The sequence below is a fragment of the Aplidium turbinatum genome, chromosome 4 (genome assembly GCF_918807975.1).
Source record: "Aplidium turbinatum chromosome 4, kaAplTurb1.1, whole genome shotgun sequence".
In the NCBI taxonomy this organism is placed as follows: Eukaryota; Metazoa; Chordata; class Ascidiacea; order Aplousobranchia; family Polyclinidae; genus Aplidium; species Aplidium turbinatum.
The window spans coordinates 24124336-24664467 of record NC_137475.1 but is presented as its reverse complement, the minus strand read 5'-3'; the positions used below and the strand labels follow the sequence as shown (position 1 = coordinate 24664467).

Here is a 540132-nt window from a genome sequence, read left to right as displayed (position 1 = left end):
TGCATGATACCAAAGCAGGACAATCAGTTTAAGTGACACGATCGCAAGTCGCAACAGCGACTTGCAGATTACATATACGCTGACATAAAGGCGTAAGTAATTCCACGTTGCTTATGGGTAATTCGACGCGACTTATGGGTAATTCGACGCGAGTCGAATTACCCATAAGTCGCGTCGAATTACCCATAAGCCCCATAAGTCGCGTCGAATTACCCATAAGCTCCATAAGTCGCGTCGAATTACCCATAAGCCCCATAAATCGCGTCGAATTACCCATAAGCCCCACAAGTCGCGTCGAATTACCCATAAGCCCCATAAGTCACGTCGAATTACCCATAAGCCCCACAAGTTGTGTCGAATTACCCATAAGCCCCACAAGTCGCGTCGAATTACCCATAAGCCCCACAAGTCGTGCCGAATTACTCATAAGCCCCACAAGTCGCGTCGAATTACCCATAAGTCAGGTCGAACAAGCCCATAACTCAGGTCGAATTACTCATAAGCCTACATAGCCGTCTGTAGTGGGCATAAGTCTGTTGAATTACCGGTACCAAAAGTCTGGCCGAATTAACCATAAGTTAGATTTAGAAAATCAGGGAATTTATTTTGGTGTGCAAAAACAGAAATGTTACCTGAGTCAAACTTCCGATAAGTTAACCTACTAGTTTGCACCTACACTCATAACCACCTTCTTATTCCAAAATACAAATGTTGTTGTTTACGGTATGATTTCCTGTACGGTATGATTTCCTGGTTTTTGTAATAATAGAATGATGCTCAACGTCATTTTTCTATTTCATACTCACTCAAACTATGAACAGTTGAAAACTATTATTCGGAATGACGTAGCCTAATGAAGCAAAATTACCTGCTTTCCAATAAAATTATTTCAACATATGCATGAACTCTAGGCTGCTCATGGCCCTTTACCTTTTCTATAACGTGTGCTGTAGGCTATAGGAGGAGCTACCCGCTCATATCAGGGCGGTCCGGCAAGACAACAACATCCCTGAGCACTGTAGTACCAAGGGGTGATCCGGGCAAGGAACCTTCGTTCGCGCATCGACAGTGCAAGTTCTATTCAATAAACGCAAATAGCCTACAGCCAGAAATGGTAGTAGGCTAATAAAAGAAGTAAGCCTACAAACGACTGGCAAATCAATAACAACGAGAACGACACGGCAGTCCTCAACAAAACAAACATAACAACCGGTAATATTAATGTCATAGTTTTATTTACTGTCGCTCTACAACAGCTAAGGTCTTTCAGAGCCAGCATTCATTTTGGTTTTATAACAGATTTACGATCTCATTACGGTACATTATTAGCCTACTCGATTTTTTTCTAACTGCGCTATGCAAGAAAGAACACAAACGGTACCGTTTATAAAGTGTTCCGTTGACCCGACCTGGAATCGATCTCACGTCTACCAGCATCAGAGCCGAAGGCATAACCACTCGGCCATTGAGCTGGTGCAAAAAAAATGATACGATCGTCTTCAACGGAACCAACATAACAATAAAAAAAATCGTCTAGACAGAAGCAGCCACTGAACGGAAAGGGCATGACGTTGAAAGCCTCCAGTTCTTTCAACTGGAAAGCAGCCTAGATAGCAAACCAGTCGTTTGTTTATATTTATTTGACTTGATTTGCTTATTTGACTCGATTTGCGACTGATTTGCTGTCTAGGCTACAAGCCCGTGTGCGGATTAAAGAATCCGAGTAACACAAGCGCAAAACATTGGCTAAAATAAAGCAGAACAACGCAAATTCGAATCCTACACATCAATTACATCTTAACATCCTTGAAAGTTCTTCGAAAAAAAAATTCTGCAGCAATTGCACACAGTTTTGTAACAGCGTAGTGGCAAAACGAGACAGGAAATGAACGAAAGACCTTGAGGTTTCTTTACTCTTCAAACTTCTATCACATTCATGAATGTCCGCTAGAGGTCACAAATCGATAAACATGCGGCATTCCATGCAATTTTTTGATAATGCAGTTGACAGCAATAAAAAGCAAATGTGAAGCTCCCCATAAACAAAAAAAAAATCAGGTAAGTTTGGCAAAATACTGTATAGTCAATGAAATCATGTTTTGCTGTGTTTTGCACCCATTACGACAACAAAGCGGTAGCCTACTCTGCGATAACAGATGCAACACAACAGGCGACTGGAAGCAGCGAAGGGACATTTAGTAATCGAGTCAGCTGCTCTTATTATTTTAGCATGTCAGCAAGTGTCCTGCAGAGACACAGCCACGTGCTTGAGAGCGGTGTCGAACCGACGTGACAACCATTCGAGCGTCGCACAGGCGTTCTGGTCACTCGGCCACGCACCCAACTATAAACAAGATGAAAAAATAAATGCAGAAAAATGAACAAGCCTGAAATAGCCTATTTAATGAACGTTTTTGTTGTGAGCATTTGTAAAGAGCAATCAACGAGACAATCAACATAGCCTACTATCTGGTGAGAGCACCGAAAACAATATGACAGTACAGTAACTTATATGTTGTAGCATATGACTACAAACAAGATAACAAAATAAACGCAGAAAAATAAACAAGGTAATGAACGTTTTTGTTGTGAGCATTTCTACAGAGCAATCAGCATAGCCTACTGTACCTGGTGAGAGCACCCAAAAGCAGTATATGTTGTAAAAACAATTGTAACTATAATTGAGTGGCAGCAACAAAATCACCGTGTTTTTTCGCTTCTAGAACGTTTTTTCTGTCCTGGCTTTTTTGCAATTGTTTTAACTTTGGGAACAGAAAAATTTACGTTTGTGGCCACGATCTTATTTGTTATCATACATTTCTTTCTACTGATGAATTGTACAAACTTTTCGGATTTTTCTTCATCGGATAAATTACACCAGACATGTTTTGGAATCAAATATTTTTTTAAATGAGTTTTTAAAATGTAATTTCCTTCGCCGAATATGGCGCGCCTCAAGTCTAACATTTGCAAACGGGTGACATTGCTGAGCTTTTCCACCAAATCAGGTAACTTTTGAGCTTTCCAGTTTGTGGTCAGCTTCAAAATGTTATTTAACGATTCGCAATTGTTATTGGTCCAAAGGCTTTCAACTTTCCCTAATTGTGAAGGTTTACAAACATAATCATACAACAAATTATTTAAACGTTTTTCAAAATAACATTTAAACGATGGATACTTGTCAAAACAACTATATAATTCTAGTACATTCTTTTCGTATTGATATGCGTCTGCACTAAACGTCAGACCATTTCGTCCAAAAATTTTTTCAACAATTACTTTTTTTTCTTGCATACAACAGCCTACTTTGTCTGTCAAAAAACGAATGACATTTTCCTTTAAATGCTTACAACATAAAACATGTGTGGCTGATGGAAAGGACAATTTTATGGATTTCAGCAAGCTTTGTTCTTGGTCACTTCCAATGCGCAATTCGAAATTTAACCCTTCAACAGAGTCGGCAAGCTTCGATTTTAAATGAGCGAAAAAAGAGTTATACGTAACAAATTCCCCGTCCCAATGTAAAAACATTGGTCCAAGAAATATAGGACTCTTGCCTGACTCTCTGTGGTCAACAGAACAATGTTTGTACACAACTATTGTTACATAACATGCACCCAAATTAAACGTCCTGTCTACCCCTAAAATATTTCCTGAATGGCGTAAGTTTTTTTCCATGTCAATTATTTGTTCATTCGAATATAAAATAATGCAAGGTGGTTTACTTTTTTTATGGATAATTTCTTGTACATGCGAATTTGTATTTAACATTGATAAAACTTCCAAGATTTCGTCGGCTATATTATTTCTATTGCAAGGGTTCTTTTTCTTGTTATCACAGTATTTTTTGTCTCTAACTTGTTTAAAATGTTTGGGTCCATTTGTTGGGTCCTTTTCCACCATTTCTTGATACGCTTCACGCGGAGTTTTAGACAAAACGGTACGGGATATTTTTTCCATCACTGTGGGATCGGTTCTTGTGTATGGAGCTGCTTTTTTGCTATTTCCGTGTGAAGTTGGAGTGAATTTTTTTAAGACACCAGAATATTCCACCACAGCTACCGCTTTCATTCCTGGTCCAGATGCCACGCTGACTCTTTTCTTGAAGCAAGGTTGCCGTTTTAAAGTTGTATAATACCTATGCAGCTTGAGAACTTCTTTTTTTGAAGGTTGAGGGAAAAGAGGAATGTATTCAATTTTACCTTCTGCTTTTTTAGCGGAACAAAACACACTGTTTTTTAAATAAATCACTTTTATATTATTACTATCATTTTTTAAGACATGTGTGTTGGAAGTAGTTCCCTTTCTACCGTCCCAAACACCACAATCATCGGGAAAGTCATGCCTTCTCTCACCAGCTTTGTCGACATTGCGCTGATTATTGACAGTAAAAAATACGTTAGTTTTCGGGCCTCTAGGAACGTTGTCTAACAAGCCAGCGTTGTCTTTAGAAAGTTCCTTCAAAAGTTGCTGGAGTGATAAAAATTTACCACTTATTGGAAGAGAATTTTCGCCCATTCGAGAACTCCCTTCTAATTGTTGTTCATCATTTTTTTGAGTAAAGGAACTTTCCATCATTTCCTGCAAAGTAAACAATACATTATGATATTAGGCTCATTGCAAGCTTTTAAAGTTTGGAACTAGGTTGACCTATTTAAAAGCGGTTTCAATAAACGCACATCTTCATCATCATAGCCTACCGGTAGCCTATGCAGTCTATAGGCTACTTATATTTCTTTTAATTCTGTCGATCAGAGTTACTAGATAAAATACATGTTAAATTGAAGCTATGCTCGAAATGTTCAAACATGAATGGTTATTTACTTCACAGTGTAGATTCTAACGATCTGTTTAAGCCTGATGCCACAACTAACTCGTAACATCAGGCTTAAACAGATCGTTAGAATCTACACTGTGAAGTATAAGCAACGATCATGCTGCTAAAAGAGAAACTCAATCAATTGCATGAATGGTTATGTTTACCATGAATTGCTGGAACTCTGGCCATTCGTTTTCCATTGCGTAGGTGTAGTTGTGAGACTTTTCATTTAGTAACTTTGATTTTGGTGATACAGTTTGCGTTTGGATAAAAGTATTCTGCATTTAAGAGAGGCAAATTAATCCCAATCCATTAAACGGTTTAATATAAAATCCTGAGCTTATAAATTAAGGCAGAAAAAAAATATTAACTGTTATTAGGCCTATCACTACGCTTTTTATTGAAATTTACTAAAAAGTAAAAGCATACAATCCCGGTTGCACAGCGAAAGTGGAGATTAAATAAAGGGGGAGATACATACCTTGATTGGTGTTAGCTCTGGTAGCTCATCGTTGTTTTTGCAGGTAGGAGAGGTTTCATGGCCGAAGTTCGGCTTGGGTGAAGGAGTCTTCACACGGTACACACCCGTCTGGATTTGTAAAATAATAAACATCGATTAGTCGCTTGAACGAAATGTATAAAGACTACATCTATCATAAGACTATTGGGGAGGTAAATATACTAATGTTTCAACTAACACCCGATATTCCGACAACTCCGGTCTCCCTTAGCTACTCTCTGTATAAATTACTAGCCTATTAGGCCTATCCTTAGTTTTAACAAGCATCGTTTTAGCTTCGGAAATTTGTTCATTCTTTTCTTGGTAGCAGTAGCAAGAACTATGGTGTTTGAGACGTTTTTGTTTGGATGAAAATGTTCTTGAGGTGATGAAAGTTAAAAAAATTTACGAACCAATTGCAAGTGAGACATAGATTAAAAGAGTAAATTAATACATCAGCATAACATCAAGTCGTCTTCGATTCCTTCTATAATCTACACCTAAAAGTGTAAAATTAATGAAAAGTTTAATCCTCAGCCCCACGGTATAAGCCTTGTGCAGTTAAATTTGCAAAATTTGTACCTGAATACGTTTTAGCAGTTTATCTTCCTTTTCGTAGCTGAAAAGTTTTTCACTTGGAATCTCTGGGTTTGGTGACACACCTTGCGTTTGGAGTAAAGTCTTCTGCATTTAAGTGAAAGCAATGGATTAAAATTCATTGAAAAGGTCAACATAAAAATATATCTTGATGTAATGAATTAATGTACAAAAGAACGATAGAGTTGAAATAGTAGCCTACTCCATGATGGTTGGCCTGCCAGCCAAACAAAAAAGACTGCCATGGTCAGTGGTCACCCGGATAACAATGATCTTACTTGCTGGCTAGGCCTACCCTACATGTTTATAAATGAAGCACACAGCTGTGCTTTAATAAATTAACACGTTTATGCTAGTGGCTCGGACCTCTCATTAGTACCGGATCCACATTATCTTCAAAATGGCCTGATACAAAACTATAAACCACAAGGAGAATCAACAAACAAGACTTGCACCTTCATCGATTTTATTTCTGGTAGCTCATCGTCCGACGAAAATGTGTAATTGGGAGGATCATCAAGGAGGAACTCTGGTTCAGGTGATGCAGCTTTGGTCTCGAAGAGAGTCTCCTTCATTTATGAAAACAAATGAAATGACTTAGTTGTCAAACAATACATTTGCAAAGGACAATTCCTTAATCTACAACGAAAACTTCAATTGTTTGTTGCTTACTTCAAATCGTTCATCCTCTTGAGATGCATCGTCCATTCCGTAAATGTGGGACTGTGCGTCGGCAAAGTCTAGTGCTGGTGACGCAGATTCCGTTTGTGGTGAGTTCGTCTGCATTTATGACTCGATAATAAGTAACAAAATGCTGAACATCAGCCATATGCGCAATAAAGTCAAAGTAATGGATTAAAATTCATTGAAAAAGTAAACATAAAAATATATCTTGATGTAATGAATTAATGTACAAAAGAACAATAGAGTTGAAATAGTACCCCATGAAGGTTGGCCTGCCAGCCAAAGAAAAAAGACTGTCATGGCCACCCGGATAACAACGATTTTGCTTGCTGGCTAGGCCTACCCTACATGTTTATAAATGAAGCACACAGCTGTGCTTTAATAAATTAACACGTTTATGCTGGTGGCTCGGACCTCTCATTAGTACCGGATCCACATTATCTTCAAAATGGCCTGATACAAAACTATAAACCACAAGGAGAATCAACAAACAAGACTTGCACCTTCATCAATTTCATTTCTGGTAGCTCATCGTCCGACGAAAATGTGTAATTGGGAGGATCATCAAGGAGGAACTCTGGTTCAGGTGATGCAGCTTTGGTCTCGAAGAGAGTCTCCTTCATTTATGAAAACAAATGAAATGACTTAGTTGTCAAACAATAGCCTACATTTGCAAAGGACAATTCCTTAATCTACAACGAAAACTTCAATTGTTTGTTGCTTACTTCAAATCGTTCATCCTCTTGAGATGCAACGTTCATTCCGTAAATGTGGGACTGTGCGTCGGCAAAGTCTAGTGCTGGTGACGCAGATTCTGTTTGTGGTGAGTTCGTCTGCATTTATGACGCGATGATAAGTAACAAAATGCTGAACATCAGCCATATGCGAAATGAGCATACGAAGCGGAGTTAAGCAACCAAGATTGAATATATTATTACGTTTTTTTTACATTTACGGAAACAAAAACCACATTGCAAACAAATTTCATATCGAACGATTTCGACATCAGATAATGTTCTCTTCAAGTATAACAATTATACAGTAATTTTATCTACATAGTGGATAAAAATTAAATTTATCAAATGAAGAAAACAGCATAGTGCTTGTAAGTAGCTCAACACTCAACAGTAGGCCTATACAGGAGAATTCAAAGGTAAAGTTAAAGCACCATTCAGTGCACAAGCCTCATTTGCTATTTATTTCTACATGGACCGCAAGCTAACAGGAATTACCTCGTTGGCATGTATTGCTTTTACTGTGTGGTGGTCGGTAACAAAAGCAGAATGGACTAAACAAAGAGTTACAATGAGCACATCATAGAAAGGTTTGCAAAGTACGTATTTACCATCGATTGAGCTAAAAGTAATGCAAGTGGAAAGAAAGCAAATTGTGATTACTTTACCATGAGACGTTTTAGCTCTGGCAGATCGTCCATTTCGTAGTTGGAAAGGTCTTTAACAAGAAATTTTGGTTTTGACGACACATCGTGGATGTGGAACAAACTTTTCTATATCAATAAAGCAAAAATTACTACCCTGTGTCAAATAATATATAGACTAACGGTGAGCAAACTGTGGGACATGTTTTATGGCTTTTCTATGAATACTACGCTGTGACTACAAGTTTGAAACGTTTTTGAGTATTTTTAAACCCTAGCAACGTTTTTGTATGTGCAACCAACTAACAAACTATTAAGGTATTGGTGAAGATAGACTCTCAGGTCTCGCTACGATGCAAATAAACAGAACAGCAATCCCAAGTGAACAAGTACCGTGTGGTATTTTGCATGAAAGGTATTTATTCACATTGGCAAATTAAAGCCCACCATTGTACCCATCACTATAAGCCCTTAACGCCTATTTACTACTCATTTAGGCTCAAAGTACTTTCAGAATGCACAATTTCAACGTATTTTCTTCAAAAGTTTCGGGAGGAGGTCTCCAGACCCCCTATGGGGTGTCTCTTTGGGGCACGCCACTGGGTCACTTACATTTGAAATAATTGTCACTTGGCCCCCCACGCCGACATTTTGTGCTGGCTAGTGGCTACACTTCTATATCGCCCCATATGTCCGTCCCGTTAGCTCAATGGTTAAGCGCCCGGCTCAAGATCACGCAGCGCTGGTTCGACTCTCGGGGTGTGCGCTTGAGCAACGCATTTTCAGGACTGCTCTCCATTGAGCGGCACTTAGTGAATGGAATAATTCCCCGGCAACAACACTTCAACCATCGGAAAACTTCACTGAGCCAATCTCGGTAACCGGCCCTGCGTCAAGAGTCTCAAGGCTTTGTCAGTCCGAGGATACAGATTCAAAACCAAAATCAAAGCAATATCTATAGTACAGCAGAAGGCTACCTTGATTCGCTTCCGCTGTGGTGATTCATTTTCAATTTCGTGGGCGGGTGATTCTTTAAGATGGAACCCTGATGTTGACGACGCAGCCTTGTTCTCGAGGAAAGTTTCCTTCATTTATGAAAACAACTAAAGTTAGCCTATTTTACTTGTAAGGAGATATTAGGCCTAGCCTACTACATATTTGCAACGTTGCATGAGTTCATCAAGTAAACTTCCACTTTTTTACCTTGATTTGTTCATTGTTTGGAAATTCATCGTCCATTTCGTAGATGGCAGGCTCCTCTTCGTCGACAAAGTATGGTTCTGGTGACGCAGGTTCAGTTTGGGGCGAGGTGCTCATCTGCAATCATTACGTAATGAAACAAGAAGATTGTTATGATATCGTTTGTGAGCAAAGGTTTTGCATAGCTTATAAACAAAATCCTTCAAAGACTGCTCAAGTTAGAAGTAGCCTACGCATCAATACAAAAGGAGGTAGCTGCTGCTTTCTTGGGAAAACTTGCCTGTTCTGCGGCAGGCAAAGAACACCACTTCAATCTCATTCTCAAGATGAAACACTATATTGGGCAATTAATTATGCCTACACTCTGAAATTGCACGACAACGGAACGCTAATTTACGAGCTTGGCAGTTGGTTGATTAACATTTTATTCATTACCTTTGAACTTGTTTCTGCTTCCAACAATATGATGTTTTTTTTATCAGACACCGGAAGAAGAGGAACAAAATGATTTGGGGTCCAAAATCCAAATGCTGTTGGTCGACTCATACTTGTCCACATAATGTTGATGGGTTGGTACAAACACTTGTTTCGGCTGCGAAATATGGTATCCAATATTTTGTGGCATTTGTCCAGAAGGCCGTTAACAGGAGGGTAAGTGGAAGTTATGTCTCGGCGTAGAACAGATGCAGCAGCTTGGATAGTTATTGCTGACGAAAAAGACCCGTCTTTAGCACACTCTAAACACACCTCTGTGTAATCCGGTGACACCAGACAGAGGTCTGTATTTGTTGACATGTCTCCGTACTGTGGCCATGCCAACAACTCAACAGTCGTGAAAACTCGCAGTTGAGATGCCCTGGTTTCATCTCCATAAATTGCCGAAGAAATGGCGTTGAATAAACAATTTCCATTTGGAGTAGAAATGCCTGGCCTATGTGAGCGAACGCCTCCAGCACCTCGGAGAATTTCCATCGCTACTTCATCGGTCGGTATAGTTTCCGCAAATGAAACGGCTGGTGGTACTTCCAATATTACTTTTCGCAAGAGGATTTTTTCCAACTTTACTGCAGTCTTAAGACCTTCAATTCCCAAACCAGCAGCATTGCTTAAACGCAATAACGCTTTATCAAAGTCGAAGCTATCAGCGGATGTACAGCAAGCAGCGCAGACAAAGTCTTCTTTGATGCTGCCTAGGACAGTCACCTGCTCTTTTGTCAACCCCTCACATTTGGCATGAAACCACAAGTTGCAAACTCCGCACAATACCGAACAATCGGTTGACTTGCATTGCTGACTGCAAGCACCGCAAGGGTAACGAGGAGCTCGAGACTTCGGCATTTTATGTTTCTGAGATTGCAAGGTAACCTATGATAACTACAAGATTTTTTTAGGAAGCTCAATGCTCTTAAAGATTTGGATCAGGACACAACCACGCTCACACAACTAAATAGAAATAAAATGTAATTAACATATGCTCCAGAAAAAGCGTAACGTAAACTTCCTTAAATTGCGATCAAGTGTTCGGCTACCTCTATAGCTTATTTGCTTGAACCCGTCCATCGAGATCGAACCGTCGATCGTCAAGTTTCAACTGGTCGGTCGCGTCGGATTTTGTGTTGGTTTGACAAGATACCTAAAGCTCGTTTTTCAATCAATATTCCTGAGAGTCTGAGACTGAGAGAAAAATGTTCGATCAACTGAAATAACTTAGCTTACTTGGTGGGATAAATCAGTTCACGGCTTTAGCAGAGTATAGTTATAAAAATAGCTTATAAAAATATTTATGGTTGTCATAAACGCCTGTTGAAGCACATTACGATCTAACAAGTATGAACATCTAAGTGTAAAAATCTAAGTGGTAGGCTAAAATACAAGTGTCTTGGCAAAGAAGTAGGCTAAGCTGTAACTTTCTACTTTGATTTAACTTAAATTAACCTTTCTTAAATTACCGTACGATTAAGATGTTACTTTAATAAACGTTACTTCCAGTTCCATCTATTAATCTATCTACTGTACAGGCGCGGATTTATGGGGGGGGCCCAGGGGGCCCGGGCCCCCCCCCGAAAGTTTGTGAAAAATTGTATGTTTCCGCATCAAATAATTTGATATGCTTCTAAACAGCTGATATTAGTCCCTCGGCATCACAATTGATAAAAATGGTTGTTTTAATGTCTATTTTATAGCATATCGTATATGTCGTAGTATCATTGTTCATATCTGTTTAGCTTTTTCTTTCTTTTTAATTGATTTTCAAATTTTCTGGCTCCCCCCGAAAAAAACTCTTAGATTCGCGCCTGCTACTGTATAAAAGTAATGCTAAGAAATGTTCGCGTATGGGCTAAACTGTGCTGATTCGACACAGATGATGTGCTATATAAAGGCACAGTGAAAAAAAAGGGCTATTTCTGATGCTGAAAATTAAAACGTTGCAGTTGCGCAAGAAAGTCGTTCGCTAACGTTGTTGCTAAGTCTTTTGCAATGCAACACATCTAACACAAAAAAGTTCATTCACTAGCAAGCAAAATCCAATTAGCATTGGATCAACGTCAAACTGCGTTCTGCAAATGTATAGTTGACTGTTGGTCACCATCTTTGGGGTGTGCAAACCGTGCGATCGCACAGGGCCCGCAAATTATGGGGCCCGCAATTTACTCAGAAAATGCAGTAGGTAATTTCTGTCATTTTCAATGGAAAAAATTCAATTCGATTCACAAGCAAGTACCAGTATCCTTTTGTTTTACCGGTATCCTTAGTCATTTACGGCTTTAGGGTGAGGCAAGTGCCAAGATTGTCGCGTCGGGCCTCCTTTTCAAGCTTACATGCTTTTAGGCCACTCACAACATTTTACCATGTGCCAAATAGTTCACATTGCACTGTGATAACAGAATTTCGTTTTGTGGCAATTGCATTTAAATAGAATACATGTTACTTTCAATACAAAACCATCGCTATTATGCCATATATATGTAGTTTTAAACATTAAACTGTCATTATTATGCCCTATATTAGGGGTTCCCAGTTCCCAACCTTTTTACGATCTCGTACCACTTGGACGCTCTGTAGGCTACTGCCAAGTGTACCACTTGTTACAGAACAACTAATTAACTGATTTTATGGAATCATATTTTATTCAGAATAGTAACATTGGCTTACTAAAATAACACTAAAGCACCACAACTAAATTTAATGAGATTTTTGTTTAGGCTTACTGTCCACCAATTGGTCGATGTGCAGTGTAAATTTGCTAACAGCCCATCGAAAGTTATTTCCGGGCGCACTTGGTCGGTTTCAATTTTTTGACTTGATGTTCATCATTACTCATTACTGAAATCATCATCATTACTGAAAATCCCTGCTCACATTCCTACGTGGAAGGGAAATCAGTAGGCCTAGCTGTGGAAACAAGTTTAGAAGCATTGGTGCCAGTCTATGACTAAAGGACGCACAAACTCCTTTTCAGTCTAAAAATTGTCAGAATCTAAGATGTTTAATGGACTTGTTTTTTCCGGACATTGCAGACAACAGGAGAAGTGTAATTATTTTTGTGTGATCCAAAGACCACTAAATTCGACAAAGAAAAGTTTCCAATTCACTTTCATATCTTTATATTCACAAAAGTGATGTTACAATCCACCACCAACTACCTTTTAAAACGGGATATGCAGTGCACAACTGCACATGCCTCCACCAACATACCGAAATGAAGTCTCAATGAAAACATGAACGAAGTGAAAGTCAGCGTGAAGTTTTCAAAGTAGGATTGCAACCGTCATGCTTTATGTGATCGTTGGAAAGCCTGCTATCCTGATGAATCTTTTTAAAAAACCGAAAGCCAGCAATTCAATGTTACACTGAGGCTATTTCAATTTTTCTTAAATGTATCTTTTAACCTGTGCATTATCCCTGTTAGCTAAATCGTTTAGTCACCGAGTTTGTTAGTAGGCTACACGAAGAATCTTCGTGACCAATGTACTCTGGTTCGGCTCTCTGGGTGTGTGCTTGAGCAACACATTTCAGAACTGCTCCCATTCAGTGGCACTGAGTGGCTAGATGTATTCACCCAGGCCCGGATTTAGGGGGGGGTAGAGGGGGCAGGTGCCCAGGGCCCCCCGACTTTTTCACCAACAATAATACTTCGACAATCGGAAACTTTACTCTGCAAACTCGATGACCTTCAGTGGTTCAAAGCCCTTACAAGTAGGCTATGCGAAACTGTCAGGAACAATTTTATTAGAGGCTACAGCCAAACCAACCAACCGCATACGTTGCCGTATTTGAAATGTACTAGATTTATAAAATTAGATAAACTCAACACTTTTGGACACTGATTTGACGTGATAGTTTTTTTCGCCAGATGTTATTCATTGCCAAGGTTTGATTGGCATTCAGATGCAAGTTCACAAAACGGGTTTCTTTGTGATATTCTTTTAGTTTCATTTCTCACCGCCTGTCTTCAAGCAAATTTTCGTTTGGCGTTCGCGGAATGAGGATACTGATAGTTTATTGCACATTTGTTGAAAACAAGCTTTGGCTTGTCGCGTCACATCACTGCCTCTCTCGAATAACAGAAATCATTATTTGTTTCTTGACAGAAATGCCACGATTGTGACTAAAGCCAAAAAACCGCTTGGTCAACCGCTGAAGACATTGAATCAGTGCAAACGAGCTTGTTTTGTAGCACGGAAACCAAGAAAAGTAGGCAATTCTTTTTAATCAAGATAGATATGTTTGAGCCTCTACATGACGTACAGAACAGTGTCTCAATAATAAAGTTTGAAAGTTCACCACAAACTAAAAAATGCAACATAAAGTGCAACATGCTGTGGCAACTTCCACAAGCCAGATAAATCTTCATTTATGGTGCCACAAAAACTAGAATTATTTTTAGCGTCGGCTTGGGCCTACTTGTTGTTTGGACAAAGAAAATTTTGAAATGTCTTTGCTGTAGCATATTTTCAACATAACAAGACGTGAAAGCAACTACATATCACCAAAAGCGGCTATGGGGCAATGAAGGATTGATAAAGTGATAAATGTTTTAGCTGACAAAACAATCTTCTTCTGGTGGAAAACGAAAACTTCTAATTTATTTCGAATCTATCAAACAAAGAATAAGACTACACAACCATTTCATACAGAAACACGATGAAATACTTCGTCGTCAGAGCTGTTGTTTTGGGAAACTCAAAACGACCGCCTGCCTCAATCACAGCATGAATGCATGATTGATACCTGATGGTAATTTTACCAGTTTTACAAGTAATCCGACTTCGACGGAAGTATGGTGCTTATGGGTGATTCGACGTGCGTCGAATTACCCATAAGCAACGTCGAATTACCCATAAGCCTGCATAGCCGACTTGTAGCCAAGTAGTCGGCTGCATTTTCACGATGGATTGAAACTTTAAAGGAATTCAATTTCACGATGAGGAAAGTAGCCAAGTTCGGTTTAAGACACATTATGCAACGCATGATACAAATTCGTCACTTGCATTTTTGCTGAAAAATGTTTTTTTGGGGCCCACTTTTAGTATTGTTTCCCGACCAGTCATGATTTCTCTCGGAGGCCCTGCTGTGTGGTAGCCTGCAATAAAGATTTTGCATGTTTTTGTGGGCAAAAGCAAACAAAAAATAGCAATTATTTCCCAAGAACAAAAAAAATTTCGTTTTTTGGTAGGCTACAGTTGTGTAATTAAAAAAAAAAGAATAATTGCAAGGGATGGGATGGTCATTTTATTTTTGTTTGGATGCGAAACGCTGAAACATACATAAAACAAAAACTGACAGTGTGCATCCAATGAGAGAGTGCGAAAGACCGTAGCCCTGAAGGCGTAGGAGGTCGTCGAGTCTGCACTCTCTCATTCAAATAGTTATACAAAAGAAAGTATTGCGTTGTTAATATTGTTGCAAATTGACACAAAAAAGAAGAAGGAAGGAAGAACAGAAAAAAACAAAACAAATACACATACTACAAACAATAATAACAATTAACATAGTCAGGTAGTGGATGTCGTTTTTATAGCTCTTGATTATTGAAGAAGTGTTTTTTGCACATTTTACTGAAACATTTGAAGCCGTTGTTCATGTTTTTTTTCTTCATATTTTGAGGTAAACAGTCCCATACCTTGATTCTCATGCATTTTAAACTTTTTTGAAATAATTGGGTATTTGCCAGTTTAGTATAAAGTGAATTGGAACTTGAACGTCGGAAACTTGAACAAGGGAGGGAATCGAACGCACGTCATCAAAATCAAAATGTCTTTGCTGTAGCGTATTTTCAACATAACAAGACGTGAAAGCAACTACATATCACCAAAAGCGGCTATGGGGCAATGAAGGATTGATAAAGTGATAAATGTTTTAGCTGACAAAACAATCTTCTTCTGATGGAAAACGAAAACTTCTAATTTATTTCGAATCTATCAAACAAAGAATAAGACTACACAACCATTTCATACAGAAACACGATGAAATACTTCGTCGTCAGAGCTGTTGTTTTGGGAAAGTCAAAACGACCGCCTGCCTCAATCACAGCATGAATGCATTATTGATACCTGATGGTAATTTTACCAGTTTTACAAGTAATCCGACTTCGACGGAAGTATGGTGCTTATGGGTGATTCGACGTGCGTCGAATTACCCATAAGCAACGTCGAATTACCCATAAGCCTGCATAGCCGCCTTGTAGCCAAGTGGTCGGCTGCATTTTCACGATGGATTGAAACTTTAAAGGAATTCAATTTCACGATGAGGAAAGTAGCCAAGTTCGGCTTAACACTTTGCTCCTCAAAGGGAGGCCAGATTTGGCCCCCCCCCCTCATATTTCCTTTGATTATTTGAAGCACAGTAACGCCATGCACTTGGTTTTTCTTGACTTTTCCTAAAATTGCCAGGCGGATCTGATGATATTAAATTTGATGCTAACAGTTGTGTAGTTTTCTTGTAAATTCAAGATTTTGGTGAATTTTTGCTATTTCTAGCTAACTTCCAGCAAAGCGTGAAATGGATTACATTGCGATAACAAGCCATAAGCTCATAATTGCTTCGTGCATCGATATGCGCGAGCAGAGAGAAACGTCCTCTTGTTTTCCTTTGTTTGGTTTGACCTCAATAATACAAAGCGCGTTATTTCTTACGTTACAAAAGAAAAGCCAGTGATCACAAAGCTGTTAATTAGAAAAAATAATAGCAAACGTTTTTTTGCGTTATCAGCTCTACAAAGAAGAATAGCAATCCATGATCAAAATAGTAGGCTATGTAGGCCACAAACTATTCAAAACAGTTGTTTCAAGCAGATAATATTCATTGACGAATAAAAGGCGTTACCATAAGAAATCTTGGGTAAAGGCACGAAAACCTGGTTTCGAAATAAATGTTCTATGGAAATACTCTCATTGACAAGCATTGCAATTGCGGAAATGTATGACTGCAAATGCTTTTGGGAGAAGCCGTAGAGAAATAGCGTTTTTGCAAACAGTAATTGTGAGATACACTCAAAATTATGAGATATGCTCCATTTACACGTAGCAGCTAACTCGATGGCGTCCCTTCCCTGCTTTATGTCGCCTACTTGTTCTTATGTCCTGCATTTTTGTTTCACCGTGCACTGTGTGTTGTTCCAAAGAGCGCAAAATAAAGATGATAATGCCTCATGTACAATACAAAATATTTTGTAATGTAGACAAGGCATAAAGTTAGGCGTCACATTAGACAAAAAACAAATCAGCTTTCTTGATCATTGATTCAACATCTGAATACGTTGCGCCAATGTACAGTATAAGAGGCCGGCTATTGTGAAGATCTGCCATTTATAAACGATCCGATTATACCAAAAGTGAGACAAACTAGTGGATCAAAGAATGAACAGACAATGCTGAGGAAACTAAATCTAAGTGACGAACAATACCGATGTCTTCATTTATCTTGGAAAAATGCTGCCTGAACTTATCAACAAAAAATACAGTAAATAACGGCAAGGATCCCGAAAGCAGAATTTGCTCGACTTTGGCATGAATTTAGTCAGACATCTACAGTAATAATTCCACACATACAATAACGGGCTCTCAACGGCTGTAAGATACATAATAATCAACCTGGTTCTGGGCGGTTTGTGTAACAGCTTAGGGGAAGACACTACTTGAAATGATGCACCACACAAAAGATTTTCAATGAAGACTGAGTCTAAAAACCGATGTGGATTGTGCTTCACAATGACTTCAAGTTTAGGACAGAAAAGGCACAAAAATATCACGATAAAAATAAAGACCTTTGGGAAATTTTCGAGAATCATAACACGATGCAAATACCAAAAACGCGTAGTTTGCATGCTGGTCTAAGCTGGCCGGCAACAACAAAGGTAGACAATACAGGCAGTTTATAATTCGATAACAGCGCAATAAACATTATAAATACGTAAACCGACAATTTTCTTTTACAAACATATTACGTCTAATAGTAAATTTTCCCCCAACAATTTTTTGTAAAGCGCTTGCAAACCACGGTTTTGTAAAATAATTCATCATTATTATTTTTTTTTACTTCTCGGATATTGTAAAACGTCATCAGCAAAATCACAAAAAGATTTCATTACTTCAATGTAGTAGGCCTAAGAATTTTTTATAGAATTGTAGCCACGCTGTTTCAACAAAGAAGCCATTTTTTGGCAATATAAAGTTATAGAAAATAATTTGCAATCATGCAAATGTTTGGAAAGAATTTAGGAAGTCTTCTCACAATCTGGCACAAAATGATTATGTTTATTGTATCTCTGCAATATTTTTTACGACAAACTTTGAAACTTCGTTATAATCATTTTTATCTTTGAAGTCAAAAGTTAATTTTTTTTTTGGCCAGAAACATAATCGCTGCCTTGCTGATGTTGTCGCCTTTACGCGTATTTTTTGTGCTTCAAACAATAAGGACCCAGTCAGCAATCCAGTCCTTTTACATTGATTCAACATTTGTAAACGTTAAATTTATGTAGATTTGCTGACTGTGGGTTATTTCACATTTCCTTTGTTTACGCATGTTCCTCGATTCGCTGTTGCATTGTTTCGACGCTGGCGGACTAAAAATGTTATTTCAAATTGATTGACACAATCTTCAATAAAAAGTGAGCTTCGAACTTAGCTTTGTTGATGTAAATGCTGTATTTTTTGTGGATGTAATTTATGAGTCATGTTTATAAACACCCGTAAGCGAAATCACTTATGATGTGGCCTGCATGATATTTGTGTTGCGACTTGACACAAATCCACAATTTCAAAAGCACCTAATTTGAACTTAGAAATTTCAGATAATTTCAACAACTTGTTCAATTGTCTTCTCTCTACTAAAAATATTCATACTACAAACTCAATTGTAGACATAAAATACACAAACGAAGATGTAAACAGCTATTCAAGCTGGCTAAGGTGTTACTTATGAGAAATTTAGTTCCATAAAACTAGAAGCTAGCCATGAGTTTCGGAATGCATTAGTTTAGGATAAAATCATAAAAATGTAAGACAACAAACGCGGTTTTGTTTTTTTTTCAAATTCGTGTAACAATGTTACTCTGATTGTAACTATTTTAGAATCAGTGAGTAGCTTACAACAAGATTTTCTCGCAAGTCGTAAATTCTAATCAATGCAATGATTCGGCACACCACACACACACTTCCTGCGTTCGATCGAGCTCTTTGTTATTCAGAAGTTTGCATGAAATCGGATTAGCACGGTAATTAAATAGCGGCAAGTTAAATCAAAATTGTCATTTTTGGGTACCTTTGCAAAAATTGAAATATCAAGTTTAACATATAAAATTTTAAAATAATGACTTTTCAAACTTATAGACAAATGATTTGCTTTCACACCAGTGCAACTTCTGTTGAAATAGCACCAGCGGATAACACGTAACAGCTGATTGAATTTGATCCAAAAATGGCCCCCCCCCTTGAGCAGTTAACTTCCAAAAAAACGTTGAAAAGCAAAGGGTTAAGACACATTATGCAACGCATGATACAAATTCGTCACTTGTATTTTTGCTGAAAAATGTTTTTTGGGGCCCACTTTTAGTATTGTTTCCCGACCAGTCATGATTTCTCTCGGAGGACGGAGGCCCTGCTGTGTGGTAGCCTGCAATAAAGATTTTGCATGTTTTTGTGGGCAAAAGCAAACAAAAAATAGCAATTATTTCCCAAGAACATGTTAAACTGATTCTCCTGCTTTGGTATCGTGCACGTAATAACGTCCGCGTTTTGTCGCTTCTACCTTTTATAGATCTGTGCTAAGTTTGTCGTATATTGTTTTTTCGTTGTGATGGTCAGAAATAAAAACAAACCAAACTGATAATATTGTGAGCGTTCTCGAAACATTACCCATATAAACCAAATTAAGCGAAGATTTAACGAGCGCTTGCGTGGCAGAATGGTATAGCCGAAGGGCTATTGAATTTGGTGACACGGGTTTGATTCCCACCCTTGCCGTTATTCTTTTTTTTTCTTTAATTATCAAGTTCAAAGCAAGAATTAAGTCTCTGGCTGAGTACGAGAACGATTGCTGCTGCAGTCACCTGGTTCATAGGGAAAATTGTCCAATGTTAAGGTGTTTTATCGGACAAAACACTCCATCTGCTGCAGCAAACTGCAGATTACACATAAGCGGACGGGAAGTCAACGAAGCCAATCTTTGTGTCCACCTTTAGGCATGCCTTCAAGTGTCCTGCTCTTGACCGGTGGCGAACTATATTTTGGAACGCCCAGCCAGTGCTCCTCACCACTCGGCTATGCAGCCGACTACTAGGCTTCTAGACAGCTAGAGACTACACTCTACACTATACAGGCTTATGGGTAATTCGACGTTACTTCTAGGTAATTCAATGCTACTTATGGTGCCTATGGGTAATTCGACGCGACTTATGGGGCTTATGGGTAATTCGACGCGACTTATGGGGCTTATGGGTAATTCGACGCGACTTATGGGGCTTATGGGTAATTCGACGCGACTTATGGGGCTTATGGGTAATTCGACGCGACTTATGGGTAATTCGACGCGACTTATGGGACTTATGGGTAATTCGACGCGACGTATGGGGCTTATGGGTAATTCGACGCGACTTATGGGGCTTATGGGTAATTCGACGCGACTTATGGGTACTTATGGGTAATTCGACGCGACTTATGAGGCTTATGGGTACTTATGGTGCTTATGGGTACTTATGGGTAATTCGTGGGACCGTGCCAAGAATGACAGTGGTGTATTTTTGGGTGAAGAAAGCTGCAGGTAGACTGGAAAATGCTTATTGCAGGCTTTGGCACATTTCTATAGCACTAAAAGCGAGTAATCTTTTGTGTCATGAAAAATCCAAGAAGCACAGAAAAGAACCCCAGATATTTTGCGGAAGCTGCGTGTGAGTGGCTTATAATGTAGGTTTCTTCATTCTGCAAATGATCTAATAACTTATGTGTAATTTTACCAAAAAATCTTTGCTGATGATGTTACTGAATCTTTTCTTGTGCATGTTTGCAAATCTTTGATGACATGTGATAATTACTGCTTTCAAACTGGGTTATTTGCCTCACAAATACTGTTTCAATGCTTATTTTATCTTGATTGAGTTTGGCTTTTTTTTCTAACTATTTGGCCTCAAAGTTGGCCCATTTTTTGATGAGTTGGCCTTTTTTGAAAATTAAAGTCTGGCAACCCTCCCATCGAGTAATCTGTGGGTAGCCACTTTAACAAGTCGAAATTCTGCCACTGAAATTGACTACAATGCAACCGCCAACCAATCAGAACGTGTTATAAGAGGCTACCGTCCAATTGTGACCCTTCTGGCACTCATCCAGAGAGTTATGCTTGTTTTGAACTTTATTTGGTAATTACAGAAGAAAAAGAGCAATAGCAGTGGTGAGAATCGAACACGTCAATGAAATGACTACTTTCAAGCCCTAACCCTAACCCCTAAGCCAACCAGCTGACAAAAAATCCATCACTTAATTTGCTTTCTACGATCTTCTTTTCGCCATTTTTAACGTCAGTTAAACTGTAGCTTATGATTGGTTGGCGGTTGCATTCTAGTCAATTTCAGTGGCAGAATTTCGACTTGTTAAAGTGGCTACCTAATCTGTGCTCTCTAACCCTAAAGCCTGGTCTACACTACAAAATATTTTGAGCTGAGCGTGGACACAAAGCTTCTCTATGCAACAGCGCCACGGTCGGCCTAAAAATGTCTGGTCATCGCAAGCTTTTTTTACGCTCTGGAGAGATTCGCTTGACCAAGGTTCTGGCGCAGAATTTAGTTTGAGCTCAGGTCTTGGCATTTTGTGGGACTTTGGTGCAGCGTTGCCAGATGGGGAAATAGGATACCAAATAAAAAAGTTCTGGTGAAATTTAGAGGTCTTTGGTACCAAGCTTTTTGACCTTGGAACCAGACAACGTTTTGGTGAAATCTGGTGAAATTATCCCCACTCAAGTTTTCCAAAATTTTTAAAAATTTTTAGCAAAAAATGCTCGTACACGTATATCATACTCTGCTCGTACAGAAAACGTTTTGCAAGAGGTTTGCGCATGCGTAATGGCAGTGTGTTCCAAGTTCAGAGTGACCAATTTGCGTTGGTCAATCAATGTTTTGAATCTAACAGCAGCACTCTACCAGCAATCGTGTAGCTTTTGCCACTGGCATGAGTAGCATGGTTGCAGGCAGTGGCGAGACACTGATTTTTGGAGAGTTCTTTTTTCAAAAAAACTGGCCAAAATGGCAAGTTTTATATTTAAAATTAGTGAAGGAGGTTGTTTTTTGCCCAAAAACTAGAAGTTTATCAACATCAGTGACCCCTTACACAGGCTACATGCATACAGTGGCCACTTATTTCATTTTCATGGATATCCTGAGCAGGATTTGCAAAAGTCTTTCAAATTTTTTCATCGGGATGTTATTGCATCTTGGAGTGCATTTTAACCCTGGCAGTAAAAGTTTCCGCTTTTAAAGTAAAAACAACAACTTTTTTGGTTAAGAACTTTTGATGTTTAGGCTACTGATAATTATGACTGCTACAGTTATAATTCGTGTATGCAATGTGTGACAAAAATGTGTTTTGCATATTCGTTTCATTTTAGTCTTATGTCTCAAAAACTATTTGTATTTTTAGGCAAAATTGCTTTATTTAGGGTATTTTAAACATCTGGTGAAATTGTATGCAATCTGGTGAAACTCTGGTTACTTTTTGGTGCCAAGCAGCTTCCAGCATCTGGCAACGCTGCTTTGGTGGAAAGGCAGTTTCAGTTTTCTGGAAAGATGGTACTCTGTTTCAATTAATAGGTTAGTTGGTGTGTGTAGATAAAAATTAAAAGGTTAAGTTTAAAAAAGTCTTACATAGGCCTATTTAGCTGTTAGTTTGGTTAAGGTGGCACTTCACTAGGCTTTTGGTATGATTAAAGTTGGCCTTCCAGCTAGTATGGTGGCCCTACCTCTTAGTTAGACGGATTCAAACTATCTTTAGTTGTTGGTCAGGTTCAGGTAGCACTTCACCAGGATTTTGGTCAAACTTGGGTTGGCCTACCTGCTAGCTTTGCATTGATTGCAGTGTTCAACTGTACAAGTTATAGGATAGCTCTAGGTCTACAATACTATTCTAGATTATTTTCAGTTGACCTATTACACTGTGTCAGTACAGTGATGGATGCGTTTGATTGATAAGTATAAATCAATTGAAGGCGAATTTCCAGCCAGTTGACGTAACCAAGCAGAAAGTGACATTGTTAGCGCTTGAATGCACACGGTTGCAAGATCAAATTTGCCAGTGTAGACAGTTTTTAGTCAGTCGAGGCTGGACAAGGCAGGCGTTTGTGCTTTTCGGGCTTGTAGTGTAGACCAGGCTTAACCCTCGCTAATCGCAGTTTCCGCAAATATTTTTCCTCAGTTTCCGCTAACCCTAACCCTCAAGTTGTTTGCGGAAACTCCGATCAGCGACTTCGGCTTTGTGCTATTAAACTGCGATCAGCGACTTCGGCGTTTTTTAATTTTTTTCTCTATCTTTACAGGGTACGAACTAGGTTGCACCCTCAGTCTCGTGGTGCGGCAGACGAAGGAAACACGAGCAGAATAGTTTAAAAATGGGGTAAATATCTTATATTCTTACGTATTTAAAAATAAATAGAGGTTTTGGTGCTATGAAGTCTGATACAGGGTCGAGTGGTGCTGGTCCTGTTGTTGTGAGGTCTACTACAAGGACGAGTTGTGCCTGTTCTGCTGCTGTGATGTCTGCTTCCGGTGCAAGTTCTGTCTGTTCTGGTGCTATGAAGTCTGATACAGGGTCGAGTGGTGCTGGTCCTGGTGTTGTGAGGTCTACTACAAGGACGCGAGTGGTGTCTGTTTTGGTATTGTGAGGTCTTCTTGATCTTTTCAGGGGACGAAATCGGGGTACAAAGTGTTCAGGAGACAAAATAGGTTGCACCCAACCGAACCTCACTTTCGGATTAGGGTTACCGAATTAAGGTTGTAGCGGTGTAGCCCCTTCATTACAAATGATCACAAGCTGCCACACTGGAATGATCTATTCATTTCCAACTAACAGGATTTTAAAACATATAAAATCTATCTGGGAACCTTACCTGCCACAAAACCATGTTCTTATCTTAAAAGCTCTGTAATATCTTGGCAACAACATTTAAAAAAAAATTGCATATTGTTTGTTATATCATGACTTATATTGCCATACTGTTTTTCAATTTTTTGTGTGTGCTGTAACATTCTAAAATTTAGATATGCGGATGTGAGTATTATCTGTAAATAGTTTATTCTATCCACATGGGAAAGATAAAATCAAAAAAGTCTTGTCACCACCTGAAAGCTGTATCTCTAGTTGATGATGTCAACCATGCTGGTACATCTTTTTGTCTAAATGAATTTAACAGAAATGAAGCGGTGAGTTGAGTTTGTTCCCTGATAGTGCTGGTAATGTTTTTAAAGTAGGCTACAAATTTGCATGTGTGTTGACACGTATCCTATATAGCAAACCGCAGTGGCTATTCTCACCACATATTGTGAATATAGCTTAGCTTCAGAAGCTGTATGCACACTGCACAGGTCTGTTTACTCAAGAATGACATATTTTTTCACGCCTTTTCTTTCTCGTCACAGCAAAACAAAGCGGTGTGTATTACTTTTAAGCATGAGCATAGGCGTCGAAATAGGGTGGGCCGGTTGGGCGGCGCCCACCCTGCCGTGAAACGAGGGTGGGCAAAATATGTTTTACCCACCCTGTTTTCAAGACACTTATGAAGTGTTCATTAAAATTATTTCCGTTTTTGTTAAACGCTGAATTATCTAACCAACTGCAGCGCAACTTCTTGTTTTACGCTAGGTATCCGACAACAAAGCAATTCTGCAACAACGCTGCATTGAAAAAAGGCGGTATGTACTCACTGCATTGTTGTTGCTACGGCAACTGCCACACGCTGGCAATTCCTGGTGAGAGAAAGCCACGTTTGATCTTTTCTAAGAATGGTCTCACTTTGGTTGTACGTCACAATCAAACTTTAGTTCCGTGTCAGTGTAAGAAAGGGAATATGAATATGACATCATAATGCACATGACAATAAAATAACCGAAACAAACTAAAGACGTACTGAAACAATCACTTTTTACAAATCAAAATGCGGCAAATCCGAAGGCGCCACTTTAAAAACAGGTCACGAGTTACGCGCTTTTTAGGTCGCAAAGGAAAACATAAAAGAAGTTTGTTTAGTTAAGCAGCTCTCATAAGATCGCAAGAAAGCAAACATCAAACCTATTAAAGCTTAATTGTTGGGCAGTGGCTATTTGACCGGCGCCGGTCTTTGAATCTGAAACACTATTTGACCGTCATTACGTCATTATACAGTCGCTTTTTTTCTTTTTCAAAGCAAAAGACGAGAAGCGCGTATATAAGTTCTAAATCCGACTATTTTATTCAACTCGTTACGTGGCTCATGCGATCCGTCGCAGGCTCCTGCTCTAGAGGGACTGAGTTCGATACTACATAGAATCGTACCTTTTTTTTTTATTTATTTTTTTTTTAACTAAATTTTGACCCGAAGTGCATTTTTGTAGTCAATTTTTAATTTGAGTTGTCTACAGCCCAATTTTTTATGTCTTTTCAAATGTGAGTAATGAAGTTAGAGTTTTTTTAATTTGCTGGAATTTGAGAATTTCTCTGGGTACTTTTCCGTTGTATCTTTTTCGTCCCTGACGCGTTAATGACGAAAAATGAAATGATTGATTGATTGATGTGACCGTGTTTGCCGAACGAAGCATTACATTTTTGCTCTCAACAAGTTAGTTATATACAATGCTTCTTTTAAAAAAATGGTAATGGTATGTAAATGTAATGCAACTCAAATTAAAAATTGACTACAAAAATGCACTTCAGGTCAAAATTTAGTTTAAAAAAAAAACTCTTCCGGGTAGTGTTGAACTGAGTCCCTCTAGCATAGGAGCCGGCGTCGTATCGCATGCGCAACGTAACGAGTTGAACAAAATAGTCGGATTTGGAACTTATATACATACGCGCTTCTTGTCTTTTGCTTTGAAAGAGAAAAAGAAAAAAAGTGACTGTATAATGACGTAATGACGGTCAAATAGTGTTTCAGTTTCAAAGATCGGCGCCGGTCAAATAGCCACTGCCTAATTGTTCCAGCGACTCTAAACACAGTCTTTGTGAGAAAGACAAACCATTGCGATCATACATATTCAATGAAATCTGTTTGAAAACTCTCGCCCACCCAGAATTCCTCTCTTCTAAGAAAAAATCGATGCCTATAAACATAATTATGACAAATTTTAGCGTGAATGTCCATGGCCCATAGTGACTGCATCGGTCTCAGATTTTAAGAGGTATCCGTTTGACACCACCCAGATCCCAGAAGCGTTTTGTTTTTAGGACTTGTTCGCTAATAGTGCCTTTTTGCTGCTTCCAGGTGTCAGTAATTAAATCTCCTACAGGTCAACATTTGTGAACTGAGCAAATGACAACTGGGCTACAACATTTGAGCAAGTGGCTGAATTTAGTAAATGATGGAACTGAGAAAGTAATGAGCAAGCCGAAACTTGATATGTCACAAGTCATCAAATTCAGTTTAGCAAACGATGACCAAGTGAGCACATAAATCTCATTTGCTGACTTGGCAGTAGCTGAAATGTACTTGCTGAGTTGACTTACTAGCTGAGCTGTCGTATGCCGAATGCCGAGTTGTCCAACGACCTAAGTAATCAAGTTTAGTTGTTAGAATTTGTTTAATTTTGCTGGAGTTGGAAATTTTCTTTTGTTAACTTTTCGTAATCTTGATCTTTAAGTTCACTTTTATTTTGGTGATCTTGATCTCAGATCAATTTTTTTGTCTGATCTTGAAAGACAATAAGATCAAGATCACTTTAAAATTGAAGTTTACTAACAAGATACAGGCATTTTTTGAAAACTTAAAATGTACCAAGTATAGTTAGTGGCAATTTATTAACATTTAGCCACTGTGAATATGATATCATTTATTTAAAAATATGAAGGATTTCTTCAAATTGACCTCTCCAAATCGGGCCATTCCGTTCTCAGGTTATGAGATTTTTAATGATTTGGAAGGTTACAGGATCTTTCGGCCATTTAGCCACCGACCTGGGTACAATTACAGACATTTCGCTCTGATTTGTTCAATTAGACAACTAGAATTATCTAGTTGTCCAAGTCTGGAACAAAGTCTGAATCTTTCAACAGTTTTTGAATTTAAGTTTTTGGCAGCCGATTGTAGCATCGAATAGACAGCGATAGACACGTGTTTCGCCCATGAGGCTGGGCTCATCAGTATCGCACCGTATTCTTGCCACTTGAGTAATCGACCGCCGCTATACCAGTCCGTTTAACTCTTATCTTTGTGGAAAGAAAGAGCCAACAAAACCAGCAGGTGCCAGGGGTAGGTCAATGTGAAGAAAGGCGTTCTTCCCGGCTATCAGCACAAGGCTGATCACTCACTAGCACAGCGAGCAGCAGTTGCGCTTCGCTAACCAGAACGGTGTAGCTTCCACGCAAGCCATTGAGACCTCCAATAAACGTTTAAGTTTTTGGCAGCCGATTGTAGCATCGAATAGACAGCGATAGACACGTGTTTCGCCCATGAGGCTGGGCTCATCAGTATCGCACCGTATTCTTGCCACTTGAGTAATCGACCGCCGCTATACCAGTCCGTTTAACTCTTATCTTTGTGGAAAGAAAGAGCCAACAAAACCTGTGTCTATCGCTGTCTATTCGATGCTACAATCGGCTGCCAAAAACTTAAACGTTTATTGGAGGTCTCAATGGCTTGCGTGGAAGCTACACCGTTCTGGTTAGCGAAGCGCAACTGCTGCTCGCTGTGCTAGTGAGTGATCAGCCTTGTGCTGATAGCCGGGAAGAACGCCTTTCTTCACAGTTTTTGAATTTGTGGACCATCAAATATTTCAGCTTTTAACTTCTCATCATTAAACCAAGGAAAACTAGAGCAAATGTGTTTAAAAGTGTCTCCATTGCAGACCCGTCCACGGTGTCATCACCTTACCATAATAATGGGTAGGCCTATTATACAATAATACACATGGCACATTTTACTTTGAACATACTTCTATAATCTATAAACACTGTGATAGATTAATTCAATTGTTGACTATTTGGGTGAGCCATAGTTTTATGTAGGAATTTTGTATAGTTATTTCAGTTTTTGAGTGGCACAAACACACACCTTTTTTCATGTAGGCTGGTGATAAAAACACACAATTCCTATGCCACTGGTTCAATTCAATAAAGAGTGATGGAGCAAGAAAATTTTGTAAAAACTGAACGATTTCGGGTAGGGTACTTGATCAAGTGCTCTTCCTGGATCCTCACTGTTCATACAATCAGTTTGAAGACCACCATTGCTAGAAATGAGATAGAAAATATGCCTACATGAGGAAATAGCCAAAACAATGAAAACTGAACAAATGAAGCAAACTTTTTGGCAATCGGCACTAAAGAATCACTGCTCTAGTATGTGCAGTGTGCATTAAATCTCCCATACTTTTTTAAGTTTAACAACAAAATTCATCCGGTAGTATAATAAAACTGTTCTATCTCAAAAGTAATTCTGTTAAATTTTTACAACTTTTGAACAATATCTAGCGGGGCCACATTGAGCTTGAAAAAAACTAAAATAGTGGGTCATGCCGTAGATTCTTCAATTGCCATGTCTGAACCGGATGTAACCTATTTCACCCCCTGAATACTTCCTCCACAGAAATCGGAGGACGAAGTGTTGTGGGGACGAAATAGGTTGAATTCTAATTCAATGATCCATGGTTGAATCCTTATTAAAGGCTAGCACTGACGTCATTGCATAGCACGAAAAATTGTTGCGAGAATGTAACTTCCAGCGCATTTTAGCTCGCATCTAGAACATGTTAATACTGTAGTGTATTCCTTAGCTTCCATCTAAGCAGAAAAGCGTTCGGTTTTTATGTTGCTTCATCATTGAATCAGAGTAACAAAGGTGAATTCTTCACTAAGAATGGATGGGAGTACCAGTACTTCTACACTCATCACACGCAACTTAGTTCAAGTCTTACGTCACAATGTCTGGCTTTGATCTCCCAATAATATTGATAAGGCAAGGTTAGTTACAAAGTTAGATGATACCAGTAGGCTATTACGGGTCCATGTCTTTTAGGTACAGACAGTTAGGCGCCGGTCAGATAGGTGTGCACACTGTGGCGTCAGGATATTTAGGTGCAGAGCACTGTGGCACCCGTTCATTTAGGTGCTATTCCTAGTAAAGTCTGCAGATTGTATAAGCTCGGCAGGTAAGGCAATGCTTTTCACACAAAAATGTTATGTTGAACAGGAAATTATATTGTTTTTTTAATGCGCGTGTTCGGCATTTATTTGTGGTTAGTCCAGGTTTGCGTCGGCGAAAGCTTTATCAATAAATTATTCAAGTTTTCGAACATTACTAAGTTCACTTTTAGTTAAGTCAAATAATAACTACACTAAATATCAGTAAAAAAATATATCGTAGCCTATATTCAAGTGCGTGGTAGGCTTGAGTGAAGACTAACTTAGTTTTCCGTCAAAACCTCGACTAGGTTTAAAAACGAGCAAACTGGCACCATTATGCTTGCAACTTGTAGCCAGGATTCATATGCCCTCTAGAAATGTATTCATGTAGTAGAGCGTTGTCTCACACGTACTCGCAAGAATTGCCCTACCTGCCAATCTGCAGACTTTACTAGGAATAGCACCTAAATGAACGAGCGCCACAGTGCTCTGCACCTAAATATCCTGACGCCACAGTGTGCTCGCCTATTTGACTATTTGTCTGCGCCTATTTGTCTGCGTCTAAAAGACTTGCTCTCGCTATTACGGCAAGATGCAACAAAAATTTTTAAGTTTTGGTATTACAGTAAGAAAGAAAAGCCCTAGGGAAAATTCTACTTGCTCTTCGTCATTTTTGCTCACATGACACACAAAAATAAACCTAAGGAAAAAAAACCTAGTGAAACGTTGCACAGCAGAATACAGTAACGTTAGTTCAGAAGTTTTCCGACTCATGCCCAGAGCATTGTGACAAGATGCAACACAACAGGCTGTGGTCCACAGTCAATTGATTGTTTACTCCATCACAAAACTCATCCTTGCGACTTCAACAATAGTATAGTTTAGACATGCTGAAATGTGCAAGTTTAGAAAAGTGTTATTTGCTAACTGATGTGTGAAACTATTTAACCTTTGTTAATTTGCTTAAATAGGATTTCAGCTATTATACCAATACAAAACATACCCCCCTACTAGTTCTTTATCCAACAGACTTAGTGTTGCTCGCAGTATCCTAATTGTGCCGAAATTATGTTAGTGTACTGTATACGTAAATCGAGGCAATCTTCTTGCAGGGAGCTATTAATTTGTAATCGGTACCTGATTGAGCAATTAACGCTACGGTATTTCATGATAATTTAACGTCGCTAGATGTCGAATTAATGTAAAAAAAAACGTAAACTTCTTATTGAGCATTGTTGTTACGTGATATAACTCGCCGGGAAAATTGAATTGATTTGTGCTGACTCAAACGTTGAATTAACCCAAAATTAACTTACTTTCCCCTCCCCCAATGAGTTATAACATGAACCACCGTAACAGCGTGCATATCGCGTTGATCGCTTTATCGCTACTTTTGGTATTATTACATCACAACAAATCAAACAGTGCAGTCGTGATAGACTATTCGATTATTTTTTTCTTTTCTCGTTTTACCTGTTTTGGTCCATTTTTTTCGTAGTAAACGTTCACAGCAGTTGCCGAGGCAATTTCAACTTTTGCCGTTTGGCTTCGTCAACATTTTTGCGAAGTAAAAATATGCTAATTTTTAAGACTGTGTGAGTGTTAACAGCAAGTAAAATAGTCTGAGGTGAGGTCTTGGTGCGATGTTTCTGCTGATTAAACTCACGCTGCAAGTAAATCAAACAGGAAGAAACTTTGAACAAATTTTGTCCGAATTAAATGCTCATTTTGCGACGGCACTTTTATTGCCGTAGCAGAATGGCCATTATGACGTTTGCTGCGCCGGCATTTACCATGGCAATTGCTGTGTGCCGCCGCTAATTTCGAGGACTGTATTTTGTGCATAAACTAGAACCTATTTCTATAGATCTCAACCAAGTCTGCCCATCCTGTTGCCTTAAATGACAACCTATTCAGTGGAGTGAAGATTGACATAGGGTTGCTGAAGACACAGGAAGTACATACATTGATTGATCATGACAAACTAAAATCTCAAGCAAAGGAAACGCCAAAGCATATGGCAGCTTGGAAACCAATAAAAAAGAAAGAAAAGATGAAAAAAAGACGAGAAGAATTTTTGAAAAGTAAGTTATACTGCAACTTCAGCAGATGTCACCAAAAACTTATTACTACGAAATGATGTGCTACTGAATTTGGCTGATATCAATACCACCGTTTGGCAGCCAAGTTTGTTCTATCCATTTAGGCTAACTTTTACTGACACTAAAGACGTTTTATAAAAAACTTAGTTTCATAAACATCGCAAATTTTACAGGCAGTTATATAATAATGACAAATGTTATTATTGAGGTAGTACAGACGAAATCGGTTAATCGAATCATCTATTTGCCAGACATTTTGATACGATTATACGATTGATTCGTTTAACCAATTTACTAAAAAAAGGTTTATTGTGAATGGGCGTAATGTTGAGAAGATGTCTGTGCTGACTAGGCTGCAACGCACATTACAACTGATACTTCCTACAACTGTTTACAATTCTGGTTAAACTTTAAAGAGTTTCCTAGTTCTGTGTTAACATACCACTGTCCCAGCCAGCAAAACTGGTCTTTTTTACATTGATTTATTGTCTGCAGACGTTGAAACAATGTAAAAAAGATCAGCTTTGCTGACTGGGAGAGTATGTACCATCAAAGCATTTTTCTGCAAACTGCAGCAATCGGACTGCAAATCGGCAATCTTTCATATCACCGATCTCTGTGACGTCACAACGCGAACTTTGACATTTGATGAACACAGCTCACACTCATTGTTTGTTTTGAAATCGCAAAGGGTTTTTTCTTAAAGTGTTTTGCCATGTCTGGTAAAATAATTAATTTGCAATGTTCTTCAACTGAACAAAACTGCACAAATGAAATTACGCACTGCATTTCACAACAATAGGCTACTTTTTTTCAGCAATTTAAAAAAAAATTCTCCACAGTTTTCTGGTTTAAACTTTTAGACATTCTTTTCAACACTTCCCTCTCAAGCCGAAATAATTTGTCCCTGTCCTTTCCTTGCAAGGCCAGTCGCCGACGGATGACATCAAAAGCATTTAAACTTCTTTACTGGGAAGTGTGATTATTCCTTTTGTGTGCTCTTCTGTTTTAATGAAGCCCAGCTGTGCGAAAATTGGTTCTTTGTAGTGCGATGTCTAGCACATAAGATTATGGCCTGGGATTACAGACACTTGTCTTTGTTTTGATCGCTTGCGTCTGTCTCACCTTTGCTTCATTTCGCCTTTGAACATTGCAGACAATTATGCGAAGCAAAAAAGGGACATTCTCTTTTCGCTAAGGGGTACAATTATACGATTAAATGAATGAAGTAGGCAAACTAGAAGCAAATCCTGATGCTTTTATCCGACTTATTCTTTTAAGCGGTATACGCTTAGTCGCTTAACCGATGTTTGTACTTAACATTAGATTGGATTTGGTTTGGGATTTCAGGTTTTGATTCAAATAAACGATTGATACGTTTAAGCAGCATACTATTAACCGATTTCGTCTGTATCACCTTACTTTTTCTTCTTACTGCAATTAAAATTACCGGTATTATACAGTACAACTACCGTAGTGGGAATTTTGGATTGTAGTTTTCATATTGTATTGGTTCCTTTTTTTGGTGTGAATTTGAGAGTTGTTGCCTGGTAGTGATTTTTCGGGTCTGCTACTATTCGGCGAGTGCCCTATTCGGCGAGTTTTTGAAATGTCATTTTTGAAAGGGAATTATCGGGTACCATAGCCTAATTATAATTGCCGTTTTTACATCGTTAAACGTTGAATCGTGCAGAAAGGAATAAACATAAAATGTTTGAACTATTAAAATTCGTTATGTCAGTTCAGTTGAGTTGTTTTCATTTCTGACCATCATATGAAAAACAATACACGTCAACATAGCAAAGGTAGAAGGACAAAAAGCGAGCGTTAAAACGTGCTTGTGACCGAAGTAAGTTATTGAGTTGAAAGAAATTTGGCACGGTCGCAACACCTTCAGAAAAATTTAAGAAATGAAAGGAAAAAAAAGAAAATGTTACAAAAAAAAATCATGTTTAATGTCTATAAGTTAGCACTTTTGAATAGTTAAATGATTAGTTTGGATCAACAAATGTGTGGCCTACGGCTTGGATTGAAAGGAAATTATCAGGTACCGTAGCCTAGTTATCTCGACCAGCAGAAATTGCCGTTTTTACATCGTTTTAACGTCGCTAAACGTTGAAATCGTGTAGAAAAGAGAACTTTGCTGACTAGGATACGTTGAAACTGAGAAACATTCACAGAAGCCCTTCGATTTGTTCCAAGAACCCATTTAGCCTAACAGTTCATTTGTACATTGATTTAACGTCTGAATACATTATCTTAAAAATGCATAATCTTAAAAATGCAACGTATCGAAGGGCTTCTGTGAATGTTTCTCAGTTTCAAGGCAGGCCTTAAAACTCGTGTTTTTTTCCGGCAGCCATCGTGGCCTACCGAGAGCTCCTTCTCGGCGGCCAAATCTGCGTGCTTGGAGGCCAAAATACAATAACGATAGCACAAGTAAATAGCATTAAACTTGCAACAATGTTAAAATGGTCACTTAGCGTTGTTGAAGTCTGGGCGACGTCCTACAATAGAATCGTTGTACCACCATTACCACGCTGAATGCGAGTGTGGTGCCACGGAACAGACCGCAGACCATGTCATCCACCACTGCCTAACCCACTGGCCTCCACACGGTGCGCATGGTCTGAGGGTCCTGGACGACGAGACTCCTGAGTGGCTGAAGATTTCCTGCCCTCCAATCTAGCCTGGAAAGATCGCTCATACGCCATCATCATCAATAGTTTATTGGGATTGTAATCCGGTATTGCGGGACCATCTAACGACCCTAAATTGTTTTAATTGCTCGCAGCTCAGTAAATTGTTATAACTGCATACCGACGTCCTTTCATAAAACCTGACCATTTATTCCGTTATGATGTCACCATTGAGGGTGTGAAGTCAATAACCCACAGCGTTCTCAACTATGAAGACACGTGTTTTACCCACGTGTTTTACACACAACACATTTGGTTAGCCTTTTCATTCTGTTACTACAATGTAAAAATGAACTGTTAGGCTAACTGGGTTCTTGAAAGGATATTATCGGGTACCGTAGCCTAGTTATCCCTACCAGCAAAAATTTGTTCCAATCCAAGCTGTAGGCCACACATTTGTTCATCCAAACTAATCATTTTAACTATTCAAAAGTGCTGTTTTTATAGATATAAACATGATTTTTTTTTTGTAACATTTTCTATTTTCCCTTCACATCTTAAATTTTTGTGAAGGTGTTGCGACCGTGCCAAATTTCTTTCAACTCAATAACTTACTTCGGTTACAAGCACGTTTTAACATTCGCGTTTTGTCGCTTCTACCTTAAAAACAACTGAACGGACATGACAAATTCAAGCACGTTTTAGCGTTTGCGTTTTGTCGCTTCTACCTTTGCTATGTTGACGTGTACGGTATTGTTTTTGATATGATGGTCAGAAATAAAAACAACTGAACTGACTTAACAAATTTTAATTTAATAGTTCAAACATTTTATTTTTAGTCCTTTCTGCACGTTCGTTAAAACGATGTGAAAACAGTTAGGCTACGGTACCCGATAATTCTCTTTCAAAAATAAAATTTCAAAAGCTCGCCGAATAGGGCACTCGCCGAAAAAGGCTTTCGCTGAAAAGGCTCTCGCCGAATAGGGAACTCGCCGAATCGGACTAGCCGAATCGGACTCGCCGAAACGGGCCATTTCGTGATTTTTCATAGAAATAATAGGCTACAGCTTGTTTGAGTAGTAAGTGGAATAGTGGGACACTTCCTGATTTTAAAAGTTTTCAAGTACCGGTATTTAAAAAAGTGATTGACATTTGTCAAGTACCGGTAAGAAACTTTAAAGAAGCTACAGTATTATGATGAAAAACGATTATGAATGTTTCTACCTTTCGGATTTGAGCAATTTAAAGTGGTTTTCTCTGATGTTATTCTTTAACATTTCTTTGAGCGATGCAATTCAGTTTTATAAAAAAGCTTGGCAAGGGCTACTTGTATAAACCAGACTTGGATAATTCTAATTGTCTAATTTGACGAATTCAAACCGAAGTACCTGTAACTCTAATCTTATTTAGTAAAAACTTGATTACTCCAATTGTAGTTCTAATCTAATCTTTGGTTTTGCTAAAAATTCTAGTATGTCTAACCACTGGCGTCGAATTTTTACTGAAGTATACTAATTTCAGGTGGGTAAAAATTCTCCACTAATTGTTGTTGTTGTTGGTGAAGAATTATTCCATCTCTCACAATACTAGCATCTCTTACCAGGAAAGAGACTTTGGAAGATTAATGTCATAGTTTATTGGGATATCAACGTAATACAGTCAAAGAAATGGTCGAATAGTTCTACTTGTGAGATGATAGTGAAAATTCTTGAAGGACTTTAACGAATGGCTCAACACTTCCAACAAATATATAATCGAAGTAACTGTGAATAGCAATAAATTCCAACACCTGTAAGACTTTAAGTTTTAAAATCGACTAACGTACTTCACTCATAGCTTCTCATACAAGTCTAATCTCGATCACAACTTCTGATAGCACCAACTCTCATCTACTCGTATTCAATAACTTCAATTCAACTCGCAATTAATAAATCCGGAATGGCCCGTTTCGGTGAGTCCGATCCCTATTCGGTGATTTTTTCAATTTTTTTTTTAAATTATTGGGTACCGTAGCCTAGTTATCATTGCCGTTTTAGGGTTAGGGTTAGAGGTTAGGAACTCACCGAATCGGACTCACCGAATAGTAGCAGACCCCAATAAATCTCCATCTCTATTCTCTATCTCAATTACGCCACTATTTGTAGCAGGTATATAATGTCAATGTCATAAGAAGTCATTGGTCTAGTCAAGTTTTACTGTACCCGTAAACATCTTTGTGACGTCATAACAACCTACTACCTGACAAATTGTTTGATCTAGTTTGAGAAGCTTCATGTCTTGCACGTATGTAGAATCTTCTAGAAATACATTACATAATAAGAATTTCGCAATCAAAGGTCACTATAGGACAGTAACCGATAATAACATTTTGTCAGAATTATACAACCGGAATTGAAACAGTACGCTTGGTCAAGACACATAATGTAACCTGTCGTGAGGCTTCACATATTGATTGTGACACCATCATCTATTAGGTTCTGCTAAATAGAGAGCAGTTCTTATAATGCATTTCTCAAGCGCACACCCCAAGAGTCGAACCAGCGTCACTTGATCTTAAAGGTTTTTCGTTTACGAACTCATGCTCTAACCAACTGAGCTATTGGGGCTGAGTAGTTTGGACAAAATAACTTGTGCAAATGTGCATTTGCATAAACAGACGTAAATCGACGTCTATGTATTTTTATGCAAACAAAAGGAAACTGCTCCCTTATCAATCTCATGCAAAACGATCAAGATCAAAGTGGCCTGCTGTCATTCCACCACTTAAGCAGTTCATTAATGCACCTGCCTCACATTGCCTGCTATGACGTGTTATGGTGAGCACGTTTTAGAGTTGTAATGGTGGAATGATACTTTGATCCACGGTTGCCATATTGGCGTTTTTATCTAAACAAAAAAGATATTTGACAACTGCGTCATAACTAATTCTAATCTAATTTGTGAAAACCTGAACAGCTCTGATTACAATTTTAATGTAATTTGGAAAAGCTAAAAACATTCTAGGTCTCCAAATCTAAACAAATTAATAAAAATTAGAAATCATGACGTTTGCTACATTTGTTATCACGGGCATAATGAACCAAAAATTGTTGGTGCCACAGCATGAAATGTCACTGCTTGAAGCCCGAGCTGCATAAACCTTTTGCAATCCTGTGTCATTAATTTCGGATTTTAACTTGTCTGCAAAAGCAACATGTCTGCCACTAAATTCTTCTGAAACTTTGTTCAAAACAAAATCAAGTGGAAGAAGTTTTGCATTGAAGTAAAGTTACTGAACTTTTGGTTGGTTTCTGCATTGTGAGATTTTCACATATATTTCAGTTTCACTTCATGCACACACCAACACAAAATTTTCTGGGTAACATAGCGAAATTGTTCTTTAAAAAACACTCTTGAAATAGTTTTACTTTGAATAGACATAATCTACTAATCCAGTTGCTTTCACATTTTATTCTTTTTAATGCTCATAAATTTAATAGGTTTTGTCGACCTCATTGTAACCTGATTTACTTGATCAATTATAGATGTTCAATTTTTTGTTATGTGCCTTCAATTTCTGTGAAATACTTAGGTTTCTTTTCAGGTGTTATTATATTTTTAGAGCTGCAAGGAACATGGGAGGTTAAAAAAAATAAAAAAATAAAAATCTCAAAGACTCAAGATGCAAGGGATTTCATGTTATCCCTGCCAGATAATTTATCTTTGAATGCAAAAGATTTGCAAGAGGCTTCTGAAATGAACTCCTCTAATCTTGCAACAAATCTGATTGACAAGATATCGCCATTGCATTGTGTGAACAATGAAATCAAGATCAAAAAAAGACCTGAAAGGAAAAACAGAAATAAACAAAGGTAGGTAATAATGAACAGTGGGAGTTAATTCCTCACAATTTTGGTGATGTATTAAGTTTGTTAAAGTTGCACTACACACGCTTGAGCAACGCATTCCATCAGCACCTGGCGAATGGAATAGTTCACAGACAACACTTCAGCAACAAGTGAAAAACATTTCAATGCAACATTTCCTAATCAGCATTCATGAACTTTTATTAACCACATACCAGTATCTTCAACTATTAAATTTCAGAAGTAGGGATGTTCCTGTAACATGTACCATGGTTCTAACTAACAATTTTAAATTATGAGAACGTTTGGCAGAAACCTATGAGAATTGCAATATTCAAATGCAATTCAACTGTTCAAAACCTAAATTCTGCTCTCACGTGCCCACCATAATTTTTGTAACTACTTGTTGAAGTACTTTAGGACAGTAAATGACAATAACATCTCATAAGAATTATACAAATAGCACACTTGTTTAAGAACATGTAATGATGTAATGTAGCCTGTCGTGTGGCTATACCTATTGATTGTGACGTACGCCCCCCTTAAATTATTGTTGGAAACAATATAACAACCAGTGGCGGCTCATCCATAGAACAAAATGCAACACCCCTGCACATTACAGCATTTTTTTTTTTTTTTATATTAATTTCACGTTTTTTTCTCGTTTTCTCTACAGAAATAGATCCTACCGACTAGAAGTTTCATAATTTCTGGATTTTAAAAGTATTATGATTTATTAAGTTTTATATTTGGAAGCCCTGAACTGCAAGCTCTGCATTTGCGATCTTATAAAAGAGAAATTGTGACGTCAGATTTTAGCTGAGTTTGCTTTAAAATCCCACAATTCTGAACTGCAAATTCTGCAGAATTGCTGGTCAGTAGTAAGTTAGCTACTGTTGCAAGCATACTTCATCGTTTTCAAGCACGATGTTAGGTGGCTGCGACTGATGGATGCTGTTACATGGCTAGACTAATGTGGTTTGCTTTCTGAAGAAAAAGATAAAGCTTAGGCCAGGGCTAGGCTATCATTATTGTTGTTACTTAATTGAATGTAACCTAGGTTCATTGTTAACTTACGATAATAAGTTAAGGCCACGTATGCCTCCAGTTGCAGCACCCCACGAGCCGCCAATGATCAATCCGCAATCAATTACAAAACAATACAATCACTCAATATGTAATACGCATAAGTTTGAATTATCTTTAAACGACTCATTAGTTGCTCGTTGCATGAACTACCAACAAAAGCGTTTTTTAAATAGTGATTGTCACGTTTACTGCGATACTTTTCATCGTTCTCAATGTCCTCAGTGCAGTGGCGAGCTAGATGACCCATCTTCTTATGTCAGAAACACTTCCTCTTCGGACAGTCCTTGGCCAGATGGCCTTTTCTGTGACAATTGTAGCAAGCATTTTCATCAAACGAGCAGTTCCTGGCTATGCTCAATCTTCCTAAGTCGATAGCAGCGATAGTCACGGCAACGCAGTGTTCTCCGAATGTCCATCGTTGTGACGTCACACGTTGTAGATACGGATTGCTGCAGTACAGTACTTTTGTTACAGAAATTATCTACAGGAATTTTGTTAATTGTTATGGAATAATTATGATAGTTTTGCAGTCAAAAATTGTCAATAGGGAACATAATCAAATTACAGTACATGTTTTTATGTCTGCAGGTTAGATGACATTGAAAGGTTCAAGCTGGTATTTGAAAGAGGTTCAAGCTACAACCACCAACAAATGATCTTTGACAACATGAAGTTGAACTCACTATGAACTGATTCTGATGACAAAGCCAACAAATCGGAACCAAATTTTGAGACTTTGTAATGCAATGTACATGGTTTGCCAAGGAAGGATGTTGCATTGGACCGCTGAAGACGTTTATGTTTGTATTACACGAACTAGGGATGTAACGAGAACTACCAATATTTCCATGCGTGCTTAAATCTCTTCAGATTGATACGCTAAACTGTTCAAGAAGAGTTGTTGTAAACACGGTCGTCCTTCAACTGTCTTTGTTGCCTCATCGTAACAACAATGAAAAAAAAAAAATTGGTAGCCTCATGCAGCATGCCCATTGCCCAGTAAGGCGAAGTGATATTTGAATGGAAAAAATAAGGTTATCACACAAGATGACTACTGCTGTGTGGACTACTTCTGTGAAGTTTTATGCATTTATGCAGAAAAATCCAGTAACTTTAAACATGTAAGCATTTCAAGGTTGTTATTTTCTAATTCTGACGAAGTAATTTCACCAAAAATGCCAACACAACGCATCAATCACGTGACCCAAATAACGCACTCTGAATAATCATTCAAAGCAAACGTGGTGTGTGCCACACGTACGCGCGCGCGATTGCTGTCTGCTATTTTGCTGAAAGGTTTTCCAGCTAGTTGTGATCATGAGTAAGCTGCAAAACTTTGATGGTAATTTACGTTCAGGCTAACTGTTTGGTAGTATTTTATTCCAGGTTGTGTCATTCAGTCAATAATCATTCAGGCTAAGGTTAGGCTAGGTTTTCCAAACTGATTTTGTGATCAAATTCATCAGATTTTGTGACTGTTGTAAGTCCTGTTTCATCAAGATTCCATACATTACTTGGAGGAATATTTGTATCTCCATTCATTGTTTGCATTACATTCTCAAAAAATGTTTTGACAATTGTTTTGTTGAATGCCATCACCCGTGCTCTACTGGTCGATTCAGGCTACCGTAGGCTTAAGCTGTTAGCCTATTTCTTTGACGAAATCTTTTAACCAATCTTCTCCCGCCGTTTCATTTTTGTTTTAGCTCCTGGGATGCGGTAACTTCTTCATTATAGCATATTCATATGCAAGCTTTGTACCTTGGAAGGACCATAGAACATCTTGCAACACTTTACGACTGGGATATAAGGCAACTTCTTTCACAGAGTTAAAAATATAAGATAATTTGAAACTTTATTAATATAACTAGTTTTTGAAAGAAGGTCTCATATGAAAATAAATTAAGTACGGTATGCATATATTTAGGGCTACTATATGTCCTCTTTTTGGAGGATTTGTCCTCTTTTTTCATAAAAATTGAATTGTCCTCCGAGGACACTTGAAAATGCTCAAATGTCCTCTTTTTTGTATTGCTATCATTTTCAACAAGGTTTTATTTTTATGTGACTTTGGCGAAAGCTAAATAAGGCTAAGCAACAATACCAAAAAGGAAAAGTATGTTTTTGTGAGCTGTGGCAGAAGTAGGCTCTCCTTGTGAAAGGTGTTTACTGACGTTGAAGTTGACAATGCATTGCTTGCTGTGAATATGGTGCATGCATTTATTTCTGTGGCAAATGAAGGCAGTGTTACTCGATGACCATGTCCGATGTGTTTCTGTTGTTCGACTCTTGCGTTGCCTATATGGATTAATAGACTACAAATTTCATTTTCCGAGTTCACATCCTTTGATTGAATGCTTATTAGGGTGGGTCGAAATTTGGACTTTTTTCCGATTTCATTGCTACAAACTTTCTTTCTTGCGAATAGCCATAAAACGCCATTCCTGAAAGTTTGAGTTTGATCGGACATCATCTTCATTTCTAAAATCGCGATTTATAAAGGTAGGCTACCTGAAGGGATTTTTTCGAGGCTTGAAAATGCATTGTTTTTAATAGGAAGTTGTTTTTACGAGATTTGAAAACGTCATAATTTATTTAATTCTTATTGTAAAAAGATGATTTATGCGTCAACAGACTCAATACAATTAGGAGAATCCAATTCATTGTGTACTGACTCCGAAAAATGATGACGTCATCAATGACGTCATTAAACAGTAATTTGCAAATAGCGATAAAACTGATAATGATACGATTAGTAATTTGCAAATAGCGATAAAACTGATAATGATAAAACTGATACATGCTTCATATCTAAGTTATTTGATAATGCATTGATGTACTTTCCAAACATAAACATCATCCTGGTACTTGATAACGTAATTGATGACGTCACCTACATTATTAAATTACATTTCAGTATGATGGCTTCTGGAAAATATTGCGTGTTTGTGATAAATAATGGATTGTTATCAATTAGTTATGATTCGCTTGGTTTTAAATAACAATATTGCTCTTCAAAGATTTGTTCCACACTGCCTTTCCAGGTGTGCAAAATAGGCATTCTTTTTAACATATTTCAACGCAATGTTTCGAATTTTATCAGGCAAAAGTGAACAACACTGCAATGATTTAAGGATATGCTTTGGTCCGTCTTTGTACAATGGTTCATATTTTATATTGAACCCATAGGCGCCGGGTTTTGAAAATTGCTGGGGGGGCAAACTTTTTAGCCGACTGATTACTTACATTCAAAATGCTGATGTTTGTTTGTCAGCATTGATGTTTGTTTGCGTCTATCTGCCATTGTATATCGCCAAGCTTTATAATGTAGGCTCAGGCCTCGAAATTCACGGCGGACATGTCCGCCGTCACAGCATGTGATGTCCGCGGGAAGTAACATCTAGATCGGTCATATTTGTCCGCCGAGAAATAGCACAGGAACTAGTGATACAAATCGTCGTTGCATAGCACGAACAATTGTTGCGATTATATATTTTCCAGCGCATTCTAGCGCGCATCTAGAAAATGTGAATCCTGTATCCCTTAGCTTCCATTCAAGGAGGAAAACTTTCGATTCTTACGTTGCTTCAACGATTGATGACATTGAATCAGCGTAACAAAGGTGAATTCTTCGCTAAGAATCGATAAGAGTACAGATACTTCTACACTAATCACGCGCAATTTAGTTCACGTTTTACGTCACAATGTCTGGCTTTGATCTCCGAGTAATGATGATACGGCAAGGTTGGTTACTAAATTTAATAAATAGATTATAAGAGTAGGCTATTACAGCAAGATGCAACAAAACTTGTTAAGTTTTGGTATTACAGTAAGAAAGAAAAGACCCAAGGAAAATTCACTTTCGCTCACATGACACGCAAAAATAAACTTAAAGAAAAACGCCTGTAAAACTTTGCACAGCAGAAAATAGTAGCGTTGGTGTAGAAATTTTCCGACTCCTGCCCAGAGCATTGTGACGCAATAAGCAACACGGCCTCGTTCGGTGGAAGTTAATCAGTTATGTGACGTATTGACCAGCTACACGGCGCTTTGACTCTTCAAGCGCAAGTCGTTGGTCTGATGAAAGCCTTTCAGAGTGACTTTACTGATTTTTTAAAAAGCCTTCTAAAACCGTAGTTAGAGTTCTGAAATGGCAAAGAATTATTATCAAAATAAAGTGTTTAAGCATGACGATCGACGGCTAAAACTGGTGTGTCCGCCGTGAGACTTAATTTGTCCGCTGAGATAGCTGCTTAGACCGGACACGTTTGTCCGCCGTCAACAAAAACGAATTTCGAAGCCTGTAGGCTACTTCGAATTATATGCTGGTCACTTTGAACTTTAGCTCTTAATACGAGTAGTGAGCAAACTGCACCTCGTTATTGACACTCCCAAGAAAAAAAAAAAAAGCGGAAGAAATCAAGAAAAACGTTTTTCAATCATTGTTTGCTTCAACGGCACCATGCTGGCGTTTATCAGCTACCGTACTTCTGTTTCTTTTGTTATCTTAGGAGCAGCGCTCTTGTTGCAACAAGTAGATCTTTTAAATGAGATCGATCCGCAATGAAGGTCTAACTAACGCAAATCTGAACTTAGAAACATTTGATTTAGGATTTTTTTTATAATTTGCGGGGGGGCAGCCACCCCGAGCTAAATTCACGGGGAGGCGCCGCCCCTCCGCCCCCCCGGAGTCGGCGCCTATGATTGAACCAACATGGGGCATATTAAATGACTATATGCGCAACAATTATTTTCAAGTTTTCTGCAATGTCACTTGGCAATTTGTGATAACTGATGTATAGTTTGTAGCAACGTGAAACGAAAGTTAACCACCACGAATGATTTAACGGACCAATCTTTGCGTACATCAGTTTAGATGAAACATAGCCATTCCTAATGGCATTGGTAATCTCGTACAGATACTTTTGATCAGTCGATAGATCTTTTACTATGTGCTCCGGTAGCAAACGATTTCCTGGCCCCATCTTCACAGGCACAAGTAAAGGGTTGACTTCTTCAAATTCAACTCTACTTAGGAGCTTCCCTATTGACCCTTTAAATGGTATGTCACCACTGGTAGGTCCATCTAATGTAGCAAAGACGTGTCGAAGGAGTAACTCATTGGCTGCAACTGTACAACATGCATATAAACCATGACCAAGGCGTTGTTCCAGTCCAGTTATCACACCTGATTTAAATCTAGTGTTTACATTCACGGAATCACACCCAACTACTTTGACACAATGCATCATATTATATTTTTTGATACAGTCCGTGAGAGCATTTGTAATATCTTCAGCTGTTCCTGATATTGGACTGACAGCAGTTAAATACTGATTTCTAGGTTTCTGAACAACACTGTAGTGTTCTTCGCGAACAAAAATCTTGCCACCTGTTCTTGATGCTATCTTAACAGTTTCATCTTAATAATGTAGGTGACGTCATCAATTACGTCATCAAGTACCAGCATGATGTTTATGTTTGGAAAGTACATTAATTCATTATCAAATAACTTAGAGATGAAGCATGTAGGATTATCAGTTTTATCGCTATTTGCAAATTACTGTTTAATGACGTCATCATTTTTCGGAGTCAGTGCACAATGATTTGGATTCTCCTAATTATATTGAATCTGTTGATGCATAAATCATCTTTTTACAATAAGAATTAAGTAAGTTATGACGTTTTCAAATCTCGTGAAAACAACTTCCTATTAAAAACAATGCATTTTTAAGTCTCGAAAACATTGCTTCAGGTGCCTTTGTAAATCGCGATTTTTAGAAATGAAGACGATGTCCGATCAAGCTCAAACTTTCAGGGATGTCGTTTTATGACTATTTGCAAGAAAGAAAGTTTGTAGCAATGAAATCGGAGAAAAAGTCCAAATTTCGACCCACCCTAATGCTTATTCTTACTTACACCAAAGAATTGGGTAACGCTTTTCAGCGGTGTGTGAAGTATCTGTCAGAAAAATGTTGGCATTGATGATGCTAAACTGTTCGATCTATATTCTATACCAAAACTAGTACAAAGGTGTCTTAAACATAATAGCTAGCTTGCATTAGCTTTTTTTAAATGATGGCATATTAGAAAATGGACAGAATAGTTCAAACATTGCAGAACTTTTTGAATGAATTGTTAAAAATCTAGCAATTCTTCGTCTGCAACAGACTATTAGAGCAGGAGCCAGGTCGATTTATTTGACTGTCTGGGTCAGTAAGGTTTGACAAGTGTTTCTAAACTGAAATTTTGCGTAGATTTCGAAAATAAACTTCTTACTTGCACTAACCTGACCGTTTTCTCCGTAAAGACCTGTTGTTATAGCCTACTCTTATCAAGAAAAATGCTTATTTCATTGTGATATGATTAACACACTGATCTTCGAAGTAAATTCTAACTTGAATTAGTCTTTGTGTTATTCTATCTGGAGACATGGCCACTGCCGCTCGACATAGTGCATAGCTCATGGTCGGTGGTTGCGAGCGTGTTGATTGAAAATATACCATAGCCTGATAGACTAGTATACACGCAGCTCCACTGATGAGACCTGACAGGTTGAAGCGGTTGTTTGGAGATTTAGTGTGAAGTTTGTGATATGAATATTGAATTTTCATTCCCATGTGGTCGGAACGTAACCTCGACTTTCTTTTCACTGAATTCACAGTCGTGTGAAGTTTCACATTCACGAGACTGTGGTACCATATTGCCACAGTTTGAAAGAAGACACAATGCGTGGATGATATCTTGTAGCTTTGTTGACAATACTCCAATGTGGTATGGGTGGAATTCTCTGGTTACTAAAGATGACTTGCCAAGTCAAACACTGACATACATGGAGCCAGTCGGAAAGCCACCAACAAGGCTTGCATCGCATCATCAAGTTAGCATATTTCAAGTGCTTAGGATACATCTTTTCTGGTTCGGGTGGTGACCACATTCTAGTGGAAAGCGGAGTACTTGCATTAGGCTCACTAGATGGTCTTTTGAAAGGAAAATTTTACAATAGAGCAAAGAGACTTCATCCCCTCCTTGCAGTCGCTTTCGGAATAAATCATTTGCAAATGTTCTTCCTTCAAGCTGACATATCCGTTGTTCCAGTGATGAAACTTCTTCAGCTACTTCTCAACAACCCTACACCTGGCCTGATGAACGAAACTGAGAGTCATGAAAAATACATAAACTTTCTCTCAGCCTATGAGATATTCACAGATGGTACACTGAATGGCAAACATGGAGCTACAGCTCAGTCTTGGATGCAGTATTGCAAGTTGGTGAAGCTTTACCAAATGCTCATAAGAGCTGTGAGGATCAGTAACTTAGATTTGTTCACTTATTCTCTGAACAAGATGATTCCCCTGTTCTTTGCAACTGGTCACCACAACTATGCCAGATGGATGACCCTGTATGTAATGAAGCTGGTGAACATTGAAAACACTAACCCTGGTTTGAAAGATCAGTTGCAAAATGGGCCTTTCAGCATCAGACGAGCATCATAAGCACTCAGTCAATGTGATGTTGATCTCACCCTGGAAAAGACCGTAAATGCAGATGCTGCATCAAGACTGACAGGGATAGCATCGATGACACAGAATTTTGGTGCATGTAAGAGGTGGAATAATCTTAGAGCAACAAGAAGTGCTGTTGTTGGAAGCTTGATGATGAAAGCAGGATTAGCTAAACTTGAGAGCTGAAACCATCAAGAGTCAAAAGAGATACATCAGATTTGAAAACAATCCTCAGTCTTGTGGACACAACCATGAATCCATTTGCAGATCCTGTTGACAATTGTGTTTTGTATTCCATTGGAAGTGGAAAATCTGCATCTGAGGAAGTCACAAGTGAGCTTAGCTTCTGCATGTGCAGAGGATTGGCGAGAAGATGTACTCTGAGTTCAAGACAGATTGCTTGATATCCACCTCCAGGTTTGAGTCATCAATTCACAGGAAAGTAGTCAGAAACTTCTCTTATGATGCTGTAAAAGCAATGGTGGTGAACAAGAAAAGAATGAAAATAATAGAAGTGAAAGGAACAAGAGACCTGTTTGGGAGACTACTATTTCTTTTTGTGACAACTCATATTGAGTTACCAATTGTCTTCAAGTATCCCTTAACTCCTGTCCCTTTGTGCCTTGGAAATGTCGATGGTTCAATGAGCTCTACGGCAAAGTCTACACTTCTGCACAAATTGGAAGAAAATGTTGAAAGTACAACACCTAAATCTGTTGATGTCTTAATTATTGATGCCATGTTTGTTATCCGACGTTTGAGCAACCTACCTATTAAGTTCGAAGGAGGAACAACATGTACTGTATATTTAACAAATGTATGTAGAACATCTGCTACAGAGGTTCATTTTGTCAGTGACACATACACAGGAACAAGTATCAAGGGGCTAGCGCAAGACATGCGTGCCAGAGGCTTCAGAGATTGTGGTTCAATGGCTGGTTTCAACATCACCGGTGGTGAGCAGACAAGGCCGAGAAACTTCTCTGCAGCCTTGTTGTCCTCTTCGTTTAAAACATCCCTTCTTCGCTTCCTTGCTCAACAGTGGTGTGATGATTAGCCTAGCACTGTGATGTACTGGGCAATATGAAACTATTCTATGCTATTAATGACAAATACTTCGTGTATTCTGTTGAGGATGGACTCATGACAAGGAAAGAGTACAAGCCACTTGTGAGTTCCCACATCGAAGCTGATACAAGGATAATGCAGCATGTGAGGCATATTCACATCCTTAACCCCAACCACATCATCACTGTAAGAGCAAAGGACACTGATGTACTGATGATTCTGTTGTATCATGCCAGTTGTAACAATTCCCTCACAATATAAATGGACGTAGGAACTTCAAACAACAACAGTCGCAGGTACATTGACGTAACATTGCTGGCAGACACTTTGGGAAAAGAACTTTGTGAAGCATTAGCCTACCAGGTTTGCATGCGTTTACTGGCTGCGACTACTCTCCTTCATTTAAGGGCAAAAGGAAAGTGCGTCCATTGAATATTGTAGAGAATTCTCCAAGGTTCAAAAAAACGTTTGAAGAACTTGGCTCTTCAACAATGGCTGAAGACACCTACCTTGTGCCGGAAGAGTTTGTATGTGTTTTGTATGGACAAAACAAGAATAAAGACGTTAACATTGCTCGCTTCAGCCTCTTCAGTGTGAAGTATCAATCCAAAGACCCTAACACTCCTTTGATATATATCAAAGAAATGGAGCCATCTATGTTTCCTCCATGCAAAGCAACCCTCAAGCAACATGTTCTTCGTGCAAACTTCATTGGCAACATGTGGAAGTCAGCAGATGAAAGCGACATTCATTAGCTTGATCCACATGGTAACGGATGGAGTAAGAAAAAGGGAATGTACTGAATTGGTTCACAGGTCCTATGGCTCCTGATTGTCTCAGCGATCAAATTGAAGAAGTTCCTGATGATAGTGAAAGAGAAGCAGAGGAAACTGATGACTCAGATGAAGAAGATTAGTTGTTCATTTGAGATGTAGGTCCGAATTCAAATGTAGGATATGTCCCTGATTTAGCTTCTGTTCAGCTTTGGCATAAGTTGCAGTTCTAAGTAGCCTACAGCACCAACGAAATACCTTCTGTGTGAATATACTGTGTTATTCCTTTGAACTTTTGAAATGTATCGCTTGAAAACTTAAATCGGTTTTCGTTTAAAACTGTCGTTTGTAAGTAAGAGGCTACGGTGCCTACAGGGTCTGTGATAGATTTGCTTCAGTTCTTGGAACTTTGCTAACATTAACACGTCTATGTTCATAATCATGTTCTATCTAAGATATAAAATCTAAACTTTCTATATACCTTTCATAGCTACTGAATGTACTAGATACCGGCATATAGAAATGACAAAGTATTTTGTCTGGTGATTGAAACTTTTTGCATGTTACCATGTTGCGTATAATCAAACAAAAAGTGTTCTTTTGATCATAATATCAAGTATTGTTGTTCCTATATCTTTGATTTAGAATTTACTTTTCATTAAAATCCTCTTTTATTGCCTCTTGCTGTTTCCTGTCATGTATACCATCTTGATAAGCATTCAGTCACATAAAAGACGGATACAGCGATATTGCCAGGTATCATCTCGGAAAATGCTTAATATAACAAAAACGGTCAGACCAGTGCAAGTAAGAAGTTTATTTTTGAAATCTACGTAAAATTTCACTCTAGAAACACTTGTCAAACCTTACTGACCCAGACACTCAAATAAATCGACCTGGCTCCTGGTCTAAAAGGGTGGTCCACAAAAATGTGACACATTTCGTTTGTTCATAATTTCTACAAATCTGAAGATTTTTCAAAATCCTTTCAGCCGGAGATGGGTCATAGCTATAAGTTTTTGCCCTCAAAAGCACTTTTGAAAAAACGAACCAGTTTCTGAGTTATTTCAATATTTGATAATATGTTCGATCCATGCTCCTCGCTGCTGAATCATCGCTGCCACTCTCACATTGAAATTGTCCATTACTCTCCCTAACATGTCCCTTGGAATTCTTCTAATTTCTCTTCTAATGTTTTCCTTCAGTCTGTCAATGGTATCAGGATTGTCCTGGTAGACTCTATCCTTCAGATATTCCCAGAGGAAGTAGTCAGGAGGGTTAAGATCAGGTGAATATGGCAGCCAGAGGTTGTTGGTCCTCCTTGAAATCAATCGATCCCCAGGAAAGTACTGATGCAGATACTCAAGGGTACGATTGGAACAATGCGGTGGGGCACCGTCTTGCTGGAATACAGCTGTATTCAAGTCGGTCCCCCTTCTCCTCCTTACTGCTGGAATGAATTGTCTTCTGAGCAATTTGATGCAACGTTCAGTGTTAACAGTCACCTGGCATCCCTCGTCGTCCTCAAAAAAGTAGGGACCAAAAATGCCATTACGTCCTATTGCACACCAAACTGTGACTTTTGTTACACTCAAGGGTGCTTGCACATGCGCATGAGGCTGTGCTTCTGCCCAAAATCTCATATTTTGTTTGTTCACATGGCCACTCAAATGGAAGTGGGCCTCGTCGCTAAAGAGAAGCACATCCAAAAGACCGGGATTGTTCTCAATCCGTTCACTGATTTGCTGACCAAATTCAAATCGTTCATCCTTGTTGGCTTGACTTTGAGTCTGAAGAAGCTGAATTTTGTATGGGAAAAGTTGCAAGTCAGCATGAATAATTCTATTGACAGAAGATCTTGAAATCCCCACTTCCTGAGAAAGTCTTCTGGTGGATTTCCGTGGAGACTTCTCCACACGAGTTCGAACATCGTGAACTTTTTCGGGGGTTGTTGCGGTGGAAGGTGGACCACTATGGTTCTTATTGTTGTTAGTCACACTGCCAGTGTCTCTGAACTTCTCCAACAAGCGTTTGATAGTATTCCGAGACGGTGTTTTCCTTCCAGGAAAGTCATGACGAAAATGTCTGGGTCAAGATTACAGATTTTGTCGAAAAGTAATGTTCAATGATTTTTGTCCGCTCAGCCACTGAAAATTGATATCCCGGCTCCATACTGCTACACATAAAACTTATAGCTGTACTCTATAACTAACCTGAAAATCAAGAGGTAGAATTAATTTTTATGGAAATGACAGATAAACAAAATATGTCACATTTTTGTGGACCACCCTGTATATGGCTCAAAATGCAAATGTAAAACTCATTTTTTCTGTAATGAAAATTAAATAAATAGCAACATGTTCATCTACTAAATCTGACAAATAAATATGTTATATTTTTAGTTGTCACTTTTGCTACATAGGCTTATAATAATCATCGAAGAAGATGTAAAAATTGTTTAAACGTAAAAATCATTTGTATTTTACTTGCTTACTGAACTTGTCCTCTTTTTGGGTGATGAAAATATGGTAGACCTACTTAAACAAAACGTTTTGTTTCAGCAGTTTTGTGTTGTTCGATTCTTAAAGTTGTGTAAGGAGACTCAATTTCTCCAATATTTATCATTTGTGTTTCTTTTTTACTCTCAGCAGAGTATAAAACTTGTAAAAGGTTTTCATCCACACAACATCATGAATTAAATTATTATAATATATTTCAAATTGGCATAATGACGTGACATCATCTAAACGTAACAGAAATAGCGAAGAGCAAGTATCACTATAAAAAAAACACAAAAGTGTGACGCAAATAGGCAACATCAAAAGACATAGATGTTCTTTGACTTGTCAGCAGCAAGTGGTGATAACTGTGGCAGTGGGAGTTCGTTGCGCAGCCTACTAGTACTTACTATGACATTGCTTGATGAGTTTATTACAACGAAAGGTTGAAATTAAATCACAAACTGATAGAACCAGCTTACTAAAAACAACCAAGTTACATGGTTTTTTTAAACGTTTAACAACGTAAAAATGATGCAAAATTATACATTTTTGCTACCTGGGTGGGTAGTCTTGGCCTGGCAAAAACTTCTCAACCAAACGACAAGCGCCCTTAGGGGTAGGACCTTTGACATACTGATATCCAATTGAACGAATCCGAACCATCAGATGTTAGGTTGTCTGTCCAATTGTGACCATTTCAGCATTCTGCCAGAGAGTTGATTATTACTTTAAACTTTTGGTAATTACACAAAAAACAAGCGGAATGGCCCGTTTCGGCGAGTCCGATTCGGAGAGTTCCCTATTCGGAGACAGCCTTTTTCGGAGAGTTCCCTATTCGGGGATTTTTTGAAAATTATCTAGTGCTGTAGCCTAATTATCATTGCCGTTTTTACATCGTTTTAACGTTGAAATCGTGCAGAAAAAATATAAAAGTATCGGGTATAGTAATTTGTTTGTTTTATCTTTATCCTGCATTGCGGGAAAGCGGACTTGAGTGCTATGCATCGCTGTACACCTTCCGACATACACCTGACCCACGCTGCAGCCGACGGCAATGTCTGTTTCCGGTTGTCTACTCTACTTATGACTTAAATTTGGTACTACCCATTACTCGAAATCGATCACTAGGTAGAGGCAATTATCGTAAAGTTTCTTGCCCAGAGAAACAACAGCCAGTGCGGGTGGCTGGAGTCGAACATGCAGGCTCTCAACTGCTAGCCCAACGCGCTAACCACTCGGCCACGGCTGCCGAGTGGTTAGCGCGTTGGGCCTAGGGCCTGGGCCTAGCGCGTTGTCCCGTAGTAGCCTATTTATCATTGCCGTTTTTACATCGCTTCAACGTCGCTAAACGTTGAAATCGTGCAGAGAAAATAGAAATAAAATGATTGAACAGTTAAATGAAAATTCGTCATGTCAGTTCAGTTGAGTTGTTTTTATTTGTGAACATTATATCAAAAACAATACACGTCAACATAGCAAAGGTCGAGAAAAAGGTAGAATCGACAAAACGCGAACGTTAAAACGTGCTTGTGACCGAAGTAGCTAAGTGATTTGAGTTGAAAGAAATTTGGCACGGCCGCAACACCTTCAGAAAAATTTATGATATGATGGGAAAATAAATGTGTGGCCTACAGCTTGGATTGAAAGGAAATTATCGGGTACCGTAGCCTAGTTACCTCGACCAGTAAAAATTTGTTCTAAGAACCCAGTTAGCCTAACGGTTCATTTTTACATTGTAGTAGCCTAACAGATAACCAAATGTGTGGCCTATTGTTTTAACGTCGCTAAACGTTGAAATATCGTAGCCTAGTTGTCCCGACCAGCAGAAATTGCCGTTTCTACATCGTTTTAACGTCGCTAAACGTTGAAATCGTGTAGAAAAGTGACTTTAGCTGACTAGGATACGCATACTAGGATATTCCACAATATCGTTTCTTTTATAGTTGAAATTATCGAAGCTTTAGATGAGTGGGGTTTAGACCTAACCATTGAGATCTTAAAACTAAAAAGCGAATTAAATTTATGTTTGAACTATTAATGTTTGCTCAGATAAAATTGACCTGTATCCTGCGTCGCCTTCTGCATGCAAACTTAGAATATATTAGAATCCTCAACTATTACAAAATTCTAAATCCAACGACGCCTTCTGTTTATTTACAGTAGCCTAGAGAATTTTGTATTTTATTTCACAATATCGTTTCTTTTGTAGTGGAAATTCTCGAAGCTTTAGATGAGTGGGGTTTAGACCTAACCACTGAGATCTTAAATCATATTTATGACACCGGAAAGGCCCTAGTGATATTGATATGGTAGGCTACATTCCATATTCATAACTTTACCAAAGAAAACCGGAGCAACAGAATGCTCACTCCACAGAACAATTAGCCTTGTGAATCACCTAACAAACATCTTACTCCGAATCATGATGATGAGATTGAGACCAAAACTACAATCGGAAATTTCAACAGCACAGTTTTTATTTGTTCTAGACAAAGGGACCACAAAAGGAATTTTTACATTGAAAATGATAACAGAGAGATGTATGTCCGATTCTTCTGTTTATTTAGAGAATTTTGTATTTTATTCCACAATATCGTTTCTTTTGCATTCTTACATTTTATCTAGTGTTTACCTTTGAGTGCCTTCCCAGACGACCTAAGTGGCAGTTTAGAGTAAACCTATAATTTTTAAATAATTAATTTTTAAAATTAATAATAATTTTTAAAAAAAATTTCAAAAAATCTCCGAATGGGGAACTCTACGAAAAAGGCTGTCTCCGAATAGGTAACTCTCCGAATCGGACTCGCCGAATAGTAGCAGACCCAGAAACAAGAGCAATTGCAGTGGTGAGAAGTTGCATTTTTCCTTTGTTCGAAGAAACGCAACCTTGATGACATCATGAACAGCGTAGCTTCTGATTGGTTGATGGTTCGTGGTGCAATGGGATATCAGTAGGCTATGTTAAATTGCCTACCGCCCTTAGGTTGCACATTACTTGTCGAATAGTTTTGTACGACTACACAAATGACTTGGTTTACATTTTACATCTTATTATCAATTATGATAGCCTATTTGGAGAGTTTGCTCAAACCCTTTATTTATTTTTCAGAAACCCCAATTATGATGTAATGTTTCTTCCCTTATACCCCAGTCCTCAATCACGGTGGCCTTTCATTACTAAAACCTATTATTATGACACAACAATGAGTTGGGATTAGATTCTTGAATCTTCAAGTGCCAACGACTTCCCAATCCGTCCATTGTCACTCATAATGATGTAATAAATCCCCCTTGGGCACCTAATGTTGCCCATTTGAAGTTCCCCTTGCTCCTTTATAAATTTCTAAAGTTGGTTGGTTTTGTGGCGTATTTTGGAATTTATTTACTGTAAGCGCCAAAGTTGAACACAACTAATTTTGAATTTAGGGGATTTTTTGGTTTTAGACTAATTTATCACTGTGTCAGTCGCCGTGATGCCACCGTTTGTGTTTTAGCACAAAATCTTGTGGTTGTACTTTTGATCTTGTGCTTTAGGTTTTACCTTATTTGCATAAAACTATTAAAAAAAGCTTTGAATTGGCATAATGCCAATGCCAACAACAGAGGGAGTACATGCTACAGCTACCAGTATCCAACATCACGCAAGAAGCAACTCGAGCTTTTTAGCTGTTGTTCTATCCTTAATTTTTTTAAGGTGTGCTAGCTGTCTCTTTGTAAATCATTTTCTTGTTTTACTTTCTATTTATTTTGCATTAGGCCTACTTCATTTTGCATTAGGCCTCACGAGCTGTGTGCACTGTGCAGCCTCATTTTGCCGCCCCCTTGCAGCCTGTCGCCCCTGGCGCAGAGCCAGAACCGCCAGGTGGCTGCTACGCCACTGGCTATAACGTCCGTATTTTGTCGCTTCTACCCTTTTCTATACCGTGATATACGGTACTGTTTTTTCGTTGTGATGGTCAGAACTAAAAACAAACTAAACTGAACGGCCACAAAAATATGTAGCCTAACGATTGAGTCACTTCAGGTTAGAATTAAGTTAAAAAAAAATACTTTTCTGTGGAATCGAACTCATATCCTTGCGAGTATGAGCCAGACAAAGATCTCACGCGCCACTCCCACTGATTCACTTGGCAAAAACAGTTGAATTTAAAAGTTATATATATATACTCACTTTTTTTCCAGCAACAGCGCGCATGCGCAGTAAAAGCGACGTAAAGATTAAAAAAAAGGCATGGAACGGCTGTATTTACGACGCCGTAAATGCAGCTACTTCCTACAATTATTCTTCTGACCCGAAATCTTTTCTTGTTTGTTTATTGTGCGATGTGTCACAACGGATGCAACCTAGTTCGTACCCTGAACAGTTCGGACCCTCAGTTCGTACCCTGAAAAGATCGAGAGAAAAAATTAAAAAAAGCGGAAGTCGCTGATCGCAGTTTCCGCTAACCCTAACCATAGACTAATCTATGCTCTAACCCTAACCCACGCTGATCGCAGTTTCCGCAAACATTTATCCGTAGTTTCCGCTAACCGCAGTTTGCGCTAACCTTTACCCTAACGCTAACCATAAAGTAATCTATGCTCTAACTGTAACCCTCGCTGATCGAAGTTTCTGCCAAACATTTTTCCGCAGTTTCCGCTAACCTTTACCCTAACCCTAACCCAGAGGGGATATGAAGGCTCACAGCGATTGCCTTATTCTGATGACACTACCAGGGCGGTAGTTTGCAGCGCGTGAAACATGCGGTTCTTTTCAAAATTGCAGAAAGTTTTGTAGTGCAACTGGTACAGTCAGCTACAGAAGACAATTAGTAAATGTTACATAGAACATACCGGTATTTAAAGAATATCATACTTGTTTGGAAAGACAGTTGAAAAGTTACCAAAAAGCTGTTTTTCTTAACAAAGCCTTTGCGGTAGGCTAAATGTAAAGCAAGTATACAGGTAGTTGAATTAACAAGTAACCATAAGCATGCAGTGAGTATCCAGGCCTGATGCTAACAGCGCAATGCAGGTTATCATAACAAGATTTATTAAACTACTATCGGTGCCAATTGTCATTTTACGATAAACAGAGATTATTTGCGATGAACAATAGCCCTTCTATTGTCACACGTAATAAAAGCCTTCGTATCCCCTTCTTTAGATATCCCTGACCCTAACTATAGAGCAATCTATGCTCTAACCCTAACCCTGCTGATCGCAGTTTCCGCAAACATTTTTTCGCAGTTTTTGCTAACTGCAGTTTCGGCTTACCCTAGCCCTAATTCTAACCATCGAGTAATCTATGCTCTCTAACTCTCGCTGATCGCAGTTTCTGCAAATATTTTTTCCGCAGTTTCCGCTAACCGCGTTTTCCGTTAACCCTAACCCTTGAGTTTGTTTGTGGAAACTCCGATCAGCGACTTTGGCTTTGTGCTATTAAACTGCGATCAGCGACTTCGGCTTTTTTTAATTTTTTCTCTCGATCTTTTCAGGGTACGAACTGAGGGTCCGAAGTGTTCAGGGTACGAACTAGGTTGCACCCTGTCACAACAGGTATCGTTTAGGGAAAATGTCTTTTTGTGGTACTTGTACCATTTGTACTGATTATTTTGATACTGAAAATGACATTAGTGTAACACCTTGTGGGCATCTGTTTCATGGGGTATGCTTAAATCAATGGATTAAAACTTGTGGAGCTCAAAGATCCTGTCCACAGTGCAGGACACGCATCACTACAAAGCAGATTGTCAGCAAAATATTTGTGAATATTCCTGAAGAAGGTGACACACAAATTGATTCATTTCAATTAAAAAACACAGTCAATGAATTGGATTCCAAACTAAAGAATTTGACAAAAGAAAGTGTAGAGTTGAAATCATCCCTTGCAACCATGGAGGAGTTGAATAATGTGTCAGCCATAAAGATAAAAGACCTAAAGAATGATGTTAAGCGTGAACGAACTGTAGTCCATTTGCTGAAAACTGACATGGAAACACTGAAAAGAGAAGTTGAGAATGTACGGGAATGCAAGGAGGAGACTAGGAGACTTAGGATCCGATTAAAAGTTTTGGAAAGAGTTGAAATTTGTCTGAATGGGAACAAGTCAGAAGTGGACAACATGATGAAGCAGTACACCTCAGGGTCAAATACAGGTGAAATGCTACAATTAGCAACTTTTTGTGTTGCCTTGAAACAAGAATATGAAAGCATTAAAGAATCTAGAAGCAATATGAATAACAATGTCATGAAACTAAAAAGAGAATTGCATCACAAAAATGAATTGCTACTTGCTAAGGTGTCGGCTTTAGAAAGTCTTGAAGCATGCAATACTAGTCTTCTTAAAAATGAAGAAATGCTGAACAAAGAAAACCAAAGTATGAAAAAGAAACTATCCGCCCTCCAGCAGGCCATCACTTCTCCATCTGATGCCAGGTCATCAGCAATAAACCGCCTGATTACAGAAAGTCCTGCCCCAGAATTTCTCACCCCAATCTGTGACATAACAAATACTAAACCTTCACGAAATCCTCTTAATCTTGATCCCATTCCTATGAAAAAGCCAAAGCTAAGTATATCACTTGATAGTGAGGATGTTGATCTAAATGAAGAGGATGAGGATTGTGAAAACTTTTCACCACCTGTTGCTGTAGATAGTCCCCACACAAATAAAATGAAGCAGCATTGCATGGAAATGGGAATACCCTTTGTAAAGACAACATCCCTTGAGAGAAGTGGGAAATCAAAACTGAAGTCCAACCTTTCAAATTCTCATTATATTCGCAGTAAATTGGTGTCTAATAAGAAGGCATCAGCTGCCTTTCTTGCCTATGACGGACTAGGAGGTCGACGAAAATTGGCACCTTCTCGGGTAAATGCAGGAACTTTAAGAAATTCTTCTAAATTTTCAAGTACAAATTCATCCAAGTTCAAGGTTCCCACCACCACTACTGCAGATTCAAACAGTCAGTTTGATAGATTTAAGCGTTTAAAAGTACAAAAATAATTATAATACCATATTTATTCAAATAAAAGTCGCATACATATATTCTGTAAGTTGCACCTCTAACTCAGGCCTGATAAACTGATACCATTGTAAGTAAACACTTTATTGGTAGACTGCAAAGTTCTGCTTCTTATACTTGAATAAATATGGTACGGTACGGTACTTCTTTAACATTCGATGCTAGTTGGCACTTACACAGCCTTGAGTGATTTATCTCGCAAGAGTTTATGGTATTTACATTCACAATGCTATTGTAAAAACTGACAAGTGACAAAGGATCGCTTATGTTGAGCTTTGTAACATTGTTCCACTTGATCATGTTCAAAGTATATATTGTGTAGTTATGTCAAACTTGGATTGAAGTGCAGTACATCGTCTACTAATGCCTAATGGTGCATCATAAACTCTATAATTTGTAATAGTTTTGCATGAGTTTTGATTTAAATCTATGTTGAGTTTCACTTTACAGTAAAGCAACCTTAACAGCTTGTTCTTTATTCATGGGATCAGTAATTCAGTATACAATGTATGTATACTATACAATGACATACATTTCTATTTTAATATGAAACATCTGATGATCTCACTCTCGCAAAGAATAAATTGTAGAGGTTGCTTAATGCTTAGATAACTTTGATTTCATATTGCTTGGATTTGCGCTTGGTGAAAAATGTTGTTTGTAGTGGGTGTTAATGGAATTTATTACATTGAGTTTAACTTAAGTAATAAGTGCTAAATTTTCAATTTTACTACGGCTTAAGCCGGTGTGCTCCAATTCGGAGAATCCGATTCAGAGAAACCCCTGTTAGATCATTTCATTATAATTTTAAGAGAATTCATGTTTTTTTCCATAAGGTTTTTCAATATTTATAATTTTTTGGTATGTTGATCAGGATGAAAACTAATGAACAACATGTCTTCAATTAGTTAAACGGTTTTCGCGGTACAGTTGTTTGAAACATTCACCACTAGGTGGCGATTTTTATGTCTGAGCGAAGTCGTCATATAGGTCTTTTTGTTAATATATGATATTGTGGTCACATTATTAGTAGACCTGTAAACAGTCTTCGAAATTAGCCTCGGCAATTGCCGAGGTGATTGCCGAGGCAGATGCATGAATGGCACATTAGCCTCGGCAATAAAAATGCCGAAGCCACACGAGCGCTTGTAAGGACCACAAGATTACAAAAATAACCCTAATTTTCTCAGACTACACCAGACTAGGAGGTTGATTCAATCTTACTATTGCTTAATGTTTTTATTTGGGTTACTTTCTACTTCGCCGGCGCTTATAGAAATATCACCCCATTTGCATTGATTCAACGCCAGTAGACGTCAAATTATTGTAAGCATTTACTTCTTATCGCGCTTCGCCTTCCGTTATCTCGTCCAGCTGTATCAGAAACAATCGCGCCGCTTTCACAACGAACCACACAACATCAACAGACGTCGAATACATGTAAGTAATTGGTTAACGCGTTAACCTTTAGAGTGAGCTTTGTTAATTGCGGTTTGTGATAGATGTCTGGTTGCGTAACAACAACAGGTGCAATTTTATGCGCTGACAATGCTCATGTGAACTATAAAAAAAGTTTGCAACCTTATAAATACTGGCCCAGTTAAAAAAGTAGTACAAAATTGGATAAATGGTACTTCGGCAGTAAACAAAAGTAATGCTTCCGATCACATGACATCGCGCGTTCATGAACGGGCAAATGACGGTCGGGAAAATTGAATCGATTTGTGCTGACTCGAACGTTGAATCAACCCAAAATTAACAAACTCCCCCCCCCGTGACTTATTTAACATGAATTATCGTAACAGCGCGTTGCTCGCTTTATCGCTACTTTTGGTATTATTACATCACAACAAATCAAACAATGCGGTCTTGATAGACTACTCTATTAGATTTTTCGCTTCTCGTTTTACATGTTGTGGTAGCCTACAATTTTTTCGTAATAAACGTTCACAGCAATTGCCGAGGCAATTTCAACTTTTGCCGTTTCGCCTCAGCAACGTTTTTGCCGAAGTAAAAATATGCTAATTTCGAAGACTGTAGTAAATATACATATCCCTCCATTATGGGGATCAAGGAATTGAAATTAAATCTGAGATCTAAAATGCATTTTTAGAATGAGTATAAAATGCATTTAAAAAAAATGCGTTCAACACAAATGGCTCAAGATAGCATTTCAAAATCAATTTCCATACTTACTAATTTCCATGACCAACTTCTGGAGTTTGTGACAGTTTTTTTTATCGCGGTCTATGATTCTCATTCTACTATAAAATATTTGATTTACAATTTGGTGTTGACCATAGAAATATCTGCAAGTCTTGTAAATCTTGTAAATTTCATGCAAATTAAACAGAAGGTCATTTAAGGTTGCTCTTTAGCATTGTTTTAAGATAAAAATACCTTTATTATGATCAAATTGACATTGCATAAATGATGCATCTGATTCCTTATCCACTTTTCGATCATCATTGCGCAAGAAACTATCATCACACGCTGTGCTATTGAAGCATCTGGCAGGCTCCAGCTGGAGAGTGAGGGATAACTTTATGTTAATAGCAGCTCTAGTCTTTGTTTACTTTTCAGCAGAGTACTGTGCACCTGTTTAGTGACTGCCAGCTGCGATTTTTTCTTTCTTGTCGAACGACCAAAAATTCTGCGTTTGTTTGTCGAATAGTAATATGACGTCACAAGAGTCAGTGAAGCGTTTGGTCGCAAATTACCGCACAAGTTGTGTGTATGTACGTCAGAGTCACTTACTTATGTTTTTAATCGCACACTGGTTGAGTGATTGCAAAGGAGTATCAAGCGCTAAGTTGTGTACCTACCGGACATGTATATTATTTGTTTTGCTCCAGGAAGAGAACTGTTGTGAACGAGAAACTGAACATCGCAAAAGAAAAAATTCGTTAGGCTATACCACTAGCTTAACCTACTGCGAGTTTTTTGCCTTTGGCATCTCTTAAGGCTCGCAGTCTCACTTAGTATGCAAATGGTTATGCACGTACCTGCAGTCCAGCATGCAAACGCAGTTACTCAGTTAGGAGCGAAATATGCAGGTTACCAAGTGTTTGATGCCAAGCGTTAGAACTTCAATCAAAGCATTTTTTCGCAGTGTTCAAAATGTTCTTCTGGAAGAGAACTCCTTTCCATAAAAGTAGCGGCTTTTTTCATCTGTATTTCTGAACATCTGGTTGGAAATTAGGCTGTTTTCTCGATGTGAAAAACTTTCGAAACAAGTATCCAACAGAGTCATTTTAACGGTGCAATATTGTTAATTGGCTCATACGGCGAAATACCAACTGGTATAGACATTGACATTTGGGAATTTCTTGCGTGAAGCGTCGCTTTTAGACCTTGCCTTGTAGTAGTAGATAGCACAAGAAAATTTGCGTAAGTTGGCACTCTTATAATTGCAACACCTGATGCTCCCCCCTGATTGTTCTTCGACATGACTTGACATCCTCTCTCAGTTTTATTTCCTTTTTTTTTCTCGTAAGACACGGCGTTTGTCAAATAGTGACGATGCATGTTGAACGGCATTGCCCACAAAAAGGCAAAAATTGCAGCCCTGCTCACTGCTACAAGTTACAGTGACAGAATGCCTATGTTCAACACTATTGGATAATATTCCTATCCTTACTGGCATCCAACTTGCTGAGCTGTGTCACAAAAAAGCCACTCTAATGGGGTGAAAGCTGACTTGGGAAGGGCCGCAAGCGTTTCTCTCCAGAACAGCTTACTGTTCATAATCATGAGAGAAATCAAGGGCTGTAGTCAAAGGGTGCCATTCCACAATTAACGGCATGCCTTTAAGTGTCTTGACAAAGAAACAGCCACGTGCTCTTGAGCGGTGTCCTATTGAACCTGGGCTCACACCACTCAGCTTTGCAGTCGACTGGAAATGTACCTGTGTATTATTGTGAGATCTTGAGAAAAAATGAACCATCGATTGATGAGCATTGAATCCAAACCATTTTCTTCACTCCAAGGTCTCCCACTGTTCCAAACGAACTCCCCATTGACTGAAAGCAAAGCACTTATTTGTGCCTGCCACTCCCCATTTTCTTGACGAAGCTGACAAACAAAACATATCTGCGGCTAATTGAGCAGACCATACTTGGAAATTTAAATGGAATTCAAGCACCACCAGATTCTGTTTGTTCATTCTCGATGTCGAAACTTGTATCATTAAGCTGTCTTAACAGTAACAGGCATGGGTGCACCTCAATGATGTTTGTACAGGTGTCAGGCTTTTTCGCTCAACCATGCACCAGTGGAAAATGGCATCTTGTTTTTTGGTGAACATGATGCTGAGAAATAGACCGCATCATCAACGATTGTGCCATCTTTAATCACCTAATAAAGTAGAAGATCTGTGTATTATGTTAAAACCAAAAACTAGCTGCTCTAGTAGCCTTCCAACGTAGTGTGGAAACATCTTGAACTTGGGATGGTAAAAGGATAGTAGACGCTCAGGCCAGAAGTTCAAACAAAGAATTTCTGTAGTTGTGTCAAGGTGTTTGTCTATACATTGGTTATTGACAATGCAAACCAAAAGTCCAAAAAATAATTCATTTTAATATCTAGTCTACTATCCTAAAAAGCACACAACTGACTATAAAAATGTTTATAGAGTTTTCATTACTGTTGAAATGAGTTTGATACCTGTACCATAAATCTGTGAACTAATAATCCTGAAACATAAAACCAACGGTAGGCACAAACAGAACTTAAGAAAAAGTTACGATTTTGACAAATATAAATCAATTAAAATTAGTAATAATATCATTTCGATCACTGCTTCAGGAGGGTTGCACTGTTGAGGTAGTAGCAAATGGGTCTGCTACTATTCGGTGAGTCCGATTCGGTGAGTTCCTAACCTCTAACCCCAACCCCTAACCCTAAAACAGCAATGATAATTAGGCTACGGTACCCGATAATTTAAACAAAAAATTGAAAAAATCCCCCGTTAAGGTATCGGACTCACCGAATCGGACTCACCGAAACGGGCCATTCCGGTTGAGGTAGCAGCAAATATTGTTGAAATTGTGCAGATAATTTCTGTAAATGGAACCCAACTTTCGCCTTTGTTGCTATTCAGCTTTTTGAGATCTTATGTTGGTCAAGATGAATCGTTGAACATAATGTAATAACTTAGACTGCATGTTTTTGACAATCTCAGTAACGTTTTCTACATAATTTGTACACAACAATGTAATGAATTCATTTATCATGCAGGAATTAAATTCTAAAAATATACATTACAATATTGTTATACTTAAAAGCTATTCAGAATTCCAGATGACAACATCCAAGTTGTAAATTTTCTGAAAAGTCGGTTTTAATTTAAAGACTTGCAAATTTTCCTATGGTCAATACCAAATTGTAAATCATATATTTAATAGGGAAATGGGAATTATAGACCATGATTAATAAAAAGTTTTGTCTCGAACATTCCAAAAATGGCTTTGGAAGTTCATCTTGTGCAAAGTGTGAAAACTGATTTTAAAATGCTATTTTGATGGGTAGATTAAAACGCATTTTGGACCTCAAATTTGATTTCCTTTACCCCAGGGTTGTCGGTATTTTACCCAACCCAAAAAAAAACGGGTGGGTTTTTAAAAAAAAACCCACTTAAAAAACCCATAAAAAAACCCAGAGCATCATATTTGTCCAGTTTTCATTAGAAAATTAAAAAAATGAACAAAAACACTACAAGGCACTTAAAACAAACTTTAAATTAGGACTTAAGGATGTGATTGTGAAGTAAATTTCCAAGAATAAACTGAAAACGCAGTGGATATTGTACAGCACACAAAATCAAGTAATGCCACTTTGTGTGTAATATACTACATTAAAACTCATTTATGCAAGAAGGCCTTATAGTTAAACTGGTGAAAGTACTACTCTACTGTAGTCTGTATATATGATGTGAAATGCAATTTAGGAGGCTATTTACCAATTGCAGATTCTGGATTCAAACGCATGGCTGTTTCAGAGCATTTGCCTAAGGGAACGTTCAAATATTACGTAACGCCTTCGAGGGGGAGGGGGGGGGGGTTTATGCAAAGCGTTACGTTAGCGTCACATCGGGGGGGAGGGGGTTCAAGCAAAACGTTACGTAACGCTTTCGAGTACGGAATGGTAGTTTTTTGTGCTGAATTCGTAGTGAAAAAGCGTTACATGGGGGAGGGGGGGGATTGAAAAAAGCGTTACGTTGGCGTTACATGGGGGAGGGGGGGGTCAAAAATTCGGAAAAAAAGCGTTACGTAATATTTGAACGTTCCCTAAATGGCCATTGGCCACGCAATCGCTCAATTGCTCATCCATTAGGCTACGGTACTATATATATATAATATAAATGATAAAAAATGTTTAAACATGATGGCATAAATGCTCCTTGCCTTCAAATCTAAAGCAAATGATGCAATAATGTGATTTCTACCACGGTAGCATCAACTTGGTATAAAAATCAGTGGATGATGCAACATCCAACTTGATCTTGAAATTAATGGATGATGCAACATTCAAGCAACAACAGCCCTAGTGCATTATTTTATTGAGTTATGCAAGCATGTACTGTGAGTGAAAGGCACTTTATTCGTAAAAAGTAGTTTTGAGGTGAAATAAGCATGAATCTACCTTTTTTTGCATCTTTTTTAAAAAAAAACAATAAACCCCCCCAAAAAAAACGGGTTTTTCTCGGTACCCGGTCAGTTGGTCGACAGGACAATTGGTCGACAGACAATTGGTCGACAAGACAGTTGGTCGACAGGACGTTAGGTCGACAGAACGATTCATTTTAGGGTTAGGGTTAGTTAACTAGGGTTAGTTAACCTAACTCTAACTCTAACCCTAACCCTAAAATGAATCGTTCTGTCGACCTAACGTCCTGTCGACCAACTGTCTTGTCGACCAATTGTCCTGTCGACCAAATGTCTGTCGACCAATCGACCGTGCACCTTTTTCTCAACCCTGCTTTACCCCCACAATAGGGGAGCAAGTCTTTTAGGCGCAGACAGTTAGGCGCTGGTCAAATAGGCGCGCACACTGTGGCGTCAGGATATTTAGGTGCGGAACACTGTGGCGCCTGTTCATTTAGGTGCTATTCCTAGTAAAGTCTGCAGATTGTATCAGCTTGGCAGGTAGGGCAATGCTTTTCACACAAAATGTTATATTGAACAGAAAAATATGTCCTGGCTTCCGTGAGTGAAACACCGGCAATGCTTTTCACACAAAATGTTATATTGAATAGAAAAATATGTTGTTTTGTTAATTGCGACTTGCGAGTGCATTTATTTGTTGTTAGTCATGGCTTTAGTGAGTGAAACTGCTTTATCCGGCAATGCTGTTCACACAAAATGTTATATTCAGCAAAGAAAAATATGCCATGGCTTCCATGAGTGAAGCTGCTTAAACCGGTACGGTAATGCTTTTCACACAAAATGTTATATTGAACAGAAAAACATAGGCGCCGGGTGGGCGGAGGGGCGGCGCCCCCCCGTGAATTTAGCTCAGGGTGGCTGCCCCCCCGCAAATTATTTAAAAAAAAATCCTAAATCAAATGTTTCTAAGTTCATATTTGCGTTAGTTTGACCTTCATTGCGGATCGATCTCAATTAAAAGATCTACTTGTTGCAACAAGAGCGCTGCTCCTAAGATAACAAAAGAAACAGAAGTACGGTACCGTAGCTGATAAACGCCAGCATGGTGCTGTTGAACCATAGTAACAATGATTGAAAAACGTTTTTCTTGACCAGCATATAATTCGAAGTAGCCTACAGGCCTCGAAATTCGTTTTTGTTGACGGCGGACAAACGTGTCTGGTCTGAGCAGCTATCTCGGCGGACAAATCAAGTCTCACGGCGGACTCACCAGTTTTAGCTGTCGATCATCATGCTTAATCACTTTATCTTGATAATAATTCTTTGCCATTTCAGAACTATAACTACGGTTTTAAAAGGCTTTTTAAAAAATCAGTAAAGTCACTCTGAAAGGCTTTCATCAGACCAACGACTTGCGCTAGAAGAGTCAAAGCGCCGTGTAGCTGGTCAATACGTCACACAACTGAACTTCCACCGAACGAGGTCGTGTGGCTTGTTGCGTCACAATGCTCAGGGCACGAGTCGGATAACTTCTACACTAACGCTACTATTTTCTGCTGTGCAAAGTTTCACTAGGCCTTTTTCTTTAAGTTTATTTTTGCGTGTCATGTGAGCGAAAGTGAATTTTCCTTGGGTCTTTTCTTTCTTATTGTAATACCAAAACTTAACAAATTTTGTTGCATCTTGCTGTAATAGCCTACTCTTATAATCTAATTTAGTAACCAACCTTGCCGTGTCAATATTACTCGGAGATCAAAGCCAGACATTGTGACGTAAAACTTGAACTAAATTGCGCGTGATTAGTGTAGAAGTACCTGTACTCCTATCGATTCTTAGCGAAGAATTCACCTTTGTTACGCTGTTTCAATGTCATCAATCGTTGAAGCAACGTAAAAATCGAAAGTTTTCCTCCTTGAATGGAAGCTAAGGGAGATCATACAGTATTCACATTTTCTAGATGCGCGCTAGAATGCGCTCGAAAATATATTATCGCAACAATTGTTCGTGCTATGCAATGACGATTTGTATCGCTAGTTCCTGTGTTATTTCTTGGCGGACAAATATGACCGATCTAGATGGTACTTCCCGCGGACATCACATGCTGTGACGGCGGACATTTGAATTTCGAGGCCTGAGCCTACATTATAAAGCTTGGCGATATACAATGGCAGATAGACGCAAACAAACATCAGCATTTTGAGTGTAAGCAATCGGTCGGCTAGACAGTTTGCCCCCCCGGCAATTTTCAAAACCCGGCGCCTATGCAGAAAAATATATATATCATATTGTTTTTTTAATGCGCGTGTTCATCATTTGTTTGTTGTTAGTCCAGGTTTACGTCGGTGAAAGCTTTATCAATAAATTATTCAAGTTTCCGAACATGACTTGAGTTCACTTTTAGTTATAATTACACTAAACAATAAACATCAGTAAAAAATATACGGTAGCCTATATTCAAGCGGGTGGTAGGCTTGAGTGAAGAGTAACTTAGTTTTCTGCCAAAACCTCGACTAGGTTTTGCCAAAGCTAAGCTGATACAATCTGCAGACTTTACTAAGAGTAGCACCTAAATGATTGAGCGCCACAGTGCTCTGCACCTAAATATCCAGACGCCACAGTGTGCGCGCCTATTTGACCGGCGCCTAACTGTCTGCGCCTAAAAGACGTGGACCCCAATAGAGGGATGGATATACTTATACCTAATAATGTGACCACAATATCATATATTAAAAAAGGCTTGTTTGAACACTTTGATCAGACATAAAATCGCAACCTAATGGTGAATATTTCAAACAACTGTATCGTGAAAACCGTTTAACCAATTTCAAAAACTTTTTTGTTGTTCATTAGTTTTCATACTGATTAACATATAAAAAGATAATAAATATTGGAGAACCCTGTGTTTTCACTCTTAAAATTATAATGAAATGACCCAGTTTGGAGAATGCCTTTCTAAAATTTTACAGCGGCATCTGTTTATTTAAAAAAATTAGCTTAATCAAGTAAAGTGTCAGCGAAAAAGTCTCAACTAAAGTCTCACCGAGAAAAAACAGTTCTCAAACGGTAACAATAGAGGTTAGTCAAATAAACTCTCAACCAAAAAAATTGGTCAAACAGTAAGTACAGTGTCAGCAATAAAGTCTCAACTATAGTTTCAGCAAGAAAAAACTAAACACTTATGAAATCTTAAATGGTCTTCGAAACTATCGTGCTGGTAGGCCATGTTTGGCCGGCTACCACAAGCCAATATTTGTACATCCCGTTGATATTCAAAATGTTTTTCTCTTCAATTGCATTCACAATATTTTTTCACCAACAAGGCAAAATATGAGCGTTGCTGTCGACCTATAAAAACTCAAGAACTACCTCTAGTCTACATCTACATGGAAAGCAGTGCATTTAAATATAACTACAATTTTGTTTCAGATCCTTGTTTGCGTTGTTCTTTGAGTGAATGCAAAAACACAATATCAATTAACAGATTTTTATAAACAAACTTGTTTTAATGGATTTTTTGTTTTGGCTGTCGGTGTCGGGTGCGAGAACTTGGTGGCCGGGAAGCAGCTCTGGTAGGCAATGCTTGGGTTTTGGAAAAATAAACTGGCTTAAAGGCCTTCTAGAGTGGCCTGTTTACTGTTTAGCCCTACATCGAATTCGATTCGATACATTTTGCCGTAGGAAATGAGCAAACACAAAATAAAGTCAATGCTTTGTTTGCGACAACAGGTTATTATGGGTCTGCTACTATTCGGCTAGTCCGATTCGGCTAGTCCAATTCGGCTAGTCCGATTCAGCTAGTTCCCTATTCGGCTACAGTCTTTTTCTGCTATGATAAAGTAACATCAACTGAGAGTCTAACGAAGAAAGTTACCAAAGGAATTCCAGGCTGGTTTTTTTTTTCGGTCATTTATTGGTCATTGACCGATTTTTTAGCAAAATGTTCGAAAAAAATATAGTCAATTTGGTCAAAATGTCGGAAAAAATATATAGTCAATTAACTATATATGACCAAAAATGACTAAAAATGACCGAAATAAATAAAAAATGACCGAATTTTTTCAAGTAATTTTGGACAAATGACCGAAAAGTCTCAGCGAAAAAAAAACCCAGATTCCAGGTCGTGTAACACCGAAACCCAGGTTTATTCTAAACTGCCACTTAGGTTTTAACTTCATCTTTATGTCAAACGCTATTTGGCAACTATCTTTTTTCGTTGACACGTTTTCGCTGAGACTTTTATCTCATTAACCTCTATTGTTAATCATGAAAAATGTTGTTTTGATGTAAAACACTTATTTCGAACAAACCCAGACAACAAAATTCGTCATTTTTACATTTATTCAACGTCTGCAGAGTGCAGACGTTGCACAATACGTAAGATTTTGCACAGACGTCAGACGTTGCACAGACGTCTGCAGACGTTGAATCAATGTAAAAATGACGCATTTTGCCGTCTGGAAAGGCACTCAAAGGTAAACACTGGATAAAATGCAAGAATGCAAAAGAAACGATAATGTGGAATAAAATACAAAATTCTCTAAATAAACAGAAGAATCGGACATACATCTCTCTGTTATCATTTTTAATGTAAAAATTCCTTTTGTGGTCACTAGGGATGTTTCCGGTGTCATAAATATGATTTAAGATCTCAGTGGTTAGGTCTAAACCCCACTCATCTAAAGCTTCGATAATTTCAACTATAAAAGAAACGATATTGTGGAATAAAATACAAAATTCTCTAAATAAACAGAAGGTGTCGTTGGATTAAGAATTTTGTAATAGTTGAGGATTCTAATATATTCTAAGTTTGCATGCAGACGATGACGTAGGATACATGTCGATTTTATGTGAGCAAACATTTCAATTTAATAGTTCAAACATTTTGTGCTAAATTTCATTTCAATTTATTTTTCTTTGTCGGAAGGCAAAAGAAACGATATTGTGGAATAAAATACAATTCAAAACTGTAGCCGAATAGGGAACTAGCCGAATCGGACTGTAGCCGAATAGGGAACTAGCCAAATCGGACTAGCTGAAACGGGCCATTCCGGGTTATTATAGTCTGTCTTTCAATTTAAACATACGGTACTTTTTTGCAGTTGTTAACTGTATAATGTATATATTTATTTTTCTTTGTCGGAATGCAGAAGAAGCAATATTGTGGAAATAAAATACAGTGACATAACCATTGAAAGGATAAGGTAGCAAAGCCGTAATGGTTTAACACATGCATGCAAAGATCCACGGTCAAAATATCAGTAGCAAATCTGGCAATTGCTTCCTTAAAATAAGTAAGCTAGTGGCTGGTGGACACCTTTACAGAATCAAAAAGTAAATGTGTACATACTACCTACTCTTTGCATATGAAGCAAAAATTTGTTTTGATGTTCAATCCACTCAATCCATTGAGCTACTTGGCCTAATACTCACAGCCTACTTGTTGCAGTCACTCTTGCCAGCTATGCTAATAACAAAAATGCAACAACTTGAAAGCTACCTTATATAGTTTAAGCTTCCAAAAACAATAATACTAATTTTGATTAAGCATAGCACTGGCTGCGTATTAGTATTGAATTATTTACTTGGGCACCAGAATTACTTGGAAATGATTGTTAGTTTGTCTTGTAAAATTTTTCTTGTTGACCAGTGTTATAGGTAAGTTAATTGCCTAATCTATTGCATGGGTATGGAAAGGTAAACACAAAAACCGCCTACCTAAGTAATCCCTACAAATTCTCCTAATTGGTTTTCTGTGAAAAACGCTGTCTCCGAAATTGGATTTTTTCGAATCGGCTTCTCCGCATTGGATTTGCCGAAACGGGTCATGCCGGGCTTAAACATGTTGCTTGTATTGCCGAGTACCAAGAACTTTATTCTGATATCATACTTAAAAGGTCATTGATAAAGAGCATGTAACTTTACCTTGGAAAGACGCTTAATGTCATGCATGAGTGTGGACGTGAAGTTTGGCTTTCTTATTGCTTTGTTCATTTAAACCAGTAGTTCCCAACCAGGATGTCGTTTACAATACTTGGGGTGCCGCAAGCTATTTCTCATATTCAGTGTTATCTGTCGTCAAATGGTCAGCTGGGATCATTGTTACTTACAATATTTTCATGTGCGATTGTTTTGTCACATCATAGTGCTTTTCAACCTATTGAGCCTCGAAACACTTTATGCATTGAATTTGAAAAAAATTTGCAGAACTCCAAATGAATTGTTATAATGATGCAATGAACAACACAGCCACAATTTTTTCACATGTTCTCAGTATGATATCTGAGCCTGTTTCGATGAGCACAAAGTTATTATTCGGTCAGGAATTGCAGAAAGACACACACAAAACTTTTGTGATTTTGGTTTTCGATTTGGATTTTTACCTAATACATTTAATTGCAGAACACCCGATGATTTTTCACAGATCACTAATGTTCCCCAGAACACCGGTTGAAAATCACTAATTTAAGGGCACTTCTTTTTTGTCACAATATATGAAATTTCCTGGTTATAAATTTTGAATGTGGCATTCTTCTGTTCTGGCTTTGTGATGTCAATGTCTGTACAAGTTGTGCTGATTGTCATCGAGTGTATTTCAGTACATAGGTGAATGTTGTGCATGGAAAGGATTTTACCCATTTGCCTGCTGTGGGAAGAGGGTATATCAAGTTTCACGCTGACTTCAAAATAAATAAACTTTACTTTGTTTTTGTCAAAATGCATTCGATCTCCAAGTAAAATTGAACTTTTACTATTATTATAGTAGCGCATGTTGATTTCTAAAGGTGTTATTATTAATTGTATTTTCCAAGGGCACACACAACATTCACAACAAGTAAACTTGCCTACTTTTCGCCATGCTGCATCAAAGCTGGTAGTCAAGCAGAGAAGCTTTGAGTACCATTTTTGAAAGTTTTGATTTAAACTTTGTTTCAACAACTTACTGCATACAAAGCGTAAGATCATTGGTCTGCTATAGGGTACCACAAAATATTTTTGTCTTCTATAAGGTGCTGTAAGAGTAAAAAGGTCTAGAACCACTGATTTAGACCAATCTTTAGCTGCCAATTATAAGATCTGGATGGTAAGAAAAGTAACATATTTTAAAACTGCAATCATGTTTATGTGAAGTTTTGATGAAACGTTGCTTTCTTCAGACATTATTCATCAATACTGTACTTTGACATAAAATTTATGTTGTTATACGAATGAGAAGTGGTGTTCAGGTTCATAATAGGAAGCCATGTTGTGCGTATTAAAATAGCCCAAAAGTAGTTTTATTTTGAATGCAATGCTTTTGTCTTCCCCATGGAGGTCAAAGTCCAAATTTGAATGTACGATTGTACGTGTGACAGATGTTCAATGTATCTTAATAATTGCTGTGTTCAATGCACAGTTGCACACATTACATCACACTGTATGCTTTTAAGTCAAATTTCTAGGTCTTTTAAAACTTTTGCAGTATCAATTTGCCACTGTATTATACTTAGAGTGTAACTGACACATAATGACTCTTGAAATTGAATCTGCTGATGTCATACGGTTGATTGAGCAGTACTTGAAAGAGAACAACCTGCACAGGACGCTAGCCACTATGCAGGTGTAGTATGACCTTTCTTCTACCCATTTTTAATGTTTTTTGATGAAGTGTTTGCTTGCTACAATGGGATACTTTATGCATGACAAATCATAAGAAATTGAACTATTTTATGAATGTTCGTTGTTTATTTGTTTAATGTTTGAATGACTATTCTTTTAGGAAGAATCTACAATTTCATTGAACACAGTGGACAGTGTGGATGGTTTCATATCGGATATAAACAATGGGCATTGGGATACTGTGTTGCAGGTGACAGTTCTTACAATGCTAATATTGTAATTATCTTTATTGACCGAAAGCTCATTTTTCTTGTTTCAAATAGACTGCACTTTGCTGAGACCTTCTCAGTGTTGCTTTGTTAGTAATGGGTATTACACATAAGGGCAATTCCAAATGTGACTAACGGGACATTTTGACTGCTTTTGGATGTAATTAAGAAATATGAGATGATGTAAAAACATGAAACCTATGAGATTAGTTATCAGTGACTTGGACCTAAACTTTGCACTATTTGAGAAAGTCATGAACTTTTTACTTTTTTCAAAAATCTAAAAATTTGCTGTGAGTAACGGGACAAGGGACAAATCTTAAAAATTGGTGCTGTGAATGCAAATTCAAAAGTCTGCTCATTGTCTTGACAGCATGAATTCTATTGAAATGCCAGTATTGCGTAGTGTAAATATCAAGGAAATGTCAGCATGGTTTAGTTTGGAAATATCTTAAAGTGTATGTTAGTAGTTACATCATAAATGAAGTGTGTCATTGTGACTAACGGGACATAGCCTTTGTGACTAACGGGACATCCATGTTATTTTCATTATTTTTTTGTTGTTTTCTTGTATTAATCAGTGGACTGAGTAACAATTTTGTAAAACTAAAAGGAGTCTTGCACCCCAGGTGAATCACAGAAACATTTCAATGGGTGCCAGTACTTTGAGGCACCACTGCTAAGCTACTTCAATGAAATAATGTACAATATAAATGATTTCTCTTTTTTTCTCTTAAATACTTTTTCCCCATTAATTGCAACATTGCAGTCTTTCACTTCTGGTGATTGTCTTGAGATGTCATCACGCTGATAGAAATTACTTATATTCATTTTGTCTATTTCTGTTAGTTTTCTCTTCTTTGGGTTGGTTATTTTGACTGCAAAGGTTTTTTGGTCACTTCTTCCCAGGCAAGTTTTCAAACAACTGCACGCCTTTTGCTTGGGCTATATGGTAGATTTCTTTTCGCACGTGTTACAGCTTTACCGTAGCTTGATCTGCTCTTGAAAGCAGAGTCTGAGGGAGACACTGTAACAGTTTGGGAGGAAGAAGGAGCAGCTGAGTCAGAAATCTTCTTCTGTGCTTCTCGGTATAGCGATTTTCTATGTCGCTCATACATTCTTTTTGCTTCAACAACCTTATTTTTTTCAATGCTTGACATTTTTTGTATAACTTCATGTTGTTTTGCCCTAAACTCTTTCGTGTTTTCTTTCTGTTGCTTCAAGTAATTTTCATAGGTTCCCTTTTCTTTCATTTTTTGAATCTGTTTCCTTTTTCTTTCAGCAGCAGATTTGGCCATCTTTATTACTGCTCCTGTCTCTTCCATGTTTTTAGATGCCTCTGAAGCTTTTGATAAAATTAATCATCACACTTTGTTTAAAAAAATGATTGAAAGAAGAGTGCCTATGCAATTTGTCCGTTTGTTACTGTATTGGTACAGTCATCAAACTATGCATGTAAAATGGGGTGGCCACCTCTCTCAGTCTTTTCATGTTTCAAATGGGGTGAGGCAGGGTGCGGTTTTGAGTCCATACCTCTTTGCCCTTTATGTTGATGATCTATCCAAAAAGCTTAACATGTCTAAAGTAGGTTGCTATGTAGGGAATGCATTGGTAAATCACATTATGTTTGCTGATGACATTTGCTGCTTTTGTCCCAGCCTTGTTGGTTTACGTAAATTGATTGAAATCTGCCAAGACTTTGCTCAGCCACATGACATTACATTTAAGTTAACTGTAGAAAATCCTTTGTGGTGTTATTTAAGCCCAAACATTTCGATCTGTCTGCTTCCCCAAAGATTATTGTTGACCAAGAACCGATCGAGTTTGTTGAAAATATTAAGTATTTAGGTTTGTATATCACGTCCTCATTATCAGATGACAAGGACATACTGCGACAAGTTAAATCTTTTTATTGTACTGTAAACAAATTAAAAAATAAATATAGCAAATGTTCACGAAGAGTAAATGTGTTGTTTCGCTCTTACTGTACATCTTTTTATGCTTGTCAACTTTGGCACAATTATCGCTGTTCTACGATCAATCGGATTAGAATTGCCTATAATGACTCATTTTGTATTCTACACAATATGCCTCGCTTTACTAGTGCACGTGAATGTCAAGTTAATGCAAATGTTATAACTTTTGATGCTCTATTGCGGAAAACAGTTTATGCCTTTGTGCAACGTTGTTACAAATCTCTCAATTCTCTTATCATAGCATTAATGTCCTCAGACGCTTTCTATAAAACGACATTTTTTAAGCACTACAATGATTTGTTGCACATGTCATCTAACTGACTCCTTACGTCTTGTCTTTTTTGTGTTTTGGTTTTAATATGGACAACCTTGTCTGATACAAATAAAAAATAATCACAAATTATTTATCATTAACAACAGATCAGGCTTTTTGAATAGTTTTTAGTGTCACTGAAAAGACAATATCTAAAAAACAATTTTTCACCACAACATACCAAACTTGTAGTTTATTGATAATAATCATACAAAAGATTGTTGTGGTTGTCTACTTTCAAGCTCTACCAGTGCATGATTAATTATCTAGCACACTCCCCAAGCCCTTAAAAGGTGTATTGTTGGTAGTATCTATTTAAAATGCTACCCACAATGCCTCTCTTTATGAGCATGTGGTAGACTTGAGGAAGCATTAGAGGATGAAATAGTGTGTCTGTTTGCCACTTGGACAGCCAGAGCAATTATAATTCAATATGTATATACATTATACAAGTAATTTAGTATTAACTGTATAAACAAGCTATGTATACATTCGTTTTTGTTTTGTTAAAGGACTAGCATGAACCATAACTTGCATTTCATATTACATATCTTCCTTAAATCAAAAAAAGAATTGGTAGTACCAATTACCAATTTGCTACCGGTACCATTGGACCAGCACCCGCTAAATTCCATATACAGTAGGTAAGAGCCCTATGCTTCATAACCATACAAAAAATGAGATAAAACATCAACATTGTCATGAAATAAAAGTGTCTTTCAACATCATATAAATATATACCCAAATTGTATTAAAATAGATACTTTCTTATTGCATAAGATTTTGTGACTAACCGGACAGCGTGATTAACGGGACAAAACGTTTTTTACTAAAATATAGATAGACAGTTAATTTTTTTTAAATTGTGAAAGATGTCTGTACAGTACTGTTGGAGTCTTTAATTAACCTGGAGTATGGCATTTGAGGGATTAGACAATTTGGTAAGAAAAAATGTTTTGTGAAAATATGTGACTAACGGGACATTGTCCTCCGGTCTGCTTTAAATTGTCAAAAGCAAACCATAAAACTATTTTTACGTGACTTCACATAATGTTAATCTTTAGAAGAACAGTAATTTTGTTCAGAAAACTAATCAGATCACCAATATATGTTGTTCTATGCCAATTGGGGGTTACTTGAAAATTTACTTATAATATAAACTTTTTTTGTTTCTTCAAGGTACCTCAGTAGATGCACCAAAAACACATATTTCCCAAGGTTAATACTTGTAAAAACTTTTTTTTATGAAAGTTCAAGGTGTCCACTACAAGTTAAAACCTTTCAGTGTTCTATTTTTTTATTTTTATTTTTTTACCACTGGAGTACATTTAACGTGGAATTGCCCATAACACTATATTTCCATGAGGTATAATTATGTTGAGTTTTTTTACTTGATAAACCTGTATATAATTTCGTTTTACTGTAGGTCAAGCTTTTTAATTAAATTTAAATTTTACCTTAAATTTGCATGGTGAATGGATTACAAATTGGTTTAAATTAATTTTATGCATCTTCAAATTTTGAACTAGTTTTAAACAGATAAACTATGGCCATTGGCCAATCTCTACTTTTATCATGATCTAAACTTGGTTTTGTCCCCACTGGTGGAGGTAGTCGATTGATTCTCATAATGGCCCGTTTCGGATAATGCGATTTGTAAAGGCCAATTTGAAAAAAATGCCAATTCGGGATAGCCTTTTTTGGAGAAAACCGATTTGCTTATTTCGTAAATCCAGCGACGGCTTCTGTTTATTTAGAGAATTTTTAGGGTTCATTCGGGTAGATGGTTTTTGTGTTTACCTTCCCATATTACCCATGGAAACGAGAAAGTTATTGTTTCGGTGAGGTAAATGTAAATCAGCTGATATCTTACTGTATATAGGCTAGAGCAATATCTAGCAACTTTAGTTGAGATGTTTTCGTTAAGACTTCATTTAATTACCGTAACCATTGTTGTTAATTACGAAACAACGTTTGACAACTGCTTTATATTTGTTGCTGAGACTTTATTTGATTACTACAGTATATTATAAGCTAATTCTTTTTAATAAACATAATCATGCCGCTCTGAGATTTTAGATCTCCGAAAAAAGCTTCTCTAAAAAGGCCGTCTTCGAATTAGGATTTCTCCTAATCATATTCTCCGAATAGTAGCAGACCGATAGTTTCTTAGCCCTTTCAGTGCCATGCTTTTTTTGATGAAATTTTTAGAATTTAGCTTGAGCAAAGGCTTTGATTTTGAACTGCTGTATTTTGAGAACCATAACTGCTAGAAAAACAATCAAAACATGAAAGTTGTTGCATTTTCAACAGTCTTTTACAGTATGTTTACAAATTTTGTGTATTTTCTTTTTAAAATGCCTTAAATTACTAAAATTTCTGACAAACTACAAAAATTCTGCGTTTTTTTGACTTTTTTACGCTTCCGTTTAGATATCGGAAAAATTTTTTCAAACTGCGATAAACTTCACCGGTAGATGTCAGGCAAGTACTACACTTGTCGCACAAAGGTTGTCACGGAGATATTGACGCATTTTGCGAAGAAAGAACTGGATATACCTCACTTTACACAAAAAATGACAGTTTTTTGTAAATAATTGATAGTTGCACAAAAAATTTAAATACAAACCTAGTAATTTCTTTCAACTTTTAGACAATACAAGTCTTCCTCTTTCTAAAACAGTCAGACTCATGCAGTTTGGCAAACAAAGAGACCAGATTTATCTATTTTTCAAATGACCAGTGCGGTCCAGGGGTGACCGCGTGTATACGCGCGGTCAGCACTGGTAGTGTTTAACAGTGATTGACTGATTGTCTTCACTCATATTCTGCATCGCATCTTCTCCCTTCAGTTTGACTTAAACTCATTCTGTACATGTTGTTTCCATGTTTTTTTTAATGTCCCTGTTTCCTCTTCCCATTCACCTTTAATGTCAATTGCCTTTCGAAGAAACCTTGCTTTCTCACTTTCTCAAACATGCCTAGATACCATCTTACTCCATTTGCCCTTGCAAGTTTCACTGTTTGTCTATAGTTTCCCTCATCTCTAGCATATCCACTATCCAGTTATCCACCAGTTTTTTTCAGTCTTTTTCTGCCTCGTTTTTACCCCACATATCAGAATCCTTTTCCCTCAGGCAAATGCTTTGGGAAAAGAAAAAAGTAAATGGACTACTCGGAATGGCCCGTTTCGGCTAATCCGATTCGGCTAGTCCAATTCGGCTAGTTCGATTCGACCAGTTCCCTATTCGGCTACAGTCTGATTCGGCTAGTCTGATTCGGCCAGTCCGATTCGGCCAGTCCGATTCGGCTAGTTCTCTATTCGGCTACAGTTTTGAATGGTGTATTATGTATTTTATTTTATATTTATTGTATTTTATTCCACAATATCGTTTCTTTTGCATTCCAACAAAGAAAAATAAATTGAAATGAAATTTATATAGCGCAAAATATTTGAACTATTAAATTGAAATGTTTGCTCACATAAAATCGACATGTATCCTACGTCACTGTCTGTATGCAAACCAAAACTAAAATCGGAAATTTCAACAGCACAGTTTGAATTTTTACATTATGTCCGATTCTTCTGTTTATAGAGAATTTTGTATTTTATTCCACAATATCGTTTCTTTTGCCTGCTTGCATTTTATCCAGTGTTTTGTTTACCTTTGAGTGCCTTCCCAGACGGCAAAATCCGCCATTTTGTTGTCTGGGTTCGTTTGAAGTTTACAAGTGTTTTACATCAAAACAACATTGAGCATTCTGTTGCTACGGTTTTCTTTGGTAAAGTTATGAATATGGAAAGTACCATATCACTAGGGATGTTTCCGGTGTCATAAATATGATTTAACATCTCAGTGGTTAGGTCTACACCCCACTCATCTAAAGCTTCGATAATTTCACCTATAAAAGAAACGATATTGTGGAATAAAATACATAATACAATTCAAAACTGTAGCCGAATAGGGAACTAGCCGAATCAGACTGGCCGAAGCGGACTAGCCAAATTGGACTGTAGCCGAATAGGGAACTAGCCGAATAGGGAACTAGCCGAATCGGACTAGCCGAATTGGACTAGCCGAATAGTAGCAGACCCATCTAGAGTTGGCTGGACAACATGTGCAATGGTGAAGTGGGGTTGCAGAATTGTCAGTAACCCTTCTCTTGCTAATATGGCGTCAATGAAAAATTGTTATTAGAAGAGCTACATCAATAATAACAACTTGATACTGCACCCACTCTGCAAGCTAACTCCATTCCCACCTTCGCTTCACCATGCATGTATGCCGAAGACTTCAATTCTCACAGCACAACCTGAGGCTACCGCTACTCAAACGCAGATGGCATAGCGCTTCTGCGTTTGAGTGGCGGTAGCCTCAGGTTGTGCTGTATTCTGGAAAAGCGGACCTGTCACATGCCACTGTTTGACACTTCTTGCTTGACACCTGACATCTTCTTGCCACTGTTTGACACTGTCCTTGACACCATCATGAGAATAATGATTAGTTTCCTACTTCCAACTTCCATTGACTTTCTGCCACTACTATCAGGCATTGCCCCAGCTAGACTCTGTACGAAAAATCACGTACAATCATACATAGGCTGATTTTACCTTGTAGTTCATATTCCGAAGAGCCTATCATGGAAATCGTAGACAGAAGAGGATTACCTTCTTTGTGCACTGTTGCCAAGTCGTATATTTATCGGGGTTACCATCCGATAGAATCAGTTTCGTCGTTAATTGTCTGTCAAAGTCTTTAAAATACTTACGAATGTAGTACGTAGTTAATTTTGAATTGATGGGATGTGATTTGTCGCTATCTGAAATATGTTCAAATTTGGATTTATCATTGACTATAGAATCCAATTGTAAAATTTTAAAACGACGACACTGTACAAATGTGCTACCTGTATTACACACTAGACCTCCACTATTTTGTTGGCAGGTAATGTAGCCTGGTTGAAAATCACGTTCTTCTGTCTGTTTATAAATTGACTGTAACGTTTTTTTTTGCAATGTTTTTCATTTGATTATTTGCAGGCCATCCAGTCTCTGAAACTTCCTGACAAGACTCTTGTTGATCTATATGAGCAAATCGTTCTGGAACTAATTGAATTGAGAGAGTTGGGAGCAGCACGGTCATTGCTACGTCAGACGGATCCAATGACAGCGCTGAAGCATGCCCAGGCGGACCGGTACGTCCATCTGGAGAATCTGCTAGCCCGATCTTACTTTGATCCTCGAGAAGCTTACCCCGATGGATCCACGAAGGAAAAAAGGAGAGCCCACATTGCACATGCACTGGCAAAAGAAGTGAGGAAAAAATGCTCTATTTATTAAATAAACCATGCTATTATATAGTTTTAACCCAATTTTTCGCATGGTACAATGTTGCATAATTTTGTTTGCAAGTTAAACAGTCGGTTATCTGTTTCAGCTTTGTGCATCAAAGAAGTGTATCGTACGGTACCATGATGTTGCTTCCAGCATACTGTGAACTAACGAAGCATCAAATTTCCTCTCCAGGTCAGTGTAGTTCCACCATCCCGTTTGATGGCACTGTTGGGACAAGCACTGAAGTGGCAGCAACATCAAGGCCTTCTCCCCCCTGGTACAACAATTGATCTGTTCAAAGGGAAAGCAGCCACAGTGAGGGGAGAAGAAGAGGAAACATTTCCAACACAAATCAGCAAAACCATCAAGCTGGGACAGAAGTCCCATGTCGAATGTGCAAGGTTTTCTCCCGATGGGCAGTACCTAGTCACAGGGAGGTTTGTATTGCACCATGTATACGGGACTGATAAGCTTGTATTTCAAATCTTATACAAAATTGATTCGCTTTGTAGCAGTGATGAACAAAACAGTTTAGTTTTCGAAACGCCTGCCAATGCAAGTGTAGCATCTTTTGGGGAAATTTGAGCTCACAGTTCCAGCCATATATACATTAATTATATTATCCCAGTTGATACCATTTTAGTATTCCATAATCATCATCTTGCATAGTTTCGCCTTTTTGAATTTTTAAGTTTGTCAGCTCACATGGAAGGTCTTTTCAAAAATATTAGTTGGCATGTATCTACTTATTAATGTACCTAACGTAAGGTACAAACTAAAAAATCACGTGTATTACAATCTTCTCCAGGTAAGGATGAATAACAAGTATGTCAAACAGCTACAGCAGTGGCTCTCAAACATTTTTTGTGCGACCGCTTCAGAAGAATGTCCTTATTCTTGCCACGCACCTATCACAGTTATTGACAGAGATGTACAAGTACATTGACGGAGCTATGTTACAAACTATATGTGGTCTCGTAGGACCTAATATCATAGAAAAATAAAACAAAGTAATTTTAGTGGGTTTAACATTATGTATTACATACACAAATATAACATAATTAAAAATAAACTCTAACGTTTTCGACACGTGCGTGTGTCCTCATCAGGAATTACATATCTGCAATCTACATAAAAAGAAAATTGTAAGGTAAATTTGATTTTGCACTATAACTGCAACTGTATACTAACGACATTCCAGACCCAAAAGCACAAACTGAAGAAGTGATACAGGAATGATTACGAGTAAATTATATAATACGGTGGGAAACAGATTACATGAGGTAGAAACTACAGGCATTTGACAAACAATTAGAACACACACAAAAGGAACAATGAGCCACAGGCGAATAACTGCCGGTTGAGAGACGGATTATTACGTTTGATGCTTAGGCTTCCATGATCTTAGTTTGAAATTCAGATCTGCCTCGAGAGATGATTTTAAATTGGTTGATTGAGACATTGTCAGTGCACGTTTCACAAGAGGCGATGTGCTCTTTAATTGCAATTAAAGAGCACTTTTTTTCTCTTGTCTTCAATGGTACTACAGTATATAACTTAACCTATTTTACTTTAATGTTATTTGCTCTGAGGATGCATATTTTCATGGTGCGCAATACCTCAGGGAAGCAACTAAACAACTTGTATGTCTCTGTTTTACTGCAGCTAGAAAAGATAATAAATCTGATGAACATCCAAGCTTTTCAATGTTCAGTTGAAATCAAACTCGTACATTCCAGTGAAGACTGTTAGAAACCGCATGGAAGCTATCGCGGCTGCTATTTATGTTGAAAGAATGTTAACTTACACATGGATAGTGATAACAGAAACAAGAATTTTATAGAAACGGCGCTAATGCTGACATAATATGGTCTGCGTATTTGTAACCCAGCATCGCCAAGCTGAGTTCGGTCCATGCTTGAATGTTGTCATGCCATTGTTTTAGTGATCTGCCTCGTTTTCTCTTTCCATTGACTGTACCTTACATGCACATTTTGCTGACTCCGTATTTTGATCTTACAGCAGCTACGATGCAAAACAGGATAGCGGACATCTCCTTGTTTTGCTATATATTTACATAATAATTGTGGATGCCTGGGCATGACGTTAAAACTGCAACCGGTGGGAAAGGCTCCAGTGTGGGAACTCTGGAGTTATGGGGAATATGGAGTTACCCCTCAGTTTTCCATTACTCCCAGGTCTGCTTTGGCCCGTAGCAGTAGCACCTGTCAGGGCCCCAGCTATGGGTCAAATAACACCACACCGGCTTGTCACCTTATTCAAACCTGGATGTGTGGCAGACTGTGCGGAAGAAGCTCATCACTGGATATAGCTCAACGGGCAGGAAGGCACCATCCAGTATCACAGTTGCAGGACGTGCCCAAGAGCATGACGTGACACGTAGACGTTATGGTCATCCTGCTGCATCTCATGCTTCACCCAATCATCTTGACCATGTCTTGCCATTGGACCCTGAAACCTGAGACAAGAGAATGAGGTTGGAGTCCCGCGCAGCCCTCCCTCAAAACAAAATCACGCGCAAGTCATGATCCTGGATCAAGAAGCCCTGTGGCGATGGAGGAACGGCGAACCAGATGGTGCGGATACACCCAAGCTGTAGCCATGATCCCACACACAGGCGGCTCAGGCCATATGGTCGTTCTCCACTGAATCCAAGCAGCAGTGGAATCCGGCAGCCCCCTGAGCGACCGAGCAGCCCTATCTAGGAATGCTCTGCTCGCCTCCGTAGTCTGAGGACAGGGCTAGAAAAGGTGCCCTAAAAATAGCCTGCTCCATCGTACCCTGGCCAGCCTGCCGCAGCTGGTGGGGATCCCTTCACGCGGTCAAAAAAACAAAAGAAAATTCTATAGTCTCAAAATCGCTTCATGGAATGTCAGAACACTGCTCGATAACCCAAACTCCAACAGACCTGCTCGCAGAACTGCTCTCGTGGCCAGAGAACTAGCCCGCTACAACATCGACATTGCTGCCCTAAGTGAAACTCGCTTTGCTGATTCAGGACATCTGTCTGAAGTAGGAGGTGGCTACACCTTCTTTTGGAGTGGCCGCATCATAAACGAACGCCGAGAGTCTGGTGTTGGATTTGCCATCAAGTCTCTACATGTGAAGAAACTAACTAAGATACCCAATGGGGTAAACGACCGTCTAATGTCAATGCAGCTTCCTCTGGGCAAAAACAATGCCACTTTGATTAGTGCTTATGCCCCCACCATGACCAACAATACCGATGCAAAGGAAAAATTCTATGAAGAACTAGACTCTCTTATTGCTTCCATCCCCAAATCGGAGAAGTTATTCATTCTTGGCGATTTCAATGCCCGTGTTGGTTGTGAACACCAGGTCTGGAATGGCATTATTGGAAAACATGGTATAGGAAAGTGCAATAGCAATGGTCTTCTTCTGCTAAAAACCTGTGCCACCAATGGCCTAGCTATCACAAACACTATGTTCCGTCTTCCTACCCGCAACATAACATCATGGATGCACCCCCGCTCTAAACACTGGCATCTCATTGATTATGTCATAACCAGAGCCAAAGACAAACATGACGTACGTGTGACCAAAGCCATGTGTGGTGCTGACTGCTGGACTGATCACCGCTTAATAGTCTCCAACCTATCGCTTCACATCAAGCCCAAGAGAAGACCTCAAGGCCAAACAGTCACAAAACGGCTCAATGTCAACCGGCTGAAGTCCCCTGACACTGTGAAGGAGTTTCAATGTGCCCTGAAGAACAATCCCTCAACCACAACCAGTAGTGATAACAACATTGAAAGTCAATGGACCGCTCTGCGAGACACAGTACACTCCACCGCATCTGAGGTACTAGGCCCCGCAGTCAGAAACCATCAAGACTGGTTTGATGAAAACGATGCAGAGATCATGGAAATGCTGGAAACCAAGCGACTTCTACTTAGAGATCACCAGCGCAACCCCCTAGATGTTTCCAAGAAAACTGCCTTTACCAATATACGCAGCAAGATTCAAGCCAAGTTACGAAACATGCAAGACTCTTGGCTTATTGCTAAAGTTGATGAGATCCAAAGCTATGCAGATAAGCATGACACTAAGCGTTTTTACACCGCCTTAAAAACTGTGTATGGTCCGTCCACCTCTAAACCACGCCCTCTCTTTAACATCGATGGATCAACTCTGCTCACTACCAAGAGCCAAATCTTACAAAGGTGGGCCGAACACTTCCATGACGTTCTCAACCGGCCTTCAGAGATAAACGACGAAGTCATTGATCGCCTCCCTCAGGTAACCACCAATCGTGAACTCGACGCCCTCCCAACAGTTGATGAAGTTCAGAAAGCCATCGACCTTTTACCCTTGGGAAAAGCCCCCGGACCTGACTCTATACCAGCAGAGATCTACAAATCAGGCGGCAAGGACCTTGTTGACAGTCTTACTGAACTATTTCAATTAATGTGGGTTACAGGTGTACTTCCCCAGGATTTCAAAGATGCATCCATAGTGCACATTTACAAACGCAAGGGAAATCCCCAACTGTGCGACAACCATCGAGGAATCTCCCTCCTGTCAATTGCTGGAAAAACTCTGGCTCGTGTCTTACTGAACCGCCTCTTGAACCATCTCGAGCAAGGCCTCCTCCCTGAAAGCCAGTGTGGATTTCGCCAGGGCCGAGGAACTGTAGATATGATCTTTGCGGCCAGACAGCTTCAAGAAAAATGCATGGAGCAACACCAAGACCTCTACACTGTCTTTGTCGATTTGACAAAAGCTTTTGATACAGTGAGCAGGGAAGGATTGTGGAAGATCATGTACAAATACGGATGCCCAAACACATACATCTCCATTGTAAGACAATTTCATGATGGAATGATGGCCTACGTTGTTGATGACAATGTTTTCTCTGAAGCCTTCCCAGTTACAAACGGCGTTAAACAGGGCTGTGTCCTGGCACCTACCTTATTTAGCATGATGTTTTCAGCAATGCTAACAGATGCTTTCAGAGATGAAGACTGCAATGGTATTCCAATTCGCTATCGTTGTGACGGAAAACTTTTTAACCTGAGACGCTTCAAAGCAATCACCAAAGTGACCGAAACTGTCATTAAGGAACTTCTGTACGTGGATGACTGTGCCCTGAACGCCTGTTCCAAAAGCGAAATCCAACAACAAATGAATAAGTTCTCCTCTGCTTGCGATAATTTTGGACTAACAATCAGCACTAAAAAAACAGAGGCAATGTATCAACCAGCCCCTGGAAAATCCTATAGCAAACCACTCATCACTGTAAACGACCAGAAACTACATGCATGTCAAAGTTTCAAGTATCTCGGTAGTACTATTTCTAACACAGCCACCATTGACCTGGAAATCAACAACAGAATTGCCAAAGCATCTATCGCCTTCGGTAGATTGAGGTCTAACGTATGGGAGAGGCGGGGAATCAAGCTGCCCACAAAGCTAAAAGTTTACAAAACAATTATTCTGACGACCCTTCTGTATGCACGTGAGGCCTCGACTCTTTATAGGAGACACGAAAGGCAGGTGAACCACTTCCACCTCTCCTGCCTCCGAAAGCTCCTCAAGATTCGATGGCAGGACAAAGTCCCAGACACCGAAGTTCTCAGTAAAGCAAACATGCCCAGCACTCTTACCCTCGTAAAAAAAAGCACAAATAAGATGGGCTGGCCACGTCCACCGGATGCCGAACCATCGCATTCCTAAACAACTGCTCTACGGAGAACTGACTAACGGCAAACGTCATGTAGGTGGTCAAAGAAAACGCTTTAAGGACACTTTAAAAGCTTCCATGAAAGAATTCGCCATCGACGTAGATTCGTGGGAAGACTTAGCCGCAGAACGACCAACATGGCGCAGTCTTATTTATAAAGGCGCAGAATCAGCTGAGAAACACCGTGAGCTATCTGCTGTCAAAAAACGAGAACATCGCAAGGCCCGATCCTCAAACAACCCTGGCCCTAGCCAACCATCCTTCCAATGTCCATCCTGCAGCAGAAGTTTCACCGCACAGATAGGCCTCATCAGCCATCTCCGCACTCATGCAGCGTACACTGACCAAAGCCAACACTAAAAAAAAATTAAAATAAGCTTGATCTCAGTCTCATTGGCCATCTTCGGAAACGAAGGGCGAACATCATCATCATCAATTGTGGATGCCACTATACAGTATCTGTATTGAATCGATATCTGCTAAATTATGATGAAGATGTTATGTAATTTTTTTAGTAATCAAGTGTCTAACACACATATTAAAACACCTTACACCACTCACATCACACAAAAATGTTTCAAATTTGACTCCACAAATCTGATGAGTGTAATCGTTTTGTAAGTCTGTCAAATAATTGAATTCTTGTTACTGTTAGGCAGACAAATCCAAAGCGAACATTGTCTTGCACCCTTTAATATGAAGTCCCTGCGTGTTTGCAAATGCAGAGCGCGTAATTATACGCATTTAGTTATAAGCCATCACCAATCGACCACTCCCTATTCTTGTCTCTAAAACCAGTTATTTCAGTGTCGATGGCTTTATTGAAGTTTGGAACTTTGCAACGGGCAAAATCCGCAAAGACTTGCAGTTTCAAGCTCAGGATAAATTCATGATGATGGACAATGCCGTCCTGTGTATCGTGTTCAGCCGAGACAGTGAAATGCTCGCCAGTGGAGATCAAGAAGGGAAAATTAAGGTAGCCATATTTTAAGAATTCAAAGCAATTTGTCGATTTTAGTTTAGCATATACCGGTACTACTACTATATTCATCCTAATTGCCGGTTCATATTTTACATTTTTTGACAAGAGAATATTTTTATTATTTGAATTCTAACAAAGTAATTTTTACATTGTATGCAGTAAAGGTTATTGGTTTTACAAGTTGTTTTCAAGTGCGGTTTCTTACTGTTGTTATTGTGTACTAGAAATATTACAGCTATTCAATAGTCCACCTGAAGGAGAAAAAATCAATCACCTTGCTGTTCTTGTGCAGTCTGATCTCTAGATAATTGTTCAGCAAAAACACTGAATACTGCAAAGTTTGGGTATTCATCAGGACAACTATCGTTTCTAGCACTAGTTGCAACGTTCATCTGGTGAAAGTAGAAGTATCAACAAACAGGTTGATTTAATGCCTCACTGACGTTTCGTGCACCATGACAATGCGCATCCTCAAAGCAAATGACATACACAATAAAATTTACAAAGTTATGTAATGCAAGGCGGTTGAAGGCAAGAAAAAATGAAACACACATTATTTTAAAGGTTGGCCAAAGATGTGTGAGCAGTTACTTTCCACGTTAAATTACATAAAAACTTCCCACATTAAATATAAATTCAAAGTAGTGGAGACCAACAGAAACTCGAGACGAAATTAAATTACAATAACGTTTCCAACTGTGTTCATAATATAGGCATGAATATTAAATTTATTCTTTTGTTCATACTCGTTAGGGTGGAGTGAAAAAAATTTTTTTTTTCAAATCAAAAAATCAGATTAACCAAAATTGGCGTATGGACCTAAAACCAACTTCTGAGAAGGTTTTGGGTTTGTGCCACCTACACCGAGGTGGCCCATAATTTTTAAAGGTCATCCGAGGGCCAAATTTCATGAAAATCCCATAACTTGGAAACCGGTTAAGCTAGAATGTTGGTTTTTGGCTTAAAAGTTCCAGAAGGTCCATGTTTATATATGCTCTAATGCAACTTTTGTCTCTATTTTAACTATATAAGCTGATAATAATAAAAAATGACGTTTTAGTTTGAAAGCTATGCAACAAAGAAGTGAAAATGCTATATTTGAACTATTTGCACCCATAGTTGTGTGTTAAGGCATAATAGGTACAAACTGACTAAGTACTGCTTAAAATACTTTCTAAGTAGTTGGTACAAAGGATATGCAAGCAGCAATCATGGATATGTGACAAACAAACTCAATGACAAAAATGATGTAGCAAAGACTCATATGCAATAATGTTGCAATGCTATTTGACATCAAGTTTCAAAATTTACATCTTTGGTTCCATGAAATTTATAAGAAACTACTTACAATCAGGGTCGCATTATAAAAATTATCATGTGGTGAAAAAATATTGAAAACCTTCAACCTGAAAGCATCAGCACTATCAAAGTCAGAAAAAATATATTTCGACTCTAATCCATTGCAAATTTGGGCAAGGCTGACTCTGCTTTGGTAAAGACCCTTGGTAAAGACCAACCTTAATCCACCACTGTTTGCAATGAGTGTTACAGAAACTATGACATCAACTGATTTATAATTACACATATCCAATAACGATACACAGCCAGGGGCTCCGAGAAGGGGGGGAAGTCGGGCAACTTTCCCCCCTAGCATAATATTGTAAAGGAAAAACAAATGCAGAGAAGGATGGATTTGAAACTGCTCAAGTAGGCTTCTTGAATGAGGCAGTTTTATTTTGAATTTCCTATCTGGCCTGGTTACACTTGAAAATGACACAAGCTACAGTTGATCACTTACTCCAAAAATGATATGACCACGAGAGTCAAACCAGCGCTGCATGATCTCGAGCCGGGCGCATAACCACTGAGCTAACACCGGTGGACTTACGCCTGGCCAATGCAGTTTTTGAAGTCAAGGTTCCGTTGGTCAAGCAAAAATAGTAGGCTACACGCTTAGCCAATCGCAGCAGTACCAGTTTTTAAGTTAAAACAATAGAAAATTGATGATGCAGAAATCAGTAGGCTTAACAGGCATCAAATTTTACGTCTTGAAACAGTTTAACAATGCTTACCTTAATACAAGAATGATTCGTTCGTGATGAGATACATTTGAAGTTGCATATGCTATGATCGAAAAATACTTGGAACTGCCTATTTTATTCAAAAATTTGTTTTTTTTTAAGTTGTTACACTATCATTTTAGTGGCAAAAATGGGCCCCCCTCAAACGTGCACAAACGAAAAACTACTCGTTTTTCCTTCACAATATTATGCTAGGGGGGAAAGTTGCCCGACTTTCCCCCTCTCGGAGCCCCTGGCTGTGTATTGCCATTGGATATGTGTAATTATAAATGAGTTGATGTCATGGTTTCTGTAACACTCATTGCAAACAGTGGTGGATTAAGGTTGGCAAGGGTCTTTACCAAAGCAGAGTCAGCCTTGCCCAAATTTGCAATGGATTAGAGTAGAAATATATTTTTTCTGACTTTGATAGTCCTAATGTTTTCAGGTTGAAGGTTTTCAATATTTTTTCACCACATGATATTTTTTATAATGTGACCCTGATTGTAAGTAGTTTCTTATAAATTTCATGGAAACCAAAGATGTAAATTTTGAAACTTGATGTCAAATAGCATTGCAACATTATTGCATATGAGTCTTTGCTACATCATTTTTGTCATTGAGTTTGTTTGTCACATATCCATGATTGCTGCTTGCATAACCTTTGTACCAACTACTTATAAAGTATTTTAAGCAGTACTTAGTCAGTTTGTACCTATTATGCTTTAACACATAACTATGGGTGCAAATAGTTCAAATATAGCATTTTCAATTCTCCACGTTACATATAGCTTTCAAACTAAAACGTCATTTTTTATTATTATCAGCTTATATAGTTAAAATAGAGACAAAAGTTGCATTAGAGCATATATAAACATGGACCTTCTGGAACTTTTAAGCCAAAAACCAACATTCTAGCTTAACCGGTTTCCAAGTTATGGGATTTTCATGAAATTTGACCCTCGGATGACCTTTAAAAATTATGGGCCACCTCGGTGTAGGTGGCACAAACCCAAAACCTTCTCAGAAGTTGGTTTTAGGTCCATACGCCAATTTTGGTTAATCTGATTTTTTGATTTGAAAAAAAAAATTTTTTTCACTCCACCCTAATACTCGTTATGTACTTTTGTAAAGAGGCATTTCAAAGAACCTTCATAGGTAGTCTTATCAAGCCTGGCCACAGCGTCAACCAAACGACAAGCGCCCTTAGAACGAATGCTACTTGTCGAATAGTATTTGTTGACAGGACTTGGCTTAAATTTTATATCTTATTCTCAATTATAATAGCCTATTTCGAAAGTTTACACAAACCCTTTATTAATTTTTCAGAAACTCCAATTATAATTTCTGTTTTTTTCCTTTGTATCGCAGTGCCCATTCCTGGTGGCCTTTTAGTAGTTACTAGACACTAGTCGCACCACTATTATGACACAACAATGCAGTTGAGATTTGATTGGTTGAAACATTAAGAAGGGATAATGAATCTACAGATAATTTATGCCAATTCAAAGATTTTTTAATAGTTTTACGCAAGGTCGTTCCGAGGATAATTTGGGCCAGAACCAATGACATCCTCGGACTCCAAATCAAGATTTCTCAAACTTTTTTTTAATAGCGTCCCCTTGGTCAACAAACAGAGTATCAAAAGCCCCCTTCAACAAAAAAATAAAACCAAAAATTAAAAAAAAACTATTATGACGTTACAAAGTTAGATGAATGAAATTCACATTTCTGAAACAGTAGGTAAACTCAAAACTTGATCAAAATATTCTCGGATTGTAAGATTGGATTTGCGTAATCGCAATGCTTCAAAATAAGTCATGCGTTACAACCTCAACAAATTTGTAAAGCACTGCAAAGCAACGTTGCCAAAATAATTACCACAATATCTGCCACAAAGCTTTTACAGTCACCGTCTTCTTTTGTATTTCTTTGAAGCGAAACATGACAAAAAATGCTTTGCAATCCTCTTCTTGTAACTGCCCCGATTTACTCTCAGCTCCCCCAATCGCCCACGGGCGCTGGTGCCCACTTTGGGAACCACTGCATCCAAAGTATACACTATGGTTTTTGTAATTTTTTGGTCTCCTTAGAAAGATTACTGGCCTCTTAGATCATCCCGGGTCCAAAAGTATTTTCTAGATTCCTTATCAATGCTACTGGTTTTATGCGAATAAGTTCAAACTTAGCATTCAATCTATTTCCTAGCCAATACCAAAATTATTTTTTTGCAACACTAAAGTATTGCCATTGGTATCACCGAAAATGTGGTATATTTTTATTATCAAGGATTTTTTTATGGATTCTACGCTATAAACTGTTTGTAGCGCCTGCGGCCCTTTTCGTGTTTGCCTTAGTATAATTGCCATTGTGAAAATTGTACTTGTTAGGAATTTGGAACGCTGGCTGAAGATTAGGGCGTTTCCTTTAGTTTTACGTTGTTGTAGCGTTGCGCATTTGACCATTTGACACATGCTTGAAGCAATAAGCCCCTTTAAAATCAATCGTTCAGCGTGAAACACAGTTCAGTGTGTGAGTTTTCAGTAATGTTTTTTGTCGGCCAGTTGTGTGGTGCCTTATTTTCTCGGTCAGTTTGCCACGGATTCCTTTCTTGGAAATCACGATATTAGTTTAATTATGGTTGTAGTGTAGTTTTTCTGCTCTGACTTAGTTTAGCTCGTTCTATTTGAATTCAAGGCATTATTTGGCTACAACGTTCCGACGTGGAAGTTCATTCCTTTCTTTGCAATAAACTCATACTCGCAAAAGGAGTAAGGTATTAATCTCAAGATCATCCCCGCTACACGCTGGTAACCGGGATGTTACTGTAGCAGCTACAGCTAGGTATGGGCAGATGTTCAGACCACTCACCGTCCGCTACACTGTTCATCTGAGGGTCCACGTCTTTTAGCTGCAGACAGTTAGGTGCCGGTCAAATAGACACGCAGTCGCACACACTGTGGCGTCAGGATATTTAGGTGCGGAGCACTGTGGCGTCCGGTCATTTAGGTGCTATTCCTAGTAAAGTCTGATTAGCAAAGTCGGCTCCAGTCAAACAATGTGGGAGTTTCTTTGATGGAGTAAGCCACAATTTCCACATGGGACCTTAACTTTTCAAATTACCTTTTGTATGTTCATTGTGTTTTATATGTAGGTAGGTTATTTTATTATTTGCAATGTTTCATTGAGCATTTTCCGTATTTATTATTTGTTTAATAAAAATCTTCATCATTACACCTTGTGTACCTTTTCAAACAAAAGAGTTTGCTAAACGGGCTCTTTGCTGTACTTGCATAATGCATAGTCAGGCACTGCACACCAAAAATTTTACTACCCGCTTGAATATAGGCTACGGCATGTTTTTTACTGATATTTCTGTTTTGTGTAGTTATTATTTTACATATATATACTAAAAGTGAACTCAGTCATGTTCGGAAACTTGAATAATTTACTGATAAAGCATGTAAACCTGCACTAACAACAAATAAATGCCGAACACGGGCATTAAAACAACAAATATTTTTCTGTTCAATGTAACATTTTGTGTGGAAAGCATTGCCGGTTTAAGTAGCTTCACTCACGGAAGCCATGACATATATTTTTCTGTTCAATATAACATTTTGTGTGAAAATTATTGCCGGATAAACCAGCTCACTTACTTCTTCTTCGTCGTATGAGCTTTCTTCTGGACTATATGTTTGGGCATGAAGTCATCAGCCACTCGACAGTCTCATCATCCAGGGTCTTCAGTCCAAGCGTTCCATGTGGTGGTTGATGGATTGGGCAGTCATGGACGACATGGTCTACTGTCTAGCTCACTTACTGAAGCCATGACTAACAATAAATAATTAAATGCACGCGCGTTGTATTAACAAAATAATATATTTTTCTGTTCAGTATAACATTTTGTGTGAAAAGCATTGCTCTACCTGCCAAGGTGATATAATCTGCAGACTTTACTAGGAATAGCACCTAAATGACCGGGCGCCACAGTGCTCCGCACCTAAATATTCTGACGCCACAGTGTGCATGCCTATTTGTAGGGATGGGCAAAATAGAATAATTAGCTATTCTAGAATATTCTAGAATACTGAAACCGAATATAGAATACAGATATCTATTCTAGAATAATTGACAGTTTTTGCCATGACACATTTTAATGATTTTTATGACTTTACAAAAACAATAAACATCACAAAAAATGCTTATCGCAGTGTAACAAATTTAGGCTTTCTAAATTTTCACCAGTCAAACGAGATCTCAACTTAGTGGCAGTTAAACCTGCACTTGAAAAACATCTCTGAAGAAGCAGATGTAGCAGGTACCGTAGGCCTACACAAAAATATTTTGAAACTAACTGACATAAACAAGAAAATTGGTTTTTGTTTGCTTTCCACCAAACAAGGGCATTTTGAAGAGATATAGTCGATGCTTTCAACAACGTGAGATAGGTATCTATTTCTAAAGGTGGTGAAACCAAATTTGCTGATTCATATTCACTACTGCACGTAGCATCTTCAATCCCACAGCTCAACAAGTCGTCCATGTCACTGTACTGACATACCAGTAGTAAAAGCTAAGACAAAGCCAGCTACCCGTACGTACTTCTGCGGGGAGGGTTGCTAATCCTCACACCCTGTGGTCGACGTTGCCCTACATACGAGAGTGGGAGCTTCCGATGTTGGGTTGCTCAGCGAAGGCAAGTCGACCCTTGTGTTCTATGACAAACAACTTATGTTTGTGGTGCCGAAACAGAGCAAAATCCCCAAAGCGGATTAAGCTGTTTCGTGCCACATAACAACCCACCACCACCAGTGTCTCAGGGCTGGGTTTTCCCGAGACACGCCAAGGTAGAGTGCCCTGCATTGTTCTGAGCGTTAGGCAGGGTTACCAGATGTAAATTTGGCAAGAAGCCAACTGCACGTTTAAAAAGGGCCAAAAAGAGCCAACTTCTAAAACAAGGTGCCAAAAATAGGGCCAGCTCAATTTTCAAGTACTAAGAAGCAATTTCACTGAATTAACAACACATTCTTAGCAATACAGACATTTCAGCACTGAAACATAACATATACAGACCATACAGCATGTTAGATCATGCTTCTGGAGAGACACAACAATAACAAATAAACAATTTACAAAAAGTCATGCAGAAAATGTGACCCCAATAAATTCCACCAAGTTATCCAACAGTCAAATAAACATTTCCACATTCAATTCACTATCATCCTCCCATTCGAAGTTTTCCCCAATTACCACAGGCCTACTATTGTATTTCCTACCGGTACAGCTCTCATATCCTGCTTTCTACTTCTTTGGCATCCTAGTCTTCCTGGATCAAGTCCAAAAACACAATTGAAATAAAATAGTATACCTGTACCAGTATTACACTGCCACAGTATCCTTACTAGTGTTCTGTTACCACCTTCTCCAGAGGACAAGGCAAAAAGAATCACTTGCAAAAAAACATTCTACAATCCCTCACATTTTGAAAACGGCCAAACAAGGCCCAAAAAAGCTAAAGAGCTAAATTAAAACTTAAGAAACCAACTGGTTTTCAAAAAGGGCCAAAGAGCCAACCAAAATTGGAGAGCTAACCCTTCAACTCACTAAAAAAAGGTCATGCTGATGTCAAGCCGGGTGTGAAAAGAAAACAGGGTGAAAAATCAGAAAGTCAAGAGTTGCCAAAAAACACGTTTTGATTGCCATATTGCTGAAGCTTACATTAAAATCTAGGAAATAATTCTCAGCCTGTTCATAAAGAGCCAACCAAAAATTAGGGGGCCAAACAGCTTCAAAAAGAGCCAGATTTCTGAAAGTTTGCCCCAAATAGGCCAACCTGGCAACCCTGGCGTTAGGGGGGTCCCAGTGCGGGGGAGGTTTGCTAGTCCTCACACCCTGTGGTCGACGTTGCCTTACATGCGCCGAGGTCGCGTGAGAGAGACGTGGTTGCCGCCCGGCGGTCAATAACTGCCGGTTCCAGCGTCCACACGCGACGGGTCGCCCGGCCCGTCGCAGGCCATCTTTCTGGGCAATGCAGAAAGAGTCTGTCTCCCTGGCCCGCTCCGCCATTCTAAATTTGCGGACGGGTCATGTAACGTTTTCGATCCACACTCTCCCTCCACAGGTACCTCGACTCCCCAGCCTGGCCCCCGCGACCTAAGCTGGTATACTTACCCCTCCGGGTGCATCGTCACCCCTAAATCACGCCGCTCCCCGCCGCCGCGGTGTGTGGCAGGCCGGTTTCTGAAAGTCTTCGACCTGGCTATGTTTGTTTGTGCTCTCTCGCCGTGTCAATTATTTGTACCCGTGCGCTGTTGATGCAAATAAAATAACACACAGACATGTTGAGTGCTGAGCGAAGGCTAGTCGACCCTTCTATTCTACCAGAAACAAGTTAGGTTTGTGGTACCGAAATAGAGAAAAATCCTGAAAGCGGATTAAGCTGTTTCGTACCACACTTCCGCAAGACTGTGAGGACTACAAAGCGCTTGACAAGAAAAGTGCGTTTTTCCTACGCCGCATCGCACTAAATCGATAAACAATTGTACTTTCGCTGTAGCGAATTCGTTGCGATCAAACGGACTTGAACGAAGTCGATCGTTAAAGCGGTTTCAATTATCCGATTTCATATGCATTTTGAAACCGGTTTGGCTCTACAACCGGTTATTCTATATTCGGTATTCTATTTTGCCCATCCCTACCTATTTGACCAGCGCCTAACTGTCTGTGCCTAAAAGACGTGCTCCCTCATCTGATGTGTATGGGGGACTCCAGTAACAAAGCCAGTGAACCCCTTGTTTAATCTATCATAGGTTTATACCCAGTCGAGATAAATCAAGATCCCCATTGTGGTGTAGCGCGCGTCGTCACGCACCACATCTCTCTTGCCAACAGCGCAGTGTGAGTTTGCCGATTGCCTGGCTTGGCTTCTCTTGGCTTCTTTCGTGTTGGTTCATTCTCTAGTTTTCAGTTAACAGTGTAGCAGTGCAATCGGCAGTTTAAGTAGAGTCTTGTTTTAGTTTGTCATTTAATACTTTCTGTTAAAATTCTTTAAAGCTAGTTTTCAATTGCAGGATAATCACGTTTTAAGTTTATTAAAGCCTACTTTACTGAAATAAGTTTGTTGGTTTCAATGTAGGTCATGTCAATTTAATAAACTTAGTTAAGCAAAAATGAGAAAGATGGACAGACATATTCCTCGTCCTAAAGACCTTTCAGTTGATCCTAACTCCGCTGACGCTCCTACCATTTTCAAGTTCTGGTTTCAGACTGTCACTGACTACATCGCTACACTTGAAGAGGTTCGCCAGGAAGGAACTCCTAATATCAACAAAACTAGAATAATACGTAGCTTCTTGTCCTCAGAAGTATACCTCTATGTCGAGGAAGTTGACGGCTATGATGAAATTATAGATACTCTCAAGAGAACATACGTTAAGAAGAAGAACAATGTCTACGCCAGGCATTTACTAATCAGCCGAAAGCAAGCCAGTGGAGAAACGATCTTGGAATTCCTTAGAGCGCTGAAACTACTCTCTAAGGACTGCACTTTTGGAGACGTTTCTGCCCAAACGTATAAAGAGCAGCTTATTTGGGATTCTTTCATAAATGGCTTACAGTCTCCTGTCATCCGCCAACGTCTTTTGGAAGAGAATAACATAGACCTTCAACGTGCTTCGGAACTGAGCGACAGTATAGAAAGAGCACAGCAACAATCTTGCATCATGGGGAGAGCTGCAAACACTTCGATAGCCTCAACGACAAATTATGCGCGAGAAGGTAACAACATGCGTCCAGAGCACAAGGATCACGACGTTTCTGCAGCCACTTCCAAGTCCAAGGTACAAACCAGAAAATCATGTTACTTTTGTAACGGACCACTCCATGACCGTTGGTCCTGTCCAGCACACAAACTGAAATGCTACAATTGTGGAAAACTAGGGCATTTTTCCAAGGTCTGTCGCAGTAAAAGTTCATCAGTATCTTTGGCTTCTGCTGCAGTAAACCCAGTTGCTAACGCGGATTCTCTTAATTACTCGTCAACGCTTTTCCGTCACAGGGGCCCGTTATATTTTGCTGGAGCTCCTAACTGCCTACATCGCACTGTGGTGGACGCTTTGGTAAATGGACATCCAGTTAAAGCCTTGCTGGATTCAGGTGCCTCGGATAACTTTATTGATAGAAAATTGGTAAACAAGCTGAAGATAAACCTTACAAAACAACCTCACACTGTGACCATTGCGTCGACCCATCACTTGGTCAAGACCGATGGCTGTGCTTGTGTGCATCTTGAACTCCTCGATAGAAGTTATCCAAAGATTTGTTTCGATGTCATTCCAAACTCTTGTGCTGATGTGATTTTAGGCCAAAATTTCTTTCAAAAACACGAGAAAGTCACCTTTCAGTTTTTTGGCCCCGAAAAACTGCTTGTAATTTCCTCAGCAACACCCAAGCTCGTAGCACTTACCTCAGCTCGCGTGGATCCACCAAGTCTTTTCCAATACATGCAACCTAATTATAAACCTGTTGCAGCCCCTTCCCGTTCTTATTCAAAAGATGACGTCGCATATATTGAAAAGGAGGTGTAAAGACTATTAGCCGTGAAGACATAATTGAACCTTCAAGATCTCCGTGTAGATAGCAGGTGCTTGTTGTCCGGAATCAACATAAATGCCGGCTTGTGATCGATTACTCACAGACCGTCAACCGTTTTGGACGCGTATCCCCTTCCGCGAATTGAAGACATTGTCAACAAGGTTGCAAAAGATAAAATCTACAGCTCTCTTGATCTTCGGTCCGCTTACCACCAAGTTTCCCTCTTGCAAGAAGAAAGACCATTTACAGCATTCGAATCTCTCGGCCATTTGTACCAATACAAAAGACCGCCTTTTGGTGTAACAAATGGAGTTGCTGCCTTTCAGAGAGTTATGGATGACTTCATCAAAAGATACAATGTGAAGAAAGTTTACGCCTATTTAGATGATCTGACCGTTACAGGGGAAACTATACAAGAACATGATGAAAACTTAAATGCCTTGCTTGATGCTGCAGAGAAGAATGGATTTACTTTTAAAAAATAAAGACAAATCGAACATTAGACAATCCACAATCAATTTACTTGGCAATGCCTTCGTGGCTTTTGGACTCCGGTAAACCAGTTTTATTGCGACGCTTTGTGCGTAATCAAGGTGAACTTGTCTGTGATCCAGTAATATTACTCAATGCGAATCCTACTTATAGTCTGGGAGCCAAATGCCATTTCCCCCCCTTGCATTGTTGTATTAAGTTATTTTTACTGTTGATTCTGGTAGCCAAGGGTCTCTATTTTCAGAAACTGCTTGATGCCATGTTGTCACCTTTGAGCAATTTGAGAAATTCAAGATGGCGTCCAAGATGGCCGCCATTACCTAGAAATGACCACAACTCCCTACCCATTCACATTAGGAAGGTGATTTCTGTCTCTATACCTAGGTTGTTGAGGTCAAGCTATCCATTAGAACTAAGTATTACGTTAATATTGTATTACATAATGGTAATTTCCAAGATGGCGTCCAAGATGGCCGCCATTACATAGAAATGACCATAACTCTCTACCCATTCACCTTAGGAAGGTGATTTCTGTCTCTATACCTAGGTTGTAGGGGTCAAGCTATCTATTAGAACTAAGTATTATGTTAATATCGTATTACATAATGGTAATTTCCAAGATGGCGTCCAAGATGGCCGCCATTACCTATAAATGACCATAACTCTCTACCCATTCACATTAGGAAGGTGATTTCTGTCTCTATACCTAGGTTGTAGGGGTCAAGCTATCCATTAGAACTAAGTATTACGTTAATATCGTATTACATAATGGTAATTTCCAAGATGGCGTCCAAGATGAACATATCGTCTCCCAACGGAAAGTCATCCACACATTCCCTTGCCATACTGATCACACAACCAGACATTAACAGTAGTAAAACAGTCCAAGAAGACACCATTAGACGTGTGAAAAAGGAAGATATGATTGAGGCACTCGAGTATGACGTCGAAATAAAGATATATAATGTCCCAAGAAGCCTCCAATGCCACAGAACACCCCCAAACGATCAGTTCATCCCTTGCGTATGTTGGCACAAGTAATTTCAAAGGGAAGAGCCAGTGAGATGGACTTTGCGTTCCTTTAAGACATGAAAAGCGCACTAGATTGTCCTGAATACAATGGGTACAATACTAGGGATGCACGTGGACAGGGTCATTTAGCACAACCAAAGACGTCGGCTGTTTACCTTCTCTTAAGTGATATGAACCTGTCACAACCAGATGCCATGATGACATCAATGGCCTGTGCACAGGTCTACGCACGCAATGTAGGGCAACAGTTCGAAGTTTTTACTTGTGATCTGCAGCTGTACAAGGTGCTCTAAAAGTTCAGTGGGCTTATCCAGACAGGTTTTCAAATGTTATTCTACGGTTGGGAGGGATGCACACTCTAATGAGCTTCATTGGATCTATCGGAACACTGATGGTTGATACCGGTCTGTCAGATATAATGTCCTCTGTGTTTGGCGATGTGTTGAAAATGCATACTGGGGAAAAGTTTCCCCAGAACGTCAGAGCATTGCGAATGGTAGCTGAAGAGGCACTTCGCGGATTCAAGATAAACCATTATATTGCAGTGATGACCTCATACAAATTCTCGAAACCGAAGCCAGCAAGAGTCAAACTACCAAACTTTGGGTCGATGTCTTGATTAAACCTGTCCTGCTCACCATGATGTTCGTACGGGCTGAGCGCGAAAGTGACCGGCCCATCATTTGGCAAACTACAAGCAAATGCTACCACACTTCTTTGCTGCGGGGCATGTGAACTATGCGAGATATAGGTTGTGCTACCTTCGTGAGATGGAACGGCTACCACAAGAGGTGTTGTCACACTTTATGAAGGGTGAGCATGTTATGCACCATTCTGCTGGCTTGTGGAATGGCAGCTGGAGCGATATGATGATTGAGAGGACCTTCATGCGGTATGGGCATGCTCAGGGCCGGATTAACCATTAGGCTGATAAGGCTATAGCCTTAGACCCTGGAAAAATTCGGCCCTCAATATTTGTAAGGCTGATAGTGATACAAATCCAATAACAGTACATTACAGTTTTTGCTTTAAAACGAATGACTGAGTTGAGTCAATATATAATATGAAAAGCCCATTTCCAAAACCACGTAGGGGCCACTTTTACCGAAACTGAGTTTAGAGCAGGGCTTTTCAACCTGGGGGTCACGAGCCGTTTTTTGGAGGTTTGCGAGGCGCTTGAAATTCCAGTGTATTGTTTTCAATTCTTTTTTGCCAGGAAAGATTAATAACTTTTTTTTTCGCAATCGCCCATTCCTCTTCTTGAGGTTATTATATCGTTTAAGCTTTCAGACGTTGCAAAGGCGTTAACTATAGGAAAGCATGCGATATTTTTCACCAAGTTCTTGTACGTTGTTTTGTGCAGACTAAAGTTAACCAGTAACAACGCTATAGTAAAAAAGCAAAATTATGTAGAATTCTATGCAAAATATAGATTTCTTAGTATCGTTTTCAATGGTATTGAAAAAAAAATAGTGTCGGCTATTTTGTTTGAAAGTTCTTTCAGCAACAGGTCTCCATTGACAAACGTAATAGTAAAAAATATCCAGCACCAACCATCTCACTGAAGTTGATTTAAATAAATCCATAAAAGATTGCAATAAATTGAACCGGTAAAAGTGCGAAACGTAGGCTACTAATTATCTAGCTAAGCTTGAAAGAAAATGGAAATAACAATCGGAGGAAATATAATAAAAGCCGTGAAAACATCGCAAAAAAAACGTTTTTCGTTTCGGAAGTTTACGTTGGAACAGCAAAACTAAACATAACTGGATGTCGGCATGAATCAAATTTGGTTAAATTTTGCATTAAATATGCTTTGGTTGAATACTTAGGGTGGAGAGGCGAGACTACATTGATTGCTCTGAGGGGGTCGCGGTGGAAAAAAGATTGAAAACCCCCTGTTTAGAGTGTCATTAGGTAAAGCATTAGGTACCATAGGTACCTACTATCCATTTCTTTCTTTCCAAAATCTTTTACATCTGCTTCAAATTTGACAATAAACATTTTTCTGTTATGTTTATGTTGTTTTGCAGCAAATAATTTCAATTTTTCATGTACGTATTTTTATTACTTTTTGTAGCTTGGTTTGCAAAAATAGGCCCTTCTCTAGTAAACAGCCTTAGGCCTACAGTACCCTTAATCCGGCCCTGGGCATGATCCTGGGAGATAGTTGGCACCACGCTTTAAGTCAGAAACGCTGAAGGTATGGTCCCTTAGTTTGCATGCATGCAGCAGGATGGAATCTGATCTGGATGACATGATGGATGAGGACACTCAGAGTAAAGTGGTAACAACACACAAAGAAGAGGCAAAAGCCAAGATTGCTAAATACAAGAAAGACCGAGATGAAATCAGACAAAAATTCGACACTTGCATTAATCCTTTAGATTCTGAGGCACACTCCAGTGGTAGCCTCTAGTCAATGTAGTTAGCGGCCAGATTGGTTCAAGTAAAGGCAATGTCCACAATACTGTCAGTGTCATTGTCATTGTCAAATAGTCAAAGGAATACTCCCGGCACATGTAGGCTACTTTCTGGCTGTGACACCGTCGCCTATTTTAAAATTGGAAAGGCTACTGCATTCAAAACACTTCGATCGGAGCACTCATTTAACTTGTTGGGTGCACCAGGGCATTCTTTGGCATCTGTTATTCAACAGGCTATCCCCTTCATTTCCGCGTGCTATGGACAAACAGACTGTAGTACAAGGTCAGAGACAAGGTTAAAGATATGGCTGTCACAAACATGCAAAGGGTCATCAACACCGAAATTGTGTATCTTGCCACCAACAACTGAGGCATTCAAAGAGAATGTTAAAAGAACTCACTATCAGACTTTGGTATGTCAGTCACTAGAATCGCAGAATCCACCCGAGTTGGACCCAATCGAATATGGTTGGGTAAAGGATGACCAAAACAAGTCCCTTCAACCAGTCACCCTACCGGATGAAGTCGAACTAGCCCCACAGATGGTACTACGTCTAATAAAATGTGGATGCCACAGTAGGCTATTACTCCATGCAGTTCACGTGCTTGTAGTTGCAACTCTGCAAACATGAAATGCACAATATTTTGCGCCTGTTATAATCAGGGTTGCTGTAACCTGACATCATAGCTGATTGCATGTCTTAGTGATGCACATGGGCAACACAATGCACAACAGTGTAGATCATTTCGCAAAGTAATACCCATCCTTAATAATTATGAATTGTATAATACGCTTTTGGTAGTCTGTGTGAGAATTCAGATTTACAATATTAAAGAACATTTATAGTAAAACAGAGAGAGACTGTTCACCAGGCATTTGGTAATAAAATTAATTTGCGTTCTTCTGGTGACTATTTACTAGGTTACCTCGTGATGTTAAAGATGATAACTAGCTTTTTTTTTCCGACGTTTCGTCAGTCCTGCGGGAAGTACGCTGCGGGAAGTAGCCTACTGGTTTTAGGCATTCACTGCATTTAGTTTAACCTCTAGGTATCTTGTTGCGTGTTTTAATTCTGATTCTTGCTGCTTTACTTTACTCATTTTATCAGTATGTTTTTGTGTTGTGCCATCGTTGCTGAACAGGTTGTATTAACCTGTTTTAGCCACCTTGATAAAGTCAGTCGTGCTGACTGACGAAACGTCGGAAAAAAAAGCTAGTTATCATCTTTAACATCACGAGGTAACCTAGTAAATAGTCACCAGAAGAACGCAAATTAATTTTATTATTAAAGAACATTTGTTATAATATAACACCTGTGGTCGTTTTTCTTTTCATATTTTCCTCCAAGGTTGAATAGTGTATATAGAAGATATTTTAGTGTTACGGCGGCCATCTTGGAAATTACCATTATGTAATTCAATATTAACATAATACTTAGTTCCAATGAATAGCTTGACCTCTACAACCTAGGTATAGAGACACAAATCACCTTGCTAATGTGAATGGGTAGGGAGTTATGGTCATTTGTAGGTAATGACGGCCATCTTGGAAATTACCGTTATGTAATACAATATTAACGTAGCCTAATAGCCTACTTTGTTCTAATGGATAGCCAGACCCCCACAACCTAGGTATAGAGACAAAAATCACCTTCCTAATGTGAATGGGTAGGGAGTTATTGTCATTTCTATGTAATGGCGCCATTTTGGACGCCATCTTGAATTTCTCAAATTGCTCAAAGGTGACAACATGTCATCAAGCAGTTTCTGAAAATAGAGACCCTTGGCTACCAAAATCAACAGTAAAAAAAACTTAATACAACAATGCAAGGTCAATCATCTCTGCCCCCGGACTATTATGCTCGTGTACGATATCAAAGTGGAAGAGAGGCGACTGTTTCGACTTCGGATTTGGCACCCTCTCCTCAAACTGAGGTTGATGCAGAAGAACGCCTTTCTACAACGACGGATCTTACCTCAAATATGCCGGAAGAACCTGAAATCCATAACATACTAACAAACGATTATAACACGCCGTCAACAGACGCTCCTTCGAATTTAACTACTGACGTTCGCGAAGACAGTAGGCCTACTTGTGATATTACTAACCCGATCACATCAACTAATGAAGGGTTTACCGACAACAGTACACCCATCTTGAGACGTTAGACTACTAGAATTCGCAAGTCACCAGAAAGATATGGCTTCTGAGTCAACATCTTGTCTGGCCCTTTTGGCGGGGGAGAATGTGGTGTAGCGCGCGTCGTCATGCACCACATCTCTCTTGCCAACTGCGCAGTGTGAGTTTGCCGATTGCTTGGCTTGGCTTCTCTTGGTTTTTTTTGTGTTGGTTCATTCTCTAGTTTTCAGTTAACAGTGTAGCAGTGCAATCGGAAGTTTAAGTTGAGTCTTGTTTTAGTTTGTGATTTAATACTTCTGTTAACATTTTTTAAAGCTAGTTTTCAATTGCAGGATAATCACGTTTTAAGTTTATTAAAGCCTACTTTACTGCAGGGTTGAGAAAAACCCGTTTTTTTTGGGGGTTTTATTGGTTTTTTTTAAAAAAGATGCAAAAAAAGGTAGATTCATGCTTATTTCACCTCAAAACTACTTTTTACGAATGAAGTGCCTTTCACTCACAGTACATGCTTGCATAACTCAATAAAATAATGCACTAGGGCTGTTGTTGCTTGAATGTTGCATCATCCATTAATTTCAAGATCAAGTTGGATGTTGCATCATCCACTGAATTCTATACCAAGTTGATGCTACCGTGGTAGAAATCACATTATTGCATCATTTGCTTTAGATTTGAAGGCAAGGAGCATTTATGCCATCATGTTTAAACATTTTTTATCATTTATATTATATATATATAGTACCGTAGCCTAATGGATGAGCAATTGAGCGATTGCGTGGCCAATGGCCATTTAGGCAAATGCTCTGAAACAGCCATGCGTTAGAATCCAGAATCTGTAATTGGTAAATAGCCTCCTAAATTGCATTTCACATCATATATACAGACTACAGTAGAGTAGTACTTTCACCAGTTTAACTATAAGGCCTTCTTGCATAAATGAGTTTTAATGTAGTATACACAAAGTGGCATTACTTGATTTTGTGTACTGTACAATATCCACTGCGTTTTCAGTTTATTCTTGGAAATTTACTTCACAATCACATCCTTAAGTCCTAATTTAAAGTTTGTTTTAAGTGCCTTGTAGTGTTTTTGTTCATTTTTTTAATTTTCTAATAAAAACTGGACAAATATGATGCTCTGGGTTTTTTTATGGTTTTTTTTGGTTTTTTTTAAGTGGGACCCACCCGGGTTTTTTTGGGTTGGGTAAAATACCGACAACCCTGCTTTACTGAAATGAGTTTGTTGGTTTCAATGTAGGTCATGTCACCCATTGTTACATGTCCTTCTGATGGCTTGACAACCATGATCAATTGATCATTGTCTTGAGGATTAGAACTTATGATAAATGTCACATGTCAATCAATCTTTACTTCAGTTCCCTGTTCTTTCGTTTTATAGATAACATTCCTTGCAGAAGATTGAATAATCACTAACTTAATTAACAGGTATGGAAGATGGCAACTGGCCAGTGCTTGCGTCGGTACGATCGTGCTCACAGTAAGGGAGTCACCACAGTGTCGTTCTCCAAAGATGGGAGCCAGGTATAAAGTTCCATGGGTTTTAACGCGTTTTAGTGATATATCTTTATTGTGTTTTGTCATTTTTATTTTTTGTTGCGTCTGCGTTTCGTGAGCATATTATCAATGGGCAATTTCACACTTCTATTTCCATATCTTTTTAACACATTGGAACCCAGTTTCCTTGTAACTTTTGTAAACAAGTTAGGAGATTGTTGTTGCTGTTTTACTGCCACATATAGGTTTACAATATAATTATGATGTTGGCTTGTCGGGAAACTCCATTGTCTCTGCAGGTTTTGAGTGCCTCCTTCGATCAAACAATCCGCATTCACGGCTTGAAGTCTGGAAAGACGCTCAAGGAGATGAGGGGTCACTCTTCATTTGTTAATGAAGCGATTTTCATGTCAGATGGCCATCATATTGTTAGCGCTTCTTCCGATGGGAACGTAAAGGTAAGTGCTACTACTGGTGGGAACCGGAAACCATTGGGACTCCACCTAAACATTGCTCACTTCATCAACTTCTAACTTAGTAATTTAAGTTTATTCGGACAATATGAGACAGCAGTTATAAAGTTCATATGTAAGCTGATTGCATAAGAATGTGCCAGGAGATGTTCCAATTTTCTGAGTACTTGATTAATTTCTTCATCTTTCTGCTTCAGTTATGGAATGTAAAGAGTACAGAATGCGTGAACACGTTCAAGTCTCTTGGCGCTGGCCAGCATGACGTCACAGTAAATAGTGTGCATCTCCTTCCTAAGAATCAGGAACATTTTGTCGTGTGCAATCGTTCCAACACCGTTTCTATCATGAACATGCAGGTGCGAAGTCTAGAAAGGTTTAGCCATCTTTTTCATGTATTTGGACATTCTATTCAATGCAATCTAGAAGTGCTTAAGTGTTGCATGCGATAACCTTTCGCAGTTAGTAAACAAATAGAAATCATCAACCCCCTTTATGCCTGTATCAACGCTTCAAAGCCTGTAGATTCCAGAGGCATCTAAAATTATTGGGATTAGCCTATACTTCCGAATAAAGTAATCAACCTTTTTTCTAAAAAGGTTAATATTAATAACTTCTACTTTTGCATTATTCATAGCACAAATGACCCCATTTTACTTCCATGTGGATGGTTAATAGAAGTTTTGACCCTGTATAAAACATTACACAGCAGAAAGTACGTCATGTCGGTTAGGGTGTTGCACACGCCCCATGAAATTTAAGTTCTATCTAAACTTACTCAACTTTTTTTTTGGTTTTGCGTTGGTGCGTATAGATCATCAATCCAAAGTTTGAAAAAATTCATCATGGTTTGCCCCACCCACAGGGGCAGTTTTTGTGACCCATTTTGTAAAAACAATAACTTTTTGCCACTAGATGACGCTATTTTTAAGGTACATCATTAAAATAACTTTTAAAACATGCCCTTTATGTTACTACACCACTAAAAAAACTGTGCCCTAACTGGGCCTTTTGGTCTAGAGATATGGGCAATTTGGCATGTGAGTACTCATTTTTAGCTCTAACTGCCATGAGTATTGAGTAGCGAAAATGTAATTTGCGTTTTCTTGGGAACCACTCAACCAATTTCAACAGAATATAGCATAGCCCCCTTTTATGTTGTGAGGGTTTTGTTTCAGGCACTGGATTACTGTAATACTGCCACCAGAGGGCAGTGAAGTATCGATTCAAGTGATTTGATTGTATTATTTTTGGTAGCATCATATTTTTCGTAGCTTCCGTCAATTTAAACAACCAACAAAAGATATGCAAACACTTTTCTCTATCAGACCTCTGAGGGCGTTTTTGCATTTTAGGAACCGGAATCTTCCTTTATTTTTATAACACTGGACACAATTTTCAAGATTTTCTTCAGTTTTGGAAGAATGTAAAAAATTTGCAAACTCTCAAAAAGTTCATAATCGCTCTGCGAACGGCGTACTCCTCATTTTCTTCTTCTGCACTGCAGGCTTTTTTAGAAAAGCATTCAGAATTGCTAATTTAAAAAAAAAACGCTTAAACGTGACAAACTGTGTCAAAGAAAACCCATGCCTAGTTTTGATGTCAGGTAGTTTTGGTTTGCCAAATCTAGCACCAAACCTTCTCGTAGTTGATTCATTTTTCAGAGGCTACTTTTACAACATACAAGATTTTTATCCAGGATATATTTTTGTCTTAATTTAAGGATGTGTGTTCATCACACATAAGTTTTCCTGACAAATGCTATGTGTGCCTTGAAAAAGCTTTAAGTGCAGCAGCACTTACAGTGGGATCAACATCACCGAAGCTCTTGATATTGTTGACAAAATCGAGGTCAACATGTGGTGCTGCGATTGCAAGCGGTCAATTAAACCACCACTTATTAAAAACACACATACAAAGCCCATAAATCTTGTAATGTTTTGTAGATGGGAGTTTGAACCGATTCCTAGTGAGATAGACTTGTGCAGCATAACCACTTTGTAGCAATAAAGTTAGTTTCCATCCATTTTGCTTTATGAACAGCGTCACACTTCAAAAACTTAAATTGGTCTTTAATCTATTGCTTCCAATGTAGGCTTCCATTAAATTTAACAGTCCCTTGTAATTTCCTCTAGGATAAGCCTTTTTTTCTTTTTAAAAAAAAAAGCCTGAGCTTCCCGAATGATATCTATTAACACCTCAAACTTTTTTGATTGTGCACTATTAAAATTCCACAGTTCTTTTGGGTCTCTTGTGTGCAGTGAAGCTCATGCAAGCGAGGCGGCTTGAAAACCTATATCATGAAACCTTTGAAATAGCTCAATCTCAGGTGACTTTGACACAAGATTGAGAAGAATCTTTTTCACATGCTTCCTGCAGCTCAGTCAAAAAAGTGGTCTGCCGAGCTTGCTTTGAAGTATAGGCTTCGGTCAGCGTTGAAGTGGAAAGACAGAAGTCCGTCAGAAGTTTGAAGTTGAAATCTTCGCTTCTGCTGCAGCATTTTCCCCTTTGTTTTCTTGTCCACTATTAACCCATAATATGTTAATAACAACAGCCGTATTTCCTGTTTCTTTGCCCACATTTTTAATTTTAATTGCTGTATTCTGAGTAAAACCTGAGCAGGTGAACTAGCACCTTAGCATATTGACTGAATTATAGTTTAGCAAATGACAAACAAAAACTTTATCCTCTTTTCAAATGTTTGAAATATTATGATCGATTGCATTATATGTTTTGGAAGATTGGATACATGTGATTTTATTATCTTTCATGTGGTGAATTCAGTTTAAGACATGGGAATTATATTATTGCATCAGATTTGTAAAAAAAGGTGAGCAAAGATGTTAGTGTACTATCAAATAACTATGGTATTATACTTCGTAAAAGCATACAGTAGATTACAGCACTCTAGTGAGTGAAATCACTTGATTTGACGAAGAAAATGTTTTGCTTCTCTCTAGTGGCAGTATTACAATGAACCAATGCCACAAACAAAACCGCCATACTATAAAAAAGACTGCCTATATCTGCAGTCCCAAAGGCCCAATCAACTTCCCGAAGGCCCAATCAGGCTTCAATTTGTTTAGAGCACCAAGGAGCATTTTATTAAAAGTTCATTTAATGATACAACTTTGACACAGCGCCTACTAGTGGCAAAATAATTGATTTTTAACAAAATGGGTCACAAAAACTGCCCCTGTAGGACGTAGGTGAGGCAAACGTTGATGATTTTTTTTTCAAACTTCGGATTTATAATATTCATTAACACTAAACTAAAAAAGTCTAGCTGTTTTTGAGTAGATCGTGGCGTGTGCAACACCCTAATGTCGGTGCTGCTCAAGCTTTTAAGACAACGTGCCGGCAGAGGTCTTATTGTCATTCGGCGTACCGATCACGCATTTCAAACGAAAAAAACGGACAATAATAAGTCCAACCTTGGTTTTTACAAGTCTGCAGTACAGTACGCAAATTCACAAGCAGATTTTCATTAACATTTCACCAACGGATTGTGGTTTTCCAGCTTTTCAATGCTTAGCGCTGCTTATTAGGATGCACGTTAAGCTTTATATTTACGAGAGTGTCTGTACATCTGTTTTTGAGCAGTTTTAATGGTTTACTTTTCTGTGACATTTTTTGGCTTTGTTCTGATTTTTTTATGTTTTTGAATATATTGTAAATGTTTATTTAGGTCTGAAATTGCTGCGCACAACTCTACAAACGACAGATTGTGATTGCGGTACTGTTTTGTCGAACAAAAATTAAAACGATTTCTTTACAGCCAACACTTTGCCACATCCTATATCACCTAAATGTGTCCTAATAAGAATCGGAATCAACTGGGTTTGAAAGTGATTGTCTCTTATATATCTAAGCTTCTTGTTCATACTACCACGCTATGGCATTTGAAAAATTAATTTATACAGTATATCGCTTTAATGGTATAAGCACGGAAATTATGCCGAAAAAGAAAAGCAACTTGAGAATGGTGAAAAACACATTCCGGTCAACACAAAACAATAGGCTTTTCAATAAATTATTTTCAAAGTGATCGCGTATCGGCAGCCAAGTGCTGGCGTATCGGCACCAGTACGCCTACCATAGTGTGAGTAACACTGTCTTATGTCACTTCACGATTGCTGTATGCAACAAGGATACACGACTTTATGCCGTGGGCCGAATGACGCGAACTCGAATAATGCCGATAACCCCTAGGACGCAATACATGAATGACACGAGACTTGGTTTTTTCTTACTTTTAAACATTTTTTTCAATATGACAGTAATTTTGTATTTAACAAAGTATAGATAAAGGTGCCACTAATTCCTTTGTTGCTTTTTAATCTTGATGAACAGAACACGTGTGCAGAGAAATCTTACTAATCAGAAACGTCTGGCAAACTCAAAGTGTAACTCTGACTTCCCCCAATCTCGTTCCTCACTGCTTCAACAACAACGCAGGAGGTCAGTTACAACTTTTTTGTTTTCGAAGAAGACCGATTAGGTTCGGACGTACTGTCAAACAGCGTTTCATGATTACAATATATAACTCTCTGTATAGAGACAATATCGAAAGCCCACGATGGCATCTGTTTATTTAGATAAATATATTGATATTCAGGTGAGTGCAGTGGCATAGCGTGACTCATTGGGGGCACTCCAAAAGCACAAATAGTTAGCTTGAGATTAATATTTAGTTATAGCCAATTTTTGGTCTATAATATTTGAAGCTTTACACGTTCTCTAATCATTTGTCGCATAACCTGGTCATTTTCGCTTTGTGCGCAACACAAAAAAAAGTCATAACCGACAAAAATTAAGACATATCCGCAATTTGGCCAGGAACTCTTCATTTTCCTGAATTCGGCAAACAGGTTTTAAAAATATACTATCGAGGCAAACGGTGAATTCGTATCAGAAAATAGCCTGTTTCTAGAATTCGTAAGCTGATGTCTAGGATAGTTGTATATATAAACTTTGCCATGTGGTTGAGTCGCACTTGGTTGGTGCACAGTGCACACCTCACTCATCCAACAAAAACAAAGTCTAGATCTCGTACTTCTACTATGCTGATCTACTTGTTTCTGCAAAAAATTGTGCACATGGTTCACTCAGCTTGTATTGAAAGTTTCAAAGCAGTCCTAACAGAACTATTCAAAAATAACAATTCGTTTTTGGGAGAAATAAACGAAGTCTCGCGTCATTCAAGTATTGCAGCATTCAGACCTTGCGTCATTCGTGCCTTGCGGTCTTGCGATGGCGTCATTCGTGTTCGAGTCATTCGAAATTCGGCATTAAGTCGTAGACCGCACTTTTTACGTTAATTTGACGTCCGCATAATTCGGGTTAATGTATAAAAAGTACGTATTTGCTTACTGGGAAGTAGCGATGTCTTATTTCAATATTCGTTTTCCAGAAAATAAATTTCAAATTTTTGTTACAGTGCTTCCCGTGCATTGTGCATTGAGCGTTTTTTATTAAAGATGTGTGATTTTCTTTTTTCTTTTGGAAGTCTGCATGAAAGTATTTAACCATTTAAAATACGAAAAGTCGTATTTTTGTTCTTCCACAACTTCAACTTTATTTGAAAGCTTGAATCTTGTTGCCAACTTCAAAATCATCCGAACCCTTCTTTTTGCGTCTATAAATTTCTAATTGTTGTTCCCAGTGTTCGATGCAAGAGGCTCAATTTTACCATTTAAAAATTGTGTTAAAGATAATAGCCGTTGGGTATTCTTGTTACACAAAAACACTACAAGTCTTGTTGCAGTTGAAAGAGGCCTTAATGACCCTGTCCAACTTTGTACACCCCATCAAAGTTATGCATCTTTGGAAGTTATGGTACACCCGATTAAAAAGCACTGCGGTCTAATGTTTATAACCTGTTGGGAAAAGATGTTATCTGTGGAACTAAACCCACCAAGGCGCGTGTCATTGACAGTATTGCTTGAACTGTGAACTTCAACTTCTTTGCAATATTTTCATCAGGGCCAGATTGTGCGTTCATTCAGCTCTGGTAAGAGGGAAGGTGGCGACTTCATCTGTGCCACTGTCTCTCCTAGGGGAGAATGGATATACTGCGTCGGGGAGGACAAGGTGGGTTTCAGTTTATGTTTTATTGTTTTTTTGTGGCTTGCTTGATTTATAAGAGGATACAGGTAAATATCATTCCATTGGTTAATGGAAAAACGGAGCTTGTGAAAAGGATAAATGCAGCAGGAAAGTGTTTGACTATAATGCATATTGTTCTGCGAAAAGAGAAGACCTAAGCGGAACGAAAGCAAGGTACATTGTTTCAACGAAAACAAACCAAAATACTCTACACCTCCCCAATAAAACTTATGACCACTCATAACGAAGGGGTGGTTGGCATCTTCTGTGACCGCCTCAATAGATGTCCTTGATTCGAGACCGATGACGATGATGAGTCTTCGGTTGCGATCGGCGTCGAAAGATCAGGAACTTCGTCGGCTGTTGATGGATCAGGAACCTTATCGGCTGTCGATGACGACGTGAAGGTAGTCTCTCCTGGATCCCCAATCCCCATCTTCCGGCGAGATGTAACGCGGACATAGCTGATTGATATGGCGTCTCCATATATGACCTCGAGGGTCAAATCGAACCTGTAAACTACGACTCCCTTGTCGCTTCACCACGACGGCAGGAACTCAACGAGGGCTTCGGCTTTGCCTGGAACCAAAGTATAAAGCATAACAAGGATCACCAACATCGAACTTAATTGTTTTCCCGTTTTGTTTCCGAGGCGAATGACTCATCGACGTTTTTGTGATCTGAGCTGAGGAAGGCAGTAAAATATCTAATTTAGTACGTAATTGGCGGTGGTTTAATAACTCGCTGGGAGAATAACCACTGGCATTAGGCGTACGGCGAAACTGCATCAAGAATTGGGTGGTCGCACTTCTGGGCGGTAACGACGATTTTCTCAAAGCCTGCTTAAGAGTGCGTACCAAACCCTCGGCAGCACCATTCGTAGCTGGATGGTATGGTGCTCCAGTGATGTGTACTATTCCCCTAACTTTACAATAAATCTTGAATTCTTCCGAAGAAAACGTAGTCGCATTGTCCGAGACAATGGAGTGGGGGTATCCAAAATGGGCTCTAAAAGGGCAAAATTCTTCTCTAAAAGATCAATAGTAACAGACATCGATACGGAAGAAGTTGGGTGAATGGAAGGTGAATACTTACTATAAGCATTGGTAACAATAAGCCAATTAGATCCTAAACAATTAATAGCGTAATCAACATGAATTCGACTCCAAGGCTTCTCTGGAGCTAATCCATTGGTGGATAGGAGCCTTGCTTGGTGCAGCTTGATGCTCACCACATGTAGTGCATGTTCGGCAGAGGTCGACAATGTCCGCATCGATATTGGGCCTGTAAACTGCTGTCCTGGCCAGCTGTTTCATGCGCTGCATGCCGAAATGACCTTCGTGTAAAAGAGAAAGAATATCATTTCCTGCGAATAAAAAGAATAACTATTAACTACTCTAGAAGAACCATATAATAAACTACCATAACAGGTTGTTAGAGAATCAGTACCTCTTCTAAACTGTTCGATTGGATCGTTCGCGATTGACTTCGCAGGCCATCCTTCTTGTGTGAAGCGAATGGTTTTAGACAAGACCGGATCCTTAGAAGTTTCCGTGCGCAAAGTAGAAGAATCGGAATGACTCACCTGCGAGTCCAATCGATCAATTGCGCAAACAATATCAATATCATCTGCACTTTCCTCTCCGTCAAAAACTGAGTCATCGTTGGACGGAAGACGGCTCAAGGCGTCAGCATTTCGGTGATGCGTTGTTTTGCGATACTCTATAATATAACTAAATTGACTCAAAAACAACGCCCAGCGTGCTAACCGGTTACCCACCAACGAAGGGATAGGCTTATCTGGACCAAAGAGTGAAAGCAAAGGCTTATGATCAGTTACCAAAATAAAATTTCTACCGTAGAGGTATTGGTAGAATTTCTTCAAAGCGAAGATGATGGACAAAGACAATCCTTGTGGATTTGGCTGTAGTTTCTTTGAGATTTTGTCAAGATTTTCGACAAATTGACTATTGGCCTCTCACTTCCGTCCGGGGAGCGGTGAAACAGTGTGGCGCCAATGCCTACGCTTGGTGCGTCGCATGCAATTCCTGAAGGAAGCAACGGATTAAAGTTTACGAGAACATCGTCTGCGGAAAGAAACGTTTTTAATTTTGCAAAAGCGCATTTTTCTTTGTGTTCCCATCTCCAAGAAACACCACTCTTGGTTAAGTGATATAACGGTTGCGCTGCCGTAGAAAAAATCTGGGGGCATAAACTTAAAATAAAATTGAACCGACCTCAGAAAAGAACGTAAGGTGCCAACATTGGAAGGAGCAGGCATGTTCACTGTTTAGTACGGCATCGCCTTTAAGACCCTTAGGAATCCCTTGTTTAGAAAGAACTTGGCCTAGGTACTCGACATTTGCCTAGGAAAATTTACAATTTTCCCTCCCACATCTAAGACCTTTCGAAGATAAACTATCGAGTAGTCGTTTAAGGTACATATACAGATATAACATATCACACAAAAATCAAACTAAACACAAATCAGACCCCGAAAGCCCACCGCACTGCAAGATCAATTCCACCGAAAACTACACAGTAGAGTTGCATTTAACAAGAGTAACAACCAACCAGATATGTTCGATATTGCTTTTTGAATGAAAAGGGAGACTAACATTTAATTTCTGAGGGAACCTCACCCCATGCCTGGGGTCCCAAGTACTGTAGCATTTTTGCCCGGAGTTATTGTTAAATCTAGGTAAGAAATATTGAGATTTTATATTGTGGCGAATATTAGGGTATGATGATGGACATTATTTAGATTTAAATAAGCACTGAGGATTCATAGCAATGAAATTGACTATCGTCGTTTTCGCCTCAACTGATATCCACGCTCTATCAAGCATAATATGCAACGCTTCCAAAACATTGATGTTTTTCAATAATTATTAGATAGAGAGCGCTGCATATGCTTTGGGGAAACAAAAAGTCCTGCGTCAAAAGCCTCTACAAGTATGCGAAACTACCAGGATCAAGGCTTTGTCAGTCCGAGGATAAACATTCAAAGTTTGAGTTAAAGAGCTTTGAGTTATCCAGATTTGACTGTTTGTTACAAATCATTACAACACTGTTTTTCTAGGTTCTTTACTGCTTCTCCACTGGCAGTGGCAAGCTGGAGCGCACTCTGACCGTTCATGAGGGCGATGTGATTGGGATATGCCATCACCCCCACAACAACCTCATCGCAACTTATGCAGAAGATGGATTACTGCGTTTATGGAAGCCCTGAAGCTTGCTTTATTGTCGTTTTTAAATTGACATCGGAAAGACATTAATGGCAGATGACTTGCTCCCGCAAGTACAGCGAGATCGAAATGACTTTAAGATGGACGCGGCTTCATCGGTAAGACATTTCTGCACAGACTGGAAGAATACTTAATCTCAATAAAGACTTTGTAAAGTGTATGTTTATTTTAGAATCATGGCATTCTTGGACGACTTATCGCCGACGTCATAATATTTTTCTTTAAAGTTACCAAACATTTGTGATAAGTAACAAAGCAGTGTCAGTGAAATGAAAATACGACATAGCTTCCAGGAATGAGATACGGTAGAAATTTTCCATGTCCTTGATCGTAAAGTACAAACTTTCTGCAATAATCGGACTATTTTCGAAAATACACTTTGCTGCATCATCGACAAGAAAATAATGATCTTTTTGAGCCCATTTATCTTTTTTCATAAAAATTCCCCAAGGACTAGCCTACTCTTCCTTTTCAATTGTAGGCTAGTCTACGTTATTTACAGTGGAGTTTTCCGATATCGACACCTCAAGCGGCGAAAAAGTGTCGATATCGTTGAAGTTTGGATATAGACGACTGACGATTCAATATAGCTGTTCTTAAATTTCGATTTTATTTTAATATAAGGGTAAAATATGTGCGCGGGCGCTAATCAGCGCCGTCGCTAAATTTCATGTTTTCGTGTATACGTCGGCAAAGAACAACACAGACAAGATCGTAAAAAATAATGGTAGGTTGCCGTAGGTGTCTTTGTAATCTGTAGGTCGCTGCAGCAGATGGTGTATTTTGACCGGTAGTCACTTTAAAATAGGACAATTTTCTCTATGAACCAGCTGAACAGCATTGCGAGCCTTCCAGCACTCAGCTATAGAGTTGATTCTTGCTTTGAACTTTGTTTGGTAATTCCAGAAGAAAAAAAGTAATGGCAAGGGTGGGAATCGAAATGATTGCTCTCCTAACCCCCAAACCGCTAGACCACGCTGGAGACTGCAAAACGTTCGATTTTTACTTTATATCAAAAATGTTTTGAGAAGAACGCAATATCACGTGCATGACTGCAATCAGCTAATTTAAATCTTGCCTTCTGATTGGTTAATAAATCTCATCTACTGCAGTTTATAAATAGGCTACGCCTACCATAGTTGTACTTTCACTAGTGGTCTATGCATAATGCACTGCTCTCAAACGGGTCTACAAAAGCATAAAATTCCAAAAATAAAAACTGGCATAAAGTAGCTCGTGAAGTTATAAAAATATCATTGAATTAGTTTCTGCTGGGCACCACACAACTAATCAAACAAAAGTGAAAAAACGAGGAGTAAACGTTATTTCAAATTGGCAGTGTCAAAATTAAATTTTGAATCATTTGGACATCTGGTTCTAGAATCTAGATCTTTCCGCCCCGATAGCTCAATTGGTTAGCGCGTCACTTCTGGAACGAAGAAGCTTCAAGATCAAGCGGTGCTTGTTCGACTCTCGGGGTGTGCGCTTGAGCAACGCACGTTAAGGACTGCTCTCCATTCAGCGGCATCTAATGGATGGAATAGTTCCCCGGCAACAAGACGTCAACAATCGGAAATTTCACTCTGTCAATCTCGATGACCGGGCCTGCGTCAGTGATTCAAAGCCTCTACAAGTATGCGAAACTGCCAGGATTAAGCTCTGCAAGAAGCTTTCCCAGTCCGAGGATAAAGATCCAATCAATCAATAGACGAGCAGTGGCAGATCTAAAAAAAAATAAAGTTTCTTCTTCATTTACAAGTCAAATAAACACCTGTATATCTAACGGTAGGCCTATTCATCCAAATGATATAGCTGAGTTAGCTCTATCGGTAAACTCCAGTTTGTCGGCAAAGGAAAAGTTGGATGCTTCGGATAAAGTTTTAAAACAATCAACAATTTCTTAAAAAGTGCGTAGTTCCAAGTATTTCTCAATCATTGTAAATGTCACTCTCGATGCTTCTCATCAAGAACAAATCATTTTCGTGTTAAGGTGGGCGATGTTGAATAGCTTCAAGACGGAAAAGCTGAAATGATTTCTGTATCACTGAACGGTTTCGATTGTATTGATAGTGTTAATTTGAAAACTGGTGCTGCTTTAGCTAAGCGGGAACTATTTTTGCTTGGCAATTAAACCTTAACTTCAAAATCTGCGTTGGCCAGGCATAGGATGTTGTATCTAACATAAGTTATCTGTGAAAGTTAAAGGTATCAGTCCAAGCACGATTAAAGGAAGTAAATCCTGTAGGCTATATTTTTTGTTTATGGATCATCATCAGTCATCATCTCTGCCTGCAGCTGATTGCGCATCAACATGAGTTAGCCTATTTGCTTCTAAGAGTGGCGATTTTGAGCCAGCTCGCCAAGTTGAGTCCGGTACATGATTGGATGTTGTCTTGCCATCGTTTTGGTCGTCTGCCACGTTTTCTTTTTCCTTCTACTTTTCCTTCTGCGCAAACTTTGCTGATTCCGAATTGTGATCTTTTAGTGTGGCCGAACAATTTTAAAACTTTTGATTTTATTAACTTATTGCTGCAATTGGATGTAGCCTAATTTTGTCATAGTTAAAAGATCTTCTGTTTTCGTATGGTCAAGTAGCCTTTGTTGGTCATGCTTCTCTTGATGTGATTTTGGAAGGTAGGCCTAGTGAGTTTTTTCTTTGTTTGAGTTTTTTGTTTATGGATGTTGTTGCTTAAATCTAGTTGGAATTCATAATGTTGCCTACAAGACAGCGTTGTTCAAATGTCTTATCATTTTTGGAGTAATTGATTATCTGCAAACTTGTGGCATCTTTAAAGTTATAGCCCAGTCAGAGGAAAAATTCTGAAAAATCTAAAGAAAGCTGTCCTATCATCTTGCAAAGAAAATTAACTTCGAGAATGTAATGAAGGCGTGGTGCTGTCAAACCCAATGCTTTACATTCCCCTTTTGCAATTGAAGCTCTAAAGACGTTTCTTAAATGCATCAAGTTGGAACCAACAAGCGCTTGATCGGAAGCTGAGTCAATCCTAAAGTAGCCTACAACTAGCAGTTTTAAATTTGTGACTGCTTTTCATTATGTGGATTACGGTCCTAAACAAGATTCACTGATGAATTTAATGAAATTAAAGGAAGATGTAATCTAAGTAAGTGAAAGCTGAGAAGAGTAGGCTACGGTACTACTCGCAAGCTAAAGTTGCAGTGGCAATTATAAATTTAAAAGAAAATGATTTTCTTTTTCTGAGGACAGAACGCTTTTATAACTCCACTTAACTAGCTGAATCATTTGAAGGAAATGTATTCTACCGTACAATGCAAAGGATTCAATAGTTGTTGGAATTGACAAATGTATCAACAAACTCAAACATATCGTCGATGAGTTTGAAGTTTCATGAAAATTTCATCGTATGTCTGTTGTGCAATGTGCAGTTGCGGGCATGTGGGACAAATTTAAACCATTTGTAGGCTACAACAATGACATTTTTCAAGACATTTTGTATGAGTTGGTACTTTTGACAGAAAGCCACACAGCAAATTTCAGCTGCAAACCAGAACGAACCACCCCATAATCTCTAGCCTACACAAGGAATCATTGATTGCAACTTTCGAAAGGTTTTTCCAAATAGTTTTGTTTTGATTTTTTTTTGTGTTCCGGTAGCTACCTCCAACGGTTGCGCTTTGAGAACGTGGTTTTAGCAATTACTGAAATTTGTAAAGAATTGTTTGCGCTGCAGTAGGCCTATGATTCAAAATCGATTGAAAAGCCTAACTAGGCTATACAGTAGGCTACACGTTGTGCATCAATTCAGACGTCGCAAAATTTTATCATTTGATGCTGTGATCCGTAACTTTGCATTGCAAAAAAGCCAGAAAGAGTTGAATTAAATCAGGGATGTCCAAAGTAAGTTTGTTTGTTTGTTTGTTTGGTTTATCTTTATCCTGCATTGCGGGAAAGCGGACTTGAGCGCTATGCATCGGTGTACGCCTTCCGACATACACCTGACCCACGCTGCAGCCGACGGCAATGTCTGTTTCCGGTTGTCTACTCTACTTATGACTTAAATTTGGTACTACCCATTACTCGAAATCGATCACTGGGTAGAGGCAATTATCGTAAAGTTTCTTGCCCAGAGAAATAACAGCAAGTGCGGGTGGCTGGAGTCGAACATGCAGGCTCTCGACTGCAAACCCAACGCGCTAACCACTCGGCCACTGCTGCCGACTTCGGCCACTGCTGCCGACAGTTTGAATTAAATCAGGGATGTCCAAAGTCCCGCCCGCGGGCCAACTCCGGCCCACGAGACGTTTTTGTATGGCTCGCGCCTGTTGTTGTACAATGTGTTATTTTTGGCCTGCAGACACACAAAAATCGTATAAATTCAACTTGCAGTTTTTAGAAAATATATTGTGGCTGTTGGTCCGCGAACACTTATTATCAAATCTGGCTCGCGTGGGAAAAAGTTTGGACACTCCTGAATTAAATACTTGGTTGAACTATTTTCGTTGCCTGTCGGCCTATTGTGTATTTACAAAGCTTTCTAGACAAAATATTTAGCCTCAATCAATGGCATTTTTGCTGTAAGTGTAGGGGAAGGTGGGGCAAGATGGGACGTGGGGCAGGACGGGACACCGTGGATATTTTTAAAAGTATTAGCTTTTATCGTCTTCTACCCATTTAGATGTTAAAGGACACCATGATTCTCGATGACTTGCAAAAAAAGAGATGTTCAGAGAAAAAACGTGGTCGTGGCAACAAGATAACTGATTAGAGGCTAGTTGCTATAAGAAATCTTATCAAAACTTTTCACATTTTAGCATGATTTCAGAAAAAATCTGGAAGATGATAGCCTACGTGGTCTGGAGATACAGTAATAAAAGTGCTTTTTGGGGTATCTGACTTTTTAGATGTGAGTTGCATATATAATAAACAAACAGAAAATTTCAAAATGTCAGTCATTGGGGCAAAACGGGACAGAGCTGCTTGGGGCAGGATGGGACATCTGTTCTGCTTATAATGGGCGTGGCAATTTTGTATGTGATTTTTATGGAAAAAAATAGTCTGTCATTTTGCCCTGATGTAATTACGTGTGCTGTAAATGCAAGACATTTTTGAAATTACAAGATATTATCAGTAGATTTGTGGTTTTACAGGTGATTCCTCATATGAACAATCCTGCCCCAGGTGTGGGGCAAGATGGGACAAATTAATTTTTTTTGTTTTGTTAATTATAAGGTCATGCGATAGCCTACTAACTGAGTCTTTGTATCTTGCTGGTTGGTAGTGGTGTGCAATAGAAATAACATGATACCAAAGTTACCGATATTGACAAAAAGGAATTCTGCAAAACATCGATTAAAGTTAAGTGTCTCGTCCTGCCCCACCTTCCCCTAATCCAGTTATTATTATTGATAATTTTTACATTGAGCGAAGTTCTTTTCATGCTGAGGAAAGTAGGCTAATTTCAGCTTAACACGAACATGCAACGCAATATTTGCTAAAAAATATTATGGGGCCCATTTTTCGTATTGTTTCCCGACCAGTGCTGATTTCTCTCGGAGGCCCTGGGCCGACGGCCGACGCAGCTTCGTTGCGGAATGTTATCTCCGGAAAGCAAGACGCAATTAACATGCAGCTGAACCAAAGCGCAAAAGACCAAGTGCTTGAGAATCGGCGCAAGCTTGCAACCATGATAGAAACCATTATTGTTTGTAGTAAACAATGCTTAGCGCTTAGTTAGAGGCCATCACGATAGTGGTCTTTCAATTAGTGATAGTGAACCGGAACACAATGATGGAAACTTTCGGGCTATTTTGCGTTCCCGGGCTATGGCTGATGAAGAATTCAAGTCTGCAATATCATCATCACGTAACGCACAGTAGGCTACACCCGTCCATCTATTCAAAATTAGATTATTGGTTGTTGCAATGATCTTGTGCTGGAAAAACTTGTTGCTGAAATCAACAAGGCTGTTTTTTCTCGGTTCTAGTGGACGAAAGTACTGATAGGCTATACGGGGAACTGAACAGCTGTCATTATGCGTGCGTTATGTCGACCAAGATGCAAACATTTGTAAGCATTTTCTTCAGTTTGTTCCAGTGTTAGATGTTACCGGAAGGGGCTTTGCGTCAGCTGTTCTGGATAATTTAAAGAAGCTTGGCGTTGATTTACATGGACTTAGAGGTCAAGGTTACGACGGACTCTGGCAAAAAGTGGCATTTTCAATGGTACGCAAGCTATCGTACGGGAAACGTTTTCAAGGCATTATAGGCCTATGTTCACTATGTCGCTCATATCACCTGTCTAAATTGATGAATTTCAATGTGAATCAAGATAGGTTATATAAACTGAAAATGTTTTCTGTGAAGGTGGGGACACTTGAGGTAAAATTTTTTAAAGCTCTAGCCTGCTGAAAACCTACAATACACTAGGCTATAGGCCTACAAACTTTTAAGAAATAAATTATTGAAATCCTTTTGTGGTTGTGAATAAAAACATTTTGAAATGGTAGGCTAACCACGCCGTGGGCTAACTTAAATTTAAAACAAAACTTCTACCTCAATTTAATTACAATTTGATGAATTTGGTTACAGTAGGTCTACATAGGCTACAAAGTGTGCATCTTGATAAAATAAAAATGTTGCTCCTAAAAAGTGACCAAAAGAAGATTATATTGCCAAAATTTTCTGGGGGAAAAGCCCCTGACTCTTCCTTTCCGTTTCGTTTATTTGGGCATTAAGTTTTGAATTGCATTGTTCATCTATGCTATAAATTTTACTCTGTTAAAACTCTGGTCCTTTCACAATTTTTTTCTAGATTCTCTTCTGCATTGTCGGCATAGCCTAGCTGCCTAGGCCTATTAACTATCTTTTTCTATAAAACCTTAAAAGTTATTTAGGCTACTCTTAGCTAAAACGATGAATGTAAATTATTTCTCCACATTGAAAAAGTTTGCCACCCGAAACTCTTTCTGGTCATATTTTTAAGAGCAATCAGTAAACATAGAGACCCACTAGTGGATTTTGGGGTGGGTCGAGAGGGTAGCCTACTCACACGGCCCTGGTTGCATCATAGTTGACAGGCATAGCCTACAATAGGAACTAAACATTTTCTTAACGGCAATAGAACATTTAGAAAACCTTGTCTTTAGCATATTACCAGAACAATACAACGACCACAATTATCGTTTCAGGTCTTCATCATCAGATAGCACATCGTTATGTTGAAGTGTCTAGCCTAGGCTACTGGTCAAAACACTCCATTATTATGATGCAGCCTGCAGCGACCTACATATTACAAATACGCTGCCGGTGGTTGCCTACCTTGCTCTTCATGAAAAGCTAACGCATCAAGACTGTTTACCTCAAGACCATCAGCACTTTCGATAACGCATTAGTCCAGTCGTTGAAGGGTTTTACCTTGACTTAATTGGTGTAAAGCTGAAATTTTGCACATTGGTTCTGTTCATTGTGTACAATGACCAAAAAAAATCCCCGTGAAAATTGTTTGGTGAAAAAAAGTTATCCGCTATTTTCGAAATTCCGCCATTTTTTTCAAAATGGCGGATGTACAAATACTGAAATATTTAATTTTTATGAAATTATTGTTAGTGTTGGTGCTCATTTAAAAGTAAATTTCATACTGCAATTATTTTACATTGGCAAAGTTTTGGTCCACCGTGATTGCCGTAGGAAGTTTACGGATACACGGAAAAGGGTTCAGGAAAAATGCCTGCAAAGAAATTACGATCAGTGACAAGGATATTCATGCTTCTGAAGCCTCCTGTATACTGCGTCAAAAGGGTGCTGATGGGATTAATGCTGCCAGTACTAATAGGGGGGACAACATTGTTGCGATAGCTGGTCGAAAAGTACACGTAGACTGTCGTAAACGTTACACCAACCCAATCGATATACAGCTTAAAAGAACAGAGAGGAAAGTGGGTCCTGCGTCACGGGGAAACGAAGTGTTCGAATTCTTGATGGCAATTTCGGCGGTAAGACTCATTGTTTGTTTTGTGGGACTCGAGTTCTCACGGACAGACCTGGCTTTAGTTTTGTTAAAACAGATGTTTTTGCAAGGACTATATTAGAGTGTTGTGAGAGACGTTCTGACGATTGGTCTTTCACGACTGGACTGTATTACGGTGGCGATTTGCATGCTGCACTGTTTATACCATCTTTCTTGTAGCGTTAATTTTATATATGGATTTAACGTAACCTTGTAATGCGGCAGAGTATTGAGGCAAAACGTCGAAAATCTGGGCGACCGAAGGATGAGGAACAGGACCAGGCATCTCTAAAGATGTGTTCACAAAGATGTAAGATGTAGCCTAAAGGCTGCGATGTGTTCACATCTTGAACAGAATGATGAAGAACAGTTAACGATATCAGACCTCAGATATAAAATGAAGGAGTTTTTAGCAAATGATGATTGCCTTCCTTATGGATCAAAATATCTGAAGACCCAATCGATGAATCTATTTATATAACTGAAGGTCAGGGCCTTTATGACATTGTCACTATGAGAGAGAAGACATCCGAATTCCTCCGATCTCATTACCTAGAATTAAGGCATGAGGATGATGAAGAGTCACAAAAGAGAGAAATAGTTATAACTGCGGCAAGGCTCATCAAAAATGATGTTCCATCTGTTAATGATCACTATCCAAGCACAGACGCACTCAATAATAACAGTAATCGTGTTTTATGTGCGCCCATTGCGATACATAACATACAGTAACACTGCGATCGCAGATGCGATGCAACAGACGACAGGAAGCAGCGAAGTGACATATAGTCTTCGAGTCAGCTGCTCCCCTTATTTTGGCTTGCCATTAAGTGTCTTTGCCGAGACACAGCCGTGGGTTCTGGAGCGGTGTCAAACCCACGTCCTTTCGAACGTCGCGCTGACGTTCTTACCACTCGGTTACGCAACCGCCACTCAATCTCGGTCCTGCTCTAATGTAGCCCACTTGCCTGAAACTTTGCGAACACTGTTGGGTTCCTTATTTCTAGGAAAAGACACAAAGCAAAAGGTTGCACGTATTGGCCAAGCTGTCGTTCTCACCACTCGACCGACCAGATTGTCAGACCAAGAGCGGTGATTGCACCATTGTAAATTGGTCTTGCTGTTCAACGACATCATTTGTACAGGTCGAGATTTCTTGTTGATACTTTACAGTTTACACAATATGGGATACTGTTCTTCTTACGCAGAAGTCCTGAGGTTTGAAAAGAATGCAGCTGATTGTGTAGCGTCAGAATCCATTGTTCTAGAGAACATAGATCAACTCGAAAGCACAATGTTATTTGCAGCTGACAATGTTGATTATAATATTATCACCCTGGATGGGAAGGGGACTTTCCACGGGATGGGAATGATTGCTGCCTTGACACCGGGTCAGAAAGCAAACCGTATGATTCTAAGGCACAGCATATCACCACTCAACATCACAGAGAAGACTAGGATTGAAATCATGCAACTCCGCTTTGCCAATGAAGCGTAGAAGACATCACTGGCTGGTTATGTAGCCTACCTTTTTCTCAAGATCAAACCCTGAGCAATATTGTGAATGGTGTTGTGGCCGAGGATAACGTTAATGTACATGAACAAAAAAAAATTATCGACCTATTCGATCAGTAAAACACTTCGGGGTAGCCTAAAGGCTGCGAAGTGATCACTGCTCCAGGGGATGCTGATGTTCCGATTGTGAAGGCTACTGTTCTTAGTGCAGTGTCACACTCGACAACGTTGATTGGAGAAGACAAAGATCTGTTGGTCCTGCTTCTTCATTATGCGCAACAAGTAAACAGAGATCTATATTTCCGTTCCTACAAGGAAAATGCTGACAAAGTGTATCATAAAAACGAATTGAAAATGGTGATGGGTGAAAAATTATGTTCCCATTTACTTTTTCTACATGCCTACACTGGATGTGACACAACATCAAGAATCTTTGGTGTAGGTAAGAAAAACTGTCTTTCACAAGCTGGTAAAGGGTGATGCTATTCTGAAAGACTGTGTCAATTACCTCCTTCTTCCAAAGCAGACAGCAGCATCCATTGTGAACAAAGATTGTCAAGCGATGGCTGTGATTTTTTGGGGGCACGCGGACGGATTCCTTCTCGTCATTGCACTACAGAGTAAGGTACTAAGGAAAAAAGTAGTCTCTTCCCAATCATTTGTGACACCAGAACGCCTACCACCTACTAAGTCATCAACAAAATTTCACTGTCTAAGGGTTTACTACCAAATGATGGTCTGGCTAGGACAGGAGAGTGATATGGAAACTTGCGGGTGGGGTTGGAAACTGGAAGGCAGTCAGTTTGTGACAATAGAGTCGGACATGAATGCGGAGCCAGATTCCCTCCTATGGATTATCCACTGCAACTGCACAACTGCCTGTAGCACTGCCAGGTGTAGGCAGAATAATCTACCCTGTACCTCAGCATGTGGACAGTGCAACTTGATGCCTGTGACAATACGTAGCCTACAATCAGTCATTAGTGGATGAGGATGATTAGGACTTATTATGATTAGGATATATGATTAGGATGACCAGGACTTATTAAGCAACTGAATGTAAATAACTTAATAAGTGGTCTGCGATTGTTGTACTGTCAGTCTTTCACTATGGGTTTGGTTTTTGAATCTTTATCCTCGGACTGACAAAGCCTTGATAGGTTATTCCTGGTACTTGTTCGCATACTTGTAGAGGCTCTTGACGCAGGGCCGGTTACCGAGATTGGCAGAGTGAAGTTTTCCGATTGTTGAAGTGTTGTTGCGGAGAAATTATTCCATTCACTAGGTGCCGCTGAATGGAGAGCAGTCCTGCAATGCGTTGCTCAAGCGCACACCCCGAGAGTCGAACCAGCGCCGCGTGATCTTGAGCCCGACACGTAACCACTGAGTTTTGTTTCATATAAGTCTTTCCATTAAACTAATTAGTTAATTTCATTTTGAATTGTTTTAATGAATTCCTTACCATCTTAAACCTAGGGATAGACGCCAGAATTAGAGCTCTAGCATGAACATTAAGTGAATTATTGTCATTATACTGTTTTGGCGGCCATCTTGAAAATGACACCTTTCCGGTGCTCTGATGCTCCTAGATTTTTAATAATTATTCTTGATGATAAATACTAGAAAAAAACGTTGGAAAACTTTTTTGTAGGAATTTTTTTGGGTCAAACCATATAGCCTATTGACCTGATTATAAGTGAACAAATTTATCGTTTTTGGAACTATTATGCATTAGCGTAGGCCGTAGGCTATTATATGATATAATATTTTGTTAATGTCCCTTCGTTTAAAGTCAAATAGAGTTGTCATTGAGTACCTACTTGCTAATTAATTGTGACAATGATAATATCATATTTTAAAGAAGCCGTAGTATGACGATACTTCGGAAAAATATTCAAATTTTGTTTATCCGCCAATTTGAGAAAAAAAAAATGGAGGATTTTCAAAAAAGGCGGATAACATTTTTTCACCAAAAAATTTTCACGGGGATTTTTTTTTGGTCAATGTACATAATCAACAGAAACAATGTGCAAAGTTTCAGCTTTACACCAATTAAGTCAAGGTTCGGCCCTTTTTTTCGCTTCAACGACTGGACTACATTAAGGTCGATCAACATATCAACTGTCAATTTTTTTTTATTATTAGGCCATTTTTTATCAAAGCTACCAGAGCTACATATAGCCTATTGTTTTTTTACTTATATAAATTGTTAAAAATATCATTTAGTCTACATTATAGTACCCTTTTTCTTTCTACTTTTTTAAAAATTCTAGACTACCGAGGTGTTGCGACCGTGCCATATTTTTAACTGATGGTCCTGCTTTGGTATCATACACGTTATAACGTTAGCGTTCTGTCACTTCTACATTTTTCTAGACCTCTGCTAAGTTAAGTTATTGTTTTTTGTTATGATTTCATTATTAAGTTATGATTTTTTTCAGTCGTTGAGTCGTGTCCTCATTCAGTCAGCTCACCACGCTTTGTTTACAAATATGGTACCAGTTCAGTTGTGGTGTACTGGTGTCAGTTTAATTTTTGTTACGATCGGTTCACTACGATCTATTATTTAGGCATTCTTAGGTCGCAACCTTTTGAGTTAATGCCTCCTGATGGTTTGAAGTTTTTTTTTTGCACTAAACTCATAACTTAGCCTACATGTAGATATCATTCTCGGATCATCCCCATTTCCAACCACCGATGTGCTCGGGATGATGCTGCAATAATTTACAGCTAGCGCTAGATATGAGCGAATGCCTTGGACTACTCGACGTCCGCTACATAAATTGGTGACCCTGACGTGCTTTCTTCCTTGAACCATATTGCCCTTGGATTATAACGCCCTTGATAAAACTGGACTCTTCGGAATTACCTTGACGGGATGTTGCTGCAATAACTTACAGTTAGGTATGAGCGGATGCTTCGGACGTCGAGTAGCAATGGTTTAAGAGAAAACCCCGTGTGGTTGAAATGCTCCAGGCGATGCACTTAATCACGAAAAAAAAAACGTAGGATAACAAAATAAGTTTTGATAAATTTATATGAATAATATTGTTTGTAGACTACAACATATTGACACTTCATGTGTCTTTTATGCAAAAATTACAGTACAAAGGTCTTCAGTAGCCTCCAAGAGCCCAGATTCCCATTAAAAACTTATTTTCATGTAAGCTATGCTTGCAAGCTGGGTATAGACCACACTGATGTATGAAGAGCTTTCAAATACAAACAATTTCCAACCCTGTAGCTACAGGCGTCCAGACAGATCTTATCCAAAATCAAATTTTTGTGAAATTTCTTTTGAGTAAAAAATGCAGAAACCAAAATGAACACCTGTTGGGAAACGTTTCGAAAATTAAGCTGTTTTCTTCAATGGTACAATTGAATAAACTCACACTACGCTCCCATAGCTCAGGTAGTTAAGCGCACGACTTTGTGCACACAGAAACTGCAAGATCAAGAAGCGGCTGTTCGGCTCTCGTGGAGTGCGGACTTGAGCAACGCACTTTGAGCACAGCTAACCATACAGCGGATGGAATAATTCACAAAAAACAACACTTCGACAATCGAGAAACTCTACTGGTAGAATAGACTATAGCCTACTATATCAATTTCAATAACTGAGTCTGCGTTAAGCTAGCTAGTGAGTAAAAGTCTCTACAAATATGAAAAACAGTGAAGAACAGCCTTTTTTAGTCCGACGATAAAGATTCAAACCAATCGATTTTCGGAACAATATATTTTTCTGTATCTGTTACTTAGGCTTAGGTAGGCCTACTATTGTAGTACCTTTGATTATGCTTACTGGTTATTTATGTTGCTCTCCCAGACACGAAGGTCTGGTTGCGCATGGTGGAACTTGTGCACGCAAAACCGCACAAAAACCTTGCAGATATTTTAAAGTTTTATTCCAAGAAAGTTTTCGAGCAGAAGTTCGATGAAACAAAAGATTACTGCAATATTGTTAGCAATTAAACAGTTCGGTTCTAACCGCACGAGATTTGCTGGAGATGGATATTTCCAAAAAATTAACACAGAATTTTAATCGGAGATTTAGGCTACATCAAACCTCACAAATCCCGGCAACTCGAGTAGAAAGGTAAAAATGCTAGAAAATCTTCTGATACAATGAGTAAATAAAAGTGAGTGCTGGTAAAGCTAGAATGATGAACATTCAAGGCTTTCGCCGAACCGCTTGTTATTGGCATCAAGCACTACCTTCTTGCTGCAATCGAAGCTCTGTGTGCCATTCAAGTAGTTGTACCCGAACATTGCTTAACTGTCCAACAAGATTTACAGGACGTGGTGGTTCAGGCGAAACTCTTTGAAATCATATCTTACAAAAGGTACAATTCTTGGAAGGTAACCTGCAACAAACAACTCTATCTGAAATGTCACGTATCCATGCAAACGTTGCCTTTTCTCAACTGAAGCAACATTTCGACCAACCAAGTAACATTACAGGGTTCATAGGAATCTAATGTTAAACTTAACTCAAAAAAGCTCAAGTGATAAATTTGGTTGATTGAGCAACATGGAGTCGGAATCATGATTGATATAATCAGGGCTGTGAAGGAGGGATTTAGGCGTACAAGGAGTGGCAATCGTTAAAAAAGCCGATTCCGACTTGATACAAAATGATAAACAATAAAATTTTTATTTCCAATCTTGTAAGGAAATGCTTTCTTGTTCTCCGCATTGCGCTCAAAAACAACAAAAGTGCTTGTGTTTGTCAGTTTTTGTGAAAGTCACCGTTTCAATTTCGGCCACAACTTCACAATCAGAATACATATTAGAGCAGTGGTTCCCAACCGGGGTGCCATTTACCAGTGGCGGCTCGTGGTATTTATAACAGGGGGTGCTGCAACCGGAGGTATACGTGAAAGAGCGAGCGCCAAAGGCGCGATGCCAAGCTAGGGGGGTATGGCGTATGGAGGCATGCCTCCATAAAATTATATCTTATTTTAATGGTATTTCGTGCATTCTGAGGCTACTTGGGCACTTAACTGCCACGCTTTTTTTGATGTATTTTTCAGAATTTAGCTTGAGCAAGGCTTTGATTTTGAACGGCAGTGTTTTGCGAAAGGTAACTGCCAGAAAAAAATCAAAACATGAAATTTGTTGCATTTTTAACAGTCTTTTACAATATGTTTACAAATTTTGTGTATTTTTTTAGATATCTGAAAAAACCTTCAAACTGCGGTAAACGTTACCGCTAGATGTCAGGCAAGTGTTAAGCTCTACGTTGTCACGGTGATATTTATGCGTTATCATATCCGAAGAAAGAACCACATAAACTTCACTTTGCACAAAAAATAAAAATTCTCTATAAACGATTGAAAATTGCACAAAAAATTCAAATACAAACCTAGTAATTTTTTACAAGCCTTCCTCTTTCTAAAAAAGTAAGACCCATGCAGTTTGGCAAACAAAAACCAGAGTTATGGTGACTGCAAACAGTGTGTATTTTTTTAGGGCTCGGGCATTCTAAAGACCCCGTGGCAGTTAAAAGGTTATTCCTGATGTTCAACAAGTTTAAATAGGCTGTTTTAGCATGTGACCTTTTGCCTTAGCTTATTATCGTAAGTTAACAATGAACCTAGGTGTAACAACAATAATGATAACCTAGTCTAAGCTTTATGTTTTTGTGCAGAAATCAAAGCACATTAGTCTAACCATGTAACAGCATCAGTCGCAGCCACCTAATATCGTGCTTGAAAACGACGAAGTATACTTGCTACAGCAAAGGTTCCCAACCTTTTTTACACCGTGGCCTCCTTTGAAAATTTTGAAAAATCAATGACCCCCCTATTTTTTCAACCTTTACAGTAGAAAAAAATTAAGAAACACCATTTCAATGGTAAAATTCAGTGATGTTTATTAGTTTCACCGCAGCCGCAACTGTTTACAACAACCGGAAATTAAAGACCATTTCATAAAGATTTGGAAAAAATGTACTAGTATTTTTATTAAATTTTAATTTATTTGTTTTGTTATATAGTGTTGGAGTGGACATAGAGATGATAAATTTAAAAAAATATTATATTTCAAATTTTTCCATGGCCCCCTTGAAAAAGGCTCATGGCCCACTAGGGGGACGTGGCCCCCAGGTTGGGAACCCCTGTGCTACAGTAACTAGCCTGACCAGCAACTGCAAAATTTGCAGTTCGGAATTGTGGGATTTTAAGGCAACCTCAGCCAAAAATGACGTCACAATTTATCTTTGTTCTTCTTTTATAAGATCGCAACTGCAGAGCTTGCAGTTCAGGGCTTCCCAACATAAAACTTAAAAAATCATAATATTTTTTAAAATCCAGAAATTATGAAACTTCTAGTCGGTAGGATCTGTAGAGAAAATGAGAAAAAAAGCGTGAAATTAATAAAAAAAAGAAAATCCTAAAATGTGCAGGGGGTGCTGCAGTTGTGCAGTTTCTATGGACGAGCCGCCACTGCCATTTACAATACTCTGGAGTGCTACAAGCGATTTCTCATATTCAGTTTTATTAGTCTTCAAATAGTTAGCGAAGATCATAGTTGCTGATAACAATTTTCATGCACAATTGTTTTTGTTACATCATTAAGGGTAATTTTTTTGTCATGCCGTATGCGTGGCTATACGTTTTTTTGTGGTCACAAATTCTTAGTGTGGCATCCTGATATTGTTGTGGCTTGTGATGTCAATGTCTATACAAATTGTGTTGATTGTCGACTGTAATTCGGTAGGTAAATGCTCTGCTTAGAAAGTTTTTTGCCCATTTTGTCTGCTAAGAGAGAAGCAATATATTTTTGACTTTAAAAAGAAAATTTCATTTTATTTTTTTTATCAAAATGTTGTTTCAAAGTGGTATTCAAGTTCCAAAGAAAAGGTGTTACTATTATCACATTGATTTCTGAAGGTGTTATTGTAAATTGCCTTTCCTAAGGGTACAACAAGCAAACTTACCTACTTTTCTCCACACTGCATTAAAGCTGAAAGTCAAGTAGAAAAGCTACGGATATCATTTTTTAAAGCGCTTGGTGTTAAACTGTTCAGGTTTATTCCAACAACCTGCTGAATTCGAGGTGAAAGATCGTTTGTCTGCCACGGGGTGCCACAAAATATTTTTATCGTCTGAAGTGAGCCGTAAGCCTAAAAAGGTTGGGAACCACTGCATTAGAGTGTGTCATATTTTCCATTTTCAAAAAGCCCGGGCTCTGATGTGGTGAGGTTTTGGGTAAAACCGAACACCCAAAAAGACACCCCATTGAAGTTGCAACTTGCAAATATTTCATTTTCATGTATTTCAAAAACTACTTATGGTAGTGTGACAAAACTGGAAGCAAAATGAGCAGAAAATAGGGTTTCCTATGACCACTTCTAAGAGCCGAAAGACGTATTGGAACCAGAAAAGAGGTTAATATAGAAATCTGGTTTTTAGAGTAAATTTAACTTTTTAATAAGTTTGGGTGCATTTTGAAACATTCTACGGTATTTTTCCATTACAAAATCATATTCTAGAACGTGACGCGAAGTATTTGATGATCCACAACGTCAGTCACAATAGAGATATGGTAAAAAGTGGATATCGCCACAAAATTGCCGTCTCATCTCAAAATGAAGAACTAGAGTTGCAACACCGAAGTGCCGAATAGATTTATCACGCATAAAACACTAAAGAAGAAATCCATGACGCCGATAAAGTATACAAGTCTAAGAGGAAGCCATGAAGATGTGGGGTATGACACTTGAAGTTCTAAATACCCCAATTTTCACGTATTTCGACAACCATTTATCGTAGTGACAAAATTCGCAGAGATGGTTTCCTTTGACCGCTTTTGAGTGTCAAAGTTATTTAAAAATCTAGCTTTTGAGTAATTTGTGTTTTTCAGCAACTTTGTAAGGCAGGATCACATGTATATATTTATTAATTTTTTGTTAAAAGAGATTAAACTACAAAAAAACTGACTAATCTGAAGCCGGCGTCAGCCAGTTATAAACCGAGGAGTCGGAATCGTATATTTTTCGCCAGACTTCACAGCCATGGGTATAATGTCACAACAAACAATACTATTACGTTCAATCCAGTTTCTATTAAAAAGCCTCCAAAACAGAGTTGTAAAATCTTATTTTTGACTCGGGACACACAAAAATCCTATGGACTCCACAAGTCTGCTTCAAAGTCGTTGAAATTATTATTAGCTTACCATCGTGAATATATATTTCAATAGTTTGCTGGGTTTCCTTCAACATGCATGGTTTACTTACAGTAACTTACCATTTGCCATTCAGTTGCTTGGTAGGTACTGTAGTTCCATACTCAATTACTGAGCTTTGAGAAATGAGATAAGGTTCTCATTGTATTAAGCCTGGGCACTAACGAAAGAGAATGTTGGCCAGTCCCCATTTCTCAGCCAATTTTCCTTCAGCAACTACACCCACCCAATATATTATATCCTGGACAGAGGTGAGCGGTGTTCATCAACAACCAGCTTAAACCGGGTGCCGAACCAGGTTCGTATTTTTGGAAAGTTAACACCTTATCTGCTGCGCCATCTCACCATGTGACTTGGACTGAACTTTTTTTTAAATTTAATTCACAAACAACACTCACCCAAATGCTGAGCTAATTCAAAGCTCCACACAAGATCGCGTTGCTTCGCCTGGCATACGCCTGTTCTCAAGGAATTGTGAAGCTTTCCAGTCTGCTGGTCAATGTACTCAATCAAAAGAGGGATGTTCTGCAAGTGTTCATTTACAAGACAGATTCTGTAAAGTTTCATGTGTTTGCATGACCCAACATTGTACTATTTCCAGAGGTGGGCATCCACTATTTTTGTCTCAATGACACAGGAAGCACTTTGTGACGTCAAAATGACCTCGAAAACGAATATCATTCGTTTACACTGCCATTTCAACGTCGTTAAAAAGCGAACATTTCAAAATGCGAGTCGCTGAGTCCTGCACGATTTGGCTTAGCACGTCTTTTACGGGTCTGCTACTATTCGGTGAGTCCGATTCGGTTAGAGCCTTTTTCGGTGAGAGCCCTATTTGGTGATTTTTTTGAATTTTTTTTTGAAAATTATTGGGTACCGTAGCCTAATTATCATTGCCGCTTTACATGGTTTTAACGTCGCTAAACGTTGAAATAAGACCCTAACCCCTAACTTTTAACTCCAAACCCTTAACCCCTAACCCTATAACGGCAATGACGATTAGGCTACGGTACCCGATAATTTAAAAAAAAATCACCGAATAGGGAACTCACCGAATCGGACTCACCGAAACGGGCCATTCCGTCTTTCACAATGAAAAAGTCTCTCCACCGCAGCACTGAAAGGTGTTGTATATATTTAATAAAGACGTTATAAATCGACATTAGGTATGCTCAAGGACTTGCTTCTATCTGAAAAAAGCCTGCACACTTGACTTTTGTTCTGTAGGCTACTGACGTTTAATGCGATGGCACCAACTTATCAAAACATTCATCCTCGAAGTCGTGACTGGTGTTGGTGTCACTCTTGTTGGGATCTAAGCGGTTTGATGTTTCCGGCAATAGTTGATTGATTTCTGGTTTGATTTTTTCAAGTATTGTTTCCATAAAAAAAACTCCAAAAACGAGTCATTTTTTAGTTTACATTGGAAAGTAGCGGGAGTGCGACTCAAAGAAATGTAGCGCCTCTCCGCTATATTGAAAAAAGTAGCGCCACTACTACAGCCGCTACCCCAATAAAAATATAGCGGCGCAACTGCCCACCTCTGACTATTCCATACATTACAATACTAACAAGTACCAATCCATGGATATAACACCTGTACTTAAAGAGTAAATTGAGACTTATTTTTTTCTAATACCAAAGACAGCCAAAACACAATACAGCACGGTAGAGCATTATAACAATATATTTTACATATTTACAAATAGTTTTAACAGTCGAACGTTTTCGGGTAACTTAAGCCCTAAAAAAATGCAATAAATTTCAACTTCTTGTAAAGGTAACTACTAACTAGCTAACTGACTGTAAGCATCAAAAAATAGGGTCTGCTACTATTCGGCTGGTCCGATTGGGCTAGTCCGATTCGGCTATTACTCTATTCGGCTACAGCCCGATTCGGCTAGTCCGATTTGGCTAGTCTGATTTGGCTAGTCCGATTTGGCTAGTCCGATTGAGCTAGTTCCCTATTTGGATACAGTCTTTATCAGTTAGTTCCCTATTCGGCAATGCCTTCTGTAACCCAACAAAATCCTTCTGTAAATCCAACGACGCCTTCTGTTTATTTAGAGAATTTTGTATGTTATTCCACAATAGGCTATCGTTACCTTTGAGTGCCTTCCCAGACGGCAAAATCAGTCATTTTTACATTGATTCAACGTCTGCAGACGTTGTAGTCAGTGTAATTTTTTTCAACGTCTGCAGACGTTGTAGTCTAATTTTTTTTGTAGTTAGAGTGTAAAGATGGAGGTTTGATATTATCGAATTGAATCGCCGGTTAATACTTACCGCCGGTTAAATCTCTAAATTGATGGACCGTGCAATACCGTAAAAACTGTCCGTCCGGGCATTTGCCACTTTGACTACATAATATATGACTTTGTTTTAGAGAAGTAAATTTATGCTATCTCCGTAATTAATAACTCGTATGTAAGTTTTTACATGTATTTTGAACGAGTCTGCTACTATTCGGTGAGTCCGATTCGGTGAGTCTGATTCGGTGAGTTCCTAACCTCTAACCCCTAACCCTAAAACGGCAATGATAATTAGGCTACGGTACCCGATAATTTAATAAAAAAAATTAAAAAAATCCCCCGTTAAGGGATCGGACTCACCGAAACGGGCCATTCCATTTTGAACATAAGTGCCTAAGCCGTGGGGGCCAGGCCCTCACGCATATTTCTGCGTGGGGGCAACTTTTTATGCTGTATTGATACATAAAACAATAGATGAACTAGCGATCGGCAGCAGGAAAACATTCTTTGAATGCAAACCGCAACAGCTTCGCAATAAATAATCACTAGAACGAGTAGCGATGCTACAATCCCACACCAGACAACAAAATCTGTCATTTTTACATTGATTTAACGTCTGCAGAAGTTGAGTCAGTCAGATGTTGAATGCACCCAAAAAAAAACATAATTTGCTACGTAGACGGAGCGTGCGTTTAGCTTTATGAGCTTGCAAACAGACTTGATGTCGCTTTCGAAAGTCGAAACCTCTGCACTGCAGTGAATTGCGCAGTGCCCAGTGAATCGCTCGCTGTGAAAATGAACTTGAAGTCTCGGCCCGAGGTAACCACTAACCAACGCAACAAGGGCTGGTACAAACCGCATTGCGCACACGCCGCATAATCAACGCAGTAACGGACTCACGCAAACTGAATGGCGCACACACGACCGTTGCCATAGAATCCCCATCAAAGGCGGAATATGCGCATCTGTTGTTTCACCTGCAGCGCGAAAACGGGCGTTTGACAGCGGTCAGTCATAAGTTGCGATATTGTAGTGAAAAGGGAGCAATGTCAAGTCGAAAACTTAATCAAACGTCTCTCCGTAACTGTTTTTCAAGGGCTGCTTACGGATGTCAGCAACTTTTAAATTTATTCAAGGTGACGTGCTGCTGAATTGATGTACACATGAATGATTTTACTTTCCACGGGTATATTTTCAAGCATATGATCAAGTTAGTATTTGCATTCCATTTTCAAAATATTGTCATTCCATTTACAGTGTACCTTTTAGTAAACCTTTTCGTCTCTTTTGTTTCATGCTAATAAATCTAGTTCGTTGCTAAACTTTATGTTGTGCTTAGCTTAAAGAGTCGCAGTCCATCAACCGCTAGCTAACGCAGACGCATGTCATGTGTTTGCTTAACAGAAGTGGTCGAGTTTTGTTTATAATAATTAACGGTAGGTCGAACGTAGCGATAACTCCGAGTGTGGCAATAAAAGCAATCCTAGTGTGACGGCATAATTACGTCGTCCATCTGCGTGACATTTGCTGAATTTACGTTGCTGCTGATGAAACACGCTTTCGCCCCCACGGCCAAAAAAATAGTTAGGCGCCTATGATTTTGAACAATAACACACTCGAACAACTAACAAAACACTTCTGTTTATCTCATTAACCTGTATTGTTAACCATAAAAAATGTTGTTTTGATGTAAAACACATATTTTGAACCAACCCAGACAACAAAAATTACGGATTTTGCCGTCTGGGAAGGCACTTAAAGGTAAACACTGGATAAAATGCAAGAATGCAAAAGAAACGATAGCCTATTGTGGAATAAAATACAAAATTCTCTAAATAAACAGAAGGCGTCTTTGGATTTACAAAAGGATTTTGTTGGATTACAGAAGGATTATCGTTGGATTTTCAAAAAATTGCCGAATAGGGAACTAACTGATAAAGACTGTAGCCAAATAGGGAACTAGCCCAATCGGACTAGCCAAATCGGACTAGCCGAATCGGGCTGTAGCCGAATAGGGTAATAGCCGAATCGGACTAGCCGAAACGGGCCCCCATTCCGCAAAAAATACGCAGCGATAAAAAGCAATAGTGTGCAACAGTGAAAAATACAATGTATTTGTCAAGTTAATGAATGTAGCTACCGAAGGCATATTTATGTACAAAAACCAAATGTTTAAACAAATTGACGGTGTTGCCATGGGATCCTCATTGGGCCCTCCTATTGCTAATTTTTTTCTGGCACATTTGGAAACAAAACTATTTAAAAAGCATCTAGCATTTCACCCAAAGTTGTTCTTACGTTACATTGACGACATTTCTGCAGTATTTAATAATGAGATTTCATGTGAAGCCTTTTAGAATTGCTGAAATCTCTACATAAAAACATCAAATTTACAATTGAAAAAGCAAGCGAAAGCTTGCCATTTTTGGTCGTAGAAATTAAGTTAATGCCACTGGATTTGATACTTGGGTTTGCCGCAAACCAACCCATACTAGTTTGTTTTTGAATTTTGACACACTATGCCTATCGAAATGGAAATCTGGTTTGATCATGTGCCTATTAACTCGGGCTAAAATGATTCGCTGTAATGATACTGTTTTTAATATTGAAACAGACAAATTAAAACAAATGTTCTATAATCTATAATAATGGTTATCCAAAATCGTACTTTGAGAAAATATTGAATCGCTCTATCTCCGCGAATTCCAACCAAAAAGAAAAGGCTGAAAATGAGTTAAACATGAAGCATTGCTTGTCCATTCCGTTTGTGGGAAAAGAATCTAGATTAAAACGTTTGCCCGTAAAATCGGGTCTGCTACTATTCGGTGAGTCCGATTCGGTGAGAGCCTTTTTCGGTGAGAGCCCTATTCGGTGATTTTTTTTAATTTTTTTTTGAAAATTATCGGGTACCGTAGCCTAATTAAAACCCCTAACCCTAACAACCCTAACCTAAAACCCCAAACCTCAAAAACCCAAACCCCCCCAAAAAAAACCAAACCCCCAAAAAAACCCAAATCCCCAAAAAACCTCAAACCCCCAAAAAAAACCAAAACCCTCAAAAAAACCCCAAACCCCCAAAAAATCCCAAACCTCCAAAAAACCCCAACCCCCCCAAAAAAACCAAACCTCCAAAAAACCCCAAACCCCCAAAAAAACCCATCCTCCAAAAAACCCAAATATTACCGAATAGGGCTCTCACCGAAAAAAGGCTCTCACCGAATAGGGAACTCACCGAATCGGGCCATTCCGGTAAAATCGGACAGTTTGTGAAAAGCAAATTTGACGTGGACGTTTTTCCTATTTACAAAACATTCAAAATTAGTTTGTATTTTCAACTAAAGCCCCAGACGCCTTCGTCTCTCTGCTCAAATGTCGTACAGAGTTTCTGCGTGATTCGGCATTGACGTACATCGGTATGTCCACCAGACATTTGACCACGAGAGTACGGGAGCATCTGAACTTCAGAGACTTAAAGAAAAGTGCCATCAAAGACCATATCATGTAGTGTTCTTTTTGCACAGATCGAAAATTTTCTACTGACTTGTTTACAATTTTACGCAAAGGCAAATCCCAATTTGATACAAAAATTCAGGAAACGCTGTTAATGAAACGCTACAACCCAAATTTAAACAAACAATTATTTGCAAGAGGCGCGTCCATTCTCCTCAATATGTATCACGTACAAAATACAATAATTGTACCCTGTGGCGCAAATTCTTTTGTAGTTATGTACAGGATGATCAAGCCAAGTGTAGACAGATTTTGATTGTTAAAAATAAACCTTATTAAAAAGCAAAATTGATATTTCCTTTGCGGTATATAGCTATTGACAAAATAATCCGTTTTCATTTCAGGATAAAAATTTTAGGATTGCATTTACAATGAGCACAATAAATGCAACTATTCAAGAATTGTTCATAGACGACCAGTTTTTGGACAGACAAGTTATTCACTGTCCAGGCTTGCATAATCATCAGAATGATTGTATTTATGCAAAGAATAAAGAAGATATCCCACTAAATGAAAGGCTGATGTTCCGGAGATAGAAACAAGCTTCTGTGAGGGTTTGGGGTGGGGCAACTTCAACTCGTCAAAAAACTCCTCTCTACTTCATTGAAGAGGGAGTAAAAGTTAATCAACATGTTTATTTGAAAATGTTGAAGGAGAAATTGATTCCCTGGATCAATGCAACATTTGGAGAAGACGGAATAACTCTTCAACTTACGTCCCACACAGCGAATCTTGTCCAGGACTGGTGTAAGGAGAATATGGCAGGGTGCAAAGGAATTATGGCCTCCATCCTCTCCTGATTTATACCCGATGGACTTCGCAATATGGAGCATCTTGGAGAGTAAAGCCTGTTCATCAAATCATTCAAGCGTTACAGCTCTGAAGGCAAAATTGCGCACTTGTTAGAAAAAATATCATCAGACACCATGCGTGCCTCATGCAGTCAAGTGCACAACAGACTAAGGCGTTTGGTGAAGGCAAAGGGAGGATATATTGAAAAATACGAGTACATTTTGTTTATTTATACTTTTCTATATATGTATAAATTATTTCCTGTTTGGATGTACTGTTATTTCAATAAATGTTTGTCTACACTTGGTTTGATCAGCCCGTAGTTTCCTAATGTAATTTGTTTTTCGTCTGTCTGTCCGTTTTCCACACTATTGCTTTTAATCGCTGCACATTTCTTGATGCTTGAGCTAGCTACAAAGTTACCTTCAAGAAGTTGACACTTATTGCATTTTTATTAATATTTTCAGATTCTTGATGAGAGCTTAAGTTAAGCCAAAAACGTTCGACTGTTAAAACTATTTGTACAATTGTACATATGTAAAATATATTGTTAATTTGTTACAATGCTCAACCTTGTTGTATTGTTGTCTCTTGGCTGTCTCTTTGGTACAAGAAAGAAAACTCTCTCTCAAAACTATAATTTTTGTAAGTTGTACAGAAATTAAAAACAATCCGTTTTTGGCTCAACATATTTGTGTGAGCAGACGTTTTCGGTTATGAACTTGGACAAGAACAGCTTGAGATCAAACCTGAGCGAATAGTTGGTATTTTACGCTTGTCTACCATTAACCTCGAACCAGACCTGATCTGGGTAGAGACATGAAGACATCAGTTTCATTCTTCGCATTAACAGTTAACACAGCTGTGCTGTACAACTTTCTGGATGTACTAATTAATGGCGGAAAAGCAGATAAATTTTACAGCCTAATAACTTATCACTTCCCGTGATATGTGTAGCCTACATAACAAAACATTTAAACCTGCATGGAGCTTTATTGTATTAACATGACATAAAATAACACCATATCACTATATAATATATATATATATATATAATATACCGTATGCATTTTTTTTAGGCAAAATAAGATTGCCAGAGGCTGTTGACAAATGGGCGCTTCAGCATTATCAAATCTGGGCCACCTGGGAAAAAAATTAGACACCCCTGACCGACAACGGTAGTTTCACGTTTGAGTCATTACCAGGATAAGTTTCTCAATCGTTTTTGTTAGTAAGCTTGGGCTGCTTTTGGTAAAATTTCTGGATGTAATGAGTAAGGGTGAAAACACCGTAAACACGGTTTTATAAGATGTGTTGATAAACACAAACGTTTGGCAAAACTGGAAAGTAAAGGATAGGTTACAGCATAAGAGGTTTCTGAAAATTAGAGGAGAATTACCGTAGAACTACTGGGCGAGAGCTTAAGTTGTCATTCAACAATAGAATTATTTTATTGCGCGTGTCACAAACATTGTTTTTAATAAGTTGCCTAGTTACCTTGTATGTGGTCAAGAGCATCTCATCGCGGCACAATGGACATGGGGATCCCGTAGTAATCACCCCTTTAGTCTACAAATACAGTAATTAATGAAACTAACAATGAAACACACCTAACAACCTTGCTTCAATGCAGACACAAACAAATAAATACAATACCGTGGAGGAAACCCATTATATACATTTATTAATTATAATATAAAACTCTTTATTCAAAAGACCAATAATTCGCAAGAACACGAACATGTCAAAATTTCAAAAATGCTTTCTCACTCTAAGGATAGCAATCAATTTATCTCTAAAGCAGTGGTTCTCAAACATTTTTCGTTGCGACGCATTTGGAAAAGTTTGCTGGACCTGCGTCCTGCAACTGCAATACACCCAGCAATAGGGCTTTCATTAATTTTTATTTATTTGTTTTTGTCTCCAGCGTCGCCATGGTCTCAAGCCTCCATTTGTCTCCAATTAGAACTGTGCTATGTGATTGTAAAATTATATTCGATCGCTAAATTCTCCTAACAATGTGTTTGAATGCACATGTCAGGTGATGATAATATCTGTAAGCATTTTATTACCGCAATTGAGTTTAGATACGAAACGGAATCATCGTATGAGGCCCTTGAAAAATTGAAACGACGCACCAGGGCGTCCGGACGCAAAGTTTGAGAACTTTTGCTCTAAAGTAACCTTGCAGTTTCTCCGAGTCTTTTGTCGTTGAATAAATCCTTTTTTGTTTCGAAAGTATTCCTGCCATGTCAGCTTTCCTTGGTACTGGTCAATGAATTCTGTGAAAAATCAGTTTGGAATGAAATGCTTAAAATATTTATAATCGGATGTCTGAGAAACGTTTTGTTTACTCGGATGATAATATAATGCAGTTAGCAAAAGTTAGCGATCTACAGCATAGGCGTCGATTTTTTCTTAGAAGAGAGGAATTCTGGGTGGGCCAGAGTTTTCAAACAAATTTCATTGAGTGTGTATGTTCACAAATTCGCATTTAGTCTTTCTTACAAAGACTGCTTTTAGAGTCGCTGCAGCAATTAAGCTTTAATAGGTTTGATGTTTGCTTTCTTGCGCCTTGCGATCTTATGAGCGCTGCTAGTGCTAAACTAAACAAACTTCTTTGATGTTTTCCTTTGCGACCTAAAAAGCGCGTGACTCGTGACCTGTTATCTTTAAAGTGGCGCCTTCAGATGTGCTGCAAAATGTTCGGACAGGTGACTGCTGACTGTGCGGATATAGCGGTTTTGTACCACGCCAAGCTTACATGCAATGTGGTCATTCAATTACGCAGCACGAGCTCAGTTGTAAAGTAGTGCTGAACAGAAAAAGGTTTATTTGACCAACTTTTTTAGATTTAAAATAATTTTTCAATTGATCACGCTGCTTACTGTACGTTTGGGGAAAATGTATTCAGAACTTCCGAAATGGAAACAAGATGCAGCGTGACATTATACAAAAAAGCAAACGTAACCAAGACGGAAAGAAATGTAACCTGTTGGAAATAGGCGTACATACCCGAAAGCACTAATAAAAAACCCAAAAACAAATGAATGACATTGACATACAGAAAGACAACACATTGTTAACTGCTTTATGTACTCCATCCAAACTTGTTGCGACGCCTCTGACTTCGCGAAACAAACTCATTAACTGCTGCGGCGAGATCAAGTGCCTCAGCATGTTCACGATGGGTGTTCAAAATTGCCAGGTCATTCAAGCGCTATTGCGTTTGTGTGGAACACAGATATGTTTTCAATCTGCGGAGAGTTGAAAAAGAATGCTCCGCTTCGCACGCAGAACTTGGTAAAACAATGTATATAAGTTTTCAATGCTAAGATGAAATTTGGTGACATGTCGGCTAAAGCAGAATTTTTGCGCATTTGTTCACAAATTTCTTGCACTGAGATTGGTCGGTCAAGTCTTCTACATCGAGCAAACAGAAGCTGGCGCTCTCGCACAACGTCTGCCATGTTCCAGTCGCCATAAAACAAGCATACATCTTCCATTTCTGCACGGGTCACATCTGGATCTTCCAGAAGGCGTCGCAATGCATTCGAAACCTGCAGCGGACATGACTGATAACGACGAAGAAGAGAGGTTGCTGCGGTTTCAAAAACACTTTTGAACAGATTCACGTAGAAATTCTCAGTTTCTCCTTCAGTAGAAGTGCGACGGACCCGTGGAATTGAAGGTAAATCAATCTGCATTTCGATTGTCTGAGCTTTGGTTTCAGCAAAGAGTTCTTTGCCAAACCGTTGTAAGTCTAACGTCAAAGCTGCAGCGAGTTCTTGTATCCAATTGTTTATATCCCCTGTTGTAGCACGACATGACTGGCACCTCACGTGAACGGGATGTATAATGGCAAAAAGTCGTTGCAGCAAACGTAGAACTAAATAAGTTTCAAATTTTTTAAGATTTAGGAGGTGAGAAAACGCGGATGACCTCACAGCACCTGCAACTGAACCGTCTTCATTCATTTCTTCCATTAGATTCATCAAGTTGGTGTAGTTTAGTAAAAAGGAATCAATGCAGTCTTTGCGTAACACCCATCGAGTGTTGCACAATGGTCGGAGCTTGGTTGTCGTGGATCCTGCATTGCTGGCACCATCTCCGGCTTGTATCGACGCAAACCATGCATGACGTTTCGGTGATTCTCTCACGAAATTCACGATCTTATTCACAGTGTTTATGACGTGTGATACAAGAGGAAATTCACAACACGCGTCTTGGCAAACTAAATTAAGCTGGTGGCCGACACAGTGGAAATACAAAGCTTTTGAGTTTTCCGGTTTCATCCTTTGTTGCAAGCCATTGATTTTTCCAGCCATGTTACTACCACCATCATAACCTTGGCCACGAAGGCGGGAAATATCCAAGCCAAGCCGCATTAACCCATCTTTAATCAGTCGAAACAGTGTATTTGAATCGGTCTTGCTGGTTTCAAAAAAGCCAAGGAAAAATTCATCACTTTGGTAAGTACTCGTGCAGCAACGAATGCAGACGCTCATATATCAGTGGTTTCATCAGCAATTAGGGAGAAGACGTAACTTGTAGAATGGTTGCTTTCTGCCACTGGTATAGGCCAGAAGGCTTCGGAACTTTCTTTTATTGTAGCAATTAATTTGCGTAGTATTGAATGAGACAGAATTTTTAACACCTCATTTTGAATTTCAGGTGACATAAATTTTGTTGCCGAATCAGATTTCAAGTAGTTGCTTATTTCATCGTTGTATCGTCCAACCAAGTATACCAAATTCCAAAGATTTCCTGTTTTCTTTTCATCACCATGGCCTCTTAAGGAGATACACTGTTTCCCGCAGTGGCGAATGCAATCAAAAATAGCAGTGAGGGTTAGCCGGTTCTTTCTTTGCTCTTCTAAAGACATGTTTCCAAGTTTCACTCTAAGGTGTGGGTCGTCCAAGCAAACCTGAAACAGAAATTTCTTCATTTGATTGTCTCAATTTTAATTGATCTGTTTTGCGCATAAAATATTTTACATAAGGATACATGCACAATGCACATCTAACGGATTGCGCTGAACCTGAATGCGATATAACCTGCGCTTATGGAAGCTCTTTCAAAAAAAGTTTCGCAAATGTGTCGTTTTGCTTACAAGCAACTAGCCATCGTACACTAATGTTACATGAATGTTGAGCCGCTCTGCTACTATACTGCTGTAACAAACAATAATGATTGAGTAACCTTTCGATTATAGTTCAAAAAAACAGTATCTCAGAAGTAATTCTTAATATACCTTCAGTGCCTCTGCCGATGAGTTGTGATGAGAGGAGTATTTGTGCTTTATGATTCCATCATTTCCTTTATGGTAATGCTCCCAACCTCCAGACTTCTTTGCCCATCGACTGCTGTATAACTTCCGTTGGTCTGCGGCAGATAACCGATTGTTTTCCGAGGCCCACAAACAGCAGCTACAGTGACAAGTACCATCAGGGTTAAGACGCATCCACTGGAATTCGGAAAAAAGCTTCCTTTGCAACACACGACCTTCCCGAGTCGGAAGCTGATCCGGCAACATACTAACGTCAAATGGAACAGGTAGAGATCCATGGCTCATGCTGTCTTCTACAACTACCGGTGCATTGCCTGAGACATTGACTTCACCACTGTCCATCCTTGAAGCACTTCTTTCTTCATCAATGTCATCTCTTCGTTCATTCGTGCTGGACGTGGCTTCTTCAGCATTATCATCTCGACGCCTTTTGGAAGCTGGTTTTAAGAATGCGCGAATAGATGTTTGACTTTGCTTCATGTTTAACTTTTCAATAATGAAATGACAACATCATGCGGTTTCAATACGTCTTTAGTTTGTATGGGTTATTTTATTGTCATGTTCATTATGATGTCATATTCATATTCCCTTACGCTGACCCGGGACTGAAGTTTCATTGTGACGTAACGAAAGTGAGAGCATTCGGAGAAAAGATCAAACGTGGCTTTCTCTCACTCGGTATTGCCAACGTGTGGCAGTTGCCGTAGCAACAACAATGCAGTGAGTACCGAAAATGGTTTGCAGATGCTGGTTTTTGGTTCTAACCGCGGCGATATTCAATAGCGTAAAACAAGTAATTGGTCTGCAGTTGGTTGGATAATTCAGCATTTAACAAAAACGGAAATAATTGTAACGAACATTCCATAAGGTCATGAAAACAGGGTGGGCGAAATATATTTTGCCCACCCTCGTTTCACGGCAGGGTGGGCGCCGCCCACCCTATTTCGACGCCTATGATCTACAGTATATACAAAGGTCTTGACACCGTGCGAACTCTAGGCCTGACTGAAGTGAAGGCCGATGTAATTTCAATTTTGAAATCTAAGCTAATTTTACTTTACAGTATGTATATCCTTTTAAAATGATAGTTTTGAGAATCCAAATTGCTAAAGTGTGAATACTGAACCTCAAATCACTGCAAAACTCCTAATTTTACGTTAAAAATCAACAAATTTCTCGCAATTACCAGTGTTGCCAGACACGTTTTTAGATATCCAGCACAAGCGCCAAAATCTAGTCGGTTGATTGAATGGTAACAGTAGCACAAAAGTAACTCAAAATCACACAAAGTATATACATAAAGACTATATTTAATAACTAATACTCAAACTATCAACTTATGCTCGGGATGTAGGCTACAAACAGATCGTCTTTCAGTCAAATTTTAAGCTGCACATTGTCACGGCCTATGTATAAAACTCACCATAGCCTAGACCAGTGATTCCCAACCCTTTTTGGATGACGACATCTTATGTTGATTTTAAATAGCTTGCTACCGTCCGACCAACAGCAAGATCAATGTCGATGATTGCGACTCCCACAAAACGTTTGAGCAAAACCCTAACCCCAAGGTTGGGAACCACTGGCCTAGACCTATGCGGAAAAATGTGTCCTGTCTTGGTTGGTACATATAGAGTAAGTACCTTGCATATGCTATGACACATCATTCATGTGGTAATGCAATGTTGGTTTTTATGATCGAACAAACAATCATGCTAAAGCCACACAAAAGAAAATCGAAAGTGAGCTGGGGATGGACCGTCAAACACTTTGGAAATTTATTGACAGTTTGCGGAAGGTTCAAAAATCCCGCGATTTGGAGTATGAGCAAATGATTGCTGGAAATGCACCACCAACAAAGCGTAGAAAGTATAGATAGACAGACACAAGGCTGTTAACCTTATTGAATCACTTCATCAGGAGAAGAGAAATTAAAACCAACACCCATCCCACCCTTCTAATGTAAGGTAACAAGTAAATCACGCACACCTGGGCCTTTTTCTTGATTTGCAAAACAGTTATTTACTGTGTGTGACTGTGTGTTTATTGGCTGTTGTTGTCATGATATCACAAAACAATTAAGAAGCAACAATAAAGCTAACGAATATTATGTGGCATGAAGCATTTTAACATAGCATGTGCAGTGTGCACAACCACAAAACTGTTGGCTGTGTGGACGAATGGTAAGAACGCTTGCACAGCTCTTGAAAAAACAAAGCTCTAGAGCACTGTATCTCAGCAAAACACTTTAAAAACGGTATGCGCCAAAATAAGGGGAGCAGCTAAATTGATGACTATATGCCACGGTATATCTCTTTTCTGCTTCCTGTAGTCACAATGGTCACAAAATAAAATATTATTACTGCATATCAAAATCCACCTTTCTTAATATTTGATAAAACTAATCATGACTTAATTTGACTAGATAATAACTAGTGCTGCATATTTTAACAGTGCTCACTAAAGAAAAAGTGATACAGCTCCAGTATTGCTAAAACCATTGTTATGATTGACAAAAATGTGTGAGCTTGACAAAAAATGCATTGCAAATTTTGTCAAGTCACAGCAGCAGTGCAACTGGTAGCAATGGGGTCATACAATGGTTATGTCCTGGATGCCAGAGAGGTTCAAAAAAGATTATGGATCATATATATTATTATGATACATTTGTGGTAGTGGTTAGAACAAAAACAACTTTGCATAAAAATACCTTCAGATTTCATGTAATCAACAGGAGTATGACCATGTTGTCGAGAGTACTTATCCCATGCATTTTCTTGCTTGAATTTTTGTTTTTGAATATTTGGCATTTTGAGCCATTTTTTCCAAAGTAACTGATGAAATTGGTCACCTTTTCCCCACACAGGACCAGCAGCAACATTCCGCCACTCAGGGTGAGGCTTCAACAAAGTTATATCTAATTCTTTGAGAGCTCTATCATTATCATCGTCTTCCAATAAGTTTGAAAATTGTCTTGTTTGGTTGAAAAAACATGGCAATGGTCCCAAAAGATGGTTCTGTAAAAATGTTGTATATGCAGCTGATTGAGTACAGTTCTTGGGCATGAAAGAAGTATGTGAAGCTGAAAAGCATTTGACAAATTTCCCTTTAAATTTTGGTATTAAATTTGTTTTCAATACAGATTTAAAATTATAAGTCATAGCAAATATATTACATCCTTTAGCCATTTTAGAAATCACCTGTACAATGAAAGAATATTACCGTATACAGTATATATATAATATATTATACATAACTTAGTAATTGGAACAAAATCACCATTCACATCTTATGCACATTTCAGGCTGAATATTATGGTAGCAGGCTTGCCAGATTTTTTTTACAAAAAGTAGCAAAATGGATTTGAAAGTAGCCCAATTTTTGCGCGATGTGTTTCTTTCAAGGAAAACTGTATTTTGTATGTTGCATAATTTTCCAACATGTCCCAATTGTAAGATATTGCATTGTATAGGCCTATCAGTTCCTACTGTACAATTAAACTTTGTTTATTGACTATTTTGTTTATTGGATTGTTTATTGACTATTTTTTCAACATAAAATTATTGCCTATTGTTTCCACTTATTTTAAGATTTAATAAAAGTGAGCAATGATGGTAGCACAACAAAGATTAACGAGAAGAGTTTAGTTGGTAGCGCTAACCAGAGGAAAACTGGTCACAAAATTGGTTTTAACATCACTCAATTAGCTTTATTGTGCTACCATTGTTGCTGACTTAAAATATTAAAAGACTGTCACAGCTAGCCTCCATTGGGCTAATAACATTTGCTACATTACTACCCACTACACCTCTAGTCAGGCGCGAATCTAAGAGTTTTTTTCGGGGGGGGCCAGAAAATTTGAAAATCAATTAAAAAGAAAGAAAAAGCTAAACAGATATGAACAATGATACTACGACTGTACGACATATACAATATGCTAGAAAATAGACATTAAAACAACCATTTTCATCAATTGTGATGCCGAGGGACTAATATCAGCTGTTTAGAAGCATATCAAACCATTTGATGCGGAAACATACAATTTTTCACAAAATTTCGGGGGGGGGCCCGGGCCCCCTCCATAAATCCGCGCCTGCCTCTAGTCTTTGTCTAATTAAACAATACCGTACATATCTTGTTTAACGTTTACTAATTCAAACTTAAACCCAAATCTTAACCACAAAAAATAAGTCTATCACAAAATTCACACTCCAAGTCTAATCTATCAATAGCAACTACTTACAAAAACCCCTGGGAAACTTCTGCCTTATAACAACAAACGCATAGATCTAGATGCTGATAGTGAGGCGACAATAGCCAATACTCGAGTTCGACTCGGCCGACTGGGTAAAACCATCTATGGTAAAACTCAGCAAGACGCTACTCGCTCATTAGCTAGGAACAGTACACGTGGTCACGTGGAAGGGGTAATCACGCCAATTTTATCAAAAAAAGAGAGAAGAGAAAAACGTAAAAACTCTCCAAAGTGAGGGACGTGATGCAAGTCGATTATTCTGTGATTCTTTCCACTTTCATCTTTGTTAGGCATTGAGATTTGGGAAGTAAAAAGTAGCCCAAAAAGTCGCAAATTTCAAAAAATCGCAAACCTTCAAATTCAAGTCGCGAAGCGAATTAAAAGTAGCCCAATTCGCGATAAGTAGCCCAATCTGGCATCCTTGTATGGTAGTTGATTGGGAACTATTGAGAAGTTTTTTTTTTATTAAATATAAAGGGTTCTGCAATTAAATTGGGATTTCTACATTTTCTTGTTATGATGGCCTTTGTTTAGATTACTTTGGATATTCTCTGGTGAAAACGTGAACAGCTTCTCTTTACTTCATTGGTATCAAGATTCCGAAATGCTGTTCGAATAAGAGAGTTGAGGTTAGAGTGTGTAATTGAGTTAGACTGTCCTTCAACTACGCCGAAAGCCAATAGCCGCAAACGTTCAGACCTGAACAACTACTAGGCCAAGTGTGTTTCAGGACAAACATGGGAAGATTCTAAGTTTGGACAGTTTTTGCTCCATGGGCTGGAGCAGAGTCTTAAACAAAAATGACTTTGGTAGCATCGTAGTTTCTACGAATCCAGGGCAGCAAAATATCAATCAGAATCTTCAAATACACCGTTGTGTTGATTTGAAGTCCAGCTTTGATGAAGTCAGAAGGCATCACTTGCCACCGGAATGGCCCGTTTCGGCGAGTCCGATTTTGAGAGTTCCCTATTCGGAGATAGCCTTTTTCGGAGAGTTTCCTATTCGCAGATTTTTTGAAGTTTTTTTGGAAAATTATTGGGTACCGTAGCCTAATTATCATTGCCGTTTTTGCATCATTCTAACATCGCTAAACGTTGAAATCGTGCAGAGAAAATAGAAATAAAATGTTTGAACAATTATATGAAAACTCGTCATGTCAGTTCAGTTGAGTTGTTTTTATTTGTGACCATCATATCAAAAACAATGCACGTCAACATAGCAAAGGTAGAGAAAAAGGTAGAAGCGACAAAACGCGAACGTTAAAACGTGCTTGTGACCGAAGTAAGTGATTGAGTTGAAAGAAATTTGGCACGGCCACAACACCTTCAGAAAAAGTTAAGATATGAAGGGAAAATAAAAAAAAGAAGATGTTACAAAAAAAAATCATGTTTATGTCTATAAGATAGTAGTTTTGAATAGTTAAAATGAATACCGGTAGTTTGGATCAACAAATGTGTGGCCTACAGCTTGGATTGAAAGGAAATTATCGGGTACCGTAGCCTAGTTAGGGTGCAACCTAGTTCGTACCCTGAACAGTTCGTACCCTCAGTTTGTACCCTGGAAAGATCGAGAGAAAAAATTAAAAAAGCAAAAGTCGCTGATTGCAGTTTAATAGCACAAAGCCGAAGTCGTTGATCGGAGTTTCTGCAAACAACTCGAGGGTTAGGGTTAGCGGAAAACTATTTGCGGAAAGTGCGATCAGAGAGGGTTAGAGGGTAGACACTTTAACGTAGGACAGTTTTCCTCACGAATCAGCTGATTTCAGTCATGTGACTCACGCCATTATGATTGTTGGCGCCGAAAATGCGTTGGTATTGACTTCCCGCTAAAAACGTCAGACAACTAGTCAACTGTATCTATCTGTGTATTCTGTGAATCTAAGACATGGCAATTGGCAAGCTCAATGACTCAAGCAAGAATTCTTGAAAAAGTAAGTGGGCTTGCTATTGTTAACTTAATTTGCTTGAACAAGTAAGTGGGCTTGCTGTTGTAAGTTAACTTAATTTGTAGATTTACTTGTGTCCTGGGGTAGCCTTTGTAGGTCTGTGGAGGATTTTACTTTTTGGTGGTTAGTACAGTAACAGTGTAGTGAGGTGGTCACCTTGCGTTTTGTCTAGTGCTTTGACTAGAGGTTTGCTTACTTTTCTTTCATTCACTCGGACCTAGTGGCACGGTGGCATACGGTAGTTTGTCATCGCGCAGTAGATCTGTTGTTTTTGTTTAATTGCTTTGCGTGGAAGCATACCGCACCATTCTGTTGTACGCTCTATTGTTGTAAGAGTTAAAAAGGTATTTCATTGTAAATTACAGTGTTTGACTTTTAGTCTCGTATTTTGCTTCAATTAAGCTGTTGTACAAATGACTCACTATTTCCTTTGATCAAGTGTAGCCAGTGGTGAACGCATGGGGGCATTGAGCTTTGCCTCCCAGGGTCCGTTTGTGATTTTGCAAAATTCGGTTGTTACCGTACATCATTTTAATTGTTGCATTTTGCAACGTCTGCATTGCAATGTTATTTTGTGCAGTGGTTTACAAGTGAAGCGGATACTTTTGAAGCTATCAAAGAGTTTGGACGGAAAAGTGGAGGGAAATTTATGCACAAACATTTTAATGAACTTCGTAAGTAGGCTTTTTGCTCTACTTCAGTTTTGTAAGAACAACTTTCTATGATACCGGTACCTAGACTCCGGCCTTTTTCAGCAGATGTTCCTGCCCTTGAGTGTGTGCTAACTCTATTACTGGAATTGCTTACGTGATTACTGACTCACTCTTTCAGTGAACAATGGGAAAAGTCAAGAGGAGATACATTGTCTTGGTTGATTGTGTGTTGTTTGCTGTCAACTTAACTGAAAATAGATGCAACCTAGTTCGTACCCTGAAAAAATCGAGAGAAAAAATTTAAAAAAGCGGAAGTCGCTGATCGCAGTTTCCACAAACCTTTTAAATTTTTCCCCCTGAAAAAATCGAGAGAAAGATAGCACAAAGCCGAAGTCGCTGATCGCAGTTTCTGCTAACTGTAACCCTAATGCTAACCTTCGCTCATCGCAGTTTCCGCGAACATGTTTCCGCTAACCCTAACCATAGACTAATCTATGCTCTAACCCTCGCTGATCGCAGTTTTCGCAAACATTTTTCCGCAGTTTCCGCTAACCCTTACCATAGAGTAATTTATGCTCTAACCCTCGCTGATTGCAGTTTCTGTAAACATTTTTCCGCAGTTTTCGCTAACCTTTACCCTAACTCTAACCATAGAATAATGATTACTCAGTAATCTATGCTCTAACCCTCGCTGATCGCAGTTTCCGCAAACATTTTTTCGCAGTTTCCGCTAACCTTTATCCTAACTCTAACCATCGAGTAATCTATGCTCTAACCCTCGCAATTTCCCGCAGTTTCTGCTTACCCTAACTCTAACCATCGAGTAATCTATGCTCTCTAACCCTCGCTGATCCCAGTTTCTGCAAATATTTTTCTGCAGTTTCCGTTAACCCTAACTCTCGAGGTTGTTTGCGGAAACTCTGATCAGCGACTTCGTGCTTTGTGCTATTAAACTGCGATCAGCGACCTCGGCTTTTTTTAATTTTTTTTTCTCGATCTTTTCAGGGTACGAACTGTTCAGGGTACGAACTGTTCAGGGTACAAACTAGGTTGCACCCACTGAAGATGGCCTAGCAAATGGAAGTTGATTTTTAACTGTATAGGCTAACACTAAACTGACTTGCATGAAAATGATTTATTTGTATTAGCTTTGGCAAAACGTCGAAACATTTTCTGGGATTCCACAAAAACACCATATGTCATTATCCAAAGAGCTGACTTTGTCTCATCAGCGAAAGTTGGGTCTGTAAGTAGCCAAGTCTGTTGTTTTCTTTTGAATTTAAGTACACATGAGCACCGAATTATATATAAAATCTTCACTGTTCATGCTTTATTAAGAAAGAACATGTTTTACTTTATACAGCCTTGTATTAACATGGGAAACATTTTGATATTGTCATCATACTGTTTTTACACTGTCTGACTAGTTTTGAGATTGCTAAGCCTTCTACTTCTTTGCACCAAGAAGTTTTGGTAGTACAGAAAAGTGGGGACACTTTAGATGGCGTTGCTTTAAACAGAATGTTTGTTTGTTTGAATAACGTCCGCCCTGTTAGCTTAGTGGTAACACGCCCAACTCAAGATCAAGCAGCGCTGGTTCGGTTCTCTTGAGCAACACATTTCAGGACTGCTATCCATTCAGCGGCACGACTAATTTTCCAGCAACAACAATCCAAAAAGTTCACTCTGCCTATGTCGGTAACTGCCCCTGCGTCAGAAGCCTCTGCAAGAATGAAAAACTACTTGAAATAACCTATCAAAGGCTTTGTCAGTCTGAGGATAAGCAATCAAAAACCAGCCAACCAAACCAAAATTGTGCAAAGGCGGCGCTTCTATTTTCTACCTTTTTTATGCAATAACTTTGGAATACAATATAAGTTTAATAAAAGTTTATTTACACTTCCTTTAATTCTTGTATGTAGCAGTTAAATTTAGAAAATGTCTTCAAAGTGTTCCCATCTTCCCCTATATTGTCATTATTGTGAAACATCAATCTAAAGTAGGCCAAATTGTACAGTATTAACTTTCTTATTCCTGTCTGCATTCAGGAATGCACTGGAAAAATTAGCAAGTATACAACAATTCACCTATCAAAAGTGGTTAAGTTTCCTGACTTTCAAGTAAGTATCATTGTTTGTATTTGTCGGGAATGTGAATTATTGTTTTGTTGAAAAAACATCCATACAAGACATAACGGTGAGGTTTCACTACGGATTCTCTGCGTGAATGAAAATGAATGCAAGTTTCATACAGTTTGGTGAAATGTTGTGCTGCAGCTTTCTCTTTATTTGGCAGGTGTCAAGTGAGGTTCTTTCAGAAGATGCGAAATTGAAGATACAACCTGTTGTTCGTGCACGTTGTGCTGGCACCAATTCTTTTCAGATGACTAAGAAGATGAGTATAGAGTCAAGTTCCCTGCAGTTGACAAGGTCTTACAGTAGTAGCGTACTTACAATACGTACCAGCTCAACAATTCTTTTTTCTCTAGCCTACTATAAATGTGTTACTTACACTTAACCTTTGCAATGACAAGTGTAACTCTAAAAGTTTCAAAGACAATTGAAATTGTATTCATAGTTACAAGATGCAAGACAAAAAGAGAACAGTGTTGGTGAAACATTTCAACACAATGAAGATGGTGAAGACATCACTCAAAATTTTGATGTAAAGGTGAGTAAATTTGTTATCGTCGAAAAGGTCCAACTTGTATTGTTCCAGATATTGTGATCATCCAATGAAGTGATTGCCACTCATGTATCCTACAACGCAGCAAACACCGGATTGCCTTTTCAGTCTTGTAAATGAAAGGTCTGCAAATAGTGGGTTGCAACCTAAACTTTGGTCACGCAACTTTCAGCTTTGGGTTGCAAAACAATTTAAACTAGCAACGAATAAAACTATTGTACCTGTAAAGGTGTTTGCTATACTTTGTTGTTATTGCATTGCTATCCAAGGAGGATATACAACTAGTTTTTAGGATTGTACCAAAAGTGTTTGTAGACTCCTGTTCTATATACTATCAATACATTGTTTGCAGTGGTTTTCTTCATGGGAATGTGCGACTAAAAGTGTTGAAGAATTTGAAAAAGAAACAACAACAAAATTTATAAAGGGAAGGAAAAACAAAGCTGGTAATGTGATGCAGTAAGCTTTTGGCTTCGGCTTCAAGTTGCACAAATGTATTGCTTATATGAGATAAGTGTGCTGTATCATAATCTCTGCATATATGTCCATTGTTCATGTATTAGGTGGTTTAAAGAGCAGACTGCAGTGGAACGAAACACCAGGAGTTCCTTTTGTTATTGCATGCACTCACTACTGGGGATGTCATCATGGTAGAGTTGACAATAAAGCAAGAAATGAAAAGTAGAGACTCACACAACCACATGTCAGTTAGTTAAAAAAAGTGAAATTAAAGATATAGCCTACATCGATACTTTATTGCATGGGTCACCAAACTATCTTTCATCAAGAGGAGCATAAGTAGTAGGGTGGGTCACGAAACGGACTTTTTCACCAAATCGAAAAGCAGTTAAATTTTTTCTCGTATTTCTTTTGCAGATTGTTTAGTGCTTCTGTGCGATTTCCATAGAGAGTAAGCTTGGGAAAGATGGACTAGAAGAAGCGACAATGGTGTTGGTGACAACAAACCAGCTGTAATGGGTCATTTGCGCGAATTGGCTAAAGCCGCTTCTGAGCAGTCCTTCACAGATGCACGAAATGATTTCAAAACCAGCAAGTGCTGGATGAATAACCCCAAGCTTCAAAGATACATTGAAAATGCTTGGCTTCCAGAAAGGCAGGTTCGTTGAATGAGTAACTCAATGCAAGCATTCACAGCATTAATTTTGCAACGTTCACTGCTGGACATAGGCGCCTAACCCGTGGGGGCCAGGCCCCCACGCATATTTATGCGTGGGAGCAACTTTTTATGCTGCATTGATACATAAAACAATAGATGAACTAGCGATCGGCAGCAGGAAAACATTTTTAAATGCAAACCGCAACAGCTTCGCGATAAATAATCACTAGAACGAGTAGCGATGCTACAATCCCACACCAGACAAAAAAATCTGTCATTTTTACATTGATTTAACGTCTGCAGACGTTGAATCAATGTAAAATGACTGATTTTGCTGCCTGAGATATGGCAAAAATCTACCATATTGCGTCGATTCAATGTCATCAGATGTTGAATGCACCCAAAAACAACATAATTTGCTACGTTGACGCAGCGTGCGTTTAGCTTTATGCGCATGCAAACAGACTCGATGTCGCTTTCGAAAGTCGAAACCTCTGCTGAGAACTTTCGCGGCAGTGAATCTCTTGCTGTAAAAATGAACTTGAAGTCTCGACCCGAGCGAGGTAACCACTAACCAACGTAACAAGGGCTGGTACAAACCGCATTGCGCACACGCGGCATAATCAACGCAACAATGGACTCGCGCAAACTGCATGGCGCACACACGACCGTTGCCATAGAAACCCGATCAGAGGCGGGGAATTTGCGCATCTTTTGTTTCATCTGCAACACGAAAACGGGCGTATTACAGCCAATTGAAACTTGAAAGCTGGTCAGCCATAAATTGCGATATTGTAGTGAAAAGGGAGCAATGTCAAGTCGAAAACTTAATCAAACGTCTCTCCGTAACTATTTTTCAAGGGCTGTTTACGGATGTCAGCAACTTTTAAATTTATTCAAGGTGACGTGCTGTTGAATTGATATAAACATGAATGATTTTGCTTTCAACAGGTATATTTTCAAGCGTATGATCAAGTTAGTATTTTCATTCCATTTACAGACAATACCTTTTAGTAAACCTTTTCGTCTCTTGTTTCATGCTAATAAATCTAGTTCGTTGCTAAACTTTATGTTGTGCTTAGCTTAAAGAATCGCAGTCCATCAACCGCTAGCCAACGCAGACGCATAGCATGTGTTTTGGTCGAGTTTTGTTTATAATAAATAACGGTAGGTCGAACGTAGCGATAACTCCGAGTGTGGCAATAAAAGCAATTCTAGTGTGACGACATAATTACGTCATCCATCTGCATGACATTTCGCTGAATTTACGTTGCTGCTGGTGAAACACGCTTTCGCCCCCACGGCCAAAAAAATAGTTAGGCGCCTATGCTGCTGGATACAATTGCAATGTACTGAGCTAAAAATATTTGCAGCGTTGGGTGTGGTTTTATCGAGCCAACAAGTGGAGCGTAACCTTCCACACAAACAATGGAGTGGAACGCCAAAACAGAACACTGAAGGAGTCATACATTCGAACACGGAGGGATAAATCTTTGTCAGCTCTTGTAGCGATAATTCGTAAAGAATTCCTTCCTGACAACAAGCGTCGGTGAGTGAGAATTACCATGCTGTGTTATTGTGGTACAACTGCAATTACAGTACGGTACTACCATTTATTGTAAGCCTTGAAGGGTTAGAATGCTAGATATTAAATTTCAAGAATGCCTAAACTGTCATGTCATTTTCGAATGAACGTGCACATACCGTCCTAAACAATAACCATAATGACATTTTTAAGGCTGACCGTACTTTTGCGGGGCTACTTTTGTAGTTCGACCTATAAGCTATAAGATGTTGCTTTTGAGCACTGTTTGCTTGCTTTGCAGGTACGAACAACAAAATTTTTTCTTCGGAATTCTATCGTCAGTACAACTCCTCCATTCCAGAGTATTTGTACAATAGACCAAACGAGGTGATCGGTAACTTTCTGAGAAGAATTGCTTCATCGGATGAAATTCCATACACCTCCATTTCTCAAGTTGGAGATGCATTTCTTGTAAGAAGTGCTTCGTCGGAATTAATCTATCGCGTAACGTTTGGTGGAGAAAGTACCATCCCCAATTGTTTCTGCGATGATTTCCAGAAGCATCTTCTTCCGTGCAAGCACATGTTTGCGGTTATTCAACACGTTGCCCATGTGTCTTGGGAGACTTTTCCTACTTGGTACGCAAATTCCCCTTTCATTGTTCTCGACCCGTGCGTAGTTGACAGCTTAGCAGTTAGGCCTGGGCGTGAGCGCTCACCAGACTCTGCTGAAGTGTGTGACTCAAGTTGTTTTGCGTCTGACACTCACATGGAACAGATTCTTCAAGACGTACCCGGCCCAAGCAATATTTTAAGCAACGCAAGACTGAACACCATAAAGGAAATGCGGACTGTTGTCAATGAAATGTTCAATGTGGTGTATAACGTGGAAGAAGACGCAGACGTGACAAATGCACTTGGTCAATTGTCCACGATGAGAGATTATATTGCATCACGTTGCAATTCTGATGCAGCCTGCAGGATTAACAATTCGAAAGGATGTGAAGAAATTTCTTAAAGTTGTGCGGAAGCGCAAACCTGGCATTGCGTTTGCACGTGATCCATTGCCTAAGCGAACAAAACCTAATGCATACGCGCAACGTCATGGGGAGAAACCAGATATGATGAAGTCTGCGTGTGCAGTGTCTTCCTTAGATGAAATGAGGATGCAAACCTTTTAAGTGCTTATCATTTGCATTGTCAACATTTTCCGCTGTAAGCCTTTTGGAATTTTCAATTAAGCTGTGTATAGCAGTGGAGATGCTCTGTATAGAACAGGCTTGCTTGTTCTTTCTTTCAACCCAGGCGACAATGAGCGACTGGCAACCGTGAAACCCCCCTTTTTAGGGCTAATATACGTGTTTGTTACCGCAGGGGACCTGGAGCCAAACTTATACTTATATGAACAGTGAACACAGCATGCAATGTGTCAGTGAAGGTGGATTGTGTAAATATCTACCATTATCAATCGTCATATTAAATATCCATCTACCATATATCTACTGCCATTTCAATACAGTCCTGCTATTAACTCTGCTCAAATCTCGTGAGTTAAAATCATTAGGATTAGATAGCAATAATAGTAGCTTAGGTAATATGTTTCAGGTAAGATTTTGAAAATTTTTCGACTGCTTCTAACCAACCAAATCAGTTGTTGAAAATTTAGTTGTGTGGCCGTCGACCGCCACTGCATGTTGGCATAAACACGTAAAACCATTATGCGTGTCCCTCGTAAGCAGCTAAGCACAATAAAGAAAGACAAGATCTACTGATTGTGAAAATATGCTCAGACTCGCAAAACAAACAGTAGTTTTTCATAGCTTTGATGTGTTTGCCCAATTTAGGGTTTGCACGTTGTGGAGTGTAGACAACCACCAGTCTTCTGCTTTTTAAGGTTTAAGCACTGAGAGAGTTAGATCCAGTAAAATTTCAGATAGGCTACACAACCAAGGGCGTAGTCAGCAGGGGCAATTGCTCCCCCGAAATATTTTTATACATACGACTGACCAACCGACTTTTAAGCTATTGGCCTATACATATTGATAGACTGTCAGGTCTCGTGATGATGCAAATAAACATAACAGCAGTCCCAAGAGAACCCGAAGCCTACACCTCAGACCTAATGTGAACATTAGATAGCGTACGTAGGCTACTGTGCTGTATTTTGTGCGAAAGGTATTCATTCACAAACTGAAGTCTACCATTGCACCAACCACTAGCCTATATTTACTCTTACAAATGTGTTTTATGTAATTTAAATAAACGTTTTACCCTCTGTTGCAGCATCACTTGACAGAGTTTTGCCATTGATTTCGACCGAAAGTACTCTCAGAATGCCCAATTTTGGGATATTTTTTCAAAACTTTGTGGAAGAGCCCCCCACAAACTAAAAGGGTGTCACCTTCGGCGATAGGCTACGCCGTCGGTTCACTTACAGGTGCAATAGCTAATACTCATTTTCCCCCCTCCCAAAATTTTGTGCTGGCTGCGGCCCTGCACACAACCAAATGCTGCAACTTTGTTTTTTTGAAGATTTAGTAAATTCCGAGGATTTTCGTGGGGCGTGGCAGGCCGATTCTTTAAAGCCTCTGACCTGGCTATGTTTATTGTGTTCTTTTCGCTGTGTCAATTATTTTGTACTCGTGCGTTGTTGATCAAAATAAAACAGTTTATCACCTTGTTATTTTAACCAACGAGATATAACACATATGTGTTAGCCTATATCTCGTTGTTTTAACTGTGCAATAATGCCGTAAAAGCTCAGCCTGATGGTTTACACTTCAAAATTTGCTTTCGATTGTTACGCATTTTAGCACCTACAATCATAATGTGCATGAGTCACAATGACTGCGTTCACCTGGTCCACAAGGAAATTTTTCATCGGTTAAAATGTCAGCCATTTGATACATGTTAATACTCAGAAGACACTTCTTTCTTTTTTTTGCCGCTGGATACCTACTTTTTTTATGTCCCTTTTTTGTATTAACTTTAATTGCAGAAAAAATGTTGGCAACACGATTTGTGAATCAGCTGATTCGTGAGGAAAACTGTCCTACGTTAAAGTGTCTACCGGGTTAGAGAGCATAGATTACTCTATGGTTAGAGTTAGGGTAAGCGGAAACTGCGGAAAAATGTTTGCGGAAACAGCGAGGATTAGAGCGTAGATTACTCTATGGTTAGAGTTAGGGTAAAGGTTAGCGGAAACTGCGACCAGCGAGGATTAGAGCATGGATTATTCTAAGGTTAAGGTAAGGGTTAGCGAAAACTGCGATCAGCGTCTTCGGCTTTGTGCTATCTTTCTCTTGATCTTTTCAGGGGGAAAATTTTAAAATGTTTGCGGAAACAGCGATCAGTGACTTCCGCTTTTTTAAAATTTTTTCTCTCGATCTTTTCAGGGTACAAACTGAGGGTACGAACTAGGTTGCATCCGCCTAGTTATCCCGACCAGTAAAAATTTGTTCCAAGAACCCAGTTAGCCTAACAGTTCATTTTTACATTATAGTAGGTCAACAGATAACCAAATGTGTGGCCTATCGTTTTAACATAGCTAAACGTTGAACTACCATAACCTAATTATCCCGACCAGCAGAAATTGCCGTTTCTACATTGTTTTAACGTTGCTAAACGTTGAAATCGTGTAGAAAAGAGAACTTTAGCTGACTAGGATATTCCACAATATCGTTTCTTGGAGCTGGTTTACAAGCTCCCCCTTTGGTTAAAAAGGCGATGACGTCACGGAGGAGGTATCCACCAAAAAAATAGTAGAAAAGTGGGGTGAAATCAGTCAACCATGACGATAAAAAGCATGCAAGTGTCCGCTTTTAGTAAATTAGTTGTGATTTGCTTGTTTCTGCTTCAATTTTTACAATTGAACCAGCCCTGCAAAGCAGAAGATCTCACCTATGCAAAGCAATGTAACACAGGCCCGAACAACACCACATATCTCCTTAGAAAAGAGTTAAACTTGACCAAGTTTAACTATTTATCCGAAAAATACTTCTAAAGATACCAGCATTTAATCAAGAACATATCTCTGTCGTTTCTGTTTCGATTTTTACAATTGAACCAATAATGGAAAGCACAAGCTATCGTCTACCCAAATAAAGCTAAGCCAGACCCTAAAAGTTAAAAATATTTCTTAGGTAAAGAGTTGAACTTGACCGACTTTAACCATTTATACGAAAAATACCTTCAAAGATACCAGCATTTAATAAAAACGCTAATTTAAAGAGCATATCTCTGTCTATTTACAAGCAAAAGTTGAGGTTGATAGCTTTTTCAAAAAGCGAGCAACCGGGCTTCAAACACAAGCAAATAGCGCCCGATGACTCGTTGCATTTCCGAATCGAAGCAAGAATACAAGTCTCCCTCGGTCTTCGATCATTATATGGCTTTATTAAATTAGTTGTAAGTTGCTTGTTTCTGCTTCGATTTTTACAATTGAACCATTGCTGGAAAGCACAAGCTATCGTCTACCCAAATAAAGCTAAGCCAGACCCTAAAAGTTAAAAATATTTCCTAAGTAAAGAGTTGAACTTGACCGATTTTAACCATTTATACGAAAAATACCTTTAAAGATACCAGTATTTAATCAACGCTAATTTAAAGAACATATCTCTGTCTATTAACAAGCAAAAGTTGAGGTTGATAGCTTTTTCAAAAAGCGAGCAACCGGGCTTCAAACACAAGCAAATAGCGCCCGATGACTCGTTGCATTTCCGAATCGAAGCAAGTATACAAGTCTCCCCCAGTCTGCGATCATTTTATGTCTTTATTAAATTAGTTGTAAGTTGCTTGTTTCTGCTTCGATTTTAACAATTGAACCATTGCTGGAAAGCAGAAGCTATCGTCTATCTAAATGAAGGTGAGCCAGACTCTAAAAGTTAAAAGTATTTCTTAGGTAAAGAGTTGAACTTGACCGACTTTAACCATTTATCCCACAAATATTTTTAAAGATAGCCTACCAGCATTTAATAAACGCTAATCTAAAGAGCATATCTCTGTATATTTACAAGCAAAAGTTGAGGTTGATAGCTTTTTCAAAAAGCGAGCAACCGGGCTTCAAACACAAGCAAATGGCGCCCGATGACTCGTTGCATTTCCGAATCGAAGCAAGTAGGCTATACAATACAAGTCTCCCCCGGTCTGCGATCATTAGGCCTATATGTCTTTATTAAATTAGTTGTAATGAACGCGAAGTTGTGAGAGGACTTCGTCAATATATAACTTCGGAAAGAAGATCCCAGAGTTTTCAAAATTTGATAACGTCACTAAAATCCCTTCCAATTTTATCGAACTAGTGTGAACGCAGATTTTCACAAATGAACCTCATAGTGACATCTGACCTTGCTTCTCTACACACTAAGTAACTGTTTCAAGTTTAATCTTTACACGAATGTTCGGTCTTCCACTGAGAAAGTTTTCACCAGCAAAGTATGTTGGATCCTGGTGCGCCAGGGACGTAACCCGGCAATTGAGACCCGAAATCGCCTGAGGTTTTATGGTTTTGAATTCGATAAATGTCACAATTGTAGGCTGTAACTTGTACTTTTTTGTGTTTTTGTTTCACTAAAATAAGAATATTTGCATTGAACAACGCTATACCATCTATAGACCATGATACTTACTTTAGCAACGTTTTACGTACATCAAGTGTGTTGTTTCAAAGTCTTATAAGGGCAAATTTCTGAATCTCTTTTACGGCACCTAGAGCATTTGAAAAGTAAAAAAATAACGCTCCGGAAGATATTCTTCTGGAAATCCACCACTGATTCTGTGTCTTTATTAAATTTGCTGTAAGTTGCTTGTTTATAGTTGAACGATAAAAATTGATCCCAAACTACCGTAGGCCTACTAAAAATTACAACTGATTTTGCATGTTTGTCTCTTGTTACGCACGTCAAAACAATTGCAATATCTGGGAATATGAAAGAGAAATGTGACGTTTTAACTTCATATTTTGCTAAGAGCACTGTGACGCTGCAATAATAGATAATTTTGCAATGAATTGATTAGATTTCGATAGCTTCAACTCCTTCAAGTTATAAAGTAAACTTTGGCAAGATTGTGAGATGTTGTTGCTCTATGTCTACAATTGAATTTGTGGCTTATTAAACTTAATAGTTTATAATACCATAGTCATAGTGCATAGAACTGATTAGAGCGTTGTACTGTTATTGGTGGTTTGATAAATTCGCCCCCGTTTGAGTGATTTCGCCCCCCGATCGCCCCCTTTGATATTTTCGCCCCCTGGGGGGCAATTTCGCCCACTTTGAGAAACGCTGGTCTAAAAGCTCCTTCTAAAAGAAATTCACAATTTCTTAATTATGAAGGTTAATTTCTGTTGTTTTGATCATATGTGATGCAAAATATCAATACAAATGAGGACGTTAAAGTTTTTAAAACCGTAACCTTGGCACTTTATTACCGGTGCTGCAACGTTTTTCCTGACTGTGGTTAGGCTATAGGCTACGTGTATTGTATCTATTAGGTTACAGGTATTAAAAATGGAATGAAACCAGAAATGGAATGAAACGAAGTAATGATTTTCTCAGAGTGTTTGTGCATCGTGATTCGCTGGTGAGTGATTAAACTTAAGTCTCACAGAATTAAATTGATACAATTATGAGTACTTTATTACTGTAGAATACCAATTTTGTTACTATATCTGCCCCAAAACACTGGCCACAATTTCAGCTTTATCAGCAGTATTCGTTGCGGTTAAAAGTAAGACAGTGTATAAATGTTTTATCTTCGTATAAACAGCTGAATGTGTTGCCAGTATTTATGTAGCTTTTTCAATGTTACGATTTTGGTGGAGAGGTGATTTTTTTAATGTTCTCAACAGTTTATCCAATGACGAATCAACGAATTTGTTCGTCATAGGTGGTTTGGCATCTGAAAAGTAAATATGTTTTGACTTTGAAGTTCAGTGGAACAAAGTATCCGCTATTCAATATGTGATATATAGGGCCCGCAAAAGTCAATAAAGTCAAAATTTTTTAAGGTCCTCGTCTGTCCACGAAACAAAGAATAAAGTTGTTTTCAGCACCTAGGGGACTGTTTCTAAGAAGTTGATAGGTCAAAAATGAAGTCAAAATTGCCAATAAAGTCAAAGTTTGTCAAATTATGGCTTTTGAGAAACTTTTTGTGTTTCTTGAGAGTAATTTTTGTCACAATCCTCGTAGAAGCATTGTAAATCATGAACTGCTACACAATTAAACCATATCAACCCATAAAAGCAGAAAATATGTCACATTTGAATTTCCAATTTTTCAGAAATAAAGGGGCAACTGATGCACTCTACTATATAGCCTACTGTACTTATTTCAGACCTACCCTAATGAATGCTGAAATTGTGGCCAGTGTTTTGGGCCACATTGTATTAACACTATAATTACCAGGATTTTTTACACCCTAGAATTACCACGGTGTCCTATAGGACACCTTCAGTATTGCAGCGTTTTTCTGTCTAACTGCTAGTGTTTTAACTATTATTATGCATTCTAAATGAAAGCAGTTTCCTAAAAAACACATTTGCATGCAACTTGTATTGTTGAAAACTTATTTCGAACAAAAAAGCATAAGAAATAAGCACTCCATGGGACACGGTTTAGCAATCTTAGACTAGCCTACAGATGTAAAAGAAACATAAATGAGTACACTTGTGACCAGCCATATATATAATGCATCACAGTATCATTTGCAACACCCGCTGAATTTCACAAAAATAACTTTCTAATCATTTTGAGAACACTTTCCACATGTAGGATTCTGACACTTGGAACACGTAAATGTCGTTGCATTGTTATCCAGCCTCTTCTATACTATGTTATAAGTTAGAATCTATAGCATTTCCTGCGTTTACTTGACTCAGGTGTCATGACAATAGTTGTGTTGTTTTGTAGTTGGTAGCACAAACATTCAATGAGCTCGAGTATAAAGTCTCTTCGTGATGTATTCGGAAATGCAACGAGTCATCGGGCGCTATTTGCTTGTGTTTGAAGCCCGGTTGCTTGCTTTGTGAAAAAGCTATCAACCTCAACTTTTGCTTGTAAATAGACAGAGATATGTTCTTTAAATTAGCGTTTATTAAATGCTGGTATCTTTGAAGATATTTTTCGTATAAATGGTTAGAGTCGGTCAAGTTCAACTCTTTACCTAGGAAATATTTTTAACTTTTAGGGTCTGGCTCACCTTCATTTAGATAGACGATAGCTTGTGCTTTCCATTAATGGTTCAATTGTAAAAATCGAAGCATAACCAAGCAACTTACAACTAATTTAATAAAGACATAAAATGATCGCAGACCGAGAGAGACTTGTAGGCTATACCTACTTGCTTCGATTCGGAAATGCAACGAGTCATCGGGCGCTATTTGCTTGTGTTTGAAGCCCGGTTGCTCGCTTTGTGAAAAAGCTATCAACCTCAACTTTTGCTTGTAAATAGACAGAGATATGTTCTTTAAATTAGCGTTTATTAAATGCTGATATCTTTGAAGGTATTTTTCGTATAAATGGTTAAAGTCGGTCAAGTTCAATTTTTTACCTAAGAAATGTTTTTAACTTCTAGGATCTGGCTTAGCTTTATTTGGGTAGACGATAGCTTGTGCTTTCCAGCAATGGTTCAATTGTAAAAATCGAAGCAGAAACGACAGAGATATGTTCTTGATTAAATGCTGGTATCTTTAGAAGTATTTTTCGGATAAATAGTTAAACTTGGTCAAGTTTAACTCTTTTCTAAGGAGATATGTGGTGTTGTTCGGGCCTGTGTTACATTGCTTTGCATAGGTGAGATCTTCTGCTTTGCAGGGCTGGTTCAATTGTAAAAATTGAAGCAGAAACAAGCAAATCACAACTAATTTACTAAAAGCGGACACTTGCATGCTTTTTATCGTCATGGTTGACTGATTTCACCCCACTTTTCTACTATTTTTTTGGTGGATACCTCCTCCGTGACGTCATCGCCTTTTTAACCAAATGGGGAGCTTGTAAACCAGCTCCCAATTTTCTACCACTCCTATACCTTCAGTAATTCCGGAATGGACCAAATTGGGCTTAATAAGCGGGTGGACCTATTAACCATGCGCTTCGTCGTCGTGCAAGCCTCTGGGGCCGAGGGTCTACTCTATCCTTTTACCAGCCCAGACTCAAGATGTTCCCGGACTACACTGGAAGGCTATTAGAGAGCAGCCAGTATTTAGTTTCATCATCCATGACACGCAGACCTTCCACTCCGTTATTTGGCTTGAAGATGGTACAGTTATTGATGATGTGGTCTGCAGTCTGTTCCTCGGCACCACATTCACAGGAGGAGGAAGAGGCCAATTCCCCAATGGTGCATGGTTGACCGGAAAAGCCCGACGCCCGTACGAAGACGGTTGAGGCGCACCCATGCTTGTCTTTGTAGTGTCAGGCCGATGAGGCATGTGTCGGCGTTGGGGATGAACGAATGAAGTCCGGTGGTATTTGACTTCCTTTCAGAATTCCATTTATAGTCCGCCCAAGTAGCTGCAGAGATGAAGTTCATCTGCTGCGTTGATCAGAAGTTGAGCAGCTGGCACGAATGGTTGTCTTGACTTCAGTCGACTGGGGTGCCGGTTTGGGGAAGCAGAGATCTTGTGGTGGATGTTGTGTCTGCCTAGCCTGCTTTTACACAACTTGATAGTTCAGATTTAACATAGCACTTGTATTTGCGTGGCGGAACAAAGAATCCAAACAGCGAGACACGAGTCATTTATATACTAGCACGTTACGGGTTTCCAATATAGATTATGTAAATACACAGACACTACATCTCTTTCCTTTTCAGAATCAAACACTATTTCGAAATGTAGTCAACAGATCAAGAATTAAACATAACAGTTCTGGCTAAACCCAACACAGTAAATTACATAACAAAGTCTTTAAACCGTTGCGGTGGTTTGATGTTGCGGTGCGGCCTGGTTAGAATAACAGCGTCAGTAAGGTTATCAGGCGAAACATTTTGTTCAGGTATTACATCAGTTGAATCAGAGAAAGCCTCAGTCGAGACATTATGTCTCGAAGACACATCAGTGGTTAGGTTATTGTTTGAATCATGAAATTTCTTAACATGGGTTACGTTTCTTTTATACTTTGCGTCATCATTTTCAACAATCACACAATTACCATGCTTCTCTGTGACAATAAACGGATCTTTACGAAAGGTAGTAGAAAGTTTATCACGGCCATGTTGTTTCAATAGTACAGTGTCACCAGGTTTAATATCAGCTTGAACTGCACCACGTCTAAGATCAGCATATAACTTTCCCTTTTCCTTCATTTCTGAATCTCTGTCACGAACAGATTTAGAATCATGGTCATAAGAACGATCAATGCATGGTAACTTAGTACGCAATTTTCGTTTGAACAAAAATTCGGCTGGACTAACTCCAGTCGTTGAGTGTGGTGTAGAGCGATACATAAGTAAATACGAATACAATTCATTTTTCCAGTTTTTACCTTCAGCTTGTGCAATTTTAATGCGTTTAAGCAATGAGCGATTTTGAATTTCAACTTCTCCGTTGGCTTGAGGCCACAATGGAGTCACTCTACGATGCAATATTCCACATTCGCTCAAAAATGAATGAAATTCGTTACTAATAAATTGCGGACCATTATCAGAAGTTATTGAACAAGGTAAACCATGCGTTGCAAACATTTTCTTTAAACTTCCAATCACTTTTTCACTAGTAACTGTTTTCATGACATCAATTTCAAAGTAACGACTAAAATAATCGATCACAACAAAAACATAATCACCAGAAGGCAGAGGTCCCATTAAATCAATAGCAAGATCTTGCCAGGGTCCTTCCGGCAATTCGGTACGTTTCATGGGTTCAGGGGATACAGGTTTTGAAACAAGTTGACACCCAAAACAATTTTTACAAAAACGATCGGCATCTTTGTCTATGCCAGGCCACCATACTTTAGTACGAAGACGTCTCTTCATGACAACGATACCAGGATGGCCCTCGTGAGCTAACGTAAGAACATGTTGTCTCAATGTTTTTGGAATCACAATACGTGTACCTCGTAATAGAAGACGGCCAATGATAGCTAATTCACTTCGAACTGTTAGATAAGATTTACATTCAAGTTCACACCAGTCGTTCGAAAGAATGCAATCCATGACATTGCGCAACTCAAAATCAGCGTTTGTTGCACGCTCGATGTCACGTGTGCTCATGGCAATAGGCGTCGCTTCTTTTGCTACAAATTTCACATACTCATGCGTGTCATCAACGTGTTTGCACAGCGCTTTTGAAGAAAATAAGCGAGATAAGCAATCGGCAATGTTTTGCCTCCCTGGGATATACTTCACTTCATACTGATAAGGCATTAATCTTAAAATCCAGCGTTCCATTCTAGCATTCGGCTTGGAGCGGGGAGTGAAAATGAATTTTAACGGTTTATGATCTGTTAATAAATCAAAACTGCTCCCATACAAATAAACGTGAAATCTTTCGCATGCCCACACAATAGCTAAAGCTTCTTTTTCAGTTTGCAAATATTTACGTTCAATTTCAGTTAAAGTACGGCTAGCATAACTAATAACATAATTTTTTCCATTTTGGTTTTGCACCAGCACTCCAGCTAAACCATAAGGACTAGCATCAGCAATTACTTGAGTTTTAGCATGTTTGTCATAATAACCCAAAGTTACACAATTGCACAATAAAGATTTTAGCTTTTCAAAAGATTGTTGTTGAGCTTTACCCCAATGAAAATCAACACTTTTACGAGTTAACATACGAAGCGGTTCCGACACCGTGGCTAAATCAGGTATAAATCTAGCATTATAATTCACCAGTCCTAAAAAACTTCTTACTTCAGCAGCGTTTTCTGGTGCTCTTGCTTCCTTAACAGTTTCAACTTTTGCCTCTTCCGGGTCAATTCCTTTAGACGACAGCACATGTCCCATAAATACAAGTTTGTCTTTGTTGAATTCGCACTTTTCTTTGTTCAGCGTGAACCCACTATCTCGAATTCTTTCAAGTACCTTCTCGAGTCTTCGGTCATGCTTCTCTTAAGTCGACCCGTACACGATAATGTCATCAAGGATATTCTTGACTCCTGTACAACCTTGTAGCGTTTGTTGCATTACTCGTTGGTACATCTCCGGAGCACAACTAACTCCAAACATCAGTCTCTTGTATCGAAATAATCCTTCATGCGTCACAAATGTAGTAATATTTCTAGAACTAGGTTGTAATTCAATTTGGTGATACGCCCATTTGACATCTAGTTTAGTGAATACCTTGCTTTGGTTCATGTCATGCAGCACTTCTTCAATGGTAGGCATCGGGTGACGTTCTCTTCTGACAGCTTTGTTAGCTTGGCGCATATCGACACACAAACGAATGTCTCCATTTTGCTTGGGCACGATCATTGCAGGTGAAACCCAAGTTGACGGTTCTTCAACTTTTTCGATGATGTCAAGGTCTTCCAACCAGGGCCGGATTTAGCTGATGGGGGGCCCGGGGCACTTTTAGATCGGGAGGCCCCGTGCAAAAAATTTTTTTGCGCCTACGGCGCGAAAAACCGTCTCTACGTCTACAGTAGCATCAGTTCAGTACTGCACAGCATTTTGCAGAAACTTTAAAGGCCAAAAGGAAAAAATAACACAAAACCACATTTTTTCCACATAGGGGGGCCCTTCAAAAGTCGGGGGGCCCGGGGCAACTGCCCCCTCTGCCCCCCCCTAAATCCGGGCCTGCTTCCAACTGCTTTAATTTTTCTGCTAACTTGTCCCGAAGGTTAAATGGTATTCGTCTTACAGGTTGACACACAGGCTTTACATTTTTATCAACAGGTATTGTTAATTGAAAGTCTTTTAATTTTCCCACACCATCGAAACATGACTGATATTTATTCAAAAACGAAGGACTTTTAGTTACAGCATTTAGTTCAGAATCAAATTTAATTATTTGTAACTCTGTGGCTGTTTTCAATCCTAGCAGCGGTTGCCCTTTTCCTTCGATCACTACAAATTCGACATTTTTCAGTGCTTTTTTTTGTTGTTTCAACGTCTGCAGTGAAAATTCCTGCTATTTTCAAAGGTGCATCACTTCCATAAGCGTAGATTGTTTTGTCCGATAGATGGCTTTTGCACTTAATGCGCTGTTTTTTTAAATCTTCCCACAGTGCACGATTAATTACATTGCATGTAGCTCCCGAGTCGATAATCATTGAAATATTGATTCCACCAACATTTACCGAAACTTTTCCAGTATTGTAACTACATACATTAAAGATATAGTCCAACTCACCATCAGCATTTCGTTTTACTTGTCTGATGTTATTTTTCCGGTTCGTCCTGTTGCTTCCATTCGTCGGGTTCTTTTCCACGTGGCTGGTTCCAACAGATTTTGTTCTGCAGCAGCTTGCAAAATGACCCATTTTATTGCATTTTCTACATTCTTTTTCTTGCGCTGGACAATTCCTGTCGCTGCTTTTGTGACCTTCCCTTCCGCATCGGTAACATCGAAATCGAGATTGATAGCTTTTCTTAGCTGATTTAAACGTCGAGATTTTGTTGACTTCCTGACTGTATGATCTTGATTGAATTTCTGACACTTCGAATGCCAAGGCCAATTCTCTTAACGTTTTTAGGTTCAAGTCACTTCCTTTTTCTAAGAGTCGCCGTCGTAACGCATCCGATCTACATTTTTCCACGACTTGATCACGAATTTGATCATCCATGTCTTCAAAACTGCACGTTTCTGCTTTTTGTTTTAATCGAGTTATAAATTGTTCTACACTTTCTTCCTGTTTTTGAAATAGAGATCTAAATACATGGCGTTGAAACGGGACATTGTTTAACGGCGTAAAATAATTAGTTAGTGCTTGAACAGCAGCTTCATAGCTGGTCAATTCCCCTTCAAAGGTAAAGAAAATGTCCTGCACTGCCATTCCAGCACAATGCAGCAGCAGAGCTCGCTTTCTAGAAGCATTCGTGACATTTTTTCCTTCAGCATACAACTCAAAAGCTCGTTTCCATCTGGTCCATCGCGTGCTTGCTCCAGGACTTTCACAGTCAAAAGGTTGTAAATCAAACGTAGGTATCTCCATTCTTTTCTGAGTATTATCCTACTATCCTCGTCGCCAGAATTGTTGTGTCTGCCTAGCCTGCTTTACACAACTTGATAGTTCAGATTTAACATAGCACTTGTATTTGCGTGGCGGAACAAAGAATCCAAACAGCGAGACACGAGTCATTTATATACTAGCACGTTACGGGTTTCCAATATAGATTATGTAAATACACAGACACTACAGTGGAGAAGATGGTTAGGCTTTAGTGCCCGTCGGCTAAGAAACAGAGTGGCTTCTTCGTGACGAAGCTCAGAACGTTGGATGCCAGCGAGAATGGCAAAATTATCCAATGGTGTGGGACGCAATGCGTCCGGTAACTGTGCGCAGGGCGCTGTTTATGGCAGTGCCGATGTTATGGCAGTGTGCACTGCAGCACCAAACAGGTGCACAGTACTCTGCTGAAGAGTAGACAAGGGCTAAGGCTGCTATACACAAAGTGTCAGCCCTCGCCCTCCAGCTGTGGCCTGCCAGGCGCTTGAGTAGTGCAGCGTGGGATGTCATTTTCTTGCACAGTGACACCAAATGGTGGCAGTATGTGTACGATCTGTCTAGTGTCACCCCAAGATATTCTGGTTCGGGGCAGAAGGTCAGAGGCTTTCCATTGTTCTGAACATGTAGCTCACGATCAACTTCCCGACTGTAGGCTATACCGTAGGTGGAAAGCTGCCGCCAAAGTTTTGTTTTGGCTAAGTTTCAGTCGCCAGTTCTAGAGATAGCCTAAGCTGAGAGAGTTTTCATGCCCTGGCTCAAGCTGTCTTCCAGGCTATATATATACCCGTGGGCTTAACTACTGTATTACAATCGAAAGTATAAATTTTCTTGTAGCCTACCAAATTGTACGAAACTCAGCACATCAAAGATTATATGATTGTATTTATTTTTGCCATACAAGTTATATTTATGGTAATTTTAAACCGTTTTGCGACCCACTGTGAATGGTCTCGCGACCCAAATTTGGGTCGCGACCCAGTATTTGCGGACCCCTGCTGTAGAGGATAGTTCTCTTTGCAGAAGAGAAAAATGAATACCGTTTCCATCATTTTCGATTTAGTGTAATGCTTATTAATGTAGGCTACCGTATGTCACCAAAAAAATTTGATTGCTACTGCCTACTGAAGTGGTTCAAGATTTTTGCACCCCTCAACTATTTCGTATTGTATGCATTGGCTAGTAGCCTATCTTGTTAATTCAGAATTCAATTTTGGAGTGGACTGGATTCAGAGTCTAAAATGATGAAATTTTTTGTAGTCGTATTGGAGTAGGCTAAAGCCTACCATATTTATCCTTGTATAAGTCGCAAAATTTTGCAGCAAATCTTTCCCAAAAAGGTTGGGGTGCGACTTATACACAAGGGTGCGACTTATACACAAGGTTCTGAACTTCTGACAAACAAATGCTACAGATCGCGCGTTAGCGCTGCTACTAAGCGTTTGTATTTTGCGTGCGAAGATTGCGAGCATCGCATTAACATGCTCACTGCACAGCATGCATGTAAATTTTAACGCGAACATCTCGCATGTGCATGTGCGGCACGCTTGATTGCAATGAGAAAAAGGCACGTCTCGGCAAGCAAACACGTGGTGACATGAAAGTACATAAAATTTGCTAAAAAATTTTTATACCAATATTTGAGCCAAATTTTGCGGTGCGACTTATACACGAATGCAACTTATACACGGATAAATAGCCGATAAATATACAGGATAAATATAGGATAAATACACGGATAAATATACACGGATATATGGTAGTTTCATGAATCAGATTCGTAGTAATCACACTCAACTCAACACTGCAGCCTACTTGTGCATTGAGTTGTTGACTTGTTGTTCAGTTAGAGCAGGGGTCCCCAACCTTTTTACGATCTCGTACCACTTCGACGCTCTGTCCTGCCAAGCGTAGGCTACCACTTCTTGCAGAACAACTAATTTGATCGAATCATACTTTATTCAGAAGAATTATATTGGCGTAATAAAATAACACTAAAGCACCACAACTAAAATCAATGAGATTTTTGTTTTTGCTTACTATCCACCAATTGGTTGATGCGGTGTAAATTTGCTAACAGCGCATCGAAAGTCATTTCCGAGCGCACCTAGTCGATTTCGATTTTTTGACTTGATGTTTATCATGACTGACAATCTCTGCTCGCATTCCTACGTGGAAGGGAAAATCAGTAGCTGTGGAACAGCATGGGAAGCTATGCATATGAAGAGGCATATGAAGAAGATCGAATATGAAGAGGTCATACTGAGCCAGAAGTTTATTGGAGAACATTCTTTGTAGCTGTTATTAAACATTTTATTTCGATCTATTTTTACCTTGCAAGTAGCATTATTCAACGCTATTTGTAGTTTAAGCTATAAAACAGTAGATGATGTCTATCAAGAGCAATGTTTGTTGTTTGTCGTATCCAGGCTTACACCCGGTGGTTGAAATTTAGATTAAGTGAATGGGAAGGCAAGGAAGCCAATCTTCGTGTCCACCTTCAGGCATGCCTTTAAGTGTCCTGCCAAAGACACAGCCGCATGCTCTTGAGCGGTATCAATCAATCAATCAATCAATCAATCAATGTTTTATTTGTCAGTAACAGGAACATAGGTAGATGTTTGAAATATGCAATTAATGTACACAATGCAAAGTTACACAAGTTCCCATACCGACTGGGAGACAACGAAACGACCATACGGTCTACAAGTCAATTGCCATCCTACGGAAATGACGATTTTGCCATTTAAACTAAGCTTACAAGAGAGAGAGAGAAGAGAGAGAAACCTTTTCTTTTGTCTGTTGCGACAATTGCGACAATACGAATAAAATAGCTATCTAAATACCACAACAGACAGGAAGCAGCGAAAGACTATATCAGTCATCGAGTCAGCTGCTTCCCAGTTCTTAATGTGACAAATGTCAAGCATCGGCAAATTACGTTGAAACAAGATAGGCTGATGTTGAGTAATATTAATGAAAGAAAAAAAAATCATGTGCTGCTGCGATCCTCAAGTGAAGTCCTGTGGTTTTTTATTCAAATATAAACTTTATTCCGGGTGATTAAAAATAGGAAAAACTTTTAAAATCAATAAACTCTTGTAGCAAGGGCGTTTAAACTTCAGTGCAACAGAGAAAAGTTCAAGCCAATAAATAGTACAAGACTATACGAGTAAAAACATTTTTAGTAACAGTATTACAATACAAAAATAATCAAAATTTAAAAAAAGGTATAGGCCTATTGTTCTGTCATAAAAGAAATGGCTGAGTGACTCTCAGTATGACCTGTTAGGCTGCATGAAACTAGCGAACAATCCTGAAACTAGTAAATGAGAAATATTTGAGTGTAACCGAACAACACAATAGGTCAATAATGTTTTCTTCAGACGAAATTTAACAAATCAAATCCAGGCGACGTATCATTACAAAGTTTGAGCCCAAAATAACAATTTATGACAATTTTTGTCACTTTTCCACTGACATAAAGCAACAAAATTTAAAATCAATTAAAAAAAATCAAACACTTCGCATTCAAATAAAAACAAGAAAAAAAAGCACTTTTGTCGATTTAGGCTATGAGCGATTGATCCAAACTTGTCTGGCAGCCCTGCTTAAAAACTGACTAGGCTTGATTGCTGGCCAACGTTCGATTTTTATGTCAAAAACTAAGTAATTTATCATTAAAAACTCTTGCGCTGGTTTAATTAAATTGATTTATACTGATACAACACACACTAATACAGAAAAGTTTAAAAAACAACTGAATTTAAAACAAAAAATTTTAGGACAAACTTTGAACGGATTTGATAATGGGCAGCAAACAAGATGTTACACAATAGAATGTAAAACAATTAATCCACATGGCTTACTAATCATTGTTTGATCAATTTTCTACCGTACTGTACTTCAATTGCTTCACTGGATAATAATTTACTTTCCTCATCCCTATTCTTTCAGAGCTGAGGCTGGCGAGTCAATTGCTTGTTTGCTACATGCGGCAACCGCAGACTTGGATTCTTGACATGGGTTTCTTTGAATTGTTCTGTCTTTGCGAATTCTTTATCAATTTCGAATATTTTTGGACTGAAATGACCACAATTAAATTCCTTTCTTAATTTGTCTAAAATTAACTATTCTCCAGGCCTAAGTTTTTCTTTAATCCAATTTATATATTTAGACCTGGAGAGCAAAATCTTTTATATTTTGCTCTCTATATTTGGTATCGAACCGGCGCCCTTTCGATTGTCGTTGCAGTGCATCTCACCACTCCACAATGCAGCCAAAGAGCAATCTGCAAAGAGCAATCATTTGACATAATTAACACCCACTGTCCCACCGAACAGCATTGTAGGCTTTTCAAAGCAACTGTGCTCCTTGTTGACAATTGACATCATCTGTATTTTGAAGATCATAATGATACGAAACAAGCATAGTTACGTTACAATAAGAATATCGTAAGCTTCGGGTTTTTTTGTTGTTGTAAAGTTGTGAATTCAGGTTGTTGTGAAAAACACGGAAGCCACCCGTGTACCACCTGAAAAACCTTCGCGTACCACTAGTGGTGCGCGTACCACAGGTTGGGAACCCTGAGTTAGAGTCTAAAATGATGAAATTTTTTGGAGTCGGATTGGAGTAGGCTAAAGTCTAGTTTCATGGAATCAGATTTGTAGAAATCACACTTAGCTCAATGCTGCAGCCTACTTGTGCGTGGAGTTGTTGACTTGTTGTTTGGTACAGGGCTTTTAGATTTAAGATTTTCAAATGAGAAAGAAGTTATGTCTGGACCAAGAAACATGCGTCCAAATGGCCCTGGTGGATTTATGGGCTCAAACGAGGGTAAGCTAAGGTTTTAATATAAATTCTATTTGATGTACGATATTTTATGGCAGCGGGTACTGTATTTGACCGGCATGACGCAACCTATTTTTTCTTTGGTTGTGGCTATATTTACACTATATAGTGTAATAATAGCCTCAATAGTGTTGCCAGATAAGGAATTCTGCCCTAATTTGAGAAAACTTTAAAGCTGTTGAAAACAAAAACTTGTATAAATTTGGAAATTTTTTTTAGTCCTGGGAAGATCAAAACCCTAATCTTTTTCCTAACTCTAACCCTTACCTTAACCCTTCCTAACATTAATCCTAACTCTGGTAACACCTGATTGTGGAAAAATAGCCACTTCCTTTTTCTTTTACCTTCTCTTTCAAAAAAGGCAAAAAAAAAGAAAAAAGTGCCTATAAAGTTCTAAATTCAACACTTTTATTCAACTGCATCAGTGGTGCGTACGGTATTTCTCGGACTGGTGTTCCTGAGGGAATGAGTTCGATACTACCTGGAAGCGTTTTTTTTTAACTAAATTTTTTAACTAATTTTTTATAACCGAAGTGACTCAATCGTTAGGCTGCTGCATTTTGTGGTCACTTTTTAAGTTGAGTAGCCTACAGCCCAAATTTTTATGTCTTTCCAAATGTGAGTAATAAAGTTAGAGTTTTTTAATTTGCTGGAATTTGTGAATTTCTCTGGGTAATTTTCCATTCGTCATAAGAGGATGTGACCGTGTTTGCCGAACGACGCATTACATTTTTGCTCTCAACAAGTCAGCTTGGTGGCTGTCCAATACTTTTAAAAAAATGGTTTCATCAATGTCAAGTTTACTTTCAGGCAGTGTATTTTAAGGATGCAACCTAGTTTGTACCCTGAACAGTTCGTACCCTGAAAAGATCAAGAAAAAAAATTAAAAAAAGCGGAAGTCGCTGATCGCAGTTTCCGCAAACATTTTAAAATTTTCCCCCTGAAAAGATCGAAAGAAAGATAGCACAAAGCCAAAGTCGCTGATTGCAGTTTCCGCTAACCCTTACCTTAACCTTAGAATAATCCATGCTCTAACCCTCGCTCATCGCAGTTTCCGCAAACATTTTTCCGTAGTTTCCGCTTACCACAGTTTCTGCTAACCCTTACCCTAACCATAGAGTAATCTATGCTCTAACCTAGAGGTCTCTACGGCCGCGGCCAGAACCAGCCCGCGAACTGATTTCCTCAAACCCGCCACGTGCTGCGGAAATAACAGCTGCACTACTACTGTTAAGGAAAAAGTTACCAAACTTTTTGTAAAGGACTGACGTTGCTGTTGAGCTACACGCAACCTGTTAATGATTTTTCCATGTTGTTTTTACAGGTTGGTGTTCTGTTTTTACCATTAGGCCACCACAAATGGGACAGCCTAGGCCAAATTTGGAAAGATGTAATGTTTTTCAAGAGCCCGATGCCCTGTAGTGTACCACAGCAGAGCTAACTTTTCTAGCAACCTTTCGATTTTCATCACAACTTTGCTATTCCACAACTGACTTGTTTAAAATAAAACGCTTCTGGGTAGTATCGAACTCATACCCTTGGGTACTAGGGTGGAGTGAAAAAAGTTTTTTGTTTAAATCGAAAAAAAATGGTGGTCCTTAAATCCCGACAAATGACCTAAAACTTCATTAAAAATTGACTTTAGGGGTTGCCCCCGTTTTCCAGCTGACAACCCCCCAATTTATGCACGCGAGGGGGTAAAATTGCCTATCTCGGTAACCACTGGTCGTAGAGTCATGATATATAGCTCAAAAGCTGCCAAAACATCATGTTTCTATCTGTCCTAAGAAGAAAGTTTTCTCTATTTACAATACAAAACGAGTTATAGCTAGGGATGGGCAAAATAGAATACCGAATATAGAATAACCGGTTGTGAAGCCTAACCGATTTCAAAATGCATATGAAATCGGATAATTGCAACCGCTTTAACGATCGACTTCGTACTGCTCCGCCTGGTCGCAACAAATTCGCTGCAGCGAAAGTAGAATTGTTTATCGATTTAGTACAATCCAGTATAGGAAAAACGTACGTGTTCATAGTAAAGAGATCTTTCTTGTCAAGCGCAATATTTTTGTGTAACTGCCACATCTGCTTCTTCAGAGAGATGATTTTCAAGTGCAGGTTAAACTGCCACTAGTGTTGGGCAATATTGAAAAAAAAAACATACGATATTTGAAAAAATACTCGATATTTCGATACTTTTCGATATTTTTGTTCTAATTTAGAAAAGAGTTTCTCAGTCTTTGAAATTAGCGTTGGCAAAAAAATCCCGAGGCCACACGAGCACTTGTAAGGTTGGGGTTAGACATTCCTGCCAGTCGTTATGCCACAGCCATAGATTTGTTCCTTAGTCAATACCCTGATGGAGCTCTGCGAAAGAGGCGTGTGGAATGGATGGGTATTAAACCACGAAAGCCGCAAAACGTGGACGCTTCATTGCAAACGGCGAAGACAGTGTAGATTTACAGCCAAGCGATGAACCTCTTGATGTGTCTGATTCCAGTGATGACGCGACAACCTCATCCTCCGATACAGCATCTGATGATTCCGATTCTGACTGCTAGTTCTTTATCAAATAGACTTTGTGTTGCTCACAGTATCCCAATTGTGCCGAAACTATGTTAGTGCATACGTAAATCGAGGCAATCTTCTCGCAGGGAGCTATTAATTTGTTACCGGTACCTGGTCGAGCAATTAACGTTATTTTATGATAATTCAACGTCGCTAGATGTCGAATTAATGTAAACAAATGTAAATTTCTTTTTGGGCATTGTTGTTACGGAATGTTACGCATATAACCCGCCGGGAAAATTAAATCGATTTGTGCTGAGTGCTGACTCGAACGTTGAATTAACGCAAAATTAACTTACTTTTCCTCCCTGCGAGTTATTTAACATGAATTACCGTAACAGCGATCGCGTATCGAGTTGCTCGCTTTATCATTACTTTTGGCATTATTACATCACAACAAATCAAACAGTGCGGTCGTGATGGACTACTCTAGTGTATTTTTCACTTTTCGTTTTACATGTTTTGCTGCAATTTTTTTCGTAATAAACGTTCAAAGCAATTGCCTAGGCAATTTCAACTTTTGCTGTTTGGCCTCGGCAACGTTTTTGTAAGGGTTTGCAGTTACGAGTTAAGGCTGTGATAGTTAAAACATCGAACGAAATTGAAATAAGTATTGATATAGAAAAGATATCGTATCGAAAATTTTAATTCGATATATCGCCCAACACTAACTGCCACCAAGATGAGATCCTGTTTGACTGGTGAACAATTAAAAAGCCTGAATTTGTTACACTGCAATAAGCAATTTTGTGAAGTTCATTGTTTTTGTAAAATCATTAAAATGTGTTGATGGTAAAAACGGTTCTAGAATAGATATCTGTATTCTATATTCGGTTTCAGTATTCTAGAATAGCCAATTATTCTATTTTGCCCATCCCTAGTTGGGTCTGCTACTATTCGGTGAGTCCGATTCGGTGAGTCTGATTCGGTGAGTTTCTAACCTCCAACCCCTAACCCTAACTCCAAACCCCTAACCCTAAAACGGCAATGATAATTAGGCTACGGTACCCGATAATTAAAGAAAAAAATTGAAAAAATCCCCTGAGCCCTCGCCACCACTTTTGGCCTTTCCAAAGCTCCCATCCGAAGTTGTGAATGACTTAAGTACGGACCAGTTCTATGCTTATAAAATGTGCTGGGCAATCATAGGTGCCGGGTTTTGAAAATCGCCGGGGGGGCAAACTTTCTAGCAGACTGATTGCTTACAATCAAAATGCTGATGTTTGTTTGTCAGCATTGATATTTTTTTGCGTCTATATGCCATTGTATATCAGTTGCTATTTCCGCAGCACGTCGGCCCGCGGTTTCGTGACCCCTGTTCTACACTAATCACGTGCAATTTAGTTCAAGTTTTACGTCACAATATCTGGCTTTGATCTCCGAGTAATGATGATACGGCAAGGTTGGTTACTAAATTAGATTATACGAGTAGGCTACCGTATTTACTTGATTGTAAGCCGCGCTTGATTGTAAGCCGCCCTTGATTGTAAGCCGCAAATACTGTTTACACGCAAAGCTGAAACCGTTTACTGTTAAGTACCATAAATAAAACTGACAACTCCTTTTTTTCTTTCGAATGCACGTCATAAATGCATGTGACAATTTAAAATGCACGTCACAACTTCACAATTGTCGGCATCAGACAACGCAGTACGGCAAAACATCTATGGCAAAGTCAACAAGGAAAAAGGCAAAAAAAAATGTAAGCCGCCTTTGATTGTAAGCCGCCCTTGAATTTAAGCGGCAAACATAATGAAAAAAAAACTTTATAAGCCACGGCTTACAATCAAGTAAATACGGTATTACAGCAAGATGCAACAAAATTTGTTCAGTTTTGGTATTACAGTAAGAAACAACCCAAGGAAAATTCACTTTCGCTCACATGACACGCAAAAATAAACTTAAAGAAAAAAGCCTGTGAAACTTTGCACAGCAGAAAATAGTAGCGTTAGTGTAGAAGTTTTCTGACTCCTTCCCAGAGTATTGTGATGCAATAAGCCACATGACCTCGTTCGGTGGAAGTTAATCAGTTATGTGACGTATTGACCAGCTACCCGGCGCTTTGACTCTTCAAGCGCAAGTCGTTGGTCTGATGAAAGCCTTTCAGAGTGACTTCACTGATTTTTTGAAGAGCCTACTAAAACCGTAGTTAGAGTTCTGAAATGGCGAAGAATTATTGTTAAGATAAAGTGATTAAGCATGACCATCGATGGCTAAAACTGGTGTGTCGCCGTGAGACTTAATTTGTCTGCCGAGATAGCTGCTCAGACCGGATACGTTTGTCCGCCGTTAACAAAAACGAATTTCGAGGCCTGTAGGCTACTTCGAATTATATGCTGGTCACTTTGAACTTTAGTTCTTAATATGCGTAGATACTAAACTGAGCAAACCGCATCTCGTTATTGACACTCCCAAGAAAAAACAAAGCGGAAGAAATCAAGAAAAACGTTTTTCAATCATTGTTATTATGCTGCAACGGCACCAATATGGCGTTTATCAGCTACCGTACTTCTGTTTCTTGTGTTATCTGAGGAGCAGCGCTCTTGTTGCAACAAGTAGATCTTTTAATTGAGATTGATCCGCAATGAAGGTCAAACTAACGCAAATCTGAACTTAGAAACATTTGATTTGGATTTTTTAAAAATAATTGCGGGGGGCAGCCACCCCGAACTAAATTCACAGGGGGGCGCCGCCCCCCTGGAGTCGGCGCCTATGTGGACAATTATTGAAGGAAACGTTGATGATGATCTGGCTTATTTGGAGGTTGGACCAGTTGTGCATTCAAGATGGCTAACTTTGGGATGCAGAATTTTACGTTATTAGCCTACGGAATGTGACAGTGGATGAACCGCCTTTGAACCTGGAGATTCTGGTTCGTTTTTGCCTTGAAGTATATTTTCCGACTTGGTTTGAAATTAAGCTAAACAACCATAAAACAAATGGATCCATAAACTTTTTCAACTTGATTCAACAAGTTTTGAATTTTTCTGACCAAAACGTTCCGGAAATAGCTTTGAATGTGGTGACAAGAAACAGTTATTTCGCACACCCCGAAAATATTCTGATTGCAATGCTGGGGGATGATAATGAAGACATACTAAATAAGGGTGTGACCAAGGTGCTTGCAATTCGCAAACATGCTGCTGAAAAAAATTCACTTATGGACATTGAAAGTCATAGCAGTTTCAACTCATTGAACTGCAGTCCAATTCGTTTGTTCTGTGTTCCAAAGTTGAACTTGGAAGCAAAGGCATACCACGAGTTAGTTGATATTGAACCTTATCAACAATTTTCTCCAGCAATTGAGCACTTAACCGATGCAGAGTTGGAAGAATGCCGCGAGAAGCCTCTGATTTTGTTCTATCCATGCCACAATCAAACAGTGGAACGACATGTGAAGCTCGTAACAGAAGCATCAGCACAAGTTCCGGGATTTGAAAGACGAGATGGACTCATTTGCCAAAAAGTTAAGTCTCGTAAACTGATGAAAAAATTTGACACAAAAATGCATTTTAAATAAGTCGTTTTAATTCAATTGACATACCTATTTAATTTTTTTTTGTGATTATTGTGCTATCAGAAGTCCTGAATTGTCATTTTAAAAACAGGGCCTTTTAGGATTAGCAAAGCTCACACTTGAAATATTTCAACTGAAGAATTACAAATCAACAAAATTATGAAAAAACGTTAAGTTTGGGGGCGACTGGGATATGAGTTTACCACTCTTCGAGTCTCCAGCCACCCAAATATATGTCAAACACAATCTGCCTCCAGCCGTAATCAAACTCGTGCTTTGCTGCTGCAGTATTGAAAACCACGAGCAGTTCCGCTCGGCCATGTCGCTAACATGTCACATCAGGCAAAGCAACTTGTTTTTGCAAAATGAATATGAGTTCTTTGAAGTTCATCACCAAACACTTTTGATATTTTTGCACTGCTGCAATTAACATTACGCTTAATGTGAGTGCTTCATTATGATGTTTTGAACTGATGTTAAAAGGACTGTGTTGTGAATATTTTTGGATTATGGGCCCAATCTTCGGTATTATCAGTGTGTTACTATATCTTGTGCAACATATCAATTTTTTTTTCTAAAAACTTATGACATATTACAATTTGTCTGAACAAATGCTGAGTTTTAACAAAAATGTGTGTATATATATTTTGCTTTTTTTGGCTATAACTCATTTTGTATTGTAATTTTGTAAATAGAGAAAACTTTCTTTTTGGGACAGATAGAAACATGATGTTTTGGCAGCTTTTGAGCTATATATCATGACTCTACGACCAGTGGTTACCGAGATAGGCAATTTTACCCCCTCGCGCGCATAAATTGGGGGGTTGCCGGCTGGACAACGGGGGCAACCCCTTAAAGTCAATTTTTAATGAAGTTTTAGGTCATTTGTCGGGATTTAAGAACCCCGTTTTTTTCGATTTAAACAAAAAACTTTTTTCACTCCACCCTATTGGGTACTATATACCAGCCCAAGAAACATTGTATGCGCCGCAGATTCAGTTGAATAAAACTATTGAATTTAGAAGTTACCTTTTTCCTTTCCTCTCGTTTTTTGCTTTGAAAAAGAAATAAAAAACATCATGACCGGTCAAATATTGTTTCAGATTAAAATGCCGGAGCCGGTCAAATAGCCACTGCCATATTTTAAAGGCAGAGGCTATAATTAACATAAAGTGTGAATATAGCCTTTGAGGCTTTACACTTTATTCACACTTTTGCCAAGGACTGGAACCTCCCATGTTCGGGATTTGTAACTTGAGTCTGATTGATTAACTTGAGTCCTGGGCAAAAATTACTTCTAGAAAAGCTAGAGACACAATCTTAGAAACCATATTAGGGTTTTTGAGGATGGCGAGTTCAATGGTGTTACTTTCAACACCATTTTAGGGCATTTTCAAGGTCAAAATATTATATTTTAAGATCACATTATATACAGAATTTTGTTCATTTTTTGCAAATTTTTGCGTCTAACTCCTAAAGCAAAACTGTTTGAAAGAAGTCTGTGATGAAATATGATATTGTGCACTTACTGCATCTATTGAGTAAGATATTTTCTCCACACTGTCTAAGTTCTTTGAAGTTAACGTGTTAATACGAATGGCGATATATTGATGAATGCCCTTTTTGGTGGCATAGCAGCTTTTTCCTGACGATTCATCAACTGCAATTGATTAACTGGAAAGTTTCTTGGTTTGAAACAATATACAAAAAACACTTTGTTAAAATTGGAAAAAAATTTGGTGATTTCATATGCCCTTGCAAAACATGGCGGTTCCAAGCTTTTGTGACGTAACAATCATGGGTCTGCTACTATTCGGTGAGTCCGATTCGGTAAGTCTAATTCGGTAAGTACACGGCAATTTTTTTCAAATAATATCGAACAAAAAGCAAAAATATTTGTACTTTATTTTGAATTGTATTAGTATCACATGTCAAACAGAGTACAACATATGATAAATCAAGCATCATACGATGCATCATCATACGGTCACACGGAAACGCACTGCGTGTCTGCAGTTCTGATAACTGCGCAAACCCTATGAAGGAAGAAAAAAGTCGCTTGGAACAAACAGTCCATGAAGAAAAAAGTCGACGCGCAAGACGGAAAATATCAACTTTACATTGTTTAACGTTGCACATTGTTCAATGTTCATTTAGAAGATTTATTTTCGAATCCTGATATCCGAAAAGAAACTGCAAATGCGATTCGAATACATTGAGATTCGAATCTCTAAGATTCGATATTCTGTATTGTGCATCCCTACTCTAATCCCTAACCCTAACCCTAAAACGGCAATGATAATTACCGGTAGGCTACGGTACCCAATAATTAAAAAAAAAATTGAAAAAATCCCCCGTTAAGGGATCGGACTCACTGAAACGGGCCATTCCGAACAATCATAGCCCCTGGGGATTTAATTTATTGCGTACAGAAACAACATTCCATGACTTCATCGAAAATATTGTTTTTGATTTGTTGCTTTTTTATTGTAACTTGGGAATTTCAAAACACGTAAAAAAATTATCTGAAATAAGCGCGCTTGTGCCTAAAATATTATTATCAGATAGTTTGTAGCCAAATGTGGGGCAAGAGTTCTGTTCATTTGTGAACTTGGTTTGTGACAGTGTTTTGTCAGCCAGTTCGGACTTATTTAGTAAGTCGATATTTGTAGAATTTAGATTAGCAGCTTGAAAGAGATTGCTTCATGTGAGTACAAATTGATTACTAATTTGTAAATTTGGCTTTTGCTTTGTGTTAAACGTCTGACAGTGGCATGTCTATCAGCTTTGTACGCGCTGGGTCCACTTGGAAAAAGGCTTACTTAATGACAAAGTTTTATTGCGCATGATCGTATTGAAGATGGTTATGAGGTGTCATCAGAGTTCCTACATAATTTAAATCGAGGTGGACTGAGTGTGCCGACTATGTCAAATGTCTTTTGTACATAATGCCTGTAATTTGCATGACAAGACTGAATTGCGTTGCCGGTTTCATTTTGCTGAGCTGTTATCGGTTGTAGATGCATCTTTAGCTAGTAATAATGCTGCTTGTACTCCTTTAGCCAACATTCTATTAAAAGCTTATGCCCTCAATATAATTGACAAAGACAAGTCTTTGGGATGCCTTTGGAGGCAAGAAAAGCGATATATGATAGACTAGCGAACTAGTGATAGACATATTCTATTATGGTGTCATGTTGTTATGTATTGTCACTTTTTTTAAGTTATTATATTGTAATCATAGACTCCTTTAGATAATAGCCATAGTGTTGAGAAATACATGTAATAACATGTTGAGTTAATACATGTTATTATGTAATAACATGTTTCATAACGACTTCTTCAAAAATTGTTTTGCTTTACTAGTTAGACCCAAAAATGGGCAAAACTGACCAAAATTCAGTAATTTGACCTTGAAGGGCGGGGAAACCCAAATTAACTTTTTGCGAGTTTTTTGTTTAAGCGTGATGTCATTATGTACAACATGCGTTTTAGCAAAAAAAATCTAAATTTTCTTCCCCTTGTCTCACTAAGGCCGCTTTTGTTTGATACCCGTTTGCGAGGCCTCGCGTGCATCCAGCCGTGACGCTGTACGTTATGACGTCACAAGGTACATACAGCTGTAGCCAAAAGTTTTAAGACCAGACTTGATTTATGACGATTTTTGCATTACTTCAAAATACTGCATCAGATTTTGTTTCGGTTGCATCATCTTTATGCATCATCTTATATCTGATGCAATATTTTGAAGTAAATCAAAAATCGTCATAAATCAAGTCTGGTCTTAAACTTTTGGCCACGACTATATGTACCTTGTGCCGTCACAGCGTACAGCGTCACGGCTGGATGCGCGTGAGACCTCGCAAACGGGTATCAAACAAAAGCGGCCTTAGCGAGACGAGGGCAACAGAATTTAGATGTTTTTGTTGCTAAAACGCATGTTGTACACAATGACATCACGCTGAAACAAAAAACTCGCAAAAGTTAATCTGGGTTTCCCCGCCCTTTAAAATATAATATTTTGACCTTGAAAATGACCTCAAATGGTGTTGAAAGTAACACTATTGAACTCGTCATCCTCAAAAACCCTAATATGGATTCCAAGATTGTGTCTCTAGCTTCTCTAGAAGTCATTTTAGCCCAGAACTCGAGTTAATCATTCAGACTCAAGTTACAAACCCTGAGATCGTAACATTCCAGAAGTGCTTATCTAAAGCAGTCTATGCTTCAAGCGCAGGTCGTTGGTGTGATGAAAGCCTTTTAGAGTGACTTTGCTGAAATTTTAAAAAGTCTTCTAAACCGTGTAGATATAGTTCAAGATAAAGTAACTAAGCTTATAAGTAACTAAGTAGATAAGTTAAGCTGGTGTGTCCGCCGTGAGACTTAATTTGTCCGCCGAGATAGCTGCTTAGACCGGACGACGGACGTGTTTGTCTGCCATCAACAAAATCGACTTTTGAGACCTGCAATCTTTTTGTCGCCTGAAAAGGTCGAGAGAAAATTTTAAAATGTTTGCGGCAACTCTGATCAGCAACTTTGGTTCTGTTGAATTAAGGGTCATTCCATGCCAAATGAGCAAATGGTTTACTCCACATGTCATAGATTTTATTGAAATTTGGCATACTTGTAGATGTCAAAGAAATACTGTATTAAGAATGCAAAAAAAAATTTTGGAAAATTTTAAATATTATATTAGTAGAGTTATGGTCATTAGAAAAATCACCATTTTTGCCTGTTCCACTTCAGTGATTTTGTCCAATTTCTTATTATATTTCTAATTTCTTAACCTGTGATCAAACAAAATGGCTGAAAATTGCTAGACAGACATTTTAAGACCCAAGGAATCGAAAAATGTATATAAATTAAAAAGTGGACAGAGAACTTGTTGATATGATTGCACTGGTCAACACAACTTTTCTTGCATGGAGTTTTTCAGTGGATTTAGGGTAATTTTCGGGTGCTGAATCCGAATCTGACCTCAGATTTATCCTATCACGTCAGGTTTGTGAGATATGATAACAGCAAATTGTTACTATTGTCAAAAGTGGAAGATTTGACGTTGCGTTTATTGCACAATGCACCTACACATTGTGCTATATCCAGAAATCCAGGCCATGTAGTACATAAGTAGCTGAAATACACCCACCAACTATAATTTTGATACCAATTTGTTTTCTAAGCAACATTATTAGCCATGCAGTAGTAACAAGCTAAAAGGGAGGCTAAAAGTATAACTGACCCCCACCCACCCCCGTCGATGTTATTCATCATAGCAATGCAACATTGGAAAAAATGAAGGAATTATGCCAAAAAATTCACTTTGCTAGAAGCAGTGGGTTTGTGGACATCGGTGGACTTGCAGAAACAGATGAACATGTTTATTATAATAAACATTGACATTTCTCTGCTTCAAGCAGATAGATGGGCTTTGAACAGTGGGAAAAGTATATTTCCTGGTTGCAAGATCTGTCGAGCATGTTAGAAATAATACATTACTAATTGGACAACCTAAAATTGAAATCACAGTTAAAAGAGTACGGTAATTAACTCTACAAGTTACCACTAATATTACTATGGGGCATGGCCTACAACCATGGCGATCTATACTACTGGCCATCCCAACGTAGCAACAGCCAAATAATGTGGGGGCCTATACGAAATTTCAATTTACCGACTGAGATAAGTGTTACAACATGAAATCAGCAATTTTCATTGCTCAAGTAATGTTTGTTAGCCTAAAAATTGTAAATACAGTGCCAAAACGTAATTAAGATGTAATATTATATATTAAATAAGTGGCAAGAAAGCAGGACAATAGCTACAACTACATGTTAAGAATACCATGAGAATCAAGATATCAACAGAATCAAGATACACGAAATCAAGAGTGACCCAACTTTCAAAACACTCAGTATGTTAAAAAATTCGTTTTCTAATACAGAAGTACCGGTATTTGTTTTTAGTAATAATTCATGCAAAAATGCCTTTTTTACGCCTAATACCTGTTAGTTGCCAAAACTTAATAGGCCCCCACATTGTTTGGCTGTTGCCGCGTTGGGAAGGCCAGTAGTATAGATCGCCATGCCTACAACACAAAACCTAAGTGCATTACCAGTATTCAATTCATTCATGAGCTACGAAAACAAATCAATAGCTTTTTTTCCCTAAAAGTCTGAACCTTAAAACATTTGACCAGGCTAACACTCACAATAGTATTTCAATAAATATAATTTAATTTATGTTGTGGAACATGTTTTTGTTCATTAGAACTCTTCAGCACTTCTAATGAACGAAAACATGTTCCACAACATAAATTAAATTATATTTATTGAAATACTATTGTGAGTGTTAGCCTGGTCAAATGTTTTATGGTTCAGACTTTTAGGGAAAAAAAGCTATTGATTTGTTTTCTTAGTGATTACTTTCTGTATTAGGTTGATCGCCCATTTGAGGAAGTGTCATAGTACCAGATCGCCTTTTCCGGTTAGTTTTTCCCACTTTTGATTCATGAGCTACATAACAATTGTCATGACAAACAATATGTAAATTGTGATGTCATCAACAAGCAATGATGTAAATTGTGATGTCATAGACAAAAATCTTGAACAATGAGTGTAAAAAAGTACAAAATTTGCAATTAAGAAAATTTAGCTTTTATCATAGTAGTTATCAAAATTAATTCATATTTTTTATTTGACATGAAAGAGTAGTGGTATAAGTATAAAACGTGAATTTCAGTACTTAATTTTTATAAGAAAAATGTGAACACTATAATATAAACGACGACCTTTTAGAGTACATGTTAATATTATGAGTACATGCATAAAAGTGAGACAAAGTCCAATTTGAAATTCTTCTGTTGTATTGTTCCAATTAGAAATTCTTATGTTGCATATCGCGCGATTTCGGGTATTGAACCCTCATCAGTACAACTTTTATCAACAGCATAGTACAGTAAAATTTATAACAGTTCACTTTAAAAAAATGACTAAAAATGTTATTTGGTTGCTAAGAAACAAATTAGTCTGCGAAATTAGTCTACGAGCAATAATAATGACAATTTTTATGCAAATTATGAAGGTAATTAGGTCATAGGCTACATTATAAAAGTGAAGTGACAAGCTTTAGTTGCAACAATAAAAAGTACGAGAATATAATACTTAATTTAAATAATACTTAATATTTATACCCATTTTTTTTATAGACCCCCAAAGTTTGGCCTCCGAAAAATGCATGTATCAAATTGAAACCTCTATAATCATATCAAGGATTTCTCTGACAACTTTGTAATCTATATTTTTGGATTCCTTGGGTCTTACAATGTCTGTCTAGCAATTTTCAGCCATATTGTATGATCATAGGTTAAGAAATTAGAAATATGACAAGAAATTGGACAAAATCACTGAAGCAGAACAGGCAAAAATGGTCATTTTTCTAATGACCATAACTCCACCAATGTTAAAAATTTTCAAATTTTATTTTTGCATTCTTCATATTTCTTTGACATCTACAAGTATGCCAAATTTCAATAAAATCTATGACATGTGGTGTAATTTTTCCAAAAAATTTGCTCATTTGGCATGGAATGACCCTTAATGTTTTGTTGAAAATAATTAATTAATGAATTAACTAATTAATGTTGCCTAAAACATCACTCAGTTTAATTGCATTTGTACATTTTTATTTTCAGGTCCTGGCTTTCAGCCTAGAATGCGCCCATCGTTCGGATTTAGAGGCCCAGGAGGACCTGCAGGTCCAGGAGGTCCAGGACCTAGAGGGGTAAGTTCATGTTGCCTGAATTGCAAGAAGAATTGGTTGCTAATTGTAGAAAATACAAAACACAAGCGCGGGTTGAACTGAACTGTGATTAATGAAAGGGAGACATGAATATTAAATGGAAATGGTTCATCAAGTACTCATGGCATACGGTGACGTAGGATACATGTCGATTTTAGGTGAGCAAACATTTCAATTTAATAGTTCAAACATTTTGCGCTAAATTTCATTTCAATTTATTTTTCTTTGTTGGAATGCAAAACAAACGATATTGTGGAATAAAATACAAAATACAATTCAAAACTGTAGCCGAATAGGGAACTAGCTGAATCGGACTAGCCGAAACGGGCCATTCCGATGCCAATCACCCAATGTTCTTTTCAGCAAAGAAAAACACCTCTCAACATGTGAGGAAGACGATGGCAGTGTTAGTAAAATCTCAATAATATGCAAAATGTTCAAGAAGGACCCGCGATAGTTTTCTAATATAATTAGCCACACAAATATAATTCTATTTCTATCTAATGGTGTCAGACAAATGTGTCTAACACCCTCCCTTCTCTGCAGAAATTCTATTTCTATCAGTATCAGCGTGAATAAGGTCGCCACATTGGCCTAATCACGGGCGGAACCCAGCTGAGACTTGCTTCTCTGTGACGTTTCTTTTTAACAAACGATCAATGTAACGCAATAATCTTCATTGTTAAAATTAGAAAACATATCCTGCCGAAAAGTTCAGACTACTTTATTTCAAGGCAACATTGCAAGGCGTTGAAATGATATAAAAATGGCTACTTTTGCCATTTGCAGAACAATTAACCATGCCACTCACAAGTTGTAATGTGATCTTTACAGCAATTGCCTGTACTAGTATTATTGTTTCAGCTCTGTATTTGTTCGCGTTAAACAAACAATTGTAACAATTCAAATTTAAAATATATTTTTGCTGCATTAGCTCTATTTTTGTCAAGAATTTTGCGGCGGTCATTTATGACCGACCGCTGAGTCGGCTTCTGCAGACATTCGAGGTCGCCATGACCGCTGCATATTTCGAGGCGAGATATCTCCCAGGATACGTCATCCCAACAGTCTTCATCATTGGTAGCACTTGAAGCACTTTCTGTCACATTTTTAACTTACAGAACTTAGTCAAAACTGCTGCAATCTAATAAATAATTTTTTCAGCAGCTACAATTTTACAGTTTCTTTTATAGTTCTTTGTTATAATAAATAAAAATAAGTGTGACTTGAAACATTTTTATGAAATTATTGGAAAAAGTATAAAAAAAAACAAAACAAACAAACAAGCAAATAAAACGATTAAAAGAACAATTTTAACCATCCCTATTCCCTACCGTGACTACAAACTTTTCAAATGGGCAGAAGCACCACTGAAACAAGATTTTCAGGACATGTCTGCACCGAAAAGGACCATTTTTGTTGTTGCTGTAATAACACCTTTGAATTTTGTTTTGGTTTTGAATTGTTTTGTTTAAAATTTTACAAAGTGTACTTATTATGCAATTGATATACTTTCAGATGCCTCCTATGGGTTGGGGATCTGGCCCCCCGAGAATGCCAATGATGGGCGGGCCACCAATGCCTCAAGGTTAATGATAGATTAATATTTTGCTGGCTCTTATTGTGTTGAGTTTTTGAATGCCTGGGTATTTCATATCAATTTTGTTATGTTTCTAAAAGTATGACTTGTAGGAAGGTTCAGCGGAAACCAAGTTTTGTTGTCTCTCCTAATTCATTAGAATGAAAATCTCTACTAAAATCTGAAAATCTCTACTTGTTTAACGTTTGTGCAAGTTTTTGCTAACCTGCAGTGCAGATGGCAATGCATTAACTAGAAAGGAAACTTTGGTTTCATTTTCATGTTTCTCTTTAAATTTACAAATAAATTGATGAAAAAGTGCACAAATTCTTATCAATTTGTATTTGCTTGCATTGGAATGCAAATCAGTACCATATCATAATCACTGAATTTCACAATAGTGATCAAATATAAACAAGACAATGTTACTTTATTTTTAATTTTTCAGGTGGTCCTATGGGAGGCCCCCCACCTGGAATGATGCCGAATCCGGGCATGGCTCCGCCTGGTGGAATGCCCCCTCCAATGATGGGAATGATGCAAGTAAGATTTTTTTCTTGCCACAGGCCAGTGTCACTGTAAATCATCCAGTTCAAAGCTTTGAAAAACATTTTTTTGTTGCAAGCTATGTTTTATTTTAAAGTTTACAGAAGTGCATTAGTTTTTTATTAAAACGAACAAAAGTTTGTGGGTCGGCATTTCGATTTTTTTTTTATAAATGCATCTTCAACTCAGTACATGTCATTCGTTCATGCATTGACGTTTAATGGCGTTCTGTGGCAAAATAATATTATCACATAATAATGTTCAGGGAGGACCAGGAATGGTGGGTGGAAGAGGAGGAAATTTTGATTCTTCCAAGCTACTACCCTCTGCTGATGGCACATTGGTAATGGAATGGTGTAGCTTTTGTAGGACTGGTGTCATGTCTACCTTAATTGACCCCAACAGCAGAGTTACACGGAGTAATCTTATGCACACAAAAAAAGCTAAATCATCAACACATCCTATTAAGAAGTTATCTAATCTTTTAAACAAGACAATGCAATTTATGAGCAATTATATATAATTGCTCATAAATTGCATTGTCTTGTTTAAAAGATTAGATAGATTAGATAACTTCTTTACAATAAGTGTCTCGTGAAAAAAATTGTGATGAAAATTCAATACTGGTAAAGAAAAATATCAGCACATCGTAAAATAGAATACAATTTGCATCTGGTAAGGTGTCCCTTTGACAAGTCGGCCGTAGTGAGTTGTCAAACACAAAGGGCTGAAGTGGTTAACAACATCATGAGAGACAAAGGTATATCAACCAGAGTCTGCTACTATTCAGTGAGTCCGATTCGGTGAGTCCGATTCGGTGAGTCCGATTCGGTGAGTTCCTAACCTCTAACCCCTAACCCTAACTCCTAACCCCTAACCCTAAAACGGCAATGATAATTAGGCTACGATACCTGATAATTTAAAAAAAATATTAAAAATATCCCCCTTTAAGGGATCGGACTCACCGAATCGGACTCACCGAAACGGGCCATTCCGTATCAACCACGATCAAATTCTGTAAGCAGAAATGGTGTAAAGTGTAGAACAAGGATTAAATAAATGTTTATTTCAAATTCCTTGATGTAACCAATTTAACATTGTGCATCATGACACAGTGGTGAACACTAGTCATACATATCATTTTGGTCAATTGTTATTATGCTACGGTATCATTTGAGCATGGTGGTATATGGATGGTGTGATTTGGGCTGGAGTCATTCGAATCGCGTCATAAAATCATAGACTCTAAGTAATCTTGCTTGTGATTGACATTGATACTTGCTGTGGTTATTTGTGGGTCCAAAAGCTATAGCTTTTTTATATATATGAAGCTATAGTTTTTTTTGAATCAAGTTCAAAAAATAACCAATGTCATCATGACTCTGAAGATTATGGCCGAAAGACACCCACACTTTAAATTTTACGATGTCGTTATGCATTGCACTACAAAATCCAACCTCATACACGCCACACGCCGTAGCTCAATTTTGGTATGGAGACTGAGTAGCTACCTACGTACTGTATTTGAAGAACATCTGAAAATGTGGGTTTAGTAGATATAAAAGTGTGTGCTAAGGAACTTTGTTGATCACATATGCCATTAGCATTGGGCTCCGACTCGAAGGTTGCCAATGTTGTATCGAAGGTTGCCAATTCTATCAAGGTTGTAGCTGTGCTGCTGAGTGCTGATCCTCTCAAAATATTTTCCGCCTATTTCATCTTTTGTTTTGCTAAATCATTTATTCATCTGTTTTGTACTCCAATTCTGTTTTTATTTCTTCGGGTTTGTGATGTATTTTTGTATGGTATGTTTAATATTATGTAGCAATAGAGTTAAAATTTTTTTATTAATTTTGACCTGGGACCCCGATTCGGAGACAGCCTTTTTCGAAGACAGCACTTTTCAGGTTTCTGACAAATGATGGAAAAGTCTCAACGAAAAAAGTCAGCTGTCAAACAGTGTTTCATGGTTACTGCGCTGTCAAATAAAATACAATTGTCTGAATGGAGTTGGAAGCTCTCTTCCGTGCACCGAATCGGTTGTCTCTGAAAAAGTCTGTCTTCGAATTTGGATATCCCCAAATCGAGTCTTCAAATAGTCTCAGACCGAAAAGTGCAACGCTTACTGTCATGCCATAATTGGTTTTACATCGCATGGCTGTAGGTCTCAGCTTCAATTGCGTATGTAGATCTCTTAAAAGTAAGTAGGCTAAGTAACATTTCCAAGAGGCAGCCTTTGCTTGATCAATTCTATTGATTTTGTTAATGCGTCTTCCATTTTGTGTGATTGCTTATCTGAGGTATTTATACAGCCTTAGGCATTGACCTTTACCCATTCTTCATGATTAACTTTGAATTATCTTTATCCAAAGTGAAACTTTTGTGCTCCGCTGCTCCTGCATACTTTAAAAATGTAACAATAATTTTTGAAATCTGGCTGAAAACAGACGGACTGGACAGAGCACACATCTCCAGACGGCAGGAAGTATTATTACAATGTCAAGAACAAGCAATCCAAGTGGGAGAAACCAGACGAGATTAAGTCAGAGGCCGAAGTCATGCTCTCCAAATGCCCCTGGAAAGAATTTACGGCAGATTCCGGGAAGTCTTATTATTACAATGCTGAAACAAAGGCGAGTGTTTGGTCAATCCCAGCAGAGCTTCGAGAATTAAAAGGTAAGGGCTTGCTTTGCCATCGCCAGTAAACTAATCTTTTGCAGCTTAAAAAAAAAAAAATTGAATAAATTTTTCACATTATCATTTGAAAATGTAAAGTAGTGGTTGATAAATATTATATAATTAAATGAAAATTCGTCGGTACCGTAGCCTAATTATCATTGCCGCTTTTACATCGTTTTAACGTCGCTAAAAGTTCAAATCGTGCAAAAAAAATAGACATAAAATTTTTGAACAATTAAATGAAAATTCGTCGGTACCGTGACCTAATTATCATTGCCGCTTTTACATCGTTTTAACGTCGCTAAACGTTCAAATCGTGCAAAAAAAAATAGACATAAGATTTTTGAACAATTAAATGAAAATTCGTCGGTACCGTAGCCTAATTATCATTGCCGCTTTTACATCGTTTTAACGTCGCTAAACGTTCAAATCGTGCAAAAAAAATAGACATAAAATTTTTGAACAATTAAATGAAAATTCGTCGGTACCGTGACCTAATTATCATTGCCGCTTTTACATCGTTTTAACGTCGCTAAACGTTCAAATCGTGCAGAAAAAAATAGAAATAAAATGTTTGAACAATTAAATGAAAATTTGTCGGTACCGTAGCCTAATTATCATTGCCGCTTTTACATCGTTTTAACGTCGCTAAACGTTCAAATCGTGCAGAAAAAATAGACATAAAATTTTTGAACAATTAAATGAAAATTCGTCGGTACCGCAGCCTAATTATCATTGCCGCTTTTACATCGTTTTAATGTCGCTAAACGTTCAAATCGAGCAGAAAAAAATAGTCGAAGCTTTAGATGAGTGGGGTTTAGACCTAACCATTGAGATCTTAAGACTAAAAAGCGAATTAAATTTATTTTTGAACTATTAATGTTTGCTCAGATAAATAGGTCGGGATAACTAGGCTACGGTACCCGATAATTTCCTTTCAATCCAAGCTGTAGGCCACACATTTGTTGATCCAAACTACCGGTAATCCATGATTTATTTATTTTGTAACATCTTTTTTTTATTTTCCCATTATATCTTAAATTTTTCTGAAGGTGTTGCGGCCGTGCCAAATTTCTTTCAGCTCAATCACTTACTTCGGTCACAAGCACGTTTTCACGTTTGCGTTTTGTTGCTTCTACCTTTGCTATGTTGACGTGTATTGTTTGTGATATGATGGTCACAAATAAAAACAATTCAACTGAACTGACATGACGAATTTTCATTTAATTGTTCAAACATTTTATTTCTATTTTTTTTTGCACGATTTGAACGTTTAGCGACCTTAAAACGATGTAAAAGCGTCAATGATAATTAGGCTACGGTTCCCGATAATTTTCAAAAAAAATTTCAAAAAATCTTCGAATAGGGAACTCTCCAAATCGGACTCTCCGAATCGGTCTCTCCGAATCGGACTCACCGAATAGTAGCAATTCTCATTATTTTACAAACAGCAATATAAAAATTGTTTTTCACTCTTAACAAAATAAAGATGAGGTTTGGTTTTTTCTCACTAAAACCAATTTTTTTTTTTTATACGATAGTAGTTTCACTACAGGAGAAGTAGTAGCAGCGGTAAAAGTATAGCTTTCTCGCATTCATTTGTTTATTTTTTCTTTATCAGCGCCAATATTAATTCTACTGTGCTGCGTTAATTAATTACATTACACTAAAAATGTTTTGACTGTTTCTGAAGCATTTTTTGCGTTGAATTAAAAAATGCAATCAGTCTTTTTCAATCAGGTCAAGTTGTTTCTCCATCACATTTTAATTAAGATTAAAAAAATGAAGGGTGTACCACTGTACCAGCAAACATCTATAGGATTGGTCCATGATACAAGAGAAGGATCCACAGAAGATAAATTTTTAACAAATTGTAGTCATTGCTTAGCTTAACTTTTCTCAAAAAAGTCACATCTTCTAATAGACGGTAAAATTATAAACGTGTTTACAACATCATTTTCGTCTTTCAGCCACATTTGGGTTTTGGTCATTTTTCATCTTTTAGAATGATATCCATTGAAGTTAGTACTAATAAGATCAAAACCTATCATGTAGGAGTTTTCTGTTTTGTTACATGAAAGACTTATCTAATTTTAAGACTTATCAAAGCAGCTCACCAAATGATTTTTCAAAAGTTATTTAGATTTATCATTACAACACTAACTGCATTTTTCCTATCCAAAATGTTGTTGCCTCAATGTTTGTTTCACACTTTATTGGAAAGTGTGATTATTCCTTTTGTGTGCTCTTTTGGTCTTCTGTTGTAACGAAGTCCAGCTGTACAAAAATTGATTGTTTGCAGTGCGATGTCTCGCACATAAGATTTGGCCTGGGATTACAGACACTTGTCTTTGTTTTGATCGCATGTGTCTGTCTCACCTTTGCTTCATTTTTCCATTGAACATTGCAGACAATTAAGCAAAGCAAAAAAGAGACATTCTCTTTTCGCTTATGGGTTCAACTATTCGATTAAATGAATGAAGTATGCAAACGGGAGGCAAATCCTGATGCTGTTATCCGACTTATTATTTTAAGCGGTATACACTTAACCGATGGTTTTACTTAACATTAGATTGGATTTGATTTGGGATTTTAGGTTTTGATGCAAATAAACGATTGATACGTTTAAGCAATATAGTATTAACCGATTTCGTCTGTAATTGGCATAAGGGTGGTCTATGAAGCCATACGAATCCACAAATTAGTTTCGCTGGTGAATAATTAATATCGTGACACCTGAGTTTGTAATATTATGGTAAAGCTACCGAGCGAAGAGCTCTGCCCGAGCCCGCTGAAGAATGCTTCGTGACTGCCTTGTTGGGGAGGGGCAAAGGTCTGAGTGGACAAACCCTGTGCTGGTTTATGATGGAATCGGTGTACTCTTCTTTATTTCCTCAAAAATGAAGTTAGAGCTTTGATGTCTGATGCAAATATAAATATATTTGATCTTTTATAATGACGTTTCAGAACGAATTGCTGATCTAGACAAAGAGAGTAAAGCAAAGATAGAAAATCCACCAAGTGACAGTAATTCTGGTGAGTTGTTTTTGCAATTATTGAAGCTTTGCTAATGCTTTTACATGGCAGATCTTTTGGGGTCATTCTTTGTGAAATCATCCAGAATTTTTAAATTTTGTCACTCATAGTTACAGATTTCATGAAATTTTGCACATTTGCACTGTAGAGCTTCATTTTCTGAGCAAAATAATACTAAGTCAAGTGGGGCAAAAAAATGCAAAATTGACAAACTTTTGATTTTCTCGCTAAAAAATGGGCCAAAAAGACAAATTTTACTGTCTATTGATCAATATTGATAGTCTATTGATGTATCCAAAAAATTGGAGCATTATGTTTATTCTTTTAATTTTTATCGAATATTTTGTGTTGTTTTTTTTCCCCAGTGTTTGGGGCAATAAAAACCATACACGGGGTAAAAAAAAACAATCAATTTTGACAGCAAATTTTGTTTGTTAAAAGCAACACAAAGCAGAAGAAATAGCTATATAAACAGATAAGGATAAAACTGTAACATCTTGTTCAAACAAACAGAAAAGTTTATGCATTGTGAACATAGGCGCCGACTTTCATTTTTGCACGGGGTGGGGGATAGCACAATGTGGCAACCTAAAAACTTTCAAACTGCATGTTTTTGTTTGATTTTTACTAAGCGTGTTTCGTAGATGCAATTGTCTTTTCACACCTGATTTGTAGCTCGATAATTTACAAAGCAACTTTAAAACAAAGCACAGGAGGTATGTCGTGAATTTTATTGTTACGTTGCTGCTCTGACACTTAAGATTTGACAAAAGTATTTTTGCGAACAGCAGCTCTGTCAATCTAACTGTTAATCAACTGGTCAAGTTGTAACCGTGAAGCTTCAGCTTAATAAACATTAAAAATTAGGACGTGGTTCAATCGCTGTTGCGTCATGGTAGATTGCAAGTAGGTTTTTATGAGCCTGAGTGCACTAAACGATCGCTCCGCCTCGCAGGTGATGGCAGGCAACGATAAGTATATTTTCCCAATGCAGACCACGTTTGGAAGCATTAATGAAATTGTTTCATTGCTTGCAAATAAATCAAGCAGTTGCGACATAGTTGAAACAAAAATCTGTTTTTGCTGTTGAAAACTTTCCAGCTGTTGCAATTCCAGACGCAGAAGCATTGGGTTTATGTCATCTTTATATGTGGCAGCGACATTTTCAAATGCAGCTCTGTTCTCTTCCGATGCTTGATCCTTGGCAAGCAGAACTGTTTCCATGTCATTGATCGTTTTCATGTCCTGCTGTGAATAACGTGACAAAAGTGAAGAAGAACACTGTTTAAATACGTCTAAATAAATGCTTTGGTAGTAAGCATCTACGGTAGAAAAAAACGGTTGCTCTTGCAAAAATTTGAGCGATCGTCAGTGTGACCATGAACAGTAATGCCTTGCCGACCAAGAAACAAAATACAATTGAATACTGCTTTGATAGCATCACGATTTTGTTGCATTTTTTTACATGTCTTTTCGGATAAAGCAATTGTAGCTTGGGGACCTTGCTCAGAGACTAATTTCGCCTGTGTGCTATCCTTGTGAATACCACTATCCCTATGTTTTTTGATACCTTGTTTTCCTTTCTTCCAGTTACCATACCCGGTTTCTGTCCAAACTTTTACAGAGTTCTGAATTAATGGAGTTAACGACGCCACATTTATTTTGTTGTGTGAAATTGCCCATTTGCGGACAATCGGACAGAATGCTCTATCTTTGCATCTATCGTATTCTAGCCACGGGAATTCGCTCTCCCACGATTTTTGGTAGCTTCTCCCTTCAACAGCGATTATCCTGCTCGTGCTGTCACTTTCATGCCGGCTAAAACCCTGACTAGACGCAACAAAAAATGACTCAATGGAGGGCTGCAATTTTGAACGCTTTTTCGGTGGCACCTTTAAGCTGAATAAAACTGGAATGTCGGCGAAAACTTTTACTGGACGACTTTTCGTAATTTTTTCTATGATGTAACAAGCAACTCCTATGTCAGACCAATAAATTCCCGCCTCACAGTTTGTCACGCATTGACACGTAATATTACTGCATGAAGTAGATAACAAAGTAGAAATTAAAGCATGAAGTAGATGACAGTACACTCCAATTTAAATCGGAAAATAATTCAAAATGCAAAATCTTGAGTAGTTAAAAAAGTTGCTTTTATTATTGGGAATTGGCAGGGGGTGTAGCTTTCCTCCAATAAAATCATGTAAACGTGTAAATTTGCAGAACGTTAAAACTGCTACTTTACTAAGTGCACTTTTTAAATAAAACTCAAAATGTTTCAAAAATTGCATTTTTTTAATGAAATTCGAAAGTAGATATTCATTTAGAGGTGGAGCTATCAATCATCGAGATAATTTTATTTCCAAGTATTTTATAGCTGGCATAATTTATAGCGATATTATGAGCAGTTTAAAATTTTTCAAAAAAGATTTTTGAGGGAGGCAATGGAAAGATCGTATTTTATTGATTAATAATCCCATTGTAAACCTAACAAATTTAACAATGACTTATGACAAGTAACAAATAAAACGATCGCAACAACACGGAAAAAAACTCGTAGCCACGTGTTGCGTAATCTTCACGTAGCTTGCTTGATGTTACGCGAGCATCATGCTTGTGACAAAAACAATCATTTTCCTCGCAATACTGCATTGGTTCACCTCTTGCTTTACGTTGACTTGAAGCGAAAACCGATGATCAAAAAAAGATTTAAACGTCCGTTCAAATTACATTTATTTGCAGTCAGTAATGCAACCTAAACGGGGTGGCTGCCACCCCGCCACAGCGGTTACGAGGTGGCGTGGCCACCCCGTAACCCCGTAAGTCGGCGCCAGTGATTAGGAATCTTAGGAACACAAATTTTTCTTTTACTTCCTCTTCTTCCGCAAAACGAAAATATGATATTGCACGTCCGGCAGCAGTTAACACTGCAGTTGAAGGGCCCCAAAAACAATTTTCAACATTGACAATATCTATGTCTTCCTTTGTCGGCCAGTCCCAATGCACTGCATCTTCTGAAGTTGCAATAGTCAATAGTCAAACTATGATGCAATATTGATTTTATGGACATTTAATTTTTAGCAATGCTACTACATTTATACGGAATGGCCCGTTTCGGTGAGTCCGATTCAGTGAGTCCGATTCGGTGAGTCCAATTCGGTGAGTCCGATCCCTTAACGGGGGATTTTTTCAATTTTTTTTTTAAATTATCGGGTACCGTAGCCTAATTATCATTGCCCTTTTAGGGTTAGGGGTTAGAGGTTAGGAACTCACCGAATCAGACTCACCGAATCGGACTCACCGAATAGTAGCAGACCCACATTTATACTACCGTACGGTACCTCACCTTTCTCGTAACATTGCTACTATTGCTCAACGAGATATCCCAGAAACTTAAAAAATGTGTAAAACTATACTGCAAAACTTCTTGAAATGCAACGCGTCCGAACTTTTGAAGTTTTGATATTGCTGGAACTGGAGCTCTCGCCTTTTGTGACGTTTTCTCGAGCAGTGTTTCCACTTTTTGGTCATTTTGAAAAAAATAAAAACTAAATGAAACATTGGACTTTGGGCCTTGCCAGCGCCATTGAAAACCATTTTTTTTCGGTAATTTTTTTAAAAATGTATTGAGTGTTCAGTTTACGCATTTTAAATTTTAATACTTAATTCCCGTTTGAAAATTTCCTTTAGTAGGCCTTTAAACTACATATATTTTCATATTATTGCATCATGCTTGGGTAATAAAGATTATAATGAAGTATACTTTTCTGCCAATTTTTTTTTTAGAAATTAGAAAAAATACCGCTTGGAAAGTTGCTAGTTGTACATTGAATGTTTTAAATTTTATGGCAAGGCTTTGCATCTTCGAGTAGCTGAAGATGTATGCTTTCATTTCACGTCAAGATTGTGCGTCTACGTCGTTCATATGAGATGTTATTACGGCGTAAATACAACAGATTTTTGTGAAAAATATCTGGTTATTTAGATTAAACGTCTCGACCTCGGTGGTTGCGAAAGAGTTAATGTATTAACCATTAATATAGTAATGGCCTATACACTGAGCAGGTCATGAAATCATGTATCTTTAAAGAAATTTGATCTAAAAACCGTTTGTCTTCACCAGTGATCTTCACTCAATTAAATAAGACATGTCCACTTAATGTTTATCTTGCATTGAACTGATTCGAACACTTATTAGGTAGTAGGAATCAGTGATCATGCACAAGCTGTAAAACAGCCTATTTTTTGTTTTAATAGTGTAACATAGTAAATGCACAATACTAGAAGGTATATTATTGTACTAGCTTGCCAATGCTATAGAATAGGCTGGTAAATGCACACCGCTATAGCATAGGCTATACAATTTTCTTCGTTTTTAAAGTAAAATGAGTTTTTACCAATTTGTGATCAATGAGATACATTTAAAGCGAATGTTGTGTTAGAGCAGATATGAACAATTAAACATGGATCTTCTGAGTATTTTTAGCCATAAACCAAGCTTAACCGATTTTCAAGTTATGAACTTTTTTTCCAATTTTGAAGGTCACATGACCTTTCGAGTCATTTAGCCACTTGGGTACAGGTGGCAGATGACCAAAATCACCTTGGAAGTTGTTTTAGGATGTTTAATGTTGTTTAATAATTTTATTGAAATCTTGGGATTTCCAGAAAACATCTACAAAAGCTGATGTAGCGCCATATCGCTGGATGCTTATATTTATTTGGTTTTAAAGCAGCTTTACAATATCAGCTGGTTGTCTTGAACAGTGAACACTCCACATTAGTGTGATAATAATACCAACTATGGCATAGCAATGAATTACGCAATCGCTTCAGTTGTAGCATTAGTGCAATGGGTATCGTATTGTAGAAAGACGACAAAATAATAACTCTTCAACAAAATGGGGCTACGTCCCACACAGCGAATCTTTTCCAGGACTGGTGTAAGGAGAATATGGCAGGGTTTTGACGAAAGGAATTATCGCCTCCATGGTCTCCTAATTTACACCCAATAGACTTCGCAATATGGAGTATCTTGGAGAGTGAAGCCTGTTCTTCAAATTATTCAAGCGTTACAGCTCTGAAGGCAAAATTGCGCACTGGTTAATAGTGGTTATGAAAAAATATCATCAGACAGCATACGTGCCTCATGAAGTCAAGTGCACAACAGGCTAAGGCGTTTGGTGAAGGCAAAGGGAGGATATGTTGAAATATCTGAGTACAGTTTGTTTATTTATACTTTTCTTTGTATTTTTCTTTATATGTGTCATTTTTTTCCTGTTTGGATGTGCTGTTATTTCAATAAACTTTTGTTTACACTTGGTTTGATCACTCTGGATAATTGGATACATATAAATGTGAGAATGTAAAAACAACATGCACAAGTCATTTCAACAATGTTGTCTGCCAATATACACGACTTTATGCCGCGGTTCGAATAACGCAAATACGAATTATGCGATCCCTAGGCCTCAAGGTATAATTGACGCAAGACCTAAAATGCCGCAATGCATGAATGACACAATATTTGATTATTTCGTACTAAAATTAATCGTTCTTTTGAATACGGTAGTAATTTCATTTGTCACAATACCAAATTCAATTTTCATTTTTTATGCAAACAAAGTTATAAAAATAGCTTTTTGCACTTAACAAAATAGAGATGATACTTGGTTGGGGACATGGGAACAGGAAACGCGGTCGTCCAAGAAGAACGTGGAAACAACAAGTGAAGGATGAGTTTAAAAAAGTTGGACTGAAGGAGGAAGATGCAAGGGACAGAGTGAAATGGAGAAAAGGGATTAAAACAATTGCTGCGCGGAAACAATCGGCCACCCCCACTAGTGGGGAACAAACCGACGATGGATTATGATGACTTGGTTATTGCTCACTGAATATATTGTAGTTTCATTTCCCATAGGAGCAATTTCAATTTTCATTTTTTCCATAAACGAAAATATAAAAATTATATGTTTCTACTTGACAAAATAAAGATGAAGGTGCCACTAATTGATTTGTTGCTTTTAAATCTTAATAGACATGTCTGCAGAGAAATCTTACTAATAGGAAGCATTTGGCAAAGTCGAACTGTAAGTCTGATTTCCCTCAGTTAATCTCGTTCCTCGCTGATTCAGGAACAACACAGGATGTCAGTAAATGAACGAAGTAAACAAACAAATATGAGAAGAATTATAATAAAGTTTTGCCCATTATCCAGTAAACGCATTCGTAACAAAACCTCGCAATTTTCACTTTGTGCGCAACACGAAAAAAGTCAGAACAGACAAAATTGATGACATATTATGTGCAGTTAGACCAAGACTCTTGATTTTTTTTTTCAATTTGTTAAACGGGTTTAGAAAAACTTATTATTGAAAGTCGGCTACAGTTCCCTGTAGTATATTCATCAAGATGAAATACTGTGCATTTGCCTCGTCAGTAGGCCAAAATTTATGTCTTTCTTCACCTCAATGTGAACAAAAAATAATACTGTGCTGCATAGATTTTAAGGTTGCTAAGGTATTTATGGTTCCTAGTAGAGATGTACCGATATATCGGTATCGGTGATACCAGCCATTTTTTTAGTATCGGTATCGGCAAAATTTGGCCGAAACTAAACACGTAAAAAAAGCGTTTGCTGCGGATTTTCTACAGAAGCAAAGATATAGATTTTTTCAAAGTTGTAACTAAGTAACGTCACATTTATGTAGAAAAATAACAACCTGTTCAAATTTTTGATACGTCACACTCCCATGATTTCTTGCGCGCACGTTTTAACATTGGTTGCTTACAGTGATTCTTTCACTTAAACAAAACGTTTTGTTTCAGCAGTTTTGCGTTGTTCGATTCTTAAGTTGTGTAAGGAGACTCAATTTCTCAAATATTTATCATTTGTGTTCCTTTTTTACTCTCAGCAGAGTATAAAGCTTGTAAAAGTTTTTCATCCATACAACGTCATGAATTAAATTATATCTCAAATCAGCATAATGACATGACATCATCTAAACGTAACAGAAATAGCCAAGAGCAAGTATCGCTATAAAAAAAAAAATTGTGACGCAAATCGGCAACATTAAAAGACATAGATGTTTGACTTGTCAGTAGCAAGTGGTGTGGCTGTGGGAGTTCGTTGCGCAGCCTACTTACTCTGACATTGTTTAAGCTTGATGAGTTTATTACAACGAAAGGTGGAAATTAAATCACAAACTGATAGAACCAGCTTACTAAAAACAACCAAGTTACATGGTTTTTTTAAACGTTTAGCAACGTAAAAACGATGCAAAATTATACATTTTTGCTGCCTGGGCAGTCTTGGCCTGGCAAAAGCTTCTCAACCAAATGACAAGCGCCCTTAGAGGTAGGAACTTTAGTAGTAGTAGTAGTCCAGTTTTAATCCGGTGATGTCCCCGTTACCGAGGGTGGCCGGATTCACCTCCAAGTGCCGCAATCGTCTTCACACCCTGCCTCCACATCGATCTGTCTAGCGCGTCCTCTCTTGTCAAGCCCACCTTGCTGCTTTCTTCCTCAACTTGCTTTTTCCATGTTTTCTTTGGTCTTCCTTGTTTTCTATGACCCTCCACTCGCAACTCCAGCGCTCTTCTCAAAACATCATCTTCATCCCTTCTCAAAACATGCCCATACCACCTCACTCCATTCGCTTTTGCCAACTTATCAACACTCTCATTCAACCCAAGCAAGCTCATAAGTTCTTCGGTATTCCTTTTGTCCATCAGCTTTACACCACACATTGCTCTCACCATCGCTCTCTCAGTTCTTCTTAAAATCGCCAATTCGTTTTCCCGTAAGCACCATGTCTCACTTCCGTACAGCATTGCAGATCTCACACAACTAATATAAATTCTTCCTCTCATTTTCAACGGAAATCTTCTACCACATAACAACTCTCGACACTCTCTGAATTTCACCCAACCAAACCTTCCTCTTGCAGTCACTGCCGCTTCACAACCACCACTGGCATTCAATCTATCTCCTAGATAGCAAAAGGCATTTACTGATTCAACTTCGTCATTCAGCTTTTCAACAGGACCAATCATTCCTTCCTCAATCTTCTTGCATCTTTCACATTCAAAACCATCTCCAGATCTGCATGTCACTCTCTTCATCTTTGCACATCTTCCATGCACCCATTTCTTGCATTTCGTACATGTAACAGAATTTGCCATCACTCTTCTTCCGCAGACGCCACATGGGTCAATTTTGCTCATTGTGATTTCCCCTTCCGTTCCGCTTATTACGACCTTTGTCTTTTTGATGTTTAACATACTGATATTCAATTGAACGAACCCGAACTACAAACCATCAGATGTTAGGTTGTCCGTCCAATTGTGACCATTTCAGCATTCAGCCAGAGAGTTCATTATTACTTTAAACTTGTTTTGGTAATTACACAACAAACAAGAGCAATAGCAGTGGTGGGAAGTTGCATTTTTCCTTTGTTCCGAGAAACGCAACCTTGATGACATCATGAACAGCGTAGCTTCTGATTGGTTGATGGTTCGTGGTTCAATGGGATATCAGTATGTTAAAATGCCTACCATACCGCGGCCGCCCTTAGGTTGCACAATGCACATTACTTGTCGAATAGTTTTTGTACGACTACACAAATGGCTTGGTTTACATTTTACATCTTATTATCAATTATGATAGCCTATTTGGAGAGTTTGCGCAAACACTTTATTAATTTTTCAGAAACCCCAATTATGATGTAATGTTTCTTCCCTTATACCCCAGTCCTCAATCACAGTGGCCTTTCATTACTAAAACCTACTGTTATGACACAACAATGCGGTTGAGATTGGATTCTTGAATCTTTAAGTGCCAAGGACTTCCAAATCCGTCCATTGTCAGTTGTCGCTCATAATGATGTAACAATGCCCCCTTGGGCACCTAATGTTGCCCATTTGAAGTTCCCCTTGCTCCTCTATAAATTTCCAAAGTTGGTTGGTTTTGTGGCGTATTTTGGAATTTATTTATTGTAAGCGCCAAACTTAAACACAACTAAAATTTTTGAATTTATGGGATTTTTTGGTTTTAGACTAATTTGTCACTGTCAGTGGCGGTGGTGCCAAGGCTTGTGTTTTAGTACAAGATCTTGTAGTTTTACTTTTGATCTTGTGCTTTAAGTTTTACCTTATTGGCATTACTGGCATAATATGCCAATTCAAAGCTTTTTTTAATAGTTTTATGCAAATAAGGTAAAACTTAGCATTTGATATTCCTTGCAAATACCAAAGTTGCTTCTTTTTGTAACACTGAAGTATCGGCCAAAATATCTGTATCGACCTAAAAAAGTTATATCGGTTTGGCCAAAATATTGGTATCGGTACATCTCTAGTTCCTAGTGTACTTTTTGATGCTCAATCCAAAAATGTTTTCCGTTTTCTTCCATCAGGCGTAGATTTTTGGCAAATTGCATTTGAAATTTTTGACAGCTTCATGGCTTTGCAATTGAGAATGAGAATTGTGACGTCATAAAAACGATTCAGTCGTAAAATTAAGTTTTCATGACATCACAGCAACAAGATTGTGCATAATGATGAAGATCAATGTAGTGAGAAATAACCAAGTCTTTATTTTGTAAAGTGCAAAAAACAATTTTTATATTTTTGTTTATGATGGAAATTGAAATTGCTACAGTATTCAAAAGAAAAATTAATTTTAGTTTGAAATAATCAAATCTCCCTTCGTTCATGCATTGCGGCATTCTAGCCTTGCGTCATTCATGCATTGTAGCATTCACTGCTTGCGTTATTCATCTCTTGCGTCATTTGGGTTATGCGTCAGTTCTGCCTTGCGGCCCAGGGATCGCGTCATTTGTGTTCACGTCATTCGGACCGCTGCATAAAGTTGTTTTTGGGCCTGTCATTGCCAAAACCTTGTGCATGCGTTTTTGAATTGCATTTGAAATCGTGACTTTGTTTTAGCAGGATGTTCCAGAAATGAAGGTGATTCTTCAGCGCCTCCTATCGGAGATGTGAACAAAGAAGATTCTGATACAAAACCAACCAACCCTGTTGCCATAGCGAAAGACAACAACCTCATGCCACCCAACATGATGCCAACAGGTGGCATGGGTGGGCCTCCAATGATGCCACCCAACATGATGCCACCGATGGGAAACTCCCCAATGCCACCAGTAAGCATTTTTCTCCCCAATGCCATTAATGGCCACCCTCTTCCACTGCATGATCTGTTTTTTGTATGTTATAATATTCTATAAATTTGCCAAGTAACTCAGTGGGTTTCCTTCAAAAGTCTAAGAAAGTTGTTTTCAGCTGTTGAACAACTCATGTCACCATTCTCATTGATCAAGACTTGCATGCGCTCTGTTTCAACCTTACTGCTGCATACAGTTTGAGGTAGCTCTTCCTTTGTCGCCCAATAGGAACATGTACAATTGTACATTTGTACAAGTTACACCTGATACATAATTTGTATAAATATTACCGAAAACGTTTTCCGTTACACTACAGGCTCACACCTGTCAACATTGAACAATAGCGTAATTTGAATTTGCACTGATACTAATAACTTGCATTTCCTGATATCTTAGAAATATAAATAGATAACAGAAGTGCATTGTACTTATTTATCTGACCGTTAGTGAAGACAACTATAACCCAAACATTACAAATAGGAACCTTGAATAGGCTAACTAGTACAACGCGCATCAAGCCTATCACTGGAAAATGCCCTTAACACTGGAAAATGCCCTTAACACTGGAAAATGCCCTAACTGCCTATAACTTTAGAAACACTGAATGTTGAACATGACAGATAAACGAAAAATTTTGTCTTGTGTGCTTCATCCGAGGCCGTCGATGCGTGGTTCAGACAAGGTAATTGAAAAAGAAGTCTTATAATAAAATGTGACACATGCAAGATCATTACGTAGCAGTAATTGATGATATTATTGGGTTATATGAAATATGAAACTATTTTATTATATTTTTATTTATTATAGGCCTAATAACAACGCTTGTATAGAAAACTATTGTCATAGAAAAGCTGTTTTTGAGTTTGGTAGGTCAAACTTCAGACATAAAGGTTTTATTCAAACAACTAAAATAAGGGAAACTTTGTGATGCAGAAAATAAACTTGTAAACAAGTTGCAATTAAAAAGTAAAATGAAATAAAAAATTTATGAAGACCAGTTCCTGTTTCATGTTGAAACTGAGCCTTACTTCTCGATGAGACTATCATAATATCATATGGTTTGGCTGGAACCACTACCTTGCTCGATGGAGCGATTTGCCAAAGTAAATTGTCTTTGGTCTGTTTTTTGTACTTTTTTCGTTTTGCAAGTAGTTTATTGGGATGTTAGACACTAAATGTCGAATAGTTTTACTTTTGAGATTGTAGAGTGCTTCCAGAAATCCATGAAAGACTAATAAAATGGTTTAGCACTTCCAGCATGTAAAGAAATCAAATTCTGAACAGCAAACGTCTTAGTTGACTTCCAAATAGATATACGCTACTATGCAATAGCAACTTTACAATTGGCAATAACTTCCACTTTTACAATCTATTCAATATTGGCTAGAACTGTACAGTACACGTTTCAACATATTTTTCATTACAACTTCTCGACTTTTAATCCTCACAATAATTAATTCTAGAAATCAAGAAAATGAAGTAACTTCTGACAGGTGTCAAACCCACAACAGTGCTTGATATAAACGACTCGGTTGTAAACATGTCTTGTAATGCAAAGAAATTTCTTCTCACACGAGTCAGTTCAATTATATATATATAGCTAAATATCGATTTCGATCAGCTAGATCATCTTCAGTTAAGCTTATTCAAATAGAATCAAATAGATTAAGAAAATAAGATTTAAGATTGATAAGATTTAGATTTAGAAATATAATATAATTCTATTTGAATAAGCTTAACTGAAGATGATCTAGCTTCTAGCTGATCGAAATCGATATTTAGCTATATATGATTGAACTGACTCACAGTGTGAGAATAAATTTCTTTGCATTCTAGAAATCATACTCAAATCACGTGGCTATTTATAACAGGTTTGCTTGTTCAAGGAAATATAATGTAGCCTGTCGTGGGGCTACACGTTGATTGTGACACCTACGAATCTGTAAAATGGAAGATTTATGCAATACAATCAGAAATAATTGTTTCAACAACAACTCACCGCACATTTGGTCCAACAGTTTATGCATAAATGAATTTAAAATGTATTGTGCTGTCACAACTACTAACCACCTGGTAAAATTAAAATTACTCAAAATAGCATCTAAATCATTAATCTCCGCAGTGTGGGCGGTTACAGGCTTATGCGTAAATGTTGTGGGCCCATATTTCGGTACCTCCATAGTATAATGTACTCAGTTGCGCCTCCATATGGCTGCATTGACACTGTCTGCTTTGTAAAGCGCTGAAGAGCAACACATTCTGTGATGGATACAGTGCTATATAAAAACAAGCATTGTTATTTTACATTATTATTATATGTGGCATTGTTGTGTTGAAAAAAGAGTATAATACTTGTTTCAGAGGAAGTAGGGCTTACCAGGATATTTGGCTATATTTTTAAATAATCTATTATAAACATGCTTATTATGCATAACGTTGCTTAGAAAAAAAAATTGTAAAAATTACAAAAACACATAGAATTAAAAAGTAATTTTGTGGCCTAGAAGCTTTTGGTAAAAATTAAAAGGTCTTTGCATGTGAAAGTCTGGGCTAATGCTGCATTTGACATGAATCCCTCACTTTTGTCATGCAAAGTAATCTGTCAAATTGTTCAGATGATGGATCCCATGCAGATGATGATGCAGCAACAACTCATGATGCAGCAACATATGGCAGCCATAACTCAACAGAATAAACAATTGAAGAAATCGAAAAAAAAGCAAATGAAACAAGAAAAGAAGCAAAGTTCTGGGTAGTCTTACTTAGATCAATCAATGTTCTTTTAAAATGAGAAGTTGTGAAAATTCTTTTGAAAAAAATTTAAAATGAGGCTTTCGAAAGACTATATTTTTCTCCAATATCGAATATTTGTACACAGTTGTTGGCTAGGCCTAGATCAAGGTTAGTTTGAGGCTAGTTGCAGGTGACGATTATGTTGATTCACTACTAATTCTGAAGCCGTTTGGCGTTTCAGATCTGATGACAGCGAGTTGGAGGAGAAAACACCGGAACCCCAAAGCGAGAAACCCGTTGTTAGCAAACCAACTAAGGATTGGAGCAATAAAGAGGAAGCAAAATCTGCTTTCAAGGATCTTCTTCGAGACAAGTCTGTTCCTGCAGCATCATCATGGGAGCAAGCAATGAAGATGATCATGTCAGATCACCGATACTCGTGAGAACTTAACATTAAATTGTAAAAGTAAAAACTTGTAATCTTGAGGCGTACATTGTATGTTTCACTTGTAATGCTTGCATAGAAATATTTTCTTCCTTGTCGGTCAGATGTGCCACTTTCATGCTCAATTACCTGAACTCGATGTACAATTGATTGGGTGATTTAAGATTATTTGCAAATGCACACTATGAAACAGTATGACAACAATTGGACAGTTTCTCAATGCTTTGCCATAATGCGGTGTTGGCCGTTCTAAATGTGCAATGGTGAAGTGAGGCTACAACACGGGCCCAGTTACATGTATCTGTGGTACCAAGCCCCCAAACACCGAACTATTTTCTTGTGTCTTCCCAGCTTAACACTCAGTGCAGCAAGTGGGACCTTTCAATATAAAACTCTGTCACACAAGATTGTGTCGATCTGTGGTGTATCAACTAAATTTAGAAGACTCTATAGAAGAAGAACTGTAGTTTGTTGAAATTCTTAATTTGACTTCAAAAATGTTGAGTAAAGCAGAATGTTACTCGTGTACCATCTGAAAAGCTCTTGTGTACCCTTAGTGGTGCGCATACCACATACCACAACACTTCCAATCATATTCCTCCCCAAATCGAACTCAACAGGTGTGATTAAAAACGTTATTTTTGGTGAAATTTTTGTCCTATTCGTCTAGTTATATGCGATTGATAGTATAAAATCGGGACGTTTAGCATAATCTGACAAGGTAAGTTGGCACACTAATTGCATTTCAACACTACGAGGTCTTTTTACGTGAGAGAAAGAATTGCTCAGATTTCAAGGCAGGTGATGGAAAGCCAGGTTATTGTAGCACGTCCAGTGCTGCTCCACCATACATTCTATTAGGTGCCTTGTACACCAGGGGGCAGTTCAGCCATCTGGTGGGATATAAAACTATGGAGTATTGTGTCGGTGGCACACCATGCAGTATTCCAAGTGTTTTCCATATAATGTGCTTCGCTGGTGGTATGACCACTGGATGACTGTATCAATTCAAGGCCACCTGGTACAAAGGGGTGTCTTGACTCTAAATGGGGTGTTCATTAATTATCCACAGCCGCAGACGACACCATGTCTCAAACTTGGCGTGTGGTATGCTTGATTGAGATGACCAAACAACATAATGGGTGCTGGACACCTACCCTGACATCTATTTTGGGTTGCTGTCGCTGCTGATAGAAAAAAAATCGTTTTTTCCTAAAACAAAGAGGGAAAACATGATTCAACAACTTTTGCTATGTAATTGCACCAGTAGAGTTACAATTTATTTATCTTTTATCTGATGATAGCTTGTCTTGTTTATGTTCAGGGCTCTAAAAAAGCTCAGTGAAAAGAAACAAGCCTTTAATGAGTACAAGACACAACGTGGGAAAGAAGAAAAGGACGAAGAGAGACAAAAGGCCAAAGACAACAAAGAAAAGTTGCAACATTTTCTCGAGACAAGCAACAAGATCTCCAGCAGCACCAGGTGGCTAATCATGTTACCGTCTTCTAGTGTAACGATTTGATGTCATTAAAACTTTTTTCAATTGTCGCAGATGAAACGTTATTGAGGCATGTTTGAAAAATTTCTATGTGGGTTTCCTGGTTGTGTATATAGTTTTAGTACTTTGTTTCATCATAAAGGTATCACAATGACAGCTTACAATACTAGGAATAAATTTATTTATATATTTATTTTCAATGTGGCCGTCCTTCGCTTGGATGTCTCAATTTTTTGTCGAAAGTTTTCGACCGAGGCACATAGCTTATCCTAGGATATTTTGACCCATTCCTGCATTAGTGATTGCTTCAGAACATCAACACACACTTACAAGTGTGAGCAACGAAACAGGCCTTTGCCTCCAATAACGACCACACCTAAAAGTCCATCGGATTCAAATCAGGCTATGAGGGGAGGCCCCATTTCCTTACTCCATAATCTTGGAATTTGACGTGAACACCAGTTCCGAGTCTTTCTTGAGGTGTGGGATGGTGCACCATTTTGTTGGAATGTGAAGGGCTGATCTTTGTAGTGTTTATCTCTTCAATTGGAACCAAAATATCGTTGATGTAACGATCTGAATTTTTAACCCTTTGTTTAACGAAAATCAGAGGAGACTTCCAAGTTTTGGAGATGGCGGTCCACACCATGACAAAAGACGATTTTTGATGGCAGTAAACTGCTCTCACAGAATCTTTAATATCTGCTGAAGACTTTGCATAAATTTTATCATTCTGATTAGAACTGAGCTTCAATTCTGAAGAGTTTTTCGTATAAAAAAATGATCTCTTGCGCTGCCATGCCTGCCTTTAGTTCTCCAAGAAGAATCTGTGCTCTTTCAAGTCTCTTTTGCTTTGGAGAGGTTAAAGGAACTGCCGTTTTCTCATCTTCTAAGGAGACAATTGAAAATCCTTTTCCACAATTGTTCTTATTGAAGTGTTGCTCCCATTCATGTCTTTGGTCATTTGACGGATGGATCTGTTTAGGTTTCTCCTCACTCTTTCTCGGACAGCCTTAATCACTTTCTCTGTTCGAGCAGTGCGAGGTTTTCCATTCCTGGGACGATCTTCAGATGTACCAAGTTCCTTAAATCTATTCACAACATGGGAAACGGTAGATTTGACAACTTTTAAGAGCTTAATGATCTCAAAATTGGTTTAATTTGTTAGAGAGTCTATCAAGATATTTAGCATATTAAAAGGCATTTTAGTGACATTCAATACGTTTAATCATAAAATGAAAAAAGGTCTAGCGACCTTTGTTCACCCTGCAAAGATGGAATTACTACGTTGTTATCAATCGTTTTAATAGTGTAAAAAATAAACCAAGAAAACTGTTGCGCTTATAGAAACTTTTTTTTCAAATGGACATCCAACTTTGTAATCTAAAAGCTTAAGCTTCAATTTAAAACAAAAATTAATCAAAACGCAATATGATCCGTGTAATCCAAAGTGTGGAGTACATACGGCTTATCCTTGAAAAGTGTGTTCCCACTTTAGTGATCGGTGAGAATGGTGTAGTTGGTGTACGAACAACCGGTCGGTTGGAACATTGCATCAAATAGATATTACCAAGGTCAGAAGCTTTGGTCTGTCAAGATCTTGTCTCCGGTGCATCACTAGTACTCATAAATCCCTGCTATCTTTCACCAACCGTCAGACTTCCAGATTATGAATACTTGATATTACCAGAAATTGAGGTATATGTAAAACTTGGTTTCTAAACATCTTGGTGAAGATTGGTGGTTTTTGCAGTTTTATTTACCAAGTATAAAACTATGGTGTCATCAAACTTTGAAAACGTGTTTTTGCTTCTTGCAGTTATCGCGGTGCTGACAAAATTTTTTCGGACAACCCGATTTGGAAAAGCGTCAATGAACGAGACAAAAAGGAAATATATGAAGACGTCGTTTTTTATTTATCTAAGAAGGAAAAGGTGTTGTCTTGTGACGTAATCAGTATCAAAGTTTGTGTAGTAATAGGTCAGAGAAATAATTTTTGGATTTATAAAAATATCTTACGTATGTCAATTATTTCATTGATGTAAACTCGGGAGCATGATAAAATGGACTTAGTTTCTTACTTTCGAAAAAAGTACCCAGCAAGGTTGAGTTTCTACTTTAAAGTATAAGTGATAATGTCATTGATATAACACCACATCTATTATAAGAATATCATGCTTCTAAGCTCTGTAAGCGATGTGATATACTGTACAATGTACAATTGTACATACAACACATAGTACATCACCATCGTCAATTCGTCATCCTCAATCTGTCAGAATGCACTGCTGGTAAATGTTCCCGCAGATATCCACACCATTCTGACCTTTTAATGGTATAAAACTATGTAATCATATCTTAATTTGTAAAATATTACTTACGCGGTACTTTCTTGATAATAACTCTGTTGATTGAAATCAATTGCTGGGTCATTATTTCTGAAATCATCCAGACCATGTCACCCATAGTCAATAGTCATACATTTTTATGAAATTTTACGCAGTTATAGAGTTTAGTTTTCTAAATAAAATAATTGTAATTTTAGAAAAATTAGGTCAGTATTGTTAAGTTATGGCCGTTTAAAAAAGGAGAATATTTGTCTTCACTCAAGCATAAAATTAAAAAAAAATTGAAGGAAGTTTTAAAATTGCTATAGCAGACGAAGTTTTAAACTAATAAATATGGAATTTGATCAACTTGTTGCCAGTACATCATTGCTTAAATCTGTGACTATGGCTGACAAAATTCCAAAATTCGGGATGATTTCACAAAGAATGACTCTGCAGTGACTGAGTAAAAGGTGAAACTGACTTGTAGGTTTCCTATTTTTTTACTATGTAGTCATTTGGTGATCTGTGTTTGTTACAGGAAGACGCAAAGGAGCTTCGGCGTAGAAATATGAAGCAGCTACGTCACATTCTCTTGAGTCTTGACAGATTGTCCCACCGAACAACGTGGTCAGAGTGTCAGCAAATGCTTATGGATGACACTGTATTTGCCGAAGACGAGGAACTCCAAAGTAGGTTTGATTGTTAAGTAGGTTTAACGATAAGCAAAAATATAATATTTGTAAAATATATTTAAGTGAAAATTGCTGTTGTAGGCATTACAACTAAGCAGCAATCAAAAGATTGACGTGTTTTGGTTATACTTTTAAATTACCTATAATATATTAAATTTTATTACATACTATCGAAAGGCCCATAACTCTTTGTTGATTTTTTTGTTTCTCAAAAAGCAACAACAAGAAGGCGAACGCTATAAAGTGCCAGCAAGCGATTGAGTGTCATAATAAAACGAACAATACTTTATACGATGAGGACAACCCTAAAGTTTAAAGAATTTCTGTAGTCGTTTCACGGATTCTTTGCGTTGTGATTCAAGTTATTAAACAGAACAAAAAACTTACATGCAACTGACGGTTAAATAATAGCAGTAAATTTAAAGTCACAGCTTAACAAGTTTAAAAAGCGGTTTTCTCCCGGTTTTTGTTTCTTAAATACCCGAAATCCGGATTTTTGAAAATTGTTCTATATCGGAACACTGGAATTATATCGGAATTCACTATCCGCTTTAGGTGGAGCTGCAGCCCCATCTTCCACTTTCATCTTTATTTCACAATAACTAATCGTTTCATCACAAATTCTTCAACATTTTATTCTCTTTGCGTCTGCCCTTCATGTAGCCTGTTGTTTTTCTATATGACTGATTTCGTTTGAATTAGTCTCGTATTTCAGTTATCTGCTGCAATACTGATATTCGACCTGCCAGAGCGTTGCTATAGAAAAAAGATAATAAGTATTACGGTACCGGTATGCTGATTCGTCGACGTAGTCAAAAGCTTATTTTTTGCCAGTGATCTATCATTATTTCACTAACTCCTGTGATGTGCCTTTTGGTAGATATGGACAAGGAGGATGCTCTCATCTGCTTCGAAGAGATTATCAAGGAACATGAGAAAGAAGATGAAGAAAAACAGGAGCGAAAAAAGACTCTTGAGAAACGTCACTTCCGAAAGAATCGTGAGCTTTTTAATGTAAGCCGTGTTTGGTTGCTACTGATGCTGTTTGTTTATCGTGAATCTAGGGTAGTAAAAGGATAGACCCTCTGCCCCAGAGGCTCACACAAAGAACGAACGAAACAGGGAATTTTGATATATGATTATTCTGTCATGAAGATTATTTTAAAATACAAGTAGATTTGCAGATTTCGTTTTCTTTTTGTTTTTTTTTATGCGCACGAAACATATGAATGAGAACCAAATTCAAAGTGCGTGATCTTTGCCATGTTTACTAATAATAATAATCCTGTTTATATTTTGCGCCCATTGTGACAACATGCCGTACACTATGAATCCCATATGAAACACAACAGCAGCGAGAAGCAGCGAAGGGACGTATGGTCATAGAGTCAGCTGTTCCCAGTTGTAGCATGTCACAACTCAGCTGCGTGGCCTAGAGCAATGTTGAACTGACGTCTTTTGGAACGTCGCGCAGATATTTTTGTCACTCAGTCACGCTGCCGACATTTGGTAGGACGTAGATGTTCTGTTATCTTGTGTTTCTTAAAGTTTTTCGGTTTTGTTCACCCCTATCTGTTATATTGTTTTTGTTCAACTTCTCCTGTTGATTCATTCCAAGACAACATCATTGTGAGCCTACAAGAGTAATGTTCCAACTGTACATGGTAAACGTAAATTTTCAGAGTTGCAACACCAAAAATTACTAAACCTGGAATAATTTCGGCCATCAGCTCAGAAAGTGTCCAAGTCGTAACTCTATAGTTTATTTTAAATGTTTCAGTTACGTAATGATGAACGCCAGTTTTTAAAAATTTGTTGAATATTATTTAATGTATTTGAATGGAAGACTTGCAAAAACCAACCTAATCATTCATGTTGACCCCGTTGCGTTCGCTGCGGTTAGCGGTTTAACATTAATCAAAAGTCTGTGAAAGATCTTATTGATGTCGAAACCCTCTACAATTGAATAACAGTTTTATATATAGACGAATAAAGCCTAACAACAACCCCACGGCATTTAACATAATATCATAACGTGAAAATAAACTAAAAATTGCAAACGTTTTCGGCCATACTCAATTACTCATGTTAGCCCTTTTCAAGTAAATTACTATACTGATCTACATACACAAAATAAAAAAATAAAAATAAACGCATAAGCATGAAATGGCAAGGCAGAGGGAAGCCAAAATCACATGACGCTTAATTGCGGGAGGCAAAAACACACATCACATGATGCAAAATTACGTGTAGACAATCAGTCAATCAGAACTATCAGTCATAATGCTGTAGATAGGCACTTTTTAGATTTTTTTCTGTCCATGTGGCCTCAGCATATATTTGGGTTTTGGTTCCAACTTCAAAGATGTTTCCTTTTTGGCACTGGAATGGTTGGAGGAAAAATTTGCAACATTCTTTTGAGCTTTCATATGTAGTCTACTTGTCACTTGTGCAACCCTTTGCCTTAGGCCTACTTATTTATGGGCAGTATTTTTCAAATGAAAACGTTCATAGGCCTATGACATAGATAGCCTAAACATAAATGCAGAGCTATCAAGATCAAACTACTTTACAGGACTTGTCAGCACACTATGAAGTGCACGTCGAGTTAGCCTATGTAATATCATCATCCATTTGTCCTTTTTTAATAGATGAGACCTGACATTTGTCCTCGCTAGCAGGGTTCCGCCAGTTTTTGCAGCCCTTTCGCCATGCTTTTTTGTTGGAGTTGTAAGTAATCTTATCCAGGTTCCTTACACTTATATCTTCTTTCACCAACTCTAGCCATATCTTGTTTTGTCTTCCAATATTTTTTCCCTGGGCAGAAATAATTTTTTCCATTACTGGAGCCTTGTCATCAGGAATACGTTCCACATGCCCATACCATCACAAAGGGTGTCTTAAAAAACTCACGAATGCTAATTACTTGCGTGAGCTCTCGAATACTTTCCTTTCTAATTTTATTCTTCAATTTTTTAAGTTTGCACATCATTCGAAGCATTCTCATTTTTGTTTCCATCCTGTCCATATCTACGATCATGGCCCATCTTTCGGCCCCGTAGCTCATTGTACTTCTTACGCATGTCTTATGAACCATGCCCTTCATTTTCTGGAAAAGTACTCTTCTACACAAAATACCAGACACCTTCTTGAACTTTTTCCAAACAGCACTTATTGTTGATTTCATTAAATTTTGCACTCTTCCACCTACACTTAAAACAATTCCTAGGTAGAGGATCTACATAGTATTTAATTTTGTAGGACAGAAAAGGTTTAAAAGTGAAGATGTTATTTTTACGGCAACAGTGCAACACTGCATGAAAATATTCCTAAGTGGTCATCTTCAAGGGCTCTTTCCAAAGGGATAAACGATGCTCCAGAGGCCTAAGTTTGGGCTTGTTAGAATTGTCATATCATGGTGCATATTTTTAATCCATTAGATTTAGAACACGTTTTTTTGCCAAAAACCTTTTTGTCCCCCCATCCTAGTTTTAATTTCTCTAAAAGAAATTCGTTCCGCATATCCCTTGAGGCGATGTAGCCTTTTCACGTTTTGTCATCCTTACATCTTCGTTATCTTTCTGTGAGAAGTAAAACATCCCATTCTTTTCCATTTTTGTTGGTTAAAGTGAGAAGTTGTAGTGACTTGCATCCATATTGCTGTGTGTTTTGTGATAGAGTGATACTTTCCATGCAGGAACTGCTTGATAGCGTCCATGAAGACGGGAAGCTCCATTCAATGTCGACCTGGATGGAGTTGTATCCTTTAATCAGCAGCCGTCCTATCTTCACCAAGATGCTTGGCCAACCTGGATCTACTCCTTTAGACCTTTTTAAATTTTACGTCATCAACTTAAAAGCACGATTTCATGACGAAAAAAAGATCATCAGAGACATCCTGAAGGTAAAACCTGATTGGTTGATTTGTAGTTTTGCAACTATCAAGGACTTCCAATCATTGTGGTGATCGCAATTTAACGTCATTGTGTGTGGATTAAGTTCAGGAAACGATGTTGATAAAGTCGTTGTTCTGTACAGGATCGTAACTTTACAGTGGAAGTGACGACCTCGTTCGACGCGTTTGCGGTTGTTGTGACTGGTGACAAGCGAGCGGCCACACTCGACGCAGGAAACATTAAACTAGCTTTCAACAGCGTGAGTCGATTATTTTTGTTTGATTTGTGAATGATCAATCTGCGTCAATTAGTCGGATAAAAAGCAGTTGACTTAAGGGAAGCTCATGAAACCCTGTGTCAACCAATAAGCACGATACATGCCATTGTCCATGATAACATATACTTTCGGCTTTGTATGCCTATTGTTCAACAAGACAAACCCTCTATCGAAGCTCTAACATATACTTTTTATCTGTATTTGTGATTTTTGTAGTAGTGGGAAATTGTAAAAAATATTGTAGTGATTATACTCGTCGGTGTTAAAATCGAACACGGCGTCCTTTTCCACCCCCCCCCCCCACCTTCGCAGAACTTTTGACTTAATTCCATGACATTTTACAAAATTACGGAAAATCTATGCTCCAAAATATTTTTAAATGCAGCAAAAGCTAAAAATGGCCCCTAGTCCCCAGCAGCCCTTAGATGGGCAAGGGGTGCGAAGAATCTCTGGGTTCCGAGAAAACAAAAAAACATTGAAAAAAGATTATGGTGTTAGAATCGGATGCTGGAATGTGGGAAGTTTGTGTGGTAAAGGAACTGAAATATGTGAAGAACTAAGAAAAAGAAGGGTGGATATATGTTGCCTAGAAGAAGTAAGATGGAGGGGACAGTCAGCGCGGTTTTTAGGTGCCAATGGGAGGAGATATAAGTTATGGTGGTCAGGAAATAATACAGGAATCGGTGGTGTTGGTTTCTTGGTAAAAGAGGAATTATGTGAGAAAGTAATAGAAGTTAGAAGAAGGAGTGACAGAGTGATGACAATGGTACTTGCTTTTGAAGAGGAGGTAGTGAGGCTAATCTGTGCATATGCACCTCAAAGTGGTAGGGATTACTTAGAAAAGGAAAGTTTTTATGATGTTTTGGCAGAGGAATGGGATTTACGGAGTTCAAAAGAGTTGGTGTTTGGTTAGGAGATTTTAATGGACATGTTGGAAAACAAGCAAATGGGTTCGAGGGCATTCATGGAGGGTATGGTTTTGAGGAGAGAAACATGGAAGGAAGAATGCTACTTGAATTTTGTGATGAAAGGAAACTCTGTATTGCCAACACATGGTTTAAAAAGAAAGAGAAAAGGAAGGTGACTTACAGCTCAGGAGGACATGTCGGAAATCGATTTTATTGTGGTTGGGCAGGAACAGAGAAAGTACTTGAAGAATATGAAAGTAATTCCGTGGGAGTTGCAGCATAGACTAGTAGTAGGAGACTTAAATATGAAAAAAGTGAAGAAAATTGTGAAGAAAGAACAAGTTTTTGTGAGAAATGTGTGGAAACTGGAGGAAAAAGAAACGAGAATTAAGTTTGTGAAAAGAGCAAAAGAGCTGGTAAACATGAGTGCGCAGGACTTGTGGGCTTCATTTCAGAAAGGTGTCCTAGCAGCATGTGATGAAGTATGTGGGAAAAAGAAAGTGAGGAGGGATCGTGGAGACACATGGTGGTGGGATGAAGAGGTGAAGCATGCGATTTCACAGAAAAGAGATGCATACAAGCAGTGGCGCAAGAATGGGTCAGAAGAGAATAAAAAGAAGTATAAGAGTATGAAAAAGAAGGCAAAGAGGGTTGTTGCAAGAGCTATGAAGAATGGTGCTAAGGAGGAACTTAATAAAATGGGAGAAAGCCAAAACAAAGTATTCAGACTCATAAAGCAAATGAAAAAGGATGGGAAAGATATTGTAGGGGGAAGATGTATAAGGAGTGGAGATGGGAAGTTGCATTTCAGCCCGGAAAGCAGAGGAGAAGTGTGGAAGGAACATATGGAAAATGTTATGAATAAGGAGAATGTATGGGATCATATGACAGAGGTTGATCTGGTGGAGGGTCCAGTGGGAAAGGTTACGCGTGATGAAGTGGTGGAGGCAATGGGGCAAATGAAACTGCATAAAGCAGCCGGTCCATCAGAAGTGAGCGTAGAGATGATAAAAGCAAGTGGAGAGTTGGGAATTGAAGTAATGCTACAACTTAGCCAAAGGGTATTAGATGGAGAGGGAATGCCGGAGGAGTGGAAGCATAGTACTGTTGTTCCACTGTTCAAGAGAAAAGGGGATGTGAGAAGTTGCAGTGCATATAGAGGTGTAAAACTACTAGAGCATGGAATGAAAATTGTGGAGCGAATACTAGAAAAGAGGTTGAGAACATTGGTGGAATTAAATGATATGCAGTTTGGATTTATGCCAGGAAAAGGTACAGTGGATGCTCTGTTTATATTGAGAAGAATGCAGGAGGAATACCGAGAAAAGCAGAGAAAACTATATATGTGTTTCGTCGACTTAGAAAAGGCATTTGACAGAGTACCAAGGAAAGTGATGGAGTGGGCAATGAGAAAAAGAGGTATACCGGAGGTATTAGTGAGAGCTGTGATGTCTATGTATGAGGATGCAAGAACAAAAGTGAGAGTTGGATCAAATTATTCAAACGAGTTTTCTGTGAAGGTTGGTGTACACCAAGGATCAGTTTTGTCACCTCTGATATTTGCTACTGTGGTTGACGTTGTAACTGAAGGAGTGAGGGAGGGCTTATTGAGTGAAATTTTGTATGCAGACGACCTGGTCTTGACAAGTAATGGTATGGAGGGACTGGAGAGAAAGTTTGAGAAATGGAAAGAAGCATTTGAAACCAAGGGTATGAAGGTGAATCTTGAAAAAACAAAAGTGATGGTGAGTGGAGCAGAAGGAACAGTTGTTGAGAACAAAGTAGATCCCTGTGGAATATGTGGCAAGAGAGTGATGAGAAATTCAATGCAATGCAAGGAATGTGGAAAGTGGGTACATGCAAGATGTGCTAATGTCAAGAGAGCCGCAACAAGATTGGCGAAGTGTTTTGTTTGTGGGAAATGCAGTAAAGGAAGGAATGAAGTGGAAGGCCATGATGATGAGTTCTGCCATGGCATCGAAACAGTGACAGACTTCTGTTATCTGGGTGATCGGATAAATGGAAGTGGTGGATGTGAAGCAGCGGTGACAACAAGGGCAAGATTGGGCTGGGCAAAGTTCAGGGAATGTGGGGAAATGTTGTATGGCAGAAAATTTTCACTAAGGATGAAAGGAAAAATATATCGGAGCTGTGTGCGGCCTGCAATGCTATATGGTAGCAAGACATGGGTATTGAGAGAGAGTGAACTGGCAATCCTGAGAAGAACGGAAAGGTCAATGGTGAGAGCAATGTGTGGGGTGAAAACGAGAAGGAAAAAAAGGACTGAAGAATTGTTGGATATGCTAGAGATGAGAGAGACCATAGACCAACTGGCAAGGGCAAATGGAGTAAGATGGTATGGACATGTGATAAGGAGGGAGGAAGGAAGTTTTCTTAGAAAGGCACTAGATCTAAAGGTGGATGGGAAGAGGAAACGCGGTCGTCCAAGAAGAGCGTGGAAACAACAAGTGAAGGATGAATTTAAAAAAGTCGGACTGAAGGAGGAAGATGCAAGGGACAGGGTGAAATGGAGAAAAGGGATTAAAACAATTGCTGCGCGGAAACAATCGGCCACCCCCACTAGTGGGGAACAAACCGACGATGGATTATGATGATGATGATGACGGTTTTTGTTAATTACAGACAATATGACAACATTGTTGTAATAACATACCTCTTTTGAACACTTTCGGGTTGCTGTTGATATGCTTCAGCTGTTAAAATTACGAATGATGGAGGTATTTTCACTTCCACAATCCACATGTGTATCTTGTTTCGTCAAATCGATATGTGTTTATAATTTTACAAAACAATGTAAATATTGGAGATTTTAAACGATAATTTGGAAAATGTGGTGCCAGTCTATAGTTTACGTTTCATTTTCAATTAAGAAAATGTTTACCATATTTGCTCACCTTATTTATTAGGTAGCATGTTCCATACTTTCACCATAGGAAACCGTCTCTTCTACGCATTTTGACATTAATTTTGTCACCATCATAAATAGTTTTCAAAGTGCGTGGAAATTGGGTATTTGGGAACCTGGAAACTTTGATATTTTTTCTTTAGTTTATCGAAAAGGCGGAATCTCGAGAGAAGGAGCGCATCAAAGAGGAAATCCGCAAACAAAAACGCACAGAGGCCACTTTCCGCAACATGCTGAAACAAGCAGCCCCTCCTATCGATCCTGACGCTGTCTGGGATCAGGTAATCAATATTGGTCCTATGGATGTGGACTGTTGTGTCGATTACATCTATATTCTATATGCCGAGTGTTACAACTCGCAGTGTAGCCTACTTTACTAGAGCATGTTGAAGCTCAGTGGTTCCCAAACTTTTTCGAAGCTCTTGTATGCCAGACCTGTTGTATATTTTTGATAAACTGTGGTCACTTTTACATAGATTCAACATCTGCAGACGTTAAATCGCTTTAAAAATGACGGATTTTGCTGTCTGAGTTGTGGCCTTGGCCGCCTTAACCTTTAACAGCTTGAAAATAGAACGTAAGTATTATTTGTTTACAAATGTATGTGTTGGAATGTCCTATTTTTGGGCGACTTTTCTGGAAAAATCAGCTGGTATTGAAAGCAGATGGGAAACCGACCTTTCCGGTCAGTTTGCAGAAGTTCCAGCTGTCTATTTCTTACCATTCTCGAGATACGGCCAAAATTTCAAAAATTCGCTAGGTGGCACCTCAAGATGACGTCAAAATGAAAAATAATGTCATTTTTAAATTCAGCGTTAAAAATCTATTCATAACATTACCCAAGCTTTTTTCCTGATAAGTTTCCCAAAAAGTGGACACTCTAATACACTAATACAGGGGTGTCCAAACTTTTTCCTAGGCGGGCAAGATTTAATAATACAGTAGTGCCCGCGGTCCAACAGTCTCTGACAATCTTGTTTTGCTTAAAGAACGATGCATTTATAGTGATATTGTATTATTTAATGTCATTTTCATACAACAAAACCACATGCAGATTTAAATATTTTGTTGTATACATTATCATGGGATGTGATAAGTTAGGCAATCTAAGTTATCTGCTTTTCCATCAGAAATTAATGCATCCGGAAGCTTTGTAAAACACAGCTCTGTTAATGTGAAGGATGAAATTGACCTCGACTTCAATGCCCAGGTCAAGTCTGGATAATAGTAGACAAGCGAAGTATTAAGTAGTTGACATGCTCAGTTTTGATTTGGTTTTTGTTTAAGTTCATAACCGAGAACCTCTGCTCACTCAAATATGTCCAATGAACAAGCTCAACATTTTCTTGCCAAACTTTCGCATTTATGTTTTTTTTTTCCGGCTGCTGGTAAAAGGCACAAGAGAAAGATGTCGCTGTCGGGTTTGCAAAGAAACTCAATTGGCTGCAGCCTAGCAGGTGATCTAGAGACTCTTCAGGGTTCAAGCAGAAAGAATTAAGTGGCGATAAATCTTTTACATTTGCAATAAAACTGCGAAAAGGGTCATTGAATTTGCTAGCACGGGAGTGAATGCTCGACTGCATCACTCTTTACTCTTCAGGCAATAATGATCGATAATAATATTTGATTTCGCTATTACGACGAAAGAATTATTCTAACTTCTCTCGCTTGTCTTTTGTCTGTGAGAAAATGCTATTTCACTAAATTTTAAAGATGCAAGTTGAATTTGCATGATTTCTGTGTATCTGCGGGCCACAAATAACATAATGTGCAACAACAGGCGCGGGCGTACAAAAACGTATTGCGGACCGGATTTTGGGCACCTCTGCCCTAACATGTATTGTATATAATGTATATCTTCTACCATCATACTTTAGGACAGTGGTTTTTAACCTTTTTCTTTGCTGGCACCACTTTGAAATCACCAACCAGTTCTCGCACTCCTTTCTAGAATGACTCAAAAGTAATGTTGTTTACATGTGTAAATGACAATATCGTTATGTTTTTTTAATCTTGATTCATATAACTGACAATTAAATAATACATTATGACATTTAGTATTTAGGATCAGAAAATGGCGTTTTTTCTTGATGCTTTCTATCTCTTTGATTTAACGTTTCCTGTTTCCCATGTTGCAAGGATGGGGGCCAACAAACGTCTATTCTGTTTGATGGCGTTTCTCCGTGCCACCGGTCCTGAGGGTTGACCAAAACGAAATCCGCCAACTGCAGATCATCCTGGACGACTGGACGTTGTCTAGCTAACCTGGACGTTGTCTAGCTAACCTGGACGTTGTCTAGGGCATCCTCGAGGGTTATTCCAATGGACGTTAAAGGATTGAATTTTCTTCGGTCACGCGACTTCTTCCATGCGTTGCACGTGTCCGTACCAACGCAGCCTTCATCTCATCACATCTTCAAGCTGGTAGATGCCAAGCCTGGATTTCAGCTCTTCCATTGTCACCCCGTCAAAAAGACACTTGGAACGATCCATCGTATCATGATATTATCATTCGAACATAGCCGACTTCACTATTTGACCAGGTGTCACCATTCAGTTGCATACCATTCAATTCCACCACCTTTCTCTAACACTCGTTCTACAATTTTCATGCCATGATCTTACAATTTCACTCTATAGATGCACTGCAACTTCTCACATTCCCCTTTTTTTGAACAGTGGTACAGCAATGCTTTGTTTTCACTCTTGTAGCATACCCTCACCCTCCAATATTTTTTGCGAAGTATTTTTGCGATTCAATACTGTATATATTAATTAAATACATTACCTATATATTGTATAGGTTAAGATCACACACAGCAGCTAGACCTAATGACAACACAACGCGAACTTTTACAAAAACCGTTGTCTCTACCAAGTGTAATGAAAACTTGTGAAGCAAATTTATTGGAACGTAATTACAGTATTATAACGTAGACTATGTCTTGGTTTTTGCAGTGTAGAGCGCGGTTTGAAAATGAAGAAGCTTTCAAAGCAGTCACAGTTGAAGCGGATCGAAAGAGATTATTTGCCGATCACATTGAAACATTGCAGGTCAGTGTTTGTATTTCAAATGTTTCAGTGTTACAACGGTTACAACCTAAACAACCTTTTTCACATAGAATGTGTTGTTGAAATTAGATGTTTTTGCAGCTTGCTCTTAAGGCCGTCAAGAGCAAATCAGAACGTGAAGCTAAAGAAAAAAAGAAGAAAAAAAAGAAGAAACATTTCAACAAGAAATATCTTTCAAATGTGAGTTAACAGTTTTGGTCACAACCATTTTTTATGTTTACCAATTTGGACTTGTGGTTATTGTGAATGTGATCAGTTTACTTAATGGGTTGTTGTACCCAGATTCGTACCCATGAAAATTTCAATTGTGACTTTGATTGAAAAGCTATTTATTTCAAATTACAACCACACATTATTCAGTTTATGGAAAACCATTGACCAGAGTTTTAGCTTTTTCTGTCAATTTTTAGTCAATTTATGGCTTTCCCAAGATGTGTTCCAAATGTGAAAAAATCGAATAAAACATGGGTACGAATCTTTTTGGGTCACCCTGTATTTAACGATACAGGAGAATGTCGATGGTCACCACATTCTGCGGACCCTTTTGAGTTATTTCATTGTATTTAATTCAGGATTCAGATTCGGAGGTCGAACAGAGTCGAAGTCACAAACAGAAGAAGCGGGCGCACAGTCCTTCATCGGATTCGTCACATTCCGACATTGGTATGACTCAGTACACAGCAGATAGGAGATGTTTGTAGCTTAGTTTTGCCCTTGCTAACACGTTTACGCAAGTTCAGGTTCGACCCATTCGCGTAATGCAAGATCGACCAGCAATCTCAAGTTTGAAGGGAACATTTTTGTTTGTTATATTATTGAATACGCTTATGAGCGTATTATGTTGTTGAAGTTTTCCGTGTAGTTGTTTTTATGTCTGACCATCATATGAAAACAATACATGTCAACATAGCAAAGGTCTAGAAAAGGTAAAAGCGACAAAACGCGAACCTTAAAACGTGCTTGAGTCCGAAATATGCTATTTAGTTAAAAGTTTGGGATGGTTGCAACCCTTTCAGAAAAAAATATGATGAAGTAGTAGTAGTACTAGTAGTCCAGTTTTAATCCGGTGATGTCCCCGTTACCGTGGTCGGATTCACCTCCGTGGGTGGTCGGATTCACCTCCGTGCGCAATCACCTTCACACCTTGCCTCTACATAACAGGGTGCCACACTAATAATTTGTGCCCATGAAACATTATACGGAATGACAAAAAATTGCCTTTAATGATGAAACAAAAACAATCGTGCATGTATATTGTATCAGCAACAATGATCCTAGCTAACCATTTGAAGACAGATAAAAATAAATGAAAAATTACTTGCGGTATCTCAGAATAATGTAAATGGTACCCCGGTTGAGAACCACTGAGCCATACAATATAATAAATACACCATACGCATATTAAGATGTTTTATATTTTCACGAATTCTGTCACACTTTATTTCCATCACATTTTTAAAAAGCCTGGAGTCTGATATGGTGGGGTTTTGCGTAAAAACTCGACACTCCAAAGTTGGGCCCAACAACTAATAACTGTATGCTAAAATCTGTGTTATCTAGAATGTTTGCTGAATCTTGGTTAGCCTAGACGTAAAATATTGCATGAGGCAATTGCCACGGTGGAAAATTAAATAAGAAAAACATATTGCTTAACTTGATCAACTGCAGATATAAGAAGTGCCATTGAAGGTGTTTAAACCAGTGACTTGTAACCGCCAGTTTGTGGCAACTTTTGTACCGGTCTGCCATACGTCCGTGGCAACTTTTGTACCGGTCTGCCACACGTCCGTTGCAACTTCTGCACCGGTCCGCCATACAGTTCATGGCAACTTTTGTATCGGTCCGCCATACGTCTGTGGCAGCTTTTGTACCGGTCCGCCATACAGTTCATGGCAACTTTTGCACCGGTCTGCCATACAGTCCGTGTCAACTACTGCACCGGTTCGCCATACAGTTTGTGGCAATTTTTGTACCGGTCCACCATACAGTTTGTGGCAACTTTTGTACTGGTGCGCCATACAGTTTATGGTAACTTTCTTACTGGTCCGCCATACAGTTTGTGGCAACTTTTGTACCGGTCCGCCATACAGTTCGTGGCAACTTTTGTACCGGTCCGCTATACAGTTGGCTTCATTGGTTCAGTTTGCTTTTTTTGTCACTTTTTACTTCGTTGTTTTGGCATTTTCCTCATGCAGGTATAATTTTATGCCATTTCTATTGAAGCTAGGCTTATTTCAATCTTATTTGTCTGTTGTTCAAACTGATCGTACAAGCAGTAGTAGTTTCAGAAGGGCACTTGATCACGTGCCCCGTCCAAAATCGAGAACAAACTTTTAATTGTTCTCCGTTTTACAAAATTCTTTCGCTCGCTTTGGTCGCTCAATCATATTTTACCAACCTAACCGTTGGCATAGGAATCGCGTTGTCAGCAGGAACCTAGATTCAAAAAGTGTGAATTTTCGTGCCATGCAAAAACTGAAAAAATAGTACAAATTTCCGAATTAAAACGCATTGCTCAACCAATTAGTCAACAATTTATTTAACCCCACTCAATGTTTATAGAAGTTTGAAGTAAAGTGTGCCATGTGTAGGGCGTACGCCCACCTACTATGTGGTAGTGTGGAGACACCGTGGACGGTTATTCGAACTTTCCCTGAAAGATTATATACAATACAAGATTAGGCAAAGCTTCGTAAAATATGAGCTATAAAAATTATATGGCTGTTGTGTTTTTACCTCATTCAACCAGAGTCATATAAAAGTTTTCTACTTGTATTTTAATCCGCAAGAAAGAAACTAATAATAATAATGTTATGGTTTTATTTATTGTCGCTCTACTACAGTGCAACGAGGATAATAGCTAGGAATGCGGTTCATTTTTACGTTTACGAACAGAGATAATTCAGTGTACCGGCCGTGACTGTAATATTTTGCAGGATTTTTGATATAATCATAAGGTAGACTTTCCACAGCTTTACAAGAAGTGGATGTTAAAAGTATGTTACTTTAACGACATCTTCACCGCAGTGAACGATCTTAACACATCAATACAAGCCAGAAATCAAAGTATTATCACTCTCTCTGAGAAGCTGTCTGCCTTAAAAGAAAAGCTGCAACTCTGGAAGAAGAAACAGGAGCACGGACGAACAGCAACGTTTCCATCTATGAACGAGTATCTGGAGGAATGGAATCAACTTTCAATTAGCAGATTTGATGTCATGAAACCCATCTTATTAGAGCATTTAGAAAACCTTATCACGAAGTTCGATCGCTACATCCCGGATGTAAATATGGCATCTCAGGTGTGGGTCCAAAATCCGTTTATGGCAAAGGTTGACGACTTATCAGAGGATATTGCAAGACTACAGGAAGAGCTTATCGAACTGCATCACAATCAGTTCCATCGACAACTTTTTTCCAAAGGGTCTCTTGGAGAATTCTGGACTTCGGTTAAAAAGGAAAAGCCAATAAATGATGACGAAGCAATGACGTTTCTGCTCCCGTTTGCGACCACGTATCTGTGCGAGCAAGGATTTTCGGCACTGACGGTTACTAAAACCAAGGCTCGCAATATCCTCGATGCTGGTGACGATCTGCGTATTGCGCTCACTAAAAGAGAGCAGTGCATTGAAGATATTATGAAGGAAAAACTTGAGTTTCATCAATCACACTAAAATAAATCAATTAATGTTTGTGATAAACCATTGTTTCATAATACTGTGTAGGCCTACTACAACTGGTTGTCTGTGTCCTTTTTTTTATTTCATGCATGAGTTATTAAAAAAAGTACATTTTTTGATGTTTGAGGCTTGGGTCGCGAGGTGTTCATAAAACTCAGATTTGGGTCGCGCTCAAAAATGTTTGAGAACCACTGTACTAAAACAAGGTAAAGGTTTAAATCTCGAAAATTACATTGTTTATTCCGCGAAGACATTTTGGGTCGTTAACATTCTGATGACCTTCAAAGTCTTTTTTTTTTTTCTGGATCCGCTGGATCCTACAAACCAGCACTTAAATTCCAATCTCAAAAGTATTTTATTGAAGCAACTTTAAAATAAAATATAACTTCGTCCCAGCACACACTAAAATATTCGCATAGACTCACTGAATGTTTGAGCATAGTTTTACATCAGTTTTTTTAAATTTCTTACTCCTCCTCTCCTAAAATAATTTTGGTTTCGATATTCTGGTAACCGGTCTGCAAAAGGATTTTTATATTTTTGCTGGTCCGGCAGTGTTGAAAGGTTGAGAACCACTGGTTTAAACAACTTTCAATATGCCTAAATGCAAAAGCACAGTACGTATCAAAAATCGTTCGCTTACTTATTTGCAATATTATTACAAGCTACGGGATTTCTTGTAAAAAAGCATGACCAGAATGTTTGTGCCATTAAAACTTTTTTTAATCTGAATTTGCTTAAACACGTTTCTAGCAGTCTGATTTAGGTCTAATTTTTAGTTTCCTGTTAAACCTAAAATTTTTATTGTAAAAAAAATAGTGGTTGTAAAGCAACTTTAGTGGCTAGAAAATGAATTTACATGTGAATTCTAAGGGTGTGGGGTAAAATAGCTTTATGCTAAAATCAGTTTTAAGGCTGTCAGGTAAAATATACCATTTTTTAATTTCGAAAAACTTGAAAGGTGAACCTGAATGATTTTTGGCAGGAAGGAACCTTTATACGAAGTGATAAACAGACGTCTAAAAATCGTAAAGTTTGTATTACAAAATTTCCAGAAAATCGATTTTACTTTCTTTTGGACCGTTTTGCCCCTCTCTCCCTAAAACACACAGCAAAAACAGGTAAAAAATTTCAATAATAGCTTAAAACAAAATTTTATTATCAGTACTACATAAAAAAACACTCTAACGAATATCAGAGCAAATTAGCTCTGCAGTGTTTTCACTAATTTTGGTCTTTAATAATGCGTTTTAATTGTCCAATTCTTCTTTCAGTGGCCCGATTGTTGTTATCAATCGGATGCATGAAATTGCGATGCAAAGAGCCACTTTGCTTCTTTTAATAAAAAACTGCTTCAACTTTAAAGTTCGATCTCGCATAAAACTGCAAACGTCAACAGACTGAGGCAAGGAATCACCGTGCACGGACATTTTGCCGAAACCCATTTTGCCGAAAGACATTTTGCCGAAAGGACATTTTGCAGAATGGACAAATTGCCGAAAGGACTAATTGCCGAAAGGACTAATTGCCAAAAGGACTAATTGCCGAATGGACAAATTGCCGAAACAATTTGGAAAAAAATACTTTAAAGTGACACAAAATCTCGTTACCATGCAAGCAGTGCCTTTGAAATAGAATTACTTTGCTACTATTGTTTGCCTTCGTTCCATCGCTTTAGAATATGCACGATCGAGTTATTGATGGTCTTCCTCGTACCATGGCCACCTGGAGATGTGGCCTGATTTGTCACATTTTGCAAATTTTGATTACAGCTACTGCTAGTGCTTGACTGACATTTTTTGAGATGTTTTTACTTTTTGCGGTTTCCTAATGACATAAAACTTTTTTGTTGCCTTGGGGAAGCAGTAGCAAATGAGAAAAAGTAAGTTGAAAAACATAAAATCAGACTGTTATTGAAAATTAACAGTCTGACTAAAATCTTCGAAATCAAATTTTCTTTGTTTTTCAACATGTGAGGATGTTAAAACCTATTGTGTCATCTGGGGAAAAGAATAAAGAAAGCGTAAAAATCTAAATTTTAGAAAAATTTATTTAAACGTTCGCCCAAAGTTAGAAAAACCTGGAAATTTCTGCAAAATGTGACAAATCAAGCCGTATCTTTAGGTGGCCATGCTCGTACTAACAATTACATCGAAGGATGGCACCATGCTTTCGACCAACGAGTCTCCACACACACGATACGTCGACTGACAGTAAACTTGATAAAGGAACAATCGCACAACGACTAATCCTGGAACAGTTATCAGGCGGCGTTCAATTGGCGCCGGCAAATAAAAAATATAAGGTTGTGAACGATAGCCTAAAACACATTGTGGAGAACATCGATACATATAACACTTCTGTCGGATATTTACGGGCTGTCGCACATAATTTGTGAGTGAAATCTGTTTGTGAATGATATTTATGTGTTATTAGGTGATGATAATACAATAGCCTACATTTGTATAATTTCGTCAATTTGTCCAATCGGCATTAAGTACTTTCGGCAATTAGTCCTTTCGGCAAAATGAGTTTCGGCAAAATGTCCATTCTGCAAAATGTCTTTCGGAAAAATGGTTTTCGGCCATGGCGATCTATACTACTGGCCATCCCAACGTGGCAACAGCCAAATAATGTGGGGGCCTATACGAAAATTCAATTTACCAACTGAGATAAGTGTTACAACATATAATCAGCAGTTTTCATTGGTGAAGTACTGTTTTTTAGCCTAAAAATTGTAAATATATACAGTGCCAAAACGTAATTAAGATGAAATATTATTAAATAAGTTGCAAGAAAGCAGGACAATAGCTACATGTTAAGAATACCATGAGAATTAAGATATCAACAGAATCAAGATACACGAAATCAAGAGTGACCCAACTTTCAAAACATTCAGTATGTTAAAAAAATCGTTTTCTAATCCAGGAGTATTTGTTTGTTAGTAATAACTCATGCAAAACGCCTTTTCTACGCCTAATACCTGTTAGTTGCCAAAACCTAGTAGGCCCCCACATTATTTGGCTGTTGCCACGTTGGGAAGGCCAGTAGTATAGATCGCCATGGTTTCGGCAAAATGTCTTTCGGCAAAATTGGTTTCGGCAAAATGTCTTTCGGCAAAATGTTCGGGTACCAGGAATCACAACTTTTGACAGCTATGGCTTCAGCAGAACACGATGCTACTTCAGTTTAGACAGATCCAATTGGCTGTAGTTATTCACCGAGAATGACATATCCTAATCCATGTTTACCTAAAGCTACGGCCTGCTTTGTCACATTTTGCAGAAATTTCCAGATTTTGCTAACTTTTGGCGAATGTTGAAATAAATTTTTATAAAAATTAAAACAATGAAAACTATTAATACTACAAATCTACTACAAAGTAGCTTCAGATAGTAATAACTATATTTGATTTATAAAAATTATATTTTTATCCTTTCTTACTGTTTTCCCCAGATGACACAATAGGTTTTAAAGGCCTACTAAATAAAAATTTCAAACGGGAATTAAGCATTAAAATGCGTAAACTGAACACTCAAGAATACATTTCATAAAAAAATTAATGAAAAAAAATTGTTTTCAATGGCGCTGGCAAGGCGCAAAGTCCAGTGTTTCATTTATTTTTTATTTTTTGCAAAATGACCAAGAAGTGGAAAAACTGCTTGAGAATACGTCACCAGCGACTAGCAGTAGCTGTAGCGATATCAAAAGTCTTTTCGCGCGTTGGTTGGAAAGTTCAGAGGTGTTGCGTTGCAAGAATTTTCACATTGATTCAAGGCCTGGACACGTTGAATGCATGTAAAAATGCTGATTACTCCACGCCTTCTGAATTGCCTAGCTGAAATCGTTTCACATGCCTTTGTGGAATTTGCCTTCAAAAACTTGTTTTTTTACATTGATTGAAGGCCTGAATACGTTAAATCCATGAAAAAGAGGCTGATTTACTGTTTGAAGAACAAGATCTGCCATTTGAAACTCACGCAGTAAAAACTCTTGCCCGATCAGCTGATTGCTAGTCGCCGGTGATGTAGACTGTATAATCGCACGCTTCGCTGCTCAAGCCCATTCCCGTTTTGAAAGCTCAGACAAAAGCACGCGTGTAATGGTGATCAGACCGCAATGGGGCCAAATTTATTTCAAAATCGTTTTATGGTAGCATGTTAAACACAAAGAACGTGGAAAATTGCCAAGTCAGGTTTTTCCTTTAGTATGACTTTAACATCGTCAGATGTGGAAAAACAAAGAAAATTTGATTTCGAAGATTTTAGCCAGACTGTTAATTTTTCAAGAACAGTCTGATTCAGCGTTTTTCAGCTTACTTTTTCTCATTTGCTACTGCTTCCCCAAGGCAGTAAAAAGCTTTTATATCATTATGAGACAGCAAAAAGTAAAAAAATCTCAGAAAATGTCAGTCAAACACTAGCAGTAGCTGTAATCAAAATCTGCAAAATGTGACAAATCAGGCCGCATTTCCAGGTGGCCATGCCTAATCCTATCTTGCTTGTAGGCTAGGAGACTTTTTAAATTTTCAGGTACGTTTGTGATGGCATAACTTGATAAGACTAACATGCACAGCCGATCTGTTTAAAGACTGTGACCTTTTATTCCATGACGTTTTTGCCTCGAAAACCACTCAAGCTTCGCTTTTACGTGCTCAGCTGCAATGCTTTGGACTGGTACACCCAGTTGCTGAGCTGGGATTAGGTTTTCCATGATTGGTACCTCAATCACCGAAATGTTATTCAGCAAAGCTCCCCTTGCAATTGCACCAGGACTGTTCTTTTTAACCAACGAAATAACTTGAGTAAGATGTATTTCGTTTACATGAAACAGACGTTCAAACGGTATGAATGTTGTGGCCAATGTTTTTTGTTGAAATACTCCATTAACCGAGGATATTCGCTTATTTTTATCCCGGTATTGAGAGCTGTAGTATAACCATAACTGAGCACACATCTTTGAGGTATTTGTTGCTAATTTCCTCAGTGATGGTATTAAAAGTTACTTTTGCTGTAATCGGTACTGTTTCCAGAATGGATTTGACAAGCGTTATTATGTCAGACATTTTCGAATAAGACTTCGTAATAGAAAACTAGAAAAAAAAATTTTAATAACTTTTTTTCTACTTTCACTACGTTTTTCAACTCTTAAAAATGGTTATTGGCGCATTTTGACACCAGTTTGTCACTCTACGATGAGTAGTTTCAAAATACGTGTAATTTGTGGTATTCGGATTGCAAGAGCTATGCCCCACGTATTCATGACGTCATCACGAGCTAAAATTTTACGTGTCGACTGTCGAGTTTTTATCCAAAACCTCACTATATCAGGCCCCAGGGCTTTTTTTAAATCAAAGATGTTGAAAATATGAAACACCTTAACACAGGGGTCACCAACTGTTACGTGCGGCTGACGAAAGGCATCAACATACAATTAAAACCTAAAATACCAGATTGTAGTTTTTTAGTTCTTAGGTAGGGGTCGTTTAAAGTTTTTGAAATGCGAAACGTGTACAAAAGTGGAAGTTTGCTTCCGGGCAGTTGAAAAGCATGTACGAAAACTGCTTGTTGCGTCATTTGATTTTTTTATACTTTAGACACAAGGAACTGTGTAGCGGGTGTTGTTGAGTTTAATAGTTACTTTTTACTATTACTGAGATACAAGGAAAATGAATAAAAATTGTGTTATAAGGGCAACAGGAGTCGGGTGGACTTGATTCACTGAATGTTTCAATCATAGGTTATACAAATAAATCTTTATGCTTTGCAGTAATTTGTCTTAAAAGCTTTTTTGCTCCATTTTTCAATTTCTACGGCTATCGTGTGTTTTCGCTAGCTACAGAAATTTATCTAAAGTTACGCGGTAGAAAATACGCATTTGTGAAGCAGAGGCAACACTATTCTTGCTTGGCAATGAATATTCTGGTAAAATATATTCAAGATATGTATAAACGCCCACCTGCCATGAAGATTGAAAGTGTGTTAATGGTTGTGAGGGAGAACACATCTTGATGCATTTAGCTCATCGCAAAGCAGAGCTAAGCAGGCCAGGATTACCCCATAAGGAAATCCCACCACTGGCGAGGCCATTTCCAAACGCAACGCACAATTTTAAATAATGTCCAATCGAACAGAAGTGGTATTTTTGAGTGTCGAAATGGCTTTGGTTAGTCGTGTTCTGTGTTGTGCTCACTGCTCAATCACATTTTTGAAGCACTTTTTGCCAGTAGTTTTTTAACAGTAAATATAAAGGTGAATCCTATACTTGAATCCAAGCATCGGGGGATGAGAAGATCAGGTTCTTATTATACTAAGCCTTCGGCACTAACCAGAGCAGGGTGGCAAGTTCCTTTCTCTCGGCCGCCTTTACTTCAGCAACTACACCCACCCACTTTATTACGCCCTGGGTAGAGGAGAGCGGTGCTTGTCAACAACCAGCATAAGCCGGGAGTCGAACCAGGATTGCATATTTGGAAAGTGAACGCCTCACCCGCTGCGCTATCCCACCTTGCTTTTCAACAGTAGTGGTGCAAATTACCGCGCGGTAGCTAGAAGTGACTTTAGTAACCGTAATACGCAGAAAGTTCATGAAAAATTGCATGTTTATGGAAAATTACTCGTCCCTCCAAAGGTGGACACGAATATTGTCTTGCTTGCCTCCCATCCACTTAATCTAAATCTTAACCATCGGACATAAGCATGGACACGATAAAAACAATAAACGTGGTCAAATATTGTTATTTTTGTAAGCTGCATACAGCAAGTACAAACATCCTTAGTTGTATCAGTACATCTAATTTTTGTGGCTTATTGTTCGCCTAATTGCAGAAAGAAAAGTAAAGAAACGGAAAAAGAAATCAAAGAAACGACACATCAAAGCGGTACGTACCCGGTCAATACTGTGTGTACACATATTGCTGCCTTCTTCAATTTGATGAATTGAAGCAGTTTTATGATTTTATGAAGGGACTTGGCAACCTTGGTACTTGTACCAGAAGTTTTACGCTGGGTGATGTTTTTATCCTATGAAGTGATTTCGCGTTCACACGAAATTGTTTCTAAAACGGGAAACACAACTCTTAATGCCCCTCACAGGTATATCGACACCCGCCTTCGGATATCCATACATGGTATGATTGGAAGCTTCACAGCATCGACATACTATAGCTCAGATCACTGCATCGAAGTTATTGACTCGAACTGGTAAAAACACAACATTGTGGATACGTTTAATTGTTGTGTTTATTTTTGACTTGCAGGGAGCTTCGTCAAGTGAGGATGATTCCAAGAGAAAAGAATCAACAAAAAAGTCAAAGAGTTCGAACTAGACACTGCCTGTGTGTACTTTTCATGAACTTGATTGTATTTGAAAAACTAAATTTTCAACATTGTGAATGTTGCTGCTGATTAGTTTTTGACGTGACAATGGGGTATCGTTGTAGCACAACGTTCATTATCAACTGATAAGAATAACTTGATCAAACAGATCACATTGTAGTGACGTCATAGTGTTGTTTAGTTCAGTGCTTCGCAACCACTGTGCGGCAAAATCATACTAGGTGTACCGCGGATAACTATAATCTAAACCAGGGCTACTCAACTGGCGGACCGCGGTCCGAATCCGGACCTTCTGGGTATTGATAGTGGACCTCGGGCTTCTGGAAGAATAACCTCATTGCAACGTTTCATGGCATTTTCAAATAAATTTTTACTAGGAGGAAGCAATTTTTTTGCGATTATCCTAGACCTAGTAGCTGATCCAAGTCGAGTTACGTTTTAAGTGGTTTGGTACAGATAGTTTAATTTTCTTGGTTGCGTGTGAAATAACTTATTCACCGGACCGCTAAAATTATTCAACTTGTCAAACTAGATCTTTGTTAACATTAGTTGAGTAACCCTGATCTAAACCAATGATTCTCAACGTGGTCCACCTGGAATGTTTAGTGGTCCAAAAAGATGTTGAGTGTTTACATAATGGACATCAATAGCAGAAATTATCACATTGACAGAACTAGTTTGTCAAAAATTGGCTTTGAATTTTTGTGTCAGAAACATCAAACTAAGGCATCACTAGATTTTGCAAGTTGCTGCATTGATTCAGATTCTACAAAGCATGGGCATGATGTTTTGTTACAAAATATGTAAACTATATGTCCCACCTATAGCGGCAGAGAGGCACGTGCCTCTCCTCCCAAAATCTGCCGTGGCCGAGTGGTTAGCGCGTTGGGCTCGCAGTCGAGAGCCTGCATGTTCGACTCCAGCCACTCGCACTTGCTGTTGTTTCTCTGGGCAAGAAACTTTACGATAATTGCCTCTACCTAGTGATCGATTTCGAGTAATGGGTAGTACCAAATTTAAGTCATAAGTAAAGTAGACAACCGGAAACAGACATTGCCGTCGGCTGCAGCGTGGGTCAGGTGTATGTCGGAAGGCGTACACCGATGCATAGCGCTCAAGTCCGCTTTCCCGCAATGCAGGATAAAGATAAACAAACAAATTTGTACAAGACATGTAGCCTAAATTTTGTGGCCGTAAAAGAAAAAAACATTCAAAACGTAAATTCAATTTCAAACTAAAATTTTTCACTCAGCCTCTAGAGAAATCCAATATTCATTTGATGAATTTGGTCAACTACAAGGTGTAAGTCTTGACAAAAAGCACAATATTATTGGGCTTAAAAATACACAAAAAGCGAACAAAGCAAAGTTCAATTTGTCAAAATAATGTTGGGTTAAAACCTCCGACCTCTTGCTACAATTGTTTCTTTTCCACACCTAAACTTTTCATTGCTTATTTAATCTTGCGAGTTTCGATTCTTTCAAATATCTGTTGCCTTTCCCCAATTTTTTTCAAAATCCGCCACTGGCCCCCACTCAGCTTGTAGTTGTTTAAATTGGGCAAGTGGTTTGATTGAGTGTAGTCTACAAGTTAGAACATATTGCTTAACTGGCAAAGAACTCACGCTAGAGTTCACTGACCTATGCGCAATACAGTTTCCACAAATGGCCTTCTTGGGGTGTCAGCAAAACGAAGTGGTCCATGGAATTTTATTCTTAAAAAAGTGGTCCTTGGGACGAAAATGCTTGAGAACCACTGATCTAAACATAGTCTACTTGTTAAGAAAAAAATATTTTTTATGTTTTGCAAAATTACGCTTTGCCACTGCCAGATAATTCATTAACTCAAATTCTAGGTAGACTTTCCATTCTTCTTCGTATGAGTTTTATTCGTATTCCATTTTTAAGGTGCCATAACGTGCTTAGTTTACCACTTCGGGTGTTGATTGTAAAACTTCTGTTGTACATGAGCGTCATGATCTTGCGGACCACGTGCCCATCCGGGAGCAGTCGACCTTCTTTGCTCTAAAGTAGTCTTCGATGTCTTAAGTCATAGGAGTGACGTGGTCTACATAGATCTTTACGTATGGAATCAACTTGCTCCCCGGGTGGATCTATAATTGGTTTGACCCGAGTGTGGATGAAGCGTTCGAAAAGTTTGAAAGGAATGCAGAGAGAAGATGTAGGTCGGTAGCTCTTCAGATCCCCTTGTGGTTTATGAGGCTTAAGGGTCGCGACTACTTTGTCTCGTCCTCCAGATTTTTGGGATTTTGAGTTGGCATAAGCAGGAAGACTGGAGTTTACACAAGCCAAGACTTCGTAGCGGTGCCAGCATGGAGTACAGGTTCGGGGCAAATGTCAGGGCCAGGTGTTTTACCGGTCTTTGTTGAGTGGAGGACAGCCGTGAACTCTCCCGGTGTGAATTCACCGGAGATGCTTCCTTGTGTGGTGTTGGAATTACTAGTTTGGAGACCTTGCGGTCACTTGTTTCATAGATTTCGTTTTCCACTAGTTGTGATGCAATGTTATTGGTACGGTACTAACAGAACGCGTATTTGTAATCTGTATGTCGCTGCAGCAGATGGGGTTTTGATCGGTAGACACTTTAACATTTTTGCCTATTAATAAGCTGACTGCAGTCATGGTGACTCTTCTAGCTCTTAGCCCGAGACTTCATTCTTGTTTTGAACTTTGTTTGGTAATTAGGCTGAGTGATGTAGTGTCTCGAGACACTGGTTTTAGCGTCTTGGCCTCGGCCATCTGATGTCTCAATTTTTACGTCGAGAGATTTTGGAATTTATAGACCTTTCCCGCAGCCAACCAATGAAGCGTGACGTTGAAAACAAACCACTTTAAGAACTGGAATCGCAGTAGTAAAGCACAGTTTTTGAATGTTTTGATCGAACAATGGCGCATTTTAGTCGTACATTTTGTACTAAAATTACTTTTTTGACTGAGTAGGCTATTACAATTAAGTTATTTAATTTTAGAAAAAATTTGAATTTACTACAGGGCCTTAGCCCATGGGCCTAACTACAGCCAGCACAGTGCTATAGCCTACTGCACGGGACCACTGAACGAAAGGACCTCGCATTGATAAATTTTATTCCAAAAATATTTGAGTTAACAACTAGAGTAGGTAGCTTAAACGTGTTATCATTTCATTTAGAATCTACACTTATATTTTTTTCGTGCAGCTTTTCCGTTTATTACTTGATATTTTTGTCCTAGCTTACCCTATGCTTTTGGTCACTCCAGGTTTCTAGCCACTTAATGTTTGTGTTTGGTTCGGCTTTTTTTATTCTTATGGAATTAATATATTGACACAGAATGAGACAGCATAGGCCTATGTATTTTTGGCAATTATTACTTTCTGTTGAAATAGGAATAATCACATCACAAGTTTGCAACACACACGCATTCATTTTAAATTGGTTTACAGCGCAAGTGGAATCTTCAATAACTTACCATACTTTTTGATTAGGCTAATATAATTTTATTAAATTATTAGCCTACTAACTGTTGTCTAAAATTTGAGTAAACTTTTTAGCATTATAAAACTCTAATTAAGTACAAACAATTTATAGCAATGTAGCAACTGCATGGTCGAGTGGTGAAAACGTTTGCAAAGGACGTCGGTTCGACACCGCTCCAGAGTTTGCGGATCCCTGTTGCGACTGTGTCTCGGCAAAGAGTAAAGGCACTTAATGTCATGCTAAAATAAGGATAGCAGCTGACTCGACAACTAGGCTATATATCTCTTCGTTGCTTCTTATTGTGTTGCATTTGTGATCGCAGTGAAGGCTACGTAGGCTACTCTACATGTTGTTGCAATGGGAGCAAAAACACGTGATTAGCCTATTACTGGACTTCATGTCAACTTTACTGGGTGGCTTATACGAAACTGGGTAGGCTAAACAAACAAATAATTGAAATCCTTCTGTGGTCGGAAAAAAAGATTAAAACGTAGCTTCGATTTCATATCTAAAGTAATCACCAAACTTCTGCGGAAATCCAGTTTTTATTGGATGAGTTTGGGCAAATGCAAAGTGTGTTCTCATACATCTTCATTAATAGGTTGACCCGTTGGGCAATTGAGCGAAAAGCGGCCAAAACAAGGTATAAGCTTATAGTAACAATAAATGTTTGTCAGCAGCACCTGGTTGTAGCAAGAATTGACAGCAATAGACACCGGTGTTTCATGGTCTGTAGCTCTTGCAAGCATTAGGCCTAGCCTACATACCGTACCGGGTATGTCATTTCTATGTTCTATAATAAGCACAGAAACAAATGGAGGCCTCATAATAGTATCGAAGCCCCAACTGACGAAGTTAGGCTACGGCCCTGATTGAATGGCAGTCCAGCTTTTTAGCCTACTTCAGTTGGTTCATATTTAGTACAAGTAGCCTACTTGCCAGATTGGCCCTTTTGGGGCCAAATTTGTGAAATTTGGCCCTTTTTAGAGATAGTTGGCCCCAAAAAAAATTGTTTGGCCCCTTGGCCCTTTGTTTTCAATATTTGGCTCTTTTTGGAAACAGTTGGCACATACTATCAAACTAGCTATTCAAACAAATGTATTTCGGAAATTGAGACTGAAATGTGTTATTACGATTTTTTAGACAGTGTTTAGCTGACAATGTTTATGCCAATGCCAAAGATTCGAGTGGAAACACTGTAGAAGATGAAGATTTGGAATTGTTCTTGTGGAATGTAGACTGTGTTGTTGTAATATTTGTCTTTGTTTGTCATATTTTTATCCTGCATTGCGAGAAAGCGGACTTGAGCGCTATGCATCGGTGTACACCTGACCCACGCTGCAGCCGACGGCAATGTCTGTTTCCGGTTGTCTACTCTATGACTTAAATTTAGTACTTCTACCCATTACTCAAAACCGATCACTGGGTAGAGGCAATTATCGTAAAGTTTCTTGCCCAGAGAAACAACAGCAAGTGTGGGTGGCTGGAGTCGAACATGCAGGGTTTCGACTGCGAGCCCAACGCTCTAACCACTCGACCACTGCTGTCATCAAAAATATTGTTTTTCTATTTGCATTGTAACCGTTATTGACGTTGTTAACGTTATTATGTTTTATTAGCAACGTTGTTAACATTATTGAACAATTTGGCTCTTTTTTACCCAGTTTGGCCCTTTTTTCGACATTGTTTGGCTCTTTTTCTCAAAAGCTGTCTGACAACCCTGAAGTAGGCCATAAGTGATAGGCTGCATTGCTTTCACAAGTAAAGAAGCAAAAAAAAGGCTATAAACTGAAACGCACTTAGCCTACTTATTGTAGCAAATGAGACAGTAATTCTCACTTATTATTATAAGACATAGTAGCTAAAGCAGAAAGAAATTTCAAGTCTATCAGAATTGCAGACCAATAGCGTTTTGTTTAACACACTACCAGCAGTTCCTTCAAGCGCCATAGCTTATGCGCAGTTACAAGAGCCCAGTAAATAAGTGGCTTATCATTGTATCACTTGGCTTGTTTTTCATATAAAAGTAACTTGAATAAAATTTAACAGTCAAATCCTTGTTTTTTAACGTTGATTCCATGTTTTTAAGAAGATTCTCCTAACTACTTAACAAGTTATCAAGTATTTACAAGCAATTTGGTGCTTGCCAATGGAGCAGCCAGAGTGATTGTTTTCAACGTCACGCTTCATTGCACAGAGCTGCGAGAAAGGTCTATTGGCCACTGAATACAAAGGCTTTGTGGCTACAATTTTATTAAAATACGACATTCTTCTGTTCGCTACATATTAAATTTAAACTGACCGAAATGAATGCTTTGTTGCGTATTTAGGTTATATTCCGAGTTCTGACTGCACAAGTGCACAATCACAGCACAACTGCATCTGTCTTGAGAAAGAACTTGAGATTTAGATAAAGCTTGAGTTCAGAAATAGTTAGCCTACTGATGAAGTTTGTCCAGATGGCCGTTACACTGGATTTCAATAGCCAACTGAAGGCACATTATGAGAGAGAGCGAGAAAACTTTTATTTATTTATGAATAGTGAATATGAATGATGATTCGTACAATTTCTTCATTTTTCACTTCAAGTATATTTTAGGTTTTGTAGGAACGTATCCAGCACAGTTTTATTAAACTGCAAAAACAATAAATCTTTGAAAAAAGCAACCGCTTGTACCAGTTCCGACCAAACTGTGATCCACCAATTACATCTAGAAAATGTTTGTTTCTTCTGTCGCTAACGACGCCCACTTAGGATGACGTCACACCACCAAAGTCGTCCCAGAGCAGTGAAATATGGAGTTTCGCCTGTGGTGGCGCTGCGGAGTAGTCGTTTGATATAAATTACGCCCTAACCTGTCGAGCTACGAGGTTAAGATTAAAAAGTTCGCTAAGCATAATTCTGCGCTAGGAAATGCTTAAAAAGTTATTATACTTGGATTGGATCCAACCCGTCAGGGGCAATTTAACTTATTTTTAAATTCAACCAAGTACGACAGGGCGTTGTTGAGGGGTGTTTATTTCTGTTTTCGGGGCTGTCAACCGTTCTGGTGTTTTTCATTCTGGATTCTGTTGCTCAACATCATGCTTGCTGTGTTGGAATAAATCAATATAGGCCTACCAGTATGTAACATCGAAGACTATCGTGTCCTGATGACCTCTCGCCACCATCATGCCCAGCGGTGTTGTCGTCCTGTCCACGATTGCAGGCTATATGAGCGGGTATGTCAATAAGCAACGCGCCGCTACACTTACGGAGACCATCGGGAATATGTAGATCCGAAAACGCAAGAAGGAATAGGCTACATAGCTAAGTAAAAATTTTGTGGCAAAGCAACAAGAATTCGTGACAAAGAAGGGACAACCTCCGGCTTCACAAGGCAATCGAAAAATTACCAAAAAGAAAAGTAGGTATATTTAATAGTTTATGATTGTGAGAAAAACTGTGTAGGCTTGCAAAAAAATTCCATAAAGATTTGTATGTAGCCTATTAACCAATCTAAATTTTTATCTCTTTCAAATCAAAGTTATTTATGATCATAGTTTTTGATACCGAGAAAATGCTGTTTAAACTACCTTATCACCACCTCACCAGGTTGGGAGGCTCTAGCAAGCAGTACGAACTTGTGAGCTCGATTTTTGTATGAAAAATTGTGATTTTAAAATTTTTTTAGAATTTTTTACATGTTGTGTGAGTTTTTTCTTACTATATAAGAAAGGTTATTATTTAGTGAGTGCAACGCTAGGGTAGTTATTAGAGCTCACTTTGACGGTGAAGCCGTTGTTAGAAGCTTGATAGTTTGACATAAATTTTAGTTTTTACAATATGGCTGCCATGCAGGGAAGTTGGTCCATTTCGTAGGTGGGTAGGTTGGCCACTAGGGTGGCTCGTTTTTGAATTTTTTTTTTAATTCTCTCGGGGTAGTGGGGAAATGGTGCCAATGAGTGAGAAAACGCTCATGACAAAATTTGAGATTCGTAAAAAATTGTCTTCAGCCTCCTCATGGGGCTCAAAAATCGAAAAATGGGGTCAAAAACGCAATTTTTTTCAAAAATATTTTTAGTTTGGGTAGATACAATATTGTTTAGATACATCTAATTAACCTAAGAAAAAAAATTGGAGTCATTTGAACTATTCCTTCAGCTTCCTCACAGCTTCTGAAAATTTCCATTTTGCTGAAAATTTCGCATTTTTGTGGGTGGTTACATGATACATAATTGCGTTAGACATTTTGCCAGCTATAAAACGTCATTATATTTCTCTTTATAGACCTGCCCTGAGCTGTTGTGTCATTTTTTAATGAAGTTGGGTTAATTTGGTAGGAAAAGTGACGTCTTTTATTTGAATTTACGTCACTGACGAAGTTTGTAGTTATTATGTAACCACAAACAAAAATGCGAAATTTTCAGCAAAATGAAAATTTTCAGAAGCTGTGAGGAAGATGAAGGAATAGTTCAAATTACTTCAATTATTTTTTTAGGTTATTTAGATATATCTAAACAATATTGTATCTACCCAAACTAAAAATATTTTTGAAAAAAAATGTGTTTTTGACCCCATTTTTCGATTTTTGGGCCCCATGAGGCGGCTGAAGACAATTTTTTACGAATCTCAAATTTTGTCATGATTGTTTTCTCACTCATTGGCACCATTTCCCCACTATCCCGAGAGAATTTAAAAAAAAAGTTTAAAAACGAGCCACCCTATTGGCCACCATGGCCAACTTGCCTTCATGAGGTATTAGGCTATATAGAATGATAATAGCCTAATTAATACGATGACTTATTTTTTCAAGATTGAAGCATCAAGTATCCAAAGTAAGCAAATCGCGGCTTTACATCAGCAATCAATAACAATAGGCTAATTCACTTCCTAACATCGTTTTTATGATACAGATTGCGACAACTTATTCCTAACCCATATTGTAATAGTAGAATAATGGTACGTAATTGGATCAAGAAAACCAATCGCGAAAATGTGTCTCAGCAGGTGTATGAAGAGGGCTAAAGATGTTGAGGAATGGTGTGAGTCAAAAAAAATTATGTAACCACTTCTCAAGCGACGGTCTAAAACGTACCCCGCTTCGGAGGTACATTAAAAAATGTTCCGATATTGGTATCCATGCAAAATGGGGTTTGTACTGCAAACAAGGTCCTACCTATCAGCATCATTAGGAATATAAAGGCATGTCGTTTCAATTACATGATATTTGATACAGCCTTCATTATTTTCGAAAGTTTATTTGGTGTACCCAAGTACGAAAAGTTTACTGAGGTAAAATACTGCATTATAATAGTAGATTATATTATAAACCAAACCGTTTTTGTTAATGGGCGAAAATAACCAAAACAACCTCCAACAGTTTTTCATTGTGTTCCTCAAAGCCAAGTTCCGACACCCCCAAGCAAACCTCGAACAACGACAAAGTCAATGTCAAGCAGCAGAAATACTATTGGTGATGAAATGGAGACGCTTTTGCAAAAATACCGTATTTTATCATTTAAAGATCTTGTCAACAAACTTGGAAAAAATCAGGTTGATTTTGGTTTGAGTTCATCCATTGTAAATTATAGAATCCCTGACCAGTTATGCGTGCAAGGTTCAGAGTTTAGATGAGGTGTTTTACGTTTTCTACTAGAAAGCTCAAAAGATTTGTCCTTTGAAGGGTACCATCGTGGTATCAGGCACACCATAAAAAGTTTGTCTGTCAATTGTGTTTGTGTCCTGGATAAAGTGTCAAATCTTATTGACGCAATAAATTTTTTAAACAACGTCACCACGAGCAACAAGCAAGAAATTTGACTGCAGCAAATGTCCAGCATGTTTTGGCTTCTGTTGTGGAAAAAAAATATACACCTGAAATGATGGCAAGAATTTGAATATTTCTCAATGTCTCGTTCACTCTATTTCAGGGACGGCCAAATAATATTTGATGGCCAAATGATGGCCAAATAATTTTGGCCATGATCCACTACCGCCAAATCTAACAACTTAGAGATCCACAATGAGCTGAAGTTGTGCATTTTTCTAAAAATTTAAAAAATATCTGGCAACACTTTTACACTCCGCTTGTCAGATATCTAGCCGAGTTGGAGATCCCTATACTATGCATCCCTGATAAAAGCCTTAAAAATATATATAGGCCTAGGCCTTATAGACTAAAAAAAGAAATTAAGCAGATTTTAAAATAAATACTTTGAAATTTTTTTCAGAGCCAACTTGAAAGATCCACAAAAAAGTTGAAAAGATCCGGAATCGGATCGCGATCCGCCATTTGGCCATGCCTGCTCTATTTGATAGTTGTCAGATTTGAGCTCAGCGCACCAGAGTTACTTGGAAATGATTGTTAGTTGGTCTTAAAAAAAGTTCTTGTTGACAAGTCATCTGCGTAGTAGTTCGATGCAATACCACGCTTAGCAATCATATTATTTCTTTTAATTTAAAAACAAATGAAACAGCTAAGAAGTAGCAAGCTAAAATATCCGAGTTACAAATATGTCATATCTCCAAAACTATATAGGCTATATACGTCATTTAAAGTGGAATAAACATTTGGATAATTTTTAAGAAAAGTCATAAAATTTCAAAAGTTTTGAATACGTAGTTCTTTAGCACTGAAAAGTAGCCTGCACGAACCGAACCCCTGCATAGGATAAAGGTGTTCGAATTCGAAAATTAAATATGTGAGAACGTTCTCAGTCTTGAAACGCACAAGCCCTGCAGCCTCATAGCTTTTCATTTGGTTTTCATTCACTCTTTTTTTTCTTGTAAAATAACAACTTTGAGTCCTTCTTGCGAATATAATGATGTCAGTATGATGCGAACTATCTCATCTTATAATCCTTTGCGAAAGAGCAACCTGAAAAAAAGCAAACCTTTGTTGATAAAATAAACATACATTATTACACCTACATATAGAAATCCCATCAACAACCCAACGTTACAGTATAATTTAGATTGCTTTTTGTTCCATCAGTGGTATACTTACAAGGTGTAGTATATCACTATTGTTTACCAATCTGTTTGCAGATAGTTTGACTGTATATTTTTCCAACACAAAACCACAAAGCATTGCATTTTATGTTTTTGATATTCATGGAGATCACACTAACAGTGATATACCTTGCAAACAAATCCATGGATTAACAATGCAATTGAAACAAAAAACGAAGTAAAATTACAAAACCTTTTTAATTGATGCTTAATTAGTTTTACAAGACTTTTTGTTTTTATTAATAAAAAATCAACCAGGTTTGGTAACTACAAAAATTTATTGGTAGAGCTTTCGCCGCCGTAAAGGCGGCTTCATCAGTACTCTTATTCAAATAGAAAAAGATTCTATTTGAATAAGAGTACTGTGAAGCCGCCTTTACGGCGGCGAAAGCTCTACCAAAACCTGGTTGATTTTTTATTGATTATTATACGTTTGGTTGAATCCTCTCACATGGATCCTACAATTATTGATGATTAGCAATTCCCATAACACCGAGAAGCCAGAACTGAGGTTAAGAGTCTGCAGAAATCTTTTATTACTATTACTTTTTATTTTTTATTGGCAACTTTCCTATTCTGTTAACGACCCGATTAAGTGTGAAGCGACAAAAGTCAAGCTGTTATAGCAATTTTAGTGAAAGTCTACCGAGCATTTGGTGAGGAATTCTATTTCCAATTTGAGAAAAGTTTAAGGCCATTGCGGAGAAGAAAGTGTAATTGGAAATAAATTGAAGTTCTGGTCAAGGAAAAGGCGAAGAGCAAACTTGGACTGGAAGCACAGCAAAACCGACATAGATTTTTGTGTTGACTTTGTTTATAGAGACGTAGTGAGATGTGAAAGGCACAGGTGAAAGGCCTGGTGAAATGCACTTGCAATTGGAAACTATTTTATAGCGATGGGGAGAAATTCATTTAACGGTGTCTGCGAACGCTGTATAAGCTATTCGTACTAAATGTTGTGTAAATAACTTTTAGATTTCTTGACAGAAGCATAAACGAAGTATGGGCATGGATGAGGTTGCGTGCTACCGTGCAAGACAGAGAAACATTATTTTTAGTATTAGTGTGAAGACTCATAGTTAGCTTAGAAGTGCAATGCATACAAAATGATGTTGGAGGATCAGAGATCAAAACCAGGGAAATTAAGAAAGTACCAAAAAGTACAAATTACGCCATCTTGGTTCTGAGAGTAGGGTATGCTATGCAAAAGTGTTGCTAGATCTTTTTTTATTTCCTGACAAAATGGTATTTTTAATTACGTTGCTCAAATGTAAACCAATGCTTTCCAGTTAAACCTATCCCAAAATTTGTAATCTTCAAAAAGATAATGTTAAGAAATTTCTTAAAACATCATCAAACTAAGCCTAAGCCTGGATACGACAAAATACATTATCAATGTGATGGGTTTTGTAAACTTAGGTTATTTAACAATGTCATGCTACACTACACATTGTCTCTTACAGGTACAAAAACTTAGGCATGCAACCCCAATTTTGCACTTTGACAGGTGTCACATTTAGCCATCATCTTACACTTGCAAGTCTTCGTCAGTCTTTTCAAATGTTGTGCTCTTGCATCTGTTGTCCACCGAATGCTCAGCTCATTCTGCAATTTAACCCAACCCCAACGTTCAACAGATAGACAAACGGACTGATTTATAGTGTTTTTCCATATCCATCCTGCCTGATAAGCGCTGCGATGAACATTGTAGAGTCAGGCATCAAGTGTAGGTGGAAGGTCCCTTAATTCATTCGATGATGATGAGACGAACAGCTCATACCCAAGTCGATTCAAGTTGGCCTCTTTTTTTTTCTAATGCAAATGAAACAAAATCTGTAATAGCTGATATGTTCTCAGTCAGACATGCTTCTGATGGTAGCCAGCTAAACCTTTGAAAAAGTCTTGTGAGTTGTTCCACTTTAGGATATTGCTTCCACATATGGAACCAGCTGCGTTTAGAAATCTTGTAAAAGGAGCTTGTTGCATCTCCTTCAGTAAATGCATGAAAAAACATTATACCCAAGCAGACAACCTCTCCTAAATGATTGCACGCAGCATTGGTGGACATGGGGATGGTCTGCCTGTGTTTTCCAGAGCCAATATCGACAGTTAGTTGGGTGTTGGCAATCCAATCAATAAACTGCTTCATGAAAGCAAGGAGGATGATAATTACATCTGCATCCACAGTCCGTACACATAGTGTTGACAAACCACTTCGCAACATATCCTTAATGTGGCAAACAATCCTGTTATCAGCCTCTTCTAAGGCAAGACGATCACCATAGCTTGTATCATAATTGCCAAAATTGGCCCAAATACTACTACCGCTAGTGATGCAAAAGTATTTTTGCCATGACCAATGATGCTCTTTGCTGATGTCAGCAATAAGTTGGTTCAATCTCGTTTTGTTTGCTGAGTTTGTGAGATATGAGCCAGAAAAGTTTGGCGGTAAAAGATCCTTTTTTTCAAACTTAAGTTCTGGGCTAGTGTCCGACCCACGTTGTTTCCTTGTAATGCTCTTCATGCTTAAGGCGTGGTATTGATCTGCAACCAAGCCAACTCTGTTTGCCACAAGCTTTTCTCCCATGCTGGCTGTCTCATTTAAGACCATTAATGCAAATTCCTCAAATGTAGAATTCTTTTCCACGGTAGCAGCTTTGGCTGGAATGATGACAGAAAGATCAACCACAAGCCCATCTGCCTTTTCTGGATAAGTGACTGACTTACTTGTCAAGCAATCAACGATCCTTGATTTTGGGTTGTGATATAGTAAGCCATCTGTAAGCTTTCTGTATAGCTTTTTACAATCCTGCACAAACTGCTCGATAAATGCCACTGAACTTTCTTGGTATTGTTTGGCCATATTCTTACCATCGACTTTCTCCAGGTAGTGAATCAGCTCTGGAAGAGATATCTCGATCTTGCGTAGAAAGTCTACGCAAGATAGCCATAAAGTGTTCAAACAATGGACTGTGTAACACTTGGATTTCCTTTAAGTCTTGTATGAAGACCGACGACCACTGAGCATAATTGATGTGATCCAATGCAAAAAATAGAGGTATTAATTCTGCCATTGTGCTTATGAAAAGTGGAAGGTTAGCCTCTCGCAAGGATCTCACGTACAGTAGAACTGTTTAAATTATGATTTGTAGAATGTTGAACCAATACTTGAACATGTACTGTCATTACTTTTAGACAGCCAATCTTGAAATGATTGTTGTCCGTCTTCATGTTCTAATAGTTCATAAGCATCCTTTAAAAGTTTTCAAGCATGCACAGGGCGGGCTGGTGTTTGTTTGCCCAAATTGTGATTGTGATGGCAAGCTTTGAGTCTATTTCACACATCCTAAATATGGTATTTTTTAGAGGTAGTATTTTCAAGCCTGGCGTAACTATAGGCCTGCCTTCGTCTTCTTGTGTGGCTATTGGCTATGTGACATTTTGCTTTCTTGCCCTTTCCAATGACATTTTATTTCTTTCAAGTTGGCAATGTAGGCTACTGTTTTTGAATATGTGTTGTAACCATCCCTTTGTGTTGTAACCATCCCTTTGTGTTGTAATCATCCCTTGGTGTTGTAACCATCCCTTTGTGTTGTAACCATCCCTTTGTGTTGTAACCATCCTTTTGTGGTGTAACCATCCCTTTGTGTTGTAATCAGAGCTGTTATCGAGAGGATAAATTGGCTTCGATACCAATGCGATCATCGGACCCAAAATTGAGACTTTTCTTAAAAAAGTGCCCTATATCCAAAGAATACACAATGGCCTTTTTAAGTTGCTGGGTCCCTTGGAAAGTTACGACCCCCCACAATCAACTCGGACCCGTGTCTAAAAGTACCCCTAGACCCCACTGTCAATGCTACTGATTGTAACAACCATACTCGATATAAGCGATGGTTGTAACAAACCTGCAGCATAATCAAAAATTTAAAGGTTTCATTTTGTAGCACTAAGCTATGAGCAGTTGCTGTGAAGTTTTTAAAAAAAATGCAAAGAAAATTAAAAAAATTATGACGTTTATGAAAAAAAGTGTCACTTTCATACCGGGTTTCTCCTACTTGGTTTTCTGTGTTTGTGGTGCAAAAATAAATCAAATTTATATTATAACTGTATTTGAAAATAGTGCCAAGGAAAAGTTTTTATTATTTAGCAAAGAATAGGAATTCCTTTGATTTCATCACATCTACTTAGATGTTAAATGTGATGAAAATAGCAAGCAGCACAGAGCAAGCAGTAAAATAATTGCACAGCAGTGTTACTAAACCAATAGGACGTACCGGGAAAGCATACACGAAAAGGACCACGAAAACAAGAAAGATGATGACCAGGAGGGCTCCTATGATCACCCAACGATATTTCCGCCAAATGATGTAACGCAAAGACTTGAGAGGTGATGTGAACCAAGCGAATGACGTCGCTGGCCGTCTGCAAGAAAAGACTTGTTATTGTGAATGTCACAAATATTGTAAATTAAACGTCTATCCTCAAGATGAAGACAGTACCGGTAGTTTAATGTTAAAGTGCACTAACGTAACTAGATTATTAAGTACAGCTAGTCTCCACTTTTAGGATGTCGCTTTAATCCGGTATTACCCATCTTATTTGTTTTTGATTGGAGGTATAAATGGTATGCTTACCTCACAAACATAGTCTAACTACCAACATCAGAAGCACTCATTGCTCACGCAAGTCAAGCGATTTGATAGAATTCCATAAATTCACAAACAAACCTTTGACAGTTTTCTAGTCAACCTACATGGGTTTATCCAGTTTTGGATTTAGATTAGGTTCATCACGACCCAAACCTGCCGGTCGCTCCTGATGTTCTTGCTCAGTAACGATCTCTAGTGACATCTCCACTTTTCCCTAAATGTCAGAAATGTAGCTAAAAGGGTTATTAAACTCTTTATAATATTTTCTAACAGTCCAGGCTTTCAATGCATAGTGATTTTTTTCTCTGATGGTTATTTTACAAACTTGTTCCTTTATAACATGCCTACTAGTCTACTGTGTTGCGTGCATTGTTATTATTTAAGTAGCTATCATTGCATAATTTATGTAACCCTAGATTTTTGATAAATTTTGCATTATTGTAGAAATAAACATCTGAATAAACTACAAGTTCCAATATTACGAAAAAAAAAATATCACGCTAGGCACAAAATTTTCTTTCTAAATACTTTTATACCGTTGCATTCAATCTGCAGTCAGCTTATATCCAGAATATAATAGTGCTAATGTGTATTTATATATAGGTTTTGTAACTGTTATTTTATTTCGTTTTTGTTTCACATTTCCTGTCTAGGCCAGCAGTTCTCAAAATGTTTTTCACAATCTTCCCTTACAATCCCGAAGACTTTCAATTTCTCCTCAACAAAAATCACAAACAGTAAAAATGTTGATTTTTTAAAAATTGAATTAATGATTTACGCAAAGCAAGTTTAATTTTAAATCTTATGGGGCGCTTGCAACACCCGGATTTTGGCATTAGGCTACATTGGACATAACCCTTAATACAACAAACTTTTCACAAATATAGCTCCACACAAAAACCAATCTCATCCAATAACTGCAGGAACTAATTAGAGTTCAAATCAAGATATATGGCATACTACGTACTTTAAGCTAACCCTTGTAGAGTGGCCTACTGAGCATCTTTTGGGCACACTCTTTCCATGAAAACAAAGTTGATGTGGTCCTACAGCTGCGAATCACAATGCATTCGATCGGTGGTACATTAAAATTTACCCCAAGATAGTGGTTACCAACAATGCGCAATAACTCCTCACGACAGATTGATAGAAGACCAGCCACTTTGTGCATTAGCAAATTATGTCCATTGAGCTGAAAGCTTCCCAGTTGCACAACAATTGAACCAAGGATCATAAACTTTACAAAAAAGGAGGCATTTATTTTACTAAACTGACAATTTTTTAAATTGATAATGAGATACCTCAACATCATCATCTAAATGTTAAGTTTGACATGATGATACAAACCTATAGCCAAGAGAATGAAAACAAGTAGGCTAGTAGGCTGAGTCGTGGACGTCGTTGTAATAGCATTTGAGAGGGAAGCCAAACGCTGCCTGACAAGATGAGACCTAGATGGGATTGCCTTAATACGGTACTGGTTTTAAAGCCAAATTTGGTGTTTGTTTAATCAGGTTAAAAATGGCACGGTTGCAACATCTTAGGCTATGGTAGTAATCATGCTGTTGACAAAGTCATCCCAAAATACAATATTATGAAAAGCATCATCAAGATTCGTGAAAAGTTGCCTTTTCAAACTTGATATTTTGTAAATAGGCAAATTGATAAAACTGCGAATTGATAAAACTGTTTAAACTATTTCAAATGATAAAAAAAAATTAAAAAACACCAAAGACACTTTAAAATGCCAAACGCAGTAAAAACAAAACGTCAAATTTCTAACATTTTGCTTCACAACCGCCAATATTGCAATTCTTTTTAGGCCTCTTGTTGTCTGGCAGCGTTTGGCACATTTCAGATGCCATTATAGCGACGTACACGGCTTAGTAGACTTTCTGTGGGGAATGCTTTCATAAAATCAAGAATGTGTTCCCTACCTAAATAGCTTACTGTGAAAAATTTAAAAGTATGAAAACTTGACAACAGCAACTGAAATAATATTACAAGATCAAAGAAACTGTCAATGATTTCAAAACGGTAAGTTGCCTCACTGCAGTAGCCAGTTTTTTTGTGTAGCCTACCATTGCAAGTTATGTCCATATTTAGCTTATGATTCGTGCTTTGTAACTCACCGCCAACTTTCTTTCACCATCCAAGATCTTGTAGAGAGGCCACCAGCCTCTCAGCAGTTTTTGTTCAAATAAAGATATGACTTCTACTTTGCAGTTTCCATTTAAGTCAAGTAGATTATCCATTGTGCATAAGCTTTTGAATTTAGAACACCGAGGCATTTTGTGTAAAGTTAGCGAGACCTCACCTGTGACCAAAATAACTCATAGTCAATGACGGTGGTTTAAAATAATCATAACTTAAACTCTTTTACTACTGAAAACACTGCGTAGGTTTTGAATGATCAATTCCACCTTTTTGTACCTTGAATCATCAGTGACCCAGTTCTACCAAAGATTTCTCTAAAACATCCATTAAGTTTACATGTACAATGGTTATCAACGTCTTGTCGTTTGTCTTGATTATACAACAGTTTCAAACACTAATATTTATAACTACCCACATCTTGCCTCCCGAAACACGTCATAAACAACATCAACATACGAATACACCGGATCTGCCGAATACAAATTTCTGAACTTTCATCTTACATTTTTCAAGATGCATCTGCTTAAACGCGGATACAACGAAAACCTCATCAATGTTAAAAAAATCTGTTGGACCAAAAAAAGTATTGACCAAATGTCACTGCGATCTTACAAAGACTATCCTTCAACGCAACGGAAGAGAAAGCGCAACCATCAGCAGGAAACACGGTCTCGCCACGTTTGTCCATGAGCAACTGAGCTGGACGCCAATAGACCAATCCAGTGCCCAATCGGAGATAGAGTGGCTATGCATAGACATATCAGGCTATCACATCATCACTGTCTATAAGCCACCACCCTCACGCTTAACACTAACAGCCATCCCAGTGTTCTCCCAACCCAGCCTCTGTGCTGACGATTTTAATTGCACCACGTTGACTGGGGCTACAACACCACCAACACCGACGGAGAAAACCTGGCCTCATGGTCAGCCAATAATAACCTCACCCTACTGCACGATCCCAAGGGTGCAGCGAGCTTTTTCTCCGGACGCTGGAACACTGGCACAAACCCCAATCTGGCTTTCGCAAGTGATGACCCCGATAATTGCTTACAAGAAATGACGGACCTCTGGAGGGTAACAACCCCAGACGGGGACAACATCTCGGGTGAGTTCACCCCGGAAGAATTTTCCGCCGCCCTCCAGCACATAAAGCCAGGTAAAGCCCCAGGCCCTGACCACCTATGCCCGGAGTTGATACTCCATGCTGCTGCCTCCTTAAAGTCCTGGTTAAAAGACTTCCTTTCCTGCTGTTTGCGCCACCTGAGAATTCCCAGAATCTGGAGAAGAGCCCTTGTGGTTGCAGTTCCTAAGCCAAAGAAGCCTCCAGTGGACCCGAAGAGCTACCGTCCAATCTCACTGCTCTGCATCCCCTTCAAGATCCTCGAGAGACTCATTTCGAGTCGAACCAATAATAGATCAGCAGCTCCCCCGTGAACAAGCTGGTTTCCCACACGGACGATCAATCGAAGATCAAGTCAAACTTATGAGGACAGCTTCTCGGCTAAGAAGAAGGCTGGCGCCGTGTTTGTTGAGCTCACATCTGCCTATGATACCGTATGGCATAGCGGCCTTACCTGCAAGTTACTCCGCCTGCTCCCTGACAGACACATGGTCCATATGATGATGGAACTTGTGCAAAACTGCAGTTTTACCCTCACAACCGGTAGCGGTCGTCGAAGCAGACTACGCCGACTTAAAAACGGCGTCCCACAGGGCTCAGTCTTGGCTCCTTTCCTGTTCAACATATACACCTACGACTTCCCCCCACAATCTCCAGGAAAAATGCTTACGCAGATGACCTGGCACTCCTGCACTCAGCAGGAAACTGGCAGTTAGTGGAGAGGAACCTCAGCCAAGACATGCAAACACTATCAGCATACCTCCAGAAATGGAAGCTACAGCTCAGCAAGTCAGAGACAGTGTCGGCGGCCTTCCACCTTAACAACCGGGAGGCACAGCGTAAGATAAACATCAACATTGATGGGGAACGCCTGCCCTACTGTGTCGAACCTACATACCTCGGCATAACCCTGGACAGGTCACTCACGTACCGCCGGCACTTGAAGTCACTGCGCAAAAAACTATCTACACGCGTCACACTTTTGAGGCGATTGGCGGGTTCCGGCTGGGGAGCTGGTGATAAAACTCTTCGTACAGCTACCCTAGCCCCTGTTTATTTCACCGTTGAGTACTGCGCGCCGGTCTGGTGTCGTAGTTCTCACACCCACCAGATTGATACCGCCATCAACGATGCACTGCGTACTGTGACTAGATGCCTACGTCCCACTCCGACGGACTGCCTACCCATCCTAGCAGGCAACCAACCGCTGAGCTACGCCGTAAAGGAGCCACGATTTCTCTCGCTTGCCGCGCTCTGGACCCCGACCATCTCCTCCATGCAACATTCAAGCGACCACCACCTATAAAGCAGCGGCTGAAATCAAGATGCCCCTTTGTGCCTGCCGCACAACAACTACTTAAGAACGCAGAAGAACTTGGTTTAAGTGCGGCACACTGGACGAACCACATGTGGAACACGGAGTGGCAAAATCACACCTCCACGCTCCGTGACTTCATACCCGACGCCTATCCCCGTCCACCAGGGATGTCCCTCGCAAGGCTTGCCTGGGTCAGGCTTACCGCCTGCAAACTGGCGTCGGCCGCTTTCGTTTGGACATGCACAAGTGGGGCCTGGCTCCTTCATCAGAATGCGAGTGTGGTGCCACGGAACAGACCGCAGACCATGTCATCTACCACTGCCTAACCCACCGGCCTTCACATGGTGCGCATGGTCTGAGGGTCCTGGACGACGAGACTGCTGAGTGGCTGATGATTTCCTGCCCCCCAATCTAGCCTGGAAAGATTGCTCATACGCCATCACCATCAACTGAAGAATGCTCTATCCCATGTGTGATCAATTTTCACATACACCTACCCAAAATCAAGTCCACTTATGTCAAATTTAATTATATACCGAAGAACAATTTGATTCTATACTCCATCTTCCAAAATCTTCTCGCAAGCACTTATCGACGATGTCCCACTTTGCGTGACATCTTAAAGTTTTCTAAATTTACATCTCTTTCCAATGCCACTGAAGCTACTGGAATTTATCAATGTAATTGAAAAAACTGCTCTATTTGCCAACACTTTACGGTTACAAAATCGTTTAAAAACTCCGACAACACAAAAACGTTTTCAAGTTTTCAGCCCATAACCTGAATCACAGAAAATGTTGTTTATTTGATATGATGCTCAAGGTGCAACAAAGAGTATGTTGGTGAAACCGGCCGTAAACTAAATACTAGAATATCCGAGCACCTGCTCAGCATCAAAAAATCGAATTCGCGATTGGTTCTCACTTCAATCTGCCAGATCACAGCATTCATGACTTTCAAGTTTCCGGTATAGACAACCTGCATACGTCGACTTACTGAAGAAAAAGAAGCATGGTGGATTGAAACTATCAACATCATCGAACAGTTCGATTTGAATAAGATAGAATGATTTCATTTGCGCAACTGGAATTTAACTTTCTTGCTTTCACCACTCTCCAATTGGTGAAGTGCTATGTCATACGATGGCTTTGCTAATACTCTTGTTGGCTTTTTTTTGGTTACTTTTGCACTATAATTAAATGTTCAGCTATCAGTGATTTCTACTTTTTTGATGATGCTTCATTACTCTTTATCTTTGAAATGTCTTTCAACTATGAACCTTTCCTAGTTGCGTGTTACCCACGGCTTGTTTGTAGTTGAACGAAGGTAAACTTTCATTTTTGTTGCGTCTTTTTCTCTGTCATGTATCTGTTGTTTGATCAAACTACTAGTCTGGGAGCCAACTGCCATTTTCCTCTTAACCTTGCATTGCTGTAATAAGTTTTTTTTACTGTGGATTTTGGTAGCCAAGTGTCTCCATTTTCTGAAACTGTTTGATGACATGTTGTCACTTTTGAGAAATTTGAAAAATTCAAGATGGCCGCCATTATCTATAAATGACCATAACTCCCTGTAAATCCCATGTACATATCATATTGTAATAGACGTGCAGTAATAATTCACGATTGCTTTTTCAGGTGCTGGCCGTATAGTATGACGATCACTAGATTGTCCTGAGTACAATGGGTACACTACTGGGGATGCACGTCGACAGGATCATTTAGCACAACCAATTACGAAAGCTGTTTACCTGCCCTTAATAGATATGATCCCGCCACACTCAGATACCATGATGATATCAATGGCCTGTGCACAGGTCTACACACGCAATGTCGGGCAATAGTTGTTTTTACTTGTGATCTGCAGCTGTACAGGGTCGCTCTAGAAGTTCAGTGGACTTATCCAGACAGCAATAAAAATGAATCGAGTAGTGAAAAAGATTGCGAAGCATTGTGCTACATCATCTCTTTTAAGCTTATTTACAGTAAATAAAATCTGCTTGTATTATTGAATGTGTGCCAATGAGCTCTTTCAGGTGATTTTTTTTTTTTAGATATTAGTTGCAAAAACACATTACATCAGTTAAAACTCACTTATATATTCGTTTGGGAGAAACAAGTCATTGTCCCAAGCTTGAATGTTTAAAACTGAAGGAAACTTTGTGACGGTTTTATCCAAACTCCATTGATGCTCTTTTTTTGCAACACAATGGAGTTTTTCTTGAGGAAGATACTCGATCGGAAATACAAACCTCCAGTTAAACATTCCCGTCCCATCCATAGACCTGCAGAAAGTGATCTGTGAGTAGTAGATTGTGCTTTACTGTTATCACTTGTAGCCTACTTCATTATCTTGTGTGCTCTAGAGCAGCGGTTTTCAACTGGGAGTCCGCTAAAAGTTTTGAAGGGGTGCATGAAAGTTTCCGAATTTGCAGCATGATTGATAAATTACGACATTTAAAAATTGGTTTTACTTTATTTGTATATTATAGTGATTTATAAATTGTGCGTCACGACGCCCTGGTGGGCGTTTGAAATTTCAAAGGGCGTCGCACATAGATTCGATTTCTTAACTAAAATAAAATTCATGTAAAAAAGTTTAATCTTTTTATAAGGTTATGTAATATACTGTAAGGCACCTGCAGCTAATAAGGCCCGGCCAGTAATAAGGCTCACCCCCTGGATCTCCGTTGTTACAAATCTTTTAAACAAAATTGGAAGCTCTGATTGGTGCTATGGTGAATTGAGACTAACTGGTAAAGTTTCACAGCCTAAAGTTGAGAACTTTTTGAGTTACGGAAAGTTGAAGTTTGGGGGGGCTGAAATTGAGTGGTTTTATTAATTTTCACATATTTTAGACTGTTCTGCAGTTAACAAACCGCTTTGACTTCCGTTTTTTTGCATTTTATGTGAAAGATATGTGCATGCTGATGCAGTAAAACCAATAAATTTGAACTTTTTTTCTAATTAAAGCAAGACTGATAATGATGATCAGACTAGGCTAATTTTGATAATGAGGCCCATGGGCCCCTGGGGTAACGTTGTTCACCCCTGGTTAAGAAAGTGAGTGTTAAAGACTTGAGTGACCTAAACAATTTTTGTTACACCATTAATCCAATTTGTTATTGCAATGGAAATATCATAATTTCAGAATCAAAAATACTTTAGTATCCCTACCATATCTAAAAACACCATGTCGCTTTTTAAAAAATGGAGCATGGGGCGGGGGAGGGAATAGTTGTCTCTGTGTATTTAATTATTAGTTATGTGCCTGTGTTGTCGATTAGAATTTGTTTTGTGGTGTTGTTATTGTGAAAATATACCTTTTCCATTACTTTTGGTGCTAATTCAAACCGGGCCTTATTCACAACACGTGTATCTAATAAGGCCCGCTTGAGATTTTTTTTAATTTTTTTAATATTTTACAACCCCTTTAACTTAGAAACTTGCTTCATAGATATGTTGTTAAGATAGACCCAAAGTATCCTCATTCCAAGTTTCGTTCAAAATTATGCAGTATTTAGAAAAATATTGAGGTTTGAAAATTAGCGGGCCTTATTAGCTGCAGGTGCCTAATAAGTTTAACTTAATTCTTTGGAGACAACAGACTGTTCACCAATGCTTGATTTAAAGATGCAAACTTTAGTCAACAGCTTAACAGCACCCGTGACTGTGATTACGACGAAACATTGATTGCAAATGAATAAAGGAGATTTTTTTGCAAAAATCGTTAAAATTCTAATAATTTTCGATAAAATGTCTAGAAAAACATTAAATAAGAATAATTATATAGATTGCTTATTTTTGATCCATTGTGCCAACATATATAGCTCATAACATAATTCGTCAATGTCATCAATCGTCATAAAGGGGTCGCAAATTGAGCAAAGTTTTGCAAGGGTGTCGCTTTGAAACTTACAAAACATTTGTTTCTGTTAGGAAACGCGATACCTTAAAATTTCACATAATGCTTTCGGGGTTTGCGACCGCTTCAAGGGTACCAAAAGGAGTCTTCAAAGACACAAAGGTTGAGAACCACTGCTCTAGAGCTATTTAAAAGAAAAATAATTTGAATATATTAAAAGTTTTTATTTTTAAATGTTTTTCTCAGTGAAGAATATCGTTTCAAATTTTAAGACATTTTGTTTCGTTGCACATTCGAAACAAAACGTACAATAATCTCAATTTGAAAAAGAACCAAAATTTACATTTTAAAATAATCTTGCACTGCGTTCTTAAAAAATTAAAAATAATCGGCATCACAAAGTGAGGTAGCCTTATACAGAATAGGCGTATCCAGTGTAACGGTTCAGAAGTTAACAAGGTTGGCAAATCATTTATTAATTTCCAAGTATACTTGTAAGTACAGGGTCATCAATAATTAACGTTACAAGAGATCCAATTTAAAAACTGACAAAGGAGGCAAACGTGGCCTATGAAACCATGTTCACAGTTCTCAAGTAGGATTTGAAAATGAGCCCATTCAAACACATGAAGAAACAGTTGCTAAATGCCAATACCATAGAGAAACGTCTCTCCAGAGCCAGAATTCTGCTCTCACGCATTGAAGGAGGCACGCTGCCAAACCTTGTGTTCAGCGATAAGAAATTTGATGTCCAGCATCATTTTAACAGTCAGAACGATCGTGTTTGGTCAAGAGATGGTGACGTGGAACCCCAAGTAGTCACTCGGAGACAAGGGGCGGCATCAGTGATGGCGTGGGCCGCAGTCAACGAATCAGGAAGGAGTCCATTGATTTTCGTGGACCAAGGAGTGAAATTGAACCAAGAAAACTACCGAAATGATATTCTTGAGGGTTGTAAAGTTTGAGGTAAAGCAAAGTTGTTTCAAGGTTTATGCAGCCTAGCAAAAACTGCAAATAAGCAAGTAATAATTACAACTTAGCTAAGACCACAACAAAAAAACATTAAAACAATAATGAAACAACGATAAAATTACATACACAGTATTGCGCATAACGCGAAATGAAATTTGGACGATAATCGTAAAAAGAATACGCACTATGAAAAACAAACCGTTGCTCAAACTTCACGCTTCAAAATATGTGATGTTGCAGAGCACCGAATAAAAATCGTTTGATTGAGTCTTATTTTGGAAAACAAATGTTTGAAAGACATTGCGTTTGTAAGACAGTCAATGACTGACCCGTGTTTAATTAATAAGCCTATTATCTGCCTATTAGTGGTGCGATACTGACGAGCCCAGCCTCATGGGCGAAACACGGTGTCTATCGCTGTCAATTCTTGCTACAAATCGGCTGCCGAGAAACAGCCTATTATCTCTTGTTGCTGAAGACAATACATTAAATATTTGGATCGGAAAATCGCAAAAAAAAACTCGGTCAATGCCTAAAAGAAACAATTAGGTAAAAGTTCTCGTCAGCCGGTATAGAGTTAGGTGGTTTCTACTGTACTAACCATAAAAATTGTGGTCCACTCAGGATTTTAGAATTCTTAAGATATAATAGAAATTTTCTTCTTTTGAATTAGAGTACTGATGAAGTGCCTTTACGGCAGCGAAAGCTCTACAAATAAACTTTATTTAGTTGCCAAACTTGCTTGTTTTATTTACTGATATGATTCGTTTGGCTGCATCCTTAAACATGGATCCAAATAAAATTTAAATCTGCAATTCTCCTAACATCGAGAAGCCCAAACGGAGGTATAAGACACTCCAGAAACACTTTATTGCTTTAACCACACAATAATGGTTGTATTGTCATGTCATTGTCACAACGTATTGCTTCCTACCTGTAGTTGACATCTGTCTTCTTCTGCTGATGCTCTAGTCCGTTTATCCAACCCTTGAAGTAGATGTCAGTCATTTTATCGCCAGTGAGTGCTGTATCGACCAGAGGGATGTCACTGCAGTTCCATATAATGACACGAATGAAATACCTAGAAATGCATCAATCAAGTAGTGTTTTCAAACTAGGGGTTGTTTGTTTGTCAGACCACTTTTAATGGCTATGATTATCACAAAGCAAATCATTAGTAGCCTAAGTGGTCCACACCACTGGTCTTCAATCTATTTTCTCGTGGTATGCCTTTAATAATTTTGCAAAAATTTCATATACCACACAAATGAAAATGTTCAATTGCGCTTGAAAAAATACAATGAAAACTAGAATTAGGTGGTTCGTTAAGTTATAAAATGCTGGACACTAAGTTACAAATAATCAAAAAATCAAAAAAAAAAACACGAAGTAAACGTTATTTCAAAATGATAATGTCAAAAATAGTTTTTGAGTCATTTAGACATCGGTTTCTAGATCTTTCTACTGTTATACGAGCAGCTGCAGATTCAGAAAAAAACATCTTTTGAAGGGCACCAGAGTTTTGTCGAAACAAAGTTTTTATCCTCGGACTGGGAAAGCTTCTTGCAGAGCTTAATCCTGGCAGTTTCGCATACTTGTAGACTTGTAGAGGCTTTAAATCACTGGCGCAGGCCCGGTCACCGAGATTGATAAAATGAAGTTTCCGATTGTTGAAGTCTTGTTGCCGGGGAATTATTCCATCCATCAGATGCCGCTGAATGGAGAGCAACCCTTAACGTGCGTTGGTCAAGTGCGCACCCCGAGGGTCGAACCAGCGCGCAGCGCCGCTTGATCTTGAAGCTTCTTTGTTCCATAAGTCACGCATTAACCAACTGAGGTATCGAGGCGAGCAAGTTTAAAAACTTAAAACATGGCACAACTTTAAAATATGGCACAGTTGCAACACCTTATGGCACGATCAAAACATTGTTTATGGCGTAGCTTATGTAGCAAATGTAAGAAAGTTGTTCGCAGCAACCAGAAGTCCACTTCTCAGGCCCCCCCCCTCGAAATCCACTAGTGGGCTCCTATGTTTAGATATGGCGCTTAAAATGTTTCTGAAACCACAAGTTGGTTTCAAAATAGGGTAAGAAAGTGTTGGGTTAGGGAGGCAAACTCTTTCAAGGTAGAAAAAAAATCCATTTATAATTTTGGAAAGATGAGTAAACAACTCTTTCGCTGCCATTCTTGCTGTGCGAATTATTTTGTTTATTGTAGTATATTGTTGTTGTGGTATATTGTGGTATATATATGTTTGTTGTGGTATATTGTTGTTTATTCATCAGCAGAAACAAATAAAAAAACTGAAACTAAACTGAAACTCCCCGATTTTCTAAAAAAAGAATGGTGAGTGTACGGACAATGCAATAGCAGATCTAGAAACAAAATTTCGTGTGGACCAGAGTTTTAATCGAGTCAAAATTTGTAAGATAGATTATAGACACAGCAAATTCGTCTGCAAAAAGATAGTGTAAAAAGGGGTTTGGGGACCTTGCCCTTACAAACAAGTTTGATAAATTTATTCTTGTTTTAATTACTTTTTGCCCATTTCTCCGCGCAATAATGACTTTTTGTTCAAGATTTAAAGTTGCATTCGACCAAATCTATCAAATTAAAATTGAATTTTCGTGGAAGTTTTGGTTTAAAATTTACGTTTGCCTTCTTTTTGAAAAAAAATTCATTTAAAAACACATGAAAATATCAATACTTTATTTCTTGAAAGGTTTAGTAGCTCAGTGTTGTGTGGCTTTTCAGTAGGCTGGAACTTTGAAAATCTCTCTGAGGCATGCCGCCACCTATAGTAGGCTATATACATTGCACAATTCATTTTATATCTTCATTAACCCATATCCTCTCAGCGTCAGTTTAACCCTATCTTAATACAAACTGTTTTCGTACGAGGAAAGCACGTCACGGGCCATCTTAGCCCCGTCCTAATTAATCGCTAATAACAGGAGCTATGAAAATCACAGAGACAAAATATTTTACAAGATAATAGCCATGTGTATTGTGCGTATAGAAATTAAATGTTTACCCGAAAAATTTATTGAAATAAATTGTTTGAGATGAAAGTCGTTGCTTATTCTAATTTCCCGAAAATAGCTTCAAAATTGAAGCTTTTGAATTATAACATAAAGTAATGCTAAACTAAACAAAAAATTACTTTTGCTCATAAATATAAGCCATTTTTAGGCGTTTTTACATTTCAAAGTAGGCTAGTTGACCTAACATTTATATTGCACTAACATTAACATAATATAACTAGCATTGCACGAAAAGTCAAGAAATTTTTACATTTCTAGCATATTTCCTTTTGTGAAATATTTCACTACGAGAGTGGGGCGTCCTCATAAAGCCCGTGTCGCTACAGATAGGGTTAAACTGGTGGCGCAAACAAAAATAGTTCCAACCATCCTACTGATAGGAATCTAGCTTTTATGTTAATTAGATAATGAAGAATCTGGATAATTATTTGATCCCTTTTAAATTGTGAGTTAACAGCTAACGATATTTAGCCTACAGCAGCTTAAACTTAAAAAAGTGTTTTTACATTATTCTAGTATTATTTAACTGCTATGGAACGATTAGCCTATATATAAGAACAAATTGAAAACTTACACCACACATCTGAAAAATATTTTATTGAAACAATTCTTTGCGAAAAATAAATTAAAGATGGACTTACAGAGTTTTGCAATTGTTTTACTACCGTCAGTTTAAACTGACAATATTGACTGACTGACCAGTTGAAGTTACCCCACCCTAAACCAACACAGAGGCTAGTTTCTGTCTCTGGAACATCAACCTTTCATTCAGTGGGACACCTTCTTAATTCTTTGCATAAATACGGTCATTCTGATGATTATGCAAAGCCTGGACAGTTAATCCTTTTCGTCTGTCCAAAGAACTGGTGGCTGCGTATATCATGCAGTCATGTGCACAACAGACTAAGTCGTTCAGTGAAGGCACAGGGAGATAGGCTATATTGAAAAATAAGAGTAGCCTATATTTTGTTTATTTACACTTTTTTTTTTTTTTATATGTGTGGTCACAGCGGTAAACCATAATTTCTTCGTGGGAAAATTGTAACTTAAAGTTCCCGGATCCTTTCGTCTGCATATAATGACCGAAGAAACACACACTTGAACTTCTTTTCAAACAGTGTATTTCTGTAAAAATTAGCCCACGGCTACCAAAAACGAGGGGGTGCAACGCGTACACCACTTAAACTGTCACTACACAACAGATTACTTGGATAAAAGACGGAACTTTTGTCCAGCTAGCAAGCACTAAGCCAACAGTTAAATGTGCGGCCAACTTTCAAACAATCATTTTACGAATGACCAGAATAGATATCAATATCTCAAATTCACGTAGAAAGTAACTGTGACGCAATAAATGAAAGACAATTATGAAGTCATTCCAACAGGTGTTTAAGCTGATGTAATATTTCCTGTTTAAACAGGCCCAAACAGGTCCAAACAGGTCTTATGAACGATGGTGCAATTTTGGCACATGCTTTAGGAATTTCCATGACGTAATATTCAGTAGACTTGAACGGTTTTTATATGACGTTTGATTTGGTGAAAATTGTCGGGAACATAGCGGCCCCTAGTTATGACAGTCTGACATGGCATAACTAAAAAGAAATGACGACAATTGTGAGCCAATGAATAAAAACACACGATACACAAATTTTTTTGAATCACTCACGTTTAAGTTAATACGCAAATACAAAGGGCATGCAAAGAATGAACAGCAATAAGAATAAACACGACGATACATGAAATTGGTACCATAGGTACACGCTAAATGACGCTATATACAATGGTTGCGATAATAACCGACTGTTCCGGGCTCAGACAAGTATCGGCCACCGCAGACAAAACCAGGCTCAAACCCTAACACTTAGGTGTTCTTTACGGGGGCGAGGCACGAAATATCCCTCAACACGTAGTCTACTTTCACTTTCCCCGTACTCTCATCATAGTTGCAGACGGCAACTTTGGCTCTACGAACCACAGGCTTCCCTTTCCTAATTTGTGGAACTACCTCATGCACCCTCCCAAGTTGATACTTCCCACGTTTACCAATGTCTTGGAGAGAACCTACCACTACAAGTTGACCAGGCTCCAAATTCTCGGCCATTTTTAGCCATTTTTTGCGGCCCTGAAGACCTGGCAAGTAAAAATCGATCCATTTACTCCAAAACTGCTGAGAAAGTGACAAATTGAACCGATAATCCCTTCTTAATTGGTCACGATCATGTGGTTGCCCAACAGCACAGTATGGGTCTAAGTATGGGGTCAAAAGTGAGGCAGGGGTGATGACAGTAAAATCCCTAGGGTCGTCACTCAAAGGTACCAAAGGGCGTTCGTTCACGATCCGAACGGCACTGCCTGTGTACGTAAGCAGTTCAATAAAATTGGGCTTACGTATCGAAGAGTCCAAAATGTGAAAAAAGTATTTGGTCACATCAGCCATGAAACCAAATCTTTCAAGCCGAAATCTAGCCAAGACATCTGCCAGAGGGTTTAACAAGTCAGACAAGTCAGGGCAAGAAGACATTACATCATTTACACAAGTTCCTCGAAATTCAGATTGTTTTAAAGCCTTCTTCCTTAAAGCAGCAGCTCTATCTGACGCCAACACAAAATTGTTAGGTAGATCAATATCTTCCTTCAACGGAACAGGTATCTCAAATCGACCATCTTTCAACTCAATATTCGGTTCGACAAGTTCTCTAGCCAAAATATCATTGCGAGACAATTCACAGGTTTCATTTTGCAAAGTCAAATCCTGAATGACTTTATTCAGGTCTGCTATTTCCATATCACGAGACTCAATTTTACGCTGAAAGCCAGAGATGACATCCGACTCTGAAGACGTCTGCACTCTGCACACTTTAGCAACGCTTTCAACTAAGGGTGACTTACCACCACAAGCCAACCAACCGAGAGGAGTGAGTAAAGCATGCGGTTCACTACGATTTTCACCAACACGTTCTTCTTTTGTCCACATCAAATAAGCGTTGTCATTGCCAATCAGTACATCTACAGTACTACAATCATTCAAATGAAACATATTCACGTCATGAAAATGACGGAAACCACTTAAATCTTGTTTATGAGGTAAAGTTTTAACATCGTCAGCCCAAGCTGGGTTAACCACCGAGGTTATATCACAAAACAGTTCATCAGTCTCTAACGACTGGATGTTGAGTTTAACAAGGTCAGCACAAGTAGGTTTCTGACCAGCCAGAGTATCCATTTTAAACGACGCTTTATCATACGGTTTAAGACCAAGTTCGCACACCAAGTCACTCGAAACAAAGGTCAACTGCGAACCAGGATCATGCTGACAATACACCAACTTCGATTTGCCAGTCATTGGATTCAAAACACGAGCAGCAGTAACGCGGTTAAAGGCTGCTTTAACATTTCCAATCTTAACATTACGCACAGGAACTCTGGCACCAGCATCATCTTTACCGACCGAATCCAGAGAATCACGTGACGTCACATAAAAATCATGCAGAAGAAAATAGTGTTTCCTATCGTTGGTAGGTCCACACTTACGACAGTTATTTGCATGATTACAGTCTCTAACCATATGCTGGCGCAAACAATTCAAGCATTTGCCAGCTTTCACAATGACATCTCTCCGATCTTTAGGTGTCAAGCGCAAAAATTCTTTACAATTAGACAAAAAATGATATTCAACTTGACCACGTGACGAACAACAAAAACACGCCGGTATGTCACTATGTCTGGCCACACCGCCGCGCGGTGCGCCAACAGCAGTCGAGTACTGCGAACTCCCTGAAATCACATTATCATGGGGCTTTACCGACGTCTGCCTAACCGGACATGAAGGCAATTTTCCTTTGCCAAACTTTTTAAAATGCTGCGACTCACCAGAATCGCCCATTAGCATAATGCTAAAATCAGTCGACTTGCGCGTTTCCTCCCGTACTACAAAATCAAACAAACTCTGAAAGGTAGGTTCCTCAGTGCTACCATACTGATCACCTAAAAAGTCAAGATAACGCTGCTTAGCGTCAAACGGGAGTCGCTTAGCCAAATCCAAAACAAAACGTCCTTCTAATTTATCACGCTGACCATAAGCTTTCGCGTAAAGCAAACACTGCGACAATTCATCTTTAAACTCTTTCAAATCACTGGAAGAGATAGAAGTCAATTTGCTACCATAGCGATACTTTCTAATTTCTGGTTCTGCGAAAAGACCTCCACGAACCCCAAAACGTTGGGACAAGCGAGCTAACGACATTTCTATCCTGTCTTCCTCTGACAAGCCAGGAGTGTCAGAAACCAAATTAGCAATCGTTTGTGCAGCTGTTCTAACACAAGCTGCTTGCAACAAAGTCAAACGAGTTCCCTTAAAGGGCGAAGCTGCCATCAAGGCCATAACACGATTTTTAAAGAAGACAAATGGCATATTATTACCATCGTAACCAATCAAGGCCGCCTTATCGAAGAACGTCCTACTATTTTAGTATTCAAAAAAGCAATCCTGCTGTTGAGAACTCGATTTAGCGGGAGAAGACAAGCTATATCCCTTAATGGGCTGAGTGGGCTCAGTCACATGCACAGCCCGATCACGATCCTCACATACGTTAAAATCAGGAGACACGATACGCCTCTCACAACCACCCAAATTACGTGTAGCTGGGCGATCAAAAACTAGCGGCGCTGAAAACTGTGAAGGGGGCAAAGCATTACTGCTAATGGCGGCCCCGTGACCTGTACGCTCTGGGGGAGGAGTTCGGTTGTAATTTGCAGACCTTGGCTCTACAGCCTTCGGAAGACCCTTAGCCGCGGCCCTGAGACCTCCTGAAACAGCTTGAAAAGATGTGGATTGTACTGGTCCACTTACAGATTGAACAGGCGTCTGGAAAAGGTTATGTAAATTAAACTGTGATTGATGTTCACTTCTGGAATGCCTAGAAGATCCCTTCTTAGAGCTACGCCGGGAGCCCACCTCTGATCGATATTCAGCTAATGCCACTTCCTTACGTTGTTCAGCCCTCAACTGAGCGTCTTTGAGTGCGAACTCAGCAGCTCTCGCTTCGGCTTTCGCGGCAGCCTCAGTTCGTACGGCCTCAGCTCTTGCGGCGGCCTCAGCAGCTCTCGCTTCGGCCTCAGCTCTCGCGGCAGCCTCAGCTCGTATGGCCTCAGCTCTCATGGCAGCTTCAGTTCGTATGGCCTCAGCTCTCATGGCAGCCTCAGCAGCTCTCGCTTCGGCTTCGGCTTGTATCTGGAGCTCCTCTCGTCTTAGCTGTAAGTTAATTTGTGCCACTATCCGTGACGAGCTCTCAGACATCCTAGTGCTTACATTTGAGGCGCTATCTTCAGGATGTATGTCAGCATCCAACATATCTGAGAACTCACTTTCTTTTTGTTCAAAGTTATTTTTTAACGAGTTAAATTCGGGATCTACCCTATCACGAAGTTCTGCTAAGATTGCAGAGTTAAAAATTTTACTCAAGAGAGCATGGAAATGCCGTAATTCCTCTTCTAAAGTAGATAAGTTAGATCGAAAAATTAACAGTTCCTGCTTATCACTCAAAGAACCTAGGGCCACAGAAAGTTTCCCAATTTGAGTCAAAATATCCCGTCTAAGATGCCGGGCCTCTCGAACTGACTTAGCCTCATCGTTATTGGGTCCCTCCCCAGAATGGCCTGCCCGACCGCAAAGAACATCATCAGGCTTAAACTCAGTCGAGTCGACGGCGGTCGAGTCCCTGTCGCCACCGAGTGTAGACATATTAAATGTTAGGGCTAAATTTAACAATTAAAAAATTAAGTTACACAAACACACAAATTACAGTAGTTATAAAAAACTTAACTGCAAAGACCGTAAAAAATACAAAAAAGAATTTAAATGCACGATACCGTAGCTGTACGAGTATGTGAAGTCCAAACGTCCACAAAACTTGCTTGGATTCTTCCACTTGAATCTTCAAGCACAGATGGATTGCCTTTAATCTTCTTTCTTGCCAATAAATGTCAAAGTTATTTTTCTTCTGTACCAAACCGAGAAGAAATGTCTTTAATTTTCTTTGCTTCTTTAGACTACCAACCAATAAGATCTTCTTTTATTATTTCTTTGCTTCTAAGTGCTTCTGTGCCAAACACTAGACAGAGAATCGTCTTTTATTTTTTTGCTTCTAAGTGCTTCTGTGCCAAACACTAGACAGAGAATCGTCTTTTATTTTTTATGGTCACAGCGGTAAACCATAATTTCTTCGTGGGAAAATTGTAACTTAAAGTTCCCGGATCCTTTCGTCTGCATATAATGACCGAAGAAACACACACTTGAACTTCTTTTCAAACAGTGTATTTCTGTAAAAATTAGCCCACGGCTACCAAAAACGAGGGGGTGCAACGCGTACACCACTTAAACTGTCACTACACAACAGATTACTTGGATAAAAGACGGAACTTTTGTCCAGCTAGCAAGCACTAAGCCAACAGTTAAATGTGCGGCCAACTTTCAAACAATCATTTTACGAATGACCAGAATAGATATCAATATCTCAAATTCACGTAGAAAGTAACTGTGACGCAATAAATGAAAGACAATTATGAAGTCATTCCAACAGGTGTTTAAGCTGATGTAATATTTCCTGTTTAAACAGGCCCAAACAGGTCCAAACAGGTCTTATGAACGATGGTGCAATTTTGGCACATGCTTTAGGAATTTCCATGACGTAATATTCAGTAGACTTGAACGGTTTTTATATGACGTTTGATTTGGTGAAAATTGTCGGGAACAATGTGTAATTCTTTTCCTGTTTAGATGTAAGGTTATTTCAATGAATATTTGTCTACGCTTGGCTTGATCACCTTGTATTTTTTTGAAACCAACTTTCCGAAAAAATAGATGTAGGCTAGTAGCTTATCGAGTTAGTGTTTATTTTTACATCGTAATATCTTTTACAAAAAAAGAAAACATGCTAATAAATATTTCTTGCTTTGATACCATAAAACTTCAATAAATTTAAGCAAGCATACTTAGGTCTAGCTCAACTTTACTGTATATGTAAAAAATCTTCTTGAAAATTATGAATGGCCTTGACCATTCGTAGAAATCTACAAAAAAAGTGCCCTTTCCACAAAAATTTAAAAAAAATTATGACGTACAAAAACAATTTTTTACAAACAAAACAGAATATTTGTACGAGTAATTTTCTAAGTTTTGTTGGTAACGAAGACTATTAGTATAGCAAATTGCCGAATCACAAATATTCGTATTCGTACGAAGAGCATAGTATGTGGCACGGTACCCGGTCATTTGGTCGACAGGACGTTTGGTCGACAGACATTTGGTCGACAGGACGTTTGGTCGACAGGACGTTAGGTCGACAGAACGATTTATTTTAGGGTTAGGGTTAGTTAACTAACCATAACCCTAATCTAACCCTGACTCTAACCCTAACCCTAACCCAAAAATGAATCGTTCTGTCGACCTAACGTCCTGTCGACCAAACGTCCTGTCGACCAAACGTCCTGTCGACCAAATGTCTGTCGACCAAACGACCGTGCACCTGTGGCACTGGTGGTTTGTTGTAATGCTCACGCTTTAATTTGTGTTAGTTTATTCATGACACTGGTGTTGTGGCTTTAAACACGGGTTTTAAACTAAGAGAAAAAACATTCGACCTTGATTCTACACAGTCTGCGACTCCATAATAATGAAAAGAGTTAAAGAATTGATCGTATACCCATGGCCACCTAAAGATACGGCTTGATTTGTCATATTTTATAGAAATTTCCAGGTTTTTTTAACTTTGGGCGAACGTTTAAATAAATTTTTCTAAAATTTAAAAAATTTAGATTTTTACGCTTTCTTTATTCTTTTCCCCAGATGACACAATAGGTTTTAACATCCTCACATGTTGAAAAACAAAGAAAATTTGATTTCGAAGATTTTAGTCAGACTGTTAATTTTCAATAACAGTCTGATTTTGCGTTTTTTAACTTACTTTTTCTCATTTGCTACTGCTTCCCCAAGGCAACAAAAAAGTTTTATGTCATTAGGAAACCGCAAAAAGTAAAAACATCTCAAAAAATGTCAGTCAAGCACTAGCAGTAGTTGTAATCAAAATCTGCAAAATGTGACAAATCAGGCCGCATCTCCAGGTGGCCATGGTATACCATAACATTAACGACAGTATCGGCTTTCATCTCTTAAAAGAAATACCAGCTCAGTGGCAGAGTGGTTATCGTCTTCCGCTTTAATGTTAGTAGATATGAGATCGATTCCGGGTCGGGTCATACCGAAGACTTTAAAAACGATACCGATTGTGTTCTTTCTAGCATAACGCAATAAGGATAAGTCGGGTAATATTGTAATTACATTTTAAATCTGATACAAAATAAAATTGAGAGCTGTTGCTAAAAGACCTGAGCTGTTGTAGAGCAACAATAAATAAAACCATATCATTATTATTATCCTGGGATACGAACCAAAGGTCTGGGTGCTTTCTAAATGGTTAGTGCATGAAAGATCACTTTTCTCAAAGCGGATGGAATGATGAGACGTTTTTCTTACAGTATAGTAACTCCACAAACTTGTAATAATCTACCAAAAAATAAAACAAATCGATTACTTTGAAGGTTTCCGAATGGCAATGTTAAATGGTTCTCCAGGATTCCCGTAGTCTTTTGGAAACATATCAACCCACATGTGCAGCCTGCCCTAAAAAGTGAAATAAGATGCATGCTATTATTGACATTGTAACAATGTGTAGTGACTGATGAGTCCAAAAAAACGAAATAAACTCTCATCAGCATTGACTATGTTAATGAATGTTGTTCTAAAAATATATCTCAGTTAAAGCATTGTGCCTACTGGGTTTCAAAATGTTATCGTACTGTATTTGATAAGCAATTTTGTTTACGCAAAAATGCAAAAAAAGCATAAAAAGCAAGTTTTAGAATAAAAGAAAGAGGTCTCAATCATGGATGAATGAAAACATTTATGACTTGATGATGGAAAGAAAAAGACATAAAATTTCGCAAAGACCATAACATTCAATATTTTAACTTAAAGAAAGAGATAAATCATAAGTGTCAAACAGCAAAATTGTTGGCATCTAAATTTGGCGAAGCTATACAAAAGAAGAATTGAAAAACAATAAAGCTCCTAGTAAAGATCAAATAACAAGAGAAATAGTAAGAGCTCTGAACTGTAAAGGACTGAAACATATTTATAACTTATGTAATAACATCTACATGACTGTATAGTGGTCACATTCCACTAGAAGTGAATGAATCTGTTCTTGTCAAGCTGCTGAAGAAACCAAAAGCCACACAGTGTACAGAACTTAATTCTATCTGTAGCGATACGGGGTTTCATGAGGACGCCCCACTCTAGTAGTGAAATATTTCTCAGAAGGAAATATGCTAGAAATGTGAAATTTCTTGACTTTTAGTTTTTGTTCTTCGCGAATTTTCTAAACCTACACTGGTCATTTTTCTACCTTCCTGCTCTTCACAATATTTTGCTTCACATGTTATTTCGCCTCAGGTGGCTAGACATTTTCGTGCAAGGATAGATATATATAATTTAATGTAAGTGCAATATAAAAAAATAGTGCAATTACTTTGAAATGTAAAAACGCCTAAAAATGCCTTATATTTATGAGCAAAAGTAATTTTTTGTTTAGTTTAGCATTACTTTATGCTATAAATCAAAAATTTCAATTTTGAAGCTATTTATGGGAAAATAGAATAAAAACCGACTTTCTTTTTTCATCTCAAACAATTTATTTCAATAAATTTATTGGGTAAAAAGTTAATTTCTATACGCACAATACACATAGCTATTATCTTGTAAAATATTTTGTCTCTGTGATTTTCATAGCTCCCGTTATTAGCGATTAATTAACACGGGGCTAAGATAGCCTGTGATGTGCTTTCCGCGTACGAAAACAGCTCGTATTAAGATAGGGTTAAAACCCTTAGTCATGTACTTACTGAGAGTTGTTCTCAAAAGAAATATAAAAATCATTGAAAGGGAAATTAACGAAATTCAAAGTGGTTTTGTGCCTGGAAACGAAACATGGGAAGAACTCTTAATATGCGAACTATATGTCAACCCTACAACTAAATAAATGAAGATGTTTATACATGCCTTATTGACTATGAAAAGGTCATTGACCGAGTTGATATTGAAAAATCGATGCAGTGTTTAGCTAATATAGGTCCTAATAAAAAAGATCCCGGGATAACAGTTTCCGTGCTCTGAGCACGAATACAAACACCATTTTTCTTCAATGTCTTCTTTCCTTCACCTCTCTACCAAAATTGTAATGCTGTTACGTATAGGAAAATTCACACAATATCGGCGCTGTACTGCACAACACTTAAATGGACTCTCAAATGTTGAACATGTGTCAATACTGTAGACACGCCCCGACATTTTTGTGTGAAATATTAAAATTAGCAATGTATTACAAACTATGCGACGAAGAAATGAAGCTGCATTTAACAATGCAAATGAATTGAGTGATTGCGTAATGCAGCCACGTGTGATTGTTCTCAAAAATTAAAGTGTCCGCGAAAAAACTCTATTGCTTGCTTGTAGAAGCATTTAATCGTTCAATTGAAAGACAAGCGTACATAAAGATTTGATGTTTTTTAGCGTTCTTTTGAGGTTGAACGTCATCAAAGTAGATAGCATTAAAACCAAAATCGTTTTACAACAAAAGCACAATCATGTGGTCACATCTCTGTCAAAATACCTGCTCAATTCCGGGAAGAACTTTGGAAAATAGCGGTCTCATCTCGACATGCTCAGGAACGTGTGGAAAGGACTTCAAAATGTACACGCACAACCGTTGATCAGGGTCTCCCCAGTGTATTGACGGTTTCTGTGCACAGACAGTGTCAAAGAGATTTTGCCACAAATTGCTAAGCATTAAAGTCACCATGAAACCATATTGCTATGAGTCTATAACAGTGGTTTTCAAGTTTGGTCTTAGCGGACCCCTATTTTTTTTTTACTGAAATTGTACTATATCGCGTCTCTTAATGGAAACAAATGTTTCATAAATTTTGAAGCGGCACACTTAGAAGAATGTGCAGAACTCTCGACGCATTTATGACGATTGATGGCATCGACGAAGTTAGATTATGAGGTATATGTTGGCTGATAGGATAAAAATCAGAAAATTATATGCTGAATTAATGTTTTTCTATAACTTTTATTGAAAATCTACAAAAAATTTTGCGACTTTTACAAACAATATCTCCCTTACTTCATTTGTAATTAATATTTTGTTGTAATCAGAGTCATGCCAAACTGTGAGTGCTAATCTTGGAAATGTGAAGCAGCGGTAATAATCAACAGATTATTAGGAAAAAAAAAATATATGGCAGGCTACCATCTGCAATTGGAAAAATCTCAAATGAACTTGTTTCGTTTCATTTGGTAACGACATTTCTTGACAAAAACTTGATAGCAGATGCTAACTTGTCTTTATTCTCTTTAAAACAATTTGACTTTTTCTTTATTTCACGATTAATTTTTCTAAGGTTCTTCAATCTCTTGGTACAATTGTAAACTATAGTACAACTTTTGCCATTTATACCAATGGATTGATGTCGTTTATGATTGTCAACTGGGTATAAAACTTTTTTCATGAGTTAATAAGATTTGCTGTGAAGGAAAGTGTTTGCACTTTGATGTTACCTCATATTTCAAAAAGGGCTACGTACTTAAGAAACACTTGCAAATGGATTAAATGTTTAAAAACCTATGTATTCTATTCATATTCTATGTATTCTATAGATTCTATTTGAATGACCTTCTGATGATCCTCCTTTAAGGGTGAAACAGGCTGTCAAGGGTTTAGAGACTAATAACTATATTTGATTTAATTCGCTCTGCTTGGCATTGAGCACTTTTTGTAGTATTACTAGTATTTATTGCTATGTACAGTGGCTCCGAGAGGGGGGGGAAGTCGGGCCAGTTTCTCCCCTAGCAAAACATTGTAAAGGAAAAACAAGTAGTTTTTTGTTTTTGCACTTTTGAGGGGGGCCCATTTTTAGTACTAAAGTAAAAATGTACCAACTAAAAATCAACAAATTTTTAAATGAAGTGCGTAGTTCCAAGTATTTCTCAATCATTGTAAACGTCACTCTCGATGCTTCTCATCAAGAACAAATCATTTTCGTGTTAAGGTAGGCGATGTTGAACAGCTTCAAGACGTAAAATCTGAAGCTGAAATGATTTCTGTATCACTGAACGGTTTCGATTGTATTGATAGTTTCAACTTGAAAAGTGGCGCTATTTTAGCTAAGCGGGAACTATGTTTGCTTGACAACTGAACCATAACTTCAAAATCTGCTTTGGCCATGCATAGGATGTTGTATCCAACATAAGTTATCTGGGAAAGTTAAAGGTATCAGTCCAAGCACGATTAAAGAAAGTAAATCCTGTATATTTTTTGTTTATGGATCATCATCATCATCGGTCATTATCTCCTCATGCATCAGATTGCGCATCAACATGAGTTATTTGCTTCCAAGAAAGGCGATTTGAGCCAGCTCGCCCAGTGTCGCCAAGTTCAAGTTGAGTCCAGTCCATGATTGGATGTTGTCTTGCCATCGTTTTGGTTGTCTGCCACGTTTTCTTTTTCCTTCTACTTTTCCTTCTGTGCAAACTTTGCTGATTCCGAATTGTGATCTTTTAGTGTGGCCGAACAGTTTTAAAACTTTTGATTTTGTTAACTTATTGCTGCAATTGGATGTAATTTTGTCATAGTTAAAAGATCTTCTGTTTTCGTGTGGTCAAGTAGCCTTTTGTTAGTCATGCTTTTCATGATGTGATTTGGAAGGTATAGTGAGTTTTTTCTTTATTTGAGTTTTTTGTTTATGGATGTTGTTGCTTAAATCTAGTTGGAATTCATAATGTTGCCTACAGACAGCGTTGTTCAAATGTCTTATCCTTTTTGGAGTAATTGATTATCTGTAAGCTTGTGGCATCTTTAAAGTTATAGCCCAGTCAAAGGAAAATTTCTGAAAAATCTAAAGAAAGCTGTCCTATCATCTTGCAAAGAAAATTGACTTCGAGAAAGTAATCAAGGCGTGGTGCAGTCAAACCCAATGCTTTACATTACCCTTTTGCAATTGGAGCTCTAAAGACGTTTCTTATGCATCAAGTTAGAACCAACAAGAGCTTGATCGGAAGCTGAGTCAATGCTAAAGTAGCCTACAACTAGCAGTTTTAAATTTGTGACTGCTTTTCATTATGTGGATTACGGTCCTAAACAAGATTCACTGATGAATTTAATGAAATTAAAGGAAGATGTAATCTAAGTAAGAGAAAGCTGAGAAGAGTAGGCTACTACTCGCAAGCTAAAGTTGCAGTGGCAATTATAAATTTAAAAGAAAATGACTTTTTTTCCTGAGGACAGAACGCTTTTATTACTCCACCTAACTAGCTGAATCATTCGAAGGAAATGTATTCTACCGTACATTGCAAAAGATTCGATAGTTGTTGGAATTGACAAATGTATCAACAAACTCAAACATATCGTCGATGAGTTTGAAGTTCCATGAAAATTTCATCGTATGTCTGTTGTGCAGTTGCGGGCATGTGGGACAAATTTAAACCATTTGTAGGCTACAACAATGACATTTTTCAAGACATTTTGGATGAGTTGGTACTTTTGACAGAAAGCCACACAGCAAATTTCAGCTGCAAACCAGAACGAACCACCCCATAATCTCTACACAAGGAATCATTGATTGCAACTTTCGAAAGGTTTTTCCAAATAGTTATGTTATGATTTTTTTTGTGTTCTGGTAGCTACCTCCAACGGTTGTGCTTTGAGAACGTGGTTTTAGCAATTACTGAAATTTGTAAAGAATTGTTTGCGCTCCAGTAGGCCTATGACTCAAAACCGATTGAAAAACCTAACTAGACATGTTGTGCATCAATTCAGACTTCGCAAAATTTTATCATTTGATGCTGTGATCCGTAACTTTGCGTTGCAAAAAGTCCAGAAAGGGTTGAATTAAATCAGGCATGTCCAAAGTCCGGCCCGCGAGTCAACTCCGGCCCACGAGACGTTTTTGTATGGCCCGCGCCTGTTGTTGTAGGCTACAATGTGTTATTTTTGGGCTGCAGACACACAAAAATCATATAAATTTAACTTGCAGTTTTCAGAAAAATTATTGTGGCTGTTGGCCCGCGAACACTTATTATCAAAACTGGCTCGCGTGGGAGAAAGTTTGGACACTCCTGAATTAAATGCTTGGTTGAACTATTTTCGTTGCCTGTCGGCCTATTGTGTGTTTACAAAACTTTCTAGACAAAATAGTTTGCCTCAGTGGCATTTTTGCTGCAAGTGTAATCCAGTGATTATATATTGATGATTTTTACATTGAACGAAGTTCTTTTCATGCTGAGGAAAGTAGGCTAATTTCAGCTTAACACGAACATGCAATGCAATATTTTCTAAAAACTATTATGGGACCCATTTTTCGTGTTTTTTCCCGACCAGTGCTGAAGTCTCTCGGAGGCCCTGGCTATGTACTGTATATATTTGAAGGTTTGTAATTGCTGGGTGTTTCAGGGGAATGACAAGACGTAGAATACATGATTTTATGAAACCAGGTACTCACCATGTTGGCTTCGTAATCGCTCAAAGTGTAAGTTTTCCCTTGAAGTAGAACACTTGTGTTCCCATTCCACACCAATGCTTCCCACCCTTCGCGTCTGGCCATTTCATTCAGCATCTCTTTGGGAGTCATCTGGTCACGCCATGGGGTCGGCCCAGATCTGAACATGCTTTAGAATTAATACAATCATACTATACTTAAGATGGCTAGAGCAGGCCCGTAGCCAGACATTTTCAAGGGGGGTTCCCAAATCCAAAAATATGGACCTTTTGATAACACTTTCTTCTTTGCGTGTCTCCAAGCAAGCAATCAAAACATAGGAAGTGTCAGTAGATAATATATAGACCAACAAACAAAACAAACTTCAAATTGTCAACATTACAAAAACGAAATAAACAAATAGGCTGCAACCATTTTCCCATTAACAATAGCACATCTACAGGGGCGCGGAAGCGGGGGGCAGATGCCCTTTTAAGGTCATGTAAGCTACTGCACATTTTGCAAAATATCAATTTCTGCTATTCGCTTGTAGCCTAAATTGTCTACGATATGCGAGGTTCTAAACCAGGGATCCGCAAATAGTGGGTTGCGACCCAAATTTGGATCGCGAGACCATCCACAATGGGTCGCAAAAGGGTTCAAACTTACTATAAATATAACTTGTATGTCAAAAATAAATACGTTCATATACTCTTTGACGTACTGAACTCCTGAGTTTCGTCTTTCCACCTAAAACATCGGGAAGCTGATCGTGAGCTACATATTCAGAACAATGGTAAACCTCTGTCCTTCTGCCCCGAACCAAAATATCTTGGGGTGACACTAGACAGATCGCTCACATACCGCCACCATTTAGCTGCGCGAGAAACTGACATCCCGCGCTGCGCTACTCAAGCGCCTGGCAGGCTCCAGCTGACACTTCGCGTATAGCAGCCTTAGCCCTTGTCCACTCTTCATCAGAGTAAGCTACTGTGCACCTGTTTGGTGCTGCAGTGCTCACTGCCACAACATCGACACAGCCATAAATAACGCCTTGCGCGCAGTGACCAGATGCCTGCATCCCACAACATTGGACAACCTCCCCATTCTCGCTGGCATCCAACCGGCTGATCTTCGTCGTGAAGAAGCCACTTTGTCTCTCAGTCGACGGCACTGGAGCCTAACCATCTTCTCCACCACAAGATCTCTACTCTCCAAACGAGCACCCCGTCGACTGAAATCAAGACACCCATTCGTGCCAACCGCTCAACTTCTGATCAACGAAGCTGATGAACAAAACATCTCTGCGGCTACTTGGGCAGACCATCTATTGAATTCTGAACGGAAGTCAAGTACCGTAGCCTATTTCCAGACTCCATTCGTTCATTTCCTACGCCGACACATGCTCCATAGGCCTGACACTACAAAGACAGGCATGGGTGCGCCTCAACAGTCTTCGTACGGACGTCGGGATTTTCCGCTCAACCATGCACCAGCAATGGTGAATGGCCTCTTCCTCCTCCTGTCAATGTGGTTCCGAGAAACAGACCGCAAGACCACATCATCAATGACTGTAGAACGGAGTGGAAGGTCTGCGCGTCTTGGATGATGAAACCAAAGACTGGCTGTTCTCTAATAGCCTTCCAGTATAGTCCTGGAACATCGCAAATCTGGTGCACAGTCGTTTGGTCGACAGACATTTGGTCGACAGGACGTTTGGTCGACAGGACGTTTGGTCGACAGGACGTTAGGTCGACAGAACGATTTATTTTAGGGTTAGGGTTAGGGTTAGAGTCAGGGTTAGATTAGGGTTATGGTTAGTTAACTAACCCTAACCCTAAAATAAATCGTTCTGTCGACCTAACGTCCTGTCGACCAAACGTCCTGTCGACCAAATGTCTGTCGACCAAACGTCCTGTCGACCAAATGACCGGGTACCGCAAATCTGGGGTGGTAAAAGGGTAGATCCTCTGCCCCAGAGGCTTACACGACGACGTCCACAGTTAGTAGGTCCACTCGCTTATTAAGCCCAATTTGGTCCATTCCTGAGTTACTGAACGTATAGGAGTGGTAGAAAATTCCCCCCGCTCAATAAGCCCAAAATTGTCCGGTCCCGATGTGGGCTTAATAAGTGGGGACGACCGTATTGAAATTGATATTAAATTGCAAAAGATTTTGCGCACAATTATATGCTTCTGAAACCTTTAAGCCGCGAAGATTTCGAACGATTGTCTTTTGGGTCGCGCCAACAAGTTATTTACGGACCCCTGTTCTAAACAAGCAACAATATATTAACATGTTTATTCACAACTATCTGGAATGTTTCAGCTGATCATAGGTAGCTGATCCTGTGATCGTATGTACACTACCTACACCTTCTCCAAAATGTGGACCTTTTCGGCTCAAGGGGGGTTTCCCGGGAACCCCGAAAACCCCCCCTGGCTACGGGCCTGGGCTAGAGCATGAATAAGCGAGTTTTTGTGCTCACATGGTTAAACCCATAGCGATCTACTTACACAGACCTTGACAACGTGCGAACTCGAGACCTGACTGAAGGCTAATGTAATTTTGATTTTGAAATCTAAGCTAAATTTACTTTATATTCTTTTGAAATAATAGTTTTAAAAATCCAATTTTCCAAAGTGTGATCACTGATCACTGAATCTCAAGTCGCTGCAAAACTTGTAATTTTACGTTAAGAAATGACGCATTTTTCAATTACCAGTGTTGCCAGATTTTTTTGGATATCCAGCACAAGTGCCAAAATCTAGTCCATTATTTGAATTATAAAAATAGCACAAACGTTGCTTAAAATCACACAAAATATACACAAAAACAAATCAATAAATACTATTAATACTACAAAAGTGCTCAATGCCAAGCAGAGCGAATTACATCAACTATAGTTATTACTTTCTAAAAACACTACAACCTGTTTCACCCTAAAAATGAGATCATTATAAGTTCCTTAGTCAAATAGAGTTATACACAAGAACTATATTAATTAACTAATACTCAAACAATCATCTCATACTAGCGATTTAGCCTAATAACAGGTCAGCCTTTAGTCAAATTTTACGCTGATTATTGTCATGGCCTGTGTAAAAAGGTCGCCATGGACTTTACGAGGAGAGTAGCCTACAATTGTTTTAACTCAGCAAAGTAAAGTAGCCTTAGATGCTCTTTGCAATAGTCTTTTTTTTAACAAAACTAACATGAATTATGAATTAATAATACTGCTTTCATTTTTAGTGCTATAAGTGTGGAATTAACTACACTGGTGAATAAATTTTAACTAAATTTTTTAATGAGAGATACAAGTGAACTTTTCGAGACGAATTTTCGGTGCTGAATCCGAATTATAAGTTTACCTATGTCAAGTGACTCAATATTACACAACCTCATAATAACAATCATAATCACAATATATCATGAAGTTAAGTTGCAGCCATGGCGACCTATAGGCTATATACAGCCATGCCAACGTGCAAGCTTCAAATTTGTCTGGAGGCCAATTTGTTACACATGATGGCACTTGGAATTGTTGGTAAAAGTTGATAGCGTGAGTAGTAGCTGAAAAATCTATTTTTTTGGTATATTTTGTGCTACTGTTATCATGCAAATATGGAACTGAATTTTGACCCTTGTGATGGAAATCCGTGAAGCATCTGGCAACACTGGTGTTCAGCGGTTCGAATATCTTTTCTGGGATTGTAATTGCGTTGCCGTTGTTTTTACGTTATTTCATTTTAATTTTCAATGACGCGACCTGCCTGCTGACGGCAAGCGTAACATTGTGAAATTAGCGCTTTTGCAACGGATCCATGGCATTGATGTTGAAGAAAAGCCACGTCCTGGAGTGAATGGAAATGACGCCAGGCTCAGGGGCGCCGGAACGGTTTTTGACTGGGGGGCAGGATTATGAAAAAAGGGCACTTTTGTTGCTGAAAGGCCAATTTTTTTAAAGTTTTATGTTAAGATATAGCGATAATGCTCATCCATCAGCTCATCATCGAATAATGATACAAGTGTCCGGTATACAAAGAATAACAGCACGGAAGGGCATCAGCCGCATCATGCTATGCTATAATGATGTAGGCTAACCTACTGTGATACAGAATTATTTTGTGTCTTGAATATTATTTCGAGGCAGAAATGAAACATTATAATTAGGCTGAAAGCGAGTAGCTGAAATTGTTATATCGTATTGCAAAATGTGCAGTGGCTTACATGACTTTAAAAGGGCACCTTTGCCCCCCCCTGCCCCCCCATCCACAGAAAAATTAAAAGGGAGCATTTGCCCCCCTGCCACCCCCGCTTACGGCACCCCTGGCCAGGCTCGCATTTTACGTGGACGAATGTCACTGAGTTTTTGATAATATAACTGTACCAACGAGTGAAGTCCTCAAATGTCTTACAAAATCAAGTTTTTTATACTCTTCGTGACGTTAATTAAAGCGGCAAAATGAAAAATTGTAAGATAATGTATGTTTGGTAGTCGAGCGAACGAGCCAGGCAACACCCGCCTACTCTCTCCAACTCCAACTACTTTCTCCAACACGTCCCCAAATAGTACAAAATAAAAAAAAAACTCTTTCGCTGGCTGTAAACAACAAGCAAACAACTGGTAATAGGGAAACATTTGTCATTTTTTCAGTTTTACAGCAATTTGGGATTCTGCGGTCACAGTTTAGCGCGCACTAGAAGGATTGGGCACGTCAATTGACGCATTTGATACCTTTGCGAGCACATAATCTCTGAGCCTCTAAGCCAGGGGTCACCAACCTTTTTTGCATGCGGGCCACTTTGGCACTAAGGAGAGCTGTGGCGGGCCGCAGTAATAAAATTTTAGATAGGATGACTTTTATGCTAGAAAAGAAGCATTTCGTACCCAGTATCCAGCGTTACATGTTGTTAATATTTATCTTAGAATACCGCAGCAACAAAATTAGTCGAACAACGCTACTGCCAGGCCAAGCTCCTTTAACAATGCCTAATAAACGAGGCCACTTGTTTTGCGCAATTATGGCGAGGCGTGCGGATTCATCAGAATATTCGTTGCCAAGCAAGCAATGGTGCCGAAGTAGGGGGGATGGGGGGACATACCCTCCCAATATTTTGACAGCATCTCCCCCAATAATTTAGAAAAAAACATTTGCTATGAAGTTGTACCGGTACTTCGATTTAGTTGTTTGCAAACATCTCGAATTTCTGTTTTTTTTTGTTTTTTTTTATTGATGTTTGATCACAGTGCCCAACGAGATGGTTGTGCACTGTGCAGGGTGACACCGATACAGTCAACGGTGGTCAACTATCATGTCATCACAAAAACTTTGTCAGAAATTGTTACTTCTGGTCTGCTGTCTACGCTAGAAGCAAAAACAAAAGCACAAGGAACTTTAACAAGCTTAGTTAAAGCTGAAACATATGTGAGACTTGTGCTGATTTTGAAGCCTTTGTCACTTATGGAGCAATTTAGTATCACGTTGCAAGGAGAAAAGCTTGACATTGACTCTTGTGAAGATCTGTTTGAGACCTTGAAAATCACTCTAGAGAAATATCGTTATTTGGAGTTTGAAAACAATTACAAAAATGCAGTTGTTTCAATTCCGAAAAAATTTGCTGCTAATTTTATCACGTTTTTGCAAGTACCACGGCAAAGAAGAGTCCCTGAAAAATTGGGTGGAGGCTCGATGGCAGCTACTGCAGACACTCAACTGTATTATAATAATTTACAATCAGTTCATGGACAGAGTTACGGTATCTCTGAACTGACCGAACGGTTTGAAAATTGCCTGAATTCCGATTCGGCAAAGAATAAAGAACTTGCACGAATTATCAAGACCGGCTTAGTTCCTGAAATGGTAAAAAATTATCCAGAGCTGAATAAAAATCGATGAGTTATCAAATTGATTCATTCAGAAAGGCAACAGGAGCAAAATCTCTGTACGAAGCTAAAAGAGCTTACCAGGCATTGTCCGAGTTGGAAAAACCTCTCTATTCTCAAATACTCCAGCTAATCAAGATCCTCTTAGTTTGCCCGGTAAGCTCTGCTGCTTGTGAGAGGTCGTTTTCCGATCTTCGTAGGTTGAAAACCTGGCTGAAAAATACTTTGGGACAGGAAAGGTTGAGAGCTAGCATTGTTTGCAACATTCACCAAAATATTCTTGACATGACATCAGCATAAATAACATTGCTAATGAGTTTTCAATGCTCACTACCGTAAGACGCTTGTAACAAGTTCTTGTGATGTGTTTGAAAGTTATTATTTTTGTCATAAATTTGCAGATGTTCTTATGGAGCTTCGATTGTTTTCAGTCTCCTTACTAGTGACTTTGTCCTGTAGGCTAGTGCACTAAGTGTAGGTATTCTAGTGAAGAAGAGGACAAGAAGAAAAGTATAACTTCTGTTTTTTTTGGAAAACTAAGTATTCATTGGAAGGTCATGAGTTCAAATCCCGCTGGAGGTACCAATTTTTTTTGCTTGTTTCTTAATCTTGCAGCAGTCATTCATAAGAGCACTGATAGGACTTTTGTCTCCATGATTTCTTTTCTGTATATTATGCTGTTACTGTTAGCAGCTAATTTACCGAGGTCCGGTGGTTGTTTAGTAAACTTAATAGCCTACTGGTAAGCTACCACTAAAATTGTGTATAAAAATATGCATTCCCCCCAATGTTCAAAATCGTCAAAAATTTAATAAAATGTAGATTTATCCCCCCCTTCCAATCCTCAACTAACTTCGGCAGCACTGCAAGCAAGATTATGGTGTTGCCACTTCGCTTCACAAATGATATCTTGCAATTAACAGTTTCAGCAAACAAGGAAATGTTTGACACATCGCAATACAGGCAACAATAGTGGACCTGCAAACATATCAGCAAAAATAGGCTCCAATAACAGAGAGAAAGAAACCAGGCACCATGAAACAAACGCTTGTGGAAATCAGCGAAAAAGCGTTTCTATTGTAACTCATGAACAGTGTTCCTTCTAAAAAAGCAATGAGTTGGTTTTTCATCCTTTTCGTGAGAGTAAAACTGACTTTCTTTGATTACACTGGTATGCCAAAAAAGAATTATTTTGCTCCATGAACTTTGAAAACTGATTTAAAGTAATTTTGGGGTGCTGAATCTGAATCTGACAGCAGATTTATCCTATTACGTTAGGTTTGTAAGATTTGTTAACTACAAATTGTTACTTTTGTCAAAAGTGGAAGATTTGGCGTTCCGTTTACCACCAACATATGCAGTGCTATAACGAATGGTTAGTGTTAGACAGGCCAAAACAGCCTAAATAAGGTTACTGGACAAGCATTACTATAGGCCTGCTTTAATCTTGTGGTTTCATGCAAAACATAGACGGGGGAGGGGGTCAATTATACTTTTAGCCCCCCTTTTAGCTTGTTTTTACTGCCTTGTTAATAATGTTGCTTAAAAAACAAATTGGTATCAAAATTAAGTTGGTGGGTGTATTTCACCAATTATGCACCACATGGCCTGGATTTCTGGATATAGCACAATGTGTATGTGCAATAAACGTAACGTCAAATCTTCCACTTTTGACAAAAGTAACAATTTGTTGTTATCATATCTCATAAACCTGACGTTATGGGATAAATCTGAGGTCAGATTCGGATTCAGCACCCCAAAATTACTCTAAAACAGTTTTCAAAGTTTATAGAGCAAAATCGTGTAGACCAGTGTTAGACAACTGTCACTTGCGGTGCTTATCAGCATGGCAAGAATTGTTGATTAACAACATTTTGCAGACATTCATGCTCTTTAACTCCTCAAGAAAAGTATTTTGGTTATACTTGTACGCTGATACCTTCCGCGAGCCGCACATAACAGCGTGGTGGGCCGCATGCTGCCCGCGGCCGCCAGTTGGTGACCCCTGCTCTAAGCCATAAGTAGGATTGCCACGATATTTTATCAGTTTTTCTAAATCATTGGTTATACATTAAGGAGGGCCGTCGGAAACAGATCGCTTATCAACTCGAGTTTCTAAGGAGGTTTGTTGAGTAAATGGCGAAATCGAAAACCGTTTTTAAATTGAACGCCAGGAAGACGGTGCACAACAGGGTCCAACTAATCAGTAAATCATATCCCATTCCAGGGATATTGCAGTTGCGTATATTCAGGGTGTGTGCGCCGCACACCCATCAAACATGGTTGATTCATCAACCATCGTACAGTTAAACTCAGTCATTAATAAAGCCCGGAATGCATGACAGTTCAGTTTTTCACTGTCTCTTGTTATAAAACATAAAAATATATATTGCGAAATTGCGAAAGAATATATTGGAAACATGTGTGCTCAGATCTTAAAACACAAATAGCTGGTAGCCACTTAAACATGTTAATTCTCAGTAAGACCCCAATTGCAGTTTGACACCCCCAACCAATCAGAACATGTTGAAATTGGCTACTGTCAATTGTAACCCTCCTGACAGGCAGGGTTGCCTGAATTCAGAGTAAGCTAGGCTATAGGGCTAGGCAACTAGGTTAAATAAGCAGGGTATGCAAGTAGCCTACTTGATATCCTATATAAAAGGTGGTGGCATGGGATACAAGTAGGCTATTTGGTAGCCTATATAAAATGTGAAAGCATGGTATGCAAGCAAGCATAAGCTACTAAAACTTAGGTATCCTATATTAAAGGTGAAAGCAGGGTATGGACATTGCAGGTAAGGTAAAGGTAAAGGGGTTCCCATACTTGATTCAAGTGTCGGGTATGAGAAGATAAGGTTCTCATTGTACTAAGTCTTTGGCACTGACGAGAGTAGGGTGGCCAGTTTGTTCAGGACCAACGCGGAGCACGCATTGGTTTCATTAGAAACGTCGATTGGGAGGCGGTAAAATCTGAGAAGAAGAGAGACGAGCGGAAGGAGCAACTGCTTTTGAGAGAGAAGCGAGTAAATGAGAAAAAGGAACGCTAAGAATCTCTCGGATGACGACAATACAGAATTTCCCAGAAGGCGCTTTCCTTCAAAGTGCTCGATCGGCAGAGAAGAACTCGAAAAAGAGCAGAAGCGATGTACTTTCGATCCTCGTACAGTTGCACTTGAGGCGGAAAGGTGTGGAATTCCAAGTGGAGCAGCAGCTGCCCTCGCAGTCGTAACATTACTGGACACAAAAGACGATTTAAATCCGACGATGGTAGTCGACAAAAACAAGCTCGTTTGTGCACGAAAACGGCTCCGTTTAGAAACGAATCACTTCGCATCCAGTTCGCTCGGCACAATAGTTGAAGGCCTTTACTTTGACGGCAGAACGGATAACACCCTTCGTTGATTGTTTTTTACTAACTTATTTAGCGTCGTCTTGTGTATTTTCTTTTTTTTAATTACGTTTTTTTTTGGGGAGGGGAACGTTTTTTATTTTATTAGGGTGATATTGATTTTTTGTGCGGCGTTTTCCTGCGGTCCGATCTAAAAAAAGTTTTCAGATTATTTGTTTGTGACCTAAGCCTCCTATCTGAGCCGAGTTGCTAAGTGATTTGAAAAAAAAGTGCAATTGACAGCTCCTGTATAATATACATAGCCTATTCTATGGTGAGATGGCGCAGAGGATAAAGCTTTCGCTTTCCAATCATGGGATCTTAGTTCTACTCCCGGCTTCAGCTGGTCGTTGAAACACATCGCTCACCTCTACCCAGGATAGATTAAATTGGGTGGGTGTGATTGCTGAAGAAAAGGCGGCCGAGAAAAAGGAATTGGCCACCCTACTTTCGTTAGTGCTGAAGGCTTAGTATAATGAGAACCGTATCTTCTTATCCGCCATCCCCCAACGGTTGGTTCCAGTATGGGACTCACCTTTACCTACACTGTGAATATCAATTTTACAGATGACTATACATTTTTGTTGACTGTGCTCGAAGAACGCGTTAGTGAAGCGTTCTATATATTTCGTTGAGATGGCTTGCGGGTGGGAGAACGGTCTTCCCTCTGTTCGAACAATTCTTCTTCTTGCGTGTGAGGCCGCCACAGATCACGTTGTTACATCCAGGCGAAGCAGCCAATGGATTGTGTGTTCACCGAGTGTTGTGACGTCCACATATCTGTCCTGAGGTCGATATACAGGACAATTGTAGATAATGTGGTGTGCAGTCTAAGAATCTGAGCCACACGCACAAGATGGTGAATCGGCGAGCCCCCATTGGAACATATTGCTTTTGAAATGGCCCACTTTAGTCCGCAGGCGATTGAACTTCACCCATTCCTTCCGAGGTAATTCTGCTTCGGGTGGAGCGTTGGTAATGGGAAGGACTTCAATTAGGTTTGTCTCGCAACTTCTCTCCATTCACTGTTCCATATTTCGGAAATGTGGAAGCTGGATTTACAGATAGCTGCAGCATGTCGGGAAAACGGGTGGCGTTCAAGCGCTGGTGCTTTTGGGAGTGCGAGTTTAGGACACTTTGGTTAAGGAGGTGGTCATCCCTTGACACAGCTTGTAGGACCAGACTGCGTACGCCGTTTTCCCTACGAAGTCTACCTGGGGCGATGCCTGATAGTACCGGCAGAAAGTCAGTGTGAGTTGGAAGCAGGCAACATGTGATTATTCTCATGGTGGTGTTGAGGGCAGTGTCAATTTTGCAAGTGTGTACGCTGCGGCACCAAGTGGGGGAAGCATATTCGGAGGTGCTGTAAACAAGTGCAAGAGCACTTGTACGGAGTGTGGATGTACTAGAACCCCAGGATGTTCCAGTTAGACATCTCAGCAAGTTGTTGCGTGCTGATCGTTTAGCTTGGAGGGCTTCAGCATGGTGTTTGTAGGTTAATTGTCGGACGAGCTTCACTTTTAGGTAGGTGGGACACGGGTTGTGTGGGAGTGGGTTTCCGTTCAGAGAAACTGAAAATTGGCGCGTAGATTCCATGTTGCAAAGGTGAAAAGGTGTGACAGTGGTCTTTGCCAGGCTCGGTTAAAGCATCCACAGCTTCAGGTAGTCTGCGATTTGGGCCACGTCATCTGTAAGTGCTTCCTCTACCACATGCTAGTACTTGTCAGAATAGAGTAGTGCCAGATCATCAGCATAGCCATACTGGCGTGATGTAGTCTTTGACATGTCACTGATGTAGATGTTAAATAGTAGGAGTGACAACTCTTCTACACTCTGCCCGTCACTCGTTTTCAGCAAAAAGGTCCGATTTTCCAGAATGTTTGCGAGAAATCGCAGTACCTTTTTGTCTGGGATCATGCGGAGGAGCTTTAGGGTTAGCCCTTGATGCCACACAGTGTCATGGGCAGCAGTGAGGTCCACCAAGATTAATCCTGCTTTGTTACCCTTCTCAAAACTTTCCTCAATATTCAGTATCCTCAATATCTCAATATCCTCAATTTCCCGATTTTAACTTGTTTGATGACAAATGCAAGTTATCTGGTGCTGAAGGGGGCTGACAAGTGGCCATCTGCGCTCGGGGCGTTCCAGAGCCTGCTGCATTTCTGTTTCACTGGAAGAGTGTGCTTCTTATTTGTCACTTTAAATTTACCATTGGCTAGGAACTGTTGTGCTATGACGTTAGAGGTTACAGGGCTACGTTTAGGATTTGGGTTGCGGCCTGTGAGGTGATTGAAAGTTTTCTATGCAGCTCTGCTTGAGTGGGTGAAGTCAATGCCTTCTATTGCATCTTCCCAACGCTGTTTACGTTTTACGTTGAGGTGTTCCAACAGATCAGTGGCAGTCATGGATTTCTCTTCACTAGTTTTTGATGCCAGGAACGCATCATAGCGTTTCGAACAACTGTGTCACTGTCAGGAAAGTACAGGTATGTAAAAACGGTAAATCTTTCAATGTAGGCTAACTGTGCCTTGTGGGTTTGTGTTGATTTTTAGTTTAGTTTCTGCATTCAAGTGGACCCAATGCAAGTGAGCCTTTGTTGGTAATCATAACAAGTGTTAACTATGAATCTCCTTGTTCACCTTGTAGTAATATTATCCCATGCAATCATCATGAACAAAGTTTTTGTCATTCTACACCAAAAAAGTGAAAATAATTCCTAGTTACAAGAGTAGGAGCTTATGGCTTCCCTACTATCCTCCCCTACTACCCTCCTCTGTTTGGGTCAATCATACTTGCAATCGTTCAATGTGTTTTGATTTATTAGTCTGAATCGATCGATTGAGTCGAGATAACAACCTGATTTTTGCACTCACTTATGATTCTTCACAACGATTAAACTCAAATCCGAAATCACACATATAGCAAAGTTGTCCTGGCATTCCTCTCGCTTGCTTTACCGATATTGGTTTTAACACAAAAAGGTAACTGGCCTCCAGACACAACGGCTCCCGGCACGCGGCAAAGCAACAATTAAGGGTGGAAACGTCTTGGTCATCAAGCAAAGCACTTCACGGAGAACAAAGGAACAACGCAAATTCAACGTTACTTAAATCAGCCAGCCAAGTTACAAATTCATCACAATTACATATTAAGAGGGCAATTGACCCCCCGGAACAATTCCATTACTATGATTTTGAAAATTTATTAAATAGCATCACGAATTTTTAACTTAGTGAAAAGGGGCAATGTGGAGCCACACAGTGTGCTATCACTTACACGTAATAAGTAGATGGCAAGCCACAGCAGGCTCGGAACTTTGTGAGATAACGATTTTCAAGATCGATGATGGTTTCCCCAATTTTGTCGTCAGTTCCAATCAGGTCCCAATCGTACACTTGAACATGCAGATCTTTTTCTATTGGAATTTTTACATCAAGCTCAAACATTCTGAAAAATTATAGGAAAGTTGTTTAACAAAAGCTTTGTGATTTAACTTCCTCAATTGGAGGAGTTTATTTAAGACAATGTCAAGCAATTGAAGCTTAACCAGTGACTAGATATTTATCACTGTATCATATCAATCGCCATTTCCGCTTGAAACAGATCGTAGTTGTCAACACGGTTGTTTGTTTCCTTGAATCACGGTTTTGAACTAGCTCGCCTAGTGTCGCCAAATTGACTTCTTTCCATGCCTAGATTTTGTCTTGCTATCGTTTTGGTTATCTCACACGTTTTGTTTTTCTGTTTACTATACATTTTATGCAAATTTTCTGACCGCGTATTTTCATGTTTTAGTGTAGCAGAAGAGTTTTAGAGCTTCTAATTTTGATATTGCTGTGCTGCAACATTGAACGTGGCTGCCTCGTTATAGTCCATATGTGTGCTATTTTCATGTGGTCAAGAACTTTTTATGATGTGATTTTGGAAAGTGGTGGATTTTGTCAATGTTGTTAACGCCCAGTTTACGGATTCTAAACTGTAGAGCACGAGTAGTAAAACTTCAGTGTTTAAAATTCTTGATTTCAGTTTGGTTGGGAGGCCATTGGAAGTTAAAAGCTTTCAATATTGTTCCGATTCAATATTGTTCCGCAGCGTTTTCATCTCCGTCCCGGATAGTTTGTGGCCAAGATATTAACTACTAATTTTGGTACGTGTTCTATTGTTTTGTTTTTCGTATACATAGTGAAATTAAGTGTGTTGTTAATGTTATCGATTGTCATACATTTGGTTTGGACACCTTTATTGAAGACCGAGTCTAGCAGCGTTTTTTGCCCTAGAAACTCCTGTATTTTCAATTTAGAGGTGTTGATGATGGCCTTGTCGTCTGCATAACTCAGATTGAATAGTGTGCTACGTTAGCCTAACGCCAATCGTGAATCCACTTGTAGGCTACACTCACATCCCGTTTCTGGGGCTACTGCAGCAGCTACGATGCATAGCCGATTGGTGAGAGGACTGTTTCAACGTTCAACAGGGCGTGGGATCGACACCGCTCAAAAGCATGTGACTGTGTCATTGCAAGACACTTAAAGGCGTGCCGGCGACTACGGATTGGCGCTCCTTCGACTATAGCCCTAGATTTCTTTCATCTTTATGAGCAATATGCTACTCTGGAGAGAAATGGCTACGGCCCTTTTAGGGCTATGGCCTACTGAATTGAACGATGCAAAACAGGATAACGGACAGAACATCTTCTTGTTTGACACCTTTTAGAAAATGAATTGACCTGGTTGTTTCGATGTTTGTTTTGAGTAATGCATTTGCTTTGTCGTAAGGTTGATGTATATGTTGCTGATAAAAGCTTTATCCAAAATTTTGTTAAATGTAAGATAGTTTAACACTGTTAAAGTCCTTTTTAAAGTCAATGAAGATAGTATGAACAAATTGAACATCACAAAAGACATCACGCAGGACACAAAAGAAAAAATCACTTATCGCATTATTTTAAAGTAATTTTCTACAACCTGGCACCTTCTGCAATGGCACTCTTAAACCACATATTCAGTTTTATTTCTATTTGGAACCCTGGCGCAACTTTTGATTGTTACCAAATGTCAACCCGCATTTTCCAGAAATTCTGAATACGATGATTGTTTACAGACACTGGTTGAAGCGCCAAAGGCGCCACATATGAGATGTGCACAACTGCACACCATACAAAATGCGATGGAGCTGATGCGTTTTGCGTAATAAATTGCCAGTGTAGTTATATGGCAAACAAATTAGCATTGCAATAAATGGCAACCTTGGAGAGGATGAAGACTAATAAAGTAGCTTAGAATGAAACTTTTGGGTTATTTCTATAATGTAGCTTCGCATGAGTGAAAACCAATTTTACTACATAGGCCTACTATTTTTAAATAATTTTTCTCCAAGCAAAGTAAAACTGTTCCCAACACCCTTCCAAACATACAAAGTGTAAATATAGGCTATTTTTAGGTTCGGCTTTGCTTTTAACAGCATGATCGTAGCTTATTCCACAAGTGAAAATGAAACGATCTGTTTCAGCCCAATATTGCGGTTTCGCTGTGGTAACACGACATTTCACAAGAACATAGTTCCCTAATCATGTGCAATGACTAGTGCTGGAATCGGGTTTTAGAAGGGCTCCTGTCTTTGGCTTGAGACTGCTGTCATGATTGAAATAAAAAATAACAAACGTAAAGTACATCTACTACCGGTACCAACCTTCCAAATGTGGGTTCGAGTGTGTTTGGGATATACTGCGATCGGTCGTTTATGCGTTTTTTCCCAATTTTCACTTTGAGGTAAGGGTCAGCCAATCCGTTTGAGTCCTGAGACGCGAGATCAAAGCCTCGTATGATGTATATCCGAACTTTAACGTCCTGTTATATCATGGCGTGATTAAATGAACACATAAAGGTTTAGCATTTCAATTGGTTTAACAAAAAGGCTTAACATTTCAACTGGATACTGTTTAACAGCAGGTGGGCAGAATATTAATATAATTTTTTTTTTTAAAACAGTGGAGGTTAGGCTACTCGGTTGAATCGAACCACGCTTTTTTTTTTATATGCAGTTAGAGTCTTTAGACTAAAGTTTGCGGAAAAAAGTGAACACCTGAAAAATAGTCATGCTTATTAAATTTCATATGCTTTAGGGTACAGCAATAAAAATGGTAATTGAGAATATCGGAAATCAAATTGGCCAATGTAATACGGTTCATTAAAGCATCATTGATGTATGCGGAAAATGTTTAAAACAGTTGTGCAGGAGAGAGTAAGAGTGAAAATTGGCAACAAAGAACAACTAAAATAATGAGTGATTGAATAAACACCATAATAATAGATGGATAAACACCAAACATAGAATAACTATAATGCTGAAAAATAAATATAGAAAACTGAATAAGTAATTGAAGTTGAACAATATATTTTGTTTATGAAAATTGTTGGCGAAGAGGCTGTGCAATAACAAAGCACAATTTCTAGAATGTGCTAACGTACAATCTGAGACTTGGTCACTGAAAGATCAGTTTGGAGATTGAGATCAGAAATTACAGTAAAGATGTAGATACGAAAAGATACAGAAAGTCAGCTACTAAGATTGAAGATGGAGAAAAACTTCTAAAATATCCAACAGAGTAACTAACAACTGGACTTTATAGAAAAAACTGTAAAATCTGCACTCTTAAATATCCCCAAAACGCTCTGAAATACACTTAACCCTTAGAAGGCTGGGCTCCTGGAGTTTTGCTCAGTTTTTTTTGGGGGGGGAGCTGCTGTCGATTCTTCATATGCTTTAGGAATAATATCTCTGTTATTTTTTAAAGCACGGTTTTAAAATTTGGGATTCACTTTGTAAAATTATTCACGCTGAGCATATCCGAAAATTAAAACTATGTGAATTTTAGAACTGCTCATATACGTTGAAATGTTGAGGTGACTTATGACTGTAATTGTAGCGTGAGTTTACACATTATTTATTGGTAGAGTAATGAAGAACATGCATTGCAATGTTGTGATTAAACTTTTTTTACATAATTTTACATACAGCCAATTCCCTTCACGCTGTGAAACAGTTAGGATTAATTAAATAGGCCAAATTAATTACTTTCATCCAGCTGGTGGGAAAATTTTGAACAATAGAATATGAAATATTTCAGAGGATGTGCTGAGAAATGCCTTATATCTCTCAATTTATAACCTTTATTCGCTCAAAATTTCAGCTCAATAGAGGTGAATAAAAGTTAGGAAAAGTCAAGAAATCTCGTATTCTCAGCCTCAGTAGTGGTTTTAGAGTAACAACTCTTGATACAAAAAAGTTGAATTGACAGCCCCCTTCCCCAACCTTCAAAGGGTTTAAGCTCAAATTTTTTTATACAGCTTTGTCTGAAATAATATTTTAGTCTACGTACAATCGTACATTCATCTACAGTACATGTTGCAATAGATAAAATTAGCATGAGCTAAATTGACAATTTTGAAATACAAAATGTTTTAGCGAAGTTATATACACACTCAAATGTAAGTAACACAACTATCGATTTTTGTTCGTCTGTGCATCAAACATTTCGATAAAGATATTCAAGTGAGTTTATTTTGTTCTGAAAAACTTTTACATTGCAAGTTATAGATCACTTACCACAATAACAGCAAGTGGCAATTTGTCAAAGGATCGGACCGGTACCTCATCATTTGAAATGTCAGGCAGACCATAAATCCTGAAAGATCCCTATCAAGCAACAACGTTGAAATAAATGGTTTAAAAATTTTGTCTCCATAGTCTATGAATGACGGATGAGACTGAGCTGCTTCATATCCTATCAAAGAATCACAGCCGGAAAAAAAGTCGAATTAATTACGTGCTAAAGCGAAAGAAAACTAAAATACCAGGAATTTGTCGATAGATTCCTTTTGCCGTCTAAAAATATTTGCACGATTATTGTATTTTAATGGTACTGGGCAACAAGATATACCTGTCCTATATCGAGTGGTTAGCACATGCAAAAAAAATTAATTTCATGTGTAATGAAAGCTGCTTATGTATCACAGAGGGAATAAAGCTGACCAACATAATTTCCAGTAGCCTAACTTGTTTTCTTTAGAAAATATCTTTTGGACATTCCGAGAGGTAGTGCACTGGGCTGAACAAAGAAGATCCCATGTTGCAGAACTGTGAAACACCGCTGATACACTTAGCAGATAGGTCACTGACATTGCATAAAAGCTTCTTTGTCACTTTCAACGAGTATACAAAGGGTTGAATCTACACGAATACACCTAAGAAAAACCTTACAGATGAATCCATGTTCACAGGCATGCATAGTTTTGCAATAGCAATACCACTTAAGAACTGCATCCACTGCTTGAAAATTGTGATTGGCCAAAAGAAAGTGTCTATGCAATTTTATGATTCTCAATTGGCTAACCTCTCTAAAAATTATATAGATTAGAACTAATATTCAGTGGTCAGTACTGGCCAGATTTTACACGCAAACTAAAATATTGGGTGATCTTCTTCTTTCGCATGAGAATTTGTTCTTTTTTGACTACGTTACATCGGGGTCAGATGCTTGGGCATTCCTCAAGCAGCCATTTGATGGTGCAGTCATCCAGCGTTGACAGACCAAGTACCATAACATACTCTTGATGGATTAAAGGTCGGGCAGTGATAAAGTATATGTTCTGTAGTTTGTTCTTCTGCACCGCATTTGCATGCCGCAGAGGCTGATAAGCCCCATTTCTGCATCATGGATCCAAAACGCTCAATGCATGTGCGGAGGCGATTCAGCCGTACACAAGCAGGTCGGCTAAGCTTCTTTCCTGATGGCACGGGCACAGCATCAGGTACGAAGAAGTGGTGTCTGGAAGGGTTCTGTGTCCATTCCTTTTTCTAAGTGTTTATGATCCAAGATGAAGCTGTGGTGTTATGCCCCAATAAGGATTGTGCTTGAGCAACAAAGGGATTTCTTGGTTCAGGCGTTCATTTATCGTCGGTCTAGTGATGTAGCTGTGGAGCACGTGGTGTGACTTCCGTAAACGGCGAGCCAAGGAGAGTGTGGCAGCTCTACGGCGAATATCTGAAAGAACTGGTAAAAATTCAGTAGGTGTAGGGTGCAAGCATCCCGATACAATACGCAAGGCGTCGTTAATGAGTTTATCAAGCAGGTAAGTGTGAGCACTGCGACTCCATACAGGGGGGCAGTAATCTGCCGTGGAATAGACAAGGTTGTGGTGTGCAAAGTTGTTGTTGTTGCACACCCAGCTCGTACCTGCCAGTCGACGAATGAGGGCAACACGTGATGTTACCTTCTTGCGAAGTAATTCCAAGTGCTGTCGATACGTGAGAGTCCTGTCCAAACCAACACCGAGGTAGACTGGTGTAGAAGGGCAGGGCATTTCTATTGATGTTGATGTTCATCTCGCGCTTTGCTTTCCTGTTGTTCAGATGGAAAGCAGTCGATGCCGTTTTAGTTTTGCTGGGCTTGAGTATCCACTTGTGGAGGTAGTCCGACATGTTCGCCATATCCTGAGTTAGACTCCTTTTTAGTGGGGACCATTCTGAAGCATCGTGCATTACAGCTATAGATCATCGGCATAGGCAAACAACTTAGAGTTTGTTGGTGGAAGGTCGTGGATGTAAGCATTGAAGAGAAGTGGGGCCAGGACGGATCCCTCAAGTCTTGACGTGCTCCTGCGTCCTCGTCCGGTGGTGAGGATGACGTTGCGATTATAGACACTGAGCTTGCGTGATGATGTAGTGACGAAAGAATGAAGTTACATAAAAACAGAATGGCAATTTGTTAAAAGTGACAACTTAGATTTTTAATTTTTACTTTCTTTTTTTAATGTTCAACTAGGTTCTCTAACAGTTCCTTGGACATTGGTGTACTTTAGATAATATTCCCCCGCTATTTCACCAGTTTTGTTTAATTTCAAGAACTGTATCACACCTGATGTCTTTCTAAGTTTGCAAGTCTTACATTTTTATTTTAGTATCACCCTTTTACAATAAACAAAAATCGCCCTAGGGTCTGTGATGTGAAATTGAGCTTGCACATTAATGAAGTAGACCAGTAGTTTTTATTTTTTCGGTGTAACAAATTTAATTTATTTTTTTGAACTTACGATGCGCCCACAGTGAATTAGAAGCACAAAATCACCAATTTTATTTTGCTTATGATATGACAAAAAACAATACAAATTAAAATTGTAGATTACATCGCTTTATTGTTGTTAAGGTTTGAAATTATTTTAGACAATCGAAATAGGCTACGTGCGATTTAGTTTAGTAAAATTTTGACGATTTTCAAACTTTCTTAAATTCTGTTTGATTTTTTCAAATTAATTTCACTTGATTGTGAGATATTTTTAAAAATAATATAATGCCACTAGCCTAACAAAAATATTATTCAAATTCTTACTAATTTTCTTGCAAAATAAAAAGTATGTAGTAACGTAGTCTTAAACGAGGAAATTAGCAAACAAGATAAAAAATGAATTAAATTTTGCAGTATTCGAAAACTGTTAAATGTTGTTAAAATTGTTAATTGCTGCAGCCGATACTACTAAGGTTGATATTTTCATAGTTATAGCCTACCTTGAATTCTCCAGCAAACTCGGATTCTTCATCTTCTTTTGTAATGCCCCTGTTCAGTCTGAATGTCTCAACAACATCATTGAAGTGATTGAAATTTTCCTGTTTTTCTAATTCATCCTTGTATATCTACGTTACAATGGTCAATTATAATTATTGTCAAGACGAATAGATTTTACTAGAAAAAACATTAACAAATACTGAAACGTGTGATGCCACGACACCAGTTCTATCATTGGAGACATTTTGCAACGAATAGCGTTAATGGAAACTATTGCTGATTTTTAAGCTCATAAATTTGTTCCAAGTGAAGCAGTTCACAATCCTTTTTTAATTAAAACGTACAGGTCATATACTTTCAAACTGTCTTTGGACAGTTGATTTTCCTTATTGAACTGGCAAGTTTTGCTTATTACATAATTATTTTGCTTCACCTGCTATCGACACAACTCTCTTCTTTTTGCTTTTCACAAAAGAAGATAAAGTTTGGTATCCAAATGAAGCTGTTCCTTTGGAATTTTTATCATTCGATAAACACCATCATAAATTGTACGCCTATGCTTTCTCAAAGTTATATCTTCTTAAACAGCAACAAATTTGAAGACCAAATTTTATTGTTTTTTTCAGGAGGCGCATTTTTGAGATTTTAGCTCTCAAGTTTTAAATTTTGTGGAAACAGTCAAAACACATTCCTTCAATATGATGAATATATGTTCACTTGCAATGACTTGCAATGAGAGTTCATATTAAAAAAAATTCTATTTGGAAGGTAACTTTTTTACATGTTAATTTTTATCACTGATATTGTATTTTGAAACATGAAAGATCTCCACTGATGATACTATGGGAAATAAAAAATTCGCCAATTTTTCTTTTATTATCTCTCTAATTTTCACTCTTAATCTAATTCGCTTTTTGAAAGCTTTTCTTCTTATGTAGTAAAAACCAACTGACTTCCAATTTTGTATAAGGACTTAACTTTCCACTTAGTAGGCTATTTTAAAAATCAACCTATCGCTTTTATCTATTGTAAGAAAAATTTGGCAGGCCGATGTTTTTCTGTATTGGAAAAGTTGTTTCTTTAACGTGGAAGAAGTTAGTAGTGTAGTAAAGCCGTAGAAATTTTGGCGGATTGCTTGAATGATTAGCCGGTGACGTTAAAGAGATCGTACGGGTAATGTTTTGGTTTGCTTAATCCGTCTAGATATTGCGAGTGTTCAAACTAATTAGCCTTTCTACAGTGGTTTTAATTATAAGCGTTAGACACTAGTGTGCTTTTTGTAGCAATGTTTACTGTTATTTCTTAATTATTATGCCTACTTTTTGTGTGTGATCGCTATTTGCTTCATAAAAACACAAGGAATGCTGCAATCTATTTATCCGCTGAGTAGGCCTACAATATACAAATACAAAAATGATTTAACGTCACATTTAACAAAAATATGATCCAAACAAAAGTAACTGCACCAACGTGGCTAAAAAAGTGATACTAAATGTTTAAAATATAATGCCTCCTGCAACAATAGATGACAACCTTGATAGCATCCAATCCCTCTTCGATGTAAGCTTCCTGGTTTTCAAGCACCCCATTAGAAAAATAATATTTCGACCACCAATCGATATCATCCACACGTTGAGTTGGCTGCAAGATGGCAGGATCAACTTGTTAACCATTACAATGTGTAGCTTAGTTGATAGTTTAACGCCAATTTTTTTTTTAACGAAAGAACTAAATCATCAGGTAGGCTACCATTGGTTCAATTCTAGGAATGTGAGCTTGAGCAATGCATGTCATGGGCAATTTTACATTTAGCGGCACCTAAAGTGAATGGAACAGCGCACAGAAAACAACACTTCACCAGAGCGTCACGATCAGTCAATTTCGCTGACCAAAACCTCCCACGAATATGTAAACTGCCAGGATTTACCTTTCAAAGGATTTATTTGTTTGTAAGCAAAGATAACAATGTAGTTTTTTATATATAACAAGCGTTGCATCGCAGATATACGTTGCTACTCAGCGCTTTCCTAAGCAGATAGTGTCAGTGCTAGTGTTTGAGAGAAAATTTCAAAACCGGGTTTTGGCCTGATTTTAAAATTATTGACAGTCAGGGCTTTGTGGATAGAGTCTTTCCGAAGATTTTGCTGAGGATGCAATTTTTGCCTTCCAAGTTTTGTGTCTTGATTGGTCTTCGTACTAGTCCAGGTAGCTGAGAAACTTTGAATATTTGAATGAATCAGTTCATTTTCCATTTTCTTGCACACGTTATTCCAATCTCTCTTGCAAATACAATTTGGGTAGAGAGGTAACTTTTTTAAACCATAAATAGATATAACTCAGCAACAACACTACATTTAACATCATAAAAACAACAAAAACACAATAAGCAAACGTTTTCAGCTGGTCATACATACTTTTCAAGCCTATAAGATCAATATTTTAAAAGAAATACTAAAGAATAATACAGTATCCCAGCAAAAATATGGTCAAATTTATATATTTGAAAAACTGCTTAACTTGCTCACATAAAATGATAGCTGAAAAATTACTCAGCACAACGGGTCAAGTATTTGAGAGATAAAACTAATTGTTTAGACAAGAAGGACTCAAGCAGATTACGCAAAATGGACAGCACAACACAAGATAGTGGCACAAGCAAAGCAAAAATAAGAGAAGCACAACACGTGACAATTCAATCAAAAACGGTTAAAAGGTAGGAGGTTCCGCTAGCAAGTAATTGCCTGTTGAGCCCTGGGTTGAAAGATTTGATGATCGATGCCTCGTGAATCTTGGTGTCGAACTCAGACGAACAAAAGACTAGTCCTTCGAAATTGTTCGTACTGTAAGTGTTTGTCCAAATTTGACACCAGTATTTCTTTTAAAATATTTCCCTTACAAGCTAGAAAAAGGCTGTAGGCTACGACTAGCCGAAAATGTTCGAATTGTTCGCTTTTTGTTTTTTTGTTTTTATAATGCTAAATGTAGTGTTGTTGCTGAGTTATGTCCGTTTATCTTTTGCAGATCTATACTAATCTCTGTTCTCAAGTCTTTTAACTGCTTCACGGTAAACGTGGCCATTTTTTCCGCTTGACGGTCAGCATTCTCATTGAAAAGGTATTCGTCTGTTATTTCAATAAAACTAAGAGCTTTATAAGGCTTTTTGATCGTTTCACATTCATCTTCGGAAAACTCAAAACTTCAACCCAAATCACCAATCATCGCCACCATAATATCTTTAGATGACTTGTAGAAACGGCAAAACAACTTAAAGAAGCTATTTCGCCGAGTCTTGCAATCAAAGGAGAAAGTCTTCTTTTTGACGAAGACGGCAATATTCTGAGATTGCAAATTACAGTATGATCAAACTGATCATAGCGCACCATAGATTTTGTGAATTGCTTCATTGCCTTGCAAACTTTTGCAACGATTGTCTTGATCTCAGGAGCTAATAAGTAGGCTATATAATATAGTAATAAAAGGTTTCTGCAGACTCTTAACCTCAGTTCTGGCTTCTCGGTGTTATGGGAATTGCTAATCATCAATAATTGTAGGATCCATGTAAAAGGATTCAGCCAAACGTATAATAATCAATAAAAAATCAACTAGGTTTGGTAACTACAAAAATTTATTGGTAGAGCTTTCGCCGCCGTAAAGGCGGCTTCATCAGTACTCTTATTCAAATAGAATCAAATCTGAATTGATTGATTCTATTTGACTAATCAAATTGATTCTATTTGGATAAGAGTACTGATGAAGCCGCCTTTACGGCGGCGAAAGCTCTACCAATAAATTTTTGTAGTTACCAAACCTGGTTGATTTTTTATTGATTATATAATATAATTCTTAAAACTACGCGGCTTACAACACGTTTTCAATTCGCTACTTTAAAATTGGTCCAATGTGATTCTTCATTGCGAATGAAGCAGGAGACAATGTTGTATGATGCGGTATAATGCGGCTAAATGCGATAAGATAAATGAGTAGGCTAATAAACAGAAGATAAACAGTATGAATAGCGTACAGCTTGACTGAATCATATAAGGTTTTTTGATAAAAAATCTTTTTTCACATTCTGTCTGAAAAGCCTGGTTTCCTGATTTTGATACCCCAGTTTTGTGTAACAAAAAAAAAGCAAAACACCTGGGTAAGAAACACCAATCAGTGCAGCAGTGTATAGAGGCGGAATTGAGTACATCATAACCCGAATCCATTCTATTGCTAAGTGCCAAGCAGAAATAAGATTCACAATCAATTTTAATAAGTCTTTGGTATGACCTGTGACAGGGCATCAAACCCATGCCTACCAATTCAGAGACGGCTATTCTAAGCTCTAAGCCGTCGAACCGATTATACAATTACTCAATGAAATATTTAAATCATACAAACTATTACACCTGTCCAATTACAACTTGGTGTCTGAAATTTAAGCCCTATTATGAGGTATTCTTGCAACACTGATTCCAAAATTGCAAATTTTTCCAATCACCTCTAGTTTTGAGACGATGCATACCCTCCGCAAGGATAATTTTTTCCTAGGTTTTGTATACCTCAATAAAACCAGAATTAGTTTTAGCGTTTTTAAAATTTGGTATTTGCGAAACATCAAACTAGTTTGGTGTTAGGAGACTTTAGACGTTGCAAAGCATTCAAAGACGTACACCATAAAACATAAAAAAATGTAAAAAATATCATCTCTACATAACTAAAAATTGTCTTTTTGCGCTTCTACATAATTATAAGGTCAGTGCAGTTTGTTTGCTGCTTCGAAAGTAAGCAGCCATTATTGTGGTATTCCTCCTTCTCTAGTACCTCTTTTTCATTATGCCGATATCTTAGAAATTTTTTTTACCTTTCTCTGCACCACTCAATTTTAGAAAGTAATTCGTATGATAGAGCTTCGGTAGAGAGTTAGTCCTGTTGAACCATAGGCATACGAAGCCGAGCAACGTGATCAAATTTATTACATTTACAGAAACACAAAACTACGCAACAAATTAAGTATCGAACGTTTTCGACATCACAACATGTCCTCTTCAGGAATAATAAGCATACAACTTAACTACATCTGAATAAAATAATGAATAAATAACTAAATCTATAAACAGGAAAAGACAAAAACTGCACAGTACTTCCGACTAGCTCAAACTCAACGATATAGGCTCCACGAGAATCAAAGGTAACTGCATCAAAGGTGTTGAACAGATCACATGATATTGCAAAAAGGCAAGGTGCGAAAAAGGACATCTCGTGATGACGAAAACGTTCGATATTTAATTTTTGCATAGTTTTGTGTTTCTGTAAATGTAATAAACTTGAAGATGTTAAACTTGATCACGTTGCTCGGCTTCGTATGCCTATGGTTTAATTCATACGATTATGAAGATTAAAAATGGATTAAGTGTTTCCTGCTGCAATCTAGACGTTTATATTTGCCTACAAGTTCAGCAATCAGCATAGATGTAACCCTGTGGTTTTCTAATAAAAAAAATAGATATATAATTTGCACAAATACGTTTGAAACCAGTAGCGTAGCCAGGAATTTTGAAAGGGGGGAGTTTGACGACCCAGCTGCGGGGGGTCTGGGGGACCTCCCCCACAAAATTTTGAAAAATTACTTTGAATTTGGTGCATTCTGAGAGCATTTTCAACAAAAATGTGGGTATGAATATTCCTGTAAAATGGTGCTGTCCGGTGGCATAGCAACAGGATAAGATCATGTTTTCTTCGGTATTTTTCTGAAATAAGGGTAAGTCTCTATGTTTTCTTGTTGCTAATTCCTGGCTGAGACGTTTGAATGTTTGGTATTGGCAAAACTCGGCCTTTTATTGCAGTTTTGTTTAAAATTAGGCAATTTATTTTTAGACTGAAAGGATCATTTAAGCATAAAGAGACTGAAAGCATCATTTCCAATATCGTGACGTCACACGCGTTTTAAAGGGGTTTGTAACCCCCACCCCCCCCTCTTTGGCTACGCCACTGTTTAAAATAACCAATTATGTTTTGTTTATGTAACTTAGACTTCATGTTGAGAACAAGAACAATTCCCAGCTGTCTGATATGAGGACCTTCAAAATTTTACTTCATGTTCAACACAATTGGCTGTACAGATGCAGAAGCAAGTTCCATCTCTGTTAAATGAATTGAAGTGTGGCTTTAACCAATATCCTCCTAGCGTCTGTTTAAACTGACGCCGCAAAAAAAGAGTTCCAAGCATACTGATAAGAATCCAGTTTTTAGTTCAATATTTTTTGGCGTATTCAGGCTAACGTCCGGCGGTTGAAGATTCAGATTAGTGGACCAGAAGGCAAAGAAGGGAAGGAGTCTTTCTCATCAAATCAAATTGTTATGAAGTCAGTAATCAGCATGCTGAGCGATTTCACTAAAGTATACCTTCGATGGCAAAAAGATATTAGGGAAAAAAGAAACAAACTTTTGCTGGATACGCATTCAAACGGCAAGTCGAGCGGCAAAGAATAGATGAAGTAAATTAGAAATTTATATACAGAGTAAATGTGACCATCCTTTGATATATATGCAGTTATGAAATTGAAACACATGCAAACGCAGCATTATTGAAACATTAGGCCTATACAGAATTCCACAACATTAAACTGAAAAAGAAACCAACTCTAGCAGTCGTTACTTTCGCCGAACAACCCAACAAACAATATGTAGACATCGCTGAAGATAAATGGCTGCATAAAATCAAACCCACCAACCCTTTAACTGCCACGCTTTTCTTGATGCATTTTTCAGAATTTAACTTGAGCAAGGCTTTGGTTTTGAACTGCTGTATTTTGAGAACGGTAACCGCCAGAAAAAATGAAAGTTGTTGCATTTTCAACAATCTTTTACAATATGTTTACAAGTTTTGTGTATTTAAAAAAAAGCCTTAAATACAGACTAAAATTTCTGACAAACTACAGATATTTTGTGTTTTTTTTTACTTTTTTTGTTTCCGTTTAGATATCTGAAAAAAGCATTTCAAACTGCGGTAAAGCGTCTCCGTAATGTTTATGCGTTATGCGAAGAAAGAGCCGCATTAACTTCACTTTGCACAAACAATAAAAATTCTTTGTAAATGATTAAAAATTGCAGAAAAATTTCAAATACAAACCTAGTAATTTTTTTCAACTTTTGGACAATAGCCTACAAGTCTTCCTCTTTCTAAAAAAGTAAGACCCATGCAGTTTGGCAAAGCAAAGACCAGAGTTAAGGTGATTTCAAAAAGTGTTTATTTTTTTAAGGCTTAGACGCTTTAAAGAGCCCGTGGCAGTTAAAGGGTTCACACAGGCATAAAGAAGGGTGGTGGAAATAACACTTTTATATACTTTGAGATTTATGGACAGTTTGATTACCCGCCTCTCCCACACGTTAGACGTCAACCTGCTGAAGACGCTGAATGCTTTGGCGATTCTGTTGTTGATTTCCAAGTCAATAGTGGCTATGTTAGAAAGAGTACTCCAGGGGTACTTGAGGCTTTGACAGACATGAAGTTTCTCATCGTTTACAGTGATGAATATAATGGTTCGACGATTCGTCATATGACTTTATGGGGCTGGTTGGTACATTGCTTTTTTTTTTTTTAGTATTGATTGTTAGTCCAAAGTTATCGAAAGCAGACGAGAACTTAGTTATTTGTAGTTGATTTTCACTTTGGAAGCAGCCATTCAGGGCACAATAATCCTCATACACAAGTTCTTGAACGACAGTTTCGGTCACTTTGGTGATTGCTTGAAGCGTCTCAGGCTAAATAGCCGTCACGCGTCACAACGATAGCGAATTGAAATACCGTTACAATCTTTATCTCTTAAAGCATCTGTTAGCATAGCTGAAAACATCATGCTAAGCAGATTGGGTGCCAAGACACAGCCCTGTCTAAAGCCATTTGTGACTGGGAAGGCTTCAGAGAACTCATTGTCATCAGCAACGTAGGCCATCATTCCTTTATGAAATTATCTTACCATGGAGATGTATGTATTTAGGCTTCTGTATTTATGCAAAATTTTCCACAGTCCTTCCCTGCTTACTGATCAAAAGTGTTTGTCAAATCAACAAAGACAGTGTAGAGGTATTGCCATGTCAGTGTTTAGAAACATGATGTCAGTGTTTAGAACGGGGGTGCGTCCATGATGTTTTGTTACGGGAAGGAAGACGGAACATAGTGCGTGATGGCTAAGCCATAAGTGGCTCAGGTTTTGGCAGACCACCATTGCTATTGCACTTTCCTACACCATGTGTTCCGACAACACCAATACAGACCTGGTGTTCACAGCCAACACCGGCATTGAAGACGCCAAGATCGAATAACTTTTCCGATTTTGAAATGGAAGCATAAGGGAGTATAGCAGAGCATGCCCAGAGAGGGCTGCTCGGTCTCCCAAGGGGCTGTCGGATTCCACTGCTGGTCTAGATTCAGTATAAAACGACCACATGGCCATAGCCGCCTGTGTGTGGGATCATGGCTATAGCTTGGGTGTATTCGCATCATCTGGTTCGCCGTTCTTCCTCCGCCACAGGACTTCTTGATGCAGAAGCATGACTTGCGCATTTTATTTTAAGTGAGGGAGGGCTGCGCAGACTCCAACCTCACCCTCTCGTCTCAGGCTACAAAATCCAATGCAGCAGGATGACCATAACGTCTTTCGTGTCACGTCATGCTCTTAGGCACGTTTTGCAACTATGCTACTGAGCGGTGCCTTCGTGTTAGTTGAACTACATCAATCATGAGTTTCTTCCGCACAGTCTATCACACACCCAGGTTTTGAGTAAGGTAACAACCCTAATAATAGTGCTATTTGACCCATACCTGGGGCTTCGTCAGGTACTACTGCTACAGGCTAGTGCAGACCCGGGAGGAGCCTAATGGAAAACTAAAGAGTAACTTCATATTTCCCGTAACTTCAGAGTTGCCATACCGGAGCCTTTCCTACCGGTTGCAGTTGTAACGTCATGCTCATGACCAGTAGTTAATTTTAGTAGTTAATTTGTAGCCTACTTGAAAGCTTGTGCAGATGCAGATACAAGATTAACCCATTGTCAATTCCAGTACCATTTGTATTGATAAAAATTATATTACATAGATTGTCATAAACTTTTTAGGTTATAGGCTAGACTTGGCAATTATTTAAAAATATTATTATTATTAGTTATAAGCTGTGTCGCTTTAATACCGATTCAAAAGATTTCTTGCACCATAGTTGCAGAGACCGAGACAACAACAACACGACAATATGATCTGGAAGGACTTTCTCAGTTATGACTTGCTCAGTAAGGACTTGCTCAGTAAGGACTTGCTAAGTAAGGATTTACTCAGGACTTTTTCACTAAGGACTTGCTCAGTTAGGACTTGCTTAGAGTCACCTACATGTGTCGTCGTGTGAGCCTCTGGGGCCGAAGGCCTATCCTTTTACCACCCCAGATTTACAATGTTCCCGGACTACAATGGAAGGCTACTAGAGAGCAGCCAGTCTTTGGTTTCATCATCCATGACACGCAGACCTTTCACTCCGTTAGGTGGCTTGAAGATGGTACAGTCATTGATGATGTGGTCTGCGGTCTGATCCTCGGCACCACATTCACAGGAGGAGGAAGAGGCCATTCCCCATTGGTGCATGGTTGAGCGGAAAAGCCCGACGACCGTACGGAGACGGTTGAGGCGCACCCATGCCTGTCTTGGTAGTGTTAGACCGATGGGGCATGTGTCGGCGTCGGGGTTAAACGAATAGAGTCTGGTGGTGCTTGACTTCCATTCAGAATTCCATTTATGACGACGACGACCTGAGAAAATGACAATTGAGCGCAAGTGACAATATTCAGCTAATAACTTTTCACCAAGTGGCTGAATTTGGCAAATGATGAAACTAAGCAAGTAACAGCTGAGCTAGCCGACACTTGGCATGCCACAAGTCAGCAAATTCTGTTTAGCAAACGATGACCAAGCATGCCGGATGCTAAGTGAAGATCTCATTTTCTTACTTGGACAGTTAGCTGAAATATACTTGCAGAGTTTAAGCTCTCGCAGAGTTGTCGCATGCTGAGTGGTCTGACGATCCTCAGTTCGGACTTACTAAGTTTGAACTTATTAAGTTAGGACTTGCTTAGATGTCACTTGCGGAATTAAACTCTCTGATTTGTCGCTTGCTAAACTGGTTATTGCAGATATCCCATTTGCTGACTTTGGTTGTTTGTTGAGTTTCATCACTTGCTAATTTAATGTTAGCTGAAAATCTCATTCTGCTGACTTGGATAGTAGCTGAAATGTACTTGCTGAGTTGTCGTATGCCGAGTGGTCTGACAACCTTCAAAAAGGAGTAAAACAAGACTGTGTGCTATCACCCGACCTAATCGCATTATATAGTGAGATAATTTTAAGAGTAAGACGTATGAAATGAGGTATTAATATTGATGGAAACAGTATTCACCACAAACGATATGTTGACGACACCGTTTTGACAGTTGACTCGGACGTAAAACTGCAGAACATATTGGATACTGAGTGTACGAAGAGCAAGAAAAGAAAACCGAAACAATGGTCATAACACAGAATAAAGAAGCTAAAACTTCTTCTAGTAATTTATCAGTTAATGGAACAATTCTTAAACAGGTCTAAAATTTTTATACTTCTGTAACCTACTTATGGACTATGGTGTATTAGGATGCAAGAGACGAAACAGAACTCAACATAGGCCTATATATGAACAGCCCAAGCAAAAACAAGCTTCCAACAAAGAAGACCATTTCTTTGCAATAAAAATATCTCACTTGAGACAAATTTTATATTGCTATATTTATGTTGTTTTTCGATACAATTCTGAAACCAGGAATATCTCAACAAAAATGGCTGAAAAGTAACGCTTTTGAGATGTAGTGGTTCCGTAGAATGCAACGTACTTCATGGCTTGCAAAGAAGACAAATAAAGAAGTTTTGCACCAAGTGAAGCAAACCAGATATTTGTTTAGATTACAGCAAAACCAGACCATATAAATTTCTCGGCCATGTAATCGGAAAGCAAAAACGGATACATCTTTTTATAACTGGTAAAATTGTGGCAAAGCGGGCACCTAGCAAACAAACCAAACTCATCTGCAACAATTTAACGACAAGGAAGAAACAATCATTCTTAGGCCTACTACATATAGTAGAAATATTTGGTCTAAATTATTTATCAGAGGCCATCGATGCCTGGTTCAGACAAGGCAAGAGATGAAGAAAGCTACCTTGAAGAAATAAATAAAAAACTCGGCTCGGGAGGATATTGGTTAAAGGCAAGTAACAATGGTTGTATGAACAGAAGGATGACGATTCTTTTCTCTGGCAACCAGCTTTTGATATACAAAGCCGTTGTTTTGTCAAACTCATATTCCCAGCAACCCAACTCTGCTTTTAAATCCTATCAAATAGTAGGTTCATACGATACTTTTGTTATTTCCGACAGGTTGTTAGTATAGAAACATAAAATTCACTTAAATGAGAAATAAGATCTCTTTCCGATTTTCAGGCAGGGTGCGTTCAGTTTCTGTTACCATATTACAATTGATTCCTTTGGTGTTAACCATGTAGAACTAGTAGTCGTCATAACGGTTTTGATGTCAACATTATGGACTTTTATCGTTGAAGCGTGCAAGAAACTACCTTGGATTAACATAGGCTACTCGAGAAAGCTTTATGAAAGAGAATTATTTGATGATGTATAGACCTTACAGGACGTATTTATCACACATTTCTTGAGCTTATGATGTATTTGACTGCTTTGAGTTGTTTAAAATAACATTATTATACAACAAGGTTGATGTTTTACAATAAAATGTCTTTAAATTTTAAAAGAACTCTGGTCTTGTTGCTCTGTCTGGCCCCTTAGCTCAGTGGTTACGCGCCCGGCTCAAGATCTCGCGGTGCTGGTTCGACTCTCGGGTTGTGCGCTTGAGCAACGCATTCAGGACTGCTCTCCATTCAGCGGCACCTAGTAAATGGAATAATTCCCCGGCAACAAGACTTCAACACTCGGAAACTTCACTCTGTCAATTTCGGTAACCGGCCCTGCGTCAAGAGCCTCTACAGTCTACAAGTATGCGCAACTACCAGGAATAACCTACCAAGGCTTTGTCAGTCCGAGGATAACGATTTAAAACCAAACCAAACCAAGGTACATAAAGACTAGGTAAAATCCAGCGTCATAGGGATGTATGATATCGCAAAATTTAAAGATAATATCAAAAAACTGATTACATCTTTGAAATCAGCGCCCCCAAATATACCCAAAAGTAGGTTTAACATTCCAAGAACAACTCTTAGTGATGACCGGTGCTATCAACTCACCCGCGTGATGGTCCCTTTTGTTATCACCTTAAAAAAGTTAAGTTACTAAGTTTACCATTGTACTGACAATGTTTTGGCAGTCTTATCAAACTAAGTATAGTGATACATTTACAGTATAGTATAATGAAAACAGTTACGTTGTTAACAAATGAAACCACTTAAACAGTCAGGTCTTCATTCTTGTAATGTTTGAGAACAGTAGGCCAGACTATACGTAAAAAATTGATTCATAACAAAAAATTAGCCTACGTTTTTATTTATGGAGAATGATGAAGAAACAGCTATTTTCTTGTCTTGTCATTGAGTCTGATGTTTATATAAACTACCATCAACATATATGAAATTTATGCGTTTCACAGTAACTTGGCCTATCAAAATTGAATAGCAGCTCGTTAAACACGCTGTTTTCATGTAAAATTAATAACTAAATAAAATTAGTAACCAGTAAAATTAATAATTAATTCTGATTTCAAGTAAAATTAATAACAAATTGTGGAACCACTTACTTAAAGGCATACTAAATGAAATTTTCAAACGGGAATTAAGCATTAAAATGCGTAAACTGAACATTCAAGAATACATTTCAAAAAAAATTACCGAAAAATTTTTGTTTTCAATGGCGCTGGCAAGGCCCAAAGTCCAATGTTTCATTTATTTTTATTTTTTTTAAAATGACCAAAAAGTGCAAACACAGCTTGAAAATACGTCACAAAAGACAGCAACAACTAAAGCCACGTTACAACATCTGATGTTTTTACATCAGATCTGAGGTTTTGAGCAAACTGTCTGATGTTTTGACGTTGAAATCTGATGTTTTGATGTAAATACATACATAGCCTACAGTTAAATCGCCGGCAGTAACAACTGTTGCGTGATCAGCTGATTGCTCGTCTTTTGTTACGTAGACTGTGCAGTCGCACGCTTCGCTGCTCAGGCCCATCCTGGTTTTGAAAGCTCTGACAAAAGCACGCGCGCAATGGTGGTCAGACCGCAATGGGGCAAAATTTTATTGAAAATCGTTTTATGGTAGCAAGTTAAACACAAAGAACGTGGAAAATTGCCAAGTCAGGTTTTTCCTTTAGTATCCCTTTAAGAATTGAATGCACCAACAGTGAATTATTCATGGATTAACCAAATCTGTAGATTAAGCAACTTCTTTTACCGGTTACCTTTTTCCTATGCACCAAGTGTAATCCCTTGATTAGAGACTGGGTTGTGAATGGTTCGATTCATTTGGTTTTCTTTCATTTAAGAATTAAACTTTCATAAAATATGTATCATAATTCAAAAATTTTGTTTCATGACTTTGCTTTATGTAAATTTTTCAATATTTTTTTAGTGGCTATTCGACATGGGTGTTAAAGCTGTTTGGGCAATAGAGTTACAACGACGTGGGTGTAGCTACTTGTTAAAGAATCTGTTTTAGCCTTTAACGAACTTTTTTTGTTTACAAATGATTAAAAAACATTAGTGCTAAGGTTTGATGTTTTATTACGGACTTTGTATTATGTTTTCATGTGACATTAGTTTTTTTTACTTCTGCAGTTATGTGGCTGGCAATTTTCACTCACCAATAAAAAAATTGTTAAACGACAGAAGATATTTTTGTTGTTCTTAAAGACTATTTTGTTCAGCTAATCAATGCTTTCGATTATTAGCGAAAAAATATATTTCGCTAGCGTTTGAATTTTAGAATTGAAACAATAACAGTCTCATTCGCCTTTTTGAGCACGTACGTCACCAAACCACTATAACTAACCCATTTGAAGAATAAAAAAAAAAATTAAAGTCAATTCAATGCAAAAATCAAAACCTAAATAATCAAAATCAACTTTCATACACTGCAGTGAAGATATCCGTAAGATCGAAAGCTTGCTTCATGGGCCAATCCGACATATGTTTGAAGTACAACCTCCTCGTTTTCTTTATACTTTTAACATATGGAAACTTGATTTTCCGGATAAAACGGCAAACGGCACACTAATTTATCGACCAACGGTCGCACCAAACAAACCACCAGCACAAATTTTAACAGTTTTTCCACATACAAAGGGGTTTCTGGATCGATAAGGCGAGCACTGAACCGCGTTGGAGTCAAAGTCGTTATAAAATCCTTTCGAACCAACGGCAATATTTAATCACTACTTAAAGATCCTACTCCACCTCGCAATAAATGTGGTGATGGCGAAAGTCCATGCATTGATTTCGAAGCATCAGTATATATTGGCTTGACTGAACGCAGCATTAAATTCTCAGGTTGAAAAACATCGCTGGGCTGTCAAAAATATGAAGGATAAAAAATCGGCTTTATGTTCACACATGTTGAAAGAAGATCACAGAATAAGCTGGTCAGAAACAAAGATTTAAAAAAATGAAACAAATTACTATCAACGCACCTCAGCAGAAAGTTGTTACAGAAAAATTACGTCAAAACAATGCAATGCACTTAACCGGAACGATAGAAATTTGCTACCGAAACCTAATAAATCCTTATCATCTTGATGGGCAGGCCCCTTGCCTATGTTAGTGCAGTTGGAAGCGACCTCGTAATTCAGTTTCGTCTAGCTAGACTCTAGCTAGCTAGACTATTGCGTTTATCTCAACTGCTTTGGTCTTATGTTTAATAGCCTAGTTTGCAAGCTTTATTTTATCCAACGTAGAAAGTAATCGCACATCTCTTGGTCACTATTTAAAATAATGATGTTTTGCTTTGTCTTTTACTTTGTCGTAAATTCTGTATAGCTCTATAAAATGGGACTACCTCAAAGAACAACAGTACCAAGGTTGCCAGCAGATTGATAAATGGTGAAATAAATATTCAAATAAACCAGTGAAAGTCTAAACTACTTAGTAACACGAATAAAAGCTTTGCACACAAACCAGACAAAAATTTGGTGAAAAATTTTATAGTTCAAGCACGTACTTCAAAGAAAAAATAAAACTAGGGCTAATTGAAAATTTTGATTTTTGTAACTTTTTCAGTATTTAAATAACCCTAGACCTTGGGCGTAACGTTGCGATTTTACGCCAACAGTTGAATGGCAACAGTGAAGCCTACTATCTTTTAAACAGTTCTTAAGATAGCGCTCGAGAAGTTGAAAGCAAAGGTTAGCAATAGCCTACTAACTGGTTTTAACCAAGTTGATTAAGAGCAACATCTTTTTTATCACTTCATTGATCACAAAGTGTATTTTTTTTAAAGTAAGATACGTAAAAAAAAGTGATCTTGACCTTCAAGATCACATAATATTCTTGGTAATCTTGATATTAATAGTGATGTTCAAGATGACTTAAGCAGGTGATCTTGCTCATCTCTTCTTATACATATTCTCTTCTAAAGTGATAGCAGTTCAGATCATTTCAGGCTACTTAAAATTCAAACTCATTCATGTGTAGCGTGACTGAGCGAAAACGTGTCCGTGGTAGCTTAATTTAACCACATTGATCTGTAAGTTGTCGGTTGCTGCATATAAAATTTCACACTTAGCTCATTATTTTCATGAGATATGGTTTATTGGCCAGTTGAACGATCCACTGTTAGTGCATCCAATCCTTAAAGTTAGACAGAATTAATATTCATCCAACATTTAATAAATAATCTGTGTTAATTGCGATAAAAGTTAAATTGTTTATCAAATAATGCTTTACCTTGGTAATCCCAGAACGTAACTATTGTTAATGGTAAACCGAAAAAATGTTAACTAAAGTATAATAGAAGGCTACATTGTTACCAATCCGGTAAGTACAATCAATGCTGGTGAGGAAAATAAACAGGTGATGCAGCTTCTTTAAAGCAGTATTTAGGTCTATATCACAGTCGTTTAGTGTTACCTGTTTCAATCTCTTAAAAAAAGAGAAATTCACGCTTTTCTTTGATTTTGTATCTACTTCTATTTTGACGTTTCTGACTTCAACTTCAAGACTGTCATCTGATAATATAAAAATAATCAAAATAAATAATTGACATTATGTTGAAAGTAATTTTTGTGTTTTCAGGATGTTTAAACTGAACTGTCTCAAAAGATCTATCTCACCTTCACTTGTATCTGTTGGCACGGATTCGGCAGCGTTTGGTTTGACACGATACTTTGTGACGTCACTAATGATTCGCTGTCCCACTGTCGGGCGTCTACCAAACTTGCGATTGTCTTTCACTCGAATAACGATCGGTGGGAAGTATAACTCGTCCACTGGCATGTTCTGAAAATGTCGTGGAAAGTCTTATTTTTGCAATATTCACCCACATGTTCACTGTTCAGTTACCAGAAAAGCAAAAAAATAATCTGCTTCGTAATTTTATTTGTAGCTGAGAATTCAAAAATTTTTTTTTCGACTCTTTCTTTGAAGATGTTTTAAACCAATGATAGGCAATGTAACCGAATGGTGAAAACGTCTGCTTGACGTTCGAAAGATCGTTGATTTGACACCACTCCAGAGCAAGCGACTGTGTCTCGGCAAAGCGCTTCACTTGCCAAAATAATGAGAACAGATGACGATAACCATTGCCCTTTTGACGATTCCTGTTGTTTTGCATATGTGATAGCAGTGTACGCTATGCCGTCCCAACGGAACCAAAATAAAGTATGGTTTTTATTATGTTTATTAATCTGATATCGTGAGAGCACCTCTGTGTGTCTTGAATGACTAAAGATACGCTTTAGTTAGAGGTATCATATCAGCGTTAAACTTAGCCATGGTTTTGGAATGCAATAATTTTCTTAGACACTTCATTTTCCATACAACTTTGACAGTTCTTTTATTCTGCTGTCTAGTTCTCTAGTGAATGAATGAATTTTCATACTTTTTTAGATGATTTGCAAATCTTTGTGGTTTGGATAGAAAGTCTTTCGATGAAGCTCGTGTGGCCTTGTTTTTCTCACAATTAATCAAGTTCATTTGCGATATAAAGCTAATATTCTAATGCATGAATTATCGCACGAAAATGTGGAAGTAAATGTGAATAGGTTTGTCTATTGTTAGTGGCGTAGGCTACTAATCTCAAAACCTGTCTTTTGCTTGATACCTTACATTTTTTTAAAATTTATTGTTGTTTTGTAATCGTTTTTAACGGCCTGCTTCCAATTTTTTTTTGTCACCGTTTTCAATTTTGCCAAACGCGAAGTCAAACATACAAGATTTGTGGTGACATAACCTAAACACCTAAAACACACTCAACCTTCTGTTCGCTCAGTCATATCACTCACATTGCAATAACTCAACCGACAACATAAGGGCAAACGTGCATTAACTTAGTTTCTGATTTGAGGTTAGGAAAATAATTTAGTAAAAAAAAACTCATGTTTAAACAAAGCATGAAAATTGAAATTGAAGTAGACATTTAACTTAATCTTCAAACAAATTAGGCTTTGATTACTGAAAAGCTTAAAACTTCTAAATAAAAACTTTTTTTTTACAGATCGAAAGTAGGCTATATGCAGCATTCAAAACAAAAATTATGAAACTTAGTTTTCCGGTGCAAATTTCCATCTACTTATCATGGTGTCCAGTCCAATGGTTGCATCTATTAGCAAGGTTTTAACCCCCGCTTTTTCAAGCCTAGTGGGCCTCTAGTAACTGTCCCCCAATTTGCTTGTATTTTTCTCAAAAGAAAAATGTTCACAGAAATAAAGTCCAGTCGAACACTTTTTCACAAGGAGAAATTTGCTTTGGCCACAGCACTATACACAATGGCGTCAATGTGAAAGAATGTAAAACATTTTACTGTGCATCAGTGACGTCTTTCGATTAATTGCGTTTTAGCAAAAAAGTAGAAAAATTAATCAAACCAGTGTTTAAAACTTGAGAATAAAACATTTGGGTTCGCTACAAAAATAAAAATTTGATTTTCTCAGCCTTTGCAATAGATTGAGTTTCACTTCAGCATGATCGTTATTTACTTTACAAATGTAGATGCAAACAATCGACTTTAGTCTGATGCTGCGAGTTCGTTGTAGTAATAGAGAATTAGAGCAAAAACTTAAAATTAGACAATTTATAGTAAAACTATGATCCGCAACGTACTGGTGTAGGTTTGGTTTTGAATCTTTATCCTCAGACTGACAATGCCTTGATAGGTTAATTCCTGGTATGCGATAGATTGAGTTTTGCTGTTAGCTGTATATGATCGTTGCTTTTTCACAATGTAGATGTTAACAACCTGTGCGAGTTCATTGTGGAAGTAGCGGTTTGCACTAGCTTTCGGAACACAAATCCCCAGGTATGCGCTATATTCTCAGGCTTTGCTTGATAACACAATTAAAAAAATTCATGCCTCATCTCTCTCTGATGATTGGAAAAGCTACTCAAATCTTCATCATAAAATAAATCATTCAAGTACTTCCGTCGACAAAAAAAATTTAAAACTTTACTTTAATTTTGAAATGAAAACTAATATATCTAACTGTAAAAAACTTCTGAAGGATAGTCCCCAGATAGTCCACAGATAGTCTTCCATTAATAGAAGGAAAGATAAACGGTAAAAGAAACAAAGGTAGACCAAGAATGATTTGGACATCAAACATCACTAAATGGACAAAATTAAGTTATGAAAATGCAGTACGAACAGCTCATGGTCGAGAACAATGGCGCATTGTATCCAACTCTCAATACGAGAAAGGAACGTAATGATGATGATGAGTCCCCAGATCACTTTTGGCACTCTTTGCTTCTTTGCACGTGAACTTTTCTATTGCTTCCCTCTTCCTACAGTTCTTGTTTTGACAAATTTGTGCTGACCTCAACAATTTTTTGTAAGGTATCTTGCAAACATTTTTATGTGATAATTGAACGGCTTCGTACTTACAGATTCAGCGTAGTAAAGTTGCTGTGAAAAGTAAGGATTCTTCTTATGATTTTTCAACGTTTTCGTACGGACTTCAATGTTTCCGATCTAAAGAAAGCTGCAAAGTGATCTTTCGTGCATGTAACATGTTAGTGAATGTCTGACTGATGAATCAGGTGTTTCAGTCAGTAGGTAGCCTATTTGTTATCCACGACTATGGTCTAAACTAAAGCTTTCATATTTAAGCTAAACGAAAGTGCTCAATAGGTTTAAAAAAGTAAACTTTCAAAGTCCAAGACAAAAGCTTTATGAATTTCAAAGTATTGTGATGATGACAACATCAATATTGAGACTTGGTCTAATGCGTAGGACATGCTTACCTGTATTAAAACAATAGGGGTGTCCACCGCTATTAACTTGTATGGCTGCATGTTTCTAACACCCCAAATGAAAAACTCAATGCCAGTTCTTTGCAAGACAGGTCGAATACCATTGGGGACCATAAGCATATCGTTGCTCTTTCGTGGAGGAGGAAGTGGTATGTGAAAGCTTTCATGTATCTTCAAAAATATAGCTTGACATCAGCTCACAAAATTAATACTAACAATTTTTATACCAGCTAGGAGTGTCACAAAAACTAGTTTCTACATGAAGAACTTAGAAAAGCATATTGCTTTTGCCGAGCGTGTGCTTACCAATTCGACCATAAAGCGTGCGAACCGTTTAGATTCAGAAAATCAATTATGCAAACGATTCTCTAGAAACTGTTCAACTTTTTAAAGGATGTTATCAGGCACAATCTGATTTCAAATGTTTTTCAATTTAATTTAAAGTCTTTCACTTCTAAGACAACCATAGAAAATACGATATCTGGTTATAATAGACATTAAATAGCCTAAGATGTTGACAGCAAAAAACACAGTTAAGCTAAATGTGACTTCTCAATTTAAGTAAAATATACCAAGTACAGCTCAAAAGCGACAAGAATGCTTCCTCCATAACTATCTTCTTTTATAACATCCAGCCACTCTAGCCGAGTTCTTTCAGTCTTATCCGGTTCGAACATAAAATTTAGCCTTCCACTGGCTCGCCCCATTGCAGACACCTTGCCCTAAGTTAAGACACGTGTTAGGTTGGTAAAAAAATTGTCAGAAACTGTGCAAAATAAAAATGTTTTGGGACAGAATGATAACCTAACAAAGAGGAAAAGGTTTTTCTGCAGGCCTACAAACCGGTACAAATTAGGCTATTTGATATCAGCTGTCGCTATTCTCGGTAGTCGGTACCATAACTAATTCTAAGGGTCAGTGATTACCAATTTGTGCAGTGATAAACCAAATTTGTGCAGTGATAAATCGCAAAATGTGCAGTGGTAAAGCAAGTGGTTTTTGAAGACAACGCATACAAAATATAAACCCGTAATCTTGCAGTGTTTATTGTTTCTCTTCAATCCAATCAGTGTATATAAATTTTGTTTCTAGTTTTCTGATCTGTGAAGTATTCAACCTTGCAGCAGATATTGATATATTTGGATCTAGCACTACCGTTTGTGAGTGTGGATTCTCAGTGTTAACAAGGGTTGACGCTCCCACTAGACGGAGCATGTTACAACCAAGACAGTCAAACTTGGTGCTTATGGCCTTTGAACATTCTGTATCGAAATCTATCGATTTAGACTTGTTTGTGAAACGGTTTGCATCCAAACATCCGCGACTGCAATTGCAATAGACTAGCTAAGGATTGTATAGGCGGAATGTAATCATATAGCCTATCAAAATCCTCGGCACTAGCTTCTTCAAGCCAGTTAAAGTTTTTGCTCACAACAAGTACCGCTATTTATACAACAAGTCAACAATTGCTGTGTTATGTTGGTCATTGTAATATGATTGCCGTGATTTAACGAGCGGATAAAATAAGAGACCAGTGTTGGTCTTAACACTAATCTGATATATTGCAATTTTGTGAATACCGGTATTTAAGAAGTTAAGATGCCAAAATTATTTAAATTTTTTCGCCCTCCCCCCCCTAAAAAAAGTTGGCCCCCTTGCTTTGCGGTCTGGCTACAGCCCTGAGCGCATAAAGTGGCTCCAGTGACCGGCGAGCTAGGGAGAGTGTGGCAGCTCTGCGGCATAGCTCGGCTGGGGCGATAGCTGAAAGAACTGGTAAAGACTCAGTTGGTGTAGGCTTTAGTCATCCCGATACAATACGCAAGGCGTCGGGCTTGTCGAGCATGTGAGTATCATACAATTATACAATTTTGGTAAAGAGGTCGCTTTCTTGTCACATTTAGTGTAACCTTTACCCTTTCACGGTAGAAAAAGTCAACCAGACCATTCCCTTTCTCCATGTCGAAATTAAAATTAATAAAAACAAATTTGACACTTGGGTTTGGCGAAAACCAACCACAACCTCCTTCTCAATTTTAATGCTGTATGTCCTTCTACCTACAAATCTGGATTAATTAAATGCCTGCTCAAGCGAGCACAAGATATTTGCTCTAATTTTGATAATTTTAATATTGAAGTCAATCGTTTACGGTCTTATTTTATTGCGAACTACTACCCCACATGGTTTTTCAATAAGGTGCTGAGGGGTTTTTTGGATTCACGTTCTACGCACTTTCAAGCGGACAAGCGTGAATGGAAAAACGTTCTTACAGTTCCCTTTGTGGGTAAAGCATCGAGACGCTTTGTCAGTAATATGTCAAGTTTTATCAAAATGAAGTTCAACGGGGATATTGTTCCTGTGTGTCACACTTTCTTTCTATCTCTTACCAGGAAAAAGACTTGGAAAGATTCAATGACGTAGTTTAATGGGTCAAACCGAAAAGCAGTCAATTAAATTCACGGACAGTTCTACTGGTGAAATGATATATAAAAACGCTTGAAGGACTCCAACGAATGGTTCACCACTTCCAACAATTAATCAAAGTAATAGTAAACAGCAATAGATTCCAATGCTTGCGACTATTGATCGAGTTTAACGTGATCCACTCACAGCTTCTCATACGATTCTAATTTCAATCAGAAATTATATTAGCATCAACTTTGCTTTACAGTACTCGTATTCAATACTTCCACTCTCGATCAACAATAATCTTTGCCTCTATTAACAACTGCTACTACTACAATAATGAACTCTCATCACCAACTCATCATAATACAACTCCCATAATAATAATCTCAGAATAAACATTACACAAACTACACCACTATTTATAGTTGGCTGTTCAGTCCAGTAACTTCGAGAAGGTTACATCATAAAGAACCATCGTTCGGTCACGTAGCATTTAAAAGGTAAACAACAGAAGTCTCTAGAAGGTCACGTTCGCAAGAAGATTCTTACATAATAACGATTTCGCAATCGGACATTTACTGATAAACAACCTTATGACGTCATGACAAACGACGCTCAGAAATCATGGAAAACAACAGAACCTTCTAGATTTGCATGCTTACAGATGATTCAAGAAATACGTTACATAATACAAATTTCTCAATCAGAGGTTACTTCAGGTCATAACCGATAATAACACAACGCACCAGAATTCCATAATGAAAATAGCACATTCGTTGAAGATACAAAGCAAGCCATCGCGAGGCATTTGCACCTTGATTGTGACATACGCCCCCCTTAGAATATTGTTGCAAACAATATAACAACACAATCAATACAAAACACACCATAAAACAATTAATTACTCAATAATCAGTTCTCATAAGTCTATCGTTGCATGATCTACCAACGATAGCTTTTCTCAAAACAATAGTCACGTTTTCTGCGAAAGTCTCCAACGTCCTCAACATCTTCAGTGCATCGGCGAGCGAGATGACCCATCTTCCTACATCGGAAACATCTCCTCTCCGGACAGTCCTTGGCGAGATGACCTTCTTTATGACAATTATAGCAAGCCTTTTCATCAAAAGGGCAGCTCCTGGCTATGTGTCCAATCTCCCCACATCGGTAGCAGTGGTCACGGCAACGTCTATTTTCCGAATGTCCGCCGTCAGCAACGCACTCCCTGGCGAAGTGTCCGCGTCTACCGCATCTATAGCAAACTCCAAATGGTCGTCGCCTGCCTCTTCTCCTCGGTTCTTCGCGCTCGTAATATCCGTCATCGTGAGATCGTTGCTGATTATCTGCAGAACAATCTCGAGCAAAGTGACCATTCTTGCCACAAGAATAACAAGTAACTTCAGAATCTCTCTCAAAAACATTTCCGATTATCAGATCAACTAAAGAGTTTTGTAAACATAACGCTTTCACAGTCCCACTACAATACGGAGTTTCGATAGATATCATCGCTAACGGTCCTTGGATTGAAGTGGTATCTATTTTTGTCACATGGCCAGTTTTTCCCGTTAATTGACTGTCTTTAACCAAATCTCTCCTCACTATTATACCAGTAGAACCAGAATCACGTAAAACTTTTACCTTTTTGTCTCCAACTTTTCCATCCACTACTGGCAGGTGATCTTCAGGTATTATTTTTCCGCAAACATCTTCATCCGGATTCTCCTCGTCAAGCGTGGGTTCAGGAATCATTAACGCACAACCGCATCGATAAACGTCCGTGTCTTTATCTTTTCCAGACTGATTAGGTAAGGAAAACGACTTATCCTTGCATTCCTTCGCTTCGTGTCCTTGCCTATTGCAACGATTGCACCACTTCCTCGATTCCTGATGATTTCTGTTAGTCTTCCTCCGGCAGTTAACAGACTTATGACCTAAGCCATTACAATTAAAACAACGTACTTCTCTTGGAACCGCACCTCCTTTAAAATTATTTGTTTGCTCTTCGTCATTATCGCATGACAACGTTTCTTCACTCGACAACTTTTCATCATGAGCAACTAAGTACTGTTCTGCCACACTGGCTATTTCTTCTAGATTCTTTGGACTTCTCTCCATTAAATAAACAGACAGATCTTTTGAACATGAATCTGTGAATTGTTCCTTAACTATAAGGTTTGCCAATCCGTCCAATGATTGATCGGCCCCCGAAAGTTCAAACCATTTTAACAAAAGGTTTCTCAACCGTTCAATAAATTGACCTGGACTTTCGTGTCGTTCAGGCTTTGCCTCACGGAATCTTTGACGGTATCCATGCTCGGTAAAATTGTATCGCTTTAACAGAGCTAACTTCAATCTGTCGTAATTCATGGCTTCTTCTTGCGAAAGTCTTGAATATACATCAAGAGCTTGTCCCGATAATAACATGCTTAGCTGGGTAGCCCACGTCGACTTCTCCAATTTGGCTATTGTAGCATATCTTTCAAATCTTAACAAATAACTATCCAACTCATCTTTTTCTTCAACAAATGATGGCAAATCTGGACGTCTAACTTGCGCCACAATAACATCTCGAGCATTATCATTAGTAGAATTAGATCGCTCACCAATGTCCAGCTTTTGTCTTTCTAATTCAAGTTTTAACTTTTCCAATTCATATTGCGCTCTTCTTTCTTCAGCTTCTGCTTCGCGCTGCGCTTGTTTCTCTTCAGCTTCTCGTTGAGCTTGTTTTTCTTCAGCTTCAGCTTCTCGTTGAGCTTGTTTTTCTTCAGCTTCGCGCTGCGCCCGCTTCTCCTCTGCTTCAGCTTCAAGTTGTGCTCGCTTTTCCTCAGCTTCAAGTTGTGCAGCTTCAGCTTCACGCTGTGCTCGTTTTTCTTCAGCTTCAAGTTCTGCTTTCCTTATTTCACGAGCAGCTCTTCTATCTTCTCTTTCGTCAGCTTCTCGCTGAGCTTTTTGGTCCATTATCTTGTGATACTCTTCCATCACAAACTGAGACTTCTCATTACCAGTCAGCCCCATTCGTTCAGCCATGCTCCCTAAGTCTTCAATCATCTCATGTTTGACAGTATCCGCCATCTTGACATTAATTTATTATTCTTTCAACAAATCTTTCGGTATTCTTCGGTTTTTCTTTTTCGGTGATCCCGGACGAGCCCCCAGAATGTCACACTTTCTTTCTATCTCTTACCAGGAAAAAGACTTGGAAAGATTCAATGACGTAGTTTAATGGGTCAAACCGAAAAGCAGTCAATTAAATTCACGGACAGTTCTACTGGTGAAATGATATATAAAAACGCTTGAAGGACTCCAACGAATGGTTCACCACTTCCAACAATTAATCAAAGTAATAGTAAACAGCAATAGATTCCAATGCTTGCGACTATTGATCGAGTTTAACGTGATCCACTCACAGCTTTTCATACGATTCTAATTTCAATCAGAAATTATATTAGCATCAACTTTGCTTTACAGTACTCGTATTCAATACTTCCACTCTCGATCAACAATAATCTTTGCGTCTATTAACAACTGCTACTACTACAATAATGAACTCTCATCACCAACTCATCATAATACAACTCCCATAATAATAATCTCAGAATAAACATTACACAAACTACACCACTATTTATAGTTGGCTGTTCAGTCCAGTAACTTCGAGAAGGTTACATCATAAAGAACCATCGTTCGGTCACGTAGCATTTAAAAGGTAAACAACAGAAGTCTCTAGAAGGTCACGTTCGCAAGAAGATTCTTACATAATAACGATTTCGCAATCGGACATTTACTGGTAAACAACCTTATGACGTCATGACAAACGACGCTCAGAAATCATGGAAAACAACAGAACCTTCTAGATTTGCATGCTTACAGATGATTCAAGAAATACGTTACATAATACAAATTTCTCAATCAGAGGTTACTTCAGGTCATAACCGATAATAACACAACGCACCAGAATTCCATAATGAAAATAGCACATTCGTTGAAGATACAAAGCAAGCCATCGCGAGGCATTTGCACCTTGATTGTGACACTGTGTATAAAACGTTCAAAGTTGGCTATTATTTTCAGCTTAAATCTAGGACTCCCTCCTACTTGTGTTCAAATGTCGTGTACAAGTTCACTTGTTCGCATGACGCAAATTGTACATACATCGGTATGTCTACGCGGCATTTGGCCACGAGAGTGAGGGAGCACTTAGATTTAACTAATTTGAACAAGCAAAGTGCCATTATAGATCACATATTCGATTGCCAAACATGTTCAAATAACAAACCATCCTTGGAGTTGTTTAGAATTATGCGTAAATGTTCCACCGAATTCGACACTAAAATCCACGAGGCTTTGCTAATAAAAATCATACAACCTCGTCTTAATACACAGGTTGTTTGCCTCAGGCGGTTCTTATTTACTCAACGTCTTGTCTTGATGCGTCATATGATGCATCTTTGCCTCGCGTAATTTAAACGCCATGTGATGTGCCTTTCTCCTATGCTCTGCCGTTTTATTTTGCATTTCGTTTTTCAATTCAGTGTTTAGATCAGTTATTCATTTTCATTGTAGATATGATAAGCAGTTATTTTTTTTTACTTGATAAGGGCTAACGTGTGTATGGCCGAAAACGTTTGTAGCTTATAGTTTATGTTCAATTTTAATGGATTACCGTATGTTAAATGCCGTGTGGTTGCTTGGTTTTATATGTCTGAGACGAGTATGAGCACTACAACTCCATTCGGGGTCGCAGTACTCTGCGGTGGAATGGACAAAAGCCAGAGTTGTCGTGCGCACAGTTGCTGCTGTTGCACCACAGCTCGTATCTGCCAGTCGACGAATAAGGGCAACGCGCGATGTTACCCGTAGAGTACAGGGATTCATAGTATAGGGATCGCCAACTCGGCTGGAAATCCGACAATCGGAGTGTAAAAGTGTTGCCAAATATTTTTTATAATTTTAGAAAAAACATTATTTTGGCATTTTTAAAGAGTAGTCGTCGCCCAAAGCTTGTCCGTTTAAAACTAATCTGAAGTTTAAAGTTCCACAAGATTTAGTTAAAGTAGTTTGTAGTTGTGTTACTTTGCAATAAGAATGTGCTAAATTTATGTACAAACTTAAATAAAACTTGCAGGTTTAAAAAAAATTATACTAACCAGTTAAGAACAAAACAAATTGAGAAACTTAAAAATTAAAATACACCTCAGGAATAAAGAGCTTCATGTTTTAAGTGTTGAAGCCGGTAATTATTTTTCAAGTAATATGTTTTATGTACAAGAGAGGTTAAATTTGCCAAAAATATGATAGTTTAATAAGTGAACAATAAAATTGCTTTAGATTAGTTTCAAATATTTATTTACGGGCAAGTTTTGGGCAACTACTACTTTAAAAATGCCAAAATAATGTTTTTTTCTAAAAATATAAAAAACATCTGGCAACACTTTTACACTCCGATTGTCGGATATCCAGCCGAGTTGGCGATCCCTATAGTATGAATCCCTGGTAGAGTAGCTCCAAGTGATGTCAATGTTGATGTTCAGCCCACGCTTTGTTTCCTTGTTGTTCAGATGGAAAGCAGTCGACACCGTTTTAGTTTTGCTGAGCTTAAGTCTTCACTTGTGAAGGTAGTCTGTCATCTTAGCCATGTCCTGGGTTAGAGTCCTTTTAAGTGGGTACCATTCCGAAGCGTTGTGCACTATGCCAGATGGTCGGCATTGGCATACAATTTAGATGTTGTTGGTGGAAGTTCATGGATTTAAACATTAAACAGTTCCCTGACGGATCTCCGAAGGAAATCGTTCTTGAGGCGTCTTGACGTGCTCCTTCATCCGCGTCAGGTGGTGAGTGTGAAGCTGCGGTTGTGGACGAGCTCTATAATCATTTTAACCATGTGCCTGTCGGAAGAAAGTTTGTAGGCCAGGCCGTAGTGTTATACTGTGTCATATGTGGCCGTGGGATCAATGAATACGGCACCATCATTTTTTTCTACAAAACAATCCTCTATGTCTTGGCTCATGAGAGTGACCTGTTCCACAAAATTGATCGGCCACCGCAAAAAACCTACTTGCTCTGGTAGTAAGAGTGGTTCGATGTTGGGATCGACACGAGTAGAGGTGAACCGTTCGAGGATTTTATAAGGGAGGTAAAGGAGAGTGAGATAGGACGATAGCTCCGAGTATCATCCAGAGGCTTGTTGGGCTTTGGTATGGCTATGACGTCAACTCGTCTCTAGAATTTGGGTATTTTTAGGCGGTGCAGGAGGAAAGGAAAGCGTGCATCCAGAATTTTAGTGCTTTGCCAGCATAGACGATGAACTTGTGGCGTATATGATCTTGGTATGACGATATGGCCGGGTGCTTTCCCTGGCTTTAGAAGATTCAGAGCATTTTGAAATTCTTCGAGGCTGAAATGTTTTGCTCAGATGGTATTGGAAGCTTCTACAGTTTAGACACTTAGCCACTTGGCGATCGGCGCTTTTATCTTTTAAAACAGTGCTTTCCAACCTTTTTCAGTTCACGACTCATTTTTGATGCAAGTTTTATTGCGCGACCCACTTTTAATGCAAGTTTTATTGTGCGACCCACAATGAGATATGACATCTTTATTATGGCATCTTTACTACTGGCGTACGTACTGAAATAGTTAATGCGACACAACACATCTAATTGTTACATATTTGTTGCATTGTTGCATAATTGTTACGTAATGATAATGCAATAATTTTCCGATCTAATAAAAAACAGGGTGCACAATTCATGAAAAGTCAACAAATGAAGTGAAGATTAGTGATGGCGAAATAGCCTACTGTTCAAGACCAAACTGCGGCTTGTGAGATCCATAGTAACGTAAGTATTTTTTAGAAAATTTTAACATTCTGTAACATTTAGAAATGCTTCGCGAACCACCTGAAATAGCTTCGCGACCCACCAATGGGTCGCGACCCACCATTTGGGAAGCACTGCTCTAAAATACATAACCTATTATTCACAAGTTGTGATGCAATGATGTTGGATGTTATGGGGCGTTCTCTAAGCGGTTGTTGGGACCTGCGGGTTAGCCTGTTAATTGTGGTCCATGCCTTACGGCTTGAGTGAGTGAAGACGATGCTTTGGACAGTCTCTTTTCATTGGTCTCGTATGTTGTCAATCCTTATAAAATTATATGATGAATAAAGAAAGAATACCTGTTGGAGAAAAAGTTGGAGAAAATTGGAAAATAAGTTGGAGAAAAAGTATGCTGGTACCATTTCACAAGGGTAAAGGTGACACTAAAAAATGCTCCCAATACAGAAGCCTAATGATGCTGCTTAAAAATGCTATGAAAGTTATCGATAGAGTTCCTAACGAACATATGCGCAAGAAAGATGAAATTTACTATACATGATACACATGGGTTTTATGCCAGATAAAGGAACACAAGAGGTGAGGCAATAGATAAAAAATATGGAAAGCGGAAAAAATACTTGCATCTGGTTTTTGATTTGGAGAAAGCTTCCGACCATGCTTCCAAACAAGTTATCTGAAACAGTAATGGAGTGGGAAGTGAGAGCAGTGATGGAAAATGTAGAAATAACTGTTTTTCCATTCGTTATATGGACATTTTAACAAAGAGTGTGGAAAAGATCATGATGATGTGTTGCAAAAACTTTTAGGATAAAATCACCAATGAAATGTTGAGAGAGTGATGAACTGACGTTTTGATGGAAATCTAAGTGGACGTCTTTTGAGATGGATCTTAGCCATCTAAGATGAGTATCTTGAACGAATGGTTGAAAAGTTGTTGTAAGAAATGTAACAAAAGAAGTACCGCAGTGATACGAATGGAAGAAAGTAAGAAAGTCCAAAAAAACATGGGACGAAACAATGAAAAACAACATGATCAGGCGAGGTTTAACTATTGATGATACAATCACTCAAGCAGCCGAGTAGTCTACAATTGACGCGTTACTGCAGAAAATTTGACAACACTAATGATTCGGTATGATGTCCACGCCTTGCCTACAAATATAATGGCATATCCCATGACTACCTAGACCGCATCTCCAGGTAGTCATGCATAACCTGATAGTATTTTAATAACTAATACTTTCAATAAAAGCAACTGATAAAAGACTAAAACAGGCATCAAATGGTAACGATGGTGATGTAGTCTTCTAAGAAGGCTACATTCTAAACAAACGCAAACCATGATCTTTCACTGTGGTATCTTCATGCATTGCTTACTATTGTATCCTCATGCATTATTTCTATGGTAACTTTGCCGTTGAACTTTTGCAGCATCTTTAAATCACCAAAAAACATAATGTCTATAATCAACGTGTCATCCCAGACAGGGTTAAGGTTTCGTCGCAGGATCGACGTGCGTCGGCATTGGTTGAGGAAAGACACGTAGACAACAGGGTCTGTAAAAGTAAGCACGTTAATATCTCGGAAATAGAGCAATCAGATCCAATAAACGATTACAATTTTTTTATAAATCACTTTCGTTTTAATTCTAATCTTAATCAAATATCATCAAGAAATCATTAATGTGATCCAAGACATAAATTCTAGATCAAATACAACCTATTATCCAATCATTCGGAAGTAATGAAGACTTTAAAGTGCATTCTAGCGCTCAGTGATAATACAAAAACCATGACAACGAAAGTTTATGACTAAAATACACCGCTTTTACTTTACACCAGTGGTGCAACAAGTCAAATGATTGAAAATTTGAGTAAACGTGGTCACAATCACAAAATGAACAAATAATATTGCAATCAAGTAAAGCACTAGGCTACTTCTAAAATATAAGTAATTGTAATGGTCATTGCAAAAATAAAGAAGGATTTTGTCTTATGGCTATCAGATTGTTTTTAGGCTTAGTGTTTGAACATTGTATTTATTTGTAGCAACCCAGACAGCCACTTTATCTGGTCCAGATCTTTACCAGGGATGGGCCAGATAAAATGACTGTCTGGGAAGCTTCGATTTGTAAGTTAAATCATGGTCAGTGTTAGTCAAATAGAGAGAAGAAGGGTATAGCGCAACGACTGCTGAATTTCAAATAAAATTTTCGCTCGTACATACTACAGGACAGTGACCGCCTGACCAGCCAAACTAGAAATTTATTTTTTTTAATTCCAGTTGACTAACCCGCCCTCCTTACAACATCCATCTTCATAACGATGCATTTTAACCTGCGGCTACTATGTTACACTGTGTAGATATTGTAGCTTAATGCATGCTTGATATACCTCTGCACTTATATTCCAGAGTATTTGCAATCTTCCAAAAATTACCAAACAATTGTGGCTGAGATGAAATTACACCCGGTTTCAGTTTTTGTGCTCGGAGAAATCCCCAGATGGAGTGAACACTACGTTCTAAATACGCTTAGCCTACACGTACACCTAGTTTTATCCATGTACTAATTTTGATGATGCTGTTGCTTTAAATGTGGGAAGATACACTTAAGGGATATGAGAAAAGTTGTTTCGAACTCAAAGGGACGAGCCCCAATTGACGATACGTTCTATCTTTGTATCCTACCTTATAATGTTATGGTAGGCTACGTGATTTTCCACAAATTTGGTTGCCCTTCATTCGGGAATGCTCCACCTGGGACGACCAAACTTTGATTTTCTGAAGTGTGTAAGTGAATTACCTTGTAAGTGAAGTACGATCAACAACACTTGGTTTTATCCATGCACCTTACGATGTTAATTTTGTGATTTTGAGAGATAATACCCCTAAAATGTGATTAAGACCCACCTTGGAGCTACAAGAAAAGTAGTGACGAACTCAGTGGGACATGCTTTAACCCATAATACAAGTTCTATCTTTGTGTCTTATGATGTTACTTTTACGTATTTTGGGCCAACTTTGGGTGTTTGGGTGCCCTTTATTCAGAAATGCTCCACTTGGGGCACACAAATTGAGTTGTTCCAAAGTCTACAAGTAATGAAATAAAATCTGGCAAACGTTTTGTTTTTGTACCTTATGATATTTTTTGGCTCCCAATATCGGTTTTTGACTGGGCCGTAGCCCCCAAACGCCTCAGAAGTAGAACCCCGGATGCGGGTTTGTGAACATCTCACAGTGGGGAAAGTTTGACAAAACACATAAAACTTTTGTACCTTATGATGTGACAAATAGGTCACGGGCTCCCAGATTAATGGGCGTTCTGCTGGGACCAGGGAAAAGTGTCCAATTACTCAAATCGATTAACCAATATCAAATTAGGCTGATTCTGCTATAATAGAAAGTTATGTGGTAACAACACATTCAAACCATTTGATATGTAGCAGTTATACTGCAAATAGTTAGTTGCTAACATGAGTTTAGTGTCTGCCTTTTTGACTTCATTTTTACTCATCGACTACGTATTCTAACGATTTTGCTCCTTTGAGGCCTAAGTTTGATAAACTGTTCGTATTTTAGTTCCTTCTTCCTATCTTTGCTATTTAACTTGCTGTTAAATGTTTACGTTTATTGCTGTACGGTATGTGGATGTGTGAATTTTACCTGAATAAAAGCGATTGAGATGTTGTGTAAAACAATATGACTTTCAAAACGCATGCTAACTATGGACTACTAAATTTGTAGTGTGCCGCGTGATTTTCGTAACACTTAGTATTTATAGGTGTTAAACTGTTTTATTCGCATCAACAGCGCACGGGTACAAATAATTGACACGGCGAGAGAGCACAAACAAACATAGCCAGGTCGAAGACTTTCAGAAACCGGCCTGCCACACCTCGCGGCGGCGGGGAGCGGCGTAATTTAGGGGTGACGATGCACCCGGAGGGGTAAGTCCACCAGCTTAGGTCGCGGGGGCCAGGCTGGGGAGTCGAGGTACCTGTGGAGGGAGAGTGTGGATAGAAAACGTTACATGACCCGTCCGCAAATTTAGAATGGCGGAGCGGGCCAGGGAGACAGGCTCTTTCTGCATAGCCCAGAAAGATGGCCTGCGACGGGCCGGGCGACCCGTCGCGTGTGGACGCTTACGGTAAGCTTTGATTCGAGTAAGCTTTGATTCGGCGAGCTGTGCACTGGCCATACGGATGTGCACTGGCCAGACGTTGAGGCAGGTTCGCCCAGCTGGGTCGGGGAGGCTAGCGATCGAAACCAGAGGCACTGATAGGCTACATTGCCAGGAAAAAGTAGAAAATTGGGGTGGAAATTTTGAGGCTGCATCGAGTTGATCAGGGGATTGTGTTGATCAATGCGTTGAAAGCAGAGCGAGGTTGATCCGAGCGGGCAAGAACAGCGTTACAAGGCGAAGGCAGCGTAAGATAATTCGAAACAATTGATTGATTAATACATAGAGATATAGTGATGATTGAAGTTACTTAATTGCTGTTAAACCAGTCTCGATTCACAATGTACAGTACATTAGACATTTTATTCCTTTCCTTTGTTCATTTTTGAATGCTTGGGTTTGATGAGACTGGAGCATTATAAAAAAGATGATACTGGTTTATAGACATAAGTTGATGATATAAGGTGATGAATTTTAAGACAATTGATATAAGGTTATGACGTCTAAACGGTTTGCTGTCTTGCGCGCTCTGATACTTACTGCAACGTTTCTGTTATTGGGGAATAAGTTTCTGATCGCTAAAGTCGTCTTTTCTATGACGTAGCCCCTCCACAAGTGAGCCCGGCGTTCCAAGCTTTCCAGACGCGGCAGGTTCCTTTGATTGAGAGGGAAGCCACTTTTCTAGCCACCTCTGCTACCCCACGAGAAGGAACGCCCAAGGCCGTCAGAGCTCGAGAGCTCGTCGGGGCATAGCTCCCGAGGGAGCCTACGACGAACGGAAGTGACAGGACGTCCCTGCAAGGGCGCTTCCTGTCTTCCTTTATGTTGACACATAACTCGCCGTACTTGTCGTGTTTCCTGTCGGCGGCTTTTCGAAGAGAATCCGCGCCGTTGTCGAACGGACATGTGACGTCACATACGACCGTGATACCGTCAGGGCGTTGCAAGACGATGTCAGGACGCAGATCGGCACCGCCCGCTTCCACGTGCTGTGGAACCGTACTATCTATGGAAAGCCCGGGTTGCCATTCGGCAGGCACGTGCCCCACGATCTCCCTCAATACTGAATTGTGTCGTTCCGTGACGACAGTCATCACGGTAGGGCAGTGATTCAATATGTGGGGGAGAGTCTCTTCCGCTTTCCCACACGCACGACACATGGCAGGTAGGTAACGGCGGCCATGGCTTGGTTTTGATTTAAGTGGCATTAGATTCAATCTAGCTTTGTACGCAAATACTCGGTCCGCGTGATCCAGGAGCTCCGGGCTATAAACCAGTGTCATGTTTTTTATAATGCTCCAGTCTCATCAAGCCCAAGCATTCAAAAATGAACAAAGGAAAGGAATAAAATGTCATGCACATTGTGAATCGAGACTGGTTTAAAAACAGCAATTTAGTAACTTCAATCATCACTATATCTCTATGTATTAATCAATCAATTGTTTCGAATTATCTTACGCTGCCTTCGCCTTGTAACGCTGTTCTTGCCCGCTCGGATCAACCTCGCTCTGCTGTCAACGCATTGATCAACACGATCCCCTGATCAACTCGATGCAGCCTCAAAATTTCCACCCCAATTTTCTACTTTTTCCTGGTAATGTAGCCTATCAGTGCCTCTGGTTTCGATCGCTAGCCTCCCCGACCCAGCTGGGCGAACCTGCCTCAACGTCTGGCCAGTGCACATCCGTGCTCACCGAATCAAAGCTTACTTTTCTCCAGTGAGTTTGTATTACATTCCCACCTATATTTTTTGTTTCTATTGATTAATCGAGCCTCTGCTCCACATTTTTATTTGAATTTCGTCTGCCACGAGAGCCAAATTACTCTTAAATAGTTGACTCTCTTCCTCGTGGTAGACCCCAATTTTATCCGCTCTGCCTACTGGCAGACCGGGTATAAGAGTCAAGTACCTGCGCCGAGGTCGCGTGAAGGAGACGTGGACGCCGCCCGGCGGTCAATTACTGCCGGTTCCAGCGTCCACACGCGACGGGTCGCCCGGCCCGTCGCAGGCCATCTTTCTGGGCTATGCAGAAAGAGCCTGTCTCCCTGGCCCGCTCCGCCATTCTAAATTTGCGGACGGGTCATGTAACGTTTTCGATCCACACTCTCCCTCTACAGGTACCTCGACTCCCCAGCCTGGCCCCCGCGACCTAAGCTGGTAACCCTCCGGGTGCATCGTCATCCCTAAATTACGCCGCGGGGTGTGGCAGGCCGGTTTCTGAAAGTCTTCGACCTGGCTATGTTTGTTTGTGCTCTCTCGCCGTGTCAATTATTTGTACCCGTGCGCTGCTGATGCGAATAAAACAGTTTAACACTTGGATTCCCACTGTCTCTTCCACCACAAGTCATTGTGTTAATGGCCATGAAGGTATATACCTCCATGTGACATTTTCCTATTTGTGGTACGTAAGCACCAAAAATAGTACTACTGCCAACCTTGCCAAAGTGCTCCAACTGCAAGCAGTGAGCTTTGCGCAATGCATAGCAAGGTGCCCCCAGTAATTTTGCTTGTTCAATTTCATTTTGTGTTTGTTTAAAATATCAATAAAAGTCGTTTGAGACAACTAAAAAATCTCAAAGTCTAGACAAATGCTGATCGAGGTGTGTATCATATTAGTATGGGTTGGCCACAAACCTTTGAATCACTGTGTGGGTAGCCCATGGTCTGCCCATAAAAAATGTGGGCAGACCATGGACTGCCAATGAAAAATGTGGGTAGCCCATGGTCTGCCCATAAAAAACGTTGGCAGCCCATGGTCTGCCCATAAAAAATGTGGGCAGCACATGTTCTGCCCATAAAAAATGTGGGCAGCCCATGGTCTGCCCATAAACAAAGTGAGAAGCCCATGGTCTGCCCATAAACAAAGTGGGAAGCCTATCAATATTTCATGCTTAGCCCATGATCAATAATTTTATGTGGCTAAATTTATTAAAATGCATTTATATAATCACGCATTTGAAGATTGGAAGTGTTATATTCCACCTTGTCATTTAGCAACACATTCTGCAAGAAAGCCCATATTGGGCACATATGGCAAAAACACAAAAACCCACATAGAACCCACATGCCCACAAGCCCATTAAAATAGTATATGGGGCCCATATGGGCTTGCTGGCTGGGCTACTTGCCTGAAAAACTGTCTTTATCCATTGCAACTAAATCCCTTCCTTGGTAGATATATGCTCGAAGTTGAAGTTGCGATGAAGCAGTGTGAATTAGGAATATCTTAAAAGCTGGCATGTTGTGTTGTCGCTTGCGCTCTGAAATACAATGTGGAAAAGGGATTGATAAATTTTAAATTTTGATTATAAAGATAAAAACGCTAGAATCATATGAAGAAAAGAAAGAAATTAAATGATGTTTTAATTTATATTGTAGGTGAAACGTTTCATCTTCATGGCTTGGCTTGTGTCAGTAATTCAAAACCTGCATAATTGTGTGTGATGAATACCTTTGAGCTAATGATAAATATTTAGAGTTTATGAATAAGTATTTTTTTTATGAGAAGTGTATAGGCACCATTTTTTTTTTCATTTTGAATCAATGACAACTTCGTTTTGTTCTTCAAATATTCTAATTAGTGCAGGTTTTCTTCATTGACTCAAACATCTGCACTTCACCTTACAGCAAAAATGGAATTAGTGAAACTGCGAGACACAAGATAAAATATTGGGTCTTCATAGTTAATCTGTTATATCATGAATATACCTTTCGCAGCGGCGTCAATCAGAGGATATGAATTTAATGCTATTTTTGGTATGATTTTACGAGATACTTTCTCCTCTTTAACGTACACACCTTCTTCTGCCGAGTTGGATCCTAAGAGAGTTTGAGCTTTCATTGGAAATTCAGAGAGCGGTGTTTGAGATAAGGAAGAAAAAAACTTCTTTTCGTTTTGCTGGAAAAAGCATAGACAATTGTTGAAGAAAACTTTTCATCTAGATCTATCTTACAGAACAATCATGCAATAAGACAATATCATTATTTCATTTGTTTCTTTTAATGACACAATTTGTGTAGAGAGGTAACGTTTTTAAACCATAAACAGACATAACTCACCAACAACACTACATTTAACATTATATAAATAACAAAAAAAAATCAATAAGCGAACGTTTTTGGCTAGTCATACAGCCCTTTGCAACCTATAAGAAAAATATATTTTTAAAAAGAAATACTAAAGAATGATACAGTATCACAGCAAAAATGCTTAGATTTTTTTGTTTTAGATCCAGTTTGTCAAATGTTTAAATTTGACCATATTTTTGCTGTGATACTGTATGATTCTTTAGTATTTCTGTTAAAAAGAATATTTTTTCACATAGGCTTGAAAAAAGTTGTATGACTAGGCAAAAACGTTCGCTTATTGTTTTTTTTTCATAATGTCAAATGTAGTATTGTTACTGAGTTATGTCTGTTTATTTTAATGAGAAAACAAAACTAAAATTAAAAACATGAAAACTGGAAAGATGCATTCTGAAGGAAAACTACGAGTTGTTTTTCACAACAGCAAAAAGTATAAGTTTTCAGAACTACAGGGTACAAAACGATGCAGGATGCATCGTTTTGAACAGGATAAATTTGATTCAAATGTTTCCGGATGTTTTAAGCTTAAATGAATTTTGACTGCTATGGCTGAAAAGTAAATCCATGCATATTTAGTAAATCTATGTCAAACTTTGCACTGCTTTTACTTTGAAACAACTTTGCAACGAATAGGTGTTGATGGTGCTTGATCCTGCTATTGGAACATATGGTTAGGCTAGCCCAACCTGAAAAGCTGGCAGAGATGCAGCGAAATTATGTTAAGAACGGTTTATTTGTCGACATGAGTCGACATATGGCATCCTCAGCGAATTGATTAAAAAACTGGCATAGCTTCCGTTGGAAGTGAAACGGAACGAGCTTTTAACGAGGTATGCAAACTTGTATTGAGCCAGGAGCAAAAGAGAACTGTGTTTCTTTAAGACGAGAAAAAAGAAAATCGCTTATGAAGTGGATTAAAGTTACTGTGGATTAAAGTTATTAAAGTATATTTCCAAAATAGCCTATTTGCCATAATAAGACTAAGTTCAAAATGTTGAGATTATGTGATTTGTGAGACTCTAACGTTGAAGTCAATACAAGTACGACGATTTGTTGGAGTTCAATGTTGAAGTATGTAAAACTTCTTACCAACTAATACCAACAATGTTTGGAAATTCAAGCTATACGAAGCACTTATAGACTTTAATCTCAAATAATACAAATTTGCCAAACAGTTTGTTGCAAAACTGCAAATATACAGTATCTAAGAGAAGTATCTCAGTATTGATCAAGTGTTCAGAACAATGTTGATTAATTTTAAGCTGTTTCGGATTATCATTTTTACACTGGTAAGTAGCCTAAATTTATCAAATTTATTGCATTGATTTCAAAGGTTCAATCAATTAACCAATCAATAATAATCTACAGTAATTTTAAAAGCATCTGGATTAATTTCTGGTTGGTGAGGTGATAGGCCACTTTGGATTCATTTGTATCCCACAACTTTGCAAATTTTGGATAAGATTGGATTAAAAATTATTGGTTTATTTTTGAGCCACGTCATTAAAATAGGATTTTACCATTTTCCCGGCAATGCCCACATTTTTAATGTCACCTTTGCATCACCTACCTTACTCTCAAAACCAAGATGGCACAGTTTGCACTTCTGCTACTGCTCTTGCTTTCTCTGATAAACCATGTCCATCTCATTCCCATGGAAGTTTTAAAAATAGTTAAGTTTCGCTATGTGCTAAATAACTTCTTCACTCTTAGATATCTGCTCTCCCAAACGAGCACCCCTGTCGACTGAAATCAAGACATCCATTCGTGTCAGCCGCCCAACTTCTGATCAACGAAGCTGATGGACAAGACACCTCTGCAGCTAATTGGGCTGACCATAAATAGAATTCTGAATGGAAATCAAGTACCACCAGACTACGTTCATCTCCGACGCCGATACACGCCCCATTGGCCTGACACTACAAAGAAAGGTGTGGGACTGTGGGTGAACCTCAACCATCTTCGTACGGGCGTCGGACTTCTTTCGCTCAACGGTGCAGCAATGGGGAAAGCCCTTTTCCTCCTCCTGTGAATGTGGTGCTGAGGAACAAACCGCAAACCACATTATCAATGACTGTACCATCTTCAAGCCACCTAACGGAGTGAATAATCTGCATGTTTTGGATGATGAAACCAAAGACTGGCAGCTTTCTATAGTAGCCTTCCATTGTAGTCCGAGAACATTTGTGAATCTGAGGTAGTGAAAGGATAGACCCTTGGCACCAGAGGACGACGAAGAAAAAGTGTGAAAAAGTTATGATGAGCAATTGTGTAAGTATAAAAGGGCTTGCCGCATTAACCGTATCTGTCACTGCTTCCTTTTGGCGGCAAGAGTTACTGGCCGAGACCATCAGGTCTACGTCTCTCTTATTGCTAATTACTCCGTCGGATTATATCAAATAACACCGGGAAAAAGTATGCCGTTGGTCAAAAGCCTTATCTATCACTTCAATCAATTTACTTCGCAAAATATATTTGTGATTGTGTATTTTAGGTAGAAAAGGTGATAAAGACTCGGTTTTAGACCTATTTTCGCCATTTCTTGGTCAAAATTTTCAGTTGACATTTCATTTTGAAAGTTTTCTTGCATTGAACACAGAATTTCATCAATTTTGTTTGTCCGTTTCTGTGCAAGCAGTATTACATGCACTTTTTGCACTACAAAGCAATTTGCGCAAATAACGAATTACCTTCCTAATTATTGTCTGCCAGCAAAGAATGACTCATATTGCGTCAGAGACCGACTCCCAACCCAGACAGCAAAATCGACGTTGAATCAATGTAAAAAGACGGATTTTGCTGCCTGGAATTTCAGCGCCGTCGCGTTAACACAAAATGAAACCGCACGCTAATAGTAAACTGTCAATCAAGCTATTGAATAAACCCGAAATTTTCCTGCATTTCATAACTGGCTGTGACAAAAGGTTTATTGTGAACTTCACAATTATCCGATACCAACATACTTGGGATTAAAATTTGGGGAAAGAAAAAAAAGTAAAAGTCAAGAAATCTCAAGTTTCTAGCGTCACTGCTTCTATGTGAAATTGCTGAATTAGCAGAGGGCGAGACCATAAGGTCTACGCCAGTAACACATACGGTTAAGTAGATAACCTCTATGATTTAATAGCTGGAACGTTCCCTTTCAAATACAACACCTAATTGAAGCAGAATTTTATTAGGTGAATCCCTGTACTATTATAATATTGCATTATGCAGAGCATGGGATTTGAGTATCAGGCCTATTTGTGGTTACGTTTAGTAAACTATTATTTCACAGGCTTATCTGAGCCAACCCATCTGGTTTATTTAATTTGTAATCATTAGACAACCAGTTTGTGTTACCTAAAAACTTTAAATTTTGATCGGCTCCCGCTAGTGGAGTGGATAGAAAACAATGCTAAATTTGAAATTTACCCAAAAGTTTACTACCAATGTACCCATTTAAAGGACTTTAGACATTGCCAAAAAGCACCTTCTTTAAGAGCCTCTTGTTTCCTGCTTCACTGCTTTGTGAAAGTGGTGTATCAACAACCGCTCGGTTGAAACATAGGTGATATGAATTAAATATTACCAAGGCCGGAAACTTCAGCCGGAGTTACAATTCTTTAGCCGGAATGTCCGCCTTCTGCCCAAAATGTCCGGCTTAAGCCCTCCGGTGCATTATTAGAATTGATGTCAGTTTTTTAGATTGAAAACTTTTAGCCTTGCCTCTTTGTTGCTACGAGGTGTGTACAAAGCGAGAATGATAATTAAAGAAAATATTACACAGTGTTGCAGTATGCTGTTTACTTGCACAAAGCCTTTAAAAACAAATATCTTCAGTAACAGAACATAGAGATTTACGGAAAGTTGCATTTGCAACTTATGGATTAAATGTAGCTGTGCATTACCAGGAATGGTTAAACGCAAACCCGATGATGATGAGACAAAGTTGAATCTGAATGCCTTAAATTTTAAACGAGTAGTTGTTGAAGCATATTATTTGCTATTAAAGTAAAGATGTACCACAAGTTCGATTTCGTATGTACATTTCAATGGCAAAAATCATTAGTGTGTGAGAGAACGCAACAATAATGCGCCAAATCAGATGGTCTTATTCCTTCCCATACTTCTGTAAAGTCTGCGGTGCTTGTTTATTTCGAGTTACTTATTGTAGTTTGACATGAATTTTTTTTGGTTGTAGGTTTGTAGCTGGTTAGATCAGTTTTTGTTAAAAACGTTCAATTATAATGGTTCTTTTTTGGTAATTATAGCCTTTGTTTCCTTATTTGAATCTAAAGTATAAAGTCTATTTGTTTGTTGGCTTGGTATTTGCAAAAAGTGCTTTTTTTAAATATAAAACAATTAAAGAAACGCGATCTTGAATTGTTTTACTTGAACCCTCTTACTCCTATAACCTCAGTTTGAGCTGAAAAAACTAAAATCACCCATATTACATTGAAAAAAATTGTTAAAAAAACATTAATTCGTTTCAAGTTACATCAATCCAAAACTGCCTTGAAAAAATAAACAAAAAACTCTACTCGACGTTAATATGGAATAATGTCACACTTAACCCAATGGATTGCGCAGCATACATCGCGATCTTCCATGTCGCTGTTAGCCGAATGCTGAAGCATACTAAGCGCTCTTGCCAATGGCCTGGTAGCCACCTTAAGTCAGGATGCTTTTGTGTTTGGCCTGCTGTGCTACGATGATGAACTAAGAAATCTACGTATTAGAACTACCTGAACATGATCCTCATCATAAGTCCTTATGTATGAAACTAATATGGCAATAAACATTTCCCACTCATAAAGAAAATAGCATGTAAATGGATACGGCGAAATAGCACACAATCTTTACTTTGACAACCGACAGTGATTTTAATAAATTATTTGCAATAAGGTAAAATGAATAATGTAAAATATCTCACAATTAATGCATGGCCAAGTTTAAAAATGGCAGCAGCTCCTTCTTTTCCACATGGAACCATTTTTCTAACCCATTTTCTCCTCCTGACCAAGTCAATTATTTTTTGATGTGAATGGAATTGGTGATGAGATGTTGCCGCATATTCCCATCCTTTGCTTAAAAGTCTGTTTTCTTTCTGCATGTAACACTCAATCATTACGAAAGTTACGTTGAGATTACTTACACACTTTTATCTTTGAAAGCCTAGTTACAGTATATTGCAACGAAACAAGTGCATAATTTCAAAAACTCCATGTATAAAGTTATTACCGCCTTGAGTAACCTTTGATATGATACATTTTAGGTCCATAACGGATTTTTTCCGCTATTATCTGTTTGCGAAACGTTAAAGAATAATATTTTTTGAATTTTTTCGGCAATGCCGTTGATACTAGGTTATGTTAGGTTAATAGTAGCCTATATAAACGCTCTTCTTTAGGATATATAAATGTAGGATACCAAACATTCTTCGAGAGCTACACATTGCACTTTGATAAGATTTAAAATAAATCATAATAATAATGCTTGTTTTTATATAGGTTGTATCTATCGCAGAATGCATTGTTGCTCAGCGCTCTACAAAGCAGACAGTGACAATGCAGCGACATAGAGGCGCAACTGAATACATTATTACCCGAATCTATTCCATTGCTCAGTGCCAAGCAGAAATTAAATTCAGTACCATTTTTAAAAAGTCTTTGGTATGACCAGACAGGGTATCGAACCCATGCCTACCGATTCAGAGGCGGACGCACTAACAACTAAGCCACCGAAGTCTGCAAAGTTTTGTTAGTATCAACAGTAGAATTTGCATTAGTTTTTCTGAAGTTTCTAAGACGATGTTTAACTCTTACAACTTAAATCAGGCCCAATTTCAGTTGATTTTCCTAATTTTGAATTAATCATAAAATTAAACATAAGAAGATAATTTTGATTATTTGAGCAAGAAATAAAAAAATAAGTTCAATCTTAAATGAAGTTTTTAAAACATGCTGAAAGTCCTTGCCCAATTTTTTATCAAATTTGTTCAAATTTTCTACAATTGAAAAGTTTTCCGGTGCAGTTGCATCCCTGGCTTTACCTCCTCCCATTTACGGCTCATCAAAGAATTTTTCAATTTACCGCGGCACAATGATTACTCCGTCAATCTTATTTTCAAAATCTTGCTTTTTACAAACTTTTGATTGGAACTGCTACGTTGACAAGCTACAGTATACATGATAGAAGTTAGTTAAAGTTTACTTCACAGTAATGAACACATAAACCAGTACAATCCATTACTTTTACTGAGATATAAAAGTTATCTCTGCTTTTATTCACAAATAATCTTAATTCGGCGGGGATTAGCATCAGGTTGGAGTGATCTGATGATCAAGCGATTGACGCAGTTAATTTCGGTCTACTGCAGGGGTCGGAAAACTTTCTGTACTACTGGGCCAAATCAACAAACTTCCGGTAGCGTGCGGGCCGCATAAATTTCAACCTATAAACAATCGCCACATTATCCTTAAAATCATGGCGCACCTGCAACTCCTATTCCTGTGTCTATTGCACAATGAGACGTGTTTGTTGCCGTTTCATATTTATTATCAAATACGTATTAAAACGCAATGCATTGTTTTTATTTACTTATCATTTGTCAATGTGAAGGATGATGTTGTTTTTGTGTCATGGCCAAGGTGTTTAAATCAACTGGCAACTTTGTTGATGATATTTGCAATACGTCATTCAATGACACGCTGACAGGCGAGTGCGAAGTTTATTCTTTGCGTAAATCATTTTTGAAAAAAGCTACTCACAGCAATATGTGCTTCCAAACATGCACATTACACGTTTTGCATTGTCATACAGATGAGGATAGGTGGATTTCTGGACATTGTCTTTATAAAAGTTGGCAATTGGAACTGAATCGTATTTGGCCTTCAATATGTTGGATGATTGAAGTTCAATTATTTCCATTTGCATCTCATGTCGAACAGTATTGACATCCATTGAAAATGAAATGGCAAATAAATCGAATCTGTTTTTTTGATTTTTCAAATCGCAAAATCGAGATTCAAAGTTAGTTTTAGTTGAAACGATAAGTGATATGTAGGCCTACTTATCAGGGTTGGAAGGTTTACAAAGGCCGAAATTGGGAAAATGAGCAAAGTTGGAATTGAATTGATTGATAATGATGAAACTTTAGTTTATGCACTAAAAGTAAGATCGTTCGAGGGCCGCAAAAAGTTTGTCCGCGGGCCGCATTTGGCCGCGGGCCGCAGTTTGCCGACCCCTGGTCTACTGTAACACGAAAACAATAGCTCCCTTCTGAACTAATTTCACATTTCGCTCTTTTGCATTGAAGCTGCAATGTTAAAATTATCAGACTTTCGCGGTACACTTGCAACCTTCCTGCGGCAGCACACAGTTTAGGAAACCTTGGTTTAGCCTGACCGTAGTAAAATAATTACAATGCTATTGTAAGTCTATCTTTAATTTACTTTTTGCATAGAATTGCTTTTGATATTTTTCATTTGTGTGTAGAAATTTTTCAATCTTATTCAAAACCGTTTGATAGCAGTTAATTTTAGAAAAATGTAAAAAAAAACATGTTTTGGAATTTAGGCTGCTGTAATTATCATAATATCTGTTAATTCACAATATAAAGGAATCCCACAATTAGCTGAACTTTTCGTTATCTGATTAAACAAAAACTGGATTCTATTCAGAATTTGTGTGCTTGGAACTCTTTGTTTGCGCTTCCAGTTTAAACTGACGTTCAAGGTGGAAGAAAAAGTTTAAAACTCAAAAGAGGTTGCAGATCAAAACGTTTGGCAAGCCCTACGATAGAAGAGAATTAAAAATATTATGCAAAATAACACAGCATAAAAGAAAAAAAGAAAAGAAATGGAAATGGATTGCAAGACAAATTGGCAAATGCTGCGCCACGGGATAAAATTCGCAAGACGTATTTTGAGAGAATTGGGAGGCTAGCTATTGTATATCAATCGGTTAATTTTAGTAGCCTACGGTGGACAGAACAAGGTGTAGAGAGAAAAAATGTCGAGAGGTGATATATAACAGTGGCTTTGTAACTACATAGTAGCAATACAACTCGTCGAGTATCGGAAAAACCAAGAAAATAGCTGATCTCAAGCTAAAAAACAGTTGAAAGCCAGCCTTGGACTCGGAGATTGGCACGTGATGATGATTGAAGACTTAATGAAATGGTAGTCCTGTAGGCTATTTGTTGCGCTAAAACGGTTTATGTTTTATCATTTTCTCTTTGTTAATATTTTGAAAATTATTTAATTCTCATAAAGGTTCCGAAATAAAATAGAAAGGCAGTATATGAAAATAAACTAGTTCTACTTTCATAAGAAATGATAAAGTTTAATAAATCTCCGCTTCTCTACAATAATTTTATAAACTGATGATAAAATTTGGCTACCGTCTTTATTAACAACATGAAGGTTTTACTTTAAACAATAGTTTTAAAAAATTCTTTTTCTTGTAATTGTTTTTCAGTTTTATTAATTATTGCGTATCTATTACAGTAGAAAGTTATTGCTTACATCATCTTTTTTAAGTTTTTGCGGATTGATATTTTTTCTACTTCTCACCATCCTGCAGCGTCTGATGGAGTGAAATGGTCTTTCAATAATTGACCAGATTAAGTCTCTGCCACCACCTTCTGGAATGCTGTAATCCCAACCTGAAAATTACAAGAAAAATGAAAGTTATAGTGTAAAAATTAAACAATACAACTCTCATATAGAAATACTTGTAAAGGTGCTACAAAAAATGTTAAGAACAATAATATTGTAATGATACCGTTATTGCAGGTTGATAGGTAGCCTATGTAAACCACAAAACAATATTAATTATTTTTACTTTAGTCTTAAAAAATTACACATTGTTTACTGTTTCACGGTCATCTAATTCTAAAGTACATAAAAAATCCTTAACGAAGAAATGACTTTCGAATTTATAACGTACATTTTAAATAAAGTTAGAATAATCTAAATGCATAACTTTAAAATATTTTTAAATAAATTTTAATGGAGCTAAACGCATCAATACAGTATAAAAAGAAACTTTTGCTGGCTGGGTTGCTGCTAAGGAATTTGCTGTTTTCTTTTCAATTTGAAAGTTGTTGTTGAAAAAAGACGCAAATAAAATATGCAAAATAGTTTGGCGATGTCGAGCTTATGTAAAAAGTGTTGATTTTGCTTTTCTAAGCATGGCTACACAAAAACGATTTCATTCTCGTCACTAGATTATTATTGGATATGTTCATTCGGGACATTCATTCAGAACAAATCTGGATTGTTCTGTTGTTTTTTACAATTGCCGAGTGACGTTTGTCACGACGTCATAAGGATGTTTATCAGTGGATCTGTGATTGCGAAATCCTTGTTATGTAACGTGTTTTCTAGAACTTTCTACTCCTACGAGACTATCTAGAAGCTTCTTTAAACCTGCTATAAATAGTGGTGTAATTTGTGTAATCATTTATTAGGGGAGTTGTATTATGATGAGTTGATGATTGTGAGTTGGCGATGAGAGATCATTGTTGTAGTAGTAGCAGTTGTTAATAGACGCAAAGATTATTGTTGATCGAGAGTTGAAGTATTGAATACGAGTAAAGCAAAGTTGATGCTAATATAATTTCTGATTGAAATTAGAATCGTATGAGAAGCTGTGAGTGGATCACGTTAAACTCGATCAAAAAGCCGCAAGCGTTGGAATCTATTGCTGTTTACTGTTACTTTGATTAATTGCTGGAAGTGGTGAACCATTCGTTGGAGTCCTTCAAGCGTTTTCATATATATCATTTCACTAGTAGAACTATTGGACATTTAATTGACTGCTTTTCGGTTATAACCCATTAAACTACGTCATTTCCAAGTCTTTTTCCTGGTAAGAGATAGAAAGAAAGCGTGACACTCTGAATGTATAACAAACACGAATCAACGACTAGCAGCCCATCAACAATGCTTGTGTGAGATCGTGCTGACATGAAGTCTAATACAGTAGCCTCCGCTTATTAACCCTACCATAGTAGGAGATGTTTTCGTACGAGGAAAGCACGTCACAGGTTATCTTAGCCTCGTGCTAATTAATCGCTAATAACGGGAGCTATGAAAATCACAGAACCAAAATATTTTACAAGGTAATAGCCATGTGTATTGTGCGTAGAGAATGTAAATTTTTACTTAACAAATCCATTAAAATAAACTATTTGAGATCAAAAAACATCAGAAAGTCGGTTTTTATTCTAATTTCCCGAAAATGGCTTCAAAATTGAAATTTTTGATTATAACTAAACTAAACAAAAAATTACTTGTGCTCATTAACAGGGTATGGGATGGAACGGAATGGAAGACGTTTTTTTCATCTTCCATCTTGAAATTTTCTTCCATTTCATCTCCATTCCATCTTAGAAATCTTCCATTCCATCTTCCATTCCATCTCAAAAATCTCTTCCATCTTCCATTCCATCTTCCATCTACACATTTTGTGATCTCCGCGTTGAATATGCCAGAAATAAACCTAAAAACCATAGGCTAAATTTAAGCTAAAAATTTAACAGTAGTATTTTCCTAAGGATTACGTACCGTTCGAATTATTTCAGCAAGCAACGTAATATTTTGCATGTCTTGATAAAGCGTTAGAAAGTTAATGATGGAATTGGGATGGAATGATGGAAGATTGTCTTCCATTCCATCATCAAGATCTTCCATCCCTTTCCATCCTTGACATTTTCCATCTTCCATCCCAAAATCTGTTTTCCATTCCATTTCATCTTTCATTCCATTCCATCCCATCCCATCCCATTCCCTGCTCATTAAATATGGCATTTTTGAACATTTCTACATTTCAAGGTAATTGCACAAACATTTATATTGCACTTACATTAATAATATATAACTACCATTGCACGAAAATGTCTAGCCATCTGAGACGAAATGCTTATTGTGAAGGACAGGAAAGTAGAAAAATGACCAGTGTAGGTGTAGAAAATTTGCAAAGAATAAAAACTAAAAGTCAAGAAATTTCACATTTCTAGCATATTTCCATCTGTGAAATATTTCACTAATAGAGTGGGGTGTCCTCATAAAACCCGTGTGGCTACAGATAGGGTTATACCCACTTCGGGACCGGACGATATTAAACTTATTAAGGGGTAATTTTTGCCTCTCTTATACGCATAATTAACTGTGGCCGACTGTACTATGGCTAAATGTTGCTAAATATGTTAACAACTGTTGGTTCTTTCCTTTTATACGCCATACATTTTTGCGGCGAGTCAAAAACTGCTATTTTGCGAGTTGTGTCAGAAACGAGTCGTGTTTTGTACAATTCCACGATCACATAACAAACTGAGCGAGCAGCGCAATAAAGCGTGGAATTATCGAAAGCAAAATGAAAAGTAGTAAATTGTGACGCCTTTTTTATTTAATTTCAAGCAAATATAATCCCAACTTAGGCCTATTAAAAGGGGCTTTAGGCTTCTTAAGCATTTTTTTATTACAGGAATGAAAGGGAGTACTTCCACACCTAATCAAATTGAGATCAATAAGCGGGTAGGCCAATTGACCATAGCCTGAATAAGCGAGGACCACTGTATTTGACTTTTTAATATAAGTTTGATCTGTGCTCTTTATTTCAATCCAAATGTAGATGAAATATTGTTAAATTATCAAGATAGACATTTATATCTCTGAAAACAAAATAATTGCATTATTAGGCTACCCTACATACAACCAATTGTGCAAATAGTTATACTATTCATTAACCCTTTGCTATTCAATTTTTTTTTGCAAGTTAACTTTTCAAAGGGAGTCCGTTTATGGATCAAATTCAATCAGCTGTTACTTGTGACCCGCTGGTGCTATTTCAATTAAGTTGCACTAGTGTGTAGAAAAATCTTTTGTCTATAAGTTTAAAAGATCAATATTCTAAAATTTTATATGCTAAACTTACTGTAATATTTCAATTTTACAAAGGTGCCCAAAAACGATAAGTTTACTGTATCCTGCCGCCCTTTAATTACTGTGCTAATCCAATTTCGTGAAAAGCTCTGGAGAACAATGAGCTCGATCAACCGCACGAAGTGTGTGTGCCCACTCATTGCGGTAGCCACTTTAACAAGAAAAAATTCTGCCATTGCATCTGAAACCTCGAATCAATCAGAAGCTACGTTGTCTGTGACGTCAAGCAATCAAAACATGTTATAAAAAGCTACCGTCCAATTGTGACCCCTCTAGCACTCAGCCAGAGAGTTCATCCTTGTTTTGAGCTTTATTTGGTAGGTAGAAAAAAGCATAGCCTAATGCAGGGGTGGGGAACCTGCGACTCTCGGGCCGAATGCGGCCCACGTGGCTGTTCCATGTGGCCGCGTCAAAATTTCTTTACCCAAATTATATTGAAACAACAGCTCAAAAAAGAGTAGGCTCTGCATTCAGTATATTGCGAATGGTCTTCTATGACTAGTTAATCCATCATAGTCATCAGTCATGCGGAAACATGCTTTGAAATATGTGTCTCTGTTTGGAAGCACCTACCGTTGCGAGCATTTCTTTTCCAAATTGAATCTAACAAAGAGTCGGCTTCGCTCCAGACTGACTGATAAAAACGTGGAGATGCAGTTAAGAGTTGCAACATCTTCCGTGTCAGCAGACATCACACGACTCACCAAAAAAAAATAAAAACTTTCAGCCATCCCACTAGCTGTAAAAGTGAAATAAATTATTATCTACTTTGCTGAATTTTTTATCTGTAAATAAAATTTTGAAATTTTTAGTGGCCCGCCTGTGTTATTTCTCATTTTATGTGGCCCGCAATACAAAAAAGGTTCTCCACCCTTGGCCTAATGGAAAGGGTGGTAATCGAACACAAGTCACGGAAATGACTACTTTCTAGCCCTAACCCTAACCCGGCCTAAGTCAATCATCTGACAGAGAATCCATCACTTGATTTGCTTTGTATCATCTTCTTTTCGCCCTTTTTCACGTCACGGAAAATGTAGCTTATGGTTGGTTAATTGGTTCGAGGCTTCAGATGCAGTGGAAGAATGTTTTCTTGTTAAAGCGGCTACCACTCATCATTGCATTGATAAAGATTTACGACATGTCAGCAAATCTTATTGTGCTGATTCCTTCTAAAATAATTCCTTTTAAAATTTTTGTGCAAATGCCAGCATTAGATGAATGCAAAATAGCAGTACCAGAGTAATACTTTTTCAATAATTTGAAAAAAAAAACTATTTTAGGTCTACAATTGGGTTAAGAATATGAGTATTTTTAGTAGAAATTTCTAACTTCAAATTAGTTGCTTTTGGAATTATGGATTTTTGTCAAGTCAAATGAAAAGTATCGTGTAGGCTACACCATAAGGCATTTGGCTTACGCTCGTTTATAAACATGACGTATGTATTACTGTACATCCACTAAAATACAGTATTTACATCAACAAAGCTAAGGTCGAACGTCACTGTTATTGAAGATTGTGTCAACCAATTTGACTTCAGTCCGGCATCGTCGAAGCAGTGCAACAGCAAAGTAAGAAGCATGTGTAAACAAAGGAAATGTGAGAAAAATCGATAGTCAACAAGTCAGTCCTTTTACATTGATTCAACGTTTACAAATGTTGAATCAATATGAAAAGACTGAATTGTTGACTGGATCGTTATTGTGTGAAACACAAAAAATATACATAAAGGTGCGATGTACCAACAAAGCAACGATCATGGAATAAGTCGTCGATCATGTTTCTGGTCAAAAACAGAAAAAATAACAAAAAAATAACATAAGTTCTAAGTTCATTTTTTTTCAAACAAACTACATCTAAAAACTATACTTTCATGTTGGGGGTTTTCTGATATTACAAGTCTAAGAATGATAACCTATAACATTTTTAGAGCACTTTTACGTATTAAAAAAAAAAATATTAAAAAACACTGCATCACGCTATTTTAGTTCCTTCTTCAAATAGAAAATTGTTTAAATTATATATTTATTATTTAAATCATTCATTTATTATTTATTTATTAATTATACTATTTAAAAAAATTTTGCTCAAATATTTTGGTGTAACATAACCAAAAAAACCACAATCTTTATAAGCTCCAAAAATGTCAAATAGCCTTTTGGAGGTAATTACCTACAGCTTAAAAGCCCCAGATATAGGCTGTCTACGAATCGACAACACATGGCTTAAGATTCTACAACTTACATCAATAAAATCTATGCCGTAGTTTCGAAATCTTCTTGCAAGTGCGTCGATGACACCAATGTTTTAACAAATATTAAAATGGTCACTTGCATTGCCTATTCTACAACATCGACTAACCATCTTCATCGCATGCACGTGCGGTATCAACAATCCAATCTCCTTTCCATTCCCACCCCTTTGGACATTGAATGCACTCTGGTCCGTCTATAGGGTCGCCGTAACCATCAACTATGTGATCAGGTTCCCAATCAGTTCCAATTAATCGTTGCTCGTATTCAAAATACTCCTGATATAAAAACTTAAAAATTCAGATGCTGTAGCCTAATGACAAGAAGGCAACTGGCAACATTTGATTGGAAAATCACACGGTTATAACGTGCAGTTAATTTCTTTCGATAGCTAACTTTTTGTGTATTTTTATTCCATTTGTGCTGGAGTTGTATTTAAAAGACTAATAAATCAATCAACTGATAAAAAAAATCTAGTAAATGTGGCAATAACTTTTAATCAAACTGCTGGCATAGCTTTCCTTATCCGTATTGTGCACCACTTGCGGCACGCGCAATTCCGCTATTCCGGCAACATTACAATGTCAATCGTCTATTTGACATTTATTTACGCTTTGCTGTTGGGATGCCACAGCGGATAAAGCGCTCGCTTTCCAATTATACGATCTTGGTTCGACTTCCGGCTTCAGCTGGTTGTTGAAAAACACCACTCGCCTCTTTTTCTTCTTTTTGTACAATGCCAGTTCCAGACTTAAGCATTCATGGATAGTTTTTTCCATCTATCGCAGTATTTGAGTGTAAAGTTGTTGTGTTTGTAACGTGAAGACGATTCTTGAAGTTATTGAGAAATGCGACACGTTCTTTTCCACGAGCTCATTTTCCTTTGATCTTTTCACAAAAAGCAGTGTGTTCTAATTGTTTCTTCCTTATGACATGGTCAAAAAAACTTGTTTGTCGCTTGATGATGTTTTTCCAGCCAGTTCTGGTTTGATTGGTTGAGTTAGTACGTCTTCATTTGTTTTGTGGCTGATGTATGATATTTGTTGCATTTTTCAAAAGAATCACATTTCAGCGGCGTTTAAATATTTCTGTGTGTTTTGCTTAGCGTCTAGGTTTCACATGCACACAGCAAAATAGGAATGAGCGTATGTTGTTGAAGGACCAGCGGTCTAGAGAAAGGAACTAGCCATCCTACTCTCGTTAGTGCCAATGGCTTAGCATAATAAAAACCTTATCTTCTCATCTCGCGATACTTCGATCTAGTATGAGACTCATCTTTTTTACTGGCTTGCTTTTAACTAAAAAACTCAAATTACTTCACAACCAATTTCTCTCTTCTTATATAACCCATAAACAGTACACTATTTAACCCTTAGAAGGCTGGGCTCCTGGAGTCTTGTTCAGTTTGGGGGGGGGGCTGTCGATTCTTCCTATGCTTTAGGAGTAATATCTCTGTTATTTTTTAAGGCACGGTTTCAAAATTTGGGATTCATTTTGTAAAATTATTCACGCTGAGCATGTCCGAAAATTAAAACTATGTGAATTTTAGAACTGCTCATATACGTTGAAATGTTGAGGAGACTTATGACTGTAATTGTAGCGTGAGTTTACATATTATTTTTTGGTAGAGTAATGAAGAACATGCATTGCAATGTTGTGATTAAGATTTTTTACATAATTTTACATAAACAGTTAGGATTACCGAGACATGGGCCAAATTAATTACTTTCATCCAGCTGGTAGGAACATTTTGAACAATAGAATATGAAATATTTCAGAGGATGTGCTGAGAAATGCCTTATATCTCTCAATTTATAACCTTTATTCGCTCAAAATTTCAGCTCAATAGAGGTAAATAAAAGTTAGGAAAGGTCAAGAAATCTCGTAGTCGCAGCTTCAGTGGTTTTAGAGTAACAACTGTTGATACAAAAAAGTTGATTGGACAGCCCCCCTCCCCAACCTTCAAAGGGTTAAACGCGAATGTAGTTTCGTATTCCTATGATCTACAATCCCTATCATCACAGTAACACAAATTGATCGCAAACTCATAGCTTTGTAATGTCACAATCTTTCATTGGCGAACAAAAAAAATGTATTAGGTTTAGAATTTTACAGTATAGAAAAGTAGACATGTCACCACGCAAGGATAATTGACAAGATTTCACCTCCAAGTAATAAGAGAGTCCTGCATCGCGTCGTACATTTGTGTCAGTGCAAACCTCCCAATCTTCATCCCACTCCCATCCGGCTGGACACACAAAGTTTTCTTTGAGAAGAGGAATCTGAACAAAAAATTTAGTCAAAAGCGATTCTTCCTGTCTTGAGCTAGATCAGCGGTTCTCAACCGGTGGGCCGTGGCTCACTAGTGGGCCATGGAAAAAATTTGAGGTGGACCACAGACCTGCTTAAAAATTTGCCAGAGTTAGTGATAATTTTAGTTTTATTTGTGTTACTATAGTTAATTTTAAACTTGTGTGCTTTGTTTAGTTGTCGTGACTGTACCAACAATGAATGGTGCTGCTTAATTTGCTGCAAAATGGTAATTTTGATTTTAATTATTGAAATAATAACCTTGGTGACGTGACGTAATCAAATCAATGCCGTCTGTTGCATAATATTATACAGACGTTGATTTAAAGCAACTACAACAGTGTGGTTTTCATATGGAGCCACTGGGCTCGCACAGTGCTGATCAGAGAACTGTTGTTTGCCGACGACGCAGCACTGTCAGCACACGTCGAGCACGAGCTGCAGCCGTTGCTCAACCAGTTTGCACACGCCTGTAGGGAATTCGCACTGACCATCAGTATCAAGAAAACAGTAGTCATGGGCCAAGATGTCCCCAAGCCACCTGTCATCACCATAGGACCAGAAGTGATCGCGGTGACAGACCACTTCACCTACCTTGGTTCAACGGTCACCAGCAACCTGCCCTTAGATAAGGAAATCGACAGACGGATAGCCAGGGCTGCAGGAGTGATGACTCAACTCGGAGCGAGAGTGTGGGACAATAATCTTTTGACACTTAACGCAAAACTCAAAGTAGTGAGTCCTGGACCACTTATGCCAGACAAGAAAACCGCCTTGAAAGCTTGCACCTTCGTTGCTTGAGGCGCATTCTTGGTATTTCCTGGAAGGACAGAATACCCAACACCACTGTTCTGGAACGTTCTTGCTCCCTGAGCATGCACCTTCTCCTCTGTCAGCGACGTCTACGCTGGTTGGGGCATGTATCAACAATGAAGAATGGGCACATTCCAAAGAACATTCTGTACAGTGAACTTGCCACAGGGAAACGCCCAGTAGGACGACCTGCACTGCGTTACAGAGACGTTTGCAAACGCGACCTGAAGCTAACTGACATAGACCCTGCCAGCTGGGAACTGATCGCAGCAAACCGCAACAGATGGCGCTACGAAGTCAGTGCGGGTCTAGCAAAGGGTCAGTCGAGGCGGAGGAAGCAACTAGAGCAAAGAAGACAAAGAAGAAAAGAGAGACAGCAGCCTCAGAACTCCTCTGATTTCATATGTCCAAACTGTGAACGAGACTGCCACGCCAGGATTGGACTTCAGAGCCACATGAGAAGCTGTCGTACCCAGAGTGCTACCATCATCTGAAAAGATGGAAGGATGCCTACTACTGGGCTCCATAAGAAGAAATTTGGAAGTTGAAGGGAGGAATAATCGTGTTGGAAGGAATTGGGAAGGAATGTAGATGAAATGCAAATTTATCTAAATAATCTAAGTTGGTCAATAATGTTCAGGAGCACGCATCTCATTGATGCATGGTTGAATAATCAATAATCTGTTTTGAAATATATTCTGATGTTTTTTGTTTTTAAACCTATCTTGCAATTTTTTCTTGCATAAATAGTTAATGGGCCACAAGAATTTTGTGCAATGAAAATGGGCCACGAAAGAAAAAAAAGTTGGGAACCAGGCTAGATGTTAAAGCTTTTGCGTTTACTGGTAAAAATGGTTAAGAGTGCTAAGACTAAAATGTGTAAAATGCCTAGGTTATAGTGTTAGCTAAGCATTCGCCAGGGCATTGTGCCACACTGCGCGAAAAACGTGGGTTTGCATTTAGAGCAAGTTGTGTTGAATGTATTCTGTGCATGTTGTCAGCATAAAGTTTAAAATTTAATGAATTTAATGAATGAAAATACGACACATACGTGGTGTTGATTGAAGAATTTGGTTCGATTCACTATTTCTTTCTGCAACTTACTTCTCCAGATGCGTCTTTGTATCCATCTGACACCCAACCCCTTATCGGCACCTTGGTTTCCATTTCGTACTAAACAAAAACGCAGCAGTTTAGGTTTTGCCTACTAAGTTACTATACGCAATAATGGTCCCGTTACAATTACTCCGATTGTGTTTTTGCTGTTACAGTGTTTCTTTGTCTTTGAAAGTACTTTCTACTTTTCTTGAAGTGCAAGTCTATTTTGTCTTTCTCTTGCGTAAAAAAGGAATAAACTTTTTTTGATTAAAAACTAAAAAAGTCATCGTGGTCTATCCATTACACTCTTTACGTATCACCAGAGTTATCGTTTCAGGAGACTTCAAACCAAGTTAATAAAAAATATCAGTAACTTTTCAAGTACATGTAGCTCCACACAAAGCGAAAATTACGTAACATTTAACTCTTTTTATGTGTTCAAAGAAAATGCTTATAAGACATTGTTAACTGCGGACAATAGTCAATGTTTCGATATTATGGATCTTCTCAGCGCAGTAAAATCAGAGTAGAGAGTTGTCTTGGATTGCTTCAAAGTTTCCGATGGGATGATGGATTACAAGAATTAATATTAAGCCTAATGAGAATTGACTTAACTAAAGTAGAACAATACTAACTGTGTCGGCGTACACAGCTATTTGTCCACGGTCTGGAAAGGAGAAGCCCTTCTGTTCTTTGGCCAATCCGAACCATCCCAAGACTTGAAGCTGGCATGCAATCTTAAAGTGTTTTTTGCTGGTAGCCTTGTCTGTTGGAAACTTTAAAACAAAAGCATAGGAATGTTGCCTAAGAATTGCCTTGCCCACACACAATATCCACTATTTCAGAGCTTCCAAAAGTAGTGTCCACAACACTACTGCAGGTCATATACAGAAGTGCGGAGATCACATTAAGTACAGTATTTTATTTTTACTCACACGAAAAAGCTTTCGCTAAATATTTTAGTAAAATTAATATATATTACTTTTTCCCTTGTAATGCGTCTTAGGTCTTAGCATCTGCTTATATAATCATGCATATAGGCTTACTCAATTATTTGTTTTGTGTTGCTACAGTAATTGCTCAGTTAGTTTTCTTTGTCAACTTTCAGGTTTGTTGTGGCGCAAGCACAAGGCAGCCAGTAATATTTTTATTAGTGAACTTAGTTAGATTTTTATGTTTCCATATGTTTAACTTCAAAAAGACCTGTGGTAGTAACTTTTTTAAGCCTTAAACTTTTTTAACTTTTTTAAAACTTTTTTAATATTTTTAAAACGGCAAACTTTTTTAATCCTTAACATGAAAAACACCCTTAACAATGTTTCCATTGATTTTAAGAAGGGCTCAACTCCAACAATTAGGTTTCAACTTCTCCATAGTTTCTCCAAAGAATCTTCAGCGAGTGAAACTTTAAAAATTGAAATTTTGTGGTTTTTGCCTCCTTTTCTTTAGTTGGTCTTCTTATTTTAAACATCATCATTTCTGTTACATTCCGACAAAAAAAACTGAAGTGAATTAAAATAAGCGCGGCGTGCTTTTACAACATTTCTCAACAAACGAAGAGGTCCTATACTCTGTTACTGAGGTTCGGGAAATAAGAAGATACTGTCGGTGTTGCAGCACTAAGGAAAGTACGATGGCCGCCCAATTTGTTATATACGGAGAAGTGGTGTGAGTGTTTTTCAAAAATGAGCTAATAGACAAGGTACTGAACCACGATCGCATAATTGGAAAATGAGTGCCCCACCCCACTGTTTAAAAGGTAGACTTTGAAAAATAACACTTTGATAATTTAAAAGGCTTTAAATAACTTCAGCTATGCGCTGTTTGCTAGTTAACTCCAACTTTCATAGGCCTATCATGCCTCCACTGGTGGTGCAGGGATTTCTAGAAATATGTGATGCGAAACTACTTTCTCAAAGTAGAGTGAGCTAATTAAAATACATGTCATGTGTTTTTTCAGTAAAAAATGCTGCTCTCGACTTTCTCAGATATAAACTGACACTTGTTCGGTAAATCCATCCTAAAATTCCGAAAATTCAACAACTTCAATTTAGCAAATCTTTACTGCAGCAGTGTTTCAAAATGGAAGCTGTTCAAATGGGATTTATTGCGTTTAAATTGCGTTGTTTTCCCTATGTTAGGCGTACGTAGTAATCATCCGCATTTTTCAGATAACCTGCGCGCCTTTTAGATTCAAGCCTAGAGCTGGAGGCCTTGGCGTCGTGTCTAGCGCTGCTTCCACAGGATAGTTTCAATTGGCTTTTTCTTCTCACCTATTGTTTGGCTTAACTGCAGGACGGGCGTGTTTTCCATAGAAATTGAAGCAGAAGACGATCCACTAAAGATAGTACAAATGAATTTAAAATCAATCAATGACTGTGAGCTAACAGACTTCGTAACATCAAATCCAAAAGTTTTTTTCCGTAAAATTGAACCTTGTTATGACCTTTCTGAAGAAGGTTTTGGAAACAGGGTGATAATTTTAAACAGCCTTAGAGTTAAAAGTAATTAGCGATCATGCCGAGGGTAGTGTAGTACTCATTCAAGAATATTGTAGATTAATTACAAAAGATGAGGATTAGCCCCAGTACTTTCTTCAAGTCATACAGCAGCATAGGAAAACATTTCATGACAGCGAGAAAGATACTCTCACACAAAAGGAATATTTAAATGAAGGATGAACAGTTTCAATGACACTCGTTTTCTTGTATGTTGTTTCGTGTGTATTACAAGCCAGTAAACTCTAAGACCCACAGGGTGTGCAACACACCATAACTATACTATCCAAGTGAAGTCTGCCATATGTTCACATGTTACGGATGTTGTTTATTGCTGTGCCATACTCTCAAATCCGCTTGTTGCATAAAAGTAGTACCCAGTTACGTGCAATAGATTTATGTTAACATCACTAACATTGTATTGTGAATACGGTATGAGTATTTTGTTGAAAAAAATCAGTTTCTTTCACTTAACGTGAAATCTGCATTAGCTAGAGCTATATGGTGTGTTGAAGTTTAGTAAACTATTAATTCTGCATCTTTTGATGCTTAAATGAAGATTTTAGCCTCTGTGGGTAATGAGATATGGACGTTGGAGCCATTCACCTACAAAATTACTTGAAGCAAAAACAAGCAGCCTTATTCTTTCCAGGCTTGCAAAACTTATTGATATTTGTTTTCGGTCTTTTTCTTTGTAGACACAGTATTTATATTTTATTTACACTGTTTTCAGATTTTTAACAAAATTTTGAAATAGGCTAATGATATCGAAATACAAATAACGAAGATTTTTAATCGAAATTTTACCTCTTAAACAGACCACAAAAGCAATAACATGTCATGGAAATGATTAGAAAAATAAAACAATAAATAATACTAGATCACCTTTTTCAGTTGGTTTTTCCCATTTTTGATCATAATACTAGGTTGATTGGTTATTGAATGTTTATCCTCGATCTGACAAAACCTTGATTGGTTATTCTTGGTAGTTTCGCATACTTGTAGAGGCTCTTGACGCAGGGCCGGTTACCGAGATTGTCACAGTGAAGTTTCCGATTATTGAAGTCTTGTTGCCGGGGAATTATTCGATTTAATAGGTGCCGCTGAATGGAAAGCAGTCCTGAAATGTGTTGCTCAAGCGCATACCCCGAGAGTCGAACCAGCGCCGTGTAATCTTTAGCCGGGCGCGTAACCACTGAGCGAAGGGGGCGGACATACTAATACTACAAAAGCGTGCTCAATACTAACAAAAATTCATGCGAACGAATTATATCAAATTTAGTTACTATTCACATAAAAAACTGAACAGCCTGCTTCACCCTTAATATAGGATTATCAGAAGGATTTTATTCAAATAAAAATTATTTACTTATAAATACACTTTACAACAGGAAGCTTTACCAGTTATTGGTTACACACATTAAATTTTGTAGCAAAACTTTTAAACAAATTTAAATGCAGCGTATTGCTGCGCGAGCTATCTAAGAGAAAGCAAACCTTCAGTCGGACAGTTTGTGGTTTAGAACACATTCTTCCATTGTATTCAGGTCGATCGTGACAATGGAGAAGTTCGTAAGCTGGAATTCTGAAACCACAGAATAGTTCTATTTTAGGTTGGGCGTGATGAAGCAAGCCTATTGTAAGATCGCTGTTGTACTGTAGGTGAATCCAACGCGATTGAACAATCATTCATAACGATTAAGTTTTTTTTTACTCTCTAAGCAATTGCTGCTGTGGCACAATAATCGTGTGTCGCGGTGAAATATAACCGAGACTACGAGAGTGATGTGAAAACTTACGAGGTCTCCAGCACAAGTTTTTGTTTCTAATATCATGTACAGTACTTGATTGATTTTGTTCTATTCTTGAAAACACACACACAAATTGCCTACACAAGAGCGTTGACTGAGGATATAGCCTAGAGCAGGGGTTCTTAACCGGGGGTAAATTTACCCCCTTCGGTAAATTTCACCTACCGAGGGGGTAAATTTACTGAATCATAAATTAAAGCAAACTTCGTTTTTTCATTTATTAAAAAACTGGTAGTGTTGCACTCGATTTTGATTCAAACTTTTGCTTAGGCCTAATGTAAGTTTTCTTGTTGTTCTTTTATCTCCTCAACAGCGTATGTGTGCAACATTTTTGGAAAAAATGGATAATTTGTTTCAACAAATAATATATCCTGGAATCATGTGGGTTTACTTTGCACAGTGCTAAGTCTGGCTTTAGAACTCTGGTGAAAAAACGCTCATCGAATATTCATTTCTACTCACTGTGCCCTTCATCGACATGCACTGGCAAGTAAAACCCTTCCAGAATATTTGAAAGCAGTATTGAAGCATGTGGTTGAATGTTTGAATTTTATCAGGGCACGTGCTCTTAAACATCGTATTTTCAAAGTGGTTTGTGATCAGATGGGATCAGAACACTCTGTTCTCCTTTATCACACCGAAGTTCGCTGGCTCTCTAGGGGTCTTGTTTTGTCTTGAGTTTTCGAACTACATGGTGAAATCGAGATTTTTCTTCGAGAACGCAAATCTCTGTTGAGTAAGCACCTTGGCGACAATAAATTTGTTGGTGCATTGACTTACTAAACAGACATTTTTTCAAGTTTGAACCAGCTCAATATGCAAATGTAAGGAAAAACTGTTGCCATTATAGATGTACATGATAAAATTCACAGCTTTCAGACAAAATTAGATCTGTGGAGTAGAAGAGTACAAAAAGGAATTTAAGCAAATTTCCAACATTTGATGATTGGAAAGTCAGTAGAAGTCGCAACGAGATTTCTGACCTCGAAGTCGAAATATGCCAGCACCTTGCCGTCTTAAAAAAGAACTTTGCCGGTTACTTCGAAGGTGAAAGTTTTAACAGTAGGCTGCTCTTTGGATAACTCATCCCTTCGAAGCCAAGTTAGAAAGTATTGCTGACGATGATATTTGCAAAGATGAGTTGATTGATCTTCAATATTCAACAAGGCTTTGTTCCAAATTCTTATCGTGCAATGGTGACTTTTCCAAGTTTTGGTGTGGATTAGTCGAAGACTTTCCTAGTATGATGAATTAGCGTGCATTTGAAGTTATTCTACCTTTTCCAACTACTTATCTGTGTGAAGCAGGGTTCTTTTCATTGTTGACTATTAAAACAAAACATCATCTCGCTTAGTTCCAAAAGACGACATGCGAGTAGTTCTTTCAACGACTGTTCCAAGAATCTCCAAAATTGTTCGTGGAAAGCAAGCACAAAAGCCATTTGAGTAGACATTATTTTTCACAGGACCCTGTCAAGAACAATCGTGTCTTTGGCAAATAAACAGCTTGTTTTTGATATTTGCCAAGGTAAATCCAGACAAAAAAGGATGTTTTGCATTTCTTCGCATAGTTGACTGGACACGATGACATCACAAGGGGCCACCAAAACGGTGGGGGTAAATTTTACTTTTTTTTCATTCGTCAAGGGGTAAACGAGACAAAAAAGGTTAAGAACCCCTGGCCTAGAGTATCCTAAGTCAACAACTCCAGTAACCCAATAAGAGTGTGACATGCAGTGAGTGCCTTGACGCTTCATATGAGCTACTGCAGTACAATAAGTAAATGTAGGCTACTTCTGCTGCAGGGAAGTAAAGTTGGTGCTTGTAGTTCTGCGGATAATGAAGCTAAAGATTTTGCGAGTAAGCCGCGGAAGTTCTTTAAAAATAATATTCTAACTAGTAACGCCACAAATCGTCTGACTCGATAAGGATTGCATGTATAATACAATACCATTAATTTAAGTTGGAGGTAGCAAAATTGGCATGTTAATTATTATTACTATAGCTAGATAATGTTTTTGACAAGTAATAACTTACATAGCGTAGCCAAGAAGGGTTTACATAGAGATTACATATGCAACATCATGATCAGTGGCGTAGGGTGACTCATTTGGTTGGGAGGGGTGGGCACTTCAGAAGCACAAATATTTAACTTGACATGAAAATTTAGCCACAGGCAATTTTTGGTCTAACATTTCAAATTTATCCCATTATCCAATAAACGAATTTGTAATAAACCCATGCTAACCACCTTTTGCTCATCGGCAGAAACAAATGTGAGCTAATGAAATATTTAAAAATGTAGGCTTGTATTATACTGATTATGAGAGCTGCAATATTGTTCACTAAATCTGTTTGAAGTTAAGTTTTTTGTTTACAGTAAATATTTGCAAACCTTCTTGGTTTAGTGAACAATATAGGCTATGGGCTGTAAATGCAATTCGCTGCCCACAAATAAGTTGACGCCCACGGTGTTTGGTCGGTCTTTCCTGCAAAGTAGCCTACAACAAGAATTTTTCTAAAAGTTACTATACGATTAGGCTACATTACAATATTTGTTGTAGTGATTTACTTTTGCTCTGCGTCAGAACAATATAGTTCAATTGTGATATTAACTTTTGCAAATATCTTACAGTCTTACCCTTGTTGATACAGCGTTTCGACCGTTCATGTCCTATTATTAACCAGCATTTTTAAAACAAAATTTAAAGTCAATAATTTGAGCGAGCATCGTCCTTGACTCGCAAACAAATCAACAAATAACCACGGACAAGATTAATTCGGACTGCACTGATCTACAATTTACGACAGGTATAGTAGTTAAGTAACATGATGCGTTCTACTGGTGCAAATTAAGCTAAACTATCACACGATGTATAAAGTGACAATCTGCTTTTATTCCGGCCTTTCGTCAATCAGACACGACTGACTTCTTCAGGGAGCTAGACCAGGTAGTGACTACCTGTCTAGCATGACAAAACACAGGACCATGTTGCTCGTATTCGAACCCTAACTCTAACCCTAACCCATGAGGCTGGCTTGTCAGGATTGCACCACTATTGTGTTGAACTGTTTTACTCGCATCAGTAGCTCACGGTACAAAAGATGGACACGGTGAGAGAGTACAAACAAACATAGCCAGGTCGAAGACTTTAGGAAACCGGCCTGCCACACCCCGCGGCGGCGGGGAGCGGCGTGATTTATGGGGTGACGATGCACCCGGAGGGTTAAGTCCACCAGCTTAGGTCGCGAGGGCCAGGCTGGGGAGTCGAGGTACCTGTGGAGGGAGAGTGTGGATCGAAACACTCAATGGCCTGTCCGCAAATTTAGAATGGCGGAGCGGGCCAGGGAGACAGGCTCTTTCTGCATAGCCCAGAAAGAAGCCCTGCGACGGACCGGGCGACCCGTCGCGTGTGGACGCTGGAACCGGCAGTAATTGACCGCCGGGCAGCGCCCACGTCTCCTTCACGCGTCCTCGCGCAGGTACTTCGACTCTTATACCCGGTCTGCCAGTAGGCAGAGCGGATAAAATTGGGGTCTCCCACGAGGAAGAGAGTCGAACCATTTAAGGATAATTTGGCTCTCGTGGCAGACGAATATTCAATAAAAATGTGAAGCAGAGGCTCGATGAATCAATATACTGTAATCAAAAAATAAAATATATATATATATAGGTGGGAGTGTAATTAATACTCACTGGAGAAGAGTAAGCTTTCATTCGGCGAGCACGGATGTGCACTGGCCAGACGTTGAGGCAGGTTCACCCAGCTGGGTCAAGGAGGCTAGCGATCGAAACCAGAGGCACTGATAGGCTACATTACCGGTAAAAATAAAAAATTGGGGTAGAAGTTTTGAGGCTGCATCGAGTTGATCAGAGGATCGTGTTGATCAATGCATTGAAAGCGGAGCGACGTTGATCCGAGCGGGCAAGAACAGCGTTACAAGGCGAAGGCAGCGTATGACAGTTCGAAACAATTGATTGATTATTACACAGAGAATCTAGTGATGATTGAAATTGCTTAATTGCTATTAAACCAGTCTCAAGTCACAATGTACATGAGGTATTTTATTTCCTTCCTTTTTACTTTAGAATGATTGTTTTTGAAGAGACTGGAGTATCATATAAAAGAAGTGGCGCAGGTTTATAGAAATAAGGTGATGACATAAGGTGATCAATTTTAAGCCAATATTGTTATACTTCAACAAAAGGAGTCGGTTTTTTAATCCATTTAAGCATAAAACACAAAATTACAGAAATAAAAGGAATTAGTGATAGAGTGGCTTCCCTCACAATAAAAATTAACAATAAATACTCAATGCAAATAATACAGATATATGCACCAACCACAAGCCATGATGATGAAGAAATAGAGGATTTGTATGAAGAAATCAATGAAGAAATGGAAAAGAATAAAAGTCACTACAAAGTTATCATGGGAGACTTTAATGCAAAAATAGGAAAACACCAACAGAGTGACGGAAATACCACTGGAGCATATGGCATTGGAAAGAGAAATGCACGGGGAGATAGGATGATCCAGTTTGCAGCATCAGAGAAACTGATCATCACAAATACTCTTTTTCAAAAGTCAAATGGAAGAAAATGGTCTTGGAAAAGTCCAAATGGAAAGGTGAAAAATGAAATTGATTATATTTTAACAAACAAACGAGAAATTGTTCTCAACACTGAAGTCATTCAAAGGGTTAGCATTGGAAGTGATCACAGGATGGTTCGCAGCACTATACGATTAAATGTAAAACAGGAAAGAACTAGAATGATGAGAATATCAAACCCAAAGATTGACACCGAGAGACTGATTCAAAAGGCAGATGAATTCCAAATAGAGTTGCAAAACCGTTTTGAAATACTTGAAAGCGATGTCAAAGATTTAGATGAAAAGACAAAACAATTGAACATTATTATTCAAAAAAGCGCGAAGAAAGTTGGCGGAATAGTCACGAGCCAAAGAGAAGAGAAACTCAAACCAGAGACTAAAAAGATGCTGAAGAAACGCAGAGAAATGATGAGAGAAACATCAAAAGGCAATAGTGAATATCGAGAGTTATGCAAGAACATACGAAAAAGTATTAGACAAGATCTAAGAAAATTCAACACCCTACAGGTGAAAAATGCAATTGAGACAGGCAAGGGATTGAAAAAATGCAACACTGAAAAAGATGAAAACAGAGCATTGATTCCGGCACTGAAGAATGAAGATGGCTCAGAAACATCAAACAGAAAAAAGATAATTGAAAGATGTGCTGATTTCTATCAAACATTATATAATGATCAAACACAAAACATTGTCACTAAAAATCCAGTCGAACAAATTCCTCCAATTTTAAAAAGCGAAGTTGAAAAGGCAGTCAAACAGATGAAAAATGGAAAAGCACCCGGAGAAGACCACATAGTAATAGAGATGGTAAAAGCAGGAGGAGATATTCTACTCGAAAAGTTTTGTGACTTATTTAACAACGTGATCGAAACCGAAAAAGTGCCAGAACAATGGAAGAATGCTATAATTACTCTTCTCTTTAAAAAAGGAAACAAGAAAGACCTTGCAAACTACCGTCCCATTAGCCTACTTTCTCATATTTACAAACTATTTATGAAAATCATCAAGAACAGAATAAGCAGCAGTCTAAATGAAAACCAACCCCCTGAACAAGCAACTTACAGACAAGGATTCTCTTGCATTGATCACCTGCATGCAGTTGGCCAGATCTTAGAGAAAATGAATGAATACCAACTACCCATATTTATGGCATTTGTTGATTGTGAGAAGGCATTTGATTCCATCAAGCACTCCTCTGTTTTTAATGCAATTCAAATTCATGGTATATCAGATAAAATAGTAAACATTATCAAAAATACATACACAAATGGCATTGCACAAATCAGAACCGAGAAAGTAAGTGATAAAATAAAGATTCAGAAAGGGGTGCGCCAAGGTGACACTCTTTCACCTGTTATGTTTACAGCTGCAGTTGAAGAGATATTCAAGAGGCTGAAATCTGAGACTGGACTTGTCATTAATGGACAACTGCTGACCAATCTCAGATTTGCAGATGACATCATCCTTTTTGCACAGTCAGAATGTACTCTGCAACAATTGCTTGAGGAACTGAATCGAGAAGGGAAACGAGATGGAATGAAGATGAACAAGAAAAAGACAAAAATAATGTGTAACGAGCTAGCAGGGAAACAACCAAGGACGGGTATTTTGATAGATGGAGAAAAGATAGAGGAGATTGATCAATACAAATATCTAGGGAAAATGATAACACCAGGAAACGACATGGAAACTGAGATCACCCAAAGGATAACATCAGGCTGGAAAAGATTTGGTCAATATAACACTTTTTTAAAGAGCAAGAATATTCCAATTAGCTTAAAACGAAAAATCATGGACACAGTAATATTGCCAACATTAACATACGGAGCAGAAACATGGTCATTCACAAAACAACAAACAAGAAAACTGGCAGCAGCACAAAGGAACATGGAAAGAATAATATTGAACATAAATAGAAAAGACAAGATTAGAAATGAAGTTATCAGAAGCAAAACTTGTATCAAATATGTCATAGAAACAGCAACAAACCTGAAGTGGCAATGGGCGGGACATGTAGCAAGAATGAATGACAACAGATGGGCCAGGATAACCACAGAATGGACACCAAGATATGCAAGAAGAACTAGAGGGAGACCAAAAAGAAGATGGCGAGATGACATAGAAGAAAAGATTGGCATCACCTGGATGAGAACAGCAAAAGACAGAATGGTGTGGAAACATATGTGGAGGCCATCTGCCAGCAGTGGCATGACCGGCTGATGATGATGATGATGATGATTGTTATAAGGTTATAACGTCTAAACGGTTTGCTGTCTTGCGCGCCCGGATGCTTACTGCAACGTTATTAGGGAATAAGTTTCTGATCGCTGATGTCGTCGTTTCTATGACGTAGCCCCTCCACAAGTGAGCCCGGCGTTCCAAGCTTTCCAGACGCGGAAGGATCCTTCAATTGAGAGGGAAGCCACTTTTCTAGCCACCTCTGCTACCCCACGAGAAGGAATGCCCAAGGCCGTCAGAGCTCGAGAGCTCGTCGGGGCATAGCTCCCGAGGGAGCCTACGACGAACGGAAGTGACAGGACGTCCCTGCAAGGGCGCTTCCTGTCTTCCTTTATGTTGACACATAACTCGCCGTACTTGTCGTGTTTCCTGTAGGCGGCTTTTCGAAGAGAATCCGCGCCGTTGTCGAACGGACATGTGACGCGACCGTGATACCGTCAGGGCGTTGCAGGACGATGTCAGGACGCAGATCGGCACCGCCCGCTTCCACGTGCTGTGGAACCGTACTATCTATGGAAAGCCCGGGTTGCCATTCGGCAGGCACGTGCCCCACGATCTCCTTTAATACCGAATTGTGTCGTTCCGTGATGACAGTCATCACGGTAGGGCAGTGATTCAATATGTGGGGGAGAGTCTCTTCCGCTTTCCCACACGCACGACACATGGCAGGTAGGTAACGGCGGCCATGGCTTGGTTTTGATTCAAGTGGCATTAGATTCAATCTAGCTTTGTACGCAAATACTCGGTCCACGTGATCCAGGAGCTCCGGGCGCCGGGTCCAGGAATTTGAAAATCCGGACAGGCAGTGGGCACTGACCGTCTTGCCTTGGTCAGGTTTGGATTCCCACTGTCTCCTCCACCACAGGTCAGTGTGTTGATGGAGGGTCGGCACCACTTTTTTCCTTATAGGAGGGGTGATTGTGGAGCTCCCCACGGCCAACTCAGGCGGTGGCCGTCAGGAGGGGGGTCACTCAGGACGGGCACAGGAACGGGCGCCACAGGAGGGGGGTCACTATTCAGATAACTGGCCAGGTGGTCAGTCGTGGGATCTGGAGTGCCGAACCTCAGACAGGCATGACGCCTAAGCTGCCCGAGAGCGACGGCAGAGACAATGCTGTCAGGTGACGTCAGCATCTTGAAAGCATGAGCCAGCGAAAGCGTGTCACTTTCGCGACACAAGTTCGTGATGCCCAAACCTCCCAATGCAGGCTTACAGTAAAAGAACGCGCTGCAGGCCCACTTGGGAAGACGCCACGCCACCTTCAAACACCGCAAAACCAGTCGGTCAAGCTTCAGAAGCTCATACTGTCTAAAGCGCCGCACTCGCAGATGGTATGACGCGGACGGGAGAATGATGGAAGTGAGTGCCAGAAGTTTCTGGCTTGGGGTAAGAAAGGATTTCATCAATAAGGAAATGTGCTTCTCCAGAGTGGAGATGAAGGGTTGGGTTAGGGATGCGTCCGAGGCGTAACCGGTTCGAGCGCCGAGGTATTTATACGTCTCGCCTTTGGGGATGACTCGAATTTCCTCCCCGGCAAGGGAGAAAGGTTTCGGATCGACCCGCAGACGGGACGACGACACTTTCTCATAGGAAAGGGTGCCAACCGTAGCCCGGACCAGGAAGAGAAGGGTTCAGTAGCAGATAGAAGAGAGATCATCTGCTCGCGATCGGAAGAAACGAGACAGATGTCGTCCGCATAAGCCATACAACGCACTTTGATGTCGTCTTCTTTGGTAGGAAGGTTGTAGCCGCAATCCGTTTTGTCACGGACGCCCCTGAGGAGCACCTCGATGACCAAATTGAATAGCAGCCCCGACAACGGGCAGCCCTGACGGACTCCCCGCCCCACAGGGATACGGTCGGTTTCACCATTGCCGCAGCGGACGGTACAGGTGTTGTCGACGTATATGTCGGAGATGCACTCAATAAGATCTGTGGGGGCGTCGAAATGACGCAGGACCTCGGCTATGCATTCGTGCCGGACACTGCCAAAGGCGTTTCGAATGTCCAGAAACGCAACTGACACAGGCCTTTTGCGTGACTGTGCATCCGAGAGGATGGTGTCGAGCATGAACACATGCTCATAGACGCCCTCTGTGGGCATGAATCCCTTTTGCTCTCGGCTGATAACATTCCCCTCCACCGCCCATCGCTGCAGGCGCCGGGCCAATACGGCGGCGTAGATTTTATAAATGTTTCGGCAGATGGAGATGGGCCGCCAGTTGCTGACGTCGTGCAGGTCACCCTCAGGGTCTTTACATATGAGTGTGATCCTGCTGGTTCTCCACTGGTCCGGTACACGACGGTTGATCCGGCAGGTCTCGAAATGGCTGGCCAAGAGTCCCCCTCTTGGGTCCAGGGTCTTCCAGAAACCGTAGGACAATCCGTCAGAACCAGGGGCGGAACCGACATCAAGCGACTGGAGGACCGCCTCCACCTCCTGGGCCGTAATGGGACCTTCACCGTCATCGACGGGGAAGAGGTTCACACTATCATGCTCGTAACGGTGGGAGTTCATCCACTCGGGCATCTGCGAGCAACTCCCAGCTTCAGGAGCGGTCATGTCGCGTCGAAATCTCTCCTCAATTTCTTGAGGTGGGATTTCGCAACGACGGTCACTGTTTTTTCCTTCAACGATCCGGCGGACTGTTCCCTTCGCGTCCCGCGAGAAGGCGGCTCGCAACCCCACGCCCCTACGATATCGAGCTCCGTTCCCGCGCGAACCCCCGCCGCCCGACCGAGGAGAACCCCCGTTCGAACGACGGCGAGCCGCGCGAGCCCGGGCGCCACGAATGAAGCGTGGTTTGCGAGGACGTGTCCTCTTGGGCGGCGAAATGCCAGCGGTCCACTCTTCCAATTCAATGCAGAACCGGTCGAAATTTATGCCACCCGCTAAAGTAAGGTTCATTAAATTACAAAGAGCCCGCCTGGAGCTTTCCGTCTTACTTTCCCTGACTGGTTCAACAGGGTCTTGGATGGATCGTTGAATGTTGGGTGAGATGGACATCCCTGGGGTAGTCTGTGGGAGTCCGGAGTCAATCGTGGCTTGGTTGCATGTTATGGTGTCACTTCGGGGTCGAGTCAAGGTTTGAGAAGAGATAGTTGGCAGGAATTTAGAGTGGGTGGTTTGGGTAGGTGGGATAAAAGGTTGGGCTTCAGCAGACAGCGTCGAGGTACAAGGTTGTATAGGACAGATGGGAGCAGGATTAAAGGGTAAGGAGGAGTGAGATGAATAGCGCTGAAGAGAATTAGGAGAAAAGGTTTGCATGGGCGGCTTGGAGGAGCTGATGGGGTCCCCAGCTTCAGCTCCGGTGGTAGCCGTCAGAGGCAGAGAAGAAGAAGAAGGGCGCGAAGCCGGCTTGGATAAACTGAGCGAGTCCACTGCCACGGCTCCGGTGGAGGCGGCTTGCGCAGAGGTACATGTAGAAAAGGGTTCGCGCTAACAGTAGGGCCGTAACAGTCCGTGGTTGGGCTATCGGGCGAAGAATTGGAGGAAGAGGAAAGAGATTCGCTGTTCGACGAGTCAGACGAGTCGGAAGAGTCCCCACTTTCCGACCCAGTTCCGGCCGAAGACAGACGAGGAAGAAACCACGCATCTAGGTCAGGCAAGCTGTCAGTGTTAGCAGGGCTGAGCGAAGTCTTGCCTGGATGAGATAAAACAGTACGGAAAAGTTCAGGCATAAAGTCAGGTGGGGGGGGGGGGCAAAGTGAAAGTGCTGTCTAGGCCTTGGCGCCAGAAGACTTGAGAACGGATGACAGAGGAAGGGGGAAGAGGGGATGACCCCTCGACCGATGCGCCTGCAGTCGAGGGCCGGCGCCTTCCACGCCTGACAACAGAGGCGTAGGAAAGCCCAGGCTTGGTCATCATAGGGGGTCTGGTTTGGCTCTCCGAGGGTGTCGGGTCATTGCTCGGCCAGGGAAGGTAGGTTGGCAATTGAAGGCCCTCGGGGCAGGATCGCCAGTGCTCTTGGGCCCCATCCAGCTTGTAAGCTCGAGGGAGAACACTCAGTTTAACTCTTATTCTTGTGGAAAGAAAAGAGCCAACAAAACCAGCAAGCACCAAGGGGCATTCTTCCTGGCTATCAGTATAGGCGGAGGTCGATAGTCTATGGCAGAATTAGTGATGATCCTGACGAGCCCAGCCTCATGGGGAAAACGCGGTGTCTATCGCTGTCAATTTTTGCTGCAATCGGATGCCGAGAAACATATAGTTGATTGGATAGTCTAAATGGCTAGCGTGGAAGCTGCACCATTATGGTGAGCGAATTGCAATTGAAGCGTTTAGAACGAAAAGTGACTAAGTCACATTTTCACTCGAATTGAGTTAAGTACAAAAACGTATTGCTTTCATTGTCCTTTGTCACCAGACACAAAAATATTTTGGTATAAAGTTTGCTAAGCCATCATTTTCGAACACAGGTTTTGAGCGGAAAGGTAATTTTTTCTTCTAAAAGTAGCTAAGTCCGTTCTGACCAATAGCGTCGAGTCATTTAACCACGTGACATGATTTTTATTTTGCTTTTTGATCGGGTTCTATTTTAGAGGATATAAAGTCATTAGCTGGTTACCGGTTATTTAGACTGGGACACTGCCTCTGGTTTAGATAGGGTAGGTGAAGGATTAGGATCATTGGTAGTGTTAAAAACGGTAGTGTTTTTAGCAGCTTTTAATTGTAGATATTTTGTAAATAAGGATCAAATACCAGTAGGCTAGTATTTATAGGCCTACTGCTTTCGAATCGAATTCAGCAGTCCACAGGTCCAGTTTGCAAGAAGTTTAGCAGTGCAGACTTCAATATTCATTGGACATGATTAGGCTATTCGATGGAGTGTTGGTGCCAGCAGATAACGAAATGAAGTAGCCTACACTTAACCTAAGATTAAGTAGCCTATTAGATTGGACTATTATTTTTACAACTTATTCTGTAAAGGTCCTAGCCTATCTACCAGTCTTCTTTACTTCTATACTACACTACTAATGAAGGGAAGAAGGTTTTGAGAGTGTACCCAATTATTATTATGTAGTCTAGTAGGTCTAACCCAATTATTATTCTATTGTACATTGCCAATGAAGGTGGGGAAGTCTCTGTACTTTACCTGTTTTTTACCCCATTCATTACCAGTAACAGTTATTATGTGCTACCAGCCTAATTTTTTCAAGATATTTCTAACCCAAAATAATTCTTTGCAGATTATTCCAATGTCATATTAGTACGAGGTTTGAAGAAATATATTTAAATAGCTTACTTTACAGTAGTATCTGGAATAAGAGATGGCAAATTCTGTTAGGCCTATAGAACACTTAAAAGTGCTTAAGTCCATCATTTGTGTCTAAAAGTGCCTAAGTCCAGCAATTTTGAAGAAAAGTGCATAACTCCAAAAAAGAATATTATCAATATTTTTTGACAAGTTCAACTAAAAAATCAATTAATAGTGCAATCAGAACTAGGTTGGGGTTGTAGACACTGACATATGGTAAAAACAAAAAAATCTTTTAAATCTTGATTTTACAATGCAAGTGAAAACTGTACATGTCAATATCTCCTTACTAGTATTTTGTGACTTAGTCACTTTTCGTTCTAAACGCTTCAATTACTCGCTGTACTATATAGCCTACCTAGTGAGTGCTTAGCCTTGTGCTGATAGACAAGAACACCCCCTTCTTCATAATGATGATTTTAGTTTTGTTTATTCCATCAATGTATTGTTGATTTTGTTTCTATATTTCTTTTTTGTTTTTAATAAAGTTTCCATTTCGGATGTTTACACTTTTCTTACCACAATTGTTTTCAGTACTTTTTCTTTGCATTTTCACCTTTAGCTGATTTTGTCTGCTTAACCTTTTCACCGTTTTTTTCCTTGTTATTTTTGGATTTCCCTGTTTCCTCTTCCCATCCACGTTTAAATCTAAATGGCCCTGAAAACATTTCTTTCCTTCCTTCAGCAAATATCTATAGGCTATTAGGGATATCCATTATCCAGCCAGTCGATTGCAATCTACTGTATTACTTCTACTTTCCTACAGTGGCTTCAAATTAAAAGTATGGTGTATTGAATAAACCGGCAATACATTGAATGTAGAGCTGCAGAGTGAGAGTAAACGTTTAGCCAACATGATACGTACCTTGAACTCGTTTAAAAGAATGCTGACGAAGGCTGCATCATAGTAACCCACGTAATTTCCCCCATGTGCAAGCAGAACTACAACGTCAAGACAAAAACGTGACACAACTTGACAGTGCATGCCATGAGGAGCAAGTTCAGAGCATGTTATTAGAGTTTGAAATGCGTTTAACTAACTTTTCATCTATCGGGCCTGTAGCCAGCTGTAGGCTATGTGTTATCCATTCACGTTACCGTAGTATAAATATGATGTTGGTAGCATTGCCATCTATCAGCTTTTCAGTTTTTTTCCTTCTCCTTCTTTACTCCAAGCATTGCTCTCACAATTGCTCTTTTTGTTTCCAGGATGGGTGATTTACTTTCGCTTAATATCCATGTAACGTTACCACAAAATTTTGCAATTTTGATTGACTTTTTCTTTCATCTTCAATGAAAATGTTCTGCCATACAACATTTTGCGCACATCTTCCAAACTTTGCTCAACCTAATGTTTTTCTTGTCCCGGCTGTTGCACCAGTTCATCCATTTGATCACCTAGATCAGGGCTGTTCAATCTTTTTAGCAGACGGGCTAAATTCGATAATGCTGAAGGGCCAACAATTTTTAAAAATCTTGTTTTGCCCAAAGAAAGTTGCATTATATCGTAATATCATTACTGTGTTATTTATTGTCATTTTTGTACAATAAACCAATATACAAGTTTAAGTATAATAATTTGTTATATGTGTAAGCTAGGTTAGACCAGAGGTTCTCAACCTTTTAAGATTTAAGGATCACTTAAAAAAATTGTGTCTCAGTCACGGACCTCTACTCCCCTCCCCTTCCTCTTGTAACGAACAAATGTCACTTATTGCTTGCTAAGCCATGAACAGTAGCTAGTATTAGAAATAATGCTACATTTAGTGCTAGCCTTGAGCTTGCACAATGCACATTTGAGCACAGCATATCCAAACGAGGTGTAATACGTAAAGACTCAATCGGAGTTCATCTTCGACTTTAAGTCGTGAACGATACTTTGTTTTTATTGTAACCAGTGCAGAAAATCCGCATTCACAAAGATAACACTGGTCAACAAAAAAAAAAAAATTTCTTGTTGCAAGAGATTTTTTGATCGATTCTGAATGAGTTTTAGCCACTGATTCCAAATCTGCAATCAGATTTTTTCTGCATGCTCTAGTTTTCATGCGATGCACCAGTGGATATTTTGAGGCTTGCAGCATTTAGTCTGAAATTTAAAACAAAATTCCAACTATTTAGTTCTAGTTACCAGGGCAGTTAACCTCGTTTTACAGCGATACGATGATTGGGTTTACAAATGCCAAAAAAAAGTTGATTATTTTTGTTATGTTAGTGGCATATAGGCCTACTCATTCCCTCGCCAAAGACGAAATATAACGCCATTCGTGAAGCGGGCCTACAAAGCTTATTTTCAAGTTCCTCTGGGAGATCAAGAGAAGAAATGAGCTCCACATATTGTCTGCCATAATTACGAAGAAATGCTTAGTGACTGGACAAAGAAAAAACGTAACGGACTTCCTTTTGGTGTCCCTATGGTGCGGCGTGAACCGAAGGACCACTTCACTGACTGTTACTTTTGTTTGATTAACATTTCTTATCCAAATATTCCTTCCGCTATTCGACCGGTCCTTCACTCTGAAACGTTTCCACCTCCAGTATTTAATTTTTTGCATCCTCCGATGATGAAGAAACAGACTCTGAGATTTACCACGGTAGTATGGAATGCGAGTACGGTATATTAAGGAAGCAGATGCAGACTCAGAAGGCTCTGATTCTGAAACCATTCAGAAATTTAACCAGTCAGAACTAAATGACTTGGTACGAGACTTGGACTTATCCAAGCAAGCTGCTGAGCTTTTAGCATCAAGGCTTAGTGAAAAACACGTATTGGACCGTTTCACAAAGGTTTCGTTTTTCATGAAACGAGATGAAATGTTTATGTCTTGTTTTTCAGAGGAAAAGCAGTTAATTTACTGCAATGATATTCTAGGCCTTATCGTCCAACTAGGAGTTTCTTCATATGATTCAAGTGAATGGCACTCATTTATAGACAGTTCCCGGCGAAGCTGTTACAGCTTTTGCAGTGTGTTCTTTTACACAATGATAATGCATATGGAGGAGTTCCAGTTGGTCATTCAACTGTCTTATAAGAATCATATGATGATATTAAGCTAGTCATTGACTTGCTGAAATATCATCAGTACAATTGGATATTATGTGTTGACCTGAAAATGGTTGGTTTCTTACTTGGTCAGCAAAAAGGATACACAAAGTTTCCATGTTATTTTTACATGTGGGACAGCAGAGCTAATGACAAGCATTGGACCCAAAAAGATTGGCCCATACGTGCAACACTTGAAGCCGGCATGCCAAACATGTTAAACGACCCGATTGTAAGTAGGCTAGATACAAAATTGTTTTTCCCCCTCTTCACATCAAGTTAGGGTTGATGAAACAGTTTGTGAAAGCTTTAAGCCCTGATAGCAACTACTTCCAATATATTGCTCACACATTTCCCTCTATTTCATACGAAAAGGCTAAAGCTGGTGTCTTCAATGGACCACAAATTCGAAGCCTTGTGCGAGACCAACAGTTCACCGATAAGATGAAAACCAACGAGAGAGCAGCATGGTTGTCCTTTGTGGATGTCACTAAAAACTTTCTTGGAAACAAAAAGGCTCACAATTACGAGGTTCTTGTGAGCAAACTGTTCTTTGCTTTCCGCGACTTTGGATGCAGAATGAGCATTAAAGTCCATTTCTTATTCAGTCATCTGGACAAATTTCCAAAAAACCTTGGAGCTGTCAGTGACGAATAAGGAGAGCGGTTCCACCAGAATCTTATGAAAGTAGAAGAACGTTACCAAGGCCGATGGAATCGACACATGATGGCAGATTACTGCTGGAGCATTAAACCAGACTGACCCCAAAAAGCTTACAAACGCAAGAGCCTCAAACGCCAATTTTTGCCCAGCATGTAGTGTGGATTTTGCTTTCTATTTTCAGTCAGTGAATTTTTCTCACAACATCAAACTTTTAAAGGAGCTTATTTATGCTTGTAGAATTGCAATAGGTCTGCATGCAGTGGTATGGTTACTACTGTAGTTGTGAAAATGATTCGTCTGTTATTGTACATAGCCTATATAGTTTTTGAAATTTTGTTTACGACGCTTTTCGAATGATTTTGTAATGTTTTTTCAAATATTTCGGTGCGTTCCTATCAGTAAGTATAGATTTAAGCTATAGCCTAGACAAAACAGTTAAGCAGTTATTTCAGTCGTAAAAGATGTTTTTTTTCCTATTTATCAAAATATAATTTTTTTTGAAAAATATTCAGTTTTTACTCAAAAAAGGGAAAAAATCAAAATTTGCAAAAAATCTAAAGCAGCTAGACCAAAAATAACGTCATATTCGGATTCAGCACCCCAAAATTACCCAAGACCAAGTGAATTTGGAAATGCAACAAACTTTTTGTTGACCAGTGTAAGATGTCGCAAAAGGTAAAATTATTTTCATAGCTTTCTGAGACAGTTGTGGACGCTCATGTGAAGCTTGTATCCATAATTTCATCAAGTTCACTCTCTGATGCAACATATTTAAAGTAGTGTCACCGGTCAGTGATGCTCTCACAGCATCACAGGCTGAATAAGTCATCTGCTTTTCTTTTATAAATTGATACATCCAGGAACTTTGTAAAACACAATTGACGTCTTGATTTGTTTTATTTATTTATTTATTTGTATCAGACAAGGTTGTCCATATTAAAACCAAAACACAAAAAGACAAGACGTGAGGAGTCACTTGGATGACATGTGCAACATATCATTGTAGTGCTTAAAAAATGGCGTTTTATAGAAAGCGTCTGACATTACAGTGGCGTAGCTAGGGGAGCGGACCGCCCCGGGCGGCACGTCTGGGGCGGCACTTTCAGACTACGATTTTTGATTTTGATTATAATCTGATAAAAAAACGCGTTTCATTTTCATATGCTTTTTCTTGAAGGGGCGGCAAAATCTGAATTTGCCCCGGGCGGCACATTCCGGCACATTCCCTGGCTACGCCACTGATGATAAGAGAATTGAGAGATTGATAAGAGAGATTGAGAGATTGATGAGAGAATTGAGAGATTTGTAGCAACGTTGTACAAAGGCATAAACTGTTTTCCGCAATAGAGCATCAAAAGTTATGACATTTGCATTAACTTGGCATTCACGTGCACTAGTAAAGCGAGGCATATTGTGTAGAATTCAAAATGAGTCATTATAGGCAATTCTAATCCGATTGATCGAAGAACGGCGATAACTGTGCCAAAGTTGACAAGCATAAAGAGATGTAGCCTACAGTAAGAGCGAAACAAGACATTTCTTACTCTTCGTGAACATTTGCTATATTTATTTTTTAATTTGTTTACAGTACAATAAACAGATTTAACTTGTTGCAGTATGTCCTTGTCATCTGATAATGAGGACGTGATATGCACACCTAAATACTTCTTCTTCTGCGAAAATGTATAGGTTTGCTAATAAGGTTCTGCGGCCCATTGAATTATTTTAAGTGGCAATGCGGCCCAGTTTAATAAAAGGTTGGACATCTCTGGTTTTTGTTTTTGTTTGTCGTATCCAGGCTTACACCCGGGGGTTGAAGATTTAGATTAAGTGGACGGGAAGGCAAGAAAGCCAATCTTCGTGTCCACCTTTAGGCATGCCTTTAAGTGTCCTGCCAAAAACACAGCCGCCATCCCGGTGCTGGACTGACGTAAGAAAGTTGTTTTATGAGAGCAATTTAGGTGTTTTTCATCTCTTACTATTTTGAAAATATTTTTTGTGACATTTTTAGCCAGTGTTTATGATTTCAGATTGTACCTCTCATTAAAAATCTTCACAAACACGGGGAAAAAAACGTTTTTTAGTGTTTTTAGCGAAAAAAGGGAGGTCATATGTTACTTAAAAAATGATAGCCTCAGCAAAATCCCTCGTTACTGTTCACCCTCAAATTCAGTGTATTTAAAAAGAGACAAAAGTAGGGGTCCAACTCGAAAGTCACCAGAGTAAATTTTTCGAGCAAACAGAGGTGGTATTTGTAGTCAAATCTGATTGTTGGTTTGTCAATTATTACAAATAATTATGTTTCGCGGGCGTCAGAAATGAAGTTTTGTGCGTAACTATTGGTTAGCTGCCAAGAGCAACGCACAAAATTTCCTTTCTGACGCTGCCGAAACGACAATGTTAACCTTGACCAATAGCAACGCACAATCACGTATATATATATTGACATATTTTATTTACTTAATAAGATTATCATAACTAAGGCTTTATAAAACATAGCTAAACATAAACATAAGTTAAGCACTTAAACTCTTTACAACCCTCACAACACAGCTGAACTAAAAAGTAGACATTGAGAAACGTGAACAAGAGCTTCACGAATCAAGCCAGAAGCCAACACGTCGACTGCGCAGAGCACGCAAGATCAATTAAACACAACCAATCAAAAGAAGATACCAGATTTGCCTGACTTGTACACGGTTGTCAAACCTGCATTTTTCGCTAAACAACCACTTCCACCTGCGTATGGTATGACATACAGAAAATACCTAGCCCATCTTTATTCCTGATTGACAGACAGTTCAACTGGCTTGACCACGTACTTCTCACTGAAGAATATGATGACAAGGTGCAAGCAACGTGGTCCGCATTCAATGCCTCACAGGTACAAAATCACAAATTCGACGTCAGCTTTTCGTGCATTTCACCACTGTTGAGAGATAAAGCAGACAGTGTGTCTACAATAAAGCATGTTATGGATCAAGTTCAGCAAACTATGTCGTATCTTAATCTGTCTCAAACACCAGTCATTACAACTGACCAACCTCTTTTTGCACTATCTAAACAAGTGCAATGGCATTGGCCTGATAAATACGGCAACTTGGTCATCATCATGGGTGGTCTTCACATTGAAATGGCTGCATTAAAACTATTAGGTACATTTCTGAAAGGTAGTGGCTGTACAACTGCTCTTGAAGAAGCCAAGGTAGCATCATCAGGTACAGCAGAATCTTTCATTTCTGCATCCAATTTAGCAAAGACTAGACGTATCCACCAGGTCACAGCGTGTAGTTTGTATGCATTGATGCGTTCTGCGAAAGAAGTGGAGACACCAGGCTGGATTTACAATGAGGTGGAATTCAAAGAATGGTGCGCCAGGAAAGCGGATGATTTTCCAATGTTCAACTACTCGTACACTGCATTCAATCTGGAACTCTCATTGCTGGGTTTTGTGGGCACTCTCCGGGAAAGACATTTTCCAGGATACAAGGAGGCTCTGGCAATACTCCTTCCAAAATTCTTTAGTGGTGACAGAACTCACTACTCAAGGTGGCTGATCATACACCTACTTGACATGTTGTCATTGAAAGATAAATTTTCTGATGTTTATGAGCAGTTCATGAAAGGGAAGTTTGTGATTCAGAAGACCAACAAAGAATATTCTGCGATTGCTATTGACCAAGCCCATGAACAGAATAATGCTATTATGAAAGGAGATGGAGAGATAATTGGAATCACAGAACACGAATCAGCCTTGCTACGATGGACGGTAGCAGGCCCTGAAGTCTGTAGAATTATACAGGAATATGAATGTGTTTTTAAAAGTCGAGAGAAAGTATCCCTAAATCATCATGAAGCAACACCATCAACACAGAAAGCATTTCTCAAAGACGTCATTTCTCTCACCCGAACCATTGAAGAGATGGGCAATCCCTATCTTGAGGAGTCAACTTCAGATCTGCTTACTCTTAATACGAAAAATGCCATGGAGCAAAAGGTAACGGATATACTAAAAGATTATGATACAAAAGGTAAGAATCAGTTGGAAAACTTCACATCAGAATTAGACAAATTCTACTCACCAATTGCTCGGAACAAATTCACACTGATTAATTCAAAAAAGACAACACGAAAAGGGAATCAGAGCACATTGAAGGGTGAGTGCAGACTTTTTTCAAAGCTCTTTATTTCATGCCAGATCCGACAAGTTGATCTTCCTGAATTTTTTTGCCATGAAAACCAACCATTTCCAGCAGCTTTAAGTTCAAGAGGTGATCTTTACCAAACACAGAAAGCAGATTTAATGGGTTGCCTAGACTAGAGAATGTGGTACCTGCACAACCTGCTTTACTGGAGGATGTAGACATGATGTTTTTCGGGAGAGGATATCTTTCGGGAAGGACATCTTTCGGGAGAGGAAACAAAAGAAGATGGATTCCTATTCATCAGATATTTTCTGTCCTGGGTCCACAGAAATGCAAAGGGCTGTTGTTCTTTCATGCCTTTAGTGGCTGTGCCTCTTGTTCAGGCATGAAAGGAAAGGGGAAGAAGTCGTTCTTTGCAACGTGGTCAGTGTATCCAGATGTGACGCCAACATTTCAGAAGCGACATCTGTGTCCAGAGGAAATAAATGCAGAAGATTTTGCGATCCTTCAAAAATTCACGGTATATCTTTATGATAAAAGTAGCACTGATGATAAGGTAGACACTGCAAGAATGACTTTGTTTACGCTTAAAAATAAACAATATAATAATATTCCACCAACAGAAGATGCGCTGAAATTGCATGTACTTCGGGCAACAATTCAGGCCGAACACATTTAAGGACGAGCTCTTGAAAGGAGTCCAAAATTGCCATCTCCAAGTAACTGGGGCTGGAAATCTGGAGATGGGGGAACATGGGACATTATGTGGACAAGAAAAGACCCCGTAACCTGAGCATGTAAAGAACTAAGACGATGCAATTGTAAAAAAGAATGCAAAAGCTGTAAATGTAAAAATGCAAATTTACCATGCACTTCACTATGTTCCTGTCATTGTGACCATGAATAGATATTATTTACATGTGAATCATTGTCATGAACATGGTTTACGTACTCAGTAGTAATAACTGATAACAGAAATGTTGACTGTACATGAATTGTCTTTTTAAGAAAGTATTTTAAGTCTGTTTGGTGGAAGTATCAAAGTTTAAACTTTAGACCATTCTGCACACCTGACTGTCAAATTTGTGAAACCCTTTCTCTGTCCATAGTACGTTACACACTTGTTTTTGTTGAATACCATCTTAAATCATTCATACTGTCTTAAAAGTAACATTTTCAAGGTAGTAAGAAATGAGACACATCTACATTTCTTTCATAAAGCAACTTTCCTACGTCAGCCCAGGACCTGCATGGCAGCCATTTTGAATTTTGACGTCACGGGCCGCCATTTTGAATTTTCGTTTGGTTAATTAAACTTTTGAAATCTACATGGTCCAAAGTACATGTGTGCCAATTTTCATGCTTGTGTCACCAAATGAAGTATTTTCAGGGTTATCTACCTCACTAGTAGTGCAGCTGGTACACTTAGCTACACAAGACAGTTAGCAAGTGTTATGTAGAACATATTTAAAGAATACTTGTTTGAAAAGACAGTTGAAAGGTTACCAGTTTAGCTGTTTTTTTTGTTTGTTTTTGACAAAGCCTTTGCAGTTGGCTAGGTGTAAAGCAAGTATACGGGTACTTGAATTAACAAGTGATTATGAGCTTTCATTGAATATCCATACCTGGTTGTAATAGTGCAATGCAGGTTGTCATAACAAAGTTTATTAAATTACTATATGTGCCAATTGTCATTTTACCATAAACAGAGATTATTTAAGATAAATAGAAGCCCTTTTATTGTCAGACGTAATAAAAGCCTTCGTATCCCTTTCTCTAGATATCCCTGATGTTGTACAATACATGGATCTACTTTGTTTTTATTGATTGTTCCTTATTTTCCCTTTGCTTTCGCTTTTGAGTGATTTGCTAATATTTATCTTCTTACCCTTGATCTCGAATTCTTCCTCCCATTTCCGCTTTTTTTTTTCTGTCCGTCATACTATCACTTGTCGAATCAAAATCATTTGCATATAAATTTCAATCAGTATAGCCTACCATTCCTTACGTCATCATTCATAACATCAACAACAATAATAAATATCAGAGGTCACAGTACAGTACTTTTGCTTGGTAGGTTGGAATTCACAAACATTTCATCTGCATAATCTGATCACTCACTTATGCCTTTACACCCTCATTGCACTGGCTTATACCAGCACCACCGGTATAACTCTTTTCCTCATTGCTCACTTTATAACTTTTCTGAGGACTCTGTACAAAGCTTTGCCTAAGACTCTAAGTCCACAAAAAACATAGACAGCTTTTTTCTGCAACACAAAAATCATCATTGTAGTTAATATATTAACAACAGTCATGATTTTAGTTTTTTTGAGAGAGAAATCAAGTTGGCTGCAGACTACAGTCTACAGATAGGCTAAAAATTATCAAATTATACAGAGAAAAACTTTAAAAATACCCTCTCTGGTGATTGAAAGAACATACAACAGTTAAAAAAAATCCACGTATCAATTTGTTAATGCAATGCAGCTTATAAAGAGGAAGCACTGATAAACTGGACACTTAAACATGATTTATATGAAAAACAAACAAAAAACATATCAAACGTACAAAGTATTTCCCCGTCTGCAGCTAACGGAAAATCTGAGCTAGTAAGAAAAAGTGAAGGTCGAACTGAGCACTTTGCTGGTGATCCCTTGGGATTGCAGTGAGCATTTCTCACTGTTTTTGCAGTTTCAACACTTTGGCAAGATGGATTAAAGTAACATAATTATATCGTCACAAATGAAAAATTTCTACGAGCCACATTATCAACAGAACCACCAGAAGCAGCGTCACCAACGTAACGGAAGTAAATTTACCTGAATGTTACAGATAGTTGCTAAGTAATAATAGCAGCTAAGTTGCAACACAAGCTTGAATATCAAAATTATTCAACCAGCCAGTAGGATATCTCACCGATGATAAGCAATCCTCTTGTTTCCGGCAATCATCCAAATTATAATGTCAGGAAAGCTGTTTTGAGGCTAAAGCATAAAATACAAGTGTTTAGGAAACCGTGAATTAAAGAAACTTTTGAACTTGATATGTTAATTTTTATCTCTTTAGATTTTAGATCACGTTTCCTCAATGCATTACGCTAGGTATGTTGGTTTGCACTTGCCCTTTGGTAAGCGAACGAAAGATTATACATTGGTTTTAAAATTCTCAGCCGGGTATTCTCAGCCTTCTCTGCTTCAATAAAGCTCTTCACTGAATGATACTGTACAACTTGGTTAATAACTTTAATTAGATGAATCTCGAATCTATCTCATTTTAATTATATTTACTTATTCCACAAGTATAAAAGAAATACAATGTCTCCTTCTTCGTCTACACTCTTTTGCTATAGATAGCTTATAGCTATAGATTTCGTAGATTTTTCTGACCGAATCTGGTTAAGAGGTGTCATGCAGACAAAGAACTTTCTTTGCCAGTATGCATTTGATAGAAATCGCTGCCTTTCTGACGTTTAATAAATACACCTACGGTAATATGAAAATTTCCTCAAAATATGGGATTACGGTGCAACCAAACATTTCAATAACAAAAAGGTAAAAAGTTGCAAATTATACTCTCGCAGTTAAGACTTGTAAGACTTCTAAATAATTTAAAGCTGATAACTCGTCAAACATGTAACTTTGCAAGTAGGTGCCTAGAATAGGCATTTTTTTAACATAAAAGAGGCGTATTAGCAAGATAATTAGTGTAACCTCTTCTTTAAAAATTGAATATTAAATCGTTGTTGGGCTAATGTTTTCAAAGGTATCATTGTCATATCTTCTACGTGCATTCCTTTAAGAAGGCCTGTTGCCTCTACAAATAGTGTATGATGGATGCAGTAATCGTATGGAAAGGAAACATATGAAACACCCAACAAATATCACTTCTAAAAAACTCGCAATAAATTCTAATGGATTAAACCTGGGGCTGAAGTTTCAACTGTCAAACGGCAAAAGTCCTGCATGCCATTCCTCGTACGTTTCGTTTCGCTAATGTAAATAATACCTCATGAGCTATACTCTTTAGTCGGTCGATGATATAAGCGATGGCTTCCATAGCAATGTGAGCATCAGTGCAGTTCATTCGCAAATCCTTTGCTTCTTCGGAAATGCTTTTGAATGTCTTCAGCCGATGTTGATAGATACGCATGTCAAGTTGATTGGCTATTGGATAGTCTCGTGGGTCAGGCAGCTGCTTTCTGTGCAAAGTTTATTAAAAAGCGCTGAATATATCAAGCACACAAAAAACAGTCGTTTGTTAAAAACAGATTGCTCACGCTTTCAATTCACACATTATCATCAAGGGTGGAAGCAATTGTTTCAAACTGAAACTAAATATTGTGCCTTGTCAGAACTTGTCAAGAGCTACAATAGAGTTAACGTTTATATAAATATGTTATTGTTAAACTTTATCGGATAATCGACTTCAACCAAATCGCTCTAGCCTATTTGTCCAATAAATTGTCTTCCAGAATGATTTTCATCAAAATAAAGTTAATATGAGTACATAATATCGTATAGCAGAAGAAAATGGCTTTGCGTTGATGTATTAACACTTTATCAGTTTATATGTAAAGGACTAAATTATAAACACTAACACTTTTTTGTACTGGCTGTGAAACGTCAGTTATCTGGCATTTTTTTTTATGTAGCTTACTATTTTATGTTTGAGGAAGTTTTTAATTTGTAACAGTTTATTTTGTGTTTTAAGATTGATAACTGTGAGTGTATTTTCGAAAAATCATTACTCAAAAAACTTTTACAATTTAGTGCTCCACACTCTTGATAATATTTTGAAAAGGGCCCATAATACAAAGAAGCTTGATCACCAATGGTTGAAATGCATGCTTGAATGATGTGTAAAGTTTGTGAAACAAATAAAATGAATGATGAATAGAATGCACGGTTAAAGCAAAATTGAACAAAATTGAGAAAAATGCAACAAATTGTGTGACATCTCTGCTTGCATTTGAGTATTAGAAGAATCAGTAGGCTTACAGTTACTTTCAAAAATATCAGATTAGGCTACAATTCAAAGTTCCATTTATAGGCAGCACAACCGCATATCAATTTTTACTCCGTCTAGGCCATGAAGTCATCAAAATTTTTTAGAAAGTGCAAGGTGACTGTAACAAGAGATGCTATATCGGGCCGGATGACTACTTCGTTCAGTACACTTTGCTATCTCTAGTGGTGATTCAACAGAGAGTGGGTGTGATTTATTTAGTTTTAACTTTCATACAACACCACGTTCGGTTGATGCAGGAAAAATGGTTGAGGAAAAAAAAGTTTATTGTGTTATCACAAACTCTCAAAGTCAAACATACTCAAAATTTCAGAAACAACTATTTAAAAAAAACAACATAAAGACTCAAATGAAATTTAAATACCACTTCACATAGCATTAACTTTCGACTTGATTCTTATTCAGTATATAGGCCTATATCACATTTTGTGTCACTTTTGTGCGAGGATGGCTTGCCTCCCCAGAATCCCTCCCTGGCGTTGTCACTCCGTCTTACTAATGTATGACTTACTGTAATTTCCTTCATAATTTACATAATATTGTCACTACTGCTCGCAGACTGAACTTATTTGTTTCTTAGTAACCGAAAAACACTAATGTTGATTTCTTTCTAAACTTAATTGCTGCATTCTGAAACTGACCTACTAAAGATTTTAATATGCCTGTTATAAAGTTGTGCTGAAGAGAATTTAATATTCGAAATCGCGATACACAACAAGATAACTTGACATCAATTGGACTGGTCGTAAATTTGTCTTGAATTTATAATTATTTGGCAGTGCATCCTATGGATCCGTAATTGGGCCTCTCTCTTGCACCAGCTTGCTGGGCGTGCAGTTGTTCTCTTACATTATATTGCCTTTTTCATTATTTTTACATCTATATCACATTCTTTGCACATTTTAAGGGTTAGTATAGCTTTGATTGTTTTGTATTTGTATAGTTTTGAGCAAATAAGCCGTTCAGTATATTAATTAAACTTTCATTTCATGAAAACATCCGATTGTCTTCATATTTAATAGGGAATTGGTTTTATGATTTTTATGAATTGGTTTTATGTTGCGCAAAAAATGGCTTTATGATTTTGCAAGTGCTTTTGAAATATGCTAAACAAACATAAAAAATGGGAAAATCGATCTCTTCACAATACAAGGTACCTATAAAGAGGTCTGGCTCCCACTGCAGAGGTCCCTGACTTTTTGCTTGTGCGCCCCAGCACTGGTATTAACAGGATTTCACCATTTGGGTAAGACAGTAACGTCAACATTTTGACCATATTAATGATGATTGATGACCTACTAAGCTTTGTTAAAAAAAATAATTTACTCTTGTTTTTAGGATTTTATTGCAAAAGCAAATTAAGTGAGGCGTATACAGAACAATACCCCAGCTAGAAATTTCACGTGTATTACACGTAGATTCTACGTACCTTGGGTCGTGTATTATAGGTTAATTTTCACGTATAATACACGCATATGTGTCGACACTATTTCACGTGTATTACACGTATATTTGGTGGTGGATTTTACGTGTTTTACGCCCGTATTACACCTAATTTCCTCGTATCTGACAACACTAATACACGTGTTTTTCACGTATATTTGGTGGTGGATTTTACTTGTTTTACACCCGCATTACACCTAATTTCCTCGTATCTGACACGTAGATTCTATGTACCTTGGGTCGTGTATTATACGTTAATTTTCACGTATAATACACGCATATGTGTCGACACTATTTCACGTGTACTACACGTATATTTGGTGGTGGATTTTACTTGTTTTACACCCGCGTTACACCTAATTTCCTCGTATCTGACACGTAGATTCTACGTTCCTTGGGTCGTGTATTATGCGTTAATTTTCACGTATAATACACGCATATGTGTCGACACTATTTCACGTGTATTACACGTGTATTTGGTGGTGGATTTTACGTGTTTTACACCCGCATTACACCTAATTTCCTCGTATCTGACACGTAGATTCTACGTTTCTTGGGTCGTGTATTATACGTTAATTTTCACGTATAATACACGTATAAGTGTCGACACTATTTCACGTGTATTACACGTATATTTGGTGGTGGATGTTACGTGTTTTACACCCGCATTACACCTAATTTCCTCGTATCTGACACGTAGATTCTACGTTCCTTGGGTCGTGTATTATAGGTTAATTTTCACGTATAATACACATATAAGTGTCGACACTATTTCACGTGTATTACACGTATATTTGGTGGTGGATTTTACGTGTTTTTACACCCACATTCTACCTAATTTCTGCGTACTATATCTGAAATCAACAATTTAACACATTTGTATTTATTTAACACATTTGTATAACACATATTGTTATAAAAGGCTACTGTCCAATTGTGACCCTTCTAGCACTCATTCGGAGAGTTAATGCTTGTTTTAAACTTTATTTGGAATTAGAGAAGAAAAAGAGCAATAGCAGTGGTGGGAATCGAACCCGCGTCAATGAAATGACTACTTTCTAGCCCTAACCTTAACCCCTAAGCCAACCAGCTGACAAAAAATTCATCACTTAATTTGCTTTTTATCATCTTCTTTTCGCCATTTTTACGTCACTTAAACCGGAGCTTATGATTGGTTGGCGGTTTCATTCTAGTCATTTTTAGTGGCAGAATTTCGACTTGTTAAAGTGGCTACCGTACCAAACCTTAGTAAGTAATTGTTTAATATCAGTAAGCGAGACCACTTAAATTTACACTAAGAACTATCGTTAAAAGATCACATTAATTTGCGACCACAAAATGTCATGAAGTTTCCTTTTTACATAACGTAATAAAAACGTGTAAAGACACCTACAAAAACACATAATCTAACTTATATCCTAAAAAATGCGGAGGAGCGTGGTTGACACCAATCCACTTGAGTGGAGAATTCTTTCTGTTTATACCGTCCTTGGGAGGTAGTTTTACCTAGCACAGATTAAAAATTGCCCAAATGAACGAAAGAACTTCAACACGTTTAATATACGTGGAAAACACGTGTTACTTTTCAACAGATGGAAACGTGCAATACACGTGGAAACAACATATAATCAACATACAAAATATTCCGGTAAAACATCCTTCTGCTCGGGTAAACATTTTTTCTCTTTTGTATGCCCTCTTCTGGGTGTGATTTTACCTTATATACCTTAAAAATTAGTCAAATAATCATAGGATTTTGAACACGTGTAATATACGTGGAAAACACGTGTTATTTTTGCAAGAGTTATATTCACGAAATAATCCCTGATAAAACTTCTAGAATCATATTTACACACTAGTCATACTAAATGATAGCTAAAATATGTTTCTAAAAAAATGTTTTTTAAACAAGTGAATTTTTGTTGGTGTACACAAACTCCTTAATAACACCTGAATTCTACCTAAGATACCATACTACCTAAAATCAACCAAAAATCAATGTGTAATATACGTAGCTTTCTAGCTGGGACATTATGCATCGAAATTCTTTAGATATAGTCAAGTTTTGATACGAATAATACGCAAGTATTCGTAATATAGCGCAAATGATTTTTCTCAAAGTTCTAGATTTTCAACTTAACACAATTAAATGCACTCTATAAAATGCTAGGGAAATCATACTATTTTTAGATGTTGAACGAAAAATTAACGAAAGTTCTTTTGACACAGGGATAATGTTCCCGCAAAGGAAATTTTACACTGAGCAAATCAGTTTTTTAGTACGCACCTAATATTTTAAAGCTGCGTTGTCAGAGGTAGAATTGAGTTAGTAAAATAAGTAAAAAGTTAGTAAAATATTATGAAAAATTTCATCAAAGATGAAATGCTTATTGCTTATCTCGTTACAATAGGAAGAAAGTCCATGTTTTATTATAACAGTTCTCTTTGGTTTCCTCTATTTTCAATGAATTATTATACACTTTTTCATTTTTATTTTATCTTTTACAGTATATTTAAACTACATCATTAGTCATTTGACTTACGTTGTCGCACGTTCATAAATACTACTTATGTATTATGTCCACTAAAAATTCAGTATTTTTACTATCAAGTTTTCTATCATCAGATCCCCTTGCCATTACTTTTTGTAATCAAATGAAATATGAGAAGGGAAGATCTGGCCCTCTTTTGAGGAGAGGTGTTAAGCCTTGTGTGGTTTTTGCAGATCAACCAAATTCTGTGTTAGTTGTATATATAAAACTAAAATAAACGCATCAACTTATTTTTCTTTGCTTACTGCTAAAACATCTTTTTGGGGTAGGGTTTGGATTGGAATTAGAGATGTAAAAAAACGTTTTTTTCGTTTTTAAAGAAACGACCTCGTTTTTATGTTTTTTATCGTTTTTTTGGTTTTTTATTTGTTTTTTTGTTTTTCTTGTTTGTTTTTTTTACATATTTTGACATTAAATGTCACAATAAGCAGCAATTAGGGTAAACTCATTACAATAGCGTCTCTTCCAACAAACAAACAGTCTCATAACTCGTATAACTTATTTCAAATCAGACTATATGTCTGGTATATTTTTTTATTGCGATTTTGTAGGTCTCAAGTCTCAACACACGAGCCATAAAGATTTCTCATCGTCTCAAATAGTAGTAACAGTGTCCTATGGTTGGCACATCTTAAGTATTCTCTGTAATTTGGTCCAGCCAGTTGTTAAATGCAGTACCACACTCGTGTACAGTTTCGAAGCCACCTGGAATTTTGGTTAACCCTTAGAAGGTTGGGCTCTCTGGAGTCTTGCTCAGTTTGGGGGGGGGCTGTCGATTCTTCTTATGCTTTAGGAGTGATATCTCTGTTATTTTTTAAAGCACCATTTCAAAACTTGGGATTCATTTTGTAAAATTATTCACGCTGAGCATATCCGAAAATTAAAACTATGTGAGTTTTAGAACTGCTCATATACGTTGAGATGTTGAGGTGACTTATGACGTTTGGGTTATTTGGTATTTTTTGGTAGAGTAATGAAAAACATGCATTGCAATGTTGTGATTAAATTTTTTTTACATAATCTCAATTTGAATCATTTGATTAACGAATCATTTGATTAACGAGGCCAAATTAATTACTTTCATCCAGCTGGTGGGAAAATTTTGTTCAATAGAATAAGAAATATTTCAGAGGATGTGCTGAGAAATGCCTTATATCTCTCAATTTATAACCTTTATTCGCTCAAAATTTCAGCTCAATAGAGGTGAATAAAAGTTAGGAAAAGTCAAGAAGTCTCATAGTCGCAGCCTCAGTGGTTTTAGAGATACAAATGTTGATACAAAAAAGTTGAATTGACAGCCCCCCCCCAACCTTCAAAGGGTTAATTGGCATGTCAGGATCATGTGGTCAGTGTCCTGTTTCGCTGCTTCACAAAGGCACTTTTGACTAGCACTCCACACCTTTTCCAGTACAACGTCAAGAGGTTGTTCCACTTGATGTGCATTTGGTGCAAACTTGATGAAAATCAGACAAGCGGTTCTCGGGTTATAAGTGAAATAACATTAGCCACTAGGTGGCTTCATAGATAAGGATCCATAGAAAAACGGCAATATCTCAAGAACCGCTCAACATATTTGAATAACTTTTAGCTCTACTTTGGGGTGGGTTATCTGTTTATAAACATTAAAACAAGTTTTGGCTACTACTTTTTGAGATAAAAAGAAATTAACCTGTTGTTGTTACGCACCAATAAAACCATGATGCGTAATTTAAATTTTTTTTTTATTATTTGGGTAGAGGAAAGATTGATGAAAAGATTGGCAAAAGCAGTGTAGTGCTAAAGTCCCAACTTTTAGCCCAAATCACATTTAAATGTAGTAAAAGATGGAAACATTTTATCTTTTTTTTTCCCTGAAGAGGTTCAATAATACTCCTTTGTGATGTTATAGTCATGTTTGTTTTCCCTTAATCACACCATTGTGCTGTCATACACATGTTTAAAAGAAGTATGGTTGCACTTAATCCATCCAATTTGAACTAGTTTCAGGGCCGCAGCCAGACCGCAGAGCAAGGGGGGGGGGGCAACTTTTTGTTAGAGGGGGGGGGGCGAAAAAAATTAAATGATTTTAGCATTTTAACCTCTTAAATACCGGTATTCACAAAAATTGCAATATATCAGATTAGTGTTAAGACCAACACTGGTCTCTTATTTTATCCGCTCGTTAAATCACGGCAATCATATTACAATGACCAACATAACACAGCAATTGTTGACTTGTTGTATAAATAGCGGTACTTGTTATGAGCAAAAACTTTAACTGGCTCGAAGAAGCTAGTGCCGAGGGTTTTGATAGGCTATATGATTACATTCCGCCTATACACTCGTGAGCTAGTCTATTGCAATTGCCGTCGCGGATGCTTGGATGCAAACCGTCTCACAAACAGGTCTAAATCGAGATTTCGATACAGAATGTTCAAAGGCCATAAGCACCAAGTTTGCCTGTCTTGGTTGTAACATGCTTCGTCTGGTGGGAGCGTCAACCCTTGTTAACACTGAGAATCCACACTCACAAACGGCAGTGCTAGATCCAAATATAGCAATATCTGCTGCAAGGTTGAACACTTCACAGATCAGAAAACTAGAAACAAATTTATTTACACTTATTGGATTGATAAGAAAAAATAAACACTGCTTAAAAGATTACGGGTTTATATTTTGTATGCGTTGTCTTCAAAAACCACTTGCTTTACCACTGCACATTTTGCGATTTATCACTGCACAAATTTGGTTTATCACTGCACAAATTGGTTATCACTGACCCTTAGAATTAGGTATGATACCGACTACCGAGAATAGCGACAGCTGATATCAAATAGCCTAATTTGTACCGGTTTGTAGGCCTGCTGGAAAACCATTTCCTCTTTGTTAGGTTATCATTCTGTCCCAAAACATTTTTATTTTGCACAGTTTCTGACAATTTTTCTACCAACCTAACACGTGTTGGCCTTGGTTGAATTGAATATGTTGAGGTTGCCAAAGGAGGGGGTAGGGGGGGGGGGAGAAATTGTTTAGTCATCTTAGCTGTTAACTAAACAAAACAATTGTAGTTAATTGGGCCTAGGTTGGAGCTCTGCAACGGAAACAATGGGAAAAATCATTATAATTGTAGCTGTTGCTCAAGAATGTTGGGATTTTGCCAGAGGGGCGAAATTTTTTTCAAGGGGGGCGAGGCCCCCCCTGGCCCCCGGCTGGCTACGGGCCTGACTAGTTTGCAGGACTTTGAGACTTTAGCACTTTTCTGTTTTTGCCAAACTTTTTGTCAATCTTTCCTCTACCCAATAAAAAAAAAAATTAAAGTTACGCATCATGGTTTTATTGGTGCGTAACGACAAGAGGTCAATTTCTTTTTATCTCAAAAAGTAGTAGGCCTAGTTTCCAAATAAAATAAGTTTTCATCTTTGATGTTTGTTTTGTATTTTTATCCTGCATTGCGGGAATATGGGTAAAACTTTATCCTTGTCAGAAAAAGTATTATGAAGCATTTATTCACTTTGTGAACACTGAGCAGTGCTGAAAAACTCCACTTTAAAGGGAAACTTTCTTCATTCAGGGTTGGTAGTTACTAACAATAGTCAACATGGGTGGTGGGCATTTGAAAGTGGGCATTTTTCTGACAAATGCACTTACTTTTGACAGCTAAAAATATGATAAGATCTCTTGCATTATGTCACAAATGATCTGCAAGAAGCATCAATGACAACGTGTCTAAGACCTTACAACACACGAAAAGAAAACTACTATTATTCAACATTTATAAAGCATATAAACAAGCTATTGGCAATAGCTTGTATTAGTAAATTACCACAAACAAGGTAGGCTAATGTGTGTTCTGAATATTGCCATCTTGTTTTTGGAAAAAATTTGTCAACCCATTGAGTGTGTACAAGAATAACCAGTCCCGGTATACTAACATCGTAGGGCAGGGGTCACCAACCTTTTTTGCATGCGGGCCACTTTGGCACTAACAAGAGCTGTGGTGGGCCGCACTAATAAAATGTTAGGTAGGTTGACTCTTATGCTAGAAAAGAACGCATTTCGTACCCAGTATCCAGCGTTGCATGTTGTTCATATTTATGTTAGAATAGCGTAGCAACAAAATTAATCGAACAACGCTACTGCCAGGCCAAGCTCCTTTTAAAACACTTTTGACTTTTTTAACAATGCCTAATAAATAGAGGCCACTTGTTTTGTGCACTTATAGCGAGGCGAGCGGTTTCATCAGAATATTCATCGCCAAGCAACAGTGGTGTTGTTACTTCGCTTCGCAAAAGATATCTTGCAATTAACAGTTTCAGTAAACAAGGAAATGTTTGACACATCGCAATACAGGCAACAATAGTGACCTGCAAACATATCAGCGAAAGATAGGCTCTAATAACAGGGAAAAAGAAACCAGGTACCATCTTCTCTTCTCTCGTGTTGTCGCTATATTATGTCAGTTCATCCGTTGGTTAACCACTGCCTGGTGTCGTCATCGATGGAAACTAGGCCTTCCATACCATGAGGAGGTCTGTATAGCCGGCAATCCTTGATAATGTGTGCTGCCGTCTGCGTTTCACCACACTCGCAAGCAGCACTCTCTGCCGACGAAAGCAAGTACCTCCACGTGGCCGCCCCCTCAAGTACCGACTTTGGGAAACTAAACTTGCTACAACTGTCGCTATAAAGTTATGTGGAAGAACAATCATCAGAATGGCACCCCCAGACCAGCACAGCGCCTTTGTCAGGGTGAACAGCACCAGCTGTTTGTAGGTCAAGGAGTGACCATTCTGCAACTGAATGTTGAAGGCACCACCAACGCTAAACTAGACATCATCACACCAGGTACCATGAAACAAACGCTTGTGGAAATCACCGAAAAATCGTAATTTATGAACAGTCTTCCCTCTAAAAAAGCAATGAGCTGGTTTTTCATCCTTTTTGTGAGAATCTATAAAACCGTCTTTCTTTTATTATAGACAACTGTCACTTGCGGTGCTCATCAGCGTGGCAAGAGTTTGTTGATTAACAACATTTTGCAGTATTTGCTTCGGCAGTGCATATACTATAATTGGAACGATACAGATTAGCATGGCTCCTGTGCAAGGATGACACGCAAAATCGTGAAGCGTTCCATATTTCTTTAAAAAAAAAACGTTTTGCAGTAGGCCTACTAAGCTAAATATTTTCATAATACAATCAGAAAAAGTCTCTAAATTTATATGTAATATATTGCCAATTTATTATAAATTGAGTTGGCACACCGACCCATTTTGCCAACAAAAACTTGTATAAAGAGAACACTGCTCGTGAAACACAATAACGGTGAAACTCGCACTAGTGTTTACATGACATTTGCAAACTTAAAATAAGCAACCCTATGCTCACAGACAATTTCAAAATTCGAAAACAGACGTTTTAATCAACCACTGGGACAGTGTGGCTGGACATCGCATTGGAATAACTTTAAGCAACCTCCACCTTGAGCTATAATCTGATTGGTCGGTCGGTGGAATCGTATGCAATGCGAAAATATGCTTCCAGGAAAGTATTTTTTTCCTTCGTGCTCTTTAACTCCCTCAAGAAAAGTATTTTTGGTTATACTTGTACGCTGATACCTTCCGCGGGCCGCAGCGATACAGCGTGGCGGGCCGCCATTTGGTGACCCCTGTCGTAAGCTAACTTCCATAAAAGGAAAAAGAAATTAACTCATCTACATTATGTCATGTATCAAATTGCATTAATTCAATGTTTGTCAGGTCTACTGCCACAGACATGCCTGAGAATGAAGAAGAAAGCGAAACAACGTAGGACTATGCATTCAAAAAACATATGCTGCCAAGCACAAACACTTAGGAATTTCAGCACACCAATAAAATCATTTTTACTAGTTTAATGTTTTTCAAGAGCACTATAATGAAACTAAGCTGCAGATTGTAAAAAATCTGCAACTTTTCCAGAAAAATATGAAAAAAAAACGCGTGTTTTTTGCCCCAATTTTTTTTTGAAAAAAAACACGTTTTTAAAAAAAAAAACGGTTCGTTTTTTTGCATTTACATCTCTAATTGGAATTAAAATAAATACTGGATTTGAAAAAAATGTAGAATAATCTCCCTCTCCTACTTATGTATATGAACGTTACTTGAGTGTATCACAGTATCTTTCCTTTGTGTTGTTTGAAAACATAATTTGATTTTCCAGAAAGTTTACATTTTCTCTATAAGCTTGTGGAAATTATTGCTCGCAGACTAATTTTGCAGACTAATTTGTTTCTTGGCAACTAAATAGCATTTTAATCATTTTCTAAAGTGAACGGCTGTAAATTTTACTGTACTATGCTGTTGGTATAGTTGTACTGAAGAAGGTTCAATACCCGGAATCGCGATCTGCAACACAAAAATTTCGAATTGAACCTTGTCATACTTTTATTTCGAACGTTGAATTTCCAGGCAATGTATCTATTGATCCGTAACTGGGCTTCTCTCTTGCACCGGCTTGACTGGGCGTGTAGTTGTTCTCTAATACGTTAAATTGCCTACCCCATTTTTTCCATGTTTCCTTTTTATCGGTAAATACAATTTCAAAAAAATACAAAGAATTTCTGCGATTCAGTGGTTTTTGAAAGCTATTTAGTCTACTCATGGCCATGGTCTACTGAATAAGCAAATACCTGATCAAAACATGTAAATACTTGTTTGAACGGCTTCTGAAACTCTCATTCACTCTCCAAACCACACAATACTTCATAAAATGAACTTACGATATTTCAAGAACTAAGATGTCTAGCAAATTGATTATTTCGGACGCAACTTCCCATTCCGTGCCATTATTCTTCATCGTTCGTTTGATTCGATTCATGTGGTCGTCCTATGGGGGAATAAACATTTTGCGGATTGCAAAAACAAAACTATGACCATAGCAGAAAAACAATAGAATTTGCTTAATCACTTCATTTGTATGATAAATTTAATTTGCTTTTGAACGGCATGTTTGCATTAAACATAGCCGGTTTAGTTCAACATAAAAGACAATAGGACGCTTATTAAGCGTTTGCTACAACAAAGGTACCACATACCAAAAAGAATACCAAAGAAGATAGTAGAATGCATAAATTAAACGATAAGCAAAATTTGCACAAAATTACTATAACGTTGATGAAGTCGTAGCTGTGATTTGAAGTACGTCAGTAGGGTGTTCATCAACTTTTTACATCTCCATAGGCTACGGTAAAGTTATATTGACATATTTTTATACTGCCGAAAAATGTCAATCTTCTTCGTCGTGTGTCACTCGGCCGTACTCCAGAGCATCACTCAAGCTTTTGCTGTATAGTTGAATTCGTACTAAACCCTAGACCTAAGCATCTGTGCAGAGCATCTTGCCTTTAGGACAGAACAATCAAGGAATGTAGCATCGTTTGCTCCTGTCCACATTTACAACTTGTGTTTCCTAAGAAATACTCCCAGTGTCGTATCAATGTCTTACATCTTCCAATATGTTCTTAAGCGGTTGAGGCATTGCCAATACTTCCATGGTTTACGCTTTCCTGGAGGAAGGCCTTGTGTGGGAGAGGGCTCCTCGGCCCGGCTGCCAGCTCCTCTTTCCACTGTTGGACCCGCACATTGGTGGCAACCTCATCTTGACCCAGTGAGACAACTGAAGCAAGGAAACATTCTCATGACTTCAATCTCCTGCGTGCTGGGGTTTGGCCATGTAGTGGGTGTGTCAAATACATGTCCTGACGTGATCTTTTCTTTCTTCTGGTCACGCTTCTTATAATATTACAAAAAGCAATTCCAGACAGAATGTGTAACGGCGTGATGTTGTTTGGTTTGAGGCAACCTGTAATCAAATGGCAGCTTTGGTTCAATATGGGGTCGATTTTCCTGGCATGTGCCGAGCGTTTCCAAACTTGGCAGGCATATTCTGCAACCGAATAGCATGCTAAAGCAGTTGACCGTATTGTATCAGGAAGGACACCCCAATCAGAGTGTCCTAGTTTCTGTATGATTGTCACGATTTCTTTCTATCTCTTACCAGGAAAGGGACTTGGAAAGGTTCAATGACGTAGTTTAATGGGATATTACCGAAAGGCAGTCAATTAAATGTCGAATAGTTCTACTAGTGAAATGATATATGAGAATTCTTGAAGGACTTTAACGAACGGCTCAACACAGCTTCTCATGTAACTCTAACTTCGATCACAATTTATATCAGCACCAACTCTCATCTACTTGTATTCGATTACTTTAACTCTCAATGAACAATAATCTCTGCATCTATTACTCACTACCACAACAACAACAATCTGCAACTCATAATAATCACAATAAATCATGCAAATTACACCACTATTTATAGCAGGTTGTTTGGTCTGGTCACTTCGAGAAGGTTACGTAATGCTACATCATAACAAACAACATCTGGCAATTGTAAAAAACAAAAAAACTTTCCAGGTTCACACGTCAACAAAATGTTCTAGAAATACGTCACATAATAGGGCTGCGTAAGTGCGTAGGGCTGTCGGCTGCGTAGCCGAGTGGTGAGACGTAGCGTAGTCGACGTTTGAAAGGGCGCGAGTTTGACACCGCTCCAGAGCACGCGGCTGTGTCTCGGCAAAGACACTTAATGGCAAGCCAAAATAAGGGGAGCAGTTGACTCGAAGATTATATGTGACTTCGCTGCTTCCTGTCGTCTGTTGTATCGCATCTGTGATCGCAGTGTACTGTATGACTTTTTATGTTATCGCAATGGGCGCAAATAAAAACACGATTATTATTATTATTAATAAAGATTTCGCAATCAGCAGTTACTACCGGACACTAACCGATAATAACATATAACATAAGAATTCCACAATCAAAACAGCACGTTCGGTCAAGATACAAAGCAGCCCGTCGCGAGGTCTTACACATTGATTGTGACAATGATATTACTTCGAGAAGCCCCTTAGCTCTTACGTTTTCGATGTGGGATTTGTACAGACCTATCTAGTTTAACATCGAGGTATTTGGGATTGGTATAGTTTGCCAGTTTAGTTCTATTCTAGGAAGTGTTTAATTAGCGTGATGCATTCAACGTCAATGTAACTTGAAGATGCAATAAAACATGCAAACCAAGTAAATCTAAGCACCTACCATCGCAAAAACATTTGTATGGCCCTAACACGAAAACCTGCCTGTTGAAACTGCTAATAAAAACACACGACAACAGATTCGCCAATAGGTTATGTTTAATCTGCCCATATGTTCTGGAATTACACTTTTGCACAACGGGTTGAGATCAGAAAAGAAATCTCACAATCACCCTTTAATGCGTGCATTTATCTCTTGAATTGTTTTACTTCAAACTTCCTTCCATTTTGTTGGTTTTAATGCACTGTCATTGCCCGTGATCAAATAGCTAATCCGTTTGCTAGTTTTTTTTACATCCAACCGTAACGAGGTTTAATTAACCGACTTCTATGGAAAATTGGGACAAATATCTTATTTTTCTTCACACATATCTTATTTGTATCATTTGTTAGAACGCCGTTTGCAGTCGGTTGTCTCGATGGTAATCTTCTTGTTTCTGTCAGTCTTCAAGTATACGTGACAATTAGATATGCTGTGGCATGTATCAGAGATGTTCAAAGGATTCTTGCAAATTGGAAGGATCACGACATGATCTTGATTTTTTTGGAAGAGCAAGATCAGGATCAGGACAGGATTCAAAGGTTTTTGCAGCTTATCAAAGGTTGAAAACAGCGTATACAATTATTCACAACTTATCAGATTTTATTCTTTACAAGTAGCCTTGTTCCCGACAATTTTCACCAAATCAAACGTCATATAAAAACCGTTCAAGTCTACTGAATATTACGTCATGGAAATTCCTAAAGCATGTGCCAAAATTGCACCATCGTTCATAAGACCTGTTTGGACCTGTTTGGGCCTGTTTAAACAGGAAATATTACATCAGCTTAAACACCTGTTGGAATGACTTCATAATTGTCTTTCATTTATTGCGTCACAGTTACTTTCTACGTGAATTTGAGATATTGATATCTATTCTGGTCATTCGTAAAATGATTGTTTGAAAGTTGGCCGCACATTTAACTGTTGGCTTAGTGCTTGCTAGCTGGACAAAGGTTCCGTCTTTTATCCAAGTAATCTGTTCTGTAGTGACAGTTTTCAGTGGTGTACGCGTTGCACCCCCTCGTTTTCGGTAGCCGTGGGCTAATTTTTACAGAAATACACTGTTTGAAAAGAAGTTCAAGTGTGTGTTTCTTCGGTCATTATATGCAGACGAAAGGATCCGGGAACTTTAAGTTACAATTTTCCCACGAAGAAATTATGGTTTACCGCTGTGACCATAAAAAATAAAAGACGAAGTTGTTGGTTGGTAGGCTACAAAAGCAAAGAAATAATAAAAGAAGATCTTATTAGTCTAAAGAAGTAAAGAAAAGTAAAGACATTTCTTCTCAGTTTGGTACAGAAGAAAAAATAACTTTGACATTTATTGGCAAGAAAGAAGATTAAAGGCAATCCATCTGTGCTTGAAGATTCAAGTGGACGAATCCAAGCAAGTTTTGTGGACGTTTGGACTTCACATACTCGTACAGCTACGGTATCGTGCATTTAAATTCTTTTTTGTATTTTTACGGTCTTTGCAGTTAAGTTTTTTATAACTACTGTAATTTTGTGTGTTTGTGTAACTTAATTTTTTAATTGTTAAATTTAGCCCTAACATTTAATATGTCTACACTCGGTGGCGACAGGGACTCGACCGCCGTCGACTCGACTGAGTTTAAGCCTGATGATGTTCTTTGCGGTCGGGCAGGCCATTCTGGGGAGGGACCCATTAACGATGAGGCTAAGTCAGTTCGAGAGGCCCGGCATCTTAGACGGGATATTTTGACTCAAATTGGGAAACTTTCTGTAGCCCTAGGTTCTTTGAGTGATAAGCAGGAACTGTTAATGTTTAGATCTAAGTTATCTACTTTAGAAGAGGAATTACGGCATTTCCATGCTCTTTTGAGTAAAATTGTTAACTCTGCAATCTTGGCAGAACTTCGTGATAGGGTAGATCCCGAATTTAACTCGTTAAAAAATAACTTCGAACAAAAAGAAAGTGAGTTGTCAGATAGGTTGGATGCTGACATACATCCTGAGGATAGCGCCTCAAATGTAAGCACTAGGATGTCTGAGAGCTCGTCACGGATAGTTGCACAAATTAACCTACAGTTAAGACGAGAGGAGCTCCAGATCCAAGCTGAGGCCGAAGCAAGAGCTGCTGAGGCCATCGCAAGAGCTGAAGCCATAAGAGCTGAGGCTGCCGCACGAGCAGAGGCTGCCGCAAGAGCTGAGGCCATACGAGCTGAGGCCATACGAGCTGAGGCTGCCGCGAGAGCTGAGGCCGACGCGAGAGCTGCTGAGGCCGAAGCGAGAGCTGCTGAGGCCGCCGCGAGAGCCGAAGCTAGAGCTGCTGAGTTCGCACTCAAAGACGCTCAGTTGAGGGCCGAACAACGTAAAGAGGTAGTTTTAGCTGAATATCGTTCTGAGTTGGGCTCCCGGCGTAGCTCTAGGAAGGGCTCTTCTAGGCATTCCAGAAGTGAACATCAATCGCAGTTTAATTTACCTAACCTTTTCCAGACGCCTGTTCAATCTGTAAGTGGACCTGTACAATCCACATGTTTTCCAGCTGTTTCAGGAGGTCTCGGGGCCGCGGCTAAGGGTCTTCCGAAGGCTGTAGAGCCAAGGTCTGCAAATTACAACCGAACTCCTCCCCCAGAGCGTACAGGTCACGGGGCCGCCATTAGCAGTAATGCTTTGCCCCCTTCAAAGTTTTCTGCGCCGCTAGTTGTTGATCGCTCAGCTACACGTAATTTGGGTGGTTGTGAGAGGCGTATCGTGTCTCCTGATTTTAACGTATGTGAGGATCGTGATCGGGCTGTGCATGTGACTGAGCCCACTCAGCCCATTAAGGGATATAGCTTGTCTTCTCCCGCTAAATCGAGTTCTCAACAGCAGGATTGCTTTTTTGAATACCAAAATAGTAGGACGTTCTTCGATAAGGCGGCCTTGATTGGTTACGATGGTAATAATATGCCATTTGTCTTCTTTAAAAATCGTGTTATGGCCTTGATGGCAGCTTCGCCCTTTAAGGGAACTCGTTTGACTTTGTTGCAAGCAGCTTGTGTTAGAACAGCTGCACAAACGATTGCTAATTTGGTTTCTGACACTCCTGGCTTGTCAGAGGAAGACAGGATAGAAATGTCGTTAGCTCGCTTGTCCCAACGTTTTGGAGTTCGTGGAGGTCTTTTCGCAGAACCAGAAATTAGAAAGTATCGCTATGGTAGCAAATTGACTTCTATCTCTTCCAGTGATTTGAAAGAGTTTAAAGATGAATTGTCGCAGTGTTTGCTTTACGCGAAAGCTTATGGTCAGCGTGATAAATTAGAAGGACGTTTTGTTTTGGATTTGGCTAAACGACTCCCGTTTGACGCTAAGCAGCGTTATCTTGACTTTTTAGGTGATCAGTATGGTAGCACTGAGGAACCTACTTTTCAGAGTTTGTTTGATTTTGTAGTACGGGAGGAAACGCGCAAGTCGACTGATTTTAGCATCATGCTAATGGGCGATTCTGGTGAGTCGCAGCATTTTAAAAAGTTTGGCAAAGGAAAATTGCTTTCATGTCCGGTTAGGCAGACGTCGGTAAAACCCCATGATAATGTGATTTCAGGGAGTTCGCAGTACTCGACTGCTGTTGGCGCACCGCGCGGCGGTGTGGCCAGACGTAGTGACATACCGGCATGTTTTTGTTGTTCGTCACGTGGTCAAGTTGAATATCATTTTTTGTCTAATTGTAAAGAATTTTTGCGCTTGACACCTAAAGATCGGAGAGATGTCATTGTGAAAGCTGGCAAATGCTTGAATTGTTTGCGCCAGCATATGGTTAGAGACTGTAATCATGCAAATAACTGTCGTAAGTGTGGACCTACCAACGATAGGAAACACTATTTTCTTCTGCATGATTTTTATGTGACGTCACGTGATTCTCTGGATTTGGTCGGTAAAGATGAGGCTGGTGCCAGAGTTCCTGTGCGTAATGTTAAGATTGGAAGTGTTAAAGCAGCCTTTAACCGCGTTACTGCTGCTCGTGTTTTGAATCCAATGACTGGCAAATCGAAGTTGGTGTATTGTCAGCATGATCCTGGTTCGCAGTTGACCTTTGTTTCGAGTGACTTGGTGTGCGAACTTGGTCTTAAACCGTATGATAAAGCGTCGTTTAAAATAGATACTCTGGCTGGTCAGAAACCTACTTGTGCTGACCTTGTTAAACTCAACATCCAGTCGTTAGAGACTGATGAACTGTTTTGTGATATAACCTCGGTGGTTAACCCAGCTTGGGCTGACGATGTTAAAACTTTACCTCATCAACAAGATTTAAGTGGTTTCCGTCATTTTCATGACGTGAATATGTTTCATTTGAATGATTGTAGTACTGTAGATGTACTGATTGGCAACGACAACGCTTATTTGATGTGTGCAAAAGAAGAGCGTGTTGGTGACAATCGCAGTGAATCGCATGCTTTACTCACTCCTCTCGGTTGGTTGGCTTGTGGTGGTAAGTCACCCTTAGTTGAAAGCGTTGCTAAAGTGTGCAGAGTGCAGACGTCTTCAGAGTCGGATGTCATCTCTGGCTTTCAGCGTAAAATTGAGTCTCGAGATATGGAAATAGCAGACCTGAATAAAGTCATTCAGGATTTGACTTTGCAAAATGAAACCTGTGAATTGTCTCGCAATGATATTTTGGCTAGAGAACTTGTCGAACCGAATATTGAGTTGAAAGATGGTCGATTTGAGATACCTGTTCCGTTGAAGGAAGATATTGATCTACCTTCATTACTCAACTAAAAATCATTACTCAAAAAACTTTTACAATTTAGTGCTCCACACTCTTGATAATATTTTGAAAAGGGCCCATAATACAAAGAAGCTTGATCACCAATGGTTGAAATGCATGCTTGAATGATGTGTAAAGTTTGTGAAACAAATAAAATGAATGATGAATAGAATGCACGGTTAAAGCAAAATTGAACAAAATTGAGAAAAATGCAACAAATTGTGTGACATCTCTGCTTGCATTTGAGTATTAGAAGAATCAGTAGGCTTACAGTTACTTTCAAAAATATCAGATTAGGCTACAATTCAAAGTTCCATTTATAGGCAGCACAACCGCATATCAATTTTTACTCCGTCTAGGCCATGAAGTCATCAAAATTTTTTAGAAAGTGCAAGGTGACTGTAACAAGAGATGCTATATCGGGCCGGATGACTACTTCGTTCAGTACACTTTGCTATCTCTAGTGGTGATTCAACAGAGAGTGGGTGTGATTTATTTAGTTTTAACTTTCATACAACACCACGTTCGGTTGATGCAGGAAAAATGGTTGAGGAAAAAAAAGTTTATTGTGTTATCACAAACTCTCAAAGTCAAACATACTCAAAATTTCAGAAACAACTATTTAAAAAAAACAACATAAAGACTCAAATGAAATTTAAATACCACTTCACATAGCATTAACTTTCGACTTGATTCTTATTCAGTATATAGGCCTATATCACATTTTGTGTCACTTTTGTGCGAGGATGGCTTGCCTCCCCAGAATCCCTCCCTGGCGTTGTCACTCCGTCTTACTAATGTATGACTTACTGTAATTTCCTTCATAATTTACATAATATTGTCACTACTGCTCGCAGACTGAACTTATTTGTTTCTTAGTAACCGAAAAACACTAATGTTGATTTCTTTCTAAACTTAATTGCTGCATTCTGAAACTGACCTACTAAAGATTTTAATATGCCTGTTATAAAGTTGTGCTGAAGAGAATTTAATATTCGAAATCGCGATACACAACAAGATAACTTGACATCAATTGGACTGGTCGTAAATTTGTCTTGAATTTATAATTATTTGGCAGTGCATCCTATGGATCCGTAATTGGGCCTCTCTCTTGCACCAGCTTGCTGGGCGTGCAGTTGTTCTCTTACATTATATTGCCTTTTTCATTATTTTTACATCTATATCACATTCTTTGCACATTTTAAGGGTTAGTATAGCTTTGATTGTTTTGTATTTGTATAGTTTTGAGCAAATAAGCCGTTCAGTATATTAATTAAACTTTCATTTCATGAAAACATCCGATTGTCTTCATATTTAATAGGGAATTGGTTTTATGATTTTTATGAATTGGTTTTATGTTGCGCAAAAAATGGCTTTATGATTTTGCAAGTGCTTTTGAAATATGCTAAACAAACATAAAAAATGGGAAAATCGATCTCTTCACAATACAAGGTACCTATAAAGAGGTCTGGCTCCCACTGCAGAGGTCCCTGACTTTTTGCTTGTGCGCCCCAGCACTGGTATTAACAGGATTTCACCATTTGGGTAAGACAGTAACGTCAACATTTTGACCATATTAATGATGATTGATGACCTACTAAGCTTTGTTAAAAAAAATAATTTACTCTTGTTTTTAGGATTTTATTGCAAAAGCAAATTAAGTGAGGCGTATACAGAACAATACCCCAGCTAGAAATTTCACGTGTATTACACGTAGATTCTACGTACCTTGGGTCGTGTATTATAGGTTAATTTTCACGTATAATACACGCATATGTGTCGACACTATTTCACGTGTATTACACGTATATTTGGTGGTGGATTTTACGTGTTTTACGCCCGTATTACACCTAATTTCCTCGTATCTGACAACACTAATACACGTGTTTTTCACGTATATTTGGTGGTGGATTTTACTTGTTTTACACCCGCATTACACCTAATTTCCTCGTATCTGACACGTAGATTCTATGTACCTTGGGTCGTGTATTATACGTTAATTTTCACGTATAATACACGCATATGTGTCGACACTATTTCACGTGTACTACACGTATATTTGGTGGTGGATTTTACTTGTTTTACACCCGCGTTACACCTAATTTCCTCGTATCTGACACGTAGATTCTACGTTCCTTGGGTCGTGTATTATGCGTTAATTTTTACGTATAATACACGCATATGTGTCGACACTATTTCACGTGTATTACACGTGTATTTGGTGGTGGATTTTACGTGTTTTACACCCGCATTACACCTAATTTCCTCGTATCTGACACGTAGATTCTACGTTTCTTGGGTCGTGTATTATACGTTAATTTTCACGTATAATACACGTATAAGTGTCGACACTATTTCACGTGTATTACACGTATATTTGGTGGTGGATGTTACGTGTTTTACACCCGCATTACACCTAATTTCCTCGTATCTGACACGTAGATTCTACGTTCCTTGGGTCGTGTATTATAGGTTAATTTTCACGTATAATACACATATAAGTGTCGACACTATTTCACGTGTATTACACGTATATTTGGTGGTGGATTTTACGTGTTTTTACACCCACATTCTACCTAATTTCTGCGTACTATATCTGAAATCAACAATTTAACACATTTGTATTTATTTAACACATTTGTATAACACATATTGTTATAAAAGGCTACTGTCCAATTGTGACCCTTCTAGCACTCATTCGGAGAGTTAATGCTTGTTTTAAACTTTATTTGGAATTAGAGAAGAAAAAGAGCAATAGCAGTGGTGGGAATCGAACCCGCGTCAATGAAATGACTACTTTCTAGCCCTAACCTTAACCCCTAAGCCAACCAGCTGACAAAAAATTCATCACTTAATTTGCTTTTTATCATCTTCTTTTCGCCATTTTTACGTCACTTAAACCGGAGCTTATGATTGGTTGGCGGTTTCATTCTAGTCATTTTTAGTGGCAGAATTTCGACTTGTTAAAGTGGCTACCGTACCAAACCTTAGTAAGTAATTGTTTAATATCAGTAAGCGAGACCACTTAAATTTACACTAAGAACTATCGTTAAAAGATCACATTAATTTGCGACCACAAAATGTCATGAAGTTTCCTTTTTACATAACGTAATAAAAACGTGTAAAGACACCTACAAAAACACATAATCTAACTTATATCCTAAAAAATGCGGAGGAGCGTGGTTGACACCAATCCACTTGAGTGGAGAATTCTTTCTGTTTATACCGTCCTTGGGAGGTAGTTTTACCTAGCACAGATTAAAAATTGCCCAAATGAACGAAAGAACTTCAACACGTTTAATATACGTGGAAAACACGTGTTACTTTTCAACAGATGGAAACGTGCAATACACGTGGAAACAACATATAATCAACATACAAAATATTCCGGTAAAACATCCTTCTGCTCGGGTAAACATTTTTTCTCTTTTGTATGCCCTCTTCTGGGTGTGATTTTACCTTATATACCTTAAAAATTAGTCAAATAATCATAGGATTTTGAACACGTGTAATATACGTGGAAAACACGTGTTATTTTTGCAAGAGTTATATTCACGAAATAATCCCTGATAAAACTTCTAGAATCATATTTACACACTAGTCATACTAAATGATAGCTAAAATATGTTTCTAAAAAAATGTTTTTTAAACAAGTGAATTTTTGTTGGTGTACACAAACTCCTTAATAACACCTGAATTCTACCTAAGATACCATACTACCTAAAATCAACCAAAAATCAATGTGTAATATACGTAGCTTTCTAGCTGGGACATTATGCATCGAAATTCTTTAGATATAGTCAAGTTTTGATACGAATAATACGCAAGTATTCGTAATATAGCGCAAATGATTTTTCTCAAAGTTCTAGATTTTCAACTTAACACAATTAAATGCACTCTATAAAATGCTAGGGAAATCATACTATTTTTAGATGTTGAACGAAAAATTAACGAAAGTTCTTTTGACACAGGGATAATGTTCCCGCAAAGGAAATTTTACACTGAGCAAATCAGTTTTTTAGTACGCACCTAATATTTTAAAGCTGCGTTGTCAGAGGTAGAATTGAGTTAGTAAAATAAGTAAAAAGTTAGTAAAATATTATGAAAAATTTCATCAAAGATGAAATGCTTATTGCTTATCTCGTTACAATAGGAAGAAAGTCCATGTTTTATTATAACAGTTCTCTTTGGTTTCCTCTATTTTCAATGAATTATTATACACTTTTTCATTTTTATTTTATCTTTTACAGTATATTTAAACTACATCATTAGTCATTTGACTTACGTTGTCGCACGTTCATAAATACTACTTATGTATTATGTCCACTAAAAATTCAGTATTTTTACTATCAAGTTTTCTATCATCAGATCCCCTTGCCATTACTTTTTGTAATCAAATGAAATATGAGAAGGGAAGATCTGGCCCTCTTTTGAGGAGAGGTGTTAAGCCTTGTGTGGTTTTTGCAGATCAACCAAATTCTGTGTTAGTTGTATATATAAAACTAAAATAAACGCATCAACTTATTTTTCTTTGCTTACTGCTAAAACATCTTTTTGGGGTAGGGTTTGGATTGGAATTAGAGATGTAAAAAAACGTTTTTTTCGTTTTTAAAGAAACGACCTCGTTTTTATGTTTTTTATCGTTTTTTTGGTTTTTTATTTGTTTTTTTGTTTTTCTTGTTTGTTTTTTTTTACATATTTTGACATTAAATGTCACAATAAGCAGCAATTAGGGTAAACTCATTACAATAGCGTCTCTTCCAACAAACAAACAGTCTCATAACTCGTATAACTTATTTCAAATCAGACTATATGTCTGGTATATTTTTTTATTGCGATTTTGTAGGTCTCAAGTCTCAACACACGAGCCATAAAGATTTCTCATCGTCTCAAATAGTAGTAACAGTGTCCTATGGTTGGCACATCTTAAGTATTCTCTGTAATTTGGTCCAGCCAGTTGTTAAATGCAGTACCACACTCGTGTACAGTTTCGAAGCCACCTGGAATTTTGGTTAACCCTTAGAAGGTTGGGCTCTCTGGAGTCTTGCTCAGTTTGGGGGGGGGCTGTCGATTCTTCTTATGCTTTAGGAGTGATATCTCTGTTATTTTTTAAAGCACCATTTCAAAACTTGGGATTCATTTTGTAAAATTATTCACGCTGAGCATATCCGAAAATTAAAACTATGTGAGTTTTAGAACTGCTCATATACGTTGAGATGTTGAGGTGACTTATGACGTTTGGGTTATTTGGTATTTTTTGGTAGAGTAATGAAAAACATGCATTGCAATGTTGTGATTAAATTTTTTTTACATAATCTCAATTTGAATCATTTGATTAACGAATCATTTGATTAACGAGGCCAAATTAATTACTTTCATCCAGCTGGTGGGAAAATTTTGTTCAATAGAATAAGAAATATTTCAGAGGATGTGCTGAGAAATGCCTTATATCTCTCAATTTATAACCTTTATTCGCTCAAAATTTCAGCTCAATAGAGGTGAATAAAAGTTAGGAAAAGTCAAGAAGTCTCATAGTCGCAGCCTCAGTGGTTTTAGAGATACAAATGTTGATACAAAAAAGTTGAATTGACAGCCCCCCCCCAACCTTCAAAGGGTTAATTGGCATGTCAGGATCATGTGGTCAGTGTCCTGTTTCGCTGCTTCACAAAGGCACTTTTGACTAGCACTCCACACCTTTTCCAGTACAACGTCAAGAGGTTGTTCCACTTGATGTGCATTTGGTGCAAACTTGATGAAAATCAGACAAGCGGTTCTCGGGTTATAAGTGAAATAACATTAGCCACTAGGTGGCTTCATAGATAAGGATCCATAGAAAAACGGCAATATCTCAAGAACCGCTCAACATATTTGAATAACTTTTAGCTCTACTTTGGGGTGGGTTATCTGTTTATAAACATTAAAACAAGTTTTGGCTACTACTTTTTGAGATAAAAAGAAATTAACCTGTTGTTGTTACGCACCAATAAAACCATGATGCGTAATTTAAATTTTTTTTTTATTATTTGGGTAGAGGAAAGATTGATGAAAAGATTGGCAAAAGCAGTGTAGTGCTAAAGTCCCAACTTTTAGCCCAAATCACATTTAAATGTAGTAAAAGATGGAAACATTTTATCTTTTTTTTTCCCTGAAGAGGTTCAATAATACTCCTTTGTGATGTTATAGTCATGTTTGTTTTCCCTTAATCACACCATTGTGCTGTCATACACATGTTTAAAAGAAGTATGGTTGCACTTAATCCATCCAATTTGAACTAGTTTCAGGGCCGCAGCCAGACCGCAGAGCAAGGGGGGGGGGCAACTTTTTGTTAGAGGGGGGGGGGCGAAAAAAATTAAATGATTTTAGCATTTTAACCTCTTAAATACCGGTATTCACAAAAATTGCAATATATCAGATTAGTGTTAAGACCAACACTGGTCTCTTATTTTATCCGCTCGTTAAATCACGGCAATCATATTACAATGACCAACATAACACAGCAATTGTTGACTTGTTGTATAAATAGCGGTACTTGTTATGAGCAAAAACTTTAACTGGCTCGAAGAAGCTAGTGCCGAGGGTTTTGATAGGCTATATGATTACATTCCGCCTATACACTCGTGAGCTAGTCTATTGCAATTGCCGTCGCGGATGCTTGGATGCAAACCGTCTCACAAACAGGTCTAAATCGAGATTTCGATACAGAATGTTCAAAGGCCATAAGCACCAAGTTTGCCTGTCTTGGTTGTAACATGCTTCGTCTGGTGGGAGCGTCAACCCTTGTTAACACTGAGAATCCACACTCACAAACGGCAGTGCTAGATCCAAATATAGCAATATCTGCTGCAAGGTTGAACACTTCACAGATCAGAAAACTAGAAACAAATTTATTTACACTTATTGGATTGATAAGAAAAAATAAACACTGCTTAAAAGATTACGGGTTTATATTTTGTATGCGTTGTCTTCAAAAACCACTTGCTTTACCACTGCACATTTTGCGATTTATCACTGCACAAATTTGGTTTATCACTGCACAAATTGGTTATCACTGACCCTTAGAATTAGGTATGATACCGACTACCGAGAATAGCGACAGCTGATATCAAATAGCCTAATTTGTACCGGTTTGTAGGCCTGCTGGAAAACCATTTCCTCTTTGTTAGGTTATCATTCTGTCCCAAAACATTTTTATTTTGCACAGTTTCTGACAATTTTTCTACCAACCTAACACGTGTTGGCCTTGGTTGAATTGAATATGTTGAGGTTGCCAAAGGAGGGGGTAGGGGGGGGGGGAGAAATTGTTTAGTCATCTTAGCTGTTAACTAAACAAAACAATTGTAGTTAATTGGGCCTAGGTTGGAGCTCTGCAACGGAAACAATGGGAAAAATCATTATAATTGTAGCTGTTGCTCAAGAATGTTGGGATTTTGCCAGAGGGGCGAAATTTTTTTCAAGGGGGGCGAGGCCCCCCCTGGCCCCCGGCTGGCTACGGGCCTGACTAGTTTGCAGGACTTTGAGACTTTAGCACTTTTCTGTTTTTGCCAAACTTTTTGTCAATCTTTCCTCTACCCAATAAAAAAAAAAATTAAAGTTACGCATCATGGTTTTATTGGTGCGTAACGACAAGAGGTCAATTTCTTTTTATCTCAAAAAGTAGTAGGCCTAGTTTCCAAATAAAATAAGTTTTCATCTTTGATGTTTGTTTTGTATTTTTATCCTGCATTGCGGGAATATGGGTAAAACTTTATCCTTGTCAGAAAAAGTATTATGAAGCATTTATTCACTTTGTGAACACTGAGCAGTGCTGAAAAACTCCACTTTAAAGGGAAACTTTCTTCATTCAGGGTTGGTAGTTACTAACAATAGTCAACATGGGTGGTGGGCATTTGAAAGTGGGCATTTTTCTGACAAATGCACTTACTTTTGACAGCTAAAAATATGATAAGATCTCTTGCATTATGTCACAAATGATCTGCAAGAAGCATCAATGACAACGTGTCTAAGACCTTACAACACACGAAAAGAAAACTACTATTATTCAACATTTATAAAGCATATAAACAAGCTATTGGCAATAGCTTGTATTAGTAAATTACCACAAACAAGGTAGGCTAATGTGTGTTCTGAATATTGCCATCTTGTTTTTGGAAAAAATTTGTCAACCCATTGAGTGTGTACAAGAATAACCAGTCCCGGTATACTAACATCGTAGGGCAGGGGTCACCAACCTTTTTTGCATGCGGGCCACTTTGGCACTAACAAGAGCTGTGGTGGGCCGCACTAATAAAATGTTAGGTAGGTTGACTCTTATGCTAGAAAAGAACGCATTTCGTACCCAGTATCCAGCGTTGCATGTTGTTCATATTTATGTTAGAATAGCGTAGCAACAAAATTAATCGAACAACGCTACTGCCAGGCCAAGCTCCTTTTAAAACACTTTTGACTTTTTTAACAATGCCTAATAAATAGAGGCCACTTGTTTTGTGCACTTATAGCGAGGCGAGCGGTTTCATCAGAATATTCATCGCCAAGCAACAGTGGTGTTGTTACTTCGCTTCGCAAAAGATATCTTGCAATTAACAGTTTCAGTAAACAAGGAAATGTTTGACACATCGCAATACAGGCAACAATAGTGACCTGCAAACATATCAGCGAAAGATAGGCTCTAATAACAGGGAAAAAGAAACCAGGTACCATCTTCTCTTCTCTCGTGTTGTCGCTATATTATGTCAGTTCATCCGTTGGTTAACCACTGCCTGGTGTCGTCATCGATGGAAACTAGGCCTTCCATACCATGAGGAGGTCTGTATAGCCGGCAATCCTTGATAATGTGTGCTGCCGTCTGCGTTTCACCACACTCGCAAGCAGCACTCTCTGCCGACGAAAGCAAGTACCTCCACGTGGCCGCCCCCTCAAGTACCGACTTTGGGAAACTAAACTTGCTACAACTGTCGCTATAAAGTTATGTGGAAGAACAATCATCAGAATGGCACCCCCAGACCAGCACAGCGCCTTTGTCAGGGTGAACAGCACCAGCTGTTTGTAGGTCAAGGAGTGACCATTCTGCAACTGAATGTTGAAGGCACCACCAACGCTAAACTAGACATCATCACACCAGGTACCATGAAACAAACGCTTGTGGAAATCACCGAAAAATCGTAATTTATGAACAGTCTTCCCTCTAAAAAAGCAATGAGCTGGTTTTTCATCCTTTTTGTGAGAATCTATAAAACCGTCTTTCTTTTATTATAGACAACTGTCACTTGCGGTGCTCATCAGCGTGGCAAGAGTTTGTTGATTAACAACATTTTGCAGTATTTGCTTCGGCAGTGCATATACTATAATTGGAACGATACAGATTAGCATGGCTCCTGTGCAAGGATGACACGCAAAATCGTGAAGCGTTCCATATTTCTTTAAAAAAAAAACGTTTTGCAGTAGGCCTACTAAGCTAAATATTTTCATAATACAATCAGAAAAAGTCTCTAAATTTATATGTAATATATTGCCAATTTATTATAAATTGAGTTGGCACACCGACCCATTTTGCCAACAAAAACTTGTATAAAGAGAACACTGCTCGTGAAACACAATAACGGTGAAACTCGCACTAGTGTTTACATGACATTTGCAAACTTAAAATAAGCAACCCTATGCTCACAGACAATTTCAAAATTCGAAAACAGACGTTTTAATCAACCACTGGGACAGTGTGGCTGGACATCGCATTGGAATAACTTTAAGCAACCTCCACCTTGAGCTATAATCTGATTGGTCGGTCGGTGGAATCGTATGCAATGCGAAAATATGCTTCCAGGAAAGTATTTTTTTCCTTCGTGCTCTTTAACTCCCTCAAGAAAAGTATTTTTGGTTATACTTGTACGCTGATACCTTCCGCGGGCCGCAGCGATACAGCGTGGCGGGCCGCCATTTGGTGACCCCTGTCGTAAGCTAACTTCCATAAAAGGAAAAAGAAATTAACTCATCTACATTATGTCATGTATCAAATTGCATTAATTCAATGTTTGTCAGGTCTACTGCCACAGACATGCCTGAGAATGAAGAAGAAAGCGAAACAACGTAGGACTATGCATTCAAAAAACATATGCTGCCAAGCACAAACACTTAGGAATTTCAGCACACCAATAAAATCATTTTTACTAGTTTAATGTTTTTCAAGAGCACTATAATGAAACTAAGCTGCAGATTGTAAAAAATCTGCAACTTTTCCAGAAAAATATGAAAAAAAACGCGTGTTTTTTGCCCCAATTTTTTTTTGAAAAAAAACACGTTTTTAAAAAAAAAAACGGTTCGTTTTTTTGCATTTACATCTCTAATTGGAATTAAAATAAATACTGGATTTGAAAAAAATGTAGAATAATCTCCCTCTCCTACTTATGTATATGAACGTTACTTGAGTGTATCACAGTATCTTTCCTTTGTGTTGTTTGAAAACATAATTTGATTTTCCAGAAAGTTTACATTTTCTCTATAAGCTTGTGGAAATTATTGCTCGCAGACTAATTTTGCAGACTAATTTGTTTCTTGGCAACTAAATAGCATTTTAATCATTTTCTAAAGTGAACGGCTGTAAATTTTACTGTACTATGCTGTTGGTATAGTTGTACTGAAGAAGGTTCAATACCCGGAATCGCGATCTGCAACACAAAAATTTCGAATTGAACCTTGTCATACTTTTATTTCGAACGTTGAATTTCCAGGCAATGTATCTATTGATCCGTAACTGGGCTTCTCTCTTGCACCGGCTTGACTGGGCGTGTAGTTGTTCTCTAATACGTTAAATTGCCTACCCCATTTTTTCCATGTTTCCTTTTTATCGGTAAATACAATTTCAAAAAAATACAAAGAATTTCTGCGATTCAGTGGTTTTGAAAGCTATTTAGTCTACTCATGGCCATGGTCTACTGAATAAGCAAATACCTGATCAAAACATGTAAATACTTGTTTGAACGGCTTCTGAAACTCTCATTCACTCTCCAAACCACACAATACTTCATAAAATGAACTTACGATATTTCAAGAACTAAGATGTCTAGCAAATTGATTATTTCGGACGCAACTTCCCATTCCGTGCCATTATTCTTCATCGTTCGTTTGATTCGATTCATGTGGTCGTCCTATGGGGGAATAAACATTTTGCGGATTGCAAAAACAAAACTATGACCATAGCAGAAAAACAATAGAATTTGCTTAATCACTTCATTTGTATGATAAATTTAATTTGCTTTTGAACGGCATGTTTGCATTAAACATAGCCGGTTTAGTTCAACATAAAAGACAATAGGACGCTTATTAAGCGTTTGCTACAACAAAGGTACCACATACCAAAAAGAATACCAAAGAAGATAGTAGAATGCATAAATTAAACGATAAGCAAAATTTGCACAAAATTACTATAACGTTGATGAAGTCGTAGCTGTGATTTGAAGTACGTCAGTAGGGTGTTCATCAACTTTTTACATCTCCATAGGCTACGGTAAAGTTATATTGACATATTTTTATACTGCCGAAAAATGTCAATCTTCTTCGTCGTGTGTCACTCGGCCGTACTCCAGAGCATCACTCAAGCTTTTGCTGTATAGTTGAATTCGTACTAAACCCTAGACCTAAGCATCTGTGCAGAGCATCTTGCCTTTAGGACAGAACAATCAAGGAATGTAGCATCGTTTGCTCCTGTCCACATTTACAACTTGTGTTTCCTAAGAAATACTCCCAGTGTCGTATCAATGTCTTACATCTTCCAATATGTTCTTAAGCGGTTGAGGCATTGCCAATACTTCCATGGTTTACGCTTTCCTGGAGGAAGGCCTTGTGTGGGAGAGGGCTCCTCGGCCCGGCTGCCAGCTCCTCTTTCCACTGTTGGACCCGCACATTGGTGGCAACCTCATCTTGACCCAGTGAGACAACTGAAGCAAGGAAACATTCTCATGACTTCAATCTCCTGCGTGCTGGGGTTTGGCCATGTAGTGGGTGTGTCAAATACATGTCCTGACGTGATCTTTTCTTTCTTCTGGTCACGCTTCTTATAATATTACAAAAAGCAATTCCAGACAGAATGTGTAACGGCGTGATGTTGTTTGGTTTGAGGCAACCTGTAATCAAATGGCAGCTTTGGTTCAATATGGGGTCGATTTTCCTGGCATGTGCCGAGCGTTTCCAAACTTGGCAGGCATATTCTGCAACCGAATAGCATGCTAAAGCAGTTGACCGTATTGTATCAGGAAGGACACCCCAATCAGAGTGTCCTAGTTTCTGTATGATTGTCACGATTTCTTTCTATCTCTTACCAGGAAAGGGACTTGGAAAGGTTCAATGACGTAGTTTAATGGGATATTACCGAAAGGCAGTCAATTAAATGTCGAATAGTTCTACTAGTGAAATGATATATGAGAATTCTTGAAGGACTTTAACGAACGGCTCAACACAGCTTCTCATGTAACTCTAACTTCGATCACAATTTATATCAGCACCAACTCTCATCTACTTGTATTCGATTACTTTAACTCTCAATGAACAATAATCTCTGCATCTATTACTCACTACCACAACAACAACAATCTGCAACTCATAATAATCACAATAAATCATGCAAATTACACCACTATTTATAGCAGGTTGTTTGGTCTGGTCACTTCGAGAAGGTTACGTAATGCTACATCATAACAAACAACATCTGGCAATTGTAAAAAACAAAAAAACTTTCCAGGTTCACACGTCAACAAAATGTTCTAGAAATACGTCACATAATAGGGCTGCGTAAGTGCGTAGGGCTGTCGGCTGCGTAGCCGAGTGGTGAGACGTAGCGTAGTCGACGTTTGAAAGGGCGCGAGTTTGACACCGCTCCAGAGCACGCGGCTGTGTCTCGGCAAAGACACTTAATGGCAAGCCAAAATAAGGGGAGCAGTTGACTCGAAGATTATATGTGACTTCGCTGCTTCCTGTCGTCTGTTGTATCGCATCTGTGATCGCAGTGTACTGTATGACTTTTTATGTTATCGCAATGGGCGCAAATAAAAACACGATTATTATTATTATTAATAAAGATTTCGCAATCAGCAGTTACTACCGGACACTAACCGATAATAACATATAACATAAGAATTCCACAATCAAAACAGCACGTTCGGTCAAGATACAAAGCAGCCCGTCGCGAGGTTTTACACATTGATTGTGACAATGATATTACTTCGAGAAGCCCCTTAGCTCTTACGTTTTCGATGTGGGATTTGTACAGACCTATCTAGTTTAACATCGAGGTATTTGGGATTGGTATAGTTTGCCAGTTTAGTTCTATTCTAGGAAGTGTTTAATTAGCGTGATGCATTCAACGTCAATGTAACTTGAAGATGCAATAAAACATGCAAACCAAGTAAATCTAAGCACCTACCATCGCAAAAACATTTGTATGGCCCTAACACGAAAACCTGCCTGTTGAAACTGCTAATAAAAACACACGACAACAGATTCGCCAATAGGTTATGTTTAATCTGCCCATATGTTCTGGAATTACACTTTTGCACAACGGGTTGAGATCAGAAAAGAAATCTCACAATCACCCTTTAATGCGTGCATTTATCTCTTGAATTGTTTTACTTCAAACTTCCTTCCATTTTGTTGGTTTTAATGCACTGTCATTGCCCGTGATCAAATAGCTAATCCGTTTGCTAGTTTTTTTTACATCCAACCGTAACGAGGTTTAATTAACCGACTTCTATGGAAAATTGGGACAAATATCTTATTTTTCTTCACACATATCTTATTTGTATCATTTGTTAGAACGCCGTTTGCAGTCGGTTGTCTCGATGGTAATCTTCTTGTTTCTGTCAGTCTTCAAGTATACGTGACAATTAGATATGCTGTGGCATGTATCAGAGATGTTCAAAGGATTCTTGCAAATTGGAAGGATCACGACATGATCTTGATTTTTTTGGAAGAGCAAGATCAGGATCAGGACAGGATTCAAAGGTTTTTGCAGCTTATCAAAGGTTGAAAACAGCGTATACAATTATTCACAACTTATCAGATTTTATTCTTTACAAGTAGCCTTGTTCCCGACAATTTTCACCAAATCAAACGTCATATAAAAACCGTTCAAGTCTACTGAATATTACGTCATGGAAATTCCTAAAGCATGTGCCAAAATTGCACCATCGTTCATAAGACCTGTTTGGACCTGTTTGGGCCTGTTTAAACAGGAAATATTACATCAGCTTAAACACCTGTTGGAATGACTTCATAATTGTCTTTCATTTATTGCGTCACAGTTACTTTCTACGTGAATTTGAGATATTGATATCTATTCTGGTCATTCGTAAAATGATTGTTTGAAAGTTGGCCGCACATTTAACTGTTGGCTTAGTGCTTGCTAGCTGGACAAAGGTTCCGTCTTTTATCCAAGTAATCTGTTCTGTAGTGACAGTTTTCAGTGGTGTACGCGTTGCACCCCCTCGTTTTCGGTAGCCGTGGGCTAATTTTTACAGAAATACACTGTTTGAAAAGAAGTTCAAGTGTGTGTTTCTTCGGTCATTATATGCAGACGAAAGGATCCGGGAACTTTAAGTTACAATTTTCCCACGAAGAAATTATGGTTTACCGCTGTGACCATAAAAAATAAAAGACGAAGTTGTTGGTTGGTAGGCTACAAAAGCAAAGAAATAATAAAAGAAGATCTTATTAGTCTAAAGAAGTAAAGAAAAGTAAAGACATTTCTTCTCAGTTTGGTACAGAAGAAAAAATAACTTTGACATTTATTGGCAAGAAAGAAGATTAAAGGCAATCCATCTGTGCTTGAAGATTCAAGTGGACGAATCCAAGCAAGTTTTGTGGACGTTTGGACTTCACATACTCGTACAGCTACGGTATCGTGCATTTAAATTCTTTTTTGTATTTTTACGGTCTTTGCAGTTAAGTTTTTTATAACTACTGTAATTTTGTGTGTTTGTGTAACTTAATTTTTTAATTGTTAAATTTAGCCCTAACATTTAATATGTCTACACTCGGTGGCGACAGGGACTCGACCGCCGTCGACTCGACTGAGTTTAAGCCTGATGATGTTCTTTGCGGTCGGGCAGGCCATTCTGGGGAGGGACCCATTAACGATGAGGCTAAGTCAGTTCGAGAGGCCCGGCATCTTAGACGGGATATTTTGACTCAAATTGGGAAACTTTCTGTAGCCCTAGGTTCTTTGAGTGATAAGCAGGAACTGTTAATGTTTAGATCTAAGTTATCTACTTTAGAAGAGGAATTACGGCATTTCCATGCTCTTTTGAGTAAAATTGTTAACTCTGCAATCTTGGCAGAACTTCGTGATAGGGTAGATCCCGAATTTAACTCGTTAAAAAATAACTTCGAACAAAAAGAAAGTGAGTTGTCAGATAGGTTGGATGCTGACATACATCCTGAGGATAGCGCCTCAAATGTAAGCACTAGGATGTCTGAGAGCTCGTCACGGATAGTTGCACAAATTAACCTACAGTTAAGACGAGAGGAGCTCCAGATCCAAGCTGAGGCCGAAGCAAGAGCTGCTGAGGCCATCGCAAGAGCTGAAGCCATAAGAGCTGAGGCTGCCGCACGAGCAGAGGCTGCCGCAAGAGCTGAGGCCATACGAGCTGAGGCCATACGAGCTGAGGCTGCCGCGAGAGCTGAGGCCGACGCGAGAGCTGCTGAGGCCGAAGCGAGAGCTGCTGAGGCCGCCGCGAGAGCCGAAGCTAGAGCTGCTGAGTTCGCACTCAAAGACGCTCAGTTGAGGGCCGAACAACGTAAAGAGGTAGTTTTAGCTGAATATCGTTCTGAGTTGGGCTCCCGGCGTAGCTCTAGGAAGGGCTCTTCTAGGCATTCCAGAAGTGAACATCAATCGCAGTTTAATTTACCTAACCTTTTCCAGACGCCTGTTCAATCTGTAAGTGGACCTGTACAATCCACATGTTTTCCAGCTGTTTCAGGAGGTCTCGGGGCCGCGGCTAAGGGTCTTCCGAAGGCTGTAGAGCCAAGGTCTGCAAATTACAACCGAACTCCTCCCCCAGAGCGTACAGGTCACGGGGCCGCCATTAGCAGTAATGCTTTGCCCCCTTCAAAGTTTTCTGCGCCGCTAGTTGTTGATCGCTCAGCTACACGTAATTTGGGTGGTTGTGAGAGGCGTATCGTGTCTCCTGATTTTAACGTATGTGAGGATCGTGATCGGGCTGTGCATGTGACTGAGCCCACTCAGCCCATTAAGGGATATAGCTTGTCTTCTCCCGCTAAATCGAGTTCTCAACAGCAGGATTGCTTTTTTGAATACCAAAATAGTAGGACGTTCTTCGATAAGGCGGCCTTGATTGGTTACGATGGTAATAATATGCCATTTGTCTTCTTTAAAAATCGTGTTATGGCCTTGATGGCAGCTTCGCCCTTTAAGGGAACTCGTTTGACTTTGTTGCAAGCAGCTTGTGTTAGAACAGCTGCACAAACGATTGCTAATTTGGTTTCTGACACTCCTGGCTTGTCAGAGGAAGACAGGATAGAAATGTCGTTAGCTCGCTTGTCCCAACGTTTTGGAGTTCGTGGAGGTCTTTTCGCAGAACCAGAAATTAGAAAGTATCGCTATGGTAGCAAATTGACTTCTATCTCTTCCAGTGATTTGAAAGAGTTTAAAGATGAATTGTCGCAGTGTTTGCTTTACGCGAAAGCTTATGGTCAGCGTGATAAATTAGAAGGACGTTTTGTTTTGGATTTGGCTAAACGACTCCCGTTTGACGCTAAGCAGCGTTATCTTGACTTTTTAGGTGATCAGTATGGTAGCACTGAGGAACCTACTTTTCAGAGTTTGTTTGATTTTGTAGTACGGGAGGAAACGCGCAAGTCGACTGATTTTAGCATCATGCTAATGGGCGATTCTGGTGAGTCGCAGCATTTTAAAAAGTTTGGCAAAGGAAAATTGCTTTCATGTCCGGTTAGGCAGACGTCGGTAAAACCCCATGATAATGTGATTTCAGGGAGTTCGCAGTACTCGACTGCTGTTGGCGCACCGCGCGGCGGTGTGGCCAGACGTAGTGACATACCGGCATGTTTTTGTTGTTCGTCACGTGGTCAAGTTGAATATCATTTTTTGTCTAATTGTAAAGAATTTTTGCGCTTGACACCTAAAGATCGGAGAGATGTCATTGTGAAAGCTGGCAAATGCTTGAATTGTTTGCGCCAGCATATGGTTAGAGACTGTAATCATGCAAATAACTGTCGTAAGTGTGGACCTACCAACGATAGGAAACACTATTTTCTTCTGCATGATTTTTATGTGACGTCACGTGATTCTCTGGATTTGGTCGGTAAAGATGAGGCTGGTGCCAGAGTTCCTGTGCGTAATGTTAAGATTGGAAGTGTTAAAGCAGCCTTTAACCGCGTTACTGCTGCTCGTGTTTTGAATCCAATGACTGGCAAATCGAAGTTGGTGTATTGTCAGCATGATCCTGGTTCGCAGTTGACCTTTGTTTCGAGTGACTTGGTGTGCGAACTTGGTCTTAAACCGTATGATAAAGCGTCGTTTAAAATAGATACTCTGGCTGGTCAGAAACCTACTTGTGCTGACCTTGTTAAACTCAACATCCAGTCGTTAGAGACTGATGAACTGTTTTGTGATATAACCTCGGTGGTTAACCCAGCTTGGGCTGACGATGTTAAAACTTTACCTCATCAACAAGATTTAAGTGGTTTCCGTCATTTTCATGACGTGAATATGTTTCATTTGAATGATTGTAGTACTGTAGATGTACTGATTGGCAACGACAACGCTTATTTGATGTGTGCAAAAGAAGAGCGTGTTGGTGACAATCGCAGTGAATCGCATGCTTTACTCACTCCTCTCGGTTGGTTGGCTTGTGGTGGTAAGTCACCCTTAGTTGAAAGCGTTGCTAAAGTGTGCAGAGTGCAGACGTCTTCAGAGTCGGATGTCATCTCTGGCTTTCAGCGTAAAATTGAGTCTCGAGATATGGAAATAGCAGACCTGAATAAAGTCATTCAGGATTTGACTTTGCAAAATGAAACCTGTGAATTGTCTCGCAATGATATTTTGGCTAGAGAACTTGTCGAACCGAATATTGAGTTGAAAGATGGTCGATTTGAGATACCTGTTCCGTTGAAGGAAGATATTGATCTACCTAACAATTTGTGTTGGCGTCAGATAGAGCTGCTGCTTTAAGGAACAAGGCTTTAAAACAATCTGAATTTCGAGGAACTTGTGTTAATGATGTAATGTTTTCGGGTCCTGATTTGTTAAACTCTCTGGCAGATCTCTTGGCTAGATTGCGGCTTGGCAGATTTGGTTTCGTGGCCGATATGACCAAGTACTTTTTTCACATTTTGGACTCTTCAATTCGTAAGCCCAATTTTATTGAACTGCTTACGTACACAGGTAGTGCCGTTCGGATCGTGAACGAACGCCCTTTGGTACCTTTGAGTGACGACCCTAGGGATTTTACTGTCATCACCCCTGCCTCACTTTTGACCCCATACTTAGACCCATACTGTGCTGTTGGGCAACCACATGATCGTGACCAATTAAGAAGGGATTATCGGTTCAATTTGTCACTTTCTCAGCAGTTTTGGAGTAAATGGATCGATTTTTACTTGCCAGGTCTTCAGGGCCGGAAAAAATGGCTAAAAATGGCCGAGAATTTGGAGCCTGGTCAACTTGTAGTGGTAGGTTCTCTCCAAGACATTGGTAAACGTGGGAAGTATCAACTTGGGAGGGTGCATGAGGTAGTTCCACAAATTAGGAAAGGGAAGCCTGTGGTTCGTAGAGCCAAAGTTGCCGTCTGCAACTATGATGAGAGTACGGGGAAAGTAAAAGTAGACTACGTGTTGAGGGATATTTCGTGCCTCGCCCCCGTAAAGAACACCTAAGTGTTAGGGTTTGAGTCTGGTTTTGTCTGCGGTGGCCGACCCTTGTCTGAGCCCGGAACAGTCGGTTATTATCGCAACCATTGTATATAGCGTCATTTAGCGTGTACCTATGGTACCAATTTCATGTATCGTCGTGTTTATTCTTATTGCTGTTCATTCTTTGCATGCCCTTTGTATTTGCGTATTAACTTAAACGTGAGTGATTCAAACAATTTGTGTATCATGTGTTTTTATTCATTGGCTCACAATTGTCGTCATTTCTTTTTAGTTATGCCATGTCAGACTGTCATAACTAGGGGCCGCTATGTTCCCGACAATTTTCACCAAATCAAACGTCATATAAAAACCGTTCAAGTCTACTGAATATTACGTCATGGAAATTCCTAAAGCATGTGCCAAAATTGCACCATCGTTCATAAGACCTGTTTGGACCTGTTTGGGCCTGTTTAAACAGGAAATATTACATCAGCTTAAACACCTGTTGGAATGACTTCATAATTGTCTTTCATTTATTGCGTCACAGTTACTTTCTACGTGAATTTGAGATATTGATATCTATTCTGGTCATTCGTAAAATGATTGTTTGAAAGTTGGCCGCACATTTAACTGTTGGCTTAGTGCTTGCTAGCTGGACAAAGGTTCCGTCTTTTATCCAAGTAATCTGTTCTGTAGTGACAGTTTTCAGTGGTGTACGCGTTGCACCCCCTCGTTTTCGGTAGCCGTGGGCTAATTTTTACAGAAATACACTGTTTGAAAAGAAGTTCAAGTGTGTGTTTCTTCGGTCATTATATGCAGACGAAAGGATCCGGGAACTTTAAGTTACAATTTTCCCACGAAGAAATTATGGTTTACCGCTGTGACCAAGCCTATGCATAACTCGAAGAGAGTCATAGTTTCGATGTACTACTGTGCAGTGCGCACCCGAGTTCAAAATAACACGGGCATGGATTGGGAAATCACAAATAACATGCCAATTAGAATTCAGTCATATTTTTTTTAAAGGAATAAGGGCTGTGTATTAGGGTTGCCAGGAAGCAGAGGTATTTACAGAATCATTAAAAATTGTCAGGATCAGGAAAGGATCTTTTAAATTTCAAAAACCGTTGGATCAGAACAGGATCAAGACTTGTACTCGTCGGATCAGGACTGGATCAAGATTTTCGAATAGGTAGAGGCGAACATCTTTGGTATGTGTCATCGTTGTCAATAAAAAGAACTATTAAACCAAATATAGTTATTACTCTCTAAAACAGTAATAAAAATAAGTTTTAGAGAGTAATAACTATATTTGATGTAAGTCGCTCTGCTTGGCTTTTTGCTTGGCATTGAGCACCTTTTATAGCTTTAATAGTATTTATTGTTTAAAAAGAACTATTATATATTATTAACATAAAAACTGAAAACCGTGTACTAACCAATTAGTTATAATAATTATTGAATATTATAAGTAATTAACTCACTGCTTTGTCACACACTCTGAGTATGAAGTTCAAAGCATGTAATCGAAAGTTAACGTTTTCCCATTGTGACGTCACCATTGTGATGGGTTTTTTCGCGTTCCAAGGAAGAAAATAATATTTACAACCTAAAATACATCAATGTTAAATTTGCCACGTAAATGAGCAATACCAAACAAAGTGGCGTGTGAAAAAAGTCTCTAACGCTAGAAGGACCATTCACGCCAATTAACATGTTTTTCTTTTCAAATGGTTGCAATTCCAATTTTGTAAAACTCAGAGGAAACACTTTTCTAGTTGATTTCATTGCATGTTATGTTTTTGTAAATAAGTTTTTATAGGTCAGCTAATAATAGGTCCGCAGTACATCAGAATACAAAGTTTTTTTTTCATTCTTGAGTTTTTATTTGATTGCTTAGCCTCATTTTTGTAATCCCAAAATTGCTGCATTGTCAGAGAAATTAGTAATGTAAACACTAAAATGCAGAAAAAGATGAATTTAAGTGTTACCTGCATCAACTTAGAAAAACTTAAATCTAGTATCATCAGTATTAAAAAAATGTAAATCTGTAAACATTCTGAGCACCTCACATAGCCTAAAAACGTTGCTATTCCCTAAACCAGTGGTTCTCAACCGGGGGTCCGTAAAGCGATTTCCGGGGGTCCGCGAAAGTTTCCGAGTTTTCAACATGACGGATAAATTAAGAAATTTAAAAATTGTTTGTGCTTTGTTTATGTATTAGCCTACAGTGATTCTTATACTGTAAGTCGCAACGCACTAGTGCGTCGTTTGAAATTGCAAAGGACATTGCACAAAGGTTTGGTTTCTTAACTAAAATATCATATAAATTACTTAAACCTTTTAATAAGGCTATGTTGGCTATGTTCAACTAAATTTATTTAAGACAACAGATTGTTGATCAATGATTAATTTAGAAATACAAACGTTAGTCAGCAGTCTATCACCACTCACGGTTTGGCAATGACTGTGATTATAACGAATTAATATTGGTTTCAAATGAAAAAAGGAAGAAATTCTTTGTAACAGTCGCAAGTATTCTATTATCTTTTGATAAAAGTTATAGAAAAACATCAAATGAGCATATAGCTTACCGATGTTTGATCCTGTGTGCCAACATATAGCTCATAAGTCATAACATAATTTCGTCAATCTCATCAATCGTCAAGTGCGTTGCGAATTCAGCAAATTCTTTTAAGTGTGTTGCTTTGAAACTTATGTAACATATGATTCCATAAGGAAACGCGATATACCAAAAATTTTCGAACTGAAATTTTTAGGGGTCCGCGACCGCTTCGAAGACACCAAAAGGGGTCCACCAAGACAAAAAGGTTGAGAACCACTGCCCTAAACCAACAATCGTAAACGTGAAACTCCGCCCCTTTGCAATAAAACAAAAGTTGGTGTGGATGTTTTAGATAGAATGTTTAGGCTGCATTCATTAAAAGAAGCTAGCAGAAGATGGCCTACACGTCTTTTACGATGTCATCGACATTCGACTTGGCTCGGATAAACAGTTGGGTTATCTACAAAGCAGTTTGAAAAATCAACATCAGCAGAAGAGCGTAGGCTACACACAAAATGTAAGTGAAGAGTTCACTGGCAGTATTCGTGGTGCTTTTTTTCATCACCTTTTGCAAATCTACCAAATCTACCTCAGCTTCTCCTGCTAAAAGAACATTTCAGATTTTTAAGCCTCTCGCATTGTTTCCGATAATTTGACTAGGAGAAATCCGAAAATGACAACCATTTTACTGTCAGATGATGAGATACCCTGCCTCAAGAGGTCTAAGCATCAAAATTAAAAAGCAGCCCACTAGTGGTGAAAAAGCATTTTGCTTCAAGCAACCTACACACATCTTTTTTAATTTTTCAATGGGTCTGGTCTGACAGAAAGTGACCTCAGATTTATGTCAGACGATGAAGTCAAGGTAGCGTCATGAAAGTCATGATAACGTCATCTTAAAATTTAAAATTGCACAATAATGATCTATTAAAGGGCAAGTGAGTAGCTCATTACTCTGTAAGACAAGATAATAAAATTAGTAAGTTACATTGCGTTATTGCTACTTTTTATTTCTGTCTAATTGAAAGAGTAAAAACAATGCGCAAATAAGAAAAAACGTTCACTTTGAAAGAAAAACTGTAGCTGCGATATCAACACTATCGTTTTTCAAAACAGATTAAGTTTAGTGCTTAAAAATAAAGCTCAGGAAATAAATTACAGCTGAACATTAACAAATGCTTATACAAAAACAATGATATGCAATGCTAACCAATGTTACTGCTTCAATCATTTCTGTTTTAACTTGGTGCATGGAGATGAGGCCGTTGAATTTTTGTAAGAGAAGATAGATTTTTGATTGATAACCGCCATGGTGACAATGTTACAGAATGCAGGCCATCAATTAATTCAGAAACAATTGTATTGGCATTTCCAAAAGCAAGGAGCTTATGGCCAATGGAAATGTTTATACCACAGCTGATCGATTTTTGATGTCAGACAAACAAACACTGCCAAAGTCGCTGCTGCATTTAAGGCTGATGGTGCAAACCTTGAAGAATTTTAGAAGAAGAAACAGTTTTTAAGGTAGCACTCCAGCCAAACATACACGAACCAGTTTTAAGAGAAGCGAGCCCCAAAGCATTGTGTTCTTCATTGAGTGGAAACCCTTGAATGATATACTGGGTTGAAAACCAGGTCAGGCTTCAGAAACTTTGGCAGTATCAGTGTCTGAGACACTAGAATATGAAGAAGGAAGACTCCCAGGTGTGTCAAATCTCAGAGATTCTTCTGGTGCTTTCCAAACAAAATCATTACCACAAAATAAATCGAATGTGGTGAAGTATTTATGGTGGAAAAGCAAACTTGATTGATCAGGGTAATTCAAATAATACGAAGAAGCTTTAAGGCATAATATGCTCCTTCTTTATTGCAGCTACAGTTTTTCTTTCAGAGTAAGTGTTTTTTTATTTGCGCAGTTTAGTTGTTTTTTCTCTTGAATTTTGACAGGGATAGGAAGTCGCAATAACGCAATGTAGTTTACTAATTTTACTATCTTGTCTTATAGAGTAATGAGCTGATCTCTTTCCCTTTAATAAATCGTTGCTGTGCACGTTTAAAATTTTGATAGCATCACAAGGTGCTACTAACATTTCTGTTCACGACTTGTACAATAAACTAGCATGCTAGTGCAACAGCCTACCACCTTTACACCCCTTTAAAAGGAGGCGTGGCACCCAGTCTAAAAACTACTATTCTGTCGCAAACAACTGCGTTCCCTCACCGTCGTACAATGGAGTTGTAGGATCCGTCACAGAACAAGAGGCGCCAACATCCGCGTCGTACTTGTTTCCATAATTACCAATCGATACTTCAAACTGAAGCTTGTCGTATTGCTTCCTGATCAGGTTGGCGTTTATGAAACCAACCACTAGTCTGTAACGGCGGCGGTGGAGATATTTCTACAAACAATGAGTTCATATAATCAAACACTTGTAGTATTTTCACATTGATTTCCATAATGTTTGTGGACAGCTTTCCTTCTTAGAAAATTTTCCACTGCATGATAATGTTTTCAGTAAGCATTAATATTTCAAGGCTGCATTTACAAAGTTGCATGTGGATTACAAATTAAAACTGAGTGAATTGTTAGAAGTAATCTCAAAGTATCAAAGAGCACAAACAAATTGCAAACTTAATTCAAACAGCTCTTTTTTGCTTTCGGGCTTTTCCGGTGATCACACACTTTTTATTTCTCTGTCATTATCTGTGAATTATTTTTGATGCTTTAATCTAAAAAAATTTGACCACTACTCAGTAGTGGATCTAAATAACTAACTCAAATATACGTTGGAAGCACTGAGGTCCATCTAAAAAAAACTTGCAAGAAAGAATAGATAATATAAAAGGTAAGGTATTAGGAAACGTGAAAATAGGCTAGATGCTAATGGGCTTCGTCTGGTTTACGAAGAAAATTTGACAAGTTTTTACCTTTATTCTGGTGGTTTTTGTTTTACTCTGATAATACTTACTGTTTAACCTTATCCTCCTAGTGTCTGTTTAAACTGATGGTACAAAAAGAAGAGTTCCAACCATATTGATGCTGATTGGAATCCAGTTTTTGGGTTAATCGAATAATGAAGAGTCCTGCTAATTGTGTAATTCTTTTCAACAGTGAGTTCGCAGAGATTGCGATAATTATGGCCGCCTAAACTCAAAAAAGTGTTTTCGCATTGTTCTAAACATTACCTCCTTTCAAACGTCTATATAAAGAAAAGATTGAAAAATTCTTAAATGTAAAACAATTGTAGGCTTACTGCAGCACATTTATTTGCTGTACGCTTCATTAAATTGCCCTTGTTAATTCTAGTTAATTCAGCTGAATCTAAATCTCGAAAATGTCGCTGTGCATGTGTAGTTGTTTAAAAACAGTCACTTATTTTGGGTTTTATTGATTAATTAATTGTTTTATTGCTATTTGCATGCGTAATTGTGTTAAAGCAACCATATTTTTTGGTCATTACAAACTCAATTTCTTGAATGTCGAATCTACAGTACAGAAACTTATTACTTATCATTTACTTTATTTGATAAAAGTTATACCTTTCTTGTTTTTTACTCTAATTAATTTAACATGTTACCACTTCTTCATTAGTAAATAGTAATCGATTACATCAAATATAGCTATTACTTGTAAAAATTTTACAGCCTGTTTCCTCCTAAAAAGAGGATCCTCAGAAGGTCCTTATTGAAATAAAATTCAATTCAAATATAAATTTAAAAATACTTAAATAAAGATAATTAATTAATTATTATTATATTTGTTAACACTGTAATATATTAGTATATTAAATATATAATATTACAATGTTAACTGTAGGCAGGACGTCACTGTTTCGACCTTAAGGTCTCATCAGTGTAGTAAACGCATACTAGACTTAATATTATATAAGCAATTCAGCGTAGTGATTTTTCCATTTGTGGTACGCAATATTATGTGCAATTGTATATACTGATCGTCGTCGTCGTCGTCGTACCCAAGCTTACACCTGGTGGTTGAAGATTTAGATCAGTGCTCTTCAACCGGGTATACTGTATACCCAAGTGTATACCAGAACAAAACTAGGGTATAGCCTACAGTTGGAGTAGGGTATACGAAAGGTATACAGCTTAGATCTGTGATAGTGGGAGTCACAACAGAGGTACGGTGGCTATCGCGAGGGAAAGTTCTTTCCCGTGTGTTTGAACTTCGCGAACAGTTAGGGGCATTTTACACTGTACACGGAGACCCAAGGGCTTCCAAGTTTCGTGACATATTCTGGATTGCAAAACTGGCATACTTGGCATCGATTTTTGATCGTTTGAACCAAGTCAGTCTTCAAGGGAGAGGGGTGATATATTTCGGTCAACTAGCAAGATCAATGCGCTGGTGATGAAAATTGCACTCTGGAAAGAGAATGCTTTGTCGAGGAACTTCTGTATTAAGTCAATACATGAAAGAGTCTAGCTGGGAGTTTGAGGATGTTTCTACTGACGATAACTTGTCTGCCTTTATTGTTGGTCACCTGAAATTACTTGCCGACAATTTGACTACGTATTTTCCTGAAGATAACGAACAGTGTCTGGAAGCAAACTCGTGGATTATCCAACCATTCAATGACGAACCGACTGAGAATGAGGAATTATTGGAACTACGGGCTGATTTAAATCAAAAATACTCATTCCGTGAAGTGGATTACACAGAATGTTGGGTTTCTCTTCTTGAATTTCCCGAATACAAAAATCTCGCGCAAAAAGCCATTTGTGTCTTGGTGCAGATGCCTACCACTTATTTGTGTGAAGAAAGATTTTCCAGTCTTGTTGAGATCAAGTCAAACAAACGAAACTCGATACTTCAACTTCAACTTCAATTTGGACGTTTTTTGCACTTTTGCATGCGTAGTTTCTTGTGCCCAGTTCAAGACTACTATAATCACTTTAACAAACAATTAATTAATTATTAGTTTTTTTTTTACTTCCTGTGCACAATTAAACGTTGCTATTTGTGAGGTATACGAAATTATTAAAAATTGAAAAAAGGTGTACCAGTGACAAAAAGGTTGAAGAGCACTGATTTAGATTAAGTGGACGGGAAGGCAAGGAAGCCAATCTTCATGTCCACCTTCAGGCATGCCTTTAAGTGTCCTGCCAAAGACACAGCCGCATGCTCTTGAGCGGTGTCGAACCGGCGCCTTCTCGATTGCCGTTCCAGCGCTCTCACCACTCGGCTATGCAGCCGACATATATACTGATAGTGTAACATAATAAAAATTAATATAGTATAACACTGGCCAACAAAAAAAAACTTTTTTCCGAGTGCCGAAGATATTTTAACGGTTTCTTGGCGATTTTTGGCCACTGAATCCGAAAATAACATCGGTTTCTTTGCATTGGCTCTAATTTTTGAGATATTTCATGGTTTTGCTCTAAAAAGTGGGTCATTCCATATCAAAACAGCCAATATGAAAATATCTTATATATGGTACCTCTTAGATTTTGCTGAAAAGTTGTCATACTATGCCTTAGGCTACCAAACGAATGAATCCTAAGTTTCAGATCAATATCTTAAACGGCTTTTCCATGGCGGCCAATTGAATTTCGGGCGCTACCCGTGGGGGTAGCGAATAGCAATTTCAGCCATTTTCAGAGCACCATAACTTTTATTGTAATTGTGGTAGAAGACTAAAAATTGCTGTGCTAGTTCGTTATAAACTATACTACACAGTTCAATAGTAACAAACAACATTTCGTGATACATGAGTGTTGGGTGAGTCACCAAAATCCTGTTTTTTTGGCCCGTTCAAATGTTTTTTTCAATTTTCAAATGCTTCTACCACACAAACCAATCAAAATATTTCTCTAAAACCTACGGATTGAGTGCTCGAAAATACAAACTTAACCAAAAAGATTATGAAAATGTTCTGACACTCCTTCCACAGTTTCTTAGTCAATAGATGATAGATAAGCTGATTTGAGCTATGCATTTTACATAATGCAGAATTATAGTGCAAACTGAAAACAAATTAATTTTTGAACACGACTTCATCATTTTCCTACAATTTTATCTCCACACCATAGCTCATTGATTGCAGGTGGGTACTTTTTAATGGGTGAGTTCAGTTCAGTTTATTGTTTTGCTGGCGATAAACAAACAAAAAGTACATACAAATTGAGTGTCTATCAGCACAACAGAATGGCAACGAAAGACCTGTAAGGTCATCTGACGTGAAGAGGTGAAAGCATCATTTTGAACATAATTTAATGGTCAACAGTGTCAGCATTCCAATGTTTATGATCACTAAGCATAGTACCTAGGGGAAGGTCGGGACCCATGATCATGGTTGGAGCCATAATCCACCCAACTTTCTTTAATATAAAGTATCCTTTTTGCATTTTTTGACGTCATTATGTTTTTTACGCTTGGATAACTTTCCCACAATCCTTTGGTCAAAATTGTACTAAAAATGAAGGTGCAATGAAGATTTATAGGTTTTGTGTTAAAAAAGTAAATTTTTTTGACTGAATGTGTTTTAAAATAACTCATTTGTTATGCAAGAAATGTTCATGAACTTTTTTGTAATGGTAAGTGATGTATTTATGATGAGATTAAGCTGAAAGTTTTTTTAGATAGCAATGTTAGTTTTTTTTTCAGCTGTTTCATTTCTGAAAGATCAGGTAGGGAGCCTTGAGTCACCTTGTGTTGGGACCTGCAAGCCATGACAAGTGCCTGTGATAGTAGATGTTAAAGTGCCATATGACATCATTTTTTTTGCTTTTCACACCTTTCCATTAGGATATATCACAATTCTGACTTTTATTTCGTTTGCAACTATTAATTATGCTATTTCACATGCAAAGTCTGACAACTCATCCCAAGGAATCATTTGAAAATTCTCCATCGCTTATTTCAAAATTTAAAGCTTGGAAGCTGGCTTGAAGATTGATTTCACACATTGTCACAATCAATGTGCAAGGCCTTGCGTCGGGCTGCTTTGCGTCTTGACAGAATGTGCTGTTTTCATTATGGAATTTTGAGCGATGTGTTATTATCGGGTATTGACCTGAAGTAACCTTTGAATGAGAAATCTGTATTATGTAACGTATTTCTAGAATCGTCTGTAAGCATGCAAATCTGGAAGGTTCTGTTGTTTTTCATGATTTCTGAGCGTCGTTTGTCATGACGTCATAAGGTTGTTTATCAGTAAATGTCCGATTGCGAAATATTTATTATGTAAGAATCTTCTACACCACGTGATATTCTTTAAACTTCTTTGAGCTTCTGCTTGTTTACATTAATGCAACTTCACAGAACAATGTGACATTACGTAACCTTCTCGAAGTTACTATACCGAGAAACCTTCTATAAATAGTGGTGTAATTTATTATGAGATTATTATGAGTTGATTATGAGAGTTGTGTTATGAGTTGTGGATTGGTAGTTGGTGCAGAAATTATTGGTGATTGAGATTTGAAGTAATTGAATACAAGTAGATGAGAATTGGTGCTGATATAAATTGTGTTCGAAATTAGAGTTATTTGAGAAGCCGTTCGTTAAAGTCCTTCAAGAAGTCAGATTATCATTTCACTAGTAGAACCATTCGACATTTAATTGACTGCTTTTCGGTTTGACCCATTAAACTACGTCATTGAACCTTTCCAAGTCTTTTTCCTGGTAAGAGATAGAAAGAAATCGTGACACACATAAATAATACAACTATGTTTTAGAATTGTATTTTTGATATGGTGAAGTGATTTCTTTTCTAAAATACTACATTTTTTGGCTTATCACAATTGTGGCTTATCACTCCCCACATGTGGGGTGCGATGAGACGCTTGGCGCGTGTTTATGTTTTTGAGCGTAAATTAAACATTCGCTGAAATAATAACTTGTGCTTTTGCTGTAGAGTAGGTAGCACTACGTCTACAAGGCATTGCAAAACCAATTTTTAGAGAAAAATATTGAGAAACGTAGAAGATATGCATCTAAAAGAAAAAAGTGGCTCGCAGGTCCCGACCTTCCCCTACTTATTTTCACTCTATTAATGATAAATCATTGTTGAATTTTCTTTGACCTACATTACGGACTTGAGATTATTTGCTAAAAATTACCAAAATGTTACATTTTAAAAACATAAAAATTATAGTGAAGGAGTTTGATCAACAAAGATTTTATTTCATAAAATGAAAGAATAAATGTATGTGTTTGTCTGGTATAAATTTCAGCATTACCATAAAATGCCTACCCGGTCAATTAGGGGCTCTAAAGTAAAAATGGGTCATTTCTGCCTGATAGGGTTTCCAGACCCCCATAAGATCTCTGTTAATGGCACCACAACTCCCAAATTGGGAGAAGAAAACTGGGAGAAGAAAAGTTTCCAAATATTACAAATAATTAGTTTTTAGAGAAATGTTTTGATTGGTTTGCGTAGTAAAAGCATTGAAAATTAAAAAAACACTTACACGGTCCAAAAAAACAGGATTTTGATGACCTACCTAACACCTATGCATCATGAAATGTTGTATTTTGCTATTGAATGGTGTAGTATAGTTTATAATGAACTAGCACAGCAATTTCTAGTCTTCTACCACGGTTAAAATAAAAGTTATGAGGCTCTGAAAATGGCTGAAATTGCTATTCGCTACCCCCACCCCCAAGTCAAAAACGAGGGTAGCGCACAAAATTCAAATGGCCGCCATGAAAAATGCGTTTAAGATATTGATCTAAAACTTAGGATTCTTTCGTTTGGTAGCCTAAGGCATAGTATGACAACTTTTCAGCAAAATCTGAGAGGTACCATATTATATTTTCTGTTTAGATATGGAATGACCCACTTTTTTGGAGCATAACCATGAAATATCTCAAAAATTAGAGCCAATTCGTAAAAACCAAGGTCATTTTCGGATTCAGCGGCATCAAAATACCCCAAAACCGTTAAAACTTTTTTGGCACCAAAATGTGTGTTGACCAGTGTAATTATAATTTAATATTATTATAAATTATAATTAGAGACATGATTAATAATTCAAATTTAAATATTCAAATAGAATAGATTTTACTTGAACAAGGACATTCAGATGATCCCCCTTTCAGGGTGAAACAGGCTGTAGAAACTTTAGAAAGTAATAACTCAATTTGATGTAGTTTGCTCTGCTTGGTATTTTTACTTGGCTTTGAGCACTTTTTGTAGTACAGTATTAATAGAATTTAATTAATAGTATTTATTGAATAATCGATGAAATATTTTGTTCAATTGTTTGTATGGTATAGCGCAACATGCAATTGTTAGGCCATAATACCTAAACTTGAAACCTTCAAAGAGTTTTATTATTATTTTTGCATTTTTTTTCTTTTGTCGTGAAGATTTTTTTTCTTTTGTCGTGAACAGGATCGATAGGACCATATTTGTATGTACTGAGAAGAACGGAAAGGTCAATGGTGAGAGCAATGTGTGGGGTGAAAACGAGAAGGGAAAAAAGGACTGAAGAATTGTTGGATATGCTAGAGATGAGAGAGACCATAGACCAACTGGCAAGGGCAAATGGAGTAAGATGGTATGGACATGTGATAAGGAGGGAGGAAGGAAGTTTTCTTAGAAAGGCACTAGATCTAAAGGTGGATGGGAAGAGGAAACGCGGTCGTCCAAGAAGAACGTGGAAACAACAAGTGAAGGATGAGTTTAAAAAGTCGGACTGAAGGAGAAAGATGCAAGGGACAGGGTGAAATGGAGAAAAAGGATTAAAACAATTGCTGCGCGGAAACAATCGGCCACCCCCACTAGTGGGGAACAAACCGACGATGGATTATGATGATGATGATGACAGCGCCTCTGTGTGTTTACTTTGGTGATATGGTAAATTTTTCACAAAGCTAGAAGTAATGTTTGTGTAAAACATGAAAAGGTTTCTTCTTTTCTGCATTTGTGTGTACATGGACTGCATGTGATATACGGTACATAAGGTCAAAATAACTTAAACTTTAGGGTCTTCACCGAGTCGAAATCCCCTTGCATGCAAATCACCCCAATCTACTCGTTCAACAACCTGGGTTGCTGTAATTTGATCTTCGGGAATTGGTTGTTTGGAAATGATTGTTTCTTTTCCTTCCTCTTCGAAGGAAGTAGTCATTTCCATCATCACTCTTCCTCGATACGAACAACCTTCTCCCTGTATTTAAAAGAGAATAAATTTATGTCAAGACTTGATTCCACTTTACAATAGTGTGAGGTGAATGATGTTTTAATTTTAGCTTTATTTTAATTTAATTTTTTCCTTGTTCTAATAGTTCACTTATTCCATTATGCGTTTCTTCTATTTGTAGCATGTTGTCTTGTAGTCGCAAAATCCATCTTGTATAATTTGGTTTGTCTATAAAATGATCTCTAAATGCAAATCTGTTTGCTTGCTTGCAGGTGTCTTTAATGAGTCTACAGTAGGCTACGAGGTTTGCAACTGGATGGTTACATGACTTGCCTTTTTTTTAAACTTCAAAATTTATTGGGTTTGTTGTTAGGATTTGGAAGATCATGTCTGCAAAGTCCACATTAAAGGTTTGCTGGCATCTTTTTGTGCTAACAACTAATATTAATTATTATAGACTTTGATTTTTTATATCATTATTATAGCAGCTGCAAAATGTTCACCTGAAGCAGTTAATGCCTTATTCGGCATAATGCAGTTTGAATTGCTTAACTTATAGTTGTCTCACCTTGAGTCATATCTACACTTGAACGTATGTTGAAATATAAGCTTCCATAAATTGCATGTTCTTAGAACATATCATTTTTATACATTTTCAACCATTCATAAACGATATCAGATGTGTACTTTCATCGAAGAAGCAACTCTGAAACTGAGGAAACCACCTGATGCCTTGAAAAGCATTCGTCGCGAATTCTTCTACGTACTATTTATGCTCAATGTTGAGCAATTATTGTTTTGCTGTTGTTGTAAACAGGGCAGTGTTAACCACCCCATATGCCCTCGGGCCGGTAGGAAGCCCACAGTTGTTTAGGGGCCCGCTGATTTCAGTCTGTGTAATGTTTTTTTGATAGTTAAAAAAAAAAAGTTGCTACAATAGCTCGACAACCACAATAGCTTAAATCATGCAAAGCCGCATTTACTGCTTCTCAACCCCCCGGCTGAGGTACCACATCAGCTAGAGGCCTCCGCATATTTAGTTCGTGACATATTTTATTTACTTAATAAGATTACCACAACAAAAGCTTTATCATCAACAGTATCATAGCCGATGCGGCCTTTGATGAACTAGATGCTCAGTTCGTAAATTTTTTCCAGTGTTCCCTTTGTCGCGCAGTGTCCCAAAGTGTTCTTGGTTGGCTGATTGATGTATTGAAATTGGATATAAATGTTGTTCTTTGTCTGCCACGAGCACGTTTCCCGAGAAGGCGGCCGCTTAGACAGAGATTTTCGAAATCTTCCTTTCTGATAATGATTTTATAAAAAGCTTTATAAAACAAAGCTAAACATAAAGTAAGCACGTAAACTTTTTACAACCCTCACAACACAACTAATAATAATAATGTTATGGTTTTATTTATTGTCGCTCTACAACAGCTAAGGTCTTTTAGCGACAGGGCTCATGTTTTTTTAATTTTATATCAGGTTTTACGATGTTATCACATTATTACCCGATTTATTCTCATTGCGTTACAAAAGAAAGAACACAATCGGTAGCGTTTTTAAAGTCTTCGGTTTGTCCCGATCTGGAATCGATCTCAGATCTACCAGCACCAGAGCCGAAGGCGAAACCACTCGGCCACTGAGCTAGTTCACAACACAACTGAAAAGTGGACAAAGAGATGTGAACTAGAGATTCGCGAATCACGCCAGAAGCCAACACGTCAACTGTGCACAGAACACGCAAGATCAATTAAACACAAGAATCAAGAGTTTATTTCTTGAAAAATTTACAAGATCAGAATAGAGAATCAAGAGTTTTACAACATTCTCCCGAACTTTAAAATGAAAGCAATACTTACTAACAAAAACTTGACAATAACTAATGATATTAAATTAAACAATCAACGGGGCGTCGTTAACGAGTAGATCGACGTAATGTTTCTGGTGCGACAACACTTCGCTCTTTTTTTAGATTGTCCGTAACAGCCTCAGGCTGTGTATCAGTATTTTCATGACCTATTCGAGGGCATAGAATGTATTGTAGCTCCTTGTGGAATGTAGTCTGTCGTTTAGGCTACGTCTACTCATATTCTTTGTTTATAATTACCAAATTATTTTCGAAAGAAAAATTGAATCTGGACTGTTCATTGTCATAGCCTACTGTATTTTACAACACTGTTTTATGTTTAATTTTCGTTTGTTGGCCAGCAGTTTGTAATTCTGCACAAGTTAGATTTTTAGGAATATTCAACTAGGTCTTGACTGATTTTATAATTTTGCTTAATTTTATAGGCTATACTTTATGATGCAACAATAATATTTATGAAAATTTGACCTTTCAAGCTCTTCTCTTGTTTTTTTTTTATTTTGTTTCCCCATTTTACAGTAGCCTACTTGATATCTTAATTAGGCTACTTGATCTATTAACTGCAACAGACCACATTTTCTTTACAAAGCTGCATATTTTTAATTGGGTGGTATTTTAATCTAATTCAGGGGTCACCAACCTTTTTTGCATGCGGCCACTATGGCACTAAGGAGAGCTGTGGCGGCCACACTAATAAAATGTTAGGTAGGTTGACTCTTATGCTAGAAAAGAACGCATTTCGTACCCAGTATCCAGCGTTACATGTTGTTAATATTTATCTTAGAATACCGCAGAAACAAAATTAGTCGAACAACGCTACCGCCAGGCCAAGCTCATTTAACAACACTTTTGAGTTCTTTAACAATATCTCATAAACGAGGCCACTTGTTTTGCGCACTTATAGCGAGGCGAGCGGTTTCATCAGAATATTCATCACCAAGCAAGAGTATGGTGTTGTCACTTCGCTTCACAAAAGATATCTTGCAATTAACAGTTTTAGTAAATAAGGTAATATTTGACACATCGCAATAGCCTACAGGCAACAATAGTAACCTGCAAACATATCAGCGAAAATAGGCTCCAATAACAGGAAGAAAGAAACTAGGCACTATGAAATAAACGCTTGTGGAAATCACCGACAAAAAGGTTTCTATCGCAACTCATGAACAGCGCTCCCTCTAAAAAAGCAATTGAGTTGGTTTTTCATCCTTTTTGTGAGAGTCTATAAAACCGTCTTTCTTTGATGATTATGAGACAACTGTCACTTGCGGTGCTTTTCAGCATGGCAAGAATTGTTGATTAACAACATTTTTGCAGTAGCCTACTAAGCTAAATATTGTTCAACTGCCCGGAAGCATAATAATTCCACTTTGTACGCGTTTTAATCAACCACTGGGACAATGTGGCTGGACATCGCATTGTAATAACTTTAAGTGGCCCCCACCAAGTACTACAATCTGATTGGTCGGTCGGTAGAAACGTATGCAATGCGAAAATATGCTTCCCGGAAAGTATTGTTTGCCTTCATGCTGTTTAACTCCTCAAGAAAAGTATTTTTGGTTATACTTGTACGCTGTCACATAACAGCGTGGCGGGCCGCCAGTTGGTGACCCCGGATCTAATCCTTTTTTTTAAATTGAATGATCAAAGTTTTTTTTCAATAAAAAGTACATCAATTACAGATAGGCTATTATTCACTGATCACTTTGTATTTCAATATGCTCAATTGTTTCTTTGTTTTTATTTTTTGTTTCTAAAGTCGTGCGGTCACACCAAGCCGGTTTCCTGTTAATTTTTTACGTTGCGGATTCTTCTGTGACATCACAAATCATTTTTGAAAATGCCTTAGAAAACTCTCAAAGTAAAAGTTCAGGAAACTTGTTGTATTTTTGATTTCTTTTCAATTTTATTAATCATTGCTGGTGCGAACATGTAGTGAACGGCAAAGTAACAAAAAGGAAACTGGAAAAACAAGAAAAAGAAAAAGTAACCGCAACGAAATTGGCCGATGTTTGAAATTTGTCACATTAACAACACAGGAAGCAGCTGACTCGATGACTGATATAGTCTTTCGCTGTTTCCTGCCTGTTGTGACATCTAGATTGCTATGGTGCTATTTTATTCGTATTGTTTATAATTGCACCGGGCTATTCTCACAACAGAAGAAATAAAAGTTTCTCTCTCTCTCATAAGTCCGAATACCGGTATTATCTGGTAACACTGGTAACAGCAAAAGATTTATAATTTTTTTTAAGTGAAACTAGGCGTTTTGCAGTGATTTGAAATTCACTGATCACAGCTTAGCAATTTGGATTCTCAAACTATTATTTCAAACAGATATAAAGTCGATTAAGCCTGGTGTTCAAAATCAAAATTTCTTCGGCCTTCACTCATTATTATACAGGTTCGCAATTTGCATGTTTGGCAAGGCCGTTATATAGGTTGCTATATAGGCAACACCTCCGGCCGTGTGACACACGATGAACTAGATTGCACAGTTACACGTTTTTCAAACAAAATTTTGAATTAGAATAAATTGGGAGTTACTGTATCTTGGCGCTAAGGGACACCTCAGACTCACCTTCCCTACGTTCAAGCCGCACAAACTTCTCCCCAAGTCGGTAAATTCTTGCGGCGATCCGTAGAAGTTGACAAATGTTGGCCCAAAAGTTGGAAGGAAACCTGAAAAGCAAAAATCCTTTTAGCGATGACAATAGAATATCTATATTCTATAGCCTAATCTGAAAGCACAAGAAGCTGCAAGTTTTTAATTCATTAATTTTGCCAGTTGATTGTTGTTGAAGGCATCAGATAGATGTTTTCCTGCCCGCAAGGACAATACAACAGTTATTTTGATAGGTTGTCTACATTATTGTTAAAAAACTTGGGGAGATATTTTTCTCCACACACCATATCTAATTTTTTTTTCGGACATTAAATTTTGCATTGTCCATTTATCTTATTAATTTTGCTTTGTTAATACTCTGGCCCTTCCACAATTTTTTTCCAGAGACGCTTCCGTATTGTCGGAATTTCAATATTGTTTTAAAAATCTTGAAGTTGTTTACTCTTTGCTGAAATGATCAACGTGAATTTTTTGCTACATTGAAATGAAAAGTTCAGAAAACTTGTCACTTTTTGTCACTTGTCACTTTATTTTTTAAGATAATGTTTTCCAAACAGAGTTTTATCAATGTATATTGTATATTTTAAACCTTTTGGTATTTTCATCTTTTCCTTTTGTTGGTGCCACCTTCGTGTGTTTACTTGATCGTTCTCTATATGTTTCAGTTCTCTATATATTCTTTATCGTTCTCTATGCAGATATGCATTCAGCTCAGTCTTCTTTTTTTCACGCTTATTACAGTGATAATTCAAAATCAGCATCAAAGCAGTGATTTGAATTTTCTCAAGTTTAATTTGACTTAATTAGCATAAAACAATAAAGTTTGTTTGATAGAACATTGCATGATTACCCGCAAAGCAAGCAAAGGCATGTCCAGCAGGAAACATGCTATTCACTGTGGTAAGTTTGCTTCACTGTTTTGATGAGGCACTTTATATAACAATGTTAGGCTATGCAGCACAATGATCATATTAGTTTTTCGGAATATTGTTCAGCTGCTAAATTAGGAAATTGTTGTATGATCAACATTGTATCAAATATTGCACGTGGAAGATGGCTATCAAGTTAACATGTACCATCAAAGTCATAGACACCTTAAATAGAAGGACTCCTAACTCGCAATCTCGGTTTTTTAAACTTGGGTCCCAAAATCTTAAGACTAGAATGCGTAATTTGCGCAAATTGCGTATACATGAGTATGACTTACTGTAGGCTACTATATGGCTAACTGTTGCTAAATCTATTGAAAATATCCACAACAATTGCAGTTAACGAGCAAGCAATGTATGCCAATGAATTGCAGCACAAATAAATGGTTTGTGATGAAACAGTTGAATTAAGAAGTTGGTCAGCAGCATAACGAAGATTGAAACCGTCGAAAGCACGACAAAGAAATGTGAATTGCAACTAATTGCAACGCTTTTCACAAATTGCATCTGAGCAAACCACAACTGTCTGGGTGATGTTGAAATTCTAACATTCATATTGACGATGATTTCTGAATATTGCTGACAATGAAGAGCTCATTGCTTATAATGGCTCTTTCAAACACAAGATTGTTTTTCTGGTTGGACATTTAGAACACAAAATTCGATCTTATTTGACGGGAATTGAAAATGAAAATTTCTACGATGATGCAATTGATTCACCATTTCTCCAGAATTTGAACCGGGTGGACTGATGATACACAAACTTTCAACAGTTCATTTTGTTTATTCAGTACATCACATGTTTGAGAAGTAGAACTTTCACTGCTGTCGAATTCACGTAAGCCAAATTTTAGCACATATCAATAGCCCAATGGCTAGAATTAAAGCAGCTTGCATGACGGATGTCCAATATTCTTTTTAAAGGATTTGTTCTGGACAAAAGCGACTTGCTTGTGCAGGAGAAAAAATTTCTACTTACTGTAAGTAGGCCAGTAATATGCAGTTACACTGTTTTTTAAAAAAAAAAATATGGCATTAAATTAGCTCACAGCTAACGAATAACTTTATTGAATATAGGCTACTCATCTGCTCTGATATAGCCTATAGGCCCTAGGCTGATGTCATTGATGTACCTCGAACCAGTTTACAGTTTTAAATCTTATACGTTTTAAACGTATACTGAATGTTAATTCAAATTCTTGTTTGCTTAAAACAGTTTACTTAAAACATCAGATCTGATATGTGGTAACGTGGCTTTTGTTATTGCTGTCGATAGTGACGTATTCTCCAGCTTGAAAAAAATTTAAAATTAAATGAAACATTGGACTTTGGGCCTTGCCAGTGTCATGGAAAACATTTTTTTTTTCGGTAATATTTATTTTGAAATGTATTCTTGAATGTTCAGTTTACGCATTTTAATGCTTAATTCCCGTTTGAAAATTTGATTTAGTATGCCTTTAATGTCATTTTCATGTCATTGTCAACTTTAGGAAATGTTCATGTTTTAATGTTAATTGGAAGATGTTGTAAAAGCTCATAAACTTTTAGGTTAGAGCAAAGGGAAGGAAATAATGGCGGTCACGATTCAAAAACAACATCATTTGGTTGGTCAGTTTTGGGACCATCAAACAATCAAATTAATATTCTTCCTAATTCCATTCATTCCAATGAAAAGTAAAACAATCGTTTCTAGCACTAGTTGCAACGTTCATCTGATGAAAGTGAAAACAAAAGCAACAGCAAACACGTTGATTTGTTGCTTCACTGACGTTTCGAGCACCATGACAATGCACATCCTCAGAGCGACTCACATACAAAATATTTTTTTTTATTTATTTACTTTTTTTTTATTATATTTTACCAATTTTACCAGTACCGGGCAGTGTTGCTGTTGTCACCAACTTCAGTTTTCCTTGAAAATTTTTGGTTTGAATTCAAAAACTGTTTAACATCATCTACCAAAAACCCAACCGTTTACTGGGATAGATAAATAAATGAACGACAAATTTGTTTGTCCAGATTTCTTGGAGAATGTCATTGTGACAAAAATTGAATAAAATGCAAGATTGCTAATACTGCTCCAGAAAGAACGTGTATTCGTTTGAATCTATTGCAAATAGTGCCAAGCAAAAATTCATCAAGCTATCCTTCGGAAAAAATATTAGCTTCTGTTAGGATGTAAGTGTACCGACTGCCAGTCCGGTCCCCTTAAGTATTTGACCTTTGGTTGTTTTGATTTGTTGGCCGTGTGAATTAGGTATCGCTGCCACAATTTGGATTTGTTGCGTCGAGGCTACTTGCTCTCTGGAGCATTGGTGGAGCGTGAGGAGGCAGTCCTTGCTCATTCGTTTTCAAGACTTAGGCTGTTGCGGATTTCATTGCTGCCTCTTTTGCTATTGACATCTCCGCAGATAGTTGCCGTTACCTTGACATCTGGGTTGATTGCCACGTGTGTTGAAAGCACTATAACTAAGCTCATCTGAAATTCATTAAGAGCATCTCGTTATTGTAATCAGTTTACTAGGATGATTCTCAACTTTCATCGTCCCCAGTAGTTAGTCAGCAGAAGAAGACTATCTAATGCAGACACTATTTGCTGCCAATCGCTAGCAAAAGCAGTTCCCTAAACTTCAACTACCACGACGCCATCTTGTCACCGTGGTATGTCTTGTTAGCTCACTCACTTGGTTTAATCCATGTATTACCTTTAATAATGCTGCTTTACTGAATTTGGAGTTTATAATTCATCCCAAAAATGAGGGAAGACACACCTGGGTGCCATAAGAAAAGTTCTTTGGAACTCAGTGGAACATGCCCTAACAAAGCACACATGTTCTATCTTTGTACTTCATGATGTCATTTTACGTATTTTATCACAAATTTGGTTGCCTCTTATTCGGGAATGCTCCACCTGGGGCGACCAAACTTTGATGTTTTGACTGAGGTCTGTAAGTGAAGTACTATCACCAACACCTGATTTCATCCATGTACTTTATGATGTTAATTTTGTCATATTGTGGAGTTGTACTCCCAATATGAAGTTACACCCCAGATTGGGGTAAAAAAATGCTTTGAACTTAGTAGAACATGCCACAACTGTCGATAAAAAAGTTTTAAATTTGTACCTTATGATGTCATTTTACGTATTTTGGCCCAATTTTGGATGCCTCTTATTCTGGAATGCCCCTGCACCTTTGACTTGTTTCAAAGTCTACAAGTGAAGGCATAAAATCTGGCAAAGGTTTGTTCTTGTAACTTATGACGTTTTTTAATCCCCCAAGGGCGTTAGCCCTCAAACGGCCCAGCAATGAAACTCCGGATGAGGGTTCTGAACATCTTACAGTGCGATAAGTTTGATAAAACACTCAAATCTTTTGTACATCATGATGTTACAAATACGTCACGGTTCCCGGACTATAATTTGTTAACCAGCTGTGCATCTCATTTGAATTTTTGTATACTGCAGTACAGAGGTACCCCAATGTAAGCTACAATGTTCATACTTTGCTGTAACTATTTTATTTAGGTTTTTGTATTTGCTAAATCACGGTTATTTTCCCAAGAGAACAACCGCAACTCCATGAGGAAAATACTGAGCGACTCAACGACACAATCGCGCGTTTTTACGGCTCACCTTTACAGCACTCATCTTTACCTTATTATCTGACACTACTTGCGACATTTTGAGCCTCTTTAAGTTTTCAAGCAATGCACCGAATATTTTTCATTTAAGTTTAGAGCTTATGTTTTGCTTCACACAATGGGTAGATAAACATTGTATAATCTACCACAATGCTTCTTTTCGTCTCACCTGCATCCCCGGATACCTCTCCAGTTGATGAGATTCTGGACATTGGTAGTACCACCGTACTGACCGGTTCATTTGATCCAACTCTATCCCTGAAACCCAAGATTGGTAATTAACATGAAGATAATAACTTATCTGACCATCCTATAGCCTATTAGTCTTACTCTGCTTTTTCTAAAGCCAGACGTTTTTGATCTTCTTGAACTTCTAGCTTTGGCATAAAAGTTAATGCACTGTAAGCAGATAATCGACATTAAAGTTTCATTGTAGTTCGAGTAATGCGGTTACTTTAGGCTATCGTGTTGTGAATCACTCATTTTAAGGGGGGTAATTTTAATTTCAATTTAGCCTGAGTTTGGATACAACAGCATATTCTAAGACTTTGGTATATTCTTTTTTTTAAATTTTCGTCCAAAAAAAAACCCTACTCTGAAAATTACTTTTCGCGTAATGCTGCCTTGTATTGCATGGACGTCATTTTTTGTCCATGGTATTTAAAGTTCAAATATTGTTTGCTACTGTAGTAAAGCACGTTAAAAATGTTGTACAACAGCCGTAAGCAGTTTTTTGGTCCTTGTTTTATGGTAAAACAAGGTAAAAAGGTAATTTCGATTTGTGCGCATGACTACTCGCATGCGCAAAAGCTCACCGAAAATATAGATATTCTGTATTGGGGAAATAGAGAGTAGGCTACAACATTAAATTGATCCAAGCGTATTCTACAACTTTTGCCACACAATAATGACTTTGTCAGTATGTATCATTCTTACAAACGCATAACTGGTTGCCCCTTATTCCGGAATGCTCCACTTGGGGCGACCAAACTTTGATGTTCTGAAGTCTGTAAGTGAAGTACTATCACCAACACTTGGCTTCATCCACGTAACTTATGATGTTAATTTTGTGATTTTGGGGACAATTATTCTTGCGGCCACCTCCACTGTAAGGGAGAGCATAGGTATGGATCGACCATGATATGTTAGAATCAACATTGATATATTATGATTTATTTTGGGTGGATATGATGCTTGCAACATTTGGAGTAAAACTAGAGCTTAGCTTAGCCGTATTGCCGTTGAATATCGCAATTTATGATGGATGGAAATGAGTCTAAAAAATTCCTTACCAATGTTGCTACCAACCTGTAAGCTGAAAGAAGGATTAAACAATAAAATTTTTCGACTTCTTTTTCAAAATGTCCTCGAGTTATTAGTAGAATTGTAGCAAACTCTCTCTTTTAAACCGCTTGTCAAAAGAGCACCATTATAAACAGATGCAGTCTTATCACATTTATTCTGGCCAAATGATGTGGCGGACAATCTTTTTGCAATCATAGTGGGGATTTGTTTCTTAATGTTAGGTGGGTGATTAAACTGGGCATGTATATAAATTGGATCATAGTTGGGTTTTCGGTAAGACCATAATTTACCAGATAATAGGTTCAAGGTCACATCAAGAAAATCAGTTTCAATTAGACCAGTTTCAACAATAATACTTAAGCTATGTTGTTTGAATGATTGAATTACATTTCTTCTCAAACGATCAACCTTTGAGTCAGATAAATTACGCAAAATAACCAGACCATTATCACGATTTAACCCAAGCATCTTCCTGTCAACAATAGCAGAAAGTTCGTTAAAAAAAACAAATCTACCAACTCGCAAACCTCTGCACAATCAAATGAGCCCATAGCGACATCAAAAATCCATTTTTATTAGCCCAAGTATCGCCACCATCAAAAAACAACAATTTTCTTGCATGGAAAATTACTTGTATAATATAATTATCTGTAGTAATACCCAAGAGTTGGCCTAATGTATGTAAACTACTGATGGTTGCAACTATTGCTAGAAAAGTTAGTGGTGGCAATCGCCAATTTGTCCAATGTACATCTATGGATATAGGGTCAAGCTAGTCAATATCCACAGCTGGCTGAACAATCACCATGTAACAAAAAATTAGTTGTGTCGAGTTTTTAGTATTTTTTGAAAGATATTGTTGATTAAATTATGCTTCTAGCAATTTTTTTCGGCAAATGTCGTTTAAAAAATATTTATTTAAGGTTTTTCAACTTTTAGTACCCTATTTCTCAAGCTCTTATTCTAAATTCCTTATAAGGTCGATAAAGTGTCACGTCATAGTGGCTATCATTTTAGCTTCATAATTGTAGCTTGTATCATAACAATGATCTTTGTTTCGTCATAGTCGCAAAATAGAGCAAGTACAGAAATTTCAAATTGTTTTTATTTACTATCAATGTAATCAGAAAATATAGAACTTAAATGTTTCAATCATTCATTGTTTCTTGCTGTGTTCTGTAAAAAGTTCTAGCCTAAATTGCAGATAAGTTGGGAATTGGATCATCACGTGAATGCAAACTTTCTACTGATTAAATTAAAAAAGAGTGCGGTTTGCGACACTTTTTAATCTTGAATGAGCGTAAAGTCCACAAGGGATCCACGTAAAGCAGATACTTAACCAGTTAACTACGTAATTTCTTGCCAAACGCACCTGATTCAATGCATTTCCCTGACATCAATGAGTGTCATACGCACTTGACTGGTTAAAGCATCTAAATATAGTGAAGAAAATATTTCTTCTTCGTCGTATGAACTGTTCTTCCGGACTATATGTTTGGGCATGATGTCATCAGCCACTCGACAGTCTCGTCATCCAGGGCCTTCAGTCCAAGCGTTCCATGTGGTGGTTGATGGATTGGGCAGTCATAGACGACATGGTCTACTGTGTGGTCTTTGGCGCCACACTCGCATCCCGGTGAGAGAGCCAGGCCCCATCTGCACATGTCTGAACGAAAGCGACCGACGCCGGTTCGTAGGCGGTTAAGCCGGACCCACGCAAGTCTTGCGAGGGACATTCCCGGAGGGTGGGGATCGACGTCGAGTAGGAAATCACGGAGTCGGGAGGTGTTGTTTTGCCACTCCATGTTCCATGTGTAGTTCGTCCAGTGTGCCGCACTTATTTCAAGATCTTCAACGTTGTTCAGAAACTGTCGTGCGGCGGGCACAAATGGGCGTCTTGATTTCAGTCGCTGCTGTTCTCCAGGTAGGCGCTGGAATATACTGTGGAGGAGGTGGTCGGGGTCCAGTGCGCGACGAGCAAGGGAAATCATGGCTCCTTTACGGCGAAGCTCAGCAGGTTGGATGCCTGCAAGGATGGGAAGGCAGTCCGTTGGAGTGAGACGCAGGCATCCAGTCACAGTGCGTAGTGCGTCATTGATGGCGGCCCAGCTAACATACCCTAATCGGGCCGGTATAGAGCCAATGCGGTGTTATATCGGGTCCCTTTATTGGCACGATACAGTAATCTATACAGGCCCGATAAGAAAGTGCAAACAAGTTCTATACTGGGCCGATACAGTATTACTACAGTTGCCGGCACGATGCCATTACCCAACCGGTATTTGTATCTTTAACATACCCTAATCGGGCCGGTATAGGGCCAATGCGGTGTTATATCGGGTCCCTTTATTGGCACGATACCGGTACAGTAATCTATACAGGCCCGGTAAGAAAGTGCAAACAAGTTCTATACTGGACCGATACAGTATTACTACAATTGCCGGCACGATGCCATTACCCAACCGGTATTTGTACCTTTACCATATCCTAATCGGGCCGGTATAGGGCCAATGCGGTGTTATATCGGGTCCCTTTGTGGTAAAAATGGAAAAAGGGCCTTTGTGGTACGAACTTGTAAGAACGGATTTTATGACGTGACCACCGGTACTAACCCTAGTCGGTACGAACTTGTAAGAACGGATGTTATGACGTAACCACCGGTAAGAACCCTAAGAACGAACTTAGTATCGAACCCTTCGACCTAGGACGGGTTCTGTACGAACGAGTGATGCTAATAAATGTATCAAATCTAAGTACGAACCTTAGTTAGAAACTACAAGCTTACGTTATGTACATATATATATAAAAAAACAATGAAAACTATCAATACTACAAAAAAGTGCTCAATGCTAAGCAAAAAAGCAAAGCAGAGCAAATTAAATCAAATATAGTTATTACTATCTGAAGCCTTTACAAATTGTTTCACCTAACGGATCATCAGAAGGTCTGTAAAAACATGTAAACAGTGAAGAATCGATAATTCTGAAAAGATATTAAATATTACAACTGTAATTTATTACAACAATTATTTTTTTTGGCAGATTAAATTACAGTTGTAATATTTAATATCTTTTCAGAATTATCGATTCTTCACTCTTTACATGTTTTTACAGACCTTCTGATGATCCGTTAGGTGAAACAATTTGTAAAGGCTTCAGATAGTAATACATTTAGTTATAAAAAGCAACAAATAAATATTTTTTCATTTGTGGTCTGTAAAGAGTGATTTTTTTAAGTAATCTTCAACAGTTCAGTGTTCGATTCCCATGACTGAAGTTTTTTTTTAATCAATTTGACTAATGATAATGTGGTCTGTGTTCGATTCCCACGCCTGTTGCTTTTTTTAAATCGATTTTACTAATGATAATGTGCTCTGTGTTCAATTCCCATGTCTGATGTTTTCTTTTTTTAAATCGATTTTATTCATGACAATGTGCTCTGTGTTCGATTGCCATTTTGAGTTTTTTTTATAAACAATAAAAATGTAAAATTTTATATGTTAGATGTCCTGTTTTTAGTTGGTGTGCATACGTAATCACAGTGGTTGCAATGACTACAAGATATAGAAAAGACTTTGAAACATAACCAGCTTATTTTTATTAATGGTAGCAACCTTTTAACCTGAAATTAGAACGATGTGATATTGAAACAAGCAAGTGAATCTAAAAAACAAGCCCAAAACAGCCAAATCAACACAAAAACAAGCCCAATAATTTGCAACCAAACTGTAGCTACAGTGTACAATGTTGCCTTTACCAAACTGTACTGTGCCAATATCGGCTGTACTGTGCCAACACCTTACCAAGCTGTACTGTACCATTGCAACACCGGATTGCCATTATAAACTGTAGGCCTACAGGTTTGCCTTTACCACACAGTAATGTGCCAATACCGGATTGCCCTTACACAAACTGCACACTTTTGCCTTTACCACACAGTCACAGTAGCCTACTGTGCCAATACCGGATTGCCTTTACACAAACTGTACACTTTTGCCTTTGCCACACAGTACTGTGCCAATACCGGATTGCCTTTACACAAACTGTACAGTTTTGCCATTACCAAACTGTACTGTGCTAATACCGGATTGCCTTTACATAAACTAACTGTACTGTGCCAATACCGGATTGCCCTTACACAAACTGTACAGTTTTGCCATTACCAAACTGTACTGTGCCAATACCGGATTGCCTTTACATAAACTGTACAGTTTTGCCATTACCAAACTGTACTGTGCTAATACCGGATTGCCTTTACATAAACTAACTGTACTGTGCCAATACCGGATTGCCCTTACACAAACTGTACAGTTTTGCCATTACCAAACTGTACTGTGCCAATACCGGATTGCCTTTACATAAACTGTACAGTTTTGCCATTACCAAACTGTACTGTGCCAGTACTGGATTGCCCTTACACAAACTGTACAGTTTTGCTATTACCAAACTGTACTGTGCCAATGCCGGATTGCCCTTACACAAACTGTACAATTTTGCCATTACCAAACTGTACTGTGCCAATACCGGATTGCCTTTACATAAACTGTACAGTTTTGCCATTACCAAACTGTACTGTGCCAATACCGGATTGCCCTTACACAAACTGTACAGTTTTGCCATTACCAAACTGTACTGTGCCAGTACTGGATTGCCTTTACACAAACTGTACAGTTTTGCCATTACCAAACTGTACTGTGCCAGTACTGGATTGCCTTTACACAAACTGTACAGTTTTGCCATTACCAAACTGTACTGTGCCAATACCGGATTGCCCTTACACAAACTGTACAGTTTTGCCATTACCAAACTGTACTGTGCCAATACCGGATTGCCTTTACATAAACTGTACAGTTTTGCCATTACCAAACTGTACTGTGCCAGTACTGGATTGCCCTTACACAAACTGTACAGTTTTGCCATTACCAAACTGTACTGTGCCAATACCGGATTGCCTTTACACAAACTGTACAGTTTTGCCGTTACCAAACTGTACTGTGCCAATACCGGATTGCCCTTACACAAACGGTACAGTTTTGCCCTTACAACATTGTATCGGCCCGATACAGGCTTTGTATCAGACAAACTGTACCATTTTGCCGATACAATACTGTACGTTGCCGGTATTGGCCTGATACAGTGCAAACGTTACCGATACACCCGATACATGCCGATACAAATACAGTATTGGCCCAATACTGTGATGTTTGCTGGGGGTGTCAATGTGGCGAGTGTGGGAGCTGCGGAACCACACTGGTGCGCAGTACTCAGCGGTAGAATGGACGAGGGCCAAGGTAGCTGTGCGAAGGGTTTTGGCATCAGCTCCCCAGCCGGAACCCGCCAGTCGCCTCAAAAGTGCAACGCGCGCAGATAGTTTTTTGCGCAGTGACTCCAGGTGTCGTCGATACGTGAGTGACCTGTCCAGGGTTACGCCGAGGTAGGTGGGTTCGGCGCAGTAGGGCAGGTGTTTGTCATCGGTGGTAATGTTGATCTCACGTTTTGCTTCCTTGTTGTTTAGATGGAAGGCCGCCGACACTGTCTTTGCCTTGCTGAGCTGTAGCTTCCATTTCTGGAGATATGTTGATATAGTTGACATGTCCTGGCTTAGGTTCCTCTCCATTGACTGCCAATCTTCGGCTGGATGCAGGAGAGCCAGATCGTCTGCGTAAGCATACTTCCTGGAGATGGTGTCAGGCAGGTCATAGATGTAAGTGTTAAAGAGGAGGGGAGCCAGGACAGAGCCTTGTGGGACGCCGTCCCTGAGTCGGCGTAGTCTACTTCGTCGGCCGCTACCGGTGGAAAGGGTAAAGCTGCGGTTTTGCACAAGCTCCATAATTATATGGACCATGTGCCTGTCAGGAAGGAGAAGGAGTAGTTTGCAGGTAAGGCCGCTGTGCCATACAGTGTCGTAGGCAGCCGTGAGATCGACAAACACGGCGCCAGCCTTCTTTTTTGCCAAGAAGCTGTCCTCGATGTCTTGGGTCATCAGAGTGACCTAGTCTACGGTTGATCTTCCGTGGCGAAAGCCGGCTTGTTCCCGAAGGAGCTGAAGGTTTATTATCGGTTCGAAACGGGCGTAGATAAGTCTCTCGAGTAGGCCTATCTTGAGAAAAATGTTAAAAGTATAAAAATATTAAAAGTATCTCAAAAAAATATTTGAAACAATATTAAGATATTAACGTCTACCCTTTAAAGTACGTGTTAATTCGAAGAGAAGGAGACATTATATATGGTCTCTGTTAAAGAAGGACCTTTAGTGCAAACTAACACACGTTAAAATTATTTGGATTTGAACCAGTCAATTCACAGAACTCACGACGTGATACATCTTCTTTTCCACCATACTATACTTCCAAGTTTGATCAACTAATGAATTGATAGATTTAGAAGTCTTTCTAGTATTATTTACTTGTTTTTGTTTCTTGCTTTAGCCATCATAAAGTAACACTCTGTTCACTTCAAACTCTGTTATTTATAATGAATACAAAAGACACAGCTTGATTAAACGAGGGCGAAGCATGAAAGCAAAAAAATGAATTGAATTGTCACAAACGAAATAATGAAGAATCATGTTGACCATGTAATGGAATTTTACAGAGTAGCCTAGGTATAATCCACTGCGCGACCAACATGATTTGCAAAACAGATTGCAGAACGCGTTTTCGGCTCTTAAAGCCTCATCAGTACAATTGTGGATTGCGAAAAGTAGTTTAAAAAGTATGAAATACATTAAAACTATTCAAAGGCGTGTTTAAATTCTAATAACAAGAAAGGGGGTCAGTCAAGCTGACATACACCCTTTTAGGTGGAAACCTTTACACAGAAACAAGTAAATAATACTAGAAAGACTTCTAAATCTATCAATTCATTAGTTGATCAAACTTGGAAGTATAGTATGGTGGAAAAGAAGATGTATCACGTCGTGAGTTCTGTGAATTGACTGGTTCAAATCCAAATAATTTTAACGTGTGTTAGTTTGCACTAAATGTCCTTCTTTAACAGAGACCATAAATAATGTCTCCTTCTCTTCAAATTAACACGTACTTTAAAGGGTAGACGTATCTTAATATTGTTTCAAATATTTTTTTCTACTGATTGTTTTTGAAACTTTTTGCTATGTCTGTGGTCTATCTATATCAGTAACCATATCAGACCAACAAGCGATATGTGCAGTCACTGCAGTGAAACCGAGCTAGAAGCAAAGCTTTTATACTTAGGAAATGTATTTTGGTATGGAAATTAGTGACCCAGTTAAAAGCTGTGTGCCTTATGTGATCTGCATAACACATCTCTCCAATTTAGATGGCTGACTAAAAGAAAACGACATTTGATACTACTGTACCATGGCTTACGTAGCCTACTGTACAGTATTTGCTATTTCAAGAGTTTGGTGAAAACCCCGAAACCATACAGAAGACCGTTGTTGCTATATGATTGACAGTTCACGATTTAAAAAAACAATAAACCGACATGACATTGCATATTCTTCCATATTATGTTCTATTGCACCTGTTTCGCATAGCACTCAGTAGCTGAGTTGCCACTTCTCAAACCCTCGAGCAAAAAGCTGCATAAAACATGGTAGTGTCTCAAGATATAGAAAACGTCTCTCATGACGAATTCAACATACCTAATACAGACATAAATTCAGAATTTTGGTAACAGGCTAAACGCTAAACGAAGCAATAATTATCAACTTTTGGAAACAATGTGATGAAAAAATATGAAAAATGGTGTGTTTCATGTCCATAAAAATGCATTTCCTGCACTCCCATCTTGATTGCTTTGATCCTTGTATGGGTGATTGGTGGAAGCGGAAAACGTGGTGAAAGGTTTCATCTTATATGGAAAGAAAATATCAAGGGCGGTAGATTTGCAACATGAAAGAGGGGGGGGGGGTATATGGTCGGTAATACGAGAAGAGTTATCAGTGTATAGACACAAGTCACACAAATGTGATCACTTTTGAAGTGTTTTCACTTGAGCTCTTCACTTATGTTCTAAAAACAATAATCCCTGAGTTTTTTGCATGCAACAAGCCCAACTATTCCAGACACATGCTACTGTAGGCTACTTCCTGAAACTGTTGAACATGGACTACACACACCCTGGCATACGTGATCAGCTGAAGAAAGGAGCCTTCTCTGTGAGGTTGTCTGGACATTCCTTCTCCAGATTACCTGTTGATCAAGCGGTGGAGATGACTGTGAATGTGGATGCTGCATCCAGGATGACTGGCATAAGTGCGTTCACCCAGAGTCTTCCTGCCCAATAAAAGTGGGATGTCACGAGGTATGTAAGGAGTCAAGTGATAAATTATGCGATGGAGAAGGCTGGTATGAAACATTATGAAACTGTTTACCAGGAATCAAAACCCTACAGAATAAAAATAGACCATGCTGATTTCATGAAGATTGGTGAAACTATCGATTCCACCATGAATTTGACCAGAATTTGACCATTTCAACATGTTGAACAAAGCAATCACTTGATCAAGCTATCGTCTGGAAAACCAGCTCCAGATGAGATCAGAAATGATCTCTTGAACACAATTAACAAAGGTTCTGAATGGTAACAGGAGTTCCTTGATGAAATAAAAGAAGATCCAGCTCGAATTGAAAAGCCCATCAAGGGAAGGAAAGTTAGAAATTTCGCTAGCAATGCGGCAAACGCTTTCGTCACCACAAAAGATAAGAAAGTGGTAGAGCTGAAATGTTTTCTTTACTTGTCCTGCCAAAAAAAAGCTTGACTTAAGAAAAGTCCTGTCTCACCCACTGTCAGCAGTTCTCCTTAGTCTATGCAATGTAGATGGAAGTATGACCACAACCAACAAGTCCAAATTGGCTAATCATCTTGAGTCACTTGCGACGGCAGCTAATGAACCATTGAATACGGGAAGCAATGTGAGTATTTTTGATGATATGTTCTTGATCAGAATGATTACGAACCTTCCTTCTACTTATGGTGGAATTGCCAAAGCTCTCTTACCTATGATTTATAAAGCTACTAGCGAAGTGCACTTTGTATGTGACGATTATACTCAGAACACAATCAAAGATTCGGCTCATGAAATTCGGGGGGACACCGACACTGTCATCAGCATTACTGGTCCTAGCCAAAAAAGACCTAAAGACTTTTCAAAGTGCCTATCCTCATCACAGTTCAAAGATTCTTTCCTTGCTTTCTTGTTTTATGAGTGGCAGTCAAATCCTATGCTGAAGTAATTGGGAACAAGAAAGTAATTGTGGCAACGGGAAAAAAGTGATATGAATTTAGTGTGCAAAGTGACAATCTTGTAATAAAACAGGACTGCTGTTTATATGACTGCAAACACAATGAAGCGGACACAAGGATGGTGCATCACATCTTTCAGCTCTACAAAAGTAGTAACAATCCTCTGCGAGTGAATGTGCGTTGTAATGACACAGATGTAATGATCATTCTCTTGCATTATTGCCGCGATGTGGACCTGCAAACAGAAGTTTTATTAGAAATGGGTCATGCTTACAACAATACTCGGCGTATTGTTAACATCAGAAGCATGGTGGAGGAGCTCAGTGAAATTAATGGCTTATTCTGTACAGCTTTGCCAAGATACCATGCCATCACAGGGTGTGATTACAATTCCTGTTTCTTTGGCAAAGGGAAAACTAGACCACTCTTAATTGCATTAAAGTACCCTTAATTCCTTCAAGCACTGGCAGATTTAGGCAGTTCCATCAGTACTAGCTCTGCCACGGAAGCTGCTCTCGAAGAGTTTGTATGTGCAACATACGGGAAAAGGCAACTTTGTGACGTCAATGAAGCCCGCAGAGTTATATTTGAAACGAAGTTTACGCCAATACATAGTGAGCGGCCTCTGCAAAAAGTAAAAGGTTTGGAACCTACAGCAATGCCTCCTTGTAGGGCAGCGTTTGTCCAGCACATTAAGCGAGCAAATTTTATTGCAAGGGTGCGGAAGCTTGCAAATGAATTCAAGCCTGTGACAGAATCACTCTTAGACCAAGGGTGGAAAGAGGATAATAGCGGCAAGATAGTGCCAAATTGGTTTGAAGGCTCTCAGCTGCCAGATTCTCTGGAAATAGACCAATATAACAATGACAGTGACTACGCGGATTCGAATTTATCTGACGATTCGGATGACAGTGAAAGTCAAAATGATGACTTTAACATTATCTAACAGTTCTAACTAAATCTTGTATTTCAGATTGTACTTTTTTACAGTTTCATATTTGAAAAACACAAAAAATGTTACAGTTAGGCCTACTCAAAATCCATGACAGATAACCTTTTGTCTTGGCAGAATTTGACCAATTTCACTTTTTGAAATAAGAAGCTGTCTTACTTGGTAATTAATTGACAAATCGGTAAAGGAAAAAATATTAGAAAATAAAAAACGGAAGTAGCCCACAAACATTAAAAATTTCTAATATCTCAAAAATGTACAGTTTTCGGCCTGTAAGCACCCAAAAATAGGCTACATCTAAAAAGTTCTTCCTGAAATTTCCTAATGAAAATGTAATTAAACTCGTATAACTCCTGGGCTATAACGGTTTGCACTAGCTTTCGGAACACAGTTCCCTAGTCATGTGCTATGACAAAAATATACTTTATTGGGTGTAATTAAGACAAGACCTCAAAATCGTCATACTCTGCGACAAATTGAACCAACGTGGAAATGGTCATACATCAGAATGAACTAACACCTAAATTGGCCGACACCACGTTGAGAAGACCTTTCAGAGAAGAGTGACTGCGCCTAACTGTCATCATCCCCTAGTACAACTGTTGAAAACAAAAGTATTTTATGAAATTTTGTTAAACTTCCTTTATGATGATATCGTTTCGAATTTAATTCGCAAGTGAAGAGTTTTTCGTTTTCATTTCGAACTATAAAACAAATAATACAAACTTGTTTGGTTTCTCAAATAGCATTAACGTCCAAAACCCTTACTTGCGATTACAAGAAATGGGCACAAAGAATAACATTGCACGTATTTCGAGTTAGGTTACAACTTACCAGTCTTTAATGACAATCTTAATGGAGTCACTCATGGATGGAAACTTGATAGGGAGATTGAGTTCCTCATTCCATCTTGGGTAATTATTCGACACAATAACACTTGTCTTTCTCTTTTTCCCGGCAAATCTGAATATTTGTAATATTCTTACTAATGTGAAACATGTCAGAACACCACCAGATAAACCCTTGAATCATATAGGCTAAGGCGAATGAACAATACGTTTCTTGTCATAGGCCAGAGTTCTGTAGATTGTCCACCATTGCAGGCCACAAAATATCTTTATCGATTGGTTTTATACAAAACCTCAATTAGAATAACAGCACTGCATCACATGGCTACTGTACTACAGAAAGTAAAGGAAAGAATAATAAATGTGTTAAACAGGTATTCCAGAAGGGATAAAGAAGGATGTCAAGCAGAAAAATAAGTTCACTTAGAAGAAAAACTTGTATAATAGCCTCGAGAAATTGTTTTTTTTTTACCATAGACAGGCAATGCTCAACAACACAACAGGGTTGATTATTGTACGAATATATATATTACACATCCATACTTTTTTTACCAAAGACATACAAAACAAAGTAACTTTAATGGGTTTAACATATTTTATTACAAAAAGAAATACAGCATAAACAAAATAAACTCAAACGTTTATGTTGTATTGTTATGTTATATTTCTTTGTGTAGCAAAATATGTTAAACTCGTTGAAGGTACTTTGTTCTGTATACACAACAAAGCAAGTTCTCTACCAAAGCTTTAGCATACAAATTTACAAACAATTTTAACAGTCGAAAGTTTTCGGCTTAATTAAGCACACTCTGTTTAAACTGCAATTTTTAGTGTAATTTTTAATAATAACTAATGTCTAATTAAATTATATTTTTTAGTGTGGCGGCGGCAGTAGCCACACTACCACTATCGCTACCAACAGGTTGCGCGCTATAGTAGCAGCGCTGCAAAAGTAGCTCGCAACTGCTCGCCCCTGGTTGTATCGTATTGTAAGTTTTTAAGTTTGTAGCAGTAGCGAGACGCGCTAAATTTGCTTCAGTCATACTTTTGCCACCCATTACTTTCTAAATTAAATTGGAAAAAAAATGAATCGTTTTTAAGATTTTTGGTGGAAACATTGGAGAATAAGAATAAAATTTCATCTATAACTAATTTCCCATAACCCATAAATAACCGGCTTGGTGGCAATGGTTAGTGCGCCAGCCTCTGAATCGGTAGGCATGGGTTCGATACCCTGTCGGGTCATACCAAAGACTTTTTAAAAATGGTACTGAATCTAATTCATGCTTGGCACTGAGCAATGGAATGGATTCGGGTAATAATGTACTCAGTTGCGCCTCTATACGGCTGCATTGACACTGTCTGCTTTGTAAAGCGCTGAGGAGCAACACATTCTGCGATGAACACAGCGCTATATAAAAATAAACACTATTATTATAACGACGTTGAAATGGCAGTGTAAACAATTGTGGTCCTGAAAGGTGTATCATTCGTGTTCAATACGTAAAAATGTCTAAGCCATTTCATACCCAATTGACTAAATATTTGAAAACGAATTATTTTTAAAGATTTGCAATTAGGCCTACTCTTGCATTCGCCTAAAAAAATTGTGAAACCTACTGTAAGGCAAACTGCCCTAACAAGCAGGTGAAGCAGACAGATAGGTTACCGTATGTAATTTATAAGTAGGCCTACATACTGTAACTCGAAATGCAACATACTGCACAGGCCAAGAATTAGGCTATGTTCAGTAGTTCTTTCACAAATATTAAATACTTTCAACACTAACGTGAAAGATAAATAAGGATCGATGAGAGTCTTCTTTTTCATCTTTCCTTCTATCCCGATCAGCTTTTTCATGGTATTGAATGTGGAAGGATCCACTAGAAACAAGAAACAACAGCAGTCTTTAAACAAAGATTTGCAAACGTTGGGATTAGGATGATGCAAAAAAAAAGCAACACTTAAAAATCTATCGAGATACCTATCATCTCAAATGATTACTTATGACATAAAACATTGTACAAAAATTTGAGTAAAATAAATAGCAATTAGAGGTGGCGCCAGATATTTAAATATTTTGAACTTTGGGAAAATCTCAATACGCTTACCAAAGATGCTTACTCCTTACTCTATTCCAATTAACCATTGTATACAATATGTTTTCAAGAGGTTGGCAGTAGTGCGCTACCTTTGTAGCACCGCCACTAGTAGGCTACATTTGGAGAGCGGTAGCGATAAAGCGCTACATTTCTTTCAGTCGCACTCTCGCTACCCGCTATAACAATTTAAAGTGAAAAGGACTTTCAACTTTTATCTTCTTTGGAGAGTATCTACAGTACGTGTGATGAAGCATATCTGCTAAGTTTTGCATACTCTCCAGGGCGGGTCAAAAGCATATTATAGAATTTTGCTTCCAACAATCTACACTCTACATTATGCCAAAAAGTTGACCGAGATCAAGATTTTGCTTTGTTTTTTTTTATGATGTTAAATGTAGTGCTATTGCTGAGTTATGTCTGTGTATGGTTTATAAAAAAACATATCACTAAAAATTTATTTTTAGCCAAGAAAATAAATTGGGAGGTAAAGGGTTAAGTAAATTCTACTCACTTTGTGGCAAATCTTCAGCATTGTATACTTTCAAAGTGAAAATTGCAGAACTGAGGGATGCTCCCGCAGGCGTCAGAAGGTTGCTGGATAAACAAAGCATATAATACAACGTCATTGTGAGTAGAAACAAGCCAGTAGAATTTTCTCACGAAACAAGGATCATATGTACCCGCCCATATTACTTTCACTCCATTGCGTTTACAACAGGGCGATTGCCAAGCTGATAGGCTACACACAATGACATCTATATACAGTATACACAGGCCATAACGTAAAAGCTTTAAATTTCGGTGGAGGCCGATCTGCTACTTTTAATAGCAGTCAGAATCGCTAATGCAAGATGATAGTTTGAATATCATTGAAAAATATAGTTTTGTGTGTGTTTTCTGTTATTTAGAGCTTCGTTGGTGTTAATGTTACCAGGCAAACATTGATCTCGATTTTGATACTTGTTCAGGAAATCTGAGGGGCATCTGGCAACACTAATAACAGGTCAAGGTTTGTCATTGTTTTAAAGCAAAATGAAGAACTTTGCAGTGATTGGAGATCAGTAATCACACTTTGGAAATTAGTTTTTTAATTATAAATGCCATTTCAAAAAGATATAAAGTATATTTAGAGGATAATTCCAAAACAAACATCGACCTCCACTCATTATTATGGGTTCACCTATATGGATCGGTATTGATACGAACATTCCATTTTCTGTAGGCTATGGGTGAAAGGTATACACTACAGTAATTTTCTTGAACAATATCTGCATTATATGGAAATTAAAAATATTCCACAGAACCGATGATGTACATTGTGAAGTAGGCACAACAATTTCAGCTAGCAAGATTATATGGAATAGAACTTGAGCCTCTATAGCAGGGGTGGGAAACCTTTTTAGTATTGCGGGCCACATAAAATGAGAAATAACACAGGCGGGCCACTAAAAATTTCGAAGTTTTATTTACAGATAAAAATTGCAGCGAAGTAGACAATGATTTATTTCACTTTCACAGCTAGTGGGATGGCTGAAAGTTTTTATTTTTGGTAAATCGTGTGATGTCTGCTGACACGGAAGATGTTGCAACGCTTAACTGCATCTCCACATTTTTATCAGTCAGTCTGGAGCGAAGCCGACTTTTTGTTAGATTCAATTTGGAAAAAAACTGCTCGTAACGGTAGGTGCTTCCAAACAGAGACACATATTTCAAAGCATGTTTCCGCATGACTGGAAAATCATCAGCATTTATGTAGCGTTGATAAAAGTTGAACAGTGGAATGTTTTGGTACACCACTTTCAACGTACCGTCACTCTGGAGCTCTACTATTTCATGTTGGAAGTTACTAGGAACATCAGTTGCAACCACATTAAAAGGAGAGGCAAAAATATCTAACTCTATTTCTTTACTCTTTATGTCCAAACATCTTGCATTAAATGTCTCCATAAGATTGACACATACATGGGCATATTTGGCTGTTGTAGAAGGCTTTTGCTCTTGCAAGGAAGGGAAATGTGCGGTGCCGGTGTTATTGTTTTCAAGTTGTACTTCCACAGATTTAGTTTAGCTTCAAATGATTTCACTTTTGCAAACAAGGAGTTCAAAAGCTGACTCGGTCCCTGCAACTTGACGTTGAGCTCGGAGAGGTGCTTGCTAATGTCAACCATAAGCGCCAGGTCACACAACCATTGGCTATCAATGAGTTCAACGACATGGTTTCCCTGATTATTCATGAACTGATCGACTTCGTTTCGCAACAAGTAAAAGCGTGTAAGCATGTCGTTGCGACTCAGCCAACGAACTGCACAGTGATAGACAAGGTTGTGGTAATCAGTATTCAGCTTTTCAGTAATTGCTTAAACAGGCGGCTGTTCAAACCTCTGCTTTTGATGAAATTGATGCATTAAATTATTATTAAATTATTTCTTTGTTGATACATTAAAGAAATTTTGACGCGGGCCACATGGAACAGTCACGCGGGCCGCATTCGGCCCGCGGGCCGCAGGTTCCCCACCCCTGCTCTATAGGAATCTACAGTACAGTAATATCATCGATTTAATAGAGACAAAATGCAAATAGCTCTTTTGGCTAATGAATTAATATTTTAATACCAAGCTTTCATCCAAAAGTTGTAAAACTAGCCACATTTTCAGAAAACGATAAGAAACATGGTTGTCGGATAAAATAGGCAAAAATATTAAAGATGCGAAAGAAGCGGAGGATCATACAGTCGTAACACACAGGGAAATATATTCCGAAAGCTTGTAAAAAACCGCTGTTACCACAGCGAATCGGCAGCATTAAGCTGAAACAAATCGTTTCATCTGCAGTAGGCCTACACTTGTGGAGTAAGTTACGATCATGCTGCTAAACACGAAACTCAACCAATTAGCTTACATTGATTCAAAAAGTTAAAGCAAAAGGATCAGCAACCTCTCAAGAAGATGTAGCTCCACACAAATTAGAAATTGCATGACTTTAATACTCTTTAGTTTTTCATTTTTCGGACTGATTTGGCTTTAATATTTGATTCTTCTGATTGGATAGTTGTTTGGTGACGTAAGCGATCAAAATGCCAAATCCAACGAATTTTACTTTAGAAATTCAAACGCTACCAAACGTAATAGTAGCCTACAGCTGATAACCTCTCATAATCAAATCATTTGTGAAAATTATGACTAAAGCATGAAATTTTCACCAGTGTTAGCACATACCATCAGGGTCATTTTAAAATTGTAAGGTAAGTCAGGTTTGACATTTGATGACCTTGAGAGGTCAATGACCTCAAAGTATCAGAATATTGATATTTGGCGTCATTGGTTGATCTTAAAGGGGTGTATGATGTACAAACCATGCATATGTGTTATAATAAAAGTGTCTACACATTCTACAGAGTGTTGACTGTGTTAGTGTGTTGGTCATTATTATCAGAGTTGCCAGGTTGGCCCTTTTACGGCCAAACTTCACAAATTTGGCCTTTTTGAAGTCATTTGGCCAAAAAATTTGGGTTTGGCCTTTTGGCCTTATTTTGACTTTTTTCATATTGGTTTGGCTCCAGATTTTCTGTTTGTCTTTTGCATTTAGTTTACTGTATTTTGTAAGATTGAAAAAACAATGGCAACACTTGTCTTTCATTCTTTCAATAATAGTGATTGTTATTTGTTAACGCGCATGTGCAAAGTGTGCAGGCAGGAAGGATGGAAGTCTTGCACTCTTGCTCTTGTAGTGATGGTTGTTAGTTTGCAGTGCCCACTAAGATCTACCATGAAACCAAGAGGTGTTGGCTATGCATCATTGTAAGAAGACCTCGTCCATTTCAAGGGACTTTGTTACATGCCAATGGAACTCGACGTTAACAGACTGGATGATGGCGATGATATAGAAGCTAGTTTGAGGAGACACAGTGCTCAGTGGCACAAGAAATGTCGTTTAAAGTTCAACAAAAATATTTGACAAGCAGAACAGAGCAGAATCCGTTTCAGGACAACAATTTGGTACCGGTACTCCAACCCTGCGCAGCACACGATCAGCAGCTGCCCACAGGCTTCCACAGTCGACCGAGCCTATCTGTTTCCTTCTGCAATATGCCAGCTGGCACAGCAGACTTGCACCAAGATGCTACAATGGGAAGTGACAAGAACGTTCGAAGATGTGCCACTGAATTGGAGAACACTGAACTGCTGGCCAAGCTGTCTGCAGGAGACCTGATTGCCATCGAGGCAAAATACCATCGCAACTGTCTCCGTGCATTATACAACAAAATCAGACCAGCATCACTCAAAGACGAGGACGATGATCGATTGCATGGCATAGCCTTTGCTGAGCTGGTGGTGTTCATGGAGGACATGTATGAAGATGATGACAATGCCTCTGTATTCAAACTCTACCACGTGACTAACCTCTACAAGACCAGATTAGAGCAGCTGGGTGCCACGGTAACCAACAGGGTACACACAACCAGACTGAAGGATAAGCTTCTTACTGCACTTCCTGATCTGACAGCGCATTCGCAAGGCGAGACACACTTCTCTTGTTTGAGAAAGACATAGGTCCCGCTCCCACCCTGATGAAAGCCTATGATTATGAGAGTGATATGATGTACCTAGTAAGAGCAGCACAGGTAGTCCGTAGAAAAATGTTTGAGACAAGATTCACCTTTGAGCTGATTTTGCGCTCCGTGCTGATTTTCAGATAAATTCTGTGACACCATTCCTCCTTGCTTTGATTAACATGATCCTCGATGGTGCGAACATCAAGCACCAGACTCAGTTGGCCAACACAACCGCTGCGCTTATACTATCGCAGCTACTAGTGTTCAACAATGTGAAGCATGCATGCTGCATAGAGTCAACCTCAGTGCGCCACAACCGCGAGAGAGAAACCCCATTCCCACTCTACCTGACCCTCAAGATTTACGCTGTGACCAGGAGCAGAGGACTGATCGACACACTCTTCGGCCTAGGGATGTGTGTTTCGTATGATAGATTGTTACAGCTCACAGCAGACATTGCCAATGGCGTCTGCCAGCGTTTCAACATGGAAGAAGTTGTTTGCCCACCCAAGCTGCCCCAGGGGCTGTTCACTACTGGGGATGTTGATAGTATTGACCATAACCCTAGCTCTGCTACGGTCAAAGATTATTTCCATGGCACTGATATATCTTTAATGCAATATCTATCACACATAAATGATGGACACGACCTTGGGGTATTGGTGCTTGGGCAAGACATCTTCACCTCTAAAACGGTAACACCTCTGCCTTCAGTGTATACAAGTGTGCCACCCGTTCCAATGAAGACGAATCACTTTGTAACATGTATACGACCTACGACCTGCTGTTGATGTCGAAACTGATATTTAGCCGCCGATGTCGAAACTGATATTTTCATACCGAAGCGCCATTTGACACTTTTAATATTTTTAAACATTCACATTAGAATAATTAGATTACTAATTGCTGACAAGTTGCCTTTTCAGGGAAACATAACCATGTAATTTTTTAGAAAAATTGCAGTGTCAAATGTAACTTGAATTTTTAGCTCATTTTAATATTCCTTTTATTTTGCCTTACTCGGCATCGCAGATTGCAGGACACCCCGTCCCAATCTTATTTTATGCAGACGTGCAGGCACCGCTCTGCAAAGCGTTGTGGTTTCGCTTCTGAGCAACCACTCGAGATTTTTGTGCGTCATGGGGAAATCATGTGAAGCCGCCTGGACACATAAGGTTGTTATCGTTCCCCCCATTTTTTTATAATTATTAGGAGCTAACATGATTTGAGAAACTTTGTTTAGCTATTTTAGCCGCTGTGTTTCTTTTGTTTGGAATTGCAGTATATGCACAGTTATTTACCCTAGAAATGAAACTTTGTGTGCAAACTTGGTTGACATTTGGCCATGTAATTTCTTTTATCTCTTGATAATGCAGAAGCGCTGTCACGCGCTGAAATCGATTAAACAGCACCATTCATCCCACGTCGTTCAAACGTTGGTTAACCATTACAAAACATGCTAGACGTTTTATGCCTACCGATTTTATCTCGGTATGTTCTATTGAACCATTGCGTTTTCCTGTTGCATAATTCTATTAGCCGTAAGCTTAGCCTACGCCATGACACCGTCATGTTACGTAGTATTCCCATAATCCTATGCTATTATTTACCGCTTTTACATATCGTACTTTAAGCTACGCCATGTCTCACTGACATTGTTCATTCACTGATATATCTCATCATCACCTGTTTTTCACTGCATTTTATTACAATTTTAGGTGCTCATCATTTCACCTAGCCTACGTTAACTAAGCTATTCGTTCTCAATGACTTCGCTCATTCACTGACATTGCATCCCCTGTATTGTAACACATTGTGCGTACTTACAGTCTACCGATCTTTCCTGCCTGTTCTCACACTTGAACAGCTTCTAGAACCTCATGAGCTGGAATCTGCCGCCATGATTAAATCATGTCGCCTAGTCATTTTGACCATTTTGTGCTATAATTTTTGTTATTGTGTTATACTACCGTGTACGTACTTTACTTATTATACCGTAATTATGTATTTTTTGGATGCTACTCTGTATCGAATTTTGCAGATGCGCCACCTCACCACATGGTTGTTGCTAGATGAGATGCGAGAGACCTTGAGAGACCTTGAGAGCCTACAGCACTACGACGGATGACACGACAGAGTTCTCTATCGCCACCACACGGTGACTCTCACCAACTTACCTCCACGCGAGATGATGATGATCAGAGATGCCTTTACTTAAAGAAGCTCTGCGCAGACGACGTCAACTCGGCTAACCTTCATAGCCGCCAACATGCACCGAAGCTGCATCGTTATCTTTCAACATGGTCAACCCCATGTCCGCTGCTATACTGCGATACCGTGCACAGTAGTTGCATTGTTACGCACTCAAGCCTTCTTCACACAAGAAGCACTGCTGCTTGCGACACACCGACGTGCACCACAGTTGCACTGTCTTTCCAGTACTCATCTGCTCAAGACGCCTGCCTTACAGCTTGCGACCTTACAGGCTGACCACTCATTCATGTCGTGCTCACTGCTCATCATCTGTCAACAGACATAAACTGAACTGCTCATCAGCACTGCTTGTCATAGTCTCGAATTCAACATGCTTGAACTGTATAGCATATCTGGTCCTCAAAGACATTACTCTCATAAACGCCATCTCAGTCTAGTTAGTACAACCTTCGCGCACGCGCCGCTCACCGCTATTCTATTATTATTATGGTTGCTTCTATGAGTGTCAAGCCTATCTCCTCGGACGCGGGGCATGAACAGTCAAGGACACTCACCTGCCTATGTAGCCTACTATATTTGTGTATTTTATTTTTAAAATTATTCGTAATGCTTACTCAAGAATGACGCAGCAACGTAGCAGCTGCCAACCCATAAATCCTCCTGAGCATGAGGTGAAACTGTATCCCTCCTGGGCAAGAGGTAAAACTGTAGCTTACCCAACTCATAGATCCTCCTGAGCATAAGGTGAAACTGTATCCCTCCTGGGCAAGAGGTAAAACTGTAGCTTACCCAACTCATAGATCCTCCTGAGCATGAGGTGAAACTGCATCCCTCCTGGACAAGAGGTAAAACTGTACCCAACTCATAGATCCTCCTGAGCATGAGGTGAAACTGCATCCTTCCGGGACAAGAGGTAAAACTATACCCAAGCCATTAATTAAGCCACTGCTGCCTTGCCTAAATAAGCCAAAATGGCTCCCAGGGAACTTAAGACATCGCCTTATCTCTTATGATAAACGACTGTTACCCCTGTAACCGCAATTACTGTAGCCTATTACAGTCCTGCAATTATTGTATATCGTAGCCTACTAAGCCAAAATGGCTCCCAGGGAACATAAGACATCGCCTTATCTCTTATGATAAACGACTGTTACCCCTGTAACCGCAATTACTGTAGCCTATTACAGTCCTGCAATTATTGTACATCGTAGCCTACTAAGCCAAAATGGCTCCCAGGGAACTTAAGACATCGCCTTATCTCTTATGATAAACGACTGTTACCCCTACAATCACGTTATCGACTACTTGTTAACTTATGTGTGCGTCCAATCTCCTCATCCCACGAAAGGAGGGGGGTCATGTGTCTTCCCCTAGCAATTGTTAGCCTACAATTGTTAAATTTCTTTGTAAAGTACATATCTTATAACCACACACCCCAATATTATTGCATCATGTATAACCGAGTTATTGTAATATTATTTATCTGTTATTTTGCCGTAAGGAGGGAAGTGTGTAACATGTACCATGTTTTTAACTAACAAATTTATATTTTAACATTTAACCAAAAATTTATCAAAATTGCAAAATGCATTTCAATGCTGCAAATTCAAAACCTAGCGTTCTCACAGAACGTAAGTCAAGCTTCCTGTAACAAACGCCACTCACACAGAATCTAGCTCAACACATCTGTATTTCTAATGCGACATAACTATGAAACCGGTATAGCTTTTCCCTTGATTCTTACGATAGCCATTATTGATGAAAAGGCTCTACCGGTATATTATGAAGTAAGCGGGGAATTGAAAAAGACATGCAATTCGAAATTAGACTTGCAAGCGAACGGACTGAAATTTAGAACAAGAAGGTTAAATTCACGACTGGGGAATGTCGCTCTTCTGACACCGGTCGCAATAAATTATATTGATTAGAGATATTTTCAATTTCCCGAATTGTAACTTTGATTTTAAAAAAATGTTTAATTCCATTTCGTTTGCTTTTTTTGTAGGAAGTCATACACCAGCCAGAAGTCTAAATTATCTCTTTTTTAATTAGAGACTTAGAGTCTCCCATATTCTTTTAAATTTTCCTTTTATTTTGTTTAACAAAATTTACGACAATTAGACAGCCAAACCCTACGCTGGGGACTTAAGTTAGGCAAAACCCTACAACTTCACTGCACCACCGGCTGTACAACGTCCGGCAAGACCTCTCGACCTGCTGACTGCTAAGGCTGCTGTACACGAAGAGCATTGGTGGCTGAGGACAGTGACGTCAGCTCTACTGTACAGTAGAGAAGCAATCCACAGAGGAATGAGTATCATGGTCTGCCTACGTGGTCTGCGGCGCTGTTACTAGAGGTTCTCTTGCTGGTGTACATTCGATCGCTTCATGAAGGAAACTTTGAGCTCTATGTGCAACCCTGACACAGATCATGCCCTGGATGTTCGCCTTAGATCACATTCACTATTCCAGGTAGCTTTCTGTACACATCCGTGATATGATAAACCTCATTGACAAGCACCCAGATGTCCTTGCAGAATTCAAGTCTGGAAACTTTGTGGTACACAAGACCAGCAATAAGTTCTCTGCCATGGCGATCGACCAATGTCATGAGCAGAACAACGCTATGGTCAAAGGGTCTGGTGGAGCTATTGGACTGATAGGAAACCCTGGAGCACTCAGGCGCTGGATGGTGGCAAGTCCAGAAATAGCCAGGATCATTACAGAGTTTGAAGAGCACGCCACGAGAGGACATGACGACATCAGGCATCTTCACCATGACCAGAAACCTGGAGTACAGACAGCCTTTGTGAAGGATGTCAGGGTGCTTATAGAAGTGTTTCAAGAGATGGGAAATCCCTTTCTAGAGAGCTCTCAAGATTTACTGGTCCTTGACACGAGGGACATCGTGGAAACCCCAGTAGCAAAAACTGTAAGGAAGATTGAATCCCTTGGTGAGAAGCAATGTACAATGTTTGTTGAAGAAAGGCTGGAACTATGCGCGAAGCCAGTTACAGACACACTGACCAAGAACAAGTTGCCGCTCTTCAGTCGGCCACAGACCAAGATGCAGTCAAAGCATTGAAAAGTGATCGCAGTCTCTTCTCGAGGCTGTATATTGCATGTCAATCACGTGACGGGGATTTTGACCAGTTCTTCTCCCATGAGAACCAGGCAGCTCCACCTTCATTATCAACAGGAGGCCAACTGCTCATTGGAGTCAAAGCAGATCTACTACACTGCCTGAAATTAGACCAAACTGAAACCACAAGAGCACATTGATGCCATAATCCTTGATGGGACATCTATTGTTCAAATGCTTAATCCTGTTGCGGCAAAGACCTTTGAAGAGTATATGAACACAGTTTTGCACCTTACATCTTCACTCTACTGGAAAAGGTCCAAAGACTGGACCTCGTCTGGAATGAATGTCTACCTGACAGCCTGAAGGCGACGACCAGACAGAGGAGGGGTAAGGGTATCAGGAAAAGAGTGGCTCCCTTTACCGTTATGCCTAAGAACTACTGTAGAAGGACTTCCTTCGTGTTGACCAAAACAAGACTGAAGTCTTTGGTTTCTTGTCACAAGAGACTATTCGTCTTCCAATTGCTGATGGCAAGGAAATGTATGCGACCTGTGGAATTGATGTCCTCTGCTCTCCTGCCGAGTTCGACTTGACCAACCTCTCCCCATGTTCTCAGGAGGAGGCGGATACATGCATGCTTCAACGGGGAAGATGCTGTCCAGAAGGGATGAGGAAGGTGACCATACGCACTGTAGATACTGATGTTGTGGTACTGGCTCTGGCTTCCTTCAACCACATTAACCCTGACGAGCTGTGGATAGCTTTTGGTACTGGGTCCAGCTTCCAGTATATAACTGTTCATCGTTTGGCTGCCACCGTGAACCCCAGACGATGTGCTACTCTCACGGTCTTTCATGCCCTCATAGGGTGCGACATTGTGTCTGCATTCGCTGGCAGAGGGAAGAAGACTGCCTAAGAGATTTGGACAGTTTTTCCAGAGGTGACTGATGCTTTCGAAGAACTATTACGCATGCGAAGTGATTTCAGTGAGGAGTCAATGTCACTGCTGGAGCGCTTCGTTGTGCTGATGTATGACCGCACCAGCGACATCATGGAAGTGAACGACGCTTGGAAACAACTCTTCGCACACAAGTCGAGGGCTCTAGAGTCTAGATAACATCACTCCTACGCAGGCAGCATTCCAGCAACACATCAAGCGGGCTTCTTTCCAGGCCAACTGCTGGATCCAAACTCTGGTCCTAAATCCCAAGTTTCCGAGCCAATCTGACTGGGGCTGGACAAAGGAGGCTTCTGGGTGGCAGCCTCTCGACACTGCCAAAGGCATCAAAATCTTGCCAAGAACTGATCCACTGCAACTACAAGAATGGGTGTACTAGCTACTGCAAGTGCACCCAGGCTGCACTGAAGTGCACTTCATTATGTGCATGTTCGGGAGACTGTTAGCTGCTATGACACACCTCGACATTTATGCGGCAATACGGAAAATTCGTCTGTATATCATTACCGATATGTATTCATGTGTCTGAGGCCCCGCCTGGCCTCATTGTACTTCAAGCTTTTATAGCCTCTGTCTAATGTACATTAAACATTACATTGCAGCAAATTACCTTAACATGCCTTTCAAATAATTCCCGAGACAAACAAACTGCACCAGAATCGTGAAAAACTGCAATTTAAGTCATTTACTTCTCAAGGTCCTCAGAGGTCAAGTCTGATTTAGGCTACTTTCCGATCTTAAAATGAACCTTATGATATTATGCACTAACGCTGGTAAGAATATCATGCTTTAATAATTATCATAATATGTCTTTCAAATAATTCCCGAGACAGACATAGCCTACTGCACCAGAATCGTGAAAAACTGTAATTTAGGTCATGTTTAGGTCAATGACCTCTCAAGGTCATCAGAGGTCAAATCTGACTTACTTCCCAATTTTAAAATGAACCTTTATGATAAGTACTAACACTGGTAAAAATTTCATGCTTTAGTCATAATTTGCACAATGGTTATAATAACCGCTGCACTATAATGTTTTTGCCAAAAGGAAGCTTGGATTTTTTACAAGAAATGTGTTAAGAGATGATTGAAATTGGTGGAAAATAAAAAAAAATAAGTTAGAAAAGACAAGAATTGGTCACGAATCTAGGACAATGTACGATCAACCAAGATAGATTCAAAATACAAGAAATTGGATACTTGATGTACAAACATCATGAATAAAATGTTAACAAAAATAATGCAACTCCATATTTTCTTAAAATATCATATTGATCTCTATATTTAACTCACTGCTAATTTTTTTGTCAAGTTGGCAAAAAGCAGCATCACTCTTTTAAATAAAGTTCGAGTCAAGCCAGCATGCAAATAGCGAGCTTGAGGCCTTGACCGTTTGGTCTCTAGTCTAACAGAAAGCTATTTAAAATTTCTACAAACACCCATTTTGACACAAAATGCTATGATATGCTTGCCATTTCTCGGTTGACTGATGTCTTGCTTTGGTGACAAAAAAGTAAATAACGTGACTTTGGTTAAGTTGTTTGCATGGAAAATTGAATTAATGTGCTAATAGAGCAAGTTATATACGGTACTACAACACGAAGTAATTTTTTGCATTAAAGCCTCATAGTAATCACCTTTCCACGTCATCATCTTTATCATCCGGTTTGTCTTCCTACAAAATTTTTACAAAAATATGAGGATTATAATGTTTTTCTTAAATTTTGATTTACATTTTGATCCAGTACCAGAAGCAAGGATCCAGAAATCTCTTGTCAATGTAAGTTAATTAATGTTCACTATTCCCTTTAAATATGTCGGCAAACGTGATTCTGGATTGCCACGCATTTTGATTAACAAAACAATTCAGTCTAAGTGATGTTTTGCTAAGGAAATAGCTGGCTGTAAGAACATCATGCTGAATGCTACAAATCCCTTGTGTTGGAGGTGATTATTTTGAATGCAAAAACGCTGAGCTTTTTTATTTAAAATTTCTGCGATATTCAACAGTCAATATACTGTACTATGAGAATTTGGAACAATAAAAGTGCAAACATACAATAAAATGCATTCAGTGTTCAATTAAATTTATCTAACCAGCCTACTGCAATGGCATATCACTGTAATTTTATAAGATATTTTGTAATTGCGTTACTTTTATTGTACAAAATCTTAAAGCAGTGAAAAGAAGATAGAGTGACGCGGTGTTTTTCAAAAAATAATGCGCTTGTCTTGCAGACGCTTTAACTGATTTTGAGCCTATAAAATTATCTCTGGTGGTTCAAAGCTATACCTTGGACCATCCCTGTGAACGCTACTGATTACCCATATCCAACATCTTCGACATTTCAGACGCATTTAATGATGGAAAAAGCCTTTTAAACTATACTACAGATTCTCAACTGTAAAAGTTCGATAAAACAAAACTAGAAACCCCTGCTAACAAATGAAGTGTTTTCATGACAACATAAAGTCTTTGTGGACATGCCGTTGACTTTCTCAGATAGAGCGAACAGCAGAGGCTGAGGAGCATACATGCACTTAGGATTTCTTTGCAAGTTTACACCTCTCTGCAAGTTGACAATAAACTTGTGTAAGAAAACCATGACGGGTATGATCTACTAGTGCTAATCTATTTTGACTCAAAAGATTAAACAGGCTAAGCTACGTGATGCAAGATACTTTACATCATATCTGAAAGACCAACTGGACAACCGGACAACGACTGGCTGGCCAAGCGCTTTACTGAACCGGCGTCTTACTGCACAGACGCTTTACTGGACAAGCTGTAACTATAGTCCGGCAGCCCGTGACGTTTTTGTAACATCATAAGGTACAAAAGGTTTGAGTGTTTTATCAACCTTGCCCCACTGTGGGATGTTCAGAAACCCACATCCGAGGTTTCACTGCTGGGGCGTTTGGGGGCTACGGCCCGGTGAAAAACCCATTTTGGGGGTCAAAAAAACATCATAAGGTACAAGAACAAAACCTACGCCAGAGTTTATGCCTTCACTTGTAGACTTTGGAACAAGTCGATCTGGGTGCCCCAGGTGGGGCATTCCCGAATAAGGGGCCCCAAAGTTGGGGCAAAATACGTAAAAATAACATCATAAGGTACAAAGATGGAACTTCTTTCATCAGTTGGGGCATGTTCCACTGAGTACGAAACAACTTTTCTTATGGCCCCAAGGTGGGGCTTAACCTCATTTTAGGGGTATTACCCCTAAAATTCACAAAATTAACATCATAAGATACATGGATGAAACCAAGTGTAGGTGATAGTACCTCACTTACGGATTTCAGAACATTCAAATTTGGTCGCCCCAGGTGGGGCATTCCCGAATAAAGAGCCCCAAAGCTGGGACAAAATACGTAAAAATAACATCATAAGGTAGGCTACAAAGGTGGAACTTTTATCATCAGTTGGGACGCGTTCCATCGAGTTTGAAACAACTTTTCTTGTGGCTCCAAGGTGGGGCTTAACCTCATTTTAGGATATACAACCCCAAATTCAAGGTTGTATCCTATTTAGATGGAAACAAGTGTTTGCAAAACGTCAACATTTTTTTGCTTCACTTGAGGATTTTTCCTAGCACAAAGACTGATACCGGGTGCGAAAGTCATAATTCCCTAATAAGCAACTATAATTTAATATTTCACCGATTGAAGACTGTAGTGTACAGTAGCATACGTACATATGGTAGCAAGAGTACCTGTGTGTTACATACGAGCTGGCCATTGCAAAACATGCCGTCACCATTCAAGAGCAAGAAAGTCCAAAATGTGACCGCTTGTTCATATTACTGGGTGGTTTCCACATTTGCATTGCGTTCTTTAAAGCTATGGGTAAGTACTTGGATGGTTCAGGTGGTCCATACATCCTAACAGAAGCTGGTATTCTTGCCGAAGGATCCCTTAACGAATTTCTGCGTGGTACTCATTACAATAGGTGCAAACGAATAGAACAGCATTAGAAATCTTGCATTTTAATCAATTCTTGTTACAATGCCCTGCTCCTGAAAATCTAGACGAAGAACTACGTCGTTTATGTATTCGTCCATCCCAGTCAACGATTGGCTTTATGGATGACGATGTTAAAGACTTTTTGAGTTCCTACCAAGAATTTTCAAGAAAAACCGAAACAGAAGAAAATGGCAAGACTGCCCAGTAGGCCTGCTGGTATGGATACTTAAAACTTGTCAAGACGTACCTCTTCTTTGCTCGGAGTGTTCATTCTGCAAATCATCAGTTGTTTGTGCACTGCATAGGAGAGATGTCAAGCGTGTTCTTCATTTTCAACCAACCAAATTATGCAAGATGGATCTTGCGACTGCAGGATAACATGCTAAAAATGGAAGCAATTCGCCCTGGAATAAGTGATCTGTTTGAACAAGGCATCTTGTCCGTAAAAAGAACTCAAATAAACTTCTGCGGATGTGCTGTTGATCAAACTTTGGAGCAAACAATCAATGCAGAATTCGCCAATCGACTCACTGGGATTTCGTTTTTCACTAATTCAATTGGTGCCAGACGGAGATGGGCACTTACCCACTTTATGCGCCGATCGATCCTTCACAACTTCTATGAAGATCTGGGGATGACATCAGCAGAGAAAGCATCATTTGACCTTCGTCCTTCAAGCATCGATAGAGACCGCAGACATTTGGATAAACTAATGCAAAAAAATAAGCAGTACAGTTAATCCATTTAGTGCAAGCTTCGATGTATCCTTTCTATTCAATATTAGCACAGGAAAAGCAGTCGCTCCTGTCACTTCAAATTTTCTTTTGAATGTTTTTCAAAAAGGAACTGAGGATAGAAACAAATTTATAAATCAATGCCACTAGGACGCTAGCACCTTCAACAAGCCAACACGTAGAAACAAAATCTGCAACTTTGCTTCTGAAGCTGCCGTTGTGAAAAGCATAACCCGCGAAGGCAAAATTTATCAGTTGAGAATGGAACGCAATTTGATGGGAAGGCTTCTATGTTTAGCAGTAGATCACAAGGTAGACGTGGAATTGATGCTGTCTTACCCCCTCACACCAGTACCACTGTCTTTGTGCCATATGAATGCAACGATGAAATCAAGCCAAAATTCAATGCTTTTGAAGGCTCTCGAAATCGATGGTATGTTTCTTCTTCACACTCTTGGAGATTTGCCGATGACGTTCGGAGGTGTTGCAAAGACGACTTTGAAGAAATTGTGCAGACACAGTGGGAAAACAATACACGTTGTTTTCGATAGAACTGTATCGCCGTCCATGAAAGATGCCAAGCGAGATCGCCGAGCAATTCATGGCTTCGGCGATCAGCAATAGCCTACGTCATCGAAGGAGAGGCCATAAAACGACCTGTTAATTTTGCAGCCGCAATGAGGAATGACAACTTCAAGCAAGCATTGGTGCATTTTCTTGTTAATTCTTGAAAATCAAATGAGTATTCCAGCTTCCTCGACTTAAGGTTCTTTTATGCTACACTTGATGAAAAATGTTATGTTTATCGAAAAGATGGCGAAAAAATGTTGTGTGGTGAAGAGGAGTCCTTGTTATGCTACCACGAAGAAGCAGATACGCGCCTAATGTGCCACATCGTCACCGCATGCCACGATGTGAAAAATGTGGTAGTCCGCTCTAATGACACGAATGTTCTGATTATATTGTTGGGAAATTTGTCGTTTGTACAAAAAGACGTAACATATGGATGGAAGTTGGTGTGAAGGCAAACAACACTCTGAGATATATTGATGTATCAAAGCATGGCAGTACTTTATCTCCAGACATGCTTCGGTCGCTTCCCGGTTTTCATTGCTTTACAGGCTGTGATCAAACAGCTGCTTTTTCGGGTAAAGGGAAGGCTCGACCCCTTAATATATTGGAGAAAAATGTGCATGCTCAACATGCCTTTGCTGCTTTGGGATAGCCTATTCGAAAAATCTTGATGAAAACATTGAAAAAGGCATTGAAAAATTTGTGTGCCAGATGTATGGATGTAAAAGTGGTCATTGCGTTAATGAATTACGATTTAAAAAATTCATTGAGACATACAAATCGAAAGGTTCCAATCCATTGCGACGACTGAAAGGTTCAGATGGAAGCAACTTTCCCCCGTGCAAAACTGTGCTCCATCAGAAAATACTCAGAGCGAATTACATTTGTGGCATTTGGAATCATGCTGCTGAAAAAGGAAGCTTTTTCCAGAAACCACTTGAAAGCGGCTGGCGTTTGGAAGATGGCAAATTCACTGGTTTGGTTTCATAGAGGTCCAGTTCCGTCCACGCTGGACAACGTTCTGCAAAGTGAGAAGGGTTTGGACCAAGACGGAACAGAATCAGATGATGAAACAACAGAAACGGATGAATGCGACTTTTCTGACGACGAACCTGCAGACCCTTAATGAATAGATGTTTTGCCTTTCTCCACCTCAAGCATAAATAAACTGTAGGCTATAGCCTACATAAGCAACTTTTTACCTTTATTCTTGTAAACATGGGGATAGAGTATGATTTGAACTTGTATTAATTTTACGGTTTCCACCAGAACTCACGAAACCACATAGAAAAAAGTGTTAAAATTGATCTTTTCACATGGCTGCAAACCGGGGCCAATGGTGCATAGCCTACCCGAGAGAGATTATGCAGGAGGCATGCTTTTTCAAGAAGCCCTTTGATTTGATGAACAGGGCATACGTTTTTAAATAGTTTAATGTGCATCTTTTCGTTCTACTAGTGTATAATGTAACGTTTATTTCGCACGCCGTTCCAGGTTTCGTTATTTTGTAGCGAGCAATTTTTCCATTTTCTTTCAGCACAAGTCACATGTTATTCGAGAAGTCCTCTCAGTTGTTTAAGTGAGACCACATAGTGTGATTTGTTTCTGTTCAGTGTTTAGTCTGAGAGAAACTTAAATGTAGGTAGGCCTACGTACAATCAGGGGCGGATTAGCAAATTGAATTAGCCCGGGAATTTAAAAATAATAGCCTAACGGTCCACTTCTATCAAAATAGATTTAGCATAAAAATGCTCGTTTCACAAACAATTTATTTCATTTTAGAAAAAGTCTTTCACCGGTAATATGACGTAGGCTATAAAGTTAGACATTGTACGTATTTGTATAGCAAGCTTCGATTTGTAACTTCAATCATTGTCAGTGTTATTCAAACAAAGAATAAGGATATAGCGCTACGACTATTATATTTCAAATAAAAAAAAATTTTGTACATAAAACAGGACAGTGACCCTCTGACCGGCCAACCGCGAACGTTCTCGAATTCCCAGTAGGCTAATGATTAGCCGCCAATCCACCCCTGCGTACAATATGTATTTTCATAGTGATAAATTTTAGCCTAATAAGCAAATGTTATGCTGTGTAGATATTATATCTTACATGCTTCGTTGATTTTCCAAAATATTTGCAGACGTTTTGAAATATACACGAGAGACACTTGGTTTTATGCCTTATGATGTCAATTTTGTGAATTTTAGGGGTTATACCCCAAAATGAGGTTAAGCCCCACCTTGGAGTCATAAGAAAAGTTGTTTCAAACTCAGTGGAACATGCCCCAACTGATGAAAGAAGTTCCATCTTTGCACCTTATCATGTTATTTTTACCGGTAGGCTACGTATTTTGATCCAACTTTGGGAACTCCTTATTGGGGAATGCCCCACCTGGGGCGACCAAATTTGAATGTTCTGAAATCCGTAAGTGAGGTACTATCACCTACACTTGGTTTCATCCATGTATCTTATGATGTTAATTTTGTGAATTTTAGGGGTAATACCCCCAAAATAAGGTTAAGCCCCACCTTGGGGCCATAAGAAAACTTGTTTCGAACTCAGTGGAACATGCCCTAACTGATGATACAAGTTCCATCTTTGTACCTTATGATGTTATTTTTACGTATTTTGCCCCAACTTTGGGGGCCCCTTATTCGGGAATGCCCCACCTGGGGCGACCAAATTTGAATGTTCTGAAGTCCGTAAGTGAGGTACTATCACCTACACTTGGTTTCATCCATGTATCTTATGATGTTAATTTTGTGAATTTTAGGGGTTATACCCCTAAAATAAGGTTAAGCCCCACCTTGGGGCCATAGAAAAAGTTGTTTCGTACTCAGTGGAACATGCCCCAACTGATGAAAGAAGTTCCATCTTTGTACCTTATGATGTTATTTTTACGTATTTTGCCCCAACTTTGGGGCCCCTTATTCGGGAATGCCCCACCTGGGGCACCCAGATCGACTTGTTCCAAAGTCTACAAGTGAAGGCATAAACTCTGGCGTAGGTTTTGTTCTTGTACCTTATGATGTTTTTTGACCCCCAAAATGGGTTTTTCACCGGGCCGTAGCCCCCAAACGCCCCAGCAGTGAAACCTCGGATGTGGGTTTCTGAACATCCCACAGTGGGGCAAGGTTGATAAAACACTCAAACCTTTTGTACCTTATGATGTTACAAAAACGTCACGGGCTGCCGGACTACTATGTTCGCATTCATTATAGCTACAGATGATGAGAAATTGAATGTGACGCTATAAATTGAGAATTCAACTCAGATGAGTAGAGCGATGAGGATAAGACTGAGCAATTTGATGATATACATTATACAATCCTTTGTTCATGCAGCTGTAGGAGATACGTTAACTGCTGATATAAAATGCTGAAAATTATTCTGCTACAAGTTTTTGATGGTAATTTTGGTTCAGAAGATGCAGAAACTTTGACACAAATAAGGCAGCAAGAGATGGTACAAAATGTGAACATATAGAATTCGGTATACAACCATCAGGAAAACGTGCAAGTCACAATGTCCTGACCGAGCAATCAGATTATCACGCTTTTTCCGACAGAATGGAAAACTTTTTTGTTGACTCTTGTCAAGCTACTTGTTTTTCATTATCACATCAAGTTTAGGTTTTTACAGATGTCGTCATCAAGTTACTTGGACAACCTATTGGAAAAAAATTTTAATTTCAATTTGTTTTTGCATATTTTTGTTGTAACTGATAATAAAGTTGCTTAATCGTGTTAGAAAAACAGATTGAAAGGTGACATAATTTCATTTGAGGTCCCAATCGGTTACAGCTGGCAGCGGTTACTTCAAACCTCCTTATCTAATAGTAGATGAGAACTTGATCGCTGATCAAATGAGATCGCAAAGCACTATATTTGTGCAGTTCATCGTATGTTATCAGTCACCAGAGCTGTCATTACAACCCTCTTTTGTCAGTTGCAGACTTTAATTCCTGTACGAAGCATCTGTTGACTTTCTAAATCTCGATTTTGCTGTACCGCAAAGTTTGTTGGTGCTTCTTGCCTATATGCTTTTTTTCTGAGTGCTCCTTTGCACTAGCAATACGGGAGCGCCTGAAACAATAATACTCTGACTTAACCAAAGAAGACCTCAAAATAATAAAGAGCATGATCCTCTACAATCAATTCCACGGCGGACAAAAGAAGAACCCAATATTTTTAATCATGATGAACGTCGCCATGCATACCATCATCTAAAAGAAGATATCTCTGGATATTGGCAACACACCAAGACGGAGTGTATAGAATATATAGTCTATGAAATATATGAAATATTACATAGTCCGTCTTGTAACACACACATATCGAACACAAAACGGTCCACTATCCAAGCACTGTGGGTGATCATGATAAAACAAAAGACATGACACAAAAACACAACATTCCTTTGTCATCTGACATTTTCCTTCATTCTAAACCTCCTCTATGGTCAGAAGAAAGACGAATCAGTCGATACTTCAACCGCCCCTTTCAGCCGCCCTTGATGGCAGGGATGACTGATTGCAGCGGTGGGTCTCACTAGCTCAGTACGGTCATAGGACATCTTTGAAAAAGTCTAGACAACCAAAGGCGTAACAACCCATCTTAGGGGAGGAAGACAAGTACCTTCACGTGGTCCCCCCCGTCAGTAACATACGAAATTATACAAAATACGTATGCGAAACGAAACTTGTCAAACAAGAGCTAATGAGACTGTTCAGTACAGGGTGGGTAGGGAAATGCCCTTTTCAGGGCACGGCAGTGCTCGAACTGTCGAAAAGTACCGACGACCCACCGTACTGCAGCTGAACACCGAGGGCATCACGGCCAGCAAGCTCAACATCATCGAGCACCTGGCCACCAAGCATCAAGCCCTCATCATCCTCCTCCAGGAGACTCACTGTACATCTGTGGACAAGTTGGTAATAACCAACTTCACACTCGCAGGCGCAACCTGCAGCAGGAAACACGGCCTCGCCACGTTTGTCCATGACCGGCTGAGCTGGTCCTTGGTTGACCAATCCCAAGCTCAATCGGAGATCGAGTGGCTTTGTGTAGATGTAGCAGGCTACAACATCGTCAATGTCTACAAGCCTCCACCTTCGCGGATAACATCAACAGCCATCCCAGTGTTCCCCCACCCCAGCCTCTACGCTGGCGATTTTAACTGCCACCACACTGACTGGGGCTACAACTCCATCAACAACGATGGAGAAAGTCTGGCCGCTTGGGCAACCAACAACAACCTCGCCCTCTTATACGATCCTAAGGGCGTACCGAGCTTCCACTCCGGTCGTTGGAACACTGGCACGAACCCAGACCTGGCTTTCGCAAGTGATGACCCCGATGATCGCCAGCCGGACAGACGTGTGCTAGAGAAGTTCCCAAGGTCTCAACACCGACCCTCGCTAATCACGGCCCCCTTGCTTGCCACACCTATTCCGAGCAAGCCTGTCAAGCGATGGAACTTCAGAAAGGCCGATTGGGAATACTACAGCTTACTCACAAACGAAGCTACGCAGTACCTCCCATCCCCACACACCATCAAAGTGGATGAAGCCTACCAGGACTTCTGTGATGCAATCATATCTGCGGCAAAAGACTCCATCCCGCGAGGTCGACGGAAAAACTACATACCTTGCTGGGATGTGGAGTGCGACAGGCTCTACCGCGACTTCCTCCGTTCCCCCCAGGGCACCGCCACCACCAACTCAGCAACAGCCCTGCTGGCAAGATTGGATTCAAAGAGGAAGAAGCGCTGGACAGAAGCCATAGACTCAATCGACTTCACGCACTCCAGCCGCACAGCATGGAGTACACTCAACAACCTCACTGGCAGATCACGTGCCTCTCGTCGCCAATGCCCCATTTCAGCAAATGCCATCGCCTCACAACTTGTGAAAAATGGAGTGCACAGAACGAGAGACCGTGAATCAGACAAGTCCGTTCTCAAGGAAATGACGGACCTCTGGAAGGTCCCAACACCTGTCGAGGGCAACATCTCTGGTGAGTTTACCCCAGAAGAATTTGCCTCCGCCCTCCAGCACCTAAAGCCAGGCAAATCCCCGGGCCTTGACCACCTATGCCCGGAACTAATACTCCAAGCTGCCCCCTCTATGAGGTCCTGGTTAAAAGACTTCCTTTCCTGCTGCTTGCGTCACCTGCGCATCCCAAGAATCTGGAGAAGAGCCCTAGTGGTTGCAGTCCCAAAGCCGAAGAAGCCCCCAGGGGATCCGAAGAGCTACCGTCCCATCTCTCTGCTCTGTATCCCCTTCAAGATACTCGAAAGACTTATCTACGCCCGTGTCGAACCGATAATAGATCCTCAGCTCCCTCGGGAACAAGCCGGCTTTCGCCACGGTAGATCAACTGTAGACCAGGTCACCCTGATGACCCAAGACATCGAGGACAGCTTCTCGGCAAAAAAGAAGGCTGGCGCCGTGTTTGTCGATCTCACGGCTGCCTACGACACTGTATGGCACAGCGGCCTTACCTGCAAACTACTTCGTCTCCTTCCTGACAGGCACATGGTCCATATGATTATGGAACTTGTGCAAAACCGCAGCTTTACTCTTTCCACCGGTAGCGGCCGACGAAGTAGACTACGTCGACTCAGGAACGGCGTCCCACAGGGCTCTGTCCTGGCTCCCCTCCTCTTTAACACTTACATCTATGACCTGCCTGACACCATCTCCAGGAAGTATGCTTACGCAGACGATCTGGCTCTCCTGCATCCAGCCGGAGACTGGCAGTCAATGGAGAGGAACCTAAGCCAGGACATGTCAACTATATCAACATATCTCCAGAAATGGAAGCTACAGCTCAGCAAGGCAAAGACAGTGTCGGCGGCCTTCCATCTAAACAACAAGGAAGCAAAACGTGAGATCAACATTACCACCGATGACGAACACCTCCCCTACTGCGCCGAACCCACCTACCTCGGCGTAACCCTGGACAGGTCACTCACGTACCGACGACACCTGGAGTCACTGCGCAAAAAACTATCGGCGCGCGTTGCACTTTTGAGGCGGCTGGCGGGTTCCGGCTGGGGAGCTGATGCGAAAACCCTTCGCACAGCTACCTTGGCCCTCGTCCATTCTACCGCTGAGTACTGCGCACCAGTGTGGTGCCGCAGCTCTCACACCCGCCACATTGACACCGCCATCAATGACGCACTACGCACTGTGACTGGATGCCTGCGTCCCACTCCAACGGACTGCCTTCCCATCCTTGCAGGCATCCAACCTGCTGAGCTTCGCCGTAAAGGAGCCATGATTTCCCTTGCTCGTCGCGCACTGGACCCCGACCACCTCCTCCACAGTGCACTCCAGCGCCTACCTGGAGGACAGCAGCGACTGAAATCAAGACGCCCATTTGTGCCCGCCGCACAACAGCTTCTGAACAACGTTGAAGATCTTGGAATAAGTGCGGCACACTGGACGAACTACACATGGAACATGGAGTGGCAAAACAACACCTCCCGACTCCATGATTTCCTACCCGACGTCGATCCCCACCCTCCGGGAATGTCCCTCGCAAGACTTGCGTGGGTCCGGCTTAACCGCCTACGAACCGGCGTCGGTCGCTTTCGTTCAGACATGTGCAGATGGGGCCTGGCTCCCTCACCGGGATGCGAGTGTGGCGCCACAGACCAGACAGTAGATCATGTCGTCCATGACTGCCCAATCCATCAACCACCACATGGAACGCTTGGACTGAAGACCCTGGATGACGAGACTGTAGAGTGGCTGATGACATCATGCCCAAACATATAGTCCCGAAGAACAGCTCATACGACGAAGAAGAACAACCCATCTTGAACCCGTCCCTCTGATTCATCTAAATCGGCCCGATGCCGGAAGAGTAATTGCAGCGGAAAATCTTTAACCGTACATCTCCGTCGTCCCACTCGCCCTGGGATGACAGGATTGCAGCGGCCCATCCAAAGAAAACTCTTGGGTCAGCGTAAGCTAGCCTTTATCTGGTCACCTCTCTCTGGATTCTCCTCCAAATGAGATGTCAGACTGCAGCGGCCCTTTTCCACACGCCGGTGCCCTTCTTCAAGCGGGTATCAAGAAAAAGCACACACACAAACAACTTTAAATTAAATTAAAATCAATTCTCTTTCAAAATGCGATAGTTCTCGATCATGACTCGCCATTTCCTAGCCTGCTCCAACATCAGCAAGAGGAAAGTTGAGACAGGCAGATAAGCTTAAGGCAGCCAATAACCATCATTTTTTACACCCACAGATTACCATCTACCGCGGTGGGTCCCTTCAGTCAGAGTAAGGCCTTCGCCTCCCTAGTGGGTATTTTCCCTCTAAGTATGATGTGCTTGCTGAGTGTTTGGGTGTACGGACGGCTCCCGGAGCGGACGCATTGTTAATGATTCAGGTAACAATTACATTTTTATATGGAAAAATGTAAACCTGCGAGGTGTAGTGGTATCCATCTTGAACTCTGAGCGTTGCGCGAAAACAGAATGAGTTTATCCATCGTAATGTGTCACTCAAGTCTTCTCCATTTCACCAAGCAGATTTAAATGATTTAATTCGTAACTTAAGCATTTCTTAACAATTCTTTTCTGCAGCAGCCGAGTCTACCTTGGTCAATTGGTCATGAAACAACTAATTTCAATTTTTGAGACTCCATTCAGCACCTTCAAACTTGCTTTAGTTGATTTAAAACTACCACAAAAAGGTTTGTTCCTGTTTCCACAATACGTTTATGTAAGTAGGGTGTATGCCCGTTTTGAATAAACAGAAAGTTTGAAACGAGAAAGTCATTCGCATCACTGTGATCGTTTTCATTTGAAACTGATAATTGCTCTGTGGAGCTTCATTGAACCTCTAAGCTCGTTTCAAACTAAACGTATTACAAAACTTTTCTTAAAAAATTAAAGCCACAAGGGCATTCCCAGGGCTAAAATGATCTTATTACCCTATTTAAAGTAAACCTCATTTTGTTTTTCTTAAATAATTTCTGAGCTATATTTACTAAAAAAAATTTTTGCTGTTTATTTAATATCACATCACAAACTAGGCACGAGAAACCTTTTTAAAATATTTTTGTGTAATCATAACCTTCGCACTAATGCTGTGAAATTTTTCCACAGCAAAGTCATTGCAAAATTAGCTATGTAATTTGAATTGAAAAACGAAGTATAGTTGGAATGTTTTTCAGCCTTTCAAGGTTCGTTAGTCATGGTAGCTACCTCTCTTACTGTAGCGGTAGGTATAGCGCGCTAATTTCAAAGCAGCGGATGCCTACCTCTGCTTACCCCAACACTGAGTGAGTTCACTGGTTCCAGCAGATAGGAGATGTTGCCTGAACTGCTGACTCATTAGCAAGGAAAAAAAATACTGAAGTCCTACAGTAGTAATCGAAGTTTTTGGTTAATAATTACACAGGTTAATAATTGCAATGTAAGATGTGATTTGGGGTATATTGAGGCTGCTAATTTAAAAAATCACATCAGATTTTACCCATAAAATAGGTTTTTGAGATTTTTGCATGATATTTTTTATCTTAATATTGGCTTTTTTGCCAAATTTTCTATGACTATTATCGTTTTATAAAGACCTTATGAACCAATAGTGTTTGAAAATTTGTCATAAACATAGAAATGATTTTATCTTGTAACATTTGGAAATGTATGATGACACCATGACCATTGGAGTGACCGACCTATCTTCAGACGATACACTAGTCAGAAGGCCCCCTAGCTAGTCAGAAGGCTCCTCTTAGAAGGTATACACTAGTCAGATGGTCCAATGGTGAAGAGATCACCTGGACCTTTTTACTGTAGTGGACCTTCTGGCTAGTAGACCATCTGCCTATGGTAGACCATCCAACTAATGTACCTTCTGAGAACTGTCCATAAACCACCCCTTACAGGCAGGGTTACACTCACTTTCGCCTGAAAGTTTAGTACCATTCCACGATTTGATATATAACATCGGTTTTATCTTTTTTGTTTTGTGAAGAGTCCACCATAGCTACTAAGCAACTGCTGAACGTGGAGATTTAAGCTTATGAGAAATGTCTATAATTCATTCTTATTTGAATTTTTAGATAGCCCTATTCCGATTTTTTCATATTAGCAAGGTGTTAATTCTGTTTCTGGTGTGAATAGGTAGCAGGGTGTCATCTTAACCTTATTTGTAGCGACACGGTTTATGAGGACACCCCACTTTAGTAGTAAGATATTTTTCAGAAGGAAATATGCTAGAAATGTGAAATTTCCTGACTTTTAGATTTAATTCTTTGTGAATTTTGCAAATCTACAATGGTCATTTTTCTACCTTCCTACCCTTCACAATAAGCATTTCCTCTCAGGTGGCTAGACATTTTTGTGCAATGCTGGATATATATAAATTAATGTTAGTGCAATTACTTTGCAATGTAAAAACGCCCAAAAATGCCTTCTATTTATGAGTAAAAGTAATTTTTTGTTTAGTTTAGCATTACTTTGTGTTATAATTCAAAAATTTCAATTTTGAAGCTATTTTTGAGAAATTAAAATAAAAACCGACTTTCTGACGTTTTTTCATCTCAAACAGTTTATTTCAATAAATTTGTTGGGTAAAATTTTTATTTCTATACGCACAACGCACATGGCTATTATCATGTACAATATTTTGGCTCTGTGATTTTCATAGCTCCCGTTATTAGCGATTAATTAGCACGGGGCTAAGATAGCCCGTGACTTGCTTTACGCGCACGAAAACAGCTCGTGTTAAGACAGGATTAAAGGAGAAAGTGTGAAAATGACTCTGATGTTTTTTGTTACATTTGTGGCCGTTATACTGTTGCTAACCAAAGGCAAACCATAACAAATTTTGTGAAGCAAGCATATCTTGCATACTTCAAAATTCGCTTGGGTGATCAGGACAAATCATGGGCTTCATATACTGCATGTCTTGTGTGGAAAACCTAAGACGATAGAACAATGGAAATCCAAAACCCATTCACAACATTCACGAAAATCATGCAAGCAAACGTTTGTCCCAGAGTAACGTTTCCCTTAATGTGCATGTGAATTTCTTTTTTTCTGTAGAATTGAACCTATTTTTATGTGTCTATTCAATTTATTCAATTTTATTTTTCTTTGCTGGCGCAAACATATAGCGAATGACATTGCAAACACACAACTGTAGCACTAACAAAAGGAAAAGATGGCAAAACTAAAAGGTTTAAAATATGCATTAGGGATTTGCACAGCCACCAAACCTACTTCTTAACAGGAAAAAAATAACAATGTACTCAAGTAAAAAAAAGGAGCGTTGAACGTTTAGTGTTGATAAAGTTTGAAGAATTAGGTTCAAGTTACCAGACTTCAATAAAATACAAAATTAAAACATATTAACAAAGGTCATGAAATACCTCAACGTTTTCACTAATATTATGTTTTTATCTTTTGTGTAATTAGACTTTATTGCAGACCTTGTTGACATAAAAGGGTCAAATTTCCTGAAACGCCATAGTCTACCAATATAGACCAGGAGTCGATTTTTACCAAAAATAACATTCAGATATCATCCTAATGTAATACAAAAAATCTGATGTGATTTTTGAATTCAGCACCGAAAATATACCCTAGAATGGCATTTACTATGCTTACACAAAATGTGTGTTGGCTTGTGTTAGTGTTAATTAATTGCAATTTTAATTTTTAAACTAGAATCGTGCATTACGCGACTAAAAAATATGTAGCCTCACGGCCTACTAGAACACGGCCAAATATGTTGCTATTTGAGGAAATTTCTAAGAGTCTGAATTGTTATAATCATAGCTATGACAAACCTGTCATCTTCCCACTTCCAAAAGTAAGTAAAATGAGCAATATTTGTATCTAGACATATTATTAGCTTGTTTTACAGGAGATTAGATACGTATGTTAAACACAACTTATGCAATAATAATGTAAAATATGTAAAAAATTTTCAACTGCATCCTGGAGGTAGTCTCATCATACAGTCGTTAGGTTTTTTGTATAGCAGGACTTTTTGCCAATAGCCACATTTTACTTGCAAAATTAAAACTCGGTGGAAAACAAAACGAACAAAAATTTAAATTAGGACATCAATTGAACCGCTTACAACACAGAATTCACAAAAAATCCTTGACATTTTAAATGGAACATGCAATTTCACCAAAAGCGACACACCAAACGATACTACCTCCAGGTTGCAGTTGGAAAATCTTACATATTTTACATTGTTATTGCATAAGTTGTGCTTAACATACATACCTAATCTCCGGTTAAGCAAGCCAAACATATGTCTAGGTACAAATATTGCTTATTTTACTTACTTCTGGAAATGGGAAGATGACAGGTTTGTCATAGCTATGATTGTAACAATTCAGACTCTTAGAAATTTCCTCAAATAGCAACATATTTGGCCGTGTTCTAGTAGGCCGTGGTAGCCTACTCTTTTTTACATGCAAAAATAATCGAATTGGATATCTAAACAAAGCTTAAAAGCTTAACATCTAAAGCCTTGTTTTTCTACAATATTGAAATAGTTTCATAAAATAACGCGTAAACTAATTAGGCTACTAGCATTCAGTAAAAATGCTTCCACAAACAGCCATTATTTCACACAACATCAAAATGTACGCTTTGAGTTGCATAAAAGCTTAGATGTAACTAAGTTTGTAGCTTAACTCAATTATGCCGAGGAACGGCAATAACGTAGTGGGAACAAGCCTAGAACTAGCTAGGTATATCCTCTCGTTTCTAAAATGTAGCGTATCACAAAATAATAATAATATTTGTGTATGCGTATGGTTTGATTAAACTCAAGTTTACCATTATTTTAAGAAGACTACTATTTACAGTAATCATTACGTTATTTTATACTGTTGATGGTTGTATCATGGTTGCCTGGAGGTGGGCCCTGTTTTGTCACATTTTGCAGATTTTGACTACTGTTACTCGTTATAATATACAGTAAAAGGTAAAAGCTTTTTGTTATTTTTGGGAAGCAGAAAAAATAATTTAAAAACATTCGATCAAACTGTTACTGAGCAGTTAACAGTCTGACTCAAATTTTCTAAACCAAATTGTCTTTTTTTCTTTAAAGCTTGTGTTAAAATCCAATTTATCACCTGGGAGAGATAAAAAAAAAAGCATTGAAACATTATTTTTACAAAAGGTTATTCAGACAGTTACCGAAAGTTGGCAAAATCTGGAAACGTCTGCAGAAAGTAACAAATCAGGTTGTACAAGGTGAACAGAAAGTCCTTGGATTTTTTTCATTTTATGATTAAACATATGATTGAATGTCACTTATTTGCCTTTTAATATGCTAAATAGCTTGCTAAACTATAAAATTTAAGTCTAATTGTATACATTAATTGTAAGATCGAAAATGAGCCAAAGAGAAGCCATCATTCAGCTTCCTCTTGCGGAGAAAAACCAACTCTGAGATCATTAAGCTCTTAATAGTTGCCAAATCTACCGTTTACCATGTTGCGAATAGATTTAGGGAACTTTGTACATCTGAAGATCGTCCTAGGAGTGGAAGACCTCGCACTGTTCGAACAAAGAAAGTGGTTAAGGCTGTCCGAGAAAGAGTGAGGAGAAACCCAAACCGATCTATCCGTCAAATGGCCAAAGACAGGAATGTGAGCAACACTTCACTGAGAACCGTTGCGGAAAAGGATTTTCAGTTGTCTATTTACAAGGTGAGAAAACGGTAGTTCCTTACATTTCTCCAAAAGCAAAAGAGACTTGAAAGAGCACAGATTCTTCTCAAAGAACTGAAGGCGGGCACAGCACGGCAAAAGATTTATTTTTTCGGACGAAAAAACTCTTTACAATTGAAGCTCAGGTCAATAATCAGAATGATAAAATTTATGCAAAGTTTTCATCGGATATTAACGATTCTGAGAACAGTTTACCGCCGTCAAAAATCATCTTCTATTACGGTGTGGGCCGCCATCTCCAAAACTTGGAGAGCTTCTCTAATTTTCGTGGAGTAAGGGAATATCAATTTAGATCGCTACATCAACGATATTTTGGTCCCAACCATTGAAAAGATGACGAAGCACTAGAAAGATTAGCCCTTCACATTCCAACAAGATGGTGCAAGATTTCCCACCTCAACAACGACTCAGGACTGGTGCTCATGTAAACTTTCAAGATTCTGGAACAAGGAAATGTGGCCTCCTTCATCGCTTGATTTGAATCCCATGGACTTTTGTGTGTGGTTGTTGTTGGAGGCAAATGTCTGTTCCGTTTCTCACCCAAGTGTTGATGTTCTGAAGCAATCACTCCTGCGGGAATGGGCCAAAATACCCCAGGATGAGCAACGTGCCTCGGTCGAAAAATTCCGACAAAAAATTGAGAGAGTTATCCAAGCGAAAGGCGACCACATTGAAAATAAATAAATAAATTTATTCCTAGTATTGTAAGCTCTCATTGTGATACCTTTATGATGAAACTTTATTTCTTTTCATTTACTAAATCGTTTATAAGTTGGTCGATCCAAGGACTTTCTTTTCACTTTGTATCTCTAGGTAGCCATTGTCATGGTTGTATTTAATGTGTCACCACCATTGTGTGATCAAGCTACTCACTGGGGGTTGATCTCCAGCTTTAAGCATACATATAGTTATCTTTAGATAACCCTTCGGAGTATTGGAAGAGTCGTCTGGATCACATAGAAGCAGCCACTTCCTTACATATGCGTGACCTGAAACAGCAATAGAAGATATTTCTTTTGCCTACTCGTGTTGTGCATATACTTATCCAATGTTAAAGGCTGTGTTACGTCTTTGAATTACTAAGAATTTGTGACCACAAAACCTCATGCACCGTACGAAAAAAATATTACCTTCAATAATATAACAAAAATCTGGCATAAAAATTTCGTCAGCAACAAAGACCCTAGCTAACCATTTAGACAGATAAAAGTTGAGTATGAGAAATAGTTTGCGGCACCTTAAAGTATTGTAAATGGCACCCCCGTTGGGAACCACTGTTGGACTATTTAAAACAATTCTTTCTTCATCAAAACAAAACTCTTTACAAACGGATGCTGTAACTCAAACATCCAAAGGATAATCAAAATCAAAAAAATATTTTCTTTCCAAAAACATTTGTCATTTTCTGTACAAAAGCCTAGTAACAGAAAGGCTAATCAAACCTACCAGGCAGCAAAATCCATCATTTTACATTGACTTAACGTCGCCAGACGTGAGCTGAAACTGGAAAACATTTATTTCAAGAACCCAGTTAGCTTAACATTTTATTTTTACATTGATTTAACGTCTAAGTACATTTATTCAATGGAAAAAAAACCGATTTGCAAACTGGCGCGCTTGAAAAAGCAATGTTATTTTTCCTGATCGTTTGCAAGACTGATTGCATCAAGTGCATTTCCATATTCCTCACAATGTATAGTTATATTAAAATCTGTTTTTAGCCTGATTAGAGAACTGTATGCCGAAAGCTAGTGCAAACCGCTACTACCATATAGCGACCTCGCAGCATCAGGCTAAAACAGATCGTTAGTATCTGCATTGTGAAGTCTGAACTTGTCCATTTCCCCTTGTAGCTGTGCCGTCCGGGTGGAGGGCTCTTGGTTGACAAATTTCGTTTGTCATCTGCTTGGGTGCAGATGTTGCTCACATGATGGGGCACGAGGAGCCAATTGTCGTAAGCAACAAACATGCTGCTAAAAGCGAAACTCAATCTATTGTGTTCCTATAGTTTGGCAACACTTTATTGGTTGCCATTGGAACAAAGGCAAAATGAGATTTTCAAAACAAAGCTCAAAACACTGTTAAGTCTGCTACTAATTCAAAACAATGCTATGTCACCAGCAAGGCCTTTGAGAGGGGGTACGGAGGGTACGGCGTACCCTTGAGGGCCCAGTCCTGTGTTTGTTGAGGGGCCCAAAATTGTGATTTTATAGTTTACGTGCAAAAATGTTTGGTTAAAACCATCCTAAACGAATAAATTCAAGCATAAAAATTGTTATTCTTTAGTCTTGGGGGGCCCGTAATTTGGCAAAAGGGCCCGGAAAAGGTAATTGAGTTGCATTGCACGAAAATTAGGAGTCCAAAGTGGTGATTTAATGCTTTACGTTGCAAAAATGTTCTGTTAAAAGCACCCTAAATTAAATCATAAAAGTTGGTGATTTTCCTGTCTGGGGGGCATAGTGTAGCGAAAGCAGGGTGGAGAAAAACCCGGGCTTTTTTTTAAAAAGCCCAACCCGCTAGGATTTCTTTTTAAAAAGCCCGGGTGTTTTTGGGCTTTTTTGTGTTTTTAAAAAACTATTTGAAAAAGGTAGGCTAAGTTAGTTTCACGCTTATTTCATTTTAAAATGAAGTTCGGAGTTGGAGCAGGAGCCGGAGTAAACACTTTCGGAGCAGGAGAGGAGCCGAAGTTTAAAAAAAAAATTTCTTCGTTCACCTCTGCTAGGAATGTGGTGAATGCAAAAGTTAATTACAAGGTTATTGGTCAGATGATTAATTTGATTATGTTTTAACAAGACGTTCTGTTTGAGTTTTGGTAGAGAGCTTGACTTGTTGTACCAGATACATATAGGCTAGCACTCAGTAAGGTTAACGGATTTAACATTTTTTATACACACAAAAAAACTACTAAATCCAACGTTTTCGACACCACATAGTGTCTTCATCAGGAATAATCATAATTTACATCTAAGAGAAATAAATAAATGAATTTGAAAATTTACATTAGACCTGCACAATCGACAGCAACCATCTCAACAGCACCATCAACAACTGACACACGAATTCAATGCAGGATACACAAATGAGCGAGGGACTGATCACATGATACGCACAACACAAAACACTAAATAATAGTTTTATTGCAGCCTGCTGGGTTGGTTTTGAATCTTTATCCTCGGACTGACAAAACTTTGATTGGTTATTTCTGGTAGTTTCGCATACTTGTAAAGGCTCTTGACTTGACGCAGGGCCGGTTACCGAGATTGGGAGAGTGAAGTTTTCCGATTGTTGAAGTGTTGTTGCCTGGAAATTATTTCATTCACTAGGTGCCGCTGAATGGAGAGCAGTCCTGAAATGCGTTGCTCAAGCGCACACCCTGAGATTCGAACCAGCGCCGAGTAATCTTGAGCCTGGCGCGTAACCACTGAGCTAACGGGGTGGACAATTGTTGTAAAATTCTGCAGTAAAATGTTGTATGGTGTGCAATACGCCTAAGCAAACATCACGCGTTTTTTTCAAGACAATCGGGGCCTGTAGTGAGAGGGGGGCCCGGAGTGGGGCCCGTAGTGAGAGGGGGGGCCCTAGTGAAAATTTCTCTCAGAGGCCCTGGTCACCAGTCACGACATGCCATTATTGAATTTTAAATAACAAACTTGCCTGGCTGCTCGTATACATTTCCAAGATCAAGTTTGAAAGAACCGATTAAGGAATCTGACCGAAGCTTTCTTGAACAATTAACCGAAAACTCAAAAATGAAGTCACAAAGCTGTTTCAGTGACTCGTGAAAGTTAAATACCATCAGCTGAAAAGATATTTGGTTGCTTTTAAAGTGCGTTGCTGCGATTAACTGGCAAGTTATTGATAAGTTTTGTAATAAACTTATACGTAATCATTGCAGTGATTTATCTCACCACATGTGAACTATAAAAATTATTGCAAAATTCTAAAAACCATAGTCATTTATTATTAACATTTCACGAATAATTTTGTTTTGTTTAGATGAATTAAGATATTTTCCTGAAGAGGGCAGAAAGTTTTGCCGAAAACGTTTGAAATTATGTATCTGTTTCATTTCTGTATTAATTTTGAATTATGCAATTCAATGTTATTAAGTTGTTATCGATTGTCTGTCTATGGTTTTTAAAAAGTACCTCTCTACCAAAGCTATACAATTCTAAAAAAGTAGCCAAATAAGACATCATTTTTAGACATTTCAACTTTCATTTGAGCTACGTCAAACGAATTGTTTTCCACCCAATTTACAGTATATCCTTCTTTTCAATGCTATTCTGTTTTTACAAACTCGAGTACAATCCATTTGAATAATTTTCACCTCGTTCCAAGTTGGTGTTGAACCTTTGCGCACCCTTGTGTTTCCCGCCTGTGCCGCTCCGGCCTTTACATGGACCACAGGTTTTATGTTTCTTCCTGCCAAGCGACAAGCATTCAAAATTTTGATTCGAATCTGAAAATCCTCCACTTTGTCAGACAGAGTTGACCGATCGATCCTAAAATAAAGAATGGTGTGATTTAGTATATAGAGTAGGCCTAGCCTATATGCTGTTGGTTTGTTTATGGCTGTTCTAGACATCACTGAGTGTATTAGTTAGATCAGCGCTTTAACCGAGTAGGATATACTGTAGACTACAGTTGCAGCTCAATCAGTTCAAGTTGAAATTCGGGTGGCGTTTTATCACACTCAAATGAAACTGGGTCACTGAAGAATTTTAATGCAATTTCAATGTTTCTGAAGTCAGAAAATCTGACTGTAAATTCTTCAAGCAAATCTTCAATTCTACAAGCAAACCAGTAATTCACATAACTTACCATACTTTTCATAGTTTACAGAACAGTCTTGAGATCTTTCAGATAGACTACGAAAATCTACAATTGCGTCAGCTTTCAGTTGTGCTATGAAAAGTTTTAATTTTCAGGTAAAGCTACTTATTCGCTCAAACATTGAACTGCACAACTGACCTTTCCCTTGTAAATGCAATTGAGCTCAGCTAGCATTTTTGTGATGTCAACTAAGAAAGACAAATCATTCAATCATCATTCATTCATCAACTATTCATTCATCATCATTCAACTATTCTACACTTTCTTTCAATTTCACGTTTTATTTCTTTTTCTCCATAAACTGTTTTATTTCGGCCTTCGGGTAACAATAATTGAAATCTTTTTTAGGTGGCTGCTCGAGTGAGCAATCGAACTTTAGATATAATCGGACTTATAGGCTACTGTATTTAATTTTATATTTATATTTTTTTCCCGCGCTTTTACAAAGTAAGCAGCAAAGATTTTGCTCTCCAGGTCTAAATATATAAATTGGATTAAAGAAAAACTTAGGCCTGGAGAATAGCTAATTTTAGACCAATTAAGAATGGAATTTAATTGTGTCTAAGAATTTTAATTGCAATTGTGTTTCAGTCCTAAAATTTTCGAAATTGATAAAGAATTCGCAAAGACAGAACAATTCAAAGAAACCCATATCAAGAATCCAAATCTGCGGTTGCCGCATGTAGCAAACAAGCAATTGACTCGCCAGTCTCAGCTTTGAAAGAATAGGGATGAGGAAAGTAAATTATTATCCAGTGAAGCAAATGAAGTACAGTACGGTAGAAAATTTATCAAATAACGATTATTAAGCCATGTGGATTAATTGTTTTATATTCTATTGTGTAACATCTTGTTTGCTGCCCATTATCAAATCGGTTCAAAGTTTGTCCTAAAATTTTTTGTTTCAAATTCAGTTTTTTTTAAATTTTTTTAGTGTGTGTTGTATATGTATAAATCAATTTAATTAAACCAGCGCAAGAGTTTTTAATGATAAATTACTTAGTTTTTGACATAAAAATCAAACGTTGGCCAGCAATCAAGCCTAGTCAGTTTTTAAGCAGGGCTGCCAGACAAGTTTGGATTAATCGCACTTAAATCGACAAAAATGCTTTTTTTTTCTTGCTTTTATTTCAATGCGAAGTGTTTGATTTTTTTTAATTGAATTTAAACTTTGTTGCTTTATGTTGGTGGAAAAGTGATAAAAATTGTCATAAATTGTTATTTTGGGCTCAAACTTTGTAATGATACGTTGCCTGGATTTGATTTGTTAAATTTCGTCTGAAGAAAACATTATTGACCTATTGTGTTATTCGGTTACACTCAATTATTTCTCATTTACATTCTATTCAATTTCTTTGTCAAATTATACAGTCACATTGCGCTAGTTTCATGCAGCGTAACAGGTCACACTGAGAGTCCCTCAGCCATTTCTTTTATGACAGAACAATAGCGTAGGCCTATACCTTTTTTTTAAATTGTGATTATTTTTGTTTTTGTAATGCTGTTACTGAAAATTTTTTCACTCGTGGCCTTGTACTATTTATTTTATTGGCTTGAACTTTTCTTGGTTGCACTGAAATTTAAACGCCCTTGCTACAAGAGTTTATTGATTTCAAAAGTTTTTCCTATTTTTAGTCACCCGGAATAAAGTTTATATTTGAATAAAACCACAGGACTTCACTTGAGGATCGCGGCAGCACATGATTTCTTTTCTTTCATTAATATTACTGAACATCAGCCTACCTTGTTTCAACGTAAGTTGCCGATGCTTGACATTTGTCACATTAAGAACTGGGAAGCAGCTGACTCGATGACTGATATAGTCTTTCGCTGCTTCCTGTCTGTTGTGGTATTTAGATAGCTATGGTACTATTTTATTCGTATTGTGTATAATTGTACCGTACTATTGTCGCAACAGACAAAATAAAAGGTTTCTCTCTCTCTCTAATCATGTTGCTCCCATAGTATACTATTACTACGCCTCTAAAAACTGACTGGTACATTTTAATTAGGCTAAGATTCAAAGTTCAAAATACTACTTGGAGTGAAAATGATTAGCGGGCCGCATAAAAATCTCAGGCGGGCCGCAGTGCGGCCCGAGGTGGACATCTCTGGGATAAGGCATAAGAAGTGACAAGCAATGTGATTGTGATGTAACAATACGTCTTTTTTGCATGCAATAAAATTGAGCGACAGTAGGCTAGCGCAAGGATGAAGTTTAATAGGCATCTTCAGATTTTTTAATAACGTTAAAGTAAATTTTATTTTGTTAAGTGAAAAGAGAATAAGAGTGAATTTTAATTATTATATATTAGATATTTCAAAAATGCATCGGGGGCTGCACCAAAACGTCTTCGCGGGCAGCGTGTTTGAGACCCTTGTTCTAGACCAGGAGTCACCAAACTTTTTCCTCTGAGGGCCGGATTGCTGCGAGATTAACAGCTGGCCGGATGCAAATTGCGAAAAGAGATATACAATTATTCAGAACCTCCATTGACTTGAATTGAGCGGAATAAATAACAAAGTCAGCGGTGGAATAGCAAAGTTGTGATGAAAATCGAAAGGTTGCTGGAAAAGTTATCCCCTGCTGTGATACACTACAGGACATCGTGCTCTTGAGAAAACATTACACCTTTCCAAATTTAGCCTAGACTGTCCCTATTTGTGGTGGCCTAATGATAAACAGCAACGTCAGACCTTTACAAAAAGTTTGGTAACTTTTTTCCTTAACAGTTGTAGTGCAGCTGTTATCTCTGCAGCACGTGGCGGGCCGGATGAAATCAGTTCGCGGGCCGGTTCCGGCCCGCGGTCCGTAGTTTGGTGACCCTTGTTCTAGACTATTTTTTAAGTAGCCCACAAGCGAGTGTACAAAAATCGGTCCAGGTTTTGCAGGAAGCTCTTGTTTATTTTACAAAAACATATGGTGAAAGGTGCAGAGGCGTACAGGAGCCTTGGTTTTTGATTATTTAGCAGTCAGAGTAAGAGTAAAATCGGAGTCTGCAATTCTCGGCAAAAACAGGAGCAGATTGGAGCCGGAGACTAATTTTTGGCCAGTTGATAATTTTAGCGTAGGCTTACAAATACTCTGTTGGGGATTGTGGTTTATGATTTGCGCTCAGAGTTGAAATGGAGTTTGACCTGAATAGCTGCAAAAATATTTGGAGCGGGAGTGGAATTTCGAGTCATAGACTTCGGAGTCGTAGTGGAGGAGAAATCCATAAAACCTGACTCCATACACCTCTGAAACGTAGCTACTACGTAAACGACATAAATTATTATCAGTTGATCATGACTTTATTGTGTACGGTGGTCGATTATTCATTTCGAAAAAACTTAGAATTGAGATACTAGCTGATTTACACGAATCTCACCAAGGCGTTACCCGTACCAGGGAACGCGCTCGTTTTGCCGTTTATGAGCCTGACATAGACCATGACATTGAAACCGTAAATTCATCGTGTCAAAAATGGTAAGATGACCTCCCTTCGTTGAGTAAAGAGCCAATTGTGTTGAGAAATCAACCCATTTTCCCTTTTCAGGAACTAGCGATTTGCTTAGCTGAATTTAATGGACAGCACTATCTAATTATGGTGGATTGTTTAGTGGAATACCAGATGACATTTGGTCTGACAACGGACCCAATATCAAGTCTGAGAAATTCTCCAAATTTCTTCACAAATGCGGCATCGTACTTCTACTTCAACCTATCCGCAATCTAAAGGGAATGTTGAGGCAACCGTGAAAGGCATAAAAAGTTAATTCGTCGCTTATGGACGCATTGCTACCTCGACGAAGATCAACTAGCAAAATCTTTGATGCAGTATCGTAACACGCTATGTAAGAAGGACGGATTGTCACTTGCTCAGAAACTGTACGGACGACTGACTCAAGACAATTATCCAATACATCATCGGGTCTTCTCTCGTAAATGGAAGAGCGAGATGCAACAAGCGGAAACGCAAAAATATATGTCCGTGGAAAACAACAAAGCCTACTACGACAGTCATGCTCATCGTCTTCCTGAATTCCCTATCAGAACTTACGTTGCTGTATAAATTTCGAACACCGGACTGTGAGACATTATTGAGAAAATAGTCGCTGCAGACGACTACCAGAAATACACTCTTAAAACTGCTAGCGGCCGATTGTTAATAGGAAATCGAAAATTTATTCGATGGAAAGTATCTGCGTTTATCCCCTGGTTCATCGAGCTCCTGAAAGACGTCGAACCTTTCGCTAGTGTTTGCGTGGAAATATGCTGGAAGGACTGCTTGTTGCAACTAGCGCAAAGAATGTCTGATTCTCCCGAAGCTACACTCTTGTGCTGACTGCAACACGTTTATTGTTCAGTTTAATCAGTTCGACTTGTTCACTGGTACAGAATACACTCGTAGTTTTTTTCTCAGATAACTTTACAAATAAAAAGTAATAAACACTGTATGTATTTTTACACATTCGTGACATCACTATTATTTTCCTCAAAAGCCAAATTGCGACTTATCATGTGCTGTAGGCTACACTAACACTTCTGCACATTTCCCTGACAATAAACAACTTAATTTCCGCTGTGATGATAGATAAGCAGGCTGATCAAGTGAAGTTTCGTCTATAACCAGTAAGCTTATTAAACAGTTTTTTGAAACATCTTATATATATTAGAATATTGGCATGAATAGTGTTTTTTAGTGTTAGCGGCATTTTTTTTGATTTACCTTTGGATTTGTGCTTGGGCTTCATCAGCTTTCTGGTTCTCTTGTGTGTTGTCATTATCTTTCGTCATCATTGTGTTGTGCTCTATCTTTGCTTAAAAGTTATTGAAATTAAAGTTACAAAAGTTTCAAGTGAAACTTACAAACTTTTGCTTACGAAACAGCATTGAAGCCCTGCACACGAAAAGTTCTTAGAAATTAGAGCATACAAACGAAGTTCAAACGCTTGCAAAAAAGAACAAAAGTTTAACAATATGATAGCAATGTTTTTATCAAAAAAAGAAAAAAAAGTGTTTGCTGCAGGGGTTGATAGTCTTTTTGAAAAGTTATGTGACTTATCTGATAAAGTGATTTCAGTTCAGTTTATTTGTTTTTGTTGGTGAATAAACAAAAATATACAAAACACAATAAGCACAAATAATTCCCATAACAAGGATGGCAGCGAAAGAATATAAGGTTACTAAAGTTAGCTGTCACCTAAAAATGATTAAAACAGAAAAATACCAGAACAATGGAATAATGCCATTGCTCTTCACTTTGATAAATAAGATAAGAAATATCTTGCACACTATTTCCCCATTAACCTACCCCTATACGTTAATAAACCATTTATGAAAATCATCAAGAATAGAATCAGAAGCAGTCTAAATAAAACAAAGCTTCCTGAGCAAGCAGCTCACAGAAAAAACATTCTCTTGCATTGATTACCGGCATGTTGTTGGGCAGACCTTGGAGATCAATGAAATCAGGAACCCATATTTAAGGCATTAATTACAATCGAGTTTTAATGATTGTTGTGAAAACTTACATTGTATGATAAAGCTATTTGTAAATTACGTTGATAAGTTGGCACATGCAAAGCACAATAAAATATTATACATGATAAATAGTAATTAGGCATTTTGAAACAGCGGTCACATGTGACCGTTTGGTTGTTTTAAGTTGTAAAAAATCTAGTGTTAAAGAAAAAATCCGATTTTGCAGATCGACTTCAAAACTTGGTGAAAATATTTTCGGTAAAAACCCTTGAAGCATTAGCCTACTTACAGTATCTTTGCTATCAAAACCACAGCTGATATTCAAATAGAACTCTAAAAGCAAAATTATTAATCGTGTAGACTGTAGAGGTTAGCAGCGGGCCATTAAATACACAATGCTTTAAACACAAAGTGATGGCCCTTAAACCAACTTAGATAATTGCATTTGGCCACAGACTGCTGTACGGCTGGCTGAACACTGTAAGGGGCAATGATAAAATACAAATTTTTGAATTTTTCTATGATTGCTTAGTGCATTGTTGCTATGGGTAAAATAAACGTCTGGGCCAAATTTTGCGTTAAAATAATCTCATTTTCCTTACCGACTTTTCACATCAATTTTTAGCTAATTTAGCCTATAAAAGCTACACTGAATACTGAAAAGTTTGGGTGTTCATCAGGACAATTATCGTTTCTAGCACTGATTGCGTTCATCAGATGAACCTTGCTAGTGCTAGAAAAGCTATTCACCTTGTATAGTAAAAAGTGTTAATGCATGTAAACACAAACCAACATTTAATATCAAAGAAATTTTATTCAAGCATTGCGATGCTTTAGCATCAATGATTTTTAATGTTAATTGGAGGTGACATGCTTCTTGGTTCTTCATGTAAGCATAATTCTTCTGCTTCTTCTAAGCCACTGCCTCGAGTAACCACCTCTTGCCTTGTAATCTGCCACCTCTGTGCAAGCTTTAGTCATGATCTAATTCTCTTTTGCAAAGACTGATTGTGGTTTAGCTACTTTGAAACGTGTAAAGGTTTTTCAAGGATGCCTTATACTTCGTTATCACAGAAGAATGTCAAAAATAGAGACTCAGTTTTCAGTTCAGTGTCTCAATCATATGATAGTAATTCATTGCGTGAAAGTTCAGCTTTAAATAATTACTTTGCTCATATTCTTGGAAAGCATGTCATATGAATTTTCTATTACCTTTGTATCTTCCTTTAGCTACTGCATTATTTGTTCGTATGAAACGATTTCATCAATGTAAGGCCTCTCATCATTTTTTTCTACTTTGAAAAAACCTCCATCTTCAGTTTTTAGAATGTTGTCTATTGATTTTTTAACTTCTTAACTTTATTAAGAGTCTCTACTCACTGCTTCATCTTCATTTGAACACATGGCAAACATGAGTTGGTCTGGATAAGTAAAAAAGACATTTCTTAGCACTACCTCATTCACAATCTTCATTTCCTTGCTGTTCAGATGTTTTAACAACTGCAAGCATACAGGAGTGTTGTGCAGACCAGGGCTTCCCAAACTTTTTTGCTCGCGACCCCTTTTAATCTCCTAAAATGTTTCGCGGCACTTTGCTATTAAAACGACGAACAGTGCGAAATATATATTTGTGATATTTATTGAAAAGCTTAAATCTAACGAAAACTAAAAACAATTTACCGTTCTCAGTTCAGTTTGTTTTTATTTATTTCTGACCATAACAACGAAGCCTATGACCAGCCTACCAGTGGCGTACCGTGATCGCTTTGACAGGGTGTTCAGTGACGGCAAAGCAACAGCGGGGGGTCTGGGGAGCCTCCCCCAGAAAAATTTTAAAATTAACATTGAATTTGGTGCGTTCTGAGAGCATTTTCAGCACAAATTCTGAACATGAACAGAACTGACAAAAGTAATGTTGTCGAAATGGAGAAGAATACAAAATAGATATTTATTTGACAGCGCCTATTGAATGAAAGACTTAATTATATCAAATATTAAGTTGCATTTCTAAAGTCACATACTTCAGTTCAGTTTTTATTTCCGACCATCAAAACGAACAATATTACTTGCCATAACACAGCAGGAGTTTGAAAAAACGCGAAAGTTAAAGCGTGCTCGAGATGGAAATGATTTACTTCATGCAAGGATTAGGCACGGTCGCAACACCTTGAGAAGTGTAGCCTACAAGCGAATTAAAAACAAACATGTAGTAAAAACGGATGTAGTCTAAACGCAGCTTTAGTCACTAGCCAATTTTTTTATTATCAGTACCGGTATCATTTTGTTCATTGGCTTCACATTTTGATATATACATTATATACCGTACCGGTGGTACACCCAAGACGAAACAAGCATAGGCAATAATTAATGTGAGACAAACCAGGAGACACAGAAAGCGACGGATGTAAGGATGAACGGATGTAAGCGTGGGATCGATCACGGATCCAACAGCTCAACAATAAAGCCTTCAGAACAGAATGAAGGTGAAACCCTAAGTAAACGGTGTTGACATTTAAAAGTCTCATGTGACACATCCAAAGTATTTTATGATTTTTTAGATGAAGATTATAAAAACAATTTAAGAGTTTGCAAATCATAGGTGTGCTTTAAGTAGCTGGAAACGCGCTTAAGGTTGCTGGGAGTAAGCTTATGGTTGCTGGAAATGCCTCATCTTGATTTTTTATGCTAAAATGTTACAAACTGCATTGTGCAACATATAAAAAATAATGAATAAATAAGCAGATGTATTATTCTTGAGAGAAAAAAAAAGTTATTTCAACAAACTGTAAACTAAAACTTTTTAAAACATTAACACGAAAAATTATTTTAAGAAATTGAAAATGTTAGTCCTGTAACTTACAAAACTGAAAAAATTATTTTAATAAATCACGAAGTTTTCGTTGCAAAAACCAACAACTAAAAAATACTTTTAACAAACTACAAATTTTTAAGTTGTATGATTGACAAATTAAAAAAGATAACTAGGTGCAAAATTTTAAGTTTCATAATTTACAACTTAAAAATAGTTTTAGCAAACAACAAACTTATAAGTTCCATAACTTACAAACTGAAAATAAAAAAATAGTTTCAACAAATTGTAATCTGAAAGTTTACCTCTGAAAACATGCACATGAAAAAATTATTTTAAGTCACAAACTTAAATTTTCTTTTACAAACTTAAAAATATTTTCAGCAAATTACAATTTTATTTTTACAAGCTTAAGAAACTACAACAAAATATCCCTAGTTTCTGTTGCATAATTTGTAACGTTAAAATCTGTGTTCGGAGATTTGTTTGTGTGTTTTCATCATCAGGTGTCATTGCGTGTTGCAAAATTTGTGCTCGCATTCTGCTAGAGTTTGTATTTTTTTATGCTTGTCTTAAGTTTAGGTAACAATTTGTAATGTAGTTTGCGTTAGGTTTGTTGATTTTTTCTAGTTGTCAGAATGCAGAAGAATATGTTGCAACAATTTGTTCTATAGCTGTTAATTTGGGTGTTCTCATTGCATAAAAGGAATGTTGAGTGTTTAGCTGGTATTAGCATCATCTAAGATAAAGTTCTTAAAATAGAATACAATTTCTTCGCTGGACAACCAATAAAACAAACTTTTTATAATTTGTGTGGTGTATTTCGATAATACAGAAAACAAGACCGACGCTATAATATTTATTTACACGATTTATTAAAGCTCCAAAATTCATCACTAAACAAATCGGGTGGGGATTGAGGTGGAGTTTCAACCTCCTCAAACAAGTCAATAATCTCGCAGAGGCATCGTGCGTCACATCCTCGATGCTCACATCTCCTAGTATCTCATTCATCAGCAGTTTGAAGGGAGATTTCGATGCTTTTTCTTCTTAAAGAGGAATTGAATCTTCTTCATCACTTTTCTCCACATCAAATATTGTAGAAGGGGCTAAGAAGGGGTCAAAGAGGGTGGAGCCTTCACGATCGGATAGGTCGAACCTTTTAAAAACAGAGGGATAACACATCTTCGGCGGTCGGATTCATATCCACTATCTTCATCATCACTATCAAACGGTTTGAAGTGTTGGGGAAAAAACCCTTTTGTAGATCATCATCCCCTCTCATCACACACTGAAACTCTTCATAAGACATTCTTTTAAGCTCATGATACGACATTTCTTTTCTGCATGTGTTTAAGCAAGTATTCCTTTCGTGGATATATACAAACGTCAGAGTAAAATAAATACTAGAGTGATGTCATGCGATCAACAAATGATAAATCGAGTTCCAACAGCAATAGTATTTTATCTGCTCACTCTTTATAGAACACAAGCATTGTTTTGCCTACTTCTATATAAAATCTCTGTTTTATGTACGTTATGAGCATTTTTCAATTACCCGCTTATTTCATAATAATTATGATGCCTTTTTATCAGTATCCTATCGTGAGAATTATGAAGCGAACCCGGTTACACAATTATACCGCTTCACTTAATTCAGACTTTGTACTTTGCGATTTACCTTTCTCACATAAAATCACATGTGCGTCACTACTTAGGGTTATTACATTTACAAGTCCATTCATATTCATAAATATATATAATCAAATGTGGTATAAAATCAAATGTGCTTGTGGCAGATTATTACCGGCTAACACCGAGGGTTAACACATTCAATGCTTCGATCATACTTTTCCCACTACTATCCTTGTTGCACATAATTCGGAGTTTGTATACTTTGCGATGTACCTTTCTTACATAAAATCAAATGTGCTTGTGGCGTCACTACTTAGGGTTAATACATTCAATGCTTGGATCATACTTTTCATACTACTCACATTTATTCAGTGTGATGGGTGTGACTGTTTTTTGCCACAAAGCAAGTCCAGCCGTGGCTCGGTGTTTGTTAATGCAGGTCTCAAGGCGGTTTCAATGTTGCTTAGGCTGGCGAAGTGAGAACATTTCAGATAAATCATTTTTAAACTTTTGTTTTCAGATGTTCAATTTTTTGATGAATGCATCAATTTTAGATTTCAATGCAAAATCTTGATGTTTTCTCCTAGGAGGGACAAATTAATTTGTTTAGTTTTTCAAAGAAATCCGACATTTGGCATAAATCCAAAAGCTAGATGTCATTGCGAAAATGGTGGACCAAGACTGGATTTTATTCTGTTGGAAAAATCACGATTTCGGTTTTCAACTTTAATTGGCTAGCCATTTTAAAGCTTTGGCTTTTGAAAGCCACTTCACTTCACGATGCAGTAAAAGAGTTTTTAACTCCGATTCCATTTCGGCTAATAAATTTTCAAAAATACGGGCAGCCTATTGAGTGCGAGACTCTTAATAAAGTTAATACCTGTCACATCATCTCGCACAGAAGTGCTAATATGCAGTACCTCGTGCAAATTGGTATACTTTCTGCGACTCCTGAAGTTCGTTACACGACCTCTTGAGGGGTCGCGACCAGGGGCGTTGACAAGGGGGTCTAGGTGGTACTTTTGGACCTGGGCCCGGAATATTTAAGGGGCCCGGATTTAAAAGATTTCCCGCGACTTCAAACATTATCAAGATCTTAACATCATCAGATCTAAAGGAATTGCCATCAGAGGTTAAAACAGCAACTTCAGCCGTCAGATGGTAAAATACCGGGCCCCCTTTTGGGTACTGGGCCAACTTTAGCTCTCTGGTGGTAAAATATTGCCACCTCAGCCACCAAACAGTAAAAAAATAATTTAGTCTAGTATAGGGATTTCCTTAACCACGAATATTAGCCTAAGTGAAATAACCCGAAACACGAATTTCAAAAGAAACAGGCTAGGGCAAGCTGGGGTAAGATGATCACGGGGGCAAGATGATCACCCCCATTTATTTTCTTTTAAAATGAAGCTTTAACGCAATGCTGCCAAGGAGTGGCAGCTCTACCAAAGCGCCATTTTACATGTAACTTTCAGCCATTTTAGACTAGCCGTTTAGGACTTGTGCTGAAAAACGTGATTTTGGTAGCTAAAAGTAAAATTGCGAAATCACAAAAAGCAGGTGATAACGTTGTTTTTTAAGAATGTCAGAAAAGCGAAAGTATGCGCATCGGGTAGGGAGTCAATTCATAATTTAGCCTTGCTTCTTATAGCTCGTTAGTATTTTTAAGTTTCAACAGAGTGCAGTTGAAAGTAAAATGTTTGGCATGGGGCAAGATGATCACTTGCACGTGGGGCAAATTGATCAGGGTGATCACTAGGGCCATTTTTATATGACCTTAAAAAATCAATAATATGACTTTATTTTTTGGAAAATATAACTTTATATGACTTTATGTGAAAATCGTTTATTTTTACATGCGAACAACTTCACTCACGGAACTAAAGAGTAAAACATACGCAACATAACAGTAATTCACATCCATTTTTATGTGAAACCACTGTTGTAGTACAGTTTCATGTAGTGTGGAATGTTAGAGTCTTTAAAGTTACGATTTGGACGTAAAATGACTTTAGTAAGGAAAATGAGCGCTCCACAGACGCTGACGTGGGTTGACACTTTTGCAGTTTTGCATAAAGCGCTGGTGAAATGTCTTGTCTTTGTACCTCCATAATTTGTTTCACATCGTTTTTATCCAATAGCTTCTTAATGTAATTTTTGAGCTCAAGCGGATCTTTTCCGAAATCAAGGGCATTTAGATCAGCATGGTCCTCTTTGATGGTGTACGACTGTACGTACAACTTTCCATTTTGAGTATTAAGTTTGAAATATTGTTGTAGTGGAGGCATATTTCTGTTAACTGACTAGTCAATTTTGGATCGTTGGCTGAATTTTTGACGCTCTTTACAATAACTTCTTCACCTTCCCATGCATTGACTATTTCTTTCACTTTAATGCAATGTGTGACCTCATAAAGTATAGGTCTGTGACTGTAAGTGTTATGTAGGCTAATCCTACAGTTTGCCTTCGTTCAATCAGAAATTGCCTTACTTTCTTAGTGCTTAATTGCTTCACCGCTTAAATTGGTAGCCTACTTTTTATTTAAAGTATACAACGGTATGACTTTATAACTCAAAAATATGACTATATAACTTAAAAAGCTGATTTATGACCTAACCAGGAAAATATGACTTTATATGACTTCATAACTTTCTTAATATAGCCTACCTCATAAGGATGCGGTTTTTGCGTTAAAATTGAATTCACGACTTACTGATGCACAGTGCCGGATTAAGGGTCTGCTGGCCTGTAGGCACATTTTATAAGTGGCCTGAAAATCAGGGTTGCCAACTAAAATATTGAAATTATCAGTGTTGCCAAATCATTGTCACAAAGATCGTTGTTGCAACTATAACACAGGGTACCGTGCAAAAACTTGGCCATATGCCTAACTAAATAACAACTTAGCGCGTTTTTGCAATTGAAAACACGTTAACTAGTTTTTGGAGGTCAATCTTACGGAGTAGATCGCTTTCGATACACAAAAGTGCCAGTGTACCAAGACGTTGTTGACACATTGTTGATCGTTTGACGTCTTTAATTCGTTTCAGTTGTGAAAACGAGCGTTCCCCCGAGCAATTCGTAGCCATTAGAGACAAGTGCATTCTAAGTGCTACTTCAGTGTTCGGAAGTGCATTATAAACACCAGTTGTGTGCAGCATTTTAAACATCTTCTGGGCCCTTCCTGTTGCTGCTGTTTCATCGCGTCTTTGCTCTTTATAGTCTTTATACCAGCACATAAACTGACGAAATTCTGATGGGAAGCCGGAAGAAAGGTCCTTTGAATACACACCAACCAGACCTGCAACAGCAACATCGATGTCTTTAACAGACATGGAGTCGTACTCTGTCAAAACTCCAAACCTCTGCAGCACCATGGAATATGCATCGATACGTTTCTGTAGTCGCTCTTTAGTTGGTCGATGATCACATAAAACGTGTTGATTTTAAATTTTTGCTGGCCCGACATTCCTTCCACTGTCCACATCATCTGTAGCAGCTCCATCACTGACATTCTTCTGTCGCTTTGGTGCTCGCCGACTTTCAGATTTATATATGCTGCTGCCACAGCAATCACGTGCCTGCTGCCAATAACAGTCAAAATTCTCTCTGCACTCATCCAAGAATTTATCCACCAATGGCTAGTGTCAGTTCGATAGTGGAACTTTGAAGCAACTTGCTACTAGTATTGAAGCGCTGCAAAATATTGTTTTGAAGTGACAACATGTTTCAATTCGTCTTTTTTTAAAGATTTTTGCGACCTTTACTTCATCTGGAAATACAGAGCAATTAAGATAAATACTTTTTACTTTAGAAAATAATTATTTTGAAAACATGACCAAATTTCTACTGATTTTAAAGTGGCCTGGATTTTTGACTGGCCTTGTAGGCACGTGCCTACTTTGCCTAATGGTTAATCCGGCACTGCTGATGCATAGAAAAAAATATGACTTTAATGACTTTAAATGGCCCTAGTGATCACCTTGCCCCACTTGAAATAATTTTGGACAATATAAATCTGCTAGTTTGAGACTAATTTAAATGAGTGGATTTATAGTTAAAATTGCTTGCACTGTTCCTGGCTAACCTCGTGAAATTCCATAAAATGACATCTTTATGAATTACTGTAATTTTATTGCAGATCTTTTGATTTCAAAGGCCTACCATACTTCATAACATATTTACTTTTTCTTAAAGAATTAGGCTATGGTAGGCTCCGGGTATATAAACGAAGAACTCATCATGGGAAAGCTTCTTTGGAACTTCAATACAATGCCAATTCCTTTTGCCGATAGCTCCAGAGACTGCGATTTAAGTAATACAGAAATTGTAGAAGGAGACTTCATTGTAGTAAAGATTACCGAAAAATCGTGAGTAGTTCCATATATCGCGAGAATCGACTCTTTTGAAGATGGCGAATTCGAGTGAGTATTTTTGAAGAAAATGCAGTGCTTACCAGGAAATTTTGAAAAGCTTCTCTTTGCAATTGATGAAGATGATAGTGCTTCATTCACAAAAAGTGATATTGTTCACAAATTGCCGTCACCTCACTTAAGGAGTGGAAGCGAGAGAAAATCACACCAACTATATTTTAATAACAACCTGTATGCATTTAATTTGTAAAAACTTTGTCTAAGATTCTCCAAGCAGGGCCCAACTATAAGGGAAGCACATTTATGTTTGGGGTGCAGAATAAAAATCAACGTTTTTGTATAGGAAATATCATGAAATCAGACGATTAACATTCCTAAACTAGTGATGTTTTGATATTTATGCATGCTACAGTGCTACACTAAATAATTGGGTTTTGTTCAATTGTACCCCATGATTTACCCTTTTATAGTACCTATGGCCCTGCTGTTGAGCAATGTGCCGTGTGTTTGAATGTTTTTTTGCTGTTCGTTTGAAAGATTCTTTTGCAGTTCACGTATTGCATACCAATCGCTGTTTTTCATAATGTCAGTCGCTTGCCTCTTCAATTTGAGGCTACACCAAGTTGATTCTATTTTTGATAATAAACCCCACCTCACAAAATGCAAAAAATGTATGATCACCTTGCCCCATATGTGTGATCATCTTGCCCCAGTACTGGGGCAAGATGATCATTTCGTCCACATTTTTTCAAATGGCTAGGCCTATAGATTCTCATGCTGTTGGCTTATAATGCAAAGCATGCTACCATTAGATGCGCTGATGAATAGGCTACATATTTTTGTAATGCTGAGAATTTGTAAATATCTTTTAAACTTTGAATTTTATGGAGATTTTAACCTTACGATGATCATCTTGCCCCACCTTCCCCTAATGTTTGTTTAAACTCAAAAACTGAAATAGCAAAGGAAAGAAGATTGCTATTCCTATTTCTGCACTAAAAATTAGACCAAAATTGCTTTTCAGATTGCAGCAATCAACAAATGTTTGACCTAGGCCCAAAAACCTTTTCCAAATCAAATTGAAAACTTTCTGACCGTCTGCACTAACTTTGCTGTAAATTCTCTTCTGGTGAGCCTATAATGACTAGTAAAACATCAATAGAATCGGAAAGTAATACTCTAGCGCCGTGAGACAAATAAAAGTTCAAAAAAGCAACCGCTAGATAGAGATAGTAAGTTTTGTGGTTCGGAAAATTTGAAGATTCAGCAAGATTTGTTAAACGACCATGTTTAAACGACATCAATAAAAAACGACATCAATAAAAGTTTGCACACAACCTTTATATTCATAACATTGTCGATGAAGGGGGCCTGAAAATAAATTGGTACCGGGCCCGAGAAATCCTGTCAACGGCCCTGGTCGCGACCCCCAGCTTGGGAAGCCCTGGTGTAGACCATCTGTCATGTAGGCCACAAATGTCTCTTGATTAACACCGCATGGCACACAGAACTTCACCAACAAGTTAGCGATCCTCTGAAGTTAGCTACTTGGTTTAGTAGGGACAAATATATTGTTAGTACTCTGCTCCAGAGAGTACTCCACGTGGACACTAGGAAGGGCCAGGTTCAATGGCTGCAATATCATCAGCTATTTTCTTTACTGTTTGAATAAAAACTTATCAATGATCCCAATAAAGTCGAAACAGGCTGTTAAGGTTTTTAAACTACATTACATTACAAAACTACATTACATTTTATTAAAACTTGTGAAAGTATGGGTGACAAACTGACAGCACTGCATACAAAAAAAATGCCACACAAAGCAACGATATTCTGACAACAGCCAACAACTGCAGGCAGAGGCGAACGCAAAGGGTCCAATGAGCAATGTATTTAGTATTTACTTAGTTTATAACAATATTGTCATTCTTTTTTGACTGTGCTATCTAAAACATATGGAATGCCGTCTCTACTTCGTGTAATAACTGAAAAATTTCTTTAAAACGGAAGGCAAAGCTCAATGACATACCCCACTGATTGTTGGCTATCTTACAAAACAGCTTGACACAAAAAAACGGAAAGAGATAACTCAAATAATATTACATCAGTCATAGATATTATTGCGGCACATAGTGCAGAATGGCATTGAGCCAAGAGCGTAGATGATACAGTATTGTTCCTTCATTGAAGTCTCATTATATGGGGCCAAGTGTCAATTTTCAGTCCAAAAGTCGGTAGGCAAAACCAACGTCGATTAGCATCAAATTTGGTGAGTGGTGTTCAAATGCCATGTACAATTGCATAACAATGCGACAAGCGATCACAGCAATATGTGACAAAAATGCTCCCTACAGTGCACAGAGCACATTTTTACCATAGTCTACTTGAATTGATTTTGTTTATCAGTTGATAACCAACGTATTTATTTGGGATATTTCCTAGTGATTAAGTGCACATTGTGCTCACCTTTGTCGTCGGACGACTCCTCGCCAAAAGAAGCTTCGTCTTCATCCCCACCCTGCAATCAGGTGTGAGCTAATTAAATAAATTAAAAACGCTAAAGTTTTAATACACTTTGTAATAAGTTGACGTGCGCATCATCAATAAGAGTTTGCAGAAAAAACGAAACAACTTGATTTATTTTATATCCTAATCAGAGACTCATTCTACTACATCAAGCAGACCATCACAATACCTGCTTGAATATTGCTGAATATGCTTTGCTTGCATAACATTTGTAAAGATTGTCAACACAAAATGAATAGAGTTTTGTTTATTTTAAACTTTGTTTATGCGTTCAAGAATCTGTAGTGCATAAAATGGAAAACACTGAAATTCTTACAAAAATCGGCTGTGCTGCTCTCCAGCTTTCATGACCACGCCTGTCAAGGCTAGAGCTAAACGAATAGTTGATAGTTTTGTGTAGACAAATTGACAGCAAATTTTCGCATGCTTGTTTTCTGTAATGTTAATATGAGTTTCCGTCTCGTTGCTAGCAAACAATGACTTGTGTACTTTATCTACTATGAACAAACATAACCGAGCAACAATACAACATTTTATATTGTAAAAACAAAAACAAAATAGCGAACGTTTTCGGCTACGCGAATACCCCTTATCAATCTTAAGACAAATACTGTGTAAAAAATACTACAGACTGGCTTGCTGGGCCTCTAAAAATGATCTTTTCCTCCTTTCCAACTTAACCCTATCTAAAAGGAGCTGTTTTCGTACGCGGAAAGCACGTCACGGCTATCTTAGCCCGTGCCAATTAATCGCTAATTACGGGAGTTACGAAAATCACAGAGTCAAAATATTTTACAAGATAAAGCCATGTGTATTGTGCGTATAGAAATTAAATTTTTATCGAACAAATTTATTGAAATAAAGTGTTTGAGATGAAAAGACGTAGAAAGTCGGTTTTTATTCTAAAAAGGTAAAGGGGGTCCCATACTTGATTCAAGTGTCGGGTATGACAAGATATGGTTCATTGTACTAAGCTTTCGGCACTAAGGAGAGTAGTTCCTTTCTCTCGACCGCCTTTACTTCGGCCGCCTTTACTTCAGCAACTACACCCACCCAATTTATTACACCCTGGATAGAGGTGAGCGGCGTTTTCAACAACCAGCTGAAGCTGGGAGTCGAACCAGGTTTGCATAATTGGAAAGCCAACGCCTTATCCGTTGCGCCATCCCACCGCCATATTTTTATTCTACACTTCCAAAAATAGCTTCAAAATTGAAATTTTTGAATTACAACATAAAGTAATGCTAAACTAAACAAAAAATTACTTTTGCTCATAAATATAAGGCATTTTTGGGCGTTTTTACATTTCAAAGTAATTGCACTAACATTTATATTGTACTTACATTAAATTATATATAACTAGCATTGCATGAAAATGTCTAGCCACCTGAGAGGAAATACTTATTGTAAAGGGAAGGAAGGTAAAAAAATGACCAGTGTAGGTTTAAAAAATTCGCAAAGAACAAAAACTAAAAGTCAAGAAATTTCACATTTCTAGCATATTTCCTTCTGTGAAATATTTCACTACTAGAGTGGGGCGTCTTCATAAAGCCCGGTGTCGATACAGATAGGGTTAATGAACCAAACAGTTTCTACTCCGGTCGCTGAGGAACAGGAACAAACCCTGACTGGGCCTTTGCGAGTGTCGAAAGCTCTTTTTCAGAGACACGTGTTCTTGAGAAGTTTTCACGATCCCAACATCGGCCGTCCCTCATTATTGCCTCAAACCTCGTAGCACCTGTCTCGAGTGCACCGGAGAAGCGATGGAACTTCAAAAAAGGCGATTGGAATCAATACAGCCTCTTGACGAAGGCGTACTAGGTTCAAGGCTGTTCGAAACGAACTTTTTCCAATTCGAAGCGAAACGAAATCCATTTAAAAAAAAATGTTCACCGGAATGTTACGAAATCAAGATGAAAAGTTTACGTCGAAACGAAATATTTTGAAATTTCTAAACGAAACGAAATATTTACAGCTAGCAGGCTATTGTTTGAGAAGTCAACAGGAAATTTTAATAATCCTGTTTTGCAAACAAAAGTGTGACATTAGGAAAAGAGGTCTACATCCAACAAATTTTCTTTGCCAAGCAGAAAAAAACACTAAATTGCAGAAACGTAAGGCCACAATACCACGTGGCCATCGAACCAGTTACACATCATGCTGTGAATCTAAATACGAGGCTCTCGATCGCTCTTAGCGTTAGATGATAGCTTTTTAGCGCTATCAGTTTACTGTGTAGGTGTGAATTTGGGAGTTGCTGTGTCTTTTTTCAACCTAAAAGTATTGACGCATCTGAGGGCCGGACGCATACAAAAAGTATTGACGCCGTCAGAGTAAACGCAAACGTTCGAAAAACTATACGCCGTATGTGTTAACGTAACTTGTAAAAAAAGTTGGCGGCGTCAGCGTCAGCGCATACACTAGCGTAAACTAATTTTGTTTGCTAGGTGCCAAACATTCACACGGTATAAACCACTCGAAACAAACAAGTTTTATTTTGAATTTCCACGAAGAAACACATGCCTCTGAAAGTGTTCATCTGACATTTTGCTGTGTTTTGGTTTCAAGATGTCTTTGCCCAATGAAAACATTCTTTCAACTGCAGCGCTGGAAGGTATTGGCGTGTTGTAGCGAAAAAAATACATTAAAAAGTATGCGTTGACGCTATGCGCTAAAAAAAACGGGAAAACTTTACGGCCTAGCCTCAAGCGCAAACTATACCGCAAGTATGCGGCGTAGAATTTGCGGTGTATATGTACATCTCTGTTCATACACAAAGGTGCTTATTTTTAGTAGCCTATATGCTTTTCATAGACGATCCAGACAACATACTATTAGTATTAATTATGAGATTTATGATTTACCTGTGACAAAAAAGCTTCTGTTAGTCCTCTGGCCCCTCCACGAACTAGTTCATAGTTAATAAGTCAATAGCCTACATCTAAAATCAATGCTGTAGGTAGGCATGGTTTTCAGATTTTTCTTGTCCATGTGGACTGAGTATATGTTTGGGTTTTGGTTTCCAACTCCAAAGATGTTTTCTTTTTGTCACTGGAATGCTTTAACAATAGTTGGAAGAAAATTTGCCATATTCCTTAAGCTTTCATCTGTAGCTTAATTGTTGTCACTTGTGCAACGCTTTGCTTTAGGCCTAGGCTACACACATTTCTGGGCAGTATTTTGCAACTGTAAACGTTTATGAGCATATGACATAAACTTGAATGCAAGACTGGCGAGATCAAACAACTTTGCAGGATCCTTCGGGTGGCTGATTTTCTTTGATCTTCCTTAACATTTTGTCAGTTTGGAATAATGTTCCATTTTGCTTACTGATATTTGCAAACCAAAAATTGTTGTTTGGTTTTGACCTTTGACCCTGGTTCACCGAAGGAGAAATTCTGAATTTTTCTAAAAAATTAATCAATTTCGAAGTGGTTTAGCAGTATCTGATCAGGGGATTTCCCAAAGTTTGACCATGTGATTTTGATGTCACTTCTTCTGTTAACTTCCACGTGGAACATCTTCACCCTGTTCCAAGTCTGAGAGTCACTAATAGTGTAGGTGTGATTTTAGTGTCATTTTAGTTGATTTTACAGACTTTTCGCGGCCAGTGAAGTATTATGGTTTTGTACGAGGAGTAATTAGTAGCTAGTCACAAGGTGGTAGATAGTGGTTCTGCGGGTTAGGTAAATAAGAAATTTGTGGATTTAGTTGATCTGTCTTGAGGCAAATGCACATTATATTTAGGCTATCTGTTGGGGCTTTTTGTCCAGAAAATGACATCAGACATTCGTTTTATTTTTAAATACAAAACTGGAAAAAGAAACCAATAGCCTAATTATAAGTATTAAAAGGCTTGAAGTCTGTCTGCACTGCCTCAGTACCAAAGGATCGGTGAACGGTTTTAATATTGTATTGAAAATTGATTTTGTGAGAGGCTGTAACCCTCACATCACATCACTGATACCCCAAGAAGTCATTGACATTCTCTTGACTGCAACGTGTAGCGCTAGAGAGCTCTGTCGTCTCTGACGTCACACGCATACGTCACTAGATTTGTCCAGAAGGTTCTGCCTTGAGCGCATACTTGCACGTCTCGGGAATTCAATTTCAGTAATCAACCGTTTGTAAGGCGCTATGCCGAATTCCTACCTTGGTTCATCGTTATGTAGATTAGCAGTCGTGTTGCGTTGTGTGATCATATGTAAAACTCGCCATTCCACACTAGAACCTTCTTAAAGAAGTTTAAATCATGATTCTTTTTCAATATAGAAATCAGTCTTGGTAATTCTAAATCAGTATATCAGTTTCGTTGTTGCTACTGCTTCTATTTTCTGCCGCTGCCAGTATGACGTTTGAATCAGTTTAGTGTTATGTTCAGAGTCTGTAGCCTATATTATGATTTCTGGTGCAGCAGCTATGACTTCTGAATCAAGACTGTTATTAATGTAGAGGCGACAATATTTTTGTATCCAGTTTTTGGTGGTGGAGCTTTAACTATTCCGGTGTTTTTCTTTACTTTTTTGTGTTGCTGGATCGAAGATTAAAAATTATAAACAATTACATTGTGATCAAGCATTGACCGTCTGAGTTTGAGATAGCAAACAATACACCAGCGTAGTCGACCTCGTGTCCTATCATTCCTTGCCGACTTCGCCTAGGAATGTTGCCATCCCACTGATGGCTGTGTATGGGTGGATATGCTGAAAAGCAGCGTCGGCTACAAACGCATGAAAGCACCGAAATTTTGCCATTCAAAAAGTAGATAATGGTCATAGCACAGGTGCTGAGCTAAAATAAAATAGACAATTAGCAGTTCATTTAACGTAAATTTGCTAAGTGTGTACTTTGGGTTTGAAAAGTTTCTGAAAAAAGCGTTAACTACTAAAAACAAGCTTTTAAAAACAAAAATCACTTGTAAGTCGAAAAGAAGCATCAGTTATCTCCAAAATAACATTCATTCCTTTCAAGTTACACCTATTGTATCTAAAGCTACTTTGAAGAAATGAACAAAAAACGGCTGTAGAAGGATAATGTAGGCTACTGGCAATCTCGAAATAAATGATTTTTCCCACGGTGTTATGTAATCAAAGTTTGCTTATTTTAATTTGTCTTCTTTGTGTTTCTACAACAAAACAAAAAACACTTTCGTATGTTATTTAACCAACATAAGACAGTCAGCTTTCTATTTGGCATTTATTCGTTGAAGATAGAAACTTACTGATGGGAAACTCTTTGTGGTCGTTTTTTCTGCTTTTTGTTTATCCATGATGCACCATCAACAGTTATCAATTAATTCTGCAATGTACTGTAAAAAAAAAAATATTACGTAAAAGCCCAGCCAGCAAGCCCATATGGGCCCCACATGGGGACCCTTATGGGCTGATGTACGGGCCCCATGTGTGCTGCCTATATGGGGCCCATACACAATGTGTCCGCGGGCATCACATTGCCCCCATATAGGCTGCCCATATTCATTTATGGGTTTCATGTGGGTTGCTCACACTCAACCCACAAATCTAATATGGGCTGCCCATATGTAACCCATAAATCTAATACAGGCTGCCCATATGAATATCAGGTATATATATAACTGCAGACAGATGCCAAAGTGCTCAAACTGCAAGCAGTGAACTTTGCGCAATGCATAGCAAGGTGCCCCCAGTAAAGTGCTCAATCGGCGTAAGCCAAGAGCACCGTTAATTTATACACTGGAATGGCCATGAAGGTTTATAGCTCCATGTGACATTTTTCTATTTGTGGTACGTAAGCACCAAAAATATTACTACTGGCAACCTTGCCAAAGTGCTCCATCTGCAAGCAGTGAGTTTTGCGCAATGCATAGCAAGGTGCCCCCAGTAATTTTGCTTGTTCAATTTCATTTTGTGTTTGTTTAAAAGATCAATAAAAGTCGTTTGAGACAACTAAAAAATCTCAAAGTCTAGACAAATGCTGATCGAGGTGTATAACATATTAGTATGGGTTGCCCACAAACCTTTGAATCACTGTGTGGGTAGCCCATGGTCTGCCCATAAAAAATGTGGGCAGCTCATGGTCTGCCCATAAAAAATGTGGGCAGTCCATGGTCTGCCCATAAAAAATGTGGGCAGCCCATGGCCTGCCCATGAAAAATGTGGGTAGCCCATGGTCTGCCCATAAAAAATGTGGGCAGCCCATGTTCTGCCCATAAAAAATGTGGGCAGCCCATGTTCTGCCCATGAAAAATGTGGGCAGCCCATGTTTTGCCCATAAAAAATGTGGGCAGCCCATGTTCTGCCCATAAAAAATGTGGGCAGCCCATGGTCTGCCCATAAACAAAGTGGGAAGCCCATCAATATTTCATGCTTAGCCCATGATCAATAATTTTATGTGGCTAAATTTATTAAAATGCATTTATATGATCACGCATTTGAAGACTGGAAGTTTTATATTCCACCTTGTCATTTAGCAACACATTCTGCAAGAAAGCCCATATTGGGCACATATGGCAAAAACACAAAAACCCACATAGAACCCACATGCCCACAAGCCCATTAAAATAGTATATGGGGCCCATATGGGCTTGCTGGCTGGGAGGCAGGGTTGTTTTAATTTAACATAATTAGTTTCTTTAGATATAACAAATATTTTATTGAAGCACTGAAGATGAAGACAGTTTAGCTTTCGAAACGTTTGCTAAACATAAGTTTAGCATCTACACTTTGGGCTCTTTATTTTTTGATTAGATTGGTATTTCATCCGTTTTTAAATCCTTATCACGGCTTTTGATTATTTTGAACTGATTGGTGCTGATTGGTGGTACAGAACTTGAAAATAGTCAGTGGAAGGTTGTTCAAAGCTCGAAGCTGCAGTTTTTCGTCTGACTTTCTTTAGGAGCTGCGTCAGAATAATAATAATAATAATTCTATATTTATGCAAAGAAATTTATTTTCACACAAGTCAGTTCAATCACTGTAGGCTATAGCTAAAAATCGATTTCGATCAGCTAGAAGCTAGATCATCTTCAGTTAAGCTTATTCAAATAGACATGATTCTAAATGAATAGGCTTAACTGAAGATGATCTAGCTTCTAGCAGATCGAAATCGATTTTTAGCTATATATGAAGGAACTGATTCGTGTGAAAATAGATTTCTTTGCATTACAAGACATGTAACCGAGTCGTTCATATCAAGCATTGTTGTGGGTTTGACACCGGTCAAAAGATACTTCATTTTCTTGATAATTCCATAGTTTTATTTATTGTTGCTTCATAACAGCTACAGTTTTTTAGCGACAGGGTTCATTTACTGTATAATTTTTTATTAGAACTACGATATTACCACATTTGTAAGAATTTTTCAACCGTGTTGTTTCGCTTTGTTCGAAATCAGTCAAACGTGTGTGACGTCATAAAGTACTGAACTTTTTCGTTGCTATAACCGTAAATTCTTGTCTGAAAGAGCTTGGGCTAGGCGTGGGCGTGGCAGTTTTACTTGGGACTGGAAGCTGCATTAGAGCAGGAGCCAGGTCGATTTATTTGACTGTCTGGTTCAGTAAGGTTTGACAAGTGTAATGTTTGTAATGTATTGTATTGAGTTTAAAATTAACCGTTGTTATTGCGTTCATAAACGTAGTTGCACTGATGAGAATTTAATATTCGAAAACGCGTTCTGCAACACTGTTTTTTGCACTCTGCAATGCTTGATGCAGATTTTTTTGTAGATTTCCATCACGCATTGAAGCGGTGATCGGATCATGAAATTTTCAATGGTTCGAGAAAAAGTTTTCTCTGCCTATAAAAAGTCCAATGAAAAATTCAACAAACGAATTCAACAAAGGAATTAGCAACATTAGCAACAAGAAAACATAGACTCAACGAGCGCAACCTATTTCGTCCCCTGAAAATTTCGTACCCTGAAAATATTGAGAAAAAAACAACAGAGCCGAAGTAGCTGATTGGAGTTGCCGCAAACATTTCAAAATTTCTCTCGATCTTTTTAGGGGACGAAATAGGTCGAAATTTGATTTTGTTACTCCGATTTCAGGGTACGAAATCGGGATACGAATTTTTCAGGGGACGGAATAGGTTGCATCTAGACTCAACATAGAGACATAGCTTTATTTCCGAAAAATGCCACAGAAAGCATGATCCTATCCTTTTGCTATGACGCCGGACAGCACCATTTTACAGTAATCTTCATACTCAAATTTTTTGTTGAACATGCTCTCAAAGTACCCCAAATTCAAAGTAATTTTTCACAATTTTCTGGAGGAGGCACCCAGGGCCAGACCCCCCTCCGCTGGGTGTTCTCCCGCCGACCGTCAAACCACCCCTCTCCCCTTTCACAATGCCTAGCTACGCTACTGAATTGGATCATTGTCATTGGGGCCTGCAAAGCATATTCCGCACAGGGCCCGAAATACCCTAAGACCGGCACTGGTTTACACATAGCAGAGGATGAAGGTGTATCTGTAACCACATCTGCATACAACTCTGAAGACACAGATTTTGATTATTATCAACCACCAGTAAAGAAGGACAAATTGACAAAATCATCAGCTGTTAAACAGAGTGGAACGCCATCAACTGCCAAAGCTTGTCTGAAGCGTAGAACTCTGGACGTTCAAGATTGCGATATTCCACTATAGGTCTACATTGGAGTCAAGCCTAAAGTCAACCACTTTAAGTTTCACATTCACGAGACTGTCGTGCCATCTTGCCTTAAGCAGTTTGAAAGAAGAGACAATGTATGGATGATATCTTGTAGCTTTGTTGACAATATTCCAATGTGGTATGGGTTGAATTCTCGATCTGGTTACTAAAGATGACTTGCCAAACCAAACACCGACATACATGGAGCCAGTTGGAAAGCCACCAACAAGGCTTGATGTTGTGCAGCACACAATCAATACTGCAATTCGAGTTTCTGATGCATGCCATGATTCATACATACCTCATACCTGTGGTCACAGCGGTAAACCATAATCTCTTCGTGGGAAAATTGTAACATAAGATTCTCGGATCCGTTCGTCTGTATGTAATGACCGAAAGAAACACTCTTTTGAAACCGTCTATTCAAAATTGTATTTCTGTAAAATTAGCCACCTGGCTGTCGAAATTGGAATGCAACACCGTACACCACTAAAACTTGTCACTACAACAAACTACTTAGATAAAAGACGGAAATTTTGTCCAGCTGGCAGCACTAAGCAAAACAGTTAAATATGCGATGCGACCAACTTCAAAGTAACAATTTTAAGAATGATCAGAATACATTGCTATATCTCAAACTCACGTACGCAGTTACTGTGACGTCATAGTGAAGCATTGTGAAGCAATTCTCAACAGGTGTGATACAAGTCTTACGAACGATTATGCAATCTTGGCTCATTTTTAGGAAAAATTCCATGACGTAATACACTAAGATTCAGTAGACCTGAACGGTTTTATATGACGTTTGATTTGGTGAACCATTGTCGGGAACAACCTGTGACCTATGACTTAGCAATTGCAGTCTGCATTACAGATTCTCATTACAGTAAAATGAGCACAGTCTTCAGGAATCGCAACATGACAATAAAGACCAAAATTAAAGTTTTAAAAGCATATGTAGAATCAATTCTAACCTACGGATGTGAATGCTGGACAATAAGTAAAGATATGAAGAAAAGACTAGAGGCTGCTGAGATGTGGTTTCTCAGAAGGATGTTGAGGATATCTTGGACTGAAAAGAAGAGTAATGACGAAGTTATGAAATTGGCAAATGCAGAAAGGAGATTAATAACAACAGTTAGAAGGCGTCAGATGCAATTTGTAGGTCATATTCACAGACATGGAGATTTGGAAAAATTAGCTCTATTGGGGATGATACAGGGAAAAAGAAGCAGAGGTCGACAAAGATTAACTTATTTAAACAGCTTGAATCAATGGGCCACAAACACAACAGTTAAAACGAACGATTTTATACGAATGGAAAATGACAGAGAAGTTTGGAAGACCATGATCGCCAACGTCTGTATCAGATCAGGCACATAATCATCATTACAGATTCAGTCCTATCACCAATGTTTGACAAACTATTTGTGTGTTTCGGAGCCTTCCACATCAAGTTAGCATATTTCAAGTGTTTAGGATACATCCTTTCTGGTTCGGGTGGTGACCACATTCTAGTGGAAAGCGGAGTAGGCTACTTACAGTCATGAAGAATACATAAACTTTCTCTCAGCCTATGAGAAATTCACAGATGATACACTGAATGGCAAACATGGAGCTACAGCTCAGTTTTGGATGCAGTATTGCAAGTTGGTGGAGCTCTACCAAATGTTCACAAGAGCTGTGAGGATCAGTAACTTAGATTTGTTCACTTATTCTCTGAACAAGATGATTCCCCTGTTCTTTGCAACGGGTCACCACAACCAGGGGCTTCAAGAGGGGGAAAGTCGGGCTACTTTCCCCCTAGCATAACATTGTAAGGGGAAAACGAGTAGTGTTTCGTTTTGTCACTTTTGAGGGGGGCCCATTTCTACTGCTAAAATAAAAATTTATCAACTTAAAAATAAACAAATTTTTGAATGAAATGCGTAGTTACAACTTTACAAGTATTTTTCGATCATTGTTATGTTGTTCTAACTTGAAAACTAGTGCTGCTTTGGCTAAGCGTGTATTATGCTTGACCAACTGTACTTTGACATGAAAAACTGCGTTTGCCATTCATATGGTAATGGATCCAACTTATTTGGAAAAGTGTCCAAGCAAGATTGAGAAAGTAAACCCTTCTTGCCTATTTTCTGCTTATGGATGTCATTGCTTAGGCTAAATGCACTAGAGTTGGAGTTCATGGTGTGCAGTGTTGTTCAAATATTATATCATTTTTTCGTAGTGCAATTAATCGACTAAGCTTATGTCATTTTCAATTGCAGCCAAGCTAGATAGGAAATTCTAAAGAAACTATCCCATTTCCAAGCAGCCTACTTGAGCAGTCTCAAACCTGTGCTTCTCTGCATTATGTAGATTAGCCTACAGTCTTAAGCGAGATTCACTCTACTAACCTATTTATGCAGCGATAAAGAACTGTTCAATGTTTTTCGGCCCCAGAGGAGGCTCACACGACGACGATGCATGGATAATAAGCTGATGAATTTAATGAACTTAAAGGAAGATGTAATCAAAGTTACAGAAAGCTGGAAAGTAGGCTACTCGCAATCTTAAGTTGTTATAGGAACTATAAATTAAAAAAGGGGGACGGAATGCTCCAACAACTCAGCTCCACCAGCTCAATCTTGCAAACGAAATTTATTCTGCTGTAGGCCACGTTATGTTGCAAAGGATTCGCTAGCTGTTGGTAGTTTATTCGCAAATGTATCAACAAACTCAAAGATATTGATAAGTTAGAAGTCCTATGGAAATATCATTGTAGCCTATGTCTGAAGTGTAATAGCAGGCAAGTGGAACAAATTTAAACAAGTTGTACAACAATAACACTTTGGATAAGTTGGTAGGCTACTTTTGAAAGAAAGCTACACAATTTATGTATGTTGTGTGTAGCGGACGCGTCGGTTAGTGTACGCGATCATATGCTGCCGTCCGTGCTGACGGCGACATTCCTGGGCAGAACGAGATTGGGGATGGCAAGGAATGACCAGGACACGGTGGTCTTCACACTGTCTATTTACTAACTGGCTTGACAGCTAATGCTTGACTACGAGATTGAATTCTCCAAGACTCCGTCGTTTATTAATCGATCCACTATTTTCAGGAGAACAGAGATTTAAACATAGCGAACTAAGAACACCGAGCTTTTAAAGTATAGAACTTCAACTTGCAGAAATCAAATAGCCAACTTGGTTGCAACCAGAAAATAATAGCGAACCTTCTTGAATCGTCTCGAATAATATAGTTGAATAGTAAAGTAAAATCTATTACAGTAAAGGTCTAGTAAAGTTCTCCATTACAAGTACCATATCCTTTACACCCAAAACTAAAATTCTCGGTCTGTCGAATGGTTGGCCAAAACGCGATATACATAGTCGCTGAGGAATGAAGCATCTGTAAGCTATAACGTTAAAAAGACGAAAAACTACGCATATGTGATTGAAGCTACAGGTTGTAAGAATGCTTTTAGCTGATTGACAAACGATTTCTTAAGAGGCAAGCAAATTCTTAATCAAATTCCTAATCATACTTCAGGAAGCCCGAAGCATACTTGCCAAACTACATGAATTGGTTGACTTACAGAGTAACATTACATATATGCAACAGAACGATGATATCAAGGCGGTAACAAGCGTTAAGGAAGATTGAAAAGACCTAAAGTGAAAACGCAGGGCGCTACATTGTGCATCAAATTAGACCTTGCAAAATCTTTATTATTTGATGCTGTGATCCGTAACTTTGCATGGCAAAAGGTTCGGAATAACTTGAATGTTTTGTTGAGCTATTTTCATTTCCCGCATTGTGTGTTTACAATTTTTCCTTTATGTAGCCTACTGTAGGTTACACTAAAATTACCACCTATAGCAATTTCGATTCACAACATGACTGGAACCAACGCAGACTTGTCAAGGGAGGAGACGTTATCAGCGACCCAAAAGCGTCTCTTGCAGGATTCCACATAACGAACAGACAAGAATTCATCAGCAAACACGCCCGCACTTCCTTAACACTAGAGAGTTTGAACAAACTATACCGCATTCTTTGGATATGGTGCATTTTTCTTGGAAGTGTCTTTATTTGGAGCCGGAAAATCGTTTTGGTACGGGAACTAAATTCTCCTCTCAACGGCCGTGACCAAAGGCACCATGTATGATGTGTGCATGTGCACATCACATAAATTTACGGCAATTCTTTCAAGAGAAAATATTGAATTATTGAAAGAAGTTTTTTCATATAGCCTACGTTGTTTAAAATCGAAACTTTAAAGGAATTCAATTTTACGATGAGGAAAGTAGCCAAGTTCGGCTTAAGACACATGATGCAACGCATGATACAAATTCGTTGCTTGTATTTTTGATGAAAAATGTTTTTTTGGGGCCCACTTTTAGTATTGTTTCCCGACCAGTCATGATTTCTCTGGGAGGCCCTGACCACAACTATGCCAGATGGATGACCCTGCATGTAAAGAAGCTGCTGAACATTGAGAACACTCACCTTGGTTTGAAAGATTAGTTGCAAAAGAGTCTTCAGCATCAGACGAACAACAAAAGCATTCAGTCGATGTGATGTTGATCTCACGTTGGAACAGACCGTAAATGCAGATGCTGCATCAAGACTGGCAGGGAGAGCATCAATGGCACAGAATTTTGGTGCACGTGAGAGGTGGAATATTCTTAGAGAAACAATAAGTGCTTTTGTTGGAAGCTTGATGATGAAAGCAGGATTAGCTCAACTTGAAGAACCTGCTCAAGAGCTGAAATCATCAAGAGTCAAGAGAGGTACACCAGATTTGAAAAAAATCCTCATTGTTGTGGACACAACTATGAATCCATTTGCAGATCCTGTTGAGAATGATGTTTTGTATTCCATTGCAAGTGGAAAATCTGCATCCGAGGAAGTCACAAGTGAGCTTCTGCAAGTGCAGAGGATTGGCGAGAAGATGTACTCTGAATTCAAGACAGATTGCTTGACATCCACCTTCAGGTTTGAGTCACCAATTCACAGGAAAGTAGTCAATAACTTCTCTTATGATGCTGTAAAAGCAAAGATAGTGAACAAGGAAAGAAACGTGTGCGTGCCAGACTTTGAAAGACTTTTGTGCGTGCTATTCAAACTACTGGAGCGCGTCTTACACCGACGAATGAAAGCCGTTATTGACCCCAAACTCCCATAAGAACAGACGGGGTTTAGGAGAGGAAAATCAACAGTCGACCAAGTAACCTTGCTCACACAAAACATCGAAGATGGGTTTGAGGCCAACTTGAAGTCGAGAGCGGTCTTCCTCGACCTTATTGCGACATATGATACGGTTTGGCACAGGGGCCTCACTTACAAACTGCTGCAGGTAATCCCAGATAGACACATGGTTACGTTTATTGTCGAACTCATCTCCAATCGCAGCTTCCTCTTCAAAAATAGCGACTGAAAGAAAAGCCGACAGAGGCGTTTAAGAAATGGAGTTCCGCAGGAATCTGTTCTCTCTCCAATGTTGTTCAACATCTACATTTATGACCTTCCAAATACTTCCTCTAATAAATACGCATACGCAGATGACCTGGCTATTCTTTATTCTCACCGCAAATGGGAAACAGTGCAAAACACCTTGACTAAGGATATGGACATTCTATCTTCCTATCTGCACCAATGCGCCTCAAGTTGAGTGAAGCGAAAACAGTGACTTCTGTCTTCCACCTATGTAATAGAGACTCAAACAGGGAAATTAACATCCAAAATAACTGCCGGACACTTCCTTTTGAAGCCACACCCACATACCTTGTGTTGTATATCTGAATTGCGAAAGAACTACAGCTTAGCAATACTATGTACAATCGAGCAACAGTTTACAATTAGCAACCACTAAGCGAGAACTACAGTACTAAACTGATCATTGCGCATACGATAACAAGACGGCAACAGTGGGTCATTGTTACGTCACACACGAATACCACAACCCCCCTTTTTCTACAAGGAAGTTGTGAGCAACAGTTTGTTTCTCAACGTCCGGAGCTTTATGTACAAACATAGTCATTCAACTTTGGCGGTCCTTTGGCACGTCGCCTGCTCCGTCGTGGAGGTATCTGTCGCACATTAACATTGTCATTAAAACGAACTTTCCGATTCGGCGAAGGTATCTCATCCTCTCCTTCGGTTGTTCTGTGAGTCGCGGTGGCATCATCTATCTCTGGTCGCAGAAATCGTCGATTACGCCAGCAGATTCGACCACTGGGTAGTTTGATGTTGTAATCACGGTTTTTACCTATGCCAACAACTTGACCGATACGATCCCATTTATGTGAAACTGGGTTTTGTATCCGTACACTTTGACCGATAAGAAGGGGTTTGAGAACTTTGGAATGCTTGTTATAATTTTGTTCTGCATATTGCTTTATGCTTGCTGCAGCTTTATCCCAATTTTCAAATTTATTTTTCCACGCTTCACTAAACGACTGGATCCGGGCCGGTACGATCGATCGTATGGGAGATCCATATAAAATTTCAGCGGGTGATAAACCATGAGCTTTCGGAGTATTTAGCCATTCTAGAAAGCCTTCACAAAATTCTTCGCTGTCAATGCTGCCTCTTTCAGACGTTTTAGCAAGGAGGTTCTTCATAGCCTTGACAGCGGCTTCAGCGTGTCCGTTCGACTGAGGATAATGAGGTATGCTGCGCACAGAGGTAGCACCCCATCTTTTTAGGAATTGTCGAAATCTACTGGAAGTGAACTGAGGTCCCCTGTCTGTTCTCACGCGAACTGGTACACCTGTATCTACAAAGTATTTTCTGATAACACTGATCACCTGTTGAGAAGTTGGATCGTGGTTAAACTCTGTGATCTTTATCCATCCAGACAAACGATCAACATACACGAGATAACACTTTCCCGCGTAACTGAAAAGATCCATAGATACTTCTTCAAAAGGGCGAGTTGGAGGAAGATCAAACTTCATTGGCTCTTGCTGTTGGCTGGATGAGTGCTCTTGACACTTGCTACAAGATTCAATTGTAGTCTTTATGTCATTGTTGATAGCTGGCCAATAAACAGTTTGTCGCGCACGAGGCTTGGTTCTGTCAATGCCTTGAGAAGAATGCAGCTTGGTTAGGATTTCTTTTCTTTTAGCCTGAGGCACCACGATGTGATGACTGTCCAAGAGAATCAATCCATCCTCGATCGACAATTGATCTTTTAGTTTCTTGAAAACTTGAGAAGCAGAATTCAGCTGCTTATCTTGAAAATTATTTTGGATTGACGCTATAAGCTCTTGACTTTGTTGATCTGTGCGAGTGGCTTCTTTGAGTTCTTCCAACATAGGATCAGCACGGATGGCACCTTCTTCGTTTCTGAGGATTGCAAACACCTTGTGTATGGTCGTACTGATGACTTCGTCAGTAATCAAGTCGTCTTTTTCTGGGGCTCTGCATGGAGCTCGGGATAGGGCATCAGGGATTTCATGATTTTTGCCTTTTCTCCAGACAGTTTTGAATATGTATCCCCCTAGCTTTTCTTTCAGCCGTTGAATTCTGGGATTGTCTACCATATCCAAAGTTTGATTGTCCAGGATTGACTCTAATGGCTTATGATCCACGACTATGTCGAATGTAGGCAAACCTTTGAGGTAAATTTGACATTTATTTATTGCCCATACCACTGCAAGTAATTCTAGTTCAACCATGGCATACCTGGATTCTGTTTCAGTTGTGAAACGAGATCCTGCCTTTGTGAGCTTCCATGTGTCATTATGCTTCTGTAAAAGAGCATACCCTAATCCCTTGAGTCGGGACGCATCAGTTTGAAGCATAGTAGGTAGCTTCGGATCAAAGGAAGCTAGGATGGGAGGACTGCAAAGGATTGCTTTTGTCTCCTTGAATGCTTCATCGTGAATTGGGGTCCAAACAAAAGCGTTTTTGGGTTTCAACAAATCTCTAAGAGGAGAAGCGACTTCACTCAGTCTGCACGTGAATCCTCCTAGCTGATTTGCCATACCCATGAAGGAGCGAAGACCTTTAAGGTTACTGGGGGTGGGAAAATCGGAAATAGCTTGTATTTGTTTAGGATCTGCTGTTATTCCATCCTCACTCACCACATAACCAACGTAGTCAACGGTGGTGCACATGAAGTTAAACTTACAAGGATTGAGTGTGATTCCATACTTTCTGCATCGATTGAGCACTTCGACAACGGTGTCGAGACTTTGTTGCGCTGTTTTGCTGTAAACTAGAATATCATCAACAACTTTTTCGACAAAGTCGATGCCGTAGATTGCTTCATCACCTCTGGCACAGTACTCATCTTGGGAGGAAGTTAATCCCATAGGCGCTCTTAGAAACTTAAATCTTCCGTTTGGAGTAATAAAAGTAGTGAGGTCCTGGCTTTCAGGAGCTAAAGGGACTTGCCAATATCCTTTTGCCGCATCCAATGTAGTAAAATATTTTGTCCCAGATGGGATATTTGTGACGGCTTCATGCGGCGTCTTTGATGGATAGTAAGGGCGTCGAACGTATTGATTTAATTTTTGAAGATCAACACATAATCGAATAACTCCTTTTGGCTTTGGCACCACAACGATAGGATGAACCCAATCAGTTGCTTCTGTAACTGGTTCTATAACGCCAGCTGCAACTTGTTTTTCAAGTTCTTCTTTAAGAAGATGTCTGTACGCCAAAGGAATTTGACGAGGCGTAGATACAGCATATGGTTGTGCTTCTTTCTTCAAAGATATTTTCATCGGCTTGACATTCATTTGACGGAGTTCGCCATCGTTAGTAAATACATCTTGAAATTCATTCAAAAGTGTATGTTTCATCTGATCGACTTCTTCTAGAGTAGGTTGATTTGAAATATGAAACTTGCTTTCTTTTACACTTGAAATTTGCTTTGCAGAATGCAATTGATGCAAGGTTAGAGGTTTAGGATAGTCTGGTGGCAAAATACTAAGTTGCTTGCAAACATACCATGCGAGTAAAAAATCTTCAACTTCGTTACACACATAGATGGTTTCTTTTGAAGACATTTCTCCATACTCTATTTCGCAGTGCAAAGTACCAATGCATGTAAGTGACTGTCCATTTGCGGTCATTAAAGGGTCGTTAGTTGGTGGATTTAACATGCTAAGATCGTATCCTAACTGTTTAAGCTTGCCTGTTCCTATAAGGGTGGCTTCAGCACCGGTATCCGGCGTGGCTTGACTGGAACCAATAACACTTCTAGATTTTGCTGATCGCAATGTAACTAAAATTTTCGGAGCTGGTAGGCTATCCTTGTGCAATGAATTAATAGCACTTCGTTTAACTTGACCTGTGTGTTTCTTGCTAGTTACGCGACTGACAGAATTTGACGTCTTAGAGTGGCATACAGAAGCCAAATGACCATTTTTGCGACATTTTAGACATACCTTGTCTTTAGCAGGGCACTGGGTTTGTCCTCTGGGTGGGCAGTTCGGTTTGCCACATCTTCTGCATGATTTGACATCTCTCTCTCTAGACTTATATGGACGTCGCGGAAATTTATTTCGGTTAATGAACCTGCTCCGCGTCCGTTCCATGGCAGCTTCATCTGATTTTGCAGCTTCTTCTGATCTGTAAACATCAGTTACTTTCTGATGAGTTGAAAGCGGCGTGATGGCTAACAATTTCTGTCGAAGTTCCTTGTTTGAAATTCCAGACATAACTTTTTTAACTAAGCGGCGATCTAAGCAATTCACACAAAGATCGGCGTCTCTAGCTAACGTTTTAATAGCAATAAGAAACGAATCAAAAGATTCCCCTTCGAGCTGTCTTCTTTCTTCGAAAGCTACACAATCCAAGGCTATGTTGCGTTGGCTTCGAATGTAATCCTTTACTTTATCGAGAACTTCTTCTGGTTGCAGCTCGGTGTCATCAGGTATGAGTAAGACATGTTCGAGAGCTTCTCGCATTTCCATAGAGAAAAAACTTCTCATTAACGCTAATCGGCTGTGACGAGATAGCTGTGCTGCTTGCGATACTGTGACGTAATCGTTGTACGACTTCCGCCATCTTGAAACATCGCCTAACGAGACTCCTACATTAAGTACAGGCGGCTTCTGCGCATCTGCTTTCGAGGATCTATGATTCCCGACCTCACTGTGCCTAGTTGGTGGGCAATCTTCTGCAGGCGTTTGCGGCTGACTCATTTGGGCAATTAGATTTTGCATTTGTTGCTGACTTTCAGCTGTCTGCACTTGAGCGCGATGTTGCATTTCTAATTGCGATTTTAAAAATTGTTGAAGCCATGCTGGGGTGGCTGAGCTTGCGGCCATTTCATCAGCTTCAGTGTCTGTGGGTTGCGCTGCAGTTAATTCAGATAATTTCTTTTTAGCTGATTGAAGTTCAGCTTCTAATTCTTTGCGCGACTTTGGCATGATTAGAAATACTAGGTAGCCTATGCTAACCCAAAACTTGCTAAACTCAGCTGACAATAAATCTAGGCTATGAGAAAATTTAGTGTTCTTCTAGCTTTCTCTTGACTCGGCTTTAAAATGCCGGCGACGCCATGTTGTATATCTGAATTGTGAAAGAACTACAGCTTAGCAATACTATGTACAATCGAGCAACAGTTTACAATTAGCAACCACTAAGCGAGAACTACAGTACTAAACTGATCATTGCGCATACGATAATAAGACGGCAACAGTGGGTCATTGTTACGTCACACACGAATACCACACCTTGGGGTTCGACTTGATCGGTCTCTTACATACCGCAAACACCTAGAACACTTACGCGGAAAAGTGACAGCTCGCTCTGCTCTCTTGAAACGTCTTGCTGGTACAAGGTGGGGTGCTAGCCCTTCAGTGCTGAGAACAAGTGGTTTAGCCTTAGTCTACGCCCTTGCTGAATACTGTGCTGCTACTTGGTGCAGAAGCGCCCATACTAACCTTGTCGATGTGCCAATCAACAACTGCCTGCGAACAGTTACAGGTTGCCTCCATCCAACTCCAACTGACTGCTTGCCTGTCCTTGCAAACATTGAGCCAGCTGCACTACGGCGCCAACTTGCTGTTCTTTCCCTGAGCCGTAAACCCCAGCCATCTGCTACACGCAACCACGCCGAGATGCCCTCCAAAGTAGTGGTTAAAATCAAGAAAGCCATTTGTACGCGCTGCACAAGACCTTCTGGCAGCCTCTGGTGAAAGCCGTAGCAAACAGTGGTGCCACGCGGCGTGGTGTCAACAATGGTCAAGCAGCACATCTCCACTTCGCCAAGTATTCAGATCCCCGCCCGAGAACCAGCTGGGCCATGGCCTCTCTAGACTTGCCTCATCAAGGCGTAACTGTTAGCTCACTGGTGTTGGACGCTATGGTGCAGACATGTGCTAGGGCCTGGCAGAGAGTGCTGCTTGTGAGTGTGGTAAAATGCAGACGGCAGCCCACATTATCAAGGATTGCCAGCTATACAGACCACCTCATGGTATGGAAGGCCTAGTTTCTATCGATGACAACACCAGGCAGTGGCTAACCAACGGATGCCCTGACATATAGCGACAACACGAGAGAAGAAGAAGGAAAGAAAGAAAATAACATAAATGAAAGGGACAAGAGATTTGTTTAGGTAACTACTTTTTCTTGCTGTGACAACTCATATTGAGTTACCAATTATCTTCAAGTACAATATCCCTTAACTCCTGTCCCTTTGCGCCTTGGAAATGTCGATGGTTCAATGAGTTTTACTGCAAAGTCTATACTTCTGCACAAATTGGAAAGTACAGCACCTAAATCTGTGGATGTCTTAATTATTGATGCCATGTTTGTTATGATGATCATCATCATTATGATCATCATGGCATCATCATGATGATGATGCCATCAGATGTTTGATCAACCTACTTATTAACCCTTTGCTTTTCAACGTTTTTTTGGAAGTTAACTGCTCAAGGGGGGGCCATTTTTGGATCAAATTCAATCAGCTGTTACGTGTTATCCGCTGGTGATATTTCAACAGAAGTTGCACTGGTGTGAAAGCAAATCATTTGTCTATAAGTTTGAAAAGTCATTATTTTAAAATTTTATATATTAAACTTGATATTTCAATTTTTGCAAAGGTACCCAAAAACGACAATTTTGATTTAACTTGCCGCTATTTAATTACCGTGCTAATCCGATTTCATGCAAACTTCTGAATAACAAAGAGCTCGATCGAACGCACGAAGTGTGTGTGCGGTGTGCCGAATCATTGCATTGATTAGAATTTACGACTTGCGAGCAAATCTTATTGTAAGCTACTCACTGATTCTAAAATAGTTACAATCAGAGTAACATTGTTACACGAATTTGAAAAAAAACAAAACTGCGTTTGTTGTCTTACATTTTTATCCTAAACTAATGCATTCCGAAACTCATGGCTAGCTTCTAGTTTTATGGAACCAAATTTCTCATAAGTAACACCTTAGCCTGCTTGAATAGCTGTTTACATCTTCGTTTGTGTATTTTATGTCTACAATTGAGTTTGTAGTATGAATATTTTTAGTAGAGAGAAGACAATTGAACAAGTTGTTGAAATTATCTGAAATTTCTAAGTTCAAATTAGGTGCTTTTGAAATTGTGGATTTGTGTCAAGTCGCAACACAAATATCATGCAGGCCACATCATAAGTCATTTCGCTTACGGGTGTTTATAAACATGACTCATAAATTACATCCACAAAAAATACAGCATTTACATCAACAAAGCTAAGTTCGAAGCTCACTTTTTATTGAAGATTGTGTCAATGAATTTGAAATAACATTTTTAGTCCGCCAGCGTCGAAACAATGCAACAGCGAATTGAGGAACATGCGTAAACAAAGGAAATGTGAAATAACCCACAGTCAGCAAATCTACATAAATTTAACGTTTACAAATGTTGAATCAATGTAAAAGGACTGGATTGCTGACTGGGTTCTTATTGTTTGAAGCACAAAAAATACGCGTAAAGGCGACAACATCAGCAAGGCAGCGATTATGTTTCTGGCCAAAAAAAAAATTAACTTTTGACTTCAAAGATAAAAATGATTATAACGAAGCTTCAAAGTTTGTCGTAAAAAATATTGCAGAAATACAATAAACATAATCATTTTGTGCCAGATTGTGAGAAGACTTCCTAGATTCTTCCCAAACATTTGCATGATTGCAAATTATTTTCTATAACTTTATATTGCCAAAAAATGGCTTTTTTGTTGAAACAACGTGGCTACAATTCTATAAAAAATTCTTAGGCCTACTACATTGAAGTAATAAATTTTTTTTTGTGATTTTGCTGATGACGTTTTAGAATATCCGAGAAGTAAAAAATAATAATGATGAATTATTTTACAAAACCGTGGTTTGCAAGCGCTTTACAAAAAATTGTTGGGGAAAAATTTACTATTAGACGTCAAATGTTTGTAAAAGAAAATTGTCGGTTTACGTATTTATAATGTTTATTGCGCTGTTATCGAAATATAAACTGCCTGTATTGTCTACCTTTGTGGTTGCCGGCCAGCTTAGACCAGCATGCAAACTACGCGTTTTTGGTATTTGCATCGTGTTATGATTCTCGAAAATTTCCCACAAGGTCTTTATTTTCATCGTGATATTTTTGTGCCTTTTCTGTCCTAAACTTGAAGTCATTGTGAAGCACAATCCACATCGGTTTTTAGACTCAATCTTCATTGAAAATATTTTGAGTGGTGCATCATTTCAAGTAGTGTCTTCCCCTAAGCTGTTACACAAACCGCCCAGAACCAGGTTGATTATTATATATCTTACAGCCGTTGAAAGCCCGTTATTGTATGTGTGGAATTATTACTGTAAATGTCTGACTAAATTCATGCCAAAGTTGAGCAAATTCTGCTTTCGGGATCCTTGCCGTTATTTACTGTATTTTTTGTTGATAAGTTTAGGCAGCATTTTTCCAAGATAAATGAAGACATCGGTATTGTTCGTCACTTAGATTTAGTTTCCTCAGCATTGTTTATTCATTCTTTGATCCACTAGTTTGTCTCACTTTTGGTATAATCGGATCCTTTATAAATGGCGGGTCTTCACAATAGCCGGCCTCTTTTTCTGTACATTGGCGCAACGTATTCAGACGTTGAATCAATGATCAAGAAAGCTGATTTGTTTTTTGTCTAATGTGACGCCTAACTTTATGCCTTGTCTACATTACAAAATATTTTGTAATGTAGATGAGGCATTATCATCTTTATTTTGCGCTCTTTGGAACAACACACAGTGCACGGTGAAACAAAAATGCAGGACATAAGAACAAGTAGGCGACATAAAGCAGGGAAGGGACGCCATCGAGTTAGCTGCTACGTGTAAATGGAGCCTATCTCATAATTTTGAGTGTATCTCACAATTACTGTTTGTAAAAACGCTATTTCTCCGGCTTCTCCCAAAAGCATTTGCAGTCATACATTTCCGCAATTGCAATGCTTGTCAATGAGAGTATTTCCATAAAACGTTTATTTCGAAACCAGGTTTTCGTGCCTTTACCCAAGATTTCTTATTGTAACGTTTTTTATTCGTCAATGAATATTATCTACTTGAAATAACTGTTTTGAATAGTTTGTGGCCTACATAGCCTACTATTTTGATCGTGGATTGCTATTCTTCTTTGTAGAGCTGATAACGCAAAAAACGTTTGCTATTATTTTTTCTAATTAACAGCTTTGTGATCACTGGCTTTTCTTTTGTAGCATAAGAAATAACGCGCTTTGTATTATTGAGGTCAAACCAAACAAAGGAAAACAAGAGGACGTTTCTCTCTGCTCGCGCATATCGATGCACGAAGCAATTATGAGCTTATGGCTTGTTATCGCAATGTAATCCATTTCACGCTTTGCTGGAAGTTAGCTAGAAATAGCAAAAATTCACCAAAATCTTGAATTTACAAGAAAACTACACAACTGTTAGTATCAAATTTAATATCATCAGATCCGCCTGGCAATTTTAGGAAAAGTCAAGAAAAACCAAGTGCATGGCGTTACTGTGCTTCAAATAATCAAAGGAAATATGAGGGGGGGGCCAAATCTGGCCTCCCTTTGAGGAGCAAAGTGTTAAAATCAAAGGAGTAGCAACATGTATATTAGGGTGTTGCAGGCGCCCCGACCCTCTCGGATTTTGCTTACCTTTTTTGTGGTACTGTGTTTAGCTCAGTAGATCACAAATATGAAGTTTCATAAATTTTCATCGACGTTTACCTCCACCGCCGAGGCCATTTTGAGGCCCACTTTTTGAAATTTTTCATGTATTTTGCCACTAGAGGGCAGTGTATAAGTTTTGCAATATTGGGGGTACATTTAAAAGATGCTCGATGATGTTCTGAATTCTTTAAAAAAAAAATTGGAGAAATGGGATAAGTATATCCTAAAATATTCAAGTTTTGTCACTCATTTTTTGCACAATACTGCCCCTAGTGGTAAAAAGAAAAATTAAAATATCTTGAAAACTACTCATCATATTGTTATGGAACTTGCATGCACCCCCCCATTTTCATGGGTAAGGAATTTGATTTCAGCAATATTTTTGCAAAATATTACCACTAGAGGGCGGTAGTTCTAATTTTGAACTATTTTCCTGTGAAAAGGCGATATTGTTGCATTTCTTGAGCTGTGCTTCTGAAGAATACAATTTCATGGCTTATGCACAACAAAATTTTTTCAATTGTAAAGAAACTGCATGCATGCATATCAATAAATCCAAACAGGCAATGTGAGTCTTAGTTAACACAATTTCCGCAAAGGCAGTTGTGCATCTTCATTGTGTTGATAAATGACGTTTTCTAAGATTTGGTATCTTTCTTCGATTCTCCTCCACCGCTTGAATATAGTTTTGCAGATTTTTTTCTTGTTTTGCTACATGAAGAAAGTCGGATACCAGTTTTACCCTTCTCTCTGCTGAATCATTACAGACTCCGAGTGCACTTATGATACCATTAGCCAGGGTTGTTGGTATTTTACCCGACCCAAAAAAACCCGGGTGGGTTTTTTTGATAAAACCCACTTAAAAAAACCCAAAAAAACCCATAAAAAAACCCAGAGCATCATATTTGTCCAGTTTTTATTAGAAAATTAAAAAAATGAACAAAAACACTACAAGGCACTTAAAACAAACTTTACATTAGGACTTAAGAATGTGAATTTAGGGGTGTTCAATTTCGATTATTTGAATATTCGAAATTCAATTTATTTTCGATTTCCGAATTTCGATTTCGAATATCACAACTATTCACCACACTGCAAAATGTGATTTTATTAAAAGAAACGCTATGAAAATTCGCTAGAAAACACGAAAAAACGCCATGAAAATTTGCGAAAAAAGAACACAAAATAACGTCTACAGCTCCAGGCCCATGTTGGTGTTTAAGAACACAAGCTGATCGACATGGTCACCCGTCAGTCGGGATCTCAGCTTCGTGACGGTCAGGCCAGCTTTTGAAAACGTCGCTCCGCTGGAGCCGAGGTCGCTGGGGTCACAAACACCTTCTCGGCTAGCTTTTTCAGCAGCGGTAGCTCGCTTTCGTTTTCTTTCCACCAGGAAAGCGGATCAGCTTGCCTAAAAGCAAGCTTCTGCTTCATAAAATAGAAAATCTCGTTTGAGATTGAGCTGATTTCATCATCATCACTGTTGTTGGAGTCTTCCATCTGGACCCTGCCCATGGAGAAAAGTTCCGTCAGAGTGGTCTGGCGTCTTCGCTCATCGCCTGTGTTGGCTCAACGTCCGGGCTATCGGAATCGGAAGAACTGACACCTCCAGTTGGCTGCACGCGCGTGGAAGACAACGACGTTGCGCACGACTTTTCTCAATGCACATGTGCAGGACTGGCCGTTGGACCCGCGAGAGCGTGTGATAGTCACGTGATCGACGATGCGCATGCGTCGGTCTTTTTTCGCTTGCAAAATGCGACAAGACAGATTTCGCGCCACTCGCGTTACTTTTAACCGCGTTCAGCCGAAAGGACAGCCATAATTTCGAATATGCCTGATACGAAAACGAATTTCGAATATCACCTTAATCGAAATCAAATCGAAATTGAACACCCCTAGATGTGATTGTGAAGTAAATTTCCAAGAATAAACTGAAAACGCAGTGGATATTGTACACTGTACAGTACACAAAAATCAAGTAATGTCACTTTGTGTACACTACACTAAAACTCATTTATGCAAAAAGGTCTTATAGTTAAACTGGTGAAAGTACTACTCTACTGTAGTCTGTATATGATGTGAAATGCAATTTAGGAGGCTATTTACCAATTACAGTTCTGGATTCTAACGCATGGCTGTTTCAGAGCATTTGCCTAAATGGCCATAGGCCACGTAATCGCTCAATTGCTCATCCATCACCAGGGCCTCCAAGAGCCCTGCCGGGCCCCGGTGCAGATGTTGCTGCCGGGCCCCCAGCGCGACATGTCGCATGATATCTCACAAATCACAAGCAAGATTTGCAGTGCGCGTTAATCCACAAGGCCAATGCATACATGGTGTTCCGCACAGTGTTTCTATTTTAAAACCAGACCTGTTTAAAAAATAATACAAAGTATACATTAGGTTAAAGTATAAACACTCCACCATTTCACAAAGAATGCAGTATTGTACTGGTGTTTATGACTTTAAATTCACAGATACACACTAGTTATACACAAAGATAAAAGGCTGTGGCTATAGTTACACTATGTAGCGTAAATATAGCCTCAATAGTGTTGTCAGATAAGGAATTCTGCCCAAATTTGAGGAAAAGTTTATAGCTGTTGAAAACAAAAACTTGTACGGTATCATATTTTGGAAATTTTTTTAGTCCTGGGCAAAGATCAAAACCCTAACCTTATTCCTAACTCTAACCCTTACCTTAACCCTTCCTAACTTTAATCCTAACTCTGGCAACACTTGATTGTAACCATGGCAAAAAGTGGGTAAAAATATCCACTATGAAGATAAAAATGGCAACACTATCCGGCATGGCTGACATATGTAGCATTGCATATGTGTGCATACAGCTTTACATTAACATACCGAACAATATCATTTCTGACCTTAAAATCAGCAGAGACTAGGAGACCAAACTTGGATGAATGCATTGCTATTGTTCATGACATTAAGAAATATATATATGATATATACCAACTTCATTTCAGGATCAATAGGCTGCTTCTTATTTTTACTCCTTTAGTTTTCTTTGCTTGTTTGAGTGAAACTGCTTCAAGCAGGATTGAGGGTCACTTTCTCTTCATTTCTACAGCAAGAAGTCAGTAGAAAACAAAGTTGAATATATTTCTATTTTCAAGTCCTATCAATGTAAATGTACCTACATCTATCACTATACTATGTATCAATACCTTTACAAATACCTTGCATAACTACAGAATGGCTGTTTTGAGTCAATATTGACACTGTTCCTGAAATTCAAGAGTAAGTTTGGATTGGCCTGGCTGGAGAAGACTGCTAAGAAATACTTAGTGAAAACAAATGAAAAGGAAAACTTAAGATATATAAAAAAATATTTGTTTATATACTAAGCATATTTTTCAAAATCAACACCTTTCTGCAGTGCTGGAAAAAGTAAGTTGCATTGCAATTAGGACACTTCTGATTCTGTCTAGAGTTAAAAAAAACTGTACTTCAACAGAAGTAAAGATCTATGATTTTTTACACAAAAAATCACACTTTCACTAATCTTTTAACTTTTTTTCGATTTTTGTTAGACTGCTATGACATTTGGCCTTGCTACAAGGACAAAATTATTTTCCAGCACTGCCTCCACGAAACTTGCTTGCATTCCAATATAGCAAAATCATTCAAGTCCTAAAAACCCAAAAATACTGTATTATACTGTTTCAGGCTATATTAGAGAAGTTCCATGATTTCAGTATATATATAATTAGCATCCAAAAAAAAACACTTGAGCATTTTTGTACTGAAAAAGTGACAGTAAAGACTTCTTGCTAAGCAATTCTAACAATATTTCAATACCGGTATTTTTTACTATTTTCTGAACTCTTAAAATATCACACTAAACAAGATTATCTACAACTAAAATTGTACCAGTTCAACATGATTACACATAACTGTCAGTCTGTCACTGCTTGCTTGTGTCATAAATGGACAAGATGTCAGAAAAATGCATGGAATACCTTTTCTGTGTAATGACTGTAACCTAACCTGATCAATCAATTGCTTATTAAAACATACCGTACACACCCAAATATTCACATTAAAACAGCACTGAACTTAAAACACTAACACTGAAATTAAAACATTGAAATAAACTGAAGTATTCATTCACATTTTTTGGAGTTTTTAAAAAAAGAGTGCCTATGATGGGCCCAATCGAAATACGACACTAACATAAAAAATAATATTTCATGCAAAAGCGACCTTGGCACGCAAATTTAAACATTTTTTCAGGCCCCCCTGAAAGTAAAAAATTGAAAATTCTGTAGTCATAAAAAAGAGCATACCCATGAGGGGTCCAATCAAAATACGAAACTAATATAATATGAAGTAAAAAACAATATTTTATGCAAAATCGACCTGAGCACGCAAATTTAAACATTTTGTCGGGCCCCTTGAACTCAACAAATTGAAAATTTTGTAGTTTTGAAAAAGGGCATACCCATGAGAGGGCCCAATTAAAATATGAAACTGCCGTTAATATAAAAAACAATATTTTATGGAAAATCGACCTGAGCATGCAAATTTAAACATTTTGTCAGGCCCTTTCAACTAAAAAATTGAAAATTCTGTCGTTTTGAAAAAGGGCATACCTATGAGGGGAGCCCAATTGAAATATGAAACTACCGTTAATATAAAAAACAATATTTTATGCAAAATCGACCTGAGCACGCGAATTTAAACATTTTGTCGGGCCCTTTGAATTCAAAAAATTGAAAATTCTGTAGTTTTGAAAAAGGGCATACCCATGAGGGGGCCCAATCGAAATACGAAACTAATATAAAAAACAATATTTTATGCAAAATCGACCTGAGCACGCAAATTTAAACATTTTGGCGGGCCCCATGAACTCGAAAAATTGAAAATTTTGTAGTTTTGAAAAAGGGCATCTATAGGCTACCCATGAGGGGGCCCAATCGAAATACAAAACTAAGATAAAAAACAACATTTTATGCAAAATCGACCTGAGCACGCAAATTTAAACATATTGTCGGGCCCCTTGAACCCAAAAAATTGAAAATTTTGTAGTTTTAAAAAAGAGCATACACAAGAGGGGGCCCAATCGACATAAGGAACTAATATAAAAAACAATATTTTATGCAAAATCGTTGAAATCAATTTTAACGCGTGAATTTAGACATTTTGTCGGGACCCCTTGAACTCACCGGGCCCCGGTGCAATGCACCGGTTGTCCCCCCCTCTTGTGGGCCCTGTCCATCACTATATATAATATATATATATAATATATATATAATATATATAAAATAAATTCCTTTTGATTTTCACAGGTTTTTAAAATTTCATTTGATTTTTACAGGCTATAAATCTCATTTAATTTTTACAGATTTATAAACGGATTTTATTTCATTTGTTCAGGACACTACAGGTTACATCATCACAATTCCTTGGGATTTTTACAGGTTATAATTTTGAAAAAAATTAAATTTCATTTGATTTTTACAGGTTATAAATCTCATTTAATTTTTACAGGTTTAAAAACAATTTTTATTCATTCTGTGCAGATTACTACAGGTTGAGCCGATCATAACAAGCATTTTGCTTCTTTGTGATGTCATAGATGTTGCCATCATTGTTGCTTGGTTTCCATTGGGACAAATTGATTGATACTTTATCGTGGCGGATGAAGGCTGTCCTTAGTAATTCTGGAGTTTTTTTTCTGCAGATTGGATTACGGTTATAATATTTAATATCTTTTCAGGAATGCAGGTTTAGAGGTTTTTTTTGCAGATTAAATTACAGCTGTAATATTTAATATCTTCTCAGGAAGTACAGGTTTAGAGTTTTTTTTGGCAGATTAATTTACAGTTGTAATATTTAATATCTTTTCAGAATTATCGATTCTTTACTGTTTACATGTTTTTTGCAGACCTTCTGATGATCCGTTAGGTGAAACAATTTGTAAAGGCTTCAGATAGTAATAACTACATTTGATTTAATTCGCTCTGCTTTGCCTTTTTGCTTGGCATTGAGCACTTTTTGTAGTATTAATAGTTTTCATTGTTTTAATATATATATATATATAAATGATAAAAAATAAAAATGATAAAAATAATAATAAATAAAAATAAATATTAAATATGATGGCATAAACGCTCCTTGCCTTCAAATCTAAAGCAAATGATGCAATAATGTGATTTCTACCACGGTAGCATCAACTTGGTATAGAAATCAGTGGATGATGCAACATCCAACTTGATCTTGAAATTAATAGATGATGCAACATTCAAGCAACTACAGGCCCTAGTGCATTATTTTATTGAGTTATGCAAGCATGTACTGTGAGTGAAAGGCACTTCATTCGTAAAAAGTAGTTTTGAGGTGAAATAAGCATGTTTCTACCTTTTTTTGCATCTTTTTTAAAAAACCCAATAAAACCCAAAAAACCCGGGTTTTTTTACAAAAACCCGGGCGGGTTGGGCTTTTTTAAAAAAACCGGGGTTTTTCTCAACCCTGCCATTAGCAGAAGCATTGCCATCATCTATTTCCCACTTATTTGGGTGTTTGACAAGAAAAGTTGTTGAAATGTGCAAAAGTTCAAATAACATTTTGCTGCTGGCATTTGCATAGGAGCACAATGACAGTGAGTTATCATTAACAATGTCTGGCAGCTCTGGGCTTACCGTATCCATTACCAAACCTGTTTGTAACCTGGCCATGGAAACTTGCATTTAAACGCAGCAGAGTTCCAGCCAAAGCTTCCTTTTCATCAATAATGACTTGTTTGTCCCATAGAACTAATGGGATCAGCTCCCCAGTTACATACCATGTGTGCCTACCTAAAGCTTTTAAAGCAGCAAGACTGATAATTTTGTCTATTGCATCATAGCTTTTGATGTCACTTACCAGTTGCAAATCTTCTCGGGGTGCTGATGCAGCAATTGGACAGTTGAACCACCATCCATTAAATACAAAACTGCAAAGGTCAACAAATCACTCTATGTTTTGTATTTGTGACTTGGAAATGATTCCTTGCAGTAGAAAATCTTGCAGCATTACTATCTCATAGCAATAGAGCTGCTTTCCCATCCACCTTGCTCGATGGACAGCAGAGAGAAATGCATGCAGCAGAGAAATGGCCTTAAAAAAAGAAAAATTTAAAACAACAACACCCAAAAACTTTTTTCAAGCCATCTCTCTGCTGCATGCATTTTTTTTCAAATAAAGCTAGACAAACCACTTCTCTGCCTGGCATGCAAAAAACATATTGGAGAAGTTATACTTTCTCATGTGTGGGAAGCCCTGTAAGTCGAAACGTCAAGATCTCCAGGCATTGAACTATTCGAAAGATTCCGGAACAAAGGATTCAATGCAACCCTACATGCTGCAGCTGTACTGTACACCAAAAATCCTCAAAAGAGTTGGGAGAATTTGTAACAACTCAAAGCAGAAAAGTGTAAGCACATAAAGTTTGAGAGAGATATGCAAAATTATCAGAGGGGTGATTACAAAGAACTTTTAGACCTGATGACAATGTAGATTGGAATCAACAGTGGACAGTACAACTTCATGAAATGTGGTACAGTCCATCGAGCAAGGTGGATGGGAAAGCAGCTCTATTGCTATAAGATAGTTATGCTGTAAGACTTTCTACCGCAAGGAATCATTTTCAAGTCACAAATACAAAAATTAGAGTGATTTGTTGACCTTTGTACTTTTGTATTAATTTAATGGATGGTGGTTCAACTGTCCAATTGCTGCATCAGCACCCCGAGAAGATTTGCAACTGGTAAGTAATATCAAAAGCTGTGATGCAGTAGACAAAATTATCAGTATTGCTGCTTTAAAAGCTTTAGGTAGGCACACATGGTATGTAACTGGGGAGCTGATCCCATTAGCTCTATGGGACGAACATTCAAACAAGTCACTATTGATGAAAGGAAGCTTTGGCTAGAACTCTGCTGCATTTAAATGCAAGTTTCCATGGCCAGGTTACAAACAGGTTTGGTAATGGATACGGTAAGCCAGAGCTGCCAGACATTGTTAATGACAACTCATTGTCATTGTGCTCCTATGCAAATGCCAGCAGCAAAATGTTTTTTGAACTTTTGCACATTTCAACAACTTTTCATGTCAAACACCCGAAAGAGTGGGAAATAGATGATGGCAATGCTTCTGCTAATGGTATCATAAGTGCACTCAGAGTCTGTAATGATTCACCAGAGAGAAGGGTAAAACTGGTATCCGACTTTCTTCATGTAGCAAAACAAGAAAAAAATCCGCAAAACTATATTCAAGCGGTGGAGGAGGATTGAAGAAAGATACCAAATCTTAGAAAACGTCGTTTATCAACACAAAACTGCCTTTGCGGAAATTGTGTTAACTAAGACTCACACTGCCTGTTTGGATTTATTGATATAGTACATGCAATCATGCATGCATGCAGTTTCTTTACAATTGAATAAATTTTGTTGTGCATAAGCCATGAAATTGTATTCTTCAGAAGCACAGCTCAAGAAATGCAACAATATCGCCTTTTCAC

General features: G+C 38.5%; 8 protein-coding genes, 1 long non-coding RNA gene, 2 other non-coding genes and 1 pseudogene across 13 annotated transcripts; 8 read left to right on the top strand and 4 right to left on the bottom strand.

The window, feature by feature from the left end:
* Positions 1-23917: 23917 nt before the first annotated feature.
* Positions 23918-39621, top strand: LOC145768194 (uncharacterized). The gene is made up of 4 exons (XM_082579672.1): positions 23918-24079; positions 30835-31051; positions 37310-37559; positions 39231-39621. Exons 1-4 carry the CDS (start codon positions 23963-23965, stop codon positions 39328-39330), a joined length of 684 nt encoding a protein of 227 aa, XP_082435798.1. The 5' UTR covers positions 23918-23962; the 3' UTR covers positions 39331-39621.
* Positions 39622-56043: 16422 nt separating this feature from the next.
* LOC145769449 (E3 ubiquitin-protein ligase TRAIP-like) lies at positions 56044-58523 on the top strand. The gene has a single exon (XM_082581093.1). It carries the CDS (start codon positions 56044-56046, stop codon positions 57475-57477), a length of 1434 nt encoding a protein of 477 aa, XP_082437219.1. The 3' UTR covers positions 57478-58523.
* Positions 58524-69159: 10636 nt separating this feature from the next.
* Positions 69160-115558, top strand: LOC145768569 (WD40 repeat-containing protein SMU1-like). Its single transcript, XM_082580095.1, has 10 exons — positions 69160-71698; positions 71858-71947; positions 79297-79569; positions 79783-80027; positions 86123-86291; positions 104488-104583; positions 104856-105014; positions 105227-105385; positions 111012-111119; positions 114217-115558. Exons 1-10 carry the CDS (start codon positions 71606-71608, stop codon positions 114364-114366), a joined length of 1542 nt encoding a protein of 513 aa, XP_082436221.1. The 5' UTR covers positions 69160-71605; the 3' UTR covers positions 114367-115558.
* A 12148-nt stretch (positions 115559-127706) lies between these two features.
* LOC145769505 (small ribosomal subunit protein mS40-like) lies at positions 127707-147111 on the bottom strand. 2 transcript variants are annotated; one of them, XM_082581152.1, is made up of 5 exons: positions 146767-147111; positions 140810-140907; positions 140123-140194; positions 132470-132596; positions 127707-128245 (listed from the first exon to the last, which is right to left on the bottom strand). In XM_082581152.1, the coding sequence occupies exons 1-5, from the start codon at positions 147101-147103 to the stop codon at positions 128172-128174; spliced, it is 708 nt and encodes a 235-aa protein (XP_082437278.1). In that variant the 5' UTR covers positions 147104-147111; the 3' UTR covers positions 127707-128171. The 2 variants fall into 2 exon arrangements, with proteins under 2 accessions (XP_082437278.1, XP_082437277.1); XM_082581151.1 differs by having other exon boundaries at positions 127709-128245; positions 146626-147111.
* LOC145769504 (zinc finger MYM-type protein 1-like) lies at positions 141277-143558 on the bottom strand (annotated as a pseudogene).
* Positions 147112-149961: 2850 nt separating the features above from the next.
* LOC145769436 (uncharacterized) lies at positions 149962-156518 on the top strand. Its single transcript, XM_082581078.1, has 10 exons — positions 149962-150100; positions 150696-150789; positions 151917-152014; positions 152817-152888; positions 153064-153197; positions 153346-153438; positions 153806-153899; positions 154330-154571; positions 155944-156119; positions 156397-156518. The coding sequence occupies exons 1-6, from the start codon at positions 150074-150076 to the stop codon at positions 153434-153436; spliced, it is 516 nt and encodes a 171-aa protein (XP_082437204.1). The 5' UTR covers positions 149962-150073; the 3' UTR covers positions 153437-153438; positions 153806-153899; positions 154330-154571; positions 155944-156119; positions 156397-156518.
* A 12517-nt stretch (positions 156519-169035) lies between these two features.
* On the bottom strand, positions 169036-170187 carry LOC145769004 (uncharacterized). Its single transcript, XM_082580606.1, has one exon. It carries the CDS (start codon positions 170185-170187, stop codon positions 169036-169038), a length of 1152 nt encoding a protein of 383 aa, XP_082436732.1.
* A 4753-nt stretch (positions 170188-174940) lies between these two features.
* On the top strand, positions 174941-236896 carry LOC145768110 (pre-mRNA-processing factor 40 homolog A-like). Of its 2 annotated transcripts, none has more exons than XM_082579582.1 (22): positions 174941-175035; positions 188829-188917; positions 190454-190523; positions 190963-191057; positions 191326-191403; positions 193508-193736; positions 196707-196775; positions 206723-206931; positions 209568-209704; positions 209927-210124; positions 211455-211613; positions 213449-213563; positions 214498-214648; positions 215532-215665; positions 218349-218555; positions 218690-218806; positions 222802-222939; positions 225617-225712; positions 225812-225910; positions 226303-226393; positions 236238-236290; positions 236669-236896. In XM_082579582.1, exons 1-22 carry the CDS (start codon positions 174975-174977, stop codon positions 236735-236737), a joined length of 2664 nt encoding a protein of 887 aa, XP_082435708.1. In that variant the 5' UTR covers positions 174941-174974; the 3' UTR covers positions 236738-236896. The 2 variants fall into 2 exon arrangements, with proteins under 2 accessions (XP_082435708.1, XP_082435707.1); XM_082579581.1 differs by having other exon boundaries at positions 206720-206931.
* Positions 236897-246715: 9819 nt separating this feature from the next.
* On the bottom strand, positions 246716-495824 carry LOC145769003 (myoferlin-like). Its single transcript, XM_082580605.1, has 46 exons — positions 495757-495824; positions 490539-490713; positions 489863-490007; positions 487082-487197; positions 468844-468881; positions 456909-456991; positions 456085-456178; positions 454282-454410; positions 442110-442218; positions 437345-437461; positions 432798-432920; positions 425002-425179; positions 421699-421823; positions 412373-412479; positions 382461-382653; positions 381372-381439; positions 358176-358263; positions 354816-354956; positions 354187-354255; positions 352125-352241; positions 350069-350237; positions 344287-344426; positions 340692-340865; positions 335489-335588; positions 334819-334950; positions 328887-329065; positions 318839-318988; positions 318258-318437; positions 317899-317985; positions 315131-315296; positions 314928-315025; positions 311097-311123; positions 300311-300418; positions 298780-298905; positions 295822-295911; positions 293905-294062; positions 291493-291663; positions 278963-279119; positions 275074-275202; positions 272938-273026; positions 262237-262383; positions 258560-258750; positions 254001-254185; positions 251973-252082; positions 251494-251641; positions 246716-247082 (listed from the first exon to the last, which is right to left on the bottom strand). Exons 1-46 carry the CDS (start codon positions 495822-495824, stop codon positions 247053-247055), a joined length of 5724 nt encoding a protein of 1907 aa, XP_082436731.1. The 3' UTR covers positions 246716-247052.
* LOC145769721 (U6 spliceosomal RNA) lies at positions 392496-392597 on the top strand. Its single transcript, XR_014289046.1, has one exon. It is a non-coding gene; the product is annotated as a U6 spliceosomal RNA (small nuclear RNA).
* On the top strand, positions 410656-410757 carry LOC145769720 (U6 spliceosomal RNA). Its single transcript, XR_014289045.1, has one exon. It is a non-coding gene; the product is annotated as a U6 spliceosomal RNA (small nuclear RNA).
* Positions 426743-428003, top strand: LOC145768434 (uncharacterized). Its single transcript, XR_014288934.1, has 2 exons — positions 426743-426772; positions 427823-428003. It is a non-coding gene; the product is annotated as an uncharacterized LOC145768434 (long non-coding RNA).
* Positions 495825-540132: the final 44308 nt, after the last annotated feature.

Bases quoted from the DNA above. Each gene is read 5' to 3' on its own strand.
- LOC145768194 (XM_082579672.1), top strand. From the start codon at position 23,963: ATGGGAAAGATAAAATCAAAAAAGTCTTGTCACCACCTGAAAGCTGTA. The intron at 24,080-30,834 runs GTGAGTTGAGTT...CTATTTCTATAG, and splicing joins AATTTAACAGAAATGAAGCG to ATCTCAACCAAGTCTGCCCA. The intron at 31,052-37,309 runs GTAAGTTATACT...TTATATTTTTAG, and splicing joins ACGAGAAGAATTTTTGAAAA to AGCTGCAAGGAACATGGGAG.
- LOC145768110 (XM_082579581.1), top strand. From the start codon at position 174,975: ATGTCTGGACCAAGAAACATGCGTCCAAATGGCCCTGGTGGATTTATG. The intron at 188,918-190,453 runs GTAAGTTCATGT...ATATACTTTCAG, and splicing joins GAGGTCCAGGACCTAGAGGG to ATGCCTCCTATGGGTTGGGG. The intron at 193,737-196,706 runs GTAAGGGCTTGC...ATGACGTTTCAG, and splicing joins AGAGCTTCGAGAATTAAAAG to AACGAATTGCTGATCTAGAC.
- LOC145769003 (XM_082580605.1), bottom strand. From the start codon at position 495,824: ATGACGAAAGATAATGACAACACACAAGAGAACCAGAAAGCTGATGAA. The intron at 318,438-318,838 runs GTATATTTTACT...ATATTTTTGAAG, and splicing joins TCGCTTTTGAGCTGTACTTG to ATACATGAAAGCTTTCACAT. The intron at 294,063-295,821 runs GTAAGTGATCTA...ATGATATAACAG, and splicing joins TGCCACTTGCTGTTATTGTG to GACGTTAAAGTTCGGATATA.
- LOC145768569 (XM_082580095.1), top strand. From the start codon at position 71,606: ATGACTCTTGAAATTGAATCTGCTGATGTCATACGGTTGATTGAGCAG. The intron at 71,699-71,857 runs GTGTAGTATGAC...CTATTCTTTTAG, and splicing joins GGACGCTAGCCACTATGCAG to GAAGAATCTACAATTTCATT. The intron at 86,292-104,487 runs GTAGCCATATTT...CTTAATTAACAG, and splicing joins ATCAAGAAGGGAAAATTAAG to GTATGGAAGATGGCAACTGG.
- LOC145769449 (XM_082581093.1), top strand. From the start codon at position 56,044: ATGTCTTTTTGTGGTACTTGTACCATTTGTACTGATTATTTTGATACT.
- LOC145769436 (XM_082581078.1), top strand. From the start codon at position 150,074: ATGACTCAAGCAAGAATTCTTGAAAAA. The intron at 150,101-150,695 runs GTAAGTGGGCTT...TATTTTGTGCAG, and splicing joins AAGCAAGAATTCTTGAAAAA to TGGTTTACAAGTGAAGCGGA. The intron at 153,198-153,345 runs GTCTTACAGTAG...TTGTATTCATAG, and splicing joins AGTTCCCTGCAGTTGACAAG to TTACAAGATGCAAGACAAAA.
- LOC145769004 (XM_082580606.1), bottom strand. From the start codon at position 170,187: ATGGAGATACCTACGTTTGATTTACAACCTTTTGACTGTGAAAGTCCT.
- LOC145769505 (XM_082581151.1), bottom strand. From the start codon at position 147,103: ATGGCTAAAGGATGTAATATATTTGCTATGACTTATAATTTTAAATCT. The intron at 140,908-146,625 runs GTATTTTTATGC...GATTTTTCACAG, and splicing joins TGATTACATGAAATCTGAAG to AATTCATTGACCAGTACCAA. The intron at 132,597-140,122 runs GTAACTAGGCAA...GAACACTTGCAG, and splicing joins TGCTCTTGACCACATACAAG to AACATCCCTCTTTTGATTGA.